The 433,701-nt window shown below is 64.5% G+C and overlaps 26 protein-coding genes, 8 long non-coding RNA genes and 2 other non-coding genes across 81 annotated transcripts; 23 read left to right on the top strand and 13 right to left on the bottom strand.

Moving 5' to 3' along the window:
* Window positions 1-5,173: 5,173 nt before the first annotated feature.
* Window positions 5,174-29,506, top strand: PALM (paralemmin). 6 transcript variants are annotated; one of them, XM_086699776.1, is made up of 10 exons: window positions 5,174-5,288; window positions 15,972-16,023; window positions 16,429-16,509; window positions 17,025-17,152; window positions 18,443-18,566; window positions 19,978-19,999; window positions 20,523-20,585; window positions 21,118-21,177; window positions 23,658-23,789; window positions 27,503-29,506. In XM_086699776.1, the coding sequence occupies exons 1-10, from the start codon at window positions 5,284-5,286 to the stop codon at window positions 28,030-28,032; spliced, it is 1,197 nt and encodes a 398-aa protein (XP_086555902.1). In that variant the 5' UTR covers window positions 5,174-5,283; the 3' UTR covers window positions 28,033-29,506. The 6 variants fall into 6 exon arrangements, with proteins under 6 accessions (XP_086555902.1, XP_086555898.1, XP_086555901.1 ...); XM_086699772.1 differs by lacking the exon at window positions 5,174-5,288 and adding an exon at window positions 13,336-13,681; XM_086699773.1 differs by lacking the exon at window positions 5,174-5,288 and adding an exon at window positions 13,338-13,645.
* Window positions 9,167-13,130, bottom strand: LOC147583956 (uncharacterized). Its single transcript, XR_015248623.1, has 2 exons — window positions 12,908-13,130; window positions 9,167-9,835 (listed from the first exon to the last, which is right to left on the bottom strand). It is a non-coding gene; the product is annotated as an uncharacterized LOC147583956 (long non-coding RNA).
* Window positions 29,507-30,163: 657 nt separating the features above from the next.
* Window positions 30,164-38,446, top strand: MISP (mitotic spindle positioning). Its single transcript, XM_086699769.1, has 5 exons — window positions 30,164-30,911; window positions 34,083-35,821; window positions 36,124-36,227; window positions 37,126-37,164; window positions 37,635-38,446. The coding sequence occupies exons 2-5, from the start codon at window positions 34,135-34,137 to the stop codon at window positions 37,722-37,724; spliced, it is 1,920 nt and encodes a 639-aa protein (XP_086555895.1). The 5' UTR covers window positions 30,164-30,911; window positions 34,083-34,134; the 3' UTR covers window positions 37,725-38,446.
* Window positions 38,447-43,981: 5,535 nt separating this feature from the next.
* LOC147583954 (uncharacterized) lies at window positions 43,982-55,110 on the bottom strand. Its single transcript, XR_015248621.1, has 3 exons — window positions 54,902-55,110; window positions 54,536-54,598; window positions 43,982-44,953 (listed from the first exon to the last, which is right to left on the bottom strand). It is a non-coding gene; the product is annotated as an uncharacterized LOC147583954 (long non-coding RNA).
* Window positions 55,111-62,440: 7,330 nt separating this feature from the next.
* LOC147583953 (uncharacterized) lies at window positions 62,441-64,857 on the top strand. Its single transcript, XR_015248624.1, has 2 exons — window positions 62,441-63,310; window positions 63,510-64,857. It is a non-coding gene; the product is annotated as an uncharacterized LOC147583953 (long non-coding RNA).
* Window positions 64,858-67,420: 2,563 nt separating this feature from the next.
* On the top strand, window positions 67,421-79,877 carry PTBP1 (polypyrimidine tract binding protein 1). 2 transcript variants are annotated; one of them, XM_086699770.1, is made up of 15 exons: window positions 67,421-67,549; window positions 70,223-70,253; window positions 73,435-73,510; window positions 73,664-73,836; window positions 73,917-74,063; window positions 74,158-74,328; window positions 74,422-74,532; window positions 74,610-74,784; window positions 75,040-75,117; window positions 75,837-75,985; window positions 77,120-77,153; window positions 77,585-77,677; window positions 77,788-78,004; window positions 78,099-78,176; window positions 78,264-79,877. In XM_086699770.1, the coding sequence occupies exons 1-15, from the start codon at window positions 67,542-67,544 to the stop codon at window positions 78,394-78,396; spliced, it is 1,674 nt and encodes a 557-aa protein (XP_086555896.1). In that variant the 5' UTR covers window positions 67,421-67,541; the 3' UTR covers window positions 78,397-79,877. The 2 variants fall into 2 exon arrangements, with proteins under 2 accessions (XP_086555896.1, XP_086555897.1); XM_086699771.1 differs by lacking the exon at window positions 75,040-75,117.
* Window positions 79,878-80,203: 326 nt separating this feature from the next.
* PLPPR3 (phospholipid phosphatase related 3) lies at window positions 80,204-85,993 on the bottom strand. The gene is made up of 7 exons (XM_086699768.1): window positions 85,780-85,993; window positions 83,089-83,274; window positions 82,861-83,002; window positions 82,562-82,757; window positions 82,401-82,458; window positions 82,145-82,318; window positions 80,204-81,684 (listed from the first exon to the last, which is right to left on the bottom strand). The coding sequence occupies exons 1-7, from the start codon at window positions 85,852-85,854 to the stop codon at window positions 80,308-80,310; spliced, it is 2,208 nt and encodes a 735-aa protein (XP_086555894.1). The 5' UTR covers window positions 85,855-85,993; the 3' UTR covers window positions 80,204-80,307.
* A 7,238-nt stretch (window positions 85,994-93,231) lies between these two features.
* On the bottom strand, window positions 93,232-94,713 carry LOC147583952 (uncharacterized). The gene is made up of 3 exons (XR_015248622.1): window positions 94,393-94,713; window positions 93,644-94,041; window positions 93,232-93,341 (listed from the first exon to the last, which is right to left on the bottom strand). It is a non-coding gene; the product is annotated as an uncharacterized LOC147583952 (long non-coding RNA).
* A 1,254-nt stretch (window positions 94,714-95,967) lies between these two features.
* LOC147583951 (uncharacterized) lies at window positions 95,968-96,457 on the top strand. Its single transcript, XR_015243480.1, has 2 exons — window positions 95,968-96,145; window positions 96,249-96,457. It is a non-coding gene; the product is annotated as an uncharacterized LOC147583951 (long non-coding RNA).
* A 6,229-nt stretch (window positions 96,458-102,686) lies between these two features.
* On the top strand, window positions 102,687-106,312 carry LOC112852763 (neutrophil elastase-like). Its single transcript, XM_086699763.1, has 5 exons — window positions 102,687-102,836; window positions 103,194-103,350; window positions 104,741-104,882; window positions 105,691-105,921; window positions 106,048-106,312. Exons 1-5 carry the CDS (start codon window positions 102,707-102,709, stop codon window positions 106,246-106,248), a joined length of 861 nt encoding a protein of 286 aa, XP_086555889.1. The 5' UTR covers window positions 102,687-102,706; the 3' UTR covers window positions 106,249-106,312.
* Window positions 106,313-107,843: 1,531 nt separating this feature from the next.
* CFD (complement factor D) lies at window positions 107,844-109,954 on the top strand. Its single transcript, XM_086699764.1, has 5 exons — window positions 107,844-108,213; window positions 108,758-108,914; window positions 109,000-109,144; window positions 109,239-109,496; window positions 109,738-109,954. Exons 1-5 carry the CDS (start codon window positions 108,156-108,158, stop codon window positions 109,897-109,899), a joined length of 780 nt encoding a protein of 259 aa, XP_086555890.1. The 5' UTR covers window positions 107,844-108,155; the 3' UTR covers window positions 109,900-109,954.
* A 3,342-nt stretch (window positions 109,955-113,296) lies between these two features.
* On the bottom strand, window positions 113,297-125,542 carry MED16 (mediator complex subunit 16). Its single transcript, XM_086699761.1, has 15 exons — window positions 125,416-125,542; window positions 123,978-124,163; window positions 123,199-123,306; window positions 122,737-122,906; window positions 121,861-122,292; window positions 121,320-121,425; window positions 119,181-119,336; window positions 118,313-118,524; window positions 117,425-117,631; window positions 116,767-116,977; window positions 116,420-116,553; window positions 115,929-116,121; window positions 115,320-115,533; window positions 114,457-114,540; window positions 113,297-113,951 (listed from the first exon to the last, which is right to left on the bottom strand). Exons 2-15 carry the CDS (start codon window positions 124,108-124,110, stop codon window positions 113,825-113,827), a joined length of 2,487 nt encoding a protein of 828 aa, XP_086555887.1. The 5' UTR covers window positions 124,111-124,163; window positions 125,416-125,542; the 3' UTR covers window positions 113,297-113,824.
* A 262-nt stretch (window positions 125,543-125,804) lies between these two features.
* On the top strand, window positions 125,805-125,911 carry LOC112853068 (U6 spliceosomal RNA). Its single transcript, XR_003222876.1, has one exon. It is a non-coding gene; the product is annotated as a U6 spliceosomal RNA (small nuclear RNA).
* Window positions 125,912-127,248: 1,337 nt separating this feature from the next.
* Window positions 127,249-137,062, bottom strand: R3HDM4 (R3H domain containing 4). 2 transcript variants are annotated; one of them, XM_086699759.1, is made up of 8 exons: window positions 136,908-137,062; window positions 131,964-132,118; window positions 131,431-131,555; window positions 130,869-130,992; window positions 129,766-129,851; window positions 129,225-129,310; window positions 129,087-129,142; window positions 127,249-128,304 (listed from the first exon to the last, which is right to left on the bottom strand). In XM_086699759.1, the coding sequence occupies exons 1-8, from the start codon at window positions 136,982-136,984 to the stop codon at window positions 128,201-128,203; spliced, it is 813 nt and encodes a 270-aa protein (XP_086555885.1). In that variant the 5' UTR covers window positions 136,985-137,062; the 3' UTR covers window positions 127,249-128,200. The 2 variants fall into 2 exon arrangements, with proteins under 2 accessions (XP_086555885.1, XP_086555886.1); XM_086699760.1 differs by having other exon boundaries at window positions 129,225-129,253.
* A 2,444-nt stretch (window positions 137,063-139,506) lies between these two features.
* KISS1R (KISS1 receptor) lies at window positions 139,507-143,573 on the top strand. Its single transcript, XM_086699751.1, has 5 exons — window positions 139,507-139,964; window positions 141,255-141,379; window positions 141,763-141,898; window positions 142,201-142,433; window positions 142,757-143,573. Exons 1-5 carry the CDS (start codon window positions 139,721-139,723, stop codon window positions 143,246-143,248), a joined length of 1,230 nt encoding a protein of 409 aa, XP_086555877.1. The 5' UTR covers window positions 139,507-139,720; the 3' UTR covers window positions 143,249-143,573.
* On the bottom strand, window positions 140,610-145,051 carry LOC147583949 (uncharacterized). Its single transcript, XR_015248617.1, has 3 exons — window positions 144,401-145,051; window positions 143,382-144,201; window positions 140,610-141,445 (listed from the first exon to the last, which is right to left on the bottom strand). It is a non-coding gene; the product is annotated as an uncharacterized LOC147583949 (long non-coding RNA).
* Window positions 145,052-146,131: 1,080 nt separating this feature from the next.
* On the bottom strand, window positions 146,132-151,345 carry LOC147583948 (uncharacterized). The gene is made up of 2 exons (XR_015248618.1): window positions 150,318-151,345; window positions 146,132-147,068 (listed from the first exon to the last, which is right to left on the bottom strand). It is a non-coding gene; the product is annotated as an uncharacterized LOC147583948 (long non-coding RNA).
* On the top strand, window positions 150,043-182,365 carry ARID3A (AT-rich interaction domain 3A). 9 transcript variants are annotated; one of them, XM_086699743.1, is made up of 10 exons: window positions 150,043-150,206; window positions 153,012-153,147; window positions 153,798-154,438; window positions 155,272-155,623; window positions 171,724-171,796; window positions 174,940-175,123; window positions 175,316-175,563; window positions 177,356-177,652; window positions 178,363-178,461; window positions 178,917-182,365. In XM_086699743.1, exons 3-10 carry the CDS (start codon window positions 154,041-154,043, stop codon window positions 179,093-179,095), a joined length of 1,830 nt encoding a protein of 609 aa, XP_086555869.1. In that variant the 5' UTR covers window positions 150,043-150,206; window positions 153,012-153,147; window positions 153,798-154,040; the 3' UTR covers window positions 179,096-182,365. The 9 variants fall into 9 exon arrangements, with proteins under 9 accessions (XP_086555869.1, XP_086555873.1, XP_086555876.1 ...); XM_086699744.1 differs by lacking the exon at window positions 150,043-150,206 and adding an exon at window positions 150,303-150,364; XM_086699745.1 differs by lacking the exon at window positions 150,043-150,206 and adding an exon at window positions 150,491-150,506.
* Window positions 182,366-186,248: 3,883 nt separating this feature from the next.
* On the top strand, window positions 186,249-196,180 carry WDR18 (WD repeat domain 18). 2 transcript variants are annotated; one of them, XM_086699757.1, is made up of 11 exons: window positions 186,253-187,302; window positions 188,348-188,458; window positions 189,905-190,038; window positions 190,192-190,333; window positions 190,794-190,937; window positions 191,102-191,166; window positions 191,261-191,385; window positions 191,639-191,805; window positions 192,683-192,751; window positions 192,843-192,970; window positions 195,070-196,180. In XM_086699757.1, exons 1-11 carry the CDS (start codon window positions 187,093-187,095, stop codon window positions 195,131-195,133), a joined length of 1,359 nt encoding a protein of 452 aa, XP_086555883.1. In that variant the 5' UTR covers window positions 186,253-187,092; the 3' UTR covers window positions 195,134-196,180. The 2 variants fall into 2 exon arrangements, with proteins under 2 accessions (XP_086555884.1, XP_086555883.1); XM_086699758.1 differs by lacking the exon at window positions 195,070-196,180 and having other exon boundaries at window positions 186,249-187,302; window positions 192,843-194,252.
* Window positions 196,181-197,709: 1,529 nt separating this feature from the next.
* GRIN3B (glutamate ionotropic receptor NMDA type subunit 3B) lies at window positions 197,710-205,617 on the top strand. Of its 3 annotated transcripts, XM_086699754.1 has the most exons (10): window positions 197,710-198,152; window positions 199,681-200,273; window positions 200,615-201,647; window positions 203,395-203,540; window positions 203,927-204,042; window positions 204,150-204,301; window positions 204,525-204,689; window positions 204,781-204,839; window positions 205,025-205,065; window positions 205,231-205,617. In XM_086699754.1, the coding sequence occupies exons 1-10, from the start codon at window positions 197,721-197,723 to the stop codon at window positions 205,524-205,526; spliced, it is 3,033 nt and encodes a 1,010-aa protein (XP_086555880.1). In that variant the 5' UTR covers window positions 197,710-197,720; the 3' UTR covers window positions 205,527-205,617. The 3 variants fall into 3 exon arrangements, with proteins under 3 accessions (XP_086555880.1, XP_086555879.1, XP_086555878.1); XM_086699753.1 differs by having other exon boundaries at window positions 203,395-203,480; window positions 205,025-205,617; XM_086699752.1 differs by having other exon boundaries at window positions 205,025-205,617.
* TMEM259 (transmembrane protein 259) lies at window positions 205,551-213,669 on the bottom strand. Of its 2 annotated transcripts, XM_086699755.1 has the most exons (11): window positions 213,300-213,668; window positions 209,549-209,824; window positions 208,752-208,851; window positions 208,192-208,302; window positions 207,873-207,995; window positions 207,681-207,781; window positions 207,533-207,590; window positions 207,309-207,392; window positions 207,058-207,190; window positions 206,889-206,988; window positions 205,551-206,792 (listed from the first exon to the last, which is right to left on the bottom strand). In XM_086699755.1, the coding sequence occupies exons 1-11, from the start codon at window positions 213,519-213,521 to the stop codon at window positions 206,247-206,249; spliced, it is 1,854 nt and encodes a 617-aa protein (XP_086555881.1). In that variant the 5' UTR covers window positions 213,522-213,668; the 3' UTR covers window positions 205,551-206,246. The 2 variants fall into 2 exon arrangements, with proteins under 2 accessions (XP_086555881.1, XP_086555882.1); XM_086699756.1 differs by lacking the exon at window positions 207,533-207,590 and having other exon boundaries at window positions 207,309-207,378; window positions 213,300-213,669.
* A 381-nt stretch (window positions 213,670-214,050) lies between these two features.
* On the top strand, window positions 214,051-214,157 carry LOC112853069 (U6 spliceosomal RNA). Its single transcript, XR_003222877.1, has one exon. It is a non-coding gene; the product is annotated as a U6 spliceosomal RNA (small nuclear RNA).
* Window positions 214,158-219,848: 5,691 nt separating this feature from the next.
* On the top strand, window positions 219,849-227,635 carry CNN2 (calponin 2). Its single transcript, XM_086699740.1, has 7 exons — window positions 219,849-220,006; window positions 224,132-224,253; window positions 224,717-224,783; window positions 224,879-225,016; window positions 225,691-225,807; window positions 225,962-226,108; window positions 226,621-227,635. Exons 1-7 carry the CDS (start codon window positions 219,944-219,946, stop codon window positions 226,888-226,890), a joined length of 924 nt encoding a protein of 307 aa, XP_086555866.1. The 5' UTR covers window positions 219,849-219,943; the 3' UTR covers window positions 226,891-227,635.
* Window positions 227,636-227,700: 65 nt separating this feature from the next.
* ABCA7 (ATP binding cassette subfamily A member 7) lies at window positions 227,701-243,886 on the top strand. The gene is given in 60 exon segments (XM_086683007.1): window positions 227,701-229,867; window positions 229,956-230,004; window positions 230,007-230,042; window positions 230,225-230,266; window positions 230,269-230,323; window positions 230,325-230,357; window positions 230,440-230,482; window positions 230,485-230,557; window positions 230,696-230,787; window positions 231,161-231,241; window positions 231,407-231,530; window positions 231,533-231,616; window positions 231,692-231,784; window positions 231,787-231,812; window positions 232,091-232,217; window positions 232,273-232,614; window positions 232,617-232,728; window positions 233,006-233,064; window positions 233,067-233,136; window positions 233,463-233,503; window positions 233,506-233,681; window positions 233,775-233,904; window positions 233,907-233,984; window positions 234,057-234,273; window positions 234,527-234,654; window positions 234,906-235,077; window positions 235,376-235,507; window positions 235,610-235,633; window positions 235,635-235,741; window positions 235,972-236,109; window positions 236,459-236,562; window positions 236,651-236,715; window positions 236,849-237,018; window positions 237,096-237,357; window positions 237,402-237,918; window positions 237,921-237,984; window positions 238,079-238,226; window positions 238,522-238,616; window positions 238,619-238,700; window positions 238,894-239,059; window positions 239,774-239,911; window positions 239,975-240,001; window positions 240,003-240,099; window positions 240,451-240,576; window positions 240,672-240,719; window positions 240,722-241,009; window positions 241,318-241,460; window positions 241,672-241,835; window positions 241,932-241,971; window positions 242,074-242,189; window positions 242,553-242,709; window positions 242,782-242,806; window positions 242,809-242,840; window positions 242,843-242,980; window positions 243,117-243,156; window positions 243,159-243,203; window positions 243,550-243,579; window positions 243,582-243,632; window positions 243,635-243,729; window positions 243,836-243,886. Coding segments are annotated over 60 exon segments (6,474 nt in total). The 5' UTR covers window positions 227,701-229,801.
* Window positions 243,887-245,310: 1,424 nt separating this feature from the next.
* ARHGAP45 (Rho GTPase activating protein 45) lies at window positions 245,311-257,435 on the top strand. Its single transcript, XM_086699736.1, has 23 exons — window positions 245,311-245,651; window positions 246,564-246,891; window positions 249,414-249,557; window positions 249,783-249,867; window positions 249,956-250,028; window positions 250,130-250,193; window positions 250,288-250,425; window positions 250,504-250,568; window positions 250,746-250,856; window positions 250,954-251,034; window positions 252,484-252,666; window positions 252,849-252,986; window positions 253,068-253,258; window positions 253,362-253,486; window positions 253,559-253,642; window positions 253,769-253,855; window positions 253,949-254,121; window positions 254,454-254,642; window positions 254,736-254,873; window positions 254,976-255,202; window positions 255,290-255,482; window positions 256,164-256,272; window positions 256,592-257,435. Exons 1-23 carry the CDS (start codon window positions 245,562-245,564, stop codon window positions 256,906-256,908), a joined length of 3,333 nt encoding a protein of 1,110 aa, XP_086555862.1. The 5' UTR covers window positions 245,311-245,561; the 3' UTR covers window positions 256,909-257,435.
* Window positions 257,436-261,354: 3,919 nt separating this feature from the next.
* Window positions 261,355-266,859, bottom strand: POLR2E (RNA polymerase II, I and III subunit E). Of its 2 annotated transcripts, XM_086699739.1 has the most exons (8): window positions 266,703-266,859; window positions 265,507-265,681; window positions 263,593-263,708; window positions 262,987-263,067; window positions 262,369-262,427; window positions 262,196-262,274; window positions 261,941-262,021; window positions 261,355-261,715 (listed from the first exon to the last, which is right to left on the bottom strand). In XM_086699739.1, the coding sequence occupies exons 1-7, from the start codon at window positions 266,757-266,759 to the stop codon at window positions 261,956-261,958; spliced, it is 633 nt and encodes a 210-aa protein (XP_086555865.1). In that variant the 5' UTR covers window positions 266,760-266,859; the 3' UTR covers window positions 261,355-261,715; window positions 261,941-261,955. The 2 variants fall into 2 exon arrangements, with proteins under 2 accessions (XP_086555865.1, XP_086555864.1); XM_086699738.1 differs by lacking the exons at window positions 261,355-261,715; window positions 261,941-262,021; window positions 262,196-262,274; window positions 262,369-262,427; window positions 262,987-263,067 and having other exon boundaries at window positions 263,623-265,361.
* A 3,079-nt stretch (window positions 266,860-269,938) lies between these two features.
* LOC147583945 (uncharacterized) lies at window positions 269,939-272,032 on the bottom strand. Its single transcript, XR_015248616.1, has 2 exons — window positions 271,261-272,032; window positions 269,939-270,634 (listed from the first exon to the last, which is right to left on the bottom strand). It is a non-coding gene; the product is annotated as an uncharacterized LOC147583945 (long non-coding RNA).
* Window positions 272,012-274,343, top strand: GPX4 (glutathione peroxidase 4). Of its 2 annotated transcripts, none has more exons than XM_086699737.1 (7): window positions 272,012-272,161; window positions 273,027-273,121; window positions 273,206-273,350; window positions 273,510-273,661; window positions 273,760-273,784; window positions 273,965-274,024; window positions 274,103-274,343. In XM_086699737.1, the coding sequence occupies exons 1-7, from the start codon at window positions 272,078-272,080 to the stop codon at window positions 274,133-274,135; spliced, it is 594 nt and encodes a 197-aa protein (XP_086555863.1). In that variant the 5' UTR covers window positions 272,012-272,077; the 3' UTR covers window positions 274,136-274,343. The 2 variants fall into 2 exon arrangements, with proteins under 2 accessions (XP_086555863.1, XP_025771987.2); XM_025916202.2 differs by lacking the exon at window positions 272,012-272,161 and adding an exon at window positions 272,529-272,756.
* A 1,490-nt stretch (window positions 274,344-275,833) lies between these two features.
* On the bottom strand, window positions 275,834-327,169 carry SBNO2 (strawberry notch homolog 2). 7 transcript variants are annotated; one of them, XM_086699730.1, is made up of 32 exons: window positions 327,001-327,169; window positions 312,422-312,613; window positions 307,837-307,910; window positions 307,122-307,233; window positions 292,933-293,094; window positions 290,564-290,647; window positions 290,213-290,309; window positions 289,736-289,890; window positions 289,522-289,655; window positions 289,352-289,442; window positions 289,129-289,272; window positions 286,806-286,923; window positions 286,463-286,568; window positions 285,904-286,057; window positions 284,885-285,061; window positions 284,288-284,385; window positions 283,585-283,667; window positions 282,306-282,497; window positions 281,889-282,058; window positions 281,185-281,316; window positions 280,569-280,704; window positions 280,374-280,486; window positions 280,200-280,271; window positions 280,011-280,119; window positions 279,724-279,798; window positions 279,244-279,426; window positions 278,287-278,381; window positions 278,110-278,202; window positions 277,854-277,985; window positions 277,533-277,609; window positions 277,107-277,305; window positions 275,834-277,036 (listed from the first exon to the last, which is right to left on the bottom strand). In XM_086699730.1, exons 2-32 carry the CDS (start codon window positions 312,539-312,541, stop codon window positions 276,425-276,427), a joined length of 4,299 nt encoding a protein of 1,432 aa, XP_086555856.1. In that variant the 5' UTR covers window positions 312,542-312,613; window positions 327,001-327,169; the 3' UTR covers window positions 275,834-276,424. The 7 variants fall into 7 exon arrangements, with proteins under 7 accessions (XP_086555856.1, XP_086555855.1, XP_086555857.1 ...); XM_086699729.1 differs by lacking the exon at window positions 327,001-327,169 and adding an exon at window positions 325,245-325,384; XM_086699731.1 differs by lacking the exon at window positions 327,001-327,169 and adding an exon at window positions 325,245-325,384 and having other exon boundaries at window positions 279,244-279,387.
* A 12,376-nt stretch (window positions 327,170-339,545) lies between these two features.
* On the top strand, window positions 339,546-358,250 carry STK11 (serine/threonine kinase 11). 3 transcript variants are annotated; one of them, XM_086699726.1, is made up of 11 exons: window positions 339,546-339,835; window positions 348,333-348,416; window positions 349,536-349,625; window positions 350,326-350,458; window positions 350,547-350,683; window positions 351,736-351,863; window positions 353,977-354,034; window positions 354,307-354,503; window positions 354,721-354,762; window positions 356,942-357,160; window positions 357,982-358,250. In XM_086699726.1, exons 1-10 carry the CDS (start codon window positions 339,546-339,548, stop codon window positions 357,142-357,144), a joined length of 1,362 nt encoding a protein of 453 aa, XP_086555852.1. In that variant the 3' UTR covers window positions 357,145-357,160; window positions 357,982-358,250. The 3 variants fall into 3 exon arrangements, with proteins under 3 accessions (XP_086555852.1, XP_086555853.1, XP_086555854.1); XM_086699727.1 differs by lacking the exon at window positions 354,721-354,762; XM_086699728.1 differs by lacking the exons at window positions 354,721-354,762; window positions 357,982-358,250 and having other exon boundaries at window positions 356,947-357,099.
* Window positions 358,251-358,819: 569 nt separating this feature from the next.
* CBARP (CACN subunit beta associated regulatory protein) lies at window positions 358,820-369,397 on the bottom strand. 10 transcript variants are annotated; one of them, XM_086699718.1, is made up of 11 exons: window positions 367,373-367,624; window positions 365,513-365,629; window positions 365,280-365,419; window positions 364,960-365,024; window positions 364,470-364,614; window positions 364,094-364,265; window positions 363,726-363,914; window positions 363,190-363,400; window positions 361,816-361,999; window positions 361,615-361,695; window positions 358,820-360,910 (listed from the first exon to the last, which is right to left on the bottom strand). In XM_086699718.1, the coding sequence occupies exons 2-11, from the start codon at window positions 365,606-365,608 to the stop codon at window positions 359,842-359,844; spliced, it is 2,352 nt and encodes a 783-aa protein (XP_086555844.1). In that variant the 5' UTR covers window positions 365,609-365,629; window positions 367,373-367,624; the 3' UTR covers window positions 358,820-359,841. The 10 variants fall into 10 exon arrangements, with proteins under 10 accessions (XP_086555844.1, XP_086555850.1, XP_086555843.1 ...); XM_086699724.1 differs by lacking the exon at window positions 367,373-367,624 and adding an exon at window positions 369,298-369,397 and having other exon boundaries at window positions 361,615-361,999; XM_086699717.1 differs by having other exon boundaries at window positions 361,615-361,999; window positions 363,726-363,873; window positions 364,094-364,189; window positions 367,373-367,645.
* A 1,055-nt stretch (window positions 369,398-370,452) lies between these two features.
* ATP5F1D (ATP synthase F1 subunit delta) lies at window positions 370,453-372,801 on the top strand. The gene is made up of 4 exons (XM_025916308.2): window positions 370,453-370,667; window positions 371,426-371,579; window positions 372,089-372,177; window positions 372,281-372,801. Exons 1-4 carry the CDS (start codon window positions 370,527-370,529, stop codon window positions 372,401-372,403), a joined length of 507 nt encoding a protein of 168 aa, XP_025772093.2. The 5' UTR covers window positions 370,453-370,526; the 3' UTR covers window positions 372,404-372,801.
* A 2,987-nt stretch (window positions 372,802-375,788) lies between these two features.
* On the top strand, window positions 375,789-385,139 carry MIDN (midnolin). 4 transcript variants are annotated; one of them, XM_086699708.1, is made up of 9 exons: window positions 375,789-375,931; window positions 377,148-377,783; window positions 378,828-378,915; window positions 379,096-379,158; window positions 381,085-381,213; window positions 381,299-381,610; window positions 381,796-381,961; window positions 382,124-382,384; window positions 383,107-385,139. In XM_086699708.1, exons 2-9 carry the CDS (start codon window positions 377,551-377,553, stop codon window positions 383,382-383,384), a joined length of 1,530 nt encoding a protein of 509 aa, XP_086555834.1. In that variant the 5' UTR covers window positions 375,789-375,931; window positions 377,148-377,550; the 3' UTR covers window positions 383,385-385,139. The 4 variants fall into 4 exon arrangements, with proteins under 4 accessions (XP_086555834.1, XP_086555833.1, XP_086555836.1 ...); XM_086699707.1 differs by having other exon boundaries at window positions 381,793-381,961; XM_086699710.1 differs by lacking the exon at window positions 381,085-381,213.
* A 6,589-nt stretch (window positions 385,140-391,728) lies between these two features.
* CIRBP (cold inducible RNA binding protein) lies at window positions 391,729-398,893 on the top strand. Of its 4 annotated transcripts, XR_015248615.1 has the most exons (8): window positions 391,729-392,138; window positions 395,248-395,356; window positions 395,437-395,543; window positions 395,645-395,798; window positions 395,891-395,972; window positions 396,059-396,129; window positions 398,463-398,595; window positions 398,759-398,893. XR_015248615.1 is itself a non-coding variant. In XM_086699712.1 (7 exons), exons 1-7 carry the CDS (start codon window positions 392,115-392,117, stop codon window positions 396,542-396,544), a joined length of 564 nt encoding a protein of 187 aa, XP_086555838.1. In that variant the 5' UTR covers window positions 391,734-392,114; the 3' UTR covers window positions 396,545-397,303. The 4 variants fall into 4 exon arrangements, 3 of the variants coding, with proteins under 3 accessions (XP_086555838.1, XP_086555837.1, XP_086555839.1); XM_086699712.1 differs by lacking the exons at window positions 398,463-398,595; window positions 398,759-398,893 and adding an exon at window positions 396,528-397,303 and having other exon boundaries at window positions 391,734-392,138; XM_086699711.1 differs by lacking the exons at window positions 398,463-398,595; window positions 398,759-398,893 and having other exon boundaries at window positions 391,736-392,138; window positions 395,660-395,798; window positions 396,059-397,303.
* Window positions 398,894-399,647: 754 nt separating this feature from the next.
* FAM174C (family with sequence similarity 174 member C) lies at window positions 399,648-402,131 on the top strand. Its single transcript, XM_086699714.1, has 3 exons — window positions 399,648-400,025; window positions 400,967-401,083; window positions 401,708-402,131. Coding segments are annotated over exons 1-3 (435 nt in total). The 5' UTR covers window positions 399,648-399,708; the 3' UTR covers window positions 401,709-402,131.
* A 3,312-nt stretch (window positions 402,132-405,443) lies between these two features.
* EFNA2 (ephrin A2) lies at window positions 405,444-420,898 on the top strand. 2 transcript variants are annotated; one of them, XM_086699706.1, is made up of 5 exons: window positions 405,444-405,773; window positions 406,592-406,742; window positions 417,569-417,882; window positions 419,951-420,016; window positions 420,583-420,898. In XM_086699706.1, the coding sequence occupies exons 2-5, from the start codon at window positions 406,720-406,722 to the stop codon at window positions 420,702-420,704; spliced, it is 525 nt and encodes a 174-aa protein (XP_086555832.1). In that variant the 5' UTR covers window positions 405,444-405,773; window positions 406,592-406,719; the 3' UTR covers window positions 420,705-420,898. The 2 variants fall into 2 exon arrangements, with proteins under 2 accessions (XP_086555832.1, XP_086555831.1); XM_086699705.1 differs by lacking the exons at window positions 405,444-405,773; window positions 406,592-406,742 and adding an exon at window positions 407,450-407,614.
* Window positions 420,899-433,701: the final 12,803 nt, after the last annotated feature.

Here is a 433,701-nt window from a genome sequence, read left to right as displayed (position 1 = left end):
GGGGGGGGGGGGGGGGCATGGCCCAAAGCTGCAGGGGTCCCGTTCGGTCCTACAACCTGAGGTGGTCGGCATTGTTTGTACCCCCGTGACCGATGGAGAAACCGATACGCAGAGAGGGCAAGTGCCTTGGCCAAGGTCACACAGCAAGGGAAGTAGGGGGTCAGGGCTGCAGCCTCAGGCCGGCCCCTGTTGCCTCTGCCGACGGCTGATTCTGCCCACAGCCAGGCCTGTTTCCTTCCCATCCGGTGAAAGATTATGAAACAAATAACCGTCCTTCCTGGTCAAACAAGCGAGCTTCCCAAAGCCCCGAGGAGCGGGTCAGGGGTCAGTGTTTCCGTTTCCCAAACTGAGGCCCAGAGAGGGGAGCCTGACTTGTCTGGGCTGCCCAGCACAGGGTCCGACACCACAGCTCTGGACTTCAGTCCTTGAAGGGTCTTCCCGCAGAAAATTTGGGTGGCTTTCCTGGTCAGAGCAGGCTCAGCCATGACGATGGTGACAATGACGGTGACGATAACGACAGCTCCCTTTACTGAACGCTTACTTTCGTCGCGGATCTGTTGGAGCTCTTTGTACGTCGAGGAGATTAACCCACGGTCAGATGGATTTCTTCTCCTGAGCGAGCTTGGATTGGGTGCCGAGAACCCAGCCTCCCCGGGGGTGAACGTGGATTCTGATGACGTGCAGAGGGGACCCAGGGCCCACGCGGCCAGAGCCGGTGGCTCCGTCAGACCTCGAATGCTCCCGTCTCCCTTACCTTCGGAAGCCGGAGCTCCCAGGACCGTCCCACGAGCAGGCCCAGTCTACCCAGGTCCGGCGGCCCCAGCCCTGAGGGTGCCCAGCCCTGAGGGTGCACCCTGAGGGTGCGTTCACCGCTCAGCCCGGGCCAGGGTGTGGAGGCCCGGCTCAGGAGGCGCACAGCCCCTTTCGGCGGCAGCAGCGTGGTAGGAGAGGTTCTCGCGGCGAGGAGAGGCGGTGGGGGTGTGTCTGGAGCCACGGGAAACGGGAGAAAAGCTCACAATCTTCCCAGAAGACGGCGGGCGCGGCGTCGGGGCCCGGGGACCCCAGCTGGCCCGCGTGTGCCGGGGCCTCGGCGGTTAGCGGGACGGTAGCAGCACTTAGAAGGGCCCAGGCCGGCAGGCGTCCCTCGACGACGCTTTTGCTTCTCTCGCTCAACTGAACGAGCATTCCAAGGAAGCCGCGTCTGATTTCTTGACACGGACGGTGCGCCCGCCGCCAGGCCCAACGACACCCCGCGTCCCCGCAGCGCCTCTCAGGACTCGGCCCTGGCGAGCGTGGGGCTGCGACGCACGTGCCTGCCTCGCGCGGACCCTCCCTGGCCCCGCGCCTAAAGGCCTGGCAGAGGAGGGGTGCGGGTGGGCGCCTCGTACGGGGGGATCCTTGAGCGAGCCCGTGCCTCCAGTGGGTAAACTGAGGCTTGAGGGCCCAAGCCCCACCACCTCTGCCCGCCTCGTCTGCCTTCATGGGTCCAGATTTCCATCTGGGGAGGGCGCTGGGGAAAGCAGCCTGGCCAGAGCCGCCCCCCGCCCCCCCCACGCCTGGGGCACAGGTGACCCTGGGGCATCTCGAGATGCCCAGCGAAGGGTCAGCGAGGGGCTGGGTGCCCACCGGCCAGCTGCAGTAGTGCCTGCCATCCTCCCCACGGGGCGGGGGGGGGGGGTCACAGTGCCCGGCGGGAGGCAGGAAGCCACTCATCCCACGGCTGTTGACTGAGCACTGGCGACACAGCAGCAGGGAAGACAGGCCAGTGTGTGCCCGGTGGACCGAGCAGATGATGTCGTCTGCCAGAAATACTAGGTGGTAAGACAGTGGCCAGAGAAGGACGGGGAAGGGGGTAGGGCTTTAAAACCGGGAAGCCTGGAGACCCAGTAACAGTGGACAAGTGGGGAAGGTCCTCCTGGAGGTGGGCACAGAGGGTGCAAACGCGGGATGTTGGGATGCGGGTGGGGGAGGTGAAGGGAGGGCCGGGCTTGGCAGGGCTCAGCTGGACCCGGGATTAGGCTGCCGGGTCCTGGGGAGCCACAGCAGACGTCTGATGGGGACAGTGGCGTCCACAGAGGAAGCAGGGAGACCTGGGAGGCTCCGGGGCTGGGAGGTGGGGGGGGGGGTGACAGGACACAAGGCCCAAGCTAGGGTCATGGCTGGGGAAGGTGAGGGCGTCTCTGACTCAGTGACAGGGGACGGGTGGGCTCTGGGGGCCGGCACAGAGCCCGGCATGAGAGAGTCCTGAAGTCCCAGGGCCTCAGAGGACGTCCGGGGGTGGGGGTGGGTGGGGGGCGGGCAGAAGCTCAGGGCAAGGGCTGCTGGGCAGAGCCCTGGTTGGGGGGGGGGGCATGCCCAGGACAAGCAGGGGGACGGAGTGTCATCAGGGACACGGTGGGTGCAAGTGGCCGGGGGAGGTGTGGGCCGAGGGTCCAGTAACCATGCCCCCGGACTGGGATGGGGGCTGCAGGGTGCCGAGCGAAGAGGAGGGGAGTGGGTGATGCGGCCGCCTCTTGGGGAGAATACGCAGCTCTGGCCCACGGCACACCCCGCCCCGCCCACCTCCCGGCCATCGCCTGCCACATGTGCCACCGGGGATGCCCACCCACCGTCTCTGCCTCATCTCCCTGTCTCCTGTGGCACCACCTCCGGGCTGGCCCCCTGGAAGCGGTCTGTGGATGTCGGGGTCTCTGTTGGGGACCCCGAGAGCCTCAGGGAGGACTTTGCTTTCGATCTGAGGGAGGCAGGCACCCTGGGACGTTTAGGGCTGGCGAGGGACAGGAATGGCTTGCCACCTGCCCCTCTCCATCCGTACGCTCTCCCTTCCCTCCGGTCCCTGAACAAAACGCAAACCTCAAAGCTCGCATCATTTACGTAGTAGACAAAAAGCGCCCCCTCTCCGAGGACAAGGCTTCTGCAACTCTGGCACCTAACAGCATCAGGGGCTCAAGAAATGTTTGGGGGCGTGACGGACACAGAGGCAGAGGGGTAGCGGTGAACGCGGGCACGGCCCGCTTTTGCCGAGCCCCTAGCGCAGGGTCAGACCGGCCGAGCACCTGTTACATAAACAAAGTTTTATTGGCACACGGCCCCACGGGTGCATCTGTGTGCTGCCTCTGGCCGCTCTCCCGCTGCAATGGCAGAGTCCAGTCCTTGCGACACAGATCGGCCTGCAATGCTGAAAAGTGCTTACTACCTGGCCCTTTACGGAAGAAGTGCCAAGCCCTGAGTGGGCATGTGCCTGAGTGGGAACAATGCTGTTCCAAGGCATCGTGTACATTCGCTCCATCAACCCTCCCAGCGGTCCTAGGACAGGGAAAATAAGGCCCAGAGAGGTTAAGAAACGGACCCAAGGGCACACAGGATACGCGGAGCTGAGCTGGCACTCAACCCCAGGGCTCCCAGGCTTCTCGGGACTGTTTTCTTTGCTCTAGGCTTGCTATTTTATCTCACTGGTTTAATGCTAAGCAGATGCACATCCGTTGTAAAGAGAGAGAGGCAAAGACCCACAAAAGGAAAGGTGTCGATGTCCCTCCCCATTCAGAGCTCATTCACGGTTGTTTCTTTCTACACGCACACACCCACCCCTTCGTTGAGCCCCTGCTGAGTGGAACCGACTTCCCCCCACTCCAGACCCCAGTACGTGTTCAGGGTCAGGGGCCAGTGTTCTCGTGACAGCCTGGTAAGTCGGGGCCATGGTCTGTACGTTGGTGGGCACAGGTCCTGCCTCACTCCCAGTCTGTGGGGCCCACCTGGTGACACTGGCATCGTGAAGGGTCCGTGGGGCCCACCTGGCGTCATGAAGGACTCAAGACAAACTACGGGGGACCGAGGAGACAGCGGGGCTTCTAGCTGCTTCTTTGGGCCACCTGCACCTGCTCCCCACATCCTCCTGTCCAGGCCTCCCCACCACTAGCCCAGGCCGGGCCTCACACTGAACCCCACCCGATGTCACCCTTGTCATCTCTCTAACCCTGTCTGTGTCATCGTGTCCTTCCAAGGGGTCCCCAGAAGACAGGGGGACCCCAGTACTTGTCATCCCACGTCCCATCTGGTGGCAACCTTGTTGGCTCCCCTTTCAGAATCCGTCCAGCCTCCGAGCCCCCTCTCTTTGCTGTCCTTAGTCCCCTCCTGGCAGCAGGAAAGGCCTTCACAAAAATAAGTAAAACAGGCTGAACCCTCTCCTGCTCCAAACTCTGCTATGGCTCCCCAGTGCCCCCAGGACAAAGCCTGCATTGTGTGTGGTCTCTGAGCGGCCCCTTCCTTCACTCTGGCCGCCTGGGCCTACAGTGTGGCTAAGGGGGGGGGGGGGGGGCGGGGGGCGCGGTGCGGGGCTGATCAAACGTACCGACTGTCCTCCAGCCACAGGACCCGGCCCAGCGCTGGGGAAGCGCGCAGCTGTTACCCTCCTCGGCCAGGTCTGGCTGCCTTTGCGCCAGCACTCGCGCTCTCACGTGCCCTGCACCTGGCGGCTCTTCTTTAAGACGTCCCACAACCGGCCTCTCGCGGCCCTTCGGGCTGCGGCAGAGACGTCAGCTCCTCGTAGCGGCCTCCGGGACACCCCCTCCCCGGGTCCCACTCCTCCTTCCCTCGGGTTGCGTGTCCCCATCCACGTCTCCGCCCTCCAGACCGGGCTCGGGCAGGGGCGACCCTGTCTGTGCAGGCCCGGAGAGGCGGCCGCCCGGGGACACGGAATGCAGGGCGCGGGGTGGGGGTGGGGGGCGGCTGGGGGCCCAGGGCGCTGGGGAGGGGACGGAGACCGCGGCGGGGGGGACAGCCCCCCCCACCCCCCCGTGCGCCAGGTTGGGGGCGGGGTGGGGGGGGGCACGGCGGGGTCCCAGGGCGCCAGGCTGGGGGCGGGGACCGAGGCGGGGGGCCCAGTGCGCCGGGCTACGGGGGGCGCGGCGGCTGCGGGCGGCGGCCGGCAGGGGGCGCGGCGCCGGGAGCCGGGAGGGAGCGCGCGGGGAGCGAGCGCAAGACGCGCGGCGGAGGCGGCGGCGGCGGCGGCGACGCGCGCGCCCAGCCCACCCCCCGCGCCCGCCGCCGCCGCCGCCGCCGCCGCCGCCGCCCGGACAATAAACAGCCGCGCGCGGGGCGATGCCCGAGCCGGTGCCGCCGCCCCCGCGCCGCGCAGCCCCGGCCGCCAGGCCTTAGCCCGCCAGGCCTCCCCCCACCGCTGCCCGGCCCGCCGCCGCCCCCCCCACCCCGAGCCCCCCGCCCCCGCGCCCGCCCGGCGCCCGCCCCCGCCCAGCATCGCGGACCCACCCGGACCTCGGCGTGGAGATGGAGTGAGTAGGCGCGCTCGGGCCGGGGATGGAAGGCTCGGGGGGCCCGGGGGAGGGGGGCGAGGGAGGGGCGAGGCCTCCCCCCCATCTCCCGTCCCTCCGTGGGGCGCGTCGCGGCCCCCGCGCGGAGAGGAAGGCGGCGGCGAGGGGCTCCCGGGCCTCCCGGGCCTCCCAGCTCTGCCGGAGAAGCACTTGGGCCGCGTCCGCCCTGAGGCCTCCCCCATCCCCGACCCCGGCGGCGGCCCACGGGCTCATGTGGGGACTGGGGCGGCAGCGGCCGGTGGGGGCGCAGCCTGGGGCGCTGGGGAGGGGGAGGCCCGCGTCTCTTCCCGAGCCCCGCCCGCGTCCCCGGGCTAGCCTCGACCCTCGGCCACCTGTGGGCTCCAGAGCGGAGCCGTGGGGTGATGGACGGACCCCTCCCCATTGCATCGCACTGGCCTTCAGCCTCCCACCGCACCCCCCCCACCCCCCCCCCCACCCCCGCCTCCAACCTGAGCACTCGCTCCCTGTGCCCTGGACGCACCAGTCCTCCCTCTGTCTGACTGCCCTCCCCGAGGGCCACAGCACTGTCAGGAGCGCCTGGTGGGGCGGGGGTCCAGCCAGCAGATACTGTCCTGACTACCGCGGGAGGGAGGGATGGAGGGAGGGGGCCTCTCTGCAGCCTTCCTGGTCTGGGACGTGTGTGAGCCTGGAGGTCCAGGTGCTTTCCAGCAGGCGAGCTTGGGTCTGATCCCTTCCCAGGGAAGGCGTCCCCAAGATGGGACCCCAAATGGTGTAGCCAAGGAAGAGCCTGGCCAGTTCACCATAGGCTAAAGGCGCAAGCGGGACAGGCAGCCTGGGTCCCCCCTGGGAGGGGGGGGGGCAGCCTGGGTCCCCGGGGCGCTGGGCGAGGAACTGCCCACAGCAGCGGAGGGTTCTCGCACAAGGTGCTGGATGAGCGTGCACAGTCGTTTCAGACAGAGTCCCCTCTCTCCTGGCGTCAGGGTAACCCCCAGGCCCCACTCCCACAGGTGGGCACTGAGGTTGTGGGGTGTGCTGACATGGTCGGGAGATGAGAAGTGGTGTCTGGGTCCTGGCAGCCCCCGCACTGTGTGCCAAGGCCAGCAGCTGTCTTGCTTGGGGCCAGGTCCCCCCCCCCCCCCACCCTCCGGGCGGAGGCCCGGACAGGGAGGCCCCCCCAGCCCGCCCCCCCCCATCGCCCAGCCGCCCCTGCCCTTCCCACTGGGTGTGTTTTCTGAGCCGACAACTCTCCTCCAGGGATTCACCCGTGACCTGCCACACCCCCGGCTGGGTGGGGGCCGCTGCAGCCCGCCCTCCCCAGGAAGGGACACCCGATGTCCTCTGCTTTGGAAAACCCAGACAAAGGCCCGGCCTGCTCCCCCACCCGGCCCCCGGGAGCCCAGCCAGGGGCTCAGGGGAGCCAGGGCCCGGATGTGTCTGCCCGCATTAGGTTCCCCGACTTGTTTATCTGCGCTGCTCCCCAGGCCCGAGGGGAGCCTCTGGGCCTCCAGACAGCAGACCCTGAGCAGAGTGTGGCTGTGGGGAGGGGGCTGCCTCGGGGGATGAGGGGTGAAAACCAAGGAAAAGGCCCGCCCAGGATGGAGGCATGAGCGGATATTCTGGTTGGACCCTGTTTCATTTCCTGCTGTCCCTTTCGTTCCCCGTTCCCCGCTGAGGTGCTACTGAGGCCCAGAGAGGGGCAGCCGCTGCCTCAGAGTCACACAGCAGGAGAGGGGCCCCTGAGTGCTTGCGGCCCTGCCCCAGTGCCTTTGGCCCGTGGATCAGACATGCTGCCTCGGGCCCCACGTTGGGTAGATCGCTGGGTTTTCTGGGGGCAGACGTGGGACCGGCTTGGCGTTCACGGGCCTGAGTGGCCGTGAGAGAAAGCGTCTGTGCCCCCGGCTTGGGTGGCCGGGCGGGTGGGGAGCGGCCCCATCCCGCCCTGTCCTGCTGGAGCGCCCGGCCCTGGTGGCCCAGCTTGAGGTCCCATTCCAGGGGCCCGAGGCAGCTGCCCTTTCCTCCTCCACGGGCTTTGCCATCCGAGTCAGAGAGATGGTCGTGGCTCACGGCGCTGCTGGAGAGGTGAAATATGGATTGAAGGATTTATCACAATTTTGTTAATTTAAGGATTAAATTAAAGGTTAAGTTAGTTTGTGTCAATTTAACGACTTAAGGGTTTAACCAAAATCCTTGAGTAACTACCTCCAGGGAGGCCGGGAGCAGGATGGGGGCCCCGCTGACGGGTGGGGCACAGGAGGAGCGACGGAGCTGGGTGGGATACCTGTCCTGGGCGGGGAGGGGGGGCCTGGCCGCCTGGCCCCTGGCCCAGGGCACCCGGCTATGCAGCTCTGAGCAGCCTAAGTCCGGTGAATGGGCTCAGACGGGGCAGCAGATTCCTTCCCCGGCCTCAGGCTCGGGCCTTTTTCCCAGGAGAAGGTCTCAACCGGGTGCAAAATGGGTCCTTAACGCCTCTCTCACACTTGCTAATCTCCCCGTTTAACGAGAGCGGAACCAGTTAAAAGGCAGCAGCGTCTAGTGATAGTTGAACGTAATCACCGGCTTTTATTCTCGTCGTATCTATTTTTTAGTGTTTTTACTCTGATGTTTGCGTGAGCGGTGTCTGGTTTTCGGTCTTGGCCACGGGGTGACATTTCCTTCTGAAAGCAGGGGGGTTCCGTGAAACAGTGAGTGTCCCCTTGAAGGGACAGAGTGTCCCCTTGAAGGGACGGTACCAGCGGTGGTGGCAGGAACTCGGGAAGGCGGGTAACGTTTAGTAAGTCCTTGCTGTGCACGGGGCTTTTTGTCCGTGTGAATGTGCTGGATGCTCACGAAGCCCTGCAAGGTGGGGAAACTGAGGCTCAGAGAGGTGACCTGATATATCTGAGGCCACATCGCCGGGATTTGCTCCTGGGTCCTTTCAGCTGCCAGGGTTGGGGGTGGTGGTGGTGGGGTCTTTGTACCTTCCTGTGTCCCATGGACTGGGGGGGGGGGGGGGGGGGGGCTAGGTATCCTGACATTAGCTTCTCACCCCTGCGTCTAGGACCACCTGCCCTGTGCCTCCCCGCCCCCTCCCAGGAGGGGTGTGGCTAGAGGCGGGGGCGATGCTATAAGTATTTCTGGGGGGAGTTCTGCCTCAGGTGCTGAGGTCCATCTTCAAGGGTCTCAGATTTTCATGCTGGGAAGTGGGTTGACGTTCTTTAAAAAAATCATGCCCCCTTTTTCCAAGTCTGGGAACCCGTTTCTTTCCATCCACCTATGATCTGTTCATTTAGGTAACACTCCCTGCCCACCCGCGGAGCCTTGTGTAGGGATAGGGCCCCGCTCCATCCCATCACGGACCTTCTCTAGGAGAGAGATTTAGAGGTGTACCTAGGTGGGCGGAGGGCGTGCCTGCTGGGGGGCTGGCCTGTGCAAAGGCCCGGAGGTGGGAAAAGAAAGCCTCAGCAGAAAGCAGTGCTGTTTGCTTTGTGCTCTCGGGGCTAGGTCCTGCCAGGCTTGGGGCACCCAGCAGGGGAGCCACGGGCAGCCACGGACCTACGGTGTCCAAGCAGGAGAGGAGTGAGGTTTTGACCTAGGCATAGAAAGAGGATCTGGAAGCTGAGGACCAGGTCAGGGCTCAGTGTGGACAGTCACCGTGGGGGGGGGGAGGGGGGGACCCCGTGTCTGGGCAGCAGAGCTGGGGGAAGGGGGGACCCCGTGACTGGGTGCCAGAGACCTGACTTCAGACCCCTGGATGGGCAGGGCGGGCGCCTTGGCCACACTGCACAGGGTCTCCATGTGGCGCCGATGGCTGAGGGCGGGTCTCGGTGTCTATGGTGTGTGGAGTTGGCCTGGGGGTCTGTCTTGTTTTCAAACAACTTTTTTACACTTATTTATTTTGAGAGAGAGAGCGCGCGTGCGCACAAGCAGGGGAGGGGCAGAGAGAAGGAGAGACAGAATCCCAAGCAGGCTCCGCACTGTCAGCACAAGCCCGACGCGGGGCTCGTCCCGCAAACCATGAGATCATGACCTGAGCCGAGATCAAGAGTCGGGCGCTTAACCGACTGAGCCGCCCAGGCTCCCCTGGGGCGTCTGTCTGCTCTCAAGGGTGTAAAGCAGGAATTCAGGGACCTCCTGAGCCTATCACTGGGACAGTCCGGATCAGGCTGGGAATTTGGAGGGGAGCCCAGCCCAGGCCGAGTGGGAAAGACAGGTGAGAATCAGAGTAGGGGGAGTCAGTGCGAGGACAAAAGGGTGGGGGCGGGCTCGGGCCGGGCCTGGGAGCCCAGCCCGGTGAGCAGACCGTGGGTGTTGGGGGCAGCAGTGTTGGGCTCTGAAGGCCAAGTGACGGGCAGGGTCCCTTCTGGTAACTTCTGTCACGGTGAGAAGGCGCTGCCGGTCGGTTTGTAGTCAGACGCTCCTGACCCCGAGAGTCCCGGGCAGGGCCCGAGGGATCCGCCGCCGCCCATGGGGCGGGTGGGGCCCTGGCACCAGCCCAGCTGTTTCCACTCCACACGTGTGTGTTTTCTACCGGCTTCCTTGAGATGCAACCCACACACCACAGAATCCACCTGTCAGGAGGATACAATTCAGTGGTTTTCAGTATGTCCACGTAGTTGTTCGATCACCACCTCTTTCTAGTTCCAGAACATTCCATCAGCCCAAAAGCAACCCCATCCCCATCCCCAGTCACGCCCCAGCCCCGACGAGCCCCCTTCCTGTCCCCAGATGAGCCCGTTCTGGACGTTTCACACACGCGGACTCACACCCCGCGTGGCCTCTCGTGTCGGGTTCCCTCCCTGAGCGTCGTGTGTCTGGGGTCCGTCCGCGGGGCGGCGGGGGTGGGCGCCTCGCTCCTGCTCGCGGCCGAGGGACCTTCCTGAGTGTGGTGGACGTGTTCTATCTGTTTATCCATCAATGGACACTGGGTTGTTTTTTAAATTTATTTTATTTTTGGGGGCGCCTGGGTGGCGCAGTCGGTTGAGCGTCCGACTTCAGCCAGGTCACGATCTCGCGGTCCGTGAGTTCGAGCCCCGCGTCGGGCTCTCGGCTGATGGCTCAGAGCCTGGAGCCTGTTTCCGATTCTGTGTCTCCCTCTCTCTCTGCCCCTCCCCCGTTCATGCTCTGTCTCTCTCTGTCCCAAAAATAAATAAACGTTGAAAAAAAAATTTAAAAAAAATTTTTATTTTATTTTTTATTAAAATTTTTTTTCATGTTTGTTTATTATTTTTGAGAGAGAGAAAGAGACAGAGCGCGAGCCGTGGAGGGGCAGAGAGGGAGACACTGAGCTGTCAGCACAGAGCCTGACGCGGGGCTCGAACCCACAAACCATGAGATCATGACCTGAGCGGAAGTTGGATGCTCAACCAACTGAGCCCCCCGGGCGCCCGACACTAGGTTGTTTTACGCATTAATTTGTATAGTCACTTCTGAGGTGGTTGGGTGACCTTGGGCCTATTACTTGTCCTCTGTTGGAGGCAGGGAGCCTGTTTTAGATAAATGTCTGATGTGACACTGAGTTTCTTCCAAGAGAGATGGTCACAGGACAGTGGTCCTCAGGGTGGTGGGAATGTGACAGGGGAGGGACCTTTGGATGGGGGCCACCTCTGAAAAGGTAAAGACTCTAACTGATTCGCTGGCCCGGTGAACGTTCATTGAACCCTGCTGTTCACTGGGGGCTGGGGACATGGTATGGACAGAAAGAGACCCTGTCCTTGTGGGGAAATAAACAAATGATGAGGGTGCTGCTTGGTGGCGAGCTGGTGAGGGGTTGGGGGTACAGGGGAGGCCTACGTGAGGAGGTGACGTTGAGGGAGCCAGTGAGTCCTGGGAGAGAGCTCGGCAGATAGAGGACACGGCCAGTGCAAAGGTCCTGAGGTGGGAGCATGCCTGGAATGTTTGGGGGTTGTGGCTGGATCTGAGGGAGGGGCGGGGGAGGGACCACAGCTCTTTGGGGCTGGTCTCTGCCTCTGGATTGAGGCCCTGCTTGCCCTAAGCTGGAGAAGGCCTCTGGGTGCCATTCATGCCCCACTGCCCTTCCCCCGTGGGGGCCCAGGGCAGGGTCCACCCCCCTCCCCTACCCCCAGGTTAATAGGCAACAACTGTGCCTCTGGATCTGTGGCCTGCTCTGATCCCAGTTTCCATTGTGGGGGTGATGCCTCTCTGCCTTGAGCTTTCCAGAAAACCCGGCCATGCCTCACGGGCTGTTCACCTCACCAAAGACTGTAGTTGTCCCCTGTGCCGACGGTCTCAGAGGAAGACAATTCCTTCCTGATGAAGGGACAAGATCAGGAAGGCTTCCTGGAAGAGGCAGCTGCATGTGCTCTGAGCTTGGAGCAAGGAAAGGGGGAGGCAGGGAGCTGGTGAAGGGTGGGGGCTTGAACACCAGCTAAGAGGCTGAGCCTTGTGACCAGGCTGTGCAGGGCCTCACAGGGAGGAAGGTTCTGGGGGCTGGAGGGGGACAAAGTCCCCACAAGGGAGCTGGGAACCAGCAGTGAGGTTAGGACTCCCCCCATTCCAGCCACCCCAGTGGGGGGACGGGCCACAGGGCTCCCTTCCTTAGCCCCTTCCTCAGCCAGACTCTGCTCTCCTTCCCTGCACCCGTGGCCACGGCCACGGCCACGGCTGTTTCCTTTTAGTTAGCACAGGAATGTTGCCGGTGTTGGGCTCCGTGCCTGCCTGGGCCAGGACCCCTCATTCCACTGGAGCTGCCTGGCATGGGCCTGGAAGGACCGGTGTGTGACCCCCCCCACACCCCCCCTCCCGCCTCAGACCCAGCTCATCCTGCCCGCTGGGTGACCTTGGGCAGGTTGCGTAACCTCTCTGGTGCCTTTAAAATATAAACGCCTCCCAAAGCCGAGGCCTCTGCAGGGCCCGGCTCGTTTGGGTTTGGGCCTCATTAGCTCATCTCCTGAAGCCAGGATTATCTCATTCGCTCTCAGCCCACACCCTCTCGAGTCCTGAGCCGCCCACATCGGGGCTCGAGCCCAGAATTTGCTCCAAGCACTGTAAAAATAATCAGGCGAGGACAGGAGTCTGCCTGTGCTGAGGGTGGGCCTCCAGGAGGAGGGTCTGTCCCTCCACCAGCAGCTGCTGTGGCCCATTGCCCAGCAGAGCCAGTGGAGGCCCAGAGACGGGAGTGACCAGCCCTGGGCCACACGGCCGGCGGGGACAGCTCTCACCTGTCCAAACCCGACCGTGTGTTTTGGCCAAAGCTCGATTCTCTGCCCAGCATCCCCTGACATCTGGCCTCTGTGTCCCTCGCTGGGTCCTGAGGAGCGTCCCCGCCATCCCATTGTCCCCCCCCACCCCCACCTGTGCGGCCTGGCCAGGCCTCAGGGAGGCCCTGTGCTCGGGGAGCACTCAGGAGCCCGCCTGTCTGGATCGAGCGTCAGTTGGCCCACTGAGGAAACAGGCCGAATCACTACACCTGCCTCTCAGCGTCGTCAGGAGGGTGCTTCCCAAATGCCCTGTACATGCTCACCGGCTCCCGAGCCTCAGTTTCCCATCCTGGGAAATGGGGCTGAGCCCTGCGGGGGGGAAGGTGGGGAGCGCTGGGACCGGTGTCCCTACGTCGTGGCCGTTTGATTAGGATTCTGCCGGCAGACTTTGTCCTTCGGATTGTGATGCGTTGTCTGGCTTACCTCGGTCTCCCTGGCTCCAGGGGCAGGTCCAGGGCCTTCGGGGTACAATCCCCTTCCCTGGGCTGCGGCCCCTGACACCAGAAGGGGGGGCACCCCCAGCAGCGGGGCAGGGCGGACCCCTTACCTCCCCGCATCGCACCCTCCCCGGCGGCCCCTGAGGCCCAGGGCGGGAAACCCCTTAGCCCCCCAGGCCCGGCTTGGGGGCGGGAGATGCTCCGCGCCGGCCCAGCCCCCGCGTGCCGGCCTCCGCGTTGCCATGGGGACGGTGCGGTTGCCAGGGCGACCGCCTCCCGCGGGCCCCACGGGGGGGGGGGGGGGGGCGGCGCCCGGGGCGGGGCGGCTTTGGCGCCCTGAGGCGTGGGGAGGGGCGCCGAGGGGGCTGCGCAAGGCTGCGCCCTCTAGGCTGCGACAGGGACGACGGGGACGTTGAAGGGAGGGATGGATATTGTCTCCCCGGGGCCTGTGTGCCTCTCCACAGTGGGCCCGCCTGACCTTCCCCTGACCTGGTTCAGCCGGCAGGGACATGCCGCCCAGCGAGGACACTGCCTGCCTTGTTGTCTCCAGCCTGGCAGGCTGGCCACAGAGCGTCCCCGTGTCCCTGTGTCCGGCCTGAATGGCCGCCTGCCTGCTGGGGTGCGGACCCAGCATGAGGCCGCTGCTGCCTCTGCCCTGCGGGCCCCTGTGCGCGCTGGGGTCTCGGGGGCTATACGCCCCTCGCCCAGCTCCACCGTCTTCCTGGTGGGTCCCTGGAGGCCGCGTGGCAGCTGGGAAAGGGTAGGCCTGTGGGGTGGCCCGGAGCTCTGTGCTCCCCGGCTGTGTGACTGTGGACGAGTGACTTGCCCTCTCTGGGCTTCGCGGTGGGAGGAGTGCACCAGGCGGAGTGAACAGCAGGCAGGATGGATCAGGAGCTTGGAGCGCTTGAGGTGGACGGGAAGGGTCTGGGGCACGGAGTAAGCAGGAGGGAGAACCAGGGAGGTGAGGGCGGAGAGGTGGAGAGGGCTGGGCTACACTGGGACTCCCTTCGAGGGGTGATGGGAGCCAGGGACGCATGAGGGCGGGAGAATCAGCGGTTCTGATTTTTGTTCTGCCTCTGTTGTGGGTGGAGAGGGCGCCTTCAGGGGGCGGGCAGGTGACAGGCTGTGGTCGAGGCCGGAGATGGGAAGTGTGGGCTTTGCGAGAAGTGGAGGGCGGGCCTCCGTGGGGCGCACAGAGCAGTGCGGCAGACCCAGAAACGTAGCTGATCGGGCCCTCCAGGGAGGGCCTCCAAGCTAGGGTGCTGGATCAAGCCTTTCCTGAACTTCGCCCGGCTGAACCCAGCCTCCCTGAGGAAGGAGAGGGGGAAGCCACAGAGGGTGCGGCTGGTGTTGTCGGGTCCCTGGGAGGCACAAAGGGGCTGGGTGCCACCCGCCAGGAAGGGAAGCGCTGGGTGGGGTCACCTGGCCGGGGCGTGAGAACCAGATGACTTCACGGGCCTCAGCAAGGCCAGGAACCTGAGCCTGAGTGGGGTGTGTGGTGGGGCATTGCAGTTCAGGATGGATCTCCCCGGGAGCAGCCTCCTGGGTGTGGGTGGAGCCTCGGTCCCAGGGGTGGACCTCACCCAACACACCGTGTGACTGTGCCTCTGTCTCCTTTCTGAATGGCAGCGGGCGGGGCGGGGGGCACCCAACAGGAGTTCGGGCGTCTGTACCCGCTGTTTGTCCAGATGGGGAGCCAAGGCCCAGAGGGGTTGGAGGGTCTGTGGAGGGTCTTTGGAGGCCCCGGGGTGGCTCCTGGCCCACGGCTGAGGGCTGGCCGGGGCGAAAGCAGACCTGGAGGACGGTCTGTGACTTCGTCCCTGTGCAGATGAGGGTCTTGTAAGAGGATCCGGGTCCCACTGCCCAGAACCCCCCCCCCCCGTGCCCACCGGCCCTGCCCCCGTGAGACTGGTGAGGCCAGAGAGGCCCTGGGATCGCTGGGGATTTGGGCAGAGAACCGGGAGGCGGGGGGTCCACGCTGGAGCTCAAGACCCTGCCTCCTCTCCCTGCCTCGCCTTGTCACAGAGGCCCTGGAGGCCAGACTTTATCCTCAGGCCCATCACGGGCGACAGCTCAGGTGCAGACATTTCACTGAGCACCTGCTGTGTGCAACTACTGAGCACCTACTATGTGCAGCCATTTCACTGAGCACCTACTGTGTGCAGGCATCTTACTGAGCACCTACTGTATACAACTACTGAGACCCTATTATGTGCAGACGTTTCACTGAGCACCTACTGTGTGCAGTTTCCAGGGGCCCTGCGAGAGGCCATAGAAAGGAGAGGCCAGGTTCTGCTGTTTCCCACCATGTGTGGAGGGTTTGGGGGAGCAGTGGGGAGGGAAGGGCAAGAACCAGGCCCCCATCTAGTCCTAGGCCTCTTGCCTCCCCCCACGGAAGCAGGAAGCCTGTCCCTTCAGCTGCACCTGGCCACACGGACGTTTATCCAGAGTCCGCTACGTGCCAGTTCTGGGTGGCTTCCCGAAATCATCCCGTGGATGAGAAAGCGTGTCTGGGGCTGAAATCCGGGTTTGCTGCTTCTTGGCCTCTGTTCCCCAGGGGGCTGAGAGCCATTTCTGAGCACTGGGGCTCCCGGGAGACTCCGGGGGAACCCCCAGGATAGCAAGTCCAAGGGCTGGGAGGGGGGCCGTGGGGTCCTTCACCCTCCGTGTGTCCCTCCCGGGGCTGGATGACAGGTGCTTGCTGGGTAGGAGGGCGAGGGGAGGGCTGTCCTGACCAGTCTCCCGAGTCTGGGCGAGGGGCTGCACGCCTTTTCCTGCACATCCTTCACGACCCAGCTCTTCCCCAAACCCTTCTCCAGTGTCTAGGCAGAGCCCCGCCCTCCTGTCCCTGGGCCCTGCTCTGAGGGGGGCAGGAAGCTTTGCAGGAGAACGAATGCGGTGATGAGGCTCAGGACAGGACAGAGCTGCCTCTGAGGGGGGCAGGGAAGGGTCCCATGAAGCTGGAAGGCACAGGGCTGGGTTCTGACCAGATCTGTTGAAAGCAGGCTGGGGTGGGCCCCACCTTGACCTTGTGCGTTCTCTTCCCCCAGGGTCCTGGCGGCAGAAACCACATCCCAGCAGGAGCGGCTCCAGGCCATTGCAGTGAGTCCCCTGCCCCTCAGACGGTGTGGATGGGGGTCGGGGTCTCCACACCCAGCCCGGGGCCCTTGGGACTCAGAACCAGGGCGTCCCACGGGAACCCTGAGTGCCTCCCCGCAAAATGGACATGAAGGGATCCCCTCAGTTCTCAGAACGTGGACTCCTAGTGGAGCCTTCTACTGGAGATGGGGGGACAGGTGGGGGGGTCAGGCTGGGGGCTCAGACTGGGGGGGGGTCAGGTTGGGGGGTCAGACCGGGGCATAGGCTGGGGAGGACAGGCAGGGATCCAATCGGCCAAGTAGGTGCCATTCACAGTAAAGCAGGATCTGTGTGGGCAAAGCGTCCAGTGGGTTTGGTGGGGTCTGTGTGGCCCCCCTAGTCCTGACCCGTCGTGTGCATCCCCGTCAGGAGAAGCGGAGGTGGCAGGCGGAGATGGAGAGCAAGCGTCGGCAGCTGGAGGACGACCGTCGGCAGCTACAGCACCTGAAGGTCCTGAGCGGGCGGCCCGGCCAGGGACCTGGGCCTCGTCTAGGGGGAGGCAGAGCCTCTGGGACCTGGGACCCCTCGGCTGGTGGGGGGGGGCCGGGCCCCAGGACCTGGGCCTCGGCTGGTGGGGGGGGGGGGCAGGGCCCCAGGACCCGGGCCTTGGCTGGTTGGGGCGGGGGCCGGGCCCCAGGACCCGGGCCTTGGCTGGTGGGGGTGGCTGGGCCCCAGGACCCGGGCCTCGGCTGGTGGGGGGAGGCCGGGCCCCAGGACCCGGGCCTCGGCTGGTGGGGGTGGCTGGGCCCCAGGACCCGGGCCTCGGCTGGTGGGGGGAGGCCGGGCCCCAGGACCCGGGCCTTGGCTGGTGGGGGGTGGCTGGGCCCCAGGACCCGGGCCTCGGCTGGTTGGGGGGCGGGGGGCCGGGCCCCAGGACCTGGGCCTTGCCCCTGACAGGGGCTGGGGGAGTGAGAAGGCAGAGCTGACCGGACCCTGACTCTGACCCGGGTCCCTATCAACCCCAGTCCAAGGCGTTGCGGGAGCGCTGGCTGCTGGGGGAGACGTCCTCAGCATCACAGGGGGACGAGGACATGCGGAGACAGATGCGGGAGGACGAGCAGAGGGCGCGGCTGCTGGAGGGGTCCATCTCCAGGTGGGTGGGGTGCGGTCCAGGCGCGGCTTTGATGGATGGCGTGCGGGCCTCTGAGCTGGGCCTGAGGGGGCGGGGGGCTGCCTGGCGCGACCCCCTGCTCCTTCCAGCGCCCGGCGGTGCAGGTGTGTGAGGGTGACCGTCGGGGCGGATCCTGGAGGATGGGAGTTGCCCACAGCGGCCTCCCTGGGGGTTTCCTGGCGCCAGCCCCGCCGGTGAGCCTTCCCTGGCTTGGTGCTGGTGCTGGCCACAGACGCCCAGGCAGCTGGGCCCGCAGGAAGCCTGGGGAGGGGGGGGCGGGCCCAGGGAAAGTGACCCCCCCCCCCCGTCGCCCCCCCCCCCCCCCCCCCCCCCCGCCCCGGGCCGGGACAAAAGGCCTGGGGTTTCCGGGCAGGCAGAGGCTCAGCTCCAGGGCGGCAGGGTCACGGTGGAGGGAAGTGACGGCCAAAATTCCAAGCGTCCACTTGGCCAGAGAAGGTCCAAGAGGCGTGGGGCCTGCGCGGGCCCCACAGCTCGGCCCGCCCACCACGAAGACCTGGGATCCTGTCCTGCCGTCCAAGCCTATTCCCCGGGGCCAGAGCAGGGGGCTCGAATGGAGGCGGGACTCAGGCGGGACAGGACTGCCGGGCAGAGGGCAGAAACTTGCTGGGGATTGTTGGCCACTGGGGGCTGGACGAGGTGGGCTTCTACACCCCACCCTGCTGGGTGCAGCCCTGGGCGGGGCGGGGCACACGGGCCAGTTCAGGAGACTTCACAGGGGAGGGGGCCTCGCTTGAGCCCTGCCGTGTGTCCCGCACGAGTCAAGTGCTTTGGGGGCCCTTGGCTTTCTTCTCCCTCCTGAGGTGGCTCTGCCTGGACGCCTCCCTCAGGAAGCCCTCCAGGCTGACCCTAACTGTGGCCAGCCTGTCCACCTAGGGCTAGGCTCACTTCATCAGGGGCCACGGCCCCAAGCCCCGGCCGGCGCTGTTTTGTTCTCACGGGGCCGTGTGCTCGTTACTTTGCAGTATTTGGAAGGTGATGTGGGTTTTCCAGTTCCCCCAGAGAGAGAAAGCTTCCTGTAAACATAAATGCATGTGAACGGAAAACAGGAGACTTGGTTACAAACCAACAGACAAGTACCCGGAGGCAGTGAAGGTGCCAGGGACGGGCCAGCCCGGCCCGGCTGCCCGCCTCGGTTTCCCCGGTTGCGAGAGGGGAGGATGCAAATGGCTCCCAGCGGGTGGGGGGCATCGGGTCAGGGAGCCCACGGTGGCGCTGGCGCTCACCCCCCCCCCCCCCCCGCGCCCTCCCCAGGCTCCAGAAGGAGATTGAGGTGCTGGAGAACGCGGGCCCGCTCACCACCGCTGCTGGAGAGGGCGCCGCAGCCCCGAGCCCGGCCAAGGACGAGAAGACGGAGGTGGCGCTCGATTCTCGGCAGGTGAGGAGGTGATGATGCGCCTGGGGCGCCCACCAGGACCAGCCCCAGGGCGAGACACCGCCCCTTCTCAGACTTCAGAGCCACTTCCCGCTGTGTGCCTCAGTTTCCCCCACCCCCCCTTAAGCGCCCCCACGTGCTGGGGTGTCAGGAGGGACCGCGGGCACTTTGCACGAGACCTGGCGCGTGGGCCAGGTCGACGAAACCCCCACTTGTCACCCCTGCTTTTACTGAGTCTGCCACCGCCGTCGCCTGTCCGTGGGCCCATTCCGGTGGGAACAGCGCCCCCCTCGGGTGGAAGAGAAGCTCCGGGACCCGGACAGGTTGAGGCCACACTGCTAGGAGGTGGTCTTTACCGGACTTGGCCATGTTTCTGGGGTCTGACGAAACCAGACCCTGGAGCTCTGGACCCAGAGCTCATGGACGCCGTGTGTTAGCACAGATTCAAGATCTCCCAGGCACCTTTGCTGCTGTAGATTCAGGAGCCCTGGGACACGTGTTCTGCCCTCCCTCGTGTCCTAGCTGTGACGGCACCTTGCCTTGGGGCAGGGGCCCTGGGGGCGTCTCGAAGGCCGGCATCCCTGCCGTGTGTCCAGGCCCTTCGCCACATGCTCCTCTGTCAGCTGTCCCCTGCTCTCACTGCTTTCCGGGGCCTGGCTTGGGGCAGACCAGGGGGATGTGGCCTGGGGCCTGGCCTCGCCGAATCATGCCAGGAGAGCGGGGGGAGGGTGGTCAGGCCGCGATGGATCAGCCCAGGGTCCTGCGGAGTCCCTGAGGAGGCCTTTGATGCATGGGAGCTCTAGACAGACTTCCTGGAGGAGGTGGGTTTTGAAATGGAACGGGAGTTCTTTGGGTTTGGGCTTGAGACGAGAGGGACCTTGCACCGAGGTTGACTGTGTATAGACCTTGTCGTGATGCCCGCGTCCTGAAGGAGACCGAGACACTGGTTGGGTACGTGACACGGTACCTCGAGGGACAGTGACATGATGTGGTCGGGGTGCAGAGTGAGAAACCAGCCAGGCAGAAATCTAGAGTGCAGGGACGTCACATACAAAGGCCCTGGGACAGGAATGTGTTCAAGGAACAGGGAGGCTGGCCAGACATGGGGGGGGTGGGGAAGGAGAGGCCTGCGGGCAGGGAATCTGTGGACCCGGGACCCTGGGGGCCATCGAGAAGGGTTTCGTCTTCGTTTGGGGAGCAACAGAGAGCCACCGGTGGCGTCTGAGCAGGGCGGGACATTATCTGGCTGTCACAGGCTAGGGCAGGGGTGGGGGGGTCCCTTCCGGAGGAGACCGCACCTGTGATGGGGTCACCAGCTGCCAAGCCGAGCCCTTTGCGGGGGTCCCCCCCCCCCCCACTGCTCCCAGCGGGAAGGCGCGCCCCAGCCCTGACCTCTGTCCCTTCTTTCTTGCAGGCCCCGGTGGGCACGCCCAAAGGTAGGCTCTGGGGAGGGGCGGGGCCCGAGCGCCCTCTGGTGGCCGGAGGCGGGTGGTGGGCTTGGGGAGGGTGCCTGGAAAGTGACGGCCGGTGGCTGGCGTTGCCGACGGAGGCCGGTTATTGTCGCTTCTGTGGAGCCCCGCCTCTGGCCACGTCCACTTGCTCCTGTGCCGGCGGGCGGGCGGGCCTCGGTTTTCACGTCTATACAATGGGATCTGTGGGGGCAAGAAATCAGCGTCTCGGCAAGTCCGGGGGACGGGGCGCTGTTTTAAAGGACAAGGTTCCCCGCCCACAGGTGAAAGTCTGCCATTCAGGAAACAAAGACAAAAAGCCAAAAGTTTGAGATGTGGGATCTCTCTTACTCCTTTCCTCAAAAAGGATCACAGATAAATAATATACGTTTGCCAATATTTCACAAATATGTATGGTGCTTAAACGTAGATTTAATTGCAAATATGGTTGTTAAATATAATAAAGTATTAACCATGTTAAAACTATTTAATATAAATTATATTTTTAAAGCACATATTGAACTAGTGTCCGCATGTGGGAGCGTGGAAGGAGGGCCACCAGCCGGGACTGGAGGTGGTGGCCAGTGTCTTCCGCCTGATTGGTTGCATGTTAATTATTCAGGGGAGTGTCTTCCTGTGAAATTAAAAATGAATAAGTAAAAAAAAAAAAATCCACCCAGGGCTCTCAGGGATTTTGTGAAAATCATCTGAGCTGAGAGATGGAAGCAGACTGGGGGCTGGTGTGTGTTTAGGGGGTTCTGGACGTGCACACGTGTGGAGGGGAGTGTCTGGGTGTGTGGGCAGTGTCTACATGTCTGGGGGTTATCTGGCTGCCCGGGTGGGGTGCCCAGGCGTCTGGGGGTGTCCAGGGGATGTCTGGGGGTGTCCAGGTATGTCTGGGTATCTGGGGGGGGTGGCCGAGTGTCTGGGGGCATCTGCAGGGGGTTGTCTGGGGGGTGTCTGGGTGTCTGAGGGTATGTGAGCATGTGGGGAGGTGTCGAGACAGCTGGAGGTGTCTGGGTGTATCTGGAGGGGTGTCCGGGGGTCTGTGCGACCGTCCCTCCTCTGACCCCCATCTCTGTCTCTACCCTTCACTCCCTGAACAGAGAAAGGAGTCTCCAACACGCCTGTGAGGACGGTCGAAGGCTCCACCATGATGAAAGCAGGTGGGTCGGCCCCCTGCCTCGCCCCCTGCACCCAGCTGTGTCCCTGGGCTGAGCGCCGGCCCCAGGGGGGCCTGGAGAGGCAGGGGCCGGGGCAGACGCAGACGCGCCCTCAGCAGGAGCTGTGGTTATGGGGGTGGCAGCCGGACCGAGGCCCAGCCCTGAGCCTGGGGTGGGGCCCGGCCGCCCCCCTGCTTTGGCACCCTGGTCACGCGCTGGCCCAGCTTCCCTGAGAAGGTGGGGCCCCTCGCATGGCCGCTCTCTAACCCAGTGCTCCCCACGGCGTCCTCCCTAACCTTGCTGCCCCCTCCCTGCCTGTGGGGCGGCGCACAGGCCCCCCCCCCCCCCCCCCGCCGCACACGCCCGCACGTGCTCACTGCAGAGCCTCCCTCCTCTGCTGTCCTCAGGCTGCCTCAGGATAGGGAGCGAGCGCACCGTTCCTGGAGGTGACCAAGCTGGGACTCAGGCATTTCTGCGCCTCTGGGAAGCCGAGAGAGACAGGGTTAGCGCTAAGCATCACACAGAGTTGGGGTTCAGGTTCTCGCTCTGCCACAAGGTGACTCCCCGTCTCCGCCTGTTGGGGCAGCGGGATTACACTGACTGCAGGCCCAGGGTCAGGGACCCAACCCGGGAGCAGTGACGGGTGGTCACAGCTGGCAAAGCCTTATTGCTGCTGCTGGTATTGGGGTGAGTTGTGGATGCAGGAAACCACAGAGGGAGGTGAAGACCACATTGGGGGCAGGGTGGCCAGGACACCTTGGACGGTGACAGGGGAGGCCCGGGGTCTCGTGCAGGGTCAGGCAGTTTTGCCCCAGGAGGCAGGGGACAGAGGGTAGCATTTGCCAGGGAGGAGGTGTCTTCAGGACCTCTGTGCCAGTCGGACCAGCTCCACCCTGTCCCTTAACCAATGACCTTGTGTAGTGCACAACCCACGCAACTGTGTGTCTGGAGATGAGGGTGTTAGGTGGTGCAGGGGCGTGGATTAAATGGCATTCGTTCAGTCATTTGGCAAGTGCTTATTGAGCACCTGCTGTGTGCAAGGTGTGAGGGGCACAACCCGGGGCGGGGGGTGGGGCTGACGTTCTGATAAGGGCAATGTCTCTGCAGTTAACTTATGGAGAAAATAAGGCAGCGGGTGGAGCTGGAGGGGGCACATTTAATCAGAGGGCTCAGGGGAGGCCAAACTTAATAGGTGACTTTTGAGCAAGGGCCCAAAAGAAGTGAAGGAGCAAGGCACAGGGAGATAGGTGTTTCAGGTGGAGGTCACAGCACATGCAAAGGCCCGGGGGCTGGATTTGTACCTGCCTTGGGGAAGGAATAACCAGGAGGCCTGAGTTGATTGGAGCAGAATGAGCTGGGGGGAGAGAGGAAGGAGGTGAGCGCAGGCCAAGTCATGCTGGGTCCCGTGGGTGTGGGAGGACTCAGGCCTTAACCCTGGGACAGCACAGGGGAGCCCTGGAGGGCTGTGGGGGGAGAAGGGACCTGCACCACCCAGTGCTCACTGGCGCCCTCTGGTGGCAATGGGGAGAACAGACCGTGGGCGGCGCCTGGAGGCCAGTGAGAGGGCAGGAGAGGCCTTCAGTGGGTCCCAGAGCGGTGGGGGGAGATGGGGAGCTGACCTGGTCGGGGGACACGGAGGGGTTGAGATGTGGGTTGAGATTCCAACTGTTCCCAAGGCAGCACACACTAGATTTGCAAATGGACAGATGTGGGGGGTGAGAGAGGCGGAGGAGGAGGGAATCGCCCTGATCCGGGTAGGGGGACCCAGGAGGGGCGGCTTACGGGGGCAGATTGGAGGGAGTCTTGGACATGGTGGTTTGGGGGCTCCTCGGGGACCCTGAGGGGAAGGTGGGATCCTGGGATTCAGGGCGAGGTCCTGGGGGCCGTAGTCCGCACCCGGGGGTCGCTGCTAGGACCCAGGCTCCCCACGTGGTGTTCGTGGTGGTGATTTCTGTACAGTGGGGGCGGGATTTTGGCTGTGGAATTATGGCTCTAATGGGTAATGACGCTCATTTATTTCAAGAGGGAATTTTCCATTCTTCATAGGGAAAGAGCTGACGATCAGTTTGATAGTTGACCGAAGTACGGACGCACAGACATGCTGACCACCGAGGCGGGGGTGGGGGGTCCAGGACGGGGCGGAGATCCAGCTGGGAACGCAGGCCTGCCAACCCAAGTTCAGATCTTGGCTGTGACCGTGGTCAAGGCATGGCCTCCCGCTGGCTCTGAGGAAGCAGAAGCAGTGCAAGGCTTTCCACGTGGGGTGGGATGCGAGTTTGGGCTTCGAATGCCGAGCAAAGGACCTCAGGCTGGCGCCCGTGTGGCGCCGGGAAGCTGTGGGCAGACGAGGAGCTGGGGGGCGCTGCGTGGAGGGCGTCCCCACTGCTTGGCTCTGCGCTGCCGGCTCCCCTCCCTGGCTTGGCTGCAGCCGGCGGGGGGCACGTGGGCAGGTGGCCTTGGGTAACCCGTGCCTCCCGTGCCAGCCATGTACTCGGTCGAGATCACGGTGGAGAAGGACAAGGTGACGGGGGAGACCCGGGTGCTGTCCAGCACCACCTTGCTCCCTCGGGAGCCGCTCCCTCAGGGCATCAAGGTGTACGAAGACGAGACCAAAGGTATGCGGCCCCCGTCCCCCACCCCAGGCCCCCACCCCACCCCCTTCCCGCAGCCCACCTGAGTTGACGTGGGTGCTGCTCGGGGAACGGTCTCACCCCCCACAGCCCACTGTTGACTTAGAGGCCGTTCAGTACTGGGCCTGCAGCCCTGTCTTTGTTCACTCCGGGAACCTGACCCGAAGCTTGGCTGAGGGCTGGGTCCTAGGCTGGGCTCTGGGAATCGAATCACAGAGGGACGCGGCTCTGTCCTAGCAGAGCCCCTCGGCCCGTGGGCGCAGCCCTTCAGTCTGGAGCTCATGAATAAATTTAGATGATTATTGTTGAGATAAAGATGACGAGACCCCCAGAGGTGCGGCGTCTAGCGGGGGCGGGGAGGGGCCGGGGGAGGCTCCTCAGAGGAAGTGAGCAGGGCCTCACTGGACGCACAGCAGGTGCACAAGGAAACAGTGCGCCTCACGGAGGCCACAGCATGTGCAAAGGCCCTGTGGCGGGATGGAATTTGCTGAGCTGGAGGAACTGAAAGGAGCCTGTGGGGCTGGTGCAGAGTGGAGGGAGGCGTCAAGTGAAGCCTTGGCGGGAGGGGCGAGCAGGGGCCAAGGTGCCAAGATCTGGTTTGGTTTGGGGAGTTCCCTCTGGCGGCCGGGAGGGAAACAGGGTGTGAGAGACTCCGGCAGGAAGCCTGATGAGCAGCAGCCTTGGTCAAAAGCCCCAACACGCCTGTCTGTCTCTCCCTCTTTCTCTCTCTCTGTAAGTCATAAGCCATAAAATTCACTTTTTGTTTTTAGGTAAAAAAAAAAAAACCCACTTTATTTATTAAAATGTTTATGTTTCAGAGAGAGAGAGAGCACACGTGCGCACACGCATGAGCGGGGCGGGGGTGGGGGGGGCAGAGAGAGAGACACAGAATCCAAAGCAGGCTCCAGGCACAGAGCCCGACGCGGGGCTCAAACTCACAAACTGTGAGATCATGACTTGAGCTGAGGTTGGCGCTCAACTGACTGAGCCGGCCAGGCGGCCCAAGAAAAAACTTTCTTTTAAACTGTGTTATCCGTCCGTGTTTAGACAGCAATTTCATAAATATTTTGGCATTTAAACTTTTGCTCATGTTTGGCATGGCCTGTGGGACAGTATATAATTAACCCCAGGGAGGGGAAATTTCGGGCAGTATTTACTACAATGGTAGGGAAAAGGAGACGGATCACTTCAGTAAACAAAGTACGCTTTGAGAAGACATTAAAAAGTTGTATTCAAAATTAAGGCAAACCATTTGCTTTCCTCGTGCAGTGGAGTTCATGGAGCTGGCCGCCTGGGTCGGGGATAAAATTATACCGCCCGGCCCAGAGTCTGTCAGTAAGTCCACAGTGGGGTCTGTGCCCAGACGTGGCGTATGGAGTGGAAGGGTCCAGGACACCCACCCAATTCAGCGCATGGTTCAGTGGGTTTGGGTTCGTTCACCATGTCATGTGCTCTAATCCCGGAACATTTTCGTTCTCCAAAGCAGAAGCCCCATCACCCCCCATGCCCACCGTGGCATCCACGTAACCCCCTTCCTGTCTGTGGATGAGCCTGTTCTGGACATTTCGCACACGTGGAATCACACAAGTGGAATCACACACAAGTGGCCGTTTGTGTCTGGTTCCCTCCCCGAGCGCCGTGTGTTCAGGGTCCGTCCGCGTTCGTATTTTATGGGCTGAGTAATATTCCATTGTTTGGAAGGACCACATTTTGTTTATCCAGTCATCATTGATGGCTGTCTGGGATGTTTCCTTCTTTTGGGTTTTAGAACGCTCTACAAGTTTTTGTAGGGGCACATGTTTTCATTTCTCTTGGGTGATACCAAGGCATGGAATTTCTGGGTCACATGGGGACTCTGTGTTTTACCTTTGGAGGAACTGCTGGGTGTTTTCTTTTCTTTATGTTTATTTATTTTTGAGGGAGAGAGAGAGAGACAGAGCATGAGCCAGGGAGGGGCAGAGAGAGAGAGAGAGGGAGACACAGAATCCGAAGCAGGCTCCAGGCTCTGAGCCGTCAGCACAGAGCCTGATGCGGGGCTCAAACCCACGGACCGCGAGATCATGACCCGAGTTGAAGTCAGACGCTCAACCGACAGAGCCCCCAGGCACCCCATCTCCCCCTCCCACTAGCCATGCACAAGGGTCCCCAGCTCCCCACGTCTTCGGCAACACTTGTTATTGTCCCTCTTCAAGTTACTATCATTATTTCTGGAGCCATCGTGTCGGTGGTGAGATGAGGTCTCGCTGTGTTGATTCCCAGAGCCTCATGATCTTAGAGGCTGTTCGGTCTCTGTGGCTGTGAAAGGGGCCCACTCGCAGCCCAGCTCTGTCGTGGTTTGGAACGTAGACCTGGGTGGGCAGAGTCCCCGTTCCAGCCCTCGCCAGCTGTGTGGCCCTGGGCACGTCCCGGCTGCCTTGTCTCCTGGACAAGAGTGACCTCGCAGGGAGGCAGTGCCTGATGCCTGGGCTCCCAGAAGGTCCTCCCTGAGCACAGCCTGGCCCAGCCTGGGGGACTCTGGACCCGCCAGACTGGACTCTGGTTGCTTAGCAATGGGAAGGTGATCCATTTCCATGGCGGCCAAGGGCTCGGATTCCTGTCTCGGGGGCAGTGGCCAGTGGGAAACACTCGGCTGGATCCCGTATGACCAGGGCACGCCCCACCCTCCGGGCCTCCAGCCCAGAGTCGCTGCAAGGCCTTGAGGTGTGGACGCCCGTCCCCCGGATTTGGAAACCGAAAGTAGAAAGCGCTTTCCTTCTGGGCAGAAACCGGGAACTGGAGCCCTGACCCTCGACCCCAGAGGAGGCAAGTCCCTAGGGTGTGTCCCCCCCCACACACACACTGACGAAGGGCAGCTGTCCCTCGACCCCAGAGGAGGCAAGTCCCTAGGGTGTGTCCCCCCCCACACACACACTGACGAAGGGCAGCTGTGTTTCCAGGAGTCTGCTGGGCTGGCGCCATGGTGTGGCGGGACCCCTCCCTGCCCTCGGGGACTGCTCCCTGACCTTGGGGACTCCAGCCCAGATCAGAGACACCAGTGTGGAGCTGGGGAGATCTGGAGAATGCCTTTAGGGAGATTGTATGCACGCATGTGTCTTCCCTTCAGACATGGGGGGGGGGGGCGGGTACACATGAGGCTGGGGGTATCTAGAGGGGCCAGTCTTCTTCCTCAGCGAGCGACGGAGTCCAGGGTGGTCAGGAGAGGGAGTGACCAGACTAAACTTTAACTCAGGGTCAACCACAGGGACCCAAGGAAGGAAGTCGCGGTCCCCGAAACTCCTCATGGGAGGGAAACACACTTAGACCAGGAGTGTGACCACTTAGACCACTTAGACCGGTCGGGTCCAGCCCCGGCCAGCTGTGTGACCAAGGGCTGGCCACGTCCATGGTCCGAAGCGGCGTGGGACCCAGTCGCCGGGCAACACTGCAGCAAGCAGACAGAGGCCCCGTCCGCTGGATTGCAGTCTTTCCTGGTCTCCAACAGGTGCTTCTGTGCCTGTACATTTTCGTCTGTGCGCCGGTTTGGGGGGGCACGGACGCCCACAGGGAGCTTTCGATGCCCGTTGGTGTTAAACGCGTGGTTCGGTTTCGCGTTCCTTTTTACCCTCGGGGGCGGCCCACAGCCCTGCCAGGCCTCCCCTCCTCCCGGAGAGAGCCAGCTTACTCTCCGTCTGTCTGTCTGTCTCTCCCACCCCTGCCAGTGGTCCACGCTGTGGACGGCACCGCGGAGAACGGAATCCAGCCGCTGAGCTCCTCCGAGGTAGAGGAGCTCATCCACAAGGCCGACGAGGTCACGCTGAGCGAGGCGGGGTCCGCGGCGGGGGCGGCGGAGGCCCGGGGGGCGCCCAAGGAGGCGGCGCACAGCACCCCGTCCAGGCGGGAGATCACCGGCGTGCAGGCCCAGCCGGGAGAGGCCACGTCGGGCCCGCCGGGCATCCAGCCCGGCCAGGAGCCCCCGGTCACCATGATCTTCATGGGCTACCAGAACGTGGAGGACGAGGCCGAGAGCCAGAAGGTGCTGGGGCTGCAGGGCACCATCACGGCCGAGCTGGTGGTCATCGAGGACGCCGCGGAGCTCAAGGAGCCCGCCCCGCCCAACGGCAGCGCGGCCGAGCCCCCCGCGGCCGCCGCCTCCCGGGAGGAGAACCAGGTGGGGCCCGAGGCCCCCGCCAGCGACCCCCAGGACCTGGACACGAAGAAGCAGCGTTGTAAATGCTGCTCTATCATGTGAGCCCCCCGGCCCCCGCCCCCGCCCCGCCCTCCACCCACAGTCACCCACCGCCCGGCCCGGCGCCTGCCCGCCCTCCACCCACAGTCACGGGCCCCGGACACGCGGCTGTCACATGGTCCCGCCGAGGGTTCTTTCAATGGAAAGAGAGGGACGGGGGTCCCCCACCCCATCGCCACCCCCGACACCCCTGAGCCACTGAGCCGTGCACCTGCGCCTCGTAGGAGAGCGACACGGACGGACCCACGTTTCCCGACGCGAAGGGCACCCTCTTCCCCCGCCACCCCCCCCCCCCCCCCCCAGGACACGGCCGGGTTTCGGTGCAGCCGCGGCCGGCGGCCAGCCGCCCTCTGGGCCTCCTGCCTGTGCCTTCCTGCCGCCTCCAATGAGGTCCCCGAGGGGACGTCCTGCCGGGTTAGGGCTCCTGGGGGCCCGCTCTGTCCCCGCTTAGCCCCTGGAAATGGGGTTTCCCGGCCGAAGCTGTGGCGTCCGTACCCAGGCCATTGGGGTGAGGCCATGCTTCTTTGGGGAGTCTGGGTCGGAGGTCAGGTTCAGGGTCCTGGAAAGAAGCCAGGCCCCGCTCTCTGGATACCCCCAGCCTGGTGTGCCCCTCCCCCCAGGCTCTCTCTGGGGTGGCCGGGGGTGAAGGGGGCGGCCTGCTGGAGCCTGGGAAGGGAGAGCCCCAGGGACACGCCCCCGTGGGGGATGGGTCCAGGACCCCTGCGCCGTCCCCCTGCCACGGGGCCCAGGGCCACGCGAGCCGCTTCTTGTCCTGAGCTCCCACTCCCACTGGGCCCTTCTTCCTCCTGGTGCTAATTTGGGGACCCTGGGGGGCTGCCCGGGACCTGCTTGGACCAGGGTGCTGGGCCCCTCCAACCATACCCCAGAGATCAGGCCACTGCCACTCCAGCGGGCTTGGCACATTTCCGACAGTGGTAGGAGCACACAGCCTGGGGCGGGGGCGGGGTGGGGGGGTGGGGAGGGCTTCCTCCGCAGGAGACCCCCATCTGCCGCCCCGCCCGATGCGAGCCTGTCCCCTTCCCGCCGGGAGGGGGGCGGGGACAGGGGTTGCGCTCCTGGGGGCAGCCGACACCTGGATGTGCACACACATCTCCCCGGTTGCAGCCACGCTCGCCCCAGAGGCGCGTTTGTGCACACGCTCGCAGACCCTCCCGTGTGGGCTGTGGTCGGTGAGGCCCCGTCTCAGCCCCTCCCCTAGGGGCCTCCCACCCGGTGCCCGGGGCGGGCGCAGGGGTCGCCTCTGGTCGCAGCCCGGACCCCGACTCAGCTCTGCCCCTTGGTGGCAGGGGGAGAGGCCCCCTGCGAGGTGACCCTGGGCAGTGGCCGTGGGACCCCCTCTTCCTCCTTGAGTCCTCGAGCTGTGAGCCTCCGCTGAAGTGCCCCTCTGCTTTTGATGTGTGACAAGGCCTTGTTGTTCTTGACTTTCCCAGAGAAGCAAATAAACAGTGTGAACAGCCCCAGGCTCTGGCGTCCTTGGCTTTCACGGGGGGGGGGGGGGGGGGGGGGGAGGGGGGGCGGGGGCTGGGGGGGAGGGTGTGGCCAGGTGGGCGTGGCCCCACCAGGGTGGCCGGGCCATAAAAGGAGGCCGGAAGGAGGGAGCAGGCTTCTGCACCGCAGCCCCGGGCTCCCTTGGGCTCACCCCGGTGCCCAGTGCCCACCGCACCTGCACCCACGGGAGCAGCACCTGAGCAGGTAAGGCCTGGAGGTGAGGGGGCAGCTGGTGGTGGCAGGACTTGCTTCCTGCTAACTGTGGAGTCCTCTGGTTCTATGGCCCGTGCTGGGTTCACGGCCCCCAAGCTCTGCAGAGAAACCGTTCCCCGGGAGCCGGGCGGGGGGACGGTGGGACACGTTTACAGAGGCTGCCACCCCGAACTTCTGTCTCACTAGGCGATCTTGGAAGTGGCTGCCTCCCCTGGGCCTCAGTTTGCCTATCTATACAATGGGCTTTATGAACCCTGAGTGGGAGGCCTCCTCAGTCTGGGAGCAGGACAGTTGGGTCCTTGTCTCCAGTGTCCCAACATGCTGGGTGATCCAGTCTCTGCCCTTTTTGGGCCTCACTTGCCCAGTATGAGCAGCATACGATGGGGGGGGGGGGGGGGACTCAGGTTCCACTGTGTCCCCGCCCTGTAGACTGACCGCCAGGCCGATAGGTCCAGGCCCACAGAGACGCCGGGGTCCCGCGGCCCCGGCAAGTTCCTTGCACCTTGGTCGAGAATCAGGCTGGATGGCTGAGCGCCCGGCAGGCCCCGCTGCCCATGCTGAGCCTTGGGGCCCCCATCCGTCAGGGGGGCCTGGGCCTTGCCCACCCTGCCAACGTTTTCCGGCACTCTGGGTCCTTTATGTAGAAGTGGCCGGGGCATCCTCCCTGCTCTGTGACGTATGCCCATTTCAGAGGAGGGGACAGGCTCAGAGAGGCTAAGTGGAATCTGAACCCCGACCCAGCGAAACCCCCCGCAGGGGCTAGCAGGCTGGGCGAGCCCCAGAAAGGGGCTCTCTGGGGTAGGAACCCCAAAGGGTGTTCTGAGCCTGGAGCGCGGGGTGGGGGGCTGGTTCAGGACCTACTGCGTGACTCTGGGCGTGATGCCCCCTCTCTGTGGGGCCGGAGGCCTGGGGGCCGGGGGGCCGGCAGGCAGTGGGCATGGCGCCTGCCGTCCTCCCTGCCTGGGTATCGTCTTTCTCCCTCCTCCTCTGGACTTTGTTTCCCGGGCCCGGGTGGGGCCGGCGGGGAGGGGGTGCCCCTGCTTCCCCAGGCGGGGCCCTGTCCCCTGGCAACCCGTGGGCAGGGCATCGGGATTCCGGTCTCTGTCCTGTCGACGGCACCAGAGCCAGGCCCAGAGGCTGCGGGGGCCCAGGGGCAGCATGTGAGTCGGGACCCGGCGTGGGGGCAGGGTGGGGGTCCCGTGTGGACTGGGCTTTGTGTCTGGGACGAGCGTTCACGCGTCAGTCGGTAGCCTGTGCTCACCTGTGGGATCCGCGGGGCGCAGGGAGGGAGGTGCCTCAGTCCCCCGCCTCGCACCGCCCCGGGCCCGGCTGGGGTGCAGGGTCTGGTGGGGGGCATGTGGGGGTATGGGGGTGGCCCTGTGAGGGGGCTGGCTGGGAACCCGTGCGGCCGGGGCAGAGTCTGGGTGTCTCAAGGTGTTGGGGCGTGTGCCCAGCCAGGGCCCCGGGAGGACCCTCCTTGCTGTGTGACCTTGCTCTGAGCCTTAGCCCTTCCAACGGGCCTTTGCCCGAGGGCAGGAGGCCAGTGCCGAGGAAGCAGATGTGTGGCACCAGGGGCCATAAACCCAGTTTCAGTCTGGTATCGACGTGATACGGGGTGGGGCTGGGAGGGACAATGGGGGAGGGGGGCTTCCTGGGAGAGGAGGCGGCTGCCTGGGAATGCAGGCTCCGGCCTCGGGACCTGCTGCTCTGCGGCCGGCTGTGTGGTCTCAGGTGAACAGCCTGCCCTCTCTGGGCCTCGGTTCCCTCTGCTGTTGACTGGGGACAAGAACGGCCCCCTCGCCGCGGGCTCTTACGAGGAGCAAATGAGACGCTGCTGTGGGGCGCTGTGTGCGAGGGGCCACGGGAGACACGGGAGGCTCTGTGATCGCTACCACCCCTCATTCGTGCGGAGCCTCTGAGGCCCCGAAAAGGCTGACCCCCTGGGCTCTACCCCTTCGGGCCCCATGTGGGGGCCTCATCGGCCCGGCTTGCAGGCGGGGACACTGGGGTGCCACAGGAGAGGACGCCTGCCCCGGGGTCACCCCGAGAGCAGTGGTGGGTCCAGCCAGCATTTAAAGACCATTAGCGGCCACCGTGAGAGCATGTATCTGGTGCCTACTGTATACTGGCTACATGGCAGACTTCCAGGGTGGACCCAAGTCCCGCGGACTCTACCTCCGGTCCGGGTGTGGACACTGAGGCCGGAGGTACCAGCCGGCGGGGCCCCGGGGCCTTGAGCCCAAGACCCAGCCTGAGCCCCGCCCACTGGCCTCCGTGACTCACCCAAGAGGAATGGGCCAAGGAGGAGGCAGGGCCCCCACCCAGGCCCACTGACAGCCTCTGGGCAGGTCCCCCCCACCGCCTCCCCAGAGTTAATGTCCTAAGTGGCCTATAAATCCTGCCGGGTGTACGTCCCCCTGCCCACTCGGCAAACACTCCTTCATCGCCGTTCGCACACCTGCCTCCCCCCCCCCCCTTCCCGGGGAGCTCCAGGGCGTGGGGACAGGCCCGCCCAGCCCTCAGGGTCAGCACCGGGCTGGCGCCGGAGGGGAGGCCTGGAGGCACAGCCAGGTCTGTGGCAGAAATGACCCTGACCTCCAGGTCCTGGGCACCCTGAACAAGCAGGGTTTGCAGAAAACTTGCCAGTCTTTATCACCTCCCTGCTGTATACTGCGCTCCGGCTGCAGGAGGGGGTGCTCATCTGGGCCCTCCGGGAAGAGAGGGTCCTGGGCTGAGGGCTTCCAGGGGCAGAAGACGAGACTCAAGGACGTAGCCACCCCTGTGGCTTCCGGGAGGGCATCTCCCTGGGGGCTGTGTGGTCCCGGGCAGTGGCGTGGCCCGCGGGCTGGGATTTACTACCCAGGCTTGCCTGTCTTTACCTGTTGCCTTTCTAATTATAGTCTCAGCATTGGATACATACGGACGCCTGCTTAGTACACGTTAGTTAGAACATGGTTCCCATGGTCCATTTTATGTTGCCTGACCCCACCTCTCCAGCTCAGGGCGGGGCTGCGTTTTCCTCTTTAGAACGGCAGCCTTCACAAGCAAGGTGGCCCCAACGCGACAGGTTCTGATAGAACTGGGAGATGGGAAAAGGACAAGGGCTGCTTGAAGACCTGGGAACGGCCAGTTCCTTTCCTCAGCCGTCAAAAGGTGAAGCCTAAACTGGGTGCTGGGCCAAGCAGCGGGTGATGCCCGGACAACAGGCTCCAAGAGCAGGGGCAATCGGGGGGGGGGGGGGCTCCCTGGAGGAGGTGTCTTGTGGGCTGCAGCTAGGAAGGCTGTGGAGCAGCACAAATGCAGAGGAAGCTGCGGGAGGAGGAGGAAGAGGGTCAGGTTTGGGGTAGGGACCCCTGTGAAGTCTGGGTTTTGTGCTGAGGTCAGACGGAGGCCCTGGAGAGCAGGTCCGTGCCTTCATAGGAGGGGGTTCCCAGAGCTGTGCTCAGCAGAACCCCGAGGCTTGGAGAGGTGCCAGGGCCCCCTGGGGCACTGGATCAGGGTGTGGCCAGAGGCTCCGTGGCCTCACCTGGCCCCGCAGGACAAGGTCCAAGGCGTTCCCTAGCCCGTCCTGGCTTTATGGCCCCGAGGCGGGGGACTGTCCGGGATGGGACCAAGTGTCCCTTTAGGCAGGTGTAGGGGAGGGAACCAGGAGACCGGAGTCTCTGCCAGCCATCCTCCCTCTCTGAGCCTTAGTTTCCCCACTTGACATCCCTTAGTGAGGGGCAGGCCCGCTGATGAAAGAAATCTTACAAGAGGAACCTCAGAATGTGTTGCACCCCGGGAGACAGGCAGGTGCGCTCGTGCACACGGGGGCCCAGGGAGGCTGCCTGGGGATGGCCTTGGGTCTGGCCACGTGAGCTGGGTGGGAGAGGGCAGTAGCAGGAGTCCCGGAGACGAACGGGCAGGGGACCAGAACATGTCAGACGCTCACGGGGCAAGCTGTGGAGAGAGTCAGTACGGGAGTGAGCCACAGGTGCGGCTGGATCCAGGAGTTCACACAGCATTTTTTACGGACGCCTGTTGGCGTCAGTGCTGCCCTCAAGCAGGCTGTGTCCGTGAGGGCACACGTGCGGCCCCCAGCCGTTTGCTGGGCAACAAGCCCGGGGGGCGGAGGGCTCCGATTTCCCAGGGTGATCGCAAAGTCTCAGGACCAGAATTTCACGTCATTGGCAGGCTGGGTCACGCGTCCATCCCCGAAGTGACCATAGAGGCCCTTTGGCCAGGACTTTGGCCTTCGAGGGAAAGGAAATCGCACCTGTCCCCAAGAGAGCGGCCGGGGGCCGTGTCCCGGTCCCTGACGTGTCGGCCGTTGTTCCCTTCTCCTCCCTCAGTGAGCCCGGAGCACCTGCGCCCGGAGCCGTGGGCAGCTGAGCCCCCCAGGCCATGGACCGAGTGACCAGATACCCCATCTTTGGCATCCCTCACTCGCCCCGTGTGGGTGGCCTGGGCCTGGAGGAGGGCACCGGCCACACGTTTGAGCTGGTGGACGTGGGGCCTGCGGCCAGCGGCTGGGACCAGAACAAGCCACGGGCCCTGCCTGCTGACCGAGAGGCCGGGCCGAATGCAGCCGGGCCGAAGGCGTCCCGGAGCCCATGTGCCTTCCGGGACCGGCCAGCCCCGTGGAGGCTCGGCCGGGAGGGTGACGAGAAAGAGGAGGCGAAGGCCTGCCGTCGGCACCCAAGGGACGCCCAGCCCACGCGGCCACGGAGCCTGGAACGGGAGCACCAGGCACTCAGGAAGGGCAGCACGGCGCCCGCGCTCCAGGGCAGGCCTGCCCACGGGGACCCCGGGAGCCCCGGCCAGGCTCAGTCTGGGCCCCCGGAGGAGCACGTGGTCGACAGGGAGCAGATCAACTTCCTGACGGCCAGACGGCAGTTCTTGAGTCTGGAGCAGGCCGGTGCAGCGGCCGCCCAGAACCTTCCAGCTAGGGCGGCCCCTGCGTGCGCCCCCCCTGCTGTGGGTCAGGCCTCCACGGCCTCGGGCGGGCTGCCCCCGGCCAGCGGGTGTGCCGTCCCCCCGAAGCCCCAGGGGAGGGACGCGGTCTCGGGAGAGAAGGGGGACGCCGGCGGCCTCCCCGCTGCCCCTGGTGCCCGGGCTGTGGGCGGCCGTGGCTCCCGGTCCCGAGTGGGGTCCCCGGAGCCCCCCGGGGAGACGCCCATCGAGCGGGAGATCCGGCGGGCCCAGGAGCGGGAGGCGGACCTGCGAGAACAGAGAGGGCTACGGCAGGCGGCCAGCCAGCAGGAGATGGTAGAGATACCCACCAGGCCACTGCTGACCAAGGTCGGCCTGGCCTCGGCCCCGCGGCGGGACAGGGGGCGCCCGTCACTCTACGTGCAGTGGGATTTGGTGCAGGAGACCCAGCGGGAGGAGGACCACCGGCGGGAGGGCCTGAAGCTGGGCGAGCCGTCCACGCCGGCCAGGGCGGCCCTGGGTCCCCAGCCGGGACTCAGGAAAGCCCTCAGCTCAGACTCCGTCCTCGGCCTGGCCCCGGAAGACGGGCCGGCCTGCCCTGCTCCCACGGTGAGGAAGGAGGACCGCGGCATCCCGGCCGACGCCCTCCAGCCGCACCTGCGCCCCGGGAGCCCCCGGCTGGCGTGCCCAGCCCTCCACGCGTCCGGCAGGCCTGGGGGTCTCTCTGCGGCCGAGGCCGAGGCTGTGGGCTCTCCACAGGCCACAGGCTCTCCGTGGCGTCTCCTGGAATCCTCTGGAAAACCGGCAGGCGCAAAGCCGCAGTGCTCCAAGCCCCGCGAGGGGCCCCCGCCGGCCGAGAGAGGGGTCATCCGACAGGAGCATTTCTGCCTGCGGCCCCTGCGGTTCAGGGTCCCAGACGGGCCCCTGCAGGCCGCGGCCCCCCGCGTCCCAGGCTGGGAGGGCGGGGGGATCCTGGCGTCGACGCTGCAGAGGTCCCAGTCGTCCGAGCTGCTGGAGAAGGAGGTGGAGAGCGTCCTGCAGCGCGAGCGGGAGTTGGCCGAGGAGCGGAGGCAGGCCCTCTTTCCTGAGGTCTTCTCCCCGCCGCCCAATGACGACGACGACGAGCCCGACGGCTCCAGGAGCTCCTCCGCGGCTTCCGGTGAGGGGTGGGGGGGTGGAGGGGCTGGGAACACCTGGGGGGCTCCGGCGGCCGGTCTCTGTACCTGAGCTGCGGATTCTGGAGGCGGACGTCAACTCTGCCTCGTCAGGGGTGCGAAGGTTTGAGGGTGTCGTGTCCCCCGCCGTCCGCTGCTGCCCAGTTCGTCCCCCCGACGGCCCGTGCTTTGCCCGTCTGTCCGTCCATTCTCCCGTTTCCTCGCGGGCAGAGACTCGGAGCGTCCCGGGCTGGGGTCTGGTCGAGGGTCCCTGGGACCCTCCTGACGCCCCCCTCTCCCCGCACAGGCGTCACGGGCAGCTACTCCGTGTCTGAGTCCCACTTCTTCACCCCCATCCACCTGTCAGGCGTGGCGGGTGCTCCCAAGCAGAAGAAAAGGAAGGAGCCGCGGGTGAGTCCGGAGCCCGTTAGGGCCACAGGAGGGCAGAGCGAGACGCGGGTAGGACCTGGGTTGAAGCCCGACGCCCTCACTGCCTGTGGGTGGCCGTGCCTCTGCCTCTTCCCCACGGGAGTGCACAGCGCGTGTCCCTTTGTCTGTCGGAGGCCCCCGAGCAGGGTCCCCACCGTGAGGGCGTCCCCCTGAGTCAGTCTGACGGACGGGCTCCGCTTCGAGGACGACAGTGACAGTTGATGAGCACCGTCATACCGTCACCACTGCGCAGCATGTGCGGGTGACGTGCACGGGGCTCTGCGGGCCACGCCTGTACCGTCTCAGAGCCCCGTCCGTCTTGCCACACGCTCTTCAGAGAAAGCTCGAGTCGCCAGGGCCAGCGTCAGGCGGTGCTGCTCCCACACGGGGACTCAGCCCAGACCCGACTCCGCCCCCCGCAGTGGTCCCCCTGAGGCCGTCTCCTCCCTGGATGGGGGGGGGGGGGGCTCCGGGCCACCAGGGGGAACCACGCCGCGTCTAGCCTCACCGCCTGCTCTGGCGGCTCGGGGCACCGCGTGGGAGCCCAGTGACCCGGCTCAAGTCCGGTCCTGCCACTTGCTGGCCCGTCATGCTGGGCAAATCCTCTCTGACCCTCAGTCCCCTCCTCTGTAAAATGCGCATGGTCGTGGTCGTAGGAACGAGCTCAGTAAACGTTGGCCGTCTCCCTTGTGACGAGTTTGCAGAGAGAGCCTCGAGGCTTCACGGAGGGGGCAGCGCGGGGGAGGCAGGCTGCGCACAGCTTTGAGTCTGGGGGGCCGCCGTGGCCAAGGAGCCCCCTCCCCTCCACCCCAAGTGGGGGCCCAGGGGGCCGGGCATGGAGTCCCAGGCCCCGGGGCTCACGCGCCTTCCTTTCCCACAGTATGCCAGCCTCAGCGCCTCCGACCACATCAACTCAGAGGTGAGCGTGCCCCTGGGCCCTCCGCCGCGGCCTCAGAGCCGTCAGGTGCCTTTCTCGCGCGGCCCGAGCCTGCCTGAGTGGGTTCTGCCGGGAGCCGCTCGGGGGGGGGGGGGGGGGGGGGGGGGGCTTGCCGTGGGTACAGACCGTGGGAGAGGTCCGCAGCCGGGGAGTGAGGGTCCGGGCCAGACACAGAAGGAGGCTCACGGGACAGTGCGTGAGAGCGGCCGCTTTACTGCCCTTGTGGATTCGTTTATGAACTGGGTCCAAAACGCCAGAGCTGGCAGTGAACCTGCCGTGGGTCTCAGGGTGACCTACCACGCTCCTTGACACTGTTACCAGGGGGACGGGGTCTAAATCGGAGGAGGGGATGGCCTGCTTCCCTCCTGTTCTAGATCTCTCCTACGAGCTGGCCGTGGGGGACGGCGCCCAGGGGTCGGGACCCTGACGGGGACTCCGTGCCTCTCCTGCAGGTCCTTGAGGCCACACGGGTCACCCGCCACACCAATGCCAAGGCCAGGTGCTGGGAAGCCCGTATCTACGCCAACGAGGGCAAGGGCTGAGCCGGGCGCCCCGGGCCCGCCCTGGGGGGTCTGCTGGCCCATCCCGAGCCCCACTTCCCTTAGGAAACAGGTGCCTGCTTAAACTCCCCACCCACCCCCTCCCAACCCCTCCCCCCCCCAGAACCACAGATCAGGGCCGACAACCCCGAGGCCGGATGCATTTTCAGCCCGAGGGTTCTCTTTCCGGTTCTTATCTTCCTGGAGACGTTGTTGTGTTTTCTGTGTGTGATGCGGGGGATGGAACGGGAGGTCTCTCGGTTCTGCTTCTAAGACTTTGCCAAACACTCTGGGCCCCAAATGGGAGGAGACCAGCCGCCCCCCACCCCCAGGTCCAGATGTGATTGTCCCTGCTAGTCTGAGGGCCGTGGGGCTGGTCCCTGGGGGAGCCGCAGGTCTGAGGGAGGAGCACCCAGTCTGAGGGCCTCTGTGTTGTCCCCCAACCCCACCCCCGCGTGGCACACCCAGCCAATCTCTGAATTACAGCCCTGTGGGGTTAGCCCCCCCCCACCCCGCCCCTGGCAGAGAAGAGGGCTGAAGGGGACCCACGTGCTCTGTGCCCCCCCCCCCGCCCCCGCCGCGGCCCAGCAGTGACAGCGTCAGTGCCCGTCCAGGGGGCGAGGCCAGTGGGTCCCCCGGGTGGCCCTCCAACAGCGTCCCTGGTGTCCGGGGAGGTTGGAGGGGTCCCTGGTTGGGCCCTGTGTGCGTTCTGTCCTCCCAAGGTGTGGACGCTGGACCCAAACCCTAGTTCTGCAGCCATCCTCGGGGTGGCCTCGGGGGTCCCCAGAGCTCCTGTGCCTCGGTTTCCCCTCCACGCACAGGGATGGCCGGCCTCAGCCTCCAGGCCCCTCCCGCTCCCCCTCTCCTTGGCCGCTGCAGGGAAAACCGAGGCGGCCAGTTCCAGAAATCCTGCGGCCGCCCCCGCCAGCCCAGGAGGCAAAAGCCTGAAATAGCTGGGCGGGGGTGGGGCCGTGGGGGCCCGGGGCGGGCTGGGAGGGGCTCTTCAGGGTAGAGCTGAGACAGGCCGAGGGAGGAGGCAGGGCCCCAGTCCGAGGGAGGAGGCGAGGTCTGTGTCCACAGGCAGGGCCTGGGCCGGGATTCCTACAGGTCTGTCCTGCGTCAGAGTGCGGGCCCCACCCACCCTTCAGGGAGGCACCTCAGGGGCTCGCCGGCTCCTGCCGGGTCAGCCACCTGGTGCCAACGGGCCTGCCACCACCCTCCCCGAGTCGGGACCTCCAGGGTGGGGGCGCTGCCCGAATGACTGGTTCGATGGCTCTGGGCTCAGAAGTCCTAACACCTGGGAATGGGCAGGGCCGGTTCCCGCGGGACCCCGGGGACCCGTCTCCCCACTTTTCCAGCTTCCAGAGGCGCCGCATCCTGGGCCCGCGGCCCCTCCTCATCCTCGTAGCACAGGGTCACCGGGCTCTCTGCCTCCCTCTCGTGAGGATGCTGGGTCCCCAGGGCACCCAGAGTCACCCCCTCCTCGGGGGCCTTGACAAAGGTCCCCTCTGCCACGTGAGGCGACAGGTCTGCAGGTCTGAGGACCAGGAATGGGGACGTCTTTGGGGACCTTATGCTGCCCACCAGACAGAGTCTCCTTGTCCCCTGTCCCGGTTAACCTTCCCTGGCCTCTGCTCAGGGCCTCCTGGGACTGTTGCACAGGCCGTGCACAAGGCCCCCAGCCGAGGTGGGGAGGGCTGGGCTCCCCTATGACCTGGGCCCTTCTGTACCCCCCCTGGCCCGGCCGCGCTTCTCTGCACACAGGTCACGTCACGGAGGGGTACATTCATGAGTCCTCTAGGTCAGAGGGCCCCCGCCCATGGTGGGACCAGCTCTCTGGTCTCAGTAGACTGTCCTTTGACCCCCATAATGCCCCTATCACCATGGCCTGTGAAGGTTCCCCCAAAACACAGAAAGCCACTGCAGGGAGTGACATCCTCCCCCAACGCGGTCTGTCTGTCCCCCCACATACTTGCTCTACCCTTGAATCCTGCTCTGTCCGGTGGGTGCCACGAGGAAGGTTCAGAAACGGCTTCCCCAGCGTGGGTCTGCCTGTGGCCCCGCCGCCTGGGGGTGGGGGGGCGGGGCCACTGGTCACGTCCGTGGGCCCCCCCCCCCCCCAACATCCAGACCAGGGTCTGGGCACAGCAAGAGATTCGTCTGCAACCTGCCGGCTCCCTTGGGCCACGTTTGTCCCCACGGGGGCTCAGTCGGGGACAGGGGACCCTCCAGGACACAGTGTCTGCAGCCCCTGGGGCCACTCCATTCGAGAGGCGATGTCGGCCCTGGATGCCGACCCTGGGACGGTGCCCACGCAGGAGACCCGCGTCCCGCTCCCGCAGCCAAGGGCCACCAGGCGGAGCAGAGACTTGAATGTTCCACGGGTGCATGATGGCCATGTCCCCGCCCACCCCGCCCCCTGCCTGGGTGACCAGGGCCACCTGGGGGGCCCGCAATGTGGGCGGGGAAGCAGACCTTGTGTGTTCAGCCTGATCGACAAAATGGACACGAGTTCCTCAAGAAGTTAAACACACAACAGCCATGTGACCCGGAGGTTCCACGTCTGGGTCTGTCCCCAACAGAACGGGAACCAGGGACTCGAAGAGATACTGGCACCACCGTGGTCACGGAGGCACGAGTCACAACAGCGAAAGGGGAGCAGCCCAGGGTCCCTCCGTGGATGAAGGACAAACACAGTGCGTCCATCCGCACGCTGGAATGTGACCCAGCCCCAGGAAGGAAGGACGTCCTCCCACCTGCCACCACGTGGACGGACCCGGAGGCCACTGTGCGCGGTGACAGGAGCCGGACACAGAAGGACACGTCCCGCGTGACCCCCTCACAGGGGTCCCCGGAGGAGTCCCGTCACAGAGACAGAGTAGATGGTGGGAGCTGGGGTGGGGGAGGGGGCAGGGAGTCCTTTGCTTCATGGAGACAGTCTCAGTCTGGGGAGATGGAAAGTTCTGGAGGCGGGGGGGGGGGGGCGCGCGGGTGCAGGACAGCGTGAGTGTGCTTGATGCCACTGAGCTGTGTGCTCGGAAAGGGTTAGAGTGATACATTTTGTGTTATGTGCATTTTGCCAAGATCTTTAAAAAGCTAAAGGAAAAGTGTTCAGTCTCTTGAAAGCACACGGAGGCCCTTGGGAACCACCCAGAGGAGCCCACAACTTGCCAGCTTAAAATAACTAGAAATACCGGACGGCGAGCCGCGTCCTCCGAGACTCTGGGTGGCGTGGGTGTGGGCGGGACGTCCTGCGTCTGTGACTCACCTGTGTTTCATTCTTCATCCACGGCCGGCCGACCCCTCAGGGGGCGGGGAGGGAATTCGGTCCCCTGCCAGGTCTCCTGAGTCTCGGTGGGACCCCAAAGCGGGAGGGTCTGTCTGGGAGGCGACCTCACCGCAGGCGTCCCTGGCGGCCCCTCATTCTCTCGTGCAAGGGGACAGACGTTCTCCCACGTGTATTATGATCCCGGAAGGGGGGCCCTTAGAAAGGCTGGAATACAAACCACGTTTCCAACTAAAACGTGCACCTCCCTCCAGCCGGCTTCTGAGCTGCCTCGGGGGGAGTCGGGAGCCGCTCTTACATAATCCACTCCAGCTTGCGCGCGGTGCGGACGCGGATCCCCCAGGTTTGCTCTGCAACAACCATCCCAGCAGGTGGTGGCTCAGACTCCAGCTGCTCCCAGCGCTGGCGATTCCGTGGGTGGGGGAGGGGGTGGAGGGGGCGGGCTCATCCAGGAGGTAGGGGGGCAGGGGAACGGGCTCATCCAGGAGTGGGGGCAGGGGGGCGGGCGCCTGCAGCCGTGACCAGCCCGGTGTGGGGGGTGGGGTGCAGGGGCCCCTCGCTCACGCAAGTGAAGCCAGGGCTCTGTTGGCGGGGGTGGCCGCCCGGCTGCGCTAAAATTCAGGACGCTCGGCTAAATTTGCATTTCAGGCCAACGGCGAATGGCATACTTGAAGTGTGCCCCGTGCCGTATGGGGGACATACTTGTGCTTTTGAAAATCGCTCATCGTTTACCCGAAGTTAAAACTTACTGGATGCCCTGTCCTTTTATTTGCTAACTCTGGCCACCTCCTGGTTCCCCCGCGAGACCTCGGAGAGGGCACCCCGGGTGCAGGCGCTTCAAACGCCCCTGCCCCGAGGCAGCACAGGGGACTGCGGAGCCGCCAGGCCCCAGCCGCGGGGCACGTGGGGCCGCCACGTCGTCCAGCCCTTGGGCGCGAAGGCACCCGCGGTTTGCGCGAGCAGGAGAAAAGGGGCGGAGCTCCCTGGTCGCCCAGCACCCGGAGAAAGCACTCTCGCCAGAGCCGAGGGCACCCGCGTCTTGAAGACGGGCCTGGGGCCGCACGCACGAGTGAGCACAGCAGTGAGCGGGGGCAGGAGGGACGAACGGGGCTCATCGGGAAACTTCACCGCCGACCCTCAGGATGCGTCAGTGCAAAACGTAAAAACTAGACACTGGTTATCAAGTTGACTGTGTTAGTTGGTAACGAAATTAGCACACACTTAGCTGCTTACAACAACGCCCATTTCTCAGGGTCTGCGGGGGTCGGAAGTCCAGCGCCGGGTGTCGGGGCCTCGGCTCAGGGCCCCACGGGGCTGCCTGCGCAGACAAAGGCTCCACTGGGGAAGGACCCGCTTCCCAGCTCCTTTGACTGTTGCTGGAACTATCTCCTTACTCTCGTAGGGCCGGGGTCCCGGTTTTCTTGCTGGCCACCCCACGCACGTGCTTGTCCCAAGGCCCCTTCACAGACAGTTCACAACCTGACTGGTTGCTTCACTCTGGCCTTTCTAGGGCTCTCCTGATTAGGTCAGGCCCACCTGGCAGGATCTCCCTTTCGATGAACTCAAAAGTCAATTGATTCGGGGACCTTAATTACATGTGAAAAAGCCGCCCACTTTTACCAAATCCCACCCACACTCACGGAGTTACACAGGGTGTGTCACTGGGCGCAGGGGTCTTGGGCCACCTCAGAATTCTGGTCATCCTGAGAAGACCTAAGGTGGGGTTTAGGGCGTGGGCTCTGTTGGCAGAGATTGGGCTCGACCCCCACCCCCTGCTGCTACTCATTGGGCTGTCGTAAGTTAACCAGCCGTTTTGTCTGTCCAAACCTCAGTTTCCCTGTCAGAAAAGGGGGGTAACTCTTCGCTCACAGGATTTATGGGCAGATGAAATGAAGTGAGCAGGAATGCGTCACCCCGGGGGTCCCACACTGGTGGCCGGAGGGCTGGATTGAGAACACAGGCTTCTCTTACGCGGCCATCAGTGTTTTACAATTTTAAGAGTCTTTCGGGGCGCCTGGGTGGCTCAGTTAAGCGTCCGACTTCGGCTCAGGTCACGACCTCACGGTCTGTGGGTTCGGGCCCCGCGTCCGGCTCTGTGCGGACAGCTCGGAGCCCGGAGCCTGCTTCGGATTCTGTGTCTCCCTCGCTCTCTGCCCCTCCCCCCGCTTACGTTCTCTCTCTCTCTCTCTCTCTCTCTCTCAAAAATAATTAAAATCATTTAAAAAAGCAAGAATTTCAAAGAATTTGCCGAATTTAAACATCAGGGCATTTTCACTAAAATCTGGTGTTCTCCCGCCAGGGTGGACTGGGTTTTATGGAGCCACACCTGACTCGGTCCCCGCGGCTCGCGGCGGGCGCGCTGAAGGCCGCAGGGGCGTCACACCCCCTGAGCCTGTGCCCGGGCCCGAGTCTTTCCAGCAGGACTCAATTCACAGTGAAAAGCAGGCCTCCCGTCTGAGGGTGTCCGCTCCCCACTCTGCGAAGGCGGCTGCTGTCACGGGTGAAACAGGGCCCCCCAAATTCGCGTCCCCCCCCCAAACCGCGGAACGTGACCTTCCACGGAAGCAGGGCCTTCGCGGTGCGACTGGCTGCGCTACGCGAGGTCACGCTGAGCGGGCGGCCACCCGGGTCTCCGCTCCCTCGGCGTGCCGGTCTGCGACACGGGCGGATCCGGGGGGTCTCCGGCGCCTGCCAGACGTCCCGCCGTGGAGCTGGCGTGGCCCGTGGCCGGGCGCGTGGCCGGTGGGTGCCGCGCCCCGGCGTCTCTCTGCTGCCTGGAGCGCTGCTGTGTGTGTCTCGGGGCCACCACGCGCGGGGCATCAGGACCTGTCCCCGTAGCCCTGGAGGCCGGACGCCATCACCGGGCTGGGGGCGCCAGACCTGCCTGTAGCGCCAGTCAGCGCCCGCCTGGGTCCTCCAGGAAAACGTGCCCACCTCAAGGCCCCCGGTCACGTCCGCAAAGACGTGTCTTCTTTTTTCTTTTTAATTTTTTTTTTTAACGTTTATTTATTTTTGAGACAGAGAGAGACAGAGCATGAACGGGGGAGGGTCAGAGAGGGAGAGGGAGACACAGAATCCGAAGCAGGCTCCGGGCTCTGAGCGGTCAGCACAGAGCCCGACGCGGGGCTCGAACTCACGGAGCGCGAGATCACGACCCGAGCCGAAGTCCGACACTTAACCGACCGAGCCACCCAGGAGCCCCAAGACATGCCTTCTAAATAAAGTAACATTTGCAGTTTCCTGCGATTGGGATCTGGTATCGTTGGGGGCCGATCTCTGGCCCGTGACACTTGTGCGTGTGGAAAGGCCCCCAGACCACGCTGTGTGAGAACCCTCTCCACCCACACCACCACAGGAACGCTCTTCCAACACTCACGAGATGGGCCTTCCAAGTGATGGGAAAGCCCTGAGTCTCTAGAGCCTAAAATGTCGGTGGGCCCTACAATCGGTGACACTGCGGCTTTGGTGAAGGCCCACAGCTCATTTAATCCCACCTACACCCCCTGAGGCCACGAGAGATCAGAGGTCAAATAACTCCCAGAGGTCACGCGACGGCCCAGCAGTGGCTGCGGTTGGTACTGAACCTGGTTTTGGCAGAGGCCCTGGGGGCTTTGGGTCACAAGAGAAAATGAAGCCAACTCAGGTCGCAGGCTTTGACGAAACAAGAATTTAGCGGGTTGTATAACTGGAAAGTCAAAGTAGCACCGGCTTCAGGCTCAGCTGGTTCCAGGACCCAAACTGCGACTTCAGTTTCCCTTCACTGTTGAGAGCCCGCAGGTTCAAGTCCCAGCTCTGCCAGGAAACCTTCAGTGATCCTGCGCGAGGCTCCTCTCTTCCCGCAGCCTGGGGCGCGGCGGGGGGGGGTCGGGAGTGGTACATCTTGAGGGTTACCAGGCACCTGGCATACGGTCAGTGCTGGAAAGATGTTGGCTCTTCACTCCTGTCGCTATTGACCAAGTAAATAAATGAATCCTCACCAGACAACCAGGGACTTAACGACCAATTATCCTGGGTTGAGGCTGAGAGCAAATGCACACTGCCACCAGGGGGCGGCACAACATAAACATTGCTGCACCAGCTCTCACCTCTCCCCAGGGAAACGCGCCTACTGCCTCCTTCAAGTTCCCGCTGCTCTAACTGGCAGGCATCTTCGAACCCCTTTAGGGCCCAGGTAGGGGTCAGGGTGGTCCCGGTCCCACAAAATGCCCCTAGGCTGGTGGAGATATCAAAGAGGGGAGTGGTGGTGGACAGAGACTTACCAAGCCATATTAGAGAAAAACATGCCCTTTATACATGTTTCTCTGTATTTGAAATCCCCTCAATTAATTTTTTCTAGAACATTGAAGTAGTTGGAAAAAATATCGCAAAATTGAAAAGTCGGTGTATTAAAACACAGCGTCGTTTTAGTTACACACACACACACAGCCACACACACGCGCGCACACGCATTCTTTTGTCTAAATTTAAACGACAAAGAGAATGTATCATTCTGTCCCCAGTCCTGACTCTGCGAACTGTATTTCCTGCATTGGTTTCCTGCTGGGGATTTGCTGAGCTCTCCCTGGAGAGTTCATGTGGCAAAGAGCCTCTGGCAACATCGGAGAATTCTAGGGGCTCACTGGACGGAGTTCTGTGGGGTTAAGAGGGAGGCAGAGTGGAGCAGGGCCAGGGGGCCCCCCAGCCAGCCCCCCCCCGCACTGTACCCCCACGGCCCCACTGGACCCCACACCCGTCCGGGACCAGCCCCCTCCCCTGAGCCCCGCTCACGGTCTGTTTCCCCGCGGCCGCCAGAGGGCGCCGGTGAGCACCGGCTCGAGGAGGTGCCAGCTCTGCCCGCGGCCCTCCGGGGCTCCGCGGTGCCTCCCCCGGGAACCTGCAGGCCCGCTCCCTCTCTCCCCATCGCTCGTTCGGTTCCACTCAACACGGGCCTCCTCGCTGCTCCTGCCGGACGCCCGGTGCACTCGAGGCTCAGGCCCTTTGTACCCGCGGTGCCCTCCGCCTAGTACACTTCCCCAAATGCCCCTTCAACTTGATCCCGCACCCCCTTCGAGGCTCCGCCCAACTCCCCCCTTGTCACGTAGTAGCTGCTCAGTAACTTCTGGCTGAATAAGTGAGCCTGTGAGGCAGGCTCTCAGGTCACAGACCAAGACCCTCAGGCCCAGAGAGAGGCCACCTGCAGGACCCAGGCCACGCAGCTGCGCGGAGTGCCAGCGGGGGGGAGGGGCCGGGGGAGGGGCCGCCGGGTTCAGGTCTCAGGCTGCCGCCAGGGGTGAGACCCTCAGGATCGGGCCTCCCTCTGCACTGACCTAACGCGAGGTCACCCAATGGAGCACCAGCCCAGGCCCGCACACAGTAGGTGCTAAATAAGTGTTTACTGGATGACGCAATGGAGGTGGAGAAGGGGTGGAGGGTGGGGGGTGCTGCCGTCTGCCTGACTTCTGTCCCTCCCTCCTGTCTGGGGGTGGGGGAGCCATCGCGCTGTGACACGGTGACACTGACGACACTGACGATGCCTCTCCACCGAGGCTCCCCCCTGCTTTCTGAAGCGGCCACAATGACAATGGAGAGCATGGCCAGCCCCTGAGAAGGGCCCGCCTGGCCCCGTGCATGACCGCGGGCAGCGCCCACCCTCGCACTCTGACAGCCGCTGGCAGCCACCTTCATTGTCCCACTTTTAAACATCGTGGCAAAATTCACATAACATAAAACTGACCGCTGGGCTTCTTAAAGTGTACGATTCAGGGGTTTCTCGTACATTCACAAGGTTGTGCAACCATCACCTCTATCAACTTCCAGAACATTCTGACTCCAAAAAGAAATCCGCCCCCATTAGCAGTTAACCCCCTCCTCAGCCCCAGGTAACCTGTATTTACTTGCTGTCTCTATGAATTTGCTTATTTTAGGGACCTCAGATAAATGGGATCACTCACGTGTGGCCTCTCGTGTCTGGTTCCCTCCCTGAGCGTCGTGTGTTCGGGGTCCGTCCGCGGGGCGGTGGGTGCGGGCGTCTTGTTCCTGCTGGCGGCGGAGGGACGTGCGCGTGCGCGGTGGACACGGGCATCTGTGGACGTGCGCGTGCGCAGCGGACCCGTCGTGTGTCCTTCCTTAACCTGATGGACGTTAGCATTATTCCCACGTTCTGGCTGCCGTGAACGCTATGTCTAGCGTTTACCGGGATGTGTGTGCACTTCCCTGGGGGTGGACACTCAGGAGTGCAGTCACTGGGTCATATGATGAGTGTTGAGCTTTTTGAGGACCTGCTGACCGTTGTCCACAGCAGCCCCCCATCTCACCTCCGTCCAGCTGTGGATGAGGGTCTGTCTCCCCACTGGGAGCTCTTTGCAGGAGGAAGGACCTGGCTGGGAGCAGAGTGGCTCGGGGGTGTCCTTGAGCTCCACAGGCTGACCAGGGGTCCTGGGGACTTTTCTCCCATACTTAGGTTCCTCGTTGGGACAACATAATCAGCCTGCAGGCCAAGTCCCCTGTGGACGAGGAATGCGTTACCAAGATGACGGACGGGATCCTGAGGTTCCAGGTCTGGACTCAGCTGCGTGGCTCCTGGCTCCTGTGGGCTGCGGTCCCTCGTCTGTGAAGTGGGGACAACAGGAAATAGTCTGGAGTTTCCTCAAAAGTTAGGAGTTGTCACGTGACCCAACACTTCCACTCGGAGGCCCCGAAGCATTGAACACATACCTTGAGACAAACCCTACAAACCCTACAGCGTTTGCTGTAGCAGGTGTCCAGGAAAACCCGGGCGGCCATCAGTACGGACCATCAAGTACGTGCTCATTGTCATTTGGGTGTCTGTCTTCAGGAACTTCCAGTTCAAATGTCTGGCCCGTTTTCTTAAATTAGGTTGTTTGAGTTTTGTCATTGATTTGTGAGCGTTCTTTACATATTCTAGACCGGAGTCCTTTTTTGGGTTACGTGTGCTGCAAGTATTTTCTCCCAGTCTGCGCTTTGCCTTCTGACTCCCCTAATGGTTTCTTTGAACAAACCAAGTGGTTACAAATAAAATACTACATGTTTAATTAGAAATACATTTTACAGGCCAGAAGGTTAACATGAATCGTTGAGGAGACAGTCCGCCAAAGTTGCTCCAGGTTTTCCACGGGAAGGCAGAGGGAATGAGCCTGGCTTCACTCACAGATAAAGTGGTGAATGTTGCCCGAAGCACCCTGACGTGTTCAGGGTCACCTGGTGCGGCAGCCCCAGCTCTGCGCTCCTGACCCTGGTCTGGGGAGATGTCTGCCAGGGATGTTTCTGGAAGACGCATCCCTTGGCCCTCGTTAGGGTATTTCTGAGCAGATCTGCAGGGTTGGCATATGCAGCTCCCCATTTGAAGTTACAAAACCTCATTTCCTGCCGAGGCGGATGGAAAAGACTGGGGACGGGGAGGTCTCTGTTTACATCTTGTCCACTCCGGCTGGTCAGTCATTTGTGTGGCCACATGGTGTGGAATGCGAGCTTGGCCACCCACAGGGCTCTCAGAGGACGTGTGTCCCCTGCCCAGGGCCCCCGGGCCCACCTCCGGGTCTTCTCAGATTTTCCCATGGGGACAGCGGGTGCTGGCAGGGGCCGGGTGAGCACAGCCGGCAATCACGGCCCAGGCTTTCTGGGCACAAATATTTGGAGCCTCAGAACCCTACTTGTAGGTACAAACCCCAAAGAACTAGAAATGGGTGTGGACACAAAAATGGGTGGAAATGGGCGTTCACAGCAGGGAAGGGGCTGGAAGCAAACTGTCCATCAGCGGACAGACGTGTCCACCGTGCATGCGCACTTTGGCAGGAACAGCAGCGAGGCGCCCACCCCTGCCACCCTGGGGACGGACCCTGAACACATGACACTCAGGGAGGGAACCAGACACGAGAGGCCACACGGGGTGTGAGTCCACGTGTGTGAAACGTCCAGATCGTCCACGGAAGGGAAGGGGGCTCGTGGTGCTGGGGGAGGGGAGAGGGGGTGATGGGGACGGGGTCTCCTTTGGAGATGGAATGTTCTGGAACTAGAGACAGGACGGCTGCACAGCCTTGTGGATGCCACTTTAAAATGGTTAATTCTATGTTACGTGGATTTTACCTCAATTAAAAGATAGGTTCAACACTTGCAGCTTCTCTCTGCAGACGCAGAGGCCCACGGACGGGCCTGGTCTCTGTCCGACGTGTCCCTGGGCGCACAGAGCTGCTGCTCTCCGCTTCGTTTCTTTCCTCTTTGTCTGTTCTTGGACCCTGTCTTGAATCGGTGTGGCTGAGCCCCGGGCAGTTTTCCATGTGCGTGTGTCCCTGGGATACCGTGACCACAGCCGACAGACTGTGAAATGTGTCTTAGAATAAAAGCGCTCACAGTGTGCAGAAAGGTGCCAGACGCACAGTGGCCCGCCGGCCCAGGGTCCTCTGTCCAGAACCAGCATCTGACTTGACACAGAACCTTCCAGAGAAGATGGTATATCACGAGCTCGGGCCCCCGCCCCAGAGCCCTGCTCCGACCAGGCCACCGCCTGCCCTTCCCCGCGGACACCTGCACATGAGCCCTCGCATGACCACCTGCATATGGTGGCAGGCGATGCCCTGACCCGGGTTGGCGGATGGGGGAAACCGAGGCTCAGGAGCTCACAGAGCCAGCCGGCTGCCGGGTCCCAGGCCACCTTATTAGGGTGAAACCAAGGCCTCTGGTTGCTGTGTTTTTAGGGACAGAAGGTATGTGTATGTGTAAGAAGCTTAAGGTAGGAGTCAGCAAACAGAATGTGTGGCTGGAGCTTGTGGGTTCCTGACCCCCGCCTGGGCTCTCCGAGGGGCGGTGCCGGCCGCAGGACGCGCCCCATGGCTTCAAGGAACAAGCAGGGGCTGGCAGGGCCGTGTCCAGGGTCACCCAACAGCCATGGTCGGGCAGCAGAGGCCTGGGTGCCCCTGGTTCCAGAAACACCCCTTGGCAGCCTGCCCCTGGCCCGGGGGCCCCAACAACCGTGTGGCTGTCACCTAGAGTCTGGAGGAAGGCGGGGACCCCAATCTGCCTGTACTCCTTTGCCCTAGATGAGGCCTCTTGTCCCTCTGCTGCCCAGGGGAAGAAGGGAAAGGGCGGTCTCTCCGGGCCTCAGTTTACCTGCCTGTAAAATGCGCCTGGGCAGTGGTCCCTAACTCAGGGAGCAAGAAGGAACTTGGGGAGGGAGGGGCCAGTGCGGCTGGAGAAACGGAGTCCCCGCGGGCTCCCACCGACAGAGGCCAGAGTGTCGGGCCCAAGAGAACGGCCTCTCTGGTTATTACCACTACGTTGTCAGGGGACAGCCTGCGCTTTTACAAACCTTTTAAGGAGGCAGAGAGCATACATCTCGCGACTGAGGAGGTACCCGGTGGGACACAGGCCCCCCATCCCTGGCCCCGTGAGGGTGGGGGTCTGAGGTTAGCCACACCTTCCCAGGAATGAAGACGCCCCCCCCCCCCGCTTTGGGGGCCGAGACTGCAGGGCACCCCCCCGGAAGAAAGGGTGGGGTGGTGGGGGTCACAGACGCGAAGGCAGCCGGAAGCCCCCGCATTTGCCCCGAGGGCGGCAGCGGCCATCCCAGCCCCTCAAAGGGTCGTGAGCCAGGCGTGGCTGGCCGCTGGGGAGCAAGGTGGTCCTGACCACACTCGGGGACTGCAGATGCCACAGGAGGCAGCCGGCGTGGGGCGGCCTTGTCCCGGGCCCGGGGACCCCCCCCCCCCCAGCCGGCCCTGCAGCCCGTGCTCTCACGCCAGCCCCATTTATAACGGGAACCGTAAACCGTGGAAAATTCTCCCGGCTCCACCGAGCTGCGCTCATCAATAAGTCACGGGCAGGACACGTCAGTCCCCGCCCCCCTCCGGGGAGCAGCCGAGAGGCAGCCGAGAGGCAGCCGCGCCACGAGGGGCCTCGCTGGGCTGTTAAGCGGTCGGCCCTTCCTCGGAAGGTCAAACGTGGACTCCCAGTGGGACCCACCAACGCCCCCCCGCCCCCGCCTGAAAGCGAATTAGAGCCCCGAACACCGAGCTCCGCACAAACCTGCACACGCGCGCTTGCGGTACGCAGGAGGTGGCCACACCCAGGCGCCCCCTGTGCACGCCCACGCCCCTCCGGCGTGTCCGCCGCGCACGCGCACGCCCACAGAGGAATGTGCCCACCGCGCACGCGCACGTCCACAGACGACCGTGTTCCCCCGCGCACGCGCACATCCCTCGGCCGCGCGCAGGAGCGAGGCGCCCGCCCCCGCCGCCCGGCGGATGGACCCTGAACGCGCGACGCTCACGGAGACAACCAGGCGCGAGAGGCCGCGCGGGGGTGTGAGTCCACGTGTGTGAAACGTCCGGAGCAGGCTCATCCACGGACAGGAAGGGGGCTCGTGGCGGCCGGGGGAGGCGCTGGGACGCGTTGCTTTTTGGGCGACACGATGTTCTGAAAGTTATCAACAGTGATGGATGCCCAGCAATGAATGGGACCCTCTCTCAGCAACCGCCACGTGTGCCAGGCTGTGCGTTAGATCCTCAGAACCTTCTCACCTCGTAACTGGAAGTTTGTGCTTTGATGAATCTCCCTGTCCCCCTCGAGTCCCTGGAGGCCACATTTGCCGTCTCCGCTCCTGTGAGCTTGAGGTGGCAGTAGGATCTTACGGTGCTCGTGTTTTCGGTCCGGCTGGGCCCCTCAGCACAAGGCCCTCCGTGCCCCGCCACTCGTCACAAATGGCCCGATCGCCTTTTCTGAGGCTGGATGCGACTCCGTTGGGCGGACAGACAAGATGTGAGGTGCGGATACGTCTTCACGCGCTCATCCGCCGCGGGGCACGGGCCGCTGATGTCTGGGCCGCTGTGAGAAGCCCCCCCCCCCCCCCCCCCCCGTGAGCGCAGAAGAGCAGAGATGCTTTCGCGCCAGAGCTTCCACTCCCTCTGGGAAAATACCTAGTGGTGCAATTGCTGGACCCAAGGGTACTATTTGTGCTCTCAGGACCCTCCACACTGTTCTCCAGAGCGGCTGCACTGGTTTGCACTCCCACCAGCAGTGCAAGAGGGTTCCCGTTTCTCCGCGTCCTCGCCAACACGTGTTTCCTGAGCTGTGGATTTCAGCCGCTCCGAACTGCGGGAGGTGGGGACTCACTGTGGTTCTGACGTGCGTTTCCCTGATGCTGAGCGATGCTGAGCATCTTTTCATGTGTCTGGTGGCCATCCGGATGGCTTCTTCGGAGAAACAGCTGTTCAGATCCTCTGCTCGTTTTGTCATCGGTGTCACATCCAGACCTCGCTTTACAAGGACCCACGCCCTGCTTCTCAGTATCCTTGTTTAAAAAAAAAAAAAATAGGCTTTTTAAAAAAATCAGTTTGAGGGTTACAAAAAACTGAGCAGGACCTGCATAGAGTTCCCTCCGTCTCCCTCACCGTGGTGTCTTTTCATCATTAGCAATGTGCATTGGTCTGGTACGTTAGTCACACGGGTGAGCCAGCTCTGAACGTGACGAACCAGGGTCCACAGCGGACACGAGGTCACTCCTGGTGCTGCACACCCTGTGGGTCCGGACGAATGTCACGGACACCTGCCCACCACCACGGTGTCGTCCGGAGTAGACCCACGGCCTGGAAATTCCTGTGCTCCTCCTATTCACCCTCCCCCACCCCGGCAGCCGTGCCTCCGTGGTCCTGCCTTGTCTAGAACATCCTGGACTTGGAACCACCCCGTGTGTCGCCTCCTCAGCCTGGCTTCTGTCACCGAGTGCTGTGCGTCTGAGGCTCCTCTGTGGCTCTGCGTGGCTCGATGGCTTGTTCTTAGTGCCGGATGGACCACAGTCTATCTGTCACCTGTTGAAGGAAGGGCAGCACACTTGCTCCCAAGTTTGGCCAATTATGAATGAAGCTGCTGTAAACACCGTGGGCTGTGTGTGGACATCATCTGCCTCCGCAGAGCTCAGGCCACTGTCTGTGAGACCATCACAGGAATCCACGGGACCAAGGCGGGTTGCCAGTGCCCGGACGGACCCTGAAGGTGGCTGGAAACCAGGATCAGGCAGATGATGCTTCATATCCCCCACCTCTGGGAGGAGTGACCGACTGGGACTGCCTGAGCCTCAGTTTCCCGAGTTGCGATGAGGCCTGGAGGGGAGGGTAAAAGGCTGCCTGGGCTCCTGCAGGCTGGGGGGGGGGGGGAGGGGGGAGGGAATCCCTGCTCTGCCCTCCCCCTCCCCCCACCCCCATACCCCCACTTCAGGAAGAAAACGCTGGAAAGAAGCCACCAGGTGCAACTACAGACGAGCAAGCAGTCATGGCCCCTGGCGCCTCGCCTTGCCTTGCGGGGACACAAACCTCACGCTCAAGAAAGTGGTGCGGCAAACACTCGGGGCAGGTTTTACCAGCCCACGGAGTCCAAGGCGGCAGCGCAGCGTGGGGCTGCCCAAACTTGTCCAGCTTCCCAGCCCTCTCCGTGCACCCGGCTCTCGGATGATGAAAACACACCACGTGGTCCGCGGTGCCTGGCGACAGCCTGAGTCCACCAGGCACCAAGGCCAGGGTCCGACCCCAGTATCCGCGCCGCGTCCACGCAGCGATGGGAAGACGGTAAAACGGGGCGGCCGCCGTGGAAGACAACCAGGCAGAGACTCGCTGCCCGTGTGTGCATGTCGCAAACTGCACACGCGAGTGTGCCCACGATGCCCGCTCACAACTGTTCCCAGCAGCCAAAGATGCCCGCCCACTTGTGGAGGGACACACACGACGTGTCCACGGTGCACGCGCACGTCCACAGACCAACGTGTCCCCCGTGCATGCGCACATCACTGAGCCGCGAGCAGGAGTGAGGGACCCGAACACACGACGCTCAGGGAGGGACCCGGACACGAGAGGCCACACGGGGTGTGAGCCCGCGTGTGTGAAACGTCCAGAACAGGCTCATCCACGGATGAGAAGGGGGCTCGTGGGGGCGGGGGGAGATGATGGCTGATGAGACGGGGCTTCTTTTGGGGTGATGGAATGTGCTGGAACTAGATAGGGGTGATGGTGGCACAATATAACCAATGTACCAAATGCCCCTGAATTGTTCACTTAAAAATGGATAATTCTACATTATGTGAACTTACCCTCAATTTAGGAAAATAGGAATTCTGCTCCGAGCAACTCTCCTTCCCCCCCACCCCAGGCGCTGGTGGCTCACTGGCCGGAACCCCTGCATGCAGCTCTGTGCTGGGCGGGCTGCCGCCGCGGGACCCCCAGCACCTACTTCGCGCCTGAGCCTGGCCCCACATCTCCAGTTTCCCGAGAACCATCTCATCGCAAAAACCGTCCGGCTCACACAGAGGCCTGAGACGTTACCTTGTTTCTCCCCACTTTTCATTCCAGAAGGAGGCCTGGTCGCACAGGGGGGCTCTGGGGCCTTCCCCGCCCCACACCAGTGCCCCTGAGGTCGCGGGCTCCCAGCTGACCTGACCTCTGAGCTCTGCAAGGCGTGCCCCCCGTGCCCCTAGCATAGACACCCTGTCAGGGTCCGGGCAGTGAAGCAGCCCGCTGTCCCCCCCCCCCACCCCGAGGAGGTCACTCACTGCACACTGGGACACAGACACGGGGCTGCGGGCTCGGTGGAATCCCGCCGGGAAACCGAGGGCCTGCGTGGAGATCAAGATGGGGTGGCTCACGTCAGGCAGGGACGCCAGCAGCCGAGGCCTAAGTCTGATTAAATCCCCTTAAAGGGGAGGATTCGCACAAACGTCAGACTCTCCAGACTGACCTCTGAACAAAACAGACTTTCTGCCGCTCGAGTCCAGTAAGCAGCCTGTGCCCAAGCTGACCCAGCTCGACCTGACCCAGGCCGCCCGGCCTCGTGTGCCCGTGCACGAGGAAGCCAAGTTCAACCCGTCGTGAAATGTCACTGAGTTCCGATCCCGAACCCGTCTCGCGATGACACTAACCTTGCTTTATGACCGAATAAAGCTGACTTCGTGGAAAGACAGGCCTGGCGTGTGCACCTCACAGCGAGCTGGGATTCCTCACCAGGGAGGCTGGCCGCTGTCCACCGGCGTCCACGGTCGCGCCCCCTCCCCCGGACCCAGGCTCGGCGTCCCCGCAGCTCAGCCTGGCCAAGCGGCAGAAATCTGCTCTTCGCTGCCCTCGGCGGGGCCGTCCCCACCCCCCACCTCCCCGCAGGGTGGCGGTTCCGGTTCCGACGGGGGAGGCCCAGAGACACTGGGCGTGGGCTCTGCGTGGCCAGGGTGCACGTGCAGCCTAGATGCACACACTCCAAGGGAAAATAATCCTCGGTGTGGGTGTCTGGGTGGGGAGAGGGGGGTGTAGCCCGGAGGGTGCTGGAACGTTCCCTGCCTGGGCCAGGGGGTGGTTCTAGAACTTGCTAAAAGTCCCAGCAGAATCTGAAAGGAGAAAGGAACTCCTGCCGGCTGTAATTTAAAACAAACAAACAAACAATGTGGAAGCAGAGCAGGAATGCCAGGCATGTGGGCCGGTTTCCCCTCCCGGGGCCTCCAGGGCCCACCCAGGCTCCCTGCAGCCTCTCGGTGTCCTGGGGGAGGAACAAGGAAAATTATTAACGAAAAAGCAATCAAAACTGCCCCAAACCCTCCTTCTGGCCCCCTTCCACTCCTGCTGCAAGTCCTTGATAAGAAAGCATCGGGGGCACTGCTGAGGTCCAGGCACAGTGGTGCTGCCTTGTGGGGGACTCGGGGTCTGGGTGGGAGGCCCTCACGGTTTGAATTCTGCGCGGTCTGGGGTGTAAATGCACCGCCATGGAAGGTTCCAGAGACCAAGGTTTCCCAGGAAGAAATAACCACGAACTGCCTCTAAAGCCTTGGCCCTGTTCTCTGTCGGCTGTGTCCATGCTGTCTGCCGGAACCCCACACAATATCTGGAAATGACACAAGAACATTCCGGAGGCCAGAGGCTGTGCTTTGGAGATAAACACGAGTATCTCAGTATGTTCGTTTTTATTCTTGGGACCGATTTTATCTTCGGCAAAAAGGAAGTCGCCGAGAAAACAAGAAGCCAACCAGGCCTGCTCTTCCCACCTGAGTTTAGAATTTTCTGCCAGGGGAATGTCTGGGAATGTTAAGCCCTGGTGGTCAGAGAAGCTTGGGGGGAGGGGCAAGACAAAATGTAGCTTGCTTTTGAAAAAAACAAGGACATCGGGGGCACCTGGGTGGCTCGGTCAGTTATGCGTCCAACTTCAGCTCAGGTTAATAGATCGGGGTTCATGAGTCCGAGCCCCACGTCGGGCTCTGTGCTGACAGTGTGGAGCCTGCTTGGGATTCTCTCTCTCTCTCTCTCTCCCTCTCTCTCTCAAAAATAAATAAACATTAAAGAAAAAAAAGGATATTGGACTTTAGAGAAAGAAAGACGGTCACCTCAGTCCCTCTGGGCTTTTCTTCTTCTTGTTTGCTGAGCTTTGTGGTTCAGACGGGAAGGCTCTTGGCCGTTGGGCTGGTTGAAGGGAGGGGCCGGTGGTCCCAGAACCAGACAGGACAGGCGGCAGGTCCCAGGCCAGCTGTGCTTGGGGAGGGTAACGGCCCCTGTCGAATGTGGGGCCGGGGCCAGCCAGAAACGTGTGTGTGCTGAGCAGCGCCTGGGTTCAGGGCTGACCGCGGCCTATGGCCGCTAGTAAGTCGTCGGCAAGTGACGAGAAGCCAGGCCAGCCGGTGAGTGTGAGGGGCCAGGGCAAGAGGTGCCCCGCCAGCGGGACGAGGGCGGTGGCGGGCTCCCGTGCGGCAGGTAGACCAGGAGGAAGAGGTGCGACCATCAGAAGCCATGACCGGTGCGAGTTAAAGATGGTGTTTCCCCGGGGCGCCTGGCTGGCTCAGCTTAAACTGAGTCGGTTAAGCATCCGACTTCGGCTCAGGTCATGATCTCGTGGTTCGTGGGTTCGAGCCCCATGTCGGGCTCTGTGCTGACAGCTCAGAGCCTGGACCCTGCTTCGGATTCTATGTCTTCCCCTCTCTCTGCTCCCTCCCCCACTCGTTCTGTCTCTCTCTCTCTCTCTCTCTTCTCTCTTCTCTCTCTCTGAAAATGAATAAACATTGGGGCGCCTGGGTGGCTCAGTCGGCTAAGCATTCAGCTTTGGCTCAGGTCCCGATCACACAGTTTGTGGGTTCAAGCCCCATGTCAGGCTCTGTGCTGACAGCTCAGAGCCTGGAGCCTGTTTCGGATTCTGTGTTTCCCTCTCTCTCTGCCCCTCCCCTGCTCATGCTCTCTCTCTCTTTCAAAAATAAACATTAAAAATAATTTTTTTTAATGAATAAACATTAAAAAATAATTTTAAAAAAATGGCGTTTTTTTCCAGAGCCCCAGTTTGGGGACATGGAAAGTTCTGGAGACAGATGGTGGGGGTGGTTGCGGGACCGTGAGTGTGCTCAGTGCCGCTGAGCTGTGCACTTGGAAATTGTAAAAAGGATACATGTTATGATATGTGCATTTTGCCATAATACCCTTTAAAAAAATGGTTTCAGGAGGAATTTTAGGATCATCCAGAAACCAAATAAAGGGAAGGGAGAAACGGGTTTCACTTTGGCCAAGACAGAATAAAGCTACAAAATACAATTTTTAAAACCTGCTCCATGTGATAACATCAAAACACCAGAGCGGTCACCTCCAGGCTGACTGCCAGGATGCGCACCCCCTGCTCTGCGGCAGGTCCATGTTTGAGTATTTTCTACCTGAGCCTGGGGGCTGAGGTCGGTTTCATTTTATTTTGTTTTATTTATTTATTTATTTATTTATTTATTTATTTATTTTAAAAAATTGTTTAATGTTTATTCATTTTTGAGAGAGAGAGAGAGAGAGAGAGAGAGCAAGTAGACGAGTGGCAGAGAGAGAGGGAGACACCGAATCCGAAGCAGGCTCCAGGCTCCGAGCTGTCAGCACGGAGCCCGATGCGGGGCTTGAGCCCAGGAACCGTGAGATCGTGACGTGAGCCAACGTTGGACGCTAAACCCCCCTGGGTGGGCTTTAATGTGTCCAGGTAACATGGGCACAGAAGGCTGGAGGGCCACCTGAAACCCACGGACCTGTCACGCTTGGGAGTGATGATGGGCCACCCTCGACCGTGTGCAGTCATTTTCGGCCAGCGCTCAGCACACACGGACTGGGATCCCAGTTACGCGTGTGAATCAACACGCACGCGGTACACGGGACAGGCAGGCGAGACGCACGCCTGTGTCCACGTGTGCGCGCATCCCCCATTCGAGACGAGCGGATACAGGACCCGTTCTGGCAGGAAGGCCTCTGAGGCTAAAGGCAGGTCTCACTGGCTTGGGGGCTGTCACGGCTGGTTTGTCGTTTTCTTCTACGCGGCTAATTGTGTTCAGTGAGAATTTGACATACATAAATTTTAAGTTCAGTAAGAAAAAACATGGACAAAAAGTCTCAGGAACGAGAAGAAGCCGCCGTCCGCAGCAGCCCCCTGCCCATCTGTGGATGAGCCTGTTCTGGAAGCTTCACACACGTGGAGTCTCACGCCCTTTGTGTCTGGGGCGTTTGGTGACTCCAGGTTTACCTCTGGAGGAACAGCCACTGTTTTCCACGGTGGCCGCAGCGTTTCACTTCCCGCCAGGAGGGCTCCAGCCTCCACAGCCTGGCCCACACTCGTCATCCGCCCTCGTGGGTCTGAGGGTCTGAGGCGCCAGCTCACTGTGGGTTCAGTTAGCATTTCCCTGACGGCTGAGCGCGTCTTCATGTGCTTGTTGGTCATTCATCCAACTGCTGTGCAGAAACACGCATCAAAGCCGCTGAGGAATTTGGAGCCAGCGGCTCCCCTGCCCCCCCCCCCCCCCCCCCCCCCGGCCACCAGGCAGCCAGGAGCAGAAGCCCCTGCAGGTGCGTGACAGGCCTTCGCCCAAACCCCTCTGGTTGAGCACCCACGCAGCCCCCACACCTTGGCCCACCAAAACGGCAATAACAGGGGACACAGCGTCTCGAGGCCCAGAAGGGGTGGCCTCTGCATTGGCCACCTTCTAGTGCGTTCAGCCCAACGCGCGGATGGGCCTTGCCCTGGGCCCAGGGTGGGTTGTCGGGGGCCTCGCCCGGGCAGGTGGCCCTCAGGCCGCTGGAGCTGGTGCTGCCCACAGGGATCACGTATCTGTTTCCCACCATAAACTATTAATGCCGCGGTGCCTCCAGCAAGAGGCTCCCAGTCTGGGTTTCACATGGTGCCTGTTATGAAACCTGAGGCTAGTCTGCCTTCTGTCCTGGAGTCCCAGCGTCCTCTGTGCCTGGATCCTTCCAGAACTGGCTTCCCACGTCTCCCACGATGTGGAGGCCCAACCTCTGGGGAGCATGACTGCAGAGGACGCTGGGGGCAGGTCGTTCTCAGGTCTTGGGCACTGTGGGGCTGAGCGGTATCCACCCCTCCCCGCCAGGAGCTCCCAGGGTGACACCCACAGGCGTCCCCAACACCGGCCAGCGGACATCAGTTGGGCCCTTCTGGGTCTGCCTCACGGCTGAGTCTGGGGGCTCCTCACTGGGGAGGGGGCGGTGGGGGTGCGGTCCCCTCGTGCCCGTGACCCTGCGGACAGGCAGGTGGCGGGTGAGCAGGTAGCCACGGGATCGCTTACAGCCCGGCTCGCGTTCCCTCCTCATAATCGAGACATCTTCCTGTTCATGAATTTTGCAGGGCCGCGGAAGCGAGCTGCCCCATCACTTCACAGCCGCCACTCCGCCCTTCCAGCCCCCCAGGATCGCAGGCAAGACAGGTTTCCTGTGGCCGTATCACCAAGGACCACGGTCGGTCCGGGTTTCCAGAGAACGACACTCAAGTATTCCCCCTGCGTGGGGCCTGGCGGGGCGGCTCCTTCTGGAGGCCGTGGGGGAGCCTGCCTGGTGTTGCCGGAGACCTTGGTGCCCCGGGGTTCACGGCCCCATTCCCCCCATCCCCCACCCGTCATCAGTCATCACACGGCTTCTCCCTGCGTCCCTGCCTGCATTTCCCTCTTACAAGGACATGAGCCATTGCATCAGGGCCGCCCTGCTCCACCATGACCTCATTTCAACGTATCACGTCCGTGGAGACCCTACTTGCAAATACGGCTGCGTTTCTGGCTGCCAGAGGTCAGGATGTGGACACACTGCTTGGGGACCACGATCTAACCCAACACAGGCCTTTGGGGTTCCCTCCTGTGCACTCGTGGCCTGAGCCCCAGACTAGATGTGGCCTCCCCTTCCTGCCTTCCTGTCTCTGGCAGCCACTTCCGGTGGGCGCCTGTCACAGCTGCCGATGTGTGCTGCCCTCGGTCTGTGTCTGTTGTCCACCTTCCTGAGGCCCAGTGCCCGGCAGAGGCCTGTGTCCCCACCGCCAGCACCTTGACAGAAAGGCCCCTGGCCTACCCTTCTGCGTGGGCTGCACACGGCGACCCCTGTCCACAAGGACCGTGTGGAGCCCGACCGGCACACCCGGCCGGAGACCAAGGTCAACGTCAGCGGTGAGGAGCCTCGTGGGCAGCGGGGGCCCCAGGTGTGATGGCATGAGCCAGACACTTCGCTCAGAGCCATCGTGGGACGAACCCGGGGTGGGGGGGGGGGGACATCCTGCAGGAAGCCTGTCCAGTCCTCCTCCTGACCTCCTGCCCGGGGCATCCACCGGAGAAGAGGTGGAGAAAGCGTCTCAGCCCAGTGGGGCCTAAGGAGAGGGAGAACCCGATTCACGTGGTGTCCCGATGGGGTCGGGGACAGAACGAGGACACGGGAGGCCGAGGGATCGCAACAGTAAAGACGGTGTGGCGCATCCGTGGACGGACAGTGGCCTTTGACTGCAGTGGCGGGAACGCAGACGGGGCGGCCCAGCAGAAAGTCACCCCCAAAACAGGAACGCTGGGGGGACCAGATGGGACACAGGGTCTTTACACAGGTGATCGAGTTATGACAAGGTCACGAGGGTCACCCTGACCCTTACAGGGACACCCAGGGAAGATCCTGTGAGGACACAAGGAGGAGACTGCCAGTGCTGTGATCTCATACCTAATGCCTCTAAAGCCGGGACAGAAACAGCTTGTTTATGCTGCAGCCCCCCCGGGGAACGTGCAGAGCCCACGCGGGAGAGACGGGGGTGCACGTCCATGGCAGCCAAGGGTGGAAACTTCAGTGGGTGGGCGGACACACACGACATGTCCACACCCCTCGGCCACGAGCAGGAGCGAGGCGCTCACACCCGCCGCCCCGTGGACGCACCCTGAACACACGACACTCAGGGAGGGAACCAGACACGAGAGGGCACACGGGGTGTGAGTCCGCCTGCGTGAAACTTCCAGAACAGGCTCACCCACGGACGGGAAGGGGGCTCGTGGGGGCCAAGGGAGGGGCTGGGGGGTGGAGGTGATGGCTGATGGGGATGGGGATGGGGTTGCTTTTGGGGAGATGGAATGTTCTGGACTTGTAGGATCCTGTGAATGTACTAAAAACCACTGAGTGGTACAACATATGTCGGTGAATCATGGTGTATAAATTACGTCACTAAAGCCACTACCGAGAAAACCGCCCGGAATGAGGAATCACAGGTCAGCGGCCCCTGGCAGCTTGCTGCACTTTCTCCACACACACCCCCCTCCCACCGATTCCCCGTGCTGCTGTGCGTTTTCCGGGCTCACCCTGCACATGACCTCCGGCGGCCGCCCGCCCCCAGCCAGGGGCGCACTGCCTGCACCCCAGAGTCTTGCTGGCTAGGGTCTGCGTGCTTCCCTCCTTGTTGTGCGGCCGCCCACCCCGAACCCTGTCCAGCCCGGACCGCGATTACCCTGTCCCTCAGACTGTCAGCCCAAGGTTGCTGTTCCCTCTGCCCCTGATGCTGTTCCTTGTAGTCACCCCTTTGGAATGACACCTAACACACTCCCAGCAGGCGCTGCTCCTCAGCCCCGTCCACCCGCAGGGCCCGCTCTTCCTCTCCACGGGTCCCGACACACACACACACGCACACACGCAGGCACACCCATCTACCGGCAGCGGGATGACCCCCTGTACCCAGCACAGCCACATGCGCGGAGGCCCGAGAACACGCAGCCGGCAGGTGATGCGGGCAGGTGGGCCCCTGGTCCCGCAAAGCAGAACAGCAACAGGAAATGGCCACAAACAGCTGTCCCTCAGCTCCCTGCGCGGGGACTTCCCACCACCGCGGACACGGCCTCCTCACCTTGAGACTGTGGAGCCGCCAGGTGCGCAGGGAGCGTGGTGGACTGGAAACCGTTCGTTTCACTTCTTCGTGATTAAGGTAAACTTAGCCACGTGGGACCAGCGGCCACTTTATGGGGGGGGGGGCGTAGATTCAAATTTTGCTAGATCCTTGCTATAGAGTCTGGATTTACAAATTCACCTACTCACTAACGTTTATTTGTCTTTGTTTGTAAACGTATGTATAAAATCTTTCTGTGGATTTGTCAAATGTATCCTGAGCTGACCCTCCCGGCGCTGTTGTGGCCCCTCGCGGGCACACCCAGGCCGGCAAAACCGCGGGCCTCCGACGGCAACACCCGGCCTTCTCGTCTCAGGTCTGCTCGGAGAGAAGCGCCCTTTCGGAGGCTTATTTGGTGCGTGTGTTTTGCATGTTGGTGCTTTTTCTGGGTGATTCAGCTTTAAACGGGCCCCCCGAGCGTTCCCGACCACCGGAAGGCTGTGACGTGCCTTTGGGAGAAGACGCGTGTGTCGAATGTGCTTTGTTCCATGGCGCTGTCGCCCGGGACGTGGATGTTAACGAATCGATGATATGGGGCCAGGTAAGGGGTGTCTGAACCGGAACGCAGGAGACCAGGTAAGGTGTGGATGCGGCGAGGTGAGCGAGGCTCGGCCGCTTCAGAGCTCCGCACGCCAGGCCTTGTGAGCACGCTGCACGCCACACGCGCACCAGTAATGACAATCAAGTCTTCCCAAGTCGGATGTCCACGGAGCTATAACTTCCAGACAGCGCCGTCCCCATCGCAAAGCCTTTTACGCGGCGGCCTTAGCCGCCCCGCCCTGCTCAGCCTGTGAGCCCCCCGAGGGCCCCAGCGGGCCCCCCCCCTGCTCAGCTCGGGAGCTCCCCCAAGCGCCCCCCGCCCCCCGCTCAGCCCGGGAGCCCCCAGAGCGCCCCAGTCGCCAGGGAGTGACACCCCGGCCTGAACTTCACCCGCCTGCGATCACAGGCCCGCTCCCCAAAATGCCTGGGACAGCCTGGCGGCTCCGCGTCCCGGGGCGGTTCTGTAACACACCAGGAGGTCAAGCAGCGCCACCGCCCTCCGGGCCGGCCCAGGCCTGGCGAGCAGCCTGCGTCCCTCCGGCGTCCCGGCGCCATTTCCGAAGAGCCGCTATGGAGACTCTCGTCCTCGCTTCTGGGAACGACCTCTACGCCTCTCTCTTGGGTGAGCACGCGGGAGCACCTGCCCTTCCGGGAAGGCCCACAGGCAACTTTGTAAGAAGCCGCCAGGCTGTTTCCCAAAGTGGCCGCACCGCACCCCTCCGCCGGCGGCCGTTCGCGCGCTCCCCACCCAGCCCTCGCCGGCGGATGGCACTGCCAGCTTCGTGGGAGTGAGTTCTTACAAGTGGCTTTATCTTTATTAGACGCGACTCACGCCCTTACCACTCAGCCCTTACGAGCTGTGCAGCCAGCACCACAGCCAGTCTGAGAATATTTATTTCATCACCAGGACACAGGCCCCCTGCCCCTCATCCCCTTGCCTCCCCCCGCCCCCTTCCCGTCCGTGGATGGGCCTGTTCTGGACGTTTCACGCCGGCGGACTCACACCCCGCGTGGCCTCTCGTGGCTGGTTCCCTCCCTGAGCGTCGTGCGTCCGGGGTCCGTCCGCGGGTTGGCGGGGGCGGGCGCCTCGCTCCTGCTGGCGGCCGAGGGACGTGCGCGTGCGCGGCGGACACACCTGGGTAACGGGTGCGTGCGCCACGGACACGGTCATCTGCGGACGTGCACGTGCACGGTGGACACACGTTGCGTTAACCACTCCCGGCCGACGCTGGGTCCTTCCGCTTTGGGGCTGCTGTTGAGTCTTGGGGCCGAGGGCGAGTGGTGGGCGCGCGCGCGCTCGGCGACTGAATCCGGGGCTAACTCCTCCCTGAGCCTCTGGAGGACTGGCCTCACTGTCCACCCCTCTGCAGCAAGGTGGAGCGGCCTGGGTCAGGCGGGGTGGGTCCTCCTACGGGCTGAGAGGCTCAGGCAGCTCACTCCACCTCTATGTGGGGAAAGGAAAGTATTTCCTAGCGGAGGATTAAAAAGTTACAACAGGGAAGTGTGCAGGGAGGTGGCCAATGCATGGTCAGGCTGCCTGGGGTGAAGAGACAGCTCCGGCTCAGGGCAGGCCCTGGGGAGACGCAGGGTTTCTCTGGAGGCTGCATCTGGGAAGGGGGGAGGGGTCCGGGATGAGACGACCCTTGAGAGGTGACCGCGACAATTCAGGGGAAGGACCTTGCAGGGACAGGGTTTCCCCTAGGGGCTGGAGGCTGGGCAGGGCCTGGCAGGGGAAGGGGAGGAAGAGGCCTTCGGTTCCTCCCCTAATTAAAGAGGAGGGTGGGCAAGAAGCCTTGGGGCTGGGGAGCGTGACCCCACCACAGGGCAGGAGGCACGCTCTGATGTGAATATCATCAGGCCAGAGTAAGCCGTTTCAGTCCTGCCTCCGAGCTCCCTGTGGTCCGACCTCCCTGTGGGCCAGGCCAGGCTCCAGGCCACCCAGCTGGGGCAGGGGCGGGGCTCCAGCTTGGAGGGGCTGGGGGCAGCCTGTTGGATTGGTCCTCCAGTCCCAGCTCCAACAGACATCTAGAGAATGGGTCAGAGAAGCTGGGAGGCCTATGCGGGATGGAGACAGGGTGAACCCTGCAAGCCCACCCCCTCGACCCCTGCCCTGCCCCCCAGCCTACTGTTTTTGTAATCCAGGCATGAATAAACACACACATGAACAAATATTCCAAAACTATTAACCATTTCCGTTTGAAACACAGGGGAAAGCCCACAGGGAGGCAAGGGGGGACTGGCCTGGTCCTGTGTTTTCATTTTGACAAAAGAGTAAACAGGCACCGTATCAACAGCCCTCCCCCCCCCCCCCCCCCCCCCCCGCAATCTGATCTGAAACGAGGAAGGGGGCCCCAGCAGGCCCCCTCCCAGGGGTCTGGGAGGCCAGTCCCCTCCACCCGTCTGGCTTCTCCCTCCCTTGCTCCTGCCACTGAGAAGATCATGTTTTCAAAACTCTCAAACAGATACAAGGTGATCACACACCCACTCTCACCCTAAATCATTAATGAGGAAGCAGCTGGCAGGCAAGGCTGGGACGGGATAAAGGGCAGCAAATGTAAAAGAAAAAGGAGACCGACCTGCTCCTACGTACACACGAGCTGGGGCACCCCCAGAGCCTCCCCTGAGGCCCTGGCCCAGTCACGAAACATCTCATTCATACACGCTGGGGCCTCTGGAGTCGGGAATGCACGTGTGTTGTAGGCCTCCCCGCTTGTGGATTGCCCAAGTGTGGTGATCAGTGTGGGTTCTCATCGGAGCCCCTGCCCCCATCCCTTTCACGCGTGCCCTCTCCCCTTCCAGCAATCAATAGGACTCAGGGGCTGGCCTGAGACACTGGGGGCCTCATCTCAGCCACGGACACCTCCCTCGGTGGCCTCTTGGCCACCTTGCCAGTGTTTTCTATCTAACACTGGATTTTCTACCTAATATGAATTCTAATTTACTTCCAGGAGCTCCAGTGCACTGTGGAAATGAGGGATGTTACCCTCAACCTTCCCAGAAGACACTGGGGAAGCTGTTCTAATGAGGGGCCTTGGCAAAGGCCCTGGGGCAGGGGTGTGAAGGAGAGAGTAGTGTCACTTGGGGAGGAGTCTCCTGAAGGGACGAGCCAAATACTGGAGGCCTGTGTAAATTAGGCCAGAACCAGACAGGTGGCCGGCCGTGTGGGGCCCGCTGGACTGGGCTGGGGCTTTCACCCTGAGCAAGGCAGGACCCCTGGGAGGGCTGTGATTGGAAGTGGGTTTTAACACAATTCTGACAGTGTAGACACTCCAGCAGCGTCAGCTGCCCTCTTCTCCCCCTGGGCTGTGACACTCCGGCGTCTCCCTCCCTCCCCACTGCCGTCAAGGAGGGGCCACCCTTGGCACCCCTCCCGAGAGAAGGAAGATGAGCAGCTAGCTCTGCGGTACCCAGAGCACAGCTCAAATGGCAGTTCCAGACGAGCAAATCCACGGGAATGTGTCAGAGATTCTCCTAAATCCACCGGGACATTCCTGATTAGCGATTCTGGGGCTACAGATGGCCTTGCGTGCGGGAGGACGGAGGCCCCCGTGGAAATGCGCGGCAGCTCTCTGGCACTGGCGCCGGGTGGGCTGCTGCCCTGGAGCTGGCGCTGTCCCCCGACTCCCAGCACTGCTGCTTGCTGGCCAGACCCAACGAATGTCATTCTCATTCTCTCTCTCTCTCTCTCTCTCTCTCTCTCTCTCTCTCTCTCTCTCTCGTCACCCGCCGCTGCGAAGGCCCCTTTCTCAGCATGCACAGATAGCAGTCACACCGGTGTCCTTCACCTACTGAGCATCAACTCAGCGGCGAGTACTGCGCCAAGCCCACCATGCGCAGGGTCTCCTGAGTGCTTCCCTCACTGGTCCCGTGCGCCCCCCACCCCGCTGACCTAAGGGTTACCCCTGTCACGCACAACCATGTACAACTCTTGCCATCATCTCTCAGAAAAATGTTTAGGATGTTCTTTGGCTGCTGAGATGGAGATGCGTCCCTGCCTGGATGCCCCATGACATGCCCCATGACAGCGAGACTGTGCTGTGTGCGTCCGGGGCTCAGTTCCCCGGTGGGCAGGGGCCGCCTTGCTCCACGGACCTCAGTTTCCCCATCCCTGCAGCCGGGGCACAGGGCTGCGGTCGGGCTTGGCTGCTCTGGGGGTGAACAAAGGACGCCCGCACGCTCGGAGGTCAGCAGTGGACACGGAGTCCTAGCTAGTCTGGGACGCGTTAAGCGGCCTCTAGTTCCCCGCGTGCTAACCTAAAAATGAGGTCTCCTTTTGAATCAGGCTTTTCGGCCATGTGCCCAAAAGCAAGATGGAGCCCCGTAGGTTCTCTGCCCGACCCAAAGATGGCGACACAGCTCCCTCTACCCTCAGGCCCAGGGACGGCCGCTGCCCGTTTGCAAGATGGCGGCAGCCTGGTAGAAAGCACGCTTCCCGCGGCCGGACTCGCCACGTACCCACTCTCAAGATGGCTTCTCCCGCAAAGCCCCACGCAGGAGCGCAGCTAGCTTACTGGCTCAAGCTCCGTGACGTGATCCCGCCTTTTCTCCCCTCCCCCCGTCTCCACGGGTCGTTTCCGTCTCGAGCCCCGACGGACGGCCGCCTTCTCCAATGGTCGCCTGCCATCCCTCTTGGCTCCACCCCTCGAGCGACCTCCTAGCCATTGGGAGGCGCTGGCAGGGCCCCGCGGCGCCCGCCCCGCCCCCTCTCCGTGGCGGGAGCCAATGGGCAGAGCGCGCGGGGGACGTGTTCGGGCGTCTCCGCCATTTTGTGAGTCTATAACTCGGAGCCGTTGGGTCGGTTCCTGCTATTCCGGCGCCTCCACTCCGTCCCCTGCGGGTCTCCTCTGTGTGCAATGGACGGGTAAGTATTGCTTCTCCGCGGTTTCCGACGACCTCCCGGCGATCCAGCTTTCCCCTCGCCGCCGCCCGGGTCTTCTCGGGGCCGTGGCCCGCGCGTCGCTCCTCCTCCGCCCGGGTTCGCGGGCGCCTCCGGGGTCCCTCCCTTCCCTGAGCCTGGGGTGAGTGCGCGGGGCAGGCTGCCGGAGGCGGCGGGGGGGGAGGGAAGCGCCAGGCGGGCAGTGCCCCCTGGGCTTAGAAGAGTGGTGCAGGCCAAGCCCTCGAGCCCTGCTCGTTTCCGGCCTCCGCGCGCCTCAACCCGAACGCACGCGGCAGTCGTGAGGCCCTTCCCGCTTCCCGTCCATGTCCCGCGCGCACGCGCCAGTGTTCGCGCGCCTCTTGTGAGCCTTCCAGCTCCCCGTACCCCCCCGCTGCGCGTGCCCCGTGTGGCCCTTCCCGTTCCCCGTCGAGCCCCCGCGCTTGCGTGCGCAGCTCTTCGCGCCCCTGTCGGGCTTTGCGCGTGCGCGGTCTTTCCCGCCGCGCGGACTCTGCCCTCGCCCCCCTCCAGCTCCCCCCCCCCCCAAGCCCGCCGCGGGCCCAGGCGCGGCCCGGAGACGCCGCCCTCCTGCCCGGAAGGGCGCGGGCCCTCCTCCGCCCCCGCCGGCCGCCCGGCCCCTCCCCGGCTACCCACAAAGGATGGCCGCGCGCCCGAGCCGGGGGCCGGGGAGGGGCCCGTCCGCCCCACTTTGTTCCCGCCTGCGGGGCGCCCCGGGCCGGCGGTTCCCCGAGCCGGAGCCGATCGCGGAGACCGGGCCTGCCCGCGGCGCCGAGAACTGTTCTCAGATGTTAGGTTTCTGGTCTTGGGGGAGAAATGGCAGGACCTGCGGAAAATGAAGTTCGCTTCAAAGTGTGACTTCCATCCCGCGTGTCCGGGGGACCGTTTGTCGTATCCCCGTGGGCGAGGGGGAGGTGCCACTTCTATTAAAGTTTGAGGCTTCCCAAGAGTTTTGCTTAACTTTGTTTGATAGTGGGCTTCGAGCCCTCCTTCCTCCCCGTCTGGCCCTCGGGGCGGGGCGAGCTGGTTAAAATGCCTGGAGGGTCACGTGCCTCATGTGCCTCGGGCCTGAAATGATAGGTTTCGGGCGGAATCTAATCCAGCCCCTTAGAAAGATTGCTGCGGCGTGGTGGGCATGATCTCGCGGTCCGCCCTCCATGTTGCCTGGGATGGACCTCCCCCTGGGACCCCCTCCCCAGCGAGCCAGCTGGTGGGGGGACGTGTTCCCCGGGCGGGGTCGCGGTCTGGAGTCTCGGGAAACGGCGCTCCGAGGCCGCGTGCCGGTTCGGCGGGCCGCCAGGGCTCAGATCCCGCGTGAGGAAAGGCCGGCCTCCGTGAAACACTTCCTGTGGGAGCGTCGTCCGTTCCCCCCCCCCCCCCCCCCCTCGGGGGACTAGGAGGCCGCGAGTCGCCCTGGGTTAGTGGCCGGGAAGCTGCATGCTTTTCATTCTTTCGGTTTTTCTGGGAGGTTTTTTCTTGGCTCACTAGGGTTTTTAAGAACGTGTTGCTGTCGGGGTGTGAGGTGTTTTTTGTTCTTTTTTTTTTTAACGGTGAGGAGGCAAAGGTCCTGCCTCGAGGGGAATGATGGCAAGACAGCAGGCCACAGCTGCAGGCAGCAGGACTAGGCCAGTGCTTTGGGGTCCCGGCACCCCAGGGTTTGGGTCCTGGGAGTTGCCTCCCGGAGGGCAGGAACCAGGGGCTCCCAGCTGGACAGGGAAGCTGGCCTTTGTGCAGGGAGGGGGTGCGCGTGGCTGCCCCAGGGCCTGCCGCGGGGTCTGGGACCACCTGTCCTCGGCCAGGTGACGGGGGCCATCGTGTGCTGAGGCTGGTGGCTCCATCCACCGGGCAGGCGGGTGGCCCAGTGGGGGGCGTTGCTGACTCAGTTCCCTTTCTGGACGGATGCTCCGTGAGTCACTTAGGACCTCGCTGGTTCACGGTTGCCGCGCACCAGCCCTTGGAGAGGGTTTCGCCGTGCTGTTCTAGGAGCTGGCGCGCAGCTGAGGCGCACGGGGCCTGGGGACCCTCAGGTAGCCCTGCTTCCGTCCAGCCCCCGAGGCGGGAGAAAGTCCGGTCACGCGGAGCCAGGTTGATAAGTAACCTGTGTTAATGTTATCTGTTCACTGGAGCCGAGCTGCCACCTTCCCGGGAACCTTCCATGCGTGGGACGTGGAGTCCCCTGTCTTCCCCTTGGAGCTAAAGCTCTGACCTGGGGCCTGAGAGCTGCCTTTTCTGTGGCCCCGTCCCTGCTCAGAAATGTTCCTAAGCACTTCCAGTGTTTAGAAAGCAGACAACAGCACTTGAACCTCAGTAACAACGTCAAGGGTCCCTCCTGGGGCTTTTGAAGGGGGCAGCTTTGTCCTCGGACAGGTCCAGAGGCGGGGCCTGGGGTCCTGCTGGGAGGGAGGGGGCTGGAAGACAATGGTGGCTCCTTTTCAAGTTGAGATTAGTTGGACGACGGCTCACTTCCCTGCCTGAAAGGTTCTAGTGGGGGTGGGGGTGTGCAGTCAGCAGCGAGCCACGCTGGTGGCCATGGGGAACTCCCGACACCCTAGTGGCAGGGGCTGTGGGCTTTCCCCACCCCTGGGACAGTGGGGACACCGGCAGTGCACCTGGCTAACAGCTTTCTTCTTTCTCTCTCTGCAGCATCGTCCCAGACATAGCAGTTGGTACAAAGGTAGGTACTTTTGGCTCAGCCTGAGTTTGTGCTCGTGGCCTGGGCCCATCTGCCCACGCCACCTCTGACTCCGGTGCTCCCGAGGCATCCAGGCTGCAGGCCCTGTCCTCTGCCCAGTGGGCTCACTAGCTCTTCAGAAGAAAAGGCACCTGCCCTGAAATTCAGAGCCCGTGAGAGTCCTGCTTTACGGCTCACGGGTTAGGAGGGATGTGTGCAGTGGGGTTGACGGGGGCGTCTGCCCCAGAAAGTTCTGAGTGCCCTTGGTTTGATGTGGGAAAAGTCAAGATCTGGTTATGCTCCAAGCCCTTTGTGGAGTGGGGGGTGAGATTGGAGGGGGTTTGGGGGCTCTGGGGCAGTTTGGGGCTACTTCTGATGGCGTTGTGGTTTGGGTAGTTGTTTTGAGAAATTCTGGTGTTTTGAGCCGAGGGACACAGAGCGCTGTGTCCCTTCTGTGCGGAAGGTGTTAGTTCTCAACGCCAGTGGCAGGAAAGGTAGACGAAGGAACACAGAGTGGTCCCCACGGGAAGTTGGGGGGCCACGTGCTTCTCCCTCCCGGTTGCAGGCCAGGCATGTGCACGCGCAGGCACGTGGCCTCCGGGGGAACCCTGGGCCCGATGATCAGTAAGCACTGCCGGTCAGTTGGTCACCTCCTGGGCTCCGTGCTGGGAGGTGGGGGAGTCTCCTCGGGCCATGGCTCCTGGGCTCCCTGCAGGTGGCTCAAGTGACCTGAGCAGGCAGCCAGCTGGTTTCTGGTCAGTCGGCAGCCGTGCCTGGGCTGGGTTTCACTTTTCCCAAGTGGATTCTTGTCTTCACACGCTGCCTGTCCTGATCTTCCTGCAAATAAAACCTGTTTGTCAGGTGGTGAGAGGGGAGAGGGACTGTCGTCTGAGGGGGTTGTAACGATCCCAGAAAACGCCTGGGTTGCAGACTGTCCTCCCCTTACTGTACTGTGGGAGCCGCTTTCCAGCCGGAACAGCTCTAGCACGGCTGTTGTCGGAACGGTCTCCTTCTGGCCCTCCTGTTTCCAGGAGACCTGTGCTTCCAGAATCCCACCTGCACAGACAGAAGCTCCTGGGGGGTGCGGGCAGGGGCTTCCTGCCAGTACAGCCCCCCTGAACCTGCACCCCCCGGCCCACTGGGAGGGCAGTGTGGTTCTTCCTGGGTTTAGAAGCGGCTGTGCGGGGAGAGAGTGGCGTCCAGGTGTCAGGGATACTTGGTGTTTGGGGGAAGGAAAGGTGGTCGTGCCGTGTGCTGTCCCGCGCTGTGTCCAGTAGCAAGTACGTGCTTGAGGGTTGGTTTCTCTCGAAGCTTAGTTGACTTGAGGGCTGATGCCCAGTGGCCTCCCCGAGCGTGGGGTGGGAAGAACTCTGCTGGAGGCAGTTGGGTGGTCCCTGGGCCTGGCCCAGCTGTGCCCCAGTCACAAGGCCTGTGGTGTTCCGGTGCCTGAGGTTCTGCCCTGCGAAACATCCGCGCCTCTTGAGCTGGGGGTCCGTGCGTGTCCCCGCGCAGTGTGGGGGGGGGGGGGGGGTCTGTGTCCTGGGAGAGGAGCAGAGTGTAAGGAGGCAAGGGAGCACGATGCCCACAGAGACGTGGATGCAGCCGCTCATGGGAGTCCCGGTCCCACCTGTTGCTGGTCCTCAGCAGGGGCCAAGATGCCCTTGTGAGGGTCGTGTGTGGCCGGCAGATGGGGGCAGGTCAGGGCCCGGGCCCCTGAGTCCCGAGGCAGGAAGGGGCTGTCCTGTGGCTCTGACGGGTAGGATGTGGACAGGCCTGCCTGGGGTCCCTGCCGGCTTTTCTCTTGGCCTCCGTGACTCGGGAGGCTTGGGGTGTGATAGGCTGCAACTGGCTGGTGGTTAACACTTCCCTTTACCGTGCCAGACCTCAGCCTGGAAGGGAGTCTGTCCTCTTCCTGAGCCACGCGGGTCCTCCCTCGGATCTGTGGACGCTGGGCTCCAGGGCTCTGGGCTGTGGGGGACCTGTGTGGGTTCCTGCCTGTCCAGGGGTTTGGGTTTGGGGACAGGCCCACATTAGCCGTCTCAGTGGCTGGGGCAGCCGGTTCCCGGTCCTTGTCCCAAAGGGCAGTTTATAAACCTCTAGCTTCCTTCGGCCGCCGTCATCAGCTGCTGGGCCGGGAGGTTCTGGAGGGTTTGGGGCACCGGGTGCTGTGCGCTCACGTTTGCAGGCAGCTCAGCAGAGGAGCGAAGACACGGTGTCCTTGAGGAGGAAGCACATGGAGAAGGGGGAGGCCCGGGGGCCCAGATGGGCTGCTCTTTCCCCTTCTGCCAGGGTAGCCGAGGCCCCGAGACCCTCTCTGGCTGCCAGTTTTGAATCCAGGGGATCTGAGGGGTTACTTGTGGTTCCTGGTGGCGCGGTCCTAAAGCCCGTGAGCCTCGAGCGGCGGGAGTGTGCGGCCGGAGCTGGGTCCTTGGGCCCGTGGGGCCCCCGACTGAGGAGTGCTGGTCCCCTGCGGTTCCTCCCTTGTGTTGGCTGGTTCTGCCCTCGGGCCTCACCTGGCAGCAGGGACGCCTCGTGGTGTCTGGACCCAGGGTCGGTCTCACGTGGTGCTGGGGGGTTGACTCCAGTACATGGAGCGCAGCACGTGGCAAGAGAGGGGCAGGTCACAAGTCCCGGGGAGCCGGGTCCCCGCCCCTCACCGCACAGCGCCGCCCACAGCACGGAGAGAGAGCAGGTAGTATTTCCGTCCGACAGCGACGAGAGCAAGGCTCAGGTTTCCTTAGACGCCTGGAAAATAGGGCAGGGCCCTGTGCCTGAGCAGGTGGCTGCAGTGCGACAAGGGGGCTTTGTTCCTCGAGTCTGCCAGCGGCCCCGTGGTCATCGAAGACGGTCCCACGGTCTTGACGTGGGCAGGGCTACAGCCGAGCTCTCTAGGACAGCCGGGCCGGGCTCAGCCCCGTGTGGCTATTGGCGCGAGGCCCTGTGTGCGCGGGAAGGTCCTGCAGAGCGTGGGGTGGACGTGACGCGTGAACGCGCGCCATGGGCGTTGGGCCCCCCGCCCCTGCTTTGTCGAGGAGCAGTGTGTCTTGGGGTTAGGATTGCGAGGACATCGCGGGGGAGAAATGGTCAGTTTGGGGTGCGGTCTTTTCTCAAGAGCAGGTCACACGGGTGTTGGGGAGGGTGCCTGGTCTTCTGCTCTGCTCCACACACCCCCTGTTTCTTTCAGCGGGGATCCGACGAGCTCTTCTCTGCCTGTGTCACTAACGGACCCTTTATCATGAGCAGCAACTCGGCTTCTGCAGGTAACTCTGCGCGCAGTCCCCGGTCCCTTGGCTGTGGGTGGGCAGGGGACATCGGCTGGCGGCCTCCTGGAGTCGCGGAGGAAGCTGGTTCCGGGCACAGGGTTTCTCGAGTCTGGACGGTGTTTTATGCCTTACACACCGCTTTTCCGTCAGCAAATGGGAACGACAGTAAGAAGTTCAAGGGTGACAACAGGAGTGCAGGTGTGCCCTCCAGAGTGATCCACATCCGGAAGCTTCCCAGTGACGTCACCGAGGGCGAGGTCATTTCTCTGGGGCTGCCCTTCGGGAAGGTCACCAATCTCCTGATGCTGAAAGGGAAAAATCAGGTATCTGCTGATAGCCAGGCCAGTGCCCTTCCTGGGAAGGCTCAGGAATCCGGGCCTGGCTCACACTCCTGTCCTGCCAGGCTTTCATCGAGATGAACACAGAGGAGGCCGCCAACACCATGGTCAACTACTACACGTCCGTGACCCCTGTGCTGCGCGGCCAGCCCATCTACATCCAGTTCTCCAACCACAAGGAGCTCAAGACAGACAGCTCACCCAACCAGGCGGTGCGTTGCCGGGCCTGGGGCGCGGTGGGGTGGAGTTGGGGAGAAAGTAGCCGGCCATAACTCCCCCCCTCCCCCCTCCCGCCTCCCCCCACAGCGGGCCCAGGCGGCGCTGCAGGCGGTGAACTCGGTGCAGTCGGGAAACTTGGCCCTGGCCGCCTCGGCTGCCGCGGTGGACGCGGGGATGGCCATGGCTGGCCAGAGCCCGGTGCTCCGGATCATCGTGGAGAACCTCTTCTACCCGGTGACCTTGGACGTGCTCCACCAGGTGAGGTGGCTGGGGGCGTGCGGCCGCCCCCGGTCCTGTTGCCGGCCGTGGGGTTCCCTGGGCGGAGGTCGGGACCACTCTTTTCTCTTGCAGATCTTCTCCAAGTTTGGCACGGTTCTGAAAATCATCACGTTTACCAAGAACAACCAGTTTCAAGCCCTGCTGCAGTACGCCGACCCTGTGAGCGCGCAGCACGCCAAGCTGGTGAGTAGGGTCCCCAGGATGCCTCCTCCCGGGCCAGCCCCCCGGCCCCCAGCGCCTCACGGCTTGTGTCCTTGCAGTCGCTAGACGGGCAGAACATCTACAATGCTTGCTGTACCCTCCGTATCGACTTCTCCAAGCTCACCAGCCTCAACGTCAAGTACAACAATGACAAGAGTCGTGACTACACACGCCCTGACCTGCCCTCCGGGGACAGCCAGCCTTCGCTAGACCAGACCATGGCTGCTGCCTTCGGTAAGACGCCCGGCAAGGTGCCCAGGACCACCGTGTGCCGTGGGAGGCGAGGATGTGTACGTAGCTCAGTGTCCATGCCCCAGGCACCCCGTGACGCCGACTCTGTGCCCAGGGAGGTTGGTGCCTGTTGCTCCTTAGATGGCCAGCACGGCACCCGGCCCAGACTGCCCACTGGGTGTGGGGTCACGCACACACACAGCCCTTGCTCGCGGCGGAGGTGGTGGGTGCGATGATTAGTGTCTCATTTGTTTCTAGGTGCGCCTGGTATAATGTCAGCCTCTCCGTATGCAGGAGCTGGTTTCCCTCCCACCTTTGCAATTCCTCAAGCTGCAGGTACTCAAACACTTGACCTTGGTCCCCACCGTCGATCGTGCATGCCCACACACCTTTCCAGTAGCTGTGCTTCCACGGGCAGCTGACGTGGGCTCGGTCTCGGGGGGAGCCCGCCTCCCTGGGTGCGGGTCTCTGGGTTCCCTGAGGAGCCTGGACAGGGCAGTCTTAGGACAGGGCTGTGCAGAGAATCCGCTAACCCCCGAGTCTCTGGTCTGGTTCCCTTAAAGCACCTCCCGGGCGAGGACGAGCGCGCACGGTGGTTGGAGGGATGTGTCCCTAGTAGATGAATTTAAGTGGCCCGGTAAGCAGAGCGGCATGAACCGGGGCGGGGGCACACCTGAGCGTCCTTCGCAGGGGGCCAGCCTGCCCTCCTGTGACAGGCACGGGCCTGCTGCGTCCCGCCCGGGTGTCGTCTGCATGGTGACGGGCGCCTGCATGCGCGCACGGCCGAGGCCCGTCCGGGGCTCCGTTGTGCATCCACCGAGTGGAGCTTCTGTACTGTTGGGCGCATGTAGATGGGGCCAGACCTGGCAGGCACGGTCTGTGCCACGAGGAGAGGCGGGAGGAGCCGGCAGGCCGCACAAGTGGGCACTGGCCCGAGCACGGCCGCGGCCGCCTCCTGCGTTTCCTCCTGCGTGAAGACGGGCAGGACCTGCACTCGCCTCCCAGCAGAACCCCCGGCCCTGCTGCTCACATCCCGACCTCCCTTCCCTTTCCAGGCCTCTCTGTTCCTAACGTGCACGGGGCCCTGGCTCCTCTGGCCATCCCGTCGGCGGCGGCTGCGGCGGCGGCGGCGGGCCGGATCGCCATCCCCGGCCTGGCAGGGGCAGGAAACTCTGTCCTGCTGGTCAGCAACCTCAACCCCGAGGTACGTGCCTCTTCTCTCCAGGCTGTCGTTCCCAGAAGCACAAGCGGGGGTGTTACACTAGTGGGTCTTAGTGCAGAGGGGAGCGGGCTGAGCTCCTGTTGGCCCCAGGCGCCGGGGTCCCACCGGTCGCGGCACCCCTCTGTGCCGGGCCGCTCGCCGCCGCCGCCTCAGCGCTCAGTGTTCTCTTGTTTTCCTTTACACCTCGGCTTACGTCTCCGATTCCGTAAGACGCAGGGTCGAGATACGCTTTGATACGTGAAAGCAGTCCTTAAAATTTCCGGCCAGACACGACGTGGTCTGGACGCCCGCCGGGTGCCTCTGTCGGGGGGACGCTGCCTTGCAGCTGAGGTCCCCAGGATGGCGAAACCCGTGCCGTCCCAGTGGCAGAGTTTGGCTCAGAGGGAGCTCGGGTGAGCTGAGAAGGGCTCACGGTCCCTCACTCTGGAAAGATGGGACCGCCTTTAAGGAGCGTTTCAGACTGTCTCTCATCTGTCTGCCCCTCCTGTGACTTCCTGGCCCGGGGGCGGCCGGACCCTAGCGAAGCCTCCACTAACAGACTCGCTCCGCCTCGTGCTTGTGTGAGCGTTGTTCGGAGGCCCGCCCGCCGCAGCGAGCAGGCGGCCGGGGCCCCCGGGAGCCGGGCTGCCGCCTGGGGGTCCCGGCCGCGCCCTCCTGCTGCTCGCTGCGGGGAGGGGGGCGCTTTCCTGCCTGTGTTTGCGAGGTGGACCTGTGACTTGTAATGTGTGTAGATCTGGACTGATGGAGCACTCGTGTTTCTTATGTATTTACTGACCTGTGTTTTTTTGCTACTTTTTTTCTTTTCTCCCCTTCCCCTTTCCCAATTTTTTTTCTTGCCCTGATCCGGAATTTCTTTGCCAACTGACTGCACGGCACTTCTGCTTCCTGTTGTTGCTTGAAACAAAACAATACATAAATAAATAAAAAACAAAATTCCCCCTCAAACCCTGCTCTCCGGAAACCAACCTGCCCTTGAATATTAACATCCTGACAACTTCATCATCCATCAACCTGCACGCCTGTGGGGCTGCCTCCTCGTGGTGGACGATTGGCAACTCGCCCCCTGACCTCTCCCTTTCCCTGTCCCTCGCTGCCTTGCTCTGCTGTCCTCTAAAGAGAGTCACACCCCAAAGCCTCTTTATTCTTTTCGGTATGTTATCATTCACACTTTTATTACCTTGTTTTCATTTAATTGAGGTTATTTTTTACGCCCTAAGATGTACTATGAGTTTGCAGTCGGGCATTCTGCCTCCTTACGTGGCTTGCCTTCGGTTTGCGTATTTATTCTGACTCGGTAGACGCATGGTTTATTGCCCTGCATGCTTTTCGAAGAGTTAAACGTGTTGGTAGCATGCTAAAGTGCCGGTTCTTGGCCGTGGACCTTTCCTGGAGTTTACGACCTCTCTGCTGAAGGTAGTTTTCTGGTGCCGTTCCCTGTGACTAGACGCAGGTGCCAGAGGCAGAATGAGCAAACCTCGGGGAGTCCAGCCCTGCGAGGGGTGTGCGGGGCGTGGGGGCTGGCGGGGGAGGTGGCGGCGGGGCTTCAGGCGGCTCAGCGCCCCTGTCCCCGCGCTCTCGAAGGCGTGTACGGCGACGTGCAGCGGGTGAAGATCTTGTTCAACAAGAAGGAGAACGCGCTGGTGCAGATGGCGGACGGGAGCCAGGCGCAGCTGGGTAAGCGGCCGGGGACTGCGGGGCGGGCGGGCGGGGCCTGCGGGGCGGGCGGGCGGGCACTGCCGGGCGTGGGCGTGGGGCCCGGGCTCACGAGCGTACCGCCTCCGCAGCCATGAGCCACCTCAACGGCCACAAGCTGCACGGGAAGCCGGTGCGCATCACGCTGTCCAAGCACCAGAACGTGCAGCTGCCTCGCGAGGGCCAGGAGGACCAGGGCCTGACCAAGGACTACGGCAACTCCCCCCTGCACCGCTTCAAGAAGCCCGGCTCCAAGAACTTCCAGAACATCTTCCCGCCCTCGGCCACCCTGCACCTCTCCAACATCCCGTATGTGCAGGGTGTGGGCTGCGGCCTCCCTGGGGCCCCCCGGGCCCTCCCCGAGAACCAGTGTCCGACCCCTCGACCCCTCTTCTCCCCGCAGGCCCTCTGTGTCTGAGGACGATCTGAAGATCCTCTTTTCCAGCAACGGCGGGATCGTCAAGGGGTTCAAGTTCTTCCAGTGAGTGCCGCCCCACCCCCACAGCTCCTTGCCCTGCCCGATGCCCCGACCCACCCCCCAATGCCCCTGGCCCTGTCTGTCCCTCAGGAAGGACCGCAAGATGGCCCTGATCCAGATGGGCTCGGTGGAGGAGGCCATCCAGGCGCTCATTGACCTTCACAACCACGACCTGGGCGAGAACCACCACCTGCGGGTGTCCTTCTCCAAGTCCACCATCTAGGGCCGCCAGGGACCGGCCTGCTGGCGCCTGGCCACAACTTCCATCATTCCAGAGAAAAGCCACTTTAAAAAGCAGCTGAAGTGACCTTAAAAGACCAGAGATTTTATTTTTTTAAAAGAGAAATCAGTTTACCTGTTTTTAAAAAAATTAAATCTGATCGACCCTGCTCACCCTGGGGAGATGGGGTGCCGGCCTCAGGCTCCTGGTGACGAGTGGACAGTGCGCCCCCCGCTCCCTCCCCAGCCCCCCAAGCCCGTGCCTTCTGCAGCCCCTGTGGGGTGGGCGCTCCCAAACCTCGACTCGGCTTTCTTGTGCCTTAAAACCAGCTGCTCTGGCAGGGCCCTCGGTGGGGGGGGGGGGGGGGGGGCGGGGGTGTGGGGGCTGGTGGGTCGGCCTCCCGCGTGGGATCATGTGCCTGGCGCAGCAGGAGGCTGCGAGCTGCAGGGACCAGCCGGCACCCCCTGATCTGTTTAATCAAGTGTGTGATTCTCCCCACCCCCGCCCCGGGACCCCAACTTGGGGCAAGACCCCGAGGGCACCGGCCCCGTCCTCCTTCAGCTCGGAGCTCTGTTTTCACCGTAATCTCTGTATTATGCTTTGATGCAGTTGCAGACATCTGTGCCTAGCAATATTTCCAGTTGACCAAATATTCTAATCTTTTTTCATTTATATGCAAAAGAAATAGTTTTAAGTAACTTTTTATATAGCAAGATGATAAAAATGGTATGAGTATAATCTCAATTTCCTCCTTGTGGTATGACCTTACATACTGTCCTTTTTTATTTTATTCCTTGTAATGAAGTCGCAGGGCAGGATCTAGTTTCCAGGGCAGACCCGCTGGGGCCCCGGCCCTTCCCGCAAGGCCCCAGGCCGGCCCTGCCCACCACCTCCAGATGCCTTACTCACACCTAACCTGTTCCCTGTCCAGGGGAAAAGCGCTCTTAAACTTGTAAACTTTCAGGGTTTCCTTTCTCCTGCAAATTTTGGACCAAAGTTTTGTTTGTTTTTTTGTCTGCCTCTAATGCTGGGGCCCCAGAAGGTGGGACAGCGGCCCCTGAGTCTTAACTGTCTCCCACACGTCGTCCTGCACTCACGGGTCCAAGGGGCTCCCTGCGAGCAGACCCCGTGCTGGCCAGCCCCCTCCCTCGGGCCTGGACCCTCGAGTTTCCGTGTTGGGTTGGAACAAGGGTGTAAATATTTATAATTTTTTATACCTGTTGTAAAACGAGGGCCAGCAAACGTGGTTTTTTATAAAGGTGACGCAGATGTATATTTTGATAACCGCAGTTACAGGCTCAGTATTGTGCCGGGAGCGAGGCACTCCACTGCCCGCCCCGACGGCTTGTAATGCAGAGAGAACCGAATTAAAGCGATTTTACAACTCCTACCTTTTCTGTAGGCTCTTTCTTCCTGTTCACGTTGTAGAGGGCGGCTGGCCAGTCTGTCTGCTGGACTTTGAATAAATGTCTCTGCATCCTGCACTCGATTCCCTTTATTCCGCCTCTGTCTTCACTGCTGTTTCCTCCTCTGTGAATTTAGCCTTCTCATTTCTGACGGGGATGGGGTTTGGGGGAGCTGATGAGGTGGGGGGGGGGGGCAAGGGTCTCCTCCCAGGGGCGAAGGCCCCACACCACTGCCCACCCCCGCCCAGCCCAGGGAAGTGTGGTGTCGCCGGACCCACCCCCCACTCTGCGTGCATGAGCCTCAGTCCAGGAGCGTGAGATCTGTGTCCCATCCCCCCCCCCCCCCCCCCCAGCCCTCGTGTGCGTGGGGGCCCTGGACCACAGTGACTCAGCCGGGACTCCAGTGGGTGTCGACATTTTATTGTCTGGTCACGAAGTGCTTTTCCCCCCGCCCCCGCCCGCCCAGTGGTCCCCACCTGCGCCCCACGCGGCACCCCGCCCCTCCCCCTCAGTCCTTGAACCTGCGGACAGCCTGCATCTTGCGATAGTAGCCCTCGGCCTCCGCCTCCCCCGTGGCCTCCCGCTCCCCCAGCACCAGGCCGCCAGCTTTGCGCCTCAGCGTGGACTCCCGGCTGCCCGGGCCCAGGGCCCCGTCAGCCATGCCCGGTGGGGGCAGCCCCTCGCCCGTGGCCAGGTTGACCGTGGCCACGGCCCCGAATCGCGGCTCCTCTTGGTCCACGTCGCTGATGGACGAGCCGGGGGACACGCCTGGCGGCTTGGGCCCACCGCGGAAGCCACGGGCCAGGTCCCCCAGCTCGTAGCCACCCTCGCCCTCTGCCCCCTTGGCCGTGCCCCCCGCCGTCTTCCACTCCCAGGGCCCGTTACCCGAGGACAGGTGGACCACGGGGTGGTGGGGCGCGTGCGCGTCGATGGTGACGATGCTGGCCGAGTCGCGGTCCGAGGGCGATCTGTACTGCGAGGAGTCGGAGCTGGCGCTGGAGGACGAGGCGGTCTCCGCCCCCTTGGGGCCCGGCCCGCCCGGCGCCTTGGACATGGCGATCACCTGCAGCAGCCGCGGCGGGTTGGCCACGCGGGGCTGGGCCGAGGCCACGGCCACAGCGGCCCCGCTCTTCTCCGCCATCATGAGCCACTTGGCCCGCACGGCGGCTCTGCTCTTGGGAGACAGGCCGCCAGCCGCCTGTGCCCCCTCCTCGGGGATGTGCACCAGCGGCTGCGGCCCGGCCCGCGGCGGCAGGAGGACCCGAGGCCCGAGCCCCGGCCGGGCCTGCACCGTGGGGTAGAGTGAGGGCGGGGCCGGCCCCCCTTCCTCACCCTCCTCCTCCTCCTCTTCCTCCTCTTCCTCCTCCTCCTCTTCCTCCTCCTCCTCTTCCTCCTCCGCCATGGGCTCCGCGGGCGCCCGCAGGTGCCCGGGGCTGGCCTCATCGGGCAGCCCTAGGCCACGGCCCTCCAGCGACTTCTGCTTCCACTCGCTGATGAGCTGCTTGGAGCGAGAAGCGTCGAGTGGCACGTGGATGGTCATGTGGCGGCGAGCAGGGTCGTCGAGCGAGGGCGTGCTGACGCGGGGCAGCGTGTGGCTGAAGGTGACCATGTTCTCCTTGCCCATGGGGCTGCGTGGGGCCAGCAGGTCCACGTCCACGCTGGCCCGCTTCAGGCTGCCCAGCGAGGCCTTCTCTCGGGCTACGGGCCGGGGCACGCCGTCCAGCCGCCCTGGCGGCCCCAGCTCGTCGGTGCTCACGGACTTGTTCTGCTGGTACACCGAGTCGTGGCCCCGCTGGGTCAGGGCCCGCAGCGCATCCTTGGCGGGGGCCAGCGCCATCGGCTTCTCTGCCGTCGGGGCCTGGAAGTTGCCGACCGCGTGGCAGGCCTGAGGGTGAGGCGAGGGCTGAAGACCAGGGTTCTCCCCGGGCGGCAGGCTTGCGAGGTGGTTCGAGCGGGAAGCCTGGCCTCCCCGTGCGGTCAGAGCGGGGAGTCCCGCTACCTTCCCGCAGGGGCAGATTCCGGTCAGGCCGCTCCCTCTCTGCGCACTCGGCAGGTCTGAGCCCCTGAGATTCTGACTCCGGCGTTCCGAGGGAGGAGACTCATCAGAGTCCCCAGGGCAGGGCCAGGTCTCCCCCTTCGGAGCCCCCCACCCCCGACCTCACCCGGGGCCGGCCTTCCCTGCGAGACCTCCTCACCGCACCCCACCCCCACCCCCGCCCAGCCTCCCCCTTCACACCTCTTCCCCCTATCGCCACCCCCTGCCCCCCCCCCAGAACCTCCCCATGGGGGCAACCCCGCTCCCTCAGAGCTGCCCCCCACCCCGGGGGCCTCCCCTGCCCCCTCACCAGGTAGGCCGCGATGCCAGCGCCGATGAGGAAGCCCGCGTACACGTCCACGGGGTGGCTGCGGTACTGCGTGATCTGGGTGAGGCCGCAGACGCCCGCTGCGATGGCAAAGCCGAACACCAGGATGGGCTTGAGCAGCTTGGTGGTGTCCGAGATGACGGAGTTGAAGTACATCTGGGGGGGGAGGGGGGGGGCGGGTCAGAGCCGAGCGGCGGGCTCCCCGCAGGCGGCGGGCTCGGGGCGGGCCAGGACTCACCGACACGTAGACCGCAGCGAAGGCGGACAGCGTGGCGTGCTGCGACGGGAAGGTCTTCCTGCAAGAGGCCACAGGTGAGCCCCGCCGGCCCGGCCCGGCCCCGCGCGCCTCGGGACCCCGCCATCTGCCGGGGAGGGCGGGGGGGGGGGGGGGCAGCTCACCGCGCAGACAGGATGGCGTGCGCATCGCGGCCGGAGCAGATGTCCTGGGTGACGTAAGGGTTGGCCTCACACGACGTGCCCAGCAGCGTGTAGTTGGGCTTGCAGACCGTCAGGAAGAAGGGCGCGTGGTAGCCCGTGGCCAGCTGGATGACGTCGGTCACCAGGGCCGTGGCACACAGGCCGAACACGTGGACGCCTGCGGGGCGGCGGGGTCAGGGCCGGGAGCTGGCAGGGGCCCCGGCTCCCCCCCCCCCCCGCCCCGCCCGACCGCCGCGTGCAGACCGCGGGCCTCTACTCACCCACAAAGCGCACGGTGCGCCGCAGGAAGGAGTTGAAGTTGCAGCCGCCAGCGTTGATGCTGCCCTCGGCGCCGCCCGGGCCCCCGCCGCGGCCCCACAGCCGGGACTGCGCGCAGTACAGCACGCCCTCGCCGACCATGATCTGCCCGACAGGGAGGCAGGCGCTCAGCCCGGCGCCCCGCAGGGCGGTGCCCGCAGGCCGGCCCGCGCCGGGCGCCGGGGACTCACCGAGGCCGCAGGGGCAGCGAAGGCCAAGCTGAGGAGCATGAGCAGGGGGATGAGCTCCTCGTTGGTCTCCACGTAGGGCATGGAGAGCGTCCGGTCGTAGCACTGGAATCCCACCTTGGCCGGCTTGAAGAGGTCAGTCAGCTCCAGGAAATACAGGGACACGACGGAGGACGCCACGATGGGGAGCTGCGGGGCACGGAGGCCGGCATCACCACAGCCCGGCTCACCACGTGAGCTCGGTCCCGTCCGCCACCCACGCTGCCGTCCGTCCGTCCGTCCGCCGGGCCGTCCAGCCACCTGCCCGCCCCGCACACCGTCCGGGTACCCATCACAGCCTGCCTCCGGCTCACTGGGGCCACGAGCAGCTACTGGGCTCAGATCTGGGCGGAGCCGACTCCCAGTGACCTGCACCTTCCCTCCTGCGCTCCAAGGGTCTCAAACCCAAACACCCGCAGGGTCCAGGCTGGGGCAGGTGCCTGGGCGGGGGGGGGGGGGGGGGGGGGGGGGGGGGGGGGAGCCTGGCTGCCTCAGGAGATGCCGGTCTCCATTTGATGGACGAGGAAACAGACAGGGGTGGGGCCCACAAGAGGCCTCCGCGTTAACTCCTGCCTTGGACGGCACCTCGGCCTCTGTCCAGCCCTGGCCGGGGGGTCCCCAGAGGGAAACTGCCAAAGCTGGGTCCGCGGGAGCTGGGCTCTAGTCCAGAGAGCACTTACTGAGTGCCTGCTGCATGCAGGAATGTGCCCCAAGGCAGCTGAGTGGAGGGGTTCACAGCCACCTGCCCAGGCTCGAATCCTGGCTCCACTGCTCCCCTGTGCCTCAGTTTCCCCAGCTGGTAACGGAATGACAGGGTCACCACCTTCCAGGTTCGACGTAGGACCGGGTGAGTAAGTACACGGACAGTACCAGCCTTTAGTCAACGCTAGCTCGTGACTCCCTCCCCGTGGCCGTTAGCGCAACTGGGCCGCGGCGGGCAGGGCGCTGCGGGCAGGGGTTTGCGTGGGGCCCGGGCACATCAAATCAACTCCTTCGGCAAGAGGGTCCTTCAAACTGTGATTCTGACGATGCCCCCGTGGCACTCCGAGCTCCCAAGCGGCGTGGCCACGGCTGTGACGCCGGCCTGGCTCCCCAGTTCGGCCCTCGGCCCCATCTCCTCCCCGCTGGGCCACGCTGGAGGCGGAACCAGCCCCAGGGGGTCTCTGTGTGCCACCCCACTTGTCCTCGCATCTGGAGACAGACCCTCACCCAGGCACGGGAACACTGACAGCATATCAGGCCCAGAGGAAAACGATCCACGAGCACGTCCTGCCCACGGACTTAAGGCGTGTGTGCGTGTGCGTAGACACGCTTAAGACTCACGATAAGGCAAAGGCGGACGAGAGCAGGCACACACACGGCTCTGCGTCCCACGGGCCGGCCAGGCTCCAAACACCGCTAACACAGCGCTGGCGCAGACGGTAAGGAAAACACCGTGGCCTCGAAGGTGGCGGGGGGGGGGGTGGAGGGGGGAATTTGGGGCGCTTCCTGAGCCACCAAGCGTGCTCCCCAGGGATGTTATCTGCAGATAAGCTCACTCTTGGTTCGAGGCGAGACAGACCAAAGGGCTTTCCTTACGGGGACGTGCGTGACACGAGCAAAGGCCAGGCAGCCCCTGAAGGCCCGGCTCTGTGGGGACGGTGACTCGGGGCTCGAGTACTACACGGCAGTGAAAAGGGACGGAGTCAGCCGTGAGCAAAGATTTCCACTAGAAAAAAGCCAAGAGCAGAAACCTGTCTTAAAAGGGGAGGGGATACAGATGTAACAGACTTGAGTGGGTGTGGGACACTTTTTGGAAGGACCCAGGTGACCGCAGGGGGTCGAGGAGGACGCAGGGAGGGAGCTGCTTTGCAAGGACGTTGACACCCTGAGAAGGTAGAAGCTACTATAATGGGGATTTAAATACAAATCTGACAAACAGCTTTTCTGCCTGTGCGCAGGGACCCACTGGCCGGGGGGGGTGAGCGACTGGCTTTGTGACTTGCGTGGAGGGCTGTCTGCTCGGGACTGGGGACCCCACTCCTCCACCCATGCCCTGCCTGGACCGCTCAACAGACTGGGTTTTCCTGGCAGGTCAAGTGGGGAAGACTATGGCTACAGGAACGTCCTAGTAGGTGCTGCAGGAGCTGTCCCAGGATGGGTAAATGTCACCCGGTGCCATCATCAGCACTTAGTATGTGCCGGGTGACTGCGTTTATGACATTTTACTTTTCTGAACATTCACAGAGCCCTCACTGCGTGCCAGCCCCGTTCTGTGAGCGCGCTTATGGGAAGGGCACCGGCCCCTTACCAGAGGAGGAATTTGAACTTGCACCCTCAGGCTGCAAAGCCCACGTGCTGCACGAAGAGCGGCATCCCCCCAGCCCCTTCATGGATGCCCCCCACCCCGGCGCCTTGCTCCAGCCCCTCCAGGTGAGCCACTGACCCCCACCTCGGTCTGGAGGTCCCACACCCAGCACTTGCCCCGGCTGCTGCTTTGGGCCTCCGGAACTCCTACTCACCCTGCAGAGCCCGAGTCCCCCCAGGCCCCCTCACCAGGCCCCCTCGCTGCGCCCACCCGTGTCCTTCAGGGTGGTGGTCCCCGATGGCGTGTGCCACAGAGGCCTCTGCCCCGCCCCCATCAGTGAGGACCCCCCCCCCGCCCCCCCCCCTCACCTCCACGAAGTAGAAGCAGGGCAGAAGCGTCATGCTGTCCTTTGGGGTTTTATTCTTCTCCTTGGTCGCGATCATGGTGCCGCGGGCTCCACAGGCCGTGGTTGGAGGGGACAAAGACGCGCTGGAGGAGGGGAGGCGCAGTCTGAGCCCTGGGGGGACCCGGTGCCCAGCGCCTGCGGGGGAGGGGCGGGCAAAGATGCGCCGTACCGCCCAGGGAAACTGAGGCTGGGGGAGGGGTGTCCCCGCGGCCTCCCCTCCGCGCACTGCGGCCCTGCCCAACAACCCAGCTGCCCGGCACCCCTACACCCCAGATCGGGGGTCGGGAGGGGCCCGGCAGAGGGCGGGGCCGGCCTGGTTTAGGAGTCCCCGGACGGGGGCCGTTCCCCGGCGTCTGGACGGTGGGGAGGCCCGCGGCGGGGGGCGGGGGAGGGAAGGGAGGGTCCCGGCGGCCGGAAGAGGGGTGCGGCCCCGGCCTTCGGCCCGCAGGCCCCTCACCTGGCGCGCGGGCGCTCGGAGGGCGGAGCCGGCGGGCGCGCGGGGCGGGGGCTGCGGCGCGGCGAGCACAAAGCGCGGCCCCTCCCCCGCGGGGGCGGGGGGAGCGGCGAGCGGGAGCGCAGGGAGGGGAGGGGGCCCCGCCCGGCCCGAGACCCCGCGCCCGCCACGGCCTGCGTGCGGCGCGAGGGGCGGGGGCTCTTTGTCTCGGCGCGTCCGGGGCGCCGCGCGCGTTCCTCGCCGGGCCGGTCCCCCCCGGCGTGCGCTCGCCGCGCGCGGGGCTCCCGCTCCCTCGGCCCCGGGGAGTCGGGGGGTCTCGGGCGCCCGTAGGGGCGGGCTGGGACCGGAGTCTGCGCCGCCCCCCTCCCCTCCCCTCCCGGCTCGGCCTCGGGAGCCCCGTGGACGGCGGGGGCGGGGGCTGGGCGTCCGGACCCCTGGGGCCCCGGCTATCCTCGTGTCTCCCCGGGTCTCCCCCCGTGTCGTCCCCTTCCCGGGGCCCGCCGCTCCCCGGCGCGCGTTTCCATGGCGAGGGCGCCGAGCGCCGGCGCAGTCCGGAGACAAAAGAGCCCGGGGTGGGGGGTGGGGTGCTTTCCCTACCGTCCCCGCCCCCCCCCCTCCGCCCTCGGCCCCCTCACCCTCGGCCCGGGCGCCCCCGCCGGGTCCGCTCTGCGGGCCTCCAGGCCCCTCGCCAGGCTCCCAGGGCGCGCGGCGGGATGCCCCGGGGCGCGGGGGTGGCGGGTACGGCCGGCCGCGCATCGACGCCGTAGACAGGTGTTTCCTCCGTAACACACACAACCACGTAGGCTAGGGACTGGCTGAGCCTTGGTGTTATGAATGGGGAAACTGAGGCCCTGGGAACTTCGTTCGCCGTCCAAGGTCGCCAGGCCCCAAACGACAGGATTGTATTTGGCTGGTGTACTTGACCCTGAACAGTCACCGGGGAGCCACTGGGAAGCGGGGCAGACCCTGTCAATCCTGAAGTAAGCGTCTCATTAGAGTAGGGGTGAGGCTGCATTAATTGAGCACCTACAGTTTGTCGCTTTGACCCTTCTTGTTTTGCAAGCGACAGCTCCAGGGCGCCAGGCTGGCTCAGAAGAGCATGTATCCCACTTGACGCGCGCGGGGGGGGGGGGGCGGGGGGGGTCGTGAGTTCGTGCCCCTCGTGCCCCATGTTGGGTGTAGAGATTACTTACAATACGTACATTGAGAAAGAGCTCCGTAGGTTTTGAAAGACGATTCTATGTGTGGTGAAGGGTGGGACCCAGAAGGTTCGGACCCCACTGGGGCCTCCGCTTCCTCTGACCTGAGCCCGCTGGCTGTTCCCCCTTCCCAGGACCTCGAGGTGGGCCTCAGTTTGCTCTCCAGGGGCGGGGCCAGGGCAGCGGTTGGGAGTCCTGGTGTTGACAGTTGTCCACAAACAGCAAGAGAAGGAGAAAATGGGGCAATCGCTCCTGGGTGCTTTCTGGGGGCAGCAGCGGGAAGCGTTGTCTCGGGGGACCCTCCTGATGTCTCGGGGGTCTGGGAGAGGGTGTCAGGGAATCTAAGGATCAGGGGTGGGGGGTCCTTGTCCCATCGGAGCCCCCGGTGGTGATGGGGCAAGGCTCGGCTGTGGTGGCACAATGCCCAGCTGCAGAGTCTGGACTTGAGTCTGGGACACGAGGGAGCCATGGGAGAGTTTAGAGGGAGAAAGAGGGGTTGAGCGCACCAGATGCTGCTCAGAAACTTGCCCACGTTAAGCTCTTGGGCGGCGGGGGGCTGCCTGTTCATGTCCCTGTTGCATAGATGAGGCAGCAGGTCTGCTGAGAGGGAACACTGAGGTCACCCAAGGGAAGGGATGGTGTGGTCTCCGGAGCCAGTCCTGTCTCCCGCTGTGCTCTGGCCACCCAGGTGGGCAGGCGGGAGCGGGGGAGCGGGAAGCAGGCCTGAGGGACGTGCAGGGGACACTTAGGCAGCTGCGCCGTGTCGCTTGGTGAGGACCAAGGCGGGGCCTAAGCCCCCAGGACCCCAACATCCTACCCTGACTCCCAAGCCCCAAACCACCCCACATCTGCCTTTGGGAGCAAAACCAGCCTGGAAGAGCCTTCCACAGCCCCAGACACAAAGTGGCAACCCCGAGGCGCGGGTGGCCACCACCCTTGTCAAACTCCGAGTCTCACCTTGGAAACAAATGCCACTTTTAAAAAGTTGGGCTGGCATTTGATTAACAAAGTTAGCTGCCTTACACTGTAGCATGCAACGCTATTGTTAGCATCTTCGCGGAGATGTGCAACCACCACCCTTGTCTCATTCCAGAACATTCCATCACACCAGAAAGTAACCCCGGCCTCATCAGCCATCACCCCCGCCCCGTCCGTGGATGGGCCTATTCTGGACGTTCACACACGTGGACTCACACCCCGCGTGGCCTCTCGTGTCTGGTTCCCTCCCTGAGCGTCACGTGTTCAGGGTCCGTCCGCGGGGCAGCGGGTGTGGGCGCCTCGCTCCTGCTCGCGGCCGAGGGATGTGCGCGTGTGCGGGGGGACACGGTCGTCCGTGGACGTGCGCCTGCGTGGTGGACGCACCTGAGGGGCGTGTGCGTGCGCGGTGGGCCCGGTCTTCTGTGGACGTGCGCGTACGCAGAAGACGTGTGATGGGTATACGTTCACACGTCGATGGACGTTTGCGTCTCGGTTGCTGTGCATCAGGCTGCTGTGAACGTCGTGCGTGCTTATCGGGGGCCCCCCGTTGCCCCCCCCCCACCCGGCTCTTTCGGACACGCGCCTAGAAATGGTTGCTGCGTGGAACTTTCTGAGGAACCACCACCAGACTGTTGTCCGCAGCGGCTGCCCCATCTCAGTGGCCCCGATTTGCCCACATCCTGGATGACACTTGGTATTTTCTGTCCTTCAGTCGAGCTGTCCTGGTGGGTATGCAGTGGTGTCTCATTGTGGCTTCGGTTTGCGTTTCCCTAATGACTGATAACTTTGTGCGTCTTTTCATGGCTTCTTGGCCTTTGGTTACTTTCTAGGGGAAGTGTCCGTTCAGCTTCTTTGCCTGTTTCCAAACCGGGCTGTTTTTCTGTTGACTCGTAAGACTTCTGTGTGCATTCTGCAACCCAGCCTCGTCCTTCCCTGTCCGTGGTCCTTCTCTCTTGCCCCCGTCCAGGGTGTCACAGCTCGGAAGGCCCTGCTCCAAAGATGGGACGGCGGGGCCACTTCTGCAGCGCCACCCAGCTCGGCGGCCCCACGGCCACTCCCACCCACTTGACAGATGCCCAGACTGCGGGCAGGTGAGCGACCCACCCAAGTTCTCACAGGTTAAAAAGTGAAAAGCTGGTCACGAAAAGCTGATCGCACAGCGTGTGATCCCCCCGTGTGTGAAACATCCGGAAGGGGCTCATCCACAGACGGGAAGAGGCTCGTGGGGCTGGGGGCTGGGGAGTGATCACTAGCGGTCGGCAGGGGTGGGGGGGGTGTTCTTTTTGGGATGATGGGTTGTTTTACCCCTAATCGTGGGGGGGCAGGGGTGCACGCCTCTGTGAAGACCCTAAAAGCCGTTGAAGTGTGCGCTTTAAATGGGGGAGCTGAGGGGCGCCTGGGTGGCGCAGTCGGTTAAGCATCCGACTTCAGCCAGGTCACGATCTCGCGGTCCGGGAGTTCGAGCCCCGCGTCGGGCTCTGGGCTGACCGCTCGGAGCCTGGAGCCTGTTTCCGATTCTGTGTCTCCCTCTCTCTCTGCCCCTCCCCCATTCATGCTCTGTCTCTCTCTGTCCCAAAGATAAATAAATGTTGAAAAAAAAAAAAATTTAAATGGGGGAGCTGAATGACGTGTGAATGAGATCCCAGTGGGACTCTTGGGAAAGCAGAAGTATTGAAACATACTCCCCGAAGCCAGCAGGACCCAGTCCCCGGTCTGCTGCCTGCACAGGCCCAGCGGGCCCGTTGGGTTCTCCAGCACTCAGGCTGGGGAAACTGAGGCCCAAGCCCGCATCGCGAGTGGCGTTCGCCATTTGGTTACCATGCTGGGTGTCTGCTTCAGGCGTGCCACGCGCTGGGTCTCAGCAACGGTTAGTTAACATCACCCTCACCCAAACCTGGAGCTGTGGCTCGCTTTACGGAGGGGGAAACTGAGGCACAGAACGGGGCCGTTGCCAGAGTCCAGGCAGGCCCTGGGAGCGGTTGGTGGTGGAGGCCTTGGGCAACTTCCTGTTTCCTGCTGGGAGGGGCTGGCCCCCTGCGGGGGGGGGGGGGGTGCCTGGGTCCCGCTGCCCTCCCCGGGCACCCCCAGCCCACCCTGTGCTGCCTGCGACCTGGAGGGCGAGCGGGTGCCCCCCTGGGGCCGGTTTTCCTGCCTGCCCTGCAAGCCCCTTCCCAGGGTGGGGGCTGAAGTCGAGGCCCCCAGCCTGGTGTCTCCACTTTGCCCCGAAGCCTTCAGGTCCTGGCCCTGCTGCTGGGGGGGGCCACGAGGTGTGGCGGTGGTCCCCAGGCAGAGGTGGGAAGGGCAGTGAAGAGGGGAGGCGGGGCAGGGCGGGGGAGGGGGGTGGAGGGGGGAGAGGGGTCAGTGGTGGGGGGGCGGCCAGGGACCGATGCTGGGGGCGCCATGGGGAGGTGCAGGGGGAGGGGGCATCAGTGCCTGGGGGAGGGGCCTGGGGGACAGGGCTGCGAGGGACAGGCGCCCCTGTGTGGGGCCCACGGTCCGGGGCCTGGTCACACGGCCCAGTTATCCAGCCCTTCTGCCGGCAGACACGTTTCCAGACGTTTTGTCACGACGAGCTGTCTTGTGCGTGTTTCCCTGCAGAAGCCTCCCCGGGGCGGTCACAGCAGCCGGGCCAACCTGCCCTCCCCTCCCACAGAACTGAGCACTGCCCATGTCCCCACATCTTTCCCGACACTGGCATTTTCTGCCACCTGTTATGCAGGAAGGGTATTCCGCTTTTATCTGTGTTTCCCGGGCAAGCCCGGTGCCTTCCGTGCCTTGGTTTACCCTCAGGACCACCCTCGTGGATCCGTCAGCGCCCCACGGGTGGACTTGCTCCCAGCGTGTGCATCCCGCTTGCCGCCCGAAGCCCTAGGTCTGTGGCGGAACTGACCCCTTTCCCTTGAGATTCGCAGACGACCGGCCTCGAGGACTGAAGGCCGGGCTTGCCCAGAAGATAAGGCCTGATGGCCCTTGGAGACACGCGTCTCACTCAGATGCCAGCAAGCCTGTTCAGGGTCTGCCGACCCCGCGGGGCACCGGCTCCCCTCGCTCGCAGCGCCCCCTTCGCCCAGATGGGGAAGTGGTCTCTGGGACGTCCGTCCACCCTCTTCCCGGGTCACCCGCTTCCTGGAGAAAGCACCCTGCTCTCTCCCACCGTCACAGACCCACTGGGTTTGGAACCGACTGACTCTTCGTTTTCTGTGGCAGAGGGACCGAGGTGCAGAGCTGAAGTGACTTGGCCAGGATCCCGCGGCAGGTTACTACTACCGAGAGCTGGGATGTGAACCCGAATCACTGTACAGACCAAAACGTGTGCTGTGGCCGCACTGGCCCCGGCTGGGCCCCTTCGGGCCCTGGTCCGCAGCTCTCCGCTCTCCTGACTTCGTGTCCAGTCGGCCTCACGAAGGCTCCCGCAGACCGCCTGGGGGGAAGCCGGCAGCAGGGCGGGGGACATCCAGGATGAGGCCCCAGGACCGAGTGTGGAACTGGAATTGGATGTCTCAAATATTTGAGCATCTTAACAGTGTGGGAAACAGCATTTATTAAACACCACGTGCCAGGCCCCGTGGGTGGGGCTGGAGACGACGAGGGACAAGACAGAGAAGGACCTGCCCTGTGGTGCTCCCAGACCCTGTGGGCTGGGGGGGCCAGACGTGTGTGAAGATAGGGGTGTGCCAGGGGTTGTGGGTTTGTGCCCACCTGGGGTGCCAAACAAACAAAAAGTAATAAAAAAAAAATAGAGATGTGCACAGGACGTCGTGATTCTCTTTGGGGGCGTGCCTCCTGACCCGGCCCACGAGCATCAGGAAATTCCTGGAGGCATCTGGGACCCGAACGTCAAGTAGGAGTTCATTAGGAAAAGAGTGGGGAGAAGCATGCGGAGATGGAACAGCATGTGCAAAGGCCCTGGGGTTGGAACAAGATTGGTGGGTTGCAGGAGAAAGGCTCAGGTTGTCAGAGCAGCTGCCAGGTGGGTAGTTCTGAGGTGGAGCCAGGGGGCTGGCCTGAGTCTCCTGCTACCCGTCCAGGGAGATGGGGGGTGGGGATCTTGTCTGGAACGGCCTGGCACATGGCACAGCCTCTTTCTCCCTGGGGCCTTGTGGCAGGAGCCCCGATGTCTTCGCTGGAGTGGTCTCTTCCCAGGCTAGATTCTGTTCTCAGCCCCCATCACGGCCGACAAGCCTGGGGGTGCTGTGACCGCCTCTGGGGCCCAGCCGACCATCACTGGCCCCACCTCCCACACTGTGCCTATATCCTTGGCCCTTCGTGTGCCCAGCACACCACTGGGCCTCCCTGCCCTTGACCCCGTGGCTGTGACCCTAATAAGTGATTCCCGAGGCGCCTGGGGGCTCGGTCAGTTAAGCGTCGCGGCTCAGGTCAGGATCTCACAGTCTGTGGGTTTGAGCCCCGCGTCGGGGTCTGTGCCGACAGCTCGGAGCCTGGAGCCTGCTTCCGACTCTGTGTCCCTCTCTCTGTCCCTCCCCTGCTCATGCTCTCTCTCGCTCTCTCTCAAAAAATAACTAATAAACATTAAGAAGCGATGCCCATCCTCTTCTCGACACCGATTTCTGCTTTGCTGGGCGGGCGGGGCTGGCAGTGTGGTCTCCACCCCGAGGGGCCTGTGTTCACTGAATTCTCTCGCAGTCCTGAGAGGCGGGGGCTGTTCTCTCCAGCAGACAGAGGGAGGGGCCGCCACGGCTCAGAGAGGTTGGGTAACTCGCCTGCAGACACACAGCCAGTGTGAGCTTTGATCCCAAGTCAGATTCCCCTGGACCATCTCTCGTTTGTGCGCAGAATATATCGTGCAGCAAGGTCAAAAGACACACGAGAAACTGGTGATAGACTCTTTGCCACTTGAGTCACAGGAGGCTAATGTGTGCCACGTAGAAAGACCTAAAGTATAAATATTACTCATATTAAAATAATATACTAATGTGAAAATAATTATATACTATGTATTATAGTTTCTTAAGCCAAATAAAATTCTACAGAAATAGATCATACATATTTATTATAAATCACTATATGTCTACATGTATACTTCATAACATATAATAAAATATGACCGTGAAGCTCATATATAAAGAGTGCCTAAAGCCAATAACAACAGCCCGATCGTACAGGTAGAGGCTGTAAGCAGACCGTTCAGAGCAGAGAAACACAAAAGTCTCTTGACGATGTGGGGACACCCTCACCCTCACTGGTTTGCACGAGAGACTGAGCAACCTCCCCGGAGACCCTGTCTTTTGACGAGGACACAGACACAAAGCTGCTGAGAACAGTGCGGGCGTCCCCCTCGGCGGGCGACGAGGCATCTTCCCGCTGCAAACAATCCACTTTCCCAGCAGGAGGCCACCAGGGGAGTCACGGCCGTGTGGAAGGTACAGAGTCCTCGGGTCACTGCCCCGAGGGGTCTTCATGGGACAGCGGAGAGCAGTGTGTGTGGCGGGGGGGGCACCTGTCGCCGGCTGCTCGAAGCACCAACCAGGAAGCCCGCGAACATGCGGGGTGAGGTGGGCAGAGGGGCGCGGATTGCACAGTGACCCCCATCTTTCCAGCAGGGACCGTTTACACATTTTTTAGACCGTTGAACCTTACGAGGGTGGAAGTAAAATCTAAAAATGAAGAGTAAAGAGCAGCAATGCCCCGGCGTGCACCCGGCGGGGCCAGGATTTGGGTGATGCTGTGTCCAGACAACTGTCAGCGCTGCCGACCTGAGGTCACCGGAGATCACCTGGGGTCCGAGGCAAACACGGGCCTCAAGCCCCGGGGCTCTGCCCTCTCCCAGCAGCTGCGTGGGGGCTCCGTGCTTATTCTCCAACTGGATCGTGAGGAGAGGGGCCCGCAGGGGCCAGCCCTCTGCCCGGAGCGGTCTCCCGGCCCCCAGCCCTGACCCCGGGTGTCCCAATGCCGCCCAGCACCCCCAGAAGCCGCCAGTGCTCACCCAGACTGGCCACCAAGGTTAGTCGAGTTGCCATTAACCCACTTGGCAGATGGAGAGGCTGAGGCCCAGAAAGGAATGTCGGGGTGCATGAACCGAGATTGGTTCAGGCGCCCCGCCTGGACCCAAAAGAGGTCATTCGCTGCCCGCTCGTTGTTCAGAAGGGGAACTGAGGCTGAGGGGGTGGGGCCCCACACGGACACACTCAGGAGGGAAGACGGACACAGAGACACTACAGGCCGAGCCTCCCGCACTTTCCCTGGACGCCGGGGCCTTCGCTCGGGTCCCGCCGGCCCCCACCGGCCACCCGGCCCAGCTCTCGGCCGTTGCCTGTTGCGTCACCCACAGCTGGAGCCGGAGGGGCCGAGGCCGCAGCTTCCAGGCCCCACTTCCCCTCTGCCCGCCCAGCCCAGCCCAGCCCCTTGGAGGAGCCCCCAGGGCTCCACACCGCCTCACACCACGCCTCCGCCTCCAGGCAGCCCCTGGCCCTGCGGTCGCCTGCCTGCCCCCCCCAGGTCTCCGTGTGCTGCACACCCAGAGCAGAGCACTTGCAGGGGGTCATGAGGGCCAGGGCCCGCGCGCTTTCCGGCAGGTCTCTGTCTTTTTTTTTTTCTTTTCTTGTTTTATTTAATTGCACTTCACGTTCCGTAGAGCTGATCCATTTAACGATTCCGTGGCATATGGTACATTCACAAAGTTGTGCAACCACCACCTCTGATTCCACAACATTCCACCACCCCCGCCAAAAGGAAGCCCCATCTCCACCAGCAGCCCCCTGCGCCAGCCCCATCAGCCATCACCTCCCCCAGCAAACCCCCCGCAGCCCCCTGCCCCCGCGAGCCCCCTTCCCGTCCGTGGATGAGCCCGTTCTGGACGTTTCGCGCACGCGGACTCACACCCCGCGGGGCCTCTCGTGTCGGGTTCCCTCCCTGAGCGTCGTCGCGTGTCCGGGGTCCGTCCGCGGGGCGGCGGGGACGGGCGCCTCGCTCCTGCTCGCGGCCGAGGGACGTGCGCGTGCTCGGGGACACGGTCATCAGTGCGCGTGCGCGTGCACGGTGGCTGCACCAGAGGGACGTGCGCGTGCGCGGCGGACACGTTGTGTTTGTCCCTCATCCCTGTTACACTCCTGTTTGTATTGGGTAATTGAAGCCCTGTGGGGGAGGGCTGTTCTCATCGTTCCCACCTAGCAGGTGGGGAAACTGAGGCTCAAGAGGCGGTATTTCCAGCCCAGAATCACAAAGCCCAGCAGAATTTGAACCCAGGCAGCAGGTGCAAGTCTACTCCCAGAAGAGCCTGGGAACGAGGAGGGGTCGAGTGACCTGCCGGGAAGGGAGGGGACGGTGGGGGTGGTGATGATAGTGATAAGTGGCAGTGACGGGTGGTGGTGACGGTGACAGGTGGTGACAGTGATGGCGACAGGTGTCGGTGGTGGTGACGGTGACAGGCAGCGCCCCCGCTTCCCTCACCCTCCCCGTGGGCGGAGCACTTTGCAAACAACCAGCCCATCCCTGCCCACTTCACGGGTGGGGGTGGAGGACCCAGGCGGCTCGCCGCAGCCGGCACCGGCGGGCCCGGGGGCACACGGGGCGCGTACTGGTGACGGGGGCGCCCCGAGGTGGCTGGACTGATGTAAGGGTTCAGCCAATGTCTGCAGGAGGACGGGAGGAGGGGAACCAGCCCTGCTTGCTGTGGGCAGCAGACCCGGGGGCGAACATTCCAGAAACAGGCTGCATGCGTTCCGAGGGGAAAGCCCCAGGTCAGTACCGTCAGCAGTAGTAAGTTGATGGTCGCCCGGGGCGGGGAGGTGGTGCCCGGGAGGACGCGGCCACCCGTCCATGGGACTCCTGACGCATCACGAGGGACAGGAAAGGCTGTGGGCCGTCCCGCGCGGAGGAGACACCAGGACCAGACAGGGAACGGTGCCCGAGCTGCAGGAGATCCACAAGGAGCCGATCGGAACCAGCCTTCACTCCGGCCGCGTTTCCAGGGAAGCTGGGGGTGGCAAACCTGGGAATTCTGGGGACTTCTGTGAGCTTGAAACCATTTCAAAATGAAACGTTACAAAGCATTTTTTTGGTCCCCAAGTTTGGTGAGCTCTTCTCTCTCTGTTTCTGTACGTTTGTGCTTTTCATAATAATGAATATTTATAAATAAGCCCTAATATCTCCTTCTTTCCTGGCTTCTCCCTCTGGGCCCTGCAGCCCCTGGAGTCTTCTCTGTGGGGGCGTCCTGGACGCTGTGGGGGTGGAACAGAATCCCTGAACCCCACCCCCTCGATGCCAGGAGTCCCCCCGACCCCCGTGATAACCACAGACATTGCCCAGGGGTCCCCTGGGGCAGAATCACCCCAGGAAAGAGCCCCTGCCTGAGAAGGCAAAGTGAATCTGTAATGGGTAAGGTGGCAGAGATGTTTCTGTGGGTCTCAGGAGGGCACACGGCTCTGTGGCCCCCAGCACCCACCTGAGTGGGGCCCACCCCAGTCCCTAGACATGCAGGCCACATTCTGCCTTGCTGGGGCCGCAGGGACCCTGAGAGGGAAGGGGTGCAGGGCGTCTGAGAGATGCCTCTTGGAGTCAGGACCCCTGGGCCCAGCCCCTGCATGCTCCGCGGACTGTGCTTCTGACCCCAGGCTCCCTGTGGCCCCAAAGATGCAAGGAGGATGTGAGGACAGCAGCCCAGGTGTGGGACCGCCCCAACGGCCTCCCCAGCTGGGGAGGGGGCAGAAAGGGTGGCAGGCGGGGTGACCCTGGAGCCCCTGCCCAACCACGGCCCACAGCCACCTACTCGGCGGCTCTGCCCTCGCACCCGTCTCACTGGCAGTGTGTCGGGCCACACGTCCATCTGTCTGTCTGGACGCTGCTGATTCTGGGGGAGTGTCCACTGAAGCCAGCCAGTGAAATGGGGACACTGAGGCGGGACCAGGCCAGGACTCTGTCTGCCCCTTGGGATGCGTGCCCCAGGGGGAGGGGAAGAAGAGAGAATGGGGGACCTCTGGGCCATTCGACTGTTTCCCCACCTGTAAAACGGGCAAGTTACATGCAAGCCATGAGCTCCTGAGCCTTGGCCGGCACAGCAAGTGCTCAGTGAGTGTGTGTGGGTCTGGGTGGGGGGGGGGGGGACGCGCGGGGGCAGGTGAGTGATGTAAGTGCCAGAGGAGGGGCAGGAGCCGGAGGCCCTCCAGAGCCCTCATCCTGATGAAGATGTTCCATGACTCAGTTTGTTCATCTGCAAAATGGGTCGCCTCACCGGCTTCCCCCCAACCCCATCCTTCTTAGAAACCTCCCTGGCCTTCCAGACCGGGTGCCACCGTCCCCAGGGAACCTTCTGAAACGGCAAGGATCCCAGCTGCCGGGCTCTCTGGCCCCAGCAGTGGCTGCCTGCCAGGCCCGGCCCCCTTCCACCAGCAGACCGCAGCCCCCTGTGCTGTAAGCCACAGGACACCCATTTTGCAGATGGGGACACAGACTCGGAGAGGCCACGCGCCAGGGTCAAGGTCGCACCGTGGCTCTGCCCGCCCCACCCCCCAGAGACCATGGGTGGGCACAAAGCTGAGCCCCACTCACGGCCCTCCTTGGCGGGCATCCACCCAAGCTCCGTGCTGCCCACTGCCCACTGCCTGGGAACCCATAAGTGCGTGCAGGCGGCCCTGCCCTGGGTCACCCCATTCCAAACTGGGCGATGCACTTCCCCTGCTCTGCAGCCTGAGCCGCTCCTCCCCCTGGTATCGGGACGAGGCCCCGGGAGGGCTGGGCTCACAGGTGTCCTGACCTCAGGCCCCAGCGTCCCTCTTGTTGGCAACTCAGGGCCAACGGTGCAGAGCAGGCTGTCAGGACGTCCTGCGGAGGCTGTGGGGGGTCACCTAGGGGGCTGTGCTTTGGGTCTCACAGGGCAGGGGGCACCAGTGAGTGGGGGGGGGGCCAAGGGATGGGCACCCGGTCCCTCAGAAACTCCATCCTGGTGAGTGCGGTGCCCGGGCCCTCCACCTACAGACCCCCAGCCCATCCGGCCAAGGTCAGCGTCACTCACCTGTTTGAAATCAACTACAGTCCAGGACCCAGAGCAGAAGCTCAAAGACATTCCCCTCCTATAGGCGGGTGGGCAGAGCCAGCAGGCCCGTGGGATCTGTCATTCATCCTGCAGTAAACATTTATGGAGCGCCTACTGTATACAAAGCCCTGTGCAGATGCGGGGACACAGCCTGGCATACAGCAGGCTTGGTGGGGAGAGAGCCACCCAGGGGAGCCCAGAATTGCCCTTTGGGCACATGGGACCCCGCCCCCCGCCCCACCTCCCAGCCCTGCCCAGGCCGCCCCCGGAGACCTCACCCAAGTCTTGGTGTCACCCTCACTCTATTTGGTGCGACTCCGCCCTCCTCTGGGTTACGTTGACCATCAGGCCATACTTCCTTCAACTATACCTTCCCTCCACCTCCTCCCGGCCCTGCCACCCTGAAAATCAGGCGCCTGGGCAGAGGCAGGACCCCAGGGCCAGCACAGGACCAAGAATACGGTTGGTTTTGTAAGTGAATTAGTGTGCCAGTGACAAATGTTACAAAGAGGGGCTCCACGTGGCAGGGTCCCTGGAGGAGGTACTTCCTACCAGCACTCGGCCCCAGCTGGACTTCCAGCCACCCTCTATGCCCAGGTCGTGGGGGCCCATGGCACCCGGCGCCTGGCCGTGGTGGGGGATTCTGGCACCTTGCTCAGGTTGTACAGGAGCCCAAAGGCACTGTGGCCACGGAACGCGTGCGTGTCACAGCTCCGGCATCTGCTGTGGCCATGCCCACCTGGCTCTCAGCACCTGGGGCCTCGGTCCCATGGCTGGAGGAACTCACGAGAGGCCCAGGGGAAGGGCGGGGGGGGGGGCCTTCAGCAGGCTGACGTGTGGAGCGGCCTCACCCCCACAGCCTTCGTGGATCTGGGGGCTCTCCCACCTCGGGGGCAGGTGTGGGTGACCAGTCCAGTGTTTTCTGGCAGCCACACCCAGAATCCAGGGGTCCAGGTATACAGTAGGAGGCCAGTAAACACCTGCTCCCCTCTGGCGTGGCCCTATCTCTTTCCTTGTCCACGTGTCCTAAAGAAAATTCCAGACTCAACACATTTCACCCCTAAGTGGCGCAAGACCACCCCCAGCCCCCTTTCCCTGACGTAGTCACATCCTGGCCACCTCGCCCAGCCTGGGTGACTGACCGACCGGTTCCCTCCCCGCCTGGGGGACTCAGCAGCCGCTACCCTCTGTGGTCCAGGAATGAACTTCCCAGGAGCGCTCCAACTTCTTTGCTCCCGCCTCCCATACGTACAGGGGCTAAACTGGGGCTGTGCCGAGCAGTGCAGGGGGGAGGGCCGCCCCCTCCCACGGGGGCCCCAAGCATGAGGCCAGCGAGCCCTGAGGTGGGAGCTTGGACACAGGGTGGCCTCAGAAAGGGACTTCTTCCACGCCTGGGCCCACAGACGGCCCTTTGCACCGCCCACCCCTACGGGGCTCTCAGGAGCCCCGGGTTCCTGTCTGTCCTTCCCACGTGGGGAGAGGGCCGAGGGCTGCTCGTCTGAGCCCCAAACTCGGGCTGGGGGGCTGGGGAGAGGCCTGGAGATCAGTAGAGGGCCCAGGTCACAGTGGTCTCACTGCCTGGACGCACACAGATGGGGGTTTTAATCCAGCCCTGCCCGGGCGACCCTGGTTAAGTCGATGCCCATCTCTGTGCCTCAGTTTCCTTGTCTGGAGTCACCCCAGGCATTTCCCAGAACTGTCCAAGGAGCCCCACCCTGGCCCTCAGGGACGGTGACACTGTGCCCACCCCTGCGTCCGTCTCCCAGCTCGGGGACTGCTTGAGGACCAGGCCATGATAACATGGAGTGCCCGGGGCCTGGGGGGCTCTTGATCCAAGCGGGGACGGCACAGGGGTTATTAGGGAAGCTTCCTGGAGGAGGTGGTGATGCCTGGGCTGAGTGCCCCGCACGAACAGGACTCTCGGGAGGGTTGCCAGGCTGTTCGGTGCGGCTGGAAGGCAGCAAGGCAGGGGGGCAGAGGCGGAGAGCGGGTCGGGGAGGGGGCGGCATGTAGGGCCGCGGAAAGGAAGTAGGGTGGGCCTGGAGGCGAGGTCTGAGGCAGGAAGAGGTGAAGGTCATCGGCCAGCTGTGGAGCAGGAGACTGGTCGTAGCGTTGAGGCCATTAAGGCTCAGAGAGGGGCCGACCCGCTGAGGGGACACAGAGTTGGAAGGCAGCCCTTTCCTTATTGATTTACTCTGCTGCCACCTGGTGGCAGCATGCAAATTCAAGCAAGAGCGAGAGCTCTGGGCCAGCCCTCTCTCCAACCACCCCAGGGGAGGAGCTGCTACGGTTCACGGCCGCGGTGCCAGGAACAAATCGTTGCCAAACCCCAGGAAATGTATGCTGGTGAGCGTCGGAGGAGGCCAGGAATTTCCCGAATTTCCCAGGAGCCCAAGGCAGGGAAGCAGTTCCTATAAAAAGCCCAGAGGGGCCTTTGGTGCCCAGAGATGGGGGTGAACGAGGCTTGTTGGAGGGGATGTCGACTGAGCTCATTGCTGGGAACAGAAAGACCCAGAAAATGCGGCCCCCGGTGTTTCCCATGGGCTCAGGCGTGTGAAGCTGGCCAGGATCGGTCTGCACAAGGCAAAGACAAGAGCCCGGCGGGGAGGCGAGGACCGGGTGGATTTGCCAGAGCTTGGCTGGGGTGGTGCACATTCAGGCAGCCACAAAACCACAGGAACAATACAGGGGCCGCCTCGTGAACCCAGTGCCTGTCGTGCGGGCACCGCACCCGGTCACCACCCCTGTGATCTCGAATTAGAAGCTTCCCAGCCTGCAGCCCTCCTGATGGCGGTTGATGGCTAACAGGCCCTCAAGGACGGCACTTTCTCAGCTGCGGATTCTGCAACTTCATTTAATCCCTGCGTCTGGCCTCAGATGGAGCCTAGTGTTCAGACCTCCATCCGATGGGCGAGGACACGGAGGCGGGGAGGGGTCGAGTCGGTGGCCGGGGCTGGTGCAGTGGGCACGTGGCCACGCTAGGGAACGAGCCCAGAGTCAACACGTAACCACCACGACACGGATGAACCTAGTATACAGGTGGTGCTCAATAGAGGCAGCTTTGGTTAAATCTGCTCTCCCTGCCAGAGCCACGTCCTCCTCCCCCATCCCCAGACTGCAAGCGCGGGCTTACTAAGTGCTCTGTGGGTGGGGGGGACCCTGCCACGGGGACAGGAGGGTTGATGTGCCTCAGGCCAAGGCAGGGAGAAAGGGCAGGTGCCGAGCACCCGTTGTGTGCAGGGCTCCGGAGGGCAGGGCCGTCACCCTCATCGCTGGGGGCCGTGGGGTTGGCTCGCCTGTGGCCACAGGCTGAGGGAGCCCGGGGACCAACTGGGCCCCGGCCGAGGCGCTGGCTCTGGGCGCCCCTGGGGCCCCGGCCCGCCCATTCCCACAGCGGTTCCGGATCCGTTGGCTCCCTCCCCGCACCCTGCCCGAGCCCTGAGCCCCGAGGACGTTGCCTATTGCGACAGCGGCCGTTGGAGCATCCTGGGGGAGGCGGGAAGTGAAACAGGGGTCACGGGGGAGGGGGCTGGGCCCTGGGGACCCTCGGCTGCCCCCGGGCAGAGCACTCCGGCTAACTGGAGGTCAGGCCCAGCTGGGGCCAGGGCACTGGCCGGGCCAGGCTCAGCGGGGGGGGGGGGCTTCAGGGAAGCTCAGGGTGCCTGGGGGTGGGAGCCCCTTCCCAGGACTTGTGCCAGACTCCAGATGCTGACCCCGTGACAGTGAGTTCCTGTGAGCGACAGCCAGAGGGGACGGGCCGCACACGGCCGTCCTGCTGTGAGCCCTGGGGGCTGGGTGTGGACCCCGGATCCCCTGTGTGGGCAGGAGCCCGTGGGGGAAGCCCCCGCCCTGCCTCAGTCTTCCGTCCCTGCGGAACGTCAGGACAGACCGTGCAGCATTGTTGACACTATGATAGTGCCCGGGGTTAACTGAGGCACGTGGGGGCCCCAGCCAGTGTCCTCTGGGCCTAGGGTGCCAGATTCAGTAAAAACACAGGACGCCCAGGTCAATGTGAGTGTCGGGGAAGCGAGGACTAACTTTGTGGCGGGGGGGGGGGGGGTGGTGTCCTGTGCGGAACTGGGGATACACTTCTACTGAAAGACATTGCGTATCTGACCTTCCCATTTAATTGTGTGGTCCTGGCCGTGGGACTCATCCAGTGACCCTGCTGGAGCCAACCCTGGCCCCTTGCACCCCCCCAACCCTGGGCGGGGGAGAGGAAGTGGGGACACCTGGCCCCACCGTGGGGCAAGGGCAACGGCCTCCGGGGATGGGGGCTATAAGAGGGGCAGGTGGGCACAGGGGTCAGAGACGCCAGAGCCCCAGCCCGACCATGACCCCAAGCCGCAGATCCGTCGGCCCTGCCCTCGCCCCCGTGCTGCTGGCCATGCTGCTGGGTGGTGAGTGCGGCCACGTGTCTGTCCGTCTGTCTGTCCCCAGGCATCTTGGCCTCTCCGCTTGTCCTGGGCCCTCGTGGCCCCTCATCCTCGTGGGAAGGGGACCGCCGTGACGAGCAGGCCTGTTTCCAGAGCAGGACAGTGAGGCTGTGGGTGGCGAGGCCGGCACGGGAGCCCAGAGCTGGGGTGCGAACCCTCTGGGGACCCCGAAGCCACTATGTCTAAAGAGCTGTGCTCTGGCGGGGTGGTAGGGTGGTGGCAGGCACCCCCCCCCGTGCCTCAGTTTCTTCATCTGGATGCATCGGCCACGGGCCGGGGCTCCTGCATGGTACTCACCACCCTCCCCCCGTGTGTCCTCAGGCCCTGCACTGGCCTCGGAGATCGTGGGCGGCCGCCCGGCCCGGCCCCACGCGTGGCCCTTCATGGTGTCTCTGCAGCTGCGTGGAGGCCACTTCTGTGGTGGCACACTCATCGCCCCGAACTTCGTCATGTCGGCTGCCCACTGCGTGGACGGCCTGTGAGTCACCCCAGCTCATGCCTCCCTTTCTCACAGCCCCGTTGCCGCATGTATCTAACGGGAAGGAAGTGAGACCTCCCAGGGGCGGGGCCGCATTAGCGCACCTGCCAGGCCGGGCCCTCCTGGGCTGGGGGGGGAAGTAGTCAGGCTGGGCCCTCCTGAGCTGGGTGGGGGGCAGGCCGGGCCCTCCTGGGCTGGGGGGGGGTCAGGCCAGGCCCTCCTGGGCTGGGGGGGTGGTCAGGCTGGGCCCTCCTGGGCTGGCGGGGGGCAGGCCGGGCCCTCCTGGGCTCCTGGGCTGGGGGGGGGTTCAGGCCGGGCCCTCCTGGGCTGGGGGGGGTCAGGCCGGGCCCTCCTGGGCTGGGGGTAAGTGGTCAGGCTGGGCCCTCCTGAGCTGGGTGGGGGGCAGGCTGGGCCCTCCTGGGCTGGGGGGGGTCAGGCTGGGCCCTCCTGGGCTGGCGGGGGGCAGGCCGGTCCCTCCTGGGCTGGGGGTAAGTGGTCAGGCTGGGCCCTCCTGAGCTGGGTGGGGGCCAGGCCGGGCCCTCCTGGGCTGGGGGGGGTGGTCAGGCCGGGCCCTCCTGGGCTGGGTGGGGTCAGGCCAGGCCCTCCTGGGCTGGGGGGGGGAGGGCAGGCCGGACCCTCCTGGGCTGGGGGGGGGTCAGGCCGGGCCCTCCTGGGCTGGGCGGGGGGAAGTGGTCAGGCTGGGCCCTCCTGAGCTGGGTGGGGGGCAGGCTGGGCCCTCCTGGGCTGGGGGGGGGGTCAGGCTGGGCCCTCCTGGGCTGGCAGGGGGCAGGCCGGGCCCTCCTGGGCTGGGGGTAAGTGGTCAGGCTGGGCCCTCCTGAGCTGGGTGGGGGCCAGGCCGGGCCCTCCTGGGCTGGGGGGGGTGGTCAGGCTGGGCCCTCCTGAGCTGGGTGGGGGGCAGGCTGGGCCCTCCTGGGCTGGGCTGGGGGGGGGCAGGCTGGGCCCTCCTGGGCTGGGGGGGACAGGCTGGGCCCTCCTGGGCTGGGGGGGTCAGGCCGGGCCCTCCTGGGCAGGGGGGCGCAAGCCGGGCCCTCTTGGGCTGGGTGGGGTCAGGCCGGGCCCTCCTGGGCTGGGGGGGGTGGTCAGGCTGGGCCCTCCTGGGCTGGCGGGGGGCAGGCCGGGCCCTCCTGGGCTGGTGGGGGCAGGCCGGGCCCTCCTGGGCTGGGGGGGTCAGGCCGGGCCCTCCTGGGCTGGGGGGGGGGTCAGGCCGGGCCCTCCTGGGCTGGGCTGGGGGGGGCAGGCCGGGCCCTCCTGGGCTGGGGGGGACAGGCCGGGCCCTCCTGGGTGGGGGTCACAGCCGAGCTCGGGGTCTCTCCGCGCTCCCAACCACCAGGGCCGCCTCGAATCGCCTCCTGCCTCTTCGTTGCTGCAGGAACTTCCGGTCGGTGGTGGCGGTGCTGGGGGCACATGACCTGGGGCGGCGAGAGCCCACCAGGCAAATGTTCACCATCCAGCGGGTCTTTGAAAACGGCTTCGACCCCCAGAGGCTGCTGAACGACATCGTGATTCTCCAGGTGCAGGGCCGGCTGGGCGGGGAGGGGACACCCAGGGGGCAGGAGGCTTGGGGAGGGTGCAGAGGCGGGAAGACTGGGGGGCCCAGAACGGGAGGCCTGCGTCAAACCCCTGCTCTAGCTGGGTAGGTCGCCTCTCTGTGCCTCAGCCCCCACCCGGTGACGTGGAGAAACCAATCCCACCTGGCGGGCTGCTGAGGGCACAGGGTGCAGAAGGCTGTGAGCCGCTGTCCGTGGGCAGACTTATTATCCGTGTGGCTGGGCACGGGGACCGCTCCTGTCTTTGTGACACGGGGTGACATTCCCCACATTCAGTCGGCGGGAGACTCCCTTCCCCACTGCTTGCAAACTTAAGGGTTATTCTCTGGGAATGTTCTAGAACAAGGGAAGTGTCGCCGCTGTTGCCCAGTGTTTTATTGGTTACCCACTGCATACAGACATGGCCGGGGGCGCCTGAGGGGCTCAGTCGGTTGAAAGTCCGACTTCAGCTCAGGTCGTGATCTCACAGTTCGTGGGTTCAAGCCCCGCATCAGCTCTGTGCTGACAGCTCAGGGCCTGGAGCTGCTTCGGATTCTGTGTCTCTGTCTCTCTCTCTCTGCCCCTCCCCTGCTCATGCTCATGCTCTGTCTCCCGCTCTCAAAAATAAATAAACATTATTATTATTTTTTTTAATATTTAAACAAAGACATGTCCAGAGATGCTCTGAACCACTGCGGCTGCTCTCACTAGACAGATGGGGAAACTGAGGCCCGGGGAGGGGAAGGTCATGGCCCACCACCCCCTGTGACGCTCTCTGTTCCACCCGCCACAGCTCAATGGGTCAGCCACCATCAACAGCAACGTGCGGGTGGCCAGGCTGCCTGCCCAGAATCAAGGTGTGGGCAGTGGGGTGCAGTGCCTGGCCATGGGCTGGGGCCAGCTGGGCACAACCCAGCCACCGCCCAACATCCTGCAGGAGCTCAACGTGACCGTGGTGACCACCCTGTGCCCCCGTTCCAACGTGTGCACGCTGGTGCCACGCCGGCAGGCCGGCATCTGCTTTGTACGTACCCGGGTCCCCCGGTCCCCACCCCGGTCCCCCCCTGGGTCCCCCCCCCCCCCCCGCTCCCGCCTGGGCCGCGGCCAGAGCCCTGGAAGGCCAGCCTTCCGACCCTGTCTGTGTCCGCAGGGGGACTCGGGGGGGCCCCTGGTCTGCAACGGGCTGATTCAGGGCATCGACTCCTTCATCCGTGGAAGTTGTGGCTCCGGCTTCTACCCAGACGCCTTCGCTCCTGTGGCACAGTTCGCCAACTGGATCAACTCCATCATCCGTCGCCAGGACGACCGCCCCTCGGTGCATCCCAGGGACCCTGCGAGCAGGACCCTCTAGAAAGGGCGCCGCTGGCTGGGCCCTGCCCACGGTGACAATAAAAGCCTCTTGGTTTTCGTAAGAATGCGTGTGTTTCTTGGTTGTACAACGGGGGCCCCACAGTGGCCCGGAAAGTGTGTCTCGTGGGCGTGTCGCCTCCAAACGGCAGCAAGTTCGGGGCCCTGGGGTAAGATGACCTTCCCCACCCTCCACAAAGGATGCCAGCTGCCACCCGGGTTCCCAGCGTCACCGGATTGAGTCACTGCTCACGCGGCACAGGGACCGGTCCAAGTCTCTGCCACCGTTCACTCATCCGGCCCTCTCTCCGGCCCTTGAGGCGAGTCCTAGCCCTGCCCGATTTTACAGGCAAAGAAGTCGAGGTACAGACAGGCGTGAAGCTGTGCTCGGCAGGCAGCCTAGGTTTGAGTCCCAGCTACGTTGGGCACCTGACTGTCTTTCCCTGAGCCTCGGCTTCCCTGCAGGCAGGAGTGAGGGGAGGGGTTCGGGTCCCACACCGGCCTCGGCCTCACGAACCCTGCCCGCCCCCCCACTGGAGGTCAACGGCCTGGGCCCTGCCGCACGGTTCTGGCCTCTGGGGCTCCCTCTGCCTTGGGGTGCTCCCCTCCCACAGCTCCGCCCAAGCACCGGCCGGGGGTCAGTCGGTCAGTCACTCTTCCAACCTAGCCCTGCACGCTGGCGGTCGTTGGTTCGTTCGGCGCCCGGGTGGGGAGTGTTCAGGGTTATTTATTGAAGACGTTCCAAATTTTGTTGCAGTTTCCAACTCTTACATAACCTGGACTCCATAGCCTAATGGGCTTTTGTTTGGAGTTTCCGATTTCAATAAGGAAACATGTTAGGATCTAACAATTCACACTGGCTACATTTTTTCTATTCTCTGTGCCTGAAACAGTCCACAGCAAAGAGGAAAGCATAGAGGGAAGATACTGTGCAATGTGCCCACTGGGGATGTCCAAGGCCCGACCCGCCCTTGTGTTCCCAGCACTGCCCCCCTCCATGGGTTCGTGAGACATTGATCCATCATCCTGACCTTATAAAGGGTCACGCAACCCATTCTGCTCATCAGAACCTGCCAACCCTTGTTCGCAGTGATTGGCTTGGGAAGGGCCATGTGATCAAAGCTCGGCTAACCGGCTAACCGGAGGCAGCCTTGAGAAGCTGGCTGGAGTGATGGGGAATTGGGGGAGGGGCCCACTGAGCCACTGGGCTGAGTCTGGGGCCCCTGGGGAGCCCGGTGAGGAGAAAAATCACCGAGGAGGAAAGGACGAACGAGAGACAGAGACACCTGCTAGCGGGCAGGCACCTGGATCAGGCTACACCTGAGTAGTCCCTGAACTTTCCATTTAAATTTCCGTGTTGAAGACCCCACCCGGTTCAACTTGTTTTTTCTGTCATTTGTATCTGACACGCCCCCTTTCTAACATTCCATTTGTTGGGGTGTTGGGCCCCAGAGCCAACGGGGACAAGGCTGTCAGGTGACCTTCCCACCCCCACCGACCTCCTCTCTTAGTTGGAGGAGGAAGAGAAAGAAGGGAGGGGCAGAAAAACGGAGGAAGTTGGTTGTTTACAAACTGTGGCCTCCAGCTGCTGTTGCAAAACGTTGGGGGCGGAAGGGCACTCTGGGGAGCCTGGGCTGGGGGGCTGAGAGTGGGTCCGCCTGAGGGTCTGCGGCCCGCACGGGGACCAGCCCTGGACCTGACACAGAGGCAGGAGTCCCCTCCAGCCGCCTGTCCTCTCGGTGCGGGGCTCCCGTGGAGGGTGGGCACGGAACAGGCAGGCTCCCCTTTGCCCTGCTGGACGGTGGCCACGCAGCAGAGCGAGCCTTGGGAGCCCCGCCCCCTTGCCCGCTCCTACAAGTGTCAGTGCCTGGGGGCCCCAGCCTGAGTCCCCGCTCAGGCCACAGCAGCAGCATGACCGCCTGCCTGGTGCACCTGGTGACGCTGGTCCTCCTGGGCGCAGCCGCGTGTGGTGAGTGACAGGGCCTGGGCCTACCGGGGACAGCTGGGAGCCACCCGTCTGGAGGGCGGCCAGCCGCCCCCCCCCCCCCCGCGCCATCAAGCAGGAGTGTCCCCGGCTCCAGCAGGTGAATGGAAAACTCTGAAAAGGAAGGATTTTCCCCAAACTTCGAATATGAAGCCTGAGCTCTCAGAGTCCAAGCTCAGCCTCCAGTGAGGGTCAAGTTGTCAGTGCAAACGGCCGGGACTGCTGGGTCTGGTCAGCCACACTTAGCGAATTTGCCCTAGAGTCCCCTGCTCCCAGTGGGCCCGGACTGGACTCCAGGCCTGCCCCCCCCCTCCGACTGGACTCCAGTCTGGGCACCCCCCCCCACCGGACTGGACTCCAGGCCTGCCCCCCCCTCCGACCGGACTCCAGGCCTGGGCCCCCCACCGGACTGGACTTCAGGCCCGCCCCCCCCCCCCCACGGACTGGACTCCAGGCCTGGGCTGCCCGAGGGCCGGGTGGGGCAGGGAGGCCCGCCCCCTGAAGCACACACCTGCCCTCCCTCCCCCAGCGGCGCAGCCCCGTGGGCGAATCCTGGGCGGCCGCGAGGCCGAGTCCCACGCGCGGCCCTACATGGCATCGGTGCAGGTCAACGGCAAGCACGTGTGCGGCGGCTTCCTGGTGTCCGAGCGGTGGGTGCTGAGCGCGGCGCACTGCGTGGAGGACTTGTGAGTGTCCGGAGCCAGCGGGGGGCTGGGAGGGGGCTGGGGGGGGGGGGGACGCGGCTCTCATGTGGACCCCCCCCACGCCCAGGGCCGACGGGAAGCTGCAGGTGCTCCTGGGCGCACACTCCCTGTCGCAGCCCGAGCCCTCCAAGCGCCTGTACGACGTGCTCCGCGCAGTGCCCCACCCAGACAGCCGGCCCGACACAATCGACCACGACCTCCTCCTGCTGCAGGTCTGCCGAGCCCAGCCTCAGTCCCACCTGCTGCACGCGACCCCCGCTGCCCCCCCCCCCCGCCCTGACCCCCCGCTCCCGCCCCTTCCCGTAGCTGTCAGAGAAGGCCGAGCTGGGCCCCGCCGTGCAGCCCCTGGCCTGGCAGCGCTTGGACCGCGACGTGGCGGCCGGCACGCTCTGCGACGTGGCCGGCTGGGGCGTGGTCACCCACGCGGGCCGCCGGCCGGACCGCCTGCAGCAATTGCAACTGCGGGTCCTCGACCGCGCCACCTGCAACCAGCGCACGTACCACGACGGCACCATCACCCAGAGCATGATGTGCGGGGAGAGCAACCGCCGGGACACCTGCAAGGTGGGGGGGGGGGGGGCGGGCGGGGGGTGCGGGGGGAGTAACCGCTGGGACACCTGCAAGGGGGGGTGCGGGGGTTGGGGTGCGGGGAGATTAACCGCTGGGACACCTGCAAGGTGGGGGGGGGGGCGGGCGGGGGGTGCGGGGGGAGTAACCGCTGGGACACCTGCAAGGTGCGCGGGCGGGGGTCCCTGCAGGCGCGGCTGCAGCGCTCACGGCCCGGCCTGCCGTCCTGTCCCCGCAGGGCGACTCCGGGGGCCCGCTGGTGTGCGGGGGCGTGGCCGAGGCCGTGGTCACGTCGGGCTCGCGCGTGTGCGGCAACCGCAAGAAGCCCGGCATCTACACGCGCCTGGCGAGCTACGTGGCCTGGATCGACGGCGTGATGGCCGAGGGCGCGGCCGCTTGACGAGGCCCCGAGGGGCGGCCGACCGGGGTCGCGCAATAAAGCATCCTCTCCTGCACGCTTCCTGCCCGTCCTGAGCACGCGCGGCCGCGCGGGGGCGCCCGTGCTCCTCCACCCGCGGTCCCGGGAGGTGGCGGGGAAGCCGCCCTGCGGGCGAGACCCTGCTCTGGGGGGAGCTTCAGCTTCACAGACCCTCTCGAGTCACTCTGTTCTGTGACCCCCGTCCCGCATCGGGAAACGGAGGCTCAGGTCGGGGGAAGCTCCTGGGCAAAGCCTGGATTCGAACCCAGGATCACAGCCCCGGCGTTCATAGTCACTTCCGGGGGCTTGGGGGCTCCCAGAATGAGGAAGGCTGATGCCTGTCCTAGAGCAGTCACACTGGGGGTCTGAGGGACTCCCTGCCCTCCTGGGTCTCAGTTTACCCTTTCCAGGAAAGGGTCCAGTTTCCCGAGGCCCCGTGCTTTCTCCCACCTGGATGAGGGGCCGTCGAGACCCACACCTGCTGGGGCCCAGGTGGTAAGCGTGGCCCACAAAGGGGGCTCACGACTTCCCTTTTGTTGAAAAGAAGACTGAGGATCTGAGAGGTGAAGTCATGTGCCCACCCCTGGGGATTGTGAATCGGGGGGGTTTGGAACCGGTGGCCAAGTTTCACTTTTCCACCACGGAGTGTTTACCTTGGAGTCATATGCTCATGCCTACAAAAGCATTTATGGAGCACCTGCTGTGTGCACGGTCCTGGGCTGGGCACCATGGTCACTAAGACCTGCTCGTAGTAACTCAAATATCCCATTACACAGGATGTAACTCACTCAGCCCTTCGAGGCTCAGGAATCTCGTGTGTAATTTAAGAAACTGGACACATTTAAATAAGGGGGGGGGGGGGGAGAGACAATTGCTGGCCATCCAGACCCGGGAGACTCATTCATTCAATAGGTATTTCCTGGATGAAGTGATGTCAGGGAGTGGCTTTGAGATGATCCAGTTTGGGGGGAAAGTGTGGGTGTGGCTACGATGACTAGATTCTGCAAATAAAAACACGTCCGGTTAAACGGGAATTTCAGAAAAACAACAACTACTTTTGCATGATGCGAGTGTCCCGTGGTATGTGGGACGGCCTTGTACTGAAACAGTATCTGTTGTTTGTTTGAAACTCAAATGCAGCTGCCCCCCTGACGACCTGGCACCTGGAGGGTCAGAACAGGGCCTGGGGAAGGGCTGGGGGCCGGCGGGCCTGCCCCACAGGAAGGGGGCGGGTTTCCGGGCTGGAGGCACAGTTCGGGCGAGGGCCCGGCGGGAGACATTGTGGCTTCTGCAGCCACGAGGGAAACCGCAGCCCGCTCACCCTGGAGGGTACCTTCCAGCAGCTTCCCCAGACGGGAGGGTTCTTAGGCACCAGTGAGTGTGGTCGGCCCGTCAGGGGCAGCGGGATGACCCCGAGCCCCGGGCAGGCGCAGGAACGACCTGGGTGTCCAGGGGGCACGGCCCCAGAATAGGAAGCCAAAGGCCGCCCCGGTCCTGCTTTCCCGCTTGTTTCTGGAGGTCAGGGCCCCGGTGGGCCCAGGGCAGGGGGTAGGAGTGGTGGTTCGCGTCTGACTAGGGGCTGGCCGGTGTGACATCTCCCGGGGCATCTTCACCCCCCTCCCGTGGTCAGTGTGGGAGCCACAGAAGGTTCCGGTGAACAGTGTGGGGAGGCGGGCCATGAGCTCGGTGGGCACTAAGCCCACAGCAGCACACACATCTTCCGAACGTGGTCCCGGTGGCCGCCTCTGTGACACAGGGCCTCCGCTCTGACGAGGCTGGCCGCACACCCAGCCGGCCGGACCGAGCCGTCTTCACGTACTAACTAGAACAGGGCCTTGCTGTTGACCCCAGAGGCAGGCGCTGTGGGGACGCACGGGTGTCATGGTAACCCCAGGCGGGCACAGGACGGGGACGGGAACGCGGGACCTTGCTGACCTAACCCGCCTGGCGAGCTCATCCGGGGCTCGGCAGGGCCCACGGGGGACTGGCCACCGGGACGGCCGGGCGCACCCACGCGACCTCGCTCATCCCGGTTCGCGGGCTGTTCTCGTCCACCCCAAACCTGGGGACAGAGAGCCACCCCCGGGGTCACCGTGCTCAGCTTCTGCGGGTCTGGAAGCGGACGGCACAGCGGGGCGGCATGCTCACGGCAGGGAGGCACGGGCTCCGGGTGGGGGTGGGGGGCCGGGAGCAAGGCCACTTCCAACCGCTTGGGGGTCACACGCACCACTTCTGCGCAGGGCTGGACGCAGGCGTGAGCCCACCCAGACCCGGGGGGGGGGGCGCGGACCCCACGTGTCACCCGTGGGGGTGAGTCGTGTCCGTGTCCTAAAACCACAAGTTAACCTGGAGGGGGTGAAACAGGGGTGCAGGACAACGGGCCCTTTGTCCCAACGCAGACGGCTGACAGCGCTGGCGGGGTGGCTGGAGGCCTCGTGAGGGACGTGGGCAGCATGGCGTGGGGGCCCGAGAGGGGTGCAGGGACGCCACGACAGGCGACCCCCACCTCAGCCGCGCAGACGGCACAGCAGCGGTGTGGGCACGGTCAGGGGGAAAGGGCCCCCGAAGCGGATCCCCACGGAGGAGAGGCCTCTCCCCTGCTCTCCGCCTACACCTCAGTTAGATGAGCAATTTACACAGAGCCTCCCCTCCACCGGCTCACGGATGGCTCTGTCAGCAGTGACCACACAACCGGGGGGGGGGGGCTGCCCTCGGGGTCCCCGTGTCACTAAAGGGGCACCAGGCAGTAGTGACCAGCAGGGTGGGAGGCGAGGCGGCTGGCAGAGGCCCAGCCAAGGGCCGGCTCCCTGCCCTTGTCCGCCCCCACCACGTGCCCAACATCAAGGCCCACGGCTCAGACAACAGGCCCTCCGGGGCAACGCGGCCCGGGCCTCGGTAAGGGGCTCCGAGCCCCCACTGCCCGGCGAGCCCCACAAGCACAGGTGCGGGGTCTGACCCCCGCGGGGCATCCACCTGCCCCACGCTCCCCGCACCTTCCAGCAAGAAAACCAGAGAAACCATTAGCACTCCACAGGCAGGGCGCCGCGTCCGGAGGCCTGGGGAGCAGGACATAAGCCGGACGTGATTGGGAAAGTGCTCGTTGGCAGGAGGCGGGACCCCCTGGGGACCAGATCTGAGCTCCCAGAAGCCCAGGGGCGGGAGCAGCTCAGGGCCTGCAGCGGGGAGGCTAGAGGGAGGCAGGGAAAAAGGAGAGAGAGAGACCTGCCCATCGCCCACCGGTGCCGGGCCTGCTGCCCCGTGCAGGGACCTCGGTGACTGGCATACACTAGGTGCTCGATAAATGCTGACAGAGCAAGAGAGTCACCGGGCACGGGAGCCCAGAGGAGGAGAGCACCCTTGGCAGGGACAGGACACCTACGACCCGGCAGGACATTTATTGGGCCTGCTGACGTCAGAACCATGCGGACGCACGGGCAGGAACAGGGAGGACACTGAGGCAGGTGTCATGGGCAGTACCCACCCAGACACTGGACAAGTTCACGGGGCACGTTCTAAAGAACAGAGACCCCGGGCCACCCTGGACCCTCCGAGCCAGGACCTGGGGCCTCTGGAGGGGCCGCTGGGGGTCCAGGGAGGGCAACACGTGAGGCTGTGAGACCCACAGGTCTGTCTCGGTGGCCGCCTGGGGCACGTGGACAGGGAGCCGGCCCTCCTCCTGGAACCACCGCTAGGCTCCGAGGGACAGAAAGCAGTCCCGGCTGGGCCGATAGGCACCAACTCGTGGCTTCAGGCAGCGTCCACCCCTGCCCCGTCCGTTGACGGGACACGACCTTGGCCGATAAGGCCCGGAAGGCCGTGCTTCAAGGATGCCCGTTTCTTGATGTACCCGATGAAGATCGGGGGTGTGTGGAATGTTCTGTCGCCGAGAGGGCCTAGGGCCCCCCGGTCAGGGGTAGCTGAGGGGCACCCGCCGCCAGAGCCCCCCGCACAGGCAGTTCTTGATCCAGCGCTGTTCCCACTGCTTGACGGCCGTAGTCTTATTGGGTGACCTGAGCATGGTGACGCAGCCACACCTGGGGGCAGAGCCGGCAGGGTGAGGCGCGGGGGGGTGGGGGGGGGCCTGCCCTCCGCCCTGCCGCTGGGCCTCTGCACGTGCTGCACCCCCACCGCCAGAGCGCCGTTCCCGGAGCCGCCCGACACCGAGCTGGCTCCGCCACACCTCTGCGTCCCGGCTCAGCGCCGTGAGTGGGGTTTTCGAGTCCCGGCCTGGCCGCTCCCCGGCAGCGTGACCCTGAGCGCCAGAACCTGCTCCCGGTCCCGGGGTTGTGTGGCGGCAAGTGGGGCCGCGTCTGCAAAGCGCCCGGCCTTCGTTTCTGCACCCGCTGGGTGACGGAGAGCTCCCCCGGGGCAGGCTCGGGCTGCGGGCACAGCTCGCCACTGATGCCCCAGGAGAGGGTGCCCCAAGGCGGCCGCGGCCCTCGCTGGGAGGCGCGCCCACGACCCGTGTTCACAGGCAGGGAAACGGGCTCGTGGCAGGAAGCCACCGGCCCCGGGGCAGGGCTGAGGGCGGGCACTCACCGGGTACAGGCCTTGCACTCCTCCGTGGGGTAGGCTCCCAGGTGCAGCCTTCGCAGGTGGTCGATCTTGGGCTGGCCCGGCGCCCTGGCGGACGAGAGGGGACACGTGAGGCGTGCACACACCAGACACGGGTCATCTCTGACGCGTGCCCTCTGCCCGCACACTCAACGGCGCCAGAAAGCTCTGGAAGCCACCGAGAACCCGCGGGGAGGGGCCGAGAACTGCATTTGAATGTTTCCAAAACAACACATTTTAAATCTCATTGTGATCGACCTCCTCTTCTCTTAAAGTTTTTCCCGAAACCCAAACCCAAATGAGTCAGGCGGTCCCTCCCACGGCAACACAAGAAGGAATGCCCGAAGCATCACACCCAAAGGGGGCCCCCGGGTGCTGACTTTCCTCCTTTGGCTCATCTGCGATTTCTGAAATTTCCACCCAAAGTAATGGACCTCGCGGAGGATTCGCGGGTCTCTCTTCACCACGTGAGCGTCCAAAACGGGGAAGCACCTTGTGCGACCTGGGGTCAGTGACCGCACCTTTCTCGCCCGAAAAGTGGGGACAAACCCCTGCCCCGTGGTGCTGCTGCGCAGCGAGGGCTCACACGGGAGTCTACGCCAGGGTGACTGCCCCCTTACGGGGGCAGAGGCCGCAGCCGGAGTCCTCAAGGTCAAGCACACGGCACTCCACGCAGGGGTGACGCGCCAGACGGAGGGCAGGACGCGGCCGAGCGCGAAGACGGAGAGAGGCGGCGGAGGAGTCGGGGACCGAGCGGGGCGTCTCTCGGGGACGGCGTTCAGGCGGAGCCCCGAAGGCGGTACCAGCAGGGCGCACGCGCAGGGGGCGAGGCGGAGCCGGGCACACACCTGCTGAGGCCGTCGGGCTGCGCGGCGGCGCAGGCAGGCAGGGCGGGGGCCTTGCCGAACTGCAGGCGCAGAGGCTGCTTGGGCTGCAGGCGGCTGACGAGGCCGTCGCTGACGGGCAGCCAGTCCAGGCTGGGAATGAGCAGCTGGCTGGGCAGCAGGCAGCACTCGTCGACGAGCGCCTCGTCCGGCTCACTCGTGGGGCCCTCGTCACGGCCTGTGGGGAGGGGACCGTGGGGACGTCGAGCTGGGCGGCCCTGCCCGGAGCGCCGCCTGCCGGGGGCGGGGCACCGAGGCCTCCTTGGAGCTCGGAGCAGCGGTCCCGGGCTCAGGGCCCAGCTCTACCCTGACCTCCCGAGCGTCAGGACCCACTTATTCGTTTAACAAGTACACAGGGAGCGCTGGGTGTCCTTCCGAGAACAGGGCCTGCCGCAAACACGCGCCCCGGTGACACAAGACAAGCAAACGGGCGCAGACGTTTAGCGAGCACCTGTGCTGGGCGCTGGGGACCACGACCGTTTAAGCTGGGGGAGCCTGCATTTGGGGAGTGGGGCGTCTCAGCCAGGACTCGTATTTTGATGGGGGGACGAGAGCCGAGGGCTGGCGTCTTACAGCAGATCCAGAGCTTGGTGAGCAGGCGGAAGAGCAGGGACATGCTGTCTTGGGTGTCTGAGGTGGCCGTGTACACGGGCAAGCAGCTGGGCTTTAGCAGGCCCCAGATCCGGATGACGACCATCAGCTCCCGCAGCATGCCCAGCGAGGTGCCGTCCCGCAGGAAGCTGTGTCCCGGCCGCAGCGGGGAGCCCTGTGGGGGAGGCACCCGGGCCACAGGCCTAAGCGCGTGCGGCATCCCAGGACCCCGGTGTGCGGGGAGATGGGCCGGCTTCCCTCGCACAGGCCGGGGGAGCCCCGGGCACCGGCCCCCGGCTTTTCTGACGCGCAACGGACGGCTCCGGCTCCTGGACGCCATGCAGTGCCAGCAGGGGAGGGGAAGCGGTCCCCCCACCCACCCCAGCAGGTAATGCGTGCGGGGGCGGGGACGCTGGCTCCGGCAGGGCAGCGCAGCCCGGACCATGGAGGCGGGCTGGGGGGAGGGGCCGCACCTGGTTGGGCAGACTGGCCAGCAAGTAGAGCACGAAGTCGCCCACCCACTGCAGCAGCTGCTGGAGCGCCTGCAGCGTGTTCATGTCCAGGACGAACTCTTCCGTCTTGAGGTTGATCATGACCTTGTCGATGTCTGGGAGGAGACGGGAGGTCAGGCGCCCCCCGGCCTCACGGTTCACGCACCCGGGGGCCGCGCCGAGCCCGGCAGCACCCACTGCGAGAGCCGGGCCCTGGGTCAGAGCGGCTCCTTTCCGGCCCCGCCTCCCCCCGCCCCCCCCCCCCCCCAGGCCTGGCCCGGCCGATGCTCCCCTGGGGCGAGCCCGGTGGGGGCCGGGGCGGCACCCACCGGCGTCCGTGATCTTGGCGCAGACCTCGGTCAGCCGGTCGCCGGGGCTCTTGTCGGGCGTGTTGAGGAAGTGTGGGCGCAGGAGGGACTTGAGCGTGGAGCTGACGGCCACGAGGAAGAGCTTGGCGTGGTAGTCGCACACGCGGGCCACCGTGCAGGGCGACAGCTTGCACAGCGAGGCCTTCATGGCCAGGATCCGGGTGGACAGGACCTGGGCGGGCAGGTGGCGTGAGCGGGCGGCCCCCGAGGGGCCCGGAAGCGGCGCCCTCCGCTTCGCCCCCCGCGGGGCGGGGAGGCAAGTGCGAGGGGCGGGGAGGCAAGTGCGAGGGGCGGGGCGGGGCAGCAAGTGCGAGGGGCGGGGCGGGGCAGCAAGTGCGAGGGGCGGGGCGGGGAGGCAAGTGCGAGGGGCGGGGCGGGGAGGCAAGTGCGAGGGGCGGGGCGGGGCAGCAAGTGCGAGGGGCGGGGCGGGGAGGCAAGTGCGAGGGGCGGGGCGGGGAGGCAAGTGCGAGGGGCGGGGCGGGGCAGCAAGTGCGAGGGGCGGGGCGGGGCAGCAAGTGCGAGGGGCGGGGCGGGGCAGCAAGTGCGAGGGGCGGGGCGGGGAGGCAAGTGCGAGGGGCGGGGCGAGGGCCCCCCCCCCCCCTCCAAAGAGGCCCTCCACCTGCTGCAGGGCCGCGTTCTGGCGCGTGTACTCCTCGTGCAGCCTCTCCACCAGGCTCTGCACCATGGCGGGCTGCACGTGCAGGAGGGTGTCCCACCAGTCGTAGCCGGTCACCATGCAGTACTCCAGCAGGAAGAGCAAGTGCCGCAGGGCCAGGCTCACGTCCAGCGCGTGGCCCATGGAGGGCGAGATGCGGAGCATGCTCAGCTGCAGGGGAGGACGGGGCGGGGAGCGCTGCGGGACCCCGCACCCCCTCCCCGGGCCGTCCCGCCGGCCAGGGGGTGGGGAGGCCGCACGCGCTGTGTCTGCGCTGCGGCGGCACCTCCGAGGCCCCGCCACACCCGCTCGGGGCTTCCGGGGGACCGGCCTGTCACCAGGCTGCGTGGCCGGCGCGGATCCACTCGAGGGCCGCGGGGGTCTCCGCAGAGACACAGACCCTGTTCTCCAGAAGCGGAACGCCTCACGCCAGGCCAGGCCCGTCTCCCGCAGACCCCAAGGGCGGAGCAAACGAGCAAGGGATTCGCTCACGAGTCAGGAGTCGCAAAGTGAATGCAGAAGCCGGTTTCCTAGTCAGCGCGGGAGGCGGGGGGATGGGCGGGCACGGCCACAGGGTGAGCGCACACAGCTCGCCCCTTCCTCCAGGCCCCCTTCCTCCAGGCGAGGCCAAGTCCCTCCGGGAACAAGGACACCCGCTGAGCACCCGCTACCCTTACGCTTACGTGCTTCACCGCACTTGATTCCAGAAATCCTACGTGAACAGCAACCACCCCAACGGCTCCTGCTGAGCACCTACTAGGCGCCACAGACCACGCCGCAGGAGCTTTGATTAGACCTCAGAGGCGACGGCCTCGGGCCGGGGAGCAGCAGGGAGGCGGCTCTGAAGCTTACCTTCCCGTGGTTGTCAATGCCGACCAGGGCCAGAGACGTCCAGGAGAGCTGCATGGCCTTGAAGTGGACGGCGGGGCCGGTGGTCCGCGGGCGCTTGATGGCCGGCTCGTCCGCGGAGCGCGGGGCCGCAGAACTGTAGAAGACGGCCATGCTCTGCAGCGACAGCCGGTGCACGATGTGGACGCTGCCGTCGTGAAAGGCCAGGGCCAGCCCTACAGGCCAGAGCACAGGCCGCTCAGCCGCCTGGGGGCCCGCCCAGCTCCCCACAGTGGGAAGGGGCCGCCCAGGGGAGAGGCGTGGCCCCAGGCCACCCACAGCCCACCAGCCGTCCCCCACAGCCAGCCGCTTTCCCCGCATCCTTTGCCAACAGCCCCAGGTTCGGGCTACGCCCGACCTCCTCCCCAAGGTGTGGCTGACGGGAGCAAATGGGTCCCTTCCAGGGAGACGGTGGGAGGGGACGGTGAATGCAAAGGCCCCGGGGCCCAGGAGCACACAGGGGCCTCGAGGGGAGGATGGGGGGTGGGGAGGCCTAACCCCCACGACCAGTGGGCGGCAGGGTTAGGGCTCACGTTGAGTCCTGACTCACTTGAGGTCAGGGACACCTGCAACTGAGCCCAGGACCGACACCTGGGGCGCCATAACAGAGCGCTGCCTACCTAAAAAGTCCGCCCCAAGTTCCCAACCTCGTCCTTACTGGTCGCTAACAGCCCTTTATGCACGCAGTGTTCCGTTAGCCAGTCTCACGGCCTGGGAGCCTGTGGGATCCCGGAAGCGGGGCCGCCTGGCGGACAGGGGCGGGCCCCACGGCCCTCAGACTTGAGCCCCGGGCTCAGAGCCCACCGCCCCCAGGGGCTCGCGCCAGCTGTACCGAGGCCAGGGTAGAACTGGGTGTCGCTGGCCACCTTCAGGTCAGTGTTGGTGAGCGAGATGGGCAGCTTAGGCAGCGCCACGGCAGACACGCGGTCCAGGTCGTTGGTGGCCGACAAGATCCGCCACTTGAGAATCATGGGCTGTTTGTCACCAACTGAAAAGGGGGCCGGGAGAACGGGAAAACAACAACAGAATGAGAAATGCCACACGGCGGACCCCCGCCGGGGACGCCAGGCACGGCCGCCCCAGCACCCCCGTCTCCGGCCCTGCGCTGGGGACCCGGCCCCGCTCCGTCCCTCAAAGCACTCCATAGCCCAGGCAGCGGAACGGTCCACGGCAGGCACGTGACACACGTGGACCACCAGTCCTGCCCTGGGACCTCGCCCGACCAGGAGCCCACAGGCAATGGGAGGGAGGCCGCCGTGATCCTGGCTGAAGCTGGAGCAGAGAAGCGCGGTGCACCCCACTCCCGGCCACCACAAGCCCTGGCGACACAGCCAGCTCGCGGTGCGTTTTCTGGTGACAGGACAGGTCCTGGGCGGAGCCCAGCTCGGCCCGCCTGCTAAGGCTTGAGCTGGACGGTCAAGGGGCCACAGATCCGTGCCCCCTGCACCCACACCCCCCAGCAACAGGCAGAGTGGTTTCCGGGAGTCCCGGCGTGGCTAGAGGGCGCGGGCCAACATGACGCAAGAGGAGACACAGGGTGGATTTGCCGGGACGTGTCTGGGCAAGCCTGCAGGGACACGCGGCCACGGGGGGCGATCAGCACGGCCCACGCTGCCGGAAGGTGACGGCAGGCACACAAACCAGGTAGGAGCGGCGGAGGCGGCGCCCCCCCCCCCCCCCCCAGAGCCGCGCGGGGCCACGGCTGTGAGCCAAGTTGAGCTGGTTGTTACACAGCACAACCAACCGTCAAACAGCGTCTCCCAGCCGCCCACCTGTCTCGAGAGCTCGGCTCTGAACGGCTTGCCACAGCTCATAAACCTGCCGCAGACCCGAGCCCCCCAGGGGAAACTGAGGCCCAGGGAGCACTGAGACTGCCTGAGGCCAGAGTGTAATTTCGCATCTAACAAGGATGACGTCCAGACAGCACCCGCGGGCCAGTGGTCACACCGAGCACTGCACAAATGCTACACGATGGCTGTGGCCAGGCTGGCCCTGGGGCTGGTCACCCACTGCACTGGGGCATAGGGACCATGCAGACCTGTGTGGCCCTGCCCGCCACACACGGTCATGCCGGCTGCCAGCTACGAGCTCACTCAGGACGCGGGGTCCGGGGAAGGTGCTTCGTGCTAACCACTGGGCCCCCGCAGCGGGCAGCTTCTGTAACCATCCCGTGGCCCCCGAGGGGGGGCAGGAGCTGCGGGGCCTCTTGACATGGCTTCATTCGTAGTTCCCGCTTAGCACCCTGCCGAGCAGCCAACCGCTCCAGGGTCCATTAGTGCTAATCAGCAGAGAGCCCGGCTCTCATCAGCTGCAAATGCTATTTGTGGGCCCCGGGGGGCCTTCGTCCCCTCTGAGCTCCGGCGGTGAAAATCAAGTGGCTTTTCCGACTTCGAAGTCATTAAAGGCTGGGCCAGCACATCCCGAGCTCTGTCGGGGAGCGGGCACGGTCTTCAGGGAGGCTGGCTCCATCTGGAGCCACCGGGGGCTCCACATTGAGTGCAGGGACGGGGGAGGGGGAGGTGGGCCATTGGGTACGTCCTGGGGAAACTCCGTCACCCCTCTGGGTCTGTTTCCTCACCGTAAGCCAGGGTTTCTGGAGGGTTCTGTTTTTAGGATTAAGTGCCCTCTGTGGCCCAGGGGGCTGTGTGTACCCCCAGCCATGCCGCACCGCCTGCTTGCTCCCCTTTGCTCAGCCCGCTCTAGCTCCTGCCTCATGCCCCAGGACCTTTGCACCACAGCTCCCTCAAGCAGGCACATGCTCCCCGGAGGAGGTGTGAGAGTGAGGCAATCAGGCGACCCGCCTGTGGGATGACCGGGTAGGACCTCGCCTCTCTGAGCCCCGGGTCAGGTGGCTGTCTGGGACAGGAGCGAAGAGGCTGCATCGGCAGGGGTGAAGAGGGTGGGGCAGGCTGACACGGCCTGGCTGCTGGGAGCAGCTCCCTCACGCTGCCCCGGGAACGGGGAGACTCACCCACAGGCGAGATCTGCTGGAAGACGTTGTTCACGGGAAGCCCCTCCTTCCGCAGAGACCAACATTCCACGATGCTGCTCGTCTGGCTGGACGCACACAGGAGCACCTGCGGAGGTGGCCGCTGGTCAGGAGTGTGGAGCCGGAATGGCGGATTTCCCCCAGGGGAGGGCAAGGGGGAAGCTTCACGAAGCCGGGGCCTTACACTGGAACCCGGGGTGACCGCTGGACAACTGCCCCAGAGACGTCCCCGTCCTGGTCCCGGGACCCACAGGCTGTGGGGCCCAGCGTCCTCACGAGGTCCCCACGAGGGTGGGGCAAAGGGTCAGAGGCAGAGAGCCAGGCGGACCCCACGCTGCTGGCCGTGAGGATGAGGAGGGGCCGCGAGCCCAGGATGGGGCGCCTCGGGAAGCTGGAAGAGGGGGACACAGGGCTCCCTGGGGCCCCGGGGGGGGGGGGGTGTTAGCCCCACGTCCGACCCCGGACCCCAGAACTCGCGGGGAGGAGCGTGCGGCCAGGGGAGCGGGCCCGGGGCAGGACTCACCTGCTCTGACATGTCACGGGCCAGGAACTTGAGGTGGGTGATGGCGGGGAACTTGTCCTTGCGGTTGAGGTCGGTGGTGCAGCGCATGAACAGCGAGGGCAGGATCTCGGTGTCGATGCGGCACTTCTCGCTGACCACGCTCACGCACACCTTGTAGAACTGCACGGGGGAGGCGCTGCTGCCGTCCGCGGTGGCCACCACGATGTTGCCACCGCCCGTGAAGGCGATGTCCGCCAGGGCCACGCGGCCGCGCAGCCGGCACAGACTCTCCGTTGACGTCAGCACCTGCCCGCTGGGCTTGAGCAGGGACACGGTGACCAGGCCGCTGACCGTCACCGCGATCCAGCCCTCCATTGGCTTGCCGCCGAACAGCGTGAGGGACGGCGAGAATTTGACGCGCGAGAACTTCTCGCCGAAGCTGGAGGCGCCCGACTGTGGGGGGAGAAGGGAGCACGGGGTCTGCTTACTGCCGATGCTGGACCCAGCTGAGGACGTCAGCAACAGATGGCCTGCTCAGACTTTAGGGGTCTGCCCTTTGTGACCTGACAACCCCCCCTTGGGGTGCAGAAAGAGGAATTCTGGGGTGCACTGGATGCTGAGAACAGCTGTCAGTTAAATGAACGGTTCACTGAGGATACCAGCCACCAGCCGAATGGAAGGTTCATTAAGGACAGCAGCCATCAGTTAAATGGGGGCTCACAGAAAACACAGGTGCTGACAGCCTGATTGAAGGCATGAATCGGGCGAGTTGGGCCTGGACTAGAAAAACCAAAGGGTGCTGGTGGCGGGAGAGGAGGAGCCAGATGGCGGGGGGACAGGCAGGGTGCACGGTCTCACCTACTGCAATGGCACCGGCTTGCTCGGGTGAACACCCACCTTTTCCACGTGCAATGCCAGCTTCACCCCATTGTGCAGCCAGGACAGCGCCACGATGGGGTCCCCCTCCACCAAGCTGCCCACAGAGCTCTCCCAGCTGTTGGCCAGGTGGTCGGCCATGCTCCAGCACTTGATCTGCCCGTCAGCATCAGCCGACAGGAGCCGGGAGCCTGTGGACCACAAACCCACACTGCAAACCCTCAGGGTGCACAGGGGCAGCGATTCCAGTGCGTTCAGGGCCTGGGAGGGGCAAGCTGGTGGAGGCTGAGCAGGGGAGTGGCATAAGGTGTGTTCGCGGGGACGTGACAATTGTAACAGATTGAGGGTTCGAGTCCCAGCTGTGAACTCTGGGGACGTGACCAGGAAGAGACAAAGTGTGTTACCCTGAGATTCAGGATCGAGGGAGAGCATCGCTATCCCCCTCAGTCATGTAGAACCACCCATGCCCAGGCCGGGCCTCACCTGACTGGTCCCACTCCAGGCAGGTGATGGCCTCGCTGTGCTCTGAGTTGACGGAGTGCACATCCCAGGGGTGTTCTGTATCCAGGATGTGGATCATGCGGGTGAGGTCTGCGGGGACAGCACACAGCACAGCAGCGGTAACAACCAGGAAGCTACGACAACCCCGGGAGGGGTCAGGGATGAATCCAGCGACCATGCCACCCACGGGGGAGTCAGGGGCGTCTGCTGCTGACCACACAGACAGCCTCCACACAGGTGCTATGGAGGAAGAGGCTTCTGTGTTCCCTTGGAAACCGAAGCAGACCTGAACCTGGCCAGGGTGTTTTTACAAGAGACACAGAAAATAGAACAGGGAGAAAATGATCCCCAAAGGCTAATGATGGCCATCTCTCCACGGTCTCCTCCCCTTTAAATTTCTCTGCTTTTCTATTTTTTTCCTAATACATATTACCCAGACAGTAAAGGGAAAACAGCCCCCAACTAAGTACCTTAGACGTTTTCAAATGCAAGATAGTAACATGGACGGTCTGGAAGCCTTAGTGGACCCCGCTTCCCTTGCCCCATTTCATCCCTTGGGGGTGATTCCAGCACCAGGTATGGGGAGCACAGCATCTGGCCTCTGCACACCTGCGAGCCTGGCGTCCTCACTACCCCGTTATGGATGAGAAAACCCTGAGAGGGCCCACATGGGTGAGGGGCAGCTCCCAGGCAGGCCTGGAGACCCAAAGTTCCCCCACAGGGACACACAGGAGCGGGGCTGGGGTCAAGGAGGCACACACCTTGGTCGTCATTTCGAAGGTCGGTGGTGAAGGCAATGAGGTTACGGCAGGACCAGGCACAGGCCAGGGGCACCGACGGACAGTGGGTACTCTTGGGCCATCTCTCCCACTCGCAGACGTAAGCCAGATCCATTGTGCCCACAGGCCACAGGTCACACCCTGAGGACAGTCACCAGCTCCTGGGGCGGGGGGGAGACTGGCTCATCAGTGACATTCACTGAGTGCCTGCAGGATGCCGAGCTCCACACTGGACACCCGGTTCCCACAGGGAATGAAAGGAACCCAACCGATTCTCTACGATTCCCTGCCCTTGGGTCTCATGTGCTGTGTGACTGAAGCTGAATTTTAAACAGGGGGACGGGGAGGTCTCATCAGGGAGACAACATCAAAGCAGAGGTGTGAGGGAGCAAGACACACGATGTCTGGGGGAAGGTGGAGGGGACAGCAAACGCAAAGGCCCAGAGGCTGGACGGAGCCTGGGGTGTTCAAGCAGTGGCCAGGCAGCCCAGGCAGCTAGAGCAGATGAGTGAAAGGAAAGGGGGCCAGAGGTGATGAGGGTGGGTGGTGGGGGCGCTGGAGGCCTTCACCCTAGTGGGGTGGGGGGGAGCCCGGGGAGAGCGATGAACTATTTACGTTTGCGCAGGACCCCTCGGGCGGGCTGGAGTGCACCACCAGGGGTGGGGCGGAGGGGAGTGCACTGGTCCCCGTAGGCAGCAATAAAGGCAGTGGGAAGCGCATGCAGAGGTCGGGCCTGGGTCCATCCTGGGGGAAGAGCTAGGAGACCCCATCCAGCGGAGGCAGAAAGTCGTGCCCCAGGCGGGACTTGCTGAGCCCAACAATGACAACGCTCTACGCGCAGGCACCGATTACAGGTTACTTCTTCTTTCACAGAAGTGCCATCAGCTCCCTTTCTCTGAGTCATGACCCCCAGGTCCCGCTACGTCTTCGAGCCCAGACCAGGGACACCAAGGCCCCTCCCACAAGCCCCCCGCAAGTCTTTTAAGTTCTGCCCTCAAAGCCCCAGTCCCCATCCCCTACAATCTTTCCTTTCCAGAATCCCCTCCCAGTTTACTCCTTGAGCCCCCGAGCCCGGCCTAAGCTCTCAGACTCCACCCCAGGGACCCCAAACCCTTCACCTGCCAGGTGTTCAGGGGGCCCTCCTGGTCCCACCGCCAAATCCCCCATTATCCTCGAGCCTCACCCCCAGCCCGGGCCAGACCCCCAGTTAGTCCCAGGCTCCACGCAAGTTTCTGCCACAACCCCCAGACCCCGCCCAGCGACCCCCGCCAGCCGCGCGCCCGGCGCCCTCTGACCCCGCAGGCCCCGCCCCGGGCCCGCGGGTCCCCGCCTCCTCCGGGCTGCGTTCCCACCCTCCCCGGCCGCGGGCGCCGAGCGGACGCTGGCTGTCCCCTGCGGGCCCCGCAGCCCCGCGCTCACCAGGCCGGCCCAGGCGCCAAGCCGAGCAGGCGGCCGCGGCCCCGGGTCTCTCTAGCTCCCCGGTTCCGGCGCCGCCATCTTCCCCGGGACCAACGAGTCGCCCGCGCAGCGCGGCCGCTTCCCAGAGGCTTCTGGGACGGCGGCGACTCCGCCCCTCTTCCGGGATATTTGCATATGGGACTTTACAGCGTCCCAGCAGCCACCTGAGTTATATTCGGTGGAACAATGAACACTCCCTCAGTTTCAGTGAATGATCGCATTTGATCGCACTATATGTTGTAGGAATCTAGGAGAAAGATGGGTCGCTGACTCCTTTTAAAAGAATTCACCCTTTGTGTAAAGGCATTTTTTTGGGGCACCATAAATACCCTTCGGCTGGGCCGTGGGTTCGTGCTCGCTTCGGCAGCACATATACTAAAATTGGAACGATACAGAGAAGATTAGCATGGCCCCTGCGCAAGGATGACACGCAAATTCGTGAAGCGTTCCATATTTTGCTGCTCTACTCTGGACTCTCCCGAGCAGGGAAACTGAGGCTCCACAAGTGAAGCGACTCTCCCTTTGGAGGCCCTTCCCCGATTTTCAGGTCCTCCCGCGGGCTGCAGGGGAGGGCAGGAGGCTTCGGGCCGGGGCACCCCGCGGGCAGGGGGAAAGGGTCCTCGTGCAAGTGGCTGCACCCTCTGGGACCACGGGCCTCCGGCGTCCGTGCCAGCCACGTGGACTTCCGCGATTTAGTGTCTGCCCTTAAAACTCTTAGGATGCCTGTTAAACGGGCCCCCGCACACCCAAGCGCCCAGACCTGGCCCGAGAGAAGGAACCAGGCTCCGTGCAGAAACACACAGGCCTAGCTGGAGCATCCCGGGGCTCGTGTATAAAAACCCCACAACGATGGGGGTGCCTCAGAGAGACCCAAGGCTGCGAGGGCCAAACCTGGACCGTGACCGGGATAAATAATACCGGATGGCCCACCGAACTAGAAAGTAAATCTTCATGTGTCCCAAATGGTTGCATAAGTGAACGCCTGGGGGAGAAGAGACAAATGTCCCTGCAGCATTCTCAATAATTAACATAGATTTTCTGTCCTCAGGGAGGTGGTTCCCAGCCCCCAGTCCTCTGTGTGGGGGGCACGCAGTAACGCCTTCCGGCCAGGATAGCGTGGAGGGGGAGGAGCTTCCCAGTGTGGAGCCCCACCAGCACCCCCAGCCGGGAGACCAGGGTCAGTGTCAGCAGTGAGGAGCCTCGTGGGCAGCGGGGCCCCCAATGTGATGGCACCAGCGAGACACTTCCCTCAGCGTCTGAACCCCCCGCTGGGTTCATCCTGCAGGACACTGGGCCAATCCCGGACACACACAGGGAGGCCACGTGAAGACGCAGGCAGGGGCTGGAATGAGGTGGCCACAGGCCAAGGAATGCCAGGGACCCCCAGAAGCTCGAAGAGGCAAGAAGGCCCCTCCCCTGGAGCTTCACAGCCCTGCCGCAGGTTGGGTTTCGACTCCGGCTTCCAGGACTGGGAGACAAGAAATTCCTGTGGTTTTAAGCCACAGCTGGGGTTACTTTGTCCTGGCCACCCCAGGACGATCACACAAGTGACTTTTTGGACGGTGGGCAGCTGGGAAATGGTGGAGCTGGGGTTGGAACGTGGGCACCTGGGAAGGGCACGAGCCAGGCGGCAGAACCAGCGGCCTCTCCCTACACGCCTCCTCAGTGTAAGGCTTCATCCCCAGGCCTTCGGCCCTCAGCGACGACTGAGACTCCACACATCCTGAGCACCTCTGTGCACCTGCCCCCCCCCCCAGCCATACCCCCAAGGAAAGCCCCACAGCTGGAGACCAGAGACCAGAGCACCAGAAATTTATTGAACTCTCCACTTTTCCCAAAGCACGACTAGACACACACACACACACACACACACACACACACACACACACACGGGAGGGTCCCCCAGCCCTGCTCTTGTGGGACATGCCAGGGTGGCCAGTGAGAGGTCAGCCCAAGGCAACAGGCCAGAGCTAGGCTAGGGGAAGGGCAAAGGGACACGGACAGGGGAATGGGGCAGTCCTAGGGCAGAGGCTTCTGGCTGGAAGTCCTGATCCCGCAGGATGAAGGGAGGAGGTGTGTAGAGCAAATGGGGCCCCAAGAGCCACCAAAAGCCACCCGTGGAGGACAAACATGTTCCAAAAGGGTGGCAAGACCAGCCTTTAAGATGCAGCCCCTGTCCTAGGGCGTGGGGCACACGCGCAGGCGCACACGACAGAACACACCTGGAAAAAGGGGCGGAGCCCCAGGCCCCCCCTCCCCCACATCCAAGCCAAAAGCTGGGGGATGGGGGAGGATCAAACAGGGACTGGAACAAAGTCCCCCGGTTTATCAGTTGGGGCAAGTTTTTGGTTTTTCTTCCCAAAAGGGAAATTTAAAAATCTACAACAAATCATGCCAAATTCATTAAAAGTGATAAAAACCCAGCCTGTCGCTCCTCGCTTAAGTTTCAGACGGGGCCGAAAAAGCTGAACGAAGAAGGAACACGGAAGTGACCAGGCCGGGTCTCCTCGCTGAAACTCAAGTCCCGGAGCGGGGAGCTGCAAGGCCAGGACAGTCCGGTGTGGGGGGCCAGGGCCCCGCGTTTATCTGGGAGAGGCGGGCTGGGAAGGAGTCAGAGTGATAGCACCCCCCCCAGGGGTAGAGCACGTCTGCAGGGACAAATCCTCCAAATAATAAAGATACTTTAGCGAATGGCACGGGAGGCCTGGGGGAGGGGAGGCCGGGGGCGGGGAAGGGGGGGGCGGCCATCAGCTGCGCTGCTCCAGATACGCGGACAGGAGCAGCCCCGGTGGCAGGAAGTCCAGGTGGCGGTTGCTGACTTTCATCTGCCTCTTGCCCTCCAGGTCGGCACCTGTAAGGGGCAGGGGGCGCCACGATGAGGGCAGCATGGGGGAAGGGCACACGAGGTCACCGCCTCCATCCCTGCCCTCACGGGGGGTGGCGGGGTGGGGGGGGGCTGCTTCCGCATCAGGGCTCGAGTGGCCCAACCCCCACCCGCCCCACCTCCCTCCACTCCCGAACCTGAACCAGCCACGCACACCCGAGCTCATTCCATCTCCCCTCCTCCCATTTTGCCAGGGCCCCTGCTCCTCCGTGTCCGGGCCGTGGCCCAACTCCTGCGGGGAAGCACCCCAGGACGGGGTAGCACCCCCAGCCCAGCCCCTCGGTCCCGAGTCTGTGGGAACAAAGGGAAGGGAGCGTGGGAGGGGCCGTCCCTGAGTTGCCATGGAAACCGTCACCTCAGCAACTCCGGGCAGGAGGCGGAGCAGAGGAGCAAGGAGGCGGCGCACCCAGAGGCAGTGAGGACTCTCCCTGGGGCACTGTGTCCTGAGAACACCCCCGTGGTAAAAGCGGAGACACAGGCCCCAGGAGGGGGACTCGCCGAAGTCAACTGGGTGGCATGGTGGAGGGGGGCTGCAGGGGAAGCTGCAGCTAAACAACCTTGCACCCAGCATGGAGCCAGACGCACAGGGAGCTTCCAAAGAACTCGAACTCGCACAAGAGCCTTTGCTCATGCTGCCCCTCCTCCTCCAGAAGCACCGCTCCCCCAGTACCCAGACCCTCTGTGACTCGGGCCTTGGTGTCCCCAGGGTGCATCAGCCAGGTGGGGCCCCGCGGGTCGGCAGCACTTACTGGCTGAGATGAGGTCCATGTACTGACAGATGGCGTGAAGCAGGAGTCTCTCGAAACTGGAGAGGAACGGAAGGTAAGCGGTGGCGAGCCAGAGCCAGTCCCTGGAGGGGCACATTGGGCTCATCCCCACCCTGTCACCTGTTGTCCAGCATGGCCGTGTACACGGCCTGGGGAGACACAGAGAAAAACCTCAGCAGCCTCTCCTCCCAGGTCTCCAGAGTTTCCTGCAGGGGAAACAGGTCTAGGGGTGAGGCCAACTGTGAGGCTGGGGCCAAGCTGTCTACGCCCCATGCCCAGGGGAGCCTCTGGAGCCCAAAGCCCTGGGTTCAAACGTGGCTTCTGACCTGCTATATGAAGCTACATAACCCTTTCCGAAGATACCAGGCACTGAGATATCCCCATGCTTCTGAACCCCTGTGCCCTCCTCCTGGTGAACTCCTACACATCCCGCAGTACCCACTGTCATTGCCCCTGCCCCTCCCACCCTCATGGAAAGCCCATTCCCGGCCCAGTTCCTGCACTCTGATCACACTGGCCTGTGTACTGCCTTGTCTCCAATACCACCTGCACTGGGTAACGGACTACCCCTGACACCACCACCAATTGAGAAAGTGAGGAAAAAAAGGTAATTAAAAAAAACAGGCAGGTGGAAAAAGAGGAGGCCTGGCCTGATATTCACCATGGGGATGCGGCTCCGCTTGAGGACAGTTCTCAGACGCCGGCTGATGCGCTGGAAGCACTCACGGGGTGTGTAGGCTGGGTCCTCTGCAAGAGTTCTGGGCTTGGGGCAGCGTCTAGAGCAAGCCCCTGGCCCGCCCCACACACCGGCTCCTCCACACCTGTCCCTGGGCACCGCCCACACACTAGGCTCCTCCCCTCCCCGGGCAACGCCCCCCCACAGGGCTCCTCCCCACGTCTCCCCCAAACACTGCCCACTCGCTGGGTCCTTCCCCACTCCCCCCCAGGCACCGCCCATACGTGGCATCCCTCCCCTTGTCCCTGGGCCCCGCCCACACGCCAGGCCCCTCCCCACCTATGCCCGGGCACCACCCACACGCTGGCTCCTCCCCTCCTTTCCCCCGGCCCCGCCCCCACACCTGGCTCCTCCCCTCCTCTTCCCCCGAGCACCGCCCACACATTGGCTCCTCCCTGTGTCTGGCCCACCCACACGCTAGGCCCCTCCCCACCTCTGCCCGGGCACCACCCACACACTGGCTCCTCCCCTCCTTTCCCCCGGCCCCGCCCCCACACCTGGCTCCTCCCCTCCTCTTCCCCCGAGCACCGCCCACACATTGGCTCCTCCCTGTCCCTGGTCCACCCACACGCCAGGCCCCTCCCCACCTCTGCCCGGGCACCACCCACACACTGGCTCCTCCCCTCCTCTCCCCCGGGCCCCGCCCCCACACCTGGCTCCTCCCTTCCTCTCCCCCCGAGCCCCACCCACACACTGGCTCCTCCCCTCCTCTCCCCCCGAGCACCGCCCACACACTGGCTCCTCCCCTCCTTTCCCCCGGGCCCCGCCCCCACACCTGGCTCCTCCCCTCCTCTTCCCCCGAGCACCGCCCACACATTGGCTCCTCCCCGGCCCTGGCCCGCCCACACACCAGGCCCCTCCCCACCTCTGCCCGGGCACCACACACACACACTGGCTCCTCCCCTCCTCTGCCCCGAGCACCGCCCACACACCTGGCTCCTCCCCGTCCCTGGCCCCCCCACACAGGATCAGCTAGGCGTACACCCTCCGTACCTCTGGTCCCCCCAACCTCCCGTCCAGGCCCGCACCTCTCCTTCGATCCTCCCCGCGGCCGGGCCCCCTCCTCCGTGCCTTGCTCTTGCCCTCATCCTCCAGGTAGCGGAGAACCCGTTCCTGCTCCTCCCCAGAGCGGTTCATGAAGTCATTCCAGACCTAGAAGAGAGGCGCGCTGGACCCAGGCGTCCTCAGCCCCGGGTTCTCCATATGGCCAATGCACACAGAGGGCCACAAAGTGTGCGGAAATACCCCTTGTTAGACACGTTTGCCCGCTACAGGGTACCCGCAGACCGCTCCTCCGGCAGGGATTGGTATGGACCAAATGTGCCCTCGTGGAGTCCTTCATTCCCAATGAGGGGCAGATGAATCGGGAGTGCCGGAAACTTCTGGGGTACGTGGGAGTTCTGCCTTGTCTGGGGATCCCCAGGGAAACAGAGAGGGTGGGCATAGAGGAACCAGAGGGGCACGGGTGCAGATGGGTGCTCCTGACCGAGGGACCAGCATAGGCCGCGTGCGGCAGCGGAAGCGAGAACAGAGAGGAGGCCCGCGTGGCCGGAGCAGAGGGAGGCAGTGACCAGGGCACGGGGGCCCCACCTCCATGTAGGTCTCATTGTTGCAGGCCTCTGCGAAGATGCCGGGTGCTGCGGGGGGGGCCAGGTCCCCATCGTCCAGACCAGCTGTGCCCCCGTCTGTCTCCAGCAGCGTTAGGAGGTACTGGGCTAGATGGAAACAGATGGTCTCTGGGCTGGGGGGTGGCATTTGGGGCCCCCCAGTCTCCTTAGAAACCCAAGGGCCGTGTTTCCTCCCCTGGCCTCTGTATGTATGTAGGGCCTTTACGCTCTGGCTCACACTGGTCTCCCCACCCCCGTGCTCCACCTGGCTTTCCCAGAAGGCGCAGAAACCATCTAGCCTCCACCTCCAGAACTCCTCCTTTTCCCGGGCTCGTTGAACTCCTATACATCTTTCAAAACCTGAGCTCCAACGCCCAGAGCTCCGTATAGCCCACTGCCAGCATTGCCAGCTCAGGGTCAGACTCAGGGTAAAAGCACCAGGTGATACCGACAGACACACAGTTCTCATCTGGGCCCCAGGAACCCCCCAGGAGGTGCCCCCAGCCCCCCGCTCACTGTTCTCTAGACGCTGAAGGCTCTTCCGCCCCTTGGCCTTGGGCACGAGGTCTGAGTTCCGCACGGCCTGGTTGATGAAGTGTTGCTTCCGCTTGGATGCTGACAGCCTCTTCACCTGGGAGCCAGCTAGAGCGGGCAGGCAGCCCGGAAGGGGCCTGTGGGCCGGGGTTGGGGTGGGGAGGCAGGCCTCAGGGCCAACACAGGCCAGGACCCCCACCATGGCCACTGCCGCTTGGTTTCCCTCAGCAACGGGAGCCCTAGACCCTTAAAATTGCCGTTTGTTTCACGGTCACATCACCCAGGAGGCCCGTACAGTCGTGATGACAGATTAGTAAACTGGGGCTCGGAGAGGAGCAGACACTGGCCTGCATTCACACCTTGGGTGGGTGGCCAAGAAAAGTTCCCAGGCTTCCGGATCTTACCGCAAGCTAGTGGGACCCAGAGTCTCCAGGTTTGAACACCGCCCTCCTCTTGGAGTTTCTCAAGAGGCCTTATTATTATTATTTTTTTTTGAGACTTTTTAAAAGTTTATTTATTTAAGCAATCTCTGTACCCAATGTGGGGCTCCCAGCCGGGCACCCCATCAAAAGACTTGATTTAATGGAGCAACCCCCATGCCAGCAGCAGAGACACCGAGAAACATCCCCCGGAAGCTGAAGGTGACGGCCAAGTCTATCTGCCTTCTGTCCCTGGAGTCCCCCCGAAATGTGCCCCCCTTGGAACTAATCTGCTGTCCTCCAAGCAAATGCATTAATGTGTAGATGAATTAGCAGCATGGCCAGGCGTCCCACTGGGGACCCACAGGCCAGCTGCAGACACGACACGGGGCCGGGACGGGGTGCTGGATGGAAACATCCTGGCAAGTTCCGGGCTTCCAGGTCAGCCCCTGACGACCCCCAGACCACAGGGGGGATGGTCCCCACTGGGCCACAAAACCCTCACACTGCAGGGGCAATGGTGGATCCTGACCCTCAGAGGGTCTGGGCGCCAGGATGGCCCCTCCCGTGTCCTAACTCCCTCTCCCTCTGTCTGCTCCAGCCACAGGGTCTCCTCACCGCCCCTCCAGCAATGCCACTCGCCGTCCCACCCGCCGGCCTGTACCCCCTGCCCGGTGCACGCTCCCCCTGCGTCTGAATGGCTCACTCCTTTGAACATCTCCTTTGGCTCTGTTCTAACCTGTCAGGGAGACCCCGGCCCCTTTATGTAATATGTCACTGCTTTGTTTTCCTGACCACCGTAGACTGCCAGCCTCGTCCACCGAAGTCCCCACGCAGACACTCACCCACCAAGCCTGGCACCCAGCAGGTGGTCCGAAAACCGACTGCCGCATCGGTTCTCAAAAAAATCCCACAATTCCAAGACTGAGTAGGACTCCGAGTCCAAAATGCCCCTCAAACTTTCTGGTACCCAAAGTTCCCAGGACACAAATTAAAAACAGAAGTGTGGCCTCTTCCTTCCAAGCCACCAGTAGGCTCTAGAAAACCGTGAAACTCCAGGACTGTGGCAGAGACCTTGTAGGGGTTAGGAATGAAGCGAGTGCTCCGTGGGGTCTATACATATGTAAAGCGTCCCCAGCCTTAAGCATCTGTCCTCTGTAGAATGGCCATTACATCTTGATCAAAAAGCAAACAGGCTGATGAGACTCAGCACGGCATGAGGTCACAGTGGAGCAGGTAAGCAGCATGGGCTCCCCGGGTAACAGTTTCTGGCAAAATCCATGCTGCTGTCTGACAAATAAACTCACACACGCACTAGTACCCATCAACAGGAGCACACGGCAGAGGTACGGTTCGGGTCCTGGAATCTCAGCCCCGAGTTCAAATCCTAGCTAGGATGCTTCACGGTGGAACCGGGAGCCTCAGCTCACTCTCTGCCAAGTTAGGACAAGAATGGCCTCTGTGTGGGGCGCCTGGGTGGCTCAGTTGGTTAAGCGTCTGACTCTTGATCTCAGCTCAGGCCCTGATCTCTGGGTTATGAGTTCAAGCCCTGTGTTGGGGCTTACATTAAAAAAAAAAATAACAAACGGCCTCTGTGAGTCCGAAAGGGGACAGTCAGGGCCACAAAGGGCCAGGGCAGACATCAACCCAGCTGCAACTTGCTTGGTTTCCTCCTGTCATGGGGAGCTCACCCCCTCCGCCACACTGTTGTGAATACTCATTTCCACTATCATGCAGGAGGCTGGTGATACTATGTTGAGGCCCATTAAATTAGCAACTGAGACACAAAGTCATTATCTTAAGATCCCACAGTCGCGAGGAAGGCGGCCGGCCGGCACGGGGAGAGGTAAATCAAGTCAGCACAGAGCCAGTGACTGTGAGGCTGGATCCAAACTGAGGGCTGCCCCCCTGAGGCCCACCCCAAGCCCCAGTTCACCGTAGCTCTCCCCGGGCTCCAATGCCTATGTCTCCACCTTGGCAGCTGGACAGCGTCCAGAACGGCAGCCTGGTGGGGCTGATAACAGAGTCCGCATCCGGCGCGGGGGGTGGTTATCAGGAGATGTCAGAGCAGGGCTGAGTCCTCAGGACCTGGGGCTCGGAGAAATGGGGCTTCCCCATCACCTCTTGAGAGTGGCAGAGCCAGGATTTGAACCCGGTCGGAACAGCAACACCCCCTTGAACCATTCAGTCTCCTGCTTCCCTCTGGGCCCCTCAGACCACCCCCCACACCTGGTTGAGACCCAACGGGGCCCTCCCTTGCTCCACCACCATGCATGGCTCCCCAGAACCCTGAGCGCAAGGCCCAGCTCCATCTTGACCTGGCATCAGAAGCCCTGCCCTGCCCTGCACCGGGACCACAGGGGCCTGTGTCCGGCCCCATAGGCTTCTGGAGGGCTCGCCACCCTCTCGTGGGCCTCCTGCGCTGAGCCGAGCACTGGAAATCGAGTCCCACCACCAACTCAAGCTTGCTGACCTCAACCAAATTCCAGCAGGAGGCAAGAAACGTGTGGTCTCCAGGGCCAACGACCGGGCCTGGTCCCCACTCGAGGAAGAGAGGACAGCAGAAGCGGGCAGGACAGAGATGGCAACCCACGAGTGCCCAGCAAATCGGATCTGTAACGAAGGCTGACGGGAGAGGGACGTGTGGCAGCACAAAGGTTGTGTAAAACACACCCACACATCAAAAATCAGTGCCTCACCCCATCCTCTGCTCCCTTCACCGTGCCCCAAAGCCCCCAGGAACAGTCTACCTCAGGGCCTTTGCTGAGCCTTCTGCCGGAAGTACCTTTCTTGGCACAGTCTGCCGTTGGCTCAAATGCCACCTCCTGGGAGAAACCGCCGTGCTCCTGGACAGCCCGACCAGCCCCATTACCCCGCCTCACCTGTTGCTGCCCAGAACCAGCTGGTCTACTCCTCAATTTACTATTCAACCCTCCTTTCCGGAACTACACGCTTGCAGATGGGATGGGGTCGGCCCCGCCCCTGCTGTGGCCCGGGCACCTGCCCACAGAGACCGCTTCACGGATGGGGAAACCGGCAACGCAGACGGGGTGCCTTAGGCTTCCTGGACCTGACAGGCCTCAGGAAATGTCCGTGTCCTCAAGGTGCCTGTCCAATGAGGGTGGACGGGCCCCAGGTAGAAACAGCTGCTAAGTCAGCTTGGGTCTGGGGAGAACAGCCTCCTTTGTCTCCCCCAGTTCTGCTCCCCGCGGGTTCTGAAAGGGGGCCTCTTGCCACCTGCTCTGTTGGGCTCCAGGGTACCTTCTCTGGCACCGGTCCCCCTCCCCCAGGAACAAGCAAGAGAGGAACCTAGTTCCTGAAGCAGGAAACCAAGGGGGGAGGGCTCCGAGCGGAGGTGACTCAGGCTGGGGCGGGGCCCCGCGGCCCCCAGCAGCGGCCACACCCCGGGGGACACGGGGTGCCGCGGTGGCACCCACCTGGCAAGTTAATACCCGCTCTGGGTGCTTAAGGCCCCTTCAAAGAAGGGAAGTCCCACGTCTGTGGAGACCCACGTGGCCTCCGGGCAGGTACCGGGCGGAAATCGTAACAGCACAGCGGCAACGAAACAGAATGAGACGCTTGGGACAACACAGAATGCGCGCGTCCTTTTGCGGGGCACCTCTGAGCGCAGGGTCCCTGACACCCCCCACCTCGTCCCAGGCACTGCGAGAAGAGGCCGCTGGTCTATCTCGTTGTACAGATGGAGAAACTGAGGCACAGAAGCTGGAGTGACCGGCACACCGACGGACGACGAGGCAGCCGATTCCTCGCTCCCCGCCCCCCCCCCCCCGGACCAGGGGGCGACAGCGCGGTTTTCGGCATAAACACCCCGCTTCCGCCGAAGTGTGCCCGGCCCCTCTGGGGTCCTACCTGCAGCGGCGGCCCCGCCCCCTCCCGCTCCCGCTGACCCGGTGTTGAAGCACCCCCCCCCCCCCCCGTTAAGTACTCAGACACGAACAAAGAGCCCTGTGTCCTCGGGGGGTGGGGGCTGGAAAACCCCATGGGGCGCGCACAGGACTGGCTGTGGGGTGCAGACCCCGCGTGGGGGGACAGCGGCTCGTGCGTTAGCGCCCGCAACACCAAAACGGACTCGGGGGACGCGGCGCGCAGCGACACCACCTCGCCACCTCACCCGAGCGGGCGGCCAGGCGCACGACACCCCCAAAGCGAGACAATACGCGGGCGCGGGGCTGAGGGGGCACTTCTGGGCCCCGGGGGCACGCCAACGCACGAACCGGGTGCCTCCCCCCCGCCCAGCAGACGCGCGGGCCGGTCGGGGGTGGGATCCCTCCGGGGGACGACAAAGCCCCCTCCTCCCACCCCCACCACCGTCCGGGGCACCCCCAAGGAAAAGGGGCGGGGCGGGCCTGGGGCTGCAGCCGGACCCGAGGGGAGAGGGGAGAGGGGAGAGGGGAGAGGGGAGAGGGGAGAGGGGAGAGGGGAGAGGGGAGAGGGGAGGGGCCCCGGAGTCCTGGAGGGCGTGCCCCGCCCGCCCCGCCGCGCTCACAGCGTCCGCCGCCCGCCGGGGGCGCTTCCCACCGCCGCCACCTCCGAGCCGCCCTCCGGGTTCTCCAGCGCGACCATGGCTCGGACGCTGCTGCCGCCGCCGCCGCCCGGCAGGGCCTTCTCGGGCCGAGCAGGAAGTGACGGGCGCCCAGAGGCGGGCCGGGGCGGGGCCTGGAGGCTGGACGCGCGGGGCGGGGACCGAGGCCGCAGGGCCAGCCAGATCCCGGGGCACAGACGGGGAGACCGAGGCGGCGGGTAGCGAGATCCCCGCCCCCGAAGCCTGGAGGCCGGTGGGCGGGGCACCCAGCCTCCAGGGGCTGGTCGGGGAAACCGAGGCCTGGGGAGCTAGGAAAGAGGGGGGCATCCATTTCAGAGGCAGAAGACAGATGAAATGACCCAAGCCGCGCCCCCACCCCGGCCCCCAGCCCCGAGTCCACCAGACTCTCCCAGTCCTGTTTCAGTGCGGCCCCTGGAGCCCTGACTCCTTTACTCATCTCTGAAAATAGACGTTAAAAGGGGGGGGGGGGGGGGGCTAGGTGGCTCAGTCGATTAAGCTCTGACTTGGGCTTGGGCGGTCAGTGGGTTCGAGACCTGTTGGGACTCTGTGCTGACAGCTCCGAGCCTGGAGCTGCTTCAGATTCCGTGTCTTCCTCTCTCTCTGCTCCTCCCCCACTCACACTCTGTCTCCCTCTCAAAATAAATAAGCATAATAATTTAAAAAAATTTTTAATAAAACAATTTTTTTTTTTTTTTTTTTACATAGGGCAACATCAGTTCCCACCCCCTTTCACCCCTGAGGATTTGTTCATTTAACCAATGTCCACTGTCAGCAGGGCCCAGTGATGGGCTCTGGGGTGTGGCAGTGGCCAGGACAGACCCTTTCCCCTCGGAGTGGGGCAGGAAAGAGGAGTTCTCTGAGAGAGAGGGACTGGCAGGCTGCAAAGTGAGAAGAGTGTGTCAGGCAGAGAGGACAGCCAGTGCAAAGGCCCTGAGGTATCCAGAGTGACCAGAGCAGGGTGATGAGTGAGCATGAGGGGGAAGGAGGCACAGGGCCGAGGGTGGACCCGTGAGCCCTGCGGTCCTGTGATGGCGGGTCTGGCAACGGGGAGTTGTGGGAGGGTTGGGAGCAGAGAATCGAACCTGTGGAATCTGGCTGGAATACACCCTTCAGTCTACAAGAAAAGTGGAAACCAGGACCACGTGAAGAGACGCCACAGGGAGACAGGGCCGCAGACAGCCTGTTGGAAATTGTGCTGGAGAATGACCGGATCACTTTAACAAACACACAGGGTACGGAGGAGGGGCTGCTAAAAGAGTCCCCAAAGCGCGTACTATGTGGCATCATACGGATAAATGTGAAAAGAGCCAAATGAATCAAAGGTGATATAAATCCAGAGAGAAGGCGCCTGGGGGGGGGGGAGCGGCCAGCAGGGGGTCCTGGGGGGGTTGGTTCCCGCTGGCTCTGGGGGGCGGGGATTGCTTCCTGCCCCCGCCCCCGAGAACTAACTGCCCAATAAATGTGCTAAGTCTAGAGCATGCGACCGGGCCTCCCCCCCATTCTGGGGTCTCCTTTCTGGGGAACCTGGGTTGGTACCCTCCTGACACCCGCCTGGACCCTCGGCCGCCCCAGGAGCTGCCGCTGCTCTCCCCACAGCCCCCAGCTCAAAGAAGTTTCTCTTCCTTTTCTGATTGTTTAAGCCGTTGTCCAGAATCGAATCGTCCTCAAGATGGAAAGCGGGTGGACAGAAAAAGTATCTGGGGTACGTGGGGTACACGTGTCCCTGCAAACTGCCCTCCACCTGGTTCCTACCCCCAGCGGCACAGGTGCCCACGCCCCCAGTGCGAGCGTCCAATAGGGGCAGCCAGTCAGGCAGGGGGCCACACCCCCATCCACAGCCAAGGAGTCCCCGCAGGCTCTGTACTTCAAGAACAGGTATCTTCTAGGGGCGCCCGGTGGCTCAGTCGGTTAGCGTCTGGTTCTGGCTCAGGCCATGATCTTGTGCCCACCTTGGGCTCTGCGCTGACAGCTCAGAGCCTGGAGCCTGCTTCAGATTCTCTGTCTCCCTCTCTGTCTGTCCCACCCCCCCACCCCCGCTTGTGCTCTGTCCCTCTGTCTCTCTCTCAAAAATAATTAACGTTAAAAATATATATATGAAAAAGAACGGGTGTCTTCTAACTGCCAGTTCCCCGGCGGACCTGCCCTGCTCTGAGCCTTCCATGGCTCACCAGTGCCCCTTCTCCCAGCCTCTGATGGGGGCTGGCCTCCCTGCCAGCCAGGGCCCACCCACCCGCAGCCCCAGCCACGCGGAAGGCTAACAGGGCGCCTTCTCTGGTCTCTGTTTTGTCCCTGCCGCTTGCCTGTCCTCTGAGTCTCAACCCCCTGGTTAGGCCCGCCCTCTAGGGTCCGCAGCAGCCTCCACACAGCCTCCCCCCTCCCCTCTCCCCTGGTCCCGCGAGCCCCACCTCCAGCCTGTCCCCTCCAGGGCTCCGGGGCCAGACTGTGCACGGAGAGCGAAAGGCGGAGAAGGTGGCTGTGCACGTGAGTGGAGGGCGCACGGGCAGGTGAAGGAGTGGCCAGCGGCTGCGGGAGAGGCGGGGAGGCGGGGACCAGGGGGGCGCAGGGTATAAAGTGGCCGCGGCTGCGTCGGCAGCAGAGAAGCCGCCCTGCCCGGCGGAGTCGCCCTCCGGGTCTGGTGGCCTGCAGCCGAGACCCTTCCCAGGCTCCGCGGGCGTGTCCCCAGCAGGCAGCGAGGAGGAAGGTCGCCGCCTGGGCGCAATCCGGCGGGCGGCCAGGGGGAAGAGGGCGGCGAAGCCATGCGCGCCGCGGCCACGTCCGCGCCCAACGCGTCCTGGTGGGCGCCGGCCAACGCGACGGTCTGCCCGGGCTGTGGCGCCGACGCCTCGGACGGCCGGGCCCCTGTGCCGCGGCCGGTGGACGCCTGGCTTGTGCCGGTTTCCTTCGTGGCGCTGATGCTGCTCGGGCTGGCAGGGAACTCGCTCGTCATTTTCGTCATCTGCCGCCACAAGCAGATGCGGACGGTGACCAACTTTTACATAGGTGAGCGCCCGGGCACCTGCCGGCCACTCCGGGGGTCCCCAGATTGGCCCAGGGGGCCTCCTAGCGCCCTGTGCTCTCCCAGACGGCACCCCCGCCCCCTGCCCCGTGCAGGGGGCAGGTCCCGTCCCTACTGTCCCTGACTCTTGGGCTAGACCTCGAGAACTCTGGAGTCTGGACAGTGGCCGGTGGAGAGCTTGGCCTGGCCCTGAGGAAGGTGTCTGGTTAAAACGTGGTTCTTGTGACACGGTGTCCTATGATGAAAGTAGGGAGAGGGGCTGCTAGGCCCGCGGGGATCCCGGTTTGCGACCCTTGCGCCAATGAAAGGCTGGGTTTACACATTTGTATGATGGGCCGACCGACTTGGCTCAGGTGAGTGCTCGCTTTCCTCTATTCTGTGGTGGCTGCTGGGCAGCGCCACTGTCTCCAGCTTGCAGACCGGGAGGCAGGTTCAGATCCGACGGGGGCGTGCGCGGCTCTCCCAGCCCCGACGGGGACGCAACCCCAGCTCTCCCAGCCGCGAAGGGGCGCAACCCCGGCTCTCCCAGCCCGGACAGGGGGTGCGCCCGGCTCTCCCAGCCTCCACGGGGGGGCGGCTCAACCCCGGCTCTCCCGGCCCGCACAGGGGTGCGCCCCGGCTCTCCCAGCCGCGACGGAGGAGCAACCCAGGCTCTGCCAGCCTCCACGGGGACACAACCCCGGCTCTCCCGGCTCGGACGGGGGCGCAACCCCGGCTCTCCCAGCCTCGACGGGGGTGCGCCCCGACTCTCCCAGCCGCGACGGGGGCACAACCCCGGCTCTCCCAGCCCCGACGGGGCACAACCCCGGCTCTCCCAGCCCCGACGGAGCGCAACCCCGGCTCTCCCCAGCTCGGACGGGGGCGCGCCCCGGCTCTCCCAGCAGCGACGGGGGCGCAACCCCGGCTCTGCCAGCCTCCACGGGAGCGCAACCCCCCGGCTCTGCCAGCCTCGACGGGGGCGCGCCCCGGCTCTCCAGACCGGACGGGGGCGCGCCCCGGCTCTGCCAGCCTCGACGGGGGCGCGCCCCGGCTCTCCAGTCCGGACGGGGACGCGCAGGGCGCAATGACTGTCGCTCAAATGGCCACGAAACCCGTACTGAGGGGATGTTTGACGTGTACGAATGGGGGACTGGAGGGCGCCCCAATTTCTCTGCCGAAGGACGCCGGGGGATCTTCCAGGCGGTCTTGCGGGTTACTCGGAGAAAGGCAAGGAAAGGGTGGGGGCTGGGCCGGGCTGTTGGGTGGCTGAGGCCCCCGCGTGTTCCCTCCTGCAGCCAACTTGGCGGCCACGGACGTGACCTTCCTGTTGTGCTGCGTGCCCTTCACGGCCCTGCTCTACCCGCTGCCCGCCTGGGTGCTGGGCGACTTCATGTGCAAGTTCGTCAACTACATGCAGCAGGTGCGCGGGCTGGGGAAGGGGCCGCGGAGTCCAGGGGCGGGGCCGAGGAGGAGGTGGAGCCTGGGCCTGGGGACAGGAAAGGGGACCGCGTAAAAGGCAGAGATACAGTTAGGGACCGGGGTTGCGGAGGTGGGCCGGCGCCTTCTCGCGCGCCTGTCCCGCCTTCCTAGGATGGCTGTGCTTCTGCCCATCTCAGCGGACCCCCAGCGGCCCGGTCAAGCCCGCACTGGGATCCCCCTCTCTGCCCCTGGAGGCCCTCCCGCGACATGTCCCGTTTGTGCCCGGGTGTTTGGACCCGTGGGGGCACCCGCGAGGTGGGCGCATTCGGGGCAGGCCCCACACCGCACACGGGACGAAACGCCCGCTCTCGCCCCCTCCCCCAGGTCTCGGTGCAGGCCACGTGCGCCACCCTGACGGCCATGAGCGTGGACCGCTGGTACGTGACCGTGTTCCCACTGCGCGCCCTGCGCCGCCGCACACCCCGCCTGGCTCTGGCGGTCAGCCTCGGCATCTGGGTGGGTGAGTGCAGCGCGAGCGCCGCACGGGGCGAGGCGGGGGGAGACGACAAGCCTTCGTGCCCTGGGCGCCCCCACCCCCACCCCCCGCCCCGCCAACCGCCCCTCACTGGGCTCCGGCCGCGCGTACATCTGGGCAATGGGCCCTCCCTCCGAGGAGCCGCCGAAGGCGCGGACCCCGGACGACGCGCGCCTGCGAGGCGCGCCCGGTGACGCTGCCCCAGGGGGCCGCCTGAGGGCAGGGGTCCTGGCCTCCTGGCGTCCCTCGTCCCCGGGGCAGCGTCTCCACCCTGTCGTGTGGCGCAGGCTCGGCCACCGTCTCCGCGCCTGTGCTCGCCCTGCACCGCCTCTCGCCCGGGCCCCGCGCCTACTGCAGCGAGGTCTTCCCCAGCCGGGCCCTGGAGCGCGCCTTCGCGCTCTACAACCTGTTGGCGCTCTACCTGCTGCCGCTGGTCGCCACCTGCGCCTGCTACGGGGCCATGCTGCGCCACCTGGGCCGCACCGCCGTGAGCCCCGCGGCCGCCGACGGCGCCCTGCAGGTGAGCGGCCGCCGGCTGGCCGGCTGGGTGGAGGCACGGCGTGGGGGACGCGCGTCTGGAGGAACCGGGGGTGGGGGGGGGGGAGAGGGGGCAGCGAAGTGGGCGGGGGGGGGGGGGGGACGTGCCAGGCTCAAGAAGGGTAGCTCTGGGGGCGCCCGGCCGGCTCAGCGAGTAGAGCAGGCGCTTTTGCTCAGGGGGTCGCGAGTTCAGGCCCCACGCTGGGCCCCGGAGCTTACTTGAAGAGTGAGCGACCGCGGAGGGGGGCTGTGCGGGGTGGCCCCGGCCAGCCCGCAGCCTTTCCTCACCACCCCTCCACCCCGCAGGGCCGGCTGCTGGCAGAGCGGGCCGGCGCCGTGCGGGCCAAGGTCTCGCGGCTGGTGGCCGCGGTGGTCCTGCTCTTCGCCGCCTGCTGGGGCCCCATCCAGCTGTTCCTGGTGCTGCAGGCGCTGGGCCCGGCGGGCGCCTGGCACCCGCGCAGCTACACCGCCTACGCGCTCAAGATCTGGGCGCACTGCATGTCCTACGGCAACTCGGCGCTGAACCCGCTGCTCTACGCGTTCCTGGGCTCCCACTTCCGGCAGGCCTTCCGCCGGGTCTGCCCCTGCGCCCCGCGGCGGCCCCGCCAGCCCCGGGGCTCCGGGCCGCCCGCCCCCGCCGCCCCCCCGACGGAGCTGCGCCGCCTGGCCGGCCCCCCCGGCCACCGCCGGGCCCCCGAAGCCCGGGAGAGTGCGGGTGTCCTGAGGGAGCGTCCTGCCCCAATCCGGGCGGATTCTGCGGGGAGAGAGCTGGGCCCCTGTGGGACAGGTGCCGTTTGAACAGCAGCCGCTCCTTTGTGGTTATTAATATCTCGGTTTCTGTGCAAGATAACCATAGTGAAAACGTCCCCCCACCCATGTCCCCTCGGTACGAATTTGCTGTGATGTCTGCTCCCACTGATATCCTAATTACTTCTGTATTTCCTGAAATTGAAGACACTTTGATACTCGCACTCTCTGGAACGTTCCCCCAAAGCACCGACGGACGTCTTTCGCACACTGCCTTGCAATCGTAACGTTATAAGCTTCGTCCCATTTTCAGAAATACGGACATGTGAACAGCGTGCGATTTTTAAAGTGCTGAAATAAAGTAGTGTTACTGCTACCCGGTGAGTGTCCAGCGTCCCGGCTGGGGAAAGGGCGGGTGTCACGGAGTGCACAGGTGCTCCCTGGAGCACGTGCACAGAGCCAGTCGCAGGACGGACCGGCGGGCGGGCTGACGGACGGCTCCTTGAGAAAGCGCCCCACAGCGGAGGGAGGCAGAAGAGCGGCCGATTTTCACTACCTGGCCTGTGGGGCAACCGGGCTCGGCTGGGCTGGACGGGCGCACCTAGCGGCCGGACCTGGAAGGCCCCAGAAGGCCTTCCTGGCAGGCCTAGTGGCGGAGCAGTCCTCTCCCCACCCCCCCACCCCCCACCCGTGTGGCTGTTGGGCTTCCTCCCCGCATGGCCGCATGGTGCTCCTGGAAAGTCAGGCTCATCCTTTGGCACAGGTTCCAGGAAGAGCCTGGAGGCCCCGGCTCAGAAGCCCCACACCGCTGTTTGCACCCGGATTGCTGCCAGCCGTCAGAGCCTCGCCCCGCCCAGATGTCGCTTGGGTGGGGCTGCCTGCGCAGGATTAGTTCAGCCTTCCCCCAACAGCCCAGCCGGCTGAGGCTTAGTCACTCCCGCAGGACCCCCGCCCATCTCTGGGAGGGCTCCAGGGCTCCCAACTTATCTGGAAACAGCACGGCCCTGCAAGTAATCCAAATTGGCAGTGATGTTAATGTGAGACCAAGAGGCCAAAACACAGGGCCATTTCGACATTGGCCTGAAGCTGGCTTGTTTTCGTCTTCAACACCAGCCTCCAGACCGGTCAGGACAAGAGGGTGGAATTCTCCCCTTTGCCCACAGGCCCTGCCGCCCCCGCCCACTCCCTGCCCTCCAAACTCACCCTCTCTCTGCAGCTGCTTGAACTGCTGCCATCCCTCTGGCCTCTGGGCCTTTGCACATGCAGGTCTGGCTGTCGTGCCAGCTGTGCCTCACTCATCCATCAAGTCTCAGCTCAGCTGGCTCCTCCTCCTCCTCCGGGAAGCCTTCCTGGAGCTCTCTGCGCCCAGCGCTGCCCCCATCACGGTTCTGATGTCCCTGTGTTGTACCTGCTGGCTGCCTGTCTCACGTGGTCCCCCACGTATCCCCAGCGCCCAGCGCATGGTCGGGCTGATTAGATATGTGCGGGATGAATGACCAAGTGTGTTGTGGGGGTTAAGAGAGAAAGTGTGTGCAGAGGGAGTGGCACAGTTTCTGCAGGAAAACCATTTTTTTTTAAAACAGAAGGTGAAGGGGGCTCTGGGGTATTCATGTCAGAGAAATAAAAGCTCCGGGACAGAAAACCCGCACACTTAGCTCACCTGCGGCAGCCGACACGCGGTAACTCGGGCGTCCACGACACGCGTGTGGGCGAGCACACTCGCCCACCCACACCATGGGACACAACTCAGCAGCAGACAGTTGTGGGCGCGGGGCAGACACGCGGCCCCTCGGACGCATCTCCCAGAATCACGCGGGGAAAATCAGGCAACCCCCAAGGTTACACGACACGTGTGGTTCTTTTTTTTTTTTTTTTTAATTTTTTTTTTCAACGTTTATTTATTTTTGGGACAGAGAGAGACAGAGCATGAACGGGGGAGGGGCAGAGAGAGAGGGAGACACAGAATCGGAAACAGGCTCCAGGCTCTGAGCCATCAGCCCAGAGCCCGACGCGGGGCTCGAACTCACGGACCGCGAGATCGTGACCTGGCTGAAGTCGGACGCTTAACCGACTGCGCCACCCAGGCGCCCCTGACACGTGTGGTTCTAACAGCACCTGGAGGAGAGAGCGTTATGGGGATGGAGAAGAGACCGGTGGTTGCCGGGGTGAGGGCGGTAGGGCCGGTGAGCGAGGTGGGCGGGGGGGGGGCAGCAGGAGGGACCCTCATGATGGCACAGTCCTGTCCCATAAAACGGGGAAATCCAAAGAAGGTGGGCAGATCGCATCAGTGTCAAAATCCTGGTTGTGATACCGTAGTGCAGTGTTACAAAATGTCACTGTCGGGGGAAGCCTGGCGAAGTTCTGCGTCAGGATTCACGATTATCTCAGGAAAACACACAAAGTTGAAGGGCTGAAAGGGAGGTCTAGGAAGAGGAGTCGTTTGGGGGCCCATTTAGCTGGACCTCGTTTTCGGAGCCCCTCCCGTGTGTCAGGCTCTGCGCTGGGGGTCGGGCCACGGCAGTGAGGAGGGGCTTCCTGTACACAGTCCCTGCCTGGTCTTGGACGGAAGGGGCAGACTACCTGGAGAGATGCAGAGTTAGAGCAGCAGAAAGGGTCATGAGAAAGACATGTGTGCCCCTCGTGGGTCACTGGGAGCCTGACCTTGGTGGGGGTGAGTCCGGGAAGGCTTCCTGGAGCAGGCAAGTCTGGGAAATGTGAACGCAGCTCGGAGGTGGGGGAAGAGCACAAGAGATGGGGAGCACAGACAGTGTAAAGGCCCTGGGGCAGGAAACATCTGGTGAGAAAGAGCTAGAAGGCCTGCGGGGCCAGAGGAGAGTGCAGTGGGAAGATTGCCAGCTGCAGGAATAGCCAGATCTTTCCTGAGGGTGATGGGAACCATAGAGGCGCCTAAGCAGAGAGGGACACGGTCCAAGGTAGGTGGAGACTTTTCCAGTTTATTATATCATTACTACCACGGGTCTTACCTTTTGAGCTGCCAGGACCAGGCATATGCCAGCACAGCCCATCCGAGAGAGCGGGTGGGATGGGCCCCAGGGTCACCTGATGGGGATAAACCCTGGGGGTCTGGGGTAGGGAAAGGGGCTAATTTCAATTTCCGATAAACAATGAAAAACTTTTTAGTATAAGTAGGTCCTGTGCAAAACTTAGGATACACTTAAAATTTAACCGCGAATCCGGTATTTATTTGGCAATTCTACCGTAGAACATTCAGAAGGAGCCACAGGGGAGAAAATAACTCCGCGGGCCTCAGTTTCCCCGTCTGACCCGGGAAAGTCGTTTTCAGGGGACACGGCGCCACCTGGCGGCCTCAGGCTCCGGCCCCGCCCCTGACTGCAGTCCCGTCGGTGCCCGGCAGGTGGGGCGCGCACCCCACCGAGGTTCCCGGCTCGACCCCCACAAAGGAGCCGCCAGCACTAAGGGGCGGTCGCTCATGCGAACCCCATACCAGACCCCGGCCGAGCGTCTCCCCGATGCGGAATGGGTCAAGCGAGCCGCATCATGAACTTCCTGGGTCGCAGGCACTTTCGTCTCCTGGGTCTTGTCCATGAGAAAATATTAAACGTGATATTTTACTGTTTTTATAAAACCTAATATAATTTAGGCTGGATTCATTAATATACATCCGTTATTGGTACATTTGCTTTTCTCTTATTTTAAAAGTTGTTAAAATCGCATTTTCATGGACCCCGGCTTGCAGGGCCAGGGCAACCCGGGAGCCAGGTGCAAGTGACGGAAAACAGGGTTGAGTCGTTTCCACGGGGCCCAGCACCCCTGTCCGGGCTTGTTTGTTTTGGAAATCAAGACGGCGAATTGTTCCCCTCCACCTCTGTATAGACAGATGCCAAAAATCCTGTGGGATGAGGGAGGGAACACACGAATTCATTCATTCAACCAACATTTATTGAGCAACTACTATGTGCCAGGCACAGCCTCAGGCCTGGAAACCCTGCTTCAAGCAAGGAAGAGCGGGTCAAATGAATACCGGAAGTGAATACCGGACGTTTCAAAAACAGAAGCACCTGGATGAAGACAAAACAGGGTGACATGATGGGGTCATGCCTGACCCTGAGAGGTCAGGGAGGGACCCTCTGAGGATCAGAGGCTCCAGTGTGAAGCAGGAGAGGGCACGGGCCATGGGGTGACCTGGAAAGGGGACGCCACACAGAAGGACTGGCCAGTGCAAAGGCCCAGATGTGGGAACATGTTTGAGGAGGAAAAACATGGGGAGGTGGACTGTTTGGGATCTGGGTGAATTTTTTTAAAAACTATTTTTTCAATCTTTTTTGTACATTTATGTATTTTTGAGAGACAGAAAGAGACAGAGCATGAGCGGGGGAGGGGCAGAGAGAGAGGGAGACACGGAATCCAAGCAGGCTCCAGGCTCTAAGCTGTCAGCACAGAGCCCGACGTGGGGCTCGAACTCACAAAGGCGAGACCATGACCGGAGCCAAAGTTGATGTTTCACCAACTGAGCCACCCAGGCGCCCTCCCCCGCCTTTCTTTTTTGATCTGGGTGAATTTTTAAGAGGGTGCTTCCCCCACCCTCCCCCACCCCTGAGTGGGGAGCTGGCTACTTTTTCCCCGGGGGGGGGGGGGTGTCCCAAACCCGCAGGGGCCTTGCAACATGGTCTGGACAGGAAACCTTATAGGACTTGGGTCTCTGTACCCATTTCCCAGCTTGCAAAACAGAGACCAAAGAGGGGTCAGCACCAACTGGAAATCACATAGCAGGACCAGGAGGACCGAGGTGGAACCAGGGCCTGCTGCCCACTCCCAGCGGAGCCAGCAAGTCTGCGAATCAATTCCCAGCTCCCTCCCTGGGCTAAAAATAGGATGGCCTCACTGGAGGCAGCTGGGAATCCTGCAGCCCCTCACCCTCTAGGACTGGGCACCTCTGGGGAAGTCGCTATGGATGGACAACTTTCCCCAGGGAAATGGGGGAAGGGCAGCACCCCCCACCCCGCCCTTGAGAGTACCCCGCCGTGCCCCTCCTTTTGAGCAGAAGGAAATGGAACCCTCAAAACGAGTATATAAGGAATGAATTAACGTGGACTCATTTGGGGGTGCCTGGGTGGCTCAGCCTTTGAACGTCCGGACTCTTGATTTTGGCTCAAGTTGTGGTCCTACATGATGCGGAGGCCATGGGATCCAGCCCTGCGTTGGGCTCCCCACTGAGCGTGGAGCTTGCTTAAGATTCTCTTTCTCTCCCTCTGTCCCTCTGTGTACACGTGCGCTCCCTCTCTAAAAAAAAAAAAGTATAAAAAACAAACCAAACATGGGCTCCTTTTGCAGGGGAAGACGGAGGCAGAGAGGCTCACGAATCTAACCTCGGTGGGGCAGGGAGTGCCTTCTGATGTCCTTGGCTCTATGATGGGGAAGAGGCTTTCCTGCACTTGGGAGAAATGGCTCCTGGCGGGGGGTGGGGGGGGGGTGCCTGGACCCTTATGGTGGCTTTCCTCCCCAGCTCACCTGGGTCTCTCCAAACTTCCCCTCTTTGGGCAGATGTCTCTGCCCCTCCCACTGGAGGGGGGTGTGGATGAGCAGGCAGCTGGGACGGGGTGTTTAATAGCCTAAAGGTGGAGGCCTCTCACCACCTGCTGCCATTAGGCTACAGGAGGCCCTGGGGCTCGAGGGCTGGGTTCCTGAAAGCGGTGGGCAGGACTCCGGCCCTGGGGTGGGGGCAGCCTCCAGGCACTCATCCCCTGGGCTTGGGAATCCCACCCCCCACCCCCACCTGAAGCAGGAAACCTGCACTTTGCACTGGAGGCTTGATGTCCTGAAAAGATGTCAGAATCGTGAGCCTTAGGGTACGTGAAACCAACACTGAAAACCAGGGGCCCAAGCTCCACCCGGTAGGACCGTGGACAAGTGGCCCCCAGGCCAACTGCCCACCCGTGCTCCCACTTGGTTCACATCTGGGCTGCAGCCGGGCCCCTGCAATTAGTCCCAAGGGTGGCCCCTGGACCTCAGACCTCCCAGCAGAGCCCACATCCACATCCCCACCTTCGAGGCGCCCTACTCTGTGCCTCGGCGTCGCTCTCTTTGAAATGGGGACATTAAGAGTCTCTCCTACGCAGAGATGTGAACATGCATAGAGCACATGGCGGGCAAGGGGAGGCTCAAAATATGAAAATTATTATCAAGTTATCATTACCAAGGAGATTATCTTGTCTCTCCTAGAGGGTGACTGACAGTCGGGGGCAGGGGTCGTCACGATTTCACAAGGAGTCTTCCCGAGGACCAGCACGCACTCCCCCACCCCCACGCTTGTGTCCAAGCAGCGCTGCCCCCCCTCCCCCCCCCCCCCCCCGCCCCCGGCGGCAGCTTTCCCTCTCCTAGGCCTCTCCCCACCCTGCAGCACCCCCGACGAGGGTCCTGGCCTCCTCCCTTAGCCCCCGGCCTGCTCTCATTTCTCTTCCTTGTAGCTCCAGTCATCACCGGGTCTTTAATCCCCATTTTACAGATGTGGCAACAGAGGCTCTGTTGGGGGTGGGGTGGGGGGGAGGGGCGAAGTCTCTAGCGCCAGGTCGCTGGGCTATGGGACAGGAGTGAAACTCCGAGCCCGGAAGGGCAGGCCCGTCCTAGATGCCGGGAGAGCTGGTGAAGGGGTCCCCGACCCGGCTCGGGTCCCTCCAGCCCGCCCTGACGGAGGTCTAAAGCTCTCCCCTCCCCCTCGGATGCTCCCAGTCCCTCCCGCGCCCTCGGCGTCCTGTGCGCTCGGAGCCGCGGCGCGCACTTTGCCCACCGTCCCTAAGCAGGGGGCGGGGCCTCCCGCGAAGCTGTTCCCCTTCCCTTTTATTATTTATTATCATTTAAAGGGGCCGTGACCTGAAAATTTCTGGCCACTCTCTCCCCCTCCCCAACACTCCTGGGCTGGCGGTGCGTCCTCGGACCGAGCGCGGGGGTCGAGGGGGCGTCCGGGAAGGGGGAGGGGGCCTCACGAGACCCCTCCCCGCGTCCCGGGCCGCAGCGCTGAATCACCGGCGAGGTATTTGCATCTGAGAGCGATTTGTCACCCGGTGATTTGTCTGCGGGGCGGTGAGCGCGCCGGCGGGGGGAGGGGAGGGGCGGGGGAGGCCGCGCGCGGGGAGACTCTTACCAATCGGGTCGGATGGGGGTGTAGACGCGGACTCGGCGGGCGGCTCGGTGAGTCGGCGCGCGGCACAAACCCGGCGGCGGCCGGGAGCCAGCAGCGCGCAGCTCGCGGCCCGGGCCGGAGGCCAGGCGCGGCCGGGGCAGGGCCGGACGCCAGGCGCAGGGCATGTGCCCCCCGAGCGGGCCCTGCGCGGTGAGGCGGGGGGGAGGCTGGCCTTTTAAGTTGCGGGTTCCGGTCCCGGGTGGGCGCAGTGCGCCCGGGAAGCCAGTGAGGGGGGTCTCCAAAGTTGGGCAGGCACAAGGGTGGGGGCCCAGGACCGGGAAGGCGACTCCGGTGGGTCCGAGTTGGGGTGGTTTTCTCCGCGACCCCCCTCGGAGACCTCACCCCCTACCATATTGCGCTAGGGCCGTCGGGGGTCTCGAGTGAGCGCCGCCCCCCACCCCCCGGCGGAAGGAAATGGTCTCTAGGCGCGCGCGGGGGGCTGCGCTCCCGGTTCTTATCTCATTTTTTTTTTCTCCCCGGAATCGGGTGCTTTATTCCCGACCCCCGAGCGGAGTGGGAACGCCGGGTGGGGAGGGCAGTTCCCTAGCGACCCTCGCCAGCTTGGAGGGCTTACTTATAAAGTGTCGGCTCCGGAGCTGAAAGGGACCCCTGGAGGAGGACCCCCCCCCCCCATGCCCGCGCCCGGGCGTGGGTTCGGCTGGGCAGCCAGCGCTCTGGCGGGGATCCCCGGGAAAAGCCCCCCCGCCTCGGTCAGTGCCCCCCAGACACAAAAGCGGGCGCAGGAAGCGCGGGGAGCGCGCGTTTGTCAACTCCAACGTTCGGCGTCCGACCCCAGGCGGCGGATTTGTCAATAATCTTCCGTTTTTAGTCGCCCGGGCCGGAGGGGTTGCCCCCCCCCCCCCCCATGCAAATCGGTCGCTTTCCAAGAAGCCTTTGAAATCCGGACTGGGGTTTTTGTCGTCTTATTTCTTCTCTTTCTTCGGTTTTTCTTTTCTCACTTCCTCCGGGCCGCCCCACTCCCGACTCTCCTAGCCCCCTCCCCAGCTTTCTGCCCCACCCCACCCCCTCTTCCTTTCGTGGAGTGAGGGGCCCCTTTCGCCACCCGCGGGCCCCAGCCTTGCACAACTCTTTAAATAACCGTGTTTTGCAAGGCCCCGGCCCAAGCCGGTGACCTCTCTCCGGGAGGCATTGGGGGGAGGGTGTGGCCCAGGATCCCTCTGGCCCCCTAGTCAGGTTCCAGCGACCACCCAGCACACCCCCACCCCTGCCTGGTCCTTGCCTGGGAATGCCTCTCCCTTAGGGTTGTCATAAAGTGGGGGGTAGGGGCCGAGGACAAAGGGCTCTTGGGGGAGGGGTCTGGAGGGGGTGGGCGTCGCCAGCTTAGGGTTAATGGCGGCCATGGGGGCCCCAGGCAAGGCCCAGGGGAGCTCTGGGGTTCCCACCTGCCCCCTCCACCAACCCCAACGTGGAGGCCTGCCCTGCTCCCCTCCCCCACTGGGCGACCCGGAAGGGTCATTAAACCCAGCAGGCCTGGGGGGGGGGGGGGGCTGGGGGGGGGAGTGGCTTCCTCTGGCCTCTTCCTTCTGCCCCCCAAAGAGGAGGGGGGTGTTGCCTGGAGCGTTTCCGTAGGGAGGGGGGGCTTGTCTTGAAGTTGTCAAATGTGGGGGAGGGGTAGTGGACCAGACTAGACACTGGGCGTGAAATGTCCCCTCAGCACTTCTTAGGGCTGCTGGGGGGGTGACCGCCAGTCCTGGGAGGGGTGGAGAGTGGGGGGCTGGGTGCTACTTTGCTGCCCCTAAGGACACTGTACTGGTCACCCTCTCGCACTGTGGCCTCTGAGAGGGTCTTTGTGCCCTGAGACCCCGTCCCTACTGGCTACCAAGGTCCTTTGGGGACATGACCCTCTCCCATTTCCCACAGGGGTCACCCACCGACCCCCCCCCCCCCACTGCCCTTTCACCTATCCAGATGGAAGCAGCAGGGGGTCTGGGGAGAAAGCAGAGGGCTACTGGGTCCCTGTGGCTCTGCAGGGCCCCTCCCCTGACTGGGTGTGTTGAGGGGGGGTCTATACTGCAAGACTCCCCTGAGTGGCTTCAGGCTTGGATTAGCAGGTCACTATGGGAGTTGGGAAGGTGGCCAGCCTGGGGAATGGGTGTGAGCTAGCTAGCGACCAGGAGCCTCTGCCCTCCGGCCCCTGCTGTGTATGGGTCCCTGTCTGCCCCCGGAGTGGCTTGGGGGTTCATTTGCTGGGTTAGGGGCAGTCTCCTGTCCCCTCCCCCCATCTCCCGTCCCCCTTCCCCATGATGTGCCGTCTGTGTTGTCACTACTGGGCCTGTTGGCTTCTGCCCGGTTTGTTTTACTGGCGGTCTGGGCGGGTGGGGGTGTGGTCTGGGCTTGGGGGTGGGGGGAGCTGGGGTGGGACCTGCGTCCTTCTGTTTGGTGAGGCCTAGCAATGCCAGGTTCCGGGTGTCCCTGCCTGAGACCTTGGCAATTAGGGTCGGTGGTGGTTTGAGGAGACCCCAGGCTGGGGCACAGCTCCTTGCCTTCTGGGGGCGTTGGCCCCATTTGGGGTCCCAAAGGGCAGGAGGACTCCCCTGCAGAGATCACGTGGGGTGGTGAGGGAGGCTCTGATGTCACTCAGATCCTGGTTCAAATCCCAGCCTTGCCGGGAACGTGCTGTGTGTCCTCCAACAGGGCATCTCCTGGCCTCAGTTTTTCTCATCCGTAACATGGGGACCATCCAGCGCCTCCTTCCCTAACACGACATGGTGCCTGCCGTGTGCCTGCCTTTACCGTCACAAACTTGCTTCGTCCCTGCTTGAGCACAGAGGTGGGCGCTGTCAGGACACCATCTTGCAGATGGGGAAACTGAGGCCTAGAGAGGTCAAGGCTGAGGAATGGGATGGGAGCGTGAGTGAGGAGGGTGATCGCAGGACCTGCATACAGGAAGCCCTCGGTCTGGGCCAGCCACAGTCTTGGTTGGCCTGAGTGGAGGGGGGTGGCGCCTGGAGCCATCTGGACGGGGCTGCACCAGCAGGGGTCCAAGCAGCACCTGGAGCTCGGAACCAGAACCCGGAACCCATCTGGACTCTGGTGCCTGGTAGCTGGCTGTGGCCAATCGGAGGCCGGGAATGCCCCGTCCCCCTGCTGTGTTTATGAAGCAATAATCCAAGGTCTTCCCCAGGAGGTGGGGTCAGGAACCGCATGTTTCTTTGTGGCCCAGACTGGTGGGGGCCACCTTCAGACCCTCAGGAGTTCAGTGCAGGGTGACCCCGCTTCCCAGCCTCCCGGAGGGCAGACAGAGGGGGGGCGGATGGGGAGAGCACCATCTACCACCTCCAGGGAGGCTTCCAGGTCTGCACCCTGATGGGAATGGTTGGGAGAGATTTTCCCAGAGGCCTTTGCGGTCTGACCTCAATCGGGAGGATGGGGCCGAGGAGCCCTGCAGCGTGGTCTGACGGTCTCTCCTGCTGCCCCCAGGTCTCTGCAAACCCGTGAATGAGCCAGACACCAGCCGCCGTTGCCCGGTGCCCGGCGTGAGAAGGAGGCACCGCTGGCATGCCCTCAGCCTGAGCACGGCGGCCCCCGCCCCCACCCCCCGCCACCCTGCACTGTCCCGGCTCCCCTGAGGCCCCCACACTGCAGTGCGGCCAGGCCCCCTCCCCGCAGGGGCCGCCCCTGCCGCCCACGTCTGGTGCCCGGGGCGGCCCGGCCCGCAGGGCCATGAAGCTGCAGGCGGTGATGGAGACACTCCTGCAGCGGCAGCAGCGGGCACGCCAGGAGCTGGAGGCCCGGCAGCCCCCACCGCCCCTGCCGCCCGAGCTGCCTGCCGGCCCCCCGGCCCGGGCCAGGGCTGCCCCGGACGAGGACAGAGAGCCAGAGAAGGCCCGGATGCAGCGGGCCCAGATGGCCGCGCTGGCCGCCATGCGGGCCGCTGCTGCGGGCCTCGGACACCCGCCCAGCCCCGGCGGCTCTGAGGACGGGCCCCCCGGCCTGGAGGACGAGGACACGGCCCGGGAAGGGGCGCCAGGCTCACCTGCAGCCCCGGGCCGAGGCCGGGAGGCACCAGGACGTGCCGAAGGTGATGAGCACTTGGAGGACGCGGGCTCCGACGGCGACCTGTGAGTCGGGGGTCTGCGGGCTAGCCGCGAGCAAGCGGTGGGTGAGCGTTCGATGCGTACCAGGCGGCTCTGGGCCCTGGGGACACAGCTGTGCGGGCAGGACCAGACGCTGTCCTGCCGACTGCTGAGATCCGTGCTGTCCCTTAGAACCTTCTGGAGGACGGTGGACACGTACCAACCAGGATAGCAGCCACCGTTCAAATGGCGGGGGCCCTGAGTTTGTAGCTTTATGCCATCTTGATCTAAGGGCACTGACCACGTGTGGCCGGGAGCCCCGTGCCCGGCGAGGCTACAGCAGGTTCAGTGGCCCCGGGGGGAACCTGCACAGAACGGGTGCTGGCTGGCCCGCTGGTGCGTTCCGCCTGGATTGCGCGCAGGCCCCGAGCTGGGTGCTGGCAGGGCCCCGGCGGGACCCTTCTGGGAATACGTTGAACGAGCAGAGAAACAGGGTGATTGTGGGTTGTGATAAGGAGTGCCGAGAAGACGAAGGATGGGGGTGGGGAGAGGTGTCTGGGGCTGGGAACAGCATGCCTGGCAGAAGGAACAGCCCGAGCAAAGGCCCTGCGGCAGGAACTGGCTGGGCGATCCTCCAGGCCCGCCAAGGAAGCCTGTGCAGCGAGTGCAGGAGGGGTTAGCAGGTGGGGCTCTGTGCCGACGGGAAACAAGACAGCGTAGACTATGGCCCACGCCCCTCCCAGCACCTGCAATGGGGTGGCGGCCGCTCTTCTGTGCAGAGAGAGGGAAATCGAGGCTCTGGCGAGGAGCAGACCCTGCCCTGGGGCTGCAGTGAGCTGGCGCCATCTCCCCTGACCTGTGCCCTCTGCCTGCCCCAGGAAGCCAAAGTGGGAGGAGGAGGAGGAGGAGGAGGAGGAGCTGGAGGAAGAGCTGGACGAGGAGGAGGACGAGGAGGAGGAGGACGAGGAGGAGGACGAGGACGAGGAGGCGGAGGACGAGGACGAGGAGGGGCTGGGGCCCCCGGGCTCTTCCGGCCTGGGTCCCGCGGCTCTCATCCCCCGCAGGGCCCCGCCGTCCCAGGCTTTCCGGGGTGACGGCGGGCCCCGGGTGCTGGGCAGCCAGGAGCGCCCAGGGGCCGGCCTGGCCCACGCTGGAGGGGCCGCCCACGTGGCGCCCCAGCTGCAGCCGCCGGACCACGGGGACTGGACATACGAGGAGCAGTTCAAGCAGGTGGGCCGCGCGTCGTGACGGGGGGCCTCGGGGCAGGCGGCACCCAGCTGCACGCTGGGAGCCCTGCGGAGCGCCAGGCCGAGATGGGGGCCCGTGGGTGGGACCGGCCGGCCGTGGAATGCGCGGATGTGGGGGAGGGAGCAAAGCCAGGAGAGAGAAGCGTGGGGGCTGCTCGGGCACGGAGTGTGTACCAGGAGGACCCGCAGAGAGACAGCAAGGAAAGGGGCCCAGGCAGAGGCCACGCGACCCGACCGGGCTCGGCCTGGGTTGTGCGTTCGGGGTGAGGCCCAGCGGGTGGACGTGTGGGCAGAGAGGTGGGGGCTGGGGCATACGGGCCGGAGGCCTTGCCGGTCAGCGTGGAGTCTGGCGTGTCGAGGCCACAGCCGTTGGTTGAGCCGGGGGTGGCCACGTCGCTGTGGACTGCAGAGCGGCTCCCTGGGGCTACAGAGGGGCGGGGAGGAAGCAGGGCCGTCCTGGTGCCTTCCCTGCGGGCGGCCGGGGCAGAGGAAGTGGCCGGGCGGGGGACCCTTTGAAGTTGGGCCGAGCTGGGCTGGGCAGATGGAAACCAGATGGCGTCCGGCCGGGCTCACATTCCAGTCCGTGGCCAGCTGGGCCCTGCCCCGACCTCCAGGAGTGGCCGGCGGGGGACCTGGCGTTCCCCGGCCCAGGGCCTGAGCCTCGAAGGGCTCCACTGGACAGGCCAGCGTGTGAGAGCTGGGAGGTGGCTACGAGTGGCCTCCCAGAATTGGCTGTGGGCCCCTCTTGGCGGAGCTCTGGAGGAATGGACCAGGAACTGGCCTCCGGGGACAAGGGCATGGGCTCCAGCCTCTCTTGGGGAAGAGCGGTGTGCATCCTGCAGTCCTCTGAGACCTGCCTCAGGCAGAGACAGGACCCGTGAAGTAGAGGACCTGAGATCGGACACGTGCTGAGGGGGACAGGCCAGGAGCTATGAGGAGGGGAGGGGTGTAGAGGGGGGACGGTGCCCCCCACACCCCCTTCCTGCTGGAGGCTCCACCCCTGCGTGTGGACGCGAGCCTGCTCCCTGCCTCAGTGTCTCTCCCCTTCAGAAGGAGACACCAGCGGGCTGGGTTCCTGCCTGTCCCATTTTGCAGATGGGAAAACTGAGCCACAGTGTTGCTCTTAACGTCCTCTGGGTCCAAAATAACACAGATGGGCACAGTGTGGGCAAGTTATATTTATTTGTTCACGGAATATTTACAGAGAGCTCCAGGCTCGGGGGCTGGAGAGCTGGATAGATGCACCCAGCATTATAGGGTCATGGCCAGGCCCAAAGGGAGACTCAAGGCCACACAGTCCTTGTGAGGTCAGAGTTTGACAGGACCCCTAACCTCCCACCCCTGCTCAGTGGCCTCAGCCCCTGGGGCTCAACACTGACTGGAGGCAGGTCACAGGCTCAGACCCCAAAGCCCCCCCGGGCGTGTCAGGAACAAAGGGCCACGGTAGCCACCCGCACTTGTCTGGAACACGATGGTGATATTTCAGGGATGCCCAGGGGTGGGGAAACCGAAGCCAGAGGGGGTCAGGGAACCCCAAGCCACGTGCATGTGGTCAGTGTCAGGGTCATACTGAGCCCCTACAGACAGAGCCCCCGTGCTGTGGTGTGGAGGTCCGTATACCAGGAAACACTGAAACTGCTGAGGCGGTCGGGGGGGGGGGGGGGGACACGTGGGGGGCCAGGTGGGAGAAGCCTCTCGGGCTGTGCCGTGAGGGTCAGGTGCACGCACACCGAGGGATGGTGCACCTGGCAGGGAAGACGGCTTGGGCAAAGGCTCTGAGGCGGGACCCAGACTGGCTCGTGTGTGGAGGCCAGATGCTGCCAGGCTGGGCCCCGCAGGAGACGGAATCAGGTCCCCGGGCAATGGGGCTGCGGGAGGTGCGGGCCGGGGGGAGGGGAGGGCCTCTCTGCAGCACGGGGACTCGTTCCCGCCCAGCCGCGGCAGGTCCAGCTGGCCGAGCACCTGTGTCGCCGGTGTCGGCACTGTCCTGGGCCATGTTGACTCTGGCGCCTGCCCCACAGCCTTCCTGGCACGTGGCAGCCGGGCCGGCCGGCCGCCCACTTGGCACTGTCTCTGCCTCTTCCTCCCCAGTCTTGGCAGGGCCTGGGCCGACTTCCCCTACGAACCCTCGATAGCCGTGAAGTTCCGGGTGGCTGCAGGTCCCGGGGCGGCCAGGGCGGGGAGGGACCCGGAGCAGCAGGCTCGTGGCCACGGAGCCTTCCCTTGAATCACTGGGGCCTCCCCGCTGTAGGGCCCTGGGAACACGCGGGGACGGGGCCCACACGCCTGGAGTCCACGGCCAGGATCGGGCAGCTGCAGCAGCCACTAGGATCTTAGGCTCCTGGCGTCACACGTGGCATCCTGGTGGCTTCCTGTCCCCAACACAGTGTGCCTGGGCTCTAGAAAGTGGCATTGCAGGATTTTAAACCAGACTTTTTTTTTTTTTTTTTTTTAACCCTGCCCCCCCTCCAGCAGACTTTTAACCTCAGATCTTTGGCTGCTTAAGGATCGGGATCCCTGGTCTCAGCTCCTCAAACGTGGGGACTGTTTTCAACAGCTTTATTGATAGCAAGTCTCATAGCACGTGATTCACCCAAAGTGTGCGACTCGGTGGCTCCTAGCGTCTTCACGGAGTTATGCGTCCATCACCCGTCTATTCTAGAACATTCTGGTCACCTCAAAAATGAACTTTTGTAAATGCATCTTTTAGTTCTTACGCTCCCAGCCCCTCCCCCACCAGCCCCCTTCCTGTGCCTGGATGAGCCTGTTCTGGACGTTTCACACACGTGGGCCCACACCCCGTCTGGACTCTCGCGTCTGGTTCCGTCTCTGAGCGTCGTGTGTTCAGGGTCCGACCGCGGGGCGGCGGGTGTGCGCGCCTCACTTCTGCTGCGGCCGAGGGACGTGCGCGTGCGTGGTGGATGCACCTGAGGGGCGTGCACGCGCACGGCGGACACGGTCAACTGCGGATGTGCGCGTGCGCGGTAGACATGGGGCCCCTGTGGGCGTGCGCGTGCGCAGCGGACACACCGGAGTGGCGTGCGCCGTGGATGCGTTCGTCTGCAGATGTGCGCGTGCACGGTGGACGCGGTCGTCGGTGGGTGTGCGCGTGCGCAGCGGGTGCACCGTGTGTCTGCCCTCACCTGTGGATGGCGTTGCTCACCCCTTGGGCTTTTGTGAGTCGTGCTGCCGTGAGCACGTGTGCGCGTTCTGTGTGGATGTGTGTTTTCAGCCCTCGTGGGCACAGCCCCAGGAGTGGGATCGCTGGGTCAGGCGGTAACTCTGTCTGACCTTTCGAGGACCCGTTGACCGCTTCCCCCACAGCGGCACCGCCGTTTTGCTCCCCACGTCCTCACCGGCACCTGTGATCGCCAGCGATTGCGACTTTGGCGCCCAAGTCAAGGTGGGGTGAGGTCTCACTGTGGTTTGGGTTGGTGTGAAACGTAGGGGTGTCTTCCCCCCCGCTTTTCAAGGTGATGTCCTTCCGCTGCCTACCCTGGACACGTAGGGTGACAGCTCCGGCTGGCACGTCACCTAACCGTGCAGGAAGCTGATGGGCCTCTCACCGGGGTCCCCTGCACACACCGTGGATCCTGCCGGGGAGGGCACTTGAGTGCTGGACCTGTTTTTCTGACGGAGATTGGCGTGGGGTGGCTGGGTCGACGGCCCAGTGACACGGATGAGGTGTCCGCGCTGGGACCGGACTCCAGGGTGCGCTGGAGAAGTGGACACAGGGGCGGGGGGGCGAGCCCTACCTCGGCTTTGGGGCTCCGGGGACCCCTGGGCCTCTGTCCCCTTTGTCTGCAGTGGAGGCGATGGGTCCAGGGCCTCACATCAGGTGTCAGGACCTGGGGCCTGGACACACACGGGCACTTAGGTGGGAAGGGCCACCTGCTGCCTCAGGCTCCAGGCCCCAGGGGCCTCTGTGTCCTCGCCGGGGACCCTGCCCAGGCCTCCTGGGATCCATTTTATGCCCGCGGGTGTCCTGCCTCCCTACAGCAGGCCCGGCCCGACGCAGAGCGAGGCTGGGGTCACATTTCAATTTTTTTTCTGGCCTTTTCATCTCGTTTAGGTTTTTTTTTTTGGTTTTTGTTGTCTTTTGCTAGCTACAGAAGATACACGGCTGCTTTTTTAACTCCATTTTCGGTTCCAGAACTAACACCGGGTACCACTCTTGTGGAAGGAGGAAGGGAATTTGCTGGCCTCCCTTTGGCCATTCGTGTCCAGAAACGCGTCCTGTAAGGTGTCAAAGTGCCATGTCTCGGGCTGCCAGGCTGGCCGCTGCTCCTGTCCTCACTCAGGGTCTCTGTGCATCCGAGCGCTCCCCGTCGCTGGTTTCTCCTTAGCTACTGTGGTTTCCTCGCGGGGCTGACGACAACAGTGTCTGTTTCCCTGTTTGCCTGCTGTGAATGATGCTGCCTCGAACATCTTTGGCCCTGGGCAACATAGGGTGGGGGTGGGGATTTGGGGAGGAGCCCCCAAGGCTGCAGGGAGCCCTTAGGGATTGGGGCTGGGCCAGGGGGAAGGTTGAGGAGAAGGTTGCCCAGACGCTCTGGGGCTGGGGCTTTGCGGGATACGTAAGAGTTCGCTAGATGGAGAGAGAAGGGTAGAGTGTGCGTCTGGGAACCGCGTGGCTGGAACATCCAGTAGGAGGGGTGGGGGTGAGCAGACATTAGGGCAGACGAAAGGTGGGCTCTAGGGGAGCCTTGGCAGGGTCTGGAGTGGGGCAAGTGAGTGACACGGGTGACCCCTCTGGGCCTGTGGTCCGGACGGGACTGGAAGAGGCTCAGTCTGCTGGGCCAGGGGCGCAGGATGAAAATGTTTCTGGTGGAAGAGGGTGTCCTGAACAGAGGGCACAGCCTGGGCAAAGGTTTAGAGGTCAGACAGTAGGTCCTGAACCTGGCGACATCCGTCTGCCGTGCTTGGAACAGAGTGGGCAGCAGGCCAGGCCCTGTGTGTCCTGGGGCCCGTCTCTGATGCCCAGCCTCTTCCTGTGGCGCCAGGAGCCCGGGGCCGTGTGCTTGGGGGCGGGGAGGGTGTGGAGAAGCCCCTGGGAACTTGGCCCACCCCGCCTGGGGCAGCGCCTGCCTCATCAAAGCCGCTGTGGCTGCTGGCACGGAGCCAGCGGGCCGTGGCGGGCATGGGGAGGGTGCCCGCCCGCCAGCCCCTGGCACTGTGCCCCTGCCCGTGCCAGCCCTGGGAACCGCACTGACTCAGCGGAAGAACCTTATCTGGCCCCTGCGCCGCCACCAGCCACCCAGTCACCGCCGTGGGGTCACGGCCGCCGGGGCCTGGCCCCACGCCCACCACCCGTTCCCCACCCTAGTGGCCGCTGCCAAGCTCCCGGCCCGCCCCACGCTTTCTAATAACACACGCAGCCACCGCAGGGAGTGGTGCCCAGCGGGCAGTGTCCACGTTCTGTGTCCGGTTAGGGGATGGGCACGGGTGAGCCACACAGGGTGCAGCCCTCAGACGTGGGGGTGGGGGGGGGGCAGGTGCGGGGTCCCCGGGACCTGGGGGGCGGGGGGGGGGGCAGTCTCCAAGGGCCCCGTGTTTGCTGGCATCTGTGTTCACCGGAGCAGGGGGTCCGGGGGCATCCTGGGGCCCTCTGGGTGTTCGTAACCCACGCGTGTGCTGATGCTGAGGCTTTCCTGCGTGTTCATCTGAACATCCTGGAGCCATGCGAACTCCCCTGCAGCGTCTTTTATGCGTATCTGTCGCCTCAGAGGTGTGTTTGTGCGTCCCCTCGCCTGCTGTGATTGTGCACACGTGCACGGGCACCGTGTGACGGGTCCCTCCCCTTCGTGGACGTGTTGGTGTGTGTCCTGCAGTCTGGACGTGCTTGTGGAAGGCCGGGCCCATGTGTTTCAGAGTGTGGGGAGCCCAGTGCATTGCATGTCCCCTGGGTCCCTGCGTGATGGGCTGACCGTCCCCCGTGGTTGTGTGCAAATACAGGGAGCTGGAGGCCCACGTGCGTGTGAGCCTGGTGTGTCCACGCCCCCCCCCCCCCCCCCCCCCCGCGACCAGCTCACCTTGGCCCTGAAGCGTGAGGTCGAGGTGCGATCCATTAACCATTACCCAGAAAGTCACATTGTCCAGGTCAGTGATGGCTTCAACTGGCCCTGGGGTCAGCTCAACCTCTGAACCTGCCTGCCCCCTGCTGATGCTCCCCAGGGAGCCCTGAGGTGTGAACAGGGCCTGGGGGCAGGTTGTGGGGGTGAGGGGGGGGCTGCCAAGTTCAATTCCTTCTTCAGCTCTGTGGGATCTTGGGCAGGAACAAGCTCTCCCTGACCCAGAGGTGTCGTCGGGGGGGGGGGGCTGCTGGGTGGGGCTCTGCCCTCTCCGTGCCTTAGTTTCCCTGTCTGCGTCGTAAACCCCCTGTCCCTAAGTTTCCAGATCCCGGGGCCAGCATCGCCCCCGGGGACATGGAGCTGCGTCTCCCTGGCTGTTTGCAGCCGCCCTGTGACCCCATTTACAGACGCTGTCGCCCTGCTGGGTCAGGGGAGCGGCTGGGGGTGCAGGCTGGTGGGTGGGCACGCGCAGAGGGCGGGGCACGGACCGCCCCTTCTCTGCTGGCCAGGCTGCACGCGGCTGAGGACAATTGGGGGGGTCACGGGGTTAAACGGTAACCAGTCTGCCTATTGAAGGCCCCAGCACGGGACGCGGCCTTGCCCCGCTGGCAGGGCTCTTGTGGGGTGTGTGTGGGGGGGCACAGAGCCAGCACCACCCACCACCCCCTCCAGACCAGGCCCGGCACCTCAGGGCCACACTCTGGTCCTCCCTGACAAGGAAAGGGGACAAACAGAAACATTCCAGGAAGAAACGCGCTGTGAGCTGATGGTAGTCAGTCCCCCGGACTCAACATCTGCCGGGACGCCAGGACGTGGGTTTGGGAACGGTCTCCTCGGGTGTCGTTAGTTGAGATGAGCCTGTGCTGGAGTGGGGTGGGCCCTGAGTCCGATGACCTGCGTCCCTGTAAGAAGAGAGCCTTGCAGGCGGACCTCAGGCAGCCGCGGGAGGCCTGGCCTCTGTGGACCTTCCGTGGGGATTGGGGGCAGGGTCGCGGCCGGGATTCGGGCGGGAAGTGCCAGGCTGTGCCCCCGCGAGTGTGCCTGCCTGAGCCTGGTCCTTCCACGAGAGCGCGGGGTGTCTGCTGTGAACCAGCCTGCGTCCTGGGCCCTGGGGACGCATCCGTGGACAAAGCAGGCAGAGGAGGCCATCCCGCGGCGTGGGGGTGTGGGGCCCAGTGGGCTGGGCTGGCACCGTGGCAAGGGCGGGCTGTCTGGGGCCATTATCTTCGAGAGAGTGAGGGCGTGTCTTGTTTGTGTGTCTGGCTGGAAGGGAGTGTCTGTGCCTGTGCCAGGGACCACGTTGGGGTGGCGTGGCCTGCCAATCCATGGGGAGGGCCGTGGGTCTGTGTGCGCCCTTGGCCGCGTACGGGGGCTATGGGTGTGTCTGGGCAGGGTGGTGGGTCTTGGGGTTTCTCTCCAGGTGCGGTGGCCCCTGGGGGTGGGTCTCACATCTGCCCAGGCTGGCGTGGTGGGGCATGGCCTTGGGCCCTAGTTCCTGGTCCAGCTGTGTCCTGTCTGCTTCGTGAGGGGTCTCTGAGGGTCCCCCCCACCCCGGTGGCACCTGCCCAGCCCCCTGGCCCCAGGGGCTCCCCGTGGCAGGCCAGGTGGGGGCTGCTAACTTTCCTAGTGTTTTTCATCGCCCCCACTTTGTGGCCAGATGCACAGATGTTTCCCCAGGATTCGGGCTGGCTGGAACCAGTGTGGCCTGCCAGGGTCACCTGGCTTCTTGCTGGGGGAGCTGGGCCTGGAGCCGGGTCCCTGGTTGCTCTGCCTCCCCCAGCCCAGACCCCCCCCCCCCCGCACCATGCTTTCTCCTCAGCTGCCACTTTCCCAGGTGGCCCCTGCCCATGGTGGCCTGGGGACAGTCTATGCACTCGCTGACTGGGTGCCGGATTCTGGGAAGGACAGCGGGGCTTGAGGTCTCTCATCTCTCTCTGGCCCCCGCAAGGGGCCGGAGGGCCCAGCCACCGGCCCATTGCTGTCTGTGCCCCCCCCCCCCCCGCGAGCCTCAGTTTCCCCATCTGTGAACCGGGCAGCGTTAGAGTGAGTGCTGGTTGTTGCTGTAGTTAATTAGCACTCGGGTGTCCTGGCAGAGGAGTGGTGGGGTGGGGCGAGCGCCAGCCTCGCGCTGCCTGGGGCTGCCCCTCTGTGTCCGGCTCCTCTTGTCCCTAGGATGGTGGCCCACGCGGAGGTGGGATGCCCGGGAGGTAAGCTCTGCTGGTCCCGCTCAGCCGCTGGCCTCCGCGGGGCAGACCCGACCCTTCCTTGTGTCTTCCGTCCGGGCTCTGGCAGAGGCTTCTGTGGGTGCGCCCAGCGGGGACCCCGGGGCCCCTTCCTCTCGACTCCTGGGCAGAGGGAGGGAGGCGGGGGGCAGCCCCCTGGCTCTCTGCACCGGGCGCAGGCTGGCCGGCGATGGCGGGACGGGGACAGCACAGCCAGGGCAGGGACATCTTTCTGAGCCTTCCCAGCCACCAGGAAATTCCCTTTCAGAGAAAACCCCGTGATGGGACTTTTAGTTCCTGGGTGCCGGGCCCTGGCCACAGCACTGGACCCCTGGCCGCTCGGAGCCGGGAGCCAGGTGGGAGCTGCGAGGCTGTTTGGTGACCCTTGTACGAAATGCCCCAAGGCCGAGTGCGACATTGGATATCTAACTGCTTGGGGTTGAGGGGAGAAGATTCAGGATTCTTGGCTTTCTGACCTGAAGCATGTGCCCAGAGTGCCAGGTGCTTTAGGGCAGGGTCTCTCCCCAGCCCTGCGAGGCTCCACACGGCCTGGGGCACCCGAGGGCCGGGTCCTGGGTTCCGTGCTGCCCTGCAGGTTTCTCTCAGCCCCCCTGCTTCCTGGTCCGAGGTGGGCTCCCCTCGGCCAGTGTGTGAGGGGCCCCCACAGGGACTGGAGGCCGGCGGGATTTGCCTGTCATTTGCATGCTGCGTGGGGCGAGGAATTGCCGCTTCCCCACCTCTTCCTAGAATTGTTCCTCAGCCGCCCTCCATCGAGGGTGCGTTCTCAGGGCTGGACCTGTGGGTGTGCCCCCGTGGGCCTCAGTTTCCCCAGCTTTGGCATGGTGCTGGCGGGCGATCGGCTTGTCTGGCCACCAAGGTGGTTCCTCCCCCGTCCCCCACCCCCAGCTACGTCCTGGTCCCCACGGTCCCCACCTCGATGCCGCAGGCGCCCCTGCCCACTTCACTGAGGCCCCGGGGTGGCCCCGGCCGTGCAGAAGGCCGACCGGGAGAGGACAGCAGTGTGGTGTCGGGGCACATGCCCGGCCCGCACAATCTGGAAATCCAGAAAGAAGTGCCCCTAAGCTTCAGCTCCACGTTAAGCCTTGTGACTCGTTTCTGGAGCTTTTTATTAATATCTGTCATGGGTGGGGTGCCGTCTTTTCAGAGAGGGGCACATGGCCGGCCGGGGGTGCGAGGCCGAGCGGACAGATGTTTGTGCCCTGCCCAGAATCACTTCCTCAATCTCCTGCGAGCCCCGTGGGCTCACCACATCTGTGTGGAGGAGGCTGAGCCGGCGCTGACGGGAAATGAAAGGCGGCCTGGTCGCCCAGGCGGGTGCCCCAGGGGTCGGGTGCACCAGGAGGGCGGCTCACGGGAAGGGCGCGAGGTCGCCCGGACGTCGCCTGAGGCCCTGCTGCGTGCGGCAGCAAGTGACCCCCGCCCCCGGGGCCGCTGCGCCTGCCTCGGATCCTGCCGTGTCCCCCACTGGCCTGTGGTTCCCTTGGGCAGCGTCCAGCAGCAGCCTTGACATACAGAAGGTGCTCAACGCGGCTGCAAAACGGGTTGTCTCGGCCGACGCCTGTGGGCTGACACAGCTCCCGCTCGGCGTCCACCTCTTCTGAGAGGTGTCGTGGGAGTTTCCACGGCAGAATTTTCCCTCAGGTGCAAAACTCCCCGGGAGCCCGGCCGGGCCGTCCGCTGGCCTGCGTGCTTGCAGCGCAGGGACGGGGCACCGGCTTCCTGGTCACGTCATCCCTGCCCCCTGCGATGGGTAGACTGGGGCTCGGAGCACAGACAGGGAGGGTTCCCCACTCTGGGTTCTTCCACCCCGACCCACCTCCCCGCCAGGTGCCCGCTGAGCTCCATCCTTTCTTCGTTCACCACGTTGCTGCGGGGCCACTGTCGCGAGGGGTGGGGCCCGAGCTTTGCCACGTCGGGGCCGTGCCACCTTGGACGAGGCGAGCCGTTGGCGGTCCACAGATGCTGCCAGGAGACCTGCCCTCTGCCCACCTCAGTTTCCCCAGGTGCACAGTGGCCTGGAGGAGTGGTGGGGAGGCCCAGTGGTTGCCGCCCTGCCTGCCCGGCCCCAGCACCTGCGGCTGTTTCTGTGAATGTGGGAGGCTGGGGCGGCCCCCAGGGACTCTGTTCCCGGCCCACCTGGGGCCCCCGGCAACAAGGCTGGACATGCTGAGTCATCTCGGTCGGTGGGGAGAGGCTTTGTGCGGGGGATGGGAGGGGGCCCAGGGCCGAGAGCCTCAGTGAGCCTCCTTCCTTCCTTCATTAGCGGGCGCCGAGCCCAGCACCCGCAGCCCCCAGACCTGCCCTTGGGGGCTGTCGTCTGGGTGTGGGGGGAGCCCTTCGCCGAACGAGCACAGTCATATGCCCGGTGACAGACGCTGGGGGCGGTGGGGGTGCGGAGCCTCACTGGCCGTGCTGCCCCGGCCTGGGGGTCAGACCCGGCCGCGGGAGCAGAGGCTTCGGTGGGAGGAGGGCTCCAGCTGGACCTGGCGTTATACTGCAGAGGGGCCGGTGTGGTGGGGCAGAGGTGCCTCGGGGAGCAGCTGCTGGGCCTGGAAAGCAGGAAGCCTGGGCTTTATCCTGACAGCGATAGGGAGCCATGGTCGGCTTTAGAGCAGAGGAGACCCGATGGCATCTGTCTGTAGAGATGAAAGGTCCTTGGACCCTCTGCCCCTGGGAGCTTGCATCTGGTTTACTGTCCTGGTCAGTCTCCGGGGTGGGGGGGTGCGGGGGATAAAAAACAGTGTTGCCACCTTCTCTGCTGTTTCACTTTGCCTTCAGGAGTTACGGTGAATAAATCCTTCTCCCAAACCCTGAGGACGTAAAGACAGGCGAGGGTATACCGATGTGTGTCAGCAGCAGGCCCGTAAGGACAGCCCTGCGCCCACCGGCGGGTAACCGACGAGCAGCGCGTCCACCCACACGCGCGGGAATGCCGCTCGCCTCCAGCAGGCGCGTCCACAGGCGGGAAGGGGGCTCGTGGGGGCGGGGCCTGGCTGACCGGGTTGGGTTTGGGAAGATGGAATGTTCTGGAATTACATAGAGATGGTGGTTGCGTAACTCCGTGAACACACTCGATGCCGCCGAAATACTTTGAGATGGTGAATTCTGTGTGATGTGGATCTCACTCCCGTGGATCCTTTTTTTCCAGGTTTAGAGACAAGTAGGTGAGGTTACACACTTAGCGTCCTGGGCCCCCCGGCCCTGCCTGTGACGCTGCCACCCACCGACCCTGGTTTCGGGCCATGGAGGAGGACACACTCCTGGTGTCCTGTAAGCCGTGTTGGGCACTGCAACAGCAAGCCTTTCTAACAGGCTTCCTGTCCTTGGCATTGCTCTGCCTTCCCTTCCTTGGTGGCTTGGGGCTCACGGGCCCCGGAACGGCAGGCACTGGGCTTTCTTCATGTTTCCTAATTTTGGTTCCTCTCTCTGCCTTGTAAGGACAGCGGCGGCCTCCCCCCCCCCCCCCCCCCCGGTCTCCCTGCGGGCCCAGCAGCCTCCTCCTCAGGTGGAGCCCTGCGGACTTTGGAGCCGCCTGGGTGGCAGGAGGGGGCCTGAGCAGACACCGTTAAAGGGGCAAAGGTCCTCCCAGGGGCCCTGCAGGCGGTTGCTTTACAGCCTGGGCCCCTCTGCCTTGGGCTAGACGCCGCCCCCCCCCCCCCCTCCCGGGGCCCCGTGGTGGGCTGGGAACTGGCTCGGGGTTGCCCAGGTGGGGCCTCCTGGGGATGTGATCTTGTCGGAGCGTCATGCCTGGGGAGGGGGCCGCTTGTGTGCTGGGTCCTGGTAGTGCCCTCCCCGCACAAGCACGTCCCCAGGCCAGGCCCCTCGCTTTGTGGGCTTGGTGGCCAAGGGCGGGGGGGGGGGGGGGGGGGCTCCTCCTCACACCTTCAATGCTGACAGGCTGGGGAGGGGTCCCCCGCCGAGGGTGAGCTCCTTGGCCTCTGCAGGGCAGCTGAAGGCCCCTCTCCAGCTCCCAGATACACAACTTGACCTGGTCAGCGGTATGGCCCGCTGACCAACAAGGAGTCTCCTAGCACAGACAATGCTCCTTAACCACAAACAAGAATTTCCTGTTTGCCCATCCTGCGCTTGGGGGTGGGGAGCGCTTACCTTGTTTTTGCCACTACCTGGGCCTCCCACACGGCTGCCCCTCAGTGAGAGCACTCGGGAAGGGGTGAGGGCAGGAGGGGCGGCCAGTGTGCAAAGCCAGGTCTCGGGTGGGGGACACGGGATGGGACAGGAGCTCATGCTCAGACTGCCGGGCTCTGGCTGCTGCATGGGGTGACCAGGGAGGCTTGGCCCTACCCACTCTGTGCCTCAGTTTCCTTTTCTGTGAAGTGGGTGGGGCTGGGGTGGGGAAGAGCACTTGGCAACAAGGGGTCCCCCGCCTCCGTCACCCTCCGCCACAGCCGAGAGACAGGCAGGGGGCCCGTGGGGGGCTGGGTGTACCCCCCTGACGCGGCCGGCTGGGGCCCAGGGAGGGGCATGGCTGCCCCTTTCCCTGGCGGAAAGCTGGGGCCCCCAGCTGCCCGTCTGCCCAGCGTAGGATGTCACTCGCCCACAGCATGAGCCTTGTGGGGCACATAACAGATCTGGAAAAGGGTTAGCGGCCCCATCCCGTGGCACACTGAGAAATCAAGGCCCGTGTGTTAAGCAGCCGCCTGGTACCCGGTTGTAGACATTGGGGACGAAGCAGACAGGGTCTATGTGACCTTCTGCTGGGGCACACGGGCCTGTGGCCAGCCCCGCGTGTAAACCCACGTGGCTCGGGCAGTGGGAGGGCAGGGGAAGAGTGTCAGTAAACGAGAAAGTCGCCCACGGTCAGTAAACATGTTCCAGTGGGAGCAGACCATGTGCCACGGAGATGGGGCAGCAGCCGTGACCCCGGGGGGCGGGGGCCCCGTGGGGGGGGGGGCGGGTTTGAGGAGAGAGAGCGGGAGAAGCCAGCGGGGGCGGTCCAGGCGGGAGGCGCTGCTGGGGCAAAGGCGCGGACGTGGGACTGGTTTGGAAGCTGGAGGAAGTGGGGGGGGGGGGCGGGGGGGGTCCTCCGGGGCCCTCGTGGGCTGCAGGGCCGTTGGGGGGTGGCTGGTGCCACTAGGTCAGGCGGGGCCAGGGCGAGAGCCGAGACTGGCGCGGGTCGTCTGTCCCAGCCCTCGGCCCCAAGGGAGGGGCTCCGGCGGCTTCGCGGGTGTCCAGCCTGGGTTTGCGGCCGTGGCAGGCGACTGGTTTCAGTGCCCCCCCCCCCCGGCCCACCTCAAGCGGGGCAGAGGCCTGGGCCGAGCGAGGGGTGTGTTGTGTCCCCGCGGTGTGAGTTGGAGCCTCGTGAGGACAGGCGGTGGGCGTGCCGGCCTGCAGTGGGGCCCGGACGCTGCCCCCCCGTGCCCCCGTCCCTCCGGCCTGGCCGGGGCAGCAGGGGAGCGGAACTTGGGGCCTGAGCCCCATAAAGCTGGGGTGGCCTTTACTGCCTGCCTTTGTTGTCAGCTGCCCACAGCAACAGCCGTTAAAGCGGCCTCCCCCCGGCAGCCGGGGGCCCTGCACATCCCCCTTTACGGCCTCGAACAATACCCTGGCCCCACGGGGGTCTGACTGGGCCCTGCCACAGGCCTGTCCACCCACCGTTTGGCCTGGGGGCTAACAGCTCCCCCACCTAGCCAGCTGCCAGGTCTCGGGGGAGCTGGTCTCCATCCTGAGCCTCAGTTTCCCCGCCTGGGATGCAGGGGTCACGACGGTTCCTGGAGCTCCAGGTGAAGCTGTCGTGTTTATGGTGAGCCGTCCTCGCGAATGGGAGGACTGAGGCACGAGGGGCACTGAGGTCTCTCGGGACCGGGTCCAGGGAGGTTCAGGCAGGGTGGACACCACCCCCCCCCCGCCCCCGCCCCAGGTCAGGATCTCACAGATGTTGCCGCCTATCAGGAGGGGCCTGTGTGCGCGGCCGTAGCAATGACCACAGACTGTGAGACTGAAAACAGCAGGAATTTGTTTTCCTGAATTCGGGAGCCAGATGTCCGAGATCCAGGTGGGGCAGGGCCATGCTCCCCCGCGGCTCCAAGGAGGGTCTTTCCTGCGTCTTGCCGCCTCTGGTGTGGCCGGCGGCCCCTGGCGGCCCTCAGTTGTGGCCTCGTCCTCACACGGCCTTCTCCGTGGCTGTGTCTCTTCTCCTAGAAGGACACGTGTTGTGGGATTAGGGCCACCCTATCCCGAGTACGACCTCAGCTTAACTGACCACATCCTCCACGACCCCATTTCCAGATAAGATTGCACAGGTGGGGGTTCGGGTGGAGGTGAACCTGGGGACACCTGCTGTCTCCAGCGAGACTCCAAAACGTGGTGATGCCCCTCTGCCCAGGCTGGCCCACACGGAGGCAAGTCAGGGATCAGCGAACGACCATTTATTCACCGACTGCCGTGTGCTTGACCCCACCTAGACACTAGTGACAAACCACACGAAGCCCCCACATCCCACACGAGCGAGCGGGCCGACGGGAGACCCGACCGGCGTGTAGTCCCACGGGGCGTGGTGCAGGAAGGGTCAGGGAGGAGACTGGGTGTGAGGTCCCAGGAGGGGGGTGTGCGTGGCAGGGTGTGTGGGCGGGAGAGGCGGGGACGGGGCAGGGGAGGATGGCCGAGGTCCACCTGCAGGCCACACACCCTCAGGCAGGGGGAGGCGTGGGGCCTCCCTGACCACCATAAATCAGCACAGGAATGTAGCTGGCCAGCCTGGCTGGGGCAGGGCAGAGACAAAGACTCAGCCTGGACCACCCCGGCCTGTGCCCGGAGGCCCCGCGTTGTTGTCTCTGTTCCACCGATGGGGGAACCAAACCCCAGAGAGGGGAGGGAGGCTGAGGGGCGGCCAGCCCCGGAGACCCTGCCTCCGAAGCCCCCGGGGATGTGGCAGGCGCTGGGCGTTGGCGTGTTCTTGGGCCCTAATGATGGACTGTCCCAGCCGGGGCTGATTGGTGGTTTCAAGGCCCCCCACGGGCCCGATCCCTCTGGGTCCATTCCCCAGGGCTTAACGTGAAGGTTGCTCTTTGCCGCCGCCCCCCTCCAACTCCACTCTCCAGTCACCTCTGCTGCCGGCCCCTGGGAGCAGGTGGTCAATGCAGCCGGGGACCCCCGAGCCCTTCACCCAATGACTGGAGAGCCCAGGGCAGAGTCTGGGCCGAAGGGCCCTGACATTCCCAGGCTCTGGGTTCTCGCCTGCCTCTGGGCCTCAATTTCCTCATCTACAAAACAGAGCCGCCTCTCGGGGGGCAGCTCCAGGATGTGGCCTCTGCGTGCTGGCTGTCTGGGACGAATGGTGTCTCCCAAATGACATGTCAAGACCCAGCTCCCGGCCCGAGAACGAGCTCCTGTGGGGAGCAGGGTCTTTGCAGGTGTCGTTAGTTAAGGGGGAGACGAGGGGCCCAATCCAGTGGGGGGTGTCCTCAAAGAAGCAGGGTTCCGACAGGTGCACGGAGGAGCCCGTGGAGGTGCTGGAGGGACACCTGGGGCTCCAGGAGCGGGCCAGCAGGAGGGACCCGCCTCAGGAGACCCCTGGGTCTGGGCGCTGCCCTTCAGGGCTGCAGGAGACTCAACCTTTGTTCTAAGGGGCCCAGCATGTGGCTTGGGGGCGGCCAACCGCCATGGGAGACACACGCAGGTACCTGTGTCTTCATCTGAACCTGGGGCCTCAGGACCTCGGACCTGCCTCTGCCGGCCGCCCCTCAGTGGGGATGTGGCGCCCGTGCCCAAGCGCTGACACCGGCTGACCCTTCCCCTCCCTGACCCCACAGCTCTACGAACTGGACGGGGACCCCAAGAGGAAGGAGTTCCTGGACGACTTGTTCAGCTTCATGCAGAAGCGAGGTGAGGCTCGCCCACGGGGGTCCTGGGGACTGGCGCCTGCTTGGCAGTCGGGTCTGATGGGGGAGGCACAGGTGGGAGCGTCTAAGGGGTAGGTCCTTGGGTAGGAGGTGTCTGGTCCCCAGCCCAGAACCGTCAGGTCAGGCCTTTTTCTGCTGCCGAGACCCATGGTGTGATGGAGTCCTGGCTCCCAGGGACCCCCGGCCACCGCCCCCAGGGTCCCCTGCAGCAGAGCCGGCCTCCAGGGAGCAGAGGTGGACGGCCAGGAGGGCAGCTGGGCCCCGGGACAATAGGATAGAAGTTCCTCGGGTTGGCTTCACGGCCTTCGTGGTCTTGACACTGGTGTTCCGTGGCTGCTGGTGCAAGGCCAGTCCCGGCCCCTCCCCTGTGCCTACGGGGGGGGGGGGGGTGCTCAGTTCCCCCGTCTGTAAGACGGGCCAGGAACAGTTGCCACTGTGTGGCGGCACCCCACACATGCTGAGCACAGGGCTGCATTTATGAAGTGCCAACAGCGTACCAGGCCAAGCCCCCGCCTCTGCAGCCCGTCCCACCCCCTGGGTCTGGGGTGTAGTAGATGCCGAACACGGCCCGGCCGGTAAATGCCTGGTGACCGAGGCCTGCAGAACAGGAAGATGACCGGGAGCAAAGGCCCAAGGGGCAGGGACCGGTCTGGGTGGACGTCCCCAGACCCCAGGGGGTCCCCCGCACCCCCACGCGTGGCCTCGGCCTCGGCTCTGAGCTGCCACGGGGCGAGAGGCCTGGCCGGCCGGGGGCCCTGAGGGCACCCACTGCACAGCGGAGCTCATTCCTCTGCGTGCTAGACAGCCCGCCTCGTGGGCCGTTCAGGGAAGGAAACTGAGGCCGGGGAGGGGATGCATCCTCCGAGCCCTGAGGCAGGAAGGGGCGGGCCCAGCTGGGGTGCTGCAGGGTCCACCTGGGGCCGCCGCAGGGGCTGGCCGCAGCTGGCTTTGTCCAGGGCCTCTTTGCGCCCCTCCCTCTCGAACAGCCTCTGTAAACACAGGCCCAGCCGCCCAGCCGGAAGGGAAGGGCAGGGGGCTGCGGCCTTCGCATTAACCCCTCCCGTGCCGGGGCTGGGGGAATCCAGACCCGGTCCTGGGGTGGGGGCCCCCTCCTTGTTATCACTGGGACCAGTCACATCCAGGGCCCGCTGCCCACCGTGTGGTCAGAGAGATCCTCCCCCACTCGCTTTATCGACCCGTCCACACCTGCCGGAGCCCCCTTCCCCTCCCCCCCCCCCGCCCCCACCACCCTGCCGTGGGGCCCCGAGCTTCCCGGCCCAGAGCCCACTCATCCCGCCCGAGACTGGGCCTGGTGTCCTGGAGGTCGGGAAGTACCGTGAGCCGCCCTTGGGTATGGGTGAGGCGGGGGCCACACGGGACCGTGAGGGTCGGCGTCCAGCTCTGCCATCCTCGCCGAGCCGGGCTCCCCTGGAGGGCAGGGAGCGACAAACTCCTCTGCAACCCTCAGAACCCAGCCCCAAGTGCCCCTTTCCCTTGCCATCTTCTTGGACCCTCCCCTTCTGTAACTGGCAGGCTTTGGGGCTGAGAGTGCGTTAGACCCCTCCCCCCTGGGCCCCGGACACCATGCCCTGCATCCCACAAGCCCTCCTTCGCTCCAGACGCAGAGAAAGTAATTTTTTTTCACGTCACAAAGGAGAAGGCTCTGAGAATTCTCTGGGGGCTGGGAATGCGAGAGGGGTCCTGGCTGCGCCCCACCCTCCTCCTGTTTCCTTGAAGACCTCCCCACCCTCCTTATCTCCTTGCTGCCCCCACTGCCCCTGTCCTCCACCGGTGCCTCTCTGCTCTCCACCCTGCTCCTTCTGTAAACATCCGTCCAGGCCCCGTGCAGAGCCAGGGCGTGGGGTCCCCAGAGGATCTTTTGTGTGATTCTTTCTGTTCTTTCTCAGTGCAGAACCTGAACCAATGTCCCAGGTGGGCCGGGGCTGGGTGAGCCCCTGACACTTGTCGCTTTTTCCTCTCTCCCTCTCGGGCTGAAAAATGGAATTGGGTAGGGTCGGTCGGGGTGGGGGGGGGGGGCGGTGGTGAGGGGGGGTAGTCTGAGTTCCAGCTTTCTCCACCCTCTCCGGGTTGTCCTCAGTTAGTGGGGGTTTTGAAACCTGGAAAGGACAGAAGAGGCAGGAGGTGACCCCAGAGCATCTGGCTCTGGGGCCCAGGAACCAGGGTCCCAGGAGTGTGGACCGGCTGGCCCCTCACGTGAAGCTGGGCTGGCCCTTCTCCGGGAGCCACAGCCCGGGGCCTCCATTTGCCCATCTCCGGGGTGCGGCGACGTGCCCTGTAGGCTGTGACGCGGGCCGGTCGCATCTCGCTGTTTTTTCCTGAGCCCACGCCGTGTGCCAGCCTGGGCTCCAGGGGATCTGAGCCGGGCGACTCCAGCTGACCAGGACAGCAGCCAGGGCCAGATGTCAGAGCTGGGTTTCCGCGGCAGGGAGGGTCGAAACGGGGGGCTTCTCCACCCTCGGCCGAGAAGGTGCCAGACAGGCTGGGCCACGGGCTTCTGCATCAGGGGCGCGTGAGGAGGACAGGGACGGCAGCAGTTACGAGGGTCAGTGTGGGTGGAAAAGGGGACCAGCCCGCCACCCCGCTCTCTCAGCTGCAGGGTGGATTAGCCAAGTGCTGCCTCCTCGCGGCTGCAAACCCCTGGGAAGCCCGGGACCCGGAGGGCACCTGCCTCGGGGACGCAGGCGGGTTGTTTTGGCCACTGTGCTTGTCGATGGAGCCACACTCACAAGGGCCGTGTTTCTCACACACGTCCCCAGGTTGGCCCCGCAGCCTGTCCCGGGTCTCTGTACCCCCGGGTGAGCCTCTGATGGAGACACGGGCCTCCTTGTGCTCTCTCAAGGGGGGGTTCCCCCGGCGATTCTACCCCCAGGAGACACATGGATGTCTGTGGTTGTCATGACTGGAGGGCTCCTGACCTCGAGGGGGCGGGGCCGGGGAGCTGCTGAGGCCCCGCAGAGGATATCCTGCCCCCGTGTGCCCGCGACAGGAGAGACCTCTCTGGACAGGCGCGTTGGCTGTACACGTGCCGTCTGCTGCGCCTGTGGCTCTGCCCCCCTCCCCCCCCCCCCCCCCCACTAACCTGCACTCCCTGCCCCGCGCCTGCAGGGACGCCCGTGAACCGCATCCCCATCATGGCCAAGCAGGTGCTTGACCTGTTCATGCTGTACGTGCTGGTGACGGAGAAGGGCGGCCTGGTGGAGGTCATCAACAAGAAGCTGTGGAGGGAGATCACCAAAGGCCTCAACCTGCCCACGTCCATCACCAGCGCTGCCTTCACCCTGCGGACCCAGTGAGTGCCCGCCGGCGCCCCGCATAGGGGAGGCGGGAGGGGCCGGGGCGGCCGCGGAGAGCCAGTCCTGACGTCAGGGTGCGGGTTGAGGACGGTCCGCCTCGAGCTCACTCGGCTGGGTGGCGGGATTGGCGAGGGCGGTCCTGGGGGGGCCCCGGCGCCATCCTGTCCCTGCCCCTGCCCCTGCCACAGGTACATGAAGTACTTGTATCCCTACGAGTGTGAGAAGCGCGGCCTCAGCAACCCCAACGAGCTGCAGGCGGCCATCGACAGCAACCGGCGGGAGGGCCGGCGCCAGAGTTTCGGGGGCTCCCTGTTCGCCTACTCGCCGGGCGGGGCCCACGGCATGCTGTCCTCGCCCAAGCTGCCCGTGCCCTCCCTGGGCCTGGCCGCCAGCACCAACGGCAGCTCCATCACCCCGGCCCCCAAGATCAAGAAAGGTAAGGGCCGCGCGTCCCTGGGGCCCGGACCCCATTCTGCTCCGGGCCCCGGGCTTTCTGACCCCCCTCTGGGTACTGCGCCCCCCAGTGGGCGTGACTAAGCCGGGCCCTTCTCCCAACCCCAGAGCAAGCAGACATCACTAATCGTTCAGGATCAGGCACAGTTTCCCAGCCTGTGCCCGCGGCAGACATTACTAATCGAGCACCGCTTCCCCAGTCCGAGCTGCTGCACCCGTTTCTGACTGGGCGCCCGGTTCCTTCCCAATCCCTTGGCCGGTGTTACTAGCAAATTACTGTAGCGTCGCCCGAGTTCTGCCTGTGGGCGGCAGTATTGACGGCTGGAGTTTTTCTGGTCCCTTGCCCACGGCAGACCTTACGAGCTGATTGCTGAATTCTTTTCCCTTTGAGCTTCAGGACCTTCTCAACACTGTCCAGCAGGGATGGTCACGGGTGTGGTGTGGGCCCCCCCCACTGGCCCTTCAACCTTCCCCGAATCTAGTGCTGGGTGTGTCTGGGCAGCTCACCGGCCCCTCCTGGGCCCGGCTTTCCTGCTGGGGAAACGGGAAAGCGATCCCTTCTTTGTGGGTTTGTGGAAGGAGAGCCTTTGGTGTGTCCGGCCCCCAGCAGGCAGCGGGCCCAGTTTTCGAATGCCTGGCAGGGAGCCCCCCATTCGTGGCAGGCACCACCAGCCGATCACAGCCTTCTCACCCAGCGAGCCTCTGAATCCTTCCTAGCACAGAAACACCAACGGCACACGTGGCGGTGTGGTCTCAAGCAGGCGAAGCCCCCTGCGTGTCTCTCACCTGCCACCTGGGCTGGGACTCCCTGCCTCCTGGGGTGGCCGGGGGATCCAGCGTGATCCCCACGACTTAGGCCTGGTCAGATCCTAGGCGAATGGGGTCCCACTAGCGTCACTCAGCCCTCTGTGGACCTCAGTTTACCTACCCCCACCCCTGGGGAGCTCCGGTGATGCCCACGAGTCAGTATAAACGTCCGCCGGGCGTGAGGCCTCATGCGGGAGCTGGGGAGGTGCTGGCCGGCAGGGAGGAGGGTTTTCTGATGGCTGAGGTGGTGTTGGAGTGAGCCCAGAAGACGGGGACAAAGGAGAGAGTGCCAAAGACCCTAGCAGAGGTGTGGGGGGGGGGCGGGGGGGGGGCGCCCGCGGGCGCCCGCCCACCGCCCAGCATGCAGGCAGCCCCGGGATAGGCATGGGCAGAAGAGTCGGGAAAAGAAGAGACAGCAGGTCACGGTGGGACCAGCGGGTAGAAACTGCGATGGGGACATTTGCTTCGACCACAGAGGAGGTGAATGGTTGGCAGCTGGTTCTGGGTTCGAGTCCCAGCTCCGCGCCCCCCACCCCCACCCCCTATGGCTTTGGCAACATTTCCACATCCTCCGAGCCGCCTCCCCCGTGAAGCGGCCGTAAGAGGGTGGAGGCAGGTGCGCGAGTGTCGAGACAGCCTCTCGAGGCGGTTCGAGCCGAGCGCGTCAGACGAGACACGTGGCGCTTCCCAGCTGCTCCAACTAGTGCCGTCCGCAGCAAGTGCTGTGACAGCGTCTCTGTGCGACGTCCGTGCTGGATGCGACTGTGACACTGTCGTTCCCGTCGCGGCGGTACCCGGTGTCAGGCTGACCTTAGATCTGGCAGCGCTCGCCTGCTTCCGCGGAGAGGACGTGCGCACCCCGTGGGCGGAGGTGTCCAGGCGCATGCGCGGTCCTGCCGCGGGCGGAGGGCCGCACCGGGCCGCTGCGGGTCCCTCCTGCCCACCGACTCTTCTTCTCTCCCGTCTAGAGGAGGACTCGGCCATCCCTATCACGGTGCCCGGCCGCCTGCCGGTCTCCCTGGCGGGTCACCCTGTGGTGGCCGCCCAGGCGGCAGCGGTGCAAGCAGCGGCGGCCCAGGCGGCCGTGGCGGCCCAGGCGGCCGCCCTGGAGCAGCTTCGGGAGAAGCTGGAGTCTGGGGAGCCGCCTGAGAAGAAGATGGCCCTCGTGACTGAGGAGCAGCAGCGGCTTGTGCAGCGGGCCCTGCAGCAGAACTTCTTGGCCATGACGGCCCAGCTGCCCATGAGCATCCGCATCAACAGCCAAGGTACCAACCCGGCGCCCGAACCCTCCCTGCTGCGTGCTCCCGTAACAAAGTAAGGGCCTCGTAGTCGACATATGTAAAGAGTGCCTGCAGATCAATAAGAAAAAAAAAAAAAGCTAACCCCATAAAAGACCCGGGCAGTGGTGACGAGTAGTAAGTTCATGTGGAAAGCCGACTCGGGGATCTGCGCGTTAGCGAGGAGACGCCCGTCGGAGTTTGATAGTATCGAACGTCGGTCGGGATACGGGAACGTGGGCCCACCCGGTCTCGCTGGTGGGAGTCTTAAGGAGGTGACAGTTGGGCAACCTCTTCCCAAAATAGAAAACATTCTTGCCCTGCGACCCAGTGGTTCTCCTGGGATCTGCCGCAGACGCTCCAGGAAGCACACGTAGCCGAGGGCGCTTCCCTGCGGTCACTGGCGTGATGCTGCTTGTGATAGTGGAGCCTTGAAGCCACTCGTGTGTCCATCAGCAGGGGATGGAACGAGTCAAGTCTAGACGGCTCTGTGGCCGTTAAGACCCGTCATCGTGAGAAAAGCCAGTTTAGGCAGATACGTTCTTCCTCGGTAAATATTTATTGACTACCTACCGTGTGTGCCGGTGACAGATCCGGTCCGCGCTCGGTGACTCGTGAAGTCCAGCGGGGGTGACGGAAGCAGGCCCTCGCACAGACGCATGTGTGACTGCAGATGGCCGTGTTTCTTCTTCCCACAGCCTGCGAGAGCCGCCAGGACTCGGCTGCGAACTTGACCAGCCCCAATGGCAGCAACAGTATTAGCATGTCGGTGGAGATTAACGGGATCATGTACACAGGTAGGACCAGCCGGGCCCCACGCCGTCCTTGGCTGCTTGTCTCCCCGTTAACTCGGTAGCCCTGGGTCGCCCCTACCCCCCGGGCCGGCCGGCCGGCCGGCCGGAGCCCATAGGAGACCGCAGCGAGGTAGTCCGCACGGCATCCGTGGCACGGTGCTGGGCACACGGCAGCTGCTCAGAAGGCAGACCCCTTGTCGCGTTCTTCCTGTGGCAGGTGGTATTGACGAGTTCCTTCTCAACAACCCGAGTAGTCAGCCGGGAGCTCCCACGGGCCACCAGGAGGTGCCGTGGACACAGAGGGGCTCCGCTGCTAAGGGAGGGCGACTCCCAGGGACGGAGAAGGGGGGGACCTGTGGCCTCCCTGTCCCCACAGCCCCCGTGGGTGACTTTGTGGGGTGTCAGTGCTCAGGACCTTTCGACTCGGTGACGTGTTTCTCCTCCTGTCCTCGCGTTAGGAGTGCTGTTTGCTCAGCCACCGTCCGCTCCCAGCAAAGGCGGTGGTGGTGGCAGCCGGGGAGGGACCAGCGGGACCAGCAGCAGCAGCAGCAGCAGCAGCAGCACGGGCAGCCAGGCCGGGCCGGCGGGCTTGTCCACACCTGCCACGTCTTCTACCTCAAATAACTCATTGCCTTAACCGCACCACTCCCCACCTGCCGCCCCCCCGCCCCTGCCTGGGTGGGGGGTCGAGGTGGGCCACGCAGGGGCCGGGACGGCGGAAGATACGGGTGGGGAGGGGAGGTATCCACAAAGGAGCCACAGCTAACGCCAAAAAGAAAAGAAAAAAATATATACATATATATATATAAAGAAAATTTAATAAAACAGGGGAAAACCAAGGAACACTTGAATTACTCAGGTTTCGGACATTCAGAGACATGAATTGTGAGAACAGCAAAGGAAATCGGAAAAGAGAGAGGCATGTGTCTCCTAGGCTTTCCTGCAGCCCTGCCGGACCGACCGACCGACTGGGGTCTGGGGTCTGGGGTGTGTTTGGACCAGTTGCCATGGGAGGCCAATCCTGTTTACCTCATACATCTCTGCACTGTGTGTTTTCATTTTTGTCTGTTTTTTTTTTTTTGCCTTTTTTTTTTTTTCCCATTCATCACACACCACACCCAGCTCCTTGTGTTGAATGAAACCCCTGAGCCACGATCAGTAGAGTTTTTTTTCTCGTTGCTTTTTGGGAACTTTTTTTTTTTTTTTTTTTTTTTTTTTAAGAAACAGTGATACTCAAACTCTATAGGGTTTTTAAGAGGTTTCGGGGTTTTGTTTTGTAAATAATCTATTTTATTCTTGGGGGAGGAATCAAACCTTAGGAAAAGGATATATATATATATATATCTATATATTTGTGTTCATTCAGGGAAACTGGACTTGAAAATGCAAAAAAAAAAAAAAAAAAGAAAAGTAATACCCTTTTTATTTTCCCATAACTGATTCGGGTTCCTTGTGCGTTTCCTGTAGCGCAGTGGGCAGCTGGCAGGCCCAGAGCCAGGAGAGGTGATGAACTCAGGTGCTACGGGGGGGTGGGGGGGGGCGTGAATTCAGACCGGTGACCGGCGAGGCGACCGTGACATCCGTGGTCCTGTCTGTTCGCTGTGCTTTTCGTGCTGGCGCTGCAGAGGCCGGAAGTCTTAAGTAGAAAGCGCACGGTGAAGGACCTCGGCGTGGGAGGGGGCTCCCTCCAGCTGTCCAGCCCCCGGGCTCCTGTCTCAGGGATGAATGTGGCCTGGGGGCTCCCGAGTGAAAGGGCTACTCCGGGAGATTATCCATACTGGGGACGGGGTGAGCCGGGCTTAGCTCAGGGCGAGGTTTTTGGGGCCACGGCATCCTGAACCCCCCCCCCCCCAATTCTCTTCTCCTTAACTGTCGCCTTTTTCTCTCTTGGCCCCTTTTGCTTGGGGCCACACCTCCCTGCAGGAACTAAAGTAACTGAATGGAGACCACACCAGGTCCCCACACGCCCCGTCCTCCTGGTTAGAAGGTGGGTGTCGGGGGGGGGGGGGGCACCGCTGGAGGGAGGGGGTTATTGCAGTGGCTGGTGATGGGCCTCAGGAGGCGGCAGTGTTTGCCCCAGGCGGGTCTGGGGACTTTCTTGGCTGCCCTGCCGTCCCGTGTCCCCGTGGACCAGGTGGTGTTTGGTAGTGTTTTCACACGGTGCGGGATTTTCGTTTGGGGAGGGGGTGGCTCGGCTGTTCCCGGGGCGAGGCTGTACTCTCTACTTGGGCTCAGGAGCCCAGCTTCAGGAGGCTGAGGGGGCAGTGCCAGCCTGGCAGCCTCCCAGCTTCCCCCACCCAGGCATCACCCTGTAGCCTTGGAGACCTGGGGGCAGGGGGAGGTCCTGAGCCCCCCAGGTCTGGGTTTTCTGTTATGTGGGGCTTTGGTGTGTGTTTGGAAGGCAACCCCTTTCTTTGGGATATCTCAGGGTCGTTGACACCCCCACACCCCACCCTTTCAGGAGTGGGTGGCGGGAGTGGGGTTTCCTCTCTGCTTTTCCTTCTAGAAGGCTCTGCCCTTCCCGTCTGTCACTGCAGCAGCACAATCATTGTGGGAGGGGGATCCCTTGTCCCCGGGCACAGTCGGGCTCCACGCGAGAACCTGGGAGCCTCTGCCCCTTCTCTCCTCCCGCCCCGAACTGCCCCGTGGGCGCCCTGGGCCCACGTGGAGGGGGGGGGGGCGGTCCGCAGCGCTTTCTTCCTACCTCAGGTCTGACTCTTGATGCCAAAACCCATGCCCGGGCCTGGCCCTCTGCGGCTGGCCCAGGGTCTCCGCAGGGACGTGCACCTGTCCCCTCGACTCCCCCCCACCCCCGCCCGTGGGGCCCCTCCCCCTGGAAAGCCTGTGCGCCCGCTTTGTTCGTGCGTGTGCCGTGTGTCCACGTGTATCTTGTGGGTGGTGTGGCCTCCCGGATGTAACGCAGGGTGTGGCCCGCTGTTCCAGTGGTGACTGTAGGGACAGGTGGGGGCGGGGCTTGGGCGGGGCTCGGGGCCGGGTCCCACCCTCCAGGCCACAGCCGGGAGCCGGGGCGGCCGTGGGCCTTCGAGCCGGTGGGGCCCTCCCCTGCCTCTGCCTTAGGTGCCCGCGTTCAGCCGCCTGCCACTGCCGTCTCTGGGCTTAGGGAAGGGGAGGCTTTCTGGGGTGCGGATGGGCACCCCCTTATGCACACGCGGGTGGGGATGGGGGCGGCTGTGTCCTGGCTGGTGCACTGTTCGTTCCAGAGGGGGTGGACCCCAGACTCAGGGCGGAGAGGGGCTCCCTGGGGCTGTCTTGCTGGAGGTGTTGCTTCTAGAATCTTCCGTGCGCCCACCCCTGAGCTGGGGGCTGGGCTGTCTGGGGGCGGGCAGGCGCGGTAGTCTCCATTCCTCTGCATTTGTAAACCCATTTTCACTGTATCACTTTTGCCCACTGTCTCCTTTTTTCCCCCTTAACTTTGCTTCTGCGTTTTTTCTTGGCAAACATGAATTCAGCCTTTCATTCCTGACAGAAATTTCAGTTTCTCTGGGGTTTGTCAGACGGCGTGGGTACCGCGCCAGGACTCAGGTTAAAGTGAAAAAAACTTCCAAAAAAAAAAAAAAAAAAGGTTTAAAACGACTCTACCTCTGGCCGGGCCCGGCCTGTCGCGCCCTGGTAAGACTTCAGTGTTTGCAGAACATTCAGGTATTAAAAGGGAAAAAAAAAAAAAAAAAAAAAAAAGATAAAAGACCAAAAAAAAAAAAAAAAAGGAAAGAAAGAAAGAAAAAAAAGGTGTGTGATTTTGAAATTTAAAAGAACACTGAAAGTTTACATTTTATAACATTATTATGCAGATTGTATTTAAACTTCAAAAATATTTAAGACAATTGTAACCCTGTAAAGCTGATGAGGTATTAAAACAAGACAAAACACTTCTGACTTTTAACAGAAATTGTGTCCTGTGGTGGTTTTTTTCGTGTGTGTGTGGGGGGACATCAGAGGTTGTCACACTGGGGAGCTCCTGGCACCAAGGGGTGGGGCCCAGGAGCCCCCCGCCCCCAAATGCCAGCTGTGTCCAGGGGACGGGCCCTGGCTAAGCCGTTCCTCAGCATCCCCCTTCTAAGAGTGTGTGTGTGGCCATATGCACGTCCCTGGGGACCTGGTGGTACAAAGGCTGTTTTAGGGATTGGGGGGGGACCTCGGTGGCAGGGCCGGGCCTCCCAGCCTGTCCCCCCCCCCCCCCAGGCTAGCTCTCCTGCCTGCAGGGTTCCTTGGCCCCCGGCACTGTCACTGTGGGATTTGTAACCTAGGCCCCCTGGGTGCGGCCTTCTCTGCCAGTCCCTCATCCGTCTGGAAACTTCCGCAGCACTCTGCCTTGTGTTTCTGCTGCCTCTGCTTCTGGGCCACCCGGGGCGCCCCTCAGCTCGACTGGCCGGACGCGTGTGGGGTGCCCGCGTGGGAGTCCCCCACCCCCACTGGAGCAGGGCCCAGCCTGCCCCCACCTGCCTTCCCGCCCTCTGTGCTTTGGCTCGAGGTTTCACGTTGTAGGATTCGTTGGTGCGGCCTGAGAAACCAGACCCCAGGGGTGGGGTCGGGCCCCCGCACAGACGGAAGGGGGCCCCTGGGCGCCCTGCCTCCGAACCCAAAGCACACTGGCTCCGCAGCTTTGTGGCTGGGAGAGATTTTCTGGGACGTCCGCTCCATTCGCCCTCGTGACACCCGCACACAGGCTGTGCCGGGCTCAAGGTCAGCGAGGCCTGCAGCGGGCACGCCCCACCTCCCCCTGGCCGGCCCCTCCCGCCCGGGTCAGCACCCCAAGGCCGCACCAGGAACGGGGGACAGCCAGCCGCCCCTCCGGTCCGAGCTGGCGGTTGCCCCGGTTTATCCACCCGCTTTCCGCACCTGCTAGAAGTGAGTCAGCTGTTCATCCTGGGCCCAGCCTCTATGGGCCTGGGGGGCCAGGAGAGGTCAGAGGACAGGTCACCCACCTTCCTCTAGGGCCCCTCCCCCTCACACACCGGAGATCAAGAAAAATCCTTTAAAACGGGAAAACACTCCTTCTTGCAAACTGGCCCAGCCGGTGCTTCCCTTCATTCCTCCCTGAAGAGCCCCTGAGGTCACACGGCCCCTGGGGGACCAGGGAGGCGGCAGGCCCCGTCACTGCCCGCCCGGCCTCCCAGAACCCGGCGGCCTCTGTCCCCCTGGCCTCCCTCTCCGCGCCTGTGAGGAGGCCGGGAAGGCTCCTGGAGGTAACGTGGGGACCCGCGTCCAGCCAGCAGAGCTGAGGGAACCTGCAAGGCACCAGGAAGGGATGCCTGAGCAAGAGGTTTTCACCGAGTCCTCTGCCTTCCCTCCCACCACGCGTGGCCCGGACGGGGCTGCCCTGGGAAGGGGCCTGTGGGCCAGGACGCCAGAAAGGGGGGTCGGTTTGTTTCTTCAGTGTGTACCCACTGCCTACAAACAGGAGGTGCCCAATAATGAAAAAATAATAACGAGCGAGAACTCGGGGCTTAGGGGCACCTGCACGGCTCAGTCGATTAAGCGTCCGGCTCCTGATTTCCACTCAGGTTACGATCTCACGGTTCGTGGGACTGAGCCCCGTGTCCGGCTCTGTGCTGACAGGGTGGAGCCTGCTTGGGATTCTCTCCCTCTCTCCCTCCGCCCCTCCCTCGCTCCCTTGCGCTCTCCTTCTCTCAAAGACAAAAAAGAATTCAGGGCTTACTGGGGTGGCGGTGGGGGAACCGTATCTGTGCCTCGGTTTCCCCCATCCTGCTTCTGCCCCTCTAGCCACACACTACAGACTTGGATTTGGGAACCAGGCATCCAGCTGGCACCAAGGAGGTCTGGCGACAGGGGTGGTCCCTGGACGACCCCCCCCCCCAAAGTGTGGCTGTAGCCTTTCTCTTCTGACACAACTGGTCTGTCCTCATTCCACGCTGGCTGGGCTGGGGGTGGGGTGACCTCTGACCTCCTGGGAGGAGAGGAGGGGGAAGGAGGCCTGTGAGGGGCCAGGACTGCGATCCAGCTGTCGCCTGGGCCTGCCCCTGCCTGAGTGCCAGCAACCAGCACCCTCCGGGCATCAAGCCCCCTCACACTCTGGCACCCGTCTGCACAGTTGGTGTTTTCTGCAACCCACATCTGCTGGGCCTGCCCCTGTGTCCTGGATCCCAGGGATCTGGAGGCTTCCAGGCCAGACTTCCTGGAAGCAGACGCAGACCCAGGACCCAGATCCCATAGCTACGGGAAACTACAGTCGCTGCAGTGGCTGTGCATGTGGGGAAACTGAGGCCCAGAACTTCACAGTGATTCGCCTCACAGCTCAGAAGTGCAGGTTCAAAGGGCGCCTGGGTGGCGATCGAGTGTCCGGACTATGGCTCAGGTCACGACAATCTCTCGGTTCATGAGTTCAAGCCCCATGTCGGGCTCTGTGCTGACAGCTCAGAGCCTGGAGCCTGCGTTGCGTTGTCTCCTCCTCTCTCTTGGCCCCTCCCAGGCTCACACTCTCTCTCTCTCAAAAATTTTTAAAAATTGAAAAAAAAGTGCAGATTGAAGCCTTGAGCTGATGTTTAGAAGAAAGGCCACCAGGGTCCACTCCTGGGAGCCATACAGTGGCATTCTCAAACACATTCTCAAACCAGATTCCACGGAGCGCCAGGGACTCGGGATTCAAAGATTTGATTTTGGGAAACCAATGTTTGAAAAGCGTAAATTAGCATTCCAGGCATTTTGTTTTTCTTATTCACACTTTTTTTTTTTTAATGTTTATTTGTTTTTGAGAGAGACAGTGTGAGCGGGGGAGGGGCAGAGAGGGAGGGAGACACAGAGCCCGACGCAGGGCTTGAACTCATGAACCGGAGATCATGACCTGAACAGAAGACAGACGCCAGTGTTTAAAATAATATTTGAGGGGGCATGTGGGTGGCTCAGCTGAGCACCCGACATCAGCTCAGGTCATGGTCTCATGGTTTAGTCCTTGAGTCTGAGCCCCCCTCCCATGGGGCTCTGTGCTGTCAGAGCAAAGCCTGCTTCAGATCCTCTGCCCCTCCCCCGCTCATGCTCTAGCTCTCAGAAAAATACATGAACATTTGAAGAAAATAAAAAGGGGCGCCTGGGTGGCTCAGTTGGTTAAGCATCTGACTTTGGCTCAGGTCACGATCTCTCAGTTTGCAAGTTCGAGCCCTGCATCAGCTCTCCTGTCAGCGCAGAGCCTGCTTCTGATCCTGTCACCCTTTCTCTCTGCCCTTCCCCCGCTTGCACAAGCTCTCTCTCAAAAATAAACATTAAAATTTTTTTTTAAATATTAACAAAAACATTTGCGGAACCTAGGAGCATCAACTCGTTGTGAGGGTGGAAATCAGGGAGACCTGGTTCCACTTGCGACCTGTCTGAACTAGGAGGTCCCTGCACACTCAGCTCTCCTCACGTCAATTTACAAGCGTCCTTAAGTTCCCAATGGATCCCCGCCCTCCAGGATAAAATAAAATCCAGGCTACCCACTGGCTGAAAGGCCCTGCACTGCCCAGCTCCATCCTCCATGGTCTGCCCCAGGGCCTTTGCACGTTCCTCTGCCCACCTTTCCCTCCAAGTTGTTAATTCCCTGCTCAAGTGACACCTGCTCTCGGAAGCCCCTCTTCCAGATCCCCAAACTAGGCAGGTCCCCCGTGGCAGCCCTTTCATCCCCGTAACTGCTTCTTGTTGTGGCCCCAGGGCTGGGAGCAGCCGCCCTGGGCAAAAGCCCTTTCCGGGTCCGGCCTCCCGGTCCGAGGCTCGCGCCTGCCACCTGGCGGTCGGGGCTGGAGCCGCGGATACCCCACGCCCCGAGCTCCCGTTCCTCGCTCAGGCGGTTCCCTCCCTCCGTCCACCCATCGTCTCCTGGATATGAAGCGGGGTTGGGGGCGCACGGTCTCCGCCCTGCTCTAGGACACCTGCTCCCATAACGCCCTCGGCAGCTTGGGGCGGGCGCTTCCGGCACTGTTGCAGACCCCGGGCATCAGGCACCCTCCAGTGTCGCTGGGAATAGACGCCAAGGCCTCACCGGCTAAGTGGATTGACTTCACAGGTTTCCAACTAATTCCACGTTTTTGAAAGGCGCTGTTTGGAGACCTGGCCTGGGGCCGGCAGCTGTAGTGGAGGGTAGGCGCCCCTCAGGCTGAGATCGCGACTTGTTTGGCCTGCACCACGTTCCTGAAATGTACAGGTGCACTTCGTGGCCCCAGAGAAGAGGGGTCTGGGGGCGGCGGACGGTGGACCCGGGGGCGTTCAGCTAGACAGGTTAGGTACGCAGTGCGCGTTTTTCGTGCAAATGATTATCGAGGCCTGCGAGCTCGGGACTTTACTATTCGCACATTAAAAAAAAGAAAAGGAATCCGATTGACCGTGTCACTTGGTCAAAGGCGCCCAGCGGAAACGGCCAGGCGACCTCCGGGCTCTGAAGTTCTCTGCAGGAGACCCTGAGCCCCGACTTCCCCACCTATCTGGGGGCGAGGTCTCCTTCCACGGTCACCACCTCCACGGCACGCGCCCCCACCGCCGCGGGGCGGGGATCTAGCCCCCTCTCGAGCACGTGGTCACGCGCCAGCCCGGGCGAGGAGACGTGGGCGCCGCTCTAGCCGCCGCGGCGCAGGTGCCGGAGTCTCGCTGGCGTGACGTACTTCCGGGGCGGTGGGGGGGGGAGGCAAGATGGCGGCTCCCATGGAAGTGGCCGTGTGTACGGACTCGGCGGCCCAGCTGTGGAGCTGCATCGTGTGGGAGCTGCATTCGGGCGCCAATTTGCTCACGTACCGCGGCGGCCAGGCCGGACCCCGCGGCCTGGCGCTGCTCAATGGCGAGTACCTGCTGGCGGCGCAGCTGGGCAAGAACTACATCAGCGCCTGGGAGCTGCAGCGGAAGGTGCGGCGGCGCGCGCCCCGGCCCGGGCTTCGTCGGAGAGTGCGCGGGGTGCCCCAGAGTGGGGTCGGGGGAAGGGTCGGTGGGGCCCGCGGGGTCCCTGAACCGGGGCGGGGGTGGTCTCGGTTAGGGTGCGCTGCGCATGCGCGGGTCTGGGGGCGGTTGGCGAGGAGGGAGGCTCGCTCTGGGTTGGGTGGGATCCTTGGCGCTGGGCTGAGGGTGGGCCACTGGGGAGAGTGAGGAGCGTCTGTGGGGCAGGCACCCTTGATGGGCTGGGAAAGTGGGAGGGAGCTTGGGGAGCGAAGTTTAAGTAAAGGACTTTCAGAGTGTTCGCTCTTGAATGCTCCCTCTCTGTAAAGAGAGCTTTCTGATCTTAACACGCTAATAAACTTGTTTGCTGCTCATGTAAGGAGAAGGGGGGGAAAAAGGATTTTCTGTGGGGGTTCCGCGGGTCTGTTGTTCTTGGAAGGTGAATATCAGAGGCCCAGGAGGGTCATGCATTTATTCCCCCCCCCCCCCCAAAGAGATACTATCCTTCATCCCAAGGGCCCATTGGTCTCTTCTTATAAACATCCAAAGTGCAGCCACTGAAGTTTCTTGCTGCCCGGCTCTGACAGCTGAAGTTTCTCGGGACAAGCTCTGTGTTCTGGCTTTACCTGGTGTGGTCCACTCATACTCAGGAAGTTTTCCCTTTAAAGAGATGAGAAAACTGACCGTCAGGATCACAGGCTGGATGTTAGGGAAGGCGGGGTTGTGGCACAAGCCGCCTGGCCATTGGGCTCTCCAACTCCTTCCTGGACCTTCTGTGGCTTGCCCACCCCTACCCCCACCCAGAGTGAGCACCGTTCTGCTTTGATCCAGCGATCTGCAGGCCTCCCCCTCCAGCCTGCAAAGCCTGGGCTGGATCAGGTGCCTTCTTGATGACCCTTGATTAGTTCAAATCACCCCTGTTCCTGCCCTTCTTTCTAGCTCTCTCGGACTTTTCTCCCCACTGTCCCCTAGCTTCCGAGTTCCACGTGAAGCTCAGAGGCTTCTTATGTCTCTCTAGGACCAGCTCCAGCAGAAGATCATGTGTCCTGGACCTGTCACCTGTCTGACCACATCGCCCAATGGCCTGTATGTCCTGGCGGGGATTGCAGAGAGCATATACCTGTGGGAGGTAAGAGCAGGCGTAAAACCAAGGTAGTGGGATTTGATCTCAGGGCGCTGGGTTAATTAGACCGTGTTGTCAGCAACAGTTGCTTATGTTTGGGCGGGGGACACCCGCGTCACCTCCTGCACAGACAGCACAGGGTTTGAAGCCAGAAGATGGACACGTAATCACGCTCTGCCTTTCTTGACCTTGTCCACACCTGTAAAACGGCCTTTGTACTTCCCCCAGAGGTCTGAGGACCACAGAGATACGAGGGGGCTTAGTTATTTCACCCCAGAGGCTTTTAATGATTTTAACGATTTTTAATGATTCTAAAACTAGGAAGTGGTTGCTCTGGTGCAGGGAGGGAAACTGGGGCGGGGGGGTTTCTTCAAAGGTTGCCCATCATGGTAGAAATCCTTGCCCTGGCGCAGGCAGCGTGGGCAGAAATCAATGTCCCCTTTCCCTCTCTAATGAGGGACGTCTTGGGTCTTGGCTGGTGGGCTCTGTGGTCTGACCCTGGCTCCCTCACCCTCCGGGCGAATTCTTGACCGCTGCGGGCCATGGACACAAGGGGGCGCCCCCCACAGCCAACCCAAGGCAGCAACTCCGGCTGAGGACCTGACTCCGGTATCTGCCACTGTCCACCTTTCCCCCCTTCCATCTGTGTGCATGAAGGGGGAGGAAAGCTGGAAATCCTCAGAGCAGGGGCCTCAGGGGGAGGCTGTTTCTCCGGCTTTTCCTTATGTAAGGACACCAACGGTTAGATTCAGGGCCACCCTCTGGTGTGTGGTTAGACTTGTAAAGGCCCCGTGTTCAAGGAAGGCCTCGGGTCTCAGGAGTTAGAACGTGAATCTGTGCATTAGGGGAACACCGGTCAACTCACAACAGAGTCTTGGCCCCGCAGCCCACCCCACCTTCCCAGGCTCACGTGTCCGTGCCGCCAGGGGCCTCCCCGTTGCCCCCGGCCCCGGCCACTGGCCCATCCCCCTGTGGTGGCATCTGAAGACGGTGACTTCCCGCTCCTGGGTCCCAGGTCTGGCTGGTTCTGGAGGGAAGGGCCCACGGTCTCACCAGCCTCTTCTGTGGCCTTGTCACTCTCCTCCATGCAGACAGCCCATGCCCTCCCCGGATGCCATGGTTACGTGACAGCCTTGTCCCGCACTGGACAGGGGTCCTCGGGCCAGCTGACGCACAGGGCTCAGAGGTCAGGGTGACTGTGGACGAGGGGGTGGGAGCTCCAACGAGATCATCATCCATTTGGGGATGTCCTAGGCAGGACAGCCGGGAAGAGGCATGGCCTCCCACCAGGCCTCAGTATTCCTCCCAGACACCCTGGCCGTGAACCCCTGACCCGAGCGCTGGGACAGTCAGTGTGGACAGGCTCTCCCCCCAGTGCCCCCGTGTGACCTGGCAGCCGGGGGGCGGGGGCAGCGCCCGTTTCCTGCCCTGACCTGTGTGCACCCTCCACAGGTCTCCACGGGGAACCTTCTGGTCATCCTGAGCCGCCACTATCAGGATGTGTCATGCTTGCGGTTCACTGGGGACAGCAGCCACTTCCTCTCGGGGGGCAAAGACTGCCTGGTGCTGGTGTGGAGCCTGTGCAGGTGGGGCCGCGGGCCCTCTCGGGTCGGGTCTGGCCACGGCGCACGTGGAAAGAGCCGTGCCGGGGCCCCAAGGTGGGAGGGGGCTGAGAGCCAGGCGGGGCATCAGGGTGGGGGCCCCCTCCCCCCCAGCTGAGGTCTGTTTCTTGCACACAGCGTGCTGCAGGTGGACCCCTCCAGGACCCCAGCCCCCCGGCACGTCTGGTCTCGTCACACCCTCCCCATCACAGACCTGCACTGTGGCTTTGGGGGGCCCCTGGCCCGGGTGGCCACCTCTTCGCTGGACCAGACGGTGAAGGTAGGGACCCCCCCCCCCCCCCCCCAAGTGGATCTGTGAGTCATGTCCTGGCAGCGGGCAGGCTCTTGGCCAGCGTGAGCCAGTGAGTCGCCTCCTTTCCCCAGGCTGGCAGCTCCAGACAGCTCCTAATCCCCCTGATGCCTCCCGCCTCAAGGACGGCCAGAGGGTGGACGGTCCAGGCCTGCGTCGGCTTGGAAATTCCCAGTTGGCTGCCTGTGCCTGGCGGCTCCCTGGCCAGACCTCAGGGGATTTGAGGGCACGCTGGCCCTTTGGGCTTTGCGGTGGGTGGGGGCCGGCGGCGGCTAAAGCAGGTGGGGGGAGGGGTCATGGGCCTGAGAGGCGAGTTCTGCCCCTGGGAAGGCTGGGTCTCTCCACACCCCCGACCCCCCGGGCCACGGCTGCAGCCCCGGTTCCCGGGGGTCCAGAGCCACCAGAGCTCCTATCGCACCCACACCCCCAGCTGTGGGAGGTCTCGTCGGGCGAGCTCCTGCTCTCTGTGCTGTTCGACGTGGCCATCGTGGCCGTGACCATGGACCTGGCCGAGCACCACCTGTTCTGTGGCGGCAGCGACGGTTCCATCTTCCAGGTCGACCTTTGCACCTGGGTGAGTGGACAGGTGGGGGAAGGGGGTGCTTGGGCCCGGGCCGGGGTGCTCAGTGGGTCGTGGGACCCCAGGTTCCCCCCTCCCCCCTCCCCTCCCCCCCCCCCCTCCCCCCGCCTGGGGCCCCCGGGCTGAGGCGCGGCCCCGGGCCCTCTTGGCCTCCACAGCCTGGGCAGAGAGAGAAGACCTTCCAGCCGGAGCAGGACAGCGGGAAGGCGTTCAGAGGGCACAGGTGCGGGGCGGGGCCAGGAGCGGGAGGGGCCCCGTGCTCAGGCTCTCGGCTTGGGGTCACCTGTGCCGCCCTCTGTGGGACTCATCGTCCCCAGGAACCAGGTGACCTGCCTGTCCGTGTCTACTGATGGCAGCGTACTGCTCTCCGGCTCCCACGATGAGACCGTGCGCCTGTGGGACGTCCAGAGCAAGCAGTGCATCAGGACGGTGACCCTCAAAGGTGAGGCGCCCTGGGTGCGGGGGCACGGGGCAGCCAGCTCCTCCGGGGGCTCTCGAAGGCGCGCGGCTTCTCCAGTTTGTCCACACCACGGTTTTTCCCCGGCGAGTTGGCCGCCCCGGGGCCTGTGCTGTGAGGAGAGGCCCGGGGTCCGGGCGGTGCCGCTCCTGGACAGCTGGGGGGTGAGGACTGGGGGCCCGTGGGAGCCGCCTGCGTGGCCTGGGGCGGCTTCGGACCGCGGCCTGCCCTGCCACAGGCCCTGTGACCAACGCCTCCATCATGCTGGCGCCGCTCAGCATGCTGAGCTCGGACTTCAGGCCGGGCCTGCCCCTGCCCCACTTCAACAAGCACCTGCTGGGCGCCGAGCACGGGGATGAGCCCCACCGAGGGGGCTTCACGCTGCGCCTGGGCCTCCACCAGCAGGTACGTCCCCGTCCCCACACAGGCGTCCCCTCCCTCGGGAAGACCTTCCTCTGCCCTGCTCTGCACGTTCTGTCGGGTTCAGGGTGGTGACCTGCCTCGGGCACCGGCGCTCCCGGTGAGGGGCCATCTCTGACCTGGCGACTGAGCCCAGGCGGGGGTTTGGCAGGTGAGCTCAGGAAACCCAGGGCGTTTGGAATGAGGGCGCATTGCGGAGCAGAGCTTGGCCTGAAAGTACCGTGTGTCCGGCCTGTTCTCCACAGGGGGCCGTGGCGGGGGGGGGGGGGGGGGGAGGGGAGCCCCCAGGGATCGCCCGTCTGCCGCCCCAGGCCCGGGGGCACCCACCTGCTCTGCAGGTCCTTGCCTGGCAGGCTCCGGCCGTGCTCCGCCCACCGTTCCGTGAACTGCACAAGCCCCTCGGGGTGTCTGGAGCCTTCCTGCAGACAGCTGGCCTCTGGCTGTGCCAACGAGGGCTGCGTGCCCGGACGCTGTCCAGCAGGAGACAGACGGCCTCCCCGCAGCAGTAGCGGCGTCCAGCCCACGGCGTGCCGGGGCCGGAGGCCTCGGCTGACCGGCCGGCCCGTCTCCTGGGCCTCCTTGACCTTGGTCTCTGCACGACCGTCAGGGCCCAGCGCTGTGCCCACGGCGTGGCCTTGGGTGTCCCTGCCCCCGGGCTGCGTTGGGAGTACATTGCACCCGTCCAGCCGGGGGGTTGGAGCCCGTGACCTCAGTAGAGACGTCGCACGCCCCAGCCCGGCGTCTGGCGGTCCTTTCCGCAAACCTCAGCGTCCCCTCGGCCAGCAGGTGTCAGGAAGGCACCTCCCTGGCAGGGCTGCTGCCCCTGCTCACTGGGCGCCACGCGGCCCCTTCTGTGTTGCAGGGCTCGGAGCCCAGCCACCTGGAGCGGGCAGAGCAGCTGCACGCGGTGATGAGCGGCACGATGGAGAAGGTGGGCCAGAGCCACGGGGCGGGCAGGGGACACCCCGAGCACCCGCCCCGTCCGGGACCCGCAGGCGACCCGGCTCCCTGTCCTTCCCCAGAGCGTCCTGGGCGGCCAGGACCAGCTGCGGATCCGTGTGGCCGAGCTGGAGGACGAGGTGCGGAACCTGCGGAAGGTCAACCGCGACCTGTTCGACTTCTCCACGCGCATCATCACGCGGCCGGCCAAGTGAGCCCCCCGCCTGCCAAGCGGCCCCTGGACGTGTTGCCCCCTCGAGGAGCCTTGTGTACCACGTGTTGGCCGCCGGTGCCTGGTGCCTCCGTGCGGCTTCTGGTGCTGCTCTGTCTTTAACAAAAGGACTAAAAGCCTCTTCTCTCCAACCCTCTGTGTGCCCTGGCGGTGGCGGGGGGTGGTCCCAGGTCCCGCGTGGTAGCCCCAGGACTCCTAGCGGGACCTGTTTCAGCAGAGCCCCCTGAGTCCGGTTTTTAAAACTCTGTCAAGAAGTCATGGTTCTTTTCAGAGACTGGTCGGCTGCCCCAGGGCTTTTGCTCGACCGTGAGGACCAGGCCACACTCGGTGGGAGGGTGTGCTGGGGCAGGGGTGGCTTCTGAGGTGAGGGTGGAGGTTACCCGGGGCAGGAATGGTTCAGAGAGCGCAGTGTGGTCCCACTGGTCCCGTCCCTTTGATGGCCTCCCAGCAAGGGTGCCCCCAGCCTGGCTCACGTGGTGGCGGTTCTGGGCCAGAGTCCTCCAGAAGGACGTGTGCCCACACGGCCCGATGAGAACGTCCCTTGGCCTAAAAGGGCCTGAGAGAGGCCAGGGACACCTGCCCTGGGGATGTGGCCAGTGGTCAGCCGGCACCTGGAGCCCAGCTCAGACACGTGGGCCCCATAGCCATCCTCGGAACTTTCCAGAAGGCTGCCCACCCCTGACAGCTCAGCTTAATGACCTAGAAAATCCACGTGATTGAGCAGGTGCTGGAGAACCTGGAGCTGGAACCAGCAGTCCCAGCTGGGATCCCGCTCCTGGGCTCAGGGATGGCCCCTTCCTCTGGCTGCGCGCCCTGGCCACGGGTCTCGCCACACGGCAGCTGATAGGGCATGAGATGGGGTCCTGCTGGCTAACTGGGGACACCACGTTGTAAGCCCCCCACCCCCACAGCTTTCAGTTGGGCTCCATCAGCCCCTCGAGGCCAGAATGGGGTTACAGCAGGCCCTGGGCCTCTGGGGTTCCCATCAGCAGCGGAGGGCAGGGAGGGGCTTAGCCAGGGTCCCAAGGGTGCCAGCCCCCTCCCCAGAGTGCCAGGGTCTCTGTTTTCCCATCTGTAGGCTGGGCCCAGGCTGTCCTTACCCTCGGGTCTCCAGAAAGTCTGGAAGATCTGGTTTGACTGAGGCTCTGGTGCCCAGACCCAAGCGAGGGTCCCTCGGAGCGCCTGGTGCCTGTGCCCCTGTGCCCTCCCTCCATGCCCTTGGCTGCCTGTACGTGTTCCAGGAGTAGATGTTTCAGAAGGAGATGTGTTGCTGGTTCTGGGGGCCGGGTGTTGGGAAGGGAGCTGGCAGGTGGCCACGAGATGGGCTGAGCGTTTCGACCTTCGTCTGGAGGCCACCCTTCCTGGCTCTGGGTTCTTGCCTCGGGGGTGCTGTTCCCCCCGCCCCGACCTCCCGAGGATTCACAGGGTCAGAGGCCCCCCCCCCCCCCCCCGGCACCACTCTGGACCCTCAGCTGCTGACTCCGTGGGTCCTGGGGTTTCCTCCTGCCGTGTCACTCCTCCCGCCCTCTGGCCCGGGGCAGAGGCAGCCGACCTTCCTGGTTCCTGCAGGGCTGAGGGGAGGGGCGGGGGTGCTGTGATCTGACTCAGGCCCGAGAGCATCAGGGGACACTTGGTCCCCGCTGGCCTCTCCTTCTGGTCACTGCAGCCTCAGAGAAGCTGCACTCGGGCCCAGACTCAGTTTCCATATCTGTAAAGCGGGACATGGCCCTTCTGGGTCCGCAGGGAGGCCTCAGAGCTTGTGCACAGCTGGTGTGCGGCAGGTGCGTGGCACGGGGTGAACCATCAGGTCCGGGCTGAGGTTCACGTGCACGTTCCGTAGCACAAGCTGACCCCAAATCCTGCGCAGTCGCCGCCGAGGGGAAGAGGCCGGCGACACCCGGTGCCTGCCCGCCGTGTTCCAGGAGGGAACCGCGTGTGCGCTGGTGGGGACGTGGGGTGGGTGCTGGTGTAGCAAACAGTCTGGAGGGTCCTCGGGAATCGGGCCTCCCCGTGTCCAGCAGGCCTGTGTGTCCCGGCTCTCACCACACTCCCGTGTCCGGGCTCCCTCTCACCCGCAGGAGATGCACGTCGGGGCGCAAAGAGGTACCTGCACACCCACGTTCACAGCAGCACGGTCCTTAGTCACCGGACACCCCCGGTGCCCGTCCGCGCACGAAGGGTAGGCACTCCGTGGTCCATCCACATGCCCGAATGTGATCCAGCCTTAGAAAGTGCCCACCTGCCACCACATGGATGGACCCCGAGGACACTGCGCGGTGATGGAAGCCAGACCCAGAAGGACACGTCCTGCGTGACCCCACGCACAGGGGGTCCCCTGAGGAGTCGTGTCCACAGAGCCGGCGAGCAGACTGGGGGAGCCAGGGGTGGGCAGGGGGCGGGGAGTCTGTGCTGCTTGGGGACAGAGTCTCAGTCTGGGGAGGTGGAAAGTTCTGGAGATGGATGGTGGGGGCGGCTGCACGACCGTGTGAGTGCGCCTGATGTCACTGAGCTGTGCACTTGGAAGTGGTCGCGATGAGGGGCGCCTGGGTCGCTCAGTCGGTTAAATGTCGACTTGATTTTTGGCTTGGGTCGTGATCTCGTGGTTCCTGGGGTCCAGCCCTGCGTCGGGCTCCATGGAGCCTGCTTGAGGTTCTCACTCCTCTCTGCCCTTCCCAGTTTGTCTTCTGTCTCTAAAAAAAAAAAAAACAAAAAAAAAAACCAGAAAAATGGTTAAAGTGTTAAATTTTATTACGCGTTTTACCACAGTTGGGAAAAACACCTCCCGTGTGTTCACTTGTTGAATCTGCACGGCAACCGGGAGATGGGAACTATTATCGCCTTGTAAGTATGGGGAAACTGAGGCACGGTGGTCAGGGAGCTGATGCTGGGTCATACAGCTGGGAAGTGGCAGTTCTAGATTCCCGCAGGGTCTGGGCTCTTTGTCCCGGCCCCTGACCGTGGGGAGATGATGCAGAAAAGGCAGATGTGTAGTGGAAACGGGCAGCTTCAGAGGGCGCCCGTGTGTGCGAGCCCTCAGAGGGCCAAGGGCGGCCGGCTGGCATCTGTTGAGCTGGCTTGGGGTGAGGGACCGTCCCCTACCCAGGACGGGCCCCTCATCCCGAGGAGTCGTGCTGTCAGAGGGACCTCACCACAGGGTGGGCAGAGCCCGGGCGGTCCCTGTGGGCTCTTTACCTCCTGGTGCCTCAGCCAGGACCAGGGCAGGTGGGTGGGCTCCCTGGTGCCAGGGGCCCCTGGCAGGACAGCGGTGACTCAGGTCAGGGCGCGAGCCTGCAACCTGGGACCTTCCCTGTCCTCGGGTGGCTGGCCAAGTGGCTGGACACGGTGGCCTTGTCGGCCGGAACCCAGGCGCACAGCTCTGGACGCTCATCTCCAAATTGGATCTACACTGTTGGCTGCCGTTTGGCATTTTTATTTATCTGATGGAATTTTATTCCTGCCTCTGTAACACTGGCTCCAAAAGGAGACGGTTTTGTGTGTGAAGAATCAGCCGAGTGTAGATTCGCTCATTAGCACGGGAATGTTCTGTGCCCTGAGGGGTGTTGGGACACTTCCCCCCCGCCCCCCCCACCTTGGGGAGGACAGGCTGAGAGGATTCCGTGCAGGGTGCTGGTGGGCCTGGGTCAGCCAGTGTTTAGTGAGTAACTGCTCCATGCCAGGGTCACGGGAAGAACCTGGTCAGAGCACGGGAGAAGCCTCGGGGGATGGTAGAGGGCAGGGAGCTACGGAAGCTTCTGGAGCCGTGGAGGGTGATGTAACTGTCCTGTCTGAGCTCAAGCATCAATTAGAGTGCCCACTGTGTGCGAGCATCAGAGACCACATTAGCAGGCCAGACCCACTCTTGCCTTCCCACTGTTGAGTAGGGAAGGTGGCCACTAAATAAAGCAGATAAACCAACAAAAGTTTGACGGCATATGATCACGTAGGCGTGGGGGGGGGGGGGAGGGCTTCACTGGGGGTGGGGAGGAAGTTCTGTATCTTTCTGGGTGACCAGCAAGAAATGTTTTTCAGAACAGGGGCATTTGGTACTGGGTCTTGAAGGGTGAGGAGTTCTCTGCTCCAAGTTACCTCCCTGCCCACAACTGGAAGGCAGGAGATCTACCCTGTAGGTTCCTATCAGACGTGATCTGCCTCAGTTTCCCCAGGGTGCACACAACGTCAGAGCGCACTCGAATGGGCTGGTCTAGGTAGAGCCGGAGGTGGGCAGTATTGCTGTGTGACCCCTCCTGGGCCTCAGCTCCCCTGACATCAGCAGGCAGCGTTCCCAGGCTGCGGCATGAGCGATTCTCGGGTGGAACGGGGATGAGTGTGGGGACAGATTTGGACACAAATGCCCTTCCTGGTGCTAAGCCTCGGTTTCCTCGTCTGTAGAATGGGGAAATAACTCACCTGGCACGGAGCTGGGAAGAGCAGTGGTTGGGGACCACACCCCACCCCCACCCCCGCGCGGCGTGGCCACCTGAGCCTCAGTTTCCCGCCCTGGGTAGTGGGTCCCACTCCTCCCTAGAGGCTTGCTGACCCTGGGGAACCGGACGGAGCGAGGGCGGGCGCAGGTCGGCCGGCGGCGTGGGGGGCGGGGGCGCGCGGGGGAGGGATGCGCCTGCCCCGCGGGGGGGCGGGGCAGCGAGCGGCGGGGGCCGGGCCCCAGACCCCGCCTCCTGCGCGGTGGCCCCGGCGGCTCCGCCCCGCGGCGCCGGCCGGCAACTTTGGGATGGAGTTTGTGCGGACGCTGTGGCTCGGCCTGGCGCTGGCGCTGGGGCCGGGGCCGGGGCCCGCGGGGGGCCACCCGCAGCCGTGCGGCGTCCTGGAGCGCCTGGGGGGCTCGGTGCGCCTGGGCGCCCTCCTGCCCCGCGCGCCCGCCGCCCGCGCCCGCGTCCGCGCCGCCCTGGCCCGGGCCGCCCTGGCGCCGCGGCTGCCGCACAACCTGAGCCTGGAGCTGGTGGCCGCCGCGCCCCCTGCCCGCGACCCCGCCTCACTGGCCCGCGGCCTGTGCCAGGCGCTGGCGGCGCCGGGCGTGCGGGCCGTGCTCGCATTCCCGGGGGCGCGGCCCGAGCTGCGGCAGCTGCACTTCCTGGCGGCCGCCGCCGAGACCCCCGTGCTCAGCGTGCTGCGGCGGGAGGCGCGCGCGCCCCTCGGAGACCCGGTACGCGGGGACGCCCGGGGGCCGGACGAGGGAGGCCCCGGGACGCCCTGGGGGGCGGGGGCCGGGGGTCCGACGCCAGAGGCGCCGGGGGGCGCTGGCACAGGAGCCCCCGGGGCTCGCGGGACGTGGACTCCTGACCCCGGATGCCCCCTAGGGCGCGGGGACCCAGAAACGGCGGCCGACCCGGTGCGATGCTTCTGGACCCAGGATGGCCAAACCCACACGAGGCCCCCCTCGAGGGGGGCCGTGGGGGGCGGCGGGGCCGCAACTCCTGCGCAGACCCCCTTCCTGGGCTTTGGTGATGGGGTCTCCCCACCGTGGCTGCTGCCCTTGTGGGCCCCAGAAGCCCTCCCCGGTCCGAGGGCGCCCCCCAGCCCCACCGAGCTGGGCCCCGGGCTGGGAGGGGAAGCAGGTCGTTCTGCCCGTTTCTGGGGTGCAGTTCCGGGGTCTGCTGGTCTCCCCAGTCTCCTCCCCGCGACGGGCCACCCTCCCTGTCAGTCAGACCCCTCCCTCCGCATCTCTGGAGTTTATTCTCTCCTTGATTCCGCCTCTGGGCCTGGATCTGGGCCCGAAGAAGCAGAAAGCGGGATACGGATGAGGGGTGACTGAGAGGGCTCTGGGGACCCCCGTGGTGCCTCTGGGAAAGGCCCCCTTACAAGGACAGCAGGGAGGGGCCCAACCTAGAGATATGGGGACTGGTAGGGGCCTCCCGCCTTCCGAACGCAGCTTGAAGCCCCTCCAGGCCGTCCTTCTCCTCGGGAGGGGAGACCTCGACTGTAGAGGAAGCCTGGGGTCTCCTTAACCCCGCTGTCCCTGCCTGAGGCGGGCCCCCTGCGCCGACCTTGTGGGAAAGATACGGAACTCAAAGCCAGGCCTGTGGCGCCCTCTGCTGCCGCCTCCAGGCCCGGAGCCCCTGCTATTTACGTCGGTCTTTTGGGAGGACTCGCTTGGACCCCCAGGGACTGAACAGCAGCCTCAGCCCTGGGCATCCTGTCCTCACCGGGGCAACACCCTGCTCGCCTTAGGTGTCTGGCATTGCCCTCTCTCTCATCCTTCACAGGCTAAGAGCAAGTCCCGGAGAACTTTCTGGGTGCCACAGGGCATAGAGGAGTCCCTCAGCCCCTGGCTTGCCAGGGAAGTCTGAATAGGGGATGGGTGACGGACCTGGGTTTTGAAGGATGTGTAGGAGTTGGGTGCCGGGGAGAGAGAGAGAGAGAGAGAGAGAGAGAGAGAGAGAGAGAGAAGAGAGGTGTTCCAGCTGGGAAATGCGAAAAGCCCCAAAGTGGGGTGCGACCAGGTTGGCCAGAACCAAGCGAGTAGGCCCTGAGTGTCAGGCCAAGGAGGCTGGGCTTTGTGCTGACGGTGGTGGGGAGACAGAGAGGGTTTAGAGCAGGGGCGGGCTGGCGGAGGCAGGCATGCCGCCCGGTCTTAAAGAGGACGTCTGTTTATCGAGCACCTACTCGTGGGGGTGGGGAGGGTGCGGTGGGTCACAGGTCGCCAGCCCTAACTGTGCCCACCCCCTTTCCAGAATCCGTTCCACCTGCAGCTGGACTGGGCCAGCCCCCTGGAGACGCTGCTCGACGTGCTGGTGTCTGTGCTGCAGGCCCATGCCTGGGAGGACGTCGGCCTGGTGCTCTGCCGCGTGCGGGACCCTGCTGGGCTGGTGGCCCTCTGGACCGCCCGGGCCGGCGGGGCCCCAGAGCTCGTGCTGGACCTGGGTCGGCCGGAGCCGGGTGCCGCGGGGCTGCAGGCACGCCTGGCCCCCCTGGGGGCCCCGACGGGGGGCTCGGCCCCAGTGCCCGTGGCTGCACTCCTTGGCTGTGACGCGGCCCGCGCCCTCCGGGTGCTGCGGGCCGCGCCCCCGGGGCCCCGCTGGCTGCTGGGCACACCACTGTCCCCTGAGGTACTGCCCACGGACGGCCTGCCCCTCGGGCTGCTGGCGCTGGGCGAGGTGGCTCGGCCCCCGCTGGAGGCCGCCATTCATGACGCCGTGGAGCTGGTGGCTCGCGCCCTGGGAAGCGCGGCCCGTGCGGAACCGGAGCGCGCCCTCCCCCCCGCCACGGTCAACTGCCACGACCCACGCCCGGCTGGGTCCCTGTCCTCGGGCCGCTTGCTGGCACGGTGAGTGAGGGGTGTGCGGGTCCCGTCTGTGAGTCAGGAAAGGCACCATTGTTGGGTCCTTGCTGTATACTGGGCATCGTATCCTCCCGAGAAAGCGGGTTTTGACCCTAAGGTGGAAGCAGGGCAGGGGAAGGGGCAGGCGGGGGCTTAGGGCGCTCTGGGGGCAGCGTGCAGGGCAGGGGAAGTGAACCAGCCAGGCGGCCTCGCCGGGCATGAGAACCAGGAAGTCGTCGCTTTCGGGCCGGGGGCACCGTCACCGCCCCCGTGGCGCGGGTGCCACGCTGGCAAGGGGTCCGGCCCCTGCTGCCTGACGGTGCCCCCCCCGCCCCCCCCCCCGCCAGGTTCCTGGCCAACACGTCCTTCCAGGGCCGCACGGGGCCAGTGTGGGTGACCGGCTCCTCCCAGGTGCACGTGTCGCGGCACTTCCGGGTGTGGAGCCTGCGCCAGGACCCGCGGGGCGCCCCGGCCTGGGCCACGGTGGGCACCTGGCGGGCCGGGCGGCTGGAGTCGGAGCCGGGCGGCGCGGCCGCGCGGCCCCCGCCGGCGCCGGGAGCCGGGGGCCGGCCCAAGCTGCGCGTGGTGACGCTGGTGGAGCACCCGTTCGTGTTCGCCCGCGAGCCGGACGAGGACGGGCAGTGCCCCGCGGGGCGGCTGTGTCTGGCCCCCGGCACCAACGACTCGGCCGCGCTGGACGCGCTGTTCGCCGCCCTGGCCAACGGCTCGGCGCCGCGGGCGCTGCGCAAGTGTTGCTACGGCTACTGCATCGACCTGCTGGAGCGCCTGGCGGAGGACGCGCCCTTCGACTTCGAGCTGTACATCGTGGGCGACGGCAAGTACGGCGCCCTGCGGGACGGCCGCTGGACCGGCCTGGTGGGCGACCTGCTGGCCGGCAGGGCCCACATGGCCGTCACCAGCTTCAGCATCAACTCGGCGCGCTCCCAGGTGCTGGACTTCAGCAGCCCCTTCTTCTCCACCAGCCTGGGCATCATGGTGCGCGCCCGGGACACGGCCTCGCCCATCGGCGCCTTCACGTGGCCGCTGCACTGGTCCATGTGGCTGGGCGTCTTCGCGGCCCTGCACCTCACCGCGCTCTTCCTCACGCTGTACGAGTGGCGCAGCCCCTACGGCCTCACGCCCCGCGGCCGCAACCGGGCCACCGTGTTCTCCTACTCCTCGGCGCTCAACCTCTGCTACGCCATCCTGTTCGGACGCACGGTCTCCAGCAAGACGCCCAAGTGCCCCACGGGCCGCTTCCTCATGAACCTGTGGGCCATCTTCTGCCTGCTCGTGCTGTCCAGCTACACGGCCAACCTGGCCGCCGTCATGGTCGGGGACAAGACTTTCGAGGAGCTGTCGGGGATCCATGACCCCAAGGTGGGCAGCCGTGGGGCCGGGAGGTCTCCCACTCCCCCGGTTCCCGCCCCAAGGCCCAGCCGCCGGCAGCCACCTGCTCCTGAAAACATCTATGGAGCGCTCGGTGTGTGCGCCGGGCGTAGGGGACCCGGCCGGGACCAAACAGGCGAAGGTCTCCGTGCCCCAGGGAGAGGTGTCGCGGTCAAGAGAAGCACGCCGGATTGGTGTGTGAGATGGCTGTAAAGCGTCAGGAAGGAAAATGAGGCAGAGTGGGAACACAGGGAGTCCCGGGAGGGGCGTTTTCTGAAACGAGGGTGAGGAAGTAACTCTGGGAGGGGGTGACATTCGAGAGACTTTTATGTAGAGATCAGGGAGGAATGATGGGAGAGAAGGCAGAGCAGGTGCAAAGGCCCCGGGGCAGGTCCTGCAGGGTGCCTAAAGCGGTTCTTTCTGAGACAGAACTTTCTGTCGGAGCCCTGGCGGCTTGCGGGCAGAGCAGAGGTGTGCCCCAGTCTAGATATTTCTCTTTTTTTTGATGAAAAAGTTTATTCCTGAACAGGGAGCAGCGAGCACCATGGATGAACCCATTGTCCAGCTCCTAAGTCAACTCCCCGCCACCCAGGCCAGTCCCAGCCACTGGACTGTCAGTTCACCAGTTTTCTGGAAGCTTTCACACAACTCAGGGTCCCCTTTTCCCAGCTGTCTTTTCTCCCCCCATGGCTTGTTCGAATCTGGTCCTAAACACACAGGCACTGTGGGTACATTTCCTCTCCACTTATTTCTTGCCCAAAAATGTGTTTGCTGGAGAAATTGTTTTTGTCCCGTAGCAGCTCCCACTGTTCGGATCCGGCTGACTGTGTCCTGAGGGGTGCTACACCCTAAGCCCCGTATCTTTGTAAATTGGTACGACAGCCTGGGCCCAGTGCTCTGTGATGTGCTAGCCACTCGCACGCGGCCACTTTCAACATTTAATTAATTAACTGTAAGTGCCCAACAGCCACTGAGAACAGCACAGGTACAGGGTCTCCTCGTCGGAAGGTTCCAGACAGGACTGCTCTAGACGCTCCACAGGACAAGGGTCCGGCTTTTCCGGAGGGCTGTGGCCACATCAGGACGCGTGGGTCAGTGTAACCACTCATCCCTTAGGAGTTTGCAGACTGTGGGCGGCGCCGGGGACCCAGGACAGGGAGGAGCGGCCAGCAGGGCTGCGGGGTTCCGGGTGGTTCTGAAAGTGGAACCACAGGATTTGCAGACCCACGTGGCGTGGAGACCAGAGAAACAGGGTGGGAAGAGGCAGTACAGGGCCGACTGGGGCAGGAAGGGCCGGGAGGACAGGTGTGGGGGGCCTGATCCCAAGGGATTCCCGCGGGCCCCCAGGGCGGCCACGGAGGAGGTGGTGAGAAGAGGAGGAGGAGGAGGTCTGGGGTTCGAGCTCGGGCTCGGGGCCAGGTCTGCGTGGAGATGGACAGTGGGCACTGAGGAGAGCGGCCCTCACCCTGGCGATCCTGCCCCCCAGGGACAGAGAGAGGGCCATGTCGCGGAACATCACGACTGGGGAGCTCCTGGCACCGAGTGGGTGGGGCAGGGGTGCTGCTGACCCCCTCTCGGCGCCCAGAGGGGCCCCAGTCGGGCCGGCGGCGGCGGCGGGAGGAGCTGGGCGAGAGCCCTGGGGACCCCGGGCAGCCCCAGCACGGTGCACGGAGCAGGGCGCGCGGGACAGCCGGAGGCCAGGGCGACAGCGGCCCGGGCTGACGAGCTGCCCCCGCAGCTGCACCACCCGTCCCAGGGCTTCCGCGTGGGCACCGTGTGGGAGAGCAGCGCCGAGGCCTACATCAAAAAGAGCTTCCCCGACATGTACGCGCACATGCGGCGCCACAGCGCGCCCACCACGCCCCACGGCGTCTCCATGCTCACGTGAGGCCGCGGGGGGGCGGGCCCGACCCTGCAGGGGCGGGGCATGCGGGGGTTGGGTCGAGCCGAGGGGGCGGGACCTGACGGGGCGAGGCGGAGCACCGGGGACCGTGAGGGGGGCGGGGGCGACGGGGCAGGACGCGGTGGGGGGGGGGGGCCGGAGCGGGACTCCGGGGTGGGCGGGGCCCGAGGGGCGAGGCGGAGCACCGGGGACGGGGCCGGCGACTACGGAGACGAACCATCGGGGGGGGGGGGCGGGGGAGGCGGGCGCGAGCCGTGACCCCGGGGTGGGCGGGGCCTACGGGGCGGAGCCTGCGAGGCGGGGGCGACGGAGCAGGACCTGGGAGGGTGAGAGCGGGGCCTCTCACCCCACTGCCCCCACCGCGCAGGAGCGACCCCCCCAAGCTCAACGCCTTCATCATGGACAAGTCGCTCCTGGACTACGAGGTCTCCATCGACGCCGACTGCAAACTACTGACCGTGGGCAAGCCTTTCGCCATGGAGGGTGAGGGGCCGCGGGGAGCGGTGGCCCCCGGGAGCAGTGGCCCCAGGGGTGGCTCCTCTGGGGCTGCGTCCAGCCTGGCCCCCAACCCCACCCCTGGCCTCCCCCAGGCTACGGCATCGGACTCCCTCAGAACTCGCCGCTCACTTCCAACCTGTCCGAGTTCATCAGCCGCTACAAGTCCTCCGGCTTCATCGACTTGCTGCACGACAAGTGGTACAAGATGGTGCCTTGTGGGAAGCGCGTCTTCGCCGTTACCGAGGTGCGGCAGGGCCAGGGGACACGGGGCGGGGGCAGGCGGGGGCGCACCCTGAGCCTGCACGGCCCCCCCCTCCGGTGGTTGCCAAGATGTGTGCGCTCCTACGCATCCTACCAAAGCCCAGCTCCGATGTCCTCCCCACGAACCTGGAAGCCTCGGCCAGGGCTCCCCTTCCGGCCTCGCCCGCGGAGGGTTTGTGCCTGTGTCGTCCCCCCTGCCCCCCCAGACGCTGCAGGTGGGCATCTACCACTTCTCGGGACTCTTCGTGCTGTTCTGCCTGGGCCTCGGCAGCGCCCTGCTCAGCTCTCTGGGGGAGCACGTCTTCTACCACCTGGTGCTCCCGCGCATGCGAAGAGGCAACAGGCTGCAGTACAGGCTGCACACCAGCCAGGTGAGGGGCGGGTTGCGCCGACGGGCGGGCTGCGCGGGCGGGCGACGGCGACCTCCCGTGACCCCGACAAAGCTCCTGTCCGGACTTGTAGAGAATCCACCGCGCGCTCAACACAGAGCCTCCGGAAGGTCACGAGGAGCCAGAGCCGAGGTAAGGGGCCCCGAAGGCCACCCCCCGGCCCCCTGCCAGCTCTGACCCCCACCCTCAAGCTGACCGTTTGTCGCCTCGGCCCGCCTCGGAAGGACAAGGAAGCCCCACACCGACGGGGAGGGACCCCGACCCCAGGGGCAGAGCGCCAGGGCACTGGCGCAGCCCCATCCACCCCATGTCCCCAGGGCTCCCGAGCAGCAGCAGGACACGCCCACGGCCTCTGCAGGTAAGGGGGGCTGGACACACGTGCGCCGGGCCGCGGCGAGGGAGCGTCGTGTGCGCTTCCTACTGGAGCCCAGTGTGGCCGCCGCAGCGCCGGACTCGGAGGCCGGGCCCCCGGAAGGCCCCGTCTGGCTCTGCTCCAACGGCCGCCTGTCCTCGGGCGCCCCAGGCCCCGGTGAGCTGGAGCAGCTGGAGCGGCGCATCAGGAGCGCGCGGAAGCGGCTCCACCAGGCCCTGGTGCGGCGCCGAGAGCTCCTGGCCCAGCTCGGGGATGGCCCCGGCGACCAGCCTCTGCACCTGCCCGAAGCCCGCTCCGAAGCAGCCGAAGCACCTGAAGTCACGGGTGACTCATCCCAGGGAACGCCCCCCCCACCCCTGCCGGCCTGGACGGGGTGGCCCCCACTCCGGAGCCTGCACAGAAGCCATCCTGGCGCGACGGGAGGAAGCACGGAGGCCCCTCCCTGACCGCACGCACAGACGCCGCCAGGCCGCCGTCAACAGTTTATTCTATATACAAACACGATTTCGTAACTGCAATTAAATAGGATGGAATGAGCGCCTCTGTGCATTCCTCACCGGGGGACTTGGTTTGGCCACCAGCCCTGCCCCACTCCCACCCAAGCAGGGCTGGACGCCTGTGCCCGGCCGCTGCCTTCCAGGTGGGCGCCTGTGTCCGCGTGCCCGACCCCGAGGTGCCAACTCTGCCCTCCTGGGACCCCGGCCCTGGTACGCACACCCGGGGTCAGGTGCCGTGGAGAAGGCACTGAGCATGATGCAGCACCAGCCAAGCGGGCCGGGACAGCGAGGGTGGCCCCCGCCGGCATTCACCTGATCAGAGACTTGCCCAGCTCTGCTACTGAGGGACAGCTCACTCCACACGGTTCACCAGCCCCTTCCAGAACCTTCCACGGAGCCCCCACCCCACTCTCATCGGCCCGCCTCCATCTGCCGGCCGAGGGGGCCCACCACTAACGTAGCAGGGACAGGCCTCCGGCAGGCCCCACCCTGGGGAAGAGACGGCCGCCTCTGGGCGAACCCAATGGACCCCGACACCACCCCGAGGCAGGCTGGGCAGTCCCAAGAACCACCGGGACATCCTCCCCGACACCCGAGGGCTCCGGCCAGGTCATGCCCAGTGGGCCTGCATGGCCAGGGACGGGGTGGGGGCGGTCAGCTGCCCAAGGCTCAGGAGCCGACCTCCGGGGGCAGGTCCACCGGGGCTGTGGGTGCAGGGCTGGGCCCACTCACCCCGACGGCTGGGGGCGCGGCGTCACGCGCCAGGGAGTTGCTGGACGGGGTACTGTCCTGGGGGACTCGGGGGGGACCCCCACCAGGGCTCAGTGGGCCAGCGGGCCGTCGCTCCAGGAGGGAGGCGCTCAAGCCAGACAAGAAGGAGGCGTCTGTGATCATGGCGGCCGTCTCCGCCATCCAGCCCAGGTCACCGCTGGCCGCCGCCGCCACCGAGGCCGCCGCGGCCACCAGGGAGCTGGGCGCCTCAGCCACGGGCCCGGGACCCCCGCTAGCACCCGGCGAGCCGGGGCCCAGGGCAGGGGCCCGGCCAGCAGGGTCAGGCGCGGTGGCCGGGGCACCTCCGTTGTTGTTGAGGTCGTCCGGAAGGGCCGTGGGGGCGCCGGGGCCCAGGGGCGGGGTCTGCAGCAGCATTTCCTGGATGCGAATCTGCTGCAGGATGGCGGGCAGCTCGTAGTGGTGGAAGAAGTAGATCATGGAATGCTGGAGGGCGGAGGGCGGGCTCCGAGTCAGGCGGGGGCCCCCGCGGGAACCCGGGCCCCGCGGCGGGCGGCCGACGCCTGGGACGCGAGTCCTCACCTGGACGAAGAGCCAGGACGTGACCAGGGCCAGGCTGCTGTACTGGCCGTTGAAGCGGTAGTGGTAGGCGTAGAAGGCGAAGTGGTACAGGTAGAAGAACCTGGAGGGAGGAGAGTGAGGCGCCGCCCGCCGAGCCCACCCGGGACCCCCACGGACCCTCCGTGCTCACCGCAGCCAGTGTCTCTTGCTGGTGTTGGTGTGGCAGCAGATGGCGTCGTACTGGTCGGCCAGCCAGACGATGAGGATGATGTAGAAGGCCGTGGTGGTGTCGTTGAAGAACTCGGACATGATGGCTTCCATCCCTGCGGGAAGGCCCGGCGGCTGGGCTGGGGGCGGGGCGCGGGGGGCGGGGCGCCCCGGGCGCGGGGCGGGGGCGGGGCCGGGAGGGCGGGGGCGGGGCCGGGAGGGCGGGGTCCTCACCTACGAGGGCCAGGATGACGGTCAGCAAGGGCGCGGCGGGGAAGGCGATGGCCATATTCATCTCCAACATCTGCAGCAGGTCCACTGCGGGCAGAGAGCGGCGGGCGGGCAGACCGGGTGAGGTGCCCGGGGGCGGGGGCGGGGGGGGGGTGGGCGAGGGGCTGCGGGGGGGCCTGGGGCTGAGCCCACCCCTCCCGCCCGGCTGGCCCAGCAGGGAGACTCACCAATGAAGACAAAAATCTGGTGGTGGGAGTATCGGAGCAGCATGGAGACGCTGAGGGTCTGCGGGCGAGGGCCGCGAGATGCCTCAGGGGGGGGCGGCCCGCACGCCCACCCCGCCCCCACCCCGCCCGTCGCCCCCGAGGCACTCACGAAGATGACCATGATGACGAAGGCGGCCAGGTAGGACGTGCGAGCCATCCACATGCTCACGAAACGGTAGTGCTCCCCGGACACCACGTTCCGCAGGAAGCCTGCGTGGGGGGGGGGGGGGGGGGCGGAGCCGTGAGCGCCCTCCCCGCCACCGCCCCGCACCCAGCCCCCACCTGCTGCCGCCCGCCGCACCCTTGTTCTCCTCGTTCTCGGCCAGGCCTTTGACGCTGGACATGAGGATGTCGTCGTAGCCCAGGAACTCGGCCAACAGCAGGCGGCTGAAGCGGTCCCCGAAGCACTGGTCTCGCGAGGGGTCTGCGGGGCGGGCACAGGACGGGACGCGCGTCTGGCCAGGGCCCCACCCCAGGCAGCACCGTGACCCTCCCGCCCCAGGATGCCTTGGAGGAAGGAGACTTCTTGTAGCCAGAGGGTGGAGACAGCCCCCCAACCCGGGTCCCATGGGCTTCGGGCTGCCCCAAATCCCCTCTGCCTCACCCTGGGGGACACTCACCCAGAGTGACCACCATGACAGGGATGCTGAGTCGCTGTCGTGTGGCCTGGGACAGCCGGAGGAAGCCGTACTCCAGCGAGTACTCCACCACATATTCATCCTGTGGCCATGCTGCCGGGGCAAGCTCAGTGAGTCCCGGGGCCGCCCCTGGAGGGCTGGGGGGGGGGGGGGGAGGGGGAGGGGCAGGCCAGGCTCGAGGGAGGGGGTCGCTAGGTAGAGCTGCTTTGCACCACACCCCCCACGGGGCCTTCGGGGCCCCCAGAGAAGGAGTCCCACACGCTGCCGACAGATGGAGAAACTGAGGCACAGAGTGGCCATTCTCCAGTACCGATCTGGCTGCTCAGACCCTCAGCCCCTCTGGGCAGGGGTGGAGCCCTAGACAGTGACCCGCTGTCATGAGGCGCCAAGCACACCTCGGCAGCCCACGCAGGGTGTACTTTTTTGTACTTTTTTTAAGGTTTTATTTCTTAAGTCATCTCTATACCCAACTTGGGGCCGGAACTCACAACCCTGAGATCGAGAGTGATGCGCTCTCCGGACTGAGCCGGCCGGGCATGTACCTTTAGAGGGCGTCTCTGGGAAGGGGGACTCCTGGCTGTCATTCAGGGCCTCAGCACCACCCGGTGGCTTCAACACTTTGGGCTCAATGTCCAACTCGAACTGTGGAGCGCCAAGACAGGGGTCAGCGGCCCGACCCAGAGGCCCCTTCCCCCTGCTGACTGAAAGACGCAGACTCCACCCCGGCTGCCGTGACCGCCAGCCTCTGCCCTGTAACCCACCAAAGACCCCCAACACCGAGCTCCCCCCGAGCGGCCACCACCGGGTGAGGGTCTGCACTCTGAAGCCGGGGGCAGGGGCAGGGGCAGGATCGGCAGGATGGGGCCGCCTGGCAAGGTAGGCACCCACGCCCCACAGGCGCCAGCCCCTCAACTGTGGGACTCTGGCCTCGAACTTGCTTGAGCGCGTCCTTCCTTACAGGCTGTGGGCCCCACACAGCCACCCGACCCCCGCGGGTGCCGGGGGCCCCTGCACGTCTCCAGTGACGGCGCTCACCACCCCACTGACGGCCACTCCACCTGGGACAGCCGGGACCGGCTTTGAGCACTGGGCCCAGCGTTTCCAGGGGGCTCCTTGTCAGCTGTGTCTGCCCTCGGTGCCCCCAGAATCAGACCAATCCTTTCCAAGTAAGGGCTGGGAAATGGCCCAGGGCCCCGAACCTCCCAGCACGGTCCCTGCCCCGAAGGCCGCACCTGCAGGAGTGCGCCAGGTCAAGCGCTGGGCCTGCCACCAGACGAATCACTGGTTCGCCGTGCGCTCACCAGGCGTCTCCCGTGCAGGGCCCTCCTGGCCAGCTCACCTTGATGGAGGTGTTCCCAAACATCTCCACGGCCAGCTCCTCCTCCTCCTCTTCCAGCTCCAAGCTGCCCGGCTCCACGGCCAGGCCAGGGAAGCTGCCGCGGCGGCCACCATCACAAAACTGCAGGAAGACGGGTGCGCGGCTCGAGTTGTGCTGGACCTCCACGCGCAAGATGCCCTCCCGAGGCCACTTGTCCCGCACGTGCTCCAGGCAGTTGATGGGCGAGCGGGAGAACACGATGTGGATGTAGGCCAGGACAAAGAGCACGAACAGGGCCTGTGGGAGGGAGGGCGGTCAGTGCGGGAGCCCCCGGCGCTCGGGGGACCCTCCCGGGCAGGGGCTATGCTGAGCTGGCTCCAGCGGAGGAAGAAGTCCCAGGGACGTGGGCAAGTCCCGTGACGGCCCAGGGAAGCAGGGATGCCCTCTCAGACACTGCAGGACCCTCACCCGGGGACAGGGCACACTGGGCCTGGGCCCACCTGACAGAGGACCCCTCAGAGCACATGGTGACACCGGTGACCGCCCCCGCCTGGAGGCCCGCAGGGCAGCCCCGCGCTCCGCCTTATCCTCAGGGCACCCCTGACCTCACCGGCCGCGCCCTCTGCACCGCTCCTGGGCTGGCAGGGCCAGCTTGTGGGGACGGTACAGCCTCTCCCAGGGCGATCTTGCCCGCGGAGAACACTGGGCAGCGTCTGGGACTGGCTAAGGTGGGGCACTCCTGGCATGGCCGGGTGGGGGAAGGGGGCTGCTCTACCCCCACAGCACCCAGAATGGCCCCCACCACAGAAAACGACCTGCCCCTTGTCGCCAGGGTGAGAGGGGACTCTGCCCCACGGCACCTCACCAGCAGCACCTTTTACCCAGCTTGGAGGAGCGTCAAGAGGGCCACCCCCCTCCCTGAGAGCCCATCTCACTGTCTGACGGCCGAGTTTCTCAGGGGCCTTTGGCCACGGGTCACCGCCAGACTGGGCACTGCGTCTGGGGCTTCACTCCCGTGTATCACCCACTGCCCCCGCCCCCAGGGAAAGGGTCCAGCTGGCCCGATGGGACGCCCAGCGCTGTTCTGGAAAAAGAGGCTGTCCAGGAGCCGGCGAGCCCAGGGGCTGCTCGGCCAAAGACAAGGTGTTTCCTCGGAGGAGCCGGTGCACACTTTACATGCCCGCTACCCGTGGCTACAGGGCCACTGGCAGGGCCACCAGGACCTCGTCCCTCCCACGCTCTCCACGAGCCCTGCACATGCTGCCAGTGCCAGCCACGGACCCCCTGACCTCCCCGCCGGAGCCAGCCCTGCGGACGGGCAGAGGGGCACACACTCCCATCCCCGTCGGGCCACGGGGGCCGTGACCTGAGGGGGCGCAGAGCCAGGGGACGGGAGGAGCCCGGCGTCCGAGCGTGCTGCTACGACCCCGGGCCCAGGTACGCGTGAAGCCGGGAGCCCGCCCAGACTCCTCAGATGTGTTATCTGCGCCACCCCTGTTGGGCCAACGCGGACCGTGGCTCCTTGGCCTGCAGTGCCCCCGGGAGACGGTGACGCGGGCGGCGTTGACACGGATGCAGAGCCCCCGTGTCCAGGTCACCGCAGACAGATGTGGAAGCTATGAGCGGAGCCGGGGCCTCTGCCGGGGGCAGCAGGCCTGAGTCTGCCTAACGTCACACAGACCCTGCTGGGCCACCGCTGCACCCCATGCCCTGGTCTCCCCCTCCCTCCTGCTCCGCCCTCTTCGTTGCTGGGTCCCCGAACCAGGCAGGAGGCGGCACAGAGGTGTGCTCAGGGACTCCCATTCACAGCAAGGACCCTGGCGGCACTCCACACTATCGCACGTCACAACGACCCCGGAGGTCACCTCCGTTTTTCCGAGGGAAAGACCGGCAGAAACACCGAATGCCAGAGCCCTGCTTACCCTCCCAGCATCGCTCAGTGGCTGCACGGTCAGGCTGCCCCAGGTTCAGAGACAGGCTGGGGCACCTAGTGCCGACCGCTCCAGGACTCGGAGGTCCCAGTCTGGCCTCGATGCCAGGGAAACCAGCAGAGGTGGAAGCCAAGGCTGCCGGAACGCGGGCCCGGCCACTGCCTCTCATCCCCCAAAGGCTGGCCCGGTGGGGAATCGGGTGGTCTGGGCTGGCTCCTGGCTGTGAGCCACAGAAAGACGCAGCTCTGAGGAAGTCACCAAGGGACCTCCGTATCTGCAGCCAGAGTGCCGGAAGCTGGGCAGGCAGGAAGTAAAGGCACAGAGCTTTCTGGAACTTGCAGCAGCCGCACAAACCAGCCAGTCCCAGCCCTCACTGAGCAGATGAGGGAAACAAAAGGAACCAGGGGTCGGGCAGATTCGAGAGGTCCGTGGGGCCTCCAGGCTTTGGCCCAGAGATCGCTCGGCCCAGCAGCACGACCCAGAGAGGAGAACTCAGGAGTCAGAACCCCCCGGGACGCCTGACCACCTACTCCAGGGACACCTGGTATGCCGGGCTGTCCCGCTCCCATGTCAGGAAGTGGCGGGACAGAACTGACGCGACCAGGACCTGCTCCGGGAAGGCTGAGCTCCGACTGACCACTTGGGGCAAGCAGCACTTCCTCCCCGCAGGGAAATCACACCCACACACACTCAGGAGCCCAATAAAGGAACCCCGATTCAGGAATCCTCCACAGGGGACCCGTGATGTTCTGGGGGGGGCTCTGGGGAGAGAGGAGGAAGACCGCCTCCTTGTGCCATCAGGCACTCCCAAAGACAAGGGACAGGGGGACTCTGGTGGGGGGGGGGGGGGGACTCCCCGGAGACACTGGCAGGCCAGAACCAGCACCCGGGTCTGTTGGGCAGCTATGACTGCACTCCTCCCACCAGACCCCAAAGTGCTGTCAGCTCCTGACCCACCTGGTCTGGTCTGCACCCCAAGAGCCTCGAATGCTAGCACCAGCCCCCTCTCTGCAGACAAGGAGCCCAGAGCTCACTTGGGGATGCTACACACCCCGCCCCAGTGGGCAGCATGCTGTTGGGAAACGAAATGGCCATCTGCCCAACCGGGACCACCACGCTGCGCAGGAACCCGGAACCTTCTCTGAAGGGCTGCCAGCTGTCATCGGAGATCCTGTCGTAGAAGGACCTAGGCCAGTGCCAGTCCCCACTGAGCTGTGCCCATGGCTGAAACCTCTGTGCCACCCGAGGGAGGATGGCAAGGGGGTTTGCGCATGGCCCCTTGCTAAGTCATAACTTTGCCACTAACCCCGGCGACCTGTCCTGGGCTAGGTCACATTCCCCGGTGAGGCTCAGAGAGAGATGGAAATGGGGTGTGGCTTCCAATGCAGGAAGATGGGCATGGGCTGTGTCCTGTCCTGGGAGAGGGAGGCCCGGAACCTCCCGATTTGGGGAAGCCCAAGACTGGGGGTTTGGTCAGGGCCAGGACAGGTCTGGAAGCCTCCTCCAGAGCGGAGGAGGCCAGGCAGCACGGTCAGGGTCACAGGGCTGGGCTCCCGGGCTCCTGCCTCCCGAGGTGAGGGTCCTGGGAAAGGGAAGGGCCAGGGGTGGGGGGCAGTCTGGACAGAGCTGGCAGTGAGTTTCCGGAGTCGGGATCAGGGGCCGCTAACGGGGCGAGTGAGACTCGGGCCTCCCGGGTACGGGCACGGGGGCTGGGATCGCAAGATTAAGAGGCCCGGAGGAAGGGGGTTCGCCGCCCCGCTGGGGTCGCGGTCAGAGGTCGCAGACCTGGGTGGAGGGTCCGGCCGCTAGGGTCAAGGGTCAGGGGTCGGGACCTCGGTCACCTTGAGCAGCACGAAGAACTCGAAGAGTCGTCGGAAGGCGGGCGGGAAGAGCCGCGAGTAGGTGACAGCCATCTTGAAGAAGAGCGCGTGGAAAAGCCGGTCGCGCACGTTGATGAGAGGGTTGGGGTTGAGGTTGGGGGTGCGAGGCCCGCGCGCGGGGACCGGGCCGCCGCCGCCGTTGGGCCCGGGCCCCGGGGCCCCGGGCGCCGCGTGCTCCGACATGCCGCCCAGCGTCGCGCCCTAACGGCCCGCGGGTCCCCGAGGGCGTCTCCCGGCCGCCATCGGCCGTCCTCACCGCGGCCGCGCTGCTCACCGACGCCCGGCCGCTGCCGCCGCCGCCATCTTCCGCCTCCGCGGCCTGCTGACGCCAGCGAGTCGCCGCGCCGGCAAGAGCGGCTTCCCTGCGCTCGCGGAGAACGCTGGGATGGCAGCGGCCCGCCCACTGCAGCCCCGCCCTCCCTCCTGGTCGCCGGGCCCGGAGCGCCAGGGCGGGGTGGTGTCTGGCCCAGGTGTTTTGCATATTATCCCCCACAAGCCTCAGCGGCTGCGAGGCGGAATTTGGACTATTAAATTCGTCAACATCTGAGGGTTTTAGCGTGATAACAGACACTCAAAGCAAGCATGATGGTAGGAGATATTCATTTGCATGGCGCTCTAGAAAACTTGTTCAATGCAGCTAGCTCAGTTTAGCCTAACTGTAAAATGATTTTGATTTTGGGCTTTAAATAGCTCTGCTGGGGCCCTGGTAGTCGTGCTCGCTTCGGCAGCACATATACTAAAATTGGAACGATACAGAGAAGATTAGCATGGCCCCTGCGCAAGGATGACACGCAAATTCGTGAAGCGTTCCATATTTTGGTACTAAGCCCAGCTCCCCGCGGAGGTGGGCGACCGCTCGGATTTCCCCCAGATCCTGCGCCGCCCTTCCCCGCTCCCGTCCCCCAGGACGCGCTCAGGCGGAGCTCCCTTCCAGCCCCTAACAACAAATACTATTTCTTCCTTCTGGGAACCGGGTGTCTCGGGGCGGTCACCTCGCGTCGCCCAGACACCTGGCAGGCAGGTGTGCACCACACCCAGGAGATGGACGGACGGGTGGCGTTCTACTCCTCCGTGACCAGGAGACCGAAATCCTTCGCTTCCTGTTTCGTCGAGTGCCCTGCACAGGGCCTGGCTAACGGCTCAAGAAATGCACACTCTTGAAATTATTGGGTTCACCCTCAAGTCACCTGTTACTTGCAAAGGAGGGGAAAAAAAATTTTCCCAGCGAAGAGGCAGGCAGATGTCCCTTTGACCTGGAGAGTAAATCCAGCCTGGCTGTGGGGAGGCTCTGTGAGTTTCTCACGTGTCCAGCAGAGGTTCCAGCCCACTGGGCTCCTGAGCATGTGAAATGTAGCAACTTGTTTTTATTAGTGTAATTTACATTGAAAAGGTCGCGTACAGTCTAGAGTTTACTGCCGTGTTCTAGAAACTCACCAAAGCCAGTGCAATTTCATCCAGCATCCACACTGCATGACTAGCCGCTGGACAGCCACCAGCATCCCTGGAAAGCCACGGTCATGAAAATAAAAAGAAAGAAAAGGAAGGAAGGAAGGAAGGAAGGAGGGAGGGAGGGAGGGAGGGAGGGAAGGAAGGAAGGAAGGAAGGAAGGAAGGAAGGAAGGAAGGAAGGAAGGAAGGAAGGAAGGAAGGAAAAGAAAGAAGAAATGGCCAAGGAAAGTTCTAGGTCTAAACCCAAGGAGATAAGAGAAGGACCAAACACCACACCCATGCTTCTGGGCACAGCCGGGAAATTAGCAGACGGGCTGGATTTCCCAGGGTGCCGTGGGCATCACCGCTGCTCGTCTGGGTGTGCTGGTGGTATCGGGCAGGAGGCTGGGCTGGGGCAGGTTGGGAGTTAAATGGGGCTGCAGGGAGGAGGCTCCTGAGGAGCTGACCCTCAAGTAGGAGGGAGGGCAGTGAACGAGCCAGGTGACCAGAGCATCAGCAGAGAGCACAGCCAGGGCAAAGGCCCTGAGACAGGCCTGGGGCTGAACACGTGGGGGCACAGAGAGGGCATGCCTGGTGGAGAGTTCACCCGGCAGGGGGTGGGGTCCTGGAGGACATCTTGGCTGAGGGGGCAGTGGGGAGCCATGGCAGATTTTGAGCAAGGGAGGCTCCTGACCTGAGTTAGCAGGTCCCCCCCACTCCCTGCTTTGAGATGCTGTTGTTACTGTTACTATTTTGTCACAGTATGTTCTGTCTGCATCCTGCCGGCCAGGACTGACACAGGCAACAAGGCTGAAGTGATTGTTTGCCGAGAGCAAGGGGAGCCCACCCAGAAGGCGCCCACCGACCCCACAGAGGGGCCCGACCCGGGGTTCTGCCCTGACGCCCCGGGGTCCCACTCAGAGAGCTCAGGCACTGAGGGGATGGGGGGGCCCAAGAGGTGGCTGTGGGGAAAGGGCCCGGGGCCCCTGCCGCACCTGCAGCCCCCATGCCCGGCCACCGACACCCCAGGGCCCGAGCCCTCAGCCCAGAACCTGAAGGGGCCCCTGCAGCCCCAGGTCCTCCAGCTGTGGTCCCCGTCCCACCGGCATCACCGAGGTCCCACCCCAGAGTACCTGGAGCTCCCCTGCCCTGTGAGCCCTTCATCATTACTCATCCCCTGCATTCTCCCCAGGGGTGGGTCCTGGAAAACGACTGAGTGCCAGGGAGTCAAGGGCAGAGGACAGCTGCAGGGGCCCCAGACCTCTTTGCCAGGTTCCTGATGGACGCCAACATTCCTAAGATACTGACTCGTGTTCACTCAACTACACTTATGTCAGGCTGGCTCCCTGTGGCTGCTCAGAAGCATGTACATGTTAACCTGTTGCACGCTGACAGCGAACCTGAGGGCAGTGAGGAGCTTTCCAGACGGGGACACGGACGCATGGAGAGGCCAGCTGTGATTGCCGCATAAAATCACGTGGCCAAGCGGGGAGTCGGGATTTGAACCCAGGCTCCAAGTGGGGGCGCCGAGGCCAAGGAATTATACAGAATTATACAATTCCATAAACCTGAGGTGTTGAATTTTGGGGTGTCTGAGTCTGGATGTCTTGGGTTCCAGGAGGTTGAGTGCCTAGCACCCAGGTCAGCAAACTATCTTCTGCGAAGGGCCAGAAGCCAATGTTCTCAGCCTCGCAGCGGACAGAGCACTTAGCTCACCGTGTGACACAACGGCAGCTGGAGACGAGTGGGCACAGCTGAGTGCCAATAAAACTTTTGTGCGACACACATTTTAAAATTATATGATTCCCACGTGTTGCAGAGTACTATTCCTTTCACCCACTTAAAAATGTTGGAGGGGCACCTGGGGGGCTCAGTCGGTTAAGCATCCGACTTCAGCTCAGGTCGTGATCCCGCGGTCCATGAGTTCCAGCCCCGCGTCGGGCTCTGGGCTGCCGGCTCGGAGGCCAGAGCCTGCTTCAGATTCTGTCTCCCTCTCTCTCTGCCCCTCCCCTGCTCACACTCTGTCTCTCTCCCTCTCAAAGATAAATAAACATTTTAAAAAAATGATGGTTAAGAATGTCAGAAAATATCGTTATCTCAAGGGCCAGACCAAAAAAATAAATACATAAATCTGGGATCTGGATTTGGCCCCCCGGGTCCAGAACAGCGCTGGCCGATAGAAATTTATAAGACCAACCGGACCCATGGTTTTAAATTCGAAGCCACATTAAAAGGACTAAAAGAGAACAGTGTTAGTAATACGTTTCACATAACTCGTTATCTTGAAAATATTACCATTTCAACATGCAACGTATGTGAAAAATTCCCGAGGTGTTAATTTACACCCTTTTCCAAATCCGGGCTGGGCTTCCCATGCCCAGCACGCCTCACTTCCCACGCTGACATAGCGTGGAAACACTCAGGCGTAGCTGGGGTGTGCAAAACTTACACCAAACAGCAAAGCGCGTATGTTCCCGGGTTGTTTCAAATCTCCTCAGATGTTTTCCCCAAATGGAATTTACTTCTAAGTCAGGATGAATTAAAATCTAGGACGAAGCCTCTGCTCCCTGGCGGCCGGGGGATGGGGGGGCCCTGCCTCGAGCGCTCACTCGCCCCGAGAACTTGCCCGAGAGGGCACGGCGTGGACGTAGGGCTGCACACACAGGCAAGCGTCTGGTCCATCTTGTCCGTCTCAGAGCCTCCCAGGGCAGGGTGGGGTCCCCAGAGTCACTGGCGGCTCCTGGACAAGCACCGGGGGGCTGGGCACGTTGCTGGCAGCCGCTGACCACCGCAGCCCGGGGCAGGGGCCCAGGGGAGCGGCTTGAGCCGCCTCCCCGCCACCAGCCGCACAGGGCCCTGGGTCCCACGGATTCCCATGCCCCAGCAGGACCCGCAGGGGGGCCATCTGGCTGCCCCCCCAGGGCCCTGCCGCCCTCAGAGCGCCCCACCTCGATACCAACAATCCACATTACTCCCACACTCAGCACCTTCCCGTTGTTGGCTCCCCGCCATGCACTGGTCCCCCCTTTCACAGATGGGGAAGCTGAGACCCAAAAGGGAAGGGACTCACCCGAGACCACCGGCTAGGACTTGAACCCTGAAGAAAGGACCTTCAGATGGAAGGAATCGGAAGGGTTGACAGATATCCAGGAAGTGGGGGCCAGGGAGGTGTGTTCCTCGGGGAAGGGGTAGGGGTGAGTCACCTCTGAGCCCTCACAGAGCCCAACCAGCTGCTGGTCACGTGTGCCAAACTCCTACTCATGCTTTTAAACCCCGTCTCCCATGTCCCCTTTTACATGACACCTCTCGCGGTGCCTAGGCTTCCCTCCAGTTTCCTTCATCCCTCTTTCAGGCTTGTCTTTCTGTCTTGTACCTGCTCACAGGGGCAGGGGTGGGGTCTGGGCCTGCCCACAGGGGCAGGGGTGGGGTCTGTACCTGCTCACAGGGCGCAGGGGTGGGGTCTGGGCCTGCTCACAGGGGGCAGGGGTGGGGTCTGGGCCTGCCCACAGGGGCAGGGGTGGGGTCTGTACCTGCTCACAGGGCGCAGGGGTGGGGTCTGGGCCTGCTCACAGGGGGCAGGGGTGGGGTCTGGGCCTGCCCACAGGGGCAGGGGTGGGGTCTGTACCTGCTCACAGGGCGCAGGGGTGGGGTCTGGGCCTGCTCACAGGGGGCAGGGGTGGGGTCTGGGCCTGCCCACAGGGGCAGGGGTGGGGTCTGTACCTGCTCACAGGGCGCAGGGGTGGGGTCTGGGCCTGCTCACAGGGGGCAGGGGTGGGGTCTGGGCCTGCCCAAGGGGTCAGGGGTGGGGTCTGGGCCTGCCCACAGGGGGCAGGGGTGGGGTCTGTACCTGCTCACAGGGCGCAGGGGTGGGGTCTGGGCCTGCCCAAGGGGGCAGGGGTGGGGTCTGGGCCTGCCCACAGGGGCAGGGGTGGGGTCTGGGCCTGCCCACAGGGGCAGGGGTGGGGTCTGGGCCTGCTCACAGGGGGCAGGGGTGGGGTCTGGGCCTGCCCACAGGGCCAGGGGTGGGGTCTGGGCCTGCTCACAGGGGCAGGGGTGGGGTCTGGGCCTGCCCAAGGGGGCAGGGGTGGGGTCTGGGCCTGCCCACAGGGGCAGGGGTGGGGGTCTGGGCCTGGCTCAGTCGTTCTAGGGACGGGCTGGACCAGAGCTAAGGTCTCCTGTGAGCCAGCATCTCCTAGCAAAGGGACTGGCCCAGAAGCCAGGCTGGGGAGCATCTGAGGAGTGAATAGTCGGGTGAGTGGATGAATGAGGGAGAGTGAGCTGCTGAGTAAGCGAATTCATTCATTCCGTCACCTATTTGTGAATTTATTGATCTATCGGTACAAGCGCACGCCGCCTGTCGAGAACCACGTGCGTGCCCGGCCTGGAAAACTTGGCAGCCTCAGCCGTACCCCAGGACATGTCGACCTCTCGTCTCTGTCCCACTGTCTCCCCACTCCCTGTCATCCCTCGGTGGGACATTCGAGGCCCCTTGTCATTGCTCGCCTTCCCCGGCCCATCGGGTTGATCCCCACGTGCTTTCAAGCACTGACGGTGTCTGCAGGGCTTGGCACCTTTGGTTCTGCCGGGAACACTATCCCTTTTGGGCTGGCAAACTCCTACTCATCCATCAAAGCCCCAGCTGCAGCGGCCCCTCGGAGGAGGAGCCTGCCCTAGTTCCCTAGTCCACCACCCAGCTGTGGGAGTCCCAGGACCCGGGTGGACCGGGAGGCGCCTCAGTGTGACAGAGAGGGGTCCCCGTCCGTACTCCAAGGTGCCAGAGTCCCATCCAACAGCGCCCCCCTTCGCGTCCTCGCGCAGAGGGGCAAACTTAGACGCAGGAAGGATGCCGGCGCCGCCTGGGGTCTTCCAGCAGGGAGAGGGCAGGGGGGCCTCGTCTGGGCCGTCCGCTTCCCGGCGGCTCGGACGGGACGAGGGGGGGCCCCTCCAGCCCTGGGGACGGGGCGCCCCGCCGGGGCGGGGGCGGGGCGGGGCGGGGGTCGGGGGCGGCGAGGGGCTTCAGGAAGTCGGGCCGCAGGAATCCGACGCGGCCCGGCCTTATAAGGACAAGTGCGCGGGGGCCAATCAGCGGCGGGGGCGTGGCGCCGGGCCCCGCGCGTCCCCCGCCGCCCCGCGGGCTCGTCCCGTCCCGTCCCGGCCCGGCCCGTCCCGCCGCCAGCCATGAGCTCCACGCAGTTCAACAAGGGGCCCTCGTACGGGCTCTCGGCCGAGGTCAAAAACCGGGTGAGTGAGGGCGCGCCCTCCGCGCCCGCCGGGCTCCCCAACGTGGGGCGGGCAGCGAGCGCCCAGACCCGGGAGGAGGGTGGCCCTCCGACCCCCTACCGCCCGGGGTCCCCGGGGGCACCCTCCCGAGCCCCCCCCTCCCGGCCCCAAGTGTGGGGGAGCGGTCTGGCATCCCCCCGCATCTAGGAGTGCTTGGGTCTAACCCCTTCCCCTAGCGCTCCCCCACCTGAACCCCTCCCTCACTCTCAGCCCCACGGCCCTTCCCGCGTTTCCAGGCCCGAGAATGCCCCGAGGGGACCCCAGCAGCACCCCCCTCCTCATTCCCCGGCCACACGGGCTTCAGGCGGGGAAGGGGAAGGGAGCGGGGCCAGTCCGCCGTTGTTTTCCAAGGGTGTGGCCCCCCCTCAGGAATTTCCCCACCTCTAACACCTGGGGTGGGGGGGCAGGACCAAGGGGGAAGTTGGACCTGGTGGGGAGGGGGTGCCCCTGCTCAGCTGCTTCTTGCTGACTTCCCTTTGTCCCCATCTGGCAAAGTTAAGGTGGTGGCAAAGGCGTGTTCAGGATGCTGGGGGTCCCGAGGCCCGGGATGGGGCCTGAGGGAGACACTGTTTGAGAAAGCACTTGTTGGCTGGCTCAGAGAGCAGCAGACACTTCTGGAGGGTCACACAGCGGGTTCAGCCTACTGAACGGAGAGCAGCGGGTGATCCCTGACCCAGGGAGATGGTCCTGGCCCGGGCCAGTCACTCTGGGCCCTTCCAGCAGGAGGGGAGCTTGTCCCTCCCACCGGGCACCTGGGAATGTGGCCCCACAGCCAGCACCCCCCGGGAGCCTGCCTGGGCATGTGGAAGGCATAGTCTTGCCAGCCAGGGACCGGCACCTGTCCCACTGGCAGCCCGGGGATCGCGGACAGGAGGGGGACCGCGAGGGCCTCCTGAGCTCCGAGGAGCTGGCCTCAGCCCCTCGGACAGAGGGAGGCTGAGCCTTGGGGAACTAAGGCGCAGTGAGCAGGCTAAGGCCCCCGAGCCTTCCTTCCAGAAACCGCGTTCTCCACTCCAGCAATCGCTGGATGGGGTGACCGTTTACACCGCCCGTGCTGGTGCTGGTGAGTGGCCCACTCAGCCCCAAGGGAGGTTAAGAGCCGGGTCTGTGTGTGGGGCTCCCGAGAGATGTCACACGAGCTGCCCAGAACCACACACGGCCTGCGAGCGGCAGAGTCAGGGCTGGAACCCAGACCTGCTGCACCCAGTGCCTGATGGCCACCCCCCTGCGTCTCCCGGGGCGGCAGGAAGTGGGTGAGGGCGTGGCACCCGGCCCGTGCGCAGGCAGTTTCCGCAGACGGAAGGGGCAGGTCGAGACCTGCTGTGTCTGGGATGAGGTCAGAAGGCGCCCGGTGACCAGCCCTCGGCTTGCAGGTCTGGAGAATGGGCAGGGCAGTGACTAGCTTGCCAGGGTCACTGGGGCCGCGCCAGAAGGGGAAACCAGCTTCCTGTGGCTTCAGATCCACGCCGCGTCCACTTTACCAGCTACTTAAGAGGAGGTTAAGACCTCTGGACACCTCTGCCTGGCCCCCCGTGCCTCCGTTTACCCCTGGCTGGATGGCATGAAGGCAGGCTGATGTCCAGCGTCCCTCTGAGCAGTCACTCAATTTCCGGCCGGCTGGGGGGGGGTCTAGACCTCTGGGAACAGCTGGTCCCGATTTAGCAGGGAGGCAGCGGCTACATTCCTGGCAGTTTGCGGTGAGGAGGAATGTGCTGAAGGCCGCTGTCCAGTGGGGGGAGGGGGGAGGCGGCGGCCGCGGGTGGGGCTGGCCGGGCGCCTCTGCCCAGGACCGCGGCCCCCAGGAGCCATCAGGGGCCAGCCCCGCAGGCACGCGCGGTGTCCGGACCAGCTGGCCTGTCTCAGGCTCGGCTTCTCCTTCTCAGGGCAGGGCCGCGGGGCTGTGGGAGCCGGGAGATGGGGGGTGGGCCAGGAGGATCGGGTTAGCGGGCCAGCCTCCCCGCCTTTGTCTCTGCTGTGCTCTGGTCAGCTCAGCCCTGACCCCATGTCGTGAGGTTTCTATGCAGGAACCAAGAAGTGGGGCCCAGTTCAGGAGGCCCTGACGCAGACAATTCTGCACAGCTGGGGAAACTGAGGCACAGGGTGAGACCTGTGTCCATGCTCATAAGGGAGTTGGGAGCAGAGGTGAGAGTAGAAGTGGGGTCTGCAGAGGGTGGCTCTGGGGTCCTGGTCCCCTGGTAGGGGTGGAAGGACAGGAAGGGAGAGCGTCCAGGGCAGGGATCTGTGTGGGCAAATGTGTGCGGGCATCTCAGCAGCCGCCCTGGGGCTGTCCGTGTCTGCCCACACACTGGCTTGGGTCCCCCTGACTTGCTGTGGCTTCTCTGGGCCCCAGCTATCCTGGCTTTCTTGGCCTTGGGTGCCCCGAGGGAAACATGGGGTGTGTGTGTGTGTGTGTGTGTGTGTGTGTGTGTGTGTGTGTGAGAGAGAGAGCGCGCGCGCGCGCTGGTGGGTAATGGGTGTGCGCTGATGGGAGACTGTGAACATTTTTGTCCATTTACCCAGGGACTGTGGAGACAGCACTGAGCTGGGCAGCAGAGTTTGAGGGGTAGATCATAAGCAAGGAGGTATATCGTGTAAAGGTAAAAGCTAGAAGGAAAATAAGGCAGAGTGGGGGAAAGAAGGGCATGAGGAGGGCTTTCCTAGCCAGGGTACTCAGGGAAGCCCTCTCCAAGGAGGTAACCTTTAAGCTGGATCGGTGACTAGATTGAAGGGAGGGACCCAGCCATGCAAACATCTGAGCCAAAAGTGACAGCTTGTGCAAGGGTCCTGAGGCAGTAAGTGGTATGGTCAGTGTAAGGAGCAGAGAAAGTTTTAGTGGTTCCTCAGTAAGTTTAACCTAGGGTTACCATGTGACCCGGCAATTTCAGTCCTTAGAGACACATCCAAAAGAATTGTATGTGAATATTCATGGCAGTGTCCTTCACTGTAGTCAAAGGTGGAAGCAACCCAAATGTCCATCCATGGATGAATGGGTAAATACAACGGGTCCATCCACACACTGAAACGTTACTCAGCCGTAAACAGGAGTGAGGCGCCCACACCCGCCGCCCCGCGGGCGGACCCCGAACACGCGACGCTCAGGGAGGGAACCCGACACGAGAGGCCACACGGGGTGTGAGTTCACGTGTGTGAAATGTCCAGAACAGGCTCGTCCACGGGCAGGAAGGGGCTCGTGGGGGCCAGGGGGTGGGGGGGGGGGTGACTGCTATTGGGGACAGGGTTTCTTTTGGAGACATGGAATGTTCTGGAATTAGACTATGGCGGTGGTTGCGCAATGTTGTATGTTAAAAACTACTGATGGTTTACTGTTTTTTTTCGAGAGCATGCTCAGGAGCCAGGGAGAAAGAGAGACAATGTTAAGCAGGCTCCACACTCAGCGCAGAGGCTAATTCAGGGCTTGATCTCACGACCCCGGGATCATGACCTGAGCTGAAATCAAGAGTTGGATGCTCAACCGAGCCACCCAGGCGTCCCTGAGCCGTTCACTTAAACATGGTTAAAATGATAAATGTTATGTTATTGTTATCTCACCACAATTTAAAAACTGCAACAGAGGGGCGTCTGGCCGGCTCAGTCAGTAGAGCATGTGACTCTTGACCTTGGGGTTGTGAGTTTCAGCCCCACGTTGGGTGTAGAGATTACTTGCAAAAAAGGTTTTTTTTAAATAAATAAAATAGGGGCGCGTGGGTGGCTCAGTCAGGTAAGCGTCGGACTTCGGCTCAGGTTATGATCTCATGGTCTGTGGGTTCGAGCCCCGCGTTGGGCTCTGTGCTGACAGCTTGGAGCCTGGAGCTGCTTCGGATTGTGTGTGTGTGTGTGTGTGTGTGTCTCTCTCTCTCTCTCAAAAATAAGCATTAAAACAATAAATAGACAGACAACAGACAAGAGCGGGGTTTTCCAGTGCGGGGAGAGCAGGGCGCCGTCAGGGCGTGGGGGCGGGACCGGAAGGAGCCGAGAGCAGGTGTCTGTCGCCAGAGGTGGGGGCGTGTCTGAGCCTGCGAAGGGGGAGCGGCCCCGCCCTCCCGGAGCTCCCCAGCTGACCGCACCCCGTGTCCTCTGCTCACCCAGCTCCTGTCCAAATATGACCCCCAGAAGGAGGCCGAGCTCCGTAGCTGGATCGAGGGACTCACCGGCCTCTCGATTGGGCCCGACTTCCAGAAGGGTCTCAAGGACGGCGTTGTCTTGTGCACGTGAGTGCGGTGTGGGCAGGTGCCGGTGGCCCTGACGGTGTGCGCTTCGAGGTCACACGGTCCCAGGGCTGGCTTTCCCCGCAGCGCAGCGGGTCTCTGGTCCCGCTTGTCTTTCGCCTTCTCGCGTGGCCGCTCGGGGGCGGCTCTCTGGCGGCCAACGTTCTCACCTCACAGCCGCCCTCGGGTGGGAGCCTCCGCGTTCCTGGGCCCTTCCTCCCTGCGTCCTGCTCGGGTGGCTTCGGACATCCCTGGGCGTGCAGATCCGCAGACTCGCCCCCCACGACAGTGGTTGCCACACTCTGGCCCTCTGCTCCCTTGCGGGTGAAGATTACACCGCAGGCGGGGAAACTGAGGCCTGGAGGGAGGTTGCTTGGGAAGGCAAGAGTGTGGCAAGAGTACAATTCGTTTCTCGGGTCTCTGAGGCTCCCCTGCGCTAACGGAGGGTCCTGTCCCCCCTCCCCAGACTCATGAATAAGCTTCAGCCGGGCTCTGTGCCCAAGATCAACCGCTCCATGCAGAACTGGCACCAGGTGAGGCGCCCGCGGGCGGCAGGAGGGGGCAGCTGACCCACCACGTGTGGTGTGGTGGCCGGGTGGCCTCACGCTCCTTCTCTCGCCTCTCCCAGCTGGAAAACCTCTCGAACTTCATCAAGGCCATGGTCAGCTACGGCATGAACCCCGTGGACCTGTTCGAGGCCAACGACCTGTTTGAGAGCGGGAACGTGACCCAGGTGCAGGTGTCCCTTCTGGCCCTGGCCGGGAAGGTGAGGCCCCGAGACGGCACCAGGCACCTCGGACTGCGTGCTGGACGAGGCAGGCACGGTCCACCCAGTCACGGACTCACGGTCTCAAGGGAGGAGACGAGGAACAAATCTTTTACTTAAAACATAAAAAACCAACTTTACATCTGAGAGCAGTTTTAGGTTCGCAGCAAAGTTGAGAGGAAGGTGCTGAGATTTGCCGCGTGCCTCCTGGCCCCGCGCGCACGGCCGCCCCATTGGGTGGCACTTTGTCCCTCAGGGGACATTTGTCACAATCCGCGAAGCTCCGCGGACACGCCATTGTCAGCCAGAGTTCATCCCCGAGTCACTCTGGATAGATCAGAAATACGTTACATTTGGGGGAAACACCCTGAGCACAGGAGGATCCGGCCAGCGTGTGGGGTCTAGGGACCAGGGAGGAGCGAGGGGCAGGTGTCCCTGCCCGGCGAGCTGCTGGCGGGTCGGGTAGGAGGGGTTGGCAGTGAGGATGCCCCCAGCCCCCCGAGTCCTTGTCCTGAGCTGTCAGACCGCTGGTGGCTGAGGCGCTGGGTGGCTGGTGGGTGGCGTGGGTGGGAGCCCGTCCCCGTGCCTCTCCCAGAGTTGCACAGTCTGGGCCCGGTGCAAGGGTCTCCGCTGCCCCCCACCCCTTTGATGCTCCCAACACCCCTCCCCTCCAGGCCAAGACGAAGGGGCTGCAGAGCGGCGTGGACATTGGCGTCAAATACTCAGAGAAACAGGAACGCAACTTTGATGACGCCACCATGAAGGCGGGCCAGTGCGTCATTGGGCTCCAGGTGGGCTCGCGGCGCCTCTGACCCTGGCCCGCCCCGGTGGGGTGGGGGCTTCTAATGTGACCTGGGCCCGATGAGCCCCGTGTCCCCTCAAGTTCAGGGCGGGGTCTAGAGGCCTGGCGGGGGCACCTGACCTCTCCTGCCTGCCTCCCTGCAGATGGGCACAAACAAGTGTGCCAGCCAGTCGGGCATGACAGCTTATGGGACGAGAAGGCATCTGTATGACCCGAAGAACCACATCCTGCCACCCATGGACCACTCAACCATCAGCCTCCAGATGGGCACAAACAAGTGTGCCAGCCAGGTGGGGCTCCCCGGGCCCCACCTCCCTGCGTGCTCTTATCCTTGTCCCCACGCGTGCCTGTCACTGAGAGTCCCGCTCTGGAGTTCCCTCCGACCTCTCTGCCAGCTTGCTGTGTGTCCCGGGGAAGTTACCAGCCGGCCCTGTGCCTCACCCACCCCCCCCCCCCCCCCCGCCCCCAGGATTGCCCAGGGGCTCCTGCAACCCTGGTATCTTCGGATCTGCTGATTCTGACTTTCCTGCCACCTGGCATGTGCCAGTACGATGGTCTTGGAAGTCTTGGGTTCTTGGGACGCCTCGGCCCTCACCTGGGGAGCTCCCTGGCCGGCAGGGAGAGCCAGGCCCATACAGTCGGCACAGAGGGCGAGAGAGGGCGTCCAGGCAGGGCTGGGGGGGACCCACGGGAGCCTGCGCTAGGTTCAGACCCAGATGCAGTTGGTGCGGGGGGTCAGGGGTGGATGTGGCCTCCGTTGGCCCGCCTCCGCCGCCCTCAAGCTGTCTCTCCTCCTGTGCAGGTGGGCATGACGGCCCCCGGGACCCGGCGGCACATCTACGACACCAAGCTGGGGACCGACAAGTGTGACAACTCGTCCCTGTCCCTGCAGATGGGCTACACTCAGGGCGCCAACCAGAGCGGCCAGGTGTTCGGCCTGGGCCGGCAGATCTATGACGCCAAGTACTGCCCGCAGGGCCCGGCGGCCGATGGGGGTGCGGTGGCTGCAGGCGACGGCCCAGCGGAGGCCCCGGAATACGCCCCCTACCGCCAGGAGGAGGCGGGCCACTGAGCCGCCGGAGCGGGGCGCCTCCCCACATCACCCTGTCTGCTTCTCGCGTTTTTCTGTTTTGTCTTGTGTTTCTGCTTGTCTGTGGGGAAGGGGCGGAGGTAGGTCGGTGGGCGGGGCGTCCGCCGCAGCACCTCCCGCCAGCGAGTTTCCCAGCAGGCTTTGGGCTGGCCTGGGGGGTGGAGGTGTTGGGGGAAGAAACCTGAGCAGGGAGGGGCCCTGCCCCGTATGGTTTCCGGTCGCCTTTCCCTCTCTTCCCTTTTCTCTGCCGATCAGTTTGTGGTTTCTGTGCCCACAGAAGCTTCGGGCAGTTTTAATGAAAGAAAAATAATATTTTTTGCAGGGGAGTGGGGGGCGGGGTTTGGAGATGGTGGAAGGGGATGCCTCCGAGAAGGAAGCACGTCCCCTGGGAGAGGGCAGGGCCACAGTCCCCAAGTATTTTAGGTCTTGTGAGGACCTAGCAGTCTCAGACAGTCACCCGTAGCCCACCCCCTCCCTCCCCCCAGGGCCTAGCGGAGAAACTGAGGCCCAGGCAGGACAACAGAGTTCTGCCTGGTTGACACAAAGCCAGGCCCGCCCCCCACCCTTCCTCTACTTGTCCCCATTCCTCTGCCAAGTACTGCACAGGGATCCCCACCCGGAGGTCCTCCCTGGGGACTGGCCCCCATCCAGGAGCCCTGGGACCAAGAGATAATGTGAAATGTCAACTGTGGACCAAAGGCAATAAAAACCTCTTTTTAGGAAGAAACTACTGGGAGAGTTGGGAGTCTGCGGCAACCTGGGGGTGGGGGTGTGGGGGGGGGGGCCCTGGGGGTGGGCACTGGACCAGCATCTAAGGAGGTCCTCAGGGCTGCGCGGCGGAGCTAAGAACGGAGGCCCAGGGCGCAGGTGAGTGTGGGTTGAAAAAGTGCTTTGCGGGTCAGGACCTGCGTGGCGGAAAGAGGCGGGCGGGCCTGCCTGCTGGCTAGAAAGGTGAGCCCCGCAACCCCGTGTCCAGCCCACAGACAGCTCCACCTGCAGCCCCCAGGGGTTGCTCGGGCTGTTCACTAGGCCCACAGTTCCGGAAGCGGCAAACTCCTACACATCCTCAAAGCCCCAACGCCAAGCCCACCTCCCTTTTCTCAGGGATCCTCCCAGTATATCTGCTTGCTCCCCGGTCAGTGCCTTCAGAGCTGTGGGGTCCATACACGTGCTTCGTCTTCACCATGGTCTTGGGAAATCTACCCAGTCTTCTAGAAAGGGATTCGGAGGTATTCCTCAAAATGCAGTGACCGTTATGACCCAGGACTCTAATCTTGGAATGCTGGCCCCCCCCCCCCCCTTCCACCATGGCCGGGCCCACTGTAGGGACCAAAGGAATGTTTGTGGGATTGACAAATGATGACCAATGGAACCCCCACCTTGTGGATGGACAAGTGGAGTCCCAGGGTCACGAAGCGAGTCTGGTTAGGCCGGGGTCCCCCAGAATAGAGTGGGGAGAAAGGGACCTCGTAAGACGGGGAGCTGCTGCACTGCAGGCGGGTACGCAATGTGGGGAGACAGCCCGGCCGGCCTGTCGGGGGGTCGGCCAGCGCGGGGTGAGCCGGCGACCCAGCGCCCCAAGGCGACGCAGCAAGAGGAGAGCGGCCCCTTTAAGAAACCCGGCTCTGCGCGGCCTCCTTCCACGGCGCGCGTGGATCGGGCGGGCCCGGCCTGTGAGTGGCAGGGATGGCAGCCAATAGTAGGGGGCGGGGGCGGGGCCGGGCGCGGCCGCGGGCTTCCCAGGCCCTGGAGGTGAACTGCTGGGGTTTAGGGCTCGCTGCGGGAGACGCCTCTTAAAGGGACCGCGACCCCGGGCTCCTGTCGGGCGCAGGGAAGGCGGCCAGAGATGAGGGCTGGAAAGGTGAGAGGGTCCCGGGGTGCGGATGGGTGGGAGGGAGGCAGGTTCCCTGGGAATTAGGGGGTGAGGGCGGAGTCCACACTCACCTCCCCCCCCCCCCCGCCCCCGGTGGGTGTGAGCGGCGAGGGGCGGCAGAACCGGGCACTAATTCTGCAGGGCATTGGACTCACCTGACGGGTACTTGCCGACAGACACCTGCAGCCCCTCTCCGCGTTAGAACTCCGACAAGCCCTCTGCCCCGCTGGAAAAACGGAGGCTTCCCCCACCCCAGCTCCCACCCGATGTAGAGTCCTCCAGTGGGGGGTCGGGGGTCCCGGGTCCTAGTTCCAGCCTCGACCGGGGCCTGTGGCAACGCCCTGCCCCCCGGCAGCACAATAATGAAGTAGGCCAGAGCTGGACACTTGTAACCAAAGCGGGGATCAGGAATTGCTGGTTCCAGGAGCCGCAGCGCTGCCTCTCCGCCTTACTTTTTCTCTGCGTCTTGTGGTTCTTAACGATAAATGATACACGAGGGGTGGGTGGAGCTGGGGCCCTGCTCCCGCGGGGTGGCTCTGCCTGTCTCTGGGGGCCTGGTGTGTAAAATGTTCAGCACGGTGAACACTTTGCTGTTATCATTGGGTTAGAGCTGGGGCTGGGGGGCGGGGATCTTTCCCAGGACGCGGGATGAGGCTGGGGGCCAGGACCTGGCAGCCCCCAAAGGGGCTCAAAGTGGAGTCGTGACGAGTCAAGCCGAGGCTCCTCCCCCTCAGGAATTAGTTGATAGCCTTTTGGACCCCAGCCCTGCAGCGAGCGACAGCCCAGGCAACCAATCAGGTGCGGGGACGGCTTCGGGCAGGGCTCCCATTGGCCCGCTTCGCCCCTCCAGGGACAGAAGGGACCCTTAAATAAGTGCCTGCTGTTTGGCTCCAAGCAGAGCTTCCAGGAATCTTGCACCGTGAGCTAGAGGAACGAGGTTCAGGGAGGGCCAGGGGTTGCCCGCAGCCACACAGTGCGTCTCAGCCGGACCCTCCGTCGTGTGCTCTGTGCATTCCCACCATGGCCTTCTGGACACAGCTAATGCTGCTGCTTTGGAAAAATGCCCTGTATCGCAGGAGACAGCCGGTAATGCCAGGGCAAATGGGCCAGGGCGGGGCGGCCCCGGTGTCCCCCACGGTCCCCCACTCCCCCGCCTCTTCTGCCCCTCTCCCAGATCCAGCTCTTGGTGGAGTTGCTGGGGCCTCTGTTTCTCTTCTTCAACCTGGGTGCCACTCCCACCCCCGACTGGAGCAACATGAGTGTAAGCCCCCCCTCCCCCCCAGGGACCAGGCCCTTTGTGGGGGAGAGGGGAGGCACTGGGTCACCCTATCCACAGGGTCCCGTGAGCGTCAGAGAGCGCGAGTCTGAGTGAGCACTCTGTCCACGAGGGTGCAGACACGATGGGGGTGCAGGCAAAGCTCCCCACGCCCAACGTCCCCACAGGCCACTTCCCCAACAAGCCGCTGCCCTCGGCCGGCACCCTACCCGGCTCCAGGGTCTCATCTGCAGCATGAACGACACCTGCTTTCCGCAGCCCGCGCCTGCCAGGTGTCCTCAGCAACTTCAAGGACACCCTGTGAGCAAGTGGGGGTGGGTGCAGCAGCCACAGGCACGAGGGTGTCTGCCGAGCCTCCACCTGGTGCTCTCTCTGCCCCCAGCGTCCTCTGGCTCCTGGCAGATGCCCACACCATCCTTGGGGGTGGGGGACGAGAGCCCACAGGATGCTGGCCAGCCTGGGAAAGCTAATGCCAATGTTGAGAGCGGCGGGCGGGGCAGGTGAGGAGGCCAGGGCCCTTTGGCCGGCAGGGATGCTCTCTGAGCCCCCACCTGCCCGGCTGTGTCACGGGCACAGGGCGGGAGCTGTCTCGGGCCAAGCTTTGCCTAAACTCGTGCTTCTGTGTGTTCCTCTCCCAGCCCGGCCTCAGCCAAGCAACCGGCTGCGGGACCACGTGCCCCTGACCACTGAGCTACTGGGGACACTGCTTTGAGAAATGAGATGGGGTGGGGTGAGACCAGGTGACTCTGGGATGCTGCCTTCAGGGGGGTCCTCAGCCTGACCCTCTGTCATGTCCTCTGCTCAGCTCCCACCGTGGCCTTCTGGGCTTCCCCATCCTGGCCAGGGGCCTCTGGTTCCGGCTTCCAGGCCTTTTCCTGGGCTGTCCCTGGTTCCTGGAGGGACGAGGGATGGGTGCCCAGATGGGCTGTGTCCAGCATGGTGGTGAAGTGTCCGGCCCGTGCGACCTTGCATGAGTCCACGTGCCTCTCGGAGCCTCCGTTGCCCTATTTGTAAAACGGGATCTTCGGGAGCTTGGCAAACTGCTACACCCCCGGTGAGAATGCCATCAAGGTCATTATCGCCCTTGTGGGCTTTCTCCCCAGCAATCCCTGGCGTCTGGGCTGGACCAAACCCGGGAGTCCATGAGGAGCTTCCTGGAGGCAGCAGAGAACGTGGCCCAGGAAGTAAGCGGACCACTCACCCTCCACCCCAGCTGGGAGGCTGAGAGGGGAAGCTGCCCGGATGGGGAGGTCCTGGGAGGGCTTGGGCAGAAGGGGCGAGGGAGAAGGTGCTCCTGGCAGGGTCCTTCCCCGGTCGAGGCTGGGTGGCATCCTTGGTGACCTCTCCAGCTCCTGGCACTGCCCGGCCTGGTGGAGCTGTGGGCGCTGCTGCGGAGACCTCAGGGGACTAGCTGGCCCCTGGAGGCTGTGTCGGAAGTCCTCTGCGGTGCCAAGGGCCCTGGCGTCCCAGGGGGCCCTCCCTCGACTGGTATGAGGCCACCCACCTGAAGGAGTTGGTGGGGCAGGAGCCCGCCCCGGGCCTGCCCGACAGCAGCCTGAGTGAGTGACTGACCTCTAGTCTGGGAAGTGGGGCAGTGGGAATGGGGGCAGGGCCTCACGGTGCCCCCATCCCAGGCCCTGCCTGTGCTGAGCTGATGGGATCGCTGGAAACCCACCCACTGTCCCTCCTCCTCTGGAGGCGCCTGAAGCTGCTAGTCCTGGGGAAAGTGGCTTCACCAGGCGGCTCACGGCCCAGGTAAGGGCAGGAGTGGTCCTGGGTCCCTCCCTTAACCCAGGGAGGCTGTGCCAGGCCAGAGGGGGGGCCCTGACCCCGGAGGCTTCCTGAGATGGGTGGTGGACTCCAGGTTTTTGAAGAAGTTAGAGTTTCCCAGATTGCGGGCAGAGGAACAGAATGCACCAGTGCTCAGAGCCACGGGCTGGAGCAAAACGGGAGAGGTGGGCAGGGGTCCTCAGAGCAGGGGAGGGTCGAGAAAGGGCTGGCCTGGCATTTATCTTGGTGCCCACCTGCCACAGGGGAACCGGACCTTCTAGAAGCTGGCTCTACTGAAGGGCCTCCAGGAGGCGTGGGGTATGCTGGGACCCCAGCTCTTCAACTACTTGAACGACAGTACAAATGCGGCCATGTGGCAGGTTACGCCAGGTCGGAGGACAGCAGGTTCATCCAGGGCCTCCCTGGGCACATCATCCCTGCCCAGGATGTGGGGGCGAGTGTGCAGGCGGCTTGTGGAATCCAGGGGAGCTCAGGGAGGGGGACCCAACTTGGAGCAGTGCGCCATTCCAAGGAAAGCCTGAGGAGGGCCACAGCTTGGCCCTGCAGAAATCTGATGGCCGAGCTGGGCCGCGCCCTGGTGTCCCCGAGGAAGAAGCGCCGCCTGGCCCTGAGGTTCAGGGGAGGATCCGGGCACCCAGGACCCACACCCAGGCCCTTCCTCAGTGTGTGACCCTGGACAAGCTGGAGGCGGCACCCTCAGAGGCAGCCCTGATGGCGCGGGCCCTGGAGTTGCTCGCGGAGCACCACTTCTGGGCCGGCATCGTCTTCTGGGGCCCGAGGGACCTTTGGACCCCGCACAGCTCGCAGGCCCTGGTCACCCGCGCATCAAGATCCGCATGGATATCGACGCCTTCGCGAGAACCAATAAGATCAGGAACAGGTGGAGCGTGGTGGGCGGGGCCATCCCTGCCTAGAGCCTGGGATGGGTGGAGCCCAGGACCCCTTGGGCCAATTGGGGTCTACTGTGTGTGGGGGCTCTGTGGGGCGTGGCCCAGGGCTTCCGGGGCGGGGGCAGCACCTCGCGCTCCCCGACGGGACGAGATGCAGGCGGGCACAGACGTGTGTGCTCGAGAGTTAAGGCGGTGATGGGCGGGGCCGTGGGACTCCCCGGCCTCTCCCCGCCCTCTCCCCGCAGCCCACCACCGTGCCCCATGCAGGTTCTGGGACCCGGGCCCGGCTGCTGACCCCTTGACAGACCTGCGCTGTGTGTGGTGTGGCTCAGCGGCACCGAGGCCCGTGCAGGCCTCTACCCGCAGCAGACGCCCTCCCGGTGCTACGCGGATGACGCGTGAGCGCCCCCTCCCTGCACATCCACCCCCCTTCCGCCGGCCAGATCTCGGCTCGGGCTCCGTTTGGAACATTCATGCGGTCGAGGCTGCGAGCCACTGTTTTGGAAGGACCGCTCCCTGTGACCTGTAGCGGGAGGAACCGGGATCCCGGAGGGGCTGGGGTCCCCGGGGGCAGGGAGAACGCGGCCTGTGAGGACAGCTGGGATCCTAAGGCTGGAACAGGGGTCAGGGGACATGGGGGGCCCAGCTGCGCCTTTGGATCTCCAGTGCCCGTGGGGGCTGCTCGGGGCCTCTGGCCTCCACCGCAGCCGCGCCCCTGCCTCAGGGTCCTGCGTGTACAGAACCGGTCGCTGCCGCTTTTCCTGACGCCTGGATCCACTCCGTGGCGCCGGCGGTGAAGGCCGTGGTGCGAGGGAAGGAAAGGAGGCTGCGCCACACGATGCAGGCCCTGGGGCTCGGCAGCGCCGTGCTGTGGCTCGGCTGGTTCCTCAGCTGCCACTTGCCCTTCCTCGGCAGCACGGCGCTGCTCGTGCTGGTGCCCAAGGTGCGCACGCCTCGGCCTTCCCGGCTGCGGGGTGGCTGCGCGCGCGCGCGGGCCCCTGGGCAAATCCCGGAGCCTGAGGAGCCGTATTCGCAGCTCGGGGACATCCTCCCCCATAGCTACCCGGCCGTGGTCTTCTTGTTCTTGGCGGCTTTCGCCGTGGCCACCGTGGTCCAGAGCTTCCTTCTGAGCGCCCGCTTCCCCCGCGCCAACCTGGCGGCGGCGTGCGAGGCCTGGCCTACTTCGTGCTCTGTCCGCCCTACGTGCTGTGCGTGGCCTGGCGAGACCGGCTGCCTGCGGGTGGTCTCTGGCTGTGGTGAGACCCGGGGTGGCCGGGTGCGGGGGGGCCCTGCGCTGCGTTTGCTCGCTGACGCCCCTGTCCCCACCGCAGTCTTCTGTCGCCTGTGGCCTCTGGGTTCGGCTGCGAGAGCCTGGCGCTGCCGAAGGAGCAGGGTGAAGGCGCCCAGTGGCACAGGGCGGGCACCGGGCCCACCCCTGGCGTCTTCAGCCCGGCCCAGGTCTCTGGAATCCTGCTGCTCGACGCTGTGCTCTATGGCCTCGCCACTTGGTACCTAGAGGCCATCTCCCAGGTGGGGTAGGGACACAGGGCAGGGGCGTACCTGCAGAAGGGCGGCCGGGCTGAGGCTCTTGGTGAGCCGGGGCAGGGCTGAGGGGCCGCTTGGTGCCTGGAGGCCGTCCTGGGCGGCTCTTCCTGGCATGTAGGCCCGGGTGGCTGCGTTCGAGGGACGGCCTGAGGCAGGCCGGGCCCTCCCACCTGGATGCCCTGATCCCGGGCACGTGGTCAGAAGCTGGCACACCCCAGGGTGATGAGCTCGAGGGGTTAACAGAGCACCGCTCCTCCCAGGCCAGTATGGGATCCCCAAACCGTGGAACTTTCCCTTTCGGAGAAGCTATTGGTTTGGGCCTCGTTCTCCCAAGGGCTCCACCCCGCCTCCCAGCCCGAAGGACCCAGAGGGTGAGGCACGAGGAGACCTGATGGCCGCTTCCCTGTCTGTATGCCCCATGTCCCCCAAAGACCCAGGTTCCTACAGAGCCCGGTCCTCTGCACACCTCCACCCCCCCAGGCTCCGTGGGGCTCCCCTAATGCCCACAGGCCCCAGCCCCGATGGGTCCCTGACCCCACGGGCCAGCGTTTGCGGCCTCCCGGGTCCCGCAGAGCCCCCCCTACAAAGGGCTCCCGTGGTCGAGCCTGGCCTCCTCCCGCAGTGCCGACAGAAGAGGTCCCACCCGGCTGGATTCCTGGGGTCTCCGTACGGGGCCTGGAGAAACGCTTTCCTGGCAACCCCCAGCCAGCCCTGCGTGGGCTCAGCCTGGACTTCTGCCAGGGCCAGATCACCACCTTCCTGGGCCACAACGGAGACGGCAAGGCCACCATGCTGTGGGCGGTTGCCACTGTCCTAATTTCCCCCCGGCCTCAGCTGGCACATCTGCTCAATGGGAGAGGTGTCTGGGGTCTCCACAGGGAAGCCGGGACGACCCCCAATCCACTTGGGGTACGTGGCGGATAGACAACCGTGTTCTCTGAGCCTCAGTTTTCCTCCTTTATAGAACGGGGACATAACACACCTTGAGTCTGGGCACACAGTAGGTGCCTTTTAAGTGCTTTTGCTCCTTCTCTGGGGGTCTCCGTTTCCTCCTCTGAAGGGGCAGCTGCTCTGAGACCCCTTCACCCCCAGGTCCCTACTGTGTGGCCTCTTTCCACCCACTGGTGGCTCTGCCCGCATCCTGGGCCACGATGTCCAGTCCAGAATGGAAGCCGTCCGGTCCCACCTGGGCGCCTGCCCGCAATACAACGTGCTGTCTGACGTGCGTCTCGGCGGGCCCGGGGGTGCAGCGTCAGGGGTGGCGGGGCTGGGTGTTCTTGGGGCTCTGCCTGCCACGGGGGCCGTTGTTCCAGCGCGTGGCTGCAGGCCGACCTTGGAGGAGCACATCTGGGCGGTCGAAGGGCCTGAGTGCAGGAGCTGTGAGCCCCGAGGAGGCCCGTCCACTGCAGGACGTGGGGCTTGTCCCCACGCGTTGTGCGCAGACCCGCCGCCTCTCCGGTGAGCCCAGCCGGGGAGGAGCATCCGGGTCGGTGGAAATGGTGCTGGGAAGGGGGTTGGGACTTTACCCCAAGGGCCGTGCGAGGCCAAAGGAGACACCAGATCCGGGAGGCCCAGAGGGGCTAGGCACGGAGATCCAGGGAGTGGGGAAAGGGGGCGCGGGGAAGGGACGCAGCCCTGCCCAAGACTGAGGGGACGGTGCTGGGACCCCCGCACCTGCCTCTGCCCAGGTGGGACACGGCAGAAGCTTTCAGTGGCCATCACCTTTGTGGGCGGCTCCCAGGTTGTCATTCTGGATGAACCCACGGCTGGTGTCGACCCTGCTTCCCGCTGCAGCATCTGGGAGCTGCTGCTCAAATACCGAGAAGGTAGGAGTTGGGGGAGGCACGAGGTTCCCCTAGATTCCGATTCAGCGGCCAGAAAATGTTTCTGACGAAGTGCTTGGAGTGGGGTTTTGAGGGATGAATAGGAGTTGGATGCCAAACAGGGCAGCGCGGCTGGCGGGAACGGGCTTGACTCAGGGCAACAGGCTCCGTAACTCCAGCCCGGACCCCTGACCCCATGTGAACTGTGGGCCCGATCTCCGGTCACCTCTTGCCCTCAGGTGCTTAACCCTAACCTCCTCTGCCTGCAGAGACAGGTTCCCGTGGGTCACTCCAGCCCCTTCCCCGAGGACAGCCGGCTGCGTCCCCGGTTGACGCGCCCCCGTCCACCCAGGTCCCGCCCAGCTGCTGTCGCTCGTGTGGTGCCTGGTGCCCGGGGCGCGACTGGTGAAGGAGCTGCCCTACGGGTCTCCCCCAGCAGCACACCCCGGGGAGGAGGCAGGGCACATGCAGAGGGCCCCACGGCGTCTTGGGCGCGGGCGACTCCTGTGGGGTCCCGGGCTGAGCCCCCGCTCTGTCTCCCCAGGTCTTCCCGAAGGTGGTAGAGGCTTGCGCTGCAGACGTGGACCCAGAGGACGCGGCCACAGGTCCCTGTCCTTGACCCCGCGCCTTGATTCAGAATTAGACTTGGCTTTACGGCGAGGCCCCAGCCTTGGTTGCATCTCAAGGCGCAGCCTCGACCTCCACCCCTGATTCCCGACCGCCTCTGTCTGCGACCCAGGACCTTTGTCAGACCCTCGGCTGAACGGGGACCCTCACACCTGAACGCACCCCTGATGGCCCCACAGATCACCAGCCACAAGCGGCACCTGGGCGCGGGCCTCGCTCCCCCAGACGTGACCTCACGGCTCAAGGTTCTGCCGGAAGAGTCGGCCCTGGAGAACGGGGGGCTAGGTGAGTTGTCCCGCCTCGAGTCTGCGGTCCCTCCCTGTCCCCCGGAGCCTGCGCACTGACCCTTCCATCCCCCTCAGCGACGTCTGCCCCGGAAACACGGGTCCTGCAGGGCTTCGGGCCAGACCCCGCGGGCCGGGGACAGGGCTGGGCGCTGACCCGCCAGCAGCTCCGGGCCCTGCTTCTCAAGCGCTTTCTGCTTGCCTGCCGTGGCCGCCGTGGCCCGTTTATGCAGCTGAGGGGGAGCGGGCGCCAGAGGAGGGCGCGCGGGCAGCCCTGGGTGCCTGTTTCTACTCCCGTCACCCACTCAGCGGTGAACCCGAGAAGTCTCCCCCAGTCTGAGCACCTTTACTGAGAGCACCGGGGAGCCACAGATGGTTGTAGAGCAGGAGCAGGAAGGGTCCCGGGCAGCCCAGGGGGTGCGCAGGGAGGGCAGCTGCTGGGCCCGTCCTGCAGATGGTGCTGCCTGTCCTCTTTGTGGGCCCGGTGCCGGTGCTCAGTCTCCTCGCGCCTCCTGACGGGTCGGAACCTGTCCCGACTTCCTGGTCAAGACCCACCCCCGCCTGGTGCGCCAGGGGCCAGCCGCCACCTGCACGCGTTCAGTTTGCCCAGAGGAGGGGGCCGGCGCTCCGGACGGCTCTCCGTGCCCCCCCCCCCCCCCCGCATCTCCCTCAGCCTGAAGACCAAGAAGTGGGTGAAGGAGGTCAGGTGAGGAGGGCCGTTCCCGCGCCCCCTGCCCACCCGCTAGGAGGCTTTCCTGCCCCGCCCTCCCTGAGCCCACTGCCCCGCAGGTATGGGGGCTTCTCCCTGGGGGGCCGAGACCCAGGCCTGCCCTCAGGGCAAGAGGTGAGCCACTCAGTGTGGGGGCTGCCGGTGCTGCTGAACCCCCGACCCGGCGGGGCCCCCTCGACCGTGTCCTGAGCAACCCCACAGCCTGGGCTCACGGCCCGGACACCGAGGACAGCTTCAAGGTGGGCGCTGGGGTGAGGGGGCGGGCAGGTGGCTGGTGGGGCAGGTCTCACCGCGGCGCTCTGACCCCTCGGCCCCGACCCCACCCCCACCCAAATCTGGTTCAACAACACCGTGGTGGCCTTCATCGACAGGGCCAACGATGCGCTCCTACATGCCCACCTGCCCCCGGGCCCTGCCCGCCACGCCCACAGCATCACCACGCTCAGCCACCCCGAGGCTGCGCTGAGTCCCTATGCCCCGCCCCCCACCTCGGCCTTTCTGCGCTCTGCCACGCCCCTGCTGAGTACGCGCACAGTGGCTGCGGCCAGGCCCGGACAGCGGGACGTTGTCAGGCTCCCCCCGCAGCCCACGCATCCTCACCGCGTCGCTGGGACCCCACCGCGCGGTCTGCGCGTCTGCCCGGCCGGCAGCCCAGCCCCCACCGGCCCCACACGGCCCCGCTCGTCTCCCCGCCCGGTGACCAGCGCGTGGATCCTTGTCCCGTCGGCGTGGGCAGAGGTGTCCTCTGAGGCGCCCGTGCGCCCTTGCCCGCAGGACGGCCGCCTCGGTGGACGTGCCCGTCTCCACCTGCGCGGTCTTCGCCGTGTCTTTTGTCCCAGCCAGCGTCACCCTTGTTCTCATCGAGGAGTCGGGCCTCTGCAGTTTATGGGGGGTCCGCCTCCCACTCTTCACTGGCTCAGCAACTTTCTCTGGGACGTGGTGCGGGGAGTGCTGTTGGGGGGGGAGGTCCGGCTGCCTCTCACCGCTGCCCCTTCGCTGCCCCTTCCCGCCAGGCGCTTGTCGGGACGGTCTGGGTGAAGTCTGGGGATCTGGGAGACTGCGCCTCTGGCCACCTGAAACGCGGGGGGGTGGGATGGGGCCCAGGGGACCTGCAAACTGATGGGCGTAACTCCGCCTCCGACGCAGTTGGAACTACCTGGTGCCAGCGTGCGTGGCGGCGCTCACCCTTCTGGCTTTCCAGCAGAGGGCGTACGTGGCTCCCGCCAACCCGCCCGCCCTCCTGCTGCTGTTACTGCTCTGCGGGTGAGGCCTCCGCCCCCCTCGGAGCCCGTTCTTGCCGCCCTACCCCGACGCCTGATGCCATCGAGGGAGCCAGGGCTCTGTCCCAGCTCCCGAGGACAGAAGAGATCCGAGGTGGTCCCAAGTGGAATCTAATTTAAGGACATGCTGAGGTGGCCTTAAAAGCTCATCCTGTCCTGGGGCACCTGGCTGGCTCAGGGGGTAATGTGTGCGACTCTTGACCTTGGGGTCGTGAGTTCAAGCCCCACGTTGAGGGTAGAGATTACTTTAAATTTTTTTTAAATGTTTATTCATTTTCGAGAGAGCACAAGCAGGGGAGGAGCAGACACACACACACACACACACACACACACACACACACACACAATCCGAAGCAGGCTCCAGGCTCCGAGCTGTCAGTACAGAGCCCGACGCGGGGCTCAAACCCACGAACTGCGAGATCGTGACCTGAGCCGAAGCCGGACGCTCAACTGACTGAGCCACCCAGGTGTCCCAAGGGTAGAGTTGACTTTAAAACAAACAAACAAAACAACTCTTTTGTTTCTAATTTTTAAAAGTTTTTTTAAGAATTTTATTTTACAGCGAGAGAGCACAAGCAGAGGGAGAGGCAGAGAATCTCAAGCAGGCTCCGCACCCAGCACGGAGCCCCATGCGACCCCGGGGTCGTGATCTGAGCCCAAAACAAGACTTAGACCCTTAACCGACTGGATACAGAGGACTCCCTCTTAGGGCTACTCAGCCTGCTGTCTGGGTGGTTACCCGGTGACCCCTGTTGCCCCCTCAGCTGGTCGATCACGCCAGTCGTGTGCCCGGCACGGCCTGTGTGGTGCTCACCTGTGTCGACCTCTTCGTCGGCATCAACGGCGGCACAGCCACCTTCGTGCTCCAACACTTCTCTGGTCGGGTGGCGCTCTGCAAGTCTGGGCCTCAGCTCCGGACGCACGTCCCTCTTCCTATCCCTGAGCAGAAGCTGCAGGAAATGGGCCGCATCCGGAAAAAGGGTCTTCCTGGTGTTCCCCCACTTCTGCCTGGGCCGGGGGCGTGTGGACATGGCGTGAGATCAGGCCGTGGCTGACGCCTTCGAGCGCTTAGGTGAGAACTTCCCTCGAGGTGGGGGAGTGCCACCCAAGTCGATAACGCAGGGTAGGGACAAACAGCAGCTCCCAGGAAGGGAACTAGAGGGTTAGGTGGCCCCAAGTTTGGGCCAAGTTAGAGATACGGCAAAGTAGTCGTAAAAGCTACTTACGTCCTGGGTCATATCACAAGAGGTCCTAACAAAGGAGATGGTAATACCACTGTGGCGTGTACCAGTCAGACCTCAGTTGAGTGGCCCATTCAGTTCTTGGTCTTTTCCCTTAAAAGCCCGAGGTGACCTGGGTGGGGATGGGCCCAGAAACCAAGCACCTCCCCCTGTGACCCCGTTCCTCCTTCCTGTCAACACAGGAGACGGGCAGTTCCAGCCCCCCCTGCGCTGGGAGGAGGTTGGTAAGAACCTCTTGGCCGTGGTGGTACAGGGGCCCCTCCTCCTCCTCCTCCTCCTCCTCCTCCTCATGCTCTTGGCGACCACCTGCTGCCACGGTCAGTGGGGGCTGGGTAAGGGTGGGAGGGTCCGGGGCTGGCTCTGGGCCCACTGATCTCTCTCCCGTCCTCAGACCCCAGCTGAGGTCGCTGCCCCACCCCCACCCCGGGGCAGGAGGATGAGGAGGTGGCCCGTGTCGGGAGCGGGTGGCCCGAGGGGCCACCGAGGGGGACGTGCTGGTGTCGAGAGACCTGACCGAGGTGGGCGCAGGGCTGGGTTGGGGGCTCCCGCTGGCCCACCCACCCTCTCAGGGACCTGAACACCTCCCAGGCGTGCCGTGGGCAGAGGGACGCCAGCTGTCGATCCCCCCTGGTGAGCTGAGAGTCCAGGGTGAAGGTCCTGAGGCAGGGGCAGTGAGGGGCTGCCCTACTGTGCGCCCACTGCCCTTTACTGAACAACTGAGCCTAGGTGCCCGCGCGCTGAGCAACTACTGACTGCCAACGCTTGAGCCCCTGTTTCGGGCCAGCAAACACTCGTTAAGCTCCTACTGCATGCTTTTGCTTACCGAGTCCTACTGTGTGTAGTAAGGTCTTGGGCCCTACGGAGACCAAGCCGATGATTATTGAGCACCTATGGGGTGGGGTGCCCACACACGTGGCTGCGACGTTAATCGAACACCTACTACGTTTGAGAACCAGTAGTACTGCTGAGTCTGAGGTGTGTGTGTGTGTGTGTGTGTGACCCGAGTAGTGCTCACAGCCGGCATTTATCGAGCACGCGCTTTGCACCAGTTCACATCCACGCAGCTGCTTGTGCAAGCCCACGTGCTGAGTGCTACGTATCGGTCACGCGCGGGGGGCTGACGCGGCTGGAAGCCAGCGTGGAGCGTCGGTGTCGGTGTCGGTCGCAGTCGTTCCGCACTCGCTGGGTGTCTGTCTGTCTGTCGGGAGCCGTTCCGCTATTTACGGAGCGCTTGACAGGGCACCTGCCGCCGCCGGAATTGTTTAAATTCATCCCGCGTGCCACCAACCGTTCCCGGCTAAGTGACAGCATTATGTTCATCTGCTCGCCCTCGGGATCTGCCCCCGGGGAGCCCCCTTGCCACGGCCGTCCTGCAGAAACTTGGAACCCCACCCCGGAATTAGGGACAGTGGGGCAGGGATCCGAGACCTTGCCGAGTGCCGTCTGCGGGGCACCCGCGGTGTTTCGGGCCGGTGGGAGTGAACGGAGCAGGGAAGACGTCCACGTTTCGCAAGCTGGCGGGGGACGCGCTGCCCGGTGGTGGTGAGGCTGTGCCGGCTGGCTACAGGTGAGCGGGCTCGGGCCCCCAAGCCTGCGTGCGTCCCCACGCGGCGCTCTCCCAGGCACGACCACCCACACCCCTGCATGTGGACCGGGCCCTGAGACGCCCCCCACCCGTCTCTTACCATGGTGCTCCAGGGTGGGTGAGCCTTGAGGCCCCTGTTTGCCCCCCCCTCCCCCGAGTGGCCAGGGCCTAGCCAATTCCCTGAGCCCCCTGTCCCCTGTGCCCCATCCCCCATTGCCAGCACGGCTGGGAACCTTCTGCCGCGCACCGCCACAGGGGCTAATGCCCTCAGTCGGACGCTGTCTTCGAGCTGCTGGCCGGCCACCGGCACCTGGAACTCTTCACCCGAAGCTCAGGTTCCCCAGGTGACCTCCCCCTCCCTCCTTCCAGGATCACAGCCCTACCCTGGCTCCCTTGGCCCTGCCGCGAGTCAGGGTCCGCCTCTCTCCACTAGCCACTAGCCCCCCCCCCCCCCAGCTCCTGTGCTCTGTACCTGCCCCCTTCCTACCGCACCTGACTTTCCCCGGCCATGACCCCACCGCCCACTGAGGGCTTCCAGAACTTCTGGCCAGGTCACATCCCCCCTCTTTCACCCTGGCTCTACTCTCTTTCTTTACTTTCCCCCATTTTTACCCTAGTCCCCCTCCCGTGTACTGCCCCCCCATCTGGTCCCTCCCCCTCGCTCACTGTGCCCCCCTATCTGGTCCCCCCCCCGCCCCTCCCTCCCTCCCGCCCTGCCCCACAGACAGCGAGCTTGGGCCCTGCGCGTGGGGCTCCTGCAGTTTCGGACCCACCTGCGGGCACCTACAGCGGAGGCAACAAGAGGAAGCTGGCGACAGCCGTGGCGCTGGTGGGGGACCCGGCTGTGGTCTTTCTGGTGCGTGGGGGCGGGCCTGGGGGAGAGGGCTCAAGCTCGGCTGATGAGGGCATCGCCCCCTGAAGCCCCGAGGACGAGTCCACCACGGGCACGGACCCCGCTCCCGGCGCTTTCTCTGGAGTAGCCCCCTCCGGCCGTGGCGCGGGAGGGCCGCTCCGTGGTGCTTACCGCACACAGGTGGGTCCCCAGCGCCCGCGGCCCAGGGTCAAGGTGGGTCAGGCCCCAGCGGGAGGCCGTCAGAGCTGGAGCGGCCCCGACCTTTGGGAGGAGGGCACGCCGGGGACGGTGATGCCCGGTCCCGAGGGCCCGAGCGGGCTGGGCTGGGGGGGGCGGGGGGGGCGGACCCAGGTGGCCCCAGGTGGCCCCAGCCTGGCGGGAGCTGACGGCGCCGGGGCCCGGGCTGCAAGGGAGAGTGTGTGGCGCTCTGCACGCGCCCGGCCATCACGGTGACGGGCGGGTCCGCTGTCCGGGCGGCGCGCAGCCCCTCGAGAGCAGGTGAGCGGGGCCACGAGAGCGCAGACACGGCCACGCGACGCCCACCTGGCTCTACCCTGAGCGGAGGCGAGGCTCGAGGGCTGGCGGCGGGGCCGAGGGTGGGTCCGGGGAAGGGGCGGGCCCGGGAGGGGAAGAGGGCGGGGCCTGGAGAGGGCGAGGCCCGAGGGGGCGGGGCTAGGGAAGGGATGGGCCCACAGGCGGGCGAGGCCCGGCAGGAGGAGGGGGGCGTCCGGAGGGGCCAGGTCTCGGGGGGCAGGGCCAGAGTGAGCTGGAGGGTGGTGTGGGCGGGCCTCGGGCGTGTCCAGCAGCCCCTCCCCCGGCCCCGCCCACCCGCCCACCCACCCGGGTTTGGCGCCGGCCACACGCTGACCCTGCGGGGCCCGCAGCGCGGTCCGAGTTGGCGGAGGCCTTCGAGGCGGCCGCGTTCCCGGGGGCCGCCCGCGCTTCCAGGTGCCGCCGGGAGGGCGCTGCGCCCTGGCTCGCGTCTTCGGAGCGCGGCGTGCACTTCTCAGGGAGCCAGACCACGTTGGCGCGGGCGCCCCCCGCGCCTGGACGGGGCTGAGGATAAGTGGGGCTGGGGGCTGGGGGCCGGGCCGGGGGGCTGACCGCCCCTCCGGCCGCCCTCCCCCAGGTGCTCCTGTACTTCTCCAAGGACCAGGGGGAAGAGGAGGGGGACGGGTAGGAGGCGGGAGTGGGGGCAGGCCTCGTGCCACGCCCACAGCACCCCGACTCCTCACTGGGCTCCTCGAGGACCCTAGCACCTCCTGTGTGGGGTTGCTGGGAGACTCCGGCAGCCCAGTCGCAGGCTCTCAGAGGATCCATCGCCCTGGAGGAAATAGAGAACTCATGGCGTGAAACCGCGCGCGCGTGCGTGTGTGTGCGCGCGCGCGCGCACGTACAGGCTGCAGGCCAGTCCAAACACGGCTCTCCATATGCGTTTGGACACTGGCCCCTGTCTCCCACGTGTCCCCCACGTGTCCCCCACGTGTCCCCCGACACTGGTGCAATTTTGTAGGGTACATGTGAGAGTCTGGCTGTGGCCGACTGGACCCCCAGCTCTGGGGGCCTCTGGTGGACTGGGGACGGGGGGTCTCACGTGCAAGGGTAGCCTTCCATAGAGCCTGGACACTGGTCACTGGCCCCCACGTGCCCATGTGGGCCTGGCGGCTGAGGGCAGTACCTAGGAGAGCCTGGTGGGGAGGAGGAGGTCAAGGCTAGGGAATGTTCCAGAAGACTTGGAAAAGCCCATTGGGGGTGGCCCAGACCTCAGGTGTCCTGACCAGGCCAGAAGTCTGCCAGCCAGCCCTCACCCCTGAAACTAGGCCCCAGAGCAATGGGTGCTAGGATCCTCAAGGGGCTTCCCAGCTGGGAGTGTGGATGGACCCGGGCCTGGAGAGGCGGGTTGGGCACCAGAGGCTGTGGTCTTCGGGCCCTTTGCCCTGTAGACCTGCCCCTCCCACCAGAGGTCAGTGGGGTCAGTGTTGGGGAGGGAAAAGGTGTTGTTGGGGTTTGGGGATGGGGTGGGACTCCAGAAGTGAGAAGAATGGGGGAGGGGAGAAGCCTCTGACTGGTGAGGGGTCTTCAAGAGAAGAGGTGGTTGGAGGAGGGGAGCGGGGGTCTGGGGAGGGGGGAAGAAGCCAGGGGTCCCCACACGTGGCTGGTCTCCTGGCTGGGTAGCCTCAGGCTTGTTTCCAAAGACGCCTCGTCAGCGCTGCTGCTGCTTGATAAGCGTGATGGTCTGTGTGTGTCCCCGGACTGTGGGAATAGTGCTGGGGACGGTGGCCTGCTGTGCCCTGTGCTGCCCGGTGGCCAGAGGAGGGAGAACGGGCGGCCTGGATAGCGTGTGTCCAAGCTCAGGGTCTGAGAGGGAAGCCCTGGCTTGTCCGTTCCACGTGCGGGCTTCATGACGTCCGAGCACGTGTCCTTGTGCACGCGTGTGTGCGTACTCCTGGCCGCGCCTGGGCATCTGCGTGTGCCCTCGCCACGCACCGGGGCATCAGTGCAGGGCGCAGGCACCCTGGCCGGCACATGCGCAGAGCTCCCGAAAGCGGAAGCTGGGGGTGGCACCCGGGACCCCACCTTCAAGCCCACTGTGAGGAGGGCCAGGCTGAGGCCAGGGAGGGTGGTGGGGGGCAGGTCTGCGTCTCTGTCACTCACCGCCTCCGGAGGCCTTTTCCTGTTCGGGGGAGGGCCCGCCAATGAGGGCTGGGCCTGTCACGTGGGCCTGACAGCTGGGGAGGGGGTGGCCGGCGGCAATGTGGCCCCGAGGCAGCCAGGAGGGAGAGCCGCAGCGTTGAGACCCCCAGCCTGCGTGACCCCGGCCCGCCTGTCTTGGGCCACTGGGCCCAGGTCCCACCATGTTCTCCAGGAAGAAGCGGGAGCTTATGAAAACCCCTTCCATCTCCAAAAAGAACCGGGCGGGAAGCCCCAGCCCACAGCCCTTGGGGGTGAGTGAGCCTCTCTGGGGAGCGCAGAGCGGGCGGGGGCCTTGGAGTAACCCCCAGGCGGCAGGGGCCCAGGGGCGCGCGCCTTGTGCTGGGGGCCCAGCAGCTCCATGCTGGGCAGGCGGGGGACTCACGCCAGCTACAGCCCCCACCGGGCTGGACTGCATGGGCCACGCAGGAAAGGCCGGGACCCTGGCGTTCAGCTCACCACGGTAGGAGCGCTTTGGGTCGACCCCCACATCCCTCTGCTTGGACCAGGGCCGGCCGTGGGGCCCAGGGAGTAGGTGGGAGGGTGCCCGGGTCAGGGCGGCATTGGGCCTGGGGCTCCGCAGGGCGGTGGTCAGGGAGCCTGGGGGCAATGGTGCCGTCGGGGTTTGAGAGCCATAGCAAAACCACTGGGCCCAAGGGTTAGAGGTGCAGAGCACAACACAGGATCCGTGGGGTGTAGGGCCGGGGGGTGCCTCTCTCGGGTCTGGAGAGCCACGAAGTTTGGGGATACTCTACGAGGCCTGGGCGTGTCCGTGGGGCTTGGGGGTCTACAGGAATCGACAGAGGTGTCTCCACCAGGGAGGAGGTGTGTGTGCAGCAGCCAGAGGGGGCTGCAGGGGCTGAGGACCCCCTCCCAGCCCTCCCTGCCCCACCAGGAAGTGGGGTGCCCCTCCCCCACGCCCTCGCAGGCCCCACCCCTGGCTGTGGTTTGGGCAAAGACGGTTGTTTGTGAAAGAGCTGGGGAAGAGGATGTTGGGTAACAGGTGTGGGCGGGGCAGGGCACCAAATCTCAGCCCTCTGACCTCTGGCCTCTGATCCCCGTGGGGTCAGGCCGAAGACCCTCCGGAGCCCCGCTGTACTTCTGGGGAAACTGAGGCGGTGCCCGGGCCAGAGCACCTGCGTCACCCTCCTCCCCCGCCTTCCCAGGAGCTGCCCAGGAAAGACGGGGCTGATGTGTCCCTCGGACCCAGCCTGGAGCCACCAGGCGCAGCCTCAAATGCCAAGGCCACGGGTACACTCAAGCGGCCCACCAGCCTGAGCCGCCATGCCAGCGCTGCTGGCTTCCCGCTGTCCGGATCCAGCACCTGGACGCTAGGCCGGGGCCACCGCAGCCCTCTGACCACCACCAGCCCCGCCGAGCTGCCCCCTGAGGGGCCGTGCCCCGACACCGTGGAGGACATCTCCCACCTGCTGGCCGACGTGGGCCGCTTTGCCGAAGGCTTGGAGAAGCTCAAGGAGTGCGTTCTGCATGAGGGTGAGAAGCGGCAGGGGCCCCGGGGCCTGGGTGGGGGGTCAGCGAGGCTCAGAAGGCGATGCCACCGCAGCTAGGGCTCCGAGGGGTGTGTAGGAGTTGGGTGGCCACCAGGAGAGAAAGGCACCGGGGCAGAGGGAACGTCACGTGTGCAAGCTCAGACCCAAGATGGAGATGTGCTTAGGGGAACAGGTTTCGGGGTGTGTGAAGCGTGTGGTGAAGGACCCCAGATGTGATCCTGCGGGCAACGGGGGACCACAGGAAGTGTCAGAGCCGGGGCTGGACAAGGTCCGCCCTGCAGGTTGGAACCCGCGTGGACTGGAGGTGGGCTGAGGTCTGGCCGGGGACAGATTCGGGGGGGATGAGGGGGAGCCAGTGGCCTGCGGGATGGAAGTTCCGTTTTCTCCTGCGTGCGGCGCTGACGGCCCAGCTTCCTGCCGAGTTATTTTCATCCGCTTCCTGTTTGTCCCTGGCACCTCGTGCGCAGCCCGTGGCCCTGCCCGCTCCTCCCAGAAACCGCAGTGCCAGGACCGTGCCAAGTGCTCTGACCCGCTCCCCCAGGCGCCCGCTTTACAGATGAGGAAACAGAGGCCCCTCGTCGGGCCCTGACCCCCGGCTCTTCCAGCCAAGGAGGGGCGGGAGCTGGGATCCGACCTTCCCGGCAGCGGAGGCCTGGCCCTGCCGGTCGGGAGGTGGGAGCCCCCCAGGGTTATCTGGTCCAGGCGGGGGCCGGAGCTGTTTCCTGGGGAAACTCTCTAATCTCAGTTCCTGGTTCCTCTCGATCCTGATCCCTCTGCTTCCTTGGAGGCCGGGCCTGGGCGGGGCCGAGCCAGGCTGCGTCCTGAGGGAGGTTGGGCCCGGGGCAGGGGCGCCCTTCTACCCGCTTTGGGCACCTGCGAGAGAGGATGTGGGTTGAGTCTGGGCCCTTCCCCTGCTGGGCCTCCTCCTCTGAGCTCAGGTGTCTCTTCTGTGAAATGGGGCCACGACGGGGCCTGCGGGGTAGCTGGCGGGGGTCCGATGTCCTCGGCGTATTGTGATGGTTGTGAGGACAGTAAGACCCACTCTGGGTGGAGCCCCAGGTGAGGAGACAGTGCAGGGTCCCCTGGTCCGGCTGGCAGCACGTCCGGGGCGCCTGGGCTTTGCGGGGCCGGGGCAGGTGCAGGTGTGGGGAAGGACCTTCTCGGGAAGGGGTGTGCCTGTGCCCCCCGCCCCCCATGGCTGGCTTCCCTGGCTTCCTGAAGCCACCCCCCCCCCTCCAAGTCGTCTTAGGCAGCGAGCGTGTGCTTGGGCGTGAGGTGCTGGGGTCGCCCCGGAGGTGGCTTTCAGTGGGGTCCTCCGTGCCCACGAGGCTCTACCTGGTGTCTTGAACGGCGTCTGCCAGGCTCGGAGTCGGGGCGCGGGGGCCGCAGGAGGTGAGGCTGCCTCTGTGTCTCGTGTCTGCAGTCGGCCCTTCTCCTTCCACTGACTCCTGTGGTTCTAATGGCACGTGTTTTGCACACAGTGTCGTCTGCACACACGGTAACGAAGACTGTGGGGGAGCGCCTGGCTGGCTCCGCCCGTAGACGTGTGGCTTTTTTGTATTTTTTTTTTCTTTTATGTTTATTTTTAAGAGAGACAGAGAGTGAGCAGGGGAGGGTTAGAGAGAGAGGGAGACACAGAATCCAGTGTAGGCTCCAGGCAGACAGAGCCCGATGTGGGGCTTGAACCCACGAATCACGAGATCACGACCTGAGCCAAAACTGGGTGCTTAACCGACTGAGCCACCCGGGTGCCCACAGTGTGTGCCTCTTGATCTTGGGGTTGTGAGTTCAAGCTCCAGGTTGGGTACAGAGATAACTTAAAACTAAAATCTTAAAAAAACAAAACTGTTTATGGAGGGCACTGAAAGGCACGTTCCAAAACACACATCTGCCCTTGCCCTGCTTTGCTCTAGCACCTTCTATGGCTCCCCATTGCCCTGGAGATAAGGCCACCTGGGGTCCTCCTGTCTGGAGTTCTCATACCTGCAGAGCTGGTGAACACAGAAAAGCTCCATCATCCTTGAGAACGCCCTGCCCCTCTCTGTGCCTCAGCTTCCTCATCTACAGAATGGGGATGGTGACGGCACCTGCCTCACGGGGTGGTTGGCAGGGGAGAGCAGATCGTGGCAGGAGGCAGGGCAGGTCCAGAGCTGGACAGAAACTTGAGCAGCCCCGTGAGCTTGTGGCAGGAAAGGGGCCTGGTGGGCTGTACGGAGGAGGGGGCACCAGGCCTGCAGCTTGAAGGACGAGCCGGAGTTTGGTCTCTTGAAGGACATGAAGAGAAAATTCTGAGAAGGGACTGCCTGAGCCGTGGTCTGGCCTTCGTGGCCCCGGCCCGCAGCCCAGAGGGACTGTGCCTCACCTGAGGCCCCACAGTGGGCTTTGCCCTCCCCACCTCTGCCTCAGTCTCCCCATCCTGGGACAGGAGCCCTGAGGAGGGGGCAGGCCCCTGGCTCTCCTGGGGCCAGGCGCTTCCTCCCTGCTCACACCCACCGTGCCCCACAGACCTGCTGGAGGCGCGCCGGCCCCTGGCCCACGAGTGCCTGGGGGAGGCCCTTCGTGTGATGCGACAGATCATCTCCAGGTTCCCGCTGCTCAACACCGTGGAGACGCTCACTGCCGCGGGCACCCTCATTGCCAAGATCAGAGGTCAGCCAGCTGGGGCAGGGTGGTGAGGGCTCCAGAGGCCCCGGGGAGGGCTGCCTGGGGGAGGGGCCGTTCGAAGCGGGTTGTGAAGGGCGCACGGCAGTTTGACAGGCACAGCTGCCCTCCTGCTCCCCTGGTCTGGGAGCTCCCTTCAGGTGGCCGCAGGCAGGCAGGGGTGGTCACCTCCAGAAGTGGGTCAGCCGCCTCGTCCTTGTCTCTGCCCGCCAGCCTTCCATTACGAGTGCAACAATGAGTCTGACAAGCGGGAGTTTGAGAAGGCCCTGGAGACCATTGCTGTCTCCTTCAGTAGCACGTGAGTGCTGTGGGGCTGCTGGGGCGAGGCTGGGGGGCCCGGGGCCGCATGTGTCTCGGCACTCACCCTGCCCTGCCCTGCCCTGCAGCGTGTCCGAGTTCCTCATGGGGGAAGTGGACAGCAGCACCCTCCTGTCGGTGCCCCCTGGGGACCCCAGCCAGGTGAGCAGGGTGGGGTGAGTCACTCCCGTGTCCTCTGGGGGCCGTCCCTCTCTGCCGGGGGGTGGAGGGGGGCGACTCACCCGCGTCCCCCGCCCACACAGACCATGGAGAGCCTGTACTCGCAGGGGAGCGAGGGCTCCACCCCCAGCACCGACGACTGTGACGGTGAGACACGACGGGCGGGCGGGCGGGCGCTGGCCCGACGGGCGGGCGGGGAGGGAGGGGGGGCGTCGGGCCAGGCTAAGCGGGCGCCCCGCAGGCTGCCTGCCCCCCGAGGAGGTGGACATGTTGCTGCAGCGCTGCGAAGGCGGTGTGGATGCCGCGCTGCTGTATGCCAAGAACATGGCCAAGTACATGAAGGACCTCATCGGCTACCTGGAGAAGCGGACGATGCTGGGTAAGAGCGGCCCGGGGTGAGGGGCCGGGGGAAGGCGCCGCCCCCACAGCCCCGCACTCACGCCGCCCCCGCCCGCAGAGATGGACTTCGCCAAAGGCCTGCAGAAGATCGTGCATAGCTGCAGACAGAGTGTCATGCAGGAGGTGGGGTCCCTGGGGCCTGGGTGTGCGTCTCCACGCCCCCCAGAGGGGCCACAGGGAAGGGCCCCCCCCCCCCCCGCCCGCCCGCCCGCCTGCACCGCGGGTGCCAGCGGCAGCTGACGGCCCGGGGAAGGGGGGCCGCCCAGGCCCTCCTCCGTGACCGCCGCCCCCACCCCGCAGCCGCACATGCCCCTGCTGTCCATCTACTCCCTGGCGCTAGAGCAGGAGCTGGAGTTCGGCCACAACATGGTGCAGGCGGTGGGCACGCTGCAGAACCAGACCTTCATCCAGGTGGGCCGGCCGGGCGGCCGGGCGGGCGGGCGGGCGGGCGGGGGGTGTGCCGGGGCCCCCCTCGCTCACGGTCTGTGCCCCCCCCCCCCCCCACCAGCCCCTGAGCCTGAGGCGGCTTGAGCATGAGAAGCGCAGGAAGGAGATTAAGGAGTCGTGGCACCGTGCCCAGAGGAAGCTGGTAGGCCGGCGGGGACGGGGTGGTGGGAGGGGCCCGGCGCTGTGGCCTCCGGTGCCCGCAGGAGGCTGGCAGTGGCGCCCGAGGGGGGCGCGGGCCCTGCGTGGGAGAGATCCCGGGCTGCCACCCGCGGCGGTGCAGGGAGGAGTGGGGAGCCAGTGCGCCCCCCCCCCCCCCCCCCCCCCCCGCGCAGGCGCAGCGGGTCTGGTGCGAGCGCCAGCTTCCTTCGCGTCCCTTCCCCCCGGTTTGGTTTTAGACTTTTCCAAAGCGGGAAGCATCTGTGTGTTTCCCAGCTACGTTAACGGGGCCTTCAGTGAAAACCTCCCCCCCACCGCCTTCCAGCAAGCGCCCCTCCCCTTCCGTATGCTCGCCAGCGTGTCGGGTTGGCTCTTCTGCTCCTGGCCCTTCACACCCCGTCCCGTGGCCGGAGGCTTGGGCACCTCAATCTGGGGGCGGGGGGCGGGGGGGGGGAGCATCTTCCGCTCCAGGTGCTCAGCTGTGGAGGCCACTGGACTTAGTTCACTAAATCCTACTGCTACCTTCCCGTCACCGCTGGGCTGTTGGTGTTTCAGACACCAGCGCTGTGACACCTCGCGTCCATCTCTCGGACCTGCGACCGGACGTGTGTCTCCGATGGGTGCCCAAAGCGGGACGGCTGGGGGAGGGTGTGAACGTGTGAGCCTCTCCTGAGCTCCCTCTGCTTCCCTGCTCGAAACACTTGTTTCCTGCCCTTTGCTCATTCTGGGCTGGATGATGCCTTCTTTCTTTCTTTCTTACTGATTTGTCAGAGCTCTTGACATGATCTCAGCCCTTGCTGATGTGAGTTACGGACCACCCCCCCCCCCACCCCCGGTTTATCGTCTTTGACTTTTGACTCTACCTTTGGCCTGTTTTGCCGGCCAGAAGCCTGAGCGTGTCAGCCGTGGCCTTTTCTTGTGTGGTTTCTGGGTCTGTGTCCCGTGTTCAAGGCCTTCCCACAGCGAAATGGTTTTCAGACCCTCTCCACGTTTCCCCTGGTATTCGCACAAGCTAGTTTCTGTACGTTTAAGCCTCTGACAGCGCGGGCTGGGGCGTGGCCCCCAGAAGACTCGCCATGTTTCTGACCAACCCTCAGGGCGCCCGGCTTCCTGCCGGGGTGGCTTTACACCTCTCCTGCGTAAGAGGGGAAGTGAGAGACGGGAGGGTGGCCACCACTCTGGCGGGGGCGGGTGGAGGTCTCAGCTGTGGGGGCTGTGATGTGGGCACACCGGACGCCCGTTCCTCCCAGGTTCCGTAGGCAGGCGTCCCCTCCTGTTCTCCTGTGCACTCTCGGGTAGGGCCTCTGTCTGCCCCGCGGGGCCGTGGGCACAAGATGTGTGGGTGGCTGATGGGGGTGGTCGAGGACAGGGGCCGGGAGGCGGAGCCCGGCCGGAGCCCGGCTCTGGACTGGCGCCCTCACCCTCCTGCCCGCAGCAAGAGGCCGAGTCCAACCTTCGCAAGGCCAAGCAGGGCTACGGGCAGCGCTGTGAGGACCACAGCAAGGCCCGCTTCCTGGCAGCCAAGGCCGAGGAGGAGCAGGCAGGCACGGGGCCCGGGGCCGCGGCCTCCAAGACCCTGGACAAGCGGAGGCGTCTGGAGGAGGAGGCCAAGAACAAGGTGAGCGCAGACAAGGAGGGGGCCCTGGCAGCAGAACCCCGCGGCGCCGGCCCAGGCTGCGTGTCCCGTGGGAACGCGTCCCAGCCCGTTCTGCCGCCTCGGTTCCTGCGGCCGGCCTGGCGACGTCTCGGGAGCCGAGGCCGGGCTGAGGCATCTCTGGGCACCCCTCTGCCCCCGTGCAGGCGGAGGAGGCCATGGCCACTTACCGCACATGTGTGGCCGATGCCAAGACGCAGAAGCAGGAGCTGGAGGACGCCAAGGTGACCGTGCTGCGGCAGATCCAGGAGGTCATTCGGCAGAGCGACCAGACCATCAAGTCGGTGCGGCCCCGCGCTCTGGCCACGGGGGGCAGGGGGGCCCTGGGCCCGGTCGGCGCGGCTCACCCGCCCTCCCGCCCGCAGGCCACCATCTCCTACTACCAGATGATGCACATGCAGACGGCCCCGCTGCCTGTGCACTTCCAGATGCTGTGCGAGAGCAGCAAGCTGTACGACCCCGGCCAGCAGTATGCCTCCCACGTGTGCCAGCTGCAGCGGGGCGATGAGCCGGACGTGCGCTACGACTTCGAGCCCTACGTCTCCACCAACACCTGGTACGGCCAGCGGCACGGGCCCCGCGGGGGCCGGGCTTCCCGCCTGCAGTGCCTCCGTGACCCCCGTCCCGTCCCGTCCCCTCCCTCTGGCTCGGTCCACCAGGTCTCCGGTCATGCGCACCCGGAAGGGTAGCCTCAACGTCGGCGACGCCGTGGGGACAGAGGCCGCTGGCGGTCCCGAGGAGGAAAGCGGGCCCACCGAGGGGGCGCTGGCCAAGGACCGCAGGGGTGAGCGCCTGGCGCAGTGCGGGGTGGGCGTGGCCTCCCCGCGGCCCCCACTGGAGACGCCTCCTTCTGCAGGTGGGCGTGGCCACCAGGTGCACAAGTCGTGGCCCAGCAGCACCGCGGACTCCGACGGCAGCCTGGACCCCGGCCCTGGCTCAGGTGAGGAGGCCCCCGCCTGCCGGGCGTCTGGGGCAGCCGGGGGGTGATGGGACGCTGTGGTGGCCGTGAGCCCTCTGGGGAGGGTCCCTCGTGGCTCGGGGTGCCTGACGCCAGTCTCCCGTGCAGGGGACTTCAAGAAGCTGCAGCAGATGTCATCCGGCGAGGAGCTGGAGGACCAGGACGGCAGCGCAGAGTCATCAGCCTTCGAGCAGGGTGAGGGGGCCCCCGGGCCCGGTGTCAGGGGGAGGCCGGTGGGCCCGGTGCTGGCCTGCGGCCGCGAGACTCACTGCTCGCCCCGCCCCGCAGCCGACCTCAACGGCATGGCCCCCGAGCTGCCGGTGGCCGTGCCCAGCGGGCCCTTCCGCCACGTGGGGCTGTCCAAAGCGGCGCGAACGCACCGGCTGCGGAAGCTGCGCACGCCAGCCAAGTGCAGGGAATGCAACAGCTACGTCTACTTCCAGGGCGCTGAGTGCGAGGAGGTGGGTCGAGCTCGGGGGACGGCTGGGGCTACGTGCTCGGGGGGGGGGGGGGGGGGGGGTCCCGCTCAGCCGGGAGCAGAGGGGAGCATCTGGAGACCGGAGGGCCCCGGGGGAGCGCCCAGGGCCCGGAGGCAGGACCGCCGGGCTGCCGGCAGGAAAAGCGAGGCGTCTGGAAGGAAGGAGCTGGGGTGGCAGGCACCCGCCTAGGCAGGCGTGTGCCCCAGCCGAGGAGACAGAGTGAGACGGGAGCGGTGGCGCTTCCGGAGACGCCACGAGCGAGTGAGGGTCAGGAGGGCGCTGGGAGGGGGTCGCTGACACGCCGCCCGCCGCAGTGCTGCCTGGCCTGCCACAAGAAGTGTCTGGAGACGCTGGCCATCCAGTGCGGCCACAAGAAGCTCCAAGGCCGCCTGCAGCTCTTCGGCCAGGACTTCGGCCAGGCGGCCCGTGGCACGCCCGACGGCGTGCCCTTCATCGTCAAGAAGTGCATCGGTGAGATCGAGCGGCGGGCGCTGCACACCAAGGTGACCAGCCCCGGGGCAGCAGCGGGGGGTTCGTCCCGGGGGGGCTGGGGGGGGGGCGGCGGGCGGGGGCCGTGCTGACCGCAGCCCCCACAGGGCATCTACCGTGTCAACGGGGTGAAAACGCGCGTGGAGAAGCTGTGCCAGGACTTCGAGAACGGCAAGGAGCTGGTGGAACTGTCCCAGGCCTCGCCCCACGACGTCAGCAACGTCCTCAAACTCTACCTGCGCCAGGTGGGGCCGGGTGCCCGCTGAGCCGGGACTGGGGGTGGGCGGGGGGGGGGGGGGTACTGCTGGGCCGGGGGCCTCTGACCCCGTCCGACCCGTCACCCACAGCTGCCCGAACCGCTCATCTCCTTCCGCCTCTACCACGAGCTCGTGGGGCTGGCCAAGGACAGTCTGAAGGCGGAGGCCGAGGCCAAGGCGGCATCACGGGGCCGGCCCGACGCCGCCGAGAGCGAGGCTGCAGCCGTGGCCATGGCGGGCCGGCTGCGGGAGCGCCTGCAGGGCCTGCCGCCCGAGAACAGGGCCACGCTGCGGTACCTGCTGCGACACCTGCGCAGGTGAGGGCCGGCCTGGCAGGGGTCCGGGTTGTGGGGGGGGCCTGGGGGAGCCATTCACACCTGCTCCCGCGCCCGCGTGGCCCCCAGGATCGTGGAGGTGGAGCAGGACAACAAGATGACCCCGGGGAACCTGGGCATCGTGTTTGGACCCACGCTGCTGCGGCCAAGGCCCACCGAGGCCACCGTGTCCCTGTCCTCCCTGGTGGACTACCCCCACCAGGCCCGCATCGTGGAGACCCTCATCGCCCACTACGACCTGGTCTTCGAGGAGGAGCCCGAGGTGCCTGGGGGCCGGGGGAGGGTGTTGTGTTGGCAGACTGCAGGGCTGCCCGCTCTGAGCAGGGGGCCGGGCCGGAGACAGAACGACTGACGCGCTTGCTTCGGGCCGGGTGGTCAGAAGTGGCCTTGGAGGCATCTTTTAAGCAAAGAACTGATGGAGGAAGGGCTCGACCCTTGAGGGAGAGCCACTGTTGGTGCAAAGGCCCTGTGGCCGTACCCCCGCCTCCGGAGCCCGCCTCCGGAGCCCACCTCGGACCTCGCGTTCGGCCCGGCCCCGTGGGTCTCCCGTCTCTGTGCCGCCTGCAGCACGTCCTCACGCTCGCGTGCTGCCCAGCTGGGTCCAACCTGCCAGCTCACCTGGCTGCTGGGTTGCAATCTCGTGCCACCGATCTCCTGTCTGCCAGCCCCGTCCGCTCTGTTCTCGAGCCTCGTGCTCCTGTGCTCCCGTCCCCGCGGAAGGCCCTCTTCCAGGGGGTGTGTGTTCGGGGCGGCAGGGCACACTGGGGTCCACACGGGACCTCGGCTTTCTGCCCCACGTGGGCGAGTCGCAGCTGCTTAGCGACACCGGGCACACTGGCATCGGGCCATCCGCGCGCCGGGTGTTTAGTTGACCAGACGGAGAACAGAGCCTGGGAGGGGCCAGAATCCCGGACCCCGGCTGACCACATTCTGCCGCCCACAGGAGGACGCGGATGACCGGCAGGCTGAGGATGGGGTGCAGGCGCCGTGCCCGGAGGCGGGTGCAGGGGCTGCCCTCCCGCTGCGGGAGGAGGCTGCAGACGGGGGTCCAGGTGAGCGGGGCAGCCTGGGTGCCCGCTGGCAGACCGTGCGGTGTTAGGGGGCCACATGCCCCATGGGCAGGGACATCTCCTGTATCAACTGTTGATTTGTTGCCAATACCAGCAAAGAGACACCTTTTTGCGGCATTCTGTAGACACCGACGTGGGTGCCCTGGGCCTTGAGCCTGCACCTCGGCCTGCGGGTGGGTGGTCCCAGGGCGGGGAGCGGGCCGGGCGAGAGGACGGCGGGTCAGGCGGTGGACCCCAGGTCCCTCCTGGTCACGGCGCGACTGGCCTCTCTGCCCCCACCCCACCTTCCTTGGCTTCGCAGAATCCCAGGTGGCCTCCAACGACTCCGACTCCGAGGGGGAGGAGGCCTCGGAGTTGCCGTCCCCGGCGGGCAGGGGCGCGTACCGCCTCAGCTTCCTGGAGAAGCAGGGCAGCGAGGCCAGCGTGGAGGAGGCCCAGGGCAGCAGCAGCGAGGAGCAGCTGGGGGCCGGGGCCGGAGAGGGCCTGGCAGAGCAGCTTTCCGAGTTCAACACCAATCAGTGCAACAATGTGGCCGAGGTCGGACTGCCCGTCACGTGGCTCCACGGTGGGCAGATCGCAGCGGGCACCGGCCACGAGAGGCAGCCCGAGTTTGTGTAGGCTGGGGCGCGGGGCACGCCGTGTGTTCCCGGCTCCCATCCCTGTGGGTGTCCAGTCACCGGGAGGCCACGGGAGGCCTCTTCCTTCAAGCCCATACCGGTGAGGGCATTGCCGGCTGCCTCTTCCAGAAGCTTCCGGGGCACTTGGGTGAGGTCGAAGCCCGCTCCGTCTGCCCGTGTGCCCTGGCGACCCGACCCAGCCACGCTGGGAGATCCCGCTGTCCAGTCGTCTGGGGACTGACTGTGTGCTCAGAGAAGCCTCGGACGTCCCTGCCGCGTGGCCCTGCCCCCGGGGCCAGCTGCCCTGTGGGCCTACAAGCTCTGCCTTGACCTCTCACCGCTGGGCCACCACCGAAGGCCACTCTGAAAGCCAGAGAGCAGCGGCCAGTGGCAGCACCACGCCCTTGCTTTCCTGGAAAACCGAGTCGGGACGCTTGGGGTTTAGGCACGTGGTGAGCTCCATCTTGGTCACGATGTACGTCTTTCACATGCACATTTACTCTGCTTAAAATAAAGTTTAAAATCCGAGCCTATCTTCTCTGGTGGTGGCAGGCTGGGGGTAGGGACACAGAGGACACAGAAGTTCCACTGTAGCTGTGTGAGCTCCAGTGGCCTTTGAGACCAGCTGTGCAGACACAACCTCAAACAACCACTTCATAGAAACTTCTAGCCCAGCACCGTTCGGTAGAACCTTCCAGATGAAAGAAATGCTGTCCGTCCACCGTCCAGTGTGGCAACCACCAGCCCTGGAAACGGGGCCAGTGTGCCTGAGGAACAGGTTTAAATTCTGTGGCCACCTTCGGAGACGGCACTGTGAACCCTCAGCCTGGAGCAGAAGAGGACCCCTGCCCCCAATTCCTGTTACTGACCCCCCACCCAGCTCAGAGACCACCCCCCCAAGCTGGGTTTATGCCGGAGGGCCGAGGACGGTTGGGCACTGGGAAGATCCAACTCTTCATATGCAGCGGAAAAGCAGACGGAATTCGCGCCCATCAAGACACACAAGTGGCAGGAGGGGCCTTCCCCTCCTGACACAGAGCAGCCCCCCGGAACCTGCCGCGCACCCCAGGCTTAGAAAGCAGCAGCGGTGCCGGTCAGAATGCTCTGCAACAGCTTGCCTGGCCCTCCCCGGCAGCAGCTAAGAAAGATCTGGAAAAGGAGATCACCGAGCCGGCAAACAGCCCAACGCGGAACTGCACGCAGCCAAACCTCATCACGCGCTGCCCAGGTCCCTGCAGAGCCGAGTAAGCACCCAGGGGCCGTCTGGCCCGGGGCCGAGAATACCTATGGTCTGGCTCTTCACGGAAAAGAGCACGCCCACCCTATATATGCTTTAAGAGGGTCAGAAGAGGGGCGCCTGGCTGGCTCAGTTGGTTAAGCGTCTGACTCTTGATTTCGGCTCAGGTCATGATCTCAGTTTGTGAGACTGAGCCCTGCGTTGGGCTCTGTGCTGACAGTGTGGAGCCTGCTTGGGATTCTGTCCCTCTCTCCCTCTCTCTGCCGCTTCCCTGCCTGCTCTCTCAAAATAAACTTTAGACTCTTGATTTCTGCTCAGGTCATGATCTCCTGGTTCATGGGATCGAGCACCACGTCAGGCTCTACGCTGACAGGGTCTGCTTGGGATTCTCTCTCCCCCTCTCTGCCCCTCCCAGCTCGTGGGCTCTCTCTCAAAATAAGTAAATTAAAAAAAAAAAAATTAAAAAGCTCAGATAAGACCATTTAACTGTATTCTGTGTTCAGCCAGACAGCAGCTTTCCACTTAACGGGCATTATTCAAACAGCAAGGGTCATGAAAAGCCTCCCCCTGAAGTCTGGCCAGGCCTGTAAACGAAGGCCTCTGGATGCTGTTCATGAGGTGCCTGGTAATTTACTGGTTTGGGGCCAGCTTCAGGCCAGGCTTGACCCAGCTCACAGCATGTCACAGGGGCCTGGGGCCATGTGAACACCGGGGCCCCCCTCCTCAATCCACCCGTATCCAAGGAGGGGGCACCTCTTCCATGAGGCCTGAGGCAGGTGTCTGAGCAACAGCCCAACCTGAACCAATCTTAGGGAGGTTATACTCAATGGCATAGCCAGGATCTGGTCCCCAAAAGGGATGAATTCTCAAAGGAAGGCATGGAGGTTGAGGCAACAAAAAACCCCCTGCACCAGAATGACAGGAACGTCCATGGCCTCTACGCCCGGAACTCTGCCGACTTCGAACGGAGCTTCAAAGTTGTCCAAAGTCCTTCATGTGCAGATGGGCCAGAGGTTTGCACCCGGCTTCAGACACCAAGCAAACTCAACCAAAAGCAAAAGGATTTTTTACACATTCGTTTTAAGTTCGTTTATTTTGAGAAAACGCGGCATGAGCAGGGGAGGGGCAAACAGAGAGAAACAATCCCACAGTGCAGAGCCTGATTCTCCCGGGACTGTGAGACCGTGACCTGAGCCAAAATCAAGAGTCGGACACTTAACCAACAGAGCCCCCCAGGCACCCCTGTTCCTGTACGAAGTCCATATTCAAGAACAGCCAAGAGTCACGTTAATTTCAGGTGCACAACCAGTGACGCCCTGTCAGCTACACCTCAGTAACTAGCTATGCTCCCCCCCAAAACAAAACACACAAACTAAGTATTGATAAACCGAAACAAAACACAAAACCCCACTGTGGGGGGAAGGACACAATAACCAAGTCGTTTTTTGTTTTTTTTCACTGTGGTTAAAATGTACGGAATACGTACCACATCTAAGCGCACAGCTCACGGGCGGCAAGTGCACTCACACTGTCATGCAGCCACCCCCTCCATCCGTCTCTAGAACCTTCCATCTCCCGAAACTGAGACTCTCCCCACGAAGCACTGACTCCCCGCCCCCCACCACACCCCCCACTCCCACCATCTACTGTCTCTGTGGACGGGACCCCCCCGTGAGTGGAGTCACATGGGACATGACCTTCTGTGTCTGGCTTCCTTTGGCAAACAACATATGGACGTTCGGAGGCACAGGGGAGACGTGTACCACCGTTAGGCTACAAAGCTGTCACTTGGAAAACCAGGCTTGATCCACAGACAAGAGGAGCTTGAAACAGACCCATGTCCACCTGGGAATCCAGAGGAGTGTGGCAATTCGGGCAGTAAGGACCCGCTAGGCATTCACAGTATCAAGAGCACCATCCGTCCCAGGGAGAAAAGATACATCCCCAAGTCATACCAAGCCCAGGAGCAAATCCCAGAAGTCAAGGTCACGTGTAAACATACCAACGTTAGGAACAGACGTTTGCAAAAACAAAAAACGGAAAAAGCTCTCGCAAACTGCGTAACTGACCAGGGACTTGTGCGTGTTAAGCGTGTATAACACACCTGCACACGGGAACCAACAGCACCTGCAGCCTGGTCGGACAGACAGCCAGCCAGCCAGCCCGATCCTGCCACGGACGAAGGATCTGAACAGACCTCCCTCCAAAGACGACGCTGAGGTGGCCAGTAAGCACACAAACGCTGCTCAGCGTGGCCAGGCGTCAGGGAAAAGCAGCCCGGGCGACGGCGAGGACGCAGAGGGCAGGGGTGTGCGGACGAGACGTGGGGCGGCTGCGGTGCTGACCGCCGGGCGGTTCCCCCAACAGGCAACCAGCCTCCAGGCGACCCGGCAATTCTACTCCCAGATACACGCCCGAGAAAAATGAAAACACACGTCCACGCGAAACTCGTGGTGAATGCCCACAGCAACGTTATTCGTAACTGCCAAAACGTGGAAGAACTCGCCGTCCAATGGCGGGCAAATGGATACACACATGTCCACGGCACACGCGCACGTCCCTCGACCGCGAGAAGGAGCGAGGCGCCCACCCCCGCCACCCCGCGGACGGACCCCGAACGCATGATGCTCAGGGAGGGAACCAGACACGAGAGGCCACGCGAGGTGTGAGTCCACGTGCGTGAAACGTCCAGAACGGGCTCATCCACGGACGGGAAGGGGGCTCGTGGGGGGCCGGGGTGGTGGTGGGGACGGGGTTTCCTCTGGGGTGACAAGTTCTAACACTGACAACACTAAGAGCCACTGAACGGTGGGCTGCGAATGGGCGACTTGTGTGGCACATAAGTTACACCCCGATAAAGCAGTTATTAGAAAGAAAAGCAAACCTGGGGAAGACTTCCTGAAATCAGACGGTAACGGGAGGACGCTGGGTGATCTCACTGCAAACTTCTGCGTGAGAAAAGCAGCAGGAAACCAAGTCGAAGCAACACGGCAGCACTGCCTGCCTCGCGCACGTGGACAGGGCCCGATGCCCGCCGTCCACCCCCCCCCCCCCGCAGGCTCGGTACAGGGACGAGAGAGGACGGCCACCCTCCGGAGCAGCAGGCGCCACAGAACAAGGGGGCGGAGTCCCCCCGGCGGGGCCTAGGGCCTACAGCCTCGGGCAAGGCCACTCGTCGCAAACGGTCGTTCTGACTTCCAGACAGGCCGCTTTATTTACTCCAATACTTTTAATTCTTAAAAACACCCGGCAGCAAGCAGCAACTCGCTCTCTGCCGCCACGGGCGCGACTCACAGATGTCCCCGGGGCCACCCTATAGGACACGGCGACAGCAAGGCGCTGGGGGCCAGAGACTTGGACCCGGGACTGCAGTTTGTCACCGGGCGCCAGAGGGCCTCCCTGCGCCGTCCCGTTCACTCCGGAGGCGCCCTCACGCGGGGTCCAGGTGAGGCCACACGCAGACCTTCAGCCCAGGGGTGTGGAGAAGCAGCAGTGAGGAGGTTCCTGGGGTGACTGTTCCCACAGGGCGGGCCAGCCGCCGCCCTCAGCCTGGGTGAGGGACTCCGGGCCGCTGGACGAGAGGAAGGACGAAGGCGTGTTAGTCGGTCCTGCGAGCCTGAGCCAGCTGCCTCCAAGCCCGGCGACAAGTGGACGACACACGAAGGACCGCGGGCAGCGGGGAGAAGGGGCTCTCCGGCCACAACCCGGTGGGCGGGAACGGTGTGCTCCCTCCCGGGCCGGAGACGGACAGGCCCTCCCGCTCAGCAACCCCCCCCACCAAGAGGCGCCATCTCACCTGCGAGCAGGGCGGCTACTGCACCAGCCGGTAGGTGATGTACCTGCCCGCGGTCTCGCTGGGCCGGATGATCTTCACCACCTGCGAAGGTGCCAAAGCAGAACAGGGGCTGAGGCCTCCCCACAGGCTGAAGTCACAGCCCACCCCGGATCTGGAGTGGGGGGGGGGGGGGCCCTGGGTGACGGGGGGGCGGGACTCCTCACCTGCCCTTGGGGGAGCCCCAGGTGGGTGGGGGGGGGGGGGGGGAGTCCTCACCTGCCCTCGCTTTATCCCAAAGTAGCGGGCCACCGGGTCTCCGGCCTGGATCCTGGGCAGCTGGTTCTCTCGGAGTTTACTGAGCAGCTCAGTCAGGGAAAAAGCCAGGCTCAGCTGACGAGGGTGGGAGTGAGTGGGGTGCGGGGGCCCAGGGGAGGGGGCCGAAAGGATACTACCGGGCCAGGAGCTCGGTCACCTCCTCCTTGGTCATGACGACGTGCTCTGGGACCAGCTGCCAAGAGGAGGAGCTGAGGACAGGCCCCGCTGAGCCCCCACACAGAGAAGGGGTGCGGGGCGGGCCCTGGCCAGCTGCCTTGCCGCGCCACGTTAACCAGAGGGGCCGGGGTTTACAGATGTCCTGGCGCAGCCCCATCCTGCTCCCGCCTCCACATGTGGACAGGGTTCCCCAGACTGCGCCTCCTGCAGATCAGCCCTGGGGTCCCGCCCCCACCCCCCGGGGCTTCCGGACTGTGCAGGCCAAGCAAGCCTGGGTTTCTGCATTCCTGGTTGAGTTCCCAGGTGATGTTGCCGCGGCCCGTCCAGGACCACACTCAGGGACCCCTGCCCTACTTCCATCACCAGACCGGCTCTCCCCAAAGCGGGAGCATCCAGCCCCGGGGACGCGTCCCCACTGCCTTCCTACTCTCAGGCAAACGCCCACATCTCTGCCATCCCCCAGCGGGTGAGGGACTGTGGGGCCCGGCACTGCCTTCCCAGCCTCCCTTCATCCCTCGCTAGCCCCCGCTGGGGAGGAGGGCCCATCCCCCACAGCCCCCACCTGAGGCCCCCACCTCGTGTTCTGTGATGTTGATGAGCAGCTCCTGTTGCAAAAACTGCTCCAGGACGTACTTGGGGGCCATGTCAACCAGCGACTGGAAGAGAGACCGCCCTCAGGCACAGCCAAGAGCCAGGACCACCCCACCGTTCGCTCCCTGGAGGCTGGCGGGGGGGCGGGAAGCCAGAGAGGGTTTGCTTTCACACCCCAATAAACCGCCAAGCGCTGCAATTCAGCAAAACCCACCACCAGGCAGCCGGGCTCCTCCAAAGGGAGAGCCCGCCCACCCAACAGGGGCCTCGGCCTGGTGTCACGGTGACAACCAGGTGATGCTCGCGTGTTTCCATCTGACAAAACGCTCCCGGGGCTCGTCCTCGAGCCGATGGGGCTGGGAGTGCCCTGCAGCCCCCAAGCACAGGACGAGAGTGCTTACTGGTCCTCCGTCCCGTCCCGACCGCCCCGCCACTCTGGCCCTGCCCCTCAGCGAGGGACAACCGCTCCTCCTCAGATCCCAGTCCCCGGGGGTCCCCTCGGGATGGGCGAAGGGCCCCGTGAGGAGCTGCGGCAGGAAGGGAAGCGAGGTGCTCAGGGCCGAAGGAGAGGCGGCGGGGCCCCCACCCACCTGCTTGGCGGAGGGGGTCATGCCCTGCTGCACCACGATGAGGGCGCGGGTGATGTTCTCTTCCTGCATCCGCTGGCAGTACACCTTGATGGTCTTGATGCCGACCTTAGGCTCCTCTGCAGACAGAACGCACGGCGGTCTGCACTGCCGGGGCCCCTCTCGCCGTGCGGGCCCAGCTCCCTCGCCCTCTCGGGCACCCGGGTGCTAGCTCTGCCTTGCCGAGGGGTCCCTGTGCCACTCCGGAACGGCCCCTTCTCTCTGAGGCCTCAGCTTCCCCACACGCACGACAGGAACCTGGCTGCTGGCTCCCAGAGCAGGGGGCTGGCCGCCTCCACGTCACCTGGGGAGCTGAAAGGGGCCTGGCACCCCGGACTTACTGGACCCCTTCCTGGAAGGAGGATCTGGGACTCATGTGGTCCGGGGCCTCAGTGGTTCCAGGGTTTGGGAACGCCCACATCAAGTGCTTCGTCTGGTCTACGGGAGCCCGACGTCCCACCACGGAGACTACCTCCCGTCCCTGCACTGCCGGTGGGGTGCCGGGTCACCACGGCGCACAGGCCCAGAGCCTGGCACTGTGGGACCTCTGGACTCCGGCAGCCCAGCAGACGGGCAGCCCCTGGTGCCAGGACCCACGTGGGGCTCCCGGCCAGGCCCCTGCCCGCTGCTCCATCATGGCACCCTCCTGAGACCCTCGCTCCACCGACGGGCAGTATCGTGGGCTGAGTCGTGTCCCCCCCCGAGCCCTTACGTTAGAGTCCCAACCCCCAATACCTCAAACGTGACTGCACTTGGAAACAACGCTAAATTTACGCGAGGTCATCGGGGCAGACCCCAATCCAACCAACTGCTGTCCTTCTAGGACACGAAGACAGAGACGCAAAGAGCAAGCGGCCGTGTGAGGACACAGGGAGAAGGCGGCCACCCACACGCCAGGAGACACCTCACAGACCACCAGCCCTGCTGATACCCGGCGTCAGACTTCGTGCCTCCGGCGCTGGGAGCGGAGCGGTCGCGGACGCTCAAGCCGCCAGGTCGGGGGTGCTGTGTGGGCTAACACGGCAGGAACCCCAGTCCTGAGCTATGGCCCACAGGAGAACACGGACGCCCCACTCTCAGGAGGCTGAGACAGCGCCACAGGGACGCAGGTGGTTAAGCACCAATGCCTCCAATAACCACGCCTCACACACGGGGACGCTTCCTGTCAAAGCACCAACTGGGTCCATTCTGTAAACGTGTGCCACCCCCCTTGATTCCAGGCAGTGGGCTGGGCCCCCAAGTGCTCACCCCACAACACGGCCTCCCGACCCTTATGGGCCTTAGAGTCGGGCTGCCTCAGTGGAGCAGGTGCTAAGACAGAGGGACACAGGGGGCCCGGGACACCCCTTGGTGGGCTCTTCGCTCGACCTGGAGGAGGTGGCACCCGAGCTCGGTGAGGGGCATGGACGGGGCCCGGGACGGGGCCAGAACCCTGCAGCAGCACAGGAAGGGGCTGCAGGGAACGGGAGGCTTGGAGACTGGAGGCTGGGCTGATGGGTGGGGGCCAGACAGGACCCAGGTGAGTCTCAGGTCATGAGGGGTCTGGGGGCCCCCCTGGGAGGCCTGTGACGATCCTGGTGGAGAACACAGCCGAGGAAGAAAAACTGGGGAAGGGGATCGAGGAGAAGGAAGCTGGAAAAAGTGCTCAGAGAAGTCAGAGATCAATGTCATCGTCTGCAGTGAAAGGGTGGGGGGGGCGGGCGGGGGGGGGGGGTGTGTGCTCTCTTTCCAGGCTGGGAAGAATAAAAAGGGTCAGTGTAGACACTGGTCACACAGCATGCAGCTGCTACCATGTGACCCCCGAGCAGGCCCCCCGATGGCTCTACTAGGACCGTGACCCCCAGGACACACACAGCCCAGGACCAGCACGGCCCTCACCTGGAAAGAAGACGAACATCTGGTCAGTGGGGTCGTCGTTGTGGGCCACCAGCACCGTGAGGTCTGTGCGCCGTGGCCGCCCTTCACTCGGCTTGTCCCCAAACTGGGCCTTGAACTCTTCCAGTGTCTGGTCCAGCTCATCCTGGGTCACCAGGTAGCCACGGTCATGGCAGAGCTGCAGAGAGAGCGGGCTAGCCCAGTGACCTCAGGGCAGAGAGAGCTGGCGGGAAGAGCTCGGGCCAGATGAGGCCACTGCAGAGAAGGACACGGGGTTTGGGGGCCTGATGCGACAGGTGCGTGTAGACGTCAGACGGAAATGGGCAGGTGGGGACACAGGCCAGGGCACACCCCAAGAGAGCCCCTGCGCTGCTCCAGACAACCAGCTGCCACACACGCAACTGTCACCTTATCCTGAGCCTCGGGGACAGGCCGTGACCGGGAAGCGGTGGCGCAGAGCTACGGCCCTGGGGTCTGGGTGGGAGGGGCACTGCTGGGCTGGCCAGGGCTCCTCCAGTGGGTGAAGAGGATCCAGACGGAGAGAGGGAAGGTCAGAGATGCTACCCAGCCCTGCGCCCACCCCTTTTCTCCATGAGACCCCTGGCCTGATTGTCCCTCCACAGCCTGCAGGGCCCCCAGCGCAGCCCCTGGGCACGGCTGCTCTGGTCCCTGCCATAGAGCAGCTTTGCAAAGCGGTAAGAAGAGGCTGAATGCGGCCGCCTGGGCTTAGTTCCGGCGGGATTTCTCCCAGGCCTGGGATCGCACGGGTCCCCTCCCACCGGGCGGCTAAACCGCACGCCTTGCAGTGAACGCTCAGCCAGACTGTCGCTGTTAGTTGTCCCGAACAACGCGAGGAGCTCAAAGGTGGCGGCCGAGGCCGTGAAGTAGCCGCCGAACAGAAACATCAGTCAGACGCCCTCACTGACCAGCAGGGCTCCCCCCAAGCCCCGATTCTGGGATTCTGTCAGGCACCCGGGCTAGAGCCCAAGCCTTCCAGGAACAGGCCCAAATGGGAGAACAGGGGTCCGCCGTCTCTCTCCAGCTCGAGGGAGACCCCCTCCTCCCCGCCCCGGGACCGCCGGACTCCCGGCTCGGCCACAGGCCGTCGGCCCCTCCGTCCTCCACGCGCCCCGGCCCCGCTGCGCGCCGCAGGGACCTCGTCCTGGTCCGACCTCGCCGCGTTAGCCGAGCAGGCTCACCTGCATGATGGTCTTGCGGATCTTCCACAGCCGGTACGTCTCCTCCTCGTCGTCCATGGCCGCCGCCGCTCCGCGTCAACGCGCCCCAGCCCGGCAGTACCCTCGCCGACTGCGCCTGCGCCGAGCCATTGTCAAGCCCCCAGTCCGTCTCGTGGAGGGCTGTCGACAGCGAACGCCTGAATCCAGACACCTTCGGGAGCGGCAGCGCCAAGGGCAGCCCGGGCCTTCAGAGAGCGGCGGTTGGCTGCGCGAGAGGCGTGCGAACGGAACCGCCCACTCTCGCCTCGGCAGTTCTCGCGTGGCTTTGGCCGCAGGGCCTCTCGGGAGTTGTGGTTTCCGCTCAACGCTGGTCTCTGTGAGTTGGATTTCGAATCGTGGGAGGCGGAGGCGAGCTACGGGAGGGGAAACTGAGGCCGGACGGAGGCAGCGGTCTCCTCGCTTCCCAGAGAGGGCCGAGCAACTTTGTAGGCCCTTTGTAAATATGCATCCAGGTGCTGCGGGCCGCGTCCAAGTTAATGCCCATGAGCCTTGGTGTTCCCTTCTGTGCAATGGAAATAAAGTGTCCCCGTTTTAGAGGGTTAGGTGAGAGTCTAAAGGGACGGCTGTGCTTGGAAGGAGCCTGGCATAGCTCCTGGGCTCATGAGGTGCTCCCACCTGTGTCTCCCCGCAACCCCCACTGCGCATCCACCCCTGCCCCCAGCTCAGCGCTCGCCCCAGTGGAGGCCCATCAGGAGCTTCTCATTGAGCGATACGTTCACAGAGACAGACGTTCCAGGGAGACACAGGACAGAAACGGTGAGCACAACAGACGATAATGTTACAAGGTGACAATGCTATGGAAGAAAAGGTAGACCACGCTAAGCAACGTGGGAGACTTTCAGTTTCAAATGGGGAGGAGGTCAGGGAAGGCAAGGAGCGAGAGAGACTCTGGCAAAAGCCCAAAGAGAAGGAGGAAGCTGTGGGAATGTCTATAGAAAGGTCTGTCAAAAGGTACAGTGTGTGCAAAGGCCCTGAGGCTGCACTTTGCCTGGTGAGTTGGCAGCAAGGAGGCCTGTGGGGGGAGGGGAGGACAGAAGGTTGAAGAGTGCAGTGAGGCAAACCCTGGGAGGCCTTGTTGCTTGGGTTGAAAAGCTTGGGTTAACTTTGTCAGTCACTCTCAGTGTTTGAGCAGGGAGACCAAGGAGGGGTGGAGAGGATGACCTGGGCAGAGCAGTGGGCAGAGTCCTGGTATTCTGAAGGTGGAGCCCACAGAATAGCAGATGGACGGGACACGGAGAAGAGAGAGACAGAGAGGGAAGAGGGAGAACAGAGCAGCCCTGACTGGGGCCAACAGGCCAGGGAGAGACAGGTGTGGGTGACAAATTAGAAAGGGGCTCTGGAGGGACGCCTGGGTGGCCCAGTCCGTTGAGCGTGTGACTTCAGCTCAGGTCATGATCTTGCGGTTTGTGGGTTCGGGCCCCGTGTCGGGCTCTGTGCTGACAGCTCGGAGCCCGGAACCTGCTTCAGATTCTGTGTCTCCCTCTCTCTCTGCCCCTCCCCTGTTCATGCTCTGTCTCTCTCTGTCTCCCAAAAATAAATTTAAAAATTAAAAAAAGAGAAAGAAAGGGGCTCTGGGGGCACCTGGCTGGCTCAGTTGGTGGAGGAGAAGTTCAAGCTCCACATTGGGCATAGAGATTACTTAAAAAATAAGAATAAAGAAAAAAGAAAGAAGAAATGATCTCCTTGCGGCCCAAGGAGAGAGATCAAGGAGACCTTGGGATATGAGTGGAATCCAGGGCAAAGTCCAAGGTTGGGAGGCGGGGGTGGGGGGGGGGGCGGTGCAGCAGACTTGGAGATCGGAGGCTGGGCGCGGTCACCAAACAGATCCGAGACCAGGACTGGAGCCTTGCCAAGATGTGGAGGCCGAGGAGAGGGAAGAAGCAGCAGAAGGGCACAGAGCGGGACACAGATCCTGAAGCAGTGGCCTGGCCTCCAGTCCTGGCTGTGTGAACCGAGGCACATCCCTTAACAATTTTGTACCTAAATGCCTCCCTTCCCCCTGCCTCGTAGAACAGGGACAAAAACAGCACCCCCTTCTCAGGGCGCCTGACTAATGATGGCAGTGCCTGGCACCAGCAGTGTTACATGAGTGCTCCTTAGTAGAATAAAGGGCGGTAGGAGGTTGCCAGGTGCCCTGGAACCAGGTGAAGAAAGCGTCTGGAGGAGGAGGAGGGAGAGAGCAACCATCAAAGCCACGGAACAGCAGTTTGAGTCTGAGCAGATGTGAAGGTTGGACGGGAGCTTGGTGACCCCAAGGAGGGCAGATGAGGAGGGGGCCTGGCCAGGGTGGGATGGATGAGAGGAAAGGACTTGGAGATGTGGACGTGAATGCCAAGGGGGGGGGGCAAAGGTGGAGGGAGAGGGAGCTAGGAACGGTTTTAAGACGGGAGAAATGGCATCTGTCTAGGTTGCTGGCGTGAAGGCAGATCTGGCAAGGGGAGAAGGCAGGACTGTTGGAACCTGGGGGCGGGGGGAGGCCGGCCCCGAGGAAAGGTGGCCCGGATAGTACCCCAAGAGGGCCCAGGCATGGGTGGCAGGTGAATACAGTAGTGAGTGTGTAGATGTTAGGGAGTCTTGCTGTTCCACAGGGCACAGAAGAGACAGGAGAAAGGGCTCACGGGGCCAGGGGGGCCTCAGGTCCCCAGAGAGGCTGCCGAGGCCTGAGCATCATTCTGATGATTCAGAGTCCAGTGACTGTGCCCTCAGCGCCAGGGCACAGAGACACAGAGTGGCAAGCCGCTCCTTCGCCCCTCTCGCCATGCTGTATCACATGGCCGAGGCTGAGTCCAGAACTCTGGCCGCCATCCACACGCTCCTGGGTGGGGATATAAAATGCAGTGATGGAAAACAGTCCGGCAGCTGCTCACAAGGTTAAACGAGACTTACCATCTGACCCGGCAATTCCACTCCTAGGTGCATACCAAGGAGAAATGAAAGTGTATGAAAAGAGGAAGGGGGACAAAACAGAAGAGACTCATAAATATGGGGAACAAACAGAGGCTTGCTGGAGGGGCTGTGGGAGGGGGCATGGGCTAAATGGGAAAGGGGCATGAAGGAATCTACTGGAAATCATTGTTGCGCTATATGCTAACTAATTTGGGTGTAAATTAAAGAAAAAAAGTTTTAATTTAAAAAATGAAAATGTATGCCCATGCAAACACTTGCACAGCATCACAAAGGCAAAAGTTCAAAACAACCAAATTCCATCAATATATGAACAGGTAAACACACCATGTCCACCACCAATGGGAACATTACTTGGCCACGAGCAGAGCAGGAGCGAGGCGCCCACCCCCGCCGCCCCGCGGACGGACCCCGAACACACGACGCTCGGGGAGGGAACCCGACACCAGACGCCACACGGGGTGTGAGTCCACGTGTGTGAAATTGCCAGAACAGGCTCTTCCACGGACAGGAAGGGGTTCGTGGGGGCCGGGGGCTGGGGGAGGGGACAGGGAGTGACTGATGATGGGGACTGGGTTTCCTCTGGGGTGATGGGATGTTCTGGAACTACCTAGCGGAGATGGTTGTACATTTTAAATATCTTAAAAAAGTGTGCACTTCAAAAGGGCTAAAATAGTGGATTTTATGTTATGTGAATTTTATCTCAATTAGAAAAACTTTCCACTTTGAAAAGGCCTCTCGCCAGTGGCCAGATGAGCCCCCTCACTGGGGACACACAGGAACTGAGGCCACCACAGGGAAGCCTTCCTGGAGCCTTGAGACTTTCCCAAGACTCCACGGCCCCCTCTGTGAGACGGAGTGTCTCTGGCAGAAGCCGTGAAGCCCGAACGCCCCACCGGCAGCTCCGGCTGGCCTCCACATGGGTTGTTGTCTCCGCCTCTGGCCACCTCAGGACACGGGTGCTGCCAGCTCGCTCCACCTCTCTCCTCCTGCGGGGTGGGCACAAGGGCGTTGCCCTGAGCTGTTTTTCTGGCCCATCCTGCAATAACCAACAGCCTCGGGGGCCATCTTTATGACAAAGTTATAGGTCACAACTGCGGCAAAAGTGAAAACAGCAGTCTTCCCCCAGAGCCAGACAGGGTCCTTCCCCAATGTGGCCGTGACACCCCACGGTTCCAGGGAGGAAGCAATATAGGCGGCGCGCGGGGGGTGGGGGGTGGGGGGTGGGGGTGTGCTCCTTCTTGAGAAGTGAGGCTGCCCAGGTGGGACTATGGGGGCTCTCTTCCAGGAGGTGACTCAGACAAGTGGGCCTCTGGTAGCCGCACTGGAGGGAGGAGGCCACGTGAAGGCCATTGTGCAAGACAGGGCCTGGCCGTCGGAATGGGCTTCCTCATTTCATTGCACTTCTACCTCTAAGCGTGGCGCAAGGCCAAGGGCCCCAGCTCTGCCCTTTGGCAAGCCTGGGTGGGAGGGGGTCTCATTGGCGCCCCCCAAGTGAACCAAGCCGAGAGTCCTACCCCCCCCCCCCCCCCCCCCCCGTCTCTGCAGCAATGTTCACGGGAGGATCCGAGAAGGGGAAAAGAAGTGCGCTGTAGCACAAGCTGAAAACACCCACTGGTCCACAGGTCAAAGTCCAGGCAGGGTTGGGAGTGGGGGCGGCCGGGCCGCTGAGGAATTCCTTGGCTCAATTCCCAAGGGCGGGCGGTTCTGTCTTCTGGACCGACTCGGCCAAATGCCCGAGCACGCCTGCACTGTGTGCAGACTACTCCCCCGGCGTGTGCCGCCGCTGCCCCGCACACACCTGCGCGTCCTCGCGGCCACAGGGCCCGCTAACCGTCGCCTGGTTAGTGGCCCCGGGCTCACGCGCTGCTTGTAACGGCGCTCGCCGCTGGGTGGTCCCCGGCCTTCGCTGGGCCCACGGGCGGGGCGCCCCCGCAGCGACACCGCAGTCTCCAGTGAGCGGGAGTCTGACCCCGACTGACTTTATTTACTTTTAAAAGAAAACCTCCAGTGTTCAAAGAGCTGGGCGATATTTCTGGGAGTTCGAGCCCCCCCACCACGTGTTTCCAGTACTATCTCAAGTGGTCAGGCATCCCCGCGGTGCCGAGGTCAACCAGCCGGATAACCGTCCTAAACTCGCCGCCGCGCCGCGCCGCCTGCGCGGACCTCGCAGCCCTCCCCGCCGGCGAGCATGCGCAGTCGCGCAGAGCCGCGGAGCCGCAGCCCAGCCCGGCCCGGCCCCGCCCCCGCCCGCCCCTCACCCCGGCCTCCCATTGGCTGGTGTCACCACGCGTCCGCCCCGCCTGCGCGTACAACCAATGAGGGCTCTGTTGGGCGTGGCCTAGGGCGGGGAGGCCAGGCCCGCCGGCGCGCGTCCATTGGTTGGCTCGGCGAGGGGAGGAGTCGCTGCCTCTGGCGCCCCCGCCGCCGCGATGAACCTAAGCCGCCTGTGCCGCCTGCTGAAGCCGGCGCTGCTGTGCGGAGCCGTGGCCGCGCCCGGCCTGGCCGGCACCATGGTGAGCTGGGCACCGGAGGCGGGCCGACGGGCCGTTGGGCAGGCGCGCGGGGCCGCGGAGAACTCGGGCGGGGGGCGTTCGGGAGCAGGCCTGGGCAGGAGGGACCCCCGATGGGCGCCTCCGGGTTGCGTCGAGGGGGCTGGGGGGGCTTGGGCACCCTCGGCCGCTGGCGCCCCCGGTCGGGGCCCGGCGAACGGGAGGCGCCCGGTGGGCTGGAAACCCCGGGTCACGCGCCGCGGGGCGTCACCGCCCCTCCCCCGCCCCGTGCTCCCCTGGGCCCCGCGCGGTGGCGTCACAGACGGGCGGCCGGGCGCCCTGGCTACCGGCCCTTTGTCCCCCCGGCGCGGCCCTGGGGCACAGGCGCGGCCGGAAACGGTCCGGCATGGGCCGCACAGCCGCCGGCTCCCCGGGTCGCCGCGGGCAGCGGCGCCGGTTGCCGGGCAGGCGGCGGCGCCTAGTCCCCCCGCGGCGGAAGGCTGGGGCTTGCGGGCGCAAGAGGGCGCGCCCCCGACGGAAGGAGCCGCGTCTAGAGAGAGCGGGGCAGGCGGCGCTCGCGACCTGTGATAGCGGCTGTAGCGCCGATTCCCGGGATCCGGTGCGCGCGGGGCCTCCACACCCGCCGCTGGAGCCACCTGGCGGGGTCCCAAACCCTCTTTGGGTCTCAGTGTCCTCTGTCAAATGCGCCCTGCCGCGCAAGCGGCGGGCGCCTTCGAGGAGGAGTCGTCCTCAGTTTTTCCTTGTCTCGGGGACATGGTTTTCTTGGCGCGGATCCGCCTGGGAGTCCTTCCTCTGGGGACCCCGAGCTGGGCGATGGGCCAGGTGGCAGCGAGGTTCACAGGCCCCTCATGGTGCCCTTGCCTTACAGTGTGCCTCCCGAGACGACTGGCGCTGTGCTCAGTCCATGCACGAGTTCTCAGCCAAGGACATCGATGGACACATGGTTAACCTGGACAAGTACCGGTGGGTACATACCTGCCTGGTGGGAGAGGCAGGGGAAAAGGTCGTTGGCCCTGACCTGGCCTGACTGCACCATCTCTCCTCCAGGGGCTTCGTGTGCATAGTCACCAACGTGGCCTCGCAATGAGGCAAAACGGAGGTAAACTATACTCAGCTTGTCGACCTGCACGCCAGATACGCTGAGTGTGGTTTACGGATCCTGGCCTTCCCTTGCAACCAGTTCGGGAGGCAGGTACGTACTTGGCCAGCTGTGTCCCTAGGTGTCCCTGTGTCGGGATGGTCGAGACTAGGGTGGGCGGGTGTGGGGAGATCTGGGTCGGGCCTGTGGCAGCGGGGACCAGGGGGAGTCCAGGCTTGTCCTCACTCACCCCAATGCCCCTGCTTGCCCCAGGAACCAGGGAGTAACGCGGAGATCAAGGAGTTCGCTGCTGGCTATAATGTCAAGTTCGATATGTTCAGCAAGATCTGTGTGAACGGGGATGATGCCCACCCGCTGTGGAAGTGGATGAAAGTCCAGCCCAAGGGGAGGGGCATCTTGGGAAAGTGAGTGCAGGGCAAAGGAAGGGGCAGGGTGGTCCGCAGGGACCCCGGGGGGTCCGCAATCGCCACAGATTTCTCATGATCTCACATTTGTCTTCTAGTGCCATCAAATGGAACTTCACCAAGGTAAGAAGGGGGAAGGGGGGACAGGCTAGGACCGTGTCCAGGGCCAGCTCCTGCCCCTGGGTCCGTTTATTCAGCCACAGCTCAGTGCCCTGCCCAAAGGGACTCCAGCCCCGGCCCCAGAGGCCGCATTCCCCCCCCAGAGCTGCGGGGTCCCCATTTTGACACGGCCCCTTCCTGCAGTTCCTCATTGACAAGAATGGCTGCGTGGTGAAGCGGTACGGTCCCATGGAAGAGCCCCTGGTAGGTTCCTCTGCAGGGGCCCGCTGGGGGGGTGGGGGCCAAGGAAGAGGCCAGCGCTGACCCCCTTTCCCCCCACAGGTGATCGAGAAGGACTTGCCCTGCTACCTCTAGCTCCACAAGGATGCGCCGCCCCTGCCCCTCGGAGCCTTCTACCCGGCACCCATGACGGTCTGCCTGAAAACCAGCCTGCTGGTGGGGCAGACCCGAGAACCCGGCGTGCACCCTCTGCCGGAGGAAGGTTCCTCGGCCCGGCTCGTGGCTCGGCGCCCCCCCCCCACACACCCCTGGTTATCTTGTGGGAATAAAACGTACAAATTGGCCTGCTGCAAGTTCCTGCCTCCCTGGGGTGGGTTTGGGGGGTAGGCGGGGAAGCCTTTTGCCCTGGGGGCCTTCTGGTTCAGGGGCAGGAGGGTGGTGTTAGCTCCCCAGGCTCTTGTGAGTTCAGGAGTTCTCTGGCTTCCTAGGGCTGCGTCTGCGCCCGCTAATCTTAGCAGCCCCGCCTGCTGGGCACAGGCTGATCCTGTGGGAGGTGATAGGAATTACTGGCTGTGACTCATCCAGGGTATTAGCCCGCTGCTCAGGGCCTGCCTGTGGCCGGTCTTACCCAGTGCCTAGATGGGAGGCCAAGGGGGCTGGGGCCTTGTGGCTCTGCCCACTGGAGGGACTAGGCACGTGGGGTGGGCTGAGCATCAGGCCGAGCTGGTCTGGGCACAGAGCCATGCCAGGCAGGGCCTATGCACTAGACAGGCCTCACTGTTGGACACTGAGCCAGGGCATCCAGGCCTGCCCACGGGGCCTCATCTGGTGCGGCCGTGGGGGCGTTATCTACAGTCCCCTGCCCCAGGAAGGGGTGGGAATAGCCTGAGGCCATCAGTCCTGCAGGCCAACGCTCATCCAAGGTCTGGGGGACCTGGGAGGCATGGTCACAGCTTCCTGCCTGTAGCTGCCTGGGGCCGTCCTGGCAAGGGCGCAGAGGATGGCACGGCTGGAGAGCAGTTGGGTCTGTCCTGTCCCTCCTCCCCCCCCCCCCGCCCCAGCCCCCGCCAATTTCCAGTGAAGGTCAGCAGCAGAGAGATGGGGCTGGAGGGCTGCAGTAGCCAGGCTGAGAACCCCAGCCACCCTAGAGCTGCTCCCCCTGGGTCTCCCGGCTCCTCGCCTGTCCACGTCCTGGCTGGTGGGAGACCCTTCTAACCTGAGGACCAGACCCGGGTGTGCTTCCGTGGCTTCCGGGAAGGGCCTGGCGTGCATTCCTGCCGTCCCCAGGGCCCAGCTCTTGGCCCTCCTGTCCTGGGCCACCCCACCCACCTGAACCAACACCGTGAGGGAGCCTTGGGAATAAACCAGAGCAGGGGCCGCAGCTGTGCACACCAGAGACGAGGGGAACTGCTCTGGAGAGCACCACCACCCTGAGTGTCCCGGGGTGTCGGGGGGGGGGGGGGGGTGGGTCTCCCTGGCAGGCAGGAGGCAACCAGTGGCTGGCCCGAGACACAGCAGGGCTGGCACGGGTTGGGCCAAGGCAGCTGGCCTGCCACGCTGGTGCCAGGAAGACACCGCAGACGACGGCCCCTTGTAGCGTGGGTCTGTCTCCTCAGCCTGGCCCTAGACCGCTACCCTGGCCTCGGCCTCCCGCGGGTCTGGGAGAGGAGCGGGCTGGTCTCACCTGCCTGGCTCCCTCCACAGGCAACAGCCCCCTCGACCTCCTCTGAGTGGGGCCGCCATGGGCAACCGCTAAACGTTCCTGGAGGAGACACACCGTGCCTTCCTCTCCCCATGGTCTCTGCAGGCCGGAGAAGCAGACAATCTGGGAGGTAGTGAAAAGGCACATATATTTAAAAAAAGATCTCTTTACATATGTACACCTGCATTAATTATAAATACACATAGAAACCAGGGACCCACCCACACCGCCAGCTCCACGGCAGGTTCTGGGGCCTGGGAGAGAGGGCGGGGCAATAATTTAGGGAGCAGAGAGAGTGGGGAAGAATTGCATATATTAATGGGGGTGGGGTCTGTCCCATGGAGTCCCCCAGAGAAGGCAGGGCCCTGAGCACCTGGGGTTTCCTGAGTTTCCAGCTCTTGGGGCCACCCAGTTTTGTGGATTTCAGGGGTTTCTGGTCAGACCAGGCCCTGAGGATGGGTGGGGTGAGGTGGGATGGGGAGCTCCTGCCTAGGCCTGGAGGGCAGGAGAGGGCAGAGGCACGGGCAGGGTGTGCCCCTCACCCCCGGGCCCTGCCCAAGCCTGGACCCCGCGACATCCTGAGTGGGACCTGCGCTGCCTGGGAGGGCCCCGAAGGGCGGGCAGCATCTTGAGGGGTCTGCCCGGTAGGGAAGGCACTACAGTGGAGGCCTCCGGAAGCTGGGGGCGGGGGGGGGGGGGGGGCGGCAGCCCCTCCCCGGAAGTCAGCAGGGGGGCCCTGGGCCCCGGCTCACCACCCGCCCGCCACCCAGGCCGGCAGGAGAGAAGTTCGAGTCCACGGAGACGTGTGTATTGCAGATAAGTGTTTCCCCTCGGACGCCGGCTGTGGGCCGCTTGCCGGGCCTACGAGCTGGGAAAGGGGGGCCCAAACTGGATGACGCTCTGCCGCTCGGGCCCCCCGCTCCCCGCGGGCGCTCCGGCTGCCCCGGCGCCAGGCCCGGCGTTGAGGGAGCGCAGCATGTCCTCCAGCACCTCCTTGAAGTTGATGTCACGGCGCTGGTGTGCCAAGGCCGCGGCGGCGGCGTCGGCTGCGGAGTCCGGGGCGCCCAGGGGCAGGCCGCCGGGGGCCGGCACGGGGTCGGGGGGCGGGAAGGCAAAGGGCAGGGGCTGCGGGAAGGCCTGGGCCGGCGGGCTGTAGGTGAGGTCCAGGACCTCGCCGGGGCCGCAAGGCAGCTCGAGAGGGCGCAGGGCGGGCGGCGGCGGCGGCAGCGGCGCGGGGAGGCCCCGGCCCCGCGCGTGCTTGCGCTTGACGTCGTCGTCCATGAGCTGTAGCTCCTGCAGCACGCGGCGCACGCAGCCCTCGGGGATCTTGATGCCTGGGGGCCGGGGCGGGTCAGGGCTTCTGAAGCGGTGCCTGCTCCCGCCCGGCCCCTCTGGCGTGCCCACCTGCTCACCGACTTGCTTCTTCTGGTCCTTGGTCTTGAGGCGCACGATCTGCAGGTAGCTGCTGCTGGTGACGTCGGCCATGACGGCGGCGATGCGGCCCCACACGCGCAGCAGGGCCCCGCACAGCATGTAGTGGTGCCGCAGCCGCAGGCCCTGCACGCAGTCCTTGCCCTCCTGCACCAGCCGGCAGTGCCGGTTCCTGCGCCGGGGCGGGGGAGGGGAGGCTCGGATCCCACGGGCCCCACGCACCGTCCTGCTCGCCGCCTCCGAGCTCCCTGAACGCCCCGGACGCCCAACGCGGCCCCCACCCCCCCCACTTTGCCCTGTGCCATTTGTAGGGACCCTCGTACACGTGCTTTGCAGAGAGGCCAGGCCAGGCCGTGCAAAGCTGTCGCGCCCCCGTCCCAGTCCGACCCCGGCCCTCACCATGCGGTGTGGCTGCAGTGCGTCAGCGAGAAGGCGTAGCTGTTCTCCCAGTGCTCCCTGGCCTCCTCCGCCGTCACCTGGGGACACACAGCCGCGTGAGCCACCCGCATGGGCTGACCATCCACGATTCCCAGCGCACGAGCGGGAAGCTAAGGTCCACGGTGCCCCAGGCCTGCTCCTCCTGCACCGGCAGCCGGGTGAGCTGGGCACAGAGGGCTGGCCTGGGGACCTGCAGAAAGGGGAGCACGTGCGCCAGGGGGCACAGGCACCACCCCACCCCCACCCCCCCCCCGCCCCCCCGGCCCGTCAGCCGGCGCCTACCCAGTGGAACTTCCGGCACAGGCTGTCGAAGGTCTCCAGCTGGCTCTGCCGGCCCACGTTAGGCTTGTACACCGTGAAGTGCTTGCCGCGGTTCTGCTCCGCCAGGAGGCAGCTGGGCTTGTTGTCCCGGACCTGGGCAGGGGTGCGCGGGAGGTGGGGGCGATGCTGCCTGCCCCTCCCTGCCCCTCCCCTCCCCCTCCCCATCGGCTGGGGTCCCGCCCCTGGGGACATGTTGGGGGCCCCCCGAGCCACCCACCTTGTAGGAGAGGTAGAAGCCGTCGTGGGGGCCCGTCAGCTCCAGGGACTTGGCGTAAGCCTCGTCCCATTTCAGGCCGCGGTCCACGCTGATCTGCAAGAGCATGCGGGGCTCAGAGTGGGGTGAGGGGTGCTGGGACCGGGCCTGCACGTGCTGGGCGGCTTAGCACCCACTCACCTTATAGAAGACCACCTGCCCATCCTGTGGGTGCCCAGGGGCAAGGAACACCTGCTGGCTCTCCTCATAGATCTCATCGACGCCTGGAGCCAGGTCTGCAGAGAGGGCGAGCAGGGGTGAGACCCTCCCATCTGGGGGCCACGAGACTCCAGGCTCTGGGCTTTTGGGAGCCGTCCGTCCCAAGTTCTCGGGGACACCCCAGAGACGTCCACTAGGGAGTGCAGTGGATGCTCCCCCGGCAGAGACGGCCCGGATGGCAAGCGGCTCCTCCCGTGGTGGCCTGGGGTCCAAGCCGCCTCCCCAGCCCCCACTGGACACTCACACTAGATGTGACTACAGACAACGTGCCCCTCAGGGCCCCAGCTCTGCAAGGCTCTTGTGGGGATGGTTACACAGGAGTCAGCAAACTATACCTGCCACCGATTTTATAAATAAAGTTTTATTGGCACGTAGCCGTGACCACTCAGTTTCCCGTGGTCTGTGCTTTCACTACCACGGCCAAGTTGTACGCCCGGGCAGAGACTGGTCCTCGAAGCTGAAAATATAGACTCTGGTCTCTCTCAGGAGGGCTCGTGGCCCCCCCCCCCCGGCCCCTGCTGTGGGGTATCAGCCGTCAGGTTCCTTTGGCATGAGGAGAGCAAACGTGCCAGGCTCACCACCAGCACGTGGAGCATGTGGATACACCCCTCAGGCCTAAATAAAACCTTCTGGTCCTCAGGGAACAGCACTAGGCTGCAGCAGCCCCCCTCCCCGAGACAGAGTCTTCTTGGTGCTCCAAGTCCTGCCCCTCCAGGGCCTTCCCAGTTGCTCACCGGGGTGGGGATCACCCCAGCATGGCCACAGTCCCTCCATTAGGAGGCTGGAGCAGGGACAGGGACAACACCGTCAGGGCCATTTCGGGCTCTGGAGACCCCCACCCCCCACAGGCCCCCGCCCCGGGGAGGCCACAGCCCTCACCCAGGATGCCCATGTCGTATTTGCCCTCCTTCTTGTCCACATCGATGAGGTGGTCGAAGGTGTCGGAGAAATACTGGAACAGCGCGTTCTGCTTGTGCACCTCTAGCCCCAGGATGCGGTTCAGGAACTTGGTGATGGAGCAGTCTGGGGGGTGGGGGGTGCTCAAGAACTTGATGGAGCAGTCTAGGGGGGCGGGGGGTGCTCAGGAACTTGGCGATGGAACAGTCTGGGGGGTGGGGGGGTGCTCAAGAACTTGATGGAGCAGTCTGGGAGGGGCGGGGGGTGCTCAGGAACTTGGTGATGGAGAAGTCTGGGGGGGCGGGGGGTACTCAAGAACTTGATGGAGCAGTTGGGGGGGGCAGGGGGGAGCTCAGGGCGTCGGGAGCCCCAGCAGGGCCCCGGGAGCTTTGCCTGGGAGGTGTGGGGGCCTTCCCATGGATTTGGGGGGGCGGGGGGGGGGGCTCTGCGTGGAGGACTCACCCTTCTCCACATCCAGACAGCCAGAGCGGGACTCACGCCCACCAATGCCAACCGACAGCAGGCCCTGCTTCATATCTGCAGAAGGGGGGGCCTCGAATGTCTTCTGCCCCGTGCCAGCCCTCCAGCCAGCCCGGGGTGCCCGCCCTGCCACCAGTGCCCCCTCGGTAAGCTTGTGCGGAAGGGGGGGGTCTTTGGACACAAATCCAGTCTGCCAATCCCAGTGCTCCAGACTGCTCCGGGTCAAGCTGTCCCCACACCGCAGAGACCTTCACTCATCCCCAGCTCACCCCGGAAAAAGGCGGCATCTCCTCCGGGGTAGCCCTGGGGCAGCGGCACCTTGTTCTCAGTCTGGCTCAGGATGGTGGTGAGGACGCAGCTGAGGGCCCGGGCGCCGTACTGAGTGCAGAGAGGAGGGGCGTTAGGGGACCCTGGGCATGGACACGTCCCCTCCTGCCCCCCTCCCCCTCCCCAGGTACCTTGTTCTCAAAGTTGTACTTGCTCAGGTCACGGGACTCAGTGGCGCGGCGGTCCCCATGGGTCAGAGCCCCCTGCCCCGGATGGGGAAGGCCGTCAGGAACTGTCCCGCTCCTCCCGGCGCCGCCCCGCGCCCCCCCCCCCCACCCCGGGGGAGCCCGCCCAGCCCCGCTCACCAGGCTCTCCAGCCGCTTGGCGACGATGGAGGCGAACCTTCGCTCCCCGGCCAGCTCGGAGATGAGGAAGACGTACTCGGGGGCAGAGACCTGGTTGGACCTGTGGGTCCGGCCTGAAGGCGGAGGAGGGCTCTCAGGGACCGCGGGTGGGGGGGGGGGCAGCCCGGGGGCGGGGCAGCCCGGTGTGGGACTCACCGAACTGCTGGATGGCCCGGTCCGCGCTCCAGGGCAGCTCCAGTGTCATGTGGACCCGGCGTCGCTGGTTCTGGACGCGGCGGTCCGCTTGGAGGGAGATGCCAGAGCTGGAGGCCTCGGAGATGATGGCCACGAGCTGGGGGACACGGACGGGACAGTCGGAACCCTGCCTGCTCCTCTGTGCCTTGCGTGCCTCACGTGGGTCACTGGGACTCGTTTAAGGTGAGTACGGGAGGAGTAAGTGTCTGTCCGTGGGGGAGCCCACGTGGGCTCAGAACGGACCGTGGGCCACCCCTGGCCTGCCCTGGGTGGAGAGGAGCAGCCCACACTGAGTTCCAGTGGAGGGCCTCGCAGCGGCCCCTGGGCAGCGACAGACAGCAGCGTGACAGTGACTGGAGGCTGGGACGGCCAGGGAGGCCTGTGGGGGCCCCGCTCAGGCACTCGTGCACACACACGCCCAGCGGGGGCCGCGACGGGCTGTGGTCCTGGGGCCAGCCCCTCAGAAACTCTGCACCTCCCTGGTCACGCAGGGTCCTCGCCCGCTCCCCCCACGCGGGGGCACCTGTTGACACAGCCCGTCCCCTGCGCCCCCCGGGCCCCGGCCTCATGCCCCCACCTTCTCCCCACTCATGAAGCGCTCCTTCTCCCTGAGGTTCACGTGGTCGATGGAGAGGCCTTGCTCTGCCCGAGACTCAAAGGCCACTGTCCCGTCGGGCCTGGACACCACACGGCCCTTCCTGCCAGTCATCTGGGGTGGGGGAGGGGGGAACAGCAGTCAGCTGGTGAGGCCGTCAGGGACTGGCCCCCGCATGCCTGTTTCCCTGGCCCCTTGCCTGGGTGCCCGGAGCTCCTGAGTGTGTGTGTGCGTGCTAGGGACACCGTGGACCCTGGGCCAGGACAGCCTTGGTGCCAGGCCCGGGTGGCCCAGGGGCAGACAGCAGGATTTTCACTCCGTCCTACGTCTTCTATTATAAACCCGCTCCCTGGGGCAAAACCAGAGCCTGGGCTGTCACCACAGCGACATCCCAAGAAAGGGGACAGTTTGCAGGTGGGGAGGGGAGGATAGGGAGGAGACACAGGGGGACAGGCCTGGGGACTAAGAGCACACGGGGGTGTGTGGGGAAGGTGGGTGCCAGGCCGGGCTGGGGAGCAGGGGGCAGGGCGACCGTGGCTGTGGGAGGGGGAGTCCACCACCAGCCGGCCCGGCCTCCTGGGCTGCACACTGGATGCTGGACCTGGGGTCCTCCCAGCTCCAACCCCACGTCACGGTGCTGTGCGGGGACTCCGGGGTGGCCACGAGGGGGCCCTGTGGGAGCTCACCTCAGCCACGTGCTCGGGGCCCCCAAGCTGGTCGATGAGCTCGTCCAGAGTGTTGACGGGCAGCTCCCGGCCCAGCGCCCGCACCTTGGCCAGGAGGTCCTGCCTCAGCCGCTCCACACGCTCCAGGACACCGGGGCCGTGTGGGTCTCGCTGCAGGGGACACAGGGGCCCTGCAGGGCCAGAGGTCAGGGGGTGCCGGCCAGCCCACCTGCCCACAGCCCCACTGGAAGCAGTGAAGGGGTCCCTGAGGAGTGGGGCACAGTCGTGTGCACGGGGGTGTAGGGATCCGGAATGTTCTCTCACCCCAGACTGCTGGTGTGAACCCCCTCTGCCTCAGGCCAGGCGCATGGCCCTGATGGCTCTCTGAGCCCGACTCCCCTGTCTGTAAGGTGGCAAATGCTGGGCTGCGGGCCTCACCGCGGTCATCGGCCGGCAGCCCGATGGCGTCCAGAATGACTACGTCGTCATCCAGCACGGACTCAGGGGAGGAGTGGAAGTCACTGTCCAGGCCGGCATCTGACTCGGTGCTGCTGTCGTCACTGATCCGGATCACGCCTGCCACCTCGCACACCAGCCTGGGCGCCTTGGCCCCACGGCCCCGTGGCCGCCCTGCACAGGAGGAACCAGGCTCATGGAGGCCCAGCCCGCTCCTCCCTCCTGAGGGGCCCAGCTCACAGCGACGCCTCAGGAGGGGAAGGGGGCAGTCCAGGGCCACACCCACGTGCCGGGACCCGAGTGGCCTGAGCCTCTTGCTCCGTCCGGCTTTTGGGTGCTCTCCCGGGTCCTGCCGTCAGCCAGGACGTGGTGCAAAGCAGTTTTAACGTCCCTGTCTGACTTCCTGACGCTTCAGTTTACTCTTGGCTGGTGCCTGGGGAGGCCAGGTGCCTGACCTCACACGGCAACCCTGGTTGCCTGGTTGGGTCGGCCAAAGGACGTACCCAGGTCCCGAGGGGACGGTGGTCTAGGCACCTTATGTACACTGCCATAGTCGGGGATGCCCCGCGTCTGGCTGTGTGACCTCAGCTGGGTTGCCTGGCCTCTCTGAGCCTCGCTTCCCACAGTGAGCTGATGCCCAGCCTCTGCTGGAAAGCAGCCCATGCAGGCACCGCCGGGAGGGTGACCTCCCTCCTGGGATGCGCTTCCTGAGCCCCATCGTGGCCCACGAGCTAGCGTGGTGGGGGCGCCGGGCTGGTTTCCACCCAGGGAGCGCGAGGCCGAGAAACAGAATCTTAAGCTCCCCCATCCGAGGGCGACGCTGGGGGCCACAGGTGGCTGCTGCCCGAGGACGAGCTAGCCACGCCGTCCCGCGGAACCGGGGTTTGGTCTTTGGCCAACTGGGAGGTTGAGGAGAGGCCCTGCTGGGGTCTGCGTCTCCCGTGCAGCGAGTGCACCCTGGAGGCTGCCACCCACGGGGTTTCTCTTGGGAAGCTGTGCCGAGTGCCTCTGCACCTGCTGTCCCCTGGACGCGTGGGTGGCGGTGGGGGGGGGGGGTGGGGCGCCCAAGTTGGGCCTGCTCAGAGACAGAACCCTCCTGGCTCTGCAGCGAGCAGCAGGGGGGTCGGTGCTCAGACAGGGAACAGTGGGGCAGAGGACTGAGCGAGTGAGGACGGGAGGGAGACCAAGGAGGATTTCAAGCCAGGCTGTGCATGGGAGATGGGAGAGAGATCAGAGGCTGGGGGGTGTGGGGGGAGCTTACGTTTTCTCTTACTGCCAACTCCTCTCTCTCGCTTTCTTTTGGTTGAAGGAAAGTGCTTCTGAATTAGTGACAAAAAGACACCCCTAAAATCAAGAAGCAAAATTATTCCCAGTACAAGAGAAATCGCACCTGGAGTAGCTCTGGGGAGGGTGCCTGGGGTTTGGAGAAGGCAGGCAGGGGCGGGGAGGGAGGGTGTGAGGACTGGGGGGGGGTGGGGGCAGGGAGGGAGGGTGTGGAGACTGCAGGGGTGCAGGGTGAGGGTAGGCCCCTGAGTGGGGCTCCCTCCTCCAGCCATCAAGGGCTCTGTGCGCAGACTAACCACCTCTGAGGGGCCCCGGGCCCAGGAGGCTTTCCAGCCCTGGGAAGAGAGGCCTGCAGCTTTAGGATCCCCAAAGGCTAGTTCCTAAAATCTGCGCTGTCCTTGAAACAGTGCTGCAGCCGTGTGGGGGATGGGCACCTGGAAGCCTTGTTCCGCAATCCCAGGTCCCTTTGCTGCCACCCTCTGAGCCTTGGGGTCACCCGTGGCTCATCGTCCCGGCCTGTCGTCTCTGAGGGCTGGGGCAGTGTCTGAGCAGATGCACACCTGGGTTCTCACGGCTGGGGTCACAGGGCACTGGCTGCCACGTAGGGAGAACGGAGGGTGGGGGCGCAGGGGGGGGGGGGACCGTCCCCGCCCACCCTGGGGGCTTCGAGCATCACTCACTCAGCGGCGGAGACAAAGCAATCGAGCTGCCCGTCCTTCTGGTCCAGCACCTCCCGGGTCCGAGCCTCTCCCGTGGACTGCAGCCCGATGACCACACACTTGGGGAGTGGGGGGAGGTCGGGGGTGAGCTGGGCTCTGAGACTCCCACTGGCCAGCCCAGGAGCGTGGCCCCAGAGGGGCCCACAGGGAAGCCCCTGGTCGTCAGAAACCAAGTTGGCCTCAGTTTCTTTCTCTTTCCGCCCCTGGTGTCCTGCTGGCTGCCAGGCCCCCAACACACCGGAGTCTACCCTGAGACTCCACACAGCCTCAGCCCTCCTGGACCCTCTCACTACCCTCTGCCCTGGCTCCTGCCAGCCCTGCCTGGACGTGGAAAACCGGGGGCCAGGCCATGCCTGTCACCTGCTTCAGGGGGGCTAGGTCAGGCAGGGCTGGAACCTTCCAGGCCACACTCTGTCCTCACAGACTCGGCCCAGCCACACAAGAGTGCAGGGCTCCTGGTGTAACCGCAAAGCCCTAAGCCCTGCCCGGCTCTCGAGGTGACAAGGGAAGAGCGCCTCGCCGGCCCCGCCGACCTGGGCGCTGTGCCTGCCGGCTCACCTTGTCCCGGGCCAGCTCCTCCCGGGCCAGCTCCACCAGCCGGTGCACTTTGGCGGCCACACAGAGATACTTGAAGAAGCGCTGGTGGGCCGACCAGAACTGGCCCCACAGGGACTTGCGGGACTCCAGGCCAATCCAGTCGGCGGCCTGCTGGAACACGCCCAGGGCCTCGGCCCACTGCAAGGACACGCCCAGCTCAGCTCGCTGCGGCCCAGCCGCTCCACGCCACCCGGCTCCCATCCCGGCTGGGATTCATCGTGGGGGGCGAGGGGGTGGTAAGCAGAGCAACACAGAGGTGCTGCTGGTACCAAACGGTAAGAAATGTTAGAAAACCAAAACGTGCGATTCTGGCGAGGCCACGGTGAGAACGGCAGACTCCGCGCGGGAGGCGAGGAGACGCTGCTTCTGCTAAGGGGTGGGGACACCTGCAGTGACCGCCTTCTGCCAGCAGCCACTTGGCTCTTGACACTTCAGACCGGGGCGTCTCACCCAGGACCGTGCCTGGCGACAACTGTGGCCGTCACGACTGGGGACCCCATCGAGTGGGTGGGGCCGGGGATGCTGCCCCCCCCTCCCCCAGTGCCCGGGACACCCCAGAGAGAACGACCCCCCACCCCCACCCCGTGTCAGCAGTGCTGGCGGATGGGGCAGACGGCCCAAACTAGGTTTGAACTGTAGTTCAAATCATCAACACCGTCAGGGCTGACGCCCAGGGCTCGTCCCGTGCGGGCGAGATGGGACCGTGAGAACAGAGGAGCCCGTCCACGACACAGGAATGCCAACGAAGATGGGGCCACGCCACAGGCACGGAAACATGGACGCCGACAGCGGCCGTGAGCTCCGGGAACAACGAGGCCCCGTCATTACGGTCACAGGAGAACCGGCGGCAGGAGTGAGTCTCGACGGGCCAACTCCCCGTGGCACCCGCGAGGACAGATGCTGAAGGGACGGGAGCATAATTCCCAAGGGACACGCACACTCGTGTCCGTGTGGTCACAGAGCCCGGCCACCCTGCTTACCAGCAGGGCCGCGCGGTTGTAGACGCGCTCGAAGGCTGGGGCCAGCGGGATCTCCTCGATGCGGAAGGTGACGCCGGAGAAGCTGAGCTGGCGTGCGATGTACATGCCGCTGACTTTCATGTCCATGGCCACGATCTCCATGGCGCCCACGCCCCTGCGGACAAGGACAGGGCCACCTGACCACATGCTGGGTCCCACGGAACAAGAGTGACTCGGGGAGGGGCTGATACCGGGAGCTGAGCCCTGGAGGGTGAGGAAGGGCCAAGCACACGGAGAGCGGAGGAGGCAGCACACGCAAAGGCCCTGTGCTCCCATCTGCCTGGGCCCGAGAGGCGTGGGGGGCGATGCAAGAAAAGCAGGAGTGAGGGGGGCTCCTTCTCCTGGAGTGATGATGGGCAGCAGGAGGCAGAAGAGTGAGTTTTAGGTCCCTCTGGTGGCTGGATGAGCACAGGCCAGCGTGTAGAGCAGACACACCTGACACTGGGCCCTGGGGCGTGAGAAGCAGCGCCCTCTGTGGGTCCCTCGCCAGCCCCAGTCTCGGGCAGGGAAGGGCACCCACCTCTTCTCGATGGCATGCAGAAACTCCTCGAAGGTTCGGAAGGGTGTGCCGTCCCCCCAGATGCCCAGGCGGCTCATGTAGATCATGTTCCGGGGCTCAGAGGCACCTGGGTTGGGGGAGCCGGCAAGGTCAGGGGCCTTGAACACCCGGGAATGACTCGAATGGAGGCCCAGGAACGGGGGCCGGGAGGCTCACAGCCAGGGGTGCCGAGCGGGCGGAGGCAGATGGCAGAGGGAGCCCCGAACGGGTCTGGCATCTGCCTGAGGAGAGAAGCCCTGCCTCTGGACCAGGTGCTCCCAAGGCCCCCCGGGGCGCCCCCCCCACCCCGCGCCTCCCCCCCCACCTGTGGCGCTGGCGTAGACCACCCTGGCCAGGGGCAGCTTGTTCTGCAGATCCAGGACAGCCTTGCCCATCTTCGTGGAGCTGGCATTCTTGGCTTTGTGACACTCGTCAAACACGATCTGGTGCGGGCAGGGGTCAAGGACTGTTCTGGGAGACAGACAGCCCCGGGGACCCTGGCTGGATGCCCCAGGCCACCCCATTCTGAAGGGGAGCTCGGCAAGGTGCCTGGGGGGTATGCAGCCTCGGGGTGGGAGCCTGGGAATGTCACCGCCAGGGCAGTGGGAAACAGCCTCAGGGCCCCCTCTCGACTGCTGAGGACGCGTGCCGGGTAGACGGCGCAGAGTCACACACAGACACTCGTGCCAAGGAGCACGGCGAAACGGGGTCCCTGAGGAAGAGGGCTGGGCTGGGAGCAGGCAGGCATCCCAGCTGTGACGGGTCCCCTGGGGGGGGGGGGGGGCGGCGGGGTCTCTGCGTAACTTCTCACAGATCCTGGAGACTCTCTCGAAGCAGAGCACCGAGGAAGGTCTTTGTATTTTAAGAGAGAAGGAACCAGTTACAGGCGAGGACGCGCGCCACCGAGGTGTTCTAAACACAAGACACGCTTCTCCTCACACACGCGCGCGGGCACGCACACGCCTCACGTGAAGCCTGTTTTACGCGGCTCTGCGGGAGCGACACTGGGAAACCGGAGCGTGGAGGTGAGCGCACAGCCTCCAGGTGGGCCGGCCGTCATTTGCCCCAGGCTGTGTGGGGCCTTCGCCCCAGGCTCTGCGAGCTGTCGCACGGCAGGCACAGCGCCCTCCGGTGCCGGTTCGGCACAAGAGACTTGCTCCATAGGACAGCTGGCATCTGACGGCGGTAAACCCGGGAACTCGCCCATATAAGCGGGAAGGACACACGGGGCCGGTGTCCCTCTTCCTATCTGTGACCGGGACCAGGAGAGAGGAGGACTTTTGGAGAGTGCCGGGCGGCCCTGAGGCCGGTCACCCCACTTCTGGGAACGGGCCCAAGGAAAGCGAGAAGGGGTGATGGGGCACCCTGGCCGGGCCCAGTCACTCAGGGTTGTTTATGACCCAGAGAGAGAGGCCGGAAGCCGCCTCCAGGCCCCGGAGACGGGGCGGCACAGTACGTGATGTGCAGACATACCCAGGCTCAGGCGGGGAGGACGGGGACAGCCCTGGGGACAGTGCACAGGAAGATGAGCGCCCTTCGGTGGGGGCCAGGCCGGGCCCCCGAGCACCATGAGGAGTGCCGAGCCCGCTGTGCGCACCACGGGGCAGACTCCCTGGCGGGGGAGGGGGTGGGGTGGGCTCAGGGGACCCTCCACAGGCGCCAGTGCAGAAATCCAGGAAAAACAGTGGCCCCCGCCCGGCACCTCACCAGGGGAGACAGGGGCGAGGTGCGTGTGCTGGCGCCTGACGTGTGTGATTCAACGGCTCACACACGACCCACAACAGACTGTCCTGCTCTTGCCTGTACGGGTCCCCCCGTCGCTTTTCTATAGTTTGGGAGAAGCACAAAACCAAGCTTTCTAAATTCCAAGGGAGAAGAGAAAGGTAGAAACTCCTCCAATCCATGAAGTTCCTGCCACAGTCGGGAAGCATCTAGAGCCAATACTGGTACGGATACCCCTCAACTGACCAACCGGTCAGCAGAGCTCCTTGACCCCAGCAGCCTGGCTTTTGGCCCAGCTGTCCTCCAGCTGGCCCAGCCTGGCCTGCCCACCTGCATGGAGCCCACAACCGACTGGGAGGGAGAGGGTGAGGAAGAGGAGGAGGGAGGAGGGAGGAGGAGGCAGGAAGAGAAGGGGGAGGCAGAGGAAGAAGGAGGGGGAGGCTGAAGATGAAGGAAAAAGAGGGAGGAGAGGAAGAGAAGGGGGAAGGCAAAGGAGGAAAGAGGAGGGGAAGGGTGACGAGGAGGGGTGGAGGGAGGAGGGGAAGAGGAGGAGGGAGGAGGAGGGGGAGGATTTAGAGGAGGGAGGAGGAGGAGGAGAGGGAGGGGAGGGAGAGGAGGAGGGGGGCAGAGGAAGGAAGCGCCCTCTGCCCCATTCCTTGGCCACAGGCACCTTCCCGCCCTGGGGCCCCTGGGCGCCCCCGCGCCTGTGGTCGCGGTCCAGCTCGCCGGAGCCGGGACGCCGCCGCCGCCGAGCCAGACCGCAAGAGGACAAGGGCAGGCACTGAGGGCGAGCGTCCTGACGGGAAAGCCTTCCAGCGGGTGGCGTGCTGGCATCCGGGACCGGAGGAGGGGAGGGAGGGAGGTCCCCGTACTGCGCAGCCCCGCCCCCGCCCCGCCCCCGCCCCGCCCCCTCTGGTTCAGGATACGACTCCGTCGAAGGCCTCCCCGCACCACTCCAAGATCTGGCGGATGCGCGTACGGTGCTGCCCGCCGGCCTGGCTCTCCCCGATCAGGGCGGAGTAGGTGGCAAAGAGGACGCCCTCTGAGGTAGTGTTGTCGCCGTACTTGATCTGGGGGAGAGAGGCGGGCGTGGGGGTGCAGCCGGGCTCACTCCGGGACCCCGCCCGAGGAGGGGGCCACCCCACCCACCTTGCTCAGCGCGTGCACCGCGATGCCGGGGGCGTCGATGTCCCGAAGGTCGCGCTCCGCGTCATACTTGAGATCGTTGGAGACGCTGAACCTAGGGGTGAGGGCCGGTGGGTGCCATGGCGCCCCCTCCTCTCCCTGCCCACGTGCGCGGGGCTGGACGGCACACTCACCACAGTGACTTCTTCCGGCCCCGCAGGAAATTCTCCAGGATGATGCCAGCCACCGTGCGCCCCTTGCCGACGCCCGCACCGTCGCCAATGAGGAAGCCGGCCCGCTGCCCGCTGGGGAGCAGGACCTCGTGTTGCTGCGGGCCAAGGGATGGCGGTCAGGGCCTGGCCGGAGGCCCCCACGCGGGACGTGGGCCGGGTGGGAGACCGAGGTTACCTGGCAGGCGTAGGTGATGGCCTCCAGCTGCAGGGCAGACAGGGCCCCGCTGTCCGAGGCGGGCAGGGCAAGGGTGTAGGTGATGTCTGGCGGTGGGACACTGGACAGCGTGCTAGTCTCCACCACGCGGTCAGGGTGCTGCTTCCCGATCTTGGCTGCGGAGGCAGGGCCGGGGGCAAGTCAGGAGTGTGGCCAGGGACAGGTCAGGGGCGTGGTCGGAGTCTCAGGGTTGGCTGCGGTGGGGGGGGGGGTACCTATCCGTGCTTCACACAAAGGGGTGCGGGACAGATCCATACAATCCTAAGCGGGGAGGAAGTGGGCTTTTCATGGTACGCTCTGTGCTGTCTCAGGCGCTGTGCCGAGCAGGGATTATAGAAGTGGCCCCAAGGCCAGCCCACAGCTCCCAAGCCCCTCCAGAAACCTGGAGCAGCCAGCACCCCCCACCCCTGCTGGGGTTTCGCAGGGCAGGGCACTCACATTTGGAGGGCACGTAGTCGGCGTAGGTCTCTGCGTGGCCCAGCTCGTCCCCCTCCTCCTCCTCTGCCTCCTCCTCCTCCTCAGGCTGACTTTGAGACTGAAGGTCGGTGCAGGAGCTGTGGTCAGGGCTGGATGGCCCTGTCCTGCCCAGCACGTCCGGCCTTCCCCCAAGGGGCAGCCAGGCCAGTGAACAAGAGGGGTGGGGAGTGGCCCACCCGCCCCCAGTGTGCTGCCTCCCAAGGGCCCATTTCCCCATCTGTAAAACGGGCAGATCTCGCTTCCAAAAGGCTGCCTCTGAGTGTTCTAATCCCTACAAGAGGTGGGCAGGGCTGGGGAGAAGGCCTGGCTCACCTGGTAGCTGACGAGGAGCGGGGTGCTGGAGAGGGAGGACACGGGGTCCTCGACGCCCGTCCACGGCCCGCGGGGCAGGAGCAGCTGGAGGGGACAGTGGACATGAGCCTGCAGACAAGACGTGGCGGGGGGAAGCGCCTCCCCGAGCCCCCTGACCCGGTCTCCGGCGGGGGGGGCACCACGTGGTCTTCCTGCCCCCTTCCTGCCCCCTCCCTGCTGCCCGCCAGCTGGTTCGTTTGAGCAACAGGCTAGAATTCCCATCACACAGATAAACAGAGCAAGGACACGTCCCACGTCCCCAACCGCAGTCACACCCGGCAGAGACTGAGCACCTGAGTCTGGTCCAAGGGAACCAAGAACCTGATAGGCAAAGCTGTGCCTGGGTGGGGGTCCATCAGCCATGGGGGCATGAAGCCCACCTGGGATTAGGACTCATGTGGTGTCCGGGGAGCCTGGGTGGCTCAGTCGGTCGAGCGGCCGACTCTCGATTTCGGCTCAGGTCGCGGTCGCACTTCACGAGTGCCAGCGCCGCATCAGGATCTGGCTGAGAGCGCAGAGTCTGCTTGGGATTCTCTCTCCTCCTCTCTGCCCCTCCCCCAACCCCACTCGCGCTCTCTCCCTCTCGAAAATAAATAAACTTAAAAAAAAAAAAAAAAAAAGAATTGAGCCCACAGATTCAGATCAAGTTCAGCTCTGGGCAGATCCAGCCCACAAATTCAGAGCCCACAGATGGGCCAGGACGGGAGACCCAAATGCTCTAGGGCCATGTCGCACCTGGCCCTTGACTTGCCCACCCTCAGGGAGTGGTTACGCCCATGTCTGAACAGTCACAGAGAGCCTGGGTGGGGTGACTTCTCGGCCCCCAGGACACACAGTGAGGACACAGCACGGTCCAGACCAGGGTCTATGCAATTCCAAAACATGCTTACCGTTAAAATAAAAATATGACAATCACGTGGCCACCCTAAGGACAGGTGAGGAACAGGATGGAAGCGAAGAAATCCCTTCCAGACCCCGTCTCCCCTGGGACTCCCACCACCCCAAGGCCAGTGACTGTGAGTGCCAGGTGCCCATTCCTGAGCACACACGGAGCTCGGGTGTCCTTTGCGGTCTCCGGGATGGCACGGGCCCCCAAGGCATTTGGTCCCACGACACCCCACCTGATTTTTACAACCCCCCGCTGTTTTCAAAGAAGAAAATGTAACGAGAGCAAGATGCCAGCAGGCCAGGAACCTTTCCTCAACCCCCAGTCCCCTTCTTCTCAACGAACAAAAACAAACAGCCTGGCCCGGGTTCCTGGAAGGCTGAGTCAGGCCGGCGGGCTGGCAAGCAGCGGGGTGTGGGTGCTGGCGCGCCCTGCCGTCCGGTCCAAGCCACCGTGCCTCACGTTCTCCACCGGGAGCGGTGGGCTGCGCGGAGGGCCTTCGGCCCGGACGCAGGAGGGGGCCGGGGTCGCTGCCATGGCCGTCAAGGGCGGGGACCGCGCCAGGCTGCCTCGGGCACTTCCCGTCCCTCTGCTGGCCCCATGCCGGGCCCCAGACTTCCCAGGCCCGGCTCTTCTGCGTCTGGGCCGTGGACGCTGCCTGAGGAACAGCAAAGTGGCCGGGCGGGCATCGTGTACAGTACTGTGCACCACCTGGCAGGGCTCCCCGGGCTCCGCCCGGCTGGCTCTGGATGGAAGGGGCTGCTCCCCCTCGGACACGCGTGGCCCCCATCCGTGTTTCCGATGCCGCCCGTCAGCCCTGAATGAGGGTTCTGGCCCCCGAAAGCTAGAGGCTTCTCTCCCAGCAGACAACCCTAAGAGGCCTGGATGGGCGAGGGCTCCCCAAGCCCGGCATCAGCCCCGGTCTTCCTCACCGATGTGCCTGCTGCCCCGGTCCTGGGAACGAGCCGGAGTCTGGGCCTGGCGCACGCGGAGACCCTGCTCACCTCTGGCGACTCCTGCCTGGCCTCGTCTTCCCCGCCCCCGCCCGTGTCCCGAGGAAGCAGCTTCACAGACGCCAACCCAGCGCTCTACCCCCTGCAGAAGGCTGGCCGGGGGCACCCCCTCCGGTGCCTCCAGCCACTGCCCAAGGTCCTGGGCGCAGAAGCGCCAGGGTGAGAAGCAGCAGTGTTAGAAGCTGCTTGCTGCTCACCTCCTGGGGAAGCCCGCGTCCCCAGCAGGGCAGAGTGTGGGCGCTGAGCCAGGGGAGGCAGCGAGGTTGGTGCCTGACCGCCACAGGACCTTTCACAGAAGGTCCCGCCCCAGTCCGTGCGTTTTCCGGGCTGTGCGGGAAACACGAGGACGCCTGACCTGTGACCTCACTGCCGTCTGTGAACAACCCGGACCCGCCCCCGGCCTGTGGACGGGGCCCTCAGAGGGCGCTGACCTTGTCCTGGGCGGAGGGGCCAGTGCTCACATCCCAGATGGTGGGCACCTGGCTGAGGCTGTCAGCCGGCAGGAAGTCGGGTGTGTCCGCGATGTCTGAGAGGGAGTCCACGGACGAGGAGAAGATGGAGGCGTTGGAGAGGTCGTCGAGGTACGTGGAGTCCTGAGAGACGGGCAGGATGAGAAGCGGCCGGGGCTGGGGGCAGCCACACAGTGGACACGCCTGCTGCCAGCAGGAGCCAGGCGCCCACCCCCGCCGCCCCGCGGGCAGTCCCCGAACACACGACGCTCAGGGAGGGAACCGGACACGAGAGGCCACGCGGGGTGTGAGTCCGCATCTGGGAAACGTCCAGAACAGACTCATCCACGGACAGGAAGGGGGCTCATGGGGACGGGGGAGGGGCTGAAGGGGTGGAGGCGACGGCTGATGGAGACGGGGTTGCGTTTGGGGAGACGGAACGTTCTGGAATTAGGTGACACTGGGCACATGTGACACCAGCGCACGGATGTCAGAACACAGAGAGCCCCACGCCTTCCAGGAGGTGGCGTGCTGTACACGGTACACACAATTCAGAAACCTAAATTTAAAGAAAATCAGACGCAGTGTGGGGTGTTCCCACGTCGCCCTCCCTCCCACCCCTGGTTCACAGGCACTGAGAACCTGTGTATACCCGGTTTGCACCGGATACCAAGGACACTCGGAGACCAGCCCCCAAGGGCTCCTGGGCCAGCCTAGAGTGAGCCCCCCCAGCCGGAGACCCCCATAGCGCCCTGCTGGGTTCTGGTGTTCATACCACTAGCCACCAGGAGGGGGCAGTAGGTGTCCAGTTTTGCACACAGGGACTCTGGGTGCCTGAAGCTGGGGAGGGGCAGGCCTCCTTCCCCATCCCTGAGGCCCTGCAGGCCCGGGTCAGGGGGTGGGGGCACAGCCTTCAGCCGACTCCTCATGGGGAGGGAGTCCCACAGCCCCGCCCAGATGAGGCCCTTCCAGCCGGACCTCCACAACAGAGGACCAGATCACGCTGACATCTCAGGTCAGTCAGTGGGGGCATTTTGTGAGCAGGGCAGAGGCCAGTGGGGTTGGATGAGGCCGCATGTAGGAGCAACGGAGTCCCCAGGCCCTGTGCGCCGTCTACGTGTCTTGGGCTGTCGGGGCCACTGGAAGGCCAGGGCCAGCCAGGTGGGATGCCAGTGCATAGGCACGGGGGGACGGCGAGGCAGACAGGCAGGGCTGGCCAGCGGGCGTCCTGGGCTCGGGGGATGAAGGGGATGTGTGGGCCTGGAGCCCGCCTGTATGCAGCTGGCTCGGCCTCCAAGACCACAGTTGAACTGGCTTCTGGGGGTGGAGGTGGCATCCTTGCAGCTCCCAGGTCCCTGAGAACAGGCCCCTGGTCTCGGCTGGTGCTCCTGCCCCACTCCATCTGTGAGGGCTGTTTCTGGAGCTCCCCTCCCATTGATCTGTGTTGGCGTCAGATCCCCATTCCTGGGTGGGGGGTGTCTCTAAGTGATAACGTCCAGCTCGCTCCGATGCCAGAGCACACACAGCCCCAGGACTGTGCAGGCTCCGGCCCGTTGTGCCCCCGGGAGGGGGTGGGCACGGAGGGGGTCAGGCCCCCCTGAGGGAGACTAAATGCAGGAGACTCTCTACCAGATGGGGCTGGTCCCAGAGCCAGGCTGGGACTCAGGACCTGTGCTGCAAAGACCACCCGTGCCCACGTCAGCTGCTGTGCCTTGACTGGATGCCACCCCGAGGCGCCCTGGTGGCAGATAGCATATGGGAAGCCAGAGGGACTGCCACTCGCTCCCGCCCCTTAGCGGCACCAAGCCCAGACCCGTGGGAGGCGGACCCCGGTAGGACGTGCCAGCCTGGGCGAGTCCCGGCGAGGAGGCAGACAGCGGCTGGCAAGACCAGCTCAGGCAGGTGGTGGCCCAGGGAAGGTCTGCAAAAGTCCGCAGCGCTGGGCTGCAAAAGTGCGCAGAAGCAGGGAACACCATGCTCACAGTGGGAAAAGGCACACCTGACACTTGGGACGCCCATCACCCTCACGTGAGAGCCCAGTAGCTCACCAGGCCATAGCAGCCATCTGTGGGTTGGGGGAGGACTCAGGTGACAGCGTGGGGTCTGGCCTGGCTGACCATGAGGACTGCTCTCTGCCCACCAGGACCTCCTATGGGCTCTGCCCCATCCCGGGGCAGCTGGGGTCAGAGGTGACCGAGCCCGAGTCTGGCAGATAACGCCAGGAGAGGCTGGGCCACAGAAGCTGGCCGCCCGCTCCCTATGAAACAGCATGGAGCACGGACCCCTGCAGGCTGCCTGGGGTGGGGGCTGGGTAGGGGTAGGGGTTGCTGTGTGTCCTGGCTAAAATCTCTCTGGGACCACATCTGAGGGTGGCCTTCCCAGAGGGCGCCAACCAAGCCTGGTCAGAGTGACAAGAGCCCCTGAGTCCATGAAGCTGGCAGCCCCAAGGGGCCCTGAGGGGTGGTCCTGCTTCCTAAAGGGAAAACGGTCACCAGCAGTAGGATGGGCAGGTGGGGAGGAGCCCCGATGAGGTGGGTGCTCAGGGGGACCATAGCCCCGCATGGGCTGCACACGGCGACCCCTGCCCACAAGGACCGTGTGGAGCCCGACCAGCACACCCGGCCGGAGACCAAGGTCAACGTCAGCGGTGAGGAACCTTGTGGGCAGCGGGGGCCCCAGGTGTGACGGCATGAGCCAGACACTTCGCTCAGAGCCATCGTGGGACGAACCCGGGGCGGGGGGGGGGGGGGGGGGAGGGGACATCCTGCAGGAAGCCTGTCCAGTCCTCCTCCTGACCGCCTGCCCGGGGCATCCACCGGAGAAGAGGTGGAGAAAGCGTCTCAGCCCAGTGGGGGCTAAGGAGAGGGAGAACCCGATTCACACGGTGTCCCGATAGGGTCGTGGGACAGAACGAGGACACGGGAGGCCGAGGGATCTTTGGTCGATAATAATGTATGGGCGCCTGCCTGTCCCACCGACAGACGCATCGTGCTGAGGTGCGGTGTGAACAGGGGCCGGGGCGTGGGAACCGCGCTACCTTCGGTGACTGTGCTCCAAGACAAAAGGTATTTAACGAGCGGGGATGGGGGCGCCTGGGTGGCTCAGTCAACTGAGCCAGCGACTCCTGATTTTGGCTCAGGTTGTGATCCCAGGATCCCCACAGAGCGAGTGAGTGAGCCCACCGTTGGGCTTAGAGCTGGGCGTGGAGACTGCTCCCGGACTCCCTCTCCCTCTGCCCCCTCTCCCCTGCTCATCCTCACTCACCCTCTCTTAAAAAACAAAAACAAAAACAAAAAACGGTGGGGATGCTGCCCTCGGCAGCCCTCACCTTGATTCTTGGGCCAAAGGGAGGCTGGGCCTCAAAGCGGGTCACCAAGAGTCCCTCCCAGCTCCACTCCCTATAAGGAGTTGGCGGCAGGATGGGGCAGGAGCTGACCCCACCCAGGGGCGGCTCACCCAGCAGCCCCCGTCGGGACCTGAGGCCCAGCAGCCACCAAGCAGACCTCCAAGACAAGCCAAACCCAAACGAACCCTCTGTGGGCGCCCCGCAAAGCGCCTGCCCCTCAGACCCCAGGCTCCCACCTGGCCCCATCTGCTGTTTCAGTGGGGCGGGAGCAAGCTGGTCACCCTGACAGTTTTGGGGGTCACCTGCTGTGGTTACTGTCTCGCAGCATTTTGGGGTTCCCCGCACCAGGCAAAGACCTGGCGGGACCTGGGGGAGCTGCCAAATAGTGGCCCCGCTCTGGCCACAGACCGGTGGGTGGGGACAGGATGGCCCCCACCCCAGACCTGCTCTGGGCCTTCCCTGGGGCGAGGGGGGGTTGCTGCACACACTCAGACCCCAGGAATGCCCTGCAGAGACAGGCTCTGTCACGCGGGCCCCGGGGAGGGGCCGGACCCCTTCCCGGAGCCCTGGGGGGCCGGAGGAGGGCCGGGGCGCTCCTACCTGGCCAATCGGAGCCCGAGCGGACGGCACTCCGCCAGCTCTGTCCCGGGGCACCCCAGACGCTGTCAAGGTCGGGCGCTGAGCCCAGGGGGGCGGCCGGGCGCAGCCCGGAAGGTGCCGGCCGCGCACCTGCGCGCCCCAGGCCCCGCGGCCCCGCTCCGAGGACGCGGGCGGCCGCCTTCCCCGCCCGGAGCCCCGCGGGCGGCGCGGAGGGTTACCTTGTTGAGAGCCGCGAGGTGCAGCCAGAGCCGCAGCTGGGACATGGCGCGGCCGCGGCGGGTCCCGGGAAGGCGGCGGGCGGCTCCCTCCGGACCGCGGCCGCCCGGCCGCTCTCAGCCCGGCTGCATTTGCATGTTGGTTTAGTCACCGCCAGCGCCGACTTCCCCTAAGGCGGCTGACTTTCAGGAAATGATGGCCGCCTGGGAAGTCAGGGTGATTACTGGCAGAGCGAGAATTCCTGTACTGGGCGGAATCTAGCCACAGACCTCTCGGCGGGGCCGGGCCCCCGCCCGCCGCCGGCTCGCACCCTGCCGCCCCGGCGCCCCCCACCGCCCACCCCGCCGGGAGGGACGGGGGAACGCGGGGGGCCCCTCCCGGCCGGCCCGCCTCGGTTTCCCCAGACCACAGGGTGGCCGGTCCGGCGCCCTAAGGCCCGGCCGGTGCCTTCATGCCCCCTCCGGGCAGCTCCCGGGCTTGGACAGGGGCCTTCGCCAGCTGCCCCCCAAGCACCCGGCGGCCGTCTCCACCGCCTCCCTGGGCTCACACCCCCCAGCCCCGGGCCTTCGCTCACGCTACCGCCTCACCTGGAGTGTGTGCGTCCCCCTGGGGAGCCCGGCCCCCACCGTGCTCCTTTTCCTGGAACTTTGCCAAGGGGTATGGCTGCCCCTGACACCCCCATTCTTTCCTCTCCAGGCCTGCGCCTGCACCCCTCAGCCCCGCACAGAGGGTGGGACACGGGCAGGGCTTGCAGGCAGGGGGTGTGAGACCCCTGGCATACCCTGTGGGGTCAGGTGTCCTCTTCCCGGGGAAACAACTGTTGCTTTTAGAAAACCTACTTTGGGGGCGCCTGGGTGGCTCAGTCAGTTGAGCCTCCGACTTCGGCTCAGGTCACGATCTCACGGTTCGTGGGTTCAAGCCCCGCGTCCGGCTCTGTGCTGACAGCTCGGGGACTGGAGCCTGCTTCGGGTTCTGTGTCTCCCCCTCTCTCTGCCCCTCCCCCACTGGGGTGTGCATGCGTGTGTGTGTGTGTGTGTGTGCACGCGCGCGCGCTCTCTCGCTCTCAAAAATAAATAAGCTTAAAAATTTTTTTAAAAGAAAAGAAAACCCACCTGGTAGGGTGTTTGTGCCACGTAGCCGTCACTTGGCTGAGAGGAGCAAGCTGGTGAGGTGAGCCTCGCAGCATAGGCTGGGGGGGCATGGACACACGAGGGGCTCTCGCTGGGGAGAGACCCCGGGCCGCGGGCCTGGTCAGGGACAATGAGGGACCGCGGGGTCCAATGCTGCAGACGCAACAAGGCCACCGTGGCTGCCCCTGTCCTGCCCGCACCTCACGGCCGGCAGACGCCCGAACCCCAACAACGGGAGGGGAGGGCCGGGCCTGGCTGGGGCCACCGCGTGTGCAGGGGAAGCGCAAACGGCGACCAGCCGGCAGAGAGACACTCGACACCGTCAGGCAACGAGCAAACGCAAACCGAAACCCGTGAGACACCACCTCCCGGCTGGCCAGCGGGACCGCGACACTCAGCCGACTATGGCTAAGCGTCAGCGGAAGTGGAGGAACCAGAACCCCTGGCTGGCGGTGGGGACGAGAAGCGGGACGGTCTTTCTGGAAGACAGGCCCGCGGTCAGTTCCTCGTCAGGTCAACCCCAGGGTCACCACACGACCCCGCGACCCCACTGCCGGGTCCACACCCGAGAGACACGAACACTCACGTCCATGCAACCCCCACCCGCACGCCCACACATGACCACGTCCCCCGCGCACACGCATAGATGACCGGGTCCACCGCGCACGCCCCTCGGCCGCCAGCAGGGGCGAGGCACCCCCCCTCCCCCCCCCCGTGGACGGACCCTGAACACGCGATGCTCAGGGAGCCAACCAGACACGAGAGGCCCCGCGGGGTGTGAGTCCGAATGTGTGAAACATCCAGGACGGGCTCATCCACGATGGGAAGGGGGCTCATGGGGGCCGGGGATGGGGAGGTGATGGCTGATGGGACAGGGTTGCTTTTAGATGAGGAATGTTCTGGAATTAGAGGTGGTGGTTGCACAATTCTGTGAATTTACTTAAAAGAGTGGCTTTTACTATTTTTTTATAACAGTTTTTATTCTTTTTTTTTTTTTTTTTTTTTTTAAGTAGGTTCTACACCCAGAATGGGGCTTGAACTCACCACACTGAGATCAAGAGTCATGCACTCTACCAGTGGAGCCAGCCAGGCGCCCCAAAAGCATGGATTTTAAGGCATATGAGTTCTCAGTTTTATTTTCGTTTATTGATTTTTTAAAGTTCGTTTGTTCATTTATTTAGAGAGACACAGAGACAGTGTGAGCAGGGGAGGGACAGAGAGAGGGAGAGAATCCCAAGCAGGCTCCCATGTCAGCACAGAGCCTGATGCTGGGCTTTGGCTGACAAACCATGAGATCACGACCTGAGCCGAAACCAAGAGTTGCATGCTTAACCAACTGAGCCACCCAGGCGCCCCGACTCAGTTTTAAATGTGTATTTTTGAGAGACACACATGGGGCAGAGAAGGGGACAGAAGATCCCAAGCAGGCTCCGGGCTGACAGCCCAACGCGGGGCTCGAACCTACAAACCGTGAGATCATGACCTGAGCCAAAGTCGGACCCTCAACCGACTGAGCCCCCCAGGCGCCCCAGTTCTGACTCCGTTTAAAAATAATCACTGGGGGGGCGCCTGGGTGGCGCAGTCGGTTAAGCGTCCGACTTCAGCCAGGTCACGATCTCGCGGTCCGTGAGTTCGAGCCCCGCGTCGGGCTCTGGGCTGATGGCTCAGAGCCTGGAGCCTGTTTCCAATTCTGTGTCTCCCTCTCTCTCTGCCCCTCCCCCGTTCATGCTCTGTCTCTCTCTGTCCCAAAAATAAATAAACGTTGAAAAAAAAAAATTAAAAAAAAAAAAAAAAAATCACTGGGAACTGAAAAAAAAGATGAACGCAGTGCCTGGGCCAGGCTCTCATTATTAGATTTAGCATAAAGTCCATCAAGTTTCCAGCACAGTTACTGACCTTTGAGTATCTGTCCCCCAAATCTCGGCACCAGACTGATGGGCAAGGGTGGCCCTGAGGAGACAGGGAAACCGGGTGGGGGTTCCCACACCAAGAAGTCAGCACCCTCAGGGCTGTCCTGTGCCCCCCACCCCCACCCCCACCCCCGGTGGCCGCAGGCTGTGTGGGTCTGCTACGAGTCTGGACAGGGGTGGAGGGGCCGAGTGGGGGTCTTGGCAGAGGCCCCGGCACCAGTGTGAGTGGGGTCGTGACCAGGGACGTGACTGGTTCCGTCCCCGTCTGGCTGCGTCTGGGCCGCAGTGCTGTCTGGTGGGACCCTCTCTCTGGCCCCAGACTGACCCTCTGCCCTGTGGCCAGGCCACGTACAGAGGGGCGGGCGAGGCCCAGCTGCCCCGGTATTCCCAAGACCCTCCCGGTCTGTTTTGGGCTCTCCCCTCCCCACTAGGCCCCCACAGCAAGCCTGTGCCCAGGTGGCCTGCGTGTCCTGACTTACGGCAGAGGGTGTGGTGGGCATTGCAGGCTCCCCTCAGGCACACTGCATTGCTGGAATGTTCCTGTTTAGGGGTGAATTGTGTCCCCCCCCAATGACATGTCCAAGTCTTGACCCCCTAGTGCCTGTGAAGGGAACCTTATTTGGGTATAGAATCTTTGCAAATACAATCAGTTAAGATAAGGTCGTACAGGAGTCAGGTGGGCCCAACCCAGTGACTGGTGTCCTTGTAGGAGGGAAATCCGGACACAGGTGCGTGGGGAGGCAACCATAGGCCACGGGGGCAGGTGCCGCTGCAGGTGGCACAGGCCAAGGGACATCTGGAGCCCCCAGGACCCTCCCTCTGATCTAGGACTTGTGGCCCCAGAACTGGCGCCAGGTCTCCCTGCTTGCGGTGCTCTCTGGGGGCCGCCCCAGCTCCCACGGCCCCCTAAGACACTGCTGCCCTAGCCCACTGTCGTGGGGACAGCAGCCTCAGCCAGAAAACTGACCCTGACCACCCTGTTGCCATCAGGAGAGGCTGGAGCTCTGCTCCCTGTGGCCAGACCCTGACCAAGGGCTTTTCTGCAGGCCTCACAGCCCCTCCCTCCTGTCCTCGTCCCTGTCCCCGGTTCCCGGTGTCCCAGTTTCTGTGCAGAGACCCTGTGGAGACACCCGTGCTCCCTGTCGCCACCTGTCTGCGGCCCTTAGTACAGACCACAGAGCGGGGCTGCCTTGGCCATGGCCCTCGGCGTGGACCGCGGAGCTGGGGGCGGGGGTGGGGGTGGGGGTGGGTTCTCGGCCGCGGCTCAGTGTGAACCAACGGGCTTCCTTTGAGAGGAAACCTCCCGCTCGCTCGGTTTGCCAATGCCGGTAACTCCTGGGAGCCTGCTGGCGGGGCGTGCCGGGCCTCTGATCCCTGCTGAAATCCATTTGCAGAGCCTCCGTGCCGCCCGCCCCTCACTGGAGAGCTGCTGAGAGTTCGCAAAGCACTTTTCTGAGCTGTGACCTCATCCTGGCTTCCCAGAAGCCCCAGGCCGGCAGACGGCAAGTGTCCTCCCTGAGTGGATGCGGGACCCACCCGAGACGCCTGGACTCTCAGGGTGGACGCCCGCTCCAATGACAGAGTGAGCGGGGCTCAGTGTGTAAAGAAGTGTCCTCCCCCAGAGTCCAGCTGAGACGTTAGGGGTCCAGGTGACCTTGGGAGGAGGGGTCGGGGCAGCCCCCACTCCCAGGGAACGCGTCTGCGGCGGGGGGGGGGGGGGGGGAAGCGGTGAGGATGAGCACTGGGGGTGTAGCAGGGAGGGTCGGGTGGTCACGCCCACAACCAGGACCCCAGATACCAGGGTGGGGAGCACGCGGGGGAGGGCCTGAGGGGCGGGGCAGCGAGGGCTGCAGGCAGGAGGCCTTGGGAGGGCCGCGCTGCGACGTTGAGTCCTTCACCCGCCGCCACGACTTCAACATTTCCCCAAGTACCTCCCCCCAATCAGATTCAGGTCCACAAAGAAGCCGGTTCCCGATGTTCACAGCAGCACAATTCACAGTCACCCAAATCCGCGCAGTGGGAGCAACCCAGATGCCCAACGAGGGATAAACGGACACACACAACACATCCACCACGGACGCGCACGTCCGCCGAGGACCGTGTCCACCGCGCACGCGCACGTCCCTCGGCCGCGAGCAGGAGCGAGGCGCCCGCCCCCACCGCCTCGCGGACGGACCCTGAACACGCGACGCTCAGGGAGGGAACCCGACTCGAGAGGCCACACGGGGTATGGGTCCGCGTGTGTGAAACGTCCAGAACAGGCTCATCCACTCCCGGGAAGGGGGTTTCCTTTTGGGGTGATGGAACATTCTGGAATTACACGGAGGTGGTAGTTGCATAACCCGGTGAATTTGCTAAGTCGGTGAACTGTGTGATATGCAAATCATATCTCACCTAAATGTAAAGAACGAATGAAAAGCCACGCACTCACACCCAACACACAGTGCTCCCGGGCGGTGGGAGACCCCACGTGGGGCCCCTCGACTATCCAGGTCGCTAACAGACGTGGGAGCCTCAGTGGCTCCATGCCACGCACAGTGAGAAGGGGCCCTTCCCTGGGGAAGCAGGTGGCATGAAGGCTGAGGCAGGGACTTCAGGGAGTGAGCCTGGGCCATTCCTAGTGGCTACAAGGGAGGACACAGAGGGACAGATGCTCTGACAGCCAACGCAGAAGCAGCGGCTAGCACCTGACCGTAGCCCGTGTTGTCACCAACATGACTGAGTGAGGGAAGGCACAGCTCTCCCTACGGAAGACCTCGGGCTGATCGACAGGGCGGAGCAAGGACAGAAACGTCTGCCAGCCAGACCCCGTGGCGGTCACCGCAGGCAACGTCTACCGGTGCCTGGGGAAATCCACCCCCCTCCCCACCACAAGGGACCAGGGTCCCGGACGCACCCTCGCAGGGGGAGAGGGGAAATGGCAGCGACCTGGCAGTGGATGGGGGACAGGGAGGCGCGGGGCGGTCCCCAACCGGGGCTGGAGGGCAGGACCGTCAGCAGTAAGGCACACCAACGCCAGCAGGCTTGCAAGTGACGCCCCAGGAGGACGCAGTGCCCCGTCCGCGGGACTCCTGTCAACAACACAGAACCCCTCCTTAGCGTGAGGGCCCCAGGCCAGCCCAGGCAGGGGCCCTCGGCGGCGACCGACCAGCTCTCTACAGAGGCCTCGGGGCCCTGGCCCCGGCCCTCTGGTCAGCCACTGGTGCTGTGCGGGGGCTACTCTCTGCGCCGTGATAATGGACCGTGGTTCCAGAAGACAACAACGTGCCAGGACACTGGGCAAACGAGTGACAGTGTTCGACAAGAGTTGGTGCTGTTTTTGCAACCCCCCTATAACCTAAAGTGCTTTGAAAGTCATCTTGTCACGAAAACCTTAACGAACAAACAGAAAAAGAGAGTATCAGACCTTAAATTTAGAGATAACCCCTGGGTCCATGGGCCTTCCGAACTGGAACCTGGGCCCCTGGGCTCTGGGCCTCTGCAGGGGGCTCGTGGTTTGAACGAGGCCCACCCCGCGCAGGGCAGAGCCACCTCTGAGTGGGGGTTAGCCTTGACCTGCTGCATTCCTGACAGCAGGGTCCCACAGGATGTGGGCCCCACCTGGCTGTCTGTAAAACAGGAACCCTGGCATGCCTGATGGACTCAGCCAGTAGAGCATGCAACTCTTGATCTTGGGGTCACGAGTTCAAGCCCCATTTCGGACACACAGTTTACTCAAAAATAAAATTAAAATTAACAACAACAACAAAAATAAAACAAGGACCCCACATCAAGGCGAGACCAACCTGCCACCAATGGTCCTGGGTCTGGGTCGGCTCATGTACAGAACCAGGGGAGGTTCCCGGTTCCTGGTACAGAACCCGGTACCCCTAACGTCCAATGATTCAGCCCTAGTCACAACAGGAGGAACAAAGGCCCTCAGACAGCAAAGCTGGAGCCAAGAGCAATCACAGGACTGGGAACCAACGCCATAAGCAGTCCCTGGGGAGATGGGCGCGGGATGCTGACCCCAAGGAACTGCTCGGTGCCCCAGAAGGACATTGGGAGAGAAGCTTTCTCTCTGCAGGCAACAAGAGTCACACAGCTCCTCTCCTTTCTCTTTTTGCTTTGGCTGCTAGGAAACTCAGAGCTCAGGTTTAGTTAGGAGGACGTACGTTAAGGCCTGCAGGCCTACGTCCACTCCTTGCCCCAGCCCAGCTCTGGCTTTTCTATTCCAATTTCTTCTGACTTCTACAACAGTGGGGACATTTCGAGAGTGTGCCAGGGGCCACGTGAGGGCTTCACATGGTCCATCAGATTCCTCTTGCCACTGTAATGAACTACCACAAACCTCATGGCTTAAAATGGCACACGCTTATTACCTTATGGTTCTGGAAATCAGAAGTCCAAAATGGAGAGCTATGTTCCTCCCCGGGGCCCCAGGGACAGCCCTCTCCCCCCTTTTCTGGCTTCCAGAGGGGGCGCATCCTGGGCCCACAGCCCCTCCTCATCCTCACGGCCAGCAGCGCGGGGTCTGCCTGTCTCTCTGCCTCTGATCCTCTGCCTCCCTCTCGAGAGGGCCTTGTGAGGCCGCCGGGCCCCCCGGAGCACCCAGGGCTACCCCCGCCTCGGGGGCCTTGACGAGGTCCCCTCTGCTGCGTGAGGGGACAGGTCCCTCGTCCCACGATCAGGACAGGGACGTCTTTGAGGCTGTCCCTTTGCCTGTCACCATGGTGATGTTATTTGGTCAGTTAGGAACGGAGGGTGTCTGCGGTGGGTCCACTGGCTGAGGCACAGCTGTGAAGGGCCTCGAATGCCAAGCCCGGTCTGGCCCCCTTCCTGTCCTCGCCCACAGGCCCAGGGGTCACGAGGGAGGTGATGGAGACCAACAGGGCCTCAAGACCCTTCACCGCATCTGAACTTTGGTCTCACATCTGTCAATCCCACACTTGGCACGGGGTGAGATTTTGTTTGAAGAAGCGGCTTTAGAAAAAGGATCTGGGTTCAAGGTGCCCCCGGCAGGGTAGGCTCCCGCCACGTTCAGCGGATGCTCAGTAAGTATCCGCGGGATGGGTGCAGCTGAGCTCCCCTGCACGTGATGAGAAACGGGCGCGGTGGCCCCGAGGGGGTCTTGGTGGAAGAAAGCGTGTCTGCTCCGGGCAGAGCCAGGAGCAGCTGTGCAAGCTGAGGGCATGAGACACAGTCGGGGGAGTGGGGCCAGGGGGGCGGGGGGGGGGCTACTGGGGCGGGGCCTGCGTGCACCCGAGCCTCAGCTTCCCTGTCCGTGCGGCAGGTGACGCCCCAGCGTGGGCATCAGCATCACGGGACGCCACGTCTGGATGTGGAGCTGTGTCGGGGACACGTGCGGAGGAACTTCATCGGGGCTCATTGCCAGGCAGGGCCACCAGCCCCGAGGCACGGAAGGCCAGAGAGGGTCTCGGGCCGCGGACGGACCAGCTGCGTCCCGGGCTGGGCGACGGCGGCGGCCAAACAGAGGGGCCGGGGCATCCCTTGCGGGACGGGGCCCCGTCCACAGGGCCCTCCCATCCCCCTCCCACTGACTCCTCACCCTGGGAGGTCTGGGGGCCAGAGGAGGCCGGCGTGCGCCCCCAAGGGCCAGGGGGGCCCCTGTGCTCCCATCTCCTCCAGGCCTGGCCAGGTGGTTTCCTGGGCGGCCACAAAGCGTCCCAGATGGAGAGGGAGGACTTAGACAACACACCGGTGTGCCCCGATGGCCCCGCGGGGGAGACACCCCAGGTCAAGGTGTCACGGGCCGCGATCCCCGGGAGGCTCCAGGGGAGGCCCCTCCTGCCCCGCCCAGCTCCTGGCATCCCTGCTCGTGGCCGCGTGGCTCACTCTGCCTCGGGGTCACGTGCTTCCTCTGTGTCTGTGTCTCTCCTCCTTTAGGGTTAGGGCCATCGTGATCTGGGATCACCTCGTCTCCATCTTCAGCGAAATGACACCCACAAAGACCCTGTTTCCAAAAACGGTCTCATTCCGAGGCTCTGGGTGGACCCGGATTTGGGGGACACTGGTCCAGGCTCCAGATCCCTGCCCGGCCAGGCCGCGTGGACAACGGCCAGCCTCCTGAACTGCGCTTGTCTAGCTCTAGCGGGTTTGAGCTGACAGGTCCGAGCCACAGCCTCCCAGACTGCCACCCCCACAGGCCCCCACTTCACAGGGAAAACAGGCTCAGGGCAGCTGAGCCTCTGGGGCCCTCCAAGCTGGCCGGTTCCCAAACTGCATGCCACAGCGAAACCACTGGGGCCATGGATTCCAAACTTCCCAGGGAGACCACGCTGCCCGGCTGCTGCCAGCCCCAGCTTCCGATCGCACTGGGCTCCTTCCCACGAATCCTCTTGCGGCGCCCGGTGTCCGGGCCGCCACGAGAAGTCGCGTGCCGTTAGAGACGCCTGCCGGGGAGGGTCCCCCCGATTCTCCAAAAAAAGAGATCACACGTATCTCTTCCTTCGGTTTGGGTGGGTGACGCTCTCCAAATAGCTGCCGAGTGGGGACATAAATGCCAACAACGGGGTTTGTGCCAGACGGAACGTCGTTCTGGCCGGGGGCGCGGGGAACACGGCGGACCCTTGCCGAGACGCTAAGTAAGGCACCCAGACGGAGCAGGCGCGGGGGCCTCTGCCCAGGAGAGGAAGGCGCTAAGGTCTGGGAAAAGCAGATCAGATGCTCCACGGTACCGCCCCACAACCCACAGCGGGGGCGTGAGCAGCACGTGGACAGGTGTGGCCCCTAGCCCAGCTCTCTCGCTGCCCGGAAGCCGCCCTGACAGGCCCACGCGGGCGTGGCTGTGAGTCGGGAGCCCTCAGGCCAGGCCTGCAGTAGAGGGGAGCACTGGCTATTCCCAAGGACAAGCCGTGGCTCCATGTGGCCCTGAGCCCAGCCCAGGGCCCGGCCAAGGCCGCCAGTGCGTGGCACGGGCCTCCGGGAGCACGTGGGGATCGAAGGGTGACTCTGGCTCCAGGTCCCTACCTGAGGAAAGTCGCCTGTCTTTGGCAGGAAGCTGGGGGTGGCGGCGGAAGGTCCGCAGCTGGTGTCCGCGCAGGGCTGGCTGACGATGAAGGAGGTGGAGTTCATGAACTGGCTGCAGGCAGACAGGGAAGGTCAGCCCTCAGGAGCCTAAGGGAGGGCTCTGGCATCCGAGACACTCAGCTCAGAGCAGAGGCCCCCGTGCCCCCGTCCCGGAACACAGTGCCCCGGAGAGACCTCAAGCCTCTGGCTCCGTGCTCTGGGTCCTTTCCACAGGCCACTCCTTGGCCTGGCTGTGGGCCGGCTCCCCCGGCAAACTCCTACTGACTCTTCAAAACCCAGGTCGCCATTGCCCTCTGCAGGCAAGTGGCCTCCCCGCTCCTTTGCCCCCAAAGTTCTCCCCCGCTGCCCAGGGCCACCCCCTGCCCAGAGGGTACCCACAGAGCCCTCCCAGGACTCTTCATCCCTACCACCTTTGCCCTTTTCCCCGGCGGGCTCTTTCTAAGACAAGTCACGGCCGGTCAGTCTCGGCCGCCTCCGTGTGGCCAGGGCGCAGCCCACGGCCCCCCTCAGCAAGACACTGAAGCCCCTCACGTGCCACGAGCTCTAGTTTTGTTTAACCAGTGGCTGCAGAGCCACGCAAGGCCTCGAGGGCACTGTGGCCACCCAGCGGGACGTGGCGGGGCTTGCTCGGACCCCGGAGGCCAGAGGAACTTACTGGCTTTCGCTGGAGAAGGCTGGGTACGGCGTGGGCGAGAAGGAGCTCCACCACGGGTAGTGCAGCATGGTGTTCTGGAACAGACCAAGAGCGTCAGGAGGGGCTGCCCTGTGGAAGGGGCGGGGGGCTCCTCAGTGAGGAGGGGGTGAGGACGCTGCGACCCCGTCCAGGTAGAAACGTCACCCTGTGGCGTCCCACCTGGGTCACCTAGGAGTCACTTAACCACCTAACAGCTCGGGGCCTCAGTTTGCCCATCTGCATGGGAGAGCCCACCGAGGGGAGCTCGTCCACACCCGTGAAGGGCTCGGGCCCGGGCCTGGTGTGCCGCGCTGTAGGCCTCTCTGTGGGCAGGGCGGGGGTGGGTAGGTGTGACCCAACTCCGGACTGGAGTGCCTCCAGAACCCCTGAAGGGGCCTGGGCAGCCCATCCGAGGGTCTGACCGGGAGCCCCCATTTCACACAGGATCCAGGCGTGCTGGTGGGCCAGGGACTCTGCGTGGAGGCCCCCCAGTTCTAGAAAGCGCAGGGTGGGACTGGGCGAGAAGCAAGGCCGCATGAGCTCCCCCCTCCAATCCAGCCCCGAGGGAGGCGCCGTGTGGCAAAGAGGACTTCGTTAGAGGGGCTCCCACCAGCGCCGAGGACCGGTCCCCACCCCAGCCCCCTCCCGGGAGGGGGGAGAAGGGACAAGAGCCTGGCCTTCTGAGAACTCCCTCTGGCCAAGGGTGTTCCTGGAAACCCCCAAGCCTGTCTGGCCCAAGAGCGCAGCACAGGTGGGGGTCCTGGGGAGCCTGCTTTGAGAAACACTGATGGGAGGCTGGAGGAATGAGCCTGAGGTCAGCGAGGACTTGAGGGGCCCTGCACTGGGCTCTGACCAGACCGGTTCAGGGTGGAGGGCTGTGGACACTCACGCCCCCCACCTTCCGTACGAGAGAAGTGGCTCGTCCCACCTTGACACACAGTCTGCCGAGCAGGGGTCCCTCCCCTAACCCACAATGTGGCCCACGTGGGACCATGTCGGGGAGGTCCCCGACCAGCGGTGGGGAGAGGCCTGCTGGCGGCCGTCACTGTCCCCTACGTGTCCTAGCTGGCTCTGCCAGACGGCATGTCCAGAGACGGAAGCGCAGCGGCCTTCCCGCTGGTCCACGCGGGTCCTGCTCCTTAGCGGGGCCGCCGGGAACCGATCCCCCAGCCACCGCTTCCTCCCGCTCACGGGACCCGTGAACGACAGCTGGCCCGGAACCAGCCCAGATGGCTGGGAGACCAGGCGCCCTTCTATGCATGGCGCCTGTGTCTGGGAGGGAGGAGCCGGCCCTGACTTCCCATCACTGTGCGTTTCCCCCCAACACCCCACCCCTGCAGGGCGGTCGGTGTCCACACGTCCAGCCGCAGAGAGCCAGAACTTAGGAAGGAGAGACGCACGCTCCGCGAAGGGGCTGGGCTGTAAGATGAGAGCAGCTCCAGCACGAAGGCTGGAGCAATCACGGAGGAATCGCCGTGGAAGCCTCCGGAAGGCTCCCCCTCCAGGGCACTCCCGGAACGCTTCCACAGCAGAGACCACACTCAGCCGCTTCAATGAACTGGCATAAACCATCCCAGGCGCACATGTGGCACCGTGGGCACACAGCAGGCAGGGCCGGCCTCAAGGCTTCAGGGGGCTCCCGGCCGTGGAGGGCCTTCATTTACCCAACCTTCTCTGCCGCACCCAGAACCCCAGGTCTTCTAGGACCTTGGGGCTTCAGCCAGGAAGCCGGAGGGTGGGAGGTCACTCCTCCCCCAGCTCAGGGGCACCACACAGCTGCCGATCAGAGCACACCTCGGTCTTTCCCACTTGAGGCCAGAAGGGTGGCCACACCTTTAGAGGGCAGGCCCCTGGGTCATGATTGGTCCAGAGAGGAGCCCCTGAACCCAGCCAGCCAATCAGAGGTTTCCTTGGGATTTTTCCACTTAAGGCCAGAGGTACGTCTTTGCCTTTAGAGGGCAGCCCCCTGGGACCTGATCGGTCCAGAGATGGATGCCTGACCCCTACCAGCCCATTCGAGCCTGCCTGGGGATTTCAGGTGGAGACAGAGAGGCTGGCCTCTCCTGGGGAGAGGCAGGCCCTGGGACATTAATCCAAGGCTGCCCAGGCCACCCGGAAGCTGACGTCAGAAGAGAACACTTTCACTAGGGCAGCAGATAAAGTAAGGCTGCCACATAAAATACAGGGTGTCCGGTGAAATTGGCATTTCTGATAAACGACAGACAATTTTTAGTGTAAACGTTGCATAGAACACACACGCTAAAATATCATTTGCGTTTATGTGAAACTCATGTTTCATTAAAGGTCTGTAGTTTCAGTTGCTAAATCTGGCCACCTCAATGACACTGGCAGTCCTGGGGTAGGTCTCCTTCTCCTGACGGTGGCTCAGCCCAGCCAGGACAGATGAAGGGGAGTGGCACAAAGTATCCTGACCACACCGACCACATACACGCTCAGCGTCAGCGGGAGCTGCACCCGGAGTGGCCCGGGTAGGGGACAGCCCTCACAGCTGGTAGCCCACCAGGGACAGGCTCAGTGTGCAGCCTGGGGAGGAGTGGCCCAGCCTCAGAAAGAGCCAGAGTCGGGCTCGGAGAGGCACATCCCTTGCAATGGGTCCCCACGGCAGCCCAGGCGTGCCCCGTCCTCCCCGTCGGCATACGGGCCACCATTGAGAGGGTGTGGCCCCAGCCCAGAATCTGTGACCCTACCCAGTGCTCCTTCCGACCCAGGAATTGATTCAGAAGGACACCCTCCTGCCCAATCCATGGGGACGGGGTGGGGGGGGGGGACACACAGTGCTATTTATAGCAGCAGAAAACTAGAATCACCCCAAAGGCCCAACAATAGGGAAATCATCAAGCAAGTTATGGGATGCCGACAAGAAGGAATCCTGCAGCGCTGTTAAGAATGACAAACGCACGCTCTGAGACTACAAAGTGGCGGAACATGGAGCCCGCACACTGACTGCCAGGGGCCAGATGGCACGTGGGGAACAGGAAGGCATCGCCATGACGACGCGGGCAGAAGTTCAGGGGGAGCAGGGGGACACGGAGGGTCAGGGGACATGTGGACACAGCTCCGACAGGAAAGGGAGAGAGAGGAGGCACACGGTGACGTCTGGGACCCTGGCCAGAGGCGCTGGACGTCAGCCGAGGCCTGGAAGTGTTACCTTCGGGGGTAACTTATTTCTGCCTTCCCCAGACTGATGGCTCACCTACACGACTTCTGTCCCGCGCCTCTTACGTGAGGGCACCACGTGGCACATCTGGACGGAGGCTGAATTCTGCTTTTCCGGCTTCCTCCTGATGGTTCTGGGCATCGGGCCCTGAGCTAGCCCGACCCCAGCGGCCCACTTCCCGGCTCCTCTCAAACCCAGGCTCGATCCTTGCTCTCCCTTGCCACCTGGCCCTCCTCCCGGCCCGAAACCAGCAGGCCCGAGGGGCAGGCGGCAGCTGACGCTTTCTTGAAGGAGGGACCCCGTGGCAGCCCCAGCCACGTGCACCCCTTGCCACTGTGTCCCGACACCCTTCTCCCTCCCTTCCCGGCAGCTCAAGTCTCTCTACTCAGAAACACCGTTTGCTTTTCTACAGGAGAAAGGACCCTGGTTTCGCCCCAGAAACCGGGCGCGGGGGAGCTCCAGGCCTAACTTGGTGCACAATTCTGAACCCTTCTCTCCACGGGGCCCTTTGCAGCTGCTGGAACCTGTGGTGCTTTTACTTGAGATACTCCACTAGCTGTCAGGACCTAGGAGCAACTGAGACGCCCTCCAGCAGGTAAACCGGTCCATAAACACGCAGTGGCCCGGCCCAGACGAGGGAATATTACTCGGCACTAAAAACGGGCCATCGAGCCGCACAGAGACACGGAGGAGCCTCAGACGCACAGCACTGGGTGACAGAAGCCAGGCTGAGGAGGCGACACACGGGGTGGTTCCAAGTCCAGGATGTTCTGGACAAGGCAGGACCACGGAGGCACGGCTGCCGGGGTGGGGGAGGGTGAATGGGGGGAGCACAGGAATTTCGGGGCCGTGGGTCTACTCCGGACGACACCGTGGTGGTGGGCAGGTGTCCGTGACATTCGTCCGAACCCACGGGGTGTGCCGCACCAGGAGTGACCTCGTGTCCGCTGTGGACCGTGGTTCGTCACGTTCGGTGCTGGCTCATCCGTTGTGATAACTCAGCAGGGTCACTAATGAAAAACGTTATCGATGGGGAAAGTGGGAGAGGTGGGAACTTTCTGTCCAATTTTTCTATAAACCCTAAACTGCTTAAGACACAAAGTCCGTTAAATTGAAAATAGGAAACCTTGGTAAAAAACTCCACATCACAGAGGCCCCAGCCCCTGTCCTGCAGGGAAGGCGGCAGCAGCCCAGGCCTGAGCGTCTCCCTGAGGGCCCGTCACGGCCTTGGCAAACAGACCTGACGGCAGGCGGGCACCCCGAGGCGTCCCCCTGCCGGGCCGGGGACTGGGACGTCTGCTCGAGGCCCTGGAAAGGGAAGCTGCGGCCGCACCCGCCCGCGAGGGCAGCGTCCCGCCCCGAGGCCGACCGCGGATGGCGGGGGCTCACCTGGACGCCGGACCCGCACAGCGGGGTCTGCAGCGGCGGCGGGCTGTACAGGATGCCGCCCGCTGGCGGGGGTTCGTGCTGAGGAAACTCGCCGTCCATGGCGGGCCCCACTGCCAGCATCGGGCGGCTCCACGACCCAGGCCGCCGAGGCGTCTATCTGGGCTTCTTGCTCCTGGGCGGCGGCATCATGACCTGGGGGGGAGAGACGGCACATCCCGAGGTCAACCTCTGAGGAGTCCCTGCGAGGCTGGCGCCGAGGGGGTGGGGTCAGCACGGCAGGCCCCTGATACGGGATGGTGTGAGCCGAGGCTCCCCCAATGTCACAGCGGTGACAGGCGCCCCTCTGGGTTCCTGGACTCTTCCCGGGGGCTGTGCTGGCGCAGGGAGGGGGCCCGGACCCCAGCTCAGCCTGAGCGTGCTAGCGTGCTCGAGCAACCCCTCGGCTGCCGGGACAGGAGCGCACGCGGCCCCCGTGCTCCAAGCGCACCAGGGGACCCTAGCTGCTGCCTGGCAGCCCCTCCTGGGGACGCTGCGCCTGGACCTCCGACCGCAGGTCCCACCCAGGCATCAAGCGCCACCAAGTGGGGCTCCTGGCCACAGAGGGGGGGGCCTGAGACAGAAAGAAGACCAGCCCCAGGGACAGATCTCCAGGACGGTGGCAGCCCTTCCAGTGAGGCTGGGCCACCCGACCGCTTTCCCTCCCTGCCCATCACGCGACCAGCTCAGGCCCTGGGGGGATGCTCCGGCCATCTGGGCCCCACGGCCAGTAGCGGAGACTCAGCCGATCCCGCGGGCCTGGCTCTGTGACCTGGCATGTCTGAGGCTGTGAGGCAAAGTCCAACTCAGCAAGCACCTCCAGGCTGGGGGCCAGTCTTGTCCCCCTGCAGCCAGAGCAGGTTCGCAGAAGGGGCTCTGGGGGAGTCAGGGCCAAGCTGAGCCAGGAAGTGGTAAGGACACGCAGCATCCCCACCGAGAATGTTCCTGTTCTCGAATGCAGGCAGACCCGGCCGGGAACATGCCTGCCATAGGAGCCGACCACAGATACACAGGATTTCCCACACGGTTTCCATCTGCCCCGTGGACTGTGGCCTAGGCTCCCCGGCCCTCCCCCCCACACCACTGCTCCTGGCTGAGCCCGGACCCTAGGCCGGCCCCTGTGCTCCTCAGTCAGGCAGTGGCTGAGGACATTAATCACCGAGGGGGGCAGGAAGGGGAGGCAGCTGCCACTCCCGGCCAAGCCCTGGATGAAGAAATCCTCGGGACTTCCAGTAATCGCTGTCCGCACACGGGCAGCTTATGCAATCCCTCAGGGGGTGGGGAGGGGTTGCCTTCACCCCAAGCTCCTGGCCAGAGAAGGGGCCCGCGGGGCCAAGCTCCAGCCGGCTCCAAGCCTTGGTGCTGCCCTGCTCGCCTCCACTGCTCTGGGCGAGCCCCGGGCTCACACCTGCCGGGAAGACAGCACTTCCCCCTGCCTCGGTGGCCCTGGCCTCCTCCGGCCTGTGCCCTCCAGGCTCCTGGCTGGGGACCTGGTGGGACACAGACCTGGAAGCCGGGAGTGTGAAGTCCTGAGGTCTCGCTCCACAAACAAACACACATCTACTCGGTGATTCGGGGTCTCAGCCCTTCCTTTTAAAGATTTTGGGCTCAGGCAGAGGTGGTCAAACCCAGCTCAGCCTTCTAACAACTGGATTATTATTTGACAACTCAGGGACACCTCAGCTCCTCTGAGCCCCGGTTTTGCTCAACAGGAGAACTGAGTTGTTTGGAGGTACATGGGCAAGGCTGGTCAGGCACTCAGCAGAGCCCAAGGCCCCAGCAATCCAGTGACCAGTTAGGTGACCATTGGTTTCACTGAGGCCCCAGGAAATCTCCTGGATTTGGGGGATACCCCTCGAGGGGGCTCTGCCCCCAGCACCTGGGACAGAAGGTGGGCAGGAATGACCTTAATTCAACAGAGGAAACATATAGCTGACCACAGGCATTGGCCAGCATCCCCTCAGCCCTGGGGTTCGACCACCCGCCCCTTCTCTGCAGCAGGTGCTTGAGATGTGTCCCCCACCCGAGGGCATCTGTTAAACCCTGTCCATACCCCACGTGTCCCGGAGTGAAGCTGAACCCCTCCCACAAACAGGTGCTTCCAGGCTCTGCAGCCACTGAGCCCTGGGCTGCCCCTTTAGAAAAGCACCATCCAGAGGCCACAGGCCAAGGAGCACGGTGGTGCTGTGGGCAGCTTCCCAGGAACCCGAGAAGAAACGAAAATACTTATCCACATAAAACCTATACACACACGTTCACAGCAGCGTGAGTCACGACGGTGCGAGGATGGCAGAACCCAATGTCCGTAAACCGGTGAGTGGATAAACACAATGTGCCCACCGCGCACGCGCACGCCCCTCAGGTGCATCTACCGCGCACGCGCATATCACTCAGCCCCGAGCAGGAGCGAGGCGCCCACCCCCGCCGCCCCGCGAACGGACCCTGAACGCATGACGCTCAGGGAGGAAACCCGACACCAGACGCCACACGGGGTGAGTCCACGTGTAGGAAACGTCCAGAACAGGCCCATCCACGGACAGGAGCGGGGCTCGTGGGGCCGGGGGAGGAGTGGGGGTGATGGCTGGGGGCGGGGTTCTGGAATTAGGTGACGGGGATGTTCGTACATTGTATAGTGGAAAACACTGAATTGTACGCGTTGAAAGACCCAGTTTTACACTACGAATTTCACACTGTGCCCACCACCACCCCGTGCCCCCAGAGGCCACCCTACAGCGCCCCCTTCCTCCAAACCCCCGGGGGCCGGTGGTACCGCTGCCGCACCTCCACAGCCTCAGGCTTCCTGTTCCCCCATCCCCCCAAAGCCCTGGGGCAGCCCCCAAACAGCCCTCCTTCTGTTCCCTCAGACTCCAGCTGTCCTGACCCCCCGATTTCTGGCCTCTGCTGACCTCCCCTACCTCCTGCCCTTTGAACCCTGCCCTAGGCCCCGGACCCCAGAGCACCAACGCGCTGCATGCCTGGGACTTTCCAGCTGCCCCAGGACCAGCCCCGTGGGTACCAGGTGGGGTCTTGGGGCACGAGGGGAGGTAACAAAGGCTGGCCCGCTGGGTCAGAGCTCAGCACCCGTGTGGTGGGCCCGGGGTGTATTTTTAGAACATCCCGTGACAGGTGAAGCGTGGGTGCTCACAGAGGCCTACGCTTCACAATCGTGGTTTGTGTTCAGACAATTTCCTTTTGAGATCAGGTTTTCGAATGAGTCATTGTGAAAGAAAAAGATCAAGGAATCAGTGGCCCAGACAGGACAACGGGGCAGCGCAGCATGGAGGGAGGCCAAGGCCTGGAAGAGCCCGTCTTTCTCATACGCCCGGGCCGGCAGGCACCTGCGGGCACCCAGCCTCTCTGCCAACCCCCTCAGCCCTGTGGGCCTGCCCCCCAGACGCTGTGAGCAGGCTGTCCCGACCCTGATGGCTGCCCAGACTGCCTGCCCGCTCCCACCTGTTACCTTGTCTGGACCCCGCCCTGGGAACTGTGTCTCTGGGCAGCAGGGACTGGCTGGCCTCCCACAGGGCACAAGATGGTGGCCTCTCTGGCCATCCTTCCACCTGGCTCTGAGTGAAGATCCAGGGATACCAGCAGGGGTCAGGTGGGGGAGGTAGGGTGGGGGGACGGGGGCCCAACAGAGGCTGGCCAGGGCTCTGTGAGGCTCGGCTCTCAGGGCAGAGGCCCTGGTAAAATCCAGAGGCCTGATGAGACCCCAACTTGGCCAACCAGGACTGTCTGGGGAGGGTCTGCCTGTGGACTCCACACCGAGCGACGGGTGGGGAGCCGCGGGTCAGAGCCGGACTGGGGCTGTCCCAGTGGGGGTGCCCAGGAAGGGACACGGGCAGGGGCATCCAGAGAACTCCTCTGCTCCCAGACAGAGGGGCCCAGCCAAGATGGGCCGTGCAGGTGTCAGCAGGAGGCAGGCAGCCGGGCAGGGTTCCACGTGGAGGAGAGACCCCACGGCCTGTGCTGGGGGCCCCAGTCCAGAGCAGAGATCCTACCTGGGCTTCAGGCATAGCTCAGCTCTCCCAGGCCCTCTGAGGGAGCGCACCCCCCAGATAGTGGCCTTCACGGGTACGCTGGGCCCAAGGACGAAAAGGAAGGGGAGGGAGGGGCTGGGGTCCCCAGGGAAGACGTTGTGGGGGCTCCTGCCTCCCTCATCTGCTGAGGCCAGAGTGGCAGGCAAACAGCAAAGGGGGCGGGGGCCGGACAGGGTGCCAGCAATGGGGCAGGAGAGGTGCGGGCCACGGCCATTCCCTAAATTCACATCCACTGGGAACCTGTGAACGGGGCCTCGCCTGGAAATAGGGTTTTAGTTGATGCAATCAGCAAAGATGGGGCCATACTGGGGTGGAGTGGGCCCTGCTGCAAAGACTGGTACCTTTATAAGAGGGAGATTCAAACACAGACGCAGAGGAGATGGCCATGTGACCTTGGGTCACAGCCCAGGCCCTGCCACACCTTGACCTCAGACCTCTGGGCTCCAGGACTGGAAGAGAATAAAGCTCCGTGGTTTAAGCGGCCCACTGTGTGGTCAGTTGGTAAGGCCACCCCAGGACACTCCGACCGGAGGGGAAAGCAAACCCCAGCTGGAGCCACCCCAACCCTCAGTCCGAGTCCTGTGACCCCGGGAGCACTGCCGACCAGGAGCTCTGGGCGAGGCTGGCGGCAAGCACGTGACCTCGGATTTCTAGAGTTCCCAGGAGGCATCCGGAACGCAACAGCTCTGAGATGCCGAAGACAGGGCAGGAGCCCTGGCGCCTGATGCCCAGGTCAGGCAGGGCAGGAAGGGGGAGCCCCTGCATCTGAGACAAGGACAAGGTGGGCTGGCCCAGAATCCCCATTTGAGAGCACAGCTGTCCAGGGGTTCAATTTCCAGTTCTGTTCTCAACGGGCCCCCAGAGGCCCACCCAGACCCCATTCCCCAGAGGCCACGTCTCAACTGACGGGGCTCCCGCGAATCTCCGGTCCTGCCGTCCTGCGGGGACGTGAGGCCCGGCGCCCCTGCACACCTTCGCCTGGGGGGCCGAGCTCTGGCTAGCACGGGCGGTGGCCACACCGGGCTGGACGGGGAGCCCGGATGCCCCGGCCCTGGCCTGCGTGGTCAGCACGCGGCTCGATGCGAGGCCGGGAAGTGGACAGCAAGTGCGGGGGGCTCCGGCAGGAGGGACACCACAGGCCCGTGACCCCAACCTGATGCCCAGGAGCGACAGCAGCACGCAGGGCCCCGCTCGCCACCTGGGGTCGGTGGGGGGGGGGCCAGGCGGGGGCGACAGACCCGGCCCGGCGGAGCACTCGGCATGTGTCAGTGTTCTCTCGCTCGCCCGGGCAAGGGCCAGCCAGGAGGGCGAGAAACTGCATCCGGGGAAGCGGGACCAACCCCAGATGGACGGGACGATACCCTGTGAGGCACAGAGAGCCTGGAGCTGAGCCCTGGGGGAGCCTCGGGGTTGCCTGCGGCTCTCCGTCCGCCTCTCCGGGCAGCACCTCTGCCGGCCGTGTGCCCACGGACCCCAGCCCGTGGGTCCAGGGTAGCCTGGCCAAGTCAGCAGCAGCGCCTGTGACGGCCCACGAAAGTCAGGGTGGAAGGACAGCCCCGCGGCGGGGCGGGCGCTTTATAAAGCAACCTGTGACAGACGCCGGGTTGACGGCAGCCCCGGGGAGGCCAGGGAGGGTGCTCTGCCAGCCCCACAGGCACAGCTTTGGGGGCACACAGCCCTGCGCAACCCATCCAAGGGCCCAGAGGGGAACGGGGACCGGAACAGGGAGCCTCCTCGGTCACGGCTGAGGACGCTGGAGTCTGGGTCTCGGGAGGGGCCCCCTGAGCCCGAGGGGGCTCACTTCCGGGTGTGGTCCAATGGTTTCCCACGGTGCTGCACCGACCCACCTGCCTACGGGCGGGGACCGCTGTTGCGCCGGCCAGCCCGCTCCCGCCACTGGAGCGCCGCCCCCAGCCGCCGCTTGAGGGTGCTAGGCCTTCAAACCTCTGTCCCCGACACCCACACCTCCTACAGGCGCTGAGCACCCCCCACGTGGCTTCTTCTGGGAAGTGCCTCTTCAGGTCTGCGCTTGCTCGCGGTTTTTGAGAGGCATCGCGCACACGGAGCTTGTGGTCTCCTCTGACACCCACGTCTTCTTCCCGCGAGCAGGTTTTAGGGCCCACCGGCCCGACGTCCCGGTCCCTTGACAGCGACGTGCCCCGCGCGGTCTGTCCGTGCGGAGGGTGGTCTGTCTGTCCCGGTGCTTGCTGTCACCCCTGCTAGCGTCGGGCTTGCTTCAGGCCGGCTGGCATGCCAGGTGTCTCCTGAGCCCCCAGGGAACCCTGAGCAGGACAGGGCTACCGCTGCCCACGCGGGGTCACGCCAGTCCCAGGTGTGCGGCCTGACCCGTCCACACCCTCCTCAGGCTCCCGCGGGCCAGCCTGGTGCAAGACCATCGCCAGGGACCTTCACCCAAACCCAAAGAGCAAATGGTGTCCCGCGAGAGGGGGAGGACTCCTCCGGGCTCGGGCCGGTCCCGGGGACGGCGGTGGCGCCACGCGGTCTCACACGCCCCGTCCCGAGCAAACGCCGGCACCGGGCCGTGCCCGCCTCTGGGAAGACGGCAGGGGCCCCCACAACGCAGCAGCAGGAACCCCAAACTCTGGGCGTCACAAGGCCCGGGCTTCGTGCTGGGTCCCTCTCGCGGGCAGACGCAGCGTCCACAGGACACAGGCCCGCGTCCCTGTCGCCGGCAGCAGCACATGGAAGCCTCCCTCAAGTTCGAGCCTCTCACTCCCCTTCAGCCTCCAGTGAGAAGGTTTTCTGCCTTTTTTGGGGGGGAGGGGCAGAGACAGAGGGAGAGAGAGAATCCCAAGCAGGCTCCACCGTCAGCACAGAGCCCAACACAAGGCTCAAACCCACGAACCGTGAGATCGTGGCCTGAGCCGAAGCCGAGAGTCGGGTGCTTAACCGAGTGAGCCAGCCAGGCGCCCCTAAAGGTGCTCTGCTTTTGAGGACCTCGGGAGAATGCTGGGTCCCTGGGGATTCCAGGGTCACCCCCACCTCAGGGGCCTCGAGGGACCTGGTCTCTGGGACCATTTCTGAGCCAACCATACAAGTCGAGTAGAGCATAGCTCATAACGGACCAGCGGGCAGCCAGGCTGGCCCAGTGTCCCCCATAATAACAGTTTGTGGAGAACAGAAGCCCCCCGCAACCCCTTCTCGGGGAAGCCTCCCGGGGAGTCCTCAGAGGAGCCGGGTGGGGGGGGCGGGGGACGGCTGGGACAGCGCAGCCTACACTATGCAGGAATGTGGCCCGGGCTTCCAGATGGGCTGGTTCTTTGAGAGACGCAGCAGACCTAGATTTGGGGGTGGCAGCCCCTGATTTCTCAAAGTTGGCAATCCAGCCTTCATGTCACATCTTCCTTATGTGGGGTGACTTCCTGCAGGTTCCCACAGTGCTGGGGGTGGGACCACCCAGTCCCCCTGTGACAATGCAGAACCCCTCTGCAAGGCTGTCCCTGATGGTCCCCAACACAGACCCGGGGGCTCATTCGCCCCTGTCCCTGGCGGTCCCCAAGACGGACCCGGGGGCTCATTCGCCCCTGTCCCTGACGGTCCCCGACACGGACCCGGGGGCTCATTCACTCTGAGCCCCACCCTCAGGTGGCGGAGCACCTACAGGGCCAGGCAGCTCCCACATGCCTGAACGATGCCAGGAGAGGCTCCGATGCCTTGGGCCACAAGTGCCAAGCTCGGAACCACCCTGGGACTAGGCGGGGGCGTGGGGGGGGGTGGCTACACCCCCACCTCACAGCTTTCAGGGCAAGTGGCCGAGGAGGACCTTCCAGAAACGCTGCTGAGCTCTGGCCCCGCGCAGACCATGCGCGAACCCAGACACAGATTCGGATGCCCACGGCACCCCAGCGGGAGGCAAGGGTTTGAGCAGGTCAACGGGTCCACCTTCCCACGTCCACACCTGCCGCTCACACGTGCAGCTGTCGGGGCTGGGGGGCGGGGGGAGCCTTTCCTGAACGTACCTTACGTACCATACCTTACAACGTACAGAGGAAGACGCCACTCTGAGGGCAGGGATTTCTGCCCCACCTGGTGAGTCAGTGCCATAAAGGTTTACTGCTCTCTGCAGACCCGCTCCCTTCCTCCCGCCGTCCCCATATCCTGTGTCAGCGGCCTCTGACCCTCTGGGTTGTGACCACAAGGAAATGCAGGTGACCTGCCTCCAGAGCGTGGCACGGGTCGCTTTTGAAATGCAGCAGACCTTCGAGCAAAGGAGACAGAGGCCAGTCCCAATGGGGAGTCTGGGTGTCTGCTCTCAGTGCCACCAGACCTGGTGACTCCCTTGCCATGGGGCTCTAGGGACAGGAGTCCCAGGGAAGGGCCAGCAGGTACCCGGTTCCACAGGGGCACCTGAGACGCACACAGACCACGAGCCCCCAGGGTCAGACTAAAGCCCAAATCTGCCATCACACAGCAGGGGCCAAACTCCTTCCCCCTCTCCCCCCCCCCCCCACAGGACAGGTGCTTTGTGGGCCTCCCTGGGCCATGTCCCCGCCCACCGTGCTGAGGACCACACAGCTGGAGGGCACCCCCTGCAGATGGCCCAGGAGGAGTTAGAGTCCACAGATGACTTTAGATGGGACCAACTCCCTGGGGTCACTACGCTCCCCACTGTCACCTGGCCTCCCGGCAGGGAGGTCCCCCGGGCAATCAGGGCCGTCGAAGGACAGCCAGGGCAGCGCAGTCCAGCACCCCTTCCCCTATCTCCTACAGGGCCCAGGCTTTATGGGGGAGCTCCCCCGGGGCCTCCCGCCCAAGGCACCCCTACACCAGAGGTCCAAACACCCCCAGGACTTCTTACGTGATGCACATTGCACACCACGTCCGTCTGCACGTCCCAGACGGCGCTGGGGTTCAGGGGCGGCTCCCACACTTCATACAGTGAGGAGATGTCTCTTCCCGTCTTCCTCGTGGGGCTGGAAGGGGCCCGCTCCCCGACACCCGCTCACCCCCAGGCCACAGCGCATGGGCATCTGACCAAGGACAGGCCTTGCTGTTTTGTTCTGTGAAGGCACAGTTCACAAACCATATACTTCACATATTTACAGTATACAATTCAGTGGTTTTCAGTACATTCACAGAGTTGTGCAACCATCACCTCTATCGAGTGCCAGAACATTCCATCAGCCAAAGGAAACCCTGTCCCCCTCACCCCCACCTCCTCCCCAGCCCCCGGCCCCTTCGAGGCCCTTCCTGTCCCTGGATGAGCCTGCTCTGGACGTTTTTTCACACACATGGACTCACACCCCGTGTGGCCTCTCGTGTCGGGTTCCCTCCCTGAGCGTCGCATGTTCAGGGTCCTTCCACGGGGCGATACATAAACAAATGACAAGCCTCATCTCTGCCTCCCCTCGGGGCCTGGCAAGACCGAGCAGCAGGTGACAGAGCCTGAGCATCAGAAATCACGGTCTCGGCCCTCGCCTGAGTCATCCGCCTGGCAGAAAGGGAAGCAGGGGACCTGCGGGCCAGCTGTCCCCAATGGCAAGAAGATGAAGGAAATTTGCACGGCAGGAGCGGGGGAAAGGGCCGCTCCAAGGGACCCCACTCAGGGGAGAGGGGACCCACACTCGCGAGGCACGTCACGGACACCAGGACTCGGGCCTGCACTTGGGCACGGGCAGAGCAGGGCGGACGGCAGGTGAGCAGGAGTAAGGCCAGGCCTGGGATGGTCCGGGTGACTGTGCCTTCTGGTTGCCCCGGGAGGCCTGCTACACCCTGGCTGTGACACTCCAAGCCTGCCCCTAACAAATCCCACGACCGTGACGCACGCTGTCTCGTGTACATACAAAACACACACGCGTGCAGGCAAACGCACGCAGCACTGAGAGCACACTCACGTGGGCACATGTACACAACTGGGCACGCAGGAGAGGCACGCACGGGTCACAGGACACATGCTGCACACACTCCCAGCACCCTCACAGGTGGGCGCGCACACGCACACACGTGCACACCCTGGACCATGCCCGTGCACACGCCACACCCAACACACACGTGCACACCCTGGACGCTGCTGGCACCTTGGAGGGTGCCCCCCACTCTGCACATCAGCCTCACAGTGTTTGTACTTGAGGTTACGTTACCCACCAGCAGAGGAACAAGCAGGTCCCCCCACCCCCACCCGCGGCCATAAAGGCCTGTTACCCAGAGGAGGCCATCCTGGGAGGGAGGTGGCCTCTGGGGACTGGACACAGTTGCCTCTTTATTCCCGGCCGAACTCACCCGGTCAGCGTTTCCGGCCTGGCCCCTGCTGAGGGGCCTCAGGGACTTTGCTAGAACTGAGCTGGGCCAGCCTCAGCTGGTCTCGCCCCAGTGGGGGCCAGGCCTGCGGGGTCCGGGAATCCAGCCTCGGTGTCCCCCCAGATCAGGGCAGTGACTGGCCCAAGGTCACGCGGCTGGAGAACACTGGCCCTGGGCTGCTGCCTGCACACTTGTGGCTGGCCCCACCCCACTCAGTCTCCAAGGGACTTAGCTCCCTGCTGCACTCAGTCCCACAGGCTCTCCTGGAAATCTGGTCCCCCCACCCGTCTTCTAAGACACGCGTGCGTACACACACACACACACACACACACACACACACACACACACACACCAGGCAGATGCTGGCTCCAGGCAGGTGTGAATAGGTGTCTGCTCAGATACTCCGAGCTAATCAAAAGCGCCCTCCCCCGTCTGAAATCACAGAACGCCTTCCCCTCGGTCCCCACAGCGGCTTGTCCCTGGGCGGGCGGTCTTGCATCTGCCAGGCTGCTTGGGGGCCTTCTGCATACCTGCCGGCATCTTCCCGACCAGGTGGGACCCTGGGGCCATTCACCTATCCTGCCTTCTCTGGCCCACCCACCCAGTGGCCCAGACTTCATATTCAGCATTCTCTATGAAGCCTCTGGAAATGGATGTCCTAAGAGGACCGTGGCCCTAAGCACACAGCTCTGGGCTGCACTCACCCAACTCTGGGGCCTCCCCTGGGAAAATCCAGGGTGTTTGGGAAGAAAGAACACAGACAGGCTGGCCAGTGGGCCCTGGTCTCAGCGTCCAAGAAAGGAGCACCCAGCGGCTGTGCTCACAAGGGTCCACGACTGCACAGCGCCCCCCACAGCCAGGCAGGGAGGGAAAAGAGAGGCGCAGGGTCAGGTCCAGCCCTGGAGGAAGGGCCAGGCCTCACATCCCAACCCAGACTGGCCTCAGACAGTCTCTGGAGTACGGTGCCTTTGACAGGTGGCCATCTGTCCTCCCTGCTGGGTCTGCAGTCCCCGGGGCCCGAGCCCCATCTTCCTTCAGCCTTTCCTAAGCGTCTACGGGGAAGATCCAAACATCCGCCGAGCCCGGCGGCAGGTAAGTAGGCTCCCAGCTGAAGCCTGTCCTACACCAGCCCCCCTAGCCATGCCATGAAACACTCACCACCCCCCAAACTGCCAGATGAAGCTTCGCCTTGGTCGGCTTCCAGGCCAGGCACCCTCCCGTGTGGGGTGCAAACACATGGCGCCAAGCTAGCGCGGCCAGGCAGCGGCCAGGCAGGAAAGTCCTTCAGGGTAGGCAGGACCGACGTCCGTGCTGGGAAGCAGAAGCCAGGGATGCCCCAGACACACGTCTTACAGACTCAGCTTTTCTTCCCCTTCAGACCATTAACCACATTATTCAGGGAGCCGCCGCCTCCCAGGAGCTCCTCCGTGGCTGTCCACACCCCTACTCCCTGACTCTGGGTCCCCCAGCCTCCTGCTCCAGAGACCTGGGTGCTGGGGAGCAGCCCGGCACGGGCAGGACCCACCGCGGGCGTCCCCTTTCGCACCCGCCCACCTCCAGCTCTCTGCCCACCTCCTCCCGTCCTCCTGTCCTTGGAGGCCAGGTTCCGATGCCAGCAGAGGCAAGACTCCCACCCAACACTCTGGGCGCCGCCAGCCGACCCCAGGAAGGCCCCCATCCCAAGGCCGTGGGCAACACGAGTGTCTGGACAGAGCTGCTAGGAAAGCAGGAGAGGGCAGCAAGCGCCAAGGAGCCCGGGGTCAGGGGTCACCAACATAGGAGAGGTCAGGAGGCACCCAGGGAGGAAGGGGCTGGGGTCGCGGAGACCGGGGTGGGGGGGGGGGGTCACAAAAAGGGGCAGTCAGGGAATGACGGAGAAGCGGTTGTGAAGGGGGTGGTCACACAGTGCTGGAGGGTCGCCGAGAAGTGCAGGGTCAAAGGTCACCGAAGAAGTAAAGTTTGGGGATCACTAAAGAGCGCGGGATGGGGGTCCCGGTAGGGAGGGGTAAGGGAATCACCAACGAGTGGGGACGGGGGTACCGAAGAGGGAGGGAAGTAAAGGCTGGTGTGTCGCCGCGGAGGATGGGGTCAAGGTTCACGCGGAGGCGGGTCGGGAAGGGGGGTCACACAGCAGCACAGGGTCGGGGGGGTCGCGGAGCAGGGCGACTTCAGGGCTCACAGCTGAGCGCGCACGGGGCTTACGGCGGAGGGCGGGGTCGGGGGGTCGCTTAGGAGGGCGGGGTCAGGGCTCGCGGCAGAGGGCGGGGTCGGGGGGGGTCGCCGAGGAGGGCGGGGACAGGCCGCCGCGCTCCCTCCGCCCGCGGCCCGGGAACCCCGGGAACCCCGGAACCCCCGGCCCAGGACGCAGGCGGCCGCGGGGCAGGGGGGGGAGGGGGGGAAAGGCCGGGGCCCGAGCGGGCCGGGGAGCGCGGCTCGGGCTGGGCGGGGTCGGCGGAGTCGGAGCGAGGGTCGGGCCAGACGCGCCTCACCTCCGTCCTGGGTCCGGCCGGGCGCGGAGCCCGCGGCGCCGCCGTCTCTCCGAGCTTCGCCTCAGCCGCGCTCACTTCCGGGTTTCGGGCGCCATCTTGGGGGCCCCGCTCACTTCCGGTCATGCCGCGGGGCGGAGCCTCTAGTGGGCGGGTGAGTGGGCGTGGTCGTGGGCGGGGCCCCCAGGGAGCCCTGCAGGGTTAGGACTCAGTGGGCCACGGGTTCCAATCCCACCCTCTCCTGTTTATGTTGGGACCCCGGCTCCTGGCTTACTCGCGAGCCTCAGTTTCCTCCTATGCAAACATGGAGATCAAATTGAATCACTCCCACCTCCGGGCCCTTTCCGTCCCTGCACTCTCACACCTGAGCTTTAAGCCACTGGAGCTCTCATATAACCCGGATGTTAGCTCTAAAGCCCCCTCCTCAGATACTCCCTAAAAACCATCTGACACGGGCCCTACCGCCACCCAGTCCTGCGCTCTCTCTTAATTGCCTGCCCACCAATAGTTGTCTGCCCATTAGTCTGTCTCCACCCCAGGAGGAGTCTTGGGACCTAGCGGAAGCCCCAGCGTGGAGCCCAGTACGTGGTGGGGTCTGACAGTCCCAAGAGAGAGGCCCTGGGATCTGGGTTGCTCCCCAGCTGGCTCCCTCCCCGTTAGGGCTCCCAGGGGCCTGATGCAAACGAGGCCAGATTTGCTGCACTGCCAGGAAGAGGGTGGGACTTTGGCACAGACTGTAGATTTCCTGTGACTTGAACCCACTGGACCCACTGTGGGCTGGGCCAGGCGGGTTCAGGCAGATCCAGTCTGGGAGGCACCACCCCTTCCCTAGCTGGGTTGTCAGTAATGAAAGCCCCACCTCGCCACCAGCCAGAGGCCTCCTGTGCCCATTCCAGCCCCCTGAAATTAGAGGTTACCTCCCCGTGTGCTTGTTTACTTATTAAGTAAACCCTTACGGATTCCAGTCTCTGCCTGGTCTCGAGCTGAACAAAGCTGGGGCTCCAGAGGACTCAGTTCCCAGGCCTGCCCTCAGGAAGCTCCCAATCTAGGGGGAATGGAGGCTGGACCAGACACTCCCATCTGCAAGACTGGGCCTGGGGCCCAGGGAGGGCTGAAGTCTCTGCCTAACACATTATGGAGGAAGGGGTATTGAAGCTGGGGCTTTGAAGTTCAAGTAGGAGGCTGCCAGATAGACAAGAGTAGGAAGGGCAGTCCAGGCAAATGAAAGCTGTTCACAGACTTGTCAGGGTCTGTTTAAAACCCGTTTGACCTACAAAAATCCAGGTCAGAGACCGCCTGTAGCCAGGCCTACAAGGAAGCAGGGGAAACTGAGGTCGAGAGAGGAGAAATGATTTATTCAGAGTGAGCTTTGCTTCGGTATGTGTAGTTTTTGGCGATTTGGGTTGTAGCCTTGACTTTGAAGCTATTTTTTCATAGCTAATGAAAATAAGTCCTATTGAGCAACAGACAGTTAAAATTCAAAAGCACAAATAAGCTGACATGAGGGGATAGATGGCTTCCGGTTGTGTTTTCCCATTTCCTCCCACACAGGGCCAGCCACATAATCTGTCGAGCCCAGTGAGAAATGAAGACAGAGGGCCCCCCGTTCAAATAGTGAGGATTTCAATATGGCGTCAGCAGAGCATTAAACGGAGTACGGGTCCCCCTGAACACGGAGCCCGGGCAAAGCCCTGAGTCACACGCCCGCAGAGCCGGCCCTGTTCCCACCATGACCTTCCGAGGTCAGGACCGCTATTACCTGTGTGTTGCTGGCGGGTAAACGGCAGCGCAGAACCGTCCAGTAGCCGGCGCAGGGTCACGGAGCGCAGGGAGGCATGGACTTGACCTCTGCCACGTCCACCTCGGGAAACCACAAGGTTTCTATGGGTAATTTTGCCTGAAATGGGGGCAGTTTGCCCAGGCCGGGGTGGGTCCAGCCATCTCAGCATGGAGTAATCTGCCAAGTCTGGGGATGTCTAGGGAATTAGTCAGATTTGGGGATTTCCAGGGAATTGCAAGAGGCAGCCCGGGACAGCGGAAGGCACACGGCTCTGCAGGGCAGCGGCTTTGCCGGTGTGCTGTGTGACCCTCGGAAAGTTACTCAATCTCTCTGTGCCTCCATTTCCCCACCTGCAAATTTGGGGTGGGTACCTTCTAGGTTATTAAGATAGCAAAATGAACAGTTTCTTGTGTTTGGGTATTAGGAATGTTTCCAGATGGACTTCTGGATCTTTCCTCACAAAAGTCCACAGAGCCACCTAAGTGAGCGTTCTATGAGATAATAATGATGATGAAGCCTGAGGTTGGAGGTCTGGAGAGGAGGGATTTTTTTTTTTTTTTTTTAATGGTGATAAAAGGCTGGGATGGGGGCCCTGGGCAGCCCCAGCTTTTATGGCTCAGGCTGCAGAAGTTGTCACGCTCAGAGGCTCAGAGGGTGGGAACACGCCCAGCTCTCCTCAGATGTGCCCAAGGTCCCCTCCTCCAGTGGGGAAAAGGCTCACAGAAGACCAGAGGTCTGTCCGGTGAGGGTCTGTTTTTGGTCCAAGAGCCTTCCCCAAGCCCTCCCCCTGTCCCAGTCCCATGCAGGGACCCCCTAAATATCCCCCCAGACATTTCAACCAGCCTTGAGGAAGTAGGCCACCATATAAAATACAGAACACTCAGTTAAATTTGAATTCCACGTACGTGAAGAAGAATTGCTCATGTTTAAGTATGTCCCGCGCAGTGTCTGGGATATACTTATGCAAAAGAAAGTAGCCTCCGGCGAAACCGGGAGTCCTGTTTCTATTGATGAGATTGGGCAGCCCGGTGTGGGGAGACCACAGCAGAAATGGCGTCCCAGAGCCAGGCCAGGGGCCCCTCTGAACCTCAGTGTTCTCACCTGCCAAATGGGCACGGCCCTGGGACTGACCCACCTTCCGCACAGGCGTGCTCACAGAGTGTGACAACTTTTGCCCTTTCAATTGTTTCAAACAGCAGAAAAGTCAGACCCCAATGTCAGGTCCCCCGGGGGGCGGGGGGTTCCCTGTGGGTCCATGGGGAGCTTCTTGGGCTACCCCTCAGTTTCCCTCCTGGGGAGGACTCCAGCGTGCAGACTGGGAGACTGAGGCAGGCGGAGGGCTCACCCAGGGAGCGGAGACCCCCACCCGGGACCTGGGCAGGTGAGGTGGGGCAGGTGGGTCGGCCTGGCCCTGCCCAGGGGGTGGGGGCGGGGCCGGGGCGCTTCCTGTTTCTCCACATTCTGGAAAGCCCCAGCGTTCCCCAGCAGTGGGAGCACCTCCCTGCCCGCCTCCTGGCGCTGGGTCCCTCACCACAGTTCTCCTTTCTGCACCCACTTCCCCTGGCTGCCCCCCAGCCCCTGTGGCTCTGCTCCTGCCCCGCCTCCTGCCTCTCATCCTCCCCCCTCCTTTTCCCCTCCCTCCCACCGCGCCCCTCTTTGCCCTCCCGCTCCAGCCCGCCCTGTGGTGTAGAAGGGGAAACTGAGGCAGGAGCAACCAGCCGGCCCACGTCGCACCAGCCATGTGTGTATCTCCTCCTGCATCACTTCCTGTCTCCTGCTGGCCTCGCCCGCCTCCCCAGCTGACCCTGCCCTGTCCAGCCACCTCCCTACACCCAAGGCCCACCTGCCACTGCCACTTGCCCTCGCAAGTCCCCCGGCAGTGCTGGCTGCCTCCCGGACCTGCCTAGGATCTTGCCTAGGCCGACCAGGGCTGCCTCTGAGCCAGGGCAACTGCAGGGAACAGCAAACCTGTCCGGTGGGTCCGAGATCCGCCCCAGACAGGACGTCCCACCTCTGCACTGAGAATGGGACACCAAGGCTGCACAGGCTGAATGTGATGTCTGACGGAGCAGCCCTCAGGCTGGGCGAGGGCTGGACCCTGAGGTTGCAAGGCTGTGAGCAGGCAGGAAGGAGAAGGAAGAGGGGAAGGACTTTCAGGGAGAAGGCGGCATGTGCAAAGGCCCCAAGTGGGGAAAGCATCCGGGGAGCACGTGCAGGGGTCCAGGGCAGCAAGGGAGTGAGACCGGAAAGGGCCAAGTGGGCTAAGGGGGCGGGGGTGTGCCTGGAAAGCTAGGGCAAGGCCTGTATCCTGGGGGCAGTAGGGAGCCACTGAAGGTGCCGGAGCAATGGGGTGGGGTGGTAAGGGCGGGGCTGGAGGAGGCTCCATCTGCCTGAGTGTGCTGGAGGGGGCCGTGCTGGAGGGGGCGGGACACAGGGGCCGCGTTTCACGCTCCTCTGGTGGCAAGACAGAGGTCTGAGGAGGCAGAGCTCCTGCCCCGAAGCCAGACGAAGGAGCCACACTCTGCATTTCTTTCTGTCAGAGTCTATAGTGAGCCAGGCAAGAGCTGGGCCAGAGCTGAGAGGGCGAGGACCTTCGGGATGTCCCCTCAGCAGTACTCACCCCCAGCCCCAAGTCAGAGGGGGACTTGGCTTGGCTCTGTCCCCAGAGCCATGGGGAGCCATGGAGATGATAGAGCATGGACAGAGATGCAGCTAGGGCAGAGCGGGCATAGGAGGCGGTGTGGGTGCAGGAGGGCGCAGGTGAGTGAGTGCAGGAAGGAAGTGGGTTGGGCTACAAGGTGGACGGGCGTGTGTGTGTGTGTGTGTGTGTGAGAGAGAGAGAGAGAGAGAGAGAGAGAGAGAGAGAGAGAGAGACAATGCTGATCGAGTCCGGGGACACAGAGAACAGAGTATCAGAGCATGCCCCGTGGTGTCCCAGGCTGCAGAGGGGCAGGACATCCCCCGAAGGGCATAAGGCGCTGGCCCTCCCCAGGCTGTCCTCCTGCTTAGCAGCCAGCACACAGCACTGCGGTCGCCTGTGCTGCTACTTCCTGAACCTTCGCCTTGGGTCTGCCCTGCCCCGAAGGGGACTCCAGGGCGCCTGGGGCTGGCTGACTCACATCCAGGTCCCAGACGCCTGACAGGGGCTAGGCTCCTGAGGGACAAGGGACGTCTGGGGCACTTGGAGAACTTCAAGGGACCCCACCATCCTCCACGCCTCCAACTGAGGAAGAAGCCAGAAGCCCCAACCCCGGGGTGCCCCCCCCCCCCCCCCCGCTGGCTCAGTGGCTCAGTCAGCACGTGACTCTTGATCTCAGGATCCTGAATTCAAGCCCCATGTTGGGCCTGGAGCCTACTTAATTAAAAAAAAGAAAAAAGAACTTAAAAGGAAGACAGTCTACGCTGGCAATGAGAGGGGTGATGGTTGACACAGCACGTCTGTGCTTATATCCCAAAGTCACAAATACGCTGGCGGGTCAGGGCGGGGCCCCGGCTCTGATGACCAGGCCCCGTCCCGATCTGCCGTGTGGACAGGGGCCCCTGACGTGACCGGACGTAAAGGGCACATCGCCTCTGTGCCATTCCGCCCCAAACCCCTCACCCTGGCCTGACCCACAGAGTAACACCGGACAGACCCCAGTCAGGGGACATTTTCTAAAATACCCAACCTCAACACGGTCCAGGCCTCACACTCAAGGGAAGTCTGATAAACTGTCACACCCCAGAGGGGCCCGAGGAGACGTGACAGCTGGGTGTCATGTGGGGTCCTGATGGGGTGCTGGTGCAGAAAAGGGACATGAGGGGGAAACTACAGAACTCTTTCTTTTTAGTGTCTATTTATTTTTTGAGAGACAGAGACAGAGCATGAGCAGGGGAGGGGCCGAGAGAGAGAGAGGGAGACACAGAATCTGAAGCAGGTGCCAGGCTCTGAGCCGTCAGCACAGAGCCGGACGTGGGGCTCGAACCCACGAACCGTGAGATGATGACCTGAGCCGAAGTCGCACACGTTACCGACTGAGCCCCCCACGTGCCCCTGTAAATAAAGTTTTATTGGCACGTGACCGCACCTGTTTGTCTCCTGCAGCCACGTCGACCCAGTAGTAGTGACAGAGACCACCTGACCCACAAAGCCAAAAATAGTGACCGTCTGGCCCTTCCCGGGAACACTTTGCTGGACCCTGGTCTTGTCAACAAAGCAGATCACATGAGTCCTGAGTAATGAAGAAGTTGTGGCATGTAACTTACTCTGCGATACGTATCGTATAATAAGGAAGTTCTTTTTTTTTTCGTTAACGTTTATTTATTTTGAGAGAGGGAGAGAGAGAACCCCAAGCAGGCTCCGCGCTGTCATTGTGGAGCCTGATGTGAGTGAGGCTCGAACCCACGAACCGTGAGATCACGACCTGAGCCGCGGTCAGACGCTTCACGGGCTGAGCCACCCAGGCGCCCCAAGAAATCTTAAGCACGCGGAGGGGATGTGTTGCTGACGTATCGGTGACAAACGTCCCCCACTCACGTGAGACACGCACAGCAAGGGGAGGGCGCCCCACGCCGTCTTCGCAACCTCCCTGCAGATCTTCGAGGAAATGGAGAGAACAGTAGAGCACGGCCCAGCCCCTGTCCTCCCACCCTGCTTCCGTCCTGCTGGGGGCTCTCTGCCCCGTGGGGGTGAGGCCCGCCCCAGCCCTGGCCGGCTGCCATCTGCACTCCTGTGTCCAAAACCCCCTACTCGAGTCTCATATCCCACATTGTTACAACCTTTTGGTTGCAAGTGACAGAAACTGCAACCGAAACCAGCTTTTTTCTGTACATGGGAATTTTTTGTTCACGGTACGGAAAGGTCCAGGGATAGACCTAGCACTGGGCTCTCCCCGCCGGCCCCGCTGACATTTGGGGCCAGGTGGTTCCTTGTGTTGAGCAGCCCTCCGGGTCCCCGCCCACCGGACACCAGGAGACCCCTGGCGTGACGGCCACAGATGAGACCAGCTGATCCAGCAGGCACGGCCAGATCCAGCACCTTCCGGGAGTGCCTCAAAGACTGACGCAAGCCTGCACCCTAGGCTCCTTCCCACGCCTCTGGAGAGCAGCTCAAGGCTTGAACGTGAGGGAGAGTATAGCACCTCGAGAGGCACAGTCCAGCCTGTCGCCTTCTTGGTGCAGACCGCGTGGCACTGAAACCTTTATGTTTTGTCTCCCTTCTCTTTTAAGGTTTATTTCTTTCTTTAATGTTATGTATGTATGTATGTATGTATTTTTAGTTTTGAGAGACAGAGGGAGGGCGCGGGAGGGCCAGAGAGCGAGAGGCAGACAGAGAGAGGGAGACACAGAATCGGAAGCCGGCTCCAGGCTCCGAGCCGTCAGCACAGAGCCCGACGCGGGGCTCGAACCCACGAACCCATGAGATGAGGACCTGAGCCAAAGTCGGACGCTCAACCATCTGAGCCACCCAGGCACCCCTCCTTTCTGTGTTTTAAAGTGAGCTCCACGCCCAAAGCGGAGCTTGAACTCACGACCCTGAGATCTAGGGTCACGTGCTCTACCCACTGAGCCAGCCGGGCGCCCCGAGATGTTTGCGTTTACGTGGCTGAAAACATTTCAGAAGAAGGGTTGTTTTGCGACACGCGAAGCCATACGACATCGGTGTCAATAAAGTTTTCTTGGCACAGACACGCGCGGTCGTTTGCGTATTGCCTGAGGCTGTTTTCCTGTCCCCGCCAACAGGGCGGAGCGGTTGTGACAGAGACTGTTGGGCCCGTACAGCTGAACACACTTGACCTCTGGTCCCTCACAGGACAGGTCAGCTGACCCCTGCTCTTATGTCCCTGGACAATGACACAGGTACCTCTCCGAGCCCAGGAGTCTCCCTTGTTGACCGGAGGATGGTGAGAGGGAGGAAGGACCTCAGCCTGGAGGCCAGCCAGCAGTGAACTTTGAGTGTCAGCGTGTGTGTCAACCACGATCATTTCGGTCACCCCTCGGGTAGCCTGGAGGGGGTGCTTCGTCGGCTTCCGGAGGCAGGTGGGAGAAGGCAGGACCGGTCTTCAGCAGGCTGCGGTGGCCGTGTCCCGCACCTTGAATTCGTGGGGTGACGTGTGTGCCCGGGTGGGGGTGCTTAGCCGGGAGCCTCAGGGGAGGAGCTCTTGAGGAGGTGACAGTTCAGCTGCAGCCGGGACCCTCTCTCTCTCAGAAAATGAGCCTTTAGAAAAATTTTTTTAAGTTCCTTAAAAAAAAAAAATTACAAATAAAAAATAATGTGTCGCCCGTCGGAATGGTCCAACGGAACCCCCGAAACGGACAAAACCAAGTGCCGGCGAGGACGCAGGACGCCCAGAACTCTCGAACGTTGCCGTTGGGGGTGCGGCCCTTCTGGAGGACGGTTTGCTCAGAACGGCCGTGGGATCCAGCCATCCCAGCCCTAGGCGTCACCCGAGAGAAATGGAAGTTTCTGTCCCTACGAAAACCTGCACACACGTGTTCACCGCCGCACGACTCACAGTCGCCGAAAACAGAAAACCACCCAAGTGGGCGAAAGAGACGCGGCCCGTCCATACAAGGGCGTTCCAGGAGCGCAGGGACAACACGTCTCTAAGGGTTGCAAGAACGTGAATGGATCGCAAGTGAAGTACGCCTTGCCGTGTGACCCCATTTATGTGACACCCGGAAAAGACCGAGTTACAAGGGGCAAAACTCGATCCTTTCCTGGGAGGGAAGGCAGAGGGAAGCGATGACCCCCACAAAGGCGTGTGAGGGGGGTTCGGGAGGGAAGAAAAGATTTTATTCCTCAAGTACTGTGGTGATTACATGCTTTCGTCAAGATTCATCAAACTGCCCACCTTGCCATTCTCAGGAAGCTTCTGTGTTAGTGTCCTAGGACGGCTGAGACCAATGACTGCTCACTGGGTGACCTAAGCAAGAGAAATTCATCCGCTCCCCATTCTGGAGCCAGGTGTGGGGGGCCGAGCTCCTTCCAGAGGCTCCAGGAGGCCCTTCCCCTTTCCTCCAGCATCTGGGGGCTCCAGGCAGCCGAGAATCCCTCCATCACAGCCTCCATCGATACCTGGTCCTCTCTGTCAAGTGTCCCCTGTGTGTGTCTTATAAGGACAATTGTCATTAGATCTAGGGCCCACTTAAGTAATCCAGGATGATCTCATCTCAAGATCCCTAGCTTGGTGACAACAGTGAGTGAGGTCACATTCACAGGCTCTGGGAAGTTGGATGGGGAAACCTCCTTCAGGGACCACCATTCAACCCAATAAACCCTGCTTAAGTTAAGAACACTTAAGGAGCCACCTTAGGACACTTTCTCCCAAACACTTCAGATGTACATTCTGCCTGGGAATGTTTGAAGCAGAATCCTAGACTCATAGCCTTTCAGCCATAAATGCTTCAGTGTGTATCTCTAAAGCAGATTGTCAACTGGGGACAGTTCTGCTCCAGGGGACCCCAGGCGATGTCTGGCGACACTTGCAGTCAGGACTGGGGGCATCGCTTGAGTGGGGGCTGGGGACGCTGCTCAACCCCTGCAGTGCCCAGGACCCCCAGAGAGGATGACACCAGCCCCCCAGTGTCCACAGTGCCGGGGGAAGGGGGACAGTCGACTGTAGGCGTGTGACGGTGGGCATCCCTGCCCTGTCTGTGACCAGGTGTGTAACAAGGTCCAATAAGGGTGACAATGATGGTCCAGAGTGTCACCGCCCTGAGGGATCATGTGTGGGCTTCCAACCCTGTGGTTTGACACCTCATTCACACACACACACACACACACACACACACACACACACACACACACACGCTCGCAGTCCAGAAACCTCGCTGCAGTACCTGCCCGCCCCCTGGTGGCGGCAGAGAAGCCCACACGCCCCCCCCCCCCCCCCAACCGATCCCAGCCACCCCCTAACCTGGAACCATGGCTGGATTCCCAGTGCGGGTTCACCTCAATTTGGAAGGACCCCTCTGGCTCCTGGGCCCTTATTCGATGGATATGGGGCTGAGCGGGGTCCATGGAGAGGAAGGGGCTAGGGTCAGGAGCCTGACATGTAGGATTCCCGTTGAGCGGGTGGAGACCTGGGATGGAGCGCCAGCTGGTCGTGTGCCCAGGAGGACCGCGGGCTTCCTCTGTCCTCCATTTGGGGGGGGGTGTAAAGGGAGGATGTCAGAGGGTCAGCGGGGGCTGCAAGGGGGCCAACTGGGCACAAGTGTTTGTGTGTAGGGGGGGTCATGGGGTGGGCAGGAGAAATGAGGGGTGTGAGGGAGAGATCGTGGGAGGAGAGGAAGGCAGAGGCTGTAGGCCTGAGCCCCGGAGGGGCTGGTGGGCCCTGACCTATAGCCTGGGGTCCCTGCCTGTTGTCTGGGGCCCTCTGCCATTACCCGGGGGTACCATTTATAATCTGGAGCTCTTACCTGTAAGCCAGGGCCCCTGTGTGTAAACCAAAGCCCTCCACTTATAATCTGAGGCTGCCTTTCAATAACCTGGGGTCCCCCACCTGTAACTTGGGGATCTTTATCTGTAATATGGGGCCCTCCATAACCTTGCCCCCCACCTACAACCTAGAGCCTCCACATATAGCCTGGGGTCTCCTACTATAACCTGCCTCCCCACCCCCATAACCTGGAGTCCCAGATCCGCTGTGGACCTGGACAGGTGGCTTCCTTCCGGTAAGCCTCAGTCAGTTCACCTGTCATAGAACATTCCATCACCCCAAAAGCAACCGGTCCCCATCAAGAGTCACTCCCCACTCCTCCCCCCCAGCCCCCACGAGCCCCCTTCCCGTCCGTGGATGGGCCTGTTCGGGACGTTTCACCCACGTGGACTCACACCCCGCGTGGCCTCTCGTGTCTGGTTCCCTCCCTGAGCGTCGTGTGTCCGGGGTCCGTCCGCGGGGTGACGGGGGTGGGTGCCTCGCTCCTGCTCGCGGCCGAGTGACGTGCGCGTGCTCGGGGGACACGTTGTGTTTATATGTTCATCTGTGGATGGATATTTTGTTTTTTTCCCCCAGTTTTGACTGTCGTGAATCCTGCTGCTGTGAACACACAGCGTACAAGTTTGGACCTGTGTGTGCTAACCCAGGATAAGAGTAGCTGGGCCGCATGGAAACACTGTTTTTAACCTTTTGGCTTTTTCCAAAGTGGCTGCACCATCTGTACGAGATTTCCAGTGTCTCCACATCCTTGCCAACACTTATTGTCCATTGTTTTTAAAAATTTTTTAAATGCTGGGGCGCCTGGGTGGCTCAGTCAGTTAAGCGGCCGACTTTGGCTCAGGTCATGATCTCGCGGTCTGTGAGTTCAAGCCCCGCGTCGGGCTCTGTGCTGACAGCTCAGAGCCTGGAGCCTGTTTCAGATTCTGTGTCTCCCTCTCTCTGACCCTCCCCTGTTCATGCTCTGTCTCAAAAATAAATAAAACGTTAAAAAAAGGGGCGCCTGGGTGGCGCAGTCAGTTAAGCGTCCGACTTCAGCCAGGTCAGGATCTCACGGTCCGTGAGTTCAAGCCCCGCGTCGGGCTCTGGGCTGATGGCTCGGAGCCCTGGAGCCTGTTTCCGATTCTGTGTCTCCCTCTCTCTCTGCCCCTCCCCCGTTCATGCTCTGTCTCTCTCTGTCCCAAAAATAAATAAACGTTGAAAAAAAAAAATTAAAAAAAAAAACGTTAAAAAAATAAAAAATGTTTTAAATGTTTATTTTGAGAGAGAGAAAGAGAGTGAGAGGGGGAGGGGCAGAGAAAGGGAGACACAGAATCTGAGGCAGGCTCCAGGTTCCCAGCCGTCACCACAGGGCCCGATGACGTGGGGCTCAAACTCACCAGCTGTGAGATCATGACCTGAGCTGAAGTCAGATGCTTCACTGACTGAGCCACCCAGGCGCCCCTCATGGTGACGAGTTTTGGAAAGAAAATCAAGGTGAGACCACCACCTGAGCTGAACTCAAGTGTCGGAGGCTTAACCAACTGAGCTACCCAGGCGCCCTGCTTTTTAATATCTTTAGGGTCTGTAGTGGTATCCCTTCTTTGATTCCTGGTATGGGTCATCTTTTATTCTTGGTGAACGTGGAGTTTTGTCGTTAAAAAAAAAAAAAAATCTTTTCAAGGAACCATCTTTTGGCTTCATCTATTTTCCCTATTTGTTTTCTATTGTATTTTACTGGCTTCTGCTCTGGTATGTAGGATTCCCTTCTCAGCAGAATTTTGGGGTTTGCTGGTCCTGCCGATGTGGCGCGTGACCCCTTCCCTGCAGAGGCACATCAGTCCCCCTCCATGGGTGCCGGAGACGGTGAAGACACTCATGGGGCATGTCCAACCACCACTCTCGGGCACACCAAGTTTGCACAGAGGCTCAGGGCGTTCACAGGTCGCCAGCCTGGAGTCCCAATCTGATGGCGCTGCTCCCCTAGGTCCCACTTTTCTGGCTGTCGTGAACCAGGAGGGTCACACCAGATGAGATGAACAGTTTGTGCAGAGCTAAGAATACAGTGCTGGGCAACGGAAGGGAGGTATTTTCAACCTCATCCGCCCACTTTGTCCACTCTGTACCCACAGCACTCTGCTGGCACCTGGGCCGCTGCTTTCCCGCAGTGGGTCCCCTCTGGGTGCAGAGACTCTGCAAGGGTCTCCGGCCTGGAACGTTCCACTTTGGGCCACTCAGAAAGAAAACTTTTTTTTTTTTTAATGTTTATTTTTGGGAGAGAGAGAGAGAGAGAGAGCGCGCGCGCGAGAGAGCGCAGGGGAGGAGCAGAGAGGGAGCGAGACGAGACACGGAATGCAAAGCAGGCTCCAGGCTCAGCACAGAGCCCAACGCGGGGCTCAAAACTCACGAACCCAAAGTCGGACGCTTAACCGACTGAGCCCCCCAGGAGCCCCTGGGGCACTTTTTAATTTACTGATGTCTAAAGTAAGCTCTAAGCCCACCCAACGTCGGGCTGGAACTCAAAGATCCCCAACAGCAGAGCTCGCACGTTCCACCGACAGAGTCGGCCGGTCGCCCCTCCCTGGGGGCTACTGTGTGACCCTTGCCCTGGCCTCCGAGGGGGTCTGTGGGTGAGGGGCTCCTCGAGGGCTCTGCCCGCGGCACAGCCGTTCCCAAGTGGCCGTTGTCGCTCTCGACCGCCCGCCGACGCCAGCCCCGAGCCCCTCAGAGGTCGACGCTGCGGGCTCCCCGCGCCCGCTTCCCGCCAACCCCCCCACCCCATGACGGGCTCCTCCGCGGGCCAATGAGCCAAGCTGTATCCACCCCCGGGGCGGGGCCGAGAGTGAACCAATCCCCGTTTGGGCGCCTGCCTGTGTCCAAACGGCCCAATCGGCAGCGGTGGTGGGGCGGGCCGCGGGGCGGGGCCTCACGGCCCAGCCAACAGGCGGGCACGTCAGCGGCGGGAGGGGCGGGCCCCCCCGGCGGGCGTGCGGCGGCGCGGCGGCGCAGGGCGGGGGCGGGAGGTAAACAAGATGGCGGCGGCGTGTCGGGCGCGGAAGGGGGAGGCGGCCCGGGGCGTCCGCGACTGAGGCGGGGAGCGGGCGGCAGCGGCGGCGGGCGCCGGCCGGCTCCGCGCCGCCTTGCATGGGCTGGGCCCCCGCGCCGCCCCGCCTGCTCCACACGTGCGGCGGCTGCGGCGGGGGCACGCGCTGTCCGGGCCCCGGCGGCCTCGGGAACCCCCGGCCCGGGCCTTCGGCCTGCGCCGCCTCAGCCGCCCGGAGCCCTGCGGGTCCCCGCGCCCCGCGGCCCGCGGCCGACGGCGTTCTCGGCGGAGAGCGAGCGCGGGCTGCCGTTTGGGGCGGGGGACGGCCGCTCCGGGGTCCCAGGCCGGTGTGGGGGCGCCCCGGCGGCGGCCGGCTCCGACGGAAGTTGCTCCCGGCGGCGGGAGGGCCCCGGGCAGCCCCCGGCCCCCCGACGCGCGCTCGGGGCTGGCGGGGGCGGACCTCGGTGCCCCCCGCGCCTTCCGGACAGGCACCTGCCGCAACCGCGGGCCCCCGGGACGGCGGGCCCCGCCGGGAGCCGCCCCCAGCAGCGCGCCCGGCCCCCAGCGAAGCTCGGCTGCCCAGCCTGGGGCCCTGGGGCCGGCCGGCCGCCGCGGGGCCCTTTCTGGGCGCGCGCCACGACCCGCTGGTAATGCCCGTCCCGGAGAAGACTTGGTTTGGCTGCAGCGGTGTTTGTCCGAGGGTCTAAAGTCCCTGGAGGATGACCTAGCACTTGCAAGCCCCACCGGCCTCCTGAGGGCCCCCGTGGACGCGCCGGCCCGACCCGAAGCTGCGAGGCGGGCAGGCACCCAGACTTGCGACCCTCCGCACCCTCGGGTGCCGGGGTTCTGGGCCAGGCGCGCCTCTTGAACTCACGACGAGTACAATCGTTTCTTTTCGAAGAAGGATTTCCCTTTTTTTTTTTTTTTGTTTTGTTTTTGTTTTTTGCGTTTTTTGTTGATTTTTGTTGTTTGCGTTTTTTTTTTTTTTTCTTCGGAGAAGGGAACTTTAGGGGGACAAAAGGAAGAACCGCTCTTCGGGGGGGAATAGATAAAGAAGATAAAGGGACCGCCCGCGAGAGTTCAGGATGGATGTGGCCGACCCGCAGCAGCTGGGCATGTTTACAGAGGGGGAGCTGATGTCCGTGGGGATGGACACGTTCATCCACCGCATCGACTCCACGGAGGTCATCTACCAGCCACGTCGCAAGCGGGCCAAGCTCATCGGCAAGTACTTGATGGGGGACCTGCTGGGGGAGGGGTCCTACGGCAAGGTGAAGGAGGTGCTGGACTCGGAGACGCTCTGCAGGAGAGCCGTCAAAATCCTCAAGAAGAAGAAGTTGCGAAGGATCCCCAATGGGGAGGCCAACGTGAAGAAGTAAGTGTGGGCTTCCTGGGTCAGCGAGCGGCCAGCCAGCGAGGGTGGTCACCTTCCGTCCTTCCCTTCCTCCTCCCTTCCTTCCTGTCCCCTCAGCTCCCGTGTCCTCCTTGACAGGGAAGGTGTCGGTGGAAATCTGCTTTGTTACTTTCACGAAGTCAGGCCGGCTTGTTGCAGCCGGGTGTCCCGTTTCTTAGGATGCGGTGTCAGAGCCTTTTTCGGAGGGGGGCGCGCCTCCCCCTCACCCCCCCCCCCCCCAGCTGTCCAAAGAATTTAGGTGCCCAGTGGAACCAGCCAATGTTTATTTGGCCCTGAGACGCCGTGTTCCTAAACGGCCCTGGCCGCCACCAGCAGGTTTTCTGCGCAGCGTGCAGCTGTTACTAGGGCCGGGCGAAATGCGATTTGTTTATCCTGTTGGAGGGGAGCCCTGCGGTTGCCAAAAATAATTGTTTGCACTGGCTTATCGGTCAGCAGGGGGTAACTTAGCCCTTTCTTGCTCATTTGGGATGTGACACTAGATGCATCCGTGACTACAAGCCCAGGTGACTCCCTGGGAGAGGAGTCAGCCCAGGCCCTGGCAAACTTTTTATCCAGACTTTCCCGGGCGCCTGTCCGCTCTTGGGCTTCGCAGAGGTCTCGGAGTCTGCATGCAGGAGGCTCCCCACAGATGGTGGGAGCCGTGTCTCCACCCCTCTTGCTGGTTTCAGGAGGAGGTGCCCCTCTTGTCGGCTGCCAGCCCCTGGGACCCACCCTGCCTGGGTTCCTCCCAGCCTCCAGTTTCCAAGAAGGGGTTTATCTAACGGGCCAGGTGGCAGGACTGACTGACGACCTTGGACGTCCCGGTGTCGGCCCTCCCGCCAGGCCCATCCTGGAAAGTGCTGCTCCTCTGTCCGCTTCCACCTCCCCCTTCCTGGCCCAGCCTGCTCTCACGCAGAAGCTGAGCTGTGTTCACTTGCCCCTGGCCGGCCCGGGTCTGGGTGTGGTGAAATTGTGGAGGGGCTGAGGACAGAGACCGGACTGGCTCCTGTGTTGGTGCCCGGCCTCTGGACAGTGTGGTCCAGAGGCAGGGCGGGCTGTATTTCGATGAGGCCTTCTTCTGGTCTTCATGCCCCGGCCTGTGGACATGGAGAAGGGATGGCCGGATGCCCTAGTTCTCTGTGCCAGTCTCTTACCTGTGACATGGGGTTGGACAGGGGCCACCTGCATGCGGGGGGAGACTGAGGCGGGGGGGGGGCCCCACCGGCACCCTCCTGAGGTCCAAGCGACCCCTCACCCCTGAGTCAGGAATCCCCATTCAACGGCTGCCTTCTAGGTGTTTTCTCGTTAAGCCAGAAGCACCTAGGGGTTGCGTGGCCTCAGCCTGCCGGCACTCCTGCGGGGTGTGGGGCTGCACTCGAGCTCCTGCTTCTTGGATCCCACTCCTGGCACAGCCCCTCTCCCAATGTCCAGGGTCCATCTCTGTCCCACGGGCTCCTCTCCTCATCCCCTGATGTGTCTGGGGAACAGGGCCCGCCCGTGGCTGAGCTCTCCTGCTTGGAGGCGGCACGGGTCCACGGAGCATCCCTGGGGCTGGCCACTGGACTCCGTGCTGCTGTGGCCCCCCCAGCCTCTTGCGAACAGCACCCTAAGGTTCCCAGAGTCCCTCTCAAGGGCCTGGGCTGCGTTCTGGCACCAACTGATCTGTGGCGAGAGTCCCCCACGTCCACTCTGCTGACTGTCCTGGGGCTCCTGGTGGCAGCAGGACTCCGCGGACCCCTGCTGGGACACAGGGGTGGTGCTGCGGTGGGCGAGTGCCCGCTCTGCTCAGGCACGGTGCAGGTGTCGTAGACACTTGTCCGCCAGACGCAGTGTGAGTCCTGACGAATGCACACACCCAAGGTCAAGTTAGAGGGCGTTCCACCACCTCCGAGAGCTCCCTTGTACTTGTGGGAGACACGAACGACCAGAACCTGATGGGGGGGTGGGGTTTGCTGAGCCCGGTGTCCCAGTCTCCGCACTCCTGAATGGCCAGTCAGGGCCCCAAGAGCTTGTGGAGACACGTGAGCGTGCCGTGTTGGGGCTGCAAGGGGCTCGGTCCCGCAGCGTCCCTGAGAAGAACCTGAGGCGAAACCGAGGCCAGGGAGGTGGAGTGGCTCGGGGTCCCCAGCTGGCTTGGCCCTTCGCATAAGGTGTCCCAGCTGTGGGGCCCTGTGCCAGTGCCCGTTTCGTCAGCTCAGGGCCCGGCTCTCAGGGGAAGGAAAGGGGTGTCCTTGCATGGGGAAGTCTGTACTCCTTGGCCGGCCATGCTGCCAGCCGGCTGCGGGGGAAAAAAAGGCTCCTTTGTCTTTGAGAGGCTTAATAAACCCCAATAGCTCTTCTCCGAGTGAAGTGTCCGGAGCCGTCCAGACAAGCCTCTGGAGTCCCAGTGTGGATCAGAAGCCTTTTGCCTAAAGAATGATGCCTGTGGTAAACGTGGTGGGGGTGGCCCAGGGTGGCCCTCCCGTCGTGTGGCTTCCTCCCAGGAAGACCGCCTGGGGTCTGCACTTGCTCCTCTCTGCTTCTTGCTTCTAGAAACTAGCAGGTTCTTTTTATAGAGTGAGAAAGTTTCCGAAAGCATCAAGTAGGAAAGAGTCATTTGTGATCTCATCAAGTCTTTTTTTGTGTTTCTTCTTTAAACCTGTTCAAGCACTTTTTATATACCCTGATCGTTTTTAGGAAGAAAGTGGTATTGTTTTTCTAACAGGCAGTAAATCACATGGATTGAACCTGTAAAAGCTGGGAAGAGGGCATTTGGTGGGGTCTCCCTCTCTCCCGCTTCTCCGGGGGCGGCCGGCGTGATCTGCTGGTGTGTGTCCTGCCAGTGGGGTTTTGTGCAGGTGTAGACAAGGCTGCTCATGCTTCCCGTTTTGACACGGTTGTCTCCTGGGCTGCGCACCGCTGTGCATCCGTGCTGGAGCCGCGGGAAGGCAGCTGCGGGCGGCAGGTGCGCGGCTGACTGGCTGTGCCCACGACCACGACAGACGCTGCAACTCACTTTCCGGAGAGTCGCATGCGCCACAAAATGTTCTTTGTGGGCTTTTTTCCATCAGATGTTTGGGATCATAAAATTCACTTGCTGCTTACCAGCATACAAAGTCGGCGTATAAAGTCACGGGGTGGTCACTCTGCCCCTCAGGCTGTGGCTCTCGGACCCCTGCCGGTCGTCGGGCCTCCGCTACGTGTCTCGGTGGTGGTCTTGGTGGGGCGGCAGGGCTCCGTGGCCGGGTCTGACCCACCTTGTGCTGGTGGCTCTGTTTGCTACGTTGGCGAGTTACTTCTTGCCACGTGCCGTGATAAGCGCAAGGGTGCTGGAAGGGCACGTCCCCGCAAGTGGAGTCTTGGGGTCAAAGGGAGCGTGTGTGCCTCTGACAAGCTGTGTCCCGACTGCCGGTCCCCCAGCCTCCGCAGCCAGTCTCATCCAGCCAGCTGCTGTATCCCGAGTGAGCCCCAGGAGCAGCGGGTCCTCGGCACGGGGGCGGCTGCTCTGTATGCAGGCGGGCGCCGGCTTCCAGGCTGGGCCGCCTCGCGGTGATTGGCAGATAGTTGGATCTGGGTGGTGAATGGTTGGGATTGTAGTGTGTCCAGGATCAGAGCCCTGGACTTTGTCGGCTCCTGGTCTTGTCCCAGGTGGCCTCGACAAGGTCCCAGCGTCTGCTGGGGTGCCCCGCCCCGTGTCGGGAAGGGTTCCACTTTAACCCCGGGCTGGCTGGCTGCCAGAGGTGGCCTCGGGAGGGCGCGGTCCGTCCACTGCAACTCACAGGGACCGTCCTGGCGTCCTCCCTGGATGTCCGCTCCTTCCCTGGTGCGGGGCTCATGCTGAAATGTGGGAGCTCGGGGCAGTAGGTCGTGAGCCAGGCCTCACAGTGTACGGGACGCTGGCAGGGCCGCCCTTTATTCTGGGCCCACCATGCGGCCGGACTGCAGTTTATTCAAACAGCTTTATTGACACGGAACTCACATACCGACATTGGTGGCGATAAGGTGTGATTTGGTGGCATCGAATACTTACACGGATTGTGAAACCCTCAACGCTGTGTGGCTGGGGGAACGGTCCGCCTCCCCGAAAGCAACCTGGTCCCCATCAGCCATCTTCCTCCCCTCCTCCAGCCCCCACGAGCCCCCCTTCCTGTCCGTGGATGAGCCTGCTCTGAACGTTTCACACACGTGGACTCACACCCCGTGTGGCCTCTCGTGTCGGGTTCCCTCCCTGAGCGTCGCGTGTTCGGGGTCCGTCCGCGGGGCGGCGGGTGTGGGCGCCTCTCGCTCCTGCTCGCGGCCGAGGGATGTGCGCGTGTACAGATCGACCGCGTCACGTTTGTCCACTTACCTGCCAGTGGGTGTTCAGGTCGTGTCCACCTGACGCTTCCTGTGAGTCGTGCTGTTGAGGACGTGTGTGTACCATCCTACGAGCAACTTCCCCTTGTTTCGGTCTCCCTCCTGGGACAGCGTTCAGAAGCATCAACAGCGGGGCTGAGAGGTGACGGGATCTTGCTCAGTGTCCCTCTGCCAGTGCTGCCGTGGCCCCTGGTCTGCCCCTCGGAGCCCAGCGGACCCCTCCTCATCTGACGGGGAGTGATGCGCGGGCCTCGCTCGGGGATGCATGGAGCCGGTGCTTCTCAGGGCAGTGGGCCTGTTTGTCACCATGTGTTTTGTTTGGGGCCGACGTGACCGTGAAGGCAGTGACTCTCCATTTCTCTGTAAGCTTGAATGGCTTTATGACCCTCATTCAGTTTTTCCTCCAGTTAATCGACAAGTCGGCTAAGCAGTCCACTTGGGTTGGGCAGCAACCCTGGGCAGGTCCCAGGCAGCGGGGGGGGGGGGGGGGGGCCGGAAGGCACCACTTCCTCTGCCTCCACTTCCTGCATCCGGGCTGAGCTCCTCGCCTTTCCTTTTTCTTTACACATTGTTTTTCCTTGTGTTTAGACCCACGATGTAACCTGTAGGGGACACGGAAAGTACAGATGTGATAGGAACCCCCAGGACGCTCGGGGGTCCCTGGGCAGATGGCTTGGCGTGCCCTCCTCCTGCACTCTCTGTCCTGGAGCTCTGGCCGCTGCCAGCTGTGTTCGGGGACTGCCCCTTCTGTTCGGGGACTGCCTGACATTGTGTCCGTCCTTTCCTGGTAGAGATAAGGTGACTGACTCGAGTGCTCACTCACGGTGCTTTGATCACAGTGAACCAAACAAACAAGCGGACGGCCCAGCATGCCCACGGTGGATCCGCCTCTTTATGTCAGAGTGTGGACTTGTATTTTTAAGAACAAACTTTTTGGACGTCGGAGTAGGAGTGTTGAGCTGTTTCACTGCAGAGGCAAGGGTGCTGCCCTCTGGTTTCGTTCAGAGCTGGTGCTGTGACCATCTTGTAGAGGATGGACATTGGGTGGTGGTTTCATCCTGATGGCAATGGGTGGAGGGGGAGGCACGCGAGGACAGTGCAGAGCGGGGGGCTCGCCTTCCTATCAGTGAGGACCTGGGGTGGGCTTTCCCGGGGCCCCTTGACTCTCAGTGTGGGATTAGAAGTGCGGTCCCAGGCTCCGTCCCCCTGCCTCTGCGTGGAGCTCTGCTGTAGATGCTGCGGTCCTGCTGCCCCACATCCCCTACAGGTGGCCGCCATTTGGCTGGATGAAGGAAAGGCCTCCTGGTCTCAACACATGGGTTTTATTTTTATTTTATTTATTTTTAAGTAGGCGCCACACCCAACACGGGGCTCAAACTCACAACCTTGAGATCAAGGGTCACACACTCCACCGGCCGATCCAGCCAGGTGCCCCATTAACACATGCATTTTAGTTACGTTGCAGGTACCTGAAGCGATCTCTTTGGATGAAGAGGGCCCTGAGGAAGTTTCCAGGGCCAAGAGGGTGGCACGGACAGGTCGAGGAAGCATTTGACTCACCAGGCTGTAGTGAAGGCAGCTGACCGGAGATATCCCGATGTGTTGGAGAATCTCATTCCGGTGCTGTGGTCTGTGCTGATTGTTCCCGGTCCCAGGAAGCGAGAGCTTGGAGGAGTCGGGGTCTGTCTCTGGGCCTGACCCCGTCGGTCCCCACCGGGCATGCAGGGCTTGCTAACTTCGCTCCCGCCGTGCACGGATGCCCTTCTCCTCTGGGGCTGTCTCACTCCTGTCCCTTTTGCTAAATCCACCTGGGCTGCCGACCCCTTGACAGGAGTCCAGGCAGCACCTGGCGGTGACCCCAGAGGGGTCTGCTGGCCTGTGTCCTGCCAGTGGGGTTTTGTGCAGGTGTAGACAAGACTGCACATCCTTCCCGTTTTGGCACGGTTGTCTCCCGGGCCGCGCACCGCTGTGCTGGCGGCTGGGGGCTGATGGTCGGCCGCCCCCCCCATAAATGGGTATTTGCTGCCACCCCGTGCCTGTTGGGTAGAAATGGAGGGTGATGGGCCAGTGGGCGGAGAGTCCCTCTGGACACACGGAGCAGGGCTGGGGCAGGCAGGGGAGTGGGATGGTTTGAGGGGGGAGGGGGTGGAGGAAGGGCTGAGGGAGGGAGATGAGGCCTGAGTTCCAGGGGATGCCCTGTGCTGGCCCAGAGGGGCTCAGAGGCGAGGATAGGGGTGGCCTGAGGTTCCGCTCCTGCTCGTCACGGACCTTGATCCTTTACAGCAGGGCACCGTCCCTCACCTGACACCGCCCACCCCCAGAGGACAGTGAGCCCTGTCTGGGGACGTCTGTGGCTGTCAGGAGTGGCGGGGGGTGGGGGGGAGGCGGGGATACTACTGAACTAGGGCCCAGGACGCCCCCACTCGAGAGCGACCTGCCCAGAATGTTAGAAGTGCCGAGGGGGAGACACCCTGCGTTAATTATTTGGGATTCTGATCTCTGCTCATGAGGGACGGCAGAGGGAGTCCCCAGGGCTCAGAGGGTACAAGCAGGGCCGCCCCGGCTTCTGCTTGTCACCCCCTCTCCCTCCCACTCAGTGTGTGTATTTCTATATGTGCAGTATCCCTGGGCCTCAGTAGTCAGACGGATAGGGATACTGTGGAAAAACAGGAAACCGAGGGTAGAGATCTCCTTGAGCCCAGAACTCTGCGGGGGGTGGAGGGGTGGGGGGGTGGGGACGTGGGGACAGGATTTGGTCGGTGAGTTTGTGGGGGAAGTGCCTGCAAGCCTGTGCTTTGTTCTGTGAGGCGATGGCCTCTGGGTCTGGGGTCTCCGGTCTGGGGTGCGGGGCTGTGCACACACGCCAAGTCCAGGGCCCTGGGTGGTTCCAGGCATCACACCGCAGAGGACCTGCCCTGGGGAGGGGGGGTTGTCAGGAGAGGCCCCCTGGAGGTGGCGGCGGGGCCTGGGTCTGTGAGGACGGTGGGCTCTCCAGCCCATGCCTGAGCTTTCTGCCGAGAACTTCCTAGACTTTCCGTACGGTTTGATGGCATTTAACGTATTCGTGGGGATGGGCACCCGCCACGCGCTTATCTAGCTCGTCATCCCTAGAGCAACCCTAAAGCAACCTAAAGGTCCCCATCAGCAGTCACTCCCTGCCCCTCCCCCAGCCCCCGGCCCCCACGAGCCCCCCTCCTGTCCGTGGACGGGCCCGTTCTGGACGTTTCACACACGTGGACTCACACCCCGCGTGGCCTCTCGTGTCGGGTTCCCTCCCTGAGCGTCGTGTGTCCGGGGTCCGTCCTGGGGGTGGCGGGGGTGGGCGCCTCGCTCCTGCTCGCGGCTGAGCGATGTGCGCGTGCGCGGTGGATGCGCCTGGGGTGGGGGGCGTGCGTGGTGGGCACAGTCGTCTGTGGACATACGCGTGTGTGGTGGGCACTGGGGTGGTTCCAGCTTGGAGGTTTGTGTGGCCGGCGCTGCCCTGGCCAGGCAGGTGCAGCCTTCTGTGTGGACGTGTTTTCAGTTCTCGCGGGCACGGCACGCACCTGGAGTGGCACCGTGGGTTCGGCTGCTGGCCGGCGGCCTCCCAAGGGGCTTCCGACCGCTCCCCCTGTACCTGCCAGCTGTGAGGGCCCCTCCCCTGTTCAGACCCCGGAGAGGTGAGGCGTCGGGGGGCCGTCCGCAGAGCGGGCAGCACTGGGCACGGGCTGGGGGCGTGCGTGGCGCCGGGGGGGCCGTGGCGTCCACTCTGGTGGGGCCTGTGCCCGGACCGGAGCCGCGGAGGTCTCCTGGGCTCTCTGCCCTTCCCCAGGGGCTGCGGGGCGCCAGGGAGAGCGAGGGGGCCTTGCGGGCACGTTCCAGCCGTGACGCACCGCCTGGGGCTTCGTCCCCACCAAGAGGCGCGGAAGGGATGCGGGGCGGCGGGGACAGTCACAGCCTGGCCTTGCCGTGTAACCGAGCTCCGGCTCCTGCACGTGGTGGCTGCTCAGTGCCGCCTCAGAGCCTGCGGCCCCTGCACCCCCGCACCCCTGCACGGCGCCCCCAGGGCAAGCGCTCTCCTTCCCGAGCGAGCGGAGCGGGGAGCAGGGTGTTCTGAGCCGTTCTCGCTGGCGGCTCCGCTGACGCCTCTGTTTTGTGTCTTCAGGGAAATCCAACTTCTGAGGAGGTTGCGGCACAAAAACGTCATCCAGCTGGTGGACGTGTTGTACAACGAAGAGAAGCAAAAAATATATCCTTCTGGTAGCCCGGCCCCTCTGCGAGCGCCGGGTCAGGGCTGCAGGGTCGAGCGGAGTTGTAGGGCCTGGGGACCCCAAAGCTCCCTCGGTGACCCTGGGTGGTGGGCTGGCAAACCCCGGGGGTCTGCCGAGGCAGCACCAGCCCGAGGGCGGCCTTGTCCGGCTAGTGCCGCCTGCCAGGTCCGCAGGGTGTCTTCCGATCTTCGCTTGTGTGGGTGCTGTGCCCTCCCTTCGCTCTGTGCCCTGGGCTGGGAGTACAGGGTCCCAGGCCCCACCCCTAAGTCCGGGGGGCCTCGTGGAGGGCGCTCTCCTTGCGTCTGGCATTCTGGCCGCACCTTGACCTGCACGGCCGCTCTGTTTAGGGTAGAACGTGGGGTGGGGCGGGGAGTGTCACTGCAGGGGCGCTTCACTGGGACGGTCCTTGGCTCTGCCCTTTTCTCTCTGGGGGCGGGCCCTGTGTCTTCAGGGCGGTGTGGCCCCCGCCGGCTCCAGCTCTAGGGGGCGGCGGGGGGCGGGGGGGTCAGGTCTAGCCAAGGGACTGATGTCTTTCCACAAAGGCGTCTGTCACTGACGTGCTGGGCACAGAGTGGTGGGCTTTCCAGCACGTGGCTCCTCTCCAGCATGGTGCACTCAGGGCCACCTCTGGGGGAGATGTGGCGGGGGCCTCGCCCTTCTCTCCTGCTGGCCTGAGACACAGCCGCTTCCGGCCTGGCCTGGCGGCCCCCAGGCTTCCCTCCCCTCTGCCCACCCCGCCCCTCCCTCCTGCCCCGCAAGCTTTGTCTCTTCTTGGTGTGGGGCGGGAGCCCCTCAGGGTGTTGAGAGCTTCTCGTGGGCCGGAGGACTGAGCCCAGACTAGGCGACCACAGACCTCTACAAGTTGACCCTGGGGAGGTCAGCGGAGGGGCAGAGGCGCCCTACGGGCTCTGTAATCTCTCTGGTCTTTGTCGTGGTCTCGGCGCACTACCGCTTGTCTGTGTTGATGCGGCCATCAGGCGCGGTTGCGGTCTTCTCCCCCAAACCCTTCCCACGAGCGTCTGGCTGGCTGTTCCCAGGGGGCAGGCCCTGCCTGGGGTGGGGGTCCCTGTCAGCCCATGGTTTCCTTAGCCCCGCACGTATATGGTGATGGAGTACTGCGTGTGCGGCATGCAGGAGATGCTGGACAGCGTGCCCGAGAAGCGCTTCCCCGTGTGCCAGGCCCACGGGTGAGTGCTTGCCGCGGGGGCCCGTGGCTCCCCCCTCCCGTGGGGTCACCCACACTCGGGCCCGTCCCGCGTCCAGACGAGTTTTTCTGATCACCAGCGAGATGAACGCTCCAGTGTGTTTTAAAGCCCAGCTTCGGGGGCCCAGTTTGCAGCCTGCCCGGCCCAGCGGCTGTGTCTGCTGACCCCGGTGGGCTTGCTGCCTGAGACTCTGGGACCTCCTGGTCCTTGAAAGGCCGAGGACAGTGACCCGAACTGCCACGGGTCAGCTGGCCCTCCTGGGGAGTCACACCGCTCCAGCCCCGCTGCCGGCCTGTGTCGTGAGGGAACCGGAAGCTGGCAGAGTGAGCCTGGGTCCCTGGCCCCAAGGGGCCCCTTTAGGGCCATGTGGTCACGTCCAGGCAGAGTGATTGTGGGGACACAGCACGGCCCTTGGGCCGATGGGGAGCGCAGAGAAGGGCTGCCTGGAGTGGGGCGGCAGCGGGGGCCAGGGAGCCCTCCTTGCCTTCCCCAGGTGGGACCAGGAATGGCTCAGATTGGTCTGCGTCCCTCTGGTTCCCTGCTGGGCCACCCGTCCTGTCCTTTCTGTTTGCGCGGCCCCGATGTCTCTGGTGCCGCGGGGTCACTCCTGGTGCCGAGGGGGACCCGGGGGGCAGGATCGAGGTTCCTGGTGGGGCAGGTCACAGAAGTCATGTCCCCCCAGGTACTTCTGCCAGCTGGTGGACGGCCTAGAGTACCTGCACAGCCAGGGCATTGTGCACAAGGACATCAAGCCAGGCAACCTGCTGCTCACCACAGGCGGCACCCTCAAGATCTCCGACCTGGGTGTGGCCGAGGTTGGTGCGCCTCCCTTGGCGCCCCGGGGGGCGGGAGGGGGCGCTCCCGCGGGGGCTGCTCCCTGAGGCCCACCTGGCGATGCTGCAGGCCCTGCACCCCTTTGCCGAGGACGACACGTGCCGGACGAGCCAGGGCTCCCCAGCGTTCCAGCCCCCTGAGATCGCCAACGGCCTGGACACCTTCTCTGGCTTTAAGGTGGACATCTGGTCGGCTGGGGTTACTCTGTAAGTGCCCGTGGGCCTCGGTCCCCCTGCTTCACCCCCGCCAGGGGCCCCTCCTGTGCCCACCAAGGACTCAGGCCTGTTTGGGCTTCAGGCCTCTAGAACCGCCCCTCCTAGCGTGTCCCCCAGACACCGTTCCCGGGCTGTGCCGGGTGGCCAGAGTGCCAGAGAAACCGTGTGCCGAGATGAGAAGCCCCCTGTGGGTAGGAGCAGAGGGGGCCGCTCCCCGCCTTGTGGGGTCCTCGGGATTAGCCGTGTGGGGGTGCACACGGCCGGGCCTTCCTCCTCGGTCGTGAGGGCTCGTACTGGTACGTTTGCCCCGGTTCACACCCCAGGGCCACTGCTGTTGTCTCGAAGCAAGTGTTTCTGTCCTGACTCTACGCCGTCACCCCGGAGGAGTCTCAGACCGTGTCCCCCAGTTCTGCTCGTCCGTCCCTCGGGGCACATCCCCGAGCACTTCTGCGTGAGCAGCGGTCAGCGTGGTGCCTGCCACAGAGGGCAGGCCCTAACTTTCCAGAACCTTCCCTCCTGCCTCTTGCAGGGCGGCTGCTGGCCGACATGGGTGTTTCATTTCGTTTTATTTTTGTTTTTTAAGTATTTATCTGTTTTTGAGGGAGTGAGAGCAGAGGGGCAGAGGGAGAGAGAGAGAGAGAGAGAGGGAAAGAGCGAGTCCCAAGCAGGCCCCCACTGTCCGTGCAAAGCCTGACGCGGCGCTCAGTCCCCCGAACCGTGAGACCACGACCTGAGCCAAAATCAGGAGTGGGACCTTTAAACGACTGAGCCCCCCGGGCTCCCCTGTTTCGTTTTATTTTGTTGAGAGATCACTCCTGCGCTGTCAGAGCCACCCTTTTAAGGGGTCCAGTGCAGTGGTTTCTGGTGTTTTCAGAGTGGTGCTGCCGCCACCACCACCACCTATTCCAGAGCATTCCCGTCACCCAGTGTGAGGCCCTACAGGTGAGGGTGGTTTAAGGCTCCTGTGCCAGGCTGGTCCCAGGCTGGGGCTGCAGGAGAGGCCCCAACTGACCGGGCCTCTCTCCTTCCCCTTGGGGGCGAAGCTATAACATCACGACAGGCCTGTACCCATTCGAGGGGGACAACATCTACAAGTTGTTTGAGAACATCGGGAAGGGAGACTACACGATCCCGGGTGACTGCGGCCCCCCGCTCTCGGACTTGCTGAGAGGTGAGGCCCTCGGGACGGCACCTGTGGGGCTGGAGGTGTCGGGAACGGGCTGCCAGCGGGTGTTGGGGGTCCCGGGGGTTTTCTACAGACCACTGGCCTCTGGAGAGCTGGGTTTCATCTCTGCAGCCCCACGCCCCACGTGCCCGGCCTGTCCCCCACCCCACCCCACCCCACCCCACCCAAGGAATGGGCCCAGTTAGTGGAGAGTGGCTGGCAGGATCAGCTCTGGAGGCTGAGGCTGAGGCTGGGAGGGGCATTGCTGACTTCCTTGGGCCCTACTGCCTGCTTGGGGCCTTGGTTCCACCCTCTTCTGGCCCCCTAGCGCCCCCCCCCCCCCCCCCCCGCTGGTTTCTTCCTGCTGCGTGTCCCAGGCTGTGCAGCAGGGGGCGCTGTGCCTCCAACGCAGGGCCCTGGCCAGGGTGGCACCTCCCCTTGCGGGGCGGGGCTGCCACAGCTGGCCTCCTGGGGTTCCCGGATGTTTGTTTTCAGGGCCCGGTGGGTGATGATCTGGCTCATCCAGAGCACCCCCTCAGGTGTGAGTGGTACCTAAGAGTTGTCACCGAGATAGCTAGCGCCTTGGAGTCTGTTTCTGCCTGTAGTCCTTAGGCGTGTAACTGACTTTACTCTCCGCTCGCGTTGGAGGTTCAGTTTCTAGACCTCCTGTGACTTCAGTCGAAGGAGTAGATTCACGTTACTTCACGTGCTCTTGAGAGTTTCCCGATAACTGAGGCAGGCCGGCGCTCACGTTTACGTGAAGATGAAATGAGGCTGGGGCTGCAGCGGCCGAACTCCAAGCGCTGGGCAGCCTGCGCGGCGCCCCCCTCCCTCTGGGGCCCTGCCCGGACAGCCACCCCAGGACCCGCGAAGGCGGCTGAGCACGCAGCCCAGGGTGTTTTGGGAACGGGGGAAGCAGCTCTGCCCTGTTCCCGGTATGCGCTGTGGCCCAGCCCACCTGCTGCTCAGACCTGGCCTTCTCCCCCCACCACACCCCCCGTCCCCAGTTCTCCCTGGAAGCTCCTGGGCACTCTGGAGGAGGGTTGTGATGTCCACCCTCCTTGTCCTCGAGTGCGCCCAGAGCATGGCCCTCTCACCTCCCCTCACCCCCCGCGAGGGCTTTCTTTTCCACCGAAGGTCATTTCAGACACGGCTGAGGTGGCAGAGCGCACTTTCTCTTGACAGGCAGCGGCTGGTTGGCGGTTTCTCTAAAGGAAGCTTCCTTTGCTTGGTCCGTTACTGCCCTTACTTTTATCAGCGCTTGAAATAGCCCCCATCGGGGAGCTTAGGTAGATGGCAGAGGGCATCAGTAGTCCGTCCGGTCCCTCACCTCCAAGGCATTTGCCCTAAGGCCGAGGTGGCCCCAGGGCTCATGGTCTGCAGATGCCCCTGCACTGCAGCCAGGCCTGGAGAGTACCATCCGGGCCCTGAGGCCTGGGGTCCGACCAGTTCTCCAGATCGAATCGCCGTGCGGTTTGGAGAACAAAGCTGTCCTCCGGGTGTGTGACGTGCCGAGCTCTCCGAGCTGTTTCCCCCCCCCCACCCCCATGTGGAAGCTGCGGGCTCTGGGGTGGGACGTCCCCCCCCAGCGCCAGACCCTTGTGCGAACATCCACAGCGCGTCGCCCTCTTGGCCTCCATTCTCTCCGGCCGCCGTCTCGGGGACCGTCCGTCTGGTCCTGGCTAGCAATGCTGACCACTAGCGTCCCCTGCCTTTTGCCGGCCGGGGGCCAGCAGAGAGTGGGCCTGCGTGCTTGACTTCCCTGAGCACACGGACAGGTTCTGCGTCGTTGCGGTGGGCCTGCCCTGCTCCCCGGCGGCTCTGGTGTCCACCTTCCTGCCGGCAGCCTCGTGGGGCCCGGGACTGTGTGCACCCAGTGTTTGCAGTTACGGACTCTGCGTGTTGGCCCCGTTGCCCGGGCCGGCCCTGCTGGTGGAGGCCAGGCCTGTGGGGGGCTGGCCGGGGGGGGAGGGGGAGTGCCTGGAGCACCGAGCTGGGGCTCCCTTCACACATGCCCGCACCCCTTCTCCTGGGGGTGTCCTCTGGGCACAGGCTGACACGGGCTGGGGCTGGGGCCACGTCCCCAGCACTGACTCCCCACGCCCTGCTGGTCTGTCAGGGATGCTGGAATATGAGCCAGCCAGGAGGTTCTCCATACAGCAGATCAGACAACACAGGTGAGTGTCCCGTGTGGGGCCGGCCGTGGTGGTGGGGGTGGGTCTGGGGGCACGGGGGTTACGCGTGGTGGGAGTGAGTCGGGGGCTGGGGTGCAGGGGCTGTGCACGGTGAGAGAGAGTGGGGGGTGCACGTGGTGGGAGTGAGTGGGGGGCGGGGTTGGGCTATCTGGCTGCTCTCTTCCCCTGGCTTTTAGGCTGGGCCTGAGGTCGGGAGGTGCCCCGTGTTGAGGGCGGGGGAGCCCCCGCACTGTCCTGACCTGTGACTTCCACAGCTGGTTCCGGAAGAAGCACCCGCCGTCAGAGGAGCCCGTGCCCATCCCGCCAAGCTCGGACTGCAAGGACCGCTGGCGAGGCATGACGGTGGTGCCCTACCTGGAGGATCTGCATGGCTGTGCGGACGACAATGGGGACGAGGACCTGTTCGATATCGAGGACGACATCATCTACACTCAGGACTTCACGGTGCCCGGTGAGCGCGGCCGCTTCGCGGCCTGGCCCGGGGGCCCCTGCCCGCGGTAGCAGGGTTCACATCCCCGGAGGGGACCCTCCTGTGTTCTGGGGAGTGCAGACCGCGTCCCGCCAGGCGGTGAGAGATGGGGGAAAGCCCCTCCGACGGCCCGAGAGGGTCCAGCGGCCCTCCTGGTGCCCGGCCGCCAGCCCTGACGCGTGTCGCCTTGCTTCCCCAGGTGGCGAGGAGGCGTCTGAGGCAGGGCTTAGAGAGGAGAGAGGCACGCAGAGAAGCCAGTGTTCAGACCTTTCTGGAGAGGAAGCTGAGGCCGGGGGCGTAGAGCAGCTCCCCCCTCCAGTGCCGTAGAGGCCAGGCCTCGGCACCCCTGCCTCCCTCCTTAAGCCTGCGCAGCTGCCCGAGCGCCACCCCCCCCCCCCAGCCCCTCCCCAACCCCCTTCCACAGCGCTCACAGCTCTGTTGTGTCCTGGGGCCAGCCTGTCGGCCCCTGTCATAAAGGTTTGCCACGCTGTGCGTGCGGGGGTGATGCCGGTCTCCCTTTGTGCTGGCTCGTTTGCCAGGAGTGAGGATTCTATTGTAGAAAGAATCGGCGTGTGGAGGTGGCCTGTGTGGTGGGTGGCCCCCGGGAGACCCCACTGGGCGGCAGCGCCGTGGGCCCAGCACCGTTTTCCTTCCAGAGCCGGGGCGGGGATCGTGGGTCCCACTCCTGTGGGGGGCGTGCTTGGGGTTTCCGTGATAGCCCGTCGTGGCCGGCCGCAGGGTCATCTCAGAGCCGGCGCCTGCTGGACCCTGAGTTTCTGTGGCTTTGGCTCAGCCGTTTCCCTACCGGGTCCTGGGCTCCAGGAGTCCCGGGAGGTGACGTGTACGGAGTCCTAGCTCTGGGAGCCCTGGCCTTCAGAGCTTCTGTTTCCCGTGGAGAGTGAGAACAAGGCGTCCTGCCTCTCAGAGTCGCTGGGGTGTCGTGTCAGGAACTTGTGAGGGGCCCTCGCTGGCAGACAGTCTGCTGTCCCAGGAAGGCCGAGTGAGGACCCTGCCCAATCCCCAGAACCTCGCCAGACTATACTGACCGTGTATGTTGGCTCCCGTGTGCCCTTTGGCCCGTGTGAGAGGCCAGGGGCTGCCTTTGACGGGTAGGGGAGGGCGCACCCGAGGGCAGCTCTCCAGGCTTGGAGCCACATGCCTGGCCGGGCGATGTCGTCCGTGTCAGAAGTAGCACAGTCCTGCTCCAGGACCAGTGGGGTTTTCTCTGACCTCCTGTGGGTCAGCGGTGGGCTGTGCTGGGGCCAAGATCCCTCCTCGCTTCAGTCCCGGTGGGGTGCTTCCGCTCAGAGGCCCTCAGCTGCTTGGCCTCGGTCTCCCCGGACTGTCCCCACTGTGGAGGTCTGCTGCCCACCCTGACAGCTGGGTGCCGGGCCTCGGGCTGGGGCGGAGTGGGTGTTGCCGGCCGTGCCCCAGTCCCTTGAGGGCAGGGAGGCCGGGTCCTGTGCCGCCTCAGCCACAGCTGCTGTGCCGGTGGCTGGGCTCCAGGTGGTCTGTGCAGAGCTGCCCCCGCACCCCCCCCCCATGGCCCCTCCTCCATCAGAGCAGGGTTCCTGGCCCCCCCAAGGGCTTTCCTCAGCAGGAGCCTGTCAGCAGTGAGGAGCTCTGACCTAAGATGCCATGTTCCAAAAGCTGCTGTCAGGCAGTGGGACTCTTGGCCCAGAGGGGGCTCTGTGCTGGGGAAGAGGTCGGCTGGCGGCAGCCGTGGGCAGCTTTCCACCTGTGTCGCGGGAGGGCGGACTGTGGGCAGCAGGCCGATTCTCCATGTGCACTGAATGAGCCACTAGGGCCCTGGCAGGTTGGCCAGCGCCTATGTGCCTTCCCCCTCCCCCGCCCCCACAGTTCAGGCAGGCGGCCCCAGGCCCATGGCTCCCCGCAGGCCAGCAAGGGCTGGTGCCACCCAGTTGAGAGTAGGGACCGGCAGGCCCTGGGCCTTGATCTCTTCCTCCCGTGCCCGGCACGGGGAGTCGAGGCTGGCGTTCGTGGGAGAGATGCCTGTCGCACACCTGGCCTGAGCCCAGCCCCTCCCAAGCCCCGAGGGCCCAGCCTGCTGTGGCCTCTGCACGGGCGAACGGGCCGAGCCCAGGGCCCTGTGCCCCAGGTCCCCGGTCCCTTCCCCGTGTGCTGGGGTGGATGGTGAGCACTCAGCCCACCTGGTGCAGACACCCGGCTCAAACCTGAGCAGGCAGGTGAGCGTGGGCTGGGCCCCCACCTCGGTGGGCTCCCTCTAGCCGGATGAGGGGCTCTGCGGGAGGGGCCGAGGCGGGGCAGGCGGTGGAGGAGCCCGGCGGGGCAGAGAGGACCTAAGCCCAGGCAGGCGGAGACGTAGCCTGAGGGCTGGGGGGCCCTGGGGGTGTTGGTCTTGGGCCCCCATCAGCCCACACTCGCCTTCTCCCTCCTAGGACAGGTCCCAGAAGAGGAGGCTAGTCAGAACGGGCAGAGCCGGGGCCCGCCCAAAGTCGTGTGCGTGAACGGCACGGAGTCGGCGCAGCTGAGCGCCAAGTCGAAGGTGGAGCGCCGGGCCAGCGCTGCCTCCAACCCCACCCGCAAGGCCTGCTCGGCCAGCAGCAAGATCCGCAGGCTGTCGGCCTGCAAGCAGCAGTGAGGGTCGCCGCCCGCAGGTAGGCCGCCTCGGGGACCTGGGGGGGATGGGACACACCGAGGGCACCGGCCCACCACTGCTGACCGGGGCCGGTTCTGCCCTTCGCCGTTCTGTCGGTCTTCGTCCACCGCCACCGGCATCTGGGCCAGAGGTAGAGGAACTCACTTGCTCTAGGACCCTGGCCGGGGGCTCGGGGGTGGGGGGTGGCTTAGGCAGCAGCTCCTGCGAGCAGGAGGCGGGCCCCTCACAGGAGCCGCCTGTCCTGCCAGCCCTGGGTGATGCTGGACTCGGCCCAGAGGTGTATGAGGCGCCGGGTGGCCGGGTGGGAGGTTGAGACGTCTTGGGTCTGGATCGGGCTGTCATCCTGGTGGCCGCTCGGCCTCCTCCACTTCCTCTTCCTGCTCCTGCCTGCCTGCCCCAGTCCAAGAAGATGTATGTGCAGGGGAATCAGGCCCCAGGGGTGCAGGAGAGCCCATCGTCTGCTCGGGGTGCAGGCGGGGTGCCCTCTCCCAGGGTGCTGCCCCCACCCCCCCTCAAGTGGCCCTGGAGTGCTTATCTGCCGGCATCAGAACCAGCCAGGCAGGCTGAAAACTGCTTCTTTAGGGAGGCCTGGCTCTCTCTGTGGAGGGTGGTGCTTAACCCCAGTGGGCAGGGGGTGAACTACAGGGTGGCCCTTCAGATCAGTGCGACCTTGCCTGGTCTCTCTGGACGCCTGACAGCTCCGTGTGACCAGGCGTCAGTTTCCCCCACCCTGTCAGCGGGCCCCAGGGTGGGCCCTGCCTCCTGAGATACAGAATGCGTTTGCCGGCCCAGGAGTGACCCATCTGTTCCCGTCTGCAGCCCGTCTCATCCAGGTGCCACGGCCCAGGTCCTCAGTCTTCCCGCCGACCGCCGGCCCACGTCTGCTGCCCAGAAAGGCCACCACCACACCCTCCTTGCCGACTGCCCCTCAGGAATCCAGGGGTCCTGGAGGGCCATGGCTGGGGGACAGCAGGGACTGGGGACTGGCCTTCCCCTCATGGCCAGTGAACACGGCCTCTCATTGACTTTGCAGCCCTGCGCTGAGCCCCCTCCCCGGGCCTCGGGAGGAGGGAGAGCGCCGGCACGCGGGCCCCGCGGGAAGCCCCTGCCATGCACTTTACGTTCAGACTACTGGTCCTCGCCCCACCCCTGACTTCTTTTTACTCTGCTCCACGTTAGCGCCTCCCACACCTAGTGATGTGTTCGGACAAACCACAGCCACAGCCGGAGCCAGTAGAAGAACAGGGCCGTCAACCAAGATGCATGCCCAGAGCCCAAGGGAGCCAGGCGGCTGCCTTGTCTTTGTTGTTTGGTTGGTTCCTTTTCCTTTTTCTAAGAAAAAATAAAGCAGGTGGATTTGAGCTGGTTGTGAAGGGTGTTTGGGAACTGTTGGGTGGTCCTCTCATGGGCTTCACAGCCCCGGGGGCAGGCTGGGCTCTGCAGGTCTTGCCGGCTGGCAGGAACTGGGGCTTCCGAGGGGGTCTATCTTTGGCCACGCTGGACAGGAGTCCCCTCGGTGGTGACCGGTCTCCCCAAAGCTCCCCAGGGCCCTCGGCTCCCCAGTGCAGCAGCCGGGGGCCTGATCGCAGGACCCTGACCGTCTTTCCAAGTTCTCTGTGCCCCTGGGTCCCCAGAGAAAACCCGAACTAAGCAAGAGTGTGCAGTGAATATTTATAATCAACCAGAAAACAAACACAAGAAACTCCCATCACTGGATGGTACACAGACGGCACGAAGCTCCGAGGGGAGGGGAGGGGAGGGGCGGGGTGGGGCGACTCGGCCGCAGGCGAGGGCTGCCCCATCTTTTGGCAATAAATAAAGCTTGGGAAACTTGAAACCTTGGCCGTTTGGGTTTTGTGTCTTAAAACATGACAGAGTTCTGGCTGCTCTTTGGACGGTGCACCCGCGGGGCGGGCGGGTGGCCCACTCACATGCTTTGGGTGGGCGTGGGAACTCGGCGGGAGGGGGTGGCGGCGAGGCGTCGTTTATTGCTCGGAGGGGGCGCAGACTGCCGCGAGCACATGCCGCAGTGAGGTAAACAGCTTCAGGGGTTTGGCGGCTGCGGCCTCCACCCGACCTGCGCGCTGCAGAGCCGGCGCCGGCCGGCCCCCGATCTCCGGAGCCCCGGGCCCTAGAGGGCCCGCGCGTGCGCCCTGGGGAGGCCTTCAGCGCGTGCAGCCCAGACTCGCCTCGAGGCTCCACTGGTCCTGGTAGGGGCGCCCTGCGCATGCGCCGCCCCGCACCGCCCGCCGCTGCCCCAGGGAGCAGGTCCTGCGCCAGCGCCTCCCGGTGCTCTGTGCCCGAGACGCCACCACTCAGAGGCTGCTGTCTAGGGTGGAAGGCAGGTGGACGTTCTCCCCGGGAGCCCGAAGATGAGAGCCTGCCACGCCCCCTCCAGCCGAGCCAGGGCCCTGCAGCCTCGCGCTTTGGGAAGCCACAGGGCACCTGCTAAGTGCCCAACGGGGACCGTGTGCGCGTGCCCACCAGAGGCAGCTCGAGGGTGTCACGAGGACGCGAGCACGCGCACGTGGGGGCGGCCAGAAGACCTGCGCGCGTGCGCGCGCGAGGCCCCGCGGCCCCAGCGCTCGCGCCCTGGAGCGTCGCGCCCCAGGCGGGTCCCGTGGCAGGGGTCCCGGGCGGCGCCGGAGAAGCTGACGAGGTGGGTGCAGGAGGCAGGGCTTAGGCAGGGCTGTGGTCGGGAGACGTGGGCGCGGCGGCGGCCAGCGTGGGAGCGGTGGCGATGGGCTGGGCGAGGCGCGGCGGGAAGAGTCTGTCATCGAGGCCAGCCGCCAGCTTGTCCAGCAGCGTCCCCGGGGGCCCGACGCACAGGCCCGAGCCGGGGCAGGTGCTGCTGCCACCGCCGGGCTCCTCCTCGATGACCGGGATGGCGGTCGCGGCCGGTTCGTCGCCCGCGCGGCCCTCTGGGGGGCAGTCGACGCTGTCGCCTCGGCGCAGAGGCGCGCGCGTGGGGCGGGAGTCGGCCCCGAACGGGGCCGCGGGCGGGGCAGGGGTCGTGGCGCGCGCGCCGGGGTCGCTGTGCTGCCGGCCGCGCTGCTGCCACTGCTTGCGCGTGTGGGGGTGCGCGCGCACGCGATGGCGCGTGGCGCTGGGCAGCGTGTCGTCGAAGTGCGGGTCGTGGCGCAGGAACTCGTGGAAGAGTGCATCTGTCTTCTCGTCAATGCTGTAGTCGCGGCGCGGGGCGCGGCGGGGCCAGGCGCGCGGGCTGCGGGGCCGGACGGGCGCCTCGGTGGGCGCCGGCGCCCCCTCGAAGCTGGTGCCCACAGTGGCCGTGCGGCCGGCGCTGGTGAAGGAGGAGCGCTTCTCGGACGCGCTGAGGAGCCCGTCCTCGCCGGCGCCGCGGCCCTCAATGCTGGCGTAGCCGCTGTCCATCTGCAACAGCTTTCGCGGACCTCCCGCCTCGCTGTCTGCCGGCCGGGGGGTGGGGGGCGGCGAGGGCGGTGGTAAAGTGGGCACGGTGGTCCCGGAGCCCGAGCCCGAGCTGTCGCCGCTGCGCACCGAGTCGCGGTCGTTGCCACTGCTGCTGTGGTCCGAGGCGGCAGCCGCGTGCAGCTCGAGAGAGGCTCGCAGGCTCCAGATATCCCGGTAGGTGGTCTGGGCCTGCTCTGGCCCCGAGTCCCGCTCACCATCAGATTCCTGCTGCTGCTCAGGCCCCGCACCACCACTGCGCTCGGGGGGAGACTCGGGGCTCGCTCCTCCCGCGGCGCCCGCCTCCTCCGCTGCCTCTAGCCTGCAAGCCAGGCCGCAGCAGTCAAGAAGGCTGTGTGCGCCCCTCCGTGTTCTCCCCAGCCACCCTGCCTCTGGGTCCGGAAGGGTGGGCGCCGGTGGGGACCCCCTAGGCTCGGCCAGGCTCTGCGGAGAGCGGATTTTAAGAAAATGCTGGCGGTCCCTGTTACAGGGGGTGGTTTCTGGATAAACCCCAAGCCTTCCTGGCACCTGCCTTTCAATCGTGGCGCTTTTTTTTTTTTTTTTTTCCAGTATCTGACCCAGGCACCTGCTGGCGTTGCAGGTGGCTGGCGCCTCACCCACAGAGTTAACATTCCCCTGTGGCGCTCCCCTCCTCCTAACACCTCAGCGGAGAAGGAAGTGGCGGGGATGGACGGGGCCAGGCGGGAGTCCAGCTCGGCCCCTACTCCCCAGCGGGACTACTCAGGCAGCTTCACCACCCCAGTACCTCCGTCTGTGGGGCTGGGGGAGGGGGTGCTGCTGGCAGAAGTAGCCACAATTTCTGAGAAGGGGCCATCCAGCCTTCAGGAACACGGGCAGGAAGGAAGGGGCACCAGGCCACAGTGGACCCCTCGGGGCCGTGGACTCTAGCAGGAAGCAGTAACATCCAAGCAGGCACCCGCCCCTGGCCGCCCTGCCTGGGCAGGCGTCCTGTCCTGGGGACCCTGTGGCCATCGTCCAGGGCCCCACCTGCCCCTCTGCCCTTACCCAGTCTCCCCCAGTTTCCCTCTTCTGGTCCTTGCTGGAGAGGTGGCCCCAGTGAGGCAGTCTCCAGGAGGGACGATGGAGCTGGAAGAATGTGATATGTCTGCAGGGTGGGGAAAGCCCTCCCCGGGCCACTTAGCGGGGGACTGGGTGGGGCAGGGGCCCACAGGTCCACCCCTGACGCTGCTATCCACTACAAAATACCTGCCGAGAGCGGGGGATGGGCTGGCGGGGCTGGCCAGAAAGGGACGGGGGGGCGGGAAGGCCACCGTGTCGCCTGCGCTGGCGATGTACTGGATGAAGTCCATGTGGGGGGCGTCCCCCTCCTCCTGCTCGGTGCTCTCGCTGGCTGCCCGCTGCCGCTGGAAGTGGTGCCGCTTGGGGGAGCCTGTGCAGAGGAAGGCGCGTCAGCCTGCCCGAGTCCCTCCCGGCCCCGGGCCGCAAGGAGCCGCCTGGGTCAGGGGTGCGCTGAGGTGCCGCGGCGGTAGCGGGACCCCCAAGCAGCTCCGGCCACGAGAGCGTGGCCGGAGCAGGTCTGCACTGGGCACCTGGAGGCGGGCGCCGCTGAGCTAAGAGGCAGAAGCCGGGACACGTGGGAGGATGAGGGACAGGCTGGCGGGGGCCACTGAGGGGAATAGAGGGGAGGCCTCTTCTGCCAGCTCGACCTCCACCCACGGGCCCCCTGGAGGGCCTAGGCGAAGCTCCGGTGGGAAAGGGCGGGGGACAGTCACCCGGCAAACAGGCCCCAGGCACTCGCACACCTACGCCTGGCTCTAATCACCCTCGGGGACCACGGGCTCCGTCTCAGCTCCCGACGGCAGTACAGTAGGCCGCCTTCCCCGCCCAGGAGCGCCTCGGCCAGAGCTCGCTCCTCCTTCCCCTGCGGCGCCAGCTGGCACCAGGCCCCGACGAGGGGCTTGTGCTCTCTCCTTAGCTCTCCTGACCCCAGGACCCCCCACCTCCACAGAACCGCCTGTCCCGTCCTGTCCCGGCTCAGCTCCCTTGGGCACGGGCCTGTTGGTACCCGCCGTTCAGGGTGGCCACCTCCCCACCCCCGACACGTGCTCCTGCTCTGGGCTGAGGAGAAGAAGGCCCTGTAGCCAGGGCTCCACGTGACCAGAGCTCTACAGGAGGGAAGAGCTGCCGCATTAGTTCAGGGGTGGGTGCGCTACGGCTCGCAGGCCAGATGGGCCCATGACCTATCATCCTGAACACCGTTTCGCACCGGCCCGTCCCTGCGTTCGCTTAGACACACAGTCTGTGGCTGATCCCACACTGCCCCGCCAGACAGACCACGGATCGAAAACCGCTACGGTCTCGTAGCTTGCAGAAAAAGCTCACCCGTCTCTGCTGTGGTCTGACGGTGCCCCTGCTTTACTGGAGCAGAGCGCACGGCCCAACCAGCTGTAAGCCCTGGGGCAAGATGCCCAGTGGCCAAGGGGTGCTGCTGGCCAGCCGGGGACAGGAGCCCGAGGCCCCTGGGGAGCAGTGACCTCTCCCTGTGCAGAACCTCGCTCCGTAAGGCTGCCTGGGGCTGTACTCTCCGGGCCCTGGTCTCTACCCAGGGCCGCCGCTCACCTCTCGTGTCCAGACTAGATGCCCGCTGGCTGGGGTCCAGCTTCCATTTCTTGACCTTGAAGTACGGGCTGGCCCCGTCCAGGCTGGTGTGGCGCCGCAGGCGGGTGAAGAAATGCAGGACGGGTCCTGCCCCGGAGCCTGGACCTGCCTCCTCGGGTCCCCCTGTGGCCCCTGACCCGACGGGCTTGGTGCTCCGGGCACCTGCATCCGCCTGGAAGGAAGGAGGAAGGCGGTCAGGCACAAAGACCCTCCCGGTGCTGCCCCAGCCTGGGCCGCAGCTCTGCGCTCCCCCCTCCCCACCCCCAGTGCAGAGAGGGAACACACAGCGCTCAGCGGGTGGGTGGCAGCGGGACTAAGCTCAGGGGTTCAGCCCCGGACAGACGGGCTCCTGAGGACGAGCGTCCGAGAGCACGCGTCCCTGGTCTGACGAGTGCCCCACGCGTGTGTTCTACGCCCTGCCGGCCCCTCTCCCTCCCACGCAGGGGGACCGGGCAGGAGCAAGGGAAGCCGTGGCAGGGGGGAGGCCACAGGCTGACCTCGGTCCTGGAGTGGGGCAGGGAGGGGAGGGGCCGCTCGGGGGCCCTCACCCAGGCGCCTTCCCCGGAGTCGCTGGACGCCAAGGGGCTGATCTCGAAGTCGGCAGGGCCCGCGGCCGAGTTGTAGGGGTCACCTGGCAGGGCGGAGCTGGGGCCCACAGAGCGGCCGGTGAGGGCCTTCCCCGGGGGCTGGGGGAGGAAGCAGTAACAGGTCAAAGAGCACGGGTGCGTGAGGTGGAGCTCTGGACCCACAGCCCTCTGTGCACCCCAGCCAGGCGCCCCCTCCCTGTCCTGAGGTGCGGGGCCCAGCCCAGAGGGTGGGTGTCCCGCCCGCTGAGCACCAGGCTGGCGGCCGCCCGCACGCTCACCTGGAATATGGCGAGACTGGCCTTGGGGGCGGCAGCGGCGTGTGGGGGGGTGGTGGCGCTGGCTTCCCCCAAGTCGCACTCGTGGATGGTGATGATCTTGAGGGGTGGCAGGTGCAGGTGGGTGAGGCGGGCATTCTTCAGGTGGTGGAAGTCCCCCTCCGTCAGGGTGTACCTGTGCCCAGCACGCCTGCCCGTCACCACGCCAGCCGGCCCCCGTGCTCAGCCCGAACCCCCGAGCCCGCCCCTGCTGCCGTCCCCGTTGGTTTGGGGTCGGGGGTGGAAGGCAGGACCCGACTCCCAGGGAGCCCAATCACAGGGCATCAGGCTCCCACCCCTCCCCAGGGACTGGGTCCCTTCTTGCTGCGCGGCTCCTTACCGGCGCCCCTTGTCCTGTGACTTCCGGCTCTGCTCAAACAGGGCTGCTTCGTTGAAGGACACCCGGCGGCCCGTGGAGCTGGTGGACAGGAAGCGCTCCGTCTCCGCGTCCTGGCCCTCGGGGTCCTCCCCCCTGAAGTCAGGGTCTGCGAGGAGAGCCGAGAGGGTGGGCCCCGGGCGGGCCTCGCCTGGTGCCGGACCGGCGACTGGCTGGGGGGGTGGGTGGGGGAAGGGTCGAGGGGCGGGGCCCGACTGAGCGCTGGGACGGGGCAGGGGCGAGGTGGGCACTCACACATCCGCTCACACACTCACTCGCTCAGCACGCGCCTGTGAGCACCTACGCGGGCTCTAAGGAAACAGAGATGAGTCGGAATCGAGCTGCGCCCAGTCTGGTGGGGGAGACAGACAGACACAGCCGGTCAGGCGGCCCAAGGGGGCGGGCAGGAGGGCGGGCAGGTGGGCAGGGGTCAGAGCCTGGCGGGGCGCCGCACCTTGGGCTGGATGGGCGCTGCTGTCCAGGTACGTGGTGGTGGTCTTCTCTGCTTCCTCCATGGCTCTGGGGAGAGACCGCGGGGGGCCCCAAGGTGGGACGGGGCAGGCAGACAGTGCTGCCCGAGCTCCTCCCGCCAAGCCGCAGCCCAGGCACCCCGCCCTCACCCGGCCCCACACAGGCCCCGGGATGCCCGCAGAGCAAGCAAGCGAGCAAGCGAGCGAGCAAGCGAGCGCGCGCAGCGCGCGCGCACGCCCCCTCTCCTCTCCAACCCCCCGCAGGCGCTCCCAGGGGGGCCCCACGGCTGGGTGGGCTGCACACCTGTTGAAGCGCCGGTGGACCTCCCAGCAGCGCCTGCACAGGAGCAGGACTCCGGACAGCACCACGAGAGTGCCACCGACAAAGAGCGACAGGACCACCACCAGCAGCACGTAGTTGTTGAGGATGGGGTCAGGCTCCGCCTGTGGGCCGGCAGGGGTCAGGACCGCTGGGGGCGGCCTCCGGAGGCCCGGCCCGCCCCGCCCAGCAGCCCCACTCCGGGCCCCCTCACTCACGGTGGGGCTGCTGGTGGTGTTGTCCCACCTCGAGGTCAGGGCAGCCGTGGCGGCGGTGCTTGCGGCGGCGGTGGCCATGGTGGGCGTGGGCTGCATCTTGAAGCTAGGAGGAGGGGCCTGGGGGGGGGGCAGGGCGTGCTCAGACCAGCTCCTCCGCCTGCTCTCCCTCCCGGCTCCCAGAGCGAGGGAGTGGGAGTGAGAGTCCACAGGGGGGCGGTGACTCACGGAGAGGTGGAGGAGGGCCCCGGGGCAGCCCCCACCCCGCTTGGATCGACGCCGGGACCTCCGTTTCCCCCTGCTCAAAACGGGGGAGGCGTCTGCTCTCCACCACCTCCCCAGCCGGTGGGGCCGGCCCGGAAAAGGGGAAGATAGGGAAACTGAGGATGTCAGCTCGCTCCCGCGAGACCCAGGAGCCCTGCCTGCTCCCTCACGGGAGAGAAAGGGGCTGCCCCAGCGCAAGAGGCTGGTTCCGCGGTAGCGGTACAGGGACCGTGCAGGGGGGCGGAGGCACGGAGCTCAGGGACTACCGAGTCACGACTCCCGGAGGTAGCTGTCCCCCCCCCACCCGGTGCTAGGGGGAGCGAAAAGGCCAAAGAAGGCGCATGTGTTCCCAGCCCTGAAGAATCTGGTTCCCATGGCGACCGAGCCAGCGGGCCGAGCGGGGAGGGGGAAGTGGGGGGGGGGGGGTTGCCAGGGAGCACTGGGGAGAGGAGGGGGCGCGGGGGAGGGAGGCCTCCTGCAGGGCGGCTTGAGCCGGTCCTGGGCGGCAAGATGGCTGCTGCAGCGGCCTCCCCGCCGGTGCCCAGCGCGGGGCCCGGCGCCTCGGCGGGCGAGCAGGCCAGCCTCCACCTCTGCCTGGCGCTAGGAGTAAACGGAGGCCGGGGACGGGAGCTCAGCCCTCGGCAAAGGGACTGCTCGCACGTTGCACCTGACGGCCCTCCCCAACGCCAGCTCCTCCCGGTGGGAAGGACCGGGGACTGCACTCCGGGACCTCAGGGAGCAGAGTCCGGGCCGGGATGACCAGCAGCGCTCAGTAGGCAGGGCGTGCGTTCGGTCCTTCCCCAGAGGAAAGAGGGAACCTGTACACAGGCTCCCGCGTCCCCGACGCTTTCGGGTTTAACCCCACTCGACAGCGGGGTAAAGAGGCCCAGAGACGGGGGGCGGTGGGCACTGGCGACACCCAGGTGTTCTCAGCGCCGCGGTCCGAGAACGGCCCGGCTCCCGGGTATCCTCTGGGGGAGGGGGCGCGCGTAAGTAGGTCGGGAAATGAGTTCCGGCTGTAGGGGGAGGGGGCAGGAGCGCAGGGACCGTGACAGGAGACCAGAAAAGATGGCAGGAGGCCGAAGGGGAAGAGAGGTGGACTCGCGGGGGTAGGCGGGGACCGGAGCCGAGGGCGGACGCTCCCCACGGGCCCGCCCCTGAGGTCCAGCCGGGCCTCCCCGAGCTCGCTCGCCACCGCGCCCATCCCCGCGCCCCCGGCCGGCCCCGGGGACGAGCATGGCGAGCCCTGGAGGAGAGGCAGGAAGCCAGACTCCGGGCGCATCCCCGCTTCGGGCTAATCCCGGAGACGGGAGACGCAGACGCCATCACCCTCGCTGGATCTCACAGGGGAAACTGAGGCCGGGGGAGGGCGTGGGCGGGGGAATGTTCCTTTCCAGGCCGCGACGGGGGATGCAGGTTGCCCCCCCACGCCCGCCCCAGCCCCCCACTCCCACCCCCTCCCTCCGGTCTCGCCGCCTCGCGGGAAGGGCCGGTGGTCCGGAGCCAGGTCGGGCCCCGGAGCCGGCGGCGATCGCGGGCCGCACGGCCCCCCGCCTGCCCCCGCCCGCCTCGGCGTATCCCCGGGCCCGCCGCGCCTACCTCAGCGCCGGGGCGCGCGGCCCATGGGGGGCGGGCGGGCGGGCGGCTGCGCGGCGTTCCCGGCGGGCTCCGGTGCCCGGTGGCCGCGGAGCAGGCGGAGAATTTATGAATGGAGAGCGCGGCGCGCGGGGGAGGCAGGGCGCAAGAGGAGGGACCGCGCACGTGACCGCGTTGGCGGCGAGCCCGCTCCGACCCGCTGGGTGCCACCCGGCCCCGGGCAGACCGCCCCCGCCGCGCTCGCTGCCGCGTCTGGCTCGCAGCGCGCCGGCCACCGCCTCCCCTTCCCTTCCGGCGGGAGTGGGGGGCGGAGCCTGCGCTCCCGGACGCCCCCTCCCCACTCCGAGCCGCCCTCTCCCGCGGCCGCTGAGTCTCCACCCCCTCCCCTGCGGCACTGCTCCGGACCCTCGCCAGGGTCCGGGGGACCGGGGGCCGGGAACGTAGGGGAGGAGACGGGTGCGTCGGCTTCCCCTCCTTCGCCTCCCCCAACTTGGGGCCCCCCAGGATGCAGTCTAGGCGGTGTTGGACACATGCCCCCCACTCTCTCCCCCAATGTGCTGCAGACATTGTCAGGTTCACCGGGCGCTCTGCCTGTGGGGACGAGCAACGGGCCAAGGTAGTCACTATAATCTGTGCTGAGTGCCACCAGGGCCTTCGCAGCCCCGGGGTGACATCAGAACTACTCTGGCAGAAACTCCATGTCTGGTGAATCCCAAAGCTGCTCCCCCTTCTCGTCAGAGAATAGTGCTTCATCCTTCTAGATGCTTAGGACATCAGCCTGCACTGGCCTGGCCTGGGTCCTAGCCCAGCCCACCTGGCCCTACGCTCAGCACCCCACAATGGCACCTCTTTCTCCAGTGAAAACTGACACTGCCAGTCGAACCTCAGGGCCTTTGCACTTGCAGGTGCTGGGCCTGTCCGGCTCTTTCTCCACTCAGCTTCAAGATTCACTCCTCGGCCTCCTTCAACTCTCTCCCAAATGGCCGAGTCCCGTTATATCTCTTCATGGCTACCTTTGGTAACACAGCAACTCACACCGCACGTTTCAGTCCCCTGCTTCTTTCCACGGTCCTCGTGTTGTCTGTTATTTGCTCCAGTGTATTGTGTCGCTCCTCACCCCTTCCCCCACTACAGGGGTGAGTTCCAAGTCAAGCGCTGGGTCCCCAGGGGCTTGCACACTGGAGACAAGAATGTGCTTGTTAAGTGGGTAAATACCCAGCAAAGCTGGCTTAAGCGAGTGGGAGCTGAATGTGCAAAGGACCTGAGGTAAGAAACCGTGTTTGTAGTCAACATGTGTTGGAAGGAACAAGGAAAGCCATCTTGTGGTTCCCAGCAGGAGAATGACCTGGTACCTCTGGCTGTGTGTGAAGGCACCTGCAGCGAGGAGAGGACAGGGGAGGAGGCTGGGGCCATCCAAACCAGTGATGGTGGCCATAGTGGCCCAACTGAGCGGACAGGTCCTGCCGATGGGTCCACTGGAGATTTCCAGAATAACGCTGGGTTTGGGACTCGAGTAACAGGTGGTGCCTTTACCCATTGGCCACCCTGGAGTAGAAACTGGACAGAAATTGTCCAATGGATGGGTTCCAGGAGCCGAATGATTAGGCAGATTGGGCTTGTCTCCATGGGGGGGCCAGAGCTCTGGGAAAAGTTGGGCTGAACACAGGATGCACCCCTAGAAACGCGAGTAGGGCTTCTGTCTGCACACACACACAGCGCCAGGATGTCCCTCACGGCGCTGGCCCAGAGGGGCGGGGGGCTTGGGCACTAGGCCTGGGTCCTCCCTCGTTTGCAGACCACAGGCGACCGAGGCGCTGGAAGGCAGGGAGCTAGGGCGCGGACAGCCCCTGGGGTTGGAGAGCCAATGGAGCAACACCTTGACGCAACGACCCCGTCCAGGTGCGACACCACCTCTGCAGCCTGCATACCTCGCTCGGGAGCCAAGTCCCTTCCCGGCGTGGGCCCCAGGCCCGTGCATCCCGCACTCCGCGTTTTCCCTCAGACCAAGATGTGGGCCTGGGGGCCTGGCCTGGGGCGCCACCTGCGTGTGCGCGGGGGCGGAGTGGTGACGTCAACGCCGTGAGCGAGGCTGCGCGAGCCGCGGTGACATCAGTAGAGCCCCGGGCCGCCCGCGCACGCGTCCGTGCGTCACCGGCGCGCGGGGGCGGTGGCCGGGCGGGGCTGGGGCGAGCGCATCTCCGGTCGCGGGGCGCCCTCTGCTGGCGTCCTTGGGGATTGTCTTCGAGCCGCGCCGGCTGGCCGTCCCCGCAACGTCTGCGTCTCTGGACAGTCCGCTGGCTGCCCGCTCCCGCGTCCCCCCCGCTTCTGCTTTTCTTTTTCCTTTTTTTTTTTTTTAAGTTTATTTTTTTATTTTATTTTTTAAAATTTTTTTTTCAACGTTTTTATTTATTTTTGGGACAGAGAGAGACAGAGCATGAACGGGGGAGGGGCAGAGAGAGAGGGAGACACAGAATCGGAAACAGGCTCCAGGCTCCGAGCCATCAGCCCAGAGCCTGACGCGGGGCTCGAACTCACGAACCGTGAGATCGTGACCTGGCTGAAGTAGGACGCTTAACCGACTGCGCCACCCAGGCGCCCCTGAAGTTTATTTTTAAGTCATCTCTGTACCCAACATGGGGTTTGAACTCACAACCCTGAGATCAAGAGTTGCATGCTCTTCAGACTGGGCCAGCCAGGCGCCCCTGTTTTTCTTTTTTAGGTATTTGTTAACTTCTAACACGCTGTATGATTTGCGTATTCGTTACACTGAGTGTTAAACGTCCCCACCACCCCAAATCAGAGCCGGAATCTTGGTATTTCCCTTGATGGCTCTCTAGCGCCTGGCATCCGACGAGCGTCCCCCCAAATTTTGAATGCAAGTGACTCCTGTTCCGCGCAGGCTTCCGGTCCTCCCCCTTCCTCCCCCCCCCCCCACCTCCCCACCGGCAGGCTCCTGGGACTGGAAGGCAACTACAACCCCCAGCATGCTATGCGCGGAGCTCGGCGCGTCGTTGTTAAAGTCGCCTGCGGCTTTCTGGGGGTCGTAGTTCGCGCGTGCGCCTTCGCCCGGACTCCTCTTCCCAGACGTCTCTGCGCGTCGTCCTCCTCGTCCTCCTGGTTGCCCGCTTTCGGCCGGAGTCCGTTCGCAGCCGTCGCCATGCTGCCCGTCGCGGTCCTGCGCCGTCCCGGCCTGCGCTGCCTCGTCCGTCAGGCCCGCGCCTACGCGGAGGCTGCGGCTGCGCCGGCCCCGGCTCCGGGCCCGGGCCAGATGTCCTTCACCTTCGCCTCACCCACGCAGGTTCGGACTCCGGTCGGGCTCGGGACCCCTCCTTGATCACCACCTCCAGTCGGGACCCGCTGTGGTCCGCAATCGGAGACCTCCAACCTTTGGGTTGTCGACCCTCATTTATTCCGCTCCCTGTGTCCCCTCCCCCGTGTGGTCCGAAATCCATCCCCAGGCCGCCGCCTCCTGCTCCGGATCCATGTCCTCATTCCGCACCCCGGATCCGCGTCGGCGCCCCAATGTGGTCAGGACTCCGGGATCCCCAGCCTCCGAGTCTCGGAGATCCCTAACTCCCCCTCCAGGACCCCGGACCGATGCCCCCTCCACCTGTGTCCCTCCGAGAGCCACCCCCCAACCCCTGTGTCGTTGACCCGCGCCCTACGCCTTTCCAAGTGGTGTGGAATCCGAGCCCCATAAAGCTTTCCGAGTTCCCGAGCCTTCCGCCTGGAATCCAGCGCCCCAGGGCTGGGCCTCACCGTTCGCCCCGTCCCGCAGAACCCCGAGCCTCAGACACTTGTTGCCTTGTGTCTTCCTGGGTCGGCGCGCTTCTCGTGCTCTTGGCAGCGTTTCTGTGGGGACGGGCTCCGTCTGGATTTTATCTTCTGTGCACTAAGACGCTGCTAGAGAACCAAGACAAGTATGCGCGTCCTCGTGGCTGGTTCCGTGTGTGCTCTGTCGCCGTGGGGTCTTGCCTTGGGCCGTTTCACTGCAGGGCAGACTGAGATCCGGGCGGGGAGGACTGGCCTGCAGGGATTCCCCGCGTGTTCTTCCAGGTATTTTTCAACGGTGCCAACGTCCGGCAAGTGGACGTTCCCACGCAGACGGGAGCCTTTGGCATCCTGGCGGCCCACGTACCCACCTTGCAGGTGCTGCGGCCGGGGCTGGTTGTTGTCCACGCCGAGGATGGCACCACCTCCAAATACTTTGGTGAGTGCACCGGGAAGGGGCTGGGCGGGGCCACGTGCTTCAGCAGGCCCAAGTGTCTCGCTTCTCCGTGTGGATAGAAGCAGAGCCCACGAGAGAGACAAACCCGTGCCTCCAGTAGCTTGTGGTGGGTCAGGGTCTCGGTGGGGGCCAGGCGTCTGAGAGGGAAGTCCAGTCCTGTCGCAGAGGAGCCGATGGAGAGGGCGGGGGCGGGGGGGGGGGGGGTAACTGGATCCTAAGGAGAGCGTGCGGCAGCACAACTCTGAGGTACAGCCAAGATGCAGACCCGGCGCCCCGCTCACCCCTGACCCTGGCTCAGCTGATGGGCTGGTGCTGGTGGGTGAAGGAAGGAGGCCCTGTTCCCCGTGTGCAGGTGCCAGTGGGCGACCACGGGCCCTGTGGGCATCGGCCTGTCTCCCATGCTAGACCGCTCTGGAGCCGCTTCTGTGGCTCTGGCTGACGGGGTCCCCCGCACCCGAACACGGAACTCTCACGGCTGTCTTCTCCCGTAGTGAGTAGCGGCTCCGTCACAGTGAACGCTGATTCCTCGGTGCAGTTGTTGGCTGAAGAGGCCGTGACCTTGGACATGCTGGACGTGGGGGTGAGTGTTCCAGGGGAAGCCGATGGACCCAGGAGGCCACATCTGAGCCAGGGCACCAGGCGGGGTCGCTGCTTGGCTCTCACCTGCTACCCACTTCCTGCAGGCCGCCAAGGTGAACTTGGAGAAGGCGCAGTCGGAGCTGTCAGGGGCAGCAGACGAGGCCTCCAGGGCCGAGATCCAAATCCGCATCGAGGCCAACGAGGCCCTGGTGAAAGCTCTCGAGTAGGCGGTCCGTGGCCCTTGCCAGCGGGGAAACCGAGGCCCAGGACCGGACCGGGGATGTCCCGGGCAGGCTGAACCAGCTCGCGTGGGTCGTCTGATTGGGGGTGGGGAAGTGGGGAGAGAGGGGCCGCGAGCCACCTGGGGGATTCTTGGGTGGAGGGAGCGGTCTTGCCAAGAGGCCGCCAGGGGGCAGCACACTGTCAGGCCTCCTAGCGAAGGGGGGCTCGGCTGAGACCCTGCTCTGCGTCTCACCCTTCCAGCCGCTCCCCCCACCCCAACCCGACGTGCCACCCGCTCTCTCCCTAACCTTGTAGACTCTGCTGTGGAGCCCTCAGCTCCTCGTCCTGCCCCTGGGACAGCCCGCTCCCAGCTTGAGCCCCCCATTAAAAACCAGGGACCTGACTCGTGTATGCTGGTTTTGTCTCCTGCCTGGGCCTGTGGCTTCAGGACCTTGCCCGGCCTTTCCCGCAGTGCTCCTGTCCCCCCAGTGTGACGAGACGTTCAGTACCAGCCTCAGCCTCCAGGGTGTCGAAGCTGTGGCCCAAGAGATCCTTGAGGGTCTGGAGTAAACCGAGGAGCGGGGAGCTTACTCAGTGAAACCAGGGTGGGTGGTGGGCAGGGCGTTTGCCATCATCCCAGGAGGGTGGGTGTGGGCAAAGTTGCCGGCGGGGCCTGGGGACACAGCAGGCGGGGGCGTGGCCGCTGTTCCTGGGCTGGGCCTGGGCTGCTGGACAGCCCCCTGGGGCTCTGCCAGGTTTCAGGCTGCCCTGTGGGCTCCCCGGCCCGCCCCAGCCACGCTGGGAAGAGGCGTGCCCTGCCTGCTCCCACAGAGGCCCAGCCCTCTGCTCACCCGGCCTGTGGGTGGCCTGGGCTGGCCTTGCGCCCTCCTCCTCGGTGGCGTTGGCACCTCTGTGGCATCCGGGCCCCTGGGCTGGCCCCAGATGGGGTGGGGCAGCCGGGCGGGGGCAGCCCTGGCACCGGGCAGCTGCTCCATTCCTTCCCTTTTGCAACCGTGGGGGTGGCCCAGACGCTGGCTCCAGGTGGCCTGCGGGAGACTTTGGGGCAGGGGTCTCATTTTTCTCCTTCCTCAGCCCCGGGCCTCAGCAGGGTGGGCAAGGGGATTCCAGGGGCGTGAGTGTGCAGGAGAGTCCGGGCCTCCCCGTGTGTCATTGGCAGCCTGGAGGTGACGGGGAGGCCACCCCCAGGCATGTTGTCAGCACAGATGGGCTCTGTGCTCGTGTGTCACTGTCCCGTGCGAGTGACTGTCCTGTGGCTGTATTGGAGGCTCCAGGTAGTGGAGCCATGCTTGTGGGGGCCTCCAGACTAGCTCGCAGCTGTGGAGGGCTCCTAGCTGGGTCCCCCTCCTCAGGCTGGTAGGCCCAAGCAGCTGGCCCCCACTTCAGGAACCCCCAGCCCAGAGAACGCTGTGACAGCCATGGGATCACTTCTCCCTGTGCCCCGTTTTGGAGCGTTTTGGAGTCTAGGTCCTAGGGTTCCTGGCCAGGCCCTGGGAGCGATAAATAAGACCAAGGACACCGTGGGGGCTCCAGAAGGTGGTGAGAGGGTACAGCGACACCACCAAGACAGCAGCACCTTCACCAGGCCGCCAGACCGGCACCACCCACACCGGGGATCCTCCTGTCCGTACTTCTCTGTGCCCTAAGAGATCTCAGTCTCTGGGGCGGGGGAGGGTGGGCAGTCTCGGATGTAGGTAAGGCCCCTCAGCACTGTGCAGGGCCTCTGCGGGAGGTGTGAGCTTTGGAACCTTCCGGATGCCTCTGCCTGAGGTGGGCCTGCGAGAACAGCCTGTGTTGTCCCGGGCCTTGCCCTGGGGTGGAGTGGAGTGGGCCCTGTGACCAGGAGCCAGGGGTCCTTTCCTCGAGGTCAGGCTCCCGTAAGGGTCCGTTCCTCTCCCAGGAAGGGGGTCCCCTCGCACTTGATGTGTGTGCTCACACCCAAGAACCATCTAGAGCACGAGGATGCTCTGAAGGGGAAGGGAAGTAGGAAGTGGATGGGCTTAGTGTGTTTATTAGGTGGGACCTGTAGAGGCAGGCTGGGGCCACAGTCCCTTCCTGAGAGCAGCACCCCACCTCCAAAGTGCGTGACGTTCGGGGCCCCAATTCCAGGAGGACCACCCAGTCCCTCGGCAACCTGACGGCCTAGGTCTCTGCGCCCCGAGACCACAGCCTTGCCTGCCTGACCCGCCACTCCCTGGGCCACCCCTGCCTAGTGGGGTGCCCACCTGGCCGTCTGGCCCCTGCAAGGCCCTCGCTTGTGGCCCCACAATCCCCTCTCCGGTCTCCAGCACTGCCTCCAGCCGGAGTCCCACCTGCTGGAGCGCACACCTCAACCCCAGCCCCTCAGTGACCCCTTCCAAGGGCTGGCTCAGCCTCTCCCTACAGCCCAGCCCTGACCCTGAGGGGCGGGGTGTCCTGTGTGGGTGTGACTGGGGGGGGGGGGGGAAGAGGCTGCAAGAGTTTTGGGTGGGAGCAGGATGGAGACCTGGAAAAGCACACAGCCCTGGGAGGGGTGCCCACGACTAGGGTGGGGTGGAGGTGGTCAGGCCAGATAAAGTGAGACACCAGATAAATGGACAGGGGGTAGGGCAGTAGGTCCTGAGGTCCCCCTCCTCTGGGCAGAGGGAGCAGAAGGACTGAGAAGGCCCCACACCAATCATGGTCATCCTCAAAACCGTCCCTACCCAGAGTAGCATGCTGGGGAAAACAGGGCATAACACATTTTCATCTGCTACCGTGTGGTGTCAGTTAACTGGTCTGTGAGATGGGTAGGGTGGTCCTGCCCGCCCCAACACCCCCGGGGCTCCAGAGAGTCCCGCGCGGGATTCTCCTATCGCTCTATAGCCAAGCTACAGAAACAGGCTCAGAAAGGTCATAGCGCGGCGGGTGGTGCCTGGCTGCACTCGGCAGGCCTGGCGCAGGTTAATCGCTCCATAAATGCCGTCTGAGGTCACCGTTAAGGGATGCAGGCGGCCAGGCAGTTGGGCAGCTGGCTGGGGCACCCCCACAACAGGCAGGTGACTCCGGCCTGTTTTCCTGGATCGTGGCCACTGACTCAGGCCCCCCTCCGCTCACGCTCCCCTACTCGGGCGCCCCCAGGCGGAAGCACCCGGCCTGGGGCGGCAGGAAAGGGGGCGGGGCGGGAGTCAGTTCGTGCACCCCGAAACCTCGTCTTGGGGACACTACTGGTCGGCTGAGCCGACTCCGACCCCAGGTTCTACAGTATTCATGGAGAGCCCCCCCCCCCCCCCATAGACGCAGCGAGGCTTCAGGGGTGGGGAGCCAGGCCCCAAGGCGCCCCAGGGCCCTGGCCTGCAGGCAGGGGCGGGGGCCCGCCTGCGTCACTGGCCGCCCGGCCCTCCGCCCCCTGCCCGCCCAAACTCCACCCCGAGGGAAGGCGGTGCGGATAAAGGCTTGGGGGCCGCCCGCTCGGTCCCAGACCTGCCCCGCCACCGCGCTCTAGTCCGGACGTGGGTAAGCTCAGGACGGTTGGGACCTCGGACTGGCGGCGCCTGGTGAGTGCGGGGTGGGACCTCACGGGACGAGTAGGAGGGTCCCCACTTCAGGCCTTTTATTAAAGGTGTCCCACTTTTCTTTGTTCTGTGGGCAGACAGGGTTCGGGGTGTCTCTAGCCCTGGCAAGCCCCTCGGGTCGTGGGATGGGAGGGGCTCGGCGCAAGCAGCACCGCCCAGGCAGGACCTCAGCCCCCGCCCCGCCTCCCGGGCACTCTTCCTACCCCGCGAGTGACCTTGAGCAAATTGCTGTTCGGCCTGAGTTTCTTCAGTTGTGTGGCCCCAGTTTCCTTCCTTAGAGGCTTCAAGCCCCTAGCGAAGCTCCCCGCTCGCCGGCAGTGCCGTCGGCCTCTTCCCGGCCCCAGGGCAGCTTCAGCGCCCCCTCCCCAGGACTCCCGGCAGCGCTCCCGGGCGGGGCCGGCAGGGGGCGCGCCGGCGCTGCTGACTCACCGCAGCCCCAAGCGGCGCGCGCGGGCGCAGCCGGGGACGCCGCGTCACGTCACGGCTCGGGCGGGCGCGACTCGGGAAGCGGGCCCGGCCCGCGGGACAGGGGTGGGACGCGAGGTGGTACCGGCGCGGGAGGGGCCCTCCCGGCACTGGCCCACGTCACCAGGGTGCAGGCCCCGCCCGCAGCCCCACTCCTCGCCGGGACCTCACGCCCCACAGGTGGGGGACGCCCGCCGTCCGAACCTCCCGAGAGCCGCCCGGCCACGAAGCGTGGGGATCGCCTCCCGCTTCCGCTCGCGGCGGCTTCCCGGACAGACACGGTGGGGGGGGGTGTCCCCCGGCTTCCTGCCCCTCCCGGCGCAGGGACAGTGCCCGCCCCCACGCCGCGCGGCTCCGGGCCCGGACCCTGCGGGCCGTCCCCCTCCCCCGTCTCCCTCCGGCCGCCTGCCCTTTGTTGCGGGCCGTATGAATGGCCCCCGGCGCGGGCGGGTGGGGCGCGGGGGCGGGCCGGAGCGGCGCCAGTCCCGCCCCCGCCGCGCTCCCCTTGGCCGCCGGGCCGGGGGCGGAGCGAGGGGCGGGCCCGCGCGGCCACGTGGGGCAGCGCCGCGGCGGTTCCTATTGGCCCGCCCGTGCGGCCGACTGGGCGTTCGGCGCGCGACGATTGGCCGGCGCTGGGCCGGCGGAGTAAGTAGTGAATGGGAGGGGGCGGCAGCCCCGCCCCTTGGAACGTTGATACATTATAACTTTTTTTTCTTGTTACTTTCACCCCCAGATCTTCCAAGCGGCGGCGGCGGCGGCGGCGGCGGCGGCGGCGGCTGTTGCTAAGGGAGGGGACGCGCGGGGAAGCGCGGCCCGAGCGGCGGAAGGCACCCAGCGCGGAAGCCCGAGCGGCACCCCCCTCTCCGGACCCTCCTCCGCGCCCACTGTCCTTGAAAGGAGCCGCGAGTGCAGTCCCCACCCCCGGAAGGCGCCCCGACGAGCCAACGCGACCCCGGAGCGCTGCTTGGATTTTGATTCCTGATTTCACCTTCCGCTCCTGGGACTTTCTCGAAGGGGACGCGCGCTGCCCCCAGGAACCCCGAGGACCCCGGTTCGGGAGCCCCCCAGCACTGCCCGGAGGCGCGACGAGGATTGGCGGCGCCCCGCGGACCCCATCCCTCCAGCGCGGGCCGGGGATGGAGCCGCAGCCCGGCGGCGCCCGGAGCTGCCGGCGCGGGGCCCCCGGCGGCGCCTGCGAGCTGGGCCCGGCGGCCGAGGCGGCTCCCATGAGCCTGGCCATCCACAGCACGACGGGCACCCGCTACGAGCTGTCGGTGCCCCCGGACGAAACGGTGGAGGGGCTGCGCAAGCGGCTGTCCCAGAGGCTCAAAGTGCCCAAGGAGCGCCTGGCACTGCTCCACAAAGACACGTAGGTACCGCGCGCCGCCCCCGGGCCCGCCGCCCCCTCGGGCCCCGGCCCCCGGGCGGGAACAAAGAGCGCGCCGCACGGGGAAGGAAGGGGGCGGCCAGACGGGGGGCGGGGGCGCGCCGCGCGCTCTCGGGCGCCCTCTGCTCGGCCTTGCCTGCCTCGACCCCCTCCCCCGCCTGGGGTCGCTGCACAAAGGCGGCTGCGAGGGCGGCCCTCCCCCCTCCCGGGAAGGCAGCAGTCCCGGGTCAGTGTGGGGGTCCCGGCTGCGGGGGAGGGAAGCGCGGCCACCTCCCTCTCTGCCTGCGTTCCGGCTGGCTTCCGCATCTGCTCGGTGCCCCCCTCCACGTCTGGCTGTGTTCTTCCCCCACTTGCGTCTCTCTACCCCCCTTTGTTCTAACCACCGAGCACTCCCGCAGCCTCCCCCTCCCCCCTGGTATTTAAATCGCCTCCAGACCGGGGAGCACTCCCCCTGCGGGCCTCCAGGGACACGCACTGTCCATCCCCAGCGGAGGGGCCCCAGTGGGGGAGGGGCGGGTGGGGGAGGGTCTCCTTTGTCTGAGCGGCGGCGGCCTGCGCCAGGGAGAGGGAGGGAGGAGGGGGAGCCCGGCCCCGCAAAAAGACCCTAAAGGCTAAGCCCTGTGGCGCCCACAAAGAGGAGCCCCGGGTCGGTGTAGCTGAATTACTGGCTGGGGCCGACCCTGGGGTGAGGGGAGGGTGGCAGAGGGTGGCAAGGACGCACTGGCACCCGGATGATGAAAAAGTGCTTTGTTGAGGTGCAGAGGTGGTGCCCTAGTACAGAGTTGGGGCTTCTGGGAAGGAGATTTGAGCCACTTGCCTGGGGGCTCTCGGGGCCAGATGCCTGACAGCCCCCCCTCCCCCCCCACCCCACCGGGAGGTTCAGGCCCCGGGTGTGGAAGGCCGGGAAGGGACAGGGGTGGGAAGGGCTCCCCTGCGTCCCCCAGGAGCACAGCCCTCCCCCCTCGGCCTCTGCTTCCGCGTCCCTGCCTTGTCTCCTGGCCTCACCCTCTTCCTTCCTCCCCCCAGCCGGCTCAGTTCGGGGAAGCTGCAGGAGTTCGGCGTGGGGGATGGCAGCAAGCTGACGCTGGTACCCACCGTGGAGGCGGGCCTCATGGTAAATGGCTGGGGCACAGTGCCCCGGAGGCTCTGGCACAGGCGGGCAGCCCCCTCCCCTGAGAGCTCGCTTCCCAGCACACGCCCTGCCAGGGCGGCCCTGCCGGCAAGCGGCTCCCCTGCCCCGGTGCCCGGGCCCTCTGACCCAAGCGCACGCTCAAAGCGGCTTCTCTGTTTGCAGTCGCAGGCCTCAAGGCCAGAGCAGTCTGTGATGCAGGCCCTGGAGAGCTTGACTGAGACACAGGTAAGACCCTCGCCAGTCCCTCCCAGCCCAGGGCGAGGGCCTGGGGCTGTCTGTGCTCCCTGGAGACCCGTGGGGAGGGAGGGGGTGCGCCGCCCAGCTTTCCTGCCTGTGTAGCCTGGTCACCCAGCTTCCTCTTCCTCCTTCCTACCCACCCCCCCCCCCCCCCAGCACTCACCACCTGACCTTGAGGGCCTGCTCTCCCACGGTGGCTGCCATGGGGGAGGGGGCTGGGCTTTCACAAGCCTGCCTGAGGGGGTAACCTTGGCCCACGCTCCCACACCAGGGCCTGGGTCCCCAGGCCCACACTGGGGAGCACCCCCTCCGCAGCCACTGCGGTTTCCCTGGGGTGACCTTTTTAAAATTTCTGCGGGGAGGGGGGGGCCTGGAAGGGCCAGCCTGGTGACAGTCCTTCCGCCTTCCGTGACCCCATTGTAAGGGGTGCGGAGTCACTCCTCTCTCTCCTCCCTCTGGCCTTTGTTCTCTGCCCCAAAAGGGGGAGGGGGGCACCCAGCCCCAGGGCTGCAGCCTAGACAGGATGTTAGGAAAATATTTAGTAACTGGCCAGGAGGTGAAGCGGGAGGCAGGGGCTGGCCCACACCCGGGTTCCCGGTTTTGTTGCAGCCTTTTCTTTTTTTTTTTTTTTTTTAACCTCCTCCTTTCCTCATTTTTCTGGCGGCGGGTCCCTCCTCCCAGGAGGGTGACACAGGCCTCAGCCATCCGCCTGCTGCTGCCCGCCCCAGCTAGGGGGTGGGCTGGGCTGGCCGCAGGAAACCTGCTCAGCGGCTTCCCTCCTCCTGCCCTGAGGCCCTCGCCCCCTCCCCGGCATGTAGCATCCTGTCCTCAGCAGCTAGCTAGTGAGGAGGGGCCCTGGCGCTGGGTGGTCTGCCATGGGGGGGGGGGGGGGGGGCAGTGCAGAGCTGGGGTCCCGGGAGCCAGGTGGGAGCTGAGCTCCATTTCCTGAACTGAGCTCTGCTCATGGGGGGCCTGCGGTTGGCGGAGGTGGGGGGGCCAGGGGTGTCTTTGGTTCACATCCGCCCCAGGGTGCCTGCGTCAGGAGTGGGGGGGGCCACTGGGCGGAGTGACTGAGCTCCCAGGGCTGTTTCCCCGCCTGGCACAGAGTCATGCCCTCCTGTTCGCCCTCCCCAGGGAGGAAGTTGCAGGGCGGAGGGGTGGGGGGGACTCCCCAGCTGCCCTTGGGAAGCCACCCCAGGCCCTTCCTGCAAGGGGAGTCTCTGGGGCTGGGAGGGGGGGATGCCATGAAGACCAGGCTTCAGGGTGGGGGCTGCAAACTGCCCACCTCCCTCTCCTCCTCCCCACGGCCCCCAAGGTTACGCCAGCCGCTGCCAGCAGAGAGCTGGGAGGCGGTGGTTCTGAGTCATCCTGGCCTATGTCACTTCTCAGAAACCTCCACCCCCCCCCCCCCCCCACCATCCTGGCCCCTGGGGAAAGCTCGGCGCTGGCCAGGCTCCAGAGGTGGAGCCCAGTGCAGCCTGGGCTCAGACGCACCCCCCCACGCACACCACCAGATTTTGAGGGTTTGTGCTGGGGCTGTGTTGAGCTCTCAGGGGACCCAGGCCTCAGAGAACCATCAGGGCCCCCTCCCGCAGCAGCTAAACCTCCCCTTCAGCCTCAGCCCCACCCAGGACAGATAAATATTTATCTTGAGAAAGCAAAGGTTAGGACGAAGAATTTGTCCAGGAATTCCCGCCCACTTGCTGCCTGGGTGGCTTAACTGGGAGGGGGTCTGAGATTGGCCCCCCTCCCATATTCACAGGCAGAGGATTGGGGGCTGGGAGGGTGGGGTTATTTGAGGACAGCGACCGCTGACTGGGCCCTGCCCCCTCTGGCCTCGGTTTCCCCTTGAAAGAACCAAACTGGCCAGGGAGGGCCAGGCCCCCCCATCTGACCCGCCTCTGTCCCCCACAGCCCCCAGTGGCGCCCGGGCCAGGCCGGGCTGGCGGAGGCGTCTTCCGGAAATACCGATTCATTTTATTTAAGCATCCGTGGCACCGACAGGGACCCCAGAGCCCAGAGAGGGGCGGCGAGAGGCCCCAGGTCACGCAGCGCGGGGGGCCGGGGCCGGGCCGGGCTGGGGGCGCCGCAGGCCGGGGCCCTGGCGCTGACGAGTCACTCTCTACAGGTCAGTGACTTCTTGTCCGGCCGCTCGCCACTGACCCTGGCGCTGCGCGTGGGTGACCACATGATGTTCGTCCAGCTGCAGCTGGCCGCCCAGCATACCCCGCTGCAACACCGCCACGTGCTGGCGGCCGCCGCCGCCGCCGCCGCCGCCGCCCGGGGGGGCCCCAGCGTGACCGCCCCTGTGTCCTCTCCCTGCCGGCCAGTGTCCAGCGCCGCCCGAGTGCCCCCGGTGTCCAGCAGCCCTGCCCCTGCGTCCCCCTCACCCGTCACAGCCGGCTCTTTCCGATCCCACTCAGCTGCCACCTGCCCCGAGGTGAGTCCTGCCCGGAAGGCTTCTCCTCGGGGCCCAGAAGGTGGCTGTCCGCGGTCGCAGAGGTGTTCTCCGTACGGAGGGCCATCCCCAGACCCTGGGCCGGTGGGTGACCCTCAGACCCTGGCCCCCGAGGGCTGTCCTTGCACCCCGCAGCTTACCATGCCTCCCTCCCCCTGACCCAGCAGATGGACTGCTCGCCCCCGGCCAGTGCTGGCAGCCTCGCGTCCACCCCCGGCGGGAGCCCCGCGTCCACCCCCGGCGGGAGCCCCGCCTCCCGCTCCCGCAAACCCGGCGCTGTCATTGAGAGCTTCGTGAACCACGCCCCGGGGGTGTTCTCAGGGACCTTCTCTGGTAGGTGCCATGGCGCGTCCGCGCCCCAGGGGCCGCGGGTCTGCGTGTCTGGGCCCTCACCCTGGGGTCCCGTCGTGCACGAACGAGGGGCGCCCTGCCCTGCCCTTCTGAGGCCGCGTGTCAGTCACTCGGACTCACCAGCAACCCCCCTGCCTCCTGCAGGCACGCTGCACCCCAACTGCCAGGATAGCAGCGGGCGGCCGCGGCGCGACATCGGCACCATCCTGCAGATCCTCAACGACCTTCTGAGTGCCACGCGGCACTACCAGGGCATGCCCCCGTCGCTGACCCAGCTACGCTGCCATGCCCAGTGCGCGCCCGCCTCGCCCGCCCCGGACCTCACCCCCAAAACTACCTCCTGTGAGAAGCTGGCGGCTGCAGCCCCCGCCTCCCTGAGCCAGGCCCGCACGTGCAAGCCTCTGGGTAAGTGACCGGCTGGCCCCGCCCGCCCTTGGGCTGTTCCAGGCCCCCCTGTGGGCTGCTCAGAGCAGCTGACCCACCGGGGAGCTGGGGGAGGAGGGGGGGCACCAGCTGCTGTTCACCCTCTCTGCACGAGCCTGGAGAGAAGGGAGCATGTGTGTCGGGGGCACAAAGTGTCCTTGTCCTCTCCTGGGGGGGTACTTCCTCCCTGCTCGCGCCCCCCCCCCGCCCCCCCCGCCCCCCCGCACCTTGTCCAGATGGCAGGTGGAGCCTCTGAATGGCCGAGTCTGATGGAGGGGAGAGCGCTGGAGCTGCTCTGGGGGTAGCCTGTGTCCCCCAGAGACCCAGTCATCCCCAATGGATCCTGAGACCTGTGGAACAGTGGCACTGTTCTCTGCCGGGCAGACCCCCAGCCCCCAGGTCACAAAGGGGAAACCAAGGCACCAGCCTCAGGGCTGGAGGTCCACCTAACTCGGGCACTAGTGTTGCTCCGCGTCTGCCTTGGACCCGGCCTTGCCAGCGCCCGGCTCACGGTTAACACAGGCAGCGGACGGCTCGAGTCCACTCGGGGCGGGGGGGGGGGGGGCCCGGGGTCCGCCAGAGCCGCAAAGACCCCCCTCGGCCCGCTCCCTCTCTCGTGCATTGTGAAAGGAGTCTGGGCTGTGTCTCCTGGCGGGGGGCGGGGGCGGGGGCGCTCAGGAGTCACAGTCCCTGCCTCCTTCCAGGGGACCGGCTGCGGCAGACGGAGAACCGGGCCACCCGCTGCAAGGTGGAGCGCCTACAGCTGCTGCTTCAGCAGAAGCGGCTCCGCAGGAAGGCGCGACGCGACGCCCGCGGCCCCTACCACTGGCCGCCCAGCCGCAAGGCCGGCCGCAGCGACACCAGCGGGGGAGGCGGCGGCGGCGGCCCCAGCGAGGCCTCCGGCTTGGGCCTCGACTTTGAGGACTCCGTTTGGAAGCCGGAAGTCAATCCTGACATTAAGTCAGAGTTCGTGGTGGCCTAGGACCCGCGTCCCTCGCCCGACCACCCTGGGCCGAGAGTCCCCCCCCCCCCCCCCCAGCGAGGCCTGCACGCGGGAGGGCAGGCGGTCAGGGCAGCAGGAGGCCCCCCCCCTCCCCGGCCAGCTTCCTTCTGATTTTTTGTTTTTCGTGTTTTTTGTTTTTTTTTTCTTTTAAGTTCCATTCTTAACCGTGGTTTTCCGAACTCTCCATGGACTGGGTTCCTGCCGCCTCGGTTCAGCTCACACTTCCCCGCCTCTTCCTCCCGCCGCCGGCTCGAGCCTCGGCCGAGCTGGGCCCCTCCCCGCCCACTTCCCAAGCTCCAGATATGTAGCAGTCACTCCAGATGGTTGAGAGTGGGGACGAGGAAGCCGCCCCCGTCCCTTCAGGTTTAAGTCAAAAATGTAGATGCCTCATGATGCACTTTACAGACGGGCAGGGCCCGGGAGGGAAGGCCTGCCGAGCACACCGGCCTCCAGGGCGGCCAGCAGGCCCCACAGCGACCAGAGAGCCCTGCGCCCGCGGGGCCGTTTCTCCACATCTGTGCTTTTTTTCTCTTGGTCTCTTTTTCCAGGAAAAAAAAAAAAAAACAAAAAAAAAAAAACCGCTTCAGCAGGCTGGCCACAGCCAGCCTTGGGGTTCAGGTGGGGGTGTGGGGCCCTTTCCTAGTAGGAAAGGAGAGAGAGGGAGGGGAACAGACCAGATGCCAGCCTTCGAGTCCACGCACTGTGCCCTTTCCTCCTGCCCTGCCCCCCTTTTGTTCTGAGCTTGGGGTATTTATAGACTATTAATTTTCTGAGCCAATAGTGGTTGGGAGTCTCTTGAAAACTCGGGAGAGAAATGGTTGGGGGGACAGGGGAAATAATACCCCCAGCCCTCCTTCCTGGCCCGACCTGAGGGATCTGGGCCTGTGGGCTGTGTTTGGAGGCCCTCTGGCAGCCAGGAGGGGAGGGGGTGCTGAGCTGTGAAGCCCCCAGTAGGGGTGACGCTGTGTAGCATTAACCCCCTTGGGGGGGGGGTTCGCTGCTGGTCTTAATTGGACCCTCCCCGCTCTCATCCCCAGATTCCCCCTGGGGCAGAGGGGCAAACCCCCTACTGGGGCCATTTCAATGGGGGTGGAGTTTTTGTTCATTCACTTATTTTTACTGATAATGGAGATGATTGGGCCCTGCCCCCCTTACCCCCCAGTCTTGTCCTTGCCCCACCTCTCTGTCCTCCAGACACCCCCACTCCCTGTCCCTCCCTCCATCCTATCTTAGGTGAACCCCCCATTATGTGTTTAAAGTTAATGGTTTCAGATGTGAACATCATGTGTTAACTGTAGCTCTGTAAACTTTTTTGTGGGGGGGTGGGTGGGGAGGGGTCAGAGGGTAGGGGTCAAGGATTTGTTTTTTGTTTGTTTTTATTTTCCAAAAAAAAAAAAAAAGGAGAAAAAAGGATTGGGTTTGTTTTTCAAGAACTGTCTTGGATACCTATTTAAATGTGTTCTGTTTTGGGTTTTTTTTGTTTTGTTTTTTTAAACGATTTTTAAATAACACCTGTGCCTCCGCGGGTCTGAGGGTGGAGGTCCAGGCAGGAACCAGCCCGCCCCCCTCTGCCCTCACCAGGGCTCCCTCAAGAAAGCATTACCCACCCTCGGGGGGTCGGGCTGGGGGGGGGGGGTCCCGGCACCTTGCGTGAGTTTCCTGTATGAAAAAATTGGGAAGAAAGCCGCATACAAACACCGTGATTTCAAGTAATAAACAGAAAATGAAACCTGAGTGACTGTGCTGCCCTTTTGCAGGGGTCAGGGGAGCGGTCTTGGCCATCACAGAGGGGGCTCCCTGGTCTGATGGGTGGTCTCTATCGGAGAAAGGGCTTGGGATGGTCTGGAGACCCGGTAGGATGTTAGGTTCTCCCACCACCTCAGGCCGTGGGAGCTGGAAGGGGGGGCGGGGATCCCACAGTAGTTCCCGGGTTCCCTCCGGGCCTGGAGGTGAGGGTGGGCAGGAAGTTGCCCCAGCAGGGGAAGGAGGGGCCAGCCACTTCCCAGTACCCAAGGCCGGAAGTCCTACAGGGTGTGGGCACAGGGCTGCCTGCCCACAGTGTGCCCTGGGTGGGGCCTCGGTTCCTGGCCCTGGGAAGTGGACTGGGGACTAACCCCTGGAACCGTCTCCAGGATACCTGACCCACACACCGGGCCTCGGTTTCCCCAGCCACAGACAGGAAGACTGTTCCCACTGCCGGGCCAAGCAGGAGGTACTGCCTGCGTGGGCCCCCTAACGTGAGCCCTCTCCCTTCCTCAAGGCTGATAGAGCCCCTTCCTACCTGCCAGGCCTCGAGAAGCTCTCTGGCAGAAATCAGTGATTCCCCAGGGCCCAGGGTTTGCGCTCAAGGCCTCTGGCCTGGCCTTGCCCCAGCCTGGGGTGAACTCTCACCCTTCTGTGGCCTCACCCTGGCCTCGCATTCCAGCGCTCCCCAGCCCTGACGGTCATGCCTCAAGCCTCCAGGCCTTTGTCCGGGGCCGTGCCCAGTGCAGGAACACCCCTCTGCTGGCCGCCCTTGCGTTGCCAGGGGACTTCCTCAACTGGCATCTCCCCAGGGGCCTGGCCAGGAGCAACTCCTCTCTGGGGTCCTGCTTCCATCCATGTTGGGGCTGGGCAGACAGGACACTAATAGCATCATTTTACATGTATTTCCTCAGTTAACAAGCACTGCCACCTAACAGACCTAATTATACTCCCATTTAATAGATGAGAAAACCCCAAGCCCAGAGAGAAACATCACTTGCCCTAAGAATTGGGGGTGTTTGTTATATTGGTGACCACCCACTCCTGGGCAGATTTCTGATAGCCCAAGGCCTTGCCCTCAGCGCCCCGGCTCCAAGGACCCCAGGAGCAAGGGAAACCCCAGGACTGTCCCAGGAGAGTCCTGGAAGTATCCGGGAGGCCCTTCTGCCCCTCCCCCAGCCCAGTCTCTCCCCCTCTCTCTCTCTCTCTTTCGCTCACACCCACACACACTCTCTCTCTCTCTCACACACACACACACACACACACACACACGCACGCACGCACACACACAATCAGGCAGGAAGGTACCATGCACGTTGCAGGCTGACCCTTCCAGACCTCCAAGTCAAGGGCACAAGCTCCCGCAGGTAAGGAGGGCCACAGGTTGGAGGTGTGGGTGAGACAGCTCAGGTGGAAACTTCCGCCCACGCAGCCGCCCCTGGGGGTCAGGGCTGAGAGCTGTAAGCAGGTGACTCCACAGGGCTGGGTAGGGGCTGTGGAGGGAGGTGTCAACTGGGCCACCCTCTGAATCACACGCTGAATCGCAGGCTGTGTCTGCACGCTGCAGGGCGGGGGGGGGGGGGGGGGGGGCACTTGCCCCGCTGCCCGGGAACCCACCCCTCAGGGCGCTTCCTGGCGCCCAGCCCGGAAGTCCAAGGGTCACGGCCCTGCCCTGGGGTCCCAGGAGGACAACACCCCGGTGGGGGCTGCGGGCCACTGGCCTCTTCCCCCTACTCGGCCGCGCAGCGTGCACACCTACCCAGGGGGAAGTGCCTGGCCGAAGGGAGCTGCGGTCAGAGGGGCTGCTGGCCAGGCCAAGTGAAGGAAAGGTAAACTGAGGCCCTGCGCGGGCAGATGCTGCGGAGACCTCAGGGGGCGGAGTCTACCCCGCACCGCCCCCTCCTCCCATTGAGGAAAAAGCTGAATGGGAGGGGGTGGCCCCCGGAAACCCGCAGAAATGGAATCGCGGTTTCCACGGCAACGCGCCGCGAAACGGGCCTGACGTCACGAAGGGGGGAGGGCGCCCCGCTCGCCCCCGTGCGCGCGTCCGCAGGCCCGGGCCCCGCCCACCGCGGGGGCCGCCTCACTGGCGGCCGCGTCGTTCGCTCCTGCGCACGCACCAATGACAGCGCGGCGCTCACGCCGGGAGGTGGGACTGCGCCTGGGCGGCTGAGTGCGCAAGCGCAGCGCGGAGGCGTGCGGCCTCCTCCCTGCGGTCGCGCGTCTGCAAATTTGGGGGCGGGAGGCGCGCCGAGGGTCTGACGGCTCGGCCGCGCCGGGACGGAAGAGGGGGCGTCCCGGAGGGCGCCGCACGTGGAGCCCCGCACCGGCGCGTTCGCTCGCACCCCTCCTTCCACGTCCAAGCATTGTCTGCTGTCCCCTCCTCCTCGATTCGGTGACGCGACCTCCGGATTGGGGCAGCACTGCAGCCCCCGGGCTGGGGGACGCAGGAGGGCCGGCGGGAGGAGAGCGCTTGGCCTGAGGCTTTCCCAAAGGAATAGTAGGAGTTTGCAAGCGTTGGGGGGGGGAAGGGGTGCCCCTAGGTGGGAGGCACAACGTGTGCAACGAGCGGCCTGGAGGAGCGCGAGCAGGTGTACTTGGGGGGGGGGGGGGCAGCTGCGAAGTTAGTTGGGGGAGAGAAGACAAAAGGTGGGAGGAAAAGGCAGAGGCGAGGACCTGAAACGGGTGACTCCCCGAGTCTGTCTCTTGGGGAGGAGAGGGCCCCCTCCCCAGGGAGGGGGAGCAGGTGGGCGGAGCAGAGGCCAGAACATCCAGGGGGTGGCTGGATGGCTGGGCGTTCGGCCTGGGTTTACAGGAGAGGCCTGAGGAGGGACAGATGGGGCATTGTCTGCCGCTGGCCTCCGCTTCACGGGGCGCTGGCTGGCAGGGGGCTGCAGGGAGCTAGGCGTTCGGAGGAAGGGAGCAAGTTTCGCTGTGACCAGGAGTCCTCTCAGAGAAGGCAGCGGCCAGTGTGAACAGCAGCGGGCTCTGCCCGCTGGGGAGGATGCACGCCGAAACCTTCGGTCCGAGGCCAGCCCCAGGCTGGGCGGGCCCAGCACCGAGTCGGGGGTCGGTCGGCCGGGCCCTGTGCACTGGCGTGGCCGCCAAGGGGTGGAGCCGGGACTGGAGGCCTGGGTCCAGGTGGGCGATGCTGCTGGGTGATGAGACGGCTGTGGGCAAGCGGAAGCAGGTCACTGGGGTCACTGCAGTCCGCTTGGGGCCGGAGCGCCCTGGGGGCGGCCAAATGGGGAATTGGGGCCGGCTTCACGGTTCTGAAATGCCAAAGGCCGGGGTCAGGGTCTGGCTTGGGGCCGGGCCTCTGGGGAGATGGGAGTGAGCGGTGCCCGGTCGGAGCCGACTTCTGCACCCCCAGCACCAGGCAGGTGCCCGGGGCACAGCCACCCCCCCCCCCAGGCCCCGCGTGACCCGCCCACCTCTCCCGGGCGCCTTGGGAATGGGAGTTACCAAGCCACAGCCAAGGGCGCTGGGGCCCAACCCAGGAGTCTTGACTCCAGCCCCACCCACAGCTGCCCGGCCCCGCGAGGGCAGGGGACGGGCGGCCGCCCGTGTGACCTGGGACAGGTGAGCAGCCCAGCCCTGGCGTGGGGGCGGGGCCCTGTCACTTGGGGCCCTGCCCGCGACTGCCCTCCCGCTGGCTCTCCATCCCGGGCTGGCTGCCTCTGTTTCTCCCCCTGTGTCTGCCCCTCCGTCTCCTTCTCTGCATCTGCCGCTCCTGCGTCTGGCTGGTTCTGGTTTTCGTTTTCTCTGTTTCTCTTCCCCGTTGCCTCCCTCAGTATCTCGGCCGGTCTGTATTGCTATCTCGGTCTCCGTCCCACCGACTCCTCCCCCACTTCCGCCCCCTCTCTGGGGCCCCCTCCCTCACCCCCGGCACACATTCCAGCCTCCACCCCCGTCTGGCTGCCCCTCCCTGGGGCCAGCTGCCGCTGCGTTGGGTGCCCAGGACGGAGGGAGTGGGCTCGGGCTGGGTCAGAGGTCAGCGTGCAGGCTGGGGCCGTAGAGGGCACCCCCTAACTCCTCCGGAATGTGGGCGGGGCCGCCCGCCCTCCCCGTTCCCCTCGAGGGGAGGCGATCACCCGCAGGCTGGAGGGGGGGGGGCTCTAGACAGCTGGCTACGACCTTGCCGCACCCGCCCCACCCCCGCCCCCACCCCCTCAACACTGCCCCCGGGCCTCCCGGAGAATCTGCACAACCCCCTGCTCCCACACACGGCCCCTGGCAGCCACCGGACCGACCAGCCCGCCTTCTCGCCCACGCTCGGAGAAGCGCACCCCTCAACAGCTAAGGGGTAGATCCTGACCCCACCTGAACGCCAGGCTCCCAGCTGGGCTCTGCCGGATACAGACCCCCCCCCCCGCGACACACACACACACACACACACACACACACACACGGACCCCAGCCTACACTTCGATGGCAGCACAACCTCAGTCAACTGTGATTTTCAAAACAACGGCACCCCCACTCTCACCCTGGACCAAGACCTCCCTTTAGAAAACCGCAAAATTGAAAGTCACACCGGGCAGGGGCAGGAACTCAGGTCCTCAGAGACTGCGCACCCTCCCCGAAACACAAGCTTGTGGTTCCAGCCACCCACACTGCCCACACACCCTCCCTGGCTGTAGGCCCCCCAGAGGAGCAGAGACCTGCCAATCCGGATTGGGGGTAGGTGGTGGGGGGGGTTGCATTCACTCACTCGGCACTGAGGAAGGGGGTGTGAGGATCACAGACCATTTTCTGTGTGTCCTGCCCTACAAGAAAGACCAGAGAACCCCAAGCGTCTCACTCCCCCACACTGGCTCCAGGAAGCCCTGCTGCAACACCCACTTCTCGGATGAGGCAGCTGAGGCCCAGAGAGGCACCTGGCCAGCGCTGGCGATCTAGAGGCAGACAGTGGGGGGACATCAACACTAGTACTGGGGACACAGAGCCGGAAGGGGTACAGGTGTGCTGCCACAGGACAGGGCACTCTGCATTTATGGCACTCCAGCGTTGCCATGGAGATGCCCCAAGCCCCAGGCAGGAGTCCCTCTGCTCCCCGCCCCCCTCCCCCCCACCTTGTGCCTGCAGGGAGCCTGTGTGGGGCCAAGGTCAGGACAGTGGATGGGACACGTGGGGGTCAGCTCCTCCCACCTGGGGGTGCCCCTGCTCTGGCATTTCGCAGGCACCTGACGTGGGTTCTACGCACGTGCCTGATGGGTGCCTGTCCCTGTGCATCTGCCACCACACCCGTGCCGAGTTTCCCAGGTAGAAAGGAAGGGGTCGGCGCCCGGATCTCTGGGGCATCGTGAGTGCGGGAAGAACAAACGTGTGTAACCCAAGGGGCAGGACGGGCCTCCCACCGGCCTCCTGCCCTTCCACGGGTGGGCCTCGGGGCCCACCCCACAGTCCCCCACATACTCCTGCACTTGGTGCAGCCTGTGGTCACCAACACCAGCCGTGCACCGCCTGGCCCTTTGCGTTCCCGGGATGCGCGCGTGACCAGGGTGTAAGAATGGCGGCCTCCACATGCCTGGGCCTTGAGTCACAGGGGGCTGCTCCCTGGTGGGTGGGTACCCCCATCCCCAGCGCCAGACATCCTCCTCCACTGTGGACACCCCTCTCCAGGAACAGGAGGGAAAGTGAGGCCAGGAGGCAGTCCCCTCCGGTTCCCCAAGGGACCAAACAGCTGCTGCCTCCAGGAGCTGATGTCTGCCGCAGGAGACCCTGGCCACTGATGACACGTGGTGCGCACTTGTGCCCACCCTGCGGGCATGCGTCACGCCATCAGTCACCGGCACATATGCTCTGTGAGCCCTGGCTCGCCCAGGTCCCGCACGCCAGACCTGTCTGTGACTGAGCCCACACCCATGCCCCTTATGCACATGCTTGAGGTCCGCTTGGCTCACGCGCAAGGGGTCCCTCGTGTTCCTGCACACGGAGTACCATGCAGGCGGGTTCCCATGTGCGCACACACACGTGTGCGTTCCCTGCACACACTTCCATACTCGCACGCACACACAGCCCCACTTTCGCGTCCACACAAGCGCAGTCCCCAGCCATTACCCATGACTCCGCAGCTCACGGGCACACATGGGCACCACACCTGGCAACGCGCACACTCATCCAGTCTCCGCTTCCCCCTCCCTGGCTCTGGGCCCTGCGGATTTGGGCCGGGCGGGCCGGCTGGAGTCAGCCGGGACGGTCCCACTTGTGCGCCCCCGCCAGGAGGCCTCCAGGTGCACGGTCCCGGCCCCCGCCTGGCCGGCCGGGAGGGGGCGATAATTACGCGGCCTGAGGGTCCCCCCACACACGCGCCTTTCATCCCGGCCACGCCCGTCCGGGACCCAGACGCTCATTACCGCCTCCCGCCCGGTCATTAACCAGGGTCGGGGGAGGACCCGGCGTCCAGCGGCCGGCCCGGCGGGAAGGCGGAGGGGGCGCCGCGGGAGCGAGGTGACCCCGCCTCGTCTCCAGGGCGACGCCCGCGGGTGGGGCTCTCAGCGCCGGAGGTGTTGGACCTCTGGGGGGCGGGGGGGAGTGGTCTCGGAGGCAGGCACGGCGGCCGCCCGGGGAGAGGCGATTTGTAAAAGCGCCGACGGGGGCCTCACGGCCTAATCCCAGTCCCGCCGGGCAGGCGGCGAGCACTGCGCGTCCGGGCCGCGAATAGCAGCCTCTCCCGTGCCCCGGGCTATTTTGAGCCGCATCCTCCCAGCCCCGCCACCACCGCCACCCCATCCCCGGCGCACTGGCGGAGGCGCGGGGGCAGGCCCGTGGGCGGGACGAAGGCTCCCCCCCCACCTCCCCCAACGCTGGAGTCCGCGGCGGGACCCGGAACCCCCGGCTGGGGCGACAGCGAGGCCGCAGCGCCCCCTCGCGTCCGCGGGGAGAGCGTGGCGCAGCGGTCACAGCAGCGATGAGGTCTTCCCTACCTCCTGGGAGCCCCCCGCCCCCACCACGGCTACGCAGATGCAGGAAACCACAGAAACACAGGTACGGAGACAGGCCACACACCTGAGACGCAAGCTCACAGTTTGCACACAATGCCCAGAGCAGGCGCACCTGGCGATAGGTGTCCCCAGGTATGGGTCCATTCTGTGATGGGAACCCAGGACAGTCGTGGGCAGACGTGGAGACTGGTAACCCGGCAACGGACTGGTAGTAAACACTTAATAGCGTGCTGGCGGAATGAATGAATGAATGAATGAATGAATGAACGAACGAACGAACGAACAGAGCACTTCACAGAACCAGGAGAAGGCCGAGTCACTACCACAGAACAGTGGGTGTGGGGGGCCTGGGGGCAGAGGATGATTCCAGGCCACCTTGGCCTGGACTGGAGCAAGGAGCCGCTGACCTGACTTGCTAGGGGAGCGCCTCAGAAAGGCGGCGGGGCAAAGTTCCTGGGCTGGGCATACCTGCCCCCAGCTCCCCACCCCCCTCCACGGGCGGCGGAAGGCAGAGGGAGCTGAGAGCTGATGTCTTTTTTTGCTCCTTTTAATAACCACCCTGCGTGAGAGGCTGACGCAGCAGGCTGTGTCTGACGGGGGGTCTATGGGAGGGCTGTGGCATGGGGCGGGGCTGGGCGGTGCAGACGGGGTGGCGATGTCTCAAGAGCTGCTCTGGGAGAGTGGGTTCCTGAGCTGAGGAGGGGTCCCAGCAACCTTGTCATGGGAGACCGTGTCCTTGCCTGTGTCCCTTCCTTTCTCAGCTGGACCCACCTTAGGGTGGGAGCAAGTCTGAGGCCTGGAGTGGGGCTGGAACTTCTCTGGGGTGGGCAAGAAAGTGTGTGTGTGGGGGGGGGTCCTCTGTTCCCAAATCCCCCCAACTCTTCTGCATAGGGTCCACCCTCTGGAAACATTCTAGAACAGAACTTGGGCAGTCAGAGTTCTTCACCAGTTTGTTCCACCCCATGGAGGGGTCCAGGACCCCAGGAGACAACATAAGCCAAACCAGGGCAGGCAGCAAATGGCAGTCACAAGGCAGTTCCCATAAAATGGACTTGGGACTCCCCAGGAGCAATCTGGGGGTGAGGGTCTCTGCAAAGCTGGTTCGCCTTGTAGCAGAGATCTCGGAACCCCCGGACAGAGACAGGAAAAAGCCACAGGGGGAGGAGCAGAGCATTGCTCGCCGCCCCCCCTCCCCCGCCCCCACCAGGGGTAGCAGAACTAAGCCCTGGCAGGAGGCTAAAGCACATACTGGAGGGCTGAGACGAATGTCGGGGTGCAGTGCTGGCCACAGTGGTGGGGTTGGGTCCCAGGTTGGGGTCAGCCTGCAGTCTAGAGCTGGAACGCACAAGTGTCTGTCAAGGTGAGTGTAGGGGTGCGGGCGCCACGCCAAGCAGAAAAGTCAGGGTTGGGGTGGAAGTTAGGTGTGGGTGCTGGTGGAGGTCTGCAGGCAAACTAGGCTGGGTGAAGTTGGGGTGCCCCAAAGTAGGGAAGTAAGAGGAATTAGGATCTTGGGGAATATTGGGGTCCATGAGGTGGGACTGTCTCAGTCTCGGGGGTTTGGGTAGGCCTTGGGGCCGACCAAGTGAAGCGGTGTATTCATTCAGGAGCATGGGATCCTGGGAGTACCAGGGTATGGGTTGTGTGGGCAAGTGTATCATATCAGAATGATGTCAGGGTTCAGATGTCCTGACAGCTGGGGCTCCGGTGGGTATGGGGACCTGGCAAGGCTGACACGTCAGCGCTGGCTGGAGCACAGCAGGGGATCCCCAGGAGGTTTGGACCCTTGGCCTCCAGAGGCCCTTTTGTTCCCGGCCTCTGGCCAGGAGGTGGGGATGGGGGCGGGCAAGCAGAAGTGGGTCAGCCCCGCCCCCTCGCGCGCCGGCCCCGCCCCCCGCTCTCGGGCGAGGGACTGCGGCCGGGGCGCGTTCCCACCAATTACTCCGCCCGGCATCCGCGCGCCCGGGAGGGGGCGGAGCCAGGAGAGGCCCGGCCCCCATCTCATGAATATGAGGTGCGGCTGCGGCCCCCGAGCCCTCGGATTGGCTGGCGCGGTGCAGGGGGCGGGGTCCCGCGGCGGCGTACTTAAGGCCGGTCGCTCGGCGCCCCCCCCTCACTCGAGCGTTAGGAGGCTTGGCTCGGTGTGCTGCGCCTTGTTCCCGCCTGCGTCAGGGACCTTCCCGGCTCAGTGGTGAGGGCCCTGGCGGCACCGGCTCCGCGAGCCCGGGGCGGCGAGCGGCCTGCGGCCGGCCGGAGGAGGCGGGGCGGCGGCGTCACGCCCCTGGGCGGGGGCGTCGCCGGGGCGGGCCCGGGGTGGAGTCCGCCCCGCCGGCGGCGATGGGCAGCGGGACACCGGGCCAAGCTGCGGCCGGAGGGCGTCTTTCCCTCGGGCCAGGCCCTCCGCGAGCGGGACGCCACCGCAAAATGGCGGCCGCGGGCGCACAGCAGCGCCCAGCGAAATGGCGGGAGTGCTGGGTGCCCGGATGAAGTGGCGCAGGGCGTGCGCGGGGCGCATGCGCGCGGCAGTGGGCGGGGCCACGTTGCGTGGCCAGGGCCGCCGCTCCCGGTTTCCCGCTGGAGGAGCGCGAGCCGGGCACAGTTCCGCGTCTCTCTCTGGTCTGTGTCTCCGGAGCCCTTGGGCGGGGGCTCCCCCAGCCCGTCGAGTCGGTCCAAGCTGGCCTCGGCCCCACACGTCAGGCTCCACGTCGGAGCCTCTGCCCGCGCTCAGTGCCCAGTCCCCCACCCCTCTCGGGTGCCCTACAGTGGACCAAGCACTCTGCCACTCCCCACCCGGCGCTCAGGGTGGGAGTCAGTCTGACTCCTCGTACAAAGCGGAAATCCTGAGGTGCGCCCGGCCAGTGCCGGCGGAGCCCGACGCCTGCCTTCAGTGTCCAGCCTTAAGCGTCCCCTGAGGCCGGCGGCCGGGTGAAACCGTGGAGCCCCGCGGTCTGCGGGCGGAGCTGGGCTGTTCCACGGAGGAGGGGCCGGGGGTCCAGGAACGAAGGGCGCGCTGGGGATTCAGAAGTCGTAGGGGTGGGTTAGAGGGGGCGCCCTCCAGGGCTTACCCCGCAAGCCCCTGTGGCGTGTGCACGGAGGAGGGGGGAGCGGCGAGGCCCCGGAGGGTCTCGTGAGGAATTCAACAGCGTTTGCCGCAGGCCGCCATGGCATCAGACGAAGGCAAGCTTTTCGTCGGAGGGCTGAGTTTCGACACCAACGAGCAGTCGCTGGAGCAGGTCTTCTCAAAGTACGGACAGATCGCGGAAGGTGCGGCAGGTGCTGCCGGCGGCGGAGCGGGGCTGCTTGCGGGGAGGGCTGGGCGCAGACTCCACGTCTCTCCTGTGCAGTGGTGGTCGTGAAAGACCGGGAGACCCAGCGGTCGCGAGGCTTCGGGTTTGTCACGTTTGAGAACATCGACGACGCCAAGGACGCCATGATGGCCATGAACGGGAAGGTGAGGGCGGCCGCTCGGGGTCGCGGAAGGTGCAGAACCCCTTGCTTGCTCCGAGGGAACCCCGCCTCCGAGGATGGGGGAGCACAGACTAACCTGCGCAGGTCTCCGGTTTCCAGTCTGTGGACGGGCGGCAGATCCGAGTCGACCAGGCCGGCAAGTCGTCCGACAACCGATCCCGAGGCTATCGAGGTGGCTCTGCTGGCGGCCGGGGCTTCTTCCGAGGGGGCCGAGGCCGGGGCCGTGGGTTCTCCAGAGGTAAGTGCTATGCTCAGGGCCTGGGGCCCCTGGGAACACGGTGGGGACACTGCCGGCGGGCGCTGACGCTCTCTTCCTGTCCCTGTCTGCAGGAGGAGGGGATCGAGGCTATGGAGGGAGCCGGTTTGAGTCCAGGAGTGGGGGCTATGGAGGCTCCAGAGACTACTACAGCAGGTGAGGGCGTGCGGGTGCCAGTGCCTGAGGCCGGGCCACTCTGCTGCTGTCGCGGGCCTGAGTAGCCTCAAGTGTCTTCCTTGCAGCCGGAGTCAAGGTGGCGGCTATGGCGACCGGAGCTCAGGCGGGTCCTACAGAGACAGCTACGACAGTTACGGTAAGTCACGCTCCGAGGGCACCTCGCCGCCGGGGCCTGCACTGGGAGCTCAGTAAGCCTTGGCGCCCTCTGCGAGCGACACTCAGACTCTGTCACCGTGCTTGCCTCGAAGGGGCGATACTGCCCTCTCGGTCTCTGTGCCAGCAGCCGTTTCTACCACAAAACGTAAAGGCAGAACCAGAGTGACCAAGAAGGAAAGGGAGAGTGAGGGCCCCTCCCCCCTGCGCAGGCAGCAGAAGTGCATGCGCGCCCTGCCTGCCGCCCCGCCCTCAGCTGGTGGGGGGGGTGGTTTCTCCTGAGGCTGCGGGGCCGCGCCCTCCAGGTCTGGACCCGGGAGCGGATGCTGCGTCTTGTCGCGTGCTTCAGTGCCTTTACATGTCCCTGCTTCTTGTTCTCAGCTACACACAACGAGTAAAAATCCTTCCTGCTCAAGATCGTCCTTCCAATGGCTGTATATTTAAAGATTTTGGGAGCTTCGCTGAATCGTTCATGTGTAGTGAACACACCTCCTTGTACCCACTTTTGTAGTCTATCCGTTTTGATCTTGCCAAACACAGCCTGACTGCTTCTGACCCCCAGATGGCTTCGTTCCTAGACTACTCTTCTTAAGGAAGCGTTGTCAGTTTTTAAGGGTTTTAAAAATGTTCTGAAAAGCACTTCAGATTTTGGGTTTTTTTTTCTTTTCACCCTGAGCCATAAGTTTTTTAGGAAATCTTTGGGGGTTGTGTGGGTTTTGGTTTTGGTTGTGTTGCCTTTTTTTGTTTCTCTTTTTAGTGGGGTCGGCCCGTGAGGTCGGGTGCCCCGGTTCACTTCTCTTTAAGATTGAATGGACTCTGAATCCGCTTTTTGCCGGAAGCTCAGCAAGCTGTGGCTTTTTTCCAGCTCTGTGTGCTGTTTCTGCGTGTAGCGTGGTAGGACCCATGCCGGGGCTGTGGCAGAGGTACCCCGGCCGCCCCGGGCCTGGCCTGTTCGGCCCTTCCGTGCTGTGTATGACGCACAGCAAGAGTTGCAGATGTCCCTTCGAGAGGTTCTTGAAAATGTTTATTTATATTGTCTTTTTTTACCGGAAGACGTATGCATAACCCATTGATGTTGTATCTGAAGCGGTTAAGGAATTCTTGTACGCAGTTTTCTTTGGCTTCACGAAGCCGATTAAAAGACCGTCTGAAACGAACCTTGCTCTGACAATTTCCCTTTCATTGCACAACACACTCCCTGCTCTCGGGTTCGAGGCGGTCAGAACTGAGCGGAAAGGGCAGTTCGAGAAGTAGGTCTGCCGGTCCCGCCTGAGGCTCTCAGAAAGCTAGACAGGGAAGGCAGAATAGACAGACGCTGGCCGGGCCCCTCCTGACAGCCGACCGCCATCGGCCCCGGTGAGGTGAGAAGGTGGGCGACAGGGTGGGCAGCTTAGCGGGGGACGGTGGACGCCCAGGCACGTGACGCTGACCCGGACCGCCTTAGCTGAGGAGCAGGCCAGACAGCGGACGGCAGGCAGCGTCCTGGGCGACCACGGACCGACCGGCTCGTTAGCTAGCTCTGCTGTCGCTTCACGAGTTCTGAGCTCTCACCGCTAGCCTATGGAAGCTGCAGCCCCTCGGAGGACAGAAGTGTTGTGCGCCCAACAGAACCCTCTGAGACGCAAGCTGCTCCCTTGGCTAGCTCATATGTGGAAATAGCCCTGTAATTCGAGGTAACTCCTTTTGCTCGTGTCCGCATCCCTCCTCTTGTCGAGAGCTCATTTGAGAGTAAAGTTCTGTACCTGGGGAATGTTCCTTTGGCTGTTTATCCTTTTCCATTTTTCTTTACTTTTTTTTTTTTTTTTTTAAATTTTAATTTTTTTAATCGAGCTCGAACCAAAAGTCAGATCTGGGCCGTTAGCCCTCCCCCGCCTGCAGCCCGGCGAGCGGCCTGGGCGGTCATGCCACAGGAGTAGGTTTGATCCGTAAGCAGGATTGGAGACCACCGAACGCCCTGCCTTTTGGGATTTTTGTTCATCAATTGACAGTCTTTTCCAGACCTCCGTCCCTCAGGCTCCCAACTAGCTTTCTCTGATGTCTGTTGCTGCCATGAGTTTTTCCCAGAGCCCACACGGTCCTCTAAGCTCCATCCCAATTGGGCAGCTGGCTCTGCTCAAGGGTGGGACGTGGCCTGGCCCATCCGCAAGGCGCAGGCCCACCCTGGGCACGCCAGCCTGTGACGGGGCCTCTGCCGGGACGGCCCGATGACTAGTTTGAGACCCTCCTAGGAGCTGTGGATGGTTTCAGGGGAGGTGGGGAGGGGCAGATGTGACCTGTGGCCAGGACACTGGGCGTAACGCTTCTTTGCTTTGGCAGGTTGAAGGGAAGCCAGCGTGACTTGGAGGTGTGGCCAGACAGCAGCGATGACCGGGACTCACTGTCCCAGAAGGGACTTTATCTGGAAGCAAGAGCCAGAGGCACAGCCACCGGTCTTCGTACCGTGTCCCCTGTAAGTGGTTCTTGGGGTGGGTGATGTGAGGCTCTCTGGCCCTGCTGCTTGACCCCGCTGGTGGGTTCTCCTTTCCTGGTCTGCCCTCCTGTAACCCCAGTGGGGGCCAGGGGTGGGCAGCATTCTCCTGCAGCCAGCGCTTTTCTTCCGTTTGTTCCAGCAGGCGCGTCACTGGGGAGGCTGAGGTGCAGCGACTCGAATTGCTCTTGGAGGACTGTGGCGGCAGGCACCGCACCGCAGACGGGACGCCCCCCTCAACAGGAGCAGGACACGGAAGTCGGATTTGAATAAAGGGCTGGTGTGTCCACACAAATCTGAGTCTGGCTTGGGACGCGGCCAGGGAGCTTGGGTGGGAAAGGGGTTCGGGGGAGTCTGCTGGAGAAAAGCCTCTTTGCCCTTGTTCAGGGCACAAGCTGGCCCCAAGCCGGGAAGACCACCCGGTTCTCTGTTGTCCCCTTGGGCAGTTCTCTCAGGTTCTGAGGGGCACAGGCTCCCTCATCGGAGGCAGGCACCTCTCTCCCAGGGTCTTGGCGCAGTGGCCCCCAGAGCCTCCCACCTGAGCTGCTTGCCTTCCGCCCCCCCCTCTAAGGATGCAGAGCACTAGGGTTGACCCTTGGTTCCACTGCCTTCGGCCCTCGGTGGCTCCCCTCCACTGCCAGTAGTGGGGGTGGGGGGTGGGAGGATGGTGGCGGGGCGGCCTAAGTGCCCACGGTTCTCCCACCGGTGGGAGCCTCTGGCGCCTCCCAGGGTGAGAGTCCCTGGAGTTCCTGGGGCCCTGGCTGGGGCTGAGGGCCTGGAGAGCACTGGGCCAGGCCGCCCTGCGTGGCGCGGCTTCGTCCCCCACGAGGGTCCTTGACACCACCGTGCCTTCGGGAAAGCTGCCCCCGGGAGGAGGTGTGGGCTCCGGGGCGGGGCCTGCAGCCGGAGGTGCGCGCGCAGCCCGGGCTGGGCACCGTGGGCCACGCCCACGACCGCCGGGGTTCGGCGGGGTGGGGGCGGGGCGCTCGCGAGAACTAGGCCCCACCCCCGCGAGCCATTGGCTGGGGCCGCCCCCACGCCGGTGAGTGACAATCGCTCGCGCGGGCGGGGCGCAGCCACCGCTTCCGCCGGGCCATGGGGCCGCGCGTGCTGCTGCTGCTGCCGCCGCCGCCGCCGCCGCCCCTGCTGCTGCTGCTGCTGCTGCTGCGGGCGCTGCTGCTATCGGCGCTGCTGTGCGGGGCCGAGGGGGCCGCGCCCCCGTCGCCGCGCCCGGTGCAGGCCACGCTGTCGCCACCGCCCGCCGTGACGAACGGGAGCCAGCCGGGCCCGCCGCACAACAGCACGCACTCGCGACCGCCGGACTCGCCGGGCTCGCCGCTGCTGCGCTCCTTCTACGTGCTCACGGGCCTCAGCGGCCTGGCCGCGCTCTACTTCCTCATCCGGGCGTTCAGGTGCGTCAGGCGCACGCCGCCCGGCGCGGCCAGTCGGCGTGCGCCTCGCGCCTCACGTGTTGGCCGCGAAGCCCCGCCCCCGCGGGGCGGAGTCGCCGGCGTGGTGCGCGGCCGTCACGTGGCCGGGGTGGGTGGGGCCCGGCGGTGACGTCAAGCCCGCCGCCTCCGGACGCGGGGGCGCTGCTGCGCCGCAAGGTTGAGGGCGTCCCTCGGCGCCCGAGCGGGGCTTGCGACCCCGGCCGCGGCCTTGTCTGTCCCCTTGCGTCATTCCCCCACCCCCCCCCCCGGCCGGCCGCGCAGGCCTCGGCTGTGTCGTCGTGGGGCTGGCCGCGTGCGGTTTCTCTGTTCTGCCGCCGGAGAGTGGAGGGCCGTCTCTCTCCCCGCGCCCCCCGCGCTAGGGGCTTCCCCGTGCGGCCTCCCTTCCGGGGCTGCCCCTCCAGAGGCCTTTGTCAGCACAGCCGACCGTGCGCGGAGAGCCCCAGCCAGCCCTCCAGTGACTGCGCTGAGTACGTGGCCCTGGACGCGTCCGCGGCGGAAGGCTCCCCTCCCTCTCCCGCGGCGGGGCTGGGGGCGGTCAGGAGCGGGCCTTCTGCCCGAGACAGCTCTGCTGATGGCGTCTCTGGCCGACCCTCAAGTCCCGTCGGTGCGAGGCCGCGTTCTCACACTCTTCTCTGTTCTCTGAGACGTCCCGCCCTGCCCCGGGGGTCCCTGGCCCCTGGGCCTCAGCTGTGGGAGCTGCCCAGGGAGGGGCCCGTTTTCTGTCGCTCACGTAGGTGGTGGTTACGAGGCGAAAGAGACACACACTTTAGGCCGGGAGGTTTCACAGCAGGGCATTGAGGGTCTGGCCGAGGAGGACTCCGGACCGCGGCAGGGTAGGGCGTCAGCCACGCCTGGGACCGCAGCCCAGGATGGCCGCTGAGCGTGCCTGGGTCTGCTTCCAGGTTGAAGAAGCCACAGCGGAAGAGGTACGGCCTTCTGGCCAACACCGAGGACCCCACGGAGATGGCTTCGCTGGACAGCGACGAGGAGATCGTCTTTGAGACGAGGCATCCGAGATGGTAGCTCAGCCCTCCCCTGAGCCTGCAGGGGCCCCGGTCGGAGAGCCAGGGGGGCTGCCAGCCTGTGAGGTCCATGCGATCCCGGTGCTGGCCTTCTGGTTTCAGGTCATGTGGCCGGGGCCGGGCACACCTACTCCCAGCTCCCATTAGCCCTTTCTTTAAGGTGGGAAGAAGCTGCAGCGCTTGAATCCGTGGGCGCTGGCTCTTGGCCTTGGCCTGACCACGAAGGCCGCGATCTGTGTCGGGTGGAGAATGAACTCCAGGGTGCTGCCGACGGGGTGGGTCGCAAGAGGATGGGGGGCCTGGACACACAGTAGCAACAGTGCCTGAGCAGGCGTGAGGGCCTGTCCAACCCCAGTGTGTGGGGGGTGCAGGCCACAGACACAGGCCGAGAGACCAGGGCACGGTTCTGGTTTTCCAGGACCCAGAGGGAGGTACTGGTGTGATCCAGGAACTCCTCTGGGTGGGGGACCCCTCCCCCCCCCCCCCATGGGCAGGACAGCAGCACCCAACAGGCTGGAGGAGGTAGCTCTTGGTGGAACAGAGTGGAGGGGCCAGACAGCTGAGGCCTCTGCTCATCACCCCAGGCAGGTGGGGTCTCACCCTGTCCCCTTCACCTTCCAGATGCTCAGGTCAGGGAGGCAGCGTTGCCAGAAGCTCCGTGGAGAGGACAAGAGACGGAACCGGCTCTCCAGCGTCTGGCTTGCCCCACTGACCGCCTGCCGGCTGTGACGCAGACTCCGCGAGCTCGCGTGGGTCCTGCCTAGCTCGCCTACTCTGCCCGAGGCCGCCTTGGCCCTTCGCCCAGACAGGACTGTCGAGGATGCTGGGTGGGAAGCAGAGAGGCCCTGGAGGCCTTACACAGGACCTTGAGACTGGTGGGGCCGTGACTTGTGCCGTTCGCCCTCCTCTGTGGGGTGAGGCAGCCCCCAGCTGCAGCCTGCCGGGGGGTGGGGGGTGGGGGGTGGGGGGCCGGGCGGCCTGAGTGGCCTGTCTGGAAGCATCTTCCCACCGGGCTGGAGCCAATAAAGGCAGCAGTGGTTCTGTGGCCGGCGCTCATCTGTGCGTGGGGCCCGACCCTGGGTGCTAACTCGTAAGCGGTGGGTGGGCAACAGAGCGGGGCTCCGTCCGGGTCTCCGACCTCCCACCTGTGACCAAGCTGGGCTTCTCTGGAACTTGCCCCCAGCTGCCCGAAGGCCCAGTGAGGAACCCCACGAGGCAGACGGAGAGAAGGGGAAGACGTGCGCTCACCTGCTGGGGTAAAGGCCCAGAGAGAAGTCCTGTTCCCTTGTCACAGCCCCTGCTCGGGCTCCCTGCTCTGTGCCACCTTAAACCCGGAGCCCTGCAAGTGCCACGTCCTCTGGTGTCCCCACCTGACCCTGCTCACGGCACCAGCGCCTCCGGGGGTGTTTCCCAAGGAGCGCCGTCAGTAGCGAATGGGCCCGGAGCGTCCTGCAGCCTCGGGACCCCTGTGCCTCCCGTGCCCTTTCCGCCGTCAGGCTCCTGTGGAGGCTCTGACGCACCTGAGTTCCCACCCCCGGCGAGGAGTTTGGTGGGCTTCGCTTTGGGCCTTGTCTTTCCTCGAGAGCTGCTCTTTCTGGGTGGATTCCAGTTGTGGCCTGACACCCCGACCCTCTTCAGTTCGCTGGTGGAGAGTCAGAGGGGAGGGGCTGGCCAGCAGCTGCCCAGCCTGAGGTCTCCCCCGCCCCGCCCCGGGGCTGCCCGTTGGCCAGACCTGCCACAGCCGTGTCGTTGTGAGGAGCCGCCGCCAGGTGGCAGCCTCGTGCCGTCCGGCGTCCCCTGCTGGCCCGCAGAGGGTTGGGTGGGAGGGAGGTGGAACCAAGCTGTTGTACCGGTGGGTTCTCCGCGTCCCCTGCTTCATCCCGAGCCCTGCCTTGTCCCCGTGTCCATGGTGGCGTGGACTGAGCCTGCTGCCTACTAGGGATCTGTCGGCTCTTGGGCCCGTCCACCGCTCGGGCCAGCTGGCCCGCCCTACCACGCCAAGCCTGCATCCCTGCCTGCTGGCAGGGCGTAGAGAAGCCATTTCCATCATGTCAGCCGGCCAGCCTTCTCTCCAGCTGGGGTGTTCTGCTCGGGTCCCTGGTCTGCTTCCCTAGGCATCTCTCTTGGCCTTCCCACACTCCAAATCTCACGTTTCACCCTTCTCCTGTGCTGACCAGTTGCTGCCTCCAGGAAGTCCTCCCTGACTGCTCCTCCCATGCTGTTCTTCGGGAGGGTCCCGTACTGAGGGCCCAGCAGGTCCTCTGGGGAAGGTGGCAAAAATGAGGCCAGGCCCCAGAGATGTCCCCCACGCCCTGCCCTTCTCGCTCTGGCTCTTTCTCCACGTGTTCCCCCCACCGTGGGTCTCTCCACTCGTCTTTGTCTCTCTGTTTTTGTCCTTGCGTTTCTTTCTCTGACTCTGAACCTCCTTTGTGTTTCTCTCCATCTGCGTGGTCTCTTTGACTTGGTCTTGGTTTCCGTCTGTCTCTCTGCGTCAGACCCACTGGGACACGCTTTTAACAGGCACGCAGACACCGTCCCCGGCTCTCCCGCCCTGTGATCTGCGCCCCCTTCCCACAGCTCTGAGCAATTTTTCGAGCTTCAAAAGGCACGTTAATTACTCTAATGAGGTCAGGAGAGACCCCGCGCTCTGCCATCCGGAGCTGGGAACACACTGCCTGTCCCCCGTCCCCCGCCCCAAGCCCAGCCGCCGCGCGCCCACCCCAGTCCGGACAGGGTGGGTGCGCTGCCCGCTTCCCGGCCCTCGTGCCTGTCAGCAGCGGTCTCCGCGCACCCCTCCCCCCGCCCCCCCAGCGTTAGTGCCGAGTAACCGGCAGCCCCCGCCCGCCGAGGTTAATGCACTGTTAGCAGGAAGTTCTCAGCTGCTAAAAGCCAGGAGAGGGGCCCGTCAGCCCGGGATGAAAGGGGGGCCCCTGTGTGCACGCGGGCGAGCGCGGGAGGGGCTTCCTGTGCTCACAGGCAGGCCCGGTACACGGCGCAGACGCTCACGTGTGGGAGGCACACAGGACGTGCACATGCACTCGTGTTCGCACACGGGGGTCACCGCAGCGGGTCCCTAGCCTGTGCCAGGTCGGGGGGTCCAGACCCACGGCCCAGGCCCCTCCCGGCCCCTCCCGGTACCTCGATTGCCCCGCAGGCCACCACACGTGCTGGACGCGGCCAGCGGCCAGGTTGGAGTCTCGGGCTCCTGGTTGACGACTCGCTGTGCAGCTTGAGACCCGGCCTGACCCCGGCCTCAGTCGCCCGTCTGGGAAACAAGGACAGGTGGGAGCTGGGCCCGCGTCAGCCGTCAAGGCGGGGCGTCTTCCTGGGACCCGGGGGGCTCCTCTGCTGGCTCCACTCTGCACCTGCCGCACGGGGAGGAGTGGGGCCTCTGAAGACCAGCAGAGCCGGAGCGGCAGGTACATTCGGTCCCACTGGTGATTTGGTGAGACACTTCCGCCACGCGGTTTTAGCTTCTTCTCTGGCACTGCGGCCTCTGAAGGTGCAAGGGTGTCGGACACTGACCCCAAGCCGTGGGGACTCGCCCTGCGGGCCAGGGGTCGGCCGGCAGCAGGTGCTGGACCAGGGGTGACAGACACAGGCTAGGAGCCAAGTCTGAGCTTGGCCTTGGCAGGACCCTCCCCAAGTCTGGAGCAGACCCCCCAGCCTGAGAGTGCAGAGCAGGGTGGACAAGGGCAGACCCCATCGGAGACCCTGTCCTGGATCTGAGCCCAGGGCTGACAGCCGACCCTGAATGACCCCTGACTTTCACTGAGCCTTGAACCCCAGACTGACCCCTGTCCCCAGAGTAAACCTGATCTCTGACCCTTGACTCCAGAGGAAGCTTACTCCAGAATGACCCCTGGCCCCAGCTGACCCCCCCCCCCCCACACACACGCACAGTGGCTGTGCCTGGAGGGTGGGGTGGCCACTGGCCCTGGGAGGGGACAGGGCCTCCTAGGTGCCCACAGTGGCCCCCCCCCCCCCCCGCGGGGCAGGAGTCCCCTGGAGCAGCGGGTCCTGTGCCCCCACCCCCACCTTGCCTGGGGCCAGGCCTTGGAGCTGCCCTGCCCTCCCCTCCCCAGGGCCCCGCCTCCAGGAGCGCCGGCGGGCTCAGGGAGGTTGAATGGGGGACGCGCGCCTTTGTTCCTGTCCCTGCTCTGGCTCTGACCTTGAGAGAGAGACAAGAACAGAAGGAAAACAGAGCTTCAGCTCAAATCCGCCCGGCAGCGGCAGTGGCGGCGTGGCGGCTCTTGCCTTGGTGGCCCCTGCATGCAAATGAGCAGCCCCATTGCCGGGCCTTCGCCGAGGCGTCCTCCCTGTGTGGTGTGCCTTTCTGTTTCCCTTACCCCCTGCAGGCTCACGTCCTGCTGGCTTTGACAGAGGAGACCCCAGCCCCAACTGTGAGGTCCCATCAAGTGGGACAGCAGTGGGAGCTTCCAGAAGGCGGGACACTGGGCTGGGCCAGGCCCGCTGGCGCCCCTGGGCTTGTGGCTCCACCTCCATAGCTGTGCAAGGGGGACTTCCTCACTGGGGGCCACCACCACCCTTGTGCTCTCCAAAGGGCCAGACCCGTCATCCTGGGCTGAGCTGGGCCTGTGTTGCTGGAAGCCCAGGCCCTCACGCCAGGGGTATCCGGAGAGTCTATTTGAAGGGCCAGCCCTGGGACTCGGGTACCCGCAGTCAGGTAAGAGCACAACACCCAGGACAGGCAGGCTGAGTTCTCCAGGGGACAGAGGACCGAGAACCTCCTCGTGGCGGGGGCGGGGGCGGGGGCGGGGGGGGGGGGGTGAGGCACGGGCAGGGACCGGCCTTGATGGATGATCAGAATTTGAATGGCACACAAAAGGGAGGTACTCTCAGGGCACAGCCTGAGCAAAGGTGGGGAAGGGGTGGGGGGGAGAAACTCAGGCGTCGTGTGGCGTGTGCCCCCCAACACCCTGGAGGTACGTGGCTGGCGTGGGCCCATCCGCTTTGCTGGGGTGAAGGTTAGTTTGCCGGTCTCTGGCCTCTAATGGTTCCTGTTACGAGGACCTGCAACATTCCCTCCCGTGGGGACCTTCTAGTTCAAGGGCTCTGGTCTCACTCTCACCAGGCCTGGGCAAGTGAAACAAGTCCAGAGAGGTGAACCCCAGGTGGGCCCCACTGGCAGTTTCCAGCCAGCACTTGGTGACAGAGTACCTCTATAAACTCAGAGTCTGGTGACAGAGGCTGTGGCATGCATAAGACCGGAAAACGAAGGAACAGGCCCCCAGTGAGCTCCCCAGGAGCGACCACTCTGGGCCTCCGCTGAAGCCATGCACTGTGCCCAGATGCCCTTCTCTGTCTTGCTCCGGGGTCGGATTTCATCTGTGTATGGACTTCATCTGCTGTTGGCCTGGATCCTACCTTGGGCGGCTTGGATCCCACCCTGAGTGGCTCGGGCAGATCCCTTGTGTAGTGGGCACCTGTTCTGTGCCCCCCACGCTCAGGAGCTGAAGCAGAGACTCTTGCTCCATTTCCCAGGAGAGGAAACAGAGGCCCACAGAGGACAAGTGACTGCCCTGAGGTCCCCCAGGGAGGCAGTGGTGGACCAGCCTTTGGACTCCGGCCAGCACGTGCCGAAAACACCTGCCCAGGAGGAACAGGGAGGCATGAAGCTGGTTAGTTCGCCTAGGTTAGGATTTGGGGTCTGGGTTGGAATGACTGAATGACGTCGGGACGGAGAGGGGGTGAGGCGTCTCTGTGCCTCCTCCTGTCCCGGGGGCCAGGCTCCACAGACCGCCTTGCTGTCCTGAGGGAGAGGAGCGCAGGGGACCCTTGTGAGGATGATGGGGGCGGTGGTGGTGGCTCGAGGCCCCCCCCTCCCCCCCGGAGTTGGGCGTCTCCGGGGGGCCGGGGGAGGGCAGGACCCCAGGGCTGCCCACGGCAGGCAGCCCCACCGGGAGGGACGAGGGAGGAGTCGGGGACGGTCTGGCCCCGGGTGGGGGGTGGGGTGGGCGAGGCGGAGGCAGGAGGGGGGCCATCCCCCCACCCCCGCCCGGCCCCCGCGTGGCCAGGGCACGGCAGGAGGGGGCGCCCGCGGCCCTCCCGGCGCTCGGGCGGGACAAAGGCCGGAGCCCCGGCCCCTCCCCGGCGGCTGCGGCGGCGGCCCGCGCTGCGAGAGTCCGCGCGGCCGGGGGGCCGGCGCCCGGGGAGGACCCCCGGCGCCCCGCCCGCCCGCCGCCTGCCTTCTCGGCGCCCGAGGTCGCGCGCGCACGGGCGGGGGGGGGCGGCCGGGGATCTCCAAGCGCCGGCGCGCCCTCCTCCCGCCCGCCCCGAGCCCGCCCGCTCGGCGGCGGCGGCGGAGGAGGCGGAGACCGCTGGCAGGCGGCGGCCAGGCGAGCGCGGCGGCCGGACCGGGGCCATGGCGCCCGCGCAGCGCCCGCTGCTGCCGCTGCTGCTGCTGCTGCTGCCGCTGCCGCCGCCGCCGCCCTTCGCGCGCGCCGAGGACGCCGCCCGCGCCAACTCGGACCGCTACGCCGTCTACTGGAACCGCAGCAACCCCAGGTGAGCGCGGCCGCGCGCGGGGAGGCGGCGCCGGGGGCCCCGGGCGCCCCCCGCCCCGGCCGGGCCTCCGCGCCCCGGGCTCTGGGCGGCCCCCGAGCGCGCTCCGCCTCGGGGGCGGGGGCGGGGGGCTCCGGCGGGCCCCGGCGGGAGCCCCCAGGGAGTTCCGGCGCCCCGGAGTTCCGGGCGCTCCCGCTCCTCGTGCATCCTCCCCCCCGCACAAGCGCAGGGCGCCCCACCGGACGCCCTGCGCGCCCAGAGCGCCGCCAGCCCCCGGAGTTCGGGGGGGACCCTCCGAAGCTGGGCGGCCCCGAGTTCCTTTCCCGGACTTGGGGGTCCCCCATCCTGGGGCCTCTCCGGGGACGCCTGCCGGCGTCGGAGTTCGTGGAGATCCCCCGGGGAACCTCATCGCTGAACTGTGCCGGGTGGGGGACCGCGGCCTCCCCCTCCCCCCGGGGCAAGGGGTCCGTGGGCGCGTCCTGCTGGTGGGTCCCCACGTGAACTCGGGGAAGTTGATCTGTTCCTCCCTACCAAACCAGGACCGTCTTCGCTCCAGGGGGCCCAAGGTCCTAGCTTTGTAGAGGTGGGGAGACTGAGGCACCCAGGAGCGGTCCTGGGAGTCTTGGCCCGGCGGCATCCTCTCCCGTCCTCCTGGTGCTGATGGGGAAACTGAGGCACAGAATGCATGCGTGGCTGGCTCAAGGTCACGGTGAGGGGAGAGGAGCGGAGGTGGGGACCCAGGTGGCCTCGTGCCCAGCCTGCTACGCCTGGCTGCGGTGTCCTGCCCGCCCGCACAACCCCTTCGGCGCCCAGCGCTAAGTGCAATTTGGGGGGCAGCCGGAGTCCTGGCTAATTCGACTGAGAAAAGTTTGCTGGTAACTGACCATGACCTGGACATCGGCAGAAGCCTCTGGGCCACCGCCGGCTCTCCAAGGCCGGGGGGCCCACGGGAGATGGGGTTTGGAGCTCAGCACTCCGAGGGGTCAGCCCCAGCACCCAGGCTCCCACGGCATTCCCAGGGCCGGCTGGGCTGCGCATGGGAGTGAGGAGGCCAGCCTCTCTGCTTCCTGTCCCTCTGCCACTGGTCACTTTCTCTCCCTTTCAAGTGCCGGTCAAGACACCCTCACTGTCCTCTGCCATCCCGTCACTCTCGGGCAGAAAGTTGCATAAAGGGCCGTCTTTGAGGCGGGCTCTGGGACAAGGGTAGCCACTGTCCTGCCGTGGGGGGCAGGGAGCGCACCCAGACGCCCCCCTCAGTTGCTCAGCTGTGGGGTTGGGCCCCAGGGCTGAGGGCAGAGACCCCGGGCTGCACAGGGACAGTCAGGCCACCGCGGAGCGGGTTCCCTGGCCGCCTTGCCCTGCTGGTCACATGTGGGTTTGATTAAGGCTCTTCCTTGCGGCCGAGCGGGGGAGCCCAGCGGGCAGCGCCTCCCCGGCCCAAGTTTTTGGTTTCAGCTTTGGAATCTCCGTCCCAGGCATGGCCTGTCCTTTGTTCTAGCAAACGCCAAACACACGAGGAGCCTCGAATGGGGACGGGAAGGGGGTGGTTGGGGCTGCCTGCCGCCCCACCTGCCACAGGGCTGTGGACAGGATCCCGGCCGGGGGGGACGAGGCAGCCCCAGATGCCCGGCTCTGGCCTCACACCCGAGCGCCTCCTGCTGCTGACCTGACAGTCCTGTTCCGACCAGCTGCCCGAGGGCCTCGGTGGCCCAGGGACCTCTCGGGAGGTTCGCTGCCCGGGGCCGGCTGGCCTGGAACCTGCAGCCGGTGACAGGGTGCGTGTCGGACACGGGAGGAGGGGCGGTGTCGGGCCTCGGGTCCAAGGGCACCCAGGAATGGTGATTTCCCCGGGGGGCGGCTGCCCAGGGCAGAGGTGCAGGGTCCGCGAGCAGGCCTGGAGCTGGCGGCAGTCCCGCGGGTGGAGACGAGAGACCCGGCTGGGTTAGCAACGGATCAGTGCGGCGGCAGGTGGAGGAGATGGGGGGGGGGTGCCCAAGAGAAGGGGCGCACATAAAAGGCACAGCAGGGAAGGGGTCAGAGCGAGGGCTGGGCACACTTGGGTGGGGGGACAGGCAGTCGTGCAGGAGCTGGAGGGACGGGTGTGCTCACGTGGGGAACGGACAGGCAGTGCCGCCGTGAGGCCGGCCACGCGTGCCCGCCTGGCCTCGTACCTGCGCCAAGGTAATAAGTATGTGGCTCTGTTTTCCCAGTCACATCCTCCTGCCGCGCAGCGCCTTTTCTGCGCACACGCGGCTGGTGGACGTGGCCGAGCGAGCCCTGCACCCACCGTCACCGCCGCGGCAGGGTGGGGCCCTGCTGTCCGGGTCAGCCACCCGCAGGCGGGTCACCCCCGCAGGCCGGCCGCGCGCTGGCTCCTCCCTGGTCCTTGAACCTGTCCGCGGCCGAGTGGGGCTGGGCGCTCCGGCGGGGCCGCGTGTGCAGCCGCGGGGGGCTCGTGCTGTGTGCGGAAGGTCGGTGCGCCTCCGGCTCAGGCTTCCGTGTCTCCGCCTGTGTCGCCGCGTGCACTCGCGTGCTTTTTCCCGCGGCGTGCAGGGGTCACTCACACACACGCCTGCGTGGCAGGGTGACGCATGTGCCTCCCGGCTCTGGCATGTTTGCACACGCGTGTGCGTGATTGTGCCGGAGTGCGTGCACGTGTTCGCACGGCGCGTCTGCACGTGGAATGCGCGTGCCCGGGGGTGCGCGTGCCCGTCTGCGTGTGCGTGTCTGCACCGAGGGGGGCGGGGGGGGCTGTGTGTGTGTGTGTGTGTGTGTGTGTGTGCGGGGGGCGCACACGTGTGTCTTTAGCACATCTGTGAGCGGAGTGCACGCGTGTGGCTGCGCGTGCGGCCCGGCCCCGGCCGTCCCAGGGCCCCCGGTGAGGGGGCGGACGGTTCCGGCGATGGCGGCCCGGCTGGCTGTCCTCCTCTGTCACCTCCTCGAGCCGGGTGGGTCCTCGCCGGGGGACTGTGCAGGGCGCCCGCTGTCCCCGAGTCCCCCACCCGAGTGGCGAGCGCGGGCCTGCACGTGTGCGTGGTGCCGATGCGGGCGGGGGCTGTGGGCCCGGAACCCACCCGCACCCGGCGGCTCGAGGCCGCGGGAGCGTTCGAAGGGGGTTGCGTGTGCTTCCGCGTGTGGGGGTGCAGATAGGAAAATGGCGACCGGAGAGGGTCTTTCCCAGGGTGGAGGCGTCGGGCCTCCCTGCTCCCCGGGGCGCTGCAGCCCTGCCCGCGGCCTGGGGAGAAGTGGCTTTGCGCGGGTGATGCCATATTTTGCTGTACGAGGGTTTTTGGTTTTGTTCGAGAGAGGTCAGTCTGCCTGGCTTTCAGAGCTTGGAGGGCGAGACCGCTTGGGTCTGGGCACCCGGGGCCCGAGGGTGGGGCCCGGGGGTGCCGCGGGGAGCCCGGGCACGAGCTCAGGCAGGCGGCTTGGCCGCCCGGAGCCTCCGCGTCTCCGTAAGTGGGGGCCGACAGGTGTGGCGGTCAGCAGACGGTGGCAGGGCCTTTGTGGCCCCGGCGTGACCCCAGGGGCTCAGAGGTCCCCGACAGAGAGGGAAACCGAGGCAGCTCCTGCGGGTGAACACAGGGGCTTCTGGGGCTGGACCCCAAATCTGCACGGACAGCGACGGTCCAGCCCGAAGGACAAGGCGAGAAACAGCGGAGGGGGGTGGGGGGGCAGTTCTGAGGGCCGCCCCCCACCCCCCCCCCACCCCCCCCACCGCGGGCCTGGGCAACTTCTGTCCGGGGCTGCCTCCGGGTCTGATGGGCAGCCGGGCCTTCCCCGTCCCCAGCCTCGGTGCCTCCCCTTGGGGCGCTGTGCCTGCGTTGGCTCTGGCAGCTCTGACCCCCGGGCCCCCCCAGACATCTCCGTGAGGTCTGCGGGCCCCTCGGGGTCACCTGTGGACGTGGTTCTTGGGGCAGCACATGCGTTCAGGGGGTCTGGGGGGCAGTGTTTCTGAGGGCCCAGCCGTCTCCTTCCATCGGCCTAAGCCAGGCCCGCACCCCTCTCCTTACCCTCAGGAGCGGGAGACGCGGCCAGCCTTGCCCCGTGGCGTGGCTTTAGGGGGACTTCTCTCCTTTGGAGATGGGTCCAGGGGGAGGGCTCGGCTGTGCCCCCCCACAGCCCCAGACCCCGTGCCACGTCTGTGCCTCCACACGGATGACAGCTAGGTGCACCAGCACAGCTCGGTCCCCACCTCAGCCACACTTTGACAGGCCAGCCCTGGCCGGGGTCTCGCCCCCACGCCTGCTCTCTTGCGCCCTGGGGGCTCGGCCGCCACGCCTCGGTCGCCCTGTCGGACCTGGGGATTTTGGTTTCAAGCGGCTCTGTTCACTACACGAGCCAAGTTGCCCCCTCGGCCGGCCCGGCCACAGCCATGCAGCCGTCCGATCTGCCCACCCCGTTATGCCTCCCTTTCATGGACCCGGAGACAGTGACTCACCCATGGCTCCGGGGAAGGCGGGCCGGTCGGGCTGTCCCCAGTCCTAGAGGCTGCTGCGTCCAAGGCCGGCTAAGGACACTGGGGGGGGTGGGGGCGGGGGGGGGTGCAGGACAGCCACGTCCTGTGTGCTGCTGACCCCGGGGCCCAGAGGCGGGGCCGACCTCTGGCTTCAGCTCCGGGGTCGGGTCGTTGCTTCAGTTACCCACCCCCTCCGCACGCACCCTCCCCAAGGCTGACCCCGCACCACCTGGGGGCCCCGGTTTCTCTGAGGCTCCCCCCAGCACCGGAGCTCCCCCCCCACCCCCGCCCCTCGCCGCAGCAGAAGGAAGGTGGCCAGGCCTCAGGTGGGGGAATGTCTTCTCGACCCCTCAGAAAGCTGGGGGTGCGTGCCGAGGTCTTGGGCCTCGCCGGGGATGGCGGTGGGGAGGGGCTGACCCTGCCCCGGCCTGGGCCTCGGGACCCTGCTGCTCACCCAGGGCCCGCCTGGGTGTGTCCTTCCCTGGGGTCTTGGTCACTAGGCGGCGTGACTGGGTTCAGACCAGGGAGCTGGTCCCAAGTGCAGCTGGCAGGGTGGCGTGGGCTTCAGCTTGCTGGCGCCTCACCCCTGCCTCAACTTCTAGTCTGGGGGGGGTGGCACAGCCCTCCCCACTCCCATTTTGGGCGAGACTCCTAATTAGTTGCTTTGCTATTAGCATCTAATGACTTGACAATGGCCCGATTGGAGCTAATTAGCCGCGCGGGGGCTGGGGGGGGGGGGGGCGGCTGCGGGGTAGGGGTGGGTTTGGCGGGCAGGGTCAGGTCCGCCAGGGGCTGGGAGGGCTGCCTGGAGGAGTGCACGTTGGCAGGCAGCCGGCAGGGTGAACGAGAGTGGGGGTGAAGGTGTGGCACGGGAGGGGAAGGGCTGTACGTCTGAAAGCCTCAGGAGCCCTCTGTCTGGGAACCCGTCCCAAGTCAGTCATTAACCCCTTAGTGAGAGTTTTTATCTCTCTCTGTTGCTCCCGTGGAGCATTTGCGTATCAGGCTTCCTCACTAATGGAGAAAATGAAAGCTTTGTCTCGCTTGCACCGGCTTGGTTTTGGGGTTGGGCCCTTCCCCCGCACAGGCGCCACCCTGAGTAGGGGCCAGGCGCCCGCCCCTGGTTTGCCCGCCAACTTGGAACCGGGAAATGGCCACGCAGCAAGGCCATCGCTATTTTAGAGCCGGGGAGGGGAAAACAATGGTCCGCTTAGGCAGCTAGAGCTGGAGGGGTGGGGGCTTCTTCCGGGACGCACCTGCCGGGGGGTCCTCACTCCACGTGTGGGTCACTGTCTGCTCCCTGTGACTCCGGCACCTCAAAGACCTTGAATCTTTGGCCTTTGTTTGATCAACAAACGTGTGGAGGCACTGTGCACGAGGCCTGTGCCGGCGGTGAGGGAAAGGGGCGGAGGAGGAGGCTGGCCCCCAGGGTCCGGGGCGGGGGGGGGGGGGGGGGTGCGGACAGCAGACTGTGTAAAGATAAAAATATGATGATGTTGGAATGAGATATGTGATGAGGTGGAGGAGGCGGGAGAGAGCAGGCTGGGCAGAGGAGCACATGCAAAGGCCCTGGGGTGGGAACCGGAGCGGCCAGAAGGCTGGTGTGGCTGGAAGGAGTGAGCTGGGGGCAGTTGGAGGACGACTTGGGTGGGAACAGTGAGGCCATACGGGCCTCGTGACCCGGGAGGACCGTGGGTTTTATTCTGAGTGATGGGGGAGCTCTGAGTCAGTGAGTCGGTGGGTCTGATTTACGCTCAGAAAAGCGAGCCCCGGATTTGGGGAGGCCAGGAGTCTGGCCCGCCTGGCGGGGCCCAAGCATCCAGCCTCTGAGCCAGCAAAGCAGCCTCGCTTTCGGACGTTTTTCGGGAGATTAAACGGGAGAGGAGAACGACGTTGGTCCAGTGCAGGGGAGGCAGGCACCGTGGAGAAGCACGGGCAGGGGTGGGGTGGGGAGTCGGCGATGCCCCGGCAGCCCCACCCTCGAGTCCATTCGTCTTGCGAGGCCCCGCAGAGAGCTGAGCTCTTCCCTTTCAGGCCGAGCATACATCCCTGCAGCAGAGGCCAGGGAGGAGAGGGGAAACTGAGGACCAGAGGGGGCCGGGATCAGCACAGGGGCCGGTCCTGTACCCCCCCTCCCCCGCACCGTCGTTTCCCCACCTCCCCCTCCCCTGCAGGTCGGGCCTGGGTGGTCCTGGCAGGCGCTTGGCCACGGCTGGCTGTCATCGATTGGCTGATCAATGGGGCTTTCAATGGGCTGGGAAGGAGCGAAAACGACTTTTGAAAGAGCCTGGAGTGGCTTTTGCATCGATCTCGCCCAAGCGGCCAGAGAACACAGCCAGTCCATGAGACACCCGTGCTTGGCCAGCCGAGGGGCAGCCCAACATATGGGCAGGGTCGCTGCCTAACCCTGCCCCACCCCGACCCTGCTGTGAGCCTGACCCTGACTCTGCTCCAGCCTGACCCTGTCCCTGTCCCAGCCTGACCCTGGCCTTGCTGTGAGCCTGACCCTGGTCCCAGCCTGACCGTGCTGTGAGCCTGACCCTGTCCCTATCCCAGCCTGATCCTGACCTTGTCCAAGCCTGACCCTGACCCTATCTTAGCCTGGCCCTGCCCCAGCCTGGCCCTGCTCCCGCCTGACCCTGACTCTGCTCCAGCCTGACCCTACCCCAGCCTGACCCTGACCCTGCTTTGAGCCTGACCCTGGTCCCGACCCTGGTCCCAGCCTGACCCTGCTGTGAGCCTGACCCTGTCCCTATCCCAGCCTGATCCTGACCTTGTCCAAGCCTGACCCTGACCCTATCTCAGCCTGGCCCTGCCCCAGCCTGGCCCTGCTCCCGCCTGACCCTGCTCCCGCCTGACCCTGACTCTGCTCCAGCCTGACCCTACCCCAGCCTGACCCTGTCCCTGTCCCAGCCTGACCCTGGTCCTGACCCTGGCCCTGCTGTGAGCCTGACCCTGACCTAGCCTGACCCTGGTCCCAGCCTGACCCTGCTGTGAGCCTGACCCTGTCCCTATCCCAGCCTGATCCTGACCTTGTCCAAGCCTGACCCTGACCCTATCTCAGCCTGGCCCTGCCCCAGCCTGGCCCTGCTCCCGCCTGACCCTGACTCTGCTCCAGCCTGACCCTACCCCAGCCTGACCCTGTCCCTGTCCCAGCCTGACCCTGGTCCTGACCCTGGCCCTGCTGTGAGCCTGACCCTGACCTAGCCTGACCCTGGTCCCAGCCTGACCGTGCTGTGAGCCTGACCCTGTCCCTATCCCAGCCTGATCCTGACCTTGTCCAAGCCTGACCCTGACCCTATCTCAGCCTGGCCCTGCCCCAGCCTGGCCCTGCTCCCGCCTGACCCTGACTCTGCTCCAGCCTGACCCTACCCCAGCCTGACCCTGTCCCTGTCCCAGCCTGACCCTGACCCTGCTTTGAGCCTGACCCTGGTCCTGACCCTGGCCCTGCTGTGAGCCTGACCCTGACCTAGCCTGACCCTGGTCCCAGCCTGACCGTGCTGTGAGCCTGACCCTGTCCCTATCCCAGCCTGATCCTGACCTTGTCCAAGCCTGACCCTGACCCTATCTCAGCCTGGCCCTGCTCCAGCCTGACCCTGACTCTGCTCCAGCCTGACCCTGCCCCAGCCTGGCCCTGGTATGAGCCTGACCCTGACCGTGCTTTGAGCCTGACCCTGGCCCTGACCTAGCCTGACCCTGGTCCCAGCCTGACCCTGCTGTGAGCCTGACCCTGACCCTGTCCCAGCCTGACTTTGGGCTGCCCTGCCTCTGTGCAGGGCCTGCTATGTACACGAGTGGCGTTCTCAAGGACTGTTCCCACTGTACAGAGTTGGAAACTGAGGCTTTGAGACGAGAATGAACCACAAGACCTAGCTGGGTGCAAGCCCGAGCCTGAACACAGAACTATCTGCAGCCCCCAACTGACCTCCACTCCCCGAGTCTCTCTGCTGTATTCACTGAATCTGCAAACAGCATCCCACTTCTGTGGGGGTGGGCAGAGCTCCCCATTCCTGGGCGGTCTGAGAGCAGGGAAGGGCTGGAGATGAGTCTGCTCCCTCCGACTCTCCTAGCTGGAATTCTCGGGAGTCTGCGCCTCAGCCGCAGGCTTGACATCCCCACGAGATCTCCTGTGTCAGGTTGGGAAACTGAGGCACGAGTGAGCAAGGTCTCCCGCTGCCTCACTCCCCACTCTGGGGTCCCCGGAGCCGCCCCGACCTGGTGCAGAGCCTCCGGACTGCAGGGGGGCAGCCAATGCCGGCTGATAATCCTGCCCCCCCCCCCCCCCCCCCCCCCCCCGCTCAGTTGCCCGGCATGGGGGCCGCACCTCGGCTCCCTCCCGCGGACTGGGCCACAGAGGCGTGGCGTGGCGTGGCCAAGCTGGGGTCCAAGCAGCCTGGGCCCCTTCTGCTGTCGACCCTCACTGGGCCTCAGTTTCCATGCCTGTACGGAGAGGGAGAAGGGGCTTCCCACCCCTCCTCTGCTCTTAGGCCTTTTATGTGCTAATAAAGCTCCTCTCCGGAGGCCCCCTTGTCCCTCCTCGGTCCAGGCTGCGTTTACATGACAGGGACCCAGGAGACCGCGTCCGGGAGATCTAAGGGCTCCTGTCGCTGTGGCCTGAGGCGGTGATGGTGGGGGGAGCTGACCTCCATCCTCGCCAGACGAAGTTGGGTCTGGGGGGGCTCCCCAAGGCTGCGTGCACAGGCTGCCTGACAGTTGGGACCTCCAGGGCAAAGGCTGGGAAGCGGGGCTGAGGGGCGGAGGCGGCAGGGGTGGGGGAACCTGGTGAGGTGACCGGGAGGTTGGGGGGGGCGGTTGTCAAGTCGCAGAGGCCCTGGAGGGAGATCCCCGGACTTGCTGGGGTCACACGGGAGGTAAGGAGTTGAGGCTGGGGGCGGGACCCAGAGCACCTCTGAGCCGGGCTGGGGCGACCTTCCCGCCAAACCCTGCCCCCCCCCCCCCCCGCAAGGAAACTGACGCTAGGAGAGGGGTCCAGGCCCCACCCACCTGTGCCGCCTTGGCAGTCAGATCTGCCGAGGAAAAGCCACGGCGGCGGCGGCGGCTGCCTGTGGTGGGCAGCCTGGGGACTGCCTGGAGGAGGGAACGTGGCAGTCAAGCAGTAACGTTGATTTGGAGAGGGACTTCGTGACGGGGAGCGGGGGCAGCTCGTGCCGGCCCCGTCACGGAAGGGCCCGGACGCGCGGCCTACGCGAGGGAGGCTGGGCACCTGCTCCGTTGCCTGCGGTTACCCAGAATGCCCGGCGAGGCGACCGCCCCTCCTCCCCCGACGCCCGCCTGGTGGCGGGCGGGAGGCTCCGGGGCGGCCTGGGGGGAGGGGGGTGGGGGTGGGGCACGTGGGCCCGCGCCCCGGGAGCTTCTCCCGGGTCCCCCGCGCCGGCCCCGCCCCTGTCCCGCCCCGCAACCGCCCGCGCTGACCCAGCGCCCCTCGTGCTACCCGCCCCCCCCCCCCCCCCCGGCCTCCCCGCTCGGACCGCGGGGCCCAGGTTCCACGCGGGCGCGGCGGACGACGGCGGGGGCTACACGGTGGAGGTCAGCATCAACGACTACCTGGACATCTACTGCCCGCACTACGGGGCGCCGCTGCCGCCGGCCGAGCGCATGGAGCACTACGTGCTGTACATGGTCAACGGCGAGGGCCACGCGTCCTGCGACCACCGGCAGCGCGGCTTCAAGCGCTGGGAGTGCAACCGGCCCGCGGCGCCCGGGGGGCCGCTCAAGTTCTCGGAGAAGTTCCAGCTCTTCACGCCCTTCTCCCTCGGCTTCGAGTTCCGTCCGGGCCATGAGTACTACTACATCTGTGAGTGCGGGGGCGCGGGGGTGCAGGAGGGGGGCCAGGGGTGCATGGGCAGATGGGGTCTGGGCCAGCCTTGGCCTCTGTGTCTCCCGGGTCAAGCGCTTGAATGGAATCATCCTTCGCGCAAGCCCCAGAGGCCCCACTATCTAGAGTTCCCATTTTCAGATGGGGAACCTGAGGCTCAGAGTGGGGCTGGGGTCACAAACCCGCAGATGCCCCTCTGTGACCTGTCTCTGGATCAAGCCACTGGGCCTTTGGGCTGGGGGAGCGGATGGCTCCACCATCAACTTGCCGGCACTGAGATCAGGGGTGGTCACTGCCCCTCCCCCCCCCCAAACGGGTGTAGGGACTCTGGTGGGGGAGGGGAGCGTGGTCAAAGCCAGGGGCGAAAGCAGAGCTCGGGTTCTGCCCATCACACCCTGGCTCGGGCAGGGAGCTCCCAGGCCCTCCCCCGGCCACCCTCCCCCACCATCTCCCCCCACCAGGCCCACCTGGCCCAAGATTCCCCGCGGACTGTGGGAGGAGCTGCTTTTCAGGGCTTGGGGACCCTCAGGCACAGCCCCGCGGCGAGTGGGCGGGGCTGAGGGAGGCTGTCCCTGGCTCTGCTGCACATGGGAGGGGGGAGGGATTCCAGGGGCATCCTTCTTCCTCCCCCTAAAGTGCCAATGGCAGGGTCTGGGGACAGGACGCTGCTGTGCCCTCGGCAGCCCGTTACTCTGCAGGGACTTAGCCAGGAACACGGGAGTCTAGGCGTTGTCCCCACCGGCATGGGGGCATCGGGGAGCCCGCGTTGGTGTGGGGCTGATGCCTCTGCAGAGCCACTGAGACCCCGAGGGGCACGGAGATCCCCATCTCTCGGCCGGTCTCGTGGGGGCCCGCGGGGAGCCAGGTGGGGCGCGGGGTCTGCCCCTGGGGCCGTGGGGAGACGCAGCCCCTGGCTATCCTCCTTCCCGCTGCGTCACATTAAACTCTGTGAGGCTTCGTTCCTTCTGCTCTACTTGGATTTTTTTTCCTTTTAATTCAAGGAAGAAGCGGGTGGAGGAAGGGAGGTGTTTAAATTAAGTCCTCGTAATATAAAAAAATTACATTTTTCTTTCCAGGACGGGAGTTTCATAAAGATAATTATCGTAATTACTCTATGACGAATGTTATTTTTATTACATGCTTTTTTGTCTTCATCTTCCAGCGTGAGGGGCTTCTGGGGGGCGGGCAGAGGCAGTGGCCACCAGGAGGACAGGGGGACAGGCCTGGGCTTGTCCGTGTGCCGGGTTGTGCACACGGGGTGGGGGGGGGGTGTGTGCCCGTGCTGTTGTCACACGCGAACCCCCGTGGCCCCCACTGGGCTTCAGGCCTCCTTCCCCTCCCTACCCTGGTCCCCAGGCCGCCTCCCGCATGACTCACTGCTATGGTGTGACCCCGGCCCCTCCGGGAGCTTCCGTGGGCCGTGTGGGCCGAGAGGCAAGGAGCAGGAAAGGTGGAATTGGAGGCGTGGGGACCTAACGCCTCGGCCTCCCTGTGACCTCCAGCAGGGTGCGTCCCTCTCCGCGCGAGGTGGGCGCATAGCCTGTCTCCCAGGGGTGACTGGCTTCTGTGAGCTCCCAGATGGAAGTAATCATTTCCAGAGCACTTACTGTGCGACGCACGAGGCCCAGATAGGGGGTGAGTTGCCCACAGACACCAGGGAGCAGGTATTCGATCCCAGATCAGTCATTTGGTTACACTGATTTTTTTTTTTTTTTTTCTTCTGACTGGTTAAAAACATTTTTATTCAACACCTTCGAACTTTGCTCTGTGCTGCCTTGGGGTGACGTGCAACGAGACACAGGCACCCCCAGTCTCTGGGGTCGGGGTTCAGCAAAGGGAGGGGCAGGGGAAGTATGCGGGAGGACTTCTGGGAAATAGAGGGCATTGTGTCTAGGGCTTTGAGGTGTGGTTAGGAGTTTTATGGGCAGAACCTCCCGTAGCCTTGGGTCAGGGTCGAGTTACCAGTGTGGGGAAGGGGATGTAGCCCCAGGAGGTCTCTGGCACTGAGAGCCCCCTACTCCACGACCCCTATCCCCCTCTCTTCCAGCTGCCACACCGCCCAATGCTGTGGACCGACCCTGCCTGAGGCTGAAGGTTTACGTGCGGCCAACCAGTAAGTGCTCAGGGCACCGTGCAGGGTTTCATCCCCCACCCTTGTGTCCTGAGCCCACAGAGCCCACGGAGGGCTCGGCAGAGCCAGGGGGTGGTCCCAACACAGCCCGGGGAGTCCCTCAACCTCAGCAATGGCGGGGGCGGCTCCTGACCCCGAGCCTCAGTTTCCTCACGTGTGAACGAGGACGGCATTTCAGACCTTCGGGACTGAGGGTGAAGTCCGTGACCGGGCCCCCTGCTGAGGCCGTAGCTCCTTTCATCCAAGAGTGAACACCAGGAAGGCGCCCCAAGATAGGCCAAAGGGCCCACGTTCTGAGCTCTTGAAACATCAAAGCCACACGCAGAGAAGGGGGGGGGTCTCCGCAGCCTTGAGACTTCACCCAGGCGCCGGACACGCATTTGGCACCTGCTGTTTGCCATGCTCTGCACAAAAGGCACAGCCCCGACCGAGATGGACAGAGATCTCCGGGTCTGGGAGGGACAGCTGAGGCAGAATGTGGAGGTGGGGGTGCAGCCCCGTGGGGAGGGGGGCCACCTGCTGACCATCCTGTCTCCGTGTCCCCCCAGATGAGACCCTGTACGAGGCCCCGGAGCCCATCTTCACCAGCAATAACTCGTGCAGTGGCTTGGGCGCCTGCCAGCTGGTCCTCAGCACTGTCCCTGTGCTGTGGACCCTCCTGGGCTCCTAGTCCCGGCCCACCTGGATGCCCCGCCGAGAGACCAGCTAGAGACTCCGTTTCTCCCACGACTGGTGCTGCCCTGCCAGGCAGGGGGGGGCTGTCCACCGCCCCAGGGCCAGCCCTGGGGGGCGCGGCTAAAGGCCCTGATGCCTGAGAGGCCGGGTGTCTGTCCAGCCTCCCGGCCAACCCATTCCTTCCAGGGTGCCGGAGAGCCCAAGAACCTCTCGCTAGGGCTTTTCTTTTACGGCGGAATCAGAAAGACTTGAGTTTTTAATTTAATTTATTCCTTGCTGTTGCCGGTAACTTTGGGAAGGAGACAGAGTGGATGCTGCGTGGGTCCCTGGCCCCCCCGGGGCACGGGGATCGGGAGACCCCTGGTCTGGTTGACCCTCCAGGTACCCTGGGACAGGCCGGTCTGAGACGGAAGGGGCCGGGGATGCGTGCCCCTAATTCCGGCCCAGGAATCAGAGCCCACCTCAGACCCCCCCCCCCACTCCCCCCCCCACCTCCTCCCTCCGGGGTGCCTCACCAGAGAGCCCCGTGTGGTGCCCTGGCCCCATCAGAGCCCCCGCCCCCCCCCCCTCGTCTTAGAACCGCTTAGGCCCCGCCCGGTCCCCCCAGCCTCACCCGCTCGCCCCCGAGGCCCAGAAGACGTGACATTTCTGTAAATAGAGCCAGCAAGCATATACTGTGATTTATTTTTACTGTATTCCTAAGGATGGCCTGGAAAGTTTCTTTTTTTCTTACCCCTTCATGGGAGGGGGCACTTTTATTTTGGCGGGGGGGTGGGGGGACTTTTTAGAGTAGAAGCCGCACTTCGCAATGAGCTCGTGTGTCTGTCGGAGCCCCTGCCCCTACTCTCAGAACTAATAACGTTTGTAAGAGAAAAGAAGACAGGACAAAAGGAAACACGGGGGCCACCACCAAGAAAAGACACCCCCCCGACGCTTTAAAGAAGCAAACCGCATTTATACAGATTTCATATTTCCTACCCGCCTTTCCTGATCTGTGTTTTATATATATTATATATAAATATATATGGCGCGAGGCCGCCAGGAGACGGCTCCTGGATGCCGGGTGGGGGGCTTTTGTAGGGGGCATCGTGGGCGGGTGGTGGCGTCACGCCTGGAGCTGGCGACCGGGACCCCCCCCTCCGTTACAATCAACTTTGGATTCTGTATTTTTTTATAATAAAATGAGCATAAACTTCAAGGATGTGCATGTGTGTCTGGGGCCCTCGGCCCGGATTGGGAGGGGCACTCGGAACTAATAATTTGGAGTCGGGTCTGGAATCTGCCAGGCAGAGGCGTCTTTGAGGGCCCTCCGGGATCCGTCGTGACGGCTTCTTCGCTTGTTTGGAGGCTGGGCCCTGGGATGGACATTTCACGGGGTGCTGTATCCTCCACCGCCCTCCGTGGGCCTCAGTTTCCCCCTCTGACAAATGGGAGCAAGTCCTCTGCTCCCTGGGGCAGCTGGGAGGGGGAGGGGGCAGCCTGGCTGGCTGTGAGTATATAGCAGGGGCCCTTGGGATGCCGGGACCCCCAGGGCTGCTCAGGGCCTCCTGCTCCATCGTCCGCTTGGGGCGCGAATCCTCCCGTCCTGTGACGGGTCTTGTAGGGTCCGATCAAGTCCTATGACATCTGTGTCGCCAAGCTCTACCGCCGTGTGACTCGGTTTCCCTAACTGACCAGGCCAGGGTGGGGTCTGTCCGTTTCTTTTCTTCTCTTTTTTTAAAATTTTACGTTTATTTATTTTGAGAGAAAGAGCGTGCAGGGAGGGGCAGAGAGAGAGAATCCCAAGCACCCCGACGCGGGGCGCAAACCCAGGAACCGTGTGAGCGTGACCTGAGCTGAAATCAAGAGTTGGACGCTGAAGGGGCCGAGCCACCCAGGCGCCCCATCTGTTGCCTCACAGTCCCTTTCTGGCTTTGCAAAAGGCACGTGTCCGGGGCTGGGGTCCTGGGGGCCTTCACCCCAGCCTAGCCCCAGGTGGGGGCACCCAGCAGACCCTCTCAGATGCTTGTCGCCTCGGTGGTACGTCCAGGACCCAGCGTCTGGGGCACAGTTAGCGGGGAGGAAAGGCTGTCCGCTAATTAATTCGGCCGAGCTGGGCCCCACGACAGGACCTGCCTCTTAATGAAGCCAGTGGAGCCACACAAAGACCCCTGTGTGCGCCCCGCCCGCCCTGCCTGGTGTCCCCGGATGGACGGTGATGCCCGTGCTGCGCACCCTGAGGATCCCCCACTCCACAGCGAGGACCCCAAGGCTCAGGTAGGGAGGAGGCCTGCCCCCCACGGCTGTTTTCCCCAAGACCCCGCGTCGCGGGGAGGGAACCCGAGGGAGGACTCAATGCAGGGACCGTGGGGCGGGATCTTAGCAAGTGACCTTAATTTTCTTATTTCAAAAAAAACTTATTGAGATATAATTCACACAGCACACCATCCATCCATTTCCAGTACAACCCAGGCGCTCGGGGGGGCTCGGTCGGTTAAGCGTCCGACTTCGGCTCCGGTCACGATCTCGTGGCTTGTGGGCTCGAGTCCCGCATCGAGCTCCGTGCTGACCGCTCGGAGCCTGGAGCCTGCTTCGGGTTCTGTGCCTCCCTCTGCCTCTGCCCCTCCCGCCACCCGTGTTCTGTCTCTCAAAAATAAGTAATAAGACATTTTTAAAAATGAAAAAAAAAATTAAGTACGGTTCCACAATTTCTAGTACATTCACAGAGTGGTGCAACCATCACCTCTCTCCAATTCCATCACTCCAAAGGAAGCCCCGCCCCTATCACCAGTCACCCCCATCCCCCAGCACCCACGAGCCCCCTTCCCATCCGTGGATGAGCCTGTTCTGGACGTTTCACACACGTGGACTCACACCCCGCGTGGCCTCTCGTGTCAGGTTCCCTCTCTGAGCGTCGTGTGTTCAGGGTCCGTCCGCGGGGCGGCGGGTGTGGGCGCCTCGTTCCCATGCGTGGATATATCACATTTTGTTTATCTAGGCACCAGCTTATGGACATTTAAGCAACTTCCAGGTTTTTTTTTTTCTTTTTTAAAAAAAATTTTTTTTTTTTAATTTTTTTTTTCAACATTTTTTATTTATTTTTGGGACAGAGAGAGACAGAGCATGAACGGGGGAGGGGCAGAGAGAGAGGGAGACACAGAATCTGAAACAGGCTCCAGGCTCCGAGCCATCAGCCCAGAGCCTGACGCGGGGCTCGAACTCACGGACCGCGAGATCGTGACCTGGCTGAAGTCGGACGCTTAACCGACTGCGCCACCCAGGCACCCCAACTTCCAGTTTTTTAAGACAAAGTTTTAGCACAAAAGGACCTCGGATGGGTAAGGACAAAAATAGCTTTGTTCCACCTCAGGGCCTTGGCACATGTTGTTCCCCTGGGTCGTGTACCCTTCCTGCAGGTCACCGATCACTGGTCCGCTCTCTCCCTGAGACCTTTCAGATTAGGTCACACGTCCTCTCTCGACGTCCCTGGCCGAGTGGCCACTCCCCCCCTCCCCCCAATGTGGCATTTCTGATTCTTCCCTGTTCTCCCCCGGAGACTGGGAGTTCCCAGGGGGCAGGGTCAGTCCTGTATGGTCATCACCGGGACCCAGTGCCCACACTTGGGAGACCCCCCCCTTGGGCTTGTTATCTGCTATGTGCACAGGCACGTACCCGCGTGTGCAGAGGAACCCCCAGCCGCTCTCGCCCACGCACGCCCCTTACCACTGGACACTTGCATTCAGGGCCTGGGTCACTGGCCACCATCCACTGCCTCAGGGGCCACCGTCAACATGAGGAGGGGCTGCGTTGTGCACAGTGGGGACCCTGACCCTGTGGCCCCCACCCCGGCCTCTCTGCAGGCCCCCTGGGCAGCCGTCTGTATGCGGGCCCCTGAGCAGAGGGGACTCGATTTCCCTCCCGGGGTGCCCGGGTGCCCCGCCACGGGGAGGGGGTCTGGGAGGTGGGGAGGGGGCGTCCTGAAGTCCCCCCAGCACTTCCGGCTGCTCTGGGATGGAGGCGTATCTCCTTGCCACGCGCACCCGGTTAGATTTGCTGTTGTATTGCTTTGGGGGGGGGGGTCAGGCCTCAGCCTCAGGATGGGGGCCTGGTTGCCCCTCTCCATCTCCACTGGGGATGAGTGTGTGCCCTCACAGTCAGGGCTGATGGGGACCCCCTGATTTTAGGGGTCCCGTGACAGCTGGAAGCCCATGCTCCTGTATCCGGCTTCAAGGAAGGTCCTCACCCCGGCTCCTCCCCGCCTCCCTGGGCGCGCCCCCCCCCCCCCAGGGCCACTGCCCTGCCTGCACCTTCCCCATTAGCTTCCCTCCCTCCCCCTCCCTTGCTCCTCAAGGCCCCAGATCTTGTCTGTCTCCTCCTCTAGACTGTCAGCTCCCTGAGGGTGCAGAATTTTGTCTGTCCTGGTTGCCGCTGCGTCCTCAGTGCCTAGAATGTGCCGGGTACACAGCAGGCGCTCAGTGAATTCTTGTTGATGAATGAATGAATGAATGGATGGATAGATGAGGCAGCTGCCTGATTAGGAGACAGAACGTAACACACGGATGGTGTTCCCAATGCCAGCGTCGGCGCCCCCAACGAGCAGTAAGTGTGCACCTACTGTGTGCAGCGGTCAGTGCTGGGCCCTTCCTGGGTCTGCGTGGCCTCTGGGCCCAATATCCGGGGGACTTTCAGGCCATGGTTGGCGCCCCTGATCCAGGCTGCAGGTGGCCAGGCGGCCACTGATGGGCAAGGAAAAAAGCAAGTTCACAGCCCAGAAGCCCCCGAGGAGCCATCAGTCACTGCACGATAACACACAAGCCGGAAATTAAGTGGACGCAGCCAGGCAGGTGTGGCCAGCAGGGCAGACTGCCCCGGGAGCGGTTCCTGTCCCCTCCAGGTCCCCGACCCCAGCGGCTGGGCCGCAGGCATCGCTACTAGCGCAACACGGGCCAGGTCACCGGGCTGGGGCAGGGGTGTGGGCTGGAGGGGGAGGGGCCTGAGCGCCAAGCACAGGGCAGATGGCAGGTCCAGCACAAAGGCACAGAGACCGGACTGATGCACAGCCCAGGCTGTGGTGGAGGCTGTGGGGGGGGGGGGGGGGGACCGCAGGGGAGGCTGTGGGGGGGGCACCGCAGAGGAGGGGGTGGGCGGGGGAGCCAGTGGGGCAGGACTGGAAGCCAAGAGGAATGGACTCTGGAGGGTGGGGGCTGCCGGGCACCGGGACCTGCACCCCCACCCTCACCCTCACCTGCTGGAGCAGAACCCCCGCAGTGTTCCCCCCCCCCCCCCCCCGCAGGCCGTCTCCACACTTACTGGGACTTCAGGGTTGCTCAGGGGCCAGAGACCGGGCTGTTAGGGGTGAGCCCCCTCCCGCTGCGGCCAGAGGTTGGGAGAAACTCTGGGGGGCTGTGTACTGACCCACCCGGCTGATGGAGAAACAGAGGCTGAGAGGCGGGGGGCCTCATGGACAACGCAGTCTTCGGGGGGGGCACCGAGTGGTCGGGGAGGCGGCTCTCCTGTTCATTGGACAGAGGCCCCCCCAGGCCCCACTGGTCCTTGAAGTGAGTCCAGGGTGACCCCGGGCCTCTGTGGGATCAGGATTTGGCCTGGGGCGGCCCAGGGCATGAGATCAGAGGTCCCCCCACTCCCCCAGCAGCCAGGAAACATTCCTTGGGTCCCTGTGTTGGGGACCCCTGGGGCCTCCCTCTCCCTGAAGCTCTGACGTGCTGTGCGGGTTGGGGTTTAGGGGCCCAGGAGCCCGGCTGTGGTTCCGGTCCAGACCACCCCACAGGCAGTGCGGCCTTGCTCTCTGGGCCTGGGGTGCTGGCCCGGCTCCCAGGGTGGGGGACGCTTCCAGGGGAGATCCAGAAAAGTTATTTCCCAGGACCCTCCTCCCCGTGGCCTCTCAAACCCCAGCTCCCGAGGGGGCGCACTGATGGGGGGCAGGGGGGCCGCGAGGGGTGAGGGGCTGTGGGTTGCGGTTGGCGCTTCCCCGAGCCCCCACCCCCTCCCCCGCCAAGACTCCTCCCCGGCCGCCTCCCCCGCGCCGGTTTGCAGGCTCTAAGTGCTTAAAAGCCTCCTGCGGCCGGGAGCAGCGGCGCGGGTGGAGGCGGGAGGGGGGGGGGGCTGGCAGGGGGCCCGGGGCGCCCCTCCGGAAAAGGCCTTGAGCCTGAGACAGGCGGGGAGGCCGGGAACCGCCCGCGCCCCGCACCCCACGCCCGGAACACAGGGCCCGGACCCCCCGCCCCGCCCCGCGCCCCCAGGTCCCTCCCTCAGGGCCTCCCCCAAGGCCCCTCTTCCCGCCTCCGTGCCTCTGCCCGCGCTGGTCCCCCACCGGGCCCTCTGTTGTTCCCTGCGCTCCGCATTCGGGTCCCAGCTCCTCGCCCGCCCGGGACCTCAGTTTCCCCATTTACAGACTGCGGCGGACGGGCCGGCGGGGGTGAGCTCCTGTCTCTGGGGAGACGAGGAGGCGGCAGGAGAGACCGGTCCGGGCCAGCCTCGTGGAAACTGGGTCCCGCCCCAACCCCGCCTTCCTCCGGTGGGACCTCCCTCCCCCGGTTTACCCTTCTGCTCCGCAGAGGAAACCGGTCTCAGACCCATTTCACAGACGGGAAGGCTGAGGCCAGAGGAGGGTCGCGCCCAGTCCCAGGCCCCACAGCTGGCACCCCGCTGCCGCTGGCCCCATTAGCTGGGGTGGGGGGGGGTGGATGGAGGAGGGCCTGATGTCCTCAGTCCCGGTGGGCAGGGCAGCACGGGCAGTCTGGAATAGTCCTTACGATGTGGATTCAGTGTGGGCTCTGAGGAGCCTGCAGGCCTGGGGCGGAGGGCGGGACGGCTGGACTGTCCTCGTGGGGCTGCATAGATGAGAGCCTGTGATTGCCCTGCCGCGGTGGGGGGGGGGGCAGGCACCCCCCCAAAGGCCTCTCTTTGGGGCCTGCTTGGCAAGGCCCACTGGCCTCTGGCAGAAGGGGGTTCAGGCCCCTCTCTGCGCCGTTGCCTGCCCCGCTCCGCCCCTCCCCTGCCAGGCACCAGAATTATGGTTTGCAATATCTCCGCTCCCCTGTGCGGCCTGAGTGTTAATGAGGCGCCTGCTGCCGGAGCCCCGCACCCTGGGGGGCGTCATTAGCATCATCCCTCACACCCACCCCCAGATGCCACTGTGGCCAGGAGGGGAAACTGAGGCACGGAGAGGTTAGGTGCTGCCCTGGCTGAGACAAATTCCAGGTTCCAGCACAGCCCTGGCCCCCCTACCGTGGACGAGCCCCCAGTTTGCTCATCTGGAAAACGGTGCGGTAGAGGCACAAGGTGGGAGCTCAGAGCCTGGGGTTCCTTTTTTTTTTTTTTTTTTTAAGTTTATTTATTTGAGTAATGTCTACACCCGACATGGGGCTCGAACTCACAACCGGGGGAGCAAGAGTCACACGCTCTTCAGACAGGGCCAGCCAGAGGACCCCAGAGCCTGGGGTTCTTGATGACCTGACTAGTTGCCCCCATAAGAGTGGCCCTTCTGGTGCCCCCCTCCCTGCGCGGCCCCACCGTCTGGCACAAAGTCAGGGGCCTCAGCGAATGTTTATTGAATGACTCGGTGTTTTGTGCATGGACTCTGAATCAAGTGCTCTTTCACTCCAACTGGGAGAGACCGGAGGTGCTGGCCTCAATCTCCACTGTTCACTCCTTAGGGCATGCCTGGCATGGGGGGGGGGGGTTGGCGGGGAACAGCCTCTCTCTGATAAGGGGGGCTGCGGGGGCACCACAGGAGTCAGCTATGCTGGCTGGCAGATCTTTAAATTAAAATACATATATACACCAGATAAATAAACCCGGCCCACATCCTGGTGACAAGCAGAATTAAATCGCCCGGTTGGGGACCTGGCAGCGATGGCTGGGGGGCGGGGGGGCAGTGGTGGAGGGGTGGGGAAACATCACTGGCTCCGTTTTCATTCTCTGACTGTCCCCACTCCTGTTGGTGAACATTCCCACAGCCCTGCAGCCTGCTGGGCACTTGGGGAGACACTTAGGGGATCAGGACGTGATGTGGAGTCCAGGGGTCCCACAGGCCCAGATTGGGGCGAGGCCAGCTCCTCAGCTGGGGGTCCCTGGGTAAGTCACGTGCCCCCATCCGAACAGGGGACGCTCTGCCCCGCCACCGAGTGCTGTGGCAGGACAACAGACCAGGTTTGAGTCCTGGCTCGGCCCCTCACGGGCGGGGATCAGCCGCAGACCCTCCTTGGGAGCCCCTGGTTGCGCCCCCCCTCCCCCCACCCCCCCATCATGTTGGACGCCAGGGAGACCCCACTCAAGCCCGCAGGGGAGGCGCCGTTGGGGCCCACACTGCTGTGGGGTCCTCCCTGGCCCCTTCCCTCTGCCGGAGCTTGGCCCGTAGGGGCGGAGGCGTGGGAAGGGAGTTTTCAATTAAGGAGCAGCTAATCGCCAGGCAGCAAGGGCCGTTCTGGGGCCCAGTAAATCTATTATGAAAAGCCTCTAAATGTATGTAAAACCAGCCTCTGACAATCCAGGGCTTAGGCCACCGGGAGGGGAAACCGAGGCGAGGGCCGGCTGGTGGATTAACGGAGCAGGGTCTCTCGGGGGTTGTGGGGAGCGGTCCCCGGGAGTCGGGGCAGAGGGAGAGAGGTCTTCCTCTGCAGAAGCCAGCACCCATTTTGTAGATGGGGAAACTGAAGTCCCGACAGGCCGAGACCCAGAGCGGAGGGGCCTCACCCAGCACACCTGCCGGACTGCACGCGGGGCGCCCCAGAGTGCACCCCTGTCCAGCGGTGGCCTCGGTCCCCACCTGCTGCTGCCCCCTTTGAGGCACACCGAGGTGGCAAGGTGGCCTGGATGGTCTGAGAGATCGGGAACCACAGACAGGGGCGTTTGCCCCCACAAAGCTGCCAGCGAGCCCCGCCCCCAGCCCAGGAGGAGCCCCCAGGGGAGACACGGGATCCCCGGGCACGGTGGCTGTGCCCGTACCTCCCACCCCGAGTCCCAGGAGCCCCAGGTGGAGGCCCAGCCTGAGCAGAGGCTGGGCTGGGAGGAGGGGCTGGCAGAAAGGGATTTTGTGTCTCCTCCTGAGGGTCCCAGGGGGCCCTGGGCGGGGGTGGGGGGGTTAGCCCAAGGGATCCTGGCCTCCGTCAGAATCTGTTGTGGGAACATTGACCCTACTTCCCTCAGGGGCTCAGTTTCCCCAGCTTGCCCGCCCCCCCCCCCCCCCGGCTCCCCCAGTCCCATCCAACCCTCAAGGTCTACACGCCCCCTAATTATCCTGCCAGTGATTCCCTCCCCCTGGGATGACAGTTCCACCTGCGGAAACCCTTCCAGGCACCCAGGTGTGTGGGGAGGCCCGCCCGGCCCTGCGCCCGCAGCCGTTCCTATGGGGCTGGGGGCAGCAGCTGGCGGGCCCTCCCCGGGCCCCTGGTCTGTCTCTGGTCCAGCCACCCGTGTGAACCTGCCGCTCGGGGGCTGGGGAGTGAACAGGAGGTGAGCGATTCCTGGGCCAGGGCCCCCAGATCCCTCTGGGCCCAGGCGACATTGTGTGACCAGTGGGAGTGGGGAGGTCCCAGCAAGGCCGACCCAGGTGGTTCTGGGCCTCGCTCGGCTGCCCGGCTCTCGCCGTGTGATGTGAGGGGATGTTCGCGCCTCCCCATGACTCGGTTTCCCCATTGTCACCACCACGGATGGCTGGAAGCTGTTCCCGGCACGGGGGCGGGGGCGGGGGATCGGAGGGAGGATGTTGGGGGGCCCCGCTCCCCCCTCCCGGCCGTCAGTCAGGCCCGCCGGGCCCCTTCAAGCCGTCACGGCCCAGCAGTGGCCGGGGGAGGGATTACCCAGCCTGTCCAGGATGGACTGAAGTGGAACCGAGGCTGACGAGCGGAACGCGCCCCCGCGGGCCCCGCCTGCGCGCCTTTGTCTGCGCCCGGCCCCGCCCCCCGCCGCGGACAGCGCCCCGGGTGCTGAACCGCGCCGCCCGTCGCCGGCCACCGAGCCGCGGCCAAGGCCGGCACGAAGCAGCCGCGGCCCGCGTGGGGCCGCGCTCCAGCCCTCTCCGGGCTCAGTTTCCCCGTCTGTGGCATGGGTGCGCCCGCTGAGGGCTGAAGGGGGGCTGTGTGGGCAGAGGCGGCGGGGGGCACGGAGGCCTTTCCCAGGGGTGCTCGGCCGCCCCTCCGCCCAGGCGCCCCGCCGACCCTTTGTCCGGGAAATGCGAGGTGGCAGGGAGAACGGATCTGCTCGCCGCCTGAAAGGCGCCGCAGCAAATACTGTTGACCCCCGACCCCGGCCCCCTAATCCTGGGCTGAGGCCCTCACTGGGAGGGGCCCTGAGAGCGGGGCCGGGCCTGACCCCCGCCCCAGGCGCCAAGGGGGGCTTCCGGGTGAGGGTCGCAGGGGCTTCAGGGGAACATAGCTGCCCCGTTGGCCACGTGTCTGGTCACCACCCCGCGGAGCCCACAGGAGAAACTGAGGGCAGGCAGAGCTCTCAGAAGCCCCCAGGCCCCGGGGGGTGGGGGTGGGGGTGGGGTTCGGGCTGGAATCAGGTCCCTGCCACCTGCAGGCTGGGTGACCGCCGGGCCAACAGCTGCCGTCTCTGAGCCTCAAAACGGGACGTTCCAGGAGGTCCGGCCTGACCTGCCTGGAAGGGAGCCTATCGCCATGGGGGGCATCTGGCCTCTACCTGGCTCTGTGCCTCAGTGGAACCTTCTGGGGCAGGGGATGGCTATGGGGGTACGTGGCCTAGGCGCCCCCTCTAAGAGGGCTCCAGGAATCACTCCCCTGAAGTACAGGGAGGAACTTTCCCACCTCCGCCCTCCCCTGCTCTACAGTCCTCCGTAGCTCCCACTGTCTTCAAGACGGTTTTTCCCACCTGGACAAGGCCTGGCCACCGAGCTTGGTGACATGGCTCACCTCTCAGCTCCCCTTCCTTGGGCCAGCTCTCTCCTCTCTGGGCCTCCCCAGTGGACAGAGAGGGTGAGGAAGGTAACACAAGGAGCCACATTAACCAGGCTGAGCCCAGGGCCAGGCACACAGCAGGCACTACTAGATGCGCCTCAGGGGGCTGCTGGATGGCACCTCTCTGCCTCCACTGCCACCGCAGGGCTGGCCGGGGAGGAGCTAAGACCGTCAGAGTCAGGGCTCTCCGGGAAGAGGCTCTCCGGGAAGAGAGGCCCGGGTGAATGAATGGAGGGAGGGTGGTGTCCTTGCTTCTGCCGCGGCAACTTAGCCCCTCACCTCCCAGCCCCTTGGGGGCCGCCGCTAGAAGCTTCCACCGAAGATTAAACCGTGCTCCATTGCTGGCCGGAATGCGTTCGCACGCCCGGGTGCCCCTATGCTCCCCGGCGGCCACGTGTCTGTTCCACCCTGCCGAGCTGTTCCCCACAATCAATTTCAATTTGGCCTGGGTCCTGCCTCTGCAGCCAACCCTCCTTGGGGGCTCGGGTTGGGGAGGAGGAAGCGGTGACTTCCCCGACCTCCCCTGCTAGACCCCGGGACCTGTCTGGTGACAAGAGGGCTCTGCTGTTGCTGCCCCTTTCTGGGCCTCAGTTTCCCCAGAATGGTGGGATGAGGGGGGGGGGAAGGGCAGTCTGGGGCCAGCTCTGGTCTCAGCCAACCTTGTGCGTTTCTGGAGCGCCAACTGTGTCCCGGATCCCGGGTTGAATGCCAGGAACCCAGTGGGAACCAACGTGGAAAAACTTGAATTAATCAGGGTCAGGTGGTGTGTAGGGCTTTCCTGCCAGGGGAATTGCCTGTGCAAAGGCCCTGAGGCAGCGAGGAACACAGGCCCCGGGAGAGCACAGGAGGCCCATGTGCTGGAAGCAGGTAAGAAAAGAGGAGCAGAGGGGCGGGCGGGTGGAGCTTGGTGATGACATTACCCAATGATAACAGCCGACAGTTATTGAGCACCTACTGCATACAAACCTTGACCTATGGGCTCCACCTGCCTCACCTCCCTGGAACCTCACAGCCCCCCTGTCATTACACACCCACTTTGTAAGGGAAGAAACGGGAGGCCACAGGGACGAGGCTGCCGGCCAGGGCTACTGGGTGGGTGGCAGAGCTGGGTTTGGTCCCAACTCAGACGGAAGCAGACAGTGGTGTGGACCCTTCACCAACACCCCCACCCACTACTCGTGTCCTCCCCGGAGTCACTGCCTCACTCCCCGCCCATCTCTGGGGTCGGGAGGAAGGACATGAATGGGGGTCTCAAGTTCTGCAAGTTTGATTGGGACTCACCTGCCCTTCTGTGTGACCTTGGGGACGGGCCCGCCTAGCCCTTCTGTGCCTCAGTTTCCCAGTCTTGTAAGGAGACTGTGGGCCACCCTTCTAAGGTGAGCTGGGGGAAGGGTAGAGGCGCCCCCCCCCCCCCCCCCCCCCCCCGGCATGGCTCTGCGCCCCGCAGCCCTGCTCAGGCCCCACCCCCCTGCAGCCGTGGGAGAGGGGGGACCTTTTCCCTGCCGCGCGCCCTGGGAGCCCTGTTTGGGCCCCTTGTGGCTCCCGGCTCGGGCCACCACTAGGTGGAGCGAGGAGGCCGGTGGAGACTGGGCGTGGGCGGCCTTGGCTTCAGAGCCGCGGAGGCCACGCCGGGAGCTGGCGGGTCGCACGGGCGCTTCTGGGTGGGCTCCCACGAAGCCTCCACACTCTGCCTGGGGGACAGCGGCCCTAAAAGGGGTGCAGCGCCCGCTGGACAGTCCGCAAGGGAGGCACACGGACGGCGGGGCGGGGCGGCGTCCGGGGCAAGGAGAGGACCCACCACGGGGCCCAACCTTGACCCCCCCCCCCCCCATCCCTGACCCAGCTGCCGTGTGCAAATCGCAGGGCAGCGGCCCGGGCGCGGGTTCAGAACCGGCCATTCCCGGCACCCTCCCGCTGCCCGACGGCGGGGAAGCCAAGGCTGGGTGCCCAGCTTGCGGGTGGGGGCTGCGAGCGCCCTTTCGAGCGAAGGCACTGCCGAGGCTGCGTGGGACTCCTCAGGACGCCCTCCCGCCCACAGGCAAGGACCTGGTGATAGGGTGGACAACTGGGCTTCTC

This window comes from Puma concolor, chromosome A2 (assembly GCF_028749965.1).
Source record: "Puma concolor isolate L17-30 chromosome A2, mPumCon1.1.hap2, whole genome shotgun sequence".
Taxonomy (NCBI): domain Eukaryota; kingdom Metazoa; phylum Chordata; class Mammalia; order Carnivora; family Felidae; genus Puma; species Puma concolor.
This window is presented reverse-complemented; position numbering and strand designations above follow the sequence as displayed.

Coding starts and splice junctions, on each gene's coding strand:
- PALM (XM_086699772.1), top strand. CDS start 13,521: ATGGCCGCCTGCCTGCTGGGGTGCGGACCCAGCATGAGGCCGCTGCTG. Junction 16,024..16,428: donor AGCGGCTCCAGGCCATTGCA/GTGAGTCCCCTG, acceptor CATCCCCGTCAG/GAGAAGCGGAGGTGGCAGGC. Junction 20,000..20,522: donor CCCGGTGGGCACGCCCAAAG/GTAGGCTCTGGG, acceptor ATATTTTTAAAG/CACATATTGAACTAGTGTCC.
- MISP (XM_086699769.1), top strand. CDS start 34,135: ATGGACCGAGTGACCAGATACCCCATCTTTGGCATCCCTCACTCGCCC. Junction 36,228..37,125: donor AGAAAAGGAAGGAGCCGCGG/GTGAGTCCGGAG, acceptor CCTTTCCCACAG/TATGCCAGCCTCAGCGCCTC. Junction 37,165..37,634: donor CCGACCACATCAACTCAGAG/GTGAGCGTGCCC, acceptor CCTCTCCTGCAG/GTCCTTGAGGCCACACGGGT.
- PTBP1 (XM_086699770.1), top strand. Junction 73,511..73,663: donor CAGCAACTCGGCTTCTGCAG/GTAACTCTGCGC, acceptor CTTTTCCGTCAG/CAAATGGGAACGACAGTAAG. Junction 77,154..77,584: donor AAGCCTCTTTATTCTTTTCG/GTATGTTATCAT, acceptor GCGCTCTCGAAG/GCGTGTACGGCGACGTGCAG.
- PLPPR3 (XM_086699768.1), bottom strand. CDS start 85,854: ATGATCGCGACCAAGGAGAAGAATAAAACCCCAAAGGACAGCATGACG. Junction 82,459..82,561: donor CACGCCATCCTGTCTGCGCG/GTGAGCTGCCCC, acceptor GGCCTCTTGCAG/GAAGACCTTCCCGTCGCAGC. Junction 81,685..82,144: donor CTGGCATCGCGGCCTACCTG/GTGAGGGGGCAG, acceptor CCTCACCCTCAG/GCCTGCCACGCGGTCGGCAA.
- LOC112852763 (XM_086699763.1), top strand. CDS start 102,707: ATGGGGGCTATAAGAGGGGCAGGTGGGCACAGGGGTCAGAGACGCCAG. Junction 102,837..103,193: donor GCTGGCCATGCTGCTGGGTG/GTGAGTGCGGCC, acceptor GTGTGTCCTCAG/GCCCTGCACTGGCCTCGGAG. Junction 103,351..104,740: donor GCCCACTGCGTGGACGGCCT/GTGAGTCACCCC, acceptor TCGTTGCTGCAG/GAACTTCCGGTCGGTGGTGG.
- CFD (XM_086699764.1), top strand. CDS start 108,156: ATGACCGCCTGCCTGGTGCACCTGGTGACGCTGGTCCTCCTGGGCGCA. Junction 108,214..108,757: donor CCTGGGCGCAGCCGCGTGTG/GTGAGTGACAGG, acceptor TCCCTCCCCCAG/CGGCGCAGCCCCGTGGGCGA. Junction 109,497..109,737: donor ACCGCCGGGACACCTGCAAG/GTGGGGGGGGGG, acceptor CTGTCCCCGCAG/GGCGACTCCGGGGGCCCGCT.
- MED16 (XM_086699761.1), bottom strand. CDS start 124,110: ATGGATCTGGCTTACGTCTGCGAGTGGGAGAGATGGCCCAAGAGTACC. Junction 123,307..123,977: donor CCTTCGAAATGACGACCAAG/GTGTGTGCCTCC, acceptor CTGTCCCCGCAG/ACCTCACCCGCATGATCCAC. Junction 117,632..118,312: donor GCATTGACAACCACGGGAAG/GTAAGCTTCAGA, acceptor CCTCCCCTGCAG/CTGAGCATGCTCCGCATCTC.
- R3HDM4 (XM_086699759.1), bottom strand. CDS start 136,984: ATGGTCGCGCTGGAGAACCCGGAGGGCGGCTCGGAGGTGGCGGCGGTG. Junction 132,119..136,907: donor CCCGGCGGGCGGCGGACGCT/GTGAGCGCGGCG, acceptor CCCGGCCCACAG/GCCCCTTCCGGGCTGCCTGC. Junction 131,556..131,963: donor CCTTCAGCGTCTAGAGAACA/GTGAGCGGGGGG, acceptor GTTTCCATCTAG/CCCAGTACCTCCTAACGCTG.
- KISS1R (XM_086699751.1), top strand. CDS start 139,721: ATGCGCGCCGCGGCCACGTCCGCGCCCAACGCGTCCTGGTGGGCGCCG. Junction 141,380..141,762: donor TCGTCAACTACATGCAGCAG/GTGCGCGGGCTG, acceptor CCCCTCCCCCAG/GTCTCGGTGCAGGCCACGTG. Junction 142,434..142,756: donor CCGCCGACGGCGCCCTGCAG/GTGAGCGGCCGC, acceptor TCCACCCCGCAG/GGCCGGCTGCTGGCAGAGCG.
- ARID3A (XM_086699747.1), top strand. CDS start 154,041: ATGAAGCTGCAGGCGGTGATGGAGACACTCCTGCAGCGGCAGCAGCGG. Junction 154,439..155,271: donor GCGGGCTCCGACGGCGACCT/GTGAGTCGGGGG, acceptor TGCCTGCCCCAG/GAAGCCAAAGTGGGAGGAGG. Junction 177,653..178,362: donor CATCCGCATCAACAGCCAAG/GTACCAACCCGG, acceptor TTCTTCCCACAG/CCTGCGAGAGCCGCCAGGAC.
- WDR18 (XM_086699757.1), top strand. CDS start 187,093: ATGGCGGCTCCCATGGAAGTGGCCGTGTGTACGGACTCGGCGGCCCAG. Junction 191,167..191,260: donor AAGGCGTTCAGAGGGCACAG/GTGCGGGGCGGG, acceptor CATCGTCCCCAG/GAACCAGGTGACCTGCCTGT. Junction 192,971..195,069: donor ATCATCACGCGGCCGGCCAA/GTGAGCCCCCCG, acceptor TCTCACCCGCAG/GAGATGCACGTCGGGGCGCA.
- GRIN3B (XM_086699752.1), top strand. CDS start 197,721: ATGGAGTTTGTGCGGACGCTGTGGCTCGGCCTGGCGCTGGCGCTGGGG. Junction 203,541..203,926: donor CACGGCGTCTCCATGCTCAC/GTGAGGCCGCGG, acceptor CCCACCGCGCAG/GAGCGACCCCCCCAAGCTCA. Junction 204,302..204,524: donor GCGTCTTCGCCGTTACCGAG/GTGCGGCAGGGC, acceptor CTGCCCCCCCAG/ACGCTGCAGGTGGGCATCTA.
- TMEM259 (XM_086699755.1), bottom strand. CDS start 213,521: ATGTCGGAGCACGCGGCGCCCGGGGCCCCGGGGCCCGGGCCCAACGGC. Junction 209,825..213,299: donor AGTTCTTCGTGCTGCTCAAG/GTGACCGAGGTC, acceptor TCCCTCCCACAG/GCCCTGTTCGTGCTCTTTGT. Junction 207,191..207,308: donor CGTCATCCTGGCCCTCGTAG/GTGAGGACCCCG, acceptor GCCTTCCCGCAG/GGATGGAAGCCATCATGTCC.
- CNN2 (XM_086699740.1), top strand. CDS start 219,944: ATGAGCTCCACGCAGTTCAACAAGGGGCCCTCGTACGGGCTCTCGGCC. Junction 220,007..224,131: donor CGGCCGAGGTCAAAAACCGG/GTGAGTGAGGGC, acceptor CTGCTCACCCAG/CTCCTGTCCAAATATGACCC. Junction 224,784..224,878: donor CCATGCAGAACTGGCACCAG/GTGAGGCGCCCG, acceptor CGCCTCTCCCAG/CTGGAAAACCTCTCGAACTT.
- ARHGAP45 (XM_086699736.1), top strand. CDS start 245,562: ATGTTCTCCAGGAAGAAGCGGGAGCTTATGAAAACCCCTTCCATCTCC. Junction 252,667..252,848: donor AGGAGGAGGCCAAGAACAAG/GTGAGCGCAGAC, acceptor GCCCCCGTGCAG/GCGGAGGAGGCCATGGCCAC. Junction 256,273..256,591: donor GGCTGCAGACGGGGGTCCAG/GTGAGCGGGGCA, acceptor TTGGCTTCGCAG/AATCCCAGGTGGCCTCCAAC.
- POLR2E (XM_086699738.1), bottom strand. CDS start 266,759: ATGGACGACGAGGAGGAGACGTACCGGCTGTGGAAGATCCGCAAGACC. Junction 265,682..266,702: donor TCCGCAAGACCATCATGCAG/GTGAGCCTGCTC, acceptor CTCTCTCTGCAG/CTCTGCCATGACCGTGGCTA. Junction 265,362..265,506: donor GATGTTCGTCTTCTTTCCAG/GTGAGGGCCGTG, acceptor TATTCTTCCCAG/CCTGGAAAGAGAGCACACAC.
- SBNO2 (XM_086699730.1), bottom strand. CDS start 312,541: ATGCTGGCAGTGGGGCCCGCCATGGACGGCGAGTTTCCTCAGCACGAA. Junction 280,705..281,184: donor GCTTCATGAGTGGGGAGAAG/GTGGGGGCATGA, acceptor CGTGTCCCCCAG/CTCGTGGCCATCATCTCCGA. Junction 277,037..277,106: donor AGAAGCAAGTCGGTGAGCAG/GTGGGCACGCCA, acceptor CCCGGCCCCCAG/GCATCAAGATCCCCGAGGGC.
- STK11 (XM_086699726.1), top strand. CDS start 339,546: ATGGATGTGGCCGACCCGCAGCAGCTGGGCATGTTTACAGAGGGGGAG. Junction 348,417..349,535: donor AACGAAGAGAAGCAAAAAAT/ATATCCTTCTGG, acceptor TTAGCCCCGCAC/GTATATGGTGATGGAGTACT. Junction 349,626..350,325: donor CCCGTGTGCCAGGCCCACGG/GTGAGTGCTTGC, acceptor ATGTCCCCCCAG/GTACTTCTGCCAGCTGGTGG.
- CBARP (XM_086699724.1), bottom strand. CDS start 365,608: ATGCAGCCCACGCCCACCATGGCCACCGCCGCCGCAAGCACCGCCGCC. Junction 365,420..365,512: donor ACACCACCAGCAGCCCCACC/GTGAGTGAGGGG, acceptor GCCGGCCCACAG/GCGGAGCCTGACCCCATCCT. Junction 365,025..365,279: donor GTCCACCGGCGCTTCAACAG/GTGTGCAGCCCA, acceptor GTCTCTCCCCAG/AGCCATGGAGGAAGCAGAGA.
- ATP5F1D (XM_025916308.2), top strand. CDS start 370,527: ATGCTGCCCGTCGCGGTCCTGCGCCGTCCCGGCCTGCGCTGCCTCGTC. Junction 370,668..371,425: donor CCTTCGCCTCACCCACGCAG/GTTCGGACTCCG, acceptor GTGTTCTTCCAG/GTATTTTTCAACGGTGCCAA. Junction 371,580..372,088: donor CACCACCTCCAAATACTTTG/GTGAGTGCACCG, acceptor CTTCTCCCGTAG/TGAGTAGCGGCTCCGTCACA.
- MIDN (XM_086699707.1), top strand. CDS start 377,551: ATGGAGCCGCAGCCCGGCGGCGCCCGGAGCTGCCGGCGCGGGGCCCCC. Junction 381,962..382,123: donor GTTCTCAGGGACCTTCTCTG/GTAGGTGCCATG, acceptor TGCCTCCTGCAG/GCACGCTGCACCCCAACTGC. Junction 382,385..383,106: donor CCGCACGTGCAAGCCTCTGG/GTAAGTGACCGG, acceptor GCCTCCTTCCAG/GGGACCGGCTGCGGCAGACG.
- CIRBP (XM_086699711.1), top strand. CDS start 392,115: ATGCAGGAAACCACAGAAACACAG. Junction 395,357..395,436: donor GTACGGACAGATCGCGGAAG/GTGCGGCAGGTG, acceptor TCTCCTGTGCAG/TGGTGGTCGTGAAAGACCGG. Junction 395,973..396,058: donor TCCAGAGACTACTACAGCAG/GTGAGGGCGTGC, acceptor TCTTCCTTGCAG/CCGGAGTCAAGGTGGCGGCT.
- FAM174C (XM_086699714.1), top strand. CDS start 399,709: ATGGGGCCGCGCGTGCTGCTGCTGCTGCCGCCGCCGCCGCCGCCGCCC. Junction 400,026..400,966: donor TTCCTCATCCGGGCGTTCAG/GTGCGTCAGGCG, acceptor GTCTGCTTCCAG/GTTGAAGAAGCCACAGCGGA.
- EFNA2 (XM_086699705.1), top strand. CDS start 407,472: ATGGCGCCCGCGCAGCGCCCGCTGCTGCCGCTGCTGCTGCTGCTGCTG. Junction 407,615..417,568: donor TGGAACCGCAGCAACCCCAG/GTGAGCGCGGCC, acceptor CGCGGGGCCCAG/GTTCCACGCGGGCGCGGCGG. Junction 417,883..419,950: donor CCATGAGTACTACTACATCT/GTGAGTGCGGGG, acceptor CCTCTCTTCCAG/CTGCCACACCGCCCAATGCT.